This window comes from Prionailurus viverrinus, chromosome B4 (genome assembly GCF_022837055.1).
Source record: "Prionailurus viverrinus isolate Anna chromosome B4, UM_Priviv_1.0, whole genome shotgun sequence".
Classification (NCBI taxonomy): domain Eukaryota; kingdom Metazoa; phylum Chordata; class Mammalia; order Carnivora; family Felidae; genus Prionailurus; species Prionailurus viverrinus.
The window spans coordinates 93,836,374-94,413,089 of NC_062567.1; the positions used below are offsets into that span (position 1 = coordinate 93,836,374).

A 576,716-nucleotide genomic window follows, 5' to 3' on the forward strand; every position below is an offset into this window, starting at 1 on the left:
AGAAATGTTTCATTTTACTTCTCAATGTTGTTGTATCAAGATGTGGCATCTGGGACTACTGCTGCCATTTTCTACCAGTCTTGGGATAAAGGCAACACACAGATGATAGTGTAAAAACTTGGAAAGAATCTGGGCTTTGATGACATGGCTGAGTTTGCCCCACTTCAGAACCTCCTCTAATGGCTGATACATACTTTCCTTTAAGCTTGTTTGAGGTTTGGGGTGTGAGGTTTTTACTTGTTGCCAAAAGTATCTTAAAGTACATCATTATTCTTTCTATAATTCTATATATATATATATATATATATATGTATACGCACATATATATATGTATATATATGTATACACATATATGTATATATATACATATATATATACACACACACATATATATATATATATATGCACTTTTCTATTTCATTGATTTCTATTTAATCATTGATTTTTTTTTAAAACCTGTGCTGTCTAACAAGACAGTCACAAGTCACATGTGGCTATTGAATAGTTAAAATGTGGCTATTTTTATTGAGAATGTGCTATGAAGTGCAAAATACATCCTAGATTTTGAAGACTTAGTTTGTTTTTTTTTTAGAAGGTAAAGTATCTTGTTAATTTTTATAGTAATTACATGTTGAAAGGATAATATTTTGGAGACTTAAAAAATAAATATGCTACTAATATAAACTTCACTTCTTTTAACTATTTAAAATGTGGCTACTAGAAAATTTAAAATTACATAGGTGACTTGCATTATATTTCTTGTGAAGAGCAGTGAATCCCAGATTCATATATCCAACCACTATTCAACAGTTCTACATGGAAATCTAATAGGCATCTCAAACTTGGTATGTTTAAAATCAAATTCGTAAATTTCTCTTCAGATATGCGTATTCTGTAGTCTTTCTCATCTTAGTAAATGACAACTTGTTCCTTCAAGTTGCATGGGTCCAAAGTTTGAATTCATTTTTGATTCCTTCTTTCACATCTCACATCTGTTGTTCCTACATTCAAAAACTATTCATAATCCTAACCCACCCATAACACTGTCTTCTATATTCCTACTTAAATTCATGCTGCCGTCATCTATTGCCTGTATTGTTGCCACTGCCTCTATTTTAAATTTTTTTTTTTTTAACGTTTATTTATTTTTGGGACAGAGAGAGACAGAGCATGAATGGGGGAGGGGCAGAAAGAGAGGGAGACACAGAATCGGAAACAGGCTCCAGGCTCTGAGCCATCAGCCCAGAGCCTGACACGAGGCTCAAACTCACGGACCGTGAGATCGTGACCTGGCTGAAGTCGGATGCTTAACTGACTGCGCCACCCAGGCGCCCCAACTGCCTCTATTTTAAATAGAAACCAGAATGACCTTTTTTATTTTATTAAAAAAAATTTTTTTTTAAATGTTTATTTATTTTTGAGACAGAGAGAGACAGCACATGAACGGGGGAGGGTCAGGGAGAGAGGGAGACACAGAATCAGAAGCAGGCTCCAGGCTCTGAGCTGTCGGCACAGAGCCTGATGCGGGGCTTGAACTCGTGGACCCAGAGATCATGACCTGAGCCAAAGTCGGCCACTTAACGGACCGAGCCACCCAGGCGCCCCTGAATGACCTTTTTAAAAAGCAAGATTATGTCACTCTTCTGTTCACAATCCTCCAATGATGTGCCTTCTCACTCAGAGTGAAAGTTCAAATCAGGGCCCTGCCGCCCCTCTGAACTCATCACCTCCAGCTCTCTCCCTCATTCATTTCACTCCAACCATGTGGCCTTCATGCTGATCTCAGACTTGTTCAGTGAACTCCTAAAGGGACTTTGTACTTAATAATCTATCTACCTAGAGTGCTGTTCTTCCAGATACCCATAGGGCTTGCTCTTACTTCCTTTGGGTCTCTACCCAAACACGTGTGAGATTTTACCATCCACCTCCAGTGTACCCTATGTGCCTTATCTGTCTTAATTTTTCTCCATAGTACTTATTACCATCATTCATTGTTTATCTTATACCTTCTCCTGTCCTATGAGCTCCATTAGGGCAGAGATTTTGTCTATCAGATTCACTCCTGAGTCTTCAGCATCTGGAACAGTGGCTGGCACATGGAAGGTACTCCATAGCTATCATTCCTTCCTCTCTCGTTAAAGATCATCCAGACTTACTTTTCACAGCATACTCTGTTATCTTCTGAATTTTGGTATCCTTTTATTCCATACTCAAATTTTAAATTAAAAAAAGAGGAATAAGTAATAACTTCAGGGTAGTTTCATCTACTATTTCATTTTCTTTCTGAGAGTTGAAAGTATTAGCAAGTGCAATTAAAAACCTCACTGACAGTTTATTTAAGAGGAAAGAAACACTTCTGGCAAAGTGTCCAGGTAGTTAATTTCATAATTAATATCCTCTCCTGTCTATTTGCCAGTTTTATAATCTATATTAATGGGGAATATTTATTTCCTACTCCTGATCTTTCTTATTTGGGAGCTAAAGTAGTTAAACTATGGGCCTCTCTTTACTCACTTTGTCCCTGAGAGGTTTTGAACTGGTAAATTTGTCAGCAGCGAATTGGAATGTTTGTCTCAGTTTTTTCTTTTTTCACTTAAGAGTGAGCATGCCCAAGGAAAGGTTAAGTTTTCCTTAGCTCATCCTTGTTGTAAGCTGATGTAAGCCTCCTTAAAACCATCATTGTGTGTGAATAGCTGGTTTCATCTTCCTATTAGAAGCACTGGTGGGAAAGAGAAATGCTGTTTAATGGGGCTTCTTTAAGATTTACAATCTGCATAAAAAGTCATCATCAAATTCTTCTAACTGGCCTTGTTGTCTGTGGTATATTTTAATAAGAGTACCATTTCAGTCATGACTTCTAGGATATTTTTCTAACTGCATCTCAGTATGCTACCACAGTCAGGTATATAAGGGGCATATGGCATACAGTCCTACTCTGCCTTCCTTCAAATATTTCTGTTTATTTGGAATACATTATAGTTTTCCATCATCTCACATCATTTACTTAGCTGTAGTGTTCAGGATGAGGCTCTATTTACCATCTATGTTATTAGATTTACTTATTACTTATTGTTTTCGCATTAGTATATAAATATGAGACTATGATATTATTGATCTTTTTCTTAGTGACTTTCTCACGTGACCTGTTGGAACTTTGCCATCATTTTATGTCATCCTGATACATTCTGTAACAGTGACTTTCAAACTGGGGCACACAAACCCTGGAGGTAAATGAGCTTTTCCAAAGGGGGATATGGTAATCCAGTTGGGTAATTTAATAGAAACACATTGTGGACGCTATTGTAAATGATGCATTTAACAACACTATTTATAAGTTCACCTGCTAACGGTGGTCTAATATGTCTCTTCTTTTGGCTATTAATTTCCACTGATGTCTCATTTTCGATAAAAGTAGTAATGATCCATGGATACATGAGCTCATTGAAAAAATAAAGAGCACCTTAATTTCACTAAGGAATGAATTCTCAATAAAGTTTTACTTTTATATTTACTACTTCTAATGATTTCAAATATATTTAAATTTTGATTATGTACTAAAAGCTATTTTAATGATAATTTAGTCCAGAAGAAAGGTCGTCATACTTAATGGTCCCATAAATTTTTGAAAATTAAAAATTTAATTTATATACATATTTTATTAAAGAGAATATGACAAATTGATCAATAAAATGCTTTCAAGCATAACAATATATGCATTAAGATCAGTTCTTTGGGGACTGGGAAATGAAAGTATACATTCAGAGAGAAAAAGGAATAAGACTGACAAAGGAGAGCTTGTTCATGTATTCTTTGAATTACTATGGTATTTAGATTCATCTGACTCATGAAACATGAAAGAACAATTCTGTTCAAAAATGTCATTATTTAAAATACACAAGAGGGGCACTTGGGTGGCTCAGTCAGTTAAGCATCCTTCAGCTCAGGTCATCATCGTGCAGTTTGTGAGTTTGAGCCCTGCATCAGGCTCTGCGATGACAGCTCAGAGCCTGGAGCTTGCTTCAGATTCTGTGTCTCCCTCTCTCTCTGCCCCTCCCCTGCTCATGTTCTGTCTGTCTCTCTCTAAAATAAATAAACATTTAAAGAAATAAAATGAACAAGAAATTATATCCTTTGCAACCATTTATACATATGATAACATTTTTAGACCTTGACCCCCAAATATGAAAGGGATAATAACAACTAAAAAAAGTATTTCACAGGGGCTCCTGGGTGGCTCAGTTGGTTAAGCATCTGACTCTTGGTTTCAGCTCAGGTCACGATCTCACAGTTCGTGGATTCAAGCCCCTCATTGGGCTCTGCAATGAAAGCACAGAGCCTGCTTGGGATTCTGTCCTCTCCCTCTCTTTCTGCCCCTCCCCCACTCTCTCTCAAAATTAATAAATAAATATTTAAAAAAATTATTTCATTGAGTGTAGGAAAAACTGATGCTCTAGAGTAAAAATTGTCAAATTGTATTTGGATATTTTTCTCCAACTCATCGTATTCAATACAAATTACTCCAGAAAAAGTCAGATAGTGTGTGGATCAATATCTCACCAATTGTGTGATGTGAATACATTCCTAACTCACTATATTTAGAAATCCTAATCTTATTCCTTGATTTTATATCTATGTCTCTATCCATCTCCAGTTCTTCACTTCCTGCATACTACTTTTTCCTCCCACACTCCAACCTTCAGAGAGAAAACACAACGAAAGCACTTCACTATCCCATAATCGTAAATGCTACAAACCGTTGTTTTCTCTCCAAGATTTTATAGTCTTTCTGGAAGTTTCTCAAGTGTCTTTTGTGAGAATTTTCCCTTACAAAAAGCAGCAGGGTTGCTTTGTCTTCAAAAGGTCCACCTTTCACTGGGGCACCTGGGTGGCTCAGTTGGTTAAGCATCCAACTCTTGATTTCAGCTCAGGTCATGACCTCATGGTTTTGTGAGTTTGAGCCCTGCAGGGGCTCTGTACTAACAGCATGGAGACTGCTTGAGATTCTCTCTCTCTTCTCTCTGCCCCTACCCTCCCCCAAGTAAATAAATCAACTTAAAAAAAATTTCACCTTTACTAATTTGGGTATATTCACGTATTAGGCATACATCCATATATCCTTATATCTATTTATGTATTTATATATTTCATACCTTTTCCTACATTACACGCCCCAATGTAGGAAATTATTTAAAACTTTTTCTATATATTAAGTCCATATACACATGTGCACGCACACACACACACACACACACACATTTAGTTGAGGTATTTTTATACAATTGGGGGCATAGCATATATTTTGTTGATCTACCTCATTGTTCTTAACTACAACAAAATACAAAGTACCATGCTATGTTTAGCCCTGTCCATTTGGATGGCCTTATGTAAGAGGTTTTCAGTGCTTAGTCTCAGTCACAGTGTTGCAAAGAGCATGCTTGTGACTATATCTTTGTGCTCATGTGTGATTATCAAGAATATATTCTTGTAAGTGAAATTACTTGGTCAAAGTAATATTAGCTTTGAATGGATGTTATCCTCCAAAAACGGTGTCATTTTTACATTCAAATGACAATGGAAGAAATATGAGTTTCCTTATACCTTCCCCAAAATGCACATAATCAACTTTTATAATGTTTTTCCAATTAAATAGCAAAGAAAGATTTCTTGTGAATATTTAAATTTCACAAGTCAGAGACATCTGGTGCATTACTTTGTGAGAAGTGGCATGCACTTAATTTGAGTTCCAGTTATACTAACTTGCTGTTCTTTTTCCTTTAGGCCATATTTATCTGCTCAGTATTATTTGGATATGGCTTTTGATTCCCCTATGACTCCTAAAAAACATATTTTCCAGTTTTCTTTTTTGGATCATTTCCTCTTTTCTGTTTTTGTCTTCATCTTTTTTTGAGAAGGTGTATAGAGCAGTCTTCCTCAAGCCTGCTTGCTTTCACCTCAAGCAGCTGACTTGCTTAACATAAATAGCTAGATATTGCTTCTGGCAAGAACACAAACCCAGGACACTCCCTGAAGGGCCAAAGGAATAATCACCTCACCTTCCATTCCATTCCTCTTGCTTTTGGTTAGTTTCTAACACTTTGTATTAAGTGTTAGAAAAGTTATTTTCTTCTTTATATTAAGGTGGTGCTTTTGAAACTTTTCCACCAAATTACTTCTATAAGCATAGAAGAATAAACTTGAAAATAATGATTTGTTTTCTTATTCCAAACCTCTGAGTAAAATGGAAAGTACTGGAACATTTGTTGTTTCATTGTCAGTTCTTGTATTCTCTGACAAAGAATATCCTGTTTTAAAAGCACCGTATTAAGTAGAATGAAGATCAAAATCACGATTGATTGAATTCAATCCAATTTTACCAAAATGTATATATCAAATGGTGAAAGTTCTCTTCAGTAATTATATAGGAATTTGGGGAAAGTTTTGACATTTGACTTTGTAGACCCCCTGAAAGGGTCTCAGGGACTTCAATTTGAAAACTTTAATCTAGAACAGTGGCTCTCCATCTGTGTGAACTTGGGAATCATTTGGATACCCTGAATCTCAGCTCTAGAGATGCTGATTCAATTACTTAGGGTAGGCCTGGCCATTGATATGGAAAGTTTGTCAAAACTTTCTAGGTTATTTTAACATGCAGCCAGAGTTTAAGATCAATGCTGTAGAACATAGCATGGTGTCCTTCTCATTGTAGACACTCAGAATCTATTTTGGGATTATATTTAAAAACCTGTAAGTACAGAGAAGCCTGGGTGGCTCAGTCGGTTGAGCATCCGACTTCGGCTCAGGTCATGATCTCATATTCCGTGGGTTCCAGCCCCGCGTTGGCATCTGCGCTGACAGCTCAGAGCCTGGAGCCTGCTTTGGATTCTGTGTCTCCCTCTCTGTCTGCCCCTTCCCCACGTGTGCTCTATCTCTCTCAAAAATAAAAATAAACACAAAAAATATTTAAGAACCTATAAGTACAAAAGCATTTAAAAGACAAAATTATATAACATGATATTAGGCCATATCGTGCAGACCAGGGTTATTTTGGAGAATGGGCCAGAGCAGTTTCAAGAATCACTCCTTCAGAATTACAGACAGCGGAATGGTGTCTGGAACCTCATTTTCCTTCGGTACAGACCACTGGTTCACTCTGTATGTATATTTGTACATGTATATGTTTGTGTGTGTATATATTCACACATATGTATGTATAAAACTAATGGAATTAGATATTTAAATCAAAGAGTAAAATGCTTATTCATATGTGTTTTCACATTACTTACATACAAAATGAATTAAAATTAGAAAGAGCTTTCCCTAAGTCATTATGAAACCCTCTCGGACGTCTCCTGAGGCCAATCTACTTCAGAGCATAGATCATTAGAAATATATTAGGTCATGAGGGAAGAAGATAGAGAGCAAGAGCTAGTTTAGAATATACAGGTTGTGTAGTCGTTTTCCGAACTCTCGAGTGTGAAAGGAGGTGGAATTTTTACTGAGCTTTCCTTTGGTCACTTGTACTTATAAGATCTATTGAGATCTTTCCAAGAATAAAGGGAGAAGTGGGGACAGAACTTGAGAAGAACACGATTAAGGTGGAAATTTTTATGGTTAGTGCTTTTACCTTGGTACGTGTGAAGTGTGATGTTTTTGCTAAGAAACTAAGCAGTTTATATATTTGGAGTCCTCATTAATAGATATTACTATTCTGATTTATTAGAGTGATAGTAATTCTTGGGGTTTTAAAATAAAACACCGAATCACTAGTAAATTCCATTTAAATAAGTTTAATATTAATGAAGACAAAGGGAGTCTAGTTCTGGCTTTATTGTGATTTTTAAATCAAAAGAGAATCAGAATATATTATTGAGCTAAACATAAACGATAAAACCATAAAACCTCTAGACAAAAACATAGGAAAAAAATCTCCATGGCCTTAGGGCAGGCAAAAATTTCATAGACAAGATACTAAAAGAACGAATCATAAAATTTTGAAAATGATAAATTGTATCTTATTAAAATTGAAACTTCTGATCTTCAAAAGACATTCTTAAGAAAACATGAAATACTAAGCCATGTATTGGGAGGTTATATTCACAATTTGTGTACCCGACAAAGGATTTTATCCAGTATACATAAACTCAATAAGACAAACAATTTAATTTAAAAAATGAGCAAAAGACTTGAGCAGGTAATTCATAAAAGAAGATATGTGAAGGTTAATAAGCACATAGAAATATTTTCAACACTATTCATCATCAGGAAAATGCAACTCAGACCCACATGATATTTCACTACATGCCTACTAAAAGAGCTAAAATTCAAAAGACTAAGCAAGTTTAGGCAAGAATGTTGAACAACTATAATTCTCGTATGTTGTTGGCAGGGATGTGAAATAGTCTGGCAGTTCCTTATAAAGTTAAATATATACCGACCATTTGATCCTAGGAGCCATTCTAATCATAGGTATTTACCCAAGAGAAGAAAAAGCATGTGACCCCATACAAAGACATGTACATGACTATCATGGCAGCTGTATTTGTAATAGTTGGAGCTAAAAACAATCTGAATGGCTATCAACAGGTGAATGGGTAATACATACAATCATATAGATAAGTATCAGAAACATTATGTGGAGTTAAATAAGCCAGATACGAAAGAATATACACTTTTTGCTTCCATTTAAGTAAAATTCTGGAATAGGCAAAACTAATCCACAGTGACAGAACACAAAATAATGGTTGCCTGGGGCTGAGAGGTGGAGAAAAGGCCAAGGGAACTTCTTGGTGTGTTGGAAATGTTCCATAATTTAATTATTATGGTTACACAGAGGTGAATTAATTTTTCAACAAGCATCAACTTACACTTGATTTCATCCAGTAGCCCCTCTCATTAAGCTGCATCTCTGTTCTGAGGAGAATCCTGGGTCTATGTTCTTCGGGCCCAGGATCTGCCCCACACCTTAGTGTACTACAGCTTTCCTTAGATATTATGGGTACCACAAGGAGGGAGCTGGGATGTGTTCCACAACTTATTTGAAAATAAACACATTAGTATAGGTAATAAGTGTTAGAGATGAGAGAGATCATTAGATGCTGGCAGTTTAGAATGTAGAAATGTCAGGCCTGGCTAAACTCTATGAAAAAGGAAGTTGAAGATGGTAGGTAGTAAGGTCATGCTGAGAGTCTGACAATCCAGCTTTGAGGATGCTTCCTCTCATCCAAACTGTGTTTTTATAGATTGTAAGGCGCTGAAAGGTGTTTCTCTGCTACGCTAAAGATCAGAGAGTAATCAGGAACTGAATAAAATGAGAATTCATTGGGTTGTGGTCAGAAAGCAACTTAATTATTTTTCTAATAAGTTACAGACTCAGGATACTCAAAGAATGTCTGACACTAAGCTGTTTTGAAAGGTATCAGAGGCTTCTCATACTAAGAAAGGCTTCAGAGTAGATCTGAAGATTATTATTTTTCTTTTGGACAGAGAAAAGGCCAGAGATAGTCATAAAGATTAATGTTAAAACCAACAATGTATGCTCCTGTTTTTATTTTTCACATATGCCCCAAATGGTGTGTAACTTTTAATATGTTATAGATATAAAATTGCTTGATTTTGATTTCTTCTTTCCTTTTCAAAAGCATAAGGTTGTTTGAATCACCTGTTCTTCACAGGAAAAGCCTTCTCTCTCTTTCTCTCTCCCTGAGTTACTATAATTTATTTATTTACCTTTGTAGTTTGAGATAACTGAGATTCAGATGCAGTCATACAGAAACAATTCAGAAAGATCCTGTATATTCACCACCCAGCTTCCCCCAATGTTAACCGTAGTATAATAACAGAACTGGAAAATTGACATTGAATACAAACCATTGACCTTACTGAGATTTCACCAGTTTTACATGCACTCATTTGGGAGTGTGTCTGTGTGTTATGTGTGATGTATGCGTACTTAATTCTATGCAATTTTGTCACGTGTGTAGATTCATGTGACCACCAGGAATCAGGATATGAAACAGTTGCGTCACCACAAAGATACCTTGTATAGCTATACACACTTCCCTCCCACTCACCCTTATTGTTGTATATAACTCCTGGAAACCTCTAAGTTCTTCATTTGTATACTGTTATCACTTAATGAATGTTATAGAAATGGAATCATATAGTATGCAACCTCTTGGGAATAATTTAATTCACTCAGCATAATTCCCTGGAGATTCATCCTAGCTATTGCATGTATCAATAGTTTATTCTTTTTATTGCTGAGTTCTTGTCCGTAGTAGGGATGACCACTTTGTTTGCCTATTCACTCACTGTAGGACATTTGGATCATTTCCAATTTTTGGCTACTATGAATAACACTGTTGTGAATGCTCATATACAAGTTTTTGTGAAAATGTAAATTTCCATTTCTCTGGGATAAATGCTGGAGAGTAAAATTACTGTGTACAGTAAACCACATGTTTCATTTTTTTGAAACTGCTGCAGTGTTTTCCAGTATAGCACAACATTTTATATTCCTATTAGCTATGTCATGAATGATCCAATTTCTTTACATCTTTGCAAGCATTTGGCGTTGTCACTATTTTTTTTTTATTTTAGCCATTCTGATACGTATATAGTGATAGCTAATTGTGGTTTAATTCACATTTCCTTAATGGAATTTCATTAAGCCTGCAGATAGATTTGGAGAGAACTGACATCTTTACTATGTTGAGTCTTCCAACCTATGAACATGGTATGTCTCTCTATTTAGGTTATTGACTTCTTTTCTCAGCATTTGCATTTTCCAGCATACAGGCAGTGTATATGTATTGTAAAATTTACATGTAAATATTTCATTTTCTTTTGAGTGATTATAAATGTGTTTTAATTTTAGTTTTCATTTGTTCATTGTTACTATATATAAATAACATTGATTTTTTTGTGTAGATCTTTTTTCCTGTGACCTTGCTAAAATTAAAAAAAAATTAGTGTTTATTTATTTGAGAGAGAGAGAGAGAGAGGGAGGAGTGGAGAAGGGGCAGAGAGAGTGAGACACAGAATCTGAAGCAGGCTCCAGGCTCCATACTGTCAGCACAGAGTCTGATGTTGGGCTCGAACCCATGAACCATAAGATCATGACCTGAACCAAAATTGGATGCTTAACCAACTGAGCCACCCAGGTGCCCCTAAAATTTTTTAGGTTCTAGGAGTTTTATTTTTGTGGAATCCCTGAGATTTTTATTTTTTTATTAAAAAAATTTTTATGGTTTATTTATTTTTGAAATAGAAACAGTGTGAGCAGGGGATGGGCAAAGAGAGAGGGAGACACAGAATCTGAAGCAGGCTCCAGCCTCTGAGTTGTCAGCACAGAGCCCCACACAGGGCTCAAACCCACAAATCACAAGATCATGACCTGAGCCAAAGTCGAACGCTTAATTGACTGAGTCACCCAGATGCCCTGAGATTTTTAAAATAGACAATTGTGTCATGTGCAAACAGGGATAGTTTTATTTATTCCTTTCCCATATATATGCCTTTTATCTCCTTTTCTTGACTTATTACAGTGGCTAGAACTTCTAGTACTATGTTGAATAGGAGTGGTGAGAACTGAATCCTTGCTTTATTTCCTATCTTAGGGAAAAGTATTTATCTTTACCATTAAGAATGATTTCAATAGGTTTGTTTTAGATGTTCTTCATCAAGTTGAGGTAGTCATTGTCTATTCCTAACTTTCTTAGAGTTTTTAGATTATGAATGAATACTGGGTTTTGTCAAATGTTTTTTCTGTATTAATTGATACAATCATGGCAAGTCCTGTACCTCATTCTGTAAGTTGAGGGCTTATGGTGATGATGTTTGCTTTGAAAATGGAGTCTTGGTGGGAAGCCTGGGGTCAGTCATGGCTAGGAAAAATTAGAAGGAGGATTGGGAGAAGATAAAGTTCAAAGAATGGATTCATAATAGGATAGGAATTTTGTACTATACATTAAACTTGAAGAGGGTCAGTGGAATTAAATGTAAATTATTTTTTTTTAAATGTTTATTTATTTTGAGAGAGAGAGAGAAAGAGAGAGAGAGACAGAGTGTGAGCAGGGGAGGGGCAGAGAGAGAGGGAGGGAGACACAATCTAAATAAGGCTCCAGACTCTGAGCTGTCAGCGCAGAGCCCAACGTAGGGCTCGAACCCACGAACTGTGCGATGATGACCTGAGCTGAAGTCGGAAGCTTAACTGACTGAGCCACTCAGGCACCCCAAATGTAAATGTAAATTCTTAGTAAGTGACAGTATATATATATATATACATATATATATATATATATACATATATATATATATATGTATATATATATATATATATATATATATATGGGATATATGTGTATTTGAGTTCTGAAGCAAAGAGGAATGTATTACCTACTGAGATATAATAGCCACTATTTTCTGGGATTCACTGTGCCTCAAGAAGGTAATACCTTCATTTCAATAACTCATATTAAACAATTACCCCTTCAACTTAGCAGGCACCTATGATCTGTGAAATCTACCTCATTTTCCCTATCTTTAACCCTCATATCCTTATTTTCCTGCTTATCCAGTCTTTATTCCATGGTATATATTTACAATTGCTTCCTTGTTGATACCCTTAGTCTCCCATTCCCCACTCTCCCTCTGTTGCAGGTGCCTGATCCTTCTCCTATTGAATACAACTCTCCAGCTACTCTGGACCTGCACCCACATGGCATAGAGTGTCCCCAGAAAAACTTTAAATTTGTGTGTACTAATATCATGTGGGTACTTAGGTCCAATTATCTTAAAACCCAATGTTTCTATTTTCTATTTATTTATCCTTTTAGATTAGTATAGATTATATTTTACCTTTTTCTTCAAACCTTCAACACCTTTTTGCCCACTTAATTGATGACTTTCTTCCTATCTTCACTGAGAAAATAAAAACAATTGGGAGAGAACGTTCATAAGCACCCACTACCACATTTTCCCACTAAACCGTCTTCCTCCTGGTTCCTACAAATGAGTTGTTTGTCCTCAAACCAAAGCCCACTCCTTTACTTCTAGAACCTATCCCCTCACATTTATTCTAGGACATAATTCCAGCAACTCTCTCCATTCTTTCATACATCAAGATTTCTTCCCTGACTGGATCATTCCCATCAGCATATAAGCATGTTAAAATTGACTCCCATCCCCTCACCCCCAAACTATCTCTTAATCCTATATCCTCTTCTGGATAATACCCATTTCTCAACCACCCTTTACAGAAAAAACACTATACACATTTGCCTGTATTCTTCAGTCACCACTGCTCTCTTCCCACTCATTCTTGAACTCTCTCCAATTAGGCTTTTGCCTCCAACTATCTACTGAGCCTGTTCATCTGAGGGTAACTAAGGGCATCCACATTGCCACATATAATGATCAATTCTTTGACCACATATTCCTTTTTTCTTTTTAAAGTTTACTTACATTTATTTTTGAGAAAGAGTGAGCATGAGCAGAAGAGGGCCAGAGAGAGAGAGAATATCTTACGCTATCAGCGCAGAGCCTGAAGTGGGGCTCGATCTCACAGATTGCGAGATCATGATCTGAGCAGAAATCAAAAGTTGGACACCTAACCAATGGAGTCACCCAGGTGCCCTACCACATATTCTTAACCATCAGCAGTATAAACACAAAAATCTTAACTTTCTTTCACACCTGACTCTCTCTAAGCCTTTGCCATCTAAATAAATGTCAACCCCCTCCTTCCAGTTGATCAGCTCAAAATCTGGAATCAACCTTGAGGTTTCTCACTCATACCCCAAGTACAATTAACAAAACCAAATCACTTCTCACCACTTCTACTGCTACCAGTCTAGTCCAGGCCAGAGCCATCCCTTGCATGGACTATTTCAATGGCCTCACAACTGTTCTTTTTCCTTTTTTATCTTTATGTGAATTCTCATCAAATCCACCACCAGGATTTCTCTAGAACTCACAACAGATTATGTCATTCCTCAACTCAAAAATTTCCAAGGACTTTTCATCACTCTCAGAATAAAGGCAAAGTCCTCATAAAAAGCGTGCCAAACCTTATACAATATTGGCTCCCCACTATCCTTCTGATTTCACCTCCTTTTTCTGTCTCTCTAACTTACTCTACTCTAGCCACGCAGGTCTCCTTGCCATGTCTCAAACACACCAGCCACATTCCTGTCTCAGGGCCTTTGCTCCTGCTATTCCCATTCCCTCAGTGATACACACACCTCACTTCCTCTAAGTCTTTGTTTAAACGTGAGGATTTCCCTGTCATGTTTAATATCGTAATCCCTCTTCCTGGACCTATCACTCTCTATGTCCCTTCTCTTATTCCCATTTATCTTAATTTTTTTTTCCTTGTCTGTGTCCCATATTAGAATGCAAGCTCCGTGAGATCAGGAATTTTAATCCACTTTGTTCACTATGCCAAGAACAATGTCTGGTGCACACTGGTTTCTTCACAAATATTAGCTGAGTAAATGAATTAATAAATAAGTAAATAAGTTGCAGGGATGGTAATCTTGGGACAAGTTTCAGAAAAGAAACCTTACAATCTAATACTTGATTTAGTGGCCATACTGAAAAGAGATTGATGAAAGTTGTGGAACACATCCCAACTCCCTCCTTGTGGTACCCATAGTATTTAAGGAAAGCTGTAGTATTTTCAGAGGTGTGGGGCAAATCCTGGGCCAGAAGAACATAGACCCGGGATTCTCTTCAGCCCAGAGATGCAGCTTAATGAGAGGGGCTATTGGATGAAATCAAGCAACTGCACTCTCCCACCAGCAGTGTATGAGCATCGCATCACAGGAAATAAGCAATAAAGAGTTTATTTTAAGTTTTTTTTTTTAAGTTTATTTTTAAGTTTATTTTAAGAGTTTAAGTTGCAATACTTCTTGACTAAAAAGATCTCAGAGGGAATGAAGGTATTAGCAATGGTTTTTATGATGCCACAAATAGTGCTGCCTAGTTGCTTAGTTGCTTTGTTTTTATCATCATTCTCATCATCATCATCAGATCAGAGTGACTATAAGGAGGAAAGCACTAGGCTATTTAGCAGTGTATTTCCTAAGTTTCTGTGAGGTAGGTTTTGGCAAGAGTACTAAACTATCTCTCCGAATAGAACTTGAGGCCATTGTTTCTCAGATGCGTCTGTGTTACATGAACGTTGCTTGGTATCTTGGACTATCTCTTTGTCGTAGTCCGTTTTCTACCTCTCCTGTCATAACTACAGAATGGCGGCTATTTTAATTGTAGTCAAGGTAATTTGAATTTTGATCTTCTGAGGTTTCTTCTCTCTTTTTGAAAAAATTTTAAAATGTTTCTTTATTTTTGAGGGACAGAGCATGAGCGGGAGAGGGGCAGAGAGAGAGGGAGACACAGAATCCAAAGCAGGCTCCAGGCTCCAGGCTCAGTACAGAGCCAGTGAGGTTTCGTCTCTTTTAACAATTTCCCATATTTCCGACAAGTGCTGTTTCGAGTGGCAGGGGTGCATTAACCCAGACTTAATGCAGGGGAAGATGGGTTAGATGGTTAAAAAAAGAAAAAGAAAAAAAAGAGTTAAAAAGGAATATGCACACAGTCCTGATTTCCTTTCTTTTTATATCTCAAGTGAGGGCTTTGAGATTGTAGGGCCGGAACAGTTGCCAGAGGCCTACTTTTGTTAATTAATTTGAAGGACAATTTTACATTCCAGGTCCGGAGAAGAAAGGAGGAAAATAGTGGTAAAGAAGAACAGGTGTGAGAGACTGTTGGCTGGATGAAGAGGCCTGAAGAAGGGCAGATGTGTAGTGGCTCTTCTCTCTTTTGTCTTATCAGCTGCAACTTTGTGTCAAGGGGTGAGCAAGGTATTCTATGTTTAGGGTGAGTTCTCCCAGTAGGATGAATGCTGCTTCCAAAATAAATAAATGAAGGAAGGAAGGGACGCAGAAAAGGAAAGGAAAGAAAAAGATAAAAGTAGTTGCGAACGGTATTCTCAAAATATCTTTTGCTGTCTTAAATGGGTGCACGGGATATGTGAAAGGAAACATGTGAATAAGCAAAACTGATGCCTTTTGGGATGCGCAGAGAGTAGATAAAATCCAAAAAGTATGGGGAGACAATTGGTTGGTTGACATCATATGATTAGTTCATCTTCTCTGACACTTTATTGATGCTGTTATTACTGTTTTTCAACCAATGTTCCTTTCCTGGCTTCGGTAACTTTGGAGCTGCACACTGGGAATTTAAAAAAAGTACTAATGAGGGGCACCTAGGTGGCTCAGTCGGTTAAGCGTCTGACTTCAGCTCAGGTCATGATCTCATGGTTTGTGAGTTTGAGTTTTGCATTGAGCTCTGACAGCTCGGAGCCTGGAGCCTGCTTCAGATTCTGTGTCTCCCTCTCTCTCTGAACTTTCCCCACTTGCTCTCTTTTTCTCTCTCTCTCAAAAATAAACATTAAATTAAAAAAAAAATAAAGTACTAATAAGCTTGGACTTCTTCTTTTTTTTTTTTTTTAACTTTTTACTTTCAAGTAATTTCAAACTGAGAAGAGTTGCAGGAATAACATGGCAAACTTAATACCTTCTTCCAGATCTGTGATTCAAATTATGTCAATTGTTCTAATAATGTCCCTAGAGCAAAAGGTCCAGTTCAGGACTACACATTGTGTTCAACTATCATGTGTCTCCAGCCTCCTTCACTCTGGAAGACTTCCTCTCTGTCTACTGGACTTTCATGACTCTGACATTTTTGAAAGTCAGTTATTTTATAGAAGTTTTCTAACGTTCTGTTTGATATTTATTTAAATTTTTTTTAATGTTTACTTATTTTTGAGAGAGAGAGAGACAGATCATGAGTGGGGAAGGGGCAGAGAGAGAGGGAGACACAGAATCTGAAGCAGGCTCCAGGCTCTGAGCTGTTAGCACAGAGCCCAGCATGGGGCTCGAACCCACGAGTCATGAGATCATGACCTGAGCCGAAGTTAGACAGATGCTTAACCAACTGAGCCACCCACGCGCCCCTATCTGATATTTCTTCTTGATTATAACCAGGTTATGAATTTTTTTCTTTGCTGGAATACTGAAGAAGTTATGTGTTCTTCTCATTGTATCCTATTAGGTGGCATGTGATATTGATTTGTCCCATTACTGGTAGTGGTGACATTGAATACTTGATTCGGATGGTATCTGTTAAGTTTCTCCACTGTAAAGTTAATTTTTCTTTTCTTTTGTAGTTAAAAAACTTTTTGTAGAGAGATACATTGAGACTGTGTAAGAGTCTATTCCTCATCTTACTTTCATTCAGTAATTTTAGCATTCATTGATGTGTCTTGCCTGAATTCCTTCTGTATTCATTAGTTGGAACTCCAGTCTAAAAAAGGTTTCTTCCTGCTTATCTAGTATTATAGCAGTGTGGATTCATGGACTCCTATTTTATTCTGTGGGTTATAATCCATTACTGTTATTTTTTATTTTAATGCTCAAATTGTTCCAAATTTAGTCAGTGGGAGTTTCTTCAAGGTGGCTCCTATGTTATTTGGTTAATGTCCCCATCATTCTTTTGAGAACTTCCTTATTATATGGCAGATTAATATGTTCAAAGTGTATCTTATTCTTTCCCTGATCCTCCCTTAGAATCTGTAGTGAGCCCTGGAAAAATGTATTTAGAAACCAAGACTTAGACATTAAGTTTGCTCTTTGCTACTTAGGTGTTATGCTCTCAGGTCCTCTTAATGACTTAATGCATACACACACACACACACACACACACACACACACACACACACACTGAAATATCTTTATCTCTGTATAAATCTATAAAACCATATGTTTCTATCTACTCTTCCAATTCTAATCCAATGATCCAACCCCACAGGGGTCATCTGTACTCTTTGCCCTTTCCACATGTGTAATCTCCTTCCTCCAGCACTAAAAAACCTAACTCTTCGTGTATGTAGCTAATCATCCAATCCTGCTGGGCCTCTGATCTGCTCAGAGGCTCACCCTGTATGAGCCCTGACTCTTTCCTGTTGCAAAGGAAGGAAGGCATTACCATTATTTTTAACTGGACCTTTTTGCATTGGCTGTTTATTTTGGTATCACAGAAACATAAGAGTGACTTGGTAGCAGTGTTATTAAAACAGTGGAGTCACAACATATTGGTATTTATGAAAATATTGTATTGGTGTATATACTTTACACTTATATCTACATGTATATATTGCTATATAGAATGAATATGCAGAGCTATGGTTCACTGCCTTTTGACCCCAGTTTTAGGGGATTTTCAAGGGCAAATTTGGCTATAGGGGCTTCTTACTTTATATGACAATTTCAGAATCTAGCTCCTGTGTAAAGTATGACTCCACTATGTGGCCTATATTGTCTCAAATTCTCCTTGCAGGAGAACACATCACTTTGGATTCCAAAATTGAAGCTGAGCGGACAGATACTGATTCTAGATTGTACTTACTACTGACTTATTCAGAGAAAACGATATTGTTTTTGTTTGCTAGTTCCTATCCTCAAAAATGGAGTTAAAAAATGCTTTCAATAAATACTATGATGCCATATTTCTAGGCCAGAGCTAGGAAAGAGCAGGGTCTTGGCTATGGGACAACCCCAAGAGGGTGGCTCACTGGGACAACTTATAAGAGGCCAAGCTGAAGGGCACCCACACCAGGCATGGAGGTCAAAGAGTGCTCCAAAGAGAGGGAGGAGGAGAGAAGCCTTAAATCAGAGAAAGAAGGGGCCAAGAAGCTGATGACAATGGAGTATTCATTCATTAAACATATACTTACTAAGTTTTCAGTATATACCAAAGATTTTGCTTGCTTTACAAATACATAAGTGAATATATGTGTTCCTGCCCTGAAGAAGCTTTTATTCTAGTAGAAGAGAGTCATACCAACAGTTATAATACAAGATATCTCAGAAATCTTGCTATAGATTTTAGATTTGTGAATTTTGACAGCTGTTGCTAAACTGCTTTCCATAAGGTTAATAAGAGTTGGAAGTCATTTCTAAATACTTCTTTAAAAACCCATTTCACATAATATCTCACATATTTGAAAGGCACAATTTAAGAAGGATTTAGATAAGAATTTTAGACCTACCTAGGATATTTTTCCCCCCTTCTTGAGTTGTCAGATAAGTACCAAGAAAGTAGGTAGTGGCTTTCTGGGAAAAAAACCAACCAACCAGTGCCTCTCCTGGTTGTATTTTTCTAGATCTCAGTGGTACTGGACAGGATCCCCAAGGGTGCAGAAAATTATCTTTCAGTTAAAGCACGGTTAACTTGTTAGTTTACTGTTCTTTATCTTAACATTTGTGAATGCTTATTGGACAAATGAAGGGTACTCAGTTTTGTTTAAAGTTGTCTGGGCTTTATAAAATCAGGTGGTAATTTCATAAGACACTTTTCCTCAAGAGATAACATGACTGGCAGAAACCTACCTATTTTGAGGATTAGGAAGAAATTACAGATTATTCTTAAGTGGTTATCAATAAATAAACAATGACATCTATGGCATTTACCCCCATGAAATTTGGTTTTTAAAAATGGGATTCAGCTCTTTTACTTTTATTTTCAGATACTTCTTGTTTATTAGTGAGTCTTTTCTTATAGACACTTCTCTTTGCTGGCATACTTTCAGTTCTACAGAGTTTTTGGGCGAAAGGTATTAGAAAAGTAAGTAAATCACCACGATGTTCTATATATTACCTTTGCAAATAATTCCTTGGCAAGAGCTCTAGACTAATAAATGAGAGCATGTGGATAATTTAGAATGGTTTTCTTTTTAGAACCAATTGCCTGGGAATTGAAAAATTCAAAGTGCTTTTTCATGGCATTATTGTTTGAATCAATTAAAAAAAATGCACTTCATTTAGACCTGTTTCTGTGTCTCCTCAATTTGCTTTCCTGAGAAAGAACTGGGGAATGTTGTACTTTGGGAAAAATTTAATTAAGTCAGTTCACAGTGGAGCGCCACAAGATAAAATTCCTCAGGCCAATCCTTTCTGGAATTGTAGAAAGAGATAGGAGGTGAAGATCTGCAGCCAGCCCTCTCTCTGCAGAGCAGAAGCTCCCCTCTCAGGTGAGCAGGAGCAGAAAGGCTGGTGACACAGGTAAAGGTCAAGATCATAACTCATCCTCTTGTTTCAACGCAATTTCAACTCGCTAAAACGTATGAGGTGTGTCATGGGCATTAACATTTTGAGCTTTTGGCAGTCAGATCTGAGGGCTCATTCTGTTCAATTCAGGATGTGGATTATATTTCATAATGTTGCTAGGGCTTGATTATTTGCACATCCTAGAAGGTATAGCTCTTGCTCTGAACATTTAAAAGAGAACTGCTATAGAGCTCTGAACATTAAACAGATAATTACTATAGGCAAATCTCATAGAAATAAAGAGATGATCATATAAGCATGGTTTTAAAATTACATATTTGGATGACTATCACACCAGCAGTTCGATTTGGCTCTCGTGGCAAACACTGAAAATGAAGGAGAGGCACAGAGAACTATTTGTGCACTGTATAACATTGCAGGTTAGCACAGTGACAAATAAAACACTTATTCAGATCATATAGGAACATATATAGTTTTGTCATCTATTTATATATATCTCTATATCTTTATAGATAGATACAGATGAATAAAGACACACACATGCACACATACCCAAATAAGACATAATGGTCCCAGAAAGTGTTTGTAAACATTAATGTTAACTTCTGGACATACATTGATTTTAAACACATCCTTTACTTTAAATAGCTTTGATTTTCTGTCTAGAAGACAAAAGAGAACATTAATAGCTATCACTTACTAAGTTTACCTAGTTGAATGTTAGCGCTTCTAAAAACGAGTCGATGTTCATTACTTTTCCACATTGGAAGATTAAAGGAATAAATGATCCTTTGAAACTGAAATTCTCAGAAATGTCAAGGAAATATTGTGTTCCATCTCACTTTAAGAGGAACTGAATAGAGATCATAAAAGCCTTTTGACATTAAAGTGGAAGGCTGTTGGTGTATAACATAACTCAATTAATCAGGATCTGCTTAATTTGGAATCTGTAACAGAGTAGATACGGATGTGTTTTGTTGCTTTTTGTAACTTGTTTAAAAAAACCCATATGCTGAACATGAATATAATAAGAATGAGAAGAGGCTAAAATTCATTCCTAGAGTTAAGCTGTACTCGAATAAAGGTCTCGCTTATTTGAATATCATTTAGCCCCACCACTGCCAACACACGTGTCTGAGGATCTTCTGAATGACACCGCATGACAGTTTACTAAAGTTAAAGCGGCAGCATAAATGGAAAAACGGTCACAACTTTTCATGATCCCCAGGGAAGAAAGCCCTTGCCCTAGTTTTTTGTTTTTGTTTTTTTTTTTAGGATAAATTCTAAGAACAAGGACTTGTTCAATGATAGTCATGTAAAGAATAAATAGAGGATGATAGAGTGAACGTTGCCATTCTATGGCACCTTTTAATTTGCTCTTGTACCAAATCCATGGGAAACTGATTGTGTATCATGACGTCCTGGAAAAATTCAAATATCAAAGGGTGTAAGATTTAACAATTAAAATGCATTTCCTGAATTGGAAAGCACAATATACTACTTTTAGAAACAAAGCATGATACTTGTTCAAACTAAAAACGACTAAGGAGTTAAATCCCAAGGTTCTTGCAGCCTTATTGATACTGGCTACTTTGGTTCTATAATAAGATGTTAGCAAGGCTATAATAATACTTAATTTTTTTGTTGTTGGTGTGCTTCCAGCATAGATAACTGATAGCTTATGATATTCAGGTTATAGGTCAAACCTGAGGCTTTATTGTACATCTAGGGGAAATTACTTTTTGAATAACACCTAGTACAACCTTCAACTCCTAATAGGGCAGGAAGAATTGACATATGGACATTTGTACTTTCAGAGTGGCCCGAATACATGATTTTCACTTGCTCTGAAATGACTCCATAAATGCAATTTTAAAATTTACTTCTTCATCATACCACAGAAAACTTAGCAATAAATTCTAATATGTTTAGGTATTTCAAAGAGGAGAAACTATTTCTTTCTTGTTTGGTTATTCAAAAGATTATTGTAGCATCTCTAGCATATGGAAAATGTTAGAAAACATAGGACACATGTCCTGTGTATTGCCAATAAAAATGACATTTCAACGTATTGTACTTTTTCCTTATTCCCTTATAACTTCAGCATAATTAAAAAATAAACTGAGTAAGGTAACTTAGTGTAAATTAAATCTGATGCTAGAAGTAAGCTGCCTACAAGTCTAAATCAGGTACGGGAGCTTCTTCTAAAACAGGATTAAGCAGTGTTTCGACTCACTTAGAATCAATTCTCATGGGACACTGTTGTAGAAATAACGATATGGAGTTTAGAAAACATTTTTCTTATGGAAAAATCACAAGTCACAGTTTGCCACTTATGTTATCCAAGATAAGTTTGGTGATTATCCTGTAAATGAATATTGATTTTTGTGTAGACCCAATATTTCCAACTCTTCTGGTGTCCGAAATGGCCAATTGCCGAATTGTGGAAAATATCTTCTAGTGAAGTGTTTGCTTCTCTGAGAAAACACAGAAGCCACTTCACATCTGAGTTTTACTGCAATACTTTTTAAGATGAACTTTAACACAGCAGAGAAAAAGCAAAACAAACAAAAAAAACCCAAACCCAAACTCAAAACCCTATATATTTTTTTTGTTATTGGCTAACCCACAAGGTGGCACTAAAGAGAAAAGTGACAAAAGTGAAGATCACAGGCAACTTTTATACTAAATCAATCCCATTATAAACATTCAACCTATTTCATGAAATGATCATCCAAATTTTAATATGATAGTAACTCAAAACATTGATATCCAGGCTCATTGTTTTTTTTCCCTACAGACTTTTTGGAGTAAGGAAGTTTCATCTTATCAAGCAGTGGGTTATTTTCAAAAGAGTTAGTAGTCTGAGTATTTCTTTGTAGTTCTTTTGTAGGGAAGTTTTTTTTTTTTTCTCATATACAGATTCCATGATCAGTTATGGACATGAACAATTATGAACAATTCTTTTTTATGTTTTATACAGTGCCTAGTACTTAATACACTTAATATAAATGTAAAAAAATCACCTATTTAACATTATAATATTAATAATATAATGATTTATTTAGATTTTTAGTATTTGTAGTAATAGCTTAAAAATATTTTTAAACCACCAAGGAAAAGGCATTTTAGCCAAAGTCTAATTGTTTAAATTCCTAGAATAATTCCTGGGTCCAAAAATACAAAATGTCACCTAACTTTCAAGGCACCTGGAGCATATTCCCAGGATGGGAATGGGGAAATGTTCTCAGAGAACCATGTATAGAGAAAGAAAAAAGGATACGACGTTGGCATAGCCTTCATATATAACTCTAAAAACAAAGATGCATGGGGGAGCCTTAGTTATAGTGCATGTGGTGGAAGGAAAACAGCTCTGATTATGTATGAGCAAGGACAAGGTATAGACCAAAAAAAAAAAAAGAGGCTTTTGTTCAGTTCATGATTAAGAGATAGGTTATTCATACACAAGACTAAAACTTGAAGGGGGATATTATGATTCATCCTTTTTCTTAGTTTCAAAGTAGGAATTCAATGAGTTGAAAAATAATGCAATTTTAATTTTTACTATTGTGTGTATATGTAATATATATATGTGTGTACAATATATATATGTATACACACACACACACACATATCTTGTGAAATATTTTCCTAACAGAAGATGTGTTTTTAGCCTGAAATAACTGTGTCTTTTTTTTTTTTAATTTTTTTTCAATGTTTATTTATTTTTGGGACAGAGAGAGACAGAGCATGAACGGGGGAGGGGCAGAGAGAGAGGGAGACACAGAATCGGAAACAGGCTCCAGGCTCTGAGCCATCAGCCCAGAGACCGACGCGGGGCTCGAACTCATGGACCGCGAGATCGTGACCTGGCTGAAGTCGGACGCTTAACCGACTGCGCCACCCAGGCACCCCTGAAATAACTGTGTCTTTGACTAGAATACTGACTCAGCAAAACTATATATTATGTATTTTATATTCTATTATTAAAAATAAAAAAACTACAGTTTAAAACCAGCTTTCAAAAACTCACAACTATATGACTTCAGGATTGGTGATATGTCATTATCTAAAAGAAAAAACCTCACCATATTTCTTCTAATTTCTTAGAAATCAACCCACTTATAACCCACTTTGCTACTCAAATTTAAGAAAATACTGTAATTAACCCCTTTTAAAGAGCTACAGTGATAAACATTCATATATCAGTAAAGTGCAGGTACAAAGAGAGATAGGTACAGTAAAGTGTATAAGCACAGGTTTTACTAGATAAATAATATATTTTACTGTTAAATGGAAGAAGAGTAGATAAATGATTGGAAAAGAGAAAAAACCATGGATCAGGAGATACATATGGAAGAAGAAATAAAACTGGATATTTTATGTCTTCATGTGACTTACATTAATATTGATATGTGTGCCTTTGAAGCAGATACTTTTCGTGGTTTCAAAGAGGTGAGGCACCCTTCAAATCATGTAAATTTGAGTTGTCAAATAAGCCTGGGTCAAAGATACATTTTTAAATGCATTCAGGAAGTAAGATTTCTAAGGCATATAAATTGCTTGTTCTGCAGTATGAAAATAAGCCATAGTCAACTCTTTCAACTACTTAGTTCTCAATCCAGAATGAATAATGCTCTCCTTTTTTCTTTCTGTCATTATTTTATAAAATTATAATTATTATTCTGCTCAGGGTCATACTACCTTTTCTCGGTTTATTCATTTCATTTAACAAACACTCACCTGGCACTCCTCGTGTGCCAGGCACTGCACTGTCCAAAGAGGGTGGAGACCATGGCTATTTGGTTCAAAGCTATACCTCTAGCCCTCTGCCCAGCACTGACTTCACAATTTGTGCAGCAAATACCAATTATGCAGCTGGATAATTTACATCTGGCTTATCTTTCAGCAAGTAGTATGGTATAATGGTTAAGTGTACATGCAGGTGATGAAGTAACATTGCCTAATTTGGAATTCCAGCTCTGCCACCTACAAATTAAATGACTTTGGGCGAGGTATTTCGTCTTGCTAAAGCCTCAGTTTTCATCTGTCAAATGGGGGAAGTAACAGCACTGACCTCATAGGTTTATTTTCATGATTAAAAAAGATAACATAAAGTGCTTAGATAAATACCTGGTGCAAGATGAGCCCTTGAAAAATCTTAGCTATTATTTCCATTAATTCTTTCTGCCATATTTATCTAGAAACATGGGTTTGAACAGCTAAAAGTGATGGTAAAAACCATATTTACTATTTCCACTTCTTGAGCTACTAGACAAATCGACTAGTTTAACAGAAACATCTCCAGAGACTTACCTAATTTCTATTTTGTTTGTAGAATGTGGTACATACTATGTTTTCGGTTTTCATGAATAAACTGTAAACATTTCCATGACACAGTTTTTGCCTTTTTATGGAACTTTCTGACTGAGATCATAAACCAAAAAGCCTACAGTGAACACTGAAGAGTTTTAACTTGGTGTTAGAACCCACAAATAACAACACAACTTTCTTGAGATTGTAATTCTCTCCTCTCTGGATATAACGTTTAATGTTGGAATTGGTAATGACACTGTAGATATTTGATTACGCTTTTATATTGGCCATCTAGAGGGGACCTTTTGTGTTGTAAGACTTGTTCTGTTTTGGTGAAAGTGTAATTATGAGACTTTCCTAAGACTAATAACATATAGTAATATATTAATGCTTAGGGAATGTTTTCTTTAAAAAAAAAAACTTTACAGTTTTACAGATTTTATGTGAGAAAAAGAGACATAGTCAAATTAGATATAATTTCCTTTCAGATTAATATTTTTAAATAAATAGAAGTCAGACAACTAACAGTTAAATCAGGGTGTTAATTACAGTTTGCAAACTATAGACATCATGAAATTACACTGCCTCAATTATGGCTAATTTTAAACAACTCTCCTCATTCCCTCTTTAAGATCTTGAAGACTATTCTATCTAGAAGAGTGTTTCTTAAATGAAACCCCTCAACAATGTCAGGAGGTGCAGTGGTTAAATGGTATGAACTTTTGAAATCATGCAATATAAAAATATTAATAAAGTTGGCAATAAGATGAGTTTTCTCAAATTAAAAATTTCATCAAATTATCACAGTCTCCGGGCACCTGGCTGGCTCAGTCAGAAGAGCATGCAACTCTTGATCTTAGTGTTGTGAGTTCAAGCCCTATGTTGGGCATAGAGCTTACTTAAAAAAAATATATTTGTATATATATATCTCACAATCTCAAATTTCAAACTGCCTTTTTATAATTGCCACATGGCGGCACCACTTTAGCTAGTAAACAGACTTCTGTCGTTCGTTGTCAGCATTAGTCTCTAATTGTGTGGGGCCTTCAGGAACACATCCCACTCAAAACATATCAGTCCTGTTCACTGCCAGAGTGGCCGTGGTTGTTTTCTCCCCAACTCCCCATGTTTGTGTTAGTGCGGTATATTTTTATGAAGTTTCTTTACCCATGAAACTTTGATTTTTTAATTGAAAATTTTTTTTCTTCTCAATAGAGAAACTTAATTAAAAATCATGGGAGAGCATCAAGAGACTAGTATGTTAGCTTTGGAATCTTTTTCACAGAATGAAAAAAACCAGGAGAGACCCCTGAGCACGAACACATCAAGAAACTGAGTCCTAAAGTAACTGTGTTAAGATAATGTACGGGGGTGAGGGCAGACTGGGATTTAGTTCTTTCTTCTGAGACAAGCTACTTCTGGATGTGAAGTGCTCATCACACTTGAAGGACTGAGTCCTTAAGGACACTTAAGCTGTGCCTCTACATACAAACCAGAGTGAAGGGAAAAAAAAGCAGCTCTGGTGTCAACAGAATAAAGACTGAAGCTGGTGCATTCGCTCAGAGATAGTTCACGTTGATTATTCACAGGACCAAGGTGGAGATTTAATTAAAAATAACTTCTGTCGGTCTCATGTATATTAAGTGTTCGCACTGTTTGCACTTTTACAAGTCTCTTAAATCAACTATGGCTACAAAAGGTCTTTAAAGACATTTGTTGGTTAAGAAAATGGTTATAAAATTCTCCCAACAATAAATGTGTTTTGGAGAGAAGCGTCAAGCACTCTGGAAAGTCTTATCCTGCTACAGGGCTCTAGCATTAGCAAAGTGCAAGCTGCCTTCAATTTAGTGATTGACAACACTGAAGGCAACTTCTTAATAGGAATATTAGTGAGTCATCTCTTTAATATTTTGGTTAGGTACACGATCTGAAATTTTGCCTCTTATTTTTTTCGTGGTTTCAGGGTAGAATGCACATTCTCTAGAAAAACAATATTAAAAAATTATTTACAAAGTGCTCCTCAGAGGAAGGGTGCTATACACTTTCAGAAATTAAAAAAAAAAAGGAAAAGCTTACTGGGACCCTTTCATAACACTGATATGAGACGAAGAAATATTTACCCACTTGACCTTGATATTGAGTTTATTGGATGAAGTTACATTTTAAGAGAATCAATATTTTAATAAGTTGTGTCCACTCTGTATTAATAAGGTTGTGTCTGCTCCACTTGGGTTTCAGAAATAATGCATCCACTAATTTAATCACAGTCAGCAGCAACTTTACTAATTGGTAAACATATACTTAAATTCTCAACTATTTGAGAGTTGCCTTGTAGTAATTTCAGAAGTACATAAACACATCAATAAAATGCAAATAAGATTAAAAGAAGTCTTCTTCGAATCTTTTCTAAACTAGTATCATTTTAGAGAAAGGTCTTAAAGATCCCATAGTGGGTGAACTCTTTATTTAGGTAGTGATTCTAAGACTCCTAGATGTTCCAGATCCCTCTGATAGTCCCAGTGAGTTGAATCCACGGATGTTAGATCGATAATCCTGAAATGCCAGATTAGTACCCTGAGGTCAGAGAAGTCTGGTGACCTGCTGAGAGTCACACAGTGCTTTTTGCCGGTCTGTACTCTATTTCCTGATTCTGTGAAAACAAACTAACAAATCCTAACTCCTCAAACTCTTAAAATGCATACAGCCAGATACATATGGACAGCAAGAGCATGGAGATTTAAAAACAGAGCAGAAAAAAGTAACTTGAACAGAATGTGGCATTTCCCTTGGTCTGTTGCTAGCGGCCCACATACAACATGCTTAAAAAAAAAATCCCACCCGGTACTTCTTTTCATCATCATTTAAAAAGGATTCAAATGGACCTTTAGGATGTATGGCTTTGGGCATGTAGCCCATCTGGGGATAAATGGAAAAGAGCTTCACTGAGCAAGGCTGTGTTTTCAGTGGTTGTCAGGCTACAGTTGATGTGTATTCTGTCTCTTCTTGTTGGTCATGCTTTGAAAACCAAACACAACATTTTAGTTGTATATTTTCAGGACTACAAAGCCAGTAGCATTTAACGTTCCCTTTTGCAAGAAAAATAATTATGGACATGATTTTTAGAATGCCTTAAGGATTTGAAGATGCGAAAGAAACATGTAAAAAGGAATTACCTCTTTTTATTCTGTTTTTTTCCCAGATTTTTATTTAAATTCTAGTTGGCTAGCACTCTTTTTATTCTTTATTTTCTATTTATTCTTTTTGTTTGTTTGTTTGTTTACTGATTCTGAACTCCATCACACTTTGTTTTATTAAAAACTAGAGACATCTGTCTCTAACAACCAAGTTGTTACCTTTGGGGTGGCTCTTTTCTGAATATTGTTCCAATTCGAGTTTTTTTGAACAAATTCTAAGGGTTGGATATCCCATGTACTCATATACACTCTGCACCATAATTTAAAACTTCTATAAACTTAGACAGACAGGAGTCCATAAGTAGCCAATTGTCTATGACCCTGTTTTGATGCTCCTGCCTCAGCAAACTATCTTCTTGATAACACTATCAAGAAGTTTAAACTATCTTCTTGATAACACTAAAAACTGCAAAAAAGTAATTGTGGCTGAATGAAGTGAAACACTAATCAGTCGCAGAATATATTTGTTCACTGCTTTGGTAAGTCTCCAGTGATGGGGCTCAGATCCCCAGCTTTTCTCAGTCTGAAGTTTTTGGTCTTGGATGTTACACTGTTGGCATTATATTTTAATCATTTTCCCAGTCTAAAAATAGGAATTATTCATTGGGAAAAATATTTCTTTTGTTTCACCTTGACTTCTGGAGGCTTCTAATGCTTCATTGCTAGCCTTTATTTTAGTACTGCACACCTGGACACATCATACTGTATAATATCTGTAGTCAGGCTTTGGAGAATTTGTTTCAATTTGCATACAATCCTCCAAATCCTCAGGCGAGCTAGATGTGAAATCTGATCCTGCCACAGCTCCCCAGCAGGATCTTCCTTCGCTGTCGGTGTTAATAGCCAGAGGCTTCAAGGATTCCCGCCCCCCCTCCCCGGGAGGCGCGATGGGGCTAAGCAGTCGGGAAAAGGGGAGACTGCGGGGCTGGCTGCGCTGAAGATTTACAATGTACTTCTTGCAGGCGGCTCAGCAACCCCCTCTGTGGCTGTGGGTGTCTGGTGTGACAGAGCGGAGAAAAGCTCTCTAATCTCCCAGTGCCTGCCTCTGCCGCTCAGCCGCTCCCCTCCCTCCCGCCTTCCCTGCCTCCTCGCGCTCTCTCGCTCTCTCCTTTGCCTTTCTCCGGGAGTTTCAGTCCCCTAATGCAGCCAGAGTAGCCTTGGCAATCTGGACCTGGAGACTGTGTATACACACACACACACACACACACACACACACACACACACACACAGGCACACACAAGCACACATGCACACGCACTCGCACACACGCACTCCGGCTCTCCCCACGGGGACACAGAGCAAACGCGGAGCTTCATCTACCTGAAGGGGATGGCCCGATCGGACACTTCTTGCTCACTTGTCATCTCCGGAGGTCAGAGCAACGTCGGAACGAGGGAGGCTCGCTGTCCGGTCTGCAACCTCACGCCGTTTGCCGCCACCGCTGCTTAAAGTGTCCAGGGTGGAGGAGAAGCCTTCTTCAGGGCAGATTCCCGGCGCGGCTCTGCGGCCCTGGGACTTCGCCCGCCTGGTTCACCCCGCTCTCTTCTTCCCCGGCCATCCTCTCGCCCCCGGCTGCGGAGTGCATGGCTCGGGCGCCTCCGCTGCTGCCGCCGCCGCTGCTGCCACGAGCACATCCCACCCAGAGGACTGAACGCCGCCGCTGGAGTGGGGAGAGAAAGCGGAAGCCCTAACTTCCCTCTCCACCGCTCCCAGTCCTTTCTAGCGGAGGACCCGTTGGAACGCTCCCGCAGAAAGGCGGGCGAGAGCTGGGCGCAGGGGAGGGCAAGCCGGGAGCCGCAGGCGCACAGGGGCGGAGGCAGCATGTGCCCCGGCGCCCCGCGCCGGCCGGAGAAGTAGCGCGCGGTGGGGCGAGCGAGACGCTCCTTAAGTTGGGCGCGTCCCAGAGCTCGCAGCCCCGCGCCTCGGCCGCCGGGGTCCGGAGAGAGGCGGGGCTGATGGGGGGCGCCCAGGTTGCTGTCGCCTGCGGCCAGAACCCGTCTTAAAAGAACCCGGGCCGGCGTCTTCAGGGTCCCAGCTGGCGTCGCGCCCTCGGCCCGCGTGCGCTCTCTGATGCCTGCGCTGGCGGTGGCCCGGGTGGCCCGCTCGCGGGGGGTGCCGGAGGGGGCGGGGGAGGAGGAGGAGGAGGCAGTGTGATGGCCCTGGACGGCGAGCGGGGGGAGCAAGAGGAGGAGAAGAAAAAGAAGAAGAAGAAAAAGAAGAGGAAGAAGAAGAAGGAGGAGGAGGAGGAGGAGGAGGGGGCTGAGAAGAGCAGCTCACCCTTCGCTGCCACGATGGGGGAGAACGACGCCGCGCTCCGGGCCGGCGGCAGGGGGCTCTCGGACCCCTGGACGGACTCCGTGGGGGTGCGACCCCGCACCACCGAGCGCCACATCACGGTGCACAAGCGGCTCGTGCTGGCCTTCGCCGTGTCTATCGTGGCGCTGCTCGCGGTCACCATGCTCGCGGTGCTGCTCAGCTTGCGCTTCGACGAGTGCGGAGCTAGCGCAGCGCCGGGCGCCGACGGCGGCCCCGCCGGCTTCCCCGCGCGCGGCGGCAACGCCAGCCTTCCGGGTTCGGCCCGGCGCAACCACCATGCCGGCGGAGACTCCTCGCAGCCCGAGGTAGGCGGGGAGGCCACCCCTGGGACCCCGTCAGCCCGGCCGCCGTCGGAGGAGGAGCGGGAGCAGTGGCAGCCGTGGACGCAGCTGCGCCTGTCGGGCCACCTCAAGCCGCTGCACTACAATCTGATGCTCACCGCCTTCATGGAGAACTTCACCTTCTCCGGGGAGGTCAACGTGGAGATCGCGTGCCGGAACGCCACCCGCTACGTCGTGCTGCACGCCTCCCGGGTGGCGGTCGAGAAGGTGCAGGTGGCCGAGGACCGGGTGGCGGGGGCTGTTCCGGTGGCCGGCTTTTTCCTCTACCCGCAAACCCAGGTCTTGGTGGTGGTGCTGAATAGGACCTTGGACGCGCAGAGGAATTACAACCTGAAGATCATCTACAACGCCCTGATCGAGAACGAGCTCTTGGGCTTCTTCCGCAGCTCCTACGTGCTCCACGGGGAGAGAAGGTAGGGAGGGAGGCGGTGCCCGGCGCCGCCCCACCCAGCCAGGCTGCTCAAACGGCTGGGCGGCCGGCGACCCCAGGGACCGGGCTGGCTTCTGAGACCCGAAAAGCGAGTGGTGGGGGAAGGAAGCATAAGGTGGGGGTAGGACCATTACCCAGACCCCTTGGGATCTCCCACATACCCGGGCTTTCACTGCTGCCAACTCCACAGACTCACTCATCAGTGCCAAACAATGAATGCCACCCCCTTCTCTAGTCTGGAACCCCCACCCGTCAAAGTTCCTTAGCTAGCGTAGTCTAGCACAGGTCTTTTAAAAGTGTAGTGTGAAATCTGAGCGATACCAGGGTGGCATCAAAAGCCTGCCAAGATACGGTCCAGGGAAAATACGTGCGGGCCAAAGGCCGGGGCACATCCAAGTAAGAAGTCAGTGCAGGGCAAATCGTTCCCTCCCCCTCAACGTGCCCACCTCGCCTATTATCTGGCAGGCGCAGAGTAGAGAATGACTTTGGCTGCTTCAAGTTTTCCAAAACTGGAACTTGAGATTCAGAGCAGTAAGAGCAGGTCCAGGTGACAGACTAAGGGGGAGGCTGACAGGGACCCGGGGAGGCTCCCATGGTCAATGCCAGCGAGAAATTTCCTTGCAAGTGCTGCCAGGTGTCTCTTAACGCAGAGTGACTCCAGTTTTTTGTTGTTCTTGAGTTACTGCCTCTGGAAATGACTCCAGTGGTGAAAAGAGGGAAAGCTAGCGTCAGTCTCAAATGCCTTGTTAACGAGTGCCTTTGATGCTTTTTAGATTTGGACCGTCTTTTATTCTTTATTTTTTGGAGAGGCTGTGGGGCTTTCCACCACTTGTTTAGAGCTCAGACTTTGGAGTCAAACAAAAGTGGGTTCGAATCCCAGATACAACTGTGGCTGTGGTGAAGGCTCGAAGAAGCTGACGAATCTAAGTCACCAGTTGCTGACAATGACCGCCTTTAGTGCTTATCCAGGGACGTATGTTAACTCACTCCTACAAGAACCCTGCGTGGAAGGTGCTGTCCAGGACACTTCCTATCTTATAGATAGGGAAATGGAGGCAAGAGGTCAAGTCATTTGTCACATAGTGAGCTGACAAAGCAGGGATTTAGACCCAAGCAGTTTGACTCCAGAGCCCGGACTTTTAGTTTTAATTTGATGATAATAGTAATATTCTCACAGGATTGTTGCAGGTGTCTATGAACAAATGCATTGAAAAGCACTTAACCTATACCTGGCATATAGAGTGTCCACTATAAATATTGGCTATTATGAGTATCCTATGGTAGTAAGCATTCAAGCATATTATTGTATGAATAAACAAGTGATTCTTGCTTTTTGCCCTAATCCATTGCATTTAAAATAACCTTGAGTCATTAATGAAATGAGTAGAGGGCCCGCAAACAACCAAAATGAACTTAAAAAAGAAATCGACAACCTTAGAAGTAGAGGCAGGCTGGAGATTAGCAGTGATGCCCCTAGCAGAGCCTCCCCAGTTCTCAAATGATTTTCACAACAGCAGAAAACTGAGGCTCAGAGCAGCCCTGGGTGCCTGAGATCAACAGGCTTGTCAGTGGAGAGGTAGGACTTGAACTTTGGTTTTCTGATGGGCCAGGGCTTGTGGTCTCTGCGAACTCACAGAAGAAGTTTGTTATTGTATAGGAGACTGGGGAAATTTCACTGTGTTGTGGGAAGACACAAAAGTTTTATTCTTTTATAGTGTGCTATGAAGTAACCTCAGATAAATTTTCCAATGGTTTAGTAGCTGTGTGATAGCTAAAGCCTCCTATAAGTGAATGTATAAATTATTCACTTTCAAGCTCCTACAATCAGAAGTGGATAATTTAAGCCTCTTCTACCACTTCCTTCAACATATTCTGAACAATACAGATTAAATATATTTTTTAAAAACCCATGATCATATCAGATATGGGAGAAAAGGCATATAAGGCAAATTTGCATGTTGTGTTTGGAAACAAGCTTATGTTGAAATGTCAATAGTGGGAGTTGCATATCATTACTGATAAATCTTGCTCTAGTGAAATAAATACTTCCAACAAATCCTGCTTTTTTTTTTTTTTAAGCCATGCCAAAATGTATTTGGTGGAACTGAGCTTGTTTTGGTCAGCGCTTTCAAATTAACAGGACTCTTAAAAAGACCAGATGTTTCTGCTTGACCCATAACTGATTTCTTGTACCCCTAGTGCATGTTTGTGTTCAAACTCCCTCCCGATTTTCTCCCAAAGACGTAAATAACTTGGTTGAAAGTTTAACCTAGTGTACATGTGGCTAAACTCTGCATCCCAATAGAAAATCAGGATTCAGTATTTCTGGGCATCTCAGGATGGTTTTGTTTCTAAATAGCATCTTAGAGAAAGTCCTTATTCTTCTTCATACTTTTTTTTCCTTCAATACCAGAGTGAATATGATAATTTCTTGAATGTTTCTAGCTGGAGTTGATATAGCAAAGACAATCTAATGAGCCATTTCACAATTATGTTAATATTACATATATTAAAAGTTTTTTGATTTTTTGATTGCTGTTGTTACTATGGGTACTTGGAACACTTTATTTATTTATTTATTTATTTATTTATTTATTTATTTATTTATTTACTTCAATATATGAAATTTATTGTCAAATTGGTTTCCAAACAACACCCAGTGCTCATCCCAAAAGGTCCCCTCCTCAATACCCATCACCCACCCTCCCCTCCCTCCCACCCCCCATCAACCCTCAGTTTGTTCTCAGTTTTTAAGAGTCTCTTATGCTTTGGCTCTCTCCCACTCTAACCTCTTTTTTTTTTTTTTTTTTTTGGAACACTTTTTAACATACTAATGTCAGGAACTCAGCCAGGTTTGGACTTCGGTTGGTGATGATTTTGTTCCCCAAATGCTCTGTAATCTGGCATTTAAAAACACACTTTCGAAGAGGACATAGATGCAAATTCTAAATTTTCATTTGATTAATGATTAAATAGCTTGATCTTTAGTTAGTCATAATTTTTGCCAATTTAATTGTTGGATAATTTTTGTAATAAAAATAAATACTTATGCTGCCTAATGAGGAGTCAAAGTGAACAACTGGAAATATTTAAAGAACAGTACTACAATTCGGTCCACCTTACTTAGCTTCTTGGAAACAACACATTAATACCCAGTCAATCTGATTCTTTGGTTTACTCCTCAGAGGTCTGAGAGGAAGAAGTCAGGTGAGGGCAGGAAAATTAGATTTCACTACTGTTATATACTTATGACCCCTGGAAGGTTTTATCCCCCACTAGGTGTTGAATGGGACCTGGTTTTGTCCTACAGGGAACACTCAACATCCCTAGTTCCCATCCTGCACTGGACGATGGTAGAGGGACCCACTCCTTCTTAAAGCCCAAGGCTCCTCTACTTTCTGTTGAGCATTTGGCTAAAGGGAAAATTCACCACTTGTTGAATACTGCAAATAAGTTTCTCTCAGATTTGAAATGTTTGCACATGGCAGTCAGTTATCTCCATTAGGCAGAACACACACTCATTTTTGCCTCAAGTTGGTGCGTGGTAGGCAGATAAAAAGGGTGTGTATTTATGCCACAGGATCCTATAGTAGAATATACCTGCTTAGAATTAGGTATAGGTTCATTTACCTGAAGTAATTGCCGCTATCGGGTAGCCAGATGGCAAGCATATCCATGTTCAAAGTAGGGTACCTTATTTAGAACCAGATGGTTGGACTCAAAGAGGAAATTTACTCAAAGTAAATGAATATTTTATTCACTTTCAAAAGGGAGACTATTTTTCTTCGACAAACTTTGACTGGGTCTATAATATGCCACAGTTACAGAACACAAAATAAAAATAAGTGGTCTTTTTCTATAAAAGGTATTTAAAGAGAAACCATGATCTCCAAGTAAAATTGGAAAATAACACTGTGGTTCTCAAAGAGAATTGCAAAAACTCTTTTGCAGGAATCTTGTGGAGAGGCTAGAGGATTTTATGGATAGGCATTTGATCTTTTGTGGTATTAGTGTAGATGGTTTGATATCTTGTAGTTTTCTGGACTGAATTAATAATCATGATATTTAATAAAAACAAGAAAACCACCACATTGCTTTTATGTTGAAAGCAGCCTCATTTCTCCCATTCACTCTGGTGAGGAGATATTGTTACATGAGCAAGCTGGAATTCATGTCTTTTTGCTCCTCTGTAGAAGGCTCTGAACTGAAAAACTTGTAAAAAACCATTTGTGTCTGTGAAAACTTTTTTTTATATGGTTCCTTTATGGACTTAACTCATTGCCTTTCTGTCAGACACACATAACCATATGGCCAAACTGAGTCCAGTCTAGATTTTGGTCACAATTTAGAATGCCACCAAAAAACCTAATCTACAAAAATCGTTTTACAAATGTTTGTTCAGTTAATAACGCAGTTGGGTGGGAAAATCCATACAGTTGGTGTTTATCTTGCTGTGTTTTTCATGATGCCATCTTATTTGATTACTCTGGATAGTAATAAAATACACACTTTCTCTGAAAGAGTTAAAGTAGTTTTTATTTATTCAAAGTACTCTGAAGCCTAAACAGGGCCTATCTGCTCTGGATCTCTTTTGAACAAGATGGATCTGTGACTGGTTTTCTGGTATTTGGTTTGCAAAGCATGTTTATTTCCTCAAACCAATTCTCACCAATGGGGATGGGAATGGGCTTCAGGCAGTAGTCCAGGGTGATGATTTAGGTTTGCTGAGGATGGGGACATTTGTCCATGTGATGACAAGAAAGACTGGGACTCCTTTAAGCACATCTGCAAAGGATGGTATAAAAGGAGCAAGGAAGAAATGATTAAGGTTTAATACATAAATGTTTTACAGTCTGTAAGGAAGGGTGTTCCTCATCACCCCATGTTCATTATCCCACCGGCCAGCAATGATAATCATCATCACTGTCAAAGTGGTCAACTTCCTTTTAATTGTTTGTCTGTCCCCTGTGTGCTTTCAGATTTGCAACAGTGGCTGGGGTCCTCCACAGCTTTTCAAAGTCCCATGTCATCCTGCTTTTTTGCCACTAGAGAGTAGACAATAGCAAGTCGACTGTCACTATGTTGAATGTGGGTGAATATAAAGATAAAAGATACTCCCCACTCTTCTCAGTTTCCTGGCCAATCTGGAATGATGCATGTGGCCACAATGGATGGTGGTGTTGGGAATAAGATTGGCAAGATAAGGTGGGGCTGAATTGGGGGGAGGGGCCCCATGCTCACCCCTCCTGACTTCCCTGCTCAGTTACTGAATAAATGAGTGGCTGGGTGGTTCAAGGAGCTCTAGCACTGTTTTTTCAGAGATGGGATGAGCTGATCCTTCCTAGTTTAGACCTACGTTCACTTGCAGGGTGAAGTTTTACTTTAATTATTCAGATCTTTCCTTGTGACCACACAGATGAAAAAAAATCAGAGGAATGGGTAGAAACAGAATGAAGTTTTAAAGTTACCGCTCTTGGTTACTTTTTATCTCTTTTAAGAACAGTTTCAAGCCACTTTTGGTTATGTTGGTGGATGGAAAAGATGTGTGTGTGTTTAGTGTGTTCAGGGACTCTGAAACCAGGCTGCCTGGGTTCATGTCCTGACTCTGCTTCTTACTAGCAAAGCTAGCTTTATAACCCTGGCTGCATTTCCTAACTGTTCTGTGTCTGGTGTCTTCATCTGGAAAATGGGGATGATGATAGGGTTATTGTGAGGATCACATGAGTTAAGTAATAAAACATTTAGAGCAGTGTCTGACAAATGGTAAACACTTTTGTGGGTATTAATATTATTATATTATTCTATGGCTGGAGATCTACTCTTTGCACTGGTACAGGGTCATAGAGGGTCAATATTTTTACCTTGGGGTTTCTCCTACTAGCAAGGCCAGGGTGGGAATTGTCCTTGTAGCCATTGCCTCCACTGCTCTTTGTTTTGCCCCACAAGCAAAATTCAAAAGACAGAGGAGAAAGCAGAGCCTTTCCACCATGAGGAAGAGAGTGAAGAGAAGCGCTATGGTATTGCCCAGCTAGAGAAACGCCATGCTTGAGCCAGACATGATGAGATGGAGAGGGCTGAGAGAGCAGGAAGAGAATATGGAAACAAAGGGAACAGACACCTCTCTGATTATGGTGCTGCTCTCTATCAGCAGTGAGAATAGCAGAGGTCAGGGGGGTGCCCTCCTTGTCACTGGAAGTCGGTGCATCAAATTGTAAAACCCCGAGGACCAAGGGAGAGGTACACCAGTCATTAGCTATTGTTCCCAAGACTTTGAGTTCTGACAGTAGCAGTATTTTATAATACTTACACAATGCTTTGCCTCCTTCCAATATTAAAGAAACGAATCTCAGACACTAGTTTATTTATGCCTATGAAACCTAATATTATGGCTTGCAGAAGTAATTTTAGTGCATTCATAATATTCTTCATCAATGGTGATCAAGCACTCAGGACTCATTTTTGATAAGAGTATTTAGTACATAAATAGGAAAACAATTATGAATATTGTGCTCTGTTTTTATAACACGATTATTCACATATGCACCACTTCCTACATACATATTGCTGGCATTATTGCATTATGTTTTTAGTTTACTAGAATGGTTATTTAAAAAAATAGATTACACGCTTGCTTATAGCACTGAATATTCAGCAGGAGTACTTTTCTGAAATGGCAGAGGTTTAATGACTCATTGAAGTACATAAAAACACACAGTCTAAACAACGACCCATTTTGGCTTAAAATGTTTTGTCATTGAGTAATAATTTGCATTTTGATTAACAACCTTAACTTTAAATGGGACACGTGTAACTTCCATGACCTTGTCAACTGAGTCCATTTACTGCAAACAGTTGAATAGTAACTAGATGTTCCATTAGAACTTTTCGTTAGATCTTGGGAGTTTTTATTATCAATCTGAAACTCTTGCAACACCAGGCAGATTGCTATTGCAATGGAAGCAAGTTCAAAGATCATTTTTCACTGCTGTATGTGTGGTATGCATAAATGTGGTCCTAATGGAAACCTCTCCAACGGGGCATGCCCTTTGTGAGGTTCTCCTGGTTTTGGTGGGCTCCACAGAGAAAAGCCATGAATCAATCTGCATGCTAACAGTGTCATGCAAATGTTGGTTTCCTCTGCATATTTTAACTTTATGAAAAGGCAAACTGAAAATAATGGAACAGAAATTGTTTTGTATCACATACAGTAATTTGTTGGCAATATCAGCCAACGTTAATGCATTACTTCTGCTGAATCTTATCATAATGACTTGACACAAGTAGCTTGCCTAGTGAACTTCCGCAGAAATAAGAAGAAATCAATTCTCTGTATCCTTCAGAAGCAACACAGAGCTCTATGCCCTCCTCAGCTCAACCAAAATGTCAAATAGACAAGTTGTTAAGAAATAAAGTGATTTATTTTAGATAGAAGAGAATTAAAATACATGTATATTATTTACGTTTTTCTCATTATGCTAAAGTGGCATTCTTGGAATGACACTTCTAGATGTCACTTTTGGAAGTGGAATTTTTCATGGTAATAGAGAGATTCATTAAAAGATGAAAATGATTTTGTTTAAAGAAGCAGGAGAAAAACCGAAAACGAACTACTTGTCCCTATTACCTTCTGCCTCCTGCTGTTTTATATTACTTCTTGCTGCATTTGCATATGTATTTTGGATCCATACTGTATATTACAATTTTTTCTATTTTTAATTAATTTTTTGTACTTCTTCTATCTGGTGTCCTGCTACCAACTCAAACTTACTTCGAATTTACTCAAAACCCAAATTCATTATTTTCTACTCCAGTCACCTTCTTTAGAGGCCTCTCTGCTGTTTTTAATGTCAGTAAGCAGAAGAGAAGTGCCCCTTCCACCAGTCGAAGGCAACCCTAAAATACATACAATGAACACGGAATTCTATTTTTTTTGAAATCCAGCAGAACCTGTTGCCTGTTGAGGGTACTGAGCCTTGAACTAGGTCTCTTTGTTAGACAGGAGAATATCAAGGGTGAGAGGGGTGTTAGAGATGGACCAGAAATACTGAGTCCTGATAAAATGAGAATCTGTGAGAGAACAGACAGCACACTAACTTAATAAGTGAGTCGATACTTTTTTAAAGGCTTATTTCTGTGCTACTTACAGTCGACTTGCTCACTTCGTCATCTGCTTCTGACCTTTAAAACACTACCCAGGCTTTAAGATCAATTCTTAGGCTTCTTCCTCCATAAAGCCTCTTCAATTCTTAAGGCCAGTAGTTCTCAACTGGGTAAATTTTGTGCCCCCTCCCCCACCCCCGCCCCAACGCCAGGGTACAATACAGTTGCTGTGCCTGGATATGTTTTGGTTGTCACAGCTGGGTGGGAAATGCTACTGGCATCTAGTGGTAGAGGCCCTGGATGCTGTTCAACATCTTAAGGTGCAGAGGACAGCCCCCCACAAAGAATAATTATCCAACCTTAAATGTCAGTAGTTCCAAGATTGAGAAGCCTTGCTTCAGGAGAATGTAAGTTCTTCGTACATTTTCCTTCTTTGTCATGGCTTTTTGTAGAATGCCGGTTTAGGTATTTGTTTAATTTCTTTTATTAGAGTATAAACTCCTTGAGGGAATGATGCATATATATTTATCTTTTTCTCTTCAGTATTGAATAGTCAAGAATGATGATTAAGAGAAGCAAATGCATTATAGAGCTTGCAGTAAAAAGCTATTTAGTGGTAGTGTAATTTACTATTAAAAAATCTCATCAAATAGAGAGAATATTTTATTTCTGGATATTGTACAGTTACAGGATCTTGAGCTTGGAAAAGACCTAAAAGTAATCTCATCCAACTGTTCTTCTTCATCAAGGGACTTCTTTTGATTTCCTAAATACTGAATTGAAATTCCATTGCAATCGTCCTCAGTTGCCAGACTGTGAAATTGGTATTTCCTCATTTAGACATTATCAGAATATATGGTGGCCCTCTGTGCATAGATATATACTGTGTGTGTGAATTCATTAAGAATATTAATTGCAGAAAAAGTCACTAGATGATCTTTATATCCCTTTCAACCCTGAGAATCAGTGATTTAAATTGCTAGCTTTACTAACATATTTACATACTATGTAAGGCAAAAAGAGGCTGCACAACATGATTCTTCTATATAAATATTTGGTTTATTAATTTCTCATTAACCCAGAGTATTTAATCTTCTACATCTAATAAATTCCTACCCATTAATTGCTTAATGCCAAACACACCTTTGATTTTTACTTAATGACTAATACATTCTAATAGCATCCCCTCTGTTGAACTCTTGTAGAACTTTCCCCCCAATGTTGTTACTTGTGTTTTTATGTATATGTATATATTTTTTCTTTTCAGTTAGATTGAAAAGACCTTAAGGACAAAAATGGTTATATTTTTTAAAAAATCCTACCACGTACTTAATATAGTGAAAAGCTCATACACAGCAGACCACATCTATTTGTTCGGTGGTGGAATTGGAGTCCTCAGATACTTGAAAGTTAAAAAGGAACACTTTTTCCTTGTATATGAAATCCTGTAGATAAATTTTAAACAGCTCAAGAGAGAAATATCAAGCTCAGTGGATATTTCAATTAATAAGATGGAAAGATGAGATACAAGAACATTAGGTAAGACAAAAGCATGTGGAGAGAAATTGTAAATGGGTACATGTTAACTAAAAGGTAGCGACATTTCATTAAACAAAACTATTACTGTCAAAAGAAAATCATAAGGAAAAATACTACCATGGTACTGGCAAATTTGGAAAGAAGAACCTTTGTTACCAAAAGTCGAATTAAAACATTGTTTATAAATTACGGCTAATGATTCATTTTACTCTTCTTGAAATATAATTACTTCTTACCGAGATGCAGAAAATGTGACTGCTAGACACAGCTTTGTACTAATTGCCAGTATAAACTGTGGACAAATCACTTAACCCTATTGGAACTACTTTTTCATTTTAGAAATTTATGAGAGCTGGACAATTTGTTTCTAAGATTGCTTCCAACTTTAACCTTATATTCATCTGAAGATTTGTAGTTAAGACTTTCCCATATATTATATCATTTTATCATCTCGACAGCTTTGGAAGGAAGGCCTAGAAAGCATTATTATTTTCCTTCTACTAATGAATAAAATAGGCTCAGGCATTACCCAAGCCTGCTATGTAGTAGCCCAGTACTGCTCCCAAGCTAACTCCCAAGAATCCTCTCTCTGAGAATAAGTATACAATTCATCTTGAAAATGTCTTATTTTTCTCCATTTCAAAACTAAGTTTTAAAAAAGTAGGCTCTCAATGATAAATGTAAGCTTCATAATGTTAAAATGGTATAAACTTTTACATCTGATGGTTGAGCTAGGGATAGCCAATAAGATTCAATGCACATATCAACTCCTATTAATTGGTAGTAGCTGCCTCAAGTGCTATGCTAAGAATAATTCTGAGGCCAAGTTTGGGTTCAGTGGGAAAGTGAGCCATGTTAGATTAACCATGAACACTGTGGATGATGGAGAGAGGAGTGGTGGCAGAATTACTTATAGGGGAAAGGGCCTTTTATATATATTTTTAATGTTTATTTATTTATTTATTTATTTATTTGAGAGAGAGAGAGAGAGAGAGAGAGAGAGAGAGAGCATGAGCAGGAGAGGGGCAGAGAAAGAGAAGGACACACAGAATTCAAAGCAGGCTCCAGGCTCTGAGCTGTCAGCAGAGATCCCAATGTGAGGCTTGAACTCATGAACTGTGAGATCATGACCTGAGCTGAAGCTGGACGCTTAATTGACTGAGCCACCCAGTCACCTCAGGAAAGAGCCTTTTATTTTTATTTATTGTTTATTTTTTTAATATAATTTATTGTCAAATTGGTTTCCATACAACACCAAGTGCTCATCCCAACAAGTGCCCTCCTCAATGTCCATCACCCACTTTCCCCTCTCCCCTCACCTCCATCAACCCTCAGTTCATTCTCAGTATCCAAGAGTCTCTTATGGTTTGCCTCTCTCCCGCTCTGTAAATTTTTTTCCCCTTCCTTTCCCCCATGGTCTTCTGTTAAGTTTCTCAATATCAACATATGAGTGAAAACATAAGGTATCTTTCTTTCTCTTCCTGACTTATGTCACTTCACATAATACCTTCCAGTTCCATCCACATTACTACAAATGGCCAGATTTCATTCTTTCTCACTGCCAAGTAGTATTCCATTGTGTATATAAACCACATCTTCTTCATCCATTCATCAGTTGATGGACATTGAGGTCTTTTCCATAATTTGGCTATTAGTGCTGCTATAAACATTGGGGTTCATGTGCCCCTATGTATCAGCACTGCTGTATCCCTTGGGTAAATTCCTAGCAGTGGTATTGCTGGGTCATAGGGTAGTTATATTTTTAATTTTTTGAGGAACCTCTGCAGCACCAGTTTGCATTCCCACTAACAGTGCAGGAAGGTTCCCATTTCCCCACATTCTCGCCAGCATCTATAATCTTCTGATTTGTTCATTTCAGCCACTCTGATGGTATGAGGTGATAACTCAGTTTGGTTTTGATTTGTATTTCCCTGATGAGGAGTGATGTTGAACATCGTTTCGTGTGTCTGTTGGCCTTCTGGATGTCTTCTTTGGAAGAGTGTCTATTCATGCCTTCTGCCCATTTCTTCACTGGATTATTTGTTTTTGGGGTATGGAGTTTGTTGAGTTCTTTATAGGTTTTGGATACTATCCCTGTATCCAATATGTCATTTGCAAATACCTTTTCCTATTCCATCAGTTACCTTTTAGTTTTGTTGATTGTTTCCTTTGCAGTGCAGAAGCCTTTTATCTTGATGAGGTCCCAATAGTTCATTTTTGATTTTAATTCCCTTGCCTTTGGAGATGTGTCGAGTAAGAAATTGCTGTGGCTGAGGTCAAAGAGGTTTTTTCCTGCTTTCTCCTCTAGGGTTTTGATGGTTTCCTGTCTCACATTCAGGTCCTTCATCCATTTTGAGTTTATTTTTGTAAATAGTGTAAGAAAGTGGTCTAGTTTAATTCTTCTGCGTGTTGCTGTCCAGTTCTCCCAGTACCATTTAAAAAAAAATTTTTTTTTTAAATGCTTATTTATTTGGGGGACAGAGAGAGACAGAGCATGAATGGGGGAGGGGCAGAGAGAGAGAGGGAGACACAGACTTGGAAGCAGGCTCCAGGCTCCGAGCCATCAGCCCAGAGCCTGACGCGGGGCTCAAACTCACGGACCGCGAGATCGTGACCTGAGCTGAAGTCAGACGCTCAACCGACTGAGCCACCCAGGTGCCCCAGTACCATTTTTTTTTAAATGTTTTTGTTTATTTTTGAAGGAGAGAGAGACGGAGCCTGAGCCGGGGAGGAGCAGAGAGAGAGGGAGACACAGAATTTGAAGCAGGCTCCAGGCTCTGAGCTGCCAGCACAGAGCCCGTCCCAGTACCATTTGTTAAAGAGACTCTTTTTTCCATTTTCCACTTAGTAACGTTTTATGAAGTCTGATATTTAATTGCCTTATATCGACTTTTATAACTAGTATTATCAGAAAAGTTTAATTGACTCGTGTCATGAATGTTTTCATAAATAATGGTCTCCTTTTTAAAAAAAAAGGTTTCCTTAAGGTTCTTAGTTTGTAACTATAACTGAAAGAATGTAGAGGGTGCTTCTAGCTAGAGTTTTAATGAGATGCAACTTTGGGAATTGCGGCAAGATGGCGGCTTAGGAGGACGCTGGGCTCACCGCACGTCCTGCTGATCACTTAGATTCCATCTACACCTGCCTAAATAACCCAGAAAACCGCCAGAGGATTAGCAGAACGGAGTCGCCGGAGCCAAACGCAGACGAGAGGCCCACGGAAGAGGGTAGGAAGGGCGGCGAGGCGGTGCGCGCTCCACGGACTGGCGGGAGGGAGCCGGGGCGGAGGGGCGGCTCGCCGGCCAAGCAGAGCCCCCGAGTCTGGCTTGCAAAAGCGGAGGGGCCTGACGGACTGTGTTCCCACAACAAGCGCGACTTAGCGACTGGGAGGTCATAAGTTAACAGCTCTGCTCGGAAAGCGGGAAGGCTGGAGGACAAAGGGAGGGAGAGCTGCTGAGCCCCCTGACAACAGAGCTCAGTTTGGTGGGGAACAAAGGCGCTCGCCAGCGCCATCTCCCCCGCCCATCCCCCAGCCCAAATCCCAAAGGGAACCGGTTCCTGCCAGGGAACTTGCTCGCTCCCGCGCAAACACCCAACTCTGCGCTTCGGCGGAGCCAAACCTCCGGCAGCGGATCTGACTCCCTCCCGCTGCCACAGGGCCCCTCCTGAAGTGGATCACCTAAGGAGAAGCGATCTAAGCCTGCCCCTCCTGCCCCCGAGCACCTTGCCTACCCACCCCAGCTAATACGCCAGATCCCCAGCATCACAAGCCTGGCAGGGTGCAAGTAGCCCAGACGAGCCACACCACCCCACAGTGAATCCCGCCCCTAGGAGAGGGGAAGAGAAGGCACACACCAGTCTGACTGTGGCCCCAGCGGTGGGCTGGGGGCAGACATCAGGTCCGATTGCGGCCCCGCCCACCAACTCCAGTTACACACCACAGCACAGGGGAAGTGCCCTGCAGGTCCTCACCACACCAGGGACTATCCAAAATGACCAAGCGGAAGAATTCCCCTCAGAAGAATCTCCAGGAAATAACAACAGCTAATGAGCTGATCAAAAAGGATTTAAATAATATAACAGAAAGTGAATTTAGAATAATAGTCACAAAATTAATCGCTGGGCTTGAAAACAGTATACAGGACAGCAGAGAATCTCTTGCTACAGAGATCAAGGGACTAAGGAACAGTCACGAGGAGCTGAAAAACGCTTTAAACGAAATGCATAACAAAATGGAAACCACCACAGCTCGGCTTGAAGAGGCAGAGGAGAGAATAGGTGAACTAGAAGATAAAGTTATGGAAAAAGAGGAAGCTGAGAAAAAGAGAGATAAAAAAATCCAGGAGTATGAGGGGAAAATTAGAGAACTAAGTGATACACTAAAAAGAAATAATATACGCATAATTGGTATCCCAGAGGAGGAAGAGAGAGGGAAAGGGGCTGAAGGGGTACTTGAAGAAATAATAGCTGAGAACTTCCCTGAACTGGGGAAGGAAAAAGGCATTGAAATCCAAGAGGCACAGAGAACTCCCTTCAGACGTAACTTGAATCGATCTTCTGCATGACATATCATAGTGAAACTGGCAAAATACAAGGATAAAGAGAAAATTCTGAAAGCAGCGAGGGGTAAACGTGCCCTCACATATAAAGGGAGACCTATAAGACTCGTGACTGATCTCTCTTTTGAAACTTGGCAGGCCAGAAAGAATTGGCACGAGATTTTCAGGGTGATAGACAGAAAAAATATGCAGCCAAGAATCCTTTATCCAGCAAGTCTGTCATTTAGAATAGAAGGAGAGATAAAGGTCTTCCCAAACAAACAAAAACTGAAGGAATTTGTCACCACTAAACCAGCCCTACAAGAGATCCTAAGGGGGACCCTGTGAGACAAAGTCCCAGAGACATCACTACAAGCATAAAACATACAGACATCACAATGACTCTAAACCCGTATCTTTCTATAATAACACTGAATGTAAATGGATTAAATGCGCCAACCAAAAGACATAGGGTATCAGAATGGATAAAAAAACAAGACCCATCTATTTGCTGTCTACAAGAGACTCATTTTAGACCTGAGGACACCTTTAGATTGAGAGTGAGGGGATGGAGAACTATTTATCATGCGACTGGAAGCCAAAAGAAAGCTGGAGTAGCCATACTTATATCAGACAAACTAGACTTTAAATTAAAGGCTGGGGGCGCCTGGGTGGCGCAGTCGGTTAAGCGTCCGACTTCAGCCAGGTCACGATCTCGCGGTCCGTGAGTTCGAGCCCCGCGTCAGGCTCTGGGCTGATGGCTCAGAGCCTGGAGCCTGTTTCCGATTCTGTGTCTCCCTCTCTCTCTGCCCCTCCCCCGTTCATGCTCTGTCTCTCTCTGTCCCAAAAATAAATAAACGTTGAAAAAAAAATTTTTTTTAAATTAAAGGCTGTAACAAGAGATGAAGAAGGACATTATATAATAGTTACAGGGTCTATCCATCAGGAAGAGCTAACAATTATAAATGTCTATGCACCGAATACCGGAGCCCCCAAATATATAAAACAATTACTCATAAACATAAGCAACCTTATTGATAAGAATGTGGTAATTGCAGGGGACTTTAATACACCACTTACAGAAATGGATAGATCATCTAGACACACGGTCAATAAAGAAACAAGGGCCCTGAATGAGACACTGGATCAGATGGACTTGACAGATATATTTAGAACTCTGCATCCCAAAGCAACAGAATATACTTTCTTCTCAAGTGCACATGGAACATTCTCCAAGATAGATCATATACTGGGTCACAAAACAGCCCTTCATAAGTTTACAAGAATTGAAATTATACCATGCTTACTTTCAGACCACAATGCTATGAAGCTTGAAATCAACCACAGAAAAAAGTCTGGAAAACCTCCAAAAGCATGGAGGTTAAAGAACACCCTACTAACGAATGAGTGGGTCAACCAGACAATTAGAGAAGAAATTAAAAAATATATGGAAACAAACGAAAATGAAAATACAACAATCCAAACGCTTTGGAACGCAGGAAAGGCAGTCCTGAGAGGAAAATACATTGCAATCCAGGCCTATCTCAAGAAACAAGAAAAATCCCAAATACAAAATCTAACAGCACACCTAAAGGAACTAGAAGCAGAACAGCAAAGGCAGCCTAAGCCCAGCAGAAGAAGAGAAATAATAAAGATCAGAGCAGAAATAAACAATATAGAAACTAAAAAAACTGTAGAGCAGATCAACGAAACCAAGAGTTGGTTTTTTGAAAAAATAAACAAAATTGACAAACCTCTAGCCAGGCTTCTCAAAAAGAAAAGGGAGATGACCCAAATAGATAAAATCATGAATGAAAATGGAATGATTACAACCAATCCCTCAGAGATACAAACAATTATCAGGGAATACTATGAAAAATTATATGCCAACAAATTGGACAACCTGGAAGAAATGGACAAATTCCTGAACACCCACACTCTTCCAAAACTCAATCAGGAGGAAATAGAAAGCTTGAACAGACCCATAACCAGCGAAGAAATTGAATCGGTTATCAAAAATCTCCCAACAAATAAGAGTCCAGGACCAGATGGCTTCCCAGGGGAGTTCTACCAGACGTTTAAAGCAGAGATAATACCTATCCTTCTCAAGCTATTCCAAGAAATAGAAAGGGAAGGAAAACTGCCAGACTCATTCTATGAAGCCAGTATTACTTTGATTCCTAAACTAGACAGAGACCCAGTAACAAAAGAGAACTACAGGCCAATATCCCTGATGAATATGGATGCAAAAATTCTCAATAAGATACTAGCAAATCGAATTCAATGGCATATAAAAAGAATTATTCACCATGATCAAGTGGGATTCATTCCTGGGATGCAGGGCTGGTTCAACATTCGCAAATCAATCAACGTGATACATCACATTAACAAAAAAAAAGAGAAGAACCATATGATCCTGTCAATCGATGCAGAAAAGGCCTTCGACAAAATCCAGCACCCTTTCTTAATAAAAACCCTTGAGAAAGTTGGGATAGAAGGAACATACTTAAAGATCATAAAAGCCATTTATGAAAAGCCCACAGCTAGCATCATCCTCAACGGGGAAAAACTGAGAGCTTTTTCCCTGAGATCAGGAACACGACAAGGATGCCCACTCTCACCGCTGCTGTTTAACATAGTGCTGGAAGTTCTAGCATCAGCAATCAGACAACAAAAAGAAATCAAAGGCATCAAAGTTGGCAAAGATGAAGTCAAGCTTTCGCTTTTTGCAGATGACATGATATTATACATGGAAAAGCCGATAGACTCCACCAAAAGTCTGCTAGAACTGATACATGAATTCAGCAAAGTTGCAGGATACAAAATCAATGTACAGAAATCAGTTACATTCTTATACACTAACAATGAAGCAACAGAAAGACAAATAAAGAAACTGATCCCATTCACAATTGCACCAAGAAGCATGAAATACCTAGGAATAAATCTAACCAAAGATGTAAAGGATCTGTATGCTGAAAACTATAGAAAGCTTATGAAGGAAATTGAAGAAGATTTAAAGAAATGGAAAGACATTCCCTGCTCATGGATTGGAAAAATAAATATTGTCAAAATGTCAATACTACCCAAAGCTATCTACACATTCAATGCAATCCCAATCAAAATTGCACCAGCATTCTTCTCGAAACTAGAACAAGCAATCCTAAAATTCATATGGAACCACAAAAGGCCCCGAATAGCCAAAGGAATTTTGAAGAAGAAGACCAAAGCAGGAGGCATCACAATCCCAGACTTTAGCCTCTACTACAAAGCTGTCATCATCAAGACAGCATGGTATTGGCACCAAAACAGACACATAGACCAATGGAATAGAATAGAAACCCCAGAACTAGACCCACAAACGTATGGCCAACTCATCTTTGACAAAGCAGGAAAGAACATCCAATGGAAAAAAGACAGCCTCTTTAACAAATGGTGCTGGGAGAACTGGACAGCAACATGCAGAAGGTTGAAACTAGACCACTTTCTCACACCATTCACAAAAATAAACTCAAAATGGATAAAGGACCTAAATGTGAGACAGGAAACCATCAAAACCCTGGAGGAGAAAGCAGGAAAAGACCTCTCTGACCTCAGCCGTAGCAATCTCTTACTCGACACATCCCCAAAGGCAAGGGAATTAAAAGCAAAAGTGAATTACTGGGACCTTATGAAGATAAAAAGCTTCTGCACAGCAAAGGAAACAACCAACAAAACTAAAAGGCAACCAACGGAATGGGAAAAGATATTCGCAAATGACATATCGGACAAAGGGCTAGTATCCAAAATCTATAAAGAGCTCACCAAACTCCACACCCGAAAAACAAATAACCCAGTGAAGAAATGGGCAGAAAACATGAATAGACACTTCTCTAAAGAAGACATCCGGATGGCCAACAGGCACATGAAAAGATGTTCAGCGTCGCTCCTTATCAGGGAAATACAAATCAAAACCACACACAGGTATCACCTCACGCCAGTCAGAGTGGCCAAAATGAACAAATCAGGAGACTATAGATGCTGGAGAGGATGTGGAGAAACGGGAACCCTCTTGCACTGTTGGTGGGAATGCAAATTGGTGCAGCCGCTCTGGAAAGCAGTGTGGAGGTTCCTCAGAAAATTAAAAATAGACCTACCCTATGACCCAGCAATAGCACTGCTAGGAATTTATCCAAGGGATACAGGAGCACTGATGCATTGGGCCACTTGTACCCCAATGTTCATAGCAGCACTCTCAACAATAGCCAAATTATGGAAAGAGCCTAAATGTCCATCAACTAATGAATGGATAAAGAAATTGTGGTTTATATACACAATGGAATATTACATGGCAATGAGAAAAAATGAAATATGGCCTTTTGTAGCAACGTGGATGGAACTGGAGAGTGTGATGCTAAGTGAAATAAGCCATACAGAGAAAGATACCATATGGTTTCACTCTTATGTGGATCCTGAGAAACTTAACAGGAACCCATGGGGGAGGGGAAGAAAAAAAAAAAAAGAGGTTAGAATGGGAGAGAGCCAAAGCATAAGAGACTGTTAAAAACTGAGAACAAACTGAGGGTTGATGGGGGGTGGGAGGGAGGAGAGGGTGGGTGATGGGTATTGAGGAGGGCACCTTTTGGGATGAGCACTGGGTGTTGTATGGAAACCAATTTGTCAATAAATTTCATAAAAAAAAAAACAAGGAAAAAAAAATAAATAAAAATGTATTTAGGAAAAAAAAAAAAAAAAGAGATGCAACTTTGCAGCTTGATCTGAAAACTTAAAGATTTCTATAAATTTATATAGATATATACACATGAGCACACATTGACATGTTTATATTTATTATATTAATTTGTATTATATTAACATAATAATATCAAAGTTATAATTTATGTAATAAATATATAGGTAGTAAAAACTAATATTCTCTGGGTCATTGAATATAAACATGTGTCAAAAGGCTCAAGTAAAGTTAAAGATATTGTGAATCAATATCACTTATTGGCTGGCTGCCATTTATTAGCTGTCTGATGGTTGCTCTTCATCTTTTATAGCGATAGATGCTTTACACGCTTCTCCTGTAAAAAGTATTGCACACTTTACAATATTTTTTAAAAGTTATGTTTGATTATTTCCTTTCAAGCGATGAACACCTATACCTTAGGGAAATTTAGTAATCATCCAGGATGATACAGCTGAGAATGTTGTGAGGCCAGAATTTCAACCAACTTTTGTCAGGTTTCAAAGTTCTTACAAAATCAGATCGTGTCTTGCTGAAGTTTGAGGGCACAGATGTTTCCCACTGGTGGTCTGTTCTACATGTATCTGATGACAACATCAGATTTTGGTTTTACTGTCTTTACTTATACAGCTTTAGAAGAGAAAATGGGGGGCATACTAAAAAGGAGAACCATTATTTCCAAGTATTTTTCAATGTGATGGAAACGAGTTGTTTTTCTGTAAAGTGTCATATTTTCTCTAGTAAGCACTGGTCTGGGTTTGGAGAATGTATCTCAAATGAGACAAAAACTTCCCTGAAGGAATTTTATTGTTGGGGAAATATACATGAATTGTACTTTCATGCTATTCATGAACTTCAGTTCAGTTCAGAACTTGTGATTTGGCAAAAATATATTATTTTATCAGCAGAAGCATGTAAAATGGGCATAACTTAACTCAAGCCATAAATGTAATTGAGAATGTCATTTTCTTTTTTCCAGGTTCCTTGGTGTTACTCAGTTTTCGCCTACACATGCCAGAAAGGCATTTCCTTGTTTTGATGAGCCAATATACAAGGCTACTTTCAAAATTAGCATCAAGCATCAAGCAACCTATTTATCTTTATCCAATATGCCAGTGGAAACTTCCGTGTTTGAGGAAGATGGATGGGTTACGGATCACTTTTCACAGACCCCTCTCATGTCTACATATTATTTAGCCTGGGCAATTTGCAACTTCACATACAAAGAAACTACCACCAAGAGTGGGGTTGCAGTAAGTATTTTAAACTTAAATATGTTTTTAGATACTGTATACACTGTATAGTAATCTGATTTCTGGATTAACAGTTAATCATTGTTATCCTCTTTAAATCTTATGTAGCTGAATTCTTTTGTTAACCGTTAGGGGTAAATTTCAAAGAGTCAGAGAGGACTGTCTCTTCCATACCCAGCCCTTTTTATCCCGTTTACCACCTCTTCCACCTCCACCATCCCTGTCCCTCTTCATCTTCTGAGTATTTCTGAAACATCTGTTGTTTGTTTTGGGGAAGTTGCTTGTCTTTACTTATATGACTGGGAATCCTGCTGCCTTTTATTATGAAATATTTCAGATATCCAGAAAATGGAAAGAATAATATAATAAACTCCACATGCCTACTTGCTGGCTCTAGAGAATCTGAACATTTTACCATCTTTGCTCTAGTCTTATTTAGTTTTTGAGAAAGTAAAACACTTTGGATAGAGTTGAAGTCCTCTGTGTACACCTGCCTGATCTCATTGCCTTGCCTCCTCCCTTAGAGATATCTCCTGTCCTGAGTTTGATGTTTGCCATTTCTGTGCATGTTACCATACGATTATCAAGTATGTATATATACTTCTCTATATATGGATGCAATGCTTTACACTTTCATATAAGTGGTTTATATTATACATAGTTCTGCAACTTATTTTTATTTCATTTTAGTTTTTACCTAAAGTTATGTTTTTGTGGTTTATCTGAATAGATTGTTTGAATGAGGATATCAAAATTTGTCATCCTCCTGTAGCTAAACATTTTAATGTTTCTGGTTTTCAAATATTAACAACAATGCTCAGTGAATATTTTGTACATGAATTCTTCTGCCAATGTGCTAGAATTTCTGTAGGGTATAAAGCTTCTCTTAGCCTGTAACACCCAAGTGTATAGAAATACGTTCTTAGGGGAGCATGATATATAGGAAACCTAGAAAATTCATGCTCTGCATTTAATTTATAAAAGGAATCAATTGGACTCTGCGTGATAACTATCATTTGTGACAGCATGGTGTTTTAAGCATTTTTTGCATACTATTGTGTTGCACTAGTCAGGCCAGGTCAGGCCATGCTGAGTTAACAACTTCCTCCTCATTTCAATGGCTTACACAATAAATATGCATCTGTTTTAATTTTTATGTCACCCCTAAAGCAAGGTATTATGATTCTCTTTTTCTGGATGAATAAAGTAAATTGGGGTTTAAAGAGATTAAGTAGCTTACCCAGAGTCAAAAATTAAACAAGTGGTAGAGCTGTAAGACAAACTTTTGTTGGTCTGATCCCAAATTTTGGGCTTTCCCTCCTTGTGCCTTAGGAACTCTGTTTCATCATTTCAGCTGTATGTCTGTGAAAGAATCCAAGCAATGATTCTCCCCATTCACTGGCCATTGTATTCAGTGTTGCTTAAATGTAACAAAAGAGGTGAATAGAAATCTATACTCTTATTCTGTAAGAAGTTCATAGGTCTATAACAACCTAAACTTTGAAAAATGGGTTTATATAAATAAATTTTTCTCAGGGTTATTTTAAATATACATCACTGTGGAACCTATTTAAAAAATAAAATCAGCCTGCATAAAAAATTAATGCCATTATTGAAGAGCTGCGTATAGTGAATTAATCTACATAATCATTAAAATTAGGTCCTAAATGCTGGCTCTGGAGGGCCAGAAGACATTTTACTCTTGTGGATTTATACTCATTTGTTATGTTGAGTTCCTCTGATGTTTGTTGATGACTCCTTCAAGGCTGTTCATGTTGGACCACACACAGAAAAGGAACACCAAGACATCTCGTTTACTTTGACGTCTTCAAAAGTTGATGATTGGCTTGCTGTGCATCAGCTTGCAGCACAGGGCATACTGGAACTGTTTTTTTCCAGTATGTTTTCTTTAAAGCATCTTAAAAGTATTCTCAGCCCTACACAATTAAGCTTGTTGCTAAGTGACCCATATTTAAAACCAGACACACTCTAATTATTTAGATGTGACTTTTATTAGAGTTAAGAATCCAAGTAATTAGTAAACATTTTAAAATTCCTACTTAATAATTTTTATGTAGAAAAGATAAAATATGCTACCAGAGAGCATGAAAAGGTCAACTGAAATAAAATTTTAGATTGTATAATCTAAAAATACTAAGGATAATAAAAAGGAAAACAAAATTGCCCCTGGGAACCCTTATTTATCAACTGTGGAAATACAGTTTAAAACCTGCTTCTTTTTTTCCCGTCACCCCTTGGATATCCAGTTTATTTTATCTTCACTGCATGAAGGAAAATAAGCACATAGTAATCACATTTCTGAACTCTTAACAGCTGGAAGGAGTGAAGTTTAGCCTTAAGATCTTGAGTGTGGAATAGTCATGTGAAGTCCACGTGGTCATTTTGGATCAGAAGCTGATGCAGTTTTCTTTGAGATATGAAAGAGTAACTTGAGTAGCATCTTAATAATTTACAGCTGAATCGCAACAGTGCCTGAAGTGTGATCTTTGAAGCATCATCATTTGCTTCTCAAGTTGTCTGCATTTTGCAAGGCACTATCCTAAGTAATTAGAAGGGTAAAAGACTCTTAAGATCCTTCTAGTACAATGGTCACATGTGCATCTTTCAGATGAAATCCAAACTGGTGGACGTACTTTGTTTACCCATCTCCAAAATGGCTTAGGATTTCTGTAATTAATTGTTGAAATTTAGAAGTAGAGAGATTGCACATAAAATTGCTTCTGGCTTCTTTTGAACAATGGCAAGATCTTGTGACATTGGGCTCACTTCCCACTTGGCAATAATGGTTCACTCATTTATTCCTTCAGCAAATATTTAGTGATTGTCAGGTAGTCTAGACTCTGTTCTAGGCTTTGGTGATATAGCAGCAAACAAAGCAACAAAGTTCCTACTCTCAGGGAACTTGCATCCTAGTATGGAGAGAGTGACAATAAACAAATAAATGTGTGTCAGGTAGTTATATTTGTTTTGAAGAAAATCAATGTGCTGTACCTGGATGGTGGCTGACTCATTTACATGGCACATTTGCTTTCCACTGTAACCTAATCCAGACCACTTTTGTTCTTTTGCATTGTGTCAATTTCACTATCATAGATTACCTGCTTTCATTCTGCAGGCATCTGGAGTTTCAACCCTTGTCTAGGGGCATAATTCAAGAGACTAGCCAAGGAATATGTGTCAGAAAAGCAATAAATCAACTAATAGTGAACTAGTGATACTGGCATTCACTAACTGTGAAAAGAAAGTTGCAGAAAATAAGTTCAAGACCATTTAGAAGAGGGAGAAATTGCTAAGGTTGGAGTCTAATGATGTGCTTTATAGAAGAGATAGGATTTAATATGACTCTGAATAAAGGTTTGGTATTAGAGAAGCAGATGATGTGTGCATATAATCCTTGGTAGGAAATGTTAACTAAGAAAAGACAAAGAGGTAGGGATATGTACAGGATATCTATGGGAAATAGTGTATGGTTATTATGGTCATAAACATCAGAACTTCTGCTGCATTTTAATGGTTACAGATAAGTCACTAAGGATGGTTCTGATTTGCTAGAAGAGGGCATATATCCCACTTCTTGATAGGGAATGTCAGAGCATTTGTAGACATAGTTTAAAATCAGTAAAGTCTTCTCTCTGACCACAAATTATTTATATTCATCCCACATACAAAATACAATCACTCACTGCATTACATTATTAGTCTGAAGTCTGAGGTCCAGGATCTCAACAGCTAATTTAGGTCTAGGTGTAGATGAGACTATTGGGGTTTGGTTTCTTGTGCATGGTTTCTCTTGCTCTGAAGATCTGTTTACTAAAGAGACATGTTATCTATCTTCTCTCCCCCAACAGACAATGATAAGATGGGACTATTATTATTTCAATAGAACTTTCCATTCAAGAATGGAGAAAATGGGAGGACATAGCAGTTGCTGGTCCATAGCAGTTCTGAAATCCAATTGGGAACATGTTGGCAATTTTAAAATTATGACTCAATGCTGAATTGTCCTTCTTGGAAGTTGGCCCATCATTTGGACTCTCAGTTTTGCTTTTTAAGGCATCTTTTCTTTTTAAATGAAAAATTAGTTTGTGTTTGAAATTGAATAGCTTTCTCAGCTTGCTTCCTATCAGTAAAAAGCTGGGGGTCCAAAGGCCTATTTTTCTTTTGTCAAAAGAAAGTCAAAAAGTCAAAAAAGGTATAATTATTTTTTTTAAACTTGACTTATTGTGTATCAAGTTATATCTATTCCGTTAGACAAAACTATACCACAGGTCTCTTTAATATGAGCCTTTGTTTACTGTGAGGCTTTGCAGAATAATTCTCATAACATTCTTGGATGCTCTATTACTGAACAGAGGTTTATAAGGAACACACTTAAGGTCCTTAGAAAACATTTGTTTTGGAGCAGCTGGGTGTCTCAGTCGGTTGAGTGATCAACTCTTGATTTCGACTCAGGTCATGATCTCATGGTCATGGAATGGAGGCTGCGTCAGGCTCCACACTGAGCTGAGTGTGTGTGTGTGTCTGTGTGCACATGTGTGCGTGTGTGCTCTCTCTCATTCTCAAAATAAATAAATAAACTTAAAAAAAAGTTTAAGACTTTTGTCTTTTTGAAGAGGTCTGAGGAGCATCACTTTAAAAGTATCTGACATCTTAACAGTTCCTGATGTTGCATCCTTGGCTTCATCTTTAGATCACATTTTGCTAAAAGTGACCTGTATTTCCGTCACCACCACCCCCCCGGCCCCACCCCGCCCCAGAGTCCATTTCTTACTTTGAGAATCTTTCACCATCTGGAGAAGCCGAGAAGGAGAAAGAGTTCTAATTTCAAGCTCAGTAAGTCCTAGCTCTTTCCTATTCCACATTTTACTTGGAAACTAGACAATTTGTTCTTAAGCTCATCTCTCCAGGGTTGGATTTTTTATGGCCAGGGAGAAGAAGCTGGTGGCACTTTTTGGTTGAAAGTCTTCTTAGCTAGAAAATATAGTTCAATAGTTATATTTCTTATTTTCTGTAGCATCACAGGTAGCAGTGTTGCCAGAGTTTCTTCTGCTGCATAACAGAGGCCCCCTTTACTTTAGCTTCTAATACCATTTGCCTTAACATCCTTCAAGCTGTCACCAACACCTTCCTTAAAAGTCATAAAGCTTCTGTGGCAGGATACTCTCAAGGATCTTTCACTTTTATTCACAGCCCAGTCCCACAGCCAGTGCCACATGTTTTAAGTCTTTTGCTATGGCAGTGCCCTACTTTCAGGTACTAAAATTGGTCCCAACTGATATAGCTAAATTAGAAATCACTTTGAAACTTAGCAATGAAAAAATAACCAGTTCTTATGGCCATGGATTCTTGGGGTCTTAAGTATGGACAGTACAGAGCAGTAAAGGACTCCTCTCTACTCTGCAGGGTCTCAGCTGGAAGGGCTTGATGGTAGGAGTGACTTGGCAGCCGTGGGCCAGAATCATCAGGGGCATCTTTACTGAGTGTCTATTTACTTGATGTTCACTGTTTCTGGGCCCTCAGTGGGGGCTCTCCTCTGGAGCATCTGTGAGTTGTCTCTCCATGTGATCTGAGCCACCTAGCAGCATGGTGGCCTAATGTTGTCAAACTTGTTACTGGTGATTCAGGCCTCCAAAGGTGAATGTACCAAGAGATTTGCACTGCCTGTTCACCTCATTGTAAGTGGCTACATAGATTGTATTAGTCACCATCTTTTTTTTTTTTTTCTTCTTCCTTTTAACAAGGCGGAAGCTGTCTTACCCAGCCTAAGAAGTTAAACAGCATTACTTTTAGTGCACTGACTTAGTGACAAACTTAAGTTGGCTCAGATTCTAGCAAGGAGAATATAGACTCCATCTTTCAATGGGAGTAGTGCCAGAGAATTTGCAGGCTAATTTGAAACCATCACAGTTGTTATATGTGTTTCAGAAGATTATGTTTATAAAATCATAAGCACAGTGCCTGACACATTTTACTCTGATGATGACAATTAAATTGATGATATATTCAGAAGTCCTAGAAGGGAGTAGGGATATATAAATTTGAGAGGTAGATGGAAACTAGACTGTGACAGAGCTTGATGCCTGGCTAAGTTTTAAGATTTGTTCAGTTAACAAAAAGAGCTGCTGAAAATTTAAGGGGCGCCTAGGTGGCTTAGTCGGTTGAGCATCTGACTGGCTCAGGTCATGATTTGCAGTTCGTGAGTTTGAGCCCCACATCGGTCTCTCTGCCGTCAGTGCAGAGCCTGCTTTGGATCCTTTGTCCCCTTCTTTCTCTGAACCTCCCCCCTCTGCTCATGTCTCTCTCAAAACAAATAATTTTTTTAAAGAGCTACTGAAAATTTAAAAGCTGGAGTCATGACATGTATAATTTTTATAATCTGCCTGAGGAAAACATGCAAAATATGTGGACACAAAGAGACTGGGGTTGGGGGCCCATTTCCCTAAGAAACTCTGGGCTAGAGTAGTTATAAATGGATAGTATAGTGTAGATATGAAAGGCAGTTTTTTAAAAATTTTTTTTTCAACGTTTTTTAATTTTATTTTTGGGACAGAGAGAGACAGAGTATGAACGGGGGAGGGGCAGAGAGAGAGGGAGACACAGAATTGGAAACAGGCTCCAGGCTCCGAGCCATCAGCCCAGAGCCTGACGCGGGGCTCGAACTCACGGACCGTGAGATCGTGACCTGGCTGAAGTCGGAGGCTTAACCAACTGCGCCACCCAGGCGCCCCTGAAAGGCAGTTTGAAGGAAGAATTGATAGGATTTGGTGAGGGACAAAAGATAGGAAAAAGGAAACACTGGGGAACCAGGAGAGCAAAGACTCAAGAATGACTTTAAGGTTTAAGGTAATAAAAACTCCATAGTTTCTGTCCTCCAGATTCTCAATGTATTCTGAATTGGCTATGACAAGTAACGAGAGTTTTCATTTTTGTTGGCCAGTCTCTTAGATGCACAATTTACACTGCCCAAATGATGTGTTCATCGTATTACAACTGGATATATAAATTTTTATTTGTCAGCATCCTTTAATTATCAAGTTATAAAAACTCAATTTGAGCTTAAGAACAAAGTAACATGTATTAGAAGGGTATTGGGATATCTCAAGGCATCCCAGGGAATACACCTGGGACTTGGAGCACTGTGGGAATCTTGGGAATCCTATGGCAGGTCCTCATCAGTGCTTCTTCTGCTTTACTTTACTCTCTGTGGACAGACTTCTTCTGTTCTTTGATTACTGTGGTGTAATATTGCAGCCCAAAGTTCCCAAGTTTTGCATATTGCTATGGAGGACCCAAGAGGGAAAGTGAACTTTACAAATTCCCAAACTCAGAGGGACTGTTATTAATTGCCCCTGTTTGAGTCATGTGATCATATGTGATAACTGTGTCTAGAGAGTGGACATGTGGAGTCATATCATAGGAACATGGCATCTTCTGCTTCACCTCATGAATGGGAGGGCATCTTGCAAAAAAGAGTTTGTAGAGAACAGATGCTGGGAAAAATCTACAAGTGCCACAAACATATTTTTTAGTATTATTGTGTGGACTGACTACAGCAGGAAGGATACACAAAATTTACAGTAGTGATGTATATTGTAAATATCCACACCCAGGAAAGTATACACATACATACATATGGACATTTCTGATTCTAGAATTCTAGGGATTATATTGTATATACACACTTAAAACATGGAATCATTCTGTGTCATTTCCTACTGAAAAATAAAGCTTGGGGCACCTGAGTGACTTAGTTGGTTAAGCATCCAACTCTTGATCCCAGGATCATGAGTTCAAGCCCCACATTGGGTTCCATGCTGGGTGTGAAGACTATGTAAATAAAAAAAAAAAAAGAAGAAGAAAGTAAAACTTAGGTCTCATTTTAACAAGAAAAGTGCACGTGTAGGTTAATATGCTGTAAGCATATATTTCAGTTAAAAAAATTCATATAAATAGTAGGAGTCATTTTGTCATTAAACATTCTGTTTAGATTGCATTATGAATATTATGTAATAAGTGTCCATAGAGAAAGAAAAAGAAATAGTAACAACAAAAGAGTTGGATTACAGTAAATTTAGGGATATATATAGAGGCTTCCTGATGACCCCAACAAGAGATAGTCATCTTCCCTTCTCTACTTCTGGAATATTTTGTAAACTCATGTCTTATAGTCATTATCTCATTGTTCATAGTCATTTTTTTTTGCCAGCCTCTTTGCTCCTCTAGACTGTGAACTTTTTTTAATGTTTATTTATTTATTTTGAGAGAGAGAGAAAGAGAACAAGCAGGCTCCCACGCTGCCAGCACAGAGCCCAAGGTGGGGCTCAAACTCACGAACCATGAGATCATGACCTGAGCTGAAATCAAGAGTCAGGCACTTAAATGACTGAGCCACCCAGGTGCCCCTAGACTGTGAACTTTTTGAAGGCTGGTGCCATATCTTACTCATCTTTGTAAGATTCAGCACTTCCTATTATATGTAGAAAATGATAGGTACTCAGTGAAAGTCCATTGAACATCTAAACGAGTAAACTCCCTTCAGAGAAGTCACAATGTCAGGTTTTTCCAAAATCTTCTGGTTAATATGTAAGACATGAAAATTTGTGAAAAGTAATTTTTACTAAAATTGAAATATAAATAGCAAAGTTTACAATACAGATATCATTAGTTTTTAGGAACTCTGTAGAAATATGTAGGTGAAAAGTGTTGATAAAGAGAGTTGGGTACTGAGGGCAAAGATTTACTGCCAAGCAGGGAACTGAATCCAGTGCAGTCTAGGCTCTGGGGAATCTAGTGCAGGGGAGGAGAAATGAGGTGGCTTTTATACACTGAAAGACCAGGGATTGTCTCTGTCCTCTATCAGGAAAGCAAAGTCTCTGATTGCTGTTGAGTGTCTGATGATAGCTGGGCTTGCCAGCTGGGTGGATGTAGTCTGGCTGCCTTATGGGTGCCTGTCTTGGGATTATAGCACCCAGCTCACCTCTGCTGCATGAGAGATATGTTTGAGCCAAGTTTGGGTCATTCCAGTTAGGTCTGCAGTCTTGTCAGCAAGCTATGTGGCTAGGTCAGGAGTTTATTAGAGCCAAGGAGTTTGAGAACTTAAAAAGAAAAATAATTTAATTGACGAGCCTCTTAAATTTCATTAGTGTGGTAGGAACAGAGCTGGTAAGTTCTGTAGAATAAAGAAATGCATGCAGTGATTGTAGACTGTTTTTAATAGTGCTAGTTAAGGAATGGATAACACAATACATCTATGCAGAGCCTACTGCAGTTAATTTTTGGGTACAGGATTGCTGAATCTAGAGGAAGAAAACAAAAATGTTTCCATACAGTCGCCAATGGCTACTTGATGTTGAATGGCTTGTCTTTGTAGAGGAAATAGCCAATACTGCTTTGTACCTTTCTGCAAGTTTAAAAACCCAGGAACAGGAATAGAGAAAGCAGATGTGAGGAGATTCAGCCTGGGAGACTGATGAGGCACACATAGCCAGCAGTCAGGAGGGTAACAATAAGGTATTGATAATAAAAGCATTATTGAGATCACAGGCCATGGTGTCCAGAGATACAGAAAGGCAAGATAACCCACAATGGGAGTGATATTCATGGAAAATGGACTGGGACAGTTGAAAAATAGAGATCACCATGAGAATGAAAAGTAGAACTGGAATGATAAAATGGGTAAGACAGAAAGATGATCTGTGATAGAAAGAAGTGTTTCAGATTTCAGGATGAGTTGGAGGGGTTTTAAGCCTGCTATTGCAAAGTTGGATGGATGAAGAGAATTTGAAGATACAGTCACTTGAGGGAACAGGGATTAGGTAACAGTGAGGCCATATTGGAACAAATATCAGGAACACTGAGTGGGTAATCCTGGAGAATGTAGGCAAGAAAACTGTATGCCGGGTTTCAGACTCTCGAAGTGTGAGTAACACCTGGATGCCTAGGTGTGGACAAGGATTAGTGAAAGCCATGAACTCCAAAAGAAGAGAATTTTTTTTTTTATGGAAGTGGAGGAATAGTGTGTAAATATGTGTGTGGAGGAGCTAGGAAAGTACTCATGTCTCTCTCTAGCTCTGAGGCTGTGAGGCTCCGATGAGAACAGATCTAAATAAGGATAAGAATGTGGGCAGAAGCGGTGGGTGTCTGGGGTTTGTATAAAGGAAAAGAGCTGTTGATAAGAAGAATTACTTACATAGAGGGTGGAATGGTAGACTGAAGGGACATGTTAACAGAAGAGGGAGTGAACTGAGTAGGCAGAATTTAGTTAATGGAGGAACTTATAGAACTCTCTTGCCCCAAAGTTTCCATTGGGATGTTGGTGTAGTGGAGTGTGCCTCAGCAAATATCCATCCCCTGGTGGCTGGCCTGGGCTGATGGTAAATTCAATGATAGATGATAATGGGTTTTGTTATTCAATCCACAATTTATCAACTGTCCTGAGGTTTAAGAGTCTACATAGTGAAGAGGCTAATAGAAGCTAAAGGAAGAGCTTGAAGTAAAAACCAAACATACAAAGCAGAATAGTCAGTGTAGAGTATCCATGGTTGTAGTATGTTTATTCTTGATAATGTGTGTGATGGACTGCATGGTACATAGCGAGGTCCACTTCTGTCTTTGGTAGAGAGGAGGGCGGTGATTTGGCCGTGATCTTCCTTGCCCCAGTCTTCCTGCTGGGATTTTCACGGCAGAGGCCACCAATTCCGTTATCTCTTAGATATGGTCTCCATGTATTCAAGTAATACCATATAATCTAATAATATAAGAGTTTTTCTTTTCTTTGCTGTCTACTTTCCTTCTAACTTCAGATTAATTACCGTTATTATCATTATTTTTATCTTCCCTCTTCTTTTTCCTTCTAGTTCTTTAGGACTTCTACTTTAAAGGACTGTTTTGGCCCAGCCTTTATCATCTGAGAGAGGTAGGCAGAATATTGTGTAATATTGAGGAGGGAAGTGGTAAGAGATGAGTTTGGAGATTTATGCAGGGTCCAGATCGTGAAGGGATTTGTATGTCATGTTAAGGAGTTTTGATTTTATCCTTTAAGCAGAGGAAGCCATTAAAGGATTTGAGCTTGGGAGGGCTTCAGATCATATCAGGAGCTTTCCATAAAAGCATGGGGATAATATAAAATGTCTTATCATCATTACTAAAAGACTCTCAGTTCCTTTTTTCCATTATTAACCTGACCAAGATCTGTTTTCCTGTTTGATCAAGGTTGCCATGCCAGTTTAGATCAACTTTCCTAAGGATCAGGGAGCAGGCAGTAATTGGACGTAGGGCAAACAGGTACCATCACTTAGATTGTGTCTGACATGAAAAAATAGCCAAACTTCTGCATCTAGTTTCAGACACAAAATATGCTGTAGTCTAGAGAAGAATCTCCGGGTAGCCATGGTCCAAAACAAATGATGAAACAAAATCATATTCTAAAAGTTGATGTTACTCAGATTCAAGTGATCTTTATAGGACTTAAAATCAAATTTCAGGAAGATTAAATGGGATATTTGGTTAAGATGTACTGATATTTCTGGAGGTGGAACTTGCAAGAAATAAAGAGAAATATTCTTTGCTAAAGAATCGAAGGAAGGCCTGTAAGGCCTTTGTATTCAGTTTGATAGATAAAACTGAATATTCAGAGTAGAAGACGACATTAAAAGTGCTAATTGTACTGTCTGTCCTTAGCCACTGCCACCTACTTAATGTTTCTTGACTTCCTTTTCAGACCAGATGGCAGAAAGGAAATTCACTGAGTCTATGAGATGCTGCTTTCTGATTAGGTTTGATTTGGGGAGGAACTGGTAAATACCTAAAACCAATCACTACCCATATGTACTGTTCACATGGTACTGAAAATGATTTATTTCTTGCTATATTTCCTAAAATCATGGAAAAGCATTTTTTCATCCATTCGCGAATCTATATCGAGCAATTGTGTTCAATAATGATTTATTGATATTTGGAAAATTATGGCATATTGAGATCAAAGAGAATGGACTGAGCTGAATTCATAAGTTCACTTTAGATGTAGGGCTTTGAGTGACAAGGAGAGGAAAAATTCTAAATATTTTGGATTAACTTTAATTAGTAAGCTAATAGATACTCAGTGTCTTCTTTGGACTTAGCATCATGTTAAATACTGCATATAAACCGAGGCATAAGATATAGATTTTATTTATAAAAGGTTTAGAAGCCAAATGATGAGGCAAGGTAAGTACACTACCATACAATGGATGGCACAAGGCAGTATTTTATAAAGGAAAGGTAAATTCAGTGGCATGTTAGATGTAGAAGAAGAACAGAGTAGATGTTGAAAAAGAACAGAGTCGGGTATCAATGAGGGCATAGATAATTATTGAAAAGTATTGGGTCTTGAGGGATGGGTGGATATGGGTATATGGAAAGCAAATTAGAGAGCCTTCCTTGTGAGATGAAGGGAGTGTTCAAAGAAGGAATGACCATGCGGTTTTCTTCAGAGTGAGAAGATTAATATATTAGGTAGTTGGTTGCAAATATCTGAAAGTCACTCAGGAAAACTTAGGCAAAAGAGAAAATCAATGGTAAGATTCTGGACAGCTCAGAGAAATGAAGAATTAAATAATTAGGTCTTGGGAAAGATAGCTTTGAGGAACTAGATGGCATACCAATTAAGAATCTTCTTGGGGGAACTTTCATTGGATTGTTTTAGCTATAGTCCTCAAATTCTCAGGAAAGAGATCAATTTCTTTTTCCTGATTAGAGTGCACACCTTCAGGGATGATGTAAATACTGGGGTTCCTTCATCAACACACCTATCAGGGGCAGATGGAATCTGGGGAGTGGTAGTTTTTCTTTTCTTTAAATTTTTTTTTGTTTTTATTTATTTATTTTGAGAGAGAGAGAGAGTGTGTGAGAGAGAGAAAGCAGGAGAGGGGCAGAGAGAGAGAAAGGCAGAGAAAGAATCCCAAGTAGGTCCTACACTGTCACCCCACAGCCTAATGTGTGGCTTGAACCTATGAATTGTGAGATCATGACCTGAGCTGAAACCAAGAGTCAGACACTTAACCATTGAACCACCCTAGAGTGGTAGTTTTTCAAAGGAAAAATGTATGACATTATCAAGAAGGGGGAAAGTATATCCTTAAGCAAAAACATTAGATAAATACAGATATCCCATATGGAGTACTGACCAGCTGCTGGACACTGTTCTAAGTATCATTTAATTTAATTACTATTCTCATTTTCTAGATGAAGAAAGTATGGCACTAAGAGGTGGAATGCTGAACTTGCCCATGGTTATGTGGCTCATGGTAGCAGAGCCAGCATTCAGACCCAGTCAGTTGAGCTCCCAAACTTGTCTTCAAGTAGGATGGATCCCAAGGAAGATGCAAAGTGTCATTGCAGGATGTGAAATTAAATAGGTAGAGTGGGGCCAGAAAGACCAGTTTAGATTGAAAATGGGAAGAAATAAGGACCCCCTAAAAGGTAGGGAAATGGTATGATTACAATGAAGTTTAAGAAATATTCATCTTTGGGGCCCCTGGGTGGCTCCGTCAGTTAAGCATCCAATTCTTGGTTCCTACTCAGGTCATGATCTCACAGTTTCTTGAGTTCAAGCCCTGCATTGGTCTCTGCACTGGTAGCACAGAGCCTGCTTGGGACCCTTTCTCTCTCCCTCTCTCTGACCCTCCCCCACTTATGCTCTGTCTCTCTCAAAATAAATAAATTAATTAAAAAAAAAAGAAATCTTCATCTTTGAAGGTGCCCAAAATTTTGGAGGGTGGGAAAGCCTGTAGTTTTGAAAGCTTACCAGAAGGCCATGACTGAGCATGGGTGATGACGATTTAGACCTGGTAAAGGCAACTACAGTGACTGTCCATATTTCTTTTTTACATGACAATGAAACTTTTCTTAAACATCACTCTATGAAATGCTGTGCTTCAATTCCTGAATTATAATTTTCAAGAATACTGGTATGACAGGGAAGAATTCTTCTAGCAGAAGAGTTTAACTGTTCTTCTGGGCAGTTTTAGGTTTTATTTCCTTCATGAAGTGTTGCCCAGCTAGATTCCTTCCCTTCTTTGAACTGTAATTGCCCTTCAATTGTAATTCTCTTTGGATCATTGTCCTAATGAATTCATTTTGTTGTTTTCTGCACATCTTTTCTCACTAGATTGCAAGATCTGTGAGAACTGTTGTCGGTGAAACCACACTCTTATACTATGTTATACATATAATCACATACACACATAGACACACATTCTGGAGCAACTTGGAGAAATGATATGTATAGCATATATATATATATAGTGTGTGTGTGTGTGTGTGTGTGTGTGTGTGTGTGTGTATTCTCCATGGTATATAGCACAATTCTGTGCTCATAGCAGTCACTCAGTAAATATTTGAAGCATGGATGATATGAGATGTTTCCGGAGGAAAAACCAACAGTCTTAATGAGTGTCTTGGTTTGGGTGACAAAGGAATAAATAAAAGTGAATCAAAGAACCTCAGAGTTTTAGGTGGTTTGACTGAGGGAAGGTGCATCAGTCCCATGCCCTTATTTCTGGTAGTTTTTCTCTATTTTCTTTCCCTTACTCTCTTACCTTCTCTAACTCTTTTCTGTAGAGTTCTGGATGCAGATTGAGGATTGGCCGGAGAGAAGCATTTCATTCTTTCTTCCCCTCCAACTTAACACTGCACATTCCTCTTGTGCCAGTGAAAGAAAATGAAGAAATACGGAGGTTTTTTTTTTTTTTTTAATATGGCAAATTTATTATACATGTCTCTCTGATGAAATGTAAATCTTTTAAATGGCAAGCCAGGCTGAAAGTTAGGTTATCTCCACACATGCCTAGAATTAATGCAGAAGTGTGTCTTAGCATTTCAGATGGGGAAAAATAATCATTTGAAACAGGATCACTTTGTCTGAATGGGAGAGTGCTTTTTTTTTCTCACAGTAATTCATTCCAAAATGAGAGATTCCATCAGAAGGGCCTCTGTGGAAATATTAGAGATGTTCCTGGTCGAGGCAGTCCTTTTACCTTCCCTTCTTGTAGGGAGAGGCCACGTGAAGAACAAGTGAGTAAAATAGTCCCGTGTAAAAGAATCACCTGAGAGTGAAAGGATTCTTCTACATGATGTGTGTTTTCTAGGAGACCATAGAGGAGTCAAGTGAAGGCTGGGCAAAAAGGGTAGTGGAAATAGCATTGGTCTTTAGCTATCAGGGTTGGATTTTGGATTTCCTCCATTTACTAGGGCAGGGTTCTTAACTGGAACTGTAGTTTCTTATGTAGAATGGGAATAACAACACACGCTTTCTACTGCTGTTGAGAAGCTTAAAGAAATAATGGAAGCGAAGTATGCATCAGAGTGCCGGCACAGAAGGGCACTCGGTGCATCGCCATCTATATAGATGAGAGTAAGTTGGTGTCCCACCAGTGAGAAGGCTGGATGGGGTGATGAGAGAAAGAGCACAGAAGGTTAAATTGGGAACCTTTGTGGGCACACCTTAAAAAAAGATAGTTTGCAAAGGAGGATTATTTATAGGGGAAGACAAGAAGCATTGTCATTTTATCTCAATACCCCCTCATAATGCCATTGTGAAAAGTGTTGCAAAATTTGTAACATTTATTTTTCTTGTGCTTACCAGCATCATGCAAGTGACTTAGAACTTCATTATTAGAGGAGGTGAGATGTGTGTGAAGGATGTTTTTCTGTGGTTCTGTCATTTGTGGGAAGACGGACTCTTCTTAGGTTTATGGAAGAATTGCTCTCAGGAAAAACTCAGAGAGAGAAAGTTATTTGAAGACATGGAGAATTAAGCCAGTAATGAAGAAATGTCTATGTCTATCATCTATGTCTACGTATAAAAAGTGAAGTTATATCCTATTAGTTATCAGGCTATGGTTAAAGGAGGGGTGGAGGAAAGGGTATGTAGGTTAAAATATGGAAGAGAGGAGATTTTCTGCACTGTTGGACCATCATAAAAATCATTCATTCACTATTTTATTAACCCTATATTATTTTTCAGATACTGATTTAAGAATTTTGCATGGATTATCTAATTTAATCTTTGTAACAATGCAATTAGGAAGTTTCCATCACAACATTTTTTATAATCTACAGATTAGGAGATAAGTGGATCAGTGAGATGGCATAACTTGTCCATTGTAATACAGTATTAAATGCTTGAGCAGGGGATCCAGGCTCAGGTGATCTGACTACAGAGCCTGTGTTCCTCATTGTTCCACTGTCCTATCTCACAGATGTTAAGATTGAACTCTACAGGGAAGACACGGATGTGTGCAAGAAACATGGTTTCTATATTCATGAAGATTATTTTCTCGTTAGGTGTGAGATGCTTCTTAGAGAATGTATTTTGGGTATTCTAAGCACAGATCTATAGGGGAAGGGGTTCCTTCAACACCCTTTGGAACAATTTCTCAACCTTGACATTGTTGATTTTGGACTGCATAGCTCCTAGTTGTGAGGGTCTGTCCTGTGCATCATGAGACGTTTAGCAGCCTGGACTCTACCTGCTAGATGCCAGTAGCCTCCCTGGTTGTGACAACCCAAAATGTCTCCAGATATTGTCAAATGTACCCTGGCAAATTACCACTGTTTGAGAATCACTGCTTTAGAAGAATGACTTGGTGGTTGATGACACTATATAGAAGTTATGGAGGTGACTCCATCTGGAAGTGTGCAGCCAACCTGGACGTTGTCAAGAGGTGACAGAGGGTTCGTCAAGACTCATTTCACTTACTGATATCCACTTCTGCAGGCAAATGTGCACACAAACGCAATGGGAAGAAATCTAGAATATGCCATTAGAGACTTTGAAGTTCTGGGTGGGAAACAGAAGGATTAAGAAACAAAAGTTTTCATAATTAAAGAAAATAAACTCATCACATAGAAAGGATAAATGAGAAGGAACTTTTTATACTGTGTTCTATAGTCAGGTATCATTTGGCTGTTTTAGAATAGCATGAATGTTGTTCAGTTTGAAGAGTTGCCAATGTATTATTTGACTGATGTTCATTTACTTTTCATATTCTAGATGTATGGTACTTTGTGGAGGTTCTACAGCAGAGGTTCTTAAAGTATAGGTGCATATCTGAATCACCCAGTGACTGTTTTTCAGATTCACATTTCTGGGCACTACTTTAGAGTCACTGAATCTAAACCTTCAGACATAGGGTCTCAGCACTGAGACTATATTGAAATGCTCTGATGTATATTCCTGAATGAGGATCATGGAGTAAAGGTTTTCTTCCTTTGTTCTCTATGTGGATTATCTTTTGTTATTCTGTCACACATAAAACATTAAAAAATATTTTCATTGACCGTAGCTTTCTTACATGCTACACATAGGTGCAAAGGATGTTGGGAAATATAGTCTATTCTATATAGCCATGTGTTGAAATGAAAATGTGGGGTTCTAAAAGTAAAAAAAACAAAGAGATTGGACATTGGTAGACAACTAGCAGTTCTTGCCACAGAATATTTTCATTAAAATACAGTAACAACGTTGGACCCTATTGAACACCAAACGTGTGTCAGGAGCAGTGAAAAGCAACTGTGTGATTTGCTGCTATCATTTCCCCTATTTTTAAGGTGAGGAAATGAGATCTCAAAGGGCTTAAAAACTTGATCATCATTACATAGTTCGTGGATGCTAGAGCTAAAATTTTAAACAGGTCCTGTCTAGTTCTACAAACATTTTCCATTACATAGTCTAATACACTACCTCTATTGCCTCCAATGAACCTACTAATTATAATTTCCAGATTCTTCAGATTTGGATATAAACCATATTTGGCCCTTATTAGTAATGGGAATGTCAATATTCCTTAATCCTTCAGATTTTGTTGGAATTTTACTTCTGTGTATTTTTAAAATTATTTTTTAATGTTTATTTTTGAGAGAGAGAATGAGAGAATGAGAGAATGAGTAGGGGAGGGGCAGGGAGAGAAGGAGACACAGAATCTGAAGCAGGCTCCAGACTGAGCTGTGAGCACAGAGCCTAACGTGAACCATGAACCCATGAACCCATGAACCCATGAACCATGGGTTCATGAACCCATGAACCATGGGTTCATGAACCCATGAACCATGAGATCATGACTTGAGCTGAAGTTGGACGCTTAACTGACTGAGCCACCCAAGTGCCCCTCTACTGTGTATTTTTTTTTTTTTCAACGTTTATTTATTTTTGGGACAGAGAGAGACAGAGCATGAATGGGGGAGGGGCAGAGATAGAGGGAGACACAGAATCAGAAACAGGCTCCAGGCTCCGAGCCATCAGCCCAGAGCCCGACGCGGGGCTTGAACTCACGGACCGCGAGATCGTGACCTGGCTGAAGTCGGACGCTTAACCGACTGCGCCACCCAGGCGCCCCTCTACTGTGTATTTTAAACTTAATGTTTACTTTGTTGTTTTTATTCTAAATGGGGAAGGGAAATATCACTATAGGATGGGCTGGCTGCAGAGAGAACCTGACTTTGCTTAGTACATTTGGCAACATTTACATATATAGTGCTCAATAATCAAGGGGATTATACATAAATATTAGAAAATTTTGGAGTGCAGGATGATTCATAGAAAATTTGGTTTGGATTTATATAAATATATGTACCTCTTTCTGCATGTTAGCTAGTTTATGAATTAAATAGAAAAATACCTAGTTAAGCTTATTTATCATCTCAGGATGACACAAACAACAGCTTATTGGAAGTCTTTGAGCAGTGTTTCTAATCAAGAGGTTGATAATGAGCTCCTCATGGCTAGGTCCATCGCTGAAATGGTTTTTCTTCTCTACAGTCTTTCCTTAAATTTCTTTTGACTCCCACTCCCACTGAGCTAGATTATACACATAACTGAACCAGGGATATTATAGCAAAATTGTTAATATAGGGAATATATTTCTTTGAGTCTATGAGACTGAGCTTTTAAATTTTTTTTTTCAACATTTATTTACTTTTGGGACAGAGAGAGACAGAGCATGAACGGGGGAGGGGCAGAGAGAGAGGGAGACACAGAATCGGAAACAGGCTCCAGGCTCCGAGCCATCAGCCCAGAGCCTGACGCGGGGCTTGAACTCACGGACCGAGAGATCATGACCTGGCTGAAGTCGGACGCTTAACCGACTGTGCCACCCAGGCGCCCCGAGACTGAGCTTTTAAATAGTAAGTAATTCATAGCATGCTGCTCCCTTTAAGGAGGTATTTCCTCTATAAGTAATTGTATAGGGTTGTAGATGAGCAGAAATCAGTCTCACTGTATCATGTGTCTGTCATCCTGTGGTTAGATGAATATTCTGAGAGAGAGAAAAAGAAAGTGAGAGATTGAGATTGATTTTTTTTCCTAGAATATTCCACCAAAAAAGATGCTAATAAAACTTCAAAAACAATAAAAGCCCTTAATTCTGGGAGATAGTTTCATGAATATTATATCATCAAATGTTTTTTCTTTTTTTTTTTAATTCAAAAGTGCCTGAGCTCCCAAAATGACAACAGAACAATTGTGACAAAGTTCTAAAGGTAACATGACATTCTCATTAGAAAAAATAAAGATTTTCCCACAAACTAGGTTAAATCATTTTTAATAATTTATCTGTTCTAAATCTCATTGAAAGATTCCAGGCTCAATCATCACGGACAATTACTGAGAAAGATGCTAGAACATTGTTGGTGCTCATGGTTTGACTTTTGCAAATGAAATCAGAGAGGCATAAATTGTCATGATGACAAGCCAATTCATCACCCAAAGGTGACCAAGCACCCAGAAAGATATTAGCTGCAGAATCATTTGCCTCCTCAGTCATAGGTCCTAATTTTTTTAGTAGGATACCTTCTAACTAGATAAGGATAGTTGTATCAGGATGTGTCTGTGACTAGAGAAAGGGAATTTCTTTCTGGTTTAATATATAGGAGGAATCTCAATCCAGGCAAGACTCCCCAGCAGTGATGAGATTTTATTACTGAAGATACAAGGTTTTCCTAAATGAATAGGTAGTATGTGACAAGTGTAGATCATTTTCTTCAATAATTTTACTGATTCTACTGACTCTGTGCCTAAAATTCCTTTCTCTTGAAACATAGTTATGCTACCCCTCCTCATGCTCCAAATCTTAGAGGACTCTCCTGGATTTCTGTCTTCGTGTGATACTTCTCTTTGCCTTGGCTATTATTACTTTTTAGCCCATGTGGATGTACAACTCAGTCATATGAACAACTCCATCTTCCAAGGTTACTCCTAGTGAGAGATGCTACTCCTGTCCTAAGACAGGTTCTGTGCAGTGTGGGTTCTTCTGGCTTCCTCTTTTCCCATCCACCTGCCTCATGAGAGTTTGTTCTGCTGGTGGGTATCCGATTGAAATGCTTTTGGTTTTCTTTTAAAAAAACTTTTGACATTAGATGACGATCTAATATTTTACAGGACAAACAAGTAGGATTTATTCATGTCTATTTCTTCTGAATGTTTCCCGTGTCTATAGTATTTGCCAAAAACATGCTAGAGGACAGTATTCATTAATTCCCTCATTAGCTTTTGATTCCATGTAAGAAAGTAATGATGGACTAAGCATATTATTTCTGTAAATCACAGCCTAGTAAATGCTAGGCTTTTGGAAAATCTACATAATACTAACACTGTGAAATCAAGGAAGATAGGAAGCATTTTATGATACATACAATTCCAGTACTCAATCACATAAAGCAGACTTTTGCCCTAATTTCTCATTTATTTTAAATGTTTATCTATTTCTGAGAGAGAGAGAGAGAGCACTCACATGTGAGCAGGGGAGGGGCAGAGAGAGAGGGAGAGAGAGAATCACAAGCAGGATCTGTGCTGTCAGCACAGAGCCTGGCACGGGGCTCAGTCTCATGAACCATGAGATCATGACCTGAGCTGAAATCAAGAGTCAGACACTTAAGCAACTCAGCCACCCAGGCGCCCCTCATTTTTTGTAAATTTACATGAAACAACTTGGCAACAGCATTAGAGGAAGTAGATGTACCTATTTCAGCTGTAGCAAACAAGAAGATAACCCTCTTCTCTGTATAGATGTCTTGATTTCATTCATTCAGCCACCCAATAATGTTCACTCAACAAATATTAACTTGAATTTTCACATATTCTGGCACTGTTTTAGGCACTGGGAGGGGAACACCACAGTGAATAAAATGGACAAAGCTTCACAGAGCTTACATTCTATTTCAGTGGGGGAGAGATTGACAAGAAAATAGAACATATAACATGTGAGATGGTGATGTGCCCTAAAAAGAAAGACAAATCAAGGAAAGAAAGTGGTGTAATTTAAAAGGGGACGATTAGGAAAGACCTCTGTGAAAATGGGTGTTTGAGTAAAGACTTAACTGCACTGAAGGAGTAAGCCTGGGGATACCTCGGGAAAGAGAATTCTAGGTAGAGGGAAAAGACAGTGCTGATGCATTGAGGTGGGGGGATGTCTGGAGTGTCCCAGATGCTCCAAGAAGAGCATTGGGGTGAAGAGGAAGATGGTCAGATGTGTGTGTGAGTGTGTGTATGTGCATGTAGGAAATATAGGTGATCTTGGGGACGTTTGTTTTCAGTCTGAGTGTGATGGGAAGCCTTGGCAAAATTTCATGCAGAGGAATGACATGTCAGACTTCTATTTTAAAAGAGTCCCTCTGCTGCAGTGTGGGACTATACTGTGTGTGTGTTTGGGGGGGGGGTAAAGGGTGGAAGCAGAGGGATCATCTAAATGGTGACTGCAGTATGTAAGGTAGTGGAGTGTAGAAAAGTAGTGGAACTTAGGCTGTATTTTAAAGGTGGAGCTTCTAGGATTCATGATATATTGGATATGGGTTGTGAGAAAATGAGAGAATTCAATGAATACTTATAGTTTGTTTTATGCTGAGAAGGTACCTATGGTTTCTATGTTACACAGGGATCAGCTGAGTTCGTTGCTCATTGTCATCAGAGAGAACAGTTCTGGATCTGCTCAACTAAAGCTAAAATTGAAATCTTTCCATTTTCTAAATAGATAATACTCAATAATTCCACCCAACAAGGTAATTCATGGAACTTTTGAGAACGGAATTTTGTAGCTAATGCATGTTATGTGCATCTAGAAAAATGTAGTTTTTATTAAAAATCAAATACTTTCTGGGGAAGACCCCTTTTTGTCTTGCCTGCCTCTTCCCTATTATATGGTGTGGAACTCTTGGGATTCAACGAATAGCTTCCTAAAGGCTTCAATAGAATCAAGGCTGATCATACACTTTTTGCTTTCTTGAAGATTCTTCTCTGGTTTATGTCGTTTGAGAGGACTGAGAGACAATACAAGTCGGCTCCCCAAGCAGGGCAACTCTTGGTGGCTAAACCACATTTATTTCTCCTATCCCATAGACTATTAGTACTCTGTGCACACAGGAGCGAATGTGAGGACAAATTGCCTGTGACCCAGCATTTGCCAATGATTTCTTTAGGCAATTGATAGCAGAGAGATCGTTTAATGGACATGTTGACGATCCACTCCTTTAGATGAGTGGATGTGTACAGCATAGAGGGAGGATTTTAAAGGTTGTGGATTCTGGAGTGGAACTGATTCTGGTTCTACTACATATTAGCTGTGTTATTTAAGCACTTTAAAGAATTAATGTCATTTCATCCAGCGAGCTTTTATTATACATGTTAGATGAAACGAGATCACATATACAAAGTGACCTGGGGAAGATGATTTTTCTTCCATCCTTTTCTATTCCTGCAGTGTATTATATTGTCAGAAAGTAACAGGCCCAGGTTATATCAGTAACTGTAGAAATGCTTTCATTGAGTAATCATTGAATGCTGTGCATTAATTTTTTTTAAAAATTGGAGGTGATATATATATATGTATATATAATGTTCAATTAAATGTTATTTCTATATTTTTTAAAGCTGTTATGTTAACTGAAATATCATCTATAAAGTCTTGGTGATACCTTCCTCATCGAATTCTAGTACCATGAAAAAAATTTCTCTAAGCTAATATTATTCCCTTCCTAACTTGTTTGAGAGGAAACATGTTTTAATTTAGGGTTTGGTTGCATAATTTATCTTATATTACTTTTTGATAATGTTAGTCCACTTTTAGTTCATTTATTTGTTCTCTTTTTAACATTAGAACTCTTATCATACAGAGTTTATTTTTTAATCAACTTTAATCAACATGATTTGTGTGTGATAAAGGGCACCCTTTCAACGAAAGTGTACAACTCATTGGGTTTTGACAGATGCGAAACTGTGAACAATGAAGACACAGATCATTTTTGTCACCACCAAAAGTTTTCTCATGTCTCTCCCTTCATCCCCAGCCCCAGTTAGCTATCTGCCTTTAGTTCTACAAGACTTTGTGAAAGTGTTTCTGAGGAAGAAAACATTTGACACTGGTTTGAGAAGCAAAGAGGCGGAGAAGAAGAGGCAGCAAACATCTACTCTTTCAAAAAATTTGATTGTGAGGACAAAGCTGAAGAGAGTAAGTTAGACACAAATCGAGGGAGGAATTAAAAAAAAATTAGCATGTTTATGTGCTGAGTAGAAAAAGCAGTGGAGAGGGAGATTTTAAAACTACTGAAGAGACAGGAGATAATGATGGAAAAGGTCCCAAAGGAGATGAAGGGGGCTGGGGCAAAAGCGTAATTTGGGGGAATCATTGGAAATAAGAGGAAAAAGATCATTTTCTCAAAAAGTGGATGTGAGAGGGTATGAGAGAAAGCAGAGAACAGGTATATTATTGTACTTCAAGACAGGGATGAAGATCTCCTATCTGATGGTTCAATTTCTTTTATCGAGTGCCAGAAAAGTTTGTGTGTTGAGAGTTAAGGGGGATAGAAGTGAGAGGGTGTCTGAGGAAAATAATGAGGCTTTGGAATAGCAGCTGTGAGAGAATGGGAGGGGGGATTGTCCTGTTCGACAAAGATTATCAAGTGGTGCCAATGCTCTACTTGACCTCGGAAGTCAGGACTTCATGGTGGAACCAATCTCGTGATTTTTTTTTTTTCCAGTTGTGCTTTGTGGCTGGCATATAGCAGCAAGGGAAGTAGAAGATGGGGTTTTTCAAAGCTGGGGAGAAGTTCCAGAGTGTGTCATGGAAGGACAGGAAAATCAGGAAGCCGAATGTTTATAGTAGAGTGGTTGAGGCTACACACTGTGGTGTTTAAACGTTTCGGGAAACCAGTCAGAGTCAGGAGTCAGGATAGGGTGAAAAGCACTTCACTCTCTCTGTTAGATATAAAGCCATGTAAAAAGAAGAAGTGAAACACTGATCATTCTAATTTGTAACTTGTTAATTTAATTCAGTTTCCATGAAAACGTGCACAAGGAAAACGTACGTTGGGTACAATGGGGGTTTTGCTCAGTTGCAGGAACAGTATAAGATGCCATGACACACCATATTCCATGGTGTTGCACCGTGGAATCCGGAGACCTAGTGTCTGTGTTTAAATTCTGGTTCCTCAATTGTCCTGCTGTGTGACATTGACAAGTTACTTAACTTCTCTAGATCTCAATAATGGGAGACTTGTAATGGGAGACCATGATAGTACTCAATTGACAGTGTTTTGTGCAAATTAAGTACTTTCATATGTGCTCACTGGTAAGTCTAGCTATTACTAAGAGGAGTCAGAAAACCTGAGTTCAAATCGAGTGTCTAAATTCAGAGCCTTAAGTCTGAGACTGTGGGCAACCTGTCCCACCATTGCTGGTTGCTTTTCACTTACCTCATTTGTAAAACAGATTTAACAACCTTTACTGCATAGGCTCTAGTGACAATTGAAGGAGATAATATATGGGGCAGTACTCTATAACTCTGAAATACTAATCAAAATAAAGAAGTCTTATTATTCCCATAGAATATATTGCATTAATTGTGTGTCCAGTTACACAGGAATTATACAAAGTAATGAATGTGAAAATTTCAGAAATGAGGTATTTATATAAATGTAAAGCAGCATTGGGAATTGGAAATGTTTTGTGGATTTTTATTATAATTTAATTATGGGTTAATATGATTCTATTTTTAACTTGTAGCTCTGAAGAAAATAAATTGGAGAGAAGGCAACCATTTTAATTCCCAATTAAAATAAAGTTTTTGCTTTCCTCATGGATCTCATTTCCTTCCTTTGCCTTAGCATGTGGAGTTGAAATTTGACAGTACTTAATCAATACCAATTTCAGTTGATTCTGACCTTTAATGGTATTGAGTCCAAGAATTTATTCATGTACAGAATGTTGCAAGTTCTTTTAAAGATTTGTGACAACTCTGCATTTTAGCTTCATGGAGCATTATTGGAGGCTAAATTATAGCATTTGTTGTCACTAAGGGCCCCTCGACTTTTCTTTTCCCTTTTCCAATTAGCTGGCTCTTATTAAAGTCAGGTTTATTGGGCTGTAAGTTATAAGCAGTCATATTCACCCTTTTTAGGTGTATAATTCTATGGATTTTGACAAATGCATGCAGTCATGTAACCACTACCACAATCAAGATATGGAACATTTCTATCACTCCAGAAAGTTCTTTTTATGCTGCTTTGTGGTTAGTTCCCTTTCCCCAACCTCTAGGCCCTGGCAGCCATTGACCTTTTTTCTTTTCCAGTTGTTTTGTCTTTTTCAAAATGTTGTTTAAGTCGATTAGGTATTTTAAAACGGGTTCTGGAAACCTCTTGCTGAACTTCATTACTGATTATGCCCTTATTTATTCATCACTCGTGCATGTGTGAGTGTATGAATGTTATGTGTCTATACGGTTGGCTGTGGTAGTTGAATGAAGATGGGCTAATGAGTGCACAGATGCGGGCTTCATTTATGACGAACAGCACTTAGGTGTGATTGTCACAGGTGGGGTCAGCACGTTAACATTGTTGATAATCCAGGCAAAGGAAGAGATTATCTTTTTCACTTGCCACTCAGTAAATATTGTTGACTGTTCATCAAATGAGTGATACTTTAATGGAACACTAACTAAATTGCTGTACCTCTTTCCAGAGAGAAACTCAGTTAATCTGTATGCTAATAATGATAATAATCCTATTTTGTCCATTACACTGCCCAATTTGGAGTACCATAGTTGAGCCAATGCATTTTGGTAGATGTCTAGTGGCCCAGTTAGAGAAAACGAAGCTGACTGCAAAATGGTCAATTGAGTGGCAATATAAATCCTTCCCATAACATTTTGGGGGAGAGCGAAGCCCATTCCTTAACTATCTGCTGTGATAGGTTCAAATCATTTAGTCCATTCCTGGGAGAAGGTCTTCGTTTCGTATAATTCTTTTTTCTTCTATTTTCTTCATTAGGACTATTATATAGATTTCAGAGTTTGGATTGCAGCATTAGCACAGGTGAGGGTGGATGGGGGCACAAAATGAACCCACATTTGTTGAATTTCTGCTACATGTGCAGGAAGGACTTTAGATCTATCTCACCTAATCCTCACAAAATCCCTGTGAAGTAGGTATTATTATCAGCATCTTACTGATAACTAAGTGGGAAGGGAGCTTGGCTCCTTCACACAGGGGTAAAACCCCTTTACTTCACACAGCAGTAAAACCAAGTCTGGCTTCAAAGGCCATAGTCCATGTACCTCACCTTGCTGTTTCTCATATTGCTGATTTTTATGCTGCATGATGACTTTTCAGTGTTATCCCTTATGCTCCATTTATCTACTGGCTAAATGTATTGATACTGTTCACAGTGCATCAACTTTATGATTATGTACAATTGTTCAACAAATAACAGGAATTGCTTTTTATTTTCTATATTTAGGAGGTTAGAGCAACTTGTAATAAATATGATGACCTTTAGGTCAGACATTTCCTGTAAAGTAATGACCAGACCTTCTCTAGCCTGCTATTAATTATGATCCAAGAGCACTCAGCCATTGTTTTAAAAATAATAAAAAAATAAATAACACAACAAATGATACTTTGGTTATTATGTAACAATGTGGTGGGTGTTAAAAAGGTAATCGTGGTAGCCTATGACTATTTCCCATCACTCCACTTACAGAGTAGATGAACACATTTTCCGGGAGGCCATGAATTTACCAGATTTCTTTGGGCCATGTTATCTTTTCAAACCTTAATAAAATTTCATGAAGGTTCTAATTGTGCAAACTTTTAAAGGTTGCACCACTTAAAATAATATGAAATAAACACCACCTTCTTAGACTAATGAGAAAACATTTGGTCCAGGGATTTTATTAGGTTATAGTGGCCCATACATCCACTATTAATTCCCTATCCTCATTCTTTCTTTATCTCTGTGGACATATGTGAAGAAATCTCTAGATTTTGAAGTTTTTGAAGCAAAACTTTTCTTAATATTTTTTTTTCTCTTGAAGGAGGAGGCTCCTTCCTCCCTTTCTCCTTCCCTGCAAGCAAGATAAAATTTCAGACCCTTCGTGATTCTTGACAAAAACCTGTTCTATCACATGTGAGCTGAATGTGAAAGACCAGAGCATTAGGACTTTTTGTAAAAAAAAAAATATATATATATATATATATACATATATATATATGTATATATATATATATACATATATATATATGTATATATATACATGTATATATATATGTGTGTGTGTATATATATGTATAAAAAAGGGAACAAAAGTATCTTACAAATTGCAAACTTGCAATCTGCTACTCCTGCTTTTTGGTTGATTTTGCAAATTAAATGCACTGGGAATGAATCGTTCATGTATAATATTTGCCTTATAAAACATAATCCGCCATGGCAGAATTTGTGGTAGACACAATACATGAATATGAAATTAATTTTATTTGCATAAAACTGCTACTATTTCAAATGAATGTCACTGAAAGAAAAGTGGCAGTTCTGTGGAGTTCAGCCCTTTGGCCCTACAAAGAGTTGCAGGTGAAGTTTATATCTGAAATGTAGCAACTCCATAAGAACACTTCAGAGTTTTAAAAAGTAAAGATGCCTGGTGACTGTGATCTTGTTTTGCTTCTGATATGGTGCCTTTTTTTCCCCCAGCCCCAGCCCCACTGACTACACGCTGGAATTAGGAATTGAGATTTATTATGTGGTTACGTTAAAAAAAAAAGTTTTTAAACATTACATTTAGAACCAGTGTTACGTAGTTAGATGACAGGTTTGTACTCACTGAACCACAGATATCTGCTAATACAACTCATGTTTTTGTTGCAAATTGACCAGACTAACTTTGTGTTACCTGGTTAAAAATAGTTAAGCAGGTGTATCTGTATAATGTATATTAAGATGGTGTCTTAAAGTATATTTAGAGTATTTTTAACCTTAGCTTTTACAAAGAAGACTTTTTGTTCTATTTAAAGAAAAATTGTGTTTTTATTTTATTTTTATTTATTTTTTAAATGTTTATTTATTTATTGTGAGAGAAAGAGAAAGTGGGGAGGGGCAGAGAGAGAGAGGGATAGAAAGAATCCCAAGCAGGTGCCGCACTGTCAGCGCAGAGCCTGATGTGGGGCTCGAACCTGTGAACTATGAGATCACGACCTGAGCTGAAACCAAGAGTCAGATCAACTGACTGAGCCACCCAGGCACCCCTATTTCATTTTAGTTTTTAAGTTGACTTGTTTTTCTCAGCTACTTGTCCCAAGATCTTTTTGTATGTGAGGAAGATAAACTTTTACCTTAGTCTTTGGTGAGATTAGGAAGTATTTCCAAGTGATACTTATGGGTTGCTTTCTACTAATTTTGTAAGATAAAAAATGAACACACTGATAAGTCTTACACAAGTTCCTCAAGGTGGCAATATTTTATGGAACAAGTAGTTTTGATTTTATAAAGTCCATATATACTTTAGGTTTTTCTTCCAGCAGCCATCCGTGCCATAGCTCATGATTTCTTGTGCGCTTTTCATCAGCATCTAGTTATGTGCAGCTCTAGCCTTATTGCTGTCTAAATGCTTAAAAGAGTACAATGCCGCAGGATATTATGAATTGTAGCTGTAAAATTAAGGTGTGCACTTTCTTTCTGTACCTGAGCCGATGATCTGCAAATCAAGGCCTCTCAGAGACACATCTGCCGAGCTGCTGGAGAGTGTGGCTGGCGACAGGAGCCAGGACTGGCATCTGAGGCTGCCAGGGGGCCTGGCCTTCTTGCGGTTCGGCCTTGGGTCCTCCAGTTTGGGAGGTTGGACTGGTGCCCTCTCACTCCTGGCTTATTCTGACCAGCTTCTCAGCACTGACAGAAGAGGCAAACTGGCCATGCAGCATTATTACCATGTAGCGTGATTTTTTAGTAGCATTTTAATTGCATTGTGTGGCCTTGGAATTATGGTTACTTTAAATGGATACATAACGATTTTTTTCCTCCTTTATGTGTAATCTAGCTGGGAAAAAAAAAAGAACGCAACTAAATTTCATTTCAAACAGAAATGTGTTGCACCAGCTGCAGATTGAGGCCTGGCCTTGATTTGCAAATTTTCACAGATTCAGAGGATGTTCTGCCAGCAGCCAGCGTAATAGCTGGGATATGGCCAAAGAGCAGCTTTTCATCGAATATATTCTATTCCAACTTCCGAATGCACAGATCCAAGGAACTTTTCCTTGAGAAGACACTGATATATTTACTTGGAATAGCATTATACACACATAAATCAAGAGGCCTGGCAAGAAAATCAGTACTTGCAGGTTTTAGTTCTGAGTCATGGATTTGTTATATGACTTTGGGATAGTCACTTACGCTACTGCACCCTTCTCAATTTAAAAATAAGGGCATTGCCTATAGAACAGGTATCATGGGGAGTCTGGCAGCTACCATGGAATATGGCTAATACTGGGGGCTACTTTTTAAAAAAAAAATAATAAGCATTTTTGTTGAAGTATAACAAACATACAGAAAAGGTGTCAGGTCATGTGCTTATGTCTTGATATAATTTTACATGGTAAAAACACCCATCTAACCACTACCCAGATCAAGAGATGGAACATTATTACCAACACCCATAAAGGCCCTCTAAGGCTTCCTCTCAGCAACTAATTCCACCCCCTTTCCCAAAGGAAAAAAACTATCCTGACTTCTAACACCACAAATTAGTTTTTGTGTCTTTTTAAACCTTGTGTAAATGACATCATCCTTTTTTGCTCTTTGTTTCTGACTTTTCATTCATTGATATGTCTGTCAAATTCATTCATGTCGATGCATGTGGCAAAATTCTATCATATGAATATCCCCAAATTTGTTTACCTATTTTAAAAATAAGAGGATTTGGGGTTAAATAACTCTGTAGTTTGTCTTTGGCTTGAAGGAGAGATTATATCTTAATGATCAACCAGAGTGGCGTGTTCTGATGTGTAAGTTACATGGTTGTCTTGTGGTAGCTCACAAGGGAGCATTTGACGCAAACTCAAATCCCTGAGAAAGTAGGATACAGCAACTTTATTCTTATTTATTTTTAAAAAATATATTTATTTATTTTGAGAGAGAGAGAGAGAGACAGAAAGTGGGGGAGAGGTAGAGAGAGAATCCCAAGCAGGCCCCGTGCTGTCAGTACAGAGCCCGATGTGGGGGTTGAACTCACAAACCATGAGATCATGACCTGAGCTGATATCAGGAGTCAGATGCTTAACTGAATGATCCACCCGGGGGGCCTCACGATATAGCAGCTTTAAAAAATATAGATGTTTGGACATAGAGCATATCAAAAAAAAAAGGTTATGTATATTTTGTCATGCTCTGTACTGTTAAATTCATTAAGTGTGTATTGAGTATCAGACACAAACTTTTAATTCTTACAGCAAGTCTATGGAGTATTATCATTCCAATTCTTTTTGTAGATGAGAAGACTGAGTATGAGCAAGTTCAAGTTAGTTGTCTGTTTTTACACAGCTTCTAAGTAGTGGAAGTGGGAATGTAGGCTACATCATCAAGCTTCTTCTGTTATCTTCTTACGAATGACTTAAGCGTGATACTTTCATGCTTGGAGTGTGTATTCTGGTGAAGGCTGAGGCTGCAAGTGGGCAAAGCAGACAGATTACATGAGAATTTCAATATGGTAGAGATAAACTGTAATAGCGACATGGGAGCTGTCGGCATATGCAGGGGGAATGCCAATGACAGCCTACAGAGCAAGTACATGGGTGCCGAAAGGGAGGGAGTGGTAGGGTGGAGGGGTTGGGAACATTCAAGGCAGAACAATGAAATGTGTAAAAGTATGGAATATTTGGGAATGTTGCTGTAGTAAGACATCAAGGTGGATGACAGGGGTGGGGTGGCAGGAGGAAGGATGTGGTAGGGGTGGGGCTGAAAAAGGAGGCATGGATAAAAGCACGGAGGACTGGGTGTTCCTCCTAACGAGCTTGGGTTTTTCCATGTAAGGAAGTGTAGCCATCCAAAGGCTTTTCATAATGGAAAAATCATGATTATATGTAGTAGCACATGCTGGTGTCAATGTCCTTTAGCCAAAGACACATCTGTAATAGGAAAACTGAATTTGTTGCTCATTGCAATGAGGGCACATCTGTGCTATGGGCAATAGGCGGGTATTTCAATAAGAAGGTCTTATAAAGGGCTTGCTGAATCTGGGTTGTGGTTGGGTGATTTTTGGGAGGGTCTGAAAAAGTGGAGGCTCATTCTGGATTGGGGTCCATCAGGAAATAGGGGTAATACTATGATTTGGTCCAATAATAAATCATATCTAAAAGAAGGACAGGGGAAGCTGGGTGGCTCAGTGGGTTAAGCATCTGACTTTGGCTCAGGTTATGATCTCATGGTTTGTGAGTTCAAGCCCCACGCCGGGCTCTTTGCTGACAGCTCAGAGCCTGGAGCCTGCTTTGGATTCTGTGTCTCCCTCTCTCTCTCTGCCCCTCCCCTGCTCATGCTCTCTCTCTCTCTGTCTCTCAACAATATATTCATGTTAAAAAATTTGAAAAAAAAAATAAAAGAGTGACAGAAAAGAGGGGTTTAAAACTGTATTTGGCAAAGGTGCAGAAATCCCTCATATTAATTGGAGGGGGATGTTTGGTATTTTTGTCATTTGTAAAATGAACTTCTTTGTGCTTAGAAAAGATTATGAAGGGTCTTGGTTTTGGTCTCATTTCATCATAGTGACCTTGGCTGATGTTGGTGTTGTTTGAGATTATTTGTACCAACAGAAGAGTTCCATGGCCTAGCTGTGAGATTCAGGCGAATCTCTGGATGTCAGGGGCTGCTTTTCCATTTCTCAGTGGTTAGGAATGCAGTGTGTAAACTCAGCCTGACCCTTCTCATATCCTGTCTCCATTATGTCCCAGCTGAGTAACTGTTGAAAGATATTTACTTTCCTTGGGCCTCAATTTCCCTATCTGAAAATGGGGCTATTTTGAAGAGTTATGAATAATATATGAGATATGTACCCAACATAGGAACTCCTAAATATGTAAAGCAAATGTTAACATACTTAAAGGGAAGAATAGGCTGCAATGCAGTAGAAACAGGGGATTTCACTTCCCCACTTTCCACAACGGATAGATCATCTGGACAGAAAATCAATAAGGAAACACTGGATTTAAAGTACACATTAGACCAGCCGGTCTTAAGAAACATTTACAGAACATCCCTTCCAACAGCAGCAGGTATACATTCTTCTCAAGGGTGCATGGAACATTTTCCAGGAGAGATCACATGTTATAAAACAAGTCTTAATATATTTAAAAAGATTGAAGTCACATCAAGCATCTTTTCTGACCCCAGTGGTATGAAACTAGGTGGTAAAAGATCTATGCATTTAAAAGTGAAAGATGTCAAAAGAAATTGAAGAAGACACAAATCATGGAAAGATAATCCCTGCTCATGGATTAAAAGAATTAATATAGTTAAAATATAGTTAACATTCCCAAAGCAATGTAAAAAGTCAGTGCAATGCCTTTAAAATTCCAATAACGTTTTTTACACATATAGAACATCCTAACATTTGTATGGAAATATAAAAGACCCTGAATAGCCAAAGCACTCTTGAGAAAGAAGAACAGAGCTGGAGGCATCACCCTTCCTTATTTCAAACTATGTGACAAAGCTATGGTATTCAAAACAATATGGTGTTAGCATAAAAACAGACATAGTAGATAAATGGAACAGAACAGAGAGTCAAGAAATAAACCCATATATATATATATATGTGGTCAATTAATTTATGTTGGAGGAGCCAGGAGAAGAAAATGGGGAAAGAGTAGTGTCTTTAATCAGTGGTGTTGGTAAAACTGGACAGTCCCATGAAAAAAATGAAGTTGGATTCCTCTCTCACACCATACCAAAAATAAATTCAAAATAGATTAAAGACTTGAATGTAAGACCTGAAACATAACACTCCTAGAAGAAAACATGGGGGAAAAGCTGTTTAACACCAGTCTTGGCAATGACTTTAGATTTGGCACCAAAAGGGAATGTAACAAAAATAAAAATAAAAATAAACAAATGGGACTACATCAAATAAAAAAGCTTCTGCATGGCAAAGGAAATTGTCAACAAAATGAAAAGGCAATCTACCTAATGGGAGAAAACATTTGCAAACCATGTATTTGGTAAGAGGTTAATATCCAAAATATAAAAAGAAATCATTCAACTCAACAGCAAAACACCAAAAAATCTAATTAAAAAAATGCTCAGAGGAACTGAATAGACATTTTCCCAAAGAAGGCATGCAGATAGCCCATAGGCACCTGAAAAGATGGTCATCATCATTAACCATCAGGGAAATGCAAATCAAAAGCACAATGAGATCTCACCTCACACCTATTAAAATGGCTTTGATGAAAAAGATCAGAGAAAACAAGTGTTGGTGAGTATGTGGAGAAAAGAGAACCCTGTATAATATTGGTGGGAATGTAAATTGGTGTAGCCACTATGGAAAACAATATGGAGGTTCCTCAAAAATTAAAAATAGTACTACCATATGATCCAATCATTCCACTTCTGGGTATATATACAAAGGAAATGAAAACAGTATATCAGAGAGATATATACACTGCCATGTTCATTGCAGCATTATTAACAAAAGCCAAGATATGGAAACAGCCTAAGTGTCCATCAACAGATGAATAGATAAATGAGATGTGGTACATCTATGTAGTGGAATACTGTTCAGCCATGAGAAAGAAGGAAATCCTGCCATTTGAAACAACAGGATGGACCTTGAGGGCTGTATTCTAAGAGAAATAAGCCAGAGAAAGACAAATACTGCACAATATTACTTATATGTGGACTCTTAAAAAAAAGTTAAACTCATAGACACAGAAAGTAAAAGTTTCCAGGGGGCTAGGGGGTGGGGCAAATAGGGAGAGGTTGGTAAAAGGGTACAAACTTTCAGCAATAAGATGAGTGAGGTCTGAGGAGCTAATGTAAAACATGGTGATTGTAGTTGATAACACTGTACGCTGTAGTATCTAATTGAAATTTGCTAACAGAGTAGAACTTAAATGTTCCCACCAAAAAAAAAAAAAAAAAAGATAAATGTGTGAGGAGATGGATGTGTTAATTAACTAGATAGAGGAATCCTTTTACAAAGTGTACAAACGTCAAATCACAATTTTGTGTATCAATTATGTATCAATAAAACTGAAACTATAAAAAGAATATATGCGAAGATATATGTAAAATTCTTAGGAAAGTGCCGGGCATGTGGTAAAGTCTCAATAAATGCTATTAGTAGTTGTAGTAAGAGGAGGAGAGGAGGAGAGGAGGAGGAGGAGGAGGAGGAGGAGGAGGAGGAGGAGGAGTGTTTTGGCAAGATAATTCCATTAGAGGGGACAGTAGGTGTGAAGAAGGAGAGAGAAATTCATTAGAAGCATTGTCCAAAAACACACAAGATAGCTGGTTCTCTCTTGAACCTGTGCAGTGGAAGCAGGTGTGGAGAGGGCACAGACAGTGAGAGCTAACACTGGAAGGACTTGTTCACCAATGGTGGGTTGAAGGCGAGGAGAGGAAACGAGACAGTCTCCATTTGGTTCTGGTTTGGATGAATGGGTAGCAAGTGAGGTCACCACTGGAGATCGGGAATACAAGAATAGAAAAGCACATTGAAAAGCAGACATTACAGCCAGATGGAAGTGTTCAGCAGGCTGCCGGTGATACAGGACCGAGGCTCAGGGGAGGGGTCAAGTACCAGAGGCTTTTGCACTTTCTGATCTCTCATAGAGAGGCCAGCTGTCTAGGTGAGAAAAGAAGTGTCACTGACCCCACCCCCAGTGCCTCCCTTGGCTCCCTTCTGTAGGACTGTGGGAAATGACTTCAGTTATTTTGTATGCAGTATCAAACCTAGACCCACCTCAATAGACTGTCAAAAGTTATGGATTTGTCTTTAATCAACAACATGAAATTTTTCTGTGCCAAGATCTTGTCAGAGATTTTTAACCTTGAACTCTTTTCAGCATAATACTTCATCAAAAGCTTGGATGGGAAAAATAGTATGTATGGGATGCCTGAAAAGGTGTACAGCTTATAGATAGTTTATTAGATGTTTTATGTATCACCTATGCACCCATCTATCCACCTATAAATCCATCATCTATCATCTATTTGTTTTTATTAATCTGGCCATAAGATTTGCTGGGTAACTGGATTGTTTCATATTGGCTCTTAATAGGATTGCATTTACTGGCCTGTGATTTGGCATTATGCCATCAGCCTGCATTGAGAAATATTGTTAACAACCAAGGGAACTCTGGTTTACTCTTTTATTCACTGTTTTAATATACTGGAGAATCAGAGTCTTTGTATTGCACCAAAGGGAATTTATAAGGACTCTTGGGAAAAAAATCCCTCTCAAACATCAATAACATATTTCCTTTCTTGACATGGTGAATTGGGCAGCTGATGATGTTTCCTTCTGTGCACTGATCACTGGGAAGCTCAGAGTAAAATATATGGTCCTCAATGAAGCATCTGATTATTGTGGTGTGTGCTCATGTACTAACCATACCTCTAGTTTTATTTTCTCTCTCCTATTTTTATTTTCCCTGAAAAACAATTTTTTTTCAATCGTTCTAGTCTCGTAATGGCACATTGCTTCAGTTCTTGTTTGGAATGAGGAGTATATATGTGTACTGGAGCATGCACACACATACAGAGAATCATATATTTTTTAGTAGCGTTAATGGAGTGATCTGGACAAGTGTATTCTTATTCAAGTGAAGTTGGCTCTTCTATGTGAAATATAAAGCAATGCCTTAATTTCAATCATCCTGGAGCTTTACCTTGATGGCAAAGAGATGTTAAAAAAAGTACAATATGTGATAAAATATGGGCCAGCCCTTTTGCTCATATGCATAGTGTATTAGAAAAAGCTCTGCATTTAAAATCAGAAAATTGGATTTCACCTTTCTTGGTCTGTTACTAGCTGTGAGGTCTTGGACAAGCTGTTTAATCTCTATGGGTTTTGAATTTCTTGGGGAGAGCATGAAAAATCTTTTTCTACTTACCCTTTTTTTTTTGAGATAAAGAGAGCAAGTATGTGTGAGCAGGTGAGGGGCAGAGGGAGAGAGAGAATCTCAAGCAGGCCCCATGCCCAGCACAGAGCCCAATGTGGGGCTCAGTCTCACAACTGTGAGATCATGACCTGAGCTGAAATCAAGAATTGGATGTTTAATCTACTGAGCAACCCAGGCACCCCAACCTATGTTGCTTTTACAGCAAAGGTTAAATTGGGAAAGGCATGAGCCTCTATAAACTGTATAGAGGTATAGGTATGATTGTTATTTAGGCTTTAATTCTACATAGAGTATATTTTAACCTAGTCGAAAGGGTATCTACCTTAGCTTTAGAACAAGAGTCACCAACTCAAATACCAATATGAATGAACAAGGTGAGAGAAAAAGAAGTTTGTGATTCTCAGTAGTTTTATGTCTCATTTTTGAAAGATCCATTAGTAAGACATATTTAACCTATATCTTAAGTTTACAATAGGAAAATGCAACTGACACCCAGCCCTAGTGTGAGGGGTACGTAACAGGATGTGGCAGAAACAGGCCAGCAGGGGAGGGAATGCGCCCTGAGCAGGAGGCAGCTACTATTTAGTGCTTTCTAGTGGTTTCCAGCAGGAGTGGGAGATGGTGTTCACAGATGACTTTTTTCAAGAGAATATAGAAAATTAGATTTTGTGTAAGTTCTCCTGATTTATAATTTTAACAATAATTCAAATTCTAAAAAAATTATATTGTGTAGCCTTGTTCAGGGAAAACCAAACATGATATTCAGTCTTTGGGCTACTAGTTCATGATCTTTGCTCTGGAAAGAATTTTCAAAATTCACCTTGTGTTTGAGGCCACATAGACTCAAGAAAGGATACATTTGTAAGTTGTTTTTAGAAAGTAAGTGTGCGTCCATTTTACCACATGTTACAAAGATTTTTCTCTAGTGAATATTCATTAAAACCTATACATTGTGTTCTAAATATATTGTCTTGTTTCTAAAAGGCACTTTTTAGTGTGAATGCATTATAGAGGCATACATTAAAATGCAAGGCTAATATAGTTGTGAAGTACCAAGGTAGCAATATTTAAAATGAATATTTGTAAATAATGTACAATTTTGCTTAGTGGTGATGTTCTCTGCCTAGTTGTTGATAACATGTTATATATATGGTAGTCCTGGAGGCTGTATGCTACTAACATCAAAGGAACAGTTTACTGTTCACTTTATTATAGTATTCTCTATAGATAGGAGGTCACAAAATATCAGAAGAAAATAGGATGCAATTTAATTACCTAGATTATATATAAATACAATCAGTCCTCATTACTTGCAGATTTCATGTTTGCAAATTTGCCCCCACTTGCTGAAATTTATTTGTAACCTCAAATGGCACTTTCATGGTCATGCTCAGACATGTGCAGAATGGTGAAAAATTTGGGTCACCTGATATGAATGTTCCCAGCTGAGGTGAAATAAGGCAACATTTTGCCTATTTGTTTCAGCTCTCATAATGTAGACAAATGTCCTTTTCATGGTTATTTTAGTGTCATTTCTTTTCTTTTGCTGCATTTCTAGGCTCTTTTGTTGGTGATTTCACTGTTTAAAATGGCTCCTATGCCTAGTGCTGAAATGCTGTCTAGTGTTCCTAAGTGCAGGAAGGCTGTAATGTGCCTTATGGAGAAAATACATATGCTTGATAAACTTTTGCAGGCGTGAGTTATAACATGACCATGTTGCTCAATGTTAATGAATGAATAATATATATTAAATAAGTTGTCTTTCAACAGAAGCAGATATAAGACAAAGTTATGTATTGATTGGTTGATGAAAATGTGACCAGAGGCTTTCAGGAACCTAACCCTGTCTTTTCTCTAGGAGCAATGATTCAGTATTTATTAAATCAGTGTTGCAGCAACTTCACAGAACATACCTACTGAAAATAACTACTGTGAATAGACTGTGTATGAAAATATTGAGATAATCGACTATTCTTTCAATAGGTACATACACTTGTAAATACTACTTTAGTATTGAAAGAAGTATCTGACAAATTCAGTAGTAGCTACATAATAAATTATAAGTGAGTTTTTAGTAGAGATATCCTTGTTTGGGCATCATATAATGATAGATAGAACGGGTACACAAGCACTGGCTGGGACCCTAGCCCACCTGGGTTCTTGTCCTAGCCCTGTTACTGATTAGCTATAAGATCTTGGACAAGCTATTTTTACTCTCTTTGGACTTGGTTTTCTCATCATTAAAATAATGAGAAGAGTGCTTATAATTAAGAAGGTCATAACCAATTTGGGATAACACGCTAAAATTGAAACAGTAAGCACATATGAAATGATGTATAATTAAGCACATAAATGAGGTCCTATTGGGCAGTGGTTTTCAATCTGGATGTGGACAGTAGAGATGTCGTTAGATTTAGCTTGTTAGAATCACAGCAGAATTTTTCAGATTAACTGCATATCACCCCTTCTCCACTTTATACTGTCCTAAAAAAATAAGAATGTGTTCTCACAAAATAAGATTTGGAAATGAGTGTTATATGAGTTTTGAGAAAAGGACCATGGTCTATTTGCTGTCATTCTCAGGATTTGTCCTTCCCAAAGCTTCACTTACATGGTCACACCTCTAAAAGGGTTACTTTTTTGTATTCCTGCCCTTCCTGCAACCAGGTTGTTCACTGTTTCCTATGCATGTTTCTCTTCCTTGAGACCAAAGTGTATAACAGAATTGAGCATTGAACTTGGAGTAATCAAGGAGTGATTCATATTTAGTGAATACATACTGAATACTTTCTACTTGTTTTATCAGTTTAAAACCAATTAGAACCTTAGAGACACCTGAGGCTCATAGGGGTTAAATGACAGACAAATAAGTAAATTTTCCAAAGCCATGACTAGAACCGAGGTCTCCCTGGTGTATAGTCCTTGTTGTTTTTTTTGTTTTTTTGTTTTTTTGTTTTTTTGTTTTTTTTTTTTTTTTTTTACCGATTGTCCCTATGAATGTAGAAAAGGCTTCATGAAGGAGGTAGGGGTGCTGGTGATGGGGAGGATTTATAGCAAAAGGAGAGATGGGTCTTTCACATTACCTTAAAAATTTTTTTTTAAATTTTATTTCAGTCCAAGTTAGTTAATATATAGTGTAATAATGGAATAGAATTTAGTGATTCATCAGTTACATAAAACATCTAGTGCTCATCCCAAGTGCTCTCCTTAATGCCCATTACCCATTTACCCTCCACCCACCAACACCCCTTCAGCAACTCTCATTTTGTTCTCTATATTTAAAACTCTTTTATGGTTTGCCTCCCTCTCTGTTTTTATCTTATTTTTGCATCCTTTCCCCTATGTTCATCTGTTTTGTTTCTTAAATTCTACAGATGAGTGAAATCATAGGATATTTATCTTTCTCTGACTGACTTATTTTGCTTAGCATAATACACTCTAGTTCCATCCATGTTATTGCAAATGGCAAGATTTTATTCTTTTTGGTTTCTGAGTAATATTCCACTACACACACACACACACACACACACACACACACACACACCAACCTTCTTTATCCATTCATCAGCTGATGGAAATTTGAACTCTTTCCAAACTTTGGCTATTGTCAATAGTGCTGCTATAAACATTGGGGTTCATTTGCCCCTTCAAATCAGCATTTCTGTATCCTTTGGATAAATACCTAGCAGTGCAATTTCTGGGTGATAGGGTAGCTCTATTTTTAATTTTTTGATGAACCTCCATACTGTTTTCTAGAGTGGCTGCACCAGTTTGTGTTCCCACCAACAATGCAAAAGAGATCCTCTTTCTGTGCATCCTCACCAATATTCGTGTTGCCTGAGTTGTTAATTTTACCCATTCTGACAGATGTGAGGTATTATCTCATTGTGGTTTTGATTTGTATTTCCATGATGCTGAGTGATATGGAGCATTTTTTCATGTGTCGGTTGGCCATCTGGATGTCTTCTTTGGAAAAGTGTCTATTCATGTCTTTTGACCATTTCTTCACTGGATTATTTGTTTTTTGGGTGTTGAGTTTGATGAGTTCTTTATAGATTTTGGATACTGGCCCTTTACCTGATATGTCATTTGCAAATATCTTCTCCCATTCTGTCAGTTGCCCTTTAGTTTTGTTGATTGTTTCCTTTGCAGTGCTGAAGATTTTTATCTTGATGAGGTCCCAACTGTTCATTTTTGCTTTTGTTTCCCTTGCCTCCAGAGACATGCCTAATAAGAAGTTGCTGCGGCTGAGGTCAAAGAGGTTTTTGCCTGTTTTCTCCTCTAAGATTCTGGTGGTTTCCTGTCTTACATTGAGGTCTTTCATTCATTTTGAGTTTATTTTTGTGTATGGTGTAAGAAAGTGGTCCAGGTTCATTCTTCTGCAGGTCACTGTCCAGTTTTCCCAACACCACTTCCTGGAGAGACTATCTTTTTTCCATTGGATATTCTTTCCTGCTTTGTCAAAGATGAATTGGCCATGCATTTATGGGTCCATTTCTGGGTTCTGTATTCTGTTAGATTGATCTGAGTGTCTGTTTTTTTGCCAGTACCATACTGTCTTGATGATTACAGCTTTGTAATATAGCTTGAAGTCCGGAATTGTGATGCCTTCAGCTTTGGTTTTCTTTTTCAACATTCCTTTGGCTATTTGGGGTCTTTTCTGGTTCCATGCAAATTTTAGAATTGTTTGTTCTATTCTGTGAAGAATGCTGGTATTAATTTGATAGGAATTGCATTGAATATGTAGGTTGCTATGGGTAGTATCCATATTTTAACAATATTTATTCCTCTAATCCATGAACATGGAATATTTTTCCATTTCCTTGTGTCTTCTTCAATTTTTTTAAACTTAAAAAAATTTTTTTGACATTTATTTATTTTTGAGAGGGAGACAGGGCATAAGTGGGGAGGGGCAGAGAGAGAAGGAGACAGAATCTGAAGCAGGCTCCAGGTTCTGAGCTGTCAGCACAGAGCCCGATGCGGGGCTCGCACTCACGGACTGCGAGATCATGACCTGAGCCAAAGGCGGACACTTAACTGACTGAACCACCCGGGCGCTCCTTCAATTTTTTTAATGTTTACTTATTTTTGAGAGAGAGAGTGAGAGAGACAGAGTGCAAGAAAGGGAAGGGCAGAGAGACAGGGAGACACAGAATCTGAAACAGGCTCCAGGCTCTGAGCTGTCAGCATGGAGCCTGACACAGGGCACAAACTCAGGAACCAGTGCTCAAACTTATGAACTGCAAGATCATGATCTGAGCTAAAGTCAGAAGTTTAACCAACTGAGGCACCAGGTGCCCCCTTCAATTTCTTTCATAAGCTTTCTATAGTTTTCAGTGTATAGATCTTTTGCATCTTTGGTTAATTTATTCCCAGGTATTTTATGATTTTTGGGGCAGTTGTAAATGAGATTGATTTCTTGATTTCTACTTCTTTCTACTTCTTCATAGAAATGCCACAGATTTCTGTATGTTGATTTTATATCCTGAGACTTTGCTGAATTCATGCATCAGTTTGTGCTATTTTGGTGGAGACTTTTGGGTTTTCCATCAAGAATATCATGTCATCTGTGAAGAGTGAAAGTTTGACTTCTTCCTTGCCTATTTGAATGCCTTTTATTTCTTTTTGTTGTCTGATTACTGAGGACTTCCAGCCCCATGTTGAACAACAGTGGTGAGCATGGCCATCATTGTTGTGTGCCTTACCTTAGGGGGAAAGCTCTCAGTTTTTCCCCATTGAGGGGTGATATTAGCTGTGGGTCTTTTGTATATGGCCTCTATAATGTTGAGATATGTTCCTTCTATCCCTACTTTCTTGAGGGTTTTTATCAAGAAAGGATGCTTTATTTTGTCAAATGCTTTTTCTGCATCTTTTGAGAGGATCATGGGTTCTTATCCTTTCTTTATTAATGCGATATATCACATTGATTGATTTGAGGATATTGAACCAGCCCTGCAGCCCAGGAATAAATCCCATTTGGATGTGGTGAATGATTCTTGTAATGTATTGTTGGATTTCGTTGGCTAGTATCTTCTTGAGAACTTTTGCATCCAGGTTCATCAGGGAAATCGGTCTGTAGTTCTCCTTCTCAGTGAGGTCTTTGGTTCTGGAATCAAGGTCATGCTGGCCACATTGTTGATCAAATGGCATCTGTTATCTGTTGCCTGTTACCAGGACTACAAGTCTGACTTCCTGGTAGTTGGCACTTCAGTCAACTGCATCTTAGTATGGGAGTTGCCAAGGAAAGCACAACACAGTCAGGCGCTGATTAGAACAATGCTTTACTCACATAGAGGAGACAGAGCAAGACCAACTCCAGTAGTGGGCATCAGCCCCCACTAGCCAGTGGGTGCTTCCCAGCAGCAACCAACACAGGGTAATTGACCCCTTTTGTGCTGCCATAGAAAGACTCTGTCTCCTGCCCATAGAGGACACATGTAGCAGTGGTGTTGGACAGGTGCCATATGAAGCACATCCTTAAGCAGAATGGAGGAGTGAGCATGCATTGAGACTGAAACAGGGAAAGATATTCCCAGGCAAGGTGATAAGCCCAGTACAAGCCATGAGGGTTCTTTCTATTTTGGTAAGGCCCAGGCTCAAGGCCCATTCTTACGCAGCTGAGTGGGGTCAAAAGACTGCATGCATGAGACTGCCTTTCCTAACACACATAGAAGTAAATACATCATAAGAACTATACAGTGGAAGTAAGTGTGAGAAAAAAAATTGGGTGAAAAGTCAGACATGAGCTAAATATTTCTATTGTTAAATTGTGTGCAGATTGGTCATCACAGAAAGGCTCCAGAATTAGGCAGGGAAGTTCAGGGTCTGTGAGGGAGCCATGCCCCACTTTTGACATGGTTAAATGTGAAGTAGATCTGCCAAAAAATCAGAGTCAGGGTAGGGGGTAGTATGTAACAGCAGAAATAACAATTTTGTATTGAGAATGACTTCCTCCTGAAAGAGTAGAATATTTTTCCCCCTTTGGATCTTTGCAGACCTTCATTTACATCTCTAGGTGTATCAGAAGAAGGCCTCTTACACCACCTTTAGAATTATTATTATTTTTTAAATGTTTATTTCTTTATCTTGAGAGAGAGAAAGCATGTATGCAAGCAGGGGAGGGGCAGAGAGAGAGGGAAAGAGGAGATCCCAAGCAGGTTCTGCACGGTGAGCACAGAGCTTGATGCGGAGCTGTCTCAGGAACAGTGAGATCATGACCTGAGCTGAAATCAAGAGTCAGACGCTCAACTGACTGAGCTGTCCAGGGGCCCCCACCTTTAGTATTATTTTATGAAACTCCTTAGTGAGTAACTATATGTAAGTGATATTCTTTCATCTTTCTCTCATCAACATCTTTGAAGACCTTGGGTATGACTTGACATTTCAGAAAACACTAGTGATGATAATGGTAAATGTTTGGTGAATTGTGCTTCTGAGGTATCGATCATCATTTGGGAGCTTTTGAGCTAAAATATGCCTCTCAGGGGTAGCACAAAGAAGCAGCAAATTGTTCGAAACAAAATGAAAAAAGAATTAGAAGAGAAAAACAAAACAAAACTCGGTGGAACTCTTTTGGCATAAAACATTGCCCACAGTCATTTGCTCCATATTTTTAACCTGAAAAAAGAAAAAAAACCCTCTTATTATTTGTTCTGTAGATATAACATAGTTATGGGTAGAAAATATTTAATTCTAAATTAAATCCTACCTTTTTAAGTGTAAGCCTGCACCCTCCAGTTTTATTCTCACATACCACCTTTCCTCTCTTAACAATTCTTTGTGTATTTTATTTTATTATAATTTATTTTTTTATATTTATTTATTTTTGAGAGACAGAGAGAGACAGAGCACAAGTGGGGGAGGGGCAAAGAGAGTAGGAGACACAGAATCCGAAGCAGGCTCCAGGATCTGAGCTGTCAGCACAGAGCCTGACACGGGACTTGAACCCACAAACCATGAGATCATGACCTGAGCTGAAGTCGGACCCTCAACTGACTGAGCCACCCAGGCGCCCCAGTTCTTCATGTGTTTTAAAGCATTGTATGCCAAAGAGATTTTGATCTCTCATCTTCAGAGATTTATGTATTTTTTGCATGTTTATTCAAATCCCAGAAAGGAAAAATCTAGAGAAGAAAGCCAGTAAAATAAACGAATACTTCTGTGTACTAAACAGCATTTTGTAAAGAAAAACCACAATGGTGATTTTGCTGTTGTATTCAGAACTTGATGCTTTGGGAGTGAAGGAACCATATAAATATAACAAATAGCAACAACAACAACAAAATCAGGGATTTTTTAACTAGGGGGAAAAGTCTAGGAAAAAAGTGAGTACTATTCTTTTATCAGAAGTGTTTTACATACACACACACACACACACACACACACACACACACATATATATATATATATATATATATATATACATATATATATATATGTATATATATATATATATGGTATATATAGTTACCATTTCTGGTACCTGTAGATCTCCATTGTTCTCAGCCTTTTGAGGATTTTAATCAATGATTATGAAGCCAAGTCTCTGTCTATGTTTAAGCACCACAGTGAAACCTTTCTATTGTAAGGAAGATTTTAATTACTTTAAAATGAGGAAGTATTTAGTGAAATTGACAATACAGCCAGCCAGTTCTTTTTTTAATAGCAGGTTTGGGGCTTTTTGCCTGAATTAACTAGATAACTACGTGTTGTGCAGTTTACTTCTACACAAAATTTGATTCTTGGTTTATGAGACTACAAACCAAGCACTTGATGTAGTGTATTCAATCAAGGAAGTTGTCAGGTAGTTGGGGTGGGGGAAAGTCTTATTCTTGTAGACCACTCAAAACAATCATCAATCTAGTCCTCCAAGTAGTTGGCATTCTTAACAATTAGAATATAGAGACAATCGAACAACAAGAACATTTGAAAGGGTCTCAGCTTTCTTTATAACCACCAACTATTTCATGTTCACAAGGAAAATAGTCTTTTTTATTGTTCTTATTTTTAAAGGACACCTATAAGGTCAAAAACAAAAGGTACTGATTTTTTGTCAAAAGAGACTAATTCTATGTCCCATCATGGTATTTACTAGGCCATATGACTTTGTTCTAGTTTATCTTACTGTGCTCTCTCTATAAAATAATACTGTTTGGCTTAAATAAAATATAAGCTTAGGGAATTCACAGAACAGAAAAATTAAGGAACAAATATTATAGATCAACACTGGTTTGCCCACTTTTAGTCTGCCAGGTAAGCACAGGTAACTCTTCCCCCAGCACACCTCCATCATTCTTGCTATCATCCCATCAAAGAGAGTTTGTTTTGGCGTCCATACAAATGGAACTACACTCTGAGAATAACAGATAATCCTTCATATTTGACAAGTTAAGCTTTGTGAAAACTTGTTGCATTACTCTACATTACATTACTCTTTCTCATTTTGACTTGGATGGTGAATATATTGGGAAGGAGTGGCAGCGACCTTGTGACCATTATTTGGAAACTTCTGGGTTAGGTTATTCTCTCTTCTCTCTCTCTCTCTCTCTCTCTCTCTCTCTCTCTCTCTCTCTCTCACCATGTTTGCCTCTATCCCTATAAGCTCTATAGTTGTTTGATTTTACGATTCTGTTTTGTTTAAGCATACATTTATAAGCTGGAGAAAAAGGTAGTCTATTACCAGATTTTGATTTTTTGGATATTCTTTTTAAGGACTTTTATCTTATTCATACCTTCTACCAACAGAAAATGGTTTGAGCTGATGTTTCCGGTGAGAAGGAGGGGTACAGAGGTTAAAGACACTGAGCAGGACCTCTAATTAGTGAGAATGGAATCTGAGTGGGAGAGCCTTTTTTTTTAATCCTTTAATTAATATTAGGGGATACAGAGAAAATGGGGCATAGTGGTGAGATTTGTGGGTTGGGCAGTTGTAGAAGTCTGGTGGAGGTTTCCCAAGTTGATAAGTATTTGTTGGGAGAACAAATGAATGAATAAATGTTTTTTCTCACATCATTAAGTCCTCCTGATTAAAGTACTTAGGTTAGATTCATGATGTTCTAAAACTATTTTTATTTGGGAAATCATTACAACTTAATGGATTATCTAGTAGAACACATTGAATCACCAAACTGACCATAGAGATTTCTTTTCAGATTTCCACAAAATATTCATAGTGACATTGCCAATAGAGAAAACTACTCTGATCCCAGAATTAAGAGATGATGTATATCATTTTAGGGATGATTTTTTTCTGCTTGCAGACTTAAACACTTTTTTTTCTTTTGAAGCTTCTTAAATCCCAGATGAAACTAGCTCTTAGCAGTTGTTCCCTTTTATAGGATTAGTTTTAAAAGAAAATAAAAAGATGTAACATAAAATTAACACCTAAGCTATTTGATTACATATCAGACCATAAATATAAAAGAACTAGCTCTGACTTTCAGAAGATTGTTTTGGGAGTTTTTTCTACTCAGACTTCTTTTTGCCACTTGTCTCTCACTTACACATTTCCCCCTCAATTTTCTCACTGGGAGTGTGTACAGGGCAAGCAGCCCAGTTTCAGTAATTGTCCTTGCCTGGCTCTTGCCTAATCAACACCAGTCACTCTGGTTTTTGCATACTGACGTGCATTGTAAATGGCCCAGGAGTATCAGAGGGAAAAACCTGGCTTACCAGGTTTAAGCAATGTCAGGTTATAAATTACATCAACCAAAGCCAAAATATTGAAATCTGAGACTCCAAAACCCCATTTTGAGTTTAAAGCTAGTTAGTATGGGTGTATTTTCATTTTTCTGTGTACTGACACACACTAACATTACATTTCTACAAAGGCTGGCATTATAGGATGGATTAGGTGTTCAGGGATAGTAAAGGCAGAAGCTGGGTATTACCCACACATGATAAGTAATTGCCTAATTTGGAATTTCTTTTTTATGGTAGGTCACCTTCTACAATTTAATGGTTCAAATTTAAATTTGATGTATATTCTTTTCATAAATAGCACTCACATTTTCTATTGGTGTTCTTTTTAAATGCTTGCGCATATGTCTAAAGATAAAAGAGATAATCTTACACGTACCTCTGAATTATTGATGACTTAGTTCATCATGATCTTAGGAAGATAAAATAGGGAAGCAATTTGTGTTTTTATGATTCGGGGGCCTTGGGTGGGAGCATACAGATCATCTTTATTCTAGATATTTCTGAGGTTTTAGTACATTTCCACCATGTTATATTTTAGAGAGAAACTATGCTGCATATGCATCATAAGCGGACTGAGCCAGGAAGAAATTTGCTGAAATGGTTTAACATGACAAGATTTAACTTTACATGGAGTGAAGGAATTTTACAGTGAGGAAAAGTTTGTTTGCTGCTAGCTTTGTTTGCCTCATCATACTGTTAATTTCAAGGGATTCTCTTAATTGACATAATTCTATATGAGTAAATAGTTTATTATTTGTTTCAGCTAATACTGTAATATCTAGTTTATTTAACAGTTAAATCATATAAGCTTCTGAGTAATAACTTATCCTTCTGGCATCCCCATTTTAGTTGGTCCCATTTCTCTGATGTTATCAAAACTGTCTGTATTAAGATAGGAAAAATAGTTTCTTGTAAATTTTGTAAAGTTCGTATTCATCTCATCTTGAACACATTTATGGAGAGTTCACCATATTCTCGTCTTTTGCTAGACTTGGGTTATAGTGCATGCTTCCCAGCCCACAGTCAACTGATTAGAAGAAGATGAGAAAATCAGTAATTATCATACATTGTCTATTATGATAAACCAAGCAGAGGGCATTATGGGACTGCTCAAGGTATATACTTACTTTCTGATAATAAATAGAGCATAGTATTGGTAGAGTTCATCCACCTCAGATAAATAAGCCTTTAAATTTTATAGTTGACAGTAAACTCAGCAGTTTGAAAGCAAGATTTAGGCAGGGAAAATCCAATTTGATTTGGAAATGTGAATTGGACATACCTAGTGCAAATCAAAGAAATCAGAGAATTACTAAAAAAGATACTGAGATGCATTGAACCCATTTTTCTTCTCCATGTTGATAATGCAGACCTCTTTGAAGTGGGTGTCATGTAATGTTTTAAAAGGAAGAAAATGGAACTTATCAAAGAACATTGATTCCTTTGGTTTTTAAGGATATTTCTAGCTTGTTCCAATTTTGTTTTACTACTGTATTACAGGTTGCATTGGTAGATGGTAGAATCATGTATCTTCATTTTAAAGAAGAGTAAGTGGTGAAAGTAGAACATTTTCTTTGATTATTGTTCATCCCATTTAGATGGAAAAAAAAAAGGTGGTTTTTTTTTTTCTGGTTTGCACTGTAAAATGACTTATTTTATCCTATGCCAGCTCCTTCAGAGAGGATAAGGATGTCTTGGGGATTGGTCCCCAAAGGACTCGCTTGTCCCGGATTCTGCCAGTTTGTTCTCATCACTATTCAAGAACACTGGTATGACAGGAGGGGGGCGGGGGCAGAACCATGGGAAACATAAGGGAAGCAGAGAGATGAAAGTAGGACTCCAGAAAAGATAAATGGTTTTGCTGTCAGTGCAGTGTAATGAAAACGAAATCAGTGTAGGCAGCGCCCATTTCCCACATCATGCCTAGCCCCAAACACTGCTTTAAATAAAACATATTTCTTTTATTTCCCATTTCTTGCTTGCTAACTTAAAGATAAATGACTTGCTTGCAAGTGCAGTGAAAAGGAAATAAAATCAGTAACAGGCAGTGCCCAAAATGCCCCAGCTGCTTAACGGTCTGGCCTTGAGCAATACACAGTTTTTATGGAAAAGTTTTACTGTTCGCTGTTAAGGAAACAAAAGCAACTCGCCCCAACCCCCGCCCCCAGCTCTAAAAATAAATAAATAAATAAATAAATGAATGAAATAAAAGCAAAGAAAACTAGAACTCCAAAATCAACGCTCAAAAAAGCCAAAGCAACTGGGAGTCATGCACGTAGTTGGTTCCTGTGGCTACCGCGACAGGAACTGTGCAAGGCCGAACGTCCCCCACCGGAGCTTCGCGCAAAGTGCTTGGCCTCCATGGCTGCTCTCCTGCTTTCCTGCGATGGGAGAGCTCGCAGTCATGCCCCTGCAGCGGGGGGTCAGCGCTGGTAATTAGGACCAGGGGTGTTTCTGGGTAGGCAATTGGAAAAGCAATTAAATAGTTTGTGAGCAGCAGTTTGGGGCACTCTCAAAGGCTGGCAATTAGGCAGCTCCCTAACTGACGCAACTAGGCAGTGGGACACACGGGGCAGGACAGTTAGCGTTTGGAAGTAGAGTAAAGGCACTTTTGTAGCAAAAATAATAGGGGCCATCTAGTGAAAATCTCTTCCTGTCCCTGACACTAAGCTTAGGTCGTTTACATCTCCAGTTTTTTTAACCTTTAGAATAGCGCTTCTCAAACTTAGCATCTGATTCCCCAGGGCTTGTTAAAAACTGATTGCTGGGCCCCACTCCAGGAGTTCAAATTCAGAAGTCTAGGGCGGGACCTGAATTTGTTTGCATTTGTAACAAGTTCCCAGGTGATATTGCTGTTGGTCCTGAGAACCACTGCCTATGTAAAACCCTCTGTGGTAATGGTCACAATGGCAAACTTTGAGCACCTACTATGTGCCAGGTGCTTTGCTCAGTAGTTTACATCTGTTATCTCATTTCACTTTTACAAAAAGTTTATAAGATATCATTTATCCCCCCTTATTTTTTAAATTTTTTTTTAAAGTTTATTTACTTTTGATTGAGGTATTTTTTAAAAAAAATTTTAATCTTTATTTTTGAGAGAGAGACAGAGTGTGAGTGGGAGAGGAGCAGAGAGAGAGGGAGACACAGAATCGAAAGCAGGCTCCAGGCTCCGAGCTGTCAGCACAGAGTCCGACGCGGGGCTCGAACTCACGAACCGTGAGACCATGACCTGAGCTGAAGTCGGATGCTTACGACTGAGCCACCTAGGCGCCCCTAAAGTTTATTTATTTTAATAGAGAGAGAGAAAGAGAGAGAGAGAGAGAGAGAGAGAGAGCGAGTGAGCATGGGACGGCTGAGAGAGTTATGACATCACTAGTTATATCTATGGCTTTGGCCAGTTGTCTGGCTTGTGAGCGCCCAATGCTGACCATTTACAGGGGGTTAGGGGGCACCTGGGTGGCTCAGTCAGTTAAACGTCCGACTCTTGATTTTGACTCAGGTCATGATTGCAGGGTTGTGGGTTCGAGCTCCACTTTAGGTTCTCTCCCTTTGCCCCTCTCCCTCAACTCATGCTCTCTCTCTCTCTCTTTCAAAAATAATAATAAAAAAAACAACTTAAAAAATGATTTGACTATATGAGAGAAAAACTGAGTTGAGATGAATGCACTCCTCTATATTCTTTTCTTCTTCTTAATTGTGCCTCTTCCATGGCTAATTATTTATTCCAAAGATATTTTTTTTGAGCATTTACTATGTGCTGGAGAGCAGGCCAACCACTGGGCCAGAGTGAGGCATAAAAGACTGACAGAGACACTGCACTGGGAGACCTTCCAGTATAGCCCCTTGCTACTCAATGCTCTGGCAGCATCAGCATTAGGCTTCATCTGGGAGCTTGTTAGAAATACAGGGACTCAGCCCCAGCCTGGATCTATTGAGTTAGAATCTGTATTTAAGAATCTGTATCGAGTCAGAATCTTTATAATTTCCCGGAAATTTATACATACATTAATGTTTGAGAGGCACTGAACAACTCAGCTTTTCACACTTTCTTTTCTATTCTCATTCACTGAAATTATTGTCCATGAAAGACAGTCTGAACTAGGAGAAGATGAATACATTTCCTAGAATGAACAAAGTAAATAGGAACATATAAAAATACGAAGTCCCTGACTAGTGGTCATCAGGTGCTTGATTAAATGTCTCTGGTAATAGGGAGGATGTTCATTACCTTTTTATTGCTTCTTCAACTTCTGCCTCAGGGCCAAGCACTTTGGTGGTACCCAGTGAGGACTGATGGACTGTTCAAATGATGAGAAATGAATCAAAATTAAATAAGAAAATATAGGTTATTTCTGAGTATTTACCAATATGTATTAGTGTCTTACTACGAGATCTAAAGCTAGGATAAAAATTGTAAGGAAAGCTACTTTTAACAGTTTGAAAGTTGTCTGAATTGAGAAATGCTAAAAATTTGGCATTTGGAAAAGAAGAGCGAGGTAATCCAGGTGAAAATAATTGAGGTCTAGTTTTAGAAAAGAAGGTGGTTTAGGGAGATATTGTGACGAATTTGTGACAGTAATGGGATTAAAATAATAGTTCTGCACTACTGAAGATTTCTTGTTTCATGCATTAAAAATGGATGGACATGGGCTGAAGGGACCCAGTAGGTGGAAATTCACAAACCTCAATGATTAGGTATATATTAGATCAGGAATGCATGCCTCTGTCATTAGTAAATCTTATCTGATCCTCTTGGCTATGTAGCTTGGATCAACTTCTGAAGATAGAACTGGGGACAAAAATATCAACACCACCAGACTAGTCAGTGATTTGGATTTGAGGCTGAGGTGAAGTGTTACTTTGAACCTTGGTCATCGGTATATTTTTTCCTGGGAGTGGATAGACTTTTTATTGGAAATCTTGTTCCTCAAGAAACATAGGTTATTTAAAAAAAAAACATTATTACACTGGATAATTCAAATTTAAGTGATGGTGCATGGAGAGAAGTGATGTTTTATGGTCTAGATATTTGGGGATTAAAGTCAACCTTTGATTTTCTATAGCTAGTGACATGGTATAATTTTAAGTTTATTGAGAGTCCTCTGAGTGACTTTTCTAATTACCCTCTCTTCTTTTAATTCTTTTAAAGTGGAAAGAGAAGAGCACCAGTGGCTTCTACTGTTAGAATTGTATTTCAAGGGGCACGGTGTAAAATAATAACATTATAGTGCTCACAGAGAGCAAAAATCTCTGTGTAATATATTGTTCAGCAAATCATTCATCATCATAATTGCCATACTCGACACTTTGCTCATTTGTAGATTTTTCCTTTCTCGCCAGAAATTTTCTTCAGTAAAAATGATTTAAAGAGTAGCTATAGAGTTCAATCCTATCCTTCATGATAGATCAGGGACAAGAACAGTGTATTTTCCAAATCTGCTTCCACTCGAATTCAGTTTATTGTGATTGCACATTCCTCAGGAGCTTGCCAATCATAGAGCATTTTCTTTGTGTTCTCTTGGGGGCGAATTCCATGTTCTGTCAAGAGATTTAAGGAAGTAGACCCTGTTACTGCTGCTTGGCCCTTAAATGCCATTTTGTATCCACTTTAGGGAGACTCATTCTTTGAGCCATGGAAGTGAAGTTCAAATGAACCAGTGGGCACACATACGTAATCTTAGAAATTACTTTGGCACATAAGCATCTTTTATTTCAGTCTTTTCTTTGGTGGGCCAGAGAAATAAAGAAGACAGGAATTAAAACAAGTGACTTGGCACCAAAGACTAGACTACACTGGGTGGGGTATGCTTCCCCTGTCTTCTGCCAACTACCTCCCTGTACACAGACCACACCTACTGGAGTAAGAACAACCAGAAGGCAGGGACGGTGCCAGAATCATGTAGGCTTGTCCCATAGTGCTTCATGTATAGGAATTGTAAGATAAACATCTTTCAAATTGGGCTTATTGAATAAAAAATGCAGTAAAACATTTCCTGGAGACTGTGCCAGCAATTCAGAATATTCTGTTTTATATTTCCTGTGGTAATATTTTTAAGCCAAAAATTGGAGACAGTTCTTTGATGAGTGGGCAGAATATTTGAAATCAGATCTGTCTTGAAAAACCTAGGGTGTATGATTGCTATATCTGTATTTCTGTTAAAGAATAGGTTCATGAGCAATTATTTCAAAAATGCTTAGTGAGCAAGTGGGATAATACTTTTAAAATATTAAAAAAATTAAAATGTGTAAATTCAATGTGATATTCCTTAGACATAAGCACATCTAGAGTAGTCAGGAATGGAGCATTTATGTGGGGTGGGAGGAAAAGCATTTATGGTGAAGCTGGAGATGGAGTTTATTTTAGGTGCTAGTAACAGGGAAAAAGAATTCTGGCATTTATTAAGAATTTACATTTGTTATCTCTTCTAAAACCCTGTAGGCAGGTTTTTTTCCCCTGAACTTTATTTGGAAATTATCAACAAATATTAATGTGTATATTTAAAGTGTCTAATGCGATGATTTGATATACATATATATTGTGGAATGATTACCAAGGGTATTTGGGTTTTTTTTTGTTATTTTCTAATTTTTACTATTATTATGTTTAATTGTGCTAAAACACACATAACATAAGCTTTATCATCTTAATCAGTTTTAAGTGTACAACTCAGTGGCATTAAGCACATTTGCATTGTTTTGTAACCATTCCCACCATCTGTCTCCAGAACTTTTATCATCTTGCAAAACTGAACCTTTGTACCCATTAGACAGTAACTCCCATTTCTCCCTCCCCTCAGTCCCTGGCAACTACCATTATACATCTTTCTCTGAATTTGACGACTCTAAGTACCTCATACAAGTGGAATCATGCTGTATTTGTTATTTTGTGACTGGATTATTTCACTTAACATAACGTTTCCATCCATAATGTAGCATGTGTGAGAATTTCCTAAGGCTAAAGAATATTCCATTGTGTAGATATGCCATACCTTATTTCTCCATTTCTCCATGAATGGACATTTGGATTGCCTTCCTCTTTTGGCTATTGAGCATAACGATGCTATGAAGATGGGTGTTCAAATACCTGTTCAAGTCCCTGCTTTCAGTTCTTTTGGGTATATACCCAGGGATGAATTGCTCGATCATATCGTAATTGTATTTTTAATTTCTTGAGGAACCTCCATACTGTTTCCCACAGTGGCTCCGTTTTACAGTCCCACCACCAGTGCACAAGGGTTCCAATTTTTCCACATCCTCGCTAATACTTTCTCCCCCCCTGTTTTGTTGTTATTGCTGTTTTTTTTTTTTAAATTTTTTTCAACGTTTTAATTTATTTTTGGGACAGAGAGAGACAGAGCATGAACGGGGGAGGGGCAGAGAGAGAGGGAGACACAGAATCGGAAACAGGCTCCAGGCTCTGAGCCATCAGCCCAGAGCCTGACGTGGGGCTCGAACTCACGGACCGCGAGATCGTGACCTGGCTGAAGTCGGACGCTTAACTGACTGCGCCACCCAGGCGCCCCTGTTATTGCTGTTTTTAATAGCCATCCTGACAAGTGTGAGAAGGTATCTCATTGTGGCTTTGTTTTGCATTTCCCTAAAGACCAGTGATCTTGAGTATCTTTTCAAGTTCTTATTGGCCATTGATGTATCTTCTTTGGAGAAATTCAAAAGACTATTTAAGTCCTTTGCCTATTTTTGAATAGGGCTGTGTGTTCTTTATTGTTGTATAGTTGTAGAAGCTCTTTATATATTCTGGATACTAATCTCTTATCAGATATATGATTTCCAAAGAGTGGGTTGTTTTTTCATTCTTTCATTCAAAGGACATTTGATAGTATCCTTTGATGTACGGAAGGGTTTTTTGTTTGTTTCTGTTTTGGATATAGTCCCATTTATCTATTTTTTTCTTTTATTGTCTTTTGGCACTCCTATTCAAGAAATCATTGCCAAATCCAACATCATGAAGCTTTGCCCCTATGTCTTCTTCGAAGAGGTTTATAGTTTAACTCTTAACATTCTGGTCTTTTATTTATGTGGAGTTAATTGTGGTCTATTGTCTTATTATGCTTGTTTTACTACTGGGAAACTGAAGCTCAGAAGAGGCTATTTGACCCCAAAGTCCGTGCTGTTTCTACTCCACGCTCTCTTGTGTTGAAGCACTGTAAAATCTCATAGACCAACCCAAGAAAGTCAGCAGCTCATAGGATCTCTCTTAATCCTCAGAATATCCATATTAATTATCTATAAATGACTGTCATGGGAATTTCCTGGGTACTCTTTTCAGATGTTTTGTTGCACTAATGTCCTTTCAGACTCAGATCAAAGGATTGGCCTTTTTAGGAAGCTTGCCTGTGCTGGAACCCCCGGGCTAGGTTAGGTGCCTATGGCATGTTGCCATATTGTGTTTTAGTTATCTCTGTGTGTGTCTGCTACACCAAGAGTCTCTGAGCTCCTAGCCCCTTGCTACTCAGAGTGTAGCCTGTAGACCAGCAGCACCAACATTGCCTGTAAGCATGATAATAATGCAGACTCTCAGGCTCCACTCCAGACCTATTAAATCAGAATCTGCTTTTAAGGAAACCCCCAAATGATTTGTTTGCCCTTGGATTGAGAAGCACTCTCCTAGAACATGGTGAGCATTCATTATTTGAGCAAATAGATGCAACAATAAGTGATGTTTAAAATGCATGTAGCTCAGTTCTGTGCTTGAGTTTTAAACGAGTGTGGATGCTCAGACTTACTGGAGTGTAGAAGTGTGTGCTGAGAGAGGTCCTATCCTTTTGCTGCTGCACCTGCTCTTTATTGGCAGGCTGCATGGCTGGAGGGAAAGAGAAAGAATCAGGCTCCTCATGCAGGATAGACTAGCTACAGGCACCTACCTGTCTAGATGCTCTGCCCAATATATCCCAGGCAAAAGCAAATGACTCTCAGTACCATGTTTTGATGCCAAAAGAAAGGAAGGGAAAAGTAAATCTAAAACTTCATTTTTAGACTTCCTTAAGAGACAACGCATAGTTCCCCTTAATTATTTATGGTGTTACCTTGGTGGTATTTATAGATTATGATCAGGTTCCCTCCTTGAAGCTCATTCTCTAGACTGTATAAATTTAGTCTCCCCGAGTGTGTCTCATATGTCTTTTCCTCTGAGCCAAGCCTGAAATGCATTCTATTCCCCTTTGCTTACTCTGTGATTTATCTGCATTATTCCTAAACTGCTGGAGTTAGAAGACTTCCTGCTTATGGTCTTTGGCTGGTTTAGATTCACCGCTGCCTCCCTGGTTTCACATGCTGTTCCTAATATGCATAGCTGAGAGTTGCACTGGGATTATTATTATTTTTTTTTATTGTCAGCCCGGTGCAAACATTTCAATGTAGTAGAGTGGATAAATACTATTGCATGGACTTGGCTGTACTTAAGCATGGTGCTAACAGCTCTTTTAGGTAGGAACTTGAGATCTGTGAAAACATATCAACAATATCAAATAAATCCTCAAACAGATCCTGGAAAAAAAACTTGTAGAAATTTCAGATTGGTAGGAATTTTCTGCTAATTGGAACTTGTAAATATGTTTCAGATGACTTTTTAAACAAATGTCACTGTGCTGCTTATGTTTTCACACAGAGTATTGGAAAGGAATGTGTTTTCTCTTTCTTGGCTAAACTTATTTATTAGATTGATGCCAAGCTTTTCCTCTGAAGCTTTTTATTGCCAGTTTGGGGCTTTATTCCACCATCCCACCTCAGGCAAAAATCCTATTGTTTTTCTAACTAAGGATGGTGGTGATTGCTTTTCTGCGTGGCAGTTGTTACACCAAAGATCACAGTTTATTGTGTAGATAGAATGTGACTTCTCCAATTGGGTATTTCCTACTTGTAGTAACACTTACCTGGTAAATTTTGAATGATTCAAGGATGCTGAAGAAATAGATGCTTAATAGCTAAATTGGCCTTCTGAGTTTGGAACTATTGAAAGTAGCGGAAAGTATATTTGAGCATCAGTGTATGAAGGTAACAGAAGTACTGGGGTCAGGAGTTAGGTATAGGTTCTAGCTTTGGATCTACCATGTGCTAGTCATAGGACCTTGCCCAAGTCACTTGTTTATACGGAGGGTAAATTTCTGCTTCATAATACTCTAAGGAGGATTGAGTGGTTGATGTATGTAAAGCCTTTGGCAAACGATGATGTGCCATAAACTTATCAAGTAGCAGATGATGAAGATGCTGGTTTTGTTTACGGTAATGAAACTTATGTCCCATGAGGAAGACATATTCTAAATGAATTTGGTGAGCATACAACATATCTTGAGAAAGAGATACTAACAAAAGGAGACTATGAATATACGACTTTTTTCTCTCCAAGAATTACAGGATTTAATAATCAACATAATTTGAGTTCTTTAAAGAGGAAACAAAGTTTAAACATTTTTTTCTTTTAAAATTGGCCTTACACTTATTCATAATACCTAAAACCTGAAATCAGTCAAGATGTCCTTCAGTAGATGAATAGATGAATACCTCCAGACAATGCAATATTATTTGGTGTTAAAAAGAAATGAGTTATCTAGCCATGAAAAGACATGGAGGAATTTTCAATGCATATTGCTAAGTGAAAGAAGCCAATCTGAGAAGACTGTAGACTGTATGATACCAATTATATGGCATTCTGGAAAAGAAAAACTATGGAGACAATAAAAAGATCAGTGGCTGCCAGGGATTAGGGGGTGGGGGTGGTAAAGAGAGCTAAATAGGCAAAGCAGAGAGGACTTTTAGGGCACTGGAAATAATCTATGCTATTAGAGTGATGCATGTATATCATTATACATTTGTCCAAATCCATAGAATGCACACCAGGAATGAACTCTAGGATAAACTATGGCATTAGGTGAAAAAAATTTAGCTTTATATAGAGAGAAAGGATGATATTAAATTGAATGAATTCAGTCTATCTCTGTTTTCAGTAGAATATTTTGGAAAAGAAAATTCTACAAGTAACTCTTCTCTTTTGAGCATTGAGTATTGTGATCTGGTGTATGGCAAATACCTACCATCACACTTTAATTGAACTTCTGATGCGGTTGAACAATCTCCGGTCTAGATGTCCACCTTCTGCATATCTCCTCATTTCCTAAGACACTCCTGTAACATTTTTTACAAACCTTCACCCTTCTGACATTTGTACATACTTTTATTCAATTTTCACTAATTATTTTTACCTCCCATTTTGCTGAAATTATTGAAGCTTTTAGCTTTAAATTACCTCCTCAAATTGTCTCAGTATTTTTTTCTTCTTTGAATCAATACTAGCTTCTTTTATTATCATAACAAATGAAATATCATTCCTTATCTTTAAGACCATTTTGCTCTACATATGCTTTGTCACTTGTACTATGTAAGTTATCTCACACTAGGGGTGCTCCTTGGTAAGGTCATTTAACCTTTTGGGATCTCATTTACCTCATATCTGAAGAATGTCAGCCTAGAGCTGATGTGTTATTCCAACTTTGTCTTTCTCTCTCTGGCAGGACTTTGCTTCCATAGTTACCATTTTCATGACACTCTTCTATTTCCCCTTTATTGATTTTATCCCCTTTGCATGGAAACAGACATCATTATTCATTGGTTTGGTTGTCCATCCATCCATCCATCCCTCCACCTATCCATCCAGCGCTTCAAAACTAATTTTTTTCAGTATTTTAAGCATTGAATATTTCCTAATGAACAAGACATTGTCTGTTACTATAATGGATACTGTGCTGCTTGCCCATCCCTAGTTGCTGAGGATTCCAGCTGCTAAAGGATCATAATTGATCCCCTCACTGGGAATTTCCCTTGGCCACAGGTATCTTTCTCACTTGAGGTTTATCTCCCTGGAAGTTGAAGACAGAATGGCAGTAGGAGAAGGGGAAAAATAAATAACTTGTTCATGTAAAGAAAGCAAGGTCTTTCCCCTTGCCTCAATTTGTGACAACTCTGAAGAGCCACCTCAGCCCCCTGAGAGCATCCTGCCTCTTTGGATGGATTGAAGGTTCAGGTCCAGTTGGTCCAACTGTATTGCAGGTCAGCCTCTCCCTCTGCCCAGTCCTGCCTTTCCTGCTTCCTTACAGATATGTCTTCTGAGAATGCATACCAAGAGACTTTCTGTATGCAGTTATCCCTCTGAGAGTTGGGTTTTAGAGAAACCAATCTAAGATGCTGCCTTTCAAGGGTCCATACGTTAGTTAGTATAAGAGATTGATAAGAAAATTAATCATTAAAAGTAAATATGGTAAGCACAGTGGTGAAACTGCAGAGTTGTATAAGAATTTGCAGGAAGGATAAAAGACATCTTGCAATATTGGTACCCAGAAAACAATAAGGAATTAACGATTGATGACCTGTAGAAGTTAGCCATTTAGGTGAAGAGGATAAAAGCAATCCAGGCAGCTGAATGTTTTTTCTAGGAGAGCGTGATATATTTGGGAAACCTTAAATAGAAATGAGCTCTGCGTCAAATGAGGGAAAAGGTATATGGAGGGAGTGAAAATCACGAATGGCTGTGTGCAGTGGGCATCTATTGTTTTGTTCTTGTCCAGCATCCATTATTATTTCTTCCAGTATTAACACTTTGAGTTGCTGTGAGGAATTATTTTAGTTCAGTTTAGATTTACCTGCAAGTAATGGAAACCCCACAGATAATAGTGGGGTTAAACTAGAAATGTGTCTGTTTCTCTCGCACATATAAATAATAGAAGGGTAGTCAATCTAGTAATGCTAAGGTGCTTCACAGCAGCAAGAACTCCAGTTTCTGCTATTATTCCACCAAAGATGGCTTCCATTCCCAAAGCCACTTGATGCCCAAGATGGCTGCTGAACCTATCTTATCCCTTTAGCATTCCAGCCAGCAAAAGGAAGGAAAGGGAGAAAAAAGCATGCCTCCATTTTTAAGGATACTTCCCAGTAGTTGCATACAACTTCCACTTATGCTCCATTGGCCAGAACTTAGTCACATGGTCCCACTATGTTTGGGAGGATAAAAATGTGATATTTATTATAAAAGACTATGTACGAAGTAAAAAAAAATATATATATATATATATATATATATATATTTGAAGTAATTCATATATATATATGAAGTAAATATATATGAAGTTTATATATATGAAGTTTATATATATGAAGTTTATATATATATATATATATATATATATATGATGAATAGAATATTGTGAATAATTAGCACTCTCTGCCATGAAAACTATTACCTCCCATTGGATACAGTCTTGTTAGATACCAAGAGGTGGACAGATGACTTAAATCTGCTGGTAATATGCTCTGTCCATGATATTTGAATATCATCTGAGTGACCCAAAGGCTGATGTGTTTGGTATTCTGAAGAGACAATCTATGAGTTCCTGCAACTAGAACCTTCTTTCTTTCTTTCTTTCTTTCTTTCTTTCTTTCTTTCTTTCTCTTTCTTTCAATATTTATTATTTTTGAGAGAGAGAGAGAGAGGCAGAGTGTGAGTGGGGGAGGGGCAGAGAGACAGGAAGACAGAGAATCTGAAGCAGGCTCCAGGCTCTGAGCTGTCAGCACAGAGCCTGATGTGGGGCTCGAACCCACGAACTGTGGATCATGACCTGAGCTGAAGTCGGACACTCAACTGACTGAACCACCAAGGTGCCCCAGTATCTCCTTTTCTCAGCCTATTTAATCAGTCTTTCCTTTGATTTTGTGAGCCCCCCTGTGTCTTCCTTACTTCAAAGTTGTTTCTGTTACTTGCAAAAATTTTCCAACTAGTATACCATATTAACTACATTAAAGGATTTAGACATAATTCTATAGATGAAAGAGTACATTGATGAATTTTAAACAGGATAGGGTGTTATCAGATTTTTGCCTTGGAAACGTTTTTTAAAACCTTCAGAATTGGATGAATTGGAAGAAGTTAAGATTGGAAACAGAGAGAGTTCTAAAAATAGTGCAATAATCTAGATGAGAAGTGGTGAGGAGTTGAGCTTAGAGATACCAATAAAGATGGGGCCAAGCTGCAGTATTTAAAAGATATTTGGGGGTGCCTGGGTGGCTCAGTCTGTGAAACATCTGACTTAGGCTCAGGTCATGACCTGAGCCCCTCATGAGCCCCACATCAGGCTCTCTGCTGTCAGCACAGGGCCCACTTTAAATCTTCTGTCCCCCTCTCCCTCTGCCCCTCCCTTGCTTGCGCGCGCTCTCTCTCTCTCAAAAATAAGTAAAAATAAAAAAAAGAGATATATGGGAGGTAGAGGGCACAGGCTTTAAAAACTGCATATCTATGGGCCAATAATATTCATTAATGTTGAACTTGGTGTTTACAAAGACAGTTCTAAAAGAATCTTCTGAAAACAAATGAAATACAATATTTATTTAAAATCTTGGGCTTGTAACTTATGGGTATATATTCAGCAGGAGAAAATATTTGAAAAAGGTTTCAGAGGTACTAGTCTATAGAAATGGCAAAAGCTACAAAACAGCAGGGAATAGATCAGTGGTAGAAAGGATTGAAATAAAACTCAGAATCAGTACTCAAATTATATATCTGATAGAAAGAGGAAGACTTTAAAAACTTCCAAAGTTTTGTGAATGTAGAGCTATCTGCAATAAAATGAAAGCTCATTTAGAGAAAGAGTTGCCAATATTTGGTATTTGTATTTCTGAATTGTTAGTAAGTTTAATTGTTATATTTTGAGTCTATTCATTTATTTGCATCATTGTACAATAACTTAAAGTAAGCTGTGGATGTAACCTTTTTCTTAAATTGGCAAGTACTCTAGAAGTGTGGTGTAAATAAATTTAAATCTACCAGTACTCCAGACTTGTCTTAGTTTTCAACTAATCATTTCTTTTTAGATGTGTACTCTAAACTAATTTTTGTGTTTTGTACTCTTGGAGAACAGTATAGGTTTTCAAGAAGAGAGAAGTTTCCTGTATCTACCAAAAATCTAGGAATGCACCTTTTAGTATATTCTATTTCCTAAAGAAAGAAATAGTGAAGACAATATGCTTGGTATAGGTGATTGAGATGTGGAATTAGAAGAATCAATCTTTTTTATTTTCATTAACTGGTGAGGTAAGCAATTGCCTCAAATGAATAAAAAGAGCACCATTTGAGCACAATTTATGTATTATATGAGTAGATTTAGCTAAAACCTCTGAAAAAGAGTTAGTTCTATTGTCTTTCTTAATATTAGAGGAAGATGAAGCTGAACATATAGGAATTAGAACATATTGCTTTTCTTTCTTCATTATAGTGGCATTTAATATAGTGGTATGAACATGATTCTCAGATAAAGATTTTTCTTTTATTTTTTGGAACTCAGCCATTATAGCAACTAGGCTTTGGGATATGTCTTAGTCAGTTTGGGCTGCTATAAAAGAATACTGTAGACTGGGTGGCTTAAAAAACAAGCATTTATTTCTTATAGTTCTGGAGGCGGGGAAATCCAAGATCAAGGTATTGGCAGATTGGTGAGGGCCCTCTTCCTGGGTTAGAGATGGCAGCCTTCTTGCTATATTCTCATATTGTGGAGAGATAGAGCTAGCTCTCTAGTCTCTTTCTAAAGGCACTAATCCTATCAGGACTATACCTCATCTAAACCTAGTTACCTTCCTAAGCTCTACCTCCAGTATCGTCATGTTGGGGGTTAATATTTCAACATATGAATTTGGAGACGGATACAAGCATGCAGTCCATAACAAGATATTATTTAATTTCTACAATAATGCTAATAATCACAGCCAATGTATTTATTTATTATGTGCCAGACACTATTCCAAGTGCTTTACATAGAATATTCCCAATATCCCACAAGGTAGGTCCTATTACTATCTCCATTTTGTTGATCAGGAAAGTGAGGAACAGAGAGGTTATATAACACAGCTAAAAACTGCCAGAATCAGGATTCTAATCCAAGAAGTCAGGCTCCACAATCTATGGTCTTAGTCCACGATGCTCTTTAAATAACGTACCCTGAGGATGTCAAGTAGCCCAGAGAAGAAATCAGAGAAAGTGACTTCTCTGTATAAATGTTGCTTTGCAAGGTTAAATGTTAATATTTATATTATTCTTACTATAGTTCATAACAGTCCATATTTTCTTATCTTCGGCCAGGTGTAAATTAGCAAAGTTATTATTTGTTAGTTTATTTTTAATTTTATGTGCCGTTTTGCTAACTGTGCCAAGAGTTTATGTTGTCAGTGTCAGTTGTTTGAGAGTTTGTAACTGATGATTGATGGGTACTCTTTTCAAGGGATATACTTTTTTATAGTTTTGGAAGCAAAAAAAAGTAGCATGATTAGTATGACTAGGGATATGGTATAGAGAGACTTAAGGAATCTAAAGAAAGGGTTAAGCTTCCTAAAATAATCTTTTAGCTTATTGATTCTAAAAGGAGAGAGCCCTTCTCAGGGCTGGGGAGCTGATTACTAATTTATATCTTGGAATAGATCATTCATATTGTATTGCTTTCATTGAAAACTTACCTGGTGGTTGTTATTCTTGTTTGTCGAAACCGGCTTTACGATAGAATCATATTTAATTTCCTTGGACTATATTGATTAGTTTTCTTATAATTTGTTGTCATTGGGCTCACTAATATTTGCTTTTCAGTACAAGATTTACTGAGCATATGGCTGGATTAGATGGGCTGCTTTATTAATATTTCAATAATCATTTTATTGGAATTTATTACAAGTTAAACACCGATTGAAGTACATTATTGTTTTTGTAGGAGTAGATAAAGAGATATTACTTGAGTTCCATTCTGTGAGCATAAACTTTTAGAGCCTCAGTTTTTTCCTTTCTAAAATGGGTATAATAATAGTATCTATCTCCTAGAGTTAAAGTGTGAGGGGATTAAAATGAGATAGACTCTGCAAAGCACCAAGCACAGTGCCTAGCATGTAAGTGCTTAGTAGGCATTGCTACAATAATTATCACATATAGTATCTTATTTAGTCCTTACAACAAGGTGAGATTTATTTATTCTCCCTACTAGGAAATGGAAGTCTGAGGAGCTTAAGTGTCTTATCTAACGCCACATAGCTGATAGGTAATGGACCAAGCACTGGTGCCCATATGATTAATTTATTCATTAATTCAAATCATATTTTCGAGTCCTACTGTGTGCCAGGCCCTGGGTTGGCTTCTGGTGGTAAGATGATGGAAATAAAAGAGCATCCCATGCAAGTGAATAATATGAGCAAGGGCTTGTTGGTGAAAACCACATGTTGTGAGAGGTGTGAGAATTGCAGGCAGTCTGGTTACAGCCAGCATGTAAAAGGCCAAGACCATTACAGAAAGTGGTATGGGGTCTGGACTGCTCCTAATACCTGCAAAACTGTGTCAAGGTACAAGCTGAAGCCATGCCCAAAATCCTACCCCTGAGCTCTGACAATCTGCAGTTCTTTTGTCTTCCCACTCCTGGCTTGGTCAAACATCATAGAGGCACTTTGCTTATGGGTGAACACCCCTGCCTGCATGTCTGTCCCCTAAGGGTGCACACCCCAGGTAGCATGATCCACCCTTGGAGGAAGGACCAAAGAAGAGGCCAGTGCTGGCCCTAGTAATGAAGCATTTAACAAGTAGCTTTCTGAGTGTAGTTCCTGCATCCATGGTAGTTGGCAATTTACTTTATGTAAATGAGTAAGATGAAGGTTAAATAATGAAGTAGAACTTCACTTGCTCCTCAGTGACATGAGTGATTTCTTTGCTAAATTATATAATAGCTTGCCTTTTAAAAAATGTTATTTATTTATTTTGGAAGACAGAGAGAGAGAAGAGGGACAGAGAGAGAGAGGGAAAGAGAATCCCAAGCTGGCTCCATGCTCAGCATGGAGGCTTGATCTCACAACCACGAAATCGCGACTGCAGGATCACAACCTGAGTCTGTATCAAGGGTCAGTCACTCAACCAACTGAGCCACCCAGATGATCCTAAATTATATAATAGTTTTTGAGCAGTAGATATGTGATTGTTTTGTGTCTATGTGTGATGGCTAGAGACAGAATACATGTTTAAGTTTACTCTGCATTATTAGCATTTTCTCCATTACTTTCTTAAAGAATCAAGAAAACAATATACCCACTCCTGATTTATAGCATTTTCTGATTTCTGTGAGATAAACACTCTCACTATGATTTGGGAAGAGACTCAGAGTAACCCACCATAGTAGAGTAGAATCTACCATACAGATAGAATAGACGTAAATAATTTCAAATTCATAAATAATAGCAAAATGATTAGGAAATGAATATTTAATGTTCATGATGTTTGTTTTCAATGTAACTTATTTAAGTTTATGTAATTTATTTTTAATTATGAGCATGTTTAGTATCCAGCTTACAAAATTTTGGAAATTTAACAATAGTCTTTTATGAATGAGTAGAAGCCAGATCCAGAACACTACTGTGCTGTTTGGGTATCGAATTCTGGGTTCTTGGGTATCTAATGCATTGCCTAATGGAGTGGGGAAATGGGTGAGCTTTTGGCGGGTATCTTTTTTTGGCCCTTGGGTGGAGAAGAAAAAGAGAGAGGTCCTTCAAAGCTTGGGACCAGTGTGAGGGCCGTGGTCCCTCATCAAAGGACAATTCTGAGGCCAGATCATAGAGTGCCTTTCAGCCTGCCTTTGCTACTTCTCAGTGACAAGTGTTCCTTAGTTGAGTGAATCTATAGCATAAGCATAACACATCTTGATACAGCATCAATTTCACTCAGATGTTTGAGAGAAAAAAACATTATTTTCTATTAAAGTAAGAATGAATATATCAGGAAGATGTATGTAAATTTGCATTTATTTTTCAAAGCAGATGCCACACAGAACAAATATTATGCTTGAGGTGGGCTTTTTCTATATACCTCTAGAAGATTCTATCATTCCCTTCTGCTATTATGGGCCATTCAGTGGACATTGAGATCTGTTGTAGGGGCCAGCTCCAGAAAACCACTGTCTGGGCTGTTTGAGCATGGGATACTCGGTTCTTGGATATCCCCAACAAAGAATTGATGGGGAACTATGAAATGTTAAGTTTTGAAAAATCTGTGAGGGTAGAGAGGTAGAGACCTTTACTCAGGTCTGCCATTAATGGCTGTGGAAATTGTCTCCTCACAAAAACATTCAGCCAAGAGGGTGGAAATGCAGGCTAAAGTCCAATTGGTGTGCCCTTACCAAGTGTAATTCCTCTGCCCCGATAGAACCAATGGAGTTGTCTGCCCACGTGTTGTAGTTCTAATTATTCCTTTTAGGGGAACATCTGTATGTTAATTCATCCTCCACAAGGGAACACCATTTTGCAATTTGTCTGCCTGGAGGTGGCCTCTCTTTTCTCAAGCACAAGATATTCCTTGTGCTGGTGTGCTAATGTATATTGCAGCTGTATCCCTTGTTTACCATTGAATGTCCAGTACCTAACTTAGAGCCTGGCATATAGGAAGCACTGAGTAAATACTTGTTGAGTAAATGAATGATGAGGTGCAATGTAAGATTCATATTTCAGATAGATCACTTGCCTTTCAGCAAGTGTGTAGAAGATGATGTATTAGTTTTCTAGAACTGCTGTAACAAAATAGCACAAACTGAGTAGGAAGAAATTTAAACAACAGAAATTTATTGTCTTGTGGTTCTGGAGGCTAGAAGTCTGAGATCAAGGAGTAGGGCAGTGCATCCTTTGTGGTACTAGGGAAGGATCTGTTCCAAGCTTCTCCCTTAGCCTCTGGCAGTTCCTTGGCTTGTGGCAGCATAGCTCCAGTCTAATGTGTAATTCTCCCTGTGTGTGCATCTGTGTCCAAATTCCCCCTTTCTATAAGGACACCAGTAACATTGGATTAGGAGCCCACCTGTTCCAGCATGACTTCATGTTAATTAATTACATCTGCAACAACCTTATTTCCAAGTAAGATCACACTTTGAGGGTTACGATTGTAACATATGAGTTTTTGAGGGAAATAAATCCAAAATAGATAGATTCAGAGGGGACAAAACTAGAAGCAAACAGAAAAGTCTAAGTGAGATACTGAAGTCCAAGAATTGAGTGATATGAGTTGAGGTGGAGACACAGATCTTCCATTCTCAAATCAGTAGTATACTTATTCAAAGATGAGGCCATTAAGATTTTTATTGAATATTGTATTCACTATATAACTAATTATCTCAAAATTTTAGTGTCCTGAAAACAACAGCATTTATTATCTCACAGTTTAGCTAGGGCCTTTGGCTCAGAGTACCCCATGAGGCTGCCATCAAGGTGTTGGTAGGGGCTACGGTCGTCTCAAGGCTCGACTGGGGTAAGAGCCACCTCCAAGTTACTCGCATTGTTATTGGCAGGATTCAGTTCCCTAGGGGTTGCTGGCACTGGCAGGAGGCTTCCCTCACCCTCAGTTCTTTGTCAGGTGGGTCTGATCATAGGGCATCTCACAACATAAAAGCTGGCTTCGTGACAGTGAGTAAATTAGAAGAGCTGGGTAGATACAAGACAGAAATCATAGTCTTCTGTAACCCACTCTCAGAATTGATAGCCCATTATTTTTGCCATATCCTGTGCATTAGCAGCATGTTACCAGGTCACTCAAGGGGAAGCAATTACACAAGGGCATAAATACCAGCAGGCAAAGATCTCTGGGGACTGTCTTAGAGAGTCTATCTACACATAGGCTTTGTTTGTGTGAGTAAAGATTTACACTTGAAGTAGTTGCTCAACTTTTTAAAAGTTTATATGTGCCAGTCATCTTGGAATTTATTACTTTAATCCCATGGAAGTAGGAGAAAGCCTTTGTTTTCTGGTTTAATTCTCAGTGTGTGTCTGCTATGTCCCCCTCTTCTGCATCACTCTGGGCCATTGGTAAAGCAGTCAATCACTGTGGTCCCTGACAGTGGCCCTGATCTTTTCCATGTAGGAGAGCTGCTATGTGACTCAGGTTATGTTTCTCTTTTGGTGTGTGATACTTTCTTTCTTTGTTTCTTAATTTTTTAAGTAGGCTCCACAACCAATGTGGGGCTTGAACTCAAGACCCTCAGATCAAGTTGCATGCTCTACCAACTGAGCCAGCCAGGCACCCCTGGTGTGTAATACTTTAAAGAGATTGTTCAAGGAGCCATTTTAAGTCTTAACATATTTAAGTATGTTGGGGTCAAATTTCTCTTATTTCTTCCACTCTTCCTAGTGGAGAGACTAGGATTCTTTTCCAGATTAGATGTTGTTTGGAGTAATTTCACAATGGAAACAAAAACTTGGAACACTTCACATCAAATTTGTGGTAGCTGATATGATACTTTCTTAAACTAAGAAAAAAGAATGCATTTTAGTACACTTCAATTGACATGCATTCTTTTGAGATCTGTATACTCAGAGAAGCATGTTGGTACTTTGATGGATCTGTATGGCCAGCATAATATCAACTGTATAAAGTTTCTGGAATTTTTCGTGACTTTAAATCATTTATTTCTATATTTGTTTTTAGTGGAAAACATTTTGTTTAGTAGAGGTCTTTTTTGCTAATAGATTTTTTCCAGTAGGATATGGTATATGGAGAGTTTGATTTTTTGTTTCCCTATTTCATGGTTAATGGATTTTGCTTTTTCAAGCTGAATTGTATGTCTTTCCCCTCTGACATGTTTCTAGCTTCAGGGAACGTAGTCCCCTCTGGTCCATTAATATTAGCAACCGTCAGTGATGTAATCCTGTTTCATTTCTACTATGGATTTTATACCATAGTTATGACTTCTCATACATAAAGTTGAGTTTAGCTAAGCATGCATTGTTACCATTTTTTCCTATGAATATCTTTGCATTCCTAAAAATGCTAACCATATATATCAGAAATTCATTTGCTCATACAAATATTCTGCAATCATCATGGAAATACATAGTTTTATTTCTAATCTGCCTGACTTTATTTTGTTTTATTGCCGTTATTAGACAAATAGGTGTTCTTTATGCCTCTGAAATTTCTAAGCATTTTATGGCAATCTTGAAAGGAATATACCAGCGATGCTGTTATTAGAGTGACTTTATTTGATGCCTGGGAACAATGAATACAAACATGGTTCATTTTTTCTTTCCTCGGTTTTAGTAAGAGGATTATTATTTTTTTTTATTATTTTGGCTTGTACACAGATAAATCCCCTTACAGTGTCCTGAGCAATAAGACCCTGTTTACTTGACACTGAGGCCTAATTGTTGAGGATGATAATTTGTGATTATAGCTATTTGCCTGTGCAGCTCTGGTCAAAAAAGGCCTTCCTGTGTGGCTTTGGAGTTGACTTTGGTGTAGAAAAAGAAAAGTCCATGGACTTTGAAGTGAGAAAACCTCGTTTAGATTTTGGCCTATGATTTTCTAAATGTATGACTATAAGTGATCATTTCTTTGAGGCTTACTTTCCCCCTCTGTAAAATGGGAATAGCTCATTACCTCATTTCTCATGCATGGTTGTTGGTTATAAACCAGAGCATGCTTGTTTTTATACAAATCTAAAAGGCAATACAAAAAAATAGAGATACTGGATTCAAGTCTGTCCTGTCATCCTTTTTCTTCAGTTGGTGGAATATACTATTTTCCATACACCATGTACAACTTACTCTATCATTTAACCTATCCAACAAACATGTATGTAAACATCATTGCATGCTTTCTCCCTCCATGTTCTTGCTGAACGTACCCAGTTCTTTAAGTGTGCAGTTAACTGCTTCATGAGTAGTCTTTCATCTTTCAGTATGCTAGGAGATAGAAGATCATTGGCACAACTTTTACCTCTTGAGTGCCCCTCCTTTTGGATGGATGGCCATGCCTGGAGGAAAGTGGGAAACATAACAATGGCGACAGCACTGATGGTGATGATAGCTCTCACACACATCTCTTTGTCTCATGCACTTTATATATCCCAACGTATTATGTACTGTGTAATATAACATAGAACATAACCTATTTGATTTTAATTTTTTATAGGAAACTAAGGCTTGTGTAGGTGGAATAACTTGCCGAAACCATATCTGGTAGTTGGTAGAATATCAGATTGATACCAAAATCTGTGTTTTTAACCAATGCCTGCCTGCGCTGATGTATGGGCCCAGAATTCCAGCAGATGGTTATATGCTAGTTCTACTGGCTAGGTTTAGATCTTCTAGGTATCGAACTACCTTATTGAAATTGCTCATGAGAAATGAGGTTGGATAGAAAAATGGGAGTATAGATGTATCCTAAAAGTTGAAACTGGGCATGTTTTCAGAGTATATGAATGAATGTTAACAAATAAATCTAGTAGTCTGTTTTGGAGAGAAAGTGGCAAAAACACACAACATCCATAAGTGGTTATGGCTTAGCAAGAGAGACAAATGTTAATTTGAAAATCACACAAAAGTGAAAGTGCTCTGAGGATAGGATCATGGTCAGTGTTTACTATGAGAATTTATAATGAAAGAATCCAAACTTAGCCAAATAAAACTATCCATTTGCAGACAATTAACTGCAAATTTCAATGAAAAATTGAAATTTTGAACATGTTTTTGTCATATACACCTTATTCAACTAATAGAAGATCCAGAGGAAAACATTAGAAATTTTTCTAAATTTCTACAGATTTTGCAGATAAAATGTTTTATAAACTGGAACAAATCCTTAGAAAAGAATGAAGCCCTGGGAAGTAAGCATCCTATGTGTGATAATCAGACATACTGAAGAAGCAAGCAAAATTAACAATGAAAAGAACTTATGTCCCACAGAGTTTAATAGGATCATACATTCATCTGGAAAATCAGTTCTGCCATGTTATAGAAGTGTAGGTTATAGAATATCTACAACTAAAACTCTTTTTTATTGTAAATGGCACCGAAACTATTTCTCTAATGGATGCGTGAAAAATTCTGCCTGAGTATCCAAACAGTTGTAAGAGTGTAGTTTCTTTTTCATCTGCAGGATGAGACTGACTGGCAGGCATAATAGAGAAAGCAGTACAATGCCTAAAGATTCTTGGAGAAATTATAAAAGAGGCTTTGTTGCCTATTCTATTCTTACCTATCTCATCCTATTGATTTTGCCTCTTCAGTATCTCTAGAGTCGCTGTATTTCTCTTCATTTCCATCACTACCACCTCAGTTGAAGTTACTACTATCTCACTGGGACTATGGAAGCCTTTTCACAACGGGTTTTTACTCTTGCTGCTCCCCCAATTCATTCCCCAAATTAGAGCCTTCTTTTTTAAAGCCCATCACTGGCTTTCCATTGCACTTACAGAGAAAACACTTAAGATAACCGAGTAGCCAGGCACATCCTGGACTCCACTTTTCTCCTGGCTTTACCTTGCATCTCCTTTAGACCCTCCAGTTTTGCCAGTTGTGGACTCACCACATTCTCTTACACAATAGAATTTTGAACATGCTGTTCCCTTGATCAGCTTAAGTCATCTTCTCCCTACATATATTGGCTCAGGGAAGCTTTCTCTAATCTTCCATATTAGGTAAGATTCTTGTTTTATAGATTCTCATAGTAACATTGACCATGATCCTGTCCTTCAGAATAATTTCACCTTGGTGTGATTTTAAAATTAACATTCTTCCCTGCTAAGTCAAAACCACTAGGGATATTCAGTTCTCACTCATAGTTCTAACTCCAGAATGTTCATTAAACATAAACTGAATGAATCTGCATATCAGCTTTGGAATTTGTTGGAAAAGAAGAGATTTGGCCAACCTTTTTGTAATTGTGTACATTTTCCCTACTAAGAATATTACTAATGCAGAAAGAAATATTTTATTGCTCACCACAATGTCTTCTCTGTGAATGTGTGAATTCTTATCTACATCACCTAATGTTTCCATTAAAAATAAAAAGCATACAGCAGCATCAGGTATTAGAAAGCCATCTGGGTGGCAGGTAGAAGTGATGGTGATTGGTCATCCTTTCTACTTCTTATTTAGCTGTGATATCCCACCCCCATTTTTATATAAGCTACACTCTTTTGAGATGTAGACAATTATTTTTTCTTCACTGATACTTTTAAATCTCTGCTTAAAAATATGATCAGATCATAAACTTCCTATATAGATCTGAATTGAGCAGTTTACTTGTCACTGTGTTATCAGTTTGTGTTATGTCTTGAGTTGCTAGGAAAATGGTCACAAATTTTGGGGTTCTTCACAAAGATTTCCCTTAAGTACTAATTATATCAAGTGTTTGTTAGTGTCCTATTTTGAAATTTTCTGATTTTTCTGTGTGTTTTTATAAATGATTGCTAAGAATTTTATTAAAAGTGGTCTTTTAATTGTGATAAATAGTTTCCTGGGTAATCTTGCAGATAATTATATTGTTTTGGTACCCCATTGTAGGGATTGTTCTAGTTGAATAATGAGTTTGAAATCAAGACAAAGTACTTGTCTTTGATAGGATTTGACAAAATCCATAACTCTTTCTACTGTCTTTCTACGCTTCTAAAAAATTGACCAATAAAAACCACAAATAGGACTGTTTAAATTTTTCACTGTGAAGCAAGGTATTTTCCCCTCTATGATTGTGGGTTGTGTGTTGTTGACTTAGAAAAATGAATATAAATTAAATTTTATTTAAAATTTATTGACCAGATTAAAAATACATTGAGATTCAACATTTTGTTCACAAAAATGACCCAGCAATGCAGTGAGCAGAAAAGCAAACAGTTAGAGTTCTGTAAGACAGAACTGGCATATTTAATCTCTGATCACTCACTCACTTATTCATTTAAACACATTTGCAGGGGATTGATATCCAGAATATACAAGAAGCCCATGTAAACCATAAAGGAATATATAGAAAATATAGGGGGAAAATGTTAAAGGGTGTAAATAACAATTTATAGAAGAGGAAACTTGAATGAAAAATAAGAGTAAATAATTATAGTAAGTGATTATAATGGCCAAAATTTATTGAGCACTTCTTGATGCCAGATTTTTTCTTAGTGCTTAATTTTTTTAATCATTTAATTCCTCATAAGAGAAAGTATTATCCTTAGTTTACAGAAGAAGCAACTGAGTCAGCAATTAATGATATAGTTAGGACTACTTAGATACTAAATGGAAATCTGGCTTCAGATCTCTCATATGTTTATGGATACTCAATATCACTGGTTAGCAGAGAAATATGTATTAAAATAATAATCAAACAATAACTTATAACAATCAGATTTTCAGAAATGTGAAAATCAGATAATATCAAATTCTGGTGAGGATGGGAACATGAAGGAGCCCTTTTATATTGGTGGGGGCATAGGCTGGTGTGACTATTTTAGAGGGGAGCTTCCAGCTCTTAGGGAAATTGGGTATGCTAATCTTGATGTTCTGGCAGTTGCACTCTTGGGCATGTGCCAGAGAGAAAGTATCAAGTCAATGCATGTGGAGAAATGCACTGGGATGCTTCTTGCCTTGATGTTGGGGATGTGGGGAGTTGAAAGAACCATGGTAGCTTTTTTTTTTTTTTTTTTTTTAGTTTCAAGTTTTTATTAATTAGTTAACATATGGTGTAATATTAGTTTCAGGTGTAGAATTTAGCGACTCATGACTTACATATAACAGGGTTTTTTGGGGGGCGGGAATTGATACCCTGAAATATTTATAGGATGGTATAATATGGAATGTTCAGAAGAAATTAACTAGACTTTATAGTTAGAAACATGGATAGATATCAAATTAGTTGAATGAACAAACAGTAAAAAGTAAAAAAAGAATGAGGTGATAACATAATACCATATATAAAAAATTAAACATAGACACACACTACTTTATGTATTCCTGGATATTCTCATATGTAAAAACAGGTACGGTTGGGTGGATGAAAAGCACATAAGAGTAGTTATCAATAAGAAGAAAAGAATGGCCTTGAGAATAGGGAATACAAATATAAATAGGGGAAATTGGGGAAACAAAAATAAAAACCAAACATAAAACAGAAGAGGAAATATTCACAGACCACTGATGAAAGTGTGATATGACATAAACTGACATAAACTCAATGCAGGCAGAAATTTAGTTAGTTTTTATTGCTGTATCCCTTTTGCCTGAATCAGTACTTGGGATATAGCAGGTGCTAAGATAAGTGAAATAAGAATGAAGACGATGTATAAATTAAGAAGAATGACCAATTCAGTTACATATACCTGGGAATCCATCAAAACTATTGCTCTTCCCCCAATTTCATATTTTATAAGTAAATACATATTACATACAGGCAGTAGGCTGGTTGTTAGAGAAACAAAAATGAATGTATTGTGTTTACTTTTGCCTTCTAGAGGCACATAATCTATTTAGGGAGACTGAGTGTAAAACTATTGGTAATGTCTAGTATGATAAGTACTATGAGATAGGAATTTGCAGATTAAGGTGGAAGCATGGAGGAGAAATGCCTGGATATTCATTCATTCATTCATTCATTCATTTGAGACATACTGATTTAGTTCCTGCTTTATGCCAATTTCTTTTCTAGGCGTGGGGGATACAATGAGGAGCTTTCATGGAACTCAGTCTCCAGGGGAGGCTGACATTAATCAAATAATCCCAAACAAAAGTGGAAGGTACAAAATTGCTATTGTGCCAAGTGTTCTCTCTGAAAAATTATAAAAAAGAATGAAACAAAACTTTGATCTGAATTTGGATTCCAAGGATGATTTCCGTGAAGAAGGTATGGGAAATTTGAAGGATCAGTAAAGTTTACTTAGGGAGTCATTGGAGGTATGGTGTAGAGTAGAGGTTGGGGAAGGTGTTCCAGATTAAGTGAATAGCTTATGCATAGCTGTTGAGAGACTGACCACAGAAACCTTATAGCCCTTTGTTTTCAGAGAAAATGAAGATTTTTAAGATGGAGATCACATTACTGATTTTGCATTCTGAAAAGAGGCTTCTGGCTACATTATGAAGATTGAATTGTAGAGAGGAAGGAAGGGATGTGAGAAGTTGTGAAATTATAGTAGTGCAGGCTAGAGATGGGTTCACTTAAGTGGCAGTGGACAGGGAAAGAAGTGATGGATTGAACATCTATTAAAGAAGTAAGGTTAGGGGCGCCTGGGTGGCGCAGTCGGTTGGGCGTCCGACTTCAGCCAGGTCACGGTCTCGCGGTCCATGAGTTCGAGCCCCGCGTCGGGCTCTGGGCTGATGGCTCAGAGCCTGGAGCCTGTTTCCGATTCTGTGTCTCCCTCTCTCTCTGCCCCTCCCCCGTTCATGCTCTGTCTCTCTCTGTCCCAAAAATAAATAAACGTTGAAAAAAAAAAAAAAAAAAAAAAGAAGTAAGGTTAAAAGGGCTCAAGAGCACCTAGGTGGTCAATTGGTTAAGCATTTGACTCTTGATATATATCAGCTCAGGTCATGATCTCACAGTTCCGTGAGTTTGAGCCCCCGTGTCAGGCTCTGTGTTGGTATTCTCTCTCTCTCTTTCTCTCTCTCTCTCTCTCTCTCTCTCTGTCTCTCTCTCTCTCTCCCTCTGTCTCTCTCTCTCTCTGCCTCTCCCCATCCCCCAAATAAATAAATAAACTTTAAAAGAAAGTTAAAAGGGCTCAGTGATGGATTGGATTTGGGATAATGTGGTGAGGTAAAGGAGAGGTGAAAATGGCTTGAGCAGGATAAATATAAACAAAGCCATATTGGAAACATCATGGTAAAACTATGAAACACTAAACCCAAGGAAAATATTTAAAAGAAGTTGCACTTGATTTTGTCAGATATATAATAACATTGTTACATACAAGAAAGCCATAATTTTAGAGGTGCATATGGTATGGGTGAAGTGGCATAATATCTGTGATTTCCTTTAAAACATTTCAGTGAAGGAAAAAAAAGAAAGATGAAGCAAATTCTTGATAATTATTGAACCTAGGAGATGGTTATACAGGAGTGCATTATAGTCTTCTCTCCACTTTCTGAAAATTTAAAACTTTTCATGGTTAATAGAACAACCAGAGAGAAAAGAAATATCACCTATTAAGAATGGAATGACACATGGACTTCTCATCAGTGAAAATAGAGTTCCCTACATAGTGTAACATATACTTTAAAAGTATTGAAAATTAAAGTCATGGTCTACTTCTAGTCTCACAAATTATTAATTATGAGTAAAGGCAAAATATAGACATTTTCAGACAAAAAGGACTGGTCATTTTCTATTTATAGACCAGTGTGAAAAGACTGACCACAGGATATACCCTAGAAAGAAGGAAATTTAACTTAGAAAAAAAAAAAAAGCAATGGTGAAGCAAGGAATTGGTAAACCTGTTGGTAAATTTAAATAAGCATCACCTGTAAAATAATAATAATGACTAACTTTGTTGGTTTTATTTTAGTATGTTTTTAATTTTATTTTTTATTTTTTAAAATTTATATCCAAATTAGCATATAGTGAAACAATGATTTCAGGAGTAGATTCCTTAGTGCCCCTTACCCATTTAGCCCATCCCCCCTCCCACAACCCCTCCAGCAACCCTCAGATTGTTCTCCATATTTATGAGTCTCTACTGTTTTGTCCCCCTCCCTGTTTTTATATTATTTTCGCTTCCCTTCCCTTATGCTCATCTGTTTTTTCTCTTAAAGTCCTCATATGAGTGAAGTCATATGATTTTTGTCTTTCTCTGACTAATTTCACTTAGCATAAAACCCTCCAGTTCCATCCACATAGTTGCAAATGGCAAGATTTCATTCTTTTTGATCGCCAAGTAATACTCCATTGTGTGTGTATGTATATATATATATATATATATATATATATATATATATATATACACACCACATTTTATTTATCCATTCATCCATCAATGGACATTTGGGCTCTTTCCATACTTCGGCTATTGTTGATAGTGCTGCTATAAACACGGGGATGCATATGTCCCTTTGAAACAGCACACCTGTATCCCGTGGGTAAATTCCTAGTGTGCAATTGCTGGGTTGTAGGGTAGTTCTATTTTTAATTTTTTGAGGAACCTCCATACTGTTTTCCAGAGTGGCTTAACCAGTTTGTATTCTTACCAGCAGTGCAAAAGGGATCCTCTTTCTCTGCATCCTTGCCAACATCTGTTGTTGCCTGAGTTGTTAATGTTAGCCATTCTGACAGGTGTAAGGTGATATCTCATTGTGGTTTTCATTTGTACTTCCCTGATGATGAGTGATGTAGAGAATTTTTTCATGTGTCGGTTGGCCATCTGGATGTCTTCCTTGGAGAATTGTCTACTCACGTCTTTTGCCCATTTCTTCACTGGATTATTTGCTTTTGGGTGTTTGATAAGTTCTTTACAGATTTTGGATACTAACTCCTTATCTGATATGTCATTTGCAAATATCTTCTCCCATTCCGTCGGTTGCCTTTTAGTTTTGCTGATTGTTTCCTTTTGATGAGGTCCTAGTAGTTCACTTTTGCTTTTGTTTACCTTGCCTCCAGAGATGTGTTGAGTAAGAAGTTGCTGCGGCCAAGATCAAAGAGGTTTTTGCCTACTTTCTCCTTGAGGATTTTGATGGCTTCCTGTCTTACATTGAGGCCTTTTACCCATTTTGAGTTTATTTTTGTGTATGGTGTAAGAAAGTGGTCCAGGTTCATTCGTCTGCATGTGGCTGTCCAGTTTTCCCAGCACCACTTGCTGAAGAGACTGTCTTCATTCCGCTAGATATTCTTTCCTGATTTGTCAAAGATTATTGGCCATACGTTTGTGGGTCCATTTCTGGGTTCTCTATTCTGTTCCATTGATCTGAGTGTCTGTTCTTGTGCCAGTACCATACTGTATTGATGATTACAGCTTTGTAATACAGCTTGAAGTCCGGGATTGTGATGCCTCCTGCTTTGGTTTTCTTTCTCAAGATTGCTTTGGCTATTCAGCGTCTTTTCTGGTTCCATACAAATTTTAGGATTATTTATTCTAGCTCTGTGAAGAATGCTGGTGTTACTTTGATAGGGTTTGCATTGAATGTATAGATTGCTTTGGTTAGAATCAACATTTTAACAATATTTGTTTTTCCTATCCAGGAGCCTGGAATCTTTTTCCATTTTTTTGTGTCTTCTTCAATTTCTTTCATAAGCTTTCTATAGTTTTCAGTGTACAGGTTTTTCTCCTCTTTGGTTAGATTTATTCCTATGTATTTTATGGTTTTTGGTGCAATTGTAAATGGGATCGATTCCTTGATTTCTCTTCCTGTTGCTTCATTGTTGGTGTATAGGAATGCAACCGATTTCTGTGCATTGATTTTATATCCTGCAACTTTGCTGAATTCATGAATCAATTCTAGCAGTTTTTTGGTGGAATCTTTAGGGTTTTCCATATAGAGTATCATGCCATCTGCAAAGAGTGAAAGTTTGACCTCCTCCTGGCCGATTTGGATGCATTTTATTTCTTTGTGTTGTCTTATTGCAGAGGCTAAGACTTCCAATACTATGTTGAATAACAGCGGTGAGAGTGGCCATCCCTGTCTTGTTCCTGACCTTAGGGGGAAAGCTCTCAGTTTTTCCCCATTGAGGATGATACTAGCGTTGCATTGTTCATACGTGGTTTTTATGAGCTCGAGGTATGCTCCTTCTATCCCTACTTTCTTGAGGGCTTTTATCAAGAAAGGATGCTATATTTTGTCAAATGCTTTCTCTGAACTATTGAGAGGATCATGTGGTTCTTGTCCTTTCTTTTATTGATGTGATGAATCACGTTAATTGTTTTGCAGATTTTGAACCAGCCCTGCATCCCAGGTATGAATCCTGCTTGGTTGTGGTTAATAATTTTTTTAATGTTTGTTGGATCCGGTTGGCTAATATCTTGTTAAGGATTTTTGCATCCATGTTCATCAAGGAAATTGGTCTGTAGTTCTCCTTTTTGTTGGGGTCTCTGTCTGGTTTGGAATCAAGGTAATGTGGCTTTATAGAAAGAGTTTGGAAGTTTTCCTTCCATTTCTATTTTTTGGAATAGCTTCAAGAGAATAGGTGTTAACTCTTCCTTAAATGTTTGGTAGAGTTCCCCTGGAAAGCCATCTGGCCCTGGACTCCTGTTTTTTGGCAGATTTTTGATTACTGGTCTGATTTCCTTACTGGTTATGGGTCTGTTCAAATTTTGTATTTCTTCCTGTTTCAGTTTTGGTAGTGTATCTGTTTCTAGGAATTTGCCCATTTGTTCCAGATTGCCCATTTTGTTGGCATATAATTGCTCATAATATTCTCTTATGATTGTTTTTATTTCTGCTGTGTTGGTTGTGATCTCTCCTCTTCCATTTTTGATTATATTTATTTGGGTCCTTTCCTTTTTCTTTTTGATCAAACTGGCTACAGATTTATCAATTTTGTTAATTCTTTCAAAGAACCAGCTTCTAATTTCATTGATCTGTTCTACTGTTTTTTGTTTTATTTTATTTTGGTTTTTTTTTTGGTTTCGGTAGCACTAATTTCTGCTCTAATCTTTATTATGTCCTGTCTTCTGCTGGTTTTGGGTTTTATTTGCTGTTCTTTTTCCAGCTCCTTAAGGTGTAAGGTTAGGTTGTATATCTGAGGTCTTTCTTCCTTCTTAGGAAGGCCTGGATTGCTATATACTTTCTTCTTATGACTACCTATGCTGTGTCCCAGAGGTTTTGGGTTGTGGTGTTATCATTTTCTTTGACTTCCATATACTTTTTAATTTCCTCTTTAACTGCTTGGTTAGCCCATTCATTCTTTAGTAGGATGTTCTTCAGTCTCCAAGTATTTGTTACCTTTCCAAATTTGTTCTTGTGGTTGATTTCGAGTTTCATAGTGTTGTGGTCTGAAAATATGCACGGTATGATCTCATTCTTTTTGTACTTACTTAGGACTGATTTGTGTCCCAGTATATGGTCTGTTCTGGAGAACATTCCATGTGCACTGGAGAAGAATGTATATTCTGCTGCTTTAGGATGAAATGTTCTGAATATATCTGTTAAGTCCATCTGGTCCAGTGTGTCATTCAAAGCCATTGTTTCCTTGTTGATTTTTTGATGAGATGATCTGTCCATTGCTGTGAGTGGGTTGTTGAAATCTCCTACTATTATGGTATTACTATTGATGAGTTTCTTTATGTTTGTGATTAATTGATTTATATATTTGGGTTCTCTCACATTTGGTGCATAAATGTTTACAATTGTTAGGACTTCTTGGTCTATAGACCCCTTGATTATGATGTAATGCCCTTCTGCATCTCTTGATACAGTCTTAATTTTAAAGTTTAGATTGTCTGATATAAGTATGGCTACTCCGGCTTTCTTTTGTTGACTATTAGCATGATAGATGGTTCTCATCCCCTTATTTTCAATCTGAAGGTGTCTTTAGGTCTAAAGTGGGTCTCTTGTAAACAACATATAGATGGATCTTGTTAACTTTGCTGGTTTTAAAAATGAGTTGTAACTATAGTGTAATAGGAGAATGAACATTTGTAACAGCTAATATATGTACTAGGTACTTCTCTAAGCCCTTTCCTTATATGACTACTTTAATTCTCATAATTCCCAAGCAATTATTTAAAAAAATTTTATTAACTTTATTTCTCAGATGAGGGAACTGCCGCGGACACATAATCAGTAACTTGCCCATTAAATATTACTAAGAGGTGGAGCAAGGACCCAGATCCAGGTCGTCTAGCTTTAGACCTACCTATTCACGTGACAACACACTATACTGAATGTATAGTGTATCAGGTCCTTGTTTTGAAGGCATGTAGAGATATGAATTAACATTAGACTCTGTAAAGTCATTATACATTAGCATTTAAGTGCAACCACTGAATGATAGATATAAATAGAATATACAATTTCTAAATGAATTAAAGGATAAACATGGAATAAAGAAAACCTGATCAATCTAATAGAAAGCAGGAATGAAGAAAAAGAAGCACAGAATCCAAATATATATATTTGTATATATATATATATATACACACACATATATACATATATATATATATATATATATACACTCACACACACACACATATATTTACACTGAATTTGCTTATTAAAATATTGGTGAGTAAAATTCAGAAAAGAAATAAAATCTGATGCTATGCTTAAGAAAATTCATCTTAAATATAAAGCCCCAAATTCTCCACATAGAAGGAAGAAAGTAATGTTATTTAGTAAAATAGATTTTAAGGCATTAGCATTATTGAGGCTAAAATTATAGAAGGATTTAACCTGGAAGACACAAACCTATATGCAACAAATAATTTTGGCTTAAAATATATGAGGCAAATAAATGGGCAGAACTACAGATGGACCAAGTCCAAGTTAATGGACTTGTGGAAGATTTTAACAGCTTTCTCAGAAACATGAAGCAAAAACCTAACAGATTTAGAAGATTTAGACAATACAAAATTAATCTAACTCGTATATTTAGAATCATATACCTACAGTTTAGAGGTTAAACATTGTTTTCAAGCATCCATATCAGTTATGTACAAAATTCACCAATTACTAGTCTACACAATACCTGAAATGATACCAAGAATCAGTATCAAACAGGCCGTGCTTTTGGCAATAAAGTTAGGTTGTGAAAATAAAAAGATAACCTAAAAATCATGTACATTAGGAAGTTAAATACATATTTCTAAATAACTTATGGGTCAAGTAGGAAGTTATTAAATTTAGAAATTAATGAAAAATGAAAATACCACTTATTAAACTTCATGGGATGCAATAGAACTATACTTAGAACAGCCTTGAAGGATGTTGTATATAAGGTCATATTTAAAACATGAATTGAAGAGTTCAGAGAAATAAGAGTATAATGAAAGAAATTATCTGACAGTCTTAATTAAGAGAAAGGGAATATATAAACATTATTAGAATGGAAATGACTATAGATAAGGGAGGGATTTTAAAAACAGTGTTATGAAGAATTTCATGCTTATGCTTTTTAAATCTTAGATGATATGCATAGTTTTAAGAAAAATATAAATTATCAATATCCATAGTGATATTGAATCACTAATCAAAAATCTGTTCTCTACACAGAAAACTACCAGGTTTATACAGTTTTATAGGTATGTTCCACCAACTATTTGGGAAAAGTTAGATCTTTCTCTCTGTCTGTCTATCTATCTAAGTATAGTTGATACACAATTTTACATTAGTTTCAGATGTACAACATGGTGATTCAGCAACTCTATACATTATGCTATGCTCACAAGTGTAGCTACCATCTGTAACCATACAACACTATTACAATACCATAGCCTATATTCCCTATGCTATGCCTTTTATTCCCATGACTTATTCATTCCAAAACTGAAGACTGTATCTGTAATTTCCCTCACCCATTCTGCCTATTCTCCCAAGTGCCTCTCCTCTGGCAACCACCAGTTTGTTCTCTGGATTTATAGGTCTGATTCTGCTTTTTAAGTTACATCTTATCTTAAACAAAGAGGAAAAGTTCCCAGCTTTTCTAAGTAGATTGTCTTCTCCCTCTCCCTCTGCCCAGGAAAGCAAACAGTTTAACACTAGAAAATTTATTACTGTAATTTACTGCCTTAACAGAACACAGGAAAGAAGAAGAAACATGTTATCTGAATAGATGTGATGAAAGCATTAGAAAAATCCAACACTATTCATGTTACAATTCTTGGCAAACAATGAATAGAAGGGAATTTCCTTATCTTGCAGCAAGAATTATAGTTGGTAGTGAAACAATAGAAGCATTCCAAATACAGTAAAAAATAAGATAAGGATGCCTTCTTTCACTCTCCTCTTTGGCATTGTTCTAGGAATCCTGACTGAAACAAGCCAATGCAAAACAATACAGTAAAACTATTAAAATTAATTCAGAAACTTGGCTTGTTTCCAAGCCATTTTACAAAAATCAGTAAGTGGCTGATATCAAAATAATAGATCAGAAATATGATTTTTCAAATACTATTCACAGTGACAACAAACCATAAGGTATCTAGAAATAAAATCTAATAGGAGATGTGCAAGGCTTTTACCATGAAACTTAAAAGTGGGGTAAAGACTGAAATAATCAAGAGATATTCCATGGGCATGGATGTTAAGATGTAATGTTTGAAGATGTCAAATTAACATGCAAATCTAGTGCAATTTTAGCAAAATCCCCAACAGGATTTTGTGTATAAGTGTGGAAAATCATCCTAAAATTCATATAGAATAATAAGGAAGTTTTGGAAAAGAATAAGATCAGTGTCTTATTAGGCCTCACATTTAGTTGTAGTGATTACACAATGTGCTATTGGCATGATAATTGGCATACTGACCAATAATAGAAATGGTAGAGCTCCAAGTATATGTGACTTGGTGTATGCAGAGGGGCATTATAAATCAGTGGGAAAGACAAGGCTCTTCAACTAATATTACTGAGACAATTGATTATCCACATAGGAAAAAAATGAGATCAGTATTTCACATCATTCACACAAATATATTCCACCTGAATTAAAGCTCTGGCTTTGAATAGCAGAAGTTTAAAAACTTTAGAAGAAAATATAAGAAAAATATCTTTTTGACCTTTAGAGCAGTGAAAGACTTCTTTAAAGAGACCCAGAAAAGAAAAACCCTAAAGGGAACATTTTATATTTGACCACATTAAAAGTAAAGCATTCTATTTGATCAGAGACATAGTGTACAAGGCTAGCACAGACTCGGAGAAGATTTGTGCAAATCCTATACTGGCAAATGATTACTGTCCAGAATATGCAAAGGATGACTTCAGATCATGAGAAAAAATAAACAATCCATTAGAACAATGGGCAAAGGAACAGGGCAGTTCGCATAAGAAAATATAATAGCCAGGAAACATATAAAGTGATGTTCGACATTACCATTATCAGGAAGATGCAAATTACAACTAATAATGAGACACCATTTCACACCCGTTGATTAACAAACATTTCAAAATGCAAAATTTGGTGAAGATGTGGGGAAGCAAACTGTCATACATTGCTGGTGGGATGTAAATTGGCACTCTTGAATAGAAGTAAAACAGAACTAAAGGACAAATATAACATGAATTGGAAATATACTGAAGTATGTCATGATGTGGTTAATTCCAGAATGGGAAAAGGGGGTGTGTTACTTCAAGGGAATTGTAATGTTTTACTTGTTGAAAAATGTCCAAAGAAAATGTGAAAAAAACACACCAGCATTATTTAAATCTGTTTGGGGTACTAGGATAATGTATTTTCGTACCGTACTTTTCTATAAGATTGGAATATTTTGCAGTTTCTTTAGAGAAAGAGTTGAGATGTTTGAGGACTGAATCAGTGGTTTTCAGGACACTGATAAGTGGCTCTTCTCTTTCCCCCCAGAAATCTGTATGTATCCACATTGCTCACATCCTCACCTACTTCATATTTTAACTCAAATATCACCTTCTCAGTGAGGTTCTCTCTGGCCTTTGACATTTCCTTACTCCCTTCTCTGGTGTGTGTGTGTGTGTGTGTGTGTGTGTGTGTGTGTGTGTGTGTGTTGAGCTCTTACTATTATTTAACATACATGCTATATATTTGTATTTATCTCACTTACTTAGCTCTCCAGGGTGGGGATTTCTATCTGTTTGGTTCACTTCTATATCCACAGTGCCTAGATGAGGGTCTGGCACCAAATAAATATCTGTTAAATGAGTGAATAAACAAATGAATTCTGGGTTCTGGTCCTAGATGGGAGAAAGCTACTTGAATCATTGAAAGATACAGGTGAGCAGAGGGGGCAGGCAGGAGTGTGTTTGAACTGGATAGTTGATTTGGAGAGGAAGGTGACATATGTAAAAGTGAGGTCAGCAGGCACTTGGAAATCAGGGAATGAAAGGACAGATGGGCCAAACCAAATTGGAACTGAATCCAACTGAGCACTGAGCTCCTGTATGTACAAATAGATGTACTTGGCTATCAGTCTTGCTGAAGAAATTTGACCAGTCATAAAATAGATAGCTTAATAAGGAAATTCTCTATATTTATTCTATGTCATTTAAGAAAGATAACTGCAATTCAATTAACTACAAAAGAAGTACTCTATCTCAGAGAGGGATTAAAAACTACTGTTTTATCTATAGTCTGTGACGGTATTAAATAACTTTTACCGGTTTCCAAACATTGGACTTGACTCATCTATTGTTTATCATTTATTGTGCAGGGAAGAAAGAAAGATTAGTTGTTAGAGTTAAAAATAATACCAGCCATGTTGAATGTATATTCATTGAAGATTCTGATGTTGAAAGAGATTTAAGGAATAAAGATATATATGTCTTCCTATGTGTGAGGCTTTTGCTAAATATTTCTCTCAAGGCTTGAGGTTTGCTTGCTGTGGAGCTAAATGAACAAAAGGTTGTTCAGGTGACTCTAGGCCAATTGTTCCTCAACTTTAGTATACACGTGATTCAATTGGCAAGTTTATCAAAATGGAGATTTTAGGACTCCTACCGGAGAGAGGTGATTCAGAATTTCTGGGAGTGTGTGGGCCCAGGAATATGAATTTTAAACAGTTACCCCCAGGTCATTCTGATGCAAAGCAGAATGCAACAACAGTTGGAAGAAAATTGCTGTAGATGATTCTAACTTTTACTCAAGTATCTCGCTTTTGTGTGGTGTGTACCAGGTATATGCAGTAATGTGTCGGGTGCTTGGTAATAACGTGTGAGCAAAATAAGTGTGCCAACATCAGCAGTTTGAAAGCTGTAAATAATATGCCTGCAACAGAAAGAGCAGCACACAAATAAATACAAGGTGTGTTCCTACAAGAAGCTGAAAATCTACACAAAAAGGCATATTTACTGGTGGGAAAATTTAAAAAGGTATGAAGTATTAATTTCCTATTACTATTGTAAGGAATTACTGTAAACTTAGTGACTTAACACAAATTTATTTTCTTATTGTCCCAGAGGTTAGAAATTCAAAATGAGTCTTATGGGACTGAAACTGAAATGTTAGCAGAGCTGGTTCCTTCTGGAGGCTCTAGACGATGACATAGCCCTTGCCTTTCCAGCTTCTAAAACTGTCTTCCTTATGTTCTGGGGTTCATGGCATCCTGAGCTTTCTCTCCATTTCTGCCCTCCTATTGCATTCTCCTTTTCTGTAGTCAAAACTCCCTCTGCCTCCCTCTTACAAGGACATTTGTGATTACATTTAGGACCCACCCAAATAATCCAGGATAATCTTCTCATCTCAGAGTTTTTGATTTAATCACAACTGTGAAGTCCCTTTAGGTAACATTCACAGGTTCTAAGGATTAAGACGTGGTGTCCTGGGGGCCATTATTCAGCCTACCACAGGTGTATTAGAAACATGGGACAACAGCCGCCTGAATATAGCAAAGCTGTGTCCTTTCTCTGAAGTCTCTGTAAGTAAATGGAACTTGTAAGCTCCATAGTGAACTAGTAAATACTGTGCTTAGTATATAAATGTGAAGTGATTTACAAGAAGAGACTATACAGGTTTCCACAGTGCTAATTTCCTTGCCTGAAGGAAAATGTAGTTGGAAGGTGTAATCAATCTATTATAACAGCGTTTTAGTGCTGGAACGGACAAGGACCTTCAAAGTTTATTGCCATTTTATGGGAGTCAGCAACATGTTGTTAGTCCCTACTGGGTGAATGGCACTGTATCAGACATGGTAAGGTGAAAGGAGAGATTGGAATGATGGACACAATACTTAAAGACTTGTCCTGCTGAGAGATGAGACAAGCTCTTCAAACATAGAGAGTCTATGACCCTATAGAATAAAGGCCACTAGTCCAAAAGGAACCCTGTATATGTAGCAGACCTGTCTCAGAATCCTTAGGCAAACTCTGTGAAGGTGGAGGGAGCAAAATACAAGCAAGGAAAGGCCATCAGAGCAACTTTATCAGTGATGGTATTCTGGAGTCTCCTTACGACAGTGTCTGATACCAAGTGGAATGGAGTATAAGGCTGGTCTTCGGCCTCTTTAAAGATGTTTTAGTCATTGTTCTCGGAATATCTGTCTTATGGATCTGTGGCATGGATTCCATGGTAAGACTCCCAGAGAGGCTCTAATATTTGTTTCCGTGGTGTGTTCTGTTCAAATGGTACGTTTTGAAGTAGTTGTGGTTTTGCTATTACCATGTACCTCATGCTTCACAGAGTACTGGGATTTTACTACCTATCCATCCCCAATTCTAAATTCTGCTCCTTCCCAGAATGAGTTCTTTGACTATGGTGATAGAGACTGCCTATTAGGCTGTTCTTGCTATAGAAGCTACAGGTCAAACTTTTCACCTGTAATATGCTTTTCTACTCATTAGTCTTCCTTTCTCAACAAGTCTTAAGTTCCATTGCCTAAATAATCTCCCTTTGTCTTTTCCAGTCATATTACTCTGCCACAGACCCTGAAGTGGCTCTCAGTTTCTCAGAGCCACAACCAAGACTCCTCACTCAAGATGTCCAGGCTTCACCAGTGCCCGTCCCCTGGGCCTGGACCACCTGCCTTAGCCAGGCCAGCTCCTGCCCCCGGCCCCTCCTGGCCTCCTCTTTATGTTTATTGGCATGTATGTCTGAGCACTGGTTCCTTGCTTCTGTCAGAATTTTGTGTGTATTTATTTCCCTTTTGCTTTGCCAAAAAAAAAAGTTACTGTCTGAATTGTAAATAAGGCTAATACTCTTGGGCTTTTAGTTTCTTGTTTACAACATCCTTTCCTCTTTGTATCAATATATTTGTCTTCTACATAGTGCTGAAAGCGCCTGCTCCCTTCTCTCTGGCTTGTTCTGTTTTACAGATTTGTATGGTGAACACCCAAAGAAAATTATATTCACATAGGTGAATTAATTCAGCTTTATTGGCGGAGAATTTAGTGACAACCACATTGTCGTTTTGCAGTTGGTAAAGAAAGGGACTGAGTTTTCAGATAGGCGAGAGGAAAAGTGAATTTATTAGTGTTATGATAGTGATATTTTAAAGCCATGCAATAATCACTGGGTCTTCCAAAGTTCCTGATATACTCCTGCAGTGCAAAATTTTCTCAGGGAAGGACTCTGGCAAACCAGAAGGTTTGTTTGACTTTAATACACTAAATTACAAATGTCAAATCAGAGAAAATGTTACTCGGTTCGTTATTGAACAGGTGCACCACTATTGTAAATGTTTTCTTTTTTTCTTCTTTGCTGTTTGGTATAACTACACACTGTTTCACATAATTATATAGCAGCTACTACAATTCACTTTTAACACAGCAAATAATTAAAACAACCTAGAATAAAGGCTTATACACAGAGAAATTTAGTCTCATTGTCCTTTAAAGTGACTCAATGACTAAAAAACCTCTTCAAATTTTTCATCTATAAAATCAGAAGGTACGGCTAACTTCATAGTTATTCTACAGATATTTTGTGAAGATAAATGAAAAAATCTATGAATCATTTCAAATTATTAGAAGAATGTCTCCAGGATTTTTTAGTGTATGATTTTAAAACATTTCTGACAATTGCATATGTTTGCTTACAGGGTTTGCATTATATTACAACTATAAGTGTATTTTTACCTTCCCTTTGAAAGTTTAATACAATGAAATATAAATGTTACATGTAAGAATTTGAATAACTGCTTGCTTTCCTATACTTCCATGCTGCTCTGTCCCTGTTCTGATCAGTCACCATCTCTGTGAAGAGGATTTCTCTGAAGAGCCAGTGTAAATTAGATCCACTTTATTATTTTCAACCATAAGACTTTGTTGCTGCATTTCCCCACTGGACTGAAAGCTCTTTGAAAAGAGATTATGTCCCTTTTGCTTACCTGTGGACACTCAGCATGTGAACAGTGGCTTGACTGCTAATAGATGCTCATTAAATATTAACTGAATAAATAAATGCCCTGTTGATGAAATCCTTAATCAGTCTTTGATGTTCTTATTATAAATTGCACAGCTATCACAGACAAAGTCAGTTTAAATTTACCCCAAATACCCTTCCATTGTGAGTCCCTTTCAAAGGATATTCTATCCCAATGATGGCAAATATCTGACACCAGTGCACTTTTCCTATCCTTAAGAGCACAGATAGCATTTCACAGATCATGGCACTTTCTCCTTCCAGGTGCAGATGTGGTCTCAGAGTTCATCCCTACGTGTCCTCTAAGCAGACACTCTCAGTTGTTAGGAGAATTGAAAAGTCATTGACGTCCCTACTTTTGTGACAAAGGAATTTGAGATAACTGCCTTTATCCCCTTCATTTTTCCCCTTCAATGATTAAAATACCTAAAATCCTATAAAAAGAGGAAACAAATATACTTTAAATATACTGAGTCCATGAAACTCTAAGGTAAAGGCCAGTGAGTACAAAAGACACCACCCTTGGAACACCTATTTTGGGCATTCAAGTGTTCTAAGAGATCAAAAATATGTAACTCCTATATCTTAGTTCATTGCTGTGATGTATTATTACACAGGTGGTAACAAAATTTTGAATATTTTTCAAACGCCAACCTCTTATATTCCATTTTGGCTACTAAAGTTATTTCTGTCTAATCACTACCAAGCTCATAGACAGTTATATAGGAAGAAACAAGGAACTCTCAAGAGTAGCAGATGTTAGCTGAGCAGGTGGTACGTATGTATTTCCATCGGAAGTGAAAAATACAAAGGATTAAAGCCCTGAGAATATTAAAGAAAACCTTTCATTATTTTATTCTCAAAATAAGGGGACTAGATGAGAAGAATTGAGGTATACCAATCTCTCAGGTGTATATATACATATATATATATATATATAACATCTATATATTACATCTATATCTATATCTATATCTATATCTATATCTATATCTATATCTATATCTATATAGATATATGTAATGATAAACTATTACCTTCGTAAGGAACTTTGAGCTAAGACCTGGAAAAGTTAACTGACTTTTACAAGTTGACAGAAGTAGTTAGGGAGAAAGCTGTGTTTCACATCCCTGTGTATTCCTAGCATAGTGTCCCTTCCATTGGACTAAATGGGCAGTTTGGTTTATACTGGTTGTTGGACGAAGCTCTGCAGAGGGAAAGAGAAACCCTAGGAAGCAATTTACATTTTTAGAGCTGGGCTCTTATCCTGGAATGTCAGAAAATGCGAATAAGCAGGTGTAATAAAATTACATTTCATTGCTTTTGAGTGGTAACTATATTTATGAAGACTTAGTTTCTATGTTACAATTAAGTAGAACTTTGTTACTCTAACATAAGAAAACAACTGTGTTTTTTTTTTGCGCCATAAAATGAATTATTGTACAGCAAACTTCTGACTAACCACACAAGAATTATCCAGTTGGTGAAATATTTTTTTAATGTTTATTTATTTTTGAGAGTGAGAGAGTGACAGAACACAAGTGGGGGAGAAGGAGAGAAAGAGGGAGCCACAGAATCCAAAGCACAGATCCTGACGTGGGGCTCAAACTCACAAACTGTGAGATCATGACCTGAGCCAAAGTCAGATGCTTAACTGACTGAGGCACCCAGGCACCCCAGTTGGTGAAATATTTTGAACTAGTCCCCCCTATCCTCCAACTGGGTCTCGTTTGTTCCAACAGAGCACTGGTGTGAGATGGGTGCAGACAAGGTGAATGATTGTCCTTATGTGAGAATGTGACTATAACTGGATTAACTTGGTAACTAAAGGACTTGTTAGATAGAATGTTAGGACTAGTTGAATAAATCCATCCATTTCTCTGCATCCCTACCACCATCTCTCCATCCAAACCATAATTATCTTTTATTAGGACTTCTATAATAGTCTAACTCATTTCCTTGTATTTGTTCCTAGTCCCTTATAACCCATCATCTATACTGCAGTGATGGAATCTGTTTTTTTTTTTTTTTTTTTGCTTTATGTTTCAGTGACACTTTTCCTTGCCGTAATATTTTTTTGTCTTTTTCTGCCTTTGAAATGAACTCTCAATTATAAAAAATATCAAAGTAGATTAAAAAATTCCAGTTCTTGGCACACTATGAAGTTCACAAGTGAAGACAGATAGCAGCCACATGTGGCAAGAGGTGGGAAGTAATTAAAGTAGTGGTTACAAATGTTCACAGGAAGCTAAAACTGTCCAACAGGTTGTGCCCATATGTTAGCACAGGTTAGAGTAGTCAGTACCTGAGTGTGTGGCCTCAGTGTGTTTGGATTCAGATTGTACAACACAATACAATTTCTTCCAGTTAAGAGTTCTTGGCTTACATCAATCCCAGGTTGGCTGGAGGGCACTGGGATGATATCATCTATTTAACACATCCCACCACCCACCTCCCCTCTGGTAACCATCAGTCTGTTCTCTGTAGTTAAGTCTGTTTCTTGGTTTGCCTCTCTCTCTCTCTCTCTCTCTCTTTCCCTTTGCTTATTCATTTTGATTCTTAAAAGCATGTATGAGTGAAATTATATGGTATTTGTCTTTCTCTGACTGACTTATTTTGCTTAGCATTATACTCTCTAGTGCCATCCATGTCATTGCAAATGGCAAGATTTGATTCTTTTTGATGGCTGAGTAATTTTCCATTATACACATATGATATATATGATATATACTATCTATATATCTATATCATCTATATCTATGTCATCTATCTATATGTGTATCTATATTGTAGATAATGCTATAAATATCAGGGTACATGTATCCCTTGAATTAGTATTTTGTATTCTTTGGATAAATACCTAGTGGTGCAATTGCTGGATAGTAGGATAGTTCTATTTTTCACTTTTTGAGGAAAACATACTGTTTTCCAGAGTGGCTGCATTAGTTTGCATTCCCATCAACATTGTAAAAGGGTTACCCTTTCTCCACAACCTCGCCAACACCTATTATTTCTTCTGTTGTTGATTTTGTCCATTCTGACAGGTGTGAGGTGACGTCTCATAGTTTTGGTTAGTATTTCCTTGATGATGAGTGATGTTGAACATCTTTTATGTGTCTGTTAGCCATCTGTATGTCTTCTTTGGAAAAATGTCTGTGTCTTCTGCCTACGTTTAAATTAGATTATTCATTTTTTCGGATATTGTGTTTTATAGGTTCTTTACATATTTTGGATATTAACCCTTTATCAGATCTGTCAGATATGTCATTTGCACATATTTTCTCCCATTCCATTGGTTGCCTTTTAGTTTTGTTGATTGTTTCCTTCTTTGGGCAGAAGCTTTCTATTTTGATGAAATCCCAATAGTTTATTTTTGCTTTTCTTTCCCTTGTATCCAGAGACATATCTAGAAGGAAGTTGCCATGGATGATGTTAAAGAGGTTACTACCTGTGTTATCCTCTAGGATTTTTATGGTTTCCAATCTCACATTCATTCTTTAATCCATGTTGAATTTATTTTTGTGTATAGTATAAGAAAGTGGTCCACTTTCATTCTTTTGCATGTTGCTGTCTAGAGTAGTCTTTTATACTTGTAGGTTCAGTTTGGGGTTTTCTATACTGTTCTGTTGATCCACATGTTTATTTTTGTGCCAATACCATACTGTTTTGATCACTACAGGTTTGTAATATAATTTGAGGTCCAGAATTGTGATGCCTCCAGCTTCGGTTTTCTTTGTCAGTATTACTTTGGCTATCCAGGGTCTTTTCTGGTTCCATATAAATTTTAGAATTGTTTGTTCTAGCTCTGAAAAAAAATTCTGGTCTTATTTTGATAGGGATTGCATTAAAAAGTCCAAAATTGTGATGCCTCCAGCTTTGCCTTTCTTTTTCAAAGTTGCTTTGGTTATTCGGGATCTTTTGTGGTTTAGTACAAATTTTAGGATTGTTATAGCTTTGTGACAAATGATGTTGGTGTTTTGATAGGGATTGCATTAAATTTGTAGATTGTTTTGGGTAGTATAGACATTTTAACAATATTTGTTCTTCCAATCTATGAACACAGAATGTTTGTTCACTTTTTGTATGTGTCATCTTCAATTTCTTTCACCAGTGTTTTATAGTTTTCAGAGTGTAGGTCTTTCATCTTTGATTTGGTTTATTCCTAGGTATCTTATTATTTTTGGTGCAATTATAAATGGGATTGATTCCTTAATTTCTCTTTGCAGTGATGTAATTTGTTAAAACCTAGTTCTGAACATGTCATTTTGTGGCTTAAAATCTTGCCTGTGCCCATAGTATTAAATTAATATCCTACAATTTGGTTTATAGGCCTTTCTTTAATGTGGTTTAAAGTTTCTTTTTACTTCTTTAGTGTCATCTGTTACTATATGTCTCCTCACATTTCTCATTTTGTCTGGGCAGGCTTAACAAGCAGCTCCCGATTATTCCACCTGGCGGAGGCCACTGATGTGGTCTTTCTGAAATGCAAAAGTAATTTTACCATTTTCTGGCTTAATATTCACCAATTAAATACCATAATTATTATAATAAAGTGCCAATATTTATTATTAATTTTAAAATCATTTATTATTTGGTCAACATTGTTGCCTTAGCACATAATGTTACTTTGGTCTGGGATGTCACTCTCCACTTGGTAGCTTACTACATCCAGCTTATCTTTCAAGATGTAGGTGAAACATCCCTTCCCCTGAGAATCTCACAGTGTTATTAAAGGATTCCTATTGTATACTCCCTTAGGACATGCATATACCTGTGAAATTCATTCATTCATCAAAGTTTTATTGAATGTCTACGATGTACAAGGCCTTTGACAAGTAAATTTAACAAAATATTTTTACCTAAAATAATGGCACTTTTATGCAGTTAGATAATAGATAATAGATAATAGATGCAGTTAGATAATAACTAATAGATAAAAATCTTTGTTCTCAAGCAACTTGCATTCTTGGAAAAAAGGCAGCAAGAAACAAAATGAATAAGTAAAACATATATTTTGTTAAATGGTGGTAAGTTTTATAGGAAACAATAAAGTAAGGAAGGAGGATAGAGAGTCCTGGAGCAGGAGACTCAAATAATAGAAAATCAGAAAGAAGAGATATTTGGACAAGTATCTAAAGGAGAAGAGGGAATAAGCCCTGGAGATATCTAAGGGAAAATTCAAAAGCCTTTATGGAAGAATCTCTGGAATATGTGAAGAATGCCAAGGAAGCTAGTGTATGAGTTGAGTAAAGTTAATGTGGAGCAAAGTAGTAGAAAATCAGCCGGAGAGGTTCAGAGGGCTAGATTTTTATAGGAATTTTGAAGCTCTTATAAAAACTTGGGCTGTTACTCTGAATGAGATGGCAAGTCACTGGAGGAGGAAAGGCAGAAGACTGATATTCATTTGAAAGGAATATTTGGTTGCTGTGTAGAGAACAGACTAAAGGGAGTGGGGATGAGACATCTGTAGGAAACTAGAGCACTCATCTACCTAAGAAATGAAGGAAGCTTGAAGCAGGTTGGTAGTGGTAGAGTTGTGAGAAGTGGTTGGAGTCTGGATATGTTTTTAAGGTAGAGCCAAAGGATATGATAACAGATTGAACATGGAATGTAAGAGAAAGAGGGAAACAAGGATAATACTGAGGTATTGGACCTAAGTAGCTGGATGGAAAATCTTTAAGGGGAACCGTGTGTTGTTGGGGGGGTAGGGTGACAGAAAGGAGGGAGAAGAAGGAGGAGGCTGAGGAGGAGAGAAGAGAGGAGAAAACTCTGGTATCCGTTTTCAAACATGTTAAGTTTGAGATGCCTATTAGATATCCAAGTGCAGATAGCCAATGGACAGCTGGATTAATGAGTCTGGAATTCTGGAATTATGGGGTAGGTCTTTATCATCTAGTTGATATTTATAACCATGAGATTAGTGTTACCACTGAGATACTGAACATAGACAGAAAAGTGAAGATGTCTGTGGGTTGACACCCTGGACTTATCAAAATTAAGTAATGAGAGGTATTAGGCTGCAGTGGAATCAGTGAGGAGACTGAGAAGGAGTGGTTAACAAGATAGAAGGAAAAATAAGATGGAAGCCAAGGAAAGAAAATGGTTCAAGGAGGGGAAATGATTGTGTCAAATGCCGGTGATAAGTTAAGCATGTTGAAGACTAGAATCGGTCTGTTGAGTTTGGCATTCTGAAACTGTTACTAATTTTGATGAGAACGCTTGTTGTATACAGTGGGGATGAATACTGTTGCTGTATAGCGGAAATGAAAGCTTTATGGCAGTAAGTTCAAGAAAGACTAGAAGCGGATAGCATAGCTAGGCAACCACCCTACTTACACTTATTATCTCAGGGCTGTTTTCATTCTCAAAAGTGTTCCAGTTTGGATGTTAACTTATGTGTTGATACTAACTATATGGAAAATTTTCTTTTTTTTTTTTTTTTTTTTTTTTTTTAATTTTCTTTTTTCAACGTTTATTTATTTTTGGGACAGAGAGAGACAGAGCATGAACGGGGGAGGGACAGAGAGAGAGGGAGACACAGAATCGGAAACAGGCTCCAGGCTCTGAGCCATCAGCCCAGAGCCCGACGCGGGGCTTGAACCCACGGACCGCGAGATCGTGACCTGGCTGAAGTCGGACGCTTAACCGACTGCGCCACCCAGGCGCCCCTATGGAAAATTTTCAATGGGCATTGCTGGAAACCATATTTGTAGGAACTGTGCTCAATAAAGACTTTTTGTTTGAAAACACAGTAAGTGATACAGAGTATTTGCTAATGAAAATGATCCAGTATGCAGGCATAAATTGGTGATGTGGGAATAAAGAGAAGTTTGGGCATGATGCTTTTGAAAAGGCAAGAAGAGACAGAATGTGGGGGGTTTAGCCTTATGTAGGAGCTTAGTTAATCCTCTATAACACTGTTCCATTGCTTACATTATATTTTTGTTGTGGATTTGTTTGTTTTCCACATATTATAAACCTCCTAAGGGTAGTAAGTGTAAATGTCTTGTTAATTTTGTGGTAAGAGTTTTTATTATTCTATTTCTATTCCTTAGTATAATACCTGGAACACAGCAGGTGTGCAATAAATATTTGAATGAGCAAATGTAGTCACCATGCGCAGCCTGCGTATGTTTTATCTTCTCACTCAGATTGGATTATTTCCATCAACTCTTGACAACCAGATTGATTTAATTGTGTTTCTCCTGTCTGGGCCTACAGATAGCTTGACTAACTGGTAGAGTTGATTGACAGGAATGCCTGTGTTTCTACCAAAATCAATGATGCTTCCTGGGAGTAAAATCAGTGACCTTTTGCTGCATCATTTTGCAGTGGTCCTGGTTATGGTTTCAACATGGATTACTATTTATTTCACCTTGAACCTTCTTAAAGCTATCTACTCTTCCCCAGAATACTTTGTTATTTTAGTTTCCCATTCATATGGCATGTATCATTATCTGTTATTATCTAACCTACCCAATACATGGGAAGCTCTTTGAAGATGGGCATTCCATCTTCATTGGTTTTTTTCTCAAAATGCTTTGTACCATCTCTGGTTAGAAAACATGTCTTCTTCATCACTAAGTTAAAAATCCTTTGTCCAGGCCCTGGTGCGAATTAGATGCCAAATAAATATTTGTGGAGTGAATGACTGCGTGAATGAATGATTACTGTCTGTGATGTATGCTCATGATGCACAGACCAGATCTCCTTTCCTGTTTGATATGTCTATCCCCCAGCTCTTCATTGCTCTGCTCCTAGTAGTTGACACCTAAAATCTTTTCTGAAGGACGATCTTTGGGCCACTGGAGCTGCATCACATAGATGCTCTGAGAATAAGTTCTTGGGATTTTATGCCTTCTCCTTGCTAACCAGTATCTGATGACTGAATATAAGAGTATGGAGGTCTAACTATCATGCCTCAATGCAGTGCAAACTTGCAATCGCAATTTGTACTCTAGAGCTCCCTGTGGGATCAGGCCGAGGCCAAGATTTTACCTCAAATTGCACACACATTTTCTTGGCTTATTAGCCTCCCTTATCTCACTTCCTTGTTCTCTCATAGGTTTCTCCTAAGAACACTTCCTTAGCAGGTGACTTGTATGCTCCCTCTTTCCTTAGAGTCTGCTTTTTGGGAACTTAAGGCAGTGCATGTTTATAGTGAGTTGAGTCAGGGTCAGGGAATCATATTCACTATCTCTCTAAGAGTCTTAAGTTGTGCTGTTGTAGTCAGTTCCTCCTGAGAGTTTTTGGTTTTATATTACTGCCAACCAAAACTGTAGGTGACTGTGAACCAAGTTTGATATTTGATTTCGTTGTTGGGTTGAGAAGTAGCTTCACTATTTCAGTAAATAATTGTCATTGAATTTAGTAAATACCTTATTGAATTACAGGTCTTTCTAATATCAAGTCAGGATGCATTTTTCTTAACTTTCTACTCTCTTTGTTTATGTACATCTCTGTTCTCTCCTTAAGTGAGGATGACAGTTAATTGTATAATCAATTTTTATATGATTGAGTGTCACTTTCTTTTGTCTTCCTGTTGAATATAAATATCCATTTCCACATACTCAGCAAACCATTTATTTATCTTTTTTTTTTTTTTTAGTAATTTGAGAAGAACACAAACTCCTCTATCTATAAAATAGGATTGGAAGTAATGTGTTTTAGAACTTAAAAGCACTTTAGTCAACACCTTCATTTTATAAGTGAGAACACTTGAGGCCCAAAGAGGTTAAGTAATTTGTTCAATATCCCCCAGCTTGCTTAGTGGCAGAGCAGGACTAACACCCAACTCCCAGCCTGCTGTCTTCTCTACTGCTCCACAAATACACGTATATCTTATTCACAGAATTGATATGAGGATTAGGGGCCACATCTGTGAAAAACAGATTTAGCCTTTGGAAAGAAAGATGCTGGATAGCTTTATGAAATCTTTATGAAAACTAATCTCATTTTAACCTTTTCTGTACAATTGTTAGTTTTGTTCAGTTTTATGTTATTTGCCTCAGGCTTCTTTTTGGCCGAGGACTAGATAATATACAATGCTTGATTTAAAAATCAATATTAAGTATCCGAATTGTGTTAGAGATAGGAAACACTTCAGCTGGTTTTGAAGCTGGGAACCGTTGCAGACGGCCTTCCAGCATGGCGATTATTTATGTACATGAAAAGTTTGCGATTCCTACTTTGCCTACTGGGGATAAGGACAGTTGGTTCCAAAGAAAAGAAGGAAGCACAAATTATATTTTGTTCAGCCTGGTGATACTTCCAAAGCTTGATGCAATGTGTCTTTAACAAACCATGAATTTTCTTTCCTGTGGAGCTACCATATCCTGCCTACTTACAGCATTGTCAGGGAACCATTATACTAATCCACCGTACCTTCATATCTCCAGCAAGCACATGTAAGTGATAACTCGAATATTTATTTTGATGCAAGGTGTATAAATCTTCTCTATGTCATCTTATAAAGCAAGGAAATTGTGACTTGCTCAACTTGGTTACTTTAATTGTTCAAGTTTGGTTCTTTCAGCTACAGCGTGCTTTGATATATGAATAAGAATACTGTTTAATTTTTGTAGTATTCAAAGTGATTTGTGCAGATTCATATATGCAGGGAAGATAAAACTTGAATACCAAAAGGCTAATGTAGCTTTTATATATATTTTTAATTAGGTACGATTATATGCAAGACCTGATGCTATCAGAAGAGGATCTGGGGACTATGCTCTCCATATAACAAAGAGATTAATAGAATTTTATGAAGACTACTTTAAAGTGCCCTACTCCTTGCCAAAACTAGGTAAGTATTTTCATGGTTATTTTATTGGAAGGGATCCTTGAAGGTGCAAATTTTTTTCGTGCATTTATTTCAGATGTGAAAATTCCAAGAGTAATACGTTAGAGAAGATGAGCATGAGGAAACTAATTTCTTCTGAAGAGGTAAAATAAAACCTAATGTTTCTTAGGTCTTGCCAAGAAGTCTTCATAGGGATTAAGAAAGGCATTGTGTAAGTTTAGGTTTCCAAAAGATAACCACGTAGCTATAATTTGTTGAATATGTACTGTGGAGAGGTGCTTGCCAGCATCTCATTTAATCCTCATGGCTACTGGATGGGTAGGTACTGTTAGAACATTTTCCACCCAAGGGACTTGACATCCAGGGAATATATCATTCATCCAGGCAGCCAATAAGTGGAGGAGCTGGGATTTCAAGTTAAATCTTGATGACTCCCAGAACTCTTCAATATTTTACACTGAGAAGACACTCTGATTATTTTCTTTTTCCTAATTCTCAGATGTTGGATCTCAACGTATTAATTGTCCCTCACATTATTTTTGTCTAGTCATATGTCAGTACAGGTATAGTAGGTAGAATAAAAACTGTATAATGGAAGAGAAGAGATTGTGTTCACCACCAATATTCTTACTTCCTTTTACAAAGATAATATGTTCAGTAATCATTTGTTGAGTGAATAAATGAGTGAATTTTGTTATCCAAATTCGAATGAAGCTACCGCTTTTTCAGGGGAGTGAACTGTGACTTTCCAGGAAGTTAGAAAGGGTACGTATACCCATTAGAAATGCTGTAGTTATTTTTCCTTCTCAGAAAACCTGTTTTGAAATGTTACATCATAGCAGTATTTTGTCCCCCCGCCCCAGCCCCTGCCCATTTTATTTTCCTTCTCAAGAACATTTCGATCAGCATCCACATAAAAGTGATTGCTTATTGGTAAGAATAAAGTGCTTACCTGATCAAAAGTGTTAGCATTTGAACCACAGGTTCCTCTCTCTGGAGAACTGGGTCTATTTTATTAAAGTACCTGCCTGCTGCGTAGCTTTATTGGCCTTACAATGAGTTGTTTAGGAAGTAGATGAAATAGTTGATATTGTTACTAAATTGGTGTGGCATACAATTTTAAGGAATGATATTACAAAATTCGGAGTTCTTTCTGAAAGATGTGCTCTTAGAATCTATAAGATTTTATTTCAAATTTCTAAACAAAATTTTATTTCAAATAGGATCTATATTTAGTTTAGTTTAGTTTTTTTTTTTTTCCCTTCTTTCCCTCTCCCCTCCTCTACTCAACTTCCTATTAGCATCTGTTACACTGAAATCTCCCTGGTAGGCACCCAATGCAGGAAGGACTATCTGACCTCATTTGCATGGGAGGTGACACTGTTCTCTACTCCAGGTAAAACCGGCTGGGAACCTCCCAGCTTGACCCTAATGTAAAATTCACAAGTGCTTATGTTGCAAGTTCAGCAAGAGAAATAAAATGTGGATCTTTGTCCCCTTCAGACCAGTAATTAGTAGAGGAACTCAATTTATAACTTCAGGGGGTTCCATGTAACTGTCAGCTTGCAGCAGGAAGCATTTCTGTTCCTCTCTTTCACTCACAATTGAACCATGCAGGCTTTCATCTGGTAGAAAAGAGCTTTGTTCACTGTTACTATTACTTGTTAAGCTCCTTATGGTGTATATAATTGAATTATTTGACTTAACCCAGCACACTCCTTTTTATGTATGTAGGGGAGTTACCATGGTCTATGGCACTTTATAAAATTCCTTTTAAAATTCTACTTATTTATATATCTATAGATATTTAGAGCTGTGTATTAATGGATTTATATGTATGCTTTCTAAATACTCCCTATATAAAATTTCTAAGCACAGAAGCATTTTGACAGATCCTTAGTTCCCATTGTATATAATGATTAAATAAATTCTATGGAAACCAACTCAGTCTTTGTTAATGGTACATGTGGATGTGTCCTAGAGATGAACTGTGTCTGCCTTGACCCTTCAGATCTATCGAAGATGGTTTTCTCTCTCCCTCCCCACTTCTATCTTTCCTTCCATCTTCTGTCCTTCATTCTTTCCCTCCCTCTTTTCTTCCTTTCCTTATTTATTTAATAAGCACTTATTGAGTGCTTCCCACCCACACTCTTCTATGTTATGGGGATACAGCAGTGAATGAAAAAGGCAAAAATCCCTTTCCTCCTGGGGCTTACATCCTGTTGGGTAAAGACAGACATTAAAGCAATTATTAACACATATAGCATATCAGATGGAGATAAATGCTATTAAAAGTAATGCTAGAATGGAGTGAAAAGAAGAGTGGGAGGAAGATGAGGCACGGGAAGGTGGCTGAAATTTTAAAATGAGTAAATACAGAAGGTTTCATTGGGAAATTGACTTTGGAGCAAATCACTTAAGGGAGTAAAGGAACAAGCCAAATGATATTGTGGGACAAGGATATATAGGCATAGAGGCAGAGGAAACAAATTGCCCAGATCTTGAGAGGGGAGCTTGGTGGTATATTTCAGGAATAGGCAAAAGGCAAGTATGACTGAAACAGAGTGAGTAAATGGGTGTGAAATAGGAGATGAGGTCAAGGAAGGAGTAATGGATGTGGAAAAGATGATGTATTAAGGATTCTGGCTTTTTCTTTTCTTTTCTTTTCTTTTCTTTTCTTTTCTTTTCTTCTTCTTCTTTTTTTCCTGGGTGAGATGGAAATCTATTGGTCAGTTTTGAGCAGACGTATTACATAATCTGGCTTCTGTCAAAAAAGGGTGAGCTATGCACCTAGTTTGAAAATACACTGTAGGGTGGGATGCCTGGGTGATTAAGCATCAGACTCTTGATTTCAGCTCAGGCCATGATTTCATAATTCGTGAGATCAAGCCCTGAGTCAGGCTCTGTGCTGACAGTGCAGAGCCTACTTAAGATTCTCTCTCTCTCTCTCTCTCTCTCTCTCTCTCTCTCAAAATAAATAAATAAATAAACATTAAAAAAAAAAAGAAAATACACTATAGGGCAATTGTTCTTAATCAGGGGTTAATTGAGGCACTTAGCAATATCTGGAGACATTTTGTTTGTCACAACTCAAGGTGGGTGGTGGGGGAGTGTGTGCTACTTGTGTTTAGTGGTTAGTACTGCTAAAAATCCTATCATGCACTCAGCAGCCTCCACAATAATACTAGCTCCAAATGTCAATAGTGCTGAAACTGAGACCCTGATTAGTGGCAAAGTGTGGAGCATGAAGAACAGTTAAGAGGCTCCAGCAAAATTCAGGAAAAAAATGATTATGGCTTGGACTAAGATGCTAACAGTGAGGTAGTTGGAAGTGGTACAATTCTGGATATATATTGAAAACATAGACAGAAATATTTGCAGATGAAGAAAATGTGGGATGTGAGAGAGAGGTACCAAGGACAGCTCCAAGGTTTTTTGTTTGTTTTTTTTTTTTTGGCCTGAGAATAAGGATGGAATTGCCTTTTGCTGAGACAGAACAATTGTGGAAGGGGATAATTTTTGAGACTGATATGTCTATTAACCATTCAGGTGGCACCTTGATGTCTTGAAAGGAACTCACATAGGCAGTTGAACTTATCAATATGATGTTTGGGTGAGTAATCTGGCTACAGATATCCATTTGCCAGCATATGATGATATAGAAAGTGGTGAGGCTATATGGACTTACCAGGGCTGTGAGAGCAGATAGAAAAGAGAATAGGAACAAGGAGGGGCTGATGCAGTGTTCAGAGGGTAGGGACATTAGGATCCAGTAAAGACTTCAGAGAAGGAGCAACTGGTTGAGAAACTAAGAAAACATGTATCTGTAGTATTTCTGACCATCTAATGAAGAATTTCAAAAGTGAGCAGATGTTAAATTGTGGTAACTCAAGTTGGATGGGCACTGAGAATTGACCATTTATTGGTGCTCGCCATGTGAAGGTCATAGTGATCTTGACAAGAGCAGTTTCAGGGCAAAGGCCAGAGAAGTGTGTTCAAGAACAAATGGGGGTGGAACTGGGAGGGGATACAGTGACTAGAGACAGTGAGTTTAGACCACAGATTGGTACTTCTGAAAATTCCCAGTGGGGAGTGTTCTGGGAATAGAGGAGAAGGGAGAAATGTTTGTGTTCTATCTAGTACTGCTCACCTCTGGATAAGAGCTGTTTCTGTGAACTGGTAGCCCCTTACGTTGCAGATCTGACCCTGTCCCAAACCGTATCAAGGGAGACATGGAACTTGCCTCTCTTTGATTTGCATTAGAAAACTGAAAATCAAAACAAGTAAGAAAACTCTCCTCCAGGTAACCTGACACTACTGAAGCTTTGGAGGTGATGTGTGCATGTGTGCACGCTAGGCCATTATACCGCAAGAAGCAAAATGAAATGCAACAAACCCGTAAAGTATAATATTGGATCTTTTCTTAAAAGTCACTTTGCTGTTCTGTCATAAACCTGCGATATCTTCTCTCTACCCAAGTTCTTTTTCATTCTTAGTGCTGAATAGTTTCACTTTCTCCACTGTGGCATCATCTCATGCTAGATCCTCTCCAAGGATTTGAGTTTCCACTCCAAGTAGTTTATCAGGATGGCTCCCTAAGAGGAATTCTGATGCTTGTTGTTAGGACAGTAATTTATTCTCCTTGTTGCACAAAGATATTCCTTTAACATTTTGAGCCAAAATAGGCAGCCAGTGTATACTGTATGATGATTTGTTTTTAAAATCTCTAAGTTAGATAATGAAACCTTAATTGTATGAAGTTTGTAGAGATTTCCTCTTGCTTGGAATTGGGTTGTAAGCAGAAGATACATACCAGAAGCCTTTCTATATAACTGTGTGTCCTATTTTCCCTAAAACTCTCAAAGGCATAGAGGTTTACTTTACAACAAGATTTTTGTAGACATATAAAGAATTAAGCTATCTGTCCTCTAATCTCAAGAACATTGACCACAGCTACAAAACCAAATGGATTTATATTTATAAACGATGGGCCATTCTTAAGGACTTTGTACATTCTAACCCATTTAATCTTTTCCACAGCCTTTGAGGTAGTACCTGTTATTTTCTCATTTTCCAGGTGAGGAAATTTAGGCACTAAGTGACTAAGTAATGTACTCAGTTCACACAGCAGGAATTAGAGGATTTATAATTCAAGTCCAGGCTGTCTGTCTCCAGAATCTTGAAATTCTGCTCAAACAGATTCTAGAAATGTTGAAGATCCAGAGAATTAAATATGGGTCACATTAATAAACTAGATAATCTGATTACTAGAGGGATAATGTAATACATATTTTTATTAATTTCATATTGATATTAAAAGTAATATATGGTCCTTGTAGAAAATTTGGAGACTTAAAAAAATTAAAGAAGTACATGTTTTATAACTCATAATTTCATCAACTAGAAGATCTATTTGAATACTGTATCATTTTCTTTTATTTTAATTCCAGTGTAGTTAACATAGAGTGGTTATATTAGTTTCTGGTATACAATATAGCGATTCAGCACTTTCATACATCACCCAGTGCTCATCACTTCAAGTGCATTAATCCTCGTCTTATATTTCACCCATCCCCCCACTCTGTATTTGAATATTTTAAATAGTTTTTCATCATAGTTGCTTTATAAGTTAATTAGGTAGCAGATAAAGTGACTCAGATTTGTATTACAGTATTTTGTTATTCATCCTATTTGTATTTCAATTAATTATGGCAGATAGTTTTTAGTTTCCTTTTGCTGCTACTTTGTAATTTGTAAATCAATAAGTTTTGTAAGGGAGTTTGCTTGATTGCTTCTTTTCAGTACACTGTGCTTTTATGAAGAATTCATTACCTGCTGTGATTGTAGAAGGAGCCACAGGTATTTTGTAACAAGAATGTCTGGCCTCAAGGAGATTGTGGTTTTGTTGAGGAGATAATACAATATTTACTGAAATTAATGGATTAGAGACTCACACAATACAGAATATAATCAAACACCGAAATTTTGTAGGACAAAAATATAGTACCATGTTAAGTTAAGAATGTGGGATCACTGCACAATGCTGTAGGCATGAAATGCACATAAAAAGAAGCTTTATATTTACTTGAGTGCTGAAAAAAGAAACACATTTAATCGGAGGTGGAGAAGAAAGGGGAGATATCATTTTGAGAAATGTGTAGTAGGGAAAGCCCTTGGATCCCATGGGCTTTATGTATCGTGTTGATAGAGTCTATTTTTTTTCTATAATGAGAGAAGTTATGGGATAACTTATGGGATAAATTGCCCTATTGAAGTTCATGAATAGAAGCAGCTAGCTTGAATGATTGAGTTTTGTTTAAGCTATCACAGATATATTCCCTTTTTTATTATAGTGGTGTTGGTGGTGGTAGTGGTGATGATGATGATGGGCTATTTGCAAGTAGTGAAGCTTGGGAGATTTTTCATTCATAAAATGTTTGCACTGACCGCTAAGTATTTCACTCTCTGTGGTTATGCATCTTTTTTCTTTAAGTTGTGATATGTTTGTTGTTTCTAACTTGAAGTGATAATTATATAATACTGTTTCCATCTTAGTTTTGCATCTCACACTTCAGTTATTATTTGAGACTTCATTTGTTTTAAAGTATGACTTTTCTAATCTTGCTTTTGCTTAGGTAGACGTTGAATACTCTACATATGTCTTGTTGGTTCAAGTAATACTGCTTTTAATACTGGGGTCTCTATGTATAGTCTGGTCTAATTATGCATAATGTCAATTTACTCCCAAGATGCTTTTTTCAACCAGAATTCCTAAAAATATTCGAAGTTATACTGGATCTATTTAATATTATGGTTTCTTGATGGAAACTAATGTAAGGCCATCCCTGTGGATTAACATTCTAGTACATTGTTAAGGGATCAGATGAGACAGTACTTTGCCTTCTGATTTACCAGGTAGTATAGAGAAATGAATTTCCTCAAATGGCTATCCTCCCCCCCCCCATTTAGAATCAAATAGTCTCTCCCTATTTTATAAAACTAATTTATTTCTGAAAAACTCTTCATATGATGATTTGTTCATAAACCGAAAGAGCAGTTATCATTTCTTTCAAAGGAAAATATTTTTCATATATTCCTAATCCTCACTCTGACAGCCATGTGTAGTAAAACAACACCAAATCCTATTAAAATGGACACAGTTACTTCAATATATTACAGTTATTTTAACACAGTTTAACAAGCATTTTCCCCTTCATTAATTATTCCATAATATGGCCACTTAATTGTTCTTGTTAAGCTATTTTGCTGCTATTAGATGCTATATACTTCCAAGACTGTACTAACAAACAAAACATATATAGATACTCAATGTTTGTGATATTTAATAACTAGTGCAAAAAAAGAGAGAAATAAACAGAACAGTAAAGAAGAAAGAAATCAATGAAAACAGTGCATTTTAGTGGGAATGATGCATGAGATTATTACTGCTGTAAACTAGCAAACCACGGTATGCTGAGTGGAGAATTTAATGCGACACAAACCGACTATAGAACTGAATTAACTAATTAATTCAACAAGCATTTATTGAGTAGTTACTATGTACACTGTATTCAGCAATGACAAATGCCTTCTTCCACTAGAAGCTTAAAATCTAGTTGAAGAGATGTTTTTTTAATTATTTTGGTAGCTTGTTCTTTGCTCTATTTGCTTACTACCCTCCTTCTTACTTTTCCAGTTTTAAGAATTTCAAACCTTCACAACTTTGGATTTAGTCCTAAGTATATTCTCACTGATTTTCAGGGATTGTGAAAGATTGCTTATCCTGAAAATAGGTGCAATTTTAGAAAGTGCTTAATTTGATCAGGGCGTGTTTACAAAGAGACCTCCAAGACATTGTTGTACATTTTCTGACAGAGGTAGTTGACTCTTAAAGCTTGGTCATTAAGTTAGGAAATAGCTCCTTCCAGTGTTTTCATATGTAGTCATTGCCTGGGCCTTGTGCCATACACTCTGCATTCTTTTGTATTAGTATGGGTCAAGTGGTGTTCCGGCATTGGACACCTCCTCCTTTGTGCATCCTCCCTCACCTGCTCAAGGACATCACTTCAGCAGTCTTCCCTTCCCACTCCTGAATCTTCAGTTTTCTCTATTGGATCTCCCTCCATCAACATTAAAAATATGGTGCGGTTTCCCTCAACTTAATCACACACCACACACCCTCACTCCAGCTACTACACCATTCTCTCTTCCCTTTTACAGCTGAACTGCTTGAAAGTGTTGTCCATCTACACTGACTCTGATTTCTTTCTTTCCCTTGTCTCTTGGATACCCTCTCCATCAGGTTTTTGCCCTAACACTGTACTAAAACTGCTCCTGTCAGATTCAAAATGGCTCCACATTGCTAAACCCAGCGGCCAATTCTAAGTCCTCCTCTTGAGCTGTCGGCAGTATCTGACAGTTGTTCTCTCCAATGTCTTGAAACAGTTTTCTCTTGTCTTTTAGGATAACACATTTTCCTGTTTTCTTTTTTTTTTGTTTTTTTACCAAATCACTGGCCATTCTTTCCAAGTCCGTTTTTTCCCTCTATCCCCCTCTCCAGCTGATTCAGATTGGAGTGTCTCAGCACTCAGATTTTGGACCTTTTATCTTTGCTATCTATGTTGCTGGTGACCTCATCCAGCCTCATAGGTTTAAATACTACAGTTTGATGGCGATGATTTCCAGATTTACAGATCCAGACTTGTTCTCTTCTCCGCTCCAAATTTCATCATTCTACTGGCTGTCTGACATCTACATTTGGATGCCTAATGAGGATCTGAACTTAATATGTTCAAATTGGAGCTGCAGATCTTATACCGCTATCTTGTTCCTTTCATTGTCTTTCCTATCTTAGGAGAGGGCAATTTTATTCCTTCAAAAGTTGGTTATGTAAAAAAATGACTGGAATTATAATCTTTTTTTCTCATGTTACATGTCCAAACCATCAATAAATGGTTTTCTGGTTCCATATTCTACATGTATTCAGAATCTGATCACTTGTCACCATGTCCACAGCTACTCTCATTCCAGCCACGATGCTTTCTTATCTGGGTCAAGGGGTGTGAGAACATGACATATTTGAATCTACCAGGTTCTTATGAAGGATTGGGCTTGTCTGATGATGTTGCGCTCCTACTCAAATATTCCAATGGCTTCTCATTAATTATAGAGTAGAATCCAGAACTTTTGCTTTGTCCTGCAAGACCCATGAGGATCAGGCCCATTGCTACTACTCTGACTCATCTCCTACTTCTCTCTTACTCATTCTGTTTCAGCTGCAGCACCTTCCTTGCTGTTTCTCCAATGTACCAAGCATGCATCAGCCTTAGGCCTCTGCACTCATTCCGTCCTAAGCCTGGAACACTTTTCCTTCAGATACATACACAGCCCAAATACCACCTTTCCCAGTGAGGTCTTCTTTGACCCTTCTATTTAAAATGCAGCCTTGCTAATTATTTCCTATCTCTCTTCCCTAATTTACTTTTCTCCATAGCACTTTTTATTATTTCCCTTGGCATATATTTATGTCTTATTTCTTATCTGTCTCCAAGTGTCCCCTGCCACTGCCCCAAATGTAAGCTCTATGAGAGCAGACATTTTTGTCTGTTCACAGCTCTATTCTCTCTGCCTAGAGCAGTGTGTGGCCCAAGGTAGGCACTTAATAAATTCTTGTTGAGTGAATAAGTAATCTCTAGTTTCTTCCTGTTTTAACCTTCTTCACCACGTTGGAGAAGGAGAGAAGGGAAAGCTTTGGCTGCTTTGTGAATCAAATAAAATATAATTTATTTTTTAGTAGAGTAAACAAAGAAACAATGGTAATATACCTTATAAACTTCTAAGGAAGTTCTTTTTTTGTAAATATAAGTGGAAGGGGTGAAAGATGAGTTAACTGAAGCTGCAGCCATTTTCTCATTAAGGATTCATGTAAAGGAAGTTGTTGGTGAAAAATGGGTGAGTTGATATCTAGAAGTATTGAACTTTTGGTTTATTATCATAGCAATCCTAAAGCAAGGAGGCTATTAAGAAGCTATACTTTGCACCTGGAAGGATTCTGCAACCTAAAAGTGAAATAACTATTTAGTTGTCTACCAGCTCTTTTCCCTCTTGTTTGTTGGCTGAGATGAAAACATTTATTCAGGAATTTGACAACATTGTTGCCTATCTACTATATATTAGACATTGTTTTATTAGGTACTAGAGAATCAGCAGTTAAGAAGAAACATCAATCCCTGTCCTCATTGAGCTTATATTTTAGTAAAGAAGAGAGGTAGACAGTAAATATATAGTGTTAAAAAGTGATAACTGCTAGGAGCACCTTTGTGGCTCAGTTGGTTAAGTGTCTGACCTCAGCTCAGGTCATGATCTCACAGTTTGTGAGTTTCAGCCCTGCACAGGGCTGTCTGCTCTCAGCACAGAGCCCCCTGCAGGTCTCTTCTTCCCCTCTCTCTGCCCCTCCTCTGCTCACTTTCTGTCTCTCTCTCTCTCTCTCTCTCTCTCTCAAAAGTAAATAAAAAAAATTTATGTGATAACTGCTATAGGGAAAATAAGGCAGAGAAGAGTATCAGAAATGGTGGGTTGTAGTTTTAAATAAGGTAGATGGTCAGGGGATGCCTTGCTGAAATGGGGATAACTGATTCAAAATTTGAAAGAGTGAGGGTATCCTGAGGAGAAGGATGTCTGACTTGTTGAAGAAATAGTAAAGAGGGGTGCCTAGGTGGCTCAGTTGGTTAAGCATCCAACTCCTGATTTTGGTTCAGGTCATGATTTCATAGTTCATGAGTTCAAGACCTGTGTCAGTCTCCATGCTGACAGTGTGGGGCCTGCTTGGGATTTTCTCTTCTTCTCTCTGTGCCCCTCCCCCACTTGCACATGTGTATTCTTTCTCTCTCTCAAATAAATAAATAAACTTAAAAAGAATAGCAAGGAGATCGGTATGCCTGGAGCAAAGTGAGTGAGACTGAGGGTGGGGGAAGATGAAGTCTACAAGGAAATGGGGCCAGGTTGTGAAGGAACTTGTTGGTTGGCCACTGAAAGGGACGTACTTTTATTCTGAGCAGAGGCATTACTTTAGTCTGCTTAGGCTGCCATAACAAAACCCATAGACTAGTTGGGTTGAAACAACCCAAATTTATTTTCTCACAGTTCTGCAGGCTAGAAATCTGAGATCAGGCACCTGTCCAGTCAATGCTGGTGAGAACTCTCCTCCTCGCTTGCAGATGGGCACCTTCTTGCTGTGTTTTCACACAGCAGAGGGAAACAACAAGCTCTCTGGTGTTTCTTCTATTAAAAGGCACTGCCCTATCATGAAAGCCCCACTCTCATGACCTCATCTAAATGGAATTATCTTCCTTCCTGAGGCCTCATCTCCAAATACCATCACATGGGGAGTTAAGGCTTCAACATATGAATTTGGAGGGGATACAATTCAGTCCATAGCAGGCATGGTCCAGCATGACTTACATTTTTAAGGGATTGCATTGTCTGCATCATGTAGAACGTTGGGGGAAGGGCTGGGTCCAAGCCCAAAGCAGAGAGAGGCTACTGCATTAATCTGAGAAATAATGTTGTATCAGACCAGAGTGGTGACAGTGGAGATGGAGAGAAGTGGGCAAATTTTGATGTATTTTGAAAGGAGGTTCAACAGGATTTGCTGAATTACAACAGGACTTCAAATGAAGGTTTGATGTCAGTTCCTCTCAACTAGAGTTTAGACAGGCTTGAAAAACTATGAGTTTTCCTTTATTCCCCCTGTGGCTTACACTTCTATGTAGCTACAGTGAAAGGGAACAATCTTTCTATGCCTCTTTCTCTTTCTTGGTTATTTGATATTAACATAGCAAGATAAATAATTTGTATTTTCTGTATTTTCTAGATAGAGCAGCTGTATTTAGAACAAAATAATGGCTGTAATAATCCTTTTCTGGGAGTGAGTTGCTTTCTTCACTGGCCATTGGTCAGTCTGGAGTTAATTATAGCCAAATAGCAATCCAAAGCCCTAGAGAAAGGGAGGAACATTTCATTAAAGTCTGGGCTGGGGATTACTGCTGACAGAAGCACTGACAATCAGGCAATTTTAAAAGAAAGGTGACCATTTCCATAAACTTTAGAGCTAAGATAGCTTATATTCAGATCAGAAGGTTTTTCGGAATAGCTTCAAGAAACTGAGACTGAGGGATAGTTATGTAAATTAAGGTTAAGTGTGTAAAAGTCAATTAAGGCAAGATGCTCTATAAGAGAGAAAGAGTCAAAATACATTTTTTTTCTTTTCTTTGTTTCAGTGTATTTGTGACAGTGTTCTTTATCCAATTTAGAATTTTTCAAATGTTTCCATTGTAAAGATAGGCAGTGATTACTTCCTAATTGATTATCCTTTCATTTTGAAGGTTTACAAACCAAGTGGTAATCCTGATCAGGGCATCCTTTTACCTTTGGCATTAAGGTCTTTTGATCTTATCAGATAATGAAGGCTAATAAAAATCCTTGCTGTAAGTCAAGGAATATCTACTTATAATTTCGTAGGGTGGAAAGCAGATGTTCTGTTGTAACCTGAGGAAGGTGTGCTTTATTTACTCTCTTGTCTAATGTAGGAGATGGGTCCTCATCAAATTTTAATCATGAATTATTACAAAATCAGCTATTTTTTAAAGCTTTAAAATTATGACTGTATTCATTATGACATTGGGGGATCCAGGATTGAGACTGAAAGTTTTTGAGATTTCAGATGGAAAATTGCTACTGGTCCACCTTTCAGTGTTAAAATCTTTTCATTACTGCCTGTGAGAATTTTGCTGCTGCTGCTGCTTATGGACTTTGAAATGTAAAACAGACTGAAGTGTAAAACAAAGCTTAGCCTGTAAGGGAGGTTGCAATACACAAACAGAGTGAATCCAGTATGGTAGTTGTAAATGAAGGCTTTAGGGCATTTCTGAAGCCTTTTAAAGGGTAATTTTGAAAGAAAGGGTGAGTCCCATATGCCATTTTTTCAGTTGGAGGAATTTTTAATGGTTTGTAACTTAGATTTATTCTTTATTGGCTTTATTTTTTTTCCCTTATGGATTCTGTCTTTGTATGGGAAATAATTTATGAATGATCTAGAGTGTGTCTTCAGTAGTATAGAATAAAATGTTTTTAAGCTTTTAAATTGTTTAGCAGTTATTTTTATTGTACAGACTGAAAAATATTCACTAAGCTGTAAAATAATTGGTAGATTGATAATGTGTAGGATAATTTAGCTTCTTAAGTACATTGAGATATATCCTGCCAATTTTTATTAATATTAATAAAGCCAGCTGGTAAATGGTATAAAACTTGATGAGCCAAATTTCTCTAGTGGACAAAAGCAAGGCTTCATGTCTGTAGCAGAAATTTGGGTATACCCCAAATCATAATTTCTTACATCTATTGCTATGAACCAAATTGTATCTCCTTCAAATTCATATGCTGAAGCTCTAACCCTCAAGTGCCATATTTGGACATAGGAGATAATTAAGAGGTAATTTGGAGGTCATAAGAGTAGAGTCCAAATCTGATAGGACTGATAGCTTTAAAAGAAAAGGAAAAAGAGATCTCTCTCTGTCTCTTTCCATCATTCATGGGAGGTCACAACAGCTGTCTACAATCCAGAAAGAGAGCTCCCACCAGAACCTAACCAGGCTGCAACATGACTTTGAATTTCTAGCTTCCCAGACTATGATAAAATTAATTCTGTTGCTTAAGCCACCCAGTCTATGGTATTTTGTGGGGCAGCCCAAACTGCCTAATAATCCAATAGGTAATTTTCAATACTGTTTGTTTAGGTTTGTGGTAGGGTGCCAGTGAAGACATGGCTAAAATAAAGATCATAGAAACCACTTGAGTTATTCAGGCCTTTGAATAACAATTCTATTTTGTTTGAATTTAATTATTTAGGAAGAACTTATTGATTTACCTCCTTAAATACCTGTTACTTTGCTTCACCCTTCTCTCTCATCTGTACTGAAAAAAATTCATGATTAAAATGAATAGTAATCATTTAAAGAAGTCTCCATAATCAATATGATAGTTTTCAGCAAACTTTCTTTGTAAAAGGTTAGAAATAAAGCATTTTTAGCTTTGTGAATCATACCATCTCAGTAGCAACTTTTCAACTCAGCCATTATAGCATGGAAGCAGTCATAGACAACATATAAATGAATGAATGTGGCTATGTTCCAATGAAATTTCATTTACAGAAACAGACGGTTGGCCAGATTTGGCCCATAGGCTATAGTCTGCTGAATCCTGCATGACTAGATAACCTCTTTAGTTCAACAATATAAAAATTACAAATCCTTTAAACCAAGAGACCCTTATTAGGGTTTTTATAACCCTAAAACATTTTTATAAATGTTTAAGAATCAAACTGAATCAGTACATTCAAAATAATTAGTATACTTTGTACTTCTTAAAGGCATCCATTTGATCATAAGTACATACAGAATATATATATTCATAGAATACATTTTTATTAATGAGTAATTATTAATGTATTATATACTATGCATAAATTTATTAATATATAAATTTTAAAATATGTTTGTATACAATTAATTTATATACACTGATTATATGTTCACATTTTATATATTACATATTCATACCCCATATGCACATAAAGACTGTTATACTAAACACCCTTATATAATTTATTTTCCATTCACACTTAAAATGAATAACATTTGGAAACTTTGATCTTTTTTGTCAGGATTAACATGCCCATTTTTCTCTACAACCTCTAATAATGCTTCAAATTAAGAAGGGAGATGGTAGAGAGTAATGACTGAGACTGAGGAAGGGAGGGAGGGTATGTTGCAGATTTGAGGAGAGGGAAGATGTGAGATAATTGTCCTGGAGGGGGGGGGCAGCCAAATGATAACAGAAATATAGTATGATTTCTGCACAGAATAAGGGCCCACCTAACTGTGTGGTCATGAATTTAAAGTGAAAGCCATGATCCAACAATGCAGGCACAGGAGAGACATACAGTAGGGCTAAGCCAGGGTGGAGGTTGTGCCCAGGAGAGAATGATGGGGAGAGAGGCAAAGGAGCTAAAGACAGCAGCAAGGGAAGGACTGAATAGTTACAGAGATGCCTCATGTCACCTAACCTGGGTGAAATGGGATCTAGGATGTGAGAGGGGGCATGGCTGTGAAAATGTGTACAATTAATGGGTTGGGGATCCCAGGATGGAGGAGGGTGAAATATTGTTGGCACAGAAGTTGAAGAACAAGGCTGGGGAGTTAGGATGCTGCAAACAAGAACTGTATTGCTTGAAATGAAGACCTTGCCAGGCGGTATAGTCACTGGAAAAGACAATGTCCAGGGTATGACCACAGACTCTGTGGGGACAATGAAAAAGACTTTTGAATTAGGTGCTGGGGCTTACATTTCAGATCTGTTATATCTAATAATAAGAGACATTATTTTGAGTAATATGATGCTTCTCATAGTCCTAAGTTCACTAAGCCTCATGCCTAGACCTCTGTGGCCCTGTTTCAGAACTTGGGCCACAGGAAGGTGGCCCTCGCATTGCAATAGTCATTCCTGAGATGTGCAGGGTGTAACATGTGCATAAGAAATAGTCTCATAGAACACATAACATGTTTCAGAATCTGTCACATTTTTAAACCTAGAAAATGTAAAATTGAGGATATGTTCCTACAGTGTCAGATTTTGTGTATCTGTTGTCAAACATTTCAGTCACTGAAGATAAGAGATGAAAAAAAAACTACAAATAAATGATCACAAAGAAGAAAATACGCTGATCCTCATTCTTAGTTGGCGGTTGATTTATTTTGATAGATACATTGCTGTGTTATAGTTGCTGTTTTTTTTTTTTTTTTTTTTTTGGTACTGAGCCTAGAAGTGAATCTTAGAATCTTAGAATGCTAAGATCCGATGTGAAATATGACACAAGTATCACAAAGATGTTGCCACAAAGCTCGTTAAAGTATTAAGCTTACATTAATAAGTCCTTTTTTGTCTTCAAAAATACAGCAGGATCAAAAAAATATAGCAGAATGTAGATAAATGTATCAGTACAGTTCCCATCATTTTGCTTTTTGCAGTGCTTCACTGGGAGAGAATGAGTGGGTACAAATTGCAATTAGTAATTCACCAGACTCACGTGAACATGCTCAGGTATATATTACCCTTTTGTGCAGTAAGGGTGGTAAAAGTTTAAGAAATAGTAGTTTGGGCAATTAATTGCATAGACTTGGAAATGTTAAGATGAGCTATTTTTAAGCCTACCTTAATGTACTTAATTTAAATTTTTTAAAGTCACCAGTGTCTAATAAATGGGGGCAAGACAATACTTTCTGAGTTCTCAAATTCTAAACACCCAGGCAACCTACCCAGGCAGCAGGTAGATTCTGAAGATGCCACTTTCAACAAGATTTAGAGGAGATTCATGAAGCAGTGTGTATTTGTGACAGGAATTGTATGCCTCTCATCTCCCAAAACAACTCTTGCTTTTCTTAGGTACAACAAACTGCCTAAGAAAAAAATGTACAAAGAAAGTCATAATAAGATTTCGTTATTGGCCTTCCTTAATAGATGACCAACTCTATTTAATTTCACGACATCATAAGCATCATAGATGCTTCATGCCAGCATCCTGGGCATCTCTCATCATCTTGAGTCTTTGCTACATTTATATGCATGCATTCCCTGATCTCATTCAAATTCACATCTGCTCCCAACTCTTCCATTCCACCTTTTGGAACTCCCTCTGTGTTATTAGCAAGTTCCATGTTCTTAACTTCTTTTTTGAATGTTTTCTTTACTTTTCAGCTCTAACTAATCTTGACTGTATTTTCAAGGACACCTATTTGCCCATGGCTCTCTTAAGTGGGGGTGAGTTTTCTTTCACTTCCCACAACATGCAAGCCTGGAGGTGTCATTCTGGTTGAAAGCTATTTACGTGTTACGTAGCTTCTCTACCACCTTCCAAAAATCCCATCTACCTGAGTTGATGCAAGTGAATTATACTGTCCCCTTCCTCATTTTGGCTGAATTTATTTGGTATTGCCTCTTAGGTATGCACTTCGTGAAATGATGTCTCACTGATGATTCTGAAACACTGCTTTTCTTTCCACCACTCTTCTGCCATTTTTGTTGGTTGTTTCAATGTCCATATTGGTAATCCTCAAAACACTTGAGAAACCTTGGTCTCCTTAGTTGTAGTGATCTTTTCCCTTGATCCATCTAGTCCGTGGTCATACCCTGGACATTGTCTTTTCCAATGACTATACCGCCTGGCAAAGTCTTCATTTCAAGCATTCCAGTTCTTGTTTGCAGCATCCTAACTCCCCAGCCTTGTTCTTCAACTTCTGTGCCAACAATATTTCACCCTCCTCCATCCTGGGATCCCCAACCCATTAATTGTACACATTTTCACAGCCATGCCTCCTCTCACATCCTAGATCCCATTTCACCCAGGTTAGATGACATGAGGCATCTCTGTAACTATTCAGTCCTTCCCTTGCTGCTGTCTTTAGCTCCTTTGCCTCTCTCTCCATCATTCTCTCCTGGGCACAACCTCCACCCTGGCTTAGCCCTACTGTATGTCTCTCCTGTGCCTGCATTGTTGGATCATGGCTTTCACTTTAAATTTATGACCACACAGTTAAGTGGGCCCTTATTCTGTGCAGAAATCATACTATATTTCTGATATCTTTTTGCTCTCTCCCTCTCCAGGAGAGTTATCTCATATATCCCCTCTCCTCAAATCTGCAGCACACCCTCAGTCTCAGCCCATGATCTATATGCTTATTTCATTAAAAAAACAATCAGAAGTGAATTTACCCAAACAGTCAGTTAAGGGTACAACTCTTGATGTCAGTTTAGGTCATGATCTCACAGTTTGATGTCAGTTTAGGTCATGATCTCACAGTTCAGGAGATCTAGCCCCATGTCAGGCTCTGAGCTGACAGTTCAGGGCCTACTTGGGATTCTCTCTCCCTTTCTTTCTCTCTGCTTCTCCCCCACTCATGCACAAGTGTGTTCTCTCTCTCTCTCTCTCTCTCTCTCTCTCGCTCGCTCTCAAAATAAATAAACTTGAAAAAAAAAAAGAAGTGAATTTCCTTCTTAAGTCATCTGCATCCATACCCATATACCTAGCCTTCCTTCCTGGTGTGATAAACTTTTCTGTGAATCTATATGAGGCCAGCTCTTCCACAAATGGTCTTAATCCCATACCCTATATTTGCTTTTAACACTTTGCTCTTAAAATTACCCTCTTAATTTTCCATCATCAGATTCCCTCCCCTCTTAACTAGGTTATCTTTAGACAAACAGGTTTCAATATACCCTGTCCTAAGCTAGCAAGCAAGCAAGCAAGCAAGCAAACAAACAATATTTCCTGACACTGATTTCCTCTAGCTGTGGTCTCTCTGTTCCTTTATAGTAAAACTTTCAGAGTATTTTCCATACACTTTCTATTCCTTACCTCTGCTTGTCCTTTGAGCCTATTTTAATTAGACTTTGAGTGTCACCAATAACTCTATGGTTCTATTGAACCATTAGGTCACTTGAGGGACTTCATTTTACTTGACCTCTCAGTAGCATTTAACAGGGCTGATCTCTCACTCCTTTAAAAATTTCTTTTCTTGGTTTCTGGAATGGTACTGTAGCTCTCCCTACTTCACTGGCTAGTATTCTCATAACCTTTCATAGATTCTAATTTTTTCAATGTCTAGATATTTACAATTCCAAGAATGGAATCCTTGCTCTCTCTTTTTTCTCTCTTTGGTGTCTCCCTATTGATTGTATTCAGTCCATGGCTTTGGGGACTTATGTTTGCTGATGACTCACACATTTATATCTTTATCTCTGACATTCTGTGAGTTCCATCTTATTGACATTTCAGATGCCAAATAGGCAAATATAAACACCCAAACACAGAGGTCTCAGTTTCCTCACTGAACTTGCTCCTTCTTCCATCTTTATTTTGTTAAAAGCAGTGCCAGGATGTTTAGGTAAAACATCAGTCAGCCTTGATTCTTCTCTCTTGTACATCCTTTATGTGATCCATTAGCAAGTACTGTAGACTTCTGCCTTCAAGGTATATCCTCTACTTTCCCAGTTCTCACTAATTCCACTGCTACAATCTATTCCATATCACCATCTTCTTCCTCCTGGGTTATTGAAACAACATTCAAAATATTCTCTTGCAACTTTCTTGCAACTTTGCCTGTTACCCAATTCTACTGTCCGAACAACAACCAACAGTGAGTTTTTAAAAATAAACTGCATTATTTCAGTCTCCCTTGTGTTGCTTCCCACCAAATTTAGAACAAGTTCTTATATAGGAGACCCTCCATGATCTGTCCTCTGGTTACCTTTCTGACAGAATCCACCCTTGCCTTTGTGCTCACCCCTCTCTAATAATATGATTTAATTTTTTTAATGTTTATTTATTTTTGACAGGGAAAGAGACAGAGTATGAGCAGGGGAGGGGCAGAGAGAGAGGGAGACACAGAATCTGAAGCAGACTCCAGGCTCTGAGCTAGCTGTCAGCACAGAACCCGATGAGGGGCTCAAACTCATGAACTGTGAGATCATGACCTGAGCTAAAGTTGGATGCTTAACCAATTGAGACACCCAGGCATCCCTAATAATATGATTTTATATGCCTACTTGAATATGCTACTCTCATTTCTCCTTCAGAAACTTCAAATTATTGTTCCCTCAGTCTGAAATGCTTTTCACTAGAGACATATTTTGGGAATATGTTCAAATGCTGTCTCCTATAGAGATAGAGAGAGACATTCTCTGACGATGTTACCAAAAGTAACTACTCATTAGACTTCATGTCCTTGTCCTTTTTCATTTTTCTTTTTAATACTTGTATGCCATGTTATATATTGTCATTTATATAGCAATGTCTAGTCACTCAGTTGGAAGTTTCATGAAGGCAGGAATTTATCTTATTAATTATATATGGTTTCTCAGTGACTGACAAATAGTAGATGCTTAATAAATATTTAGTGGATAAGCAAATTGTCGAAATATCAATGTTTTATTCTGAATTATCCCAGGTTCACTATTTTTCTTCTTTGTGTAAATAGGGACAACTTTTCAATTATTTTAAGTCAGTACAACCCAATTTAAAAGTTTTAAATCTTGGGGCGCCTGGGTGGCGCAGTTGGTTAAGCGTCCGACTTCAGCCAGGTCACGATCTCGCAGTCCGTGAGTTCGAGCCCCGCGTCAGGCTCTGGGCTGATGGCTCAGAGCCTGGAGCCTGTTTCCGATTCTGTGTCTCCCTCTCTCTCTGCCCCTCCCCCATTCATACTCTGTCTCTCTGTGTCCCAAAAATAAATAAACATTGAAAAAAAAATTTAAAAAAAAAGTTTTAAATCTTACGTGGAGCCCTAACATAGGCAAAAATATAAGCAAGAGCTTGTCTTGTTAATGGAAGTAGGGGATTGATGGGGTATTCCTTGTTCTACCATTTCTTTAGCATGTGCCAATTGAAATATTATATACTTAATGTATGTGATAGAAACATTTTTATTAGTCCCAGCTTGAGGTGTTTCCAAATTAATAGAAAAATTAAACTCCAAGTATTATTGGAAGGCCAGTGTTTGAAATATCTTCTCAGGGTAGTTTAGAAGAATCTCCTAAACCTATAGATCATGAGATTGAATTTTCAAGAGAAGAATACCTAATTCTTAATAGGGAAACCATCGCAATGGAGTCTGTTCCCAATTTCTGGAATAATCTGATGTGAAACTTGATAATTTTTTGTGTACTTAATAAACTACTTATTTGCTGCTTAATAAAGTGTAGGAACTAAGAATGATTTGTTTATTATATTATTCACATGAGAATAACATTTCAATGTTTTAACATATTTTCCACCAAGAAACAGTTTTTTATCATGAAAAATACGTAGTTCTTTGCAAAAATGAAAATGTACACGCAGAAAGTTCACATTAAACCTAGTTTGTACTTGAGACATATAAGCTGCAAAAAATAATTCCCTTTCACTTGGTTTTAGATAACTCTTGTACGAGTTTAATTAAAATTATTCCTTTTTTGTTCTTTTTTAAAGTGTAGTCATTCTTCTATCTTTAGAAACAGACTACTTTTTTTTTTAAAGAGTAAACTTTCAATGATAAATGAGTGACAGATTTCTAAGTTCTTTATTGCCTCTGTATCTCAATTGTCTGTGGTCTATTTTAAAATGCAGATGAATAGGCTATCAAGGGAGAAAATGGAGTACAATGATTTCAGTTTTAATTTCCCACTCTGCCACTAACTCACTGTTTAATCTTGGGCAAAAGTCTCTCTGGACCTCAGTTTCTTAATCTAATAAATGGGGATCTTACTACTTGTCATTTTCATTTTGTCTAGGATATTGACAGATAAGTATCAAGCCTTTTGAGTCCATCTTAATTGGTAAATATAGATTAGATACCTATGGAAGTGTGTTAAATTCTTCTGTTCAATTAAGCAATGTATTACTAAAATGAATCATTTTACACAGTGAAAATTCACTTACAGGACACTGCAGCCGGAAGTATTTTGTAAAGCATTCAAGTTTATTAGTAGAAACATCATTTCCTGGTTTTTGAGAATTTTCCATGGCACTGTAAATGTAGAAAACTAGGCATTAGTATTAACTGCTATTGGTATGAGTAATTCTTTTACTCAAAAGAGAGATATATCTTAGACTACACATACATTTATTTAACATGGAGCTGTAAGCAAAATCAGATTTCACATACTGACAAATAAAAACTCTCAGGGTGAACTTGTTTGTTATGCACATTAGCAGCTAAGCACCTAGAGAGCTTTCATTTAACGTGTATTGCATATTCTAAAACCTTGGGAGAGTGAGGACTTTGCACAGATACTGTCAGAAATGTCTTTCAAGACCTTACCATTTATTTATGAATAACTTAAGTAAATCACATGCCTAGTTTATAGAAACAATTTTAAATAAGCCATATTAGGATTGAATTATAGATTATATATGTTTTGTTAATACACGTATTCGATTTCACTCTATATAGTATCCTATTCAGATATGAGAAAAACATTGTCTTAATTAGGGAGGATATGATTACTGAAATACTTTGCATGTTGAATAATGCTCTCTTACATATTCTTTGCTTGAAGAAAGTAATTTTCAACTAAAAAGGGACTATATTAATGGACTAAAATAGTTTATCTCTTGAATTATTATATTTCAAATACAATTAAGGTATTCGGCTGAGAATATTTAGGGAATTTTTTAAGATAAAATATTTTGGGGGTCCTACTCAGCCATTATCTTCCCTTTTAAAAAATATGCGTAGCACTATCTTTAAAATTTTAATTTCAGTATAGTTAACAAATAGTGTTATATTAGTTTCAAGTGCACAATATCGTGATTTAGCAATTCCATACATTACTCAGTGCCATTTGTGATAAATGTACTCTTTCTCCTTCAAATGTTTACTTTATTTTGAGAGACAAAAAGTGTGAGTAGGGGAGGGGCGGAGAGGGAGGGAGAGAGAGAGAATCCCAAGCAGGATCTGTGCTATCAGCACAGAGCCCGATATGGAGCTCAATCTCATGAACCGTGAGACCATGACCTCAGCTGAAATCAAGTCAGAGACTTAACCAACTGAGCCACCAAGTGCCTCTGTGGTAAGTGTACTCTTAATCCTCTTTACCTATTTCACCCATCCCTCCACCATCTCCCTTCTGGTAACCATCAGTTTGTTCTCTGTAGTTAAGAGACTGTTTCTTGGTTTGTCTATTTTTTTCATTTGTTTCTTAAATTCCACATATGAATGAAATCATATGGCATTTGTCTTTCTCTGACTTATTTCACCTATCATGATACTATGTAGATCCATCTATGTTGTTGCAAGTGGCAAGATCTCATTCTTTTTTATGGCTAATATTCCATTGTGTGTGTGTGTGTATGTGTGTGTGTGTGCGTGTGTGTGTGTGTGAGTGAATCTCACATCTCTTTTTTAAAATATTTATTTATTTATTTTGAGAGAGAGAGAGAGAGAGAGAGAGAGAGAGAGAGAGAGAGAGAGAGAGATTGAAAGACAGAGAGAAAGCACAAGCAGGGTAGGGGCAGAGAGAGAGGAAGAGATAATCCCAAGAAGGTTTTGCACTCTAAGGGCAGAGGCTGATGCAGGGCTTGATCTCACGAACCTATGAGATCATGACCTGAACTGAAATTGAGTCAGATGCTTAAGCAACTGAGCTACCCAAGCACCCCTTTTACATCTTTTTATCCATTCATCTGTCGATGGAAACTTGGGCTGCTTCCAAAATTTATGTATTATAACTAATGCTGCAATAAACATAAGAGTGCATATATCTTGGGGCACCTGGTGGCTTAGTCAGTTGAGTGTATGACTCATGATTTAGGTTCATGTCATGATCTCATGGTTATGAGATTGAGCCCCATGTAGGCTCTGCACTGACAACATGGAGCCTGCTTGGAATTTTTTTTTCTCTCTCTCTCTCTCTCTGCCCCTCCCCAGCTCATACTCTCTCATATCTCTCTCAAAAATAAACAAACATTAAAAAAAACAGCGCATATATCTTTTCAAGTTAGTGTTTTCGTATTCTTTGGGTAAATATCCAGAATTACTGGATCATATGGTAGTTCTAGTTTTAATGTTTTGTGAACCTCCATAACTGTTTTCCACAGTGACTGTACAAGTTTGCATTCCTACCAACAGTATAAGAGGGTTCCTTTTTTCTCCACATCTTTGCCAACACCTGTTTCTTGTGTTTTTGATTTTACCGATTTTGACAGGTGTGCAGTGATATCTCATTATGGTTTTCATTTGCATTTCCCCAATGATCAGTGATGTTGACCATCTTTTCAAGTGTTTGTTGGCCATCTGTATGGCTGCTTTGGAGAAATGACTATTCATGTCTTTTCCCTATTTTTAAATTGTATTACTTGTTTTTATTGGCAGTTGAGTTGTAGAAGTTCTTTATATACTATATTTTTTGATGTTAACCTTTACCGATTATGTCATTTGCAAATATTTTCTCCCACTTAGTACATTGTTTCAGTTTTGTTGATTGTTTCCTTTGCAGTGCAGAAGCTTTTTATTTTTTATTGGGAATTTTTTTAATGTTTACTTATTTTTGACAGAAAGAGAGACAGAGCATGAGTGGGGGAGGGGCAGAGAGAGAGAGAGACACAGAATCGGAAGCAAGCTCCAGGCCCTGAGCTGTCAGCACAGAGCATGATGTGGGGCTTGATCTCACAGACACTGACTGAGATCATGACCTAAGCTGAAGTCGGATGCTGAACTGACTGAGCCACCCAGGTGCCCAGAAGCTTTTTATTTTGCTGTAGTTACCCATAGTTTTTTTTTCCCCCTTGCCTCAGGAGGCATATCTAGACAAATGTTGCTATACTGGAGAAATTACTGCCTGTTCTCTCTCTTAGGATTTTTATGGTTTCTGCTCTCACATTTAGGCCCTTGATCCATTTTTAGTTTATTTTTGTATATGGTTTAAGATAGTGGTCCAGTTTCATTCTTGGGTGTATAGCTCTCCAGTTTTCCCAGTACCATTTGTCTAAGAGACTTTTTTTTTTCCATTGCTTATTCTTGCCCCCTTTGTCAAAGGGTTTATTGTTGGGCTCTTTGTTCTGTTCCATTGACCTACATGTCTGTTTTTGTACCAATACCATACTGTTTTCATTACCACAGCTTTGCAGTGTATCTTTAAATATGGAATTGTAATGCCCCTAGTTTTTCTCTTTTTCCAGATTGCTTTGGCTATTCAGGGTCTTTTGTGGTCCCATACAAATTTTAGGATCATTTGTTTTAGTTCTGTGAAAAATGCTGTTGGTAGTTTGATAAGGATTGCATTAAATCTGTAGATTGCTTTGGGTAGTATGGACATTTTACCAGTATTTGTTCTTCCAGTGTATGAGCATGTAATGTATTTCCACTTCTTTGTGTCATCTTCAATTTCTTCCATCAATGTTTTACAGTTTTCAAAGTATAGGTCTTTCACCTCCTTGGCTAAGTTTATTCCTAGGTATTTTATTATTTTTGATGTAATTGTAAATGGGATTGTTTTCTTAAATTCTTTCGCTATAGCATTATTAGTATATAGAAATCCAATGGATTTCTGTACATTAATTTTGTATTTTGTGATCTTATTGAATTCATTTACCAGTTTTAGTAGTTTTTTGTTGGAACCTTTAGGGTTTCTATATATAGTATCATGTCATCCACAAATAGTGAAAGTTTTATTTCTTCCTTACAAATTTTGATGCCTTTTATTTCTTTTTCTTGTCTGAGTGCTGGGGCCAGGACTTTGAATACTCTGTTGAATAAAAGTGATGAGTGTGGACATCACTGTCTTGTTCCTGGTCTTGGGGAAAAAAATCTCAGTTTTCCCCATTGAGTATGATGTTAGCTATGGATTTTTCATATATGGTCGTTATTGAGATATGTTCCCTCTTAACCTACTTTCTTGAGGACTTGTATCATGAATGGATGTTGTACTTTGTTAAATGCTTTCTCTGCGTCTTTTGAAATGATGTATATGGTTTTTATTCTTTCTCTTGGTGATGTGATGTATCATGATTGATTCACAAATATTGAACCACCCTTGCATCCCAGGAATAGATCCTATTTGATCATGGTGAATGATATTTTTAATGTATTGTTGGTTTGGTTTGCTCATATTATGTTCAGGATTTTTGCATCTGTGTTCATCAGAGATATTGGCCTGTAGTTCTCTCTTTTTTTGTAGTGTCTTTATCTGGTTTTGGTATCAGGGTAATGCTGGCTTCCTAGAATGAATTTGGAGGCTTTTCTTCCTTTTCTATTTTTTGGAATAGTTTGAGAAGAATAGCTATTAAATCTTCTTTCAATGTTCAGTAGAATTCTACTATGAAGCCATCTAGTCCTGGACTTTTGTTTGTTGAGAGTGTTTTGATTACTGATTCAATTTCATTGCTGGTAATAGGTCTGTTCAAATTATCTATTTCTTCTTGATTCAGTTTTAGGAGATTATATGTTTCTAGGAACTTATCCATTTTTTTCTAGGTTGTCCAATTTGTTAACATATAAATTTTCATAATATTCTCTTATAGTCCTTTGTATTTCTGTGGTGTTTGTTGTTATTTCTCCTCTTTCATTTCTGATTTTGTTTGAGTTCTTTCTTTCTCTTTCTGTTTTTGATGGGTCTAGCTAAAAGTTTGTCAATTTTGTTGATCTTTTCTAAGAACTGACTCCTGGTTTCATTGATCTGTTCTATTATTTTTTAAGTTTATATTTTGTTTATTTCCACTCTAATCTTCATTATTTCCTTCCTTATACTGTTTCAGGGTTTTGTTTGTTCTTCTTTTTCTAGCTCTTTTAAGTGTAAGGGTAAGTTGTTTCTTGCTTCTTGAGATAAACTTGTATAAACTTTCTTAGAACAACTTGTGCTGCATCCCAAAGAGTTTGGGCCATTGTGTTTTCATTTTCATTTGTTTCCATGTAATTTTTGATTTCCTCTTTGATTTCTTGATTGACCCATTGTATAGTAGCATGTTTTTTAACTTCCATGTATTTGTATTCTTTCCAGATATTTTTTTTGGTGGTTGATTTCTAGTTTCATAGCATTGTAGTTTAAAAAGATGCAGGGTATGACTTCAATCTTTTTGAATTTGAGACTTGATTTGTGGCCTAATATATGATGTATATGAGACCCAAATATAATATATGAAACTTGATTTGCAGTTGAGACTTGATTTGTGACCTAATATATGATCTGTTCTGTAGAATGTTCCATGTGCACTTAAAAATAATGTGTACTCTGCTGTTTTAGGATGGAACATTTTGAATAGATTTGTTGTATTCATTTGGTCAATGTATCATTCAAAGCCACTGTTTTCTTGTTGATTTTCTGTTTGGATGATGTATCCATTGATGTAAGTGTGGTGTTAAAGTCCCCAGGTATTTTTGTATTACTATTGACTACTTCCTTTATCTTTGCTATTACCTGCTTTATGTATTTGGATGCTTCCATGTTGGTTGCATACATATTTACAATTGTTTTATCTTCCTGTTACAATTGTTTATCTTCCCTTATGACTGTATAGTGCCTTTCTTTGTCTTTTATTATAGTCTTTATTTTTTCATTTTCAAATTTTTATTTAAATTCTACTTAGTTAATATACAGTGTAATATTAGTTTCAGGTATAGAATTTAGTGATTCATCACTTACGTATCACACCAAGTGCTCATCACAACCAGTGCCCTCCTTAATACACTTTACCCATTTAACATATCCCTCCACCGGCCTCCCCTCCAGCAAACTTCAGTTTGTTCTTTATAATTAAGAGTCTGTTTTATGGTTTGCCTGTCTCTTTTCCCCTATTAGATTCATTTGTTTTGTTTCTTAAGTTGCACACATGAGTGAATTCATATGGTATTTGTCTTTCTCTGACTGATTTCATTTAGCATAATAGTCTTTAGTTCTATCCATGTCATTGCAAATGGCAAAATTTCATTCTTTTTATAGCTGAATAATATTCCATTACATATATATATATTACATATTATATATACATATATATGTAATATATATAATATGTAATATATATATCATATATATATATATATATATATATATATATATGCCACATCCTCTTTATCTATTCATCAGTCAAAGGGATACATGCACCCAGTGTTTACAGTAGCATTATCAACAATAGCCAAATTATGGAAAGTCTCTATTTTAAAGTCTATTTTGTCTAATATAAGTATTGCCATCCCAGCTTTCTTTTTACTTCCATTTGCATGAAATGATTTTTTATCCCTTTGCTTTCAATCTGCATGTGTCTTTAGGGCTGAAATGAGTTTTCTCAGGTAGCAGAGAGATGGGTGTTACATTTTTTTCCATTAGTCCACTTCCAGTCAAAGTAATTATTGGTAGGTATGTATTTGTTGCCTTTTGTCACTTGTTTTATGGTTGTTTTTGTAGTTTTTATGATTCTCTGTCCTTTCTTCTTTTGCTCTCTTCTCTCACACTTTACTGGCTTTCTTTAGTGATATACTTGGATTCCTTTCTCTTTACTTTTTGCATATCTATTACTGATTTTTTTACTTGTGGTTACCATTAGGTTTGTGTATGACATCTTATGCATATAGCAATCTATATTAAGTTGATGGTTGCTTAAATTTGAACCTGTTCTTTACTTCTCTCCCTCTCATGTTTTAAGTGTATGGTGTCATACTTTACATCCTTTATTTGCAAATCCCTTGACTGATTTTTGTGGTCATTTTTACTCATTTTATTGCTTTTGTGCTTCTTACTTTTCTTACTGCTACTATGGTCTTTCCTTTCCACTCAGAGTCCCCTTTAATGTTTTTTGTAGGGTGGGTTTAGTGGCCATGAATTCCCTTAACTGTTATTTGTCTGGGAAACTCTTTTATCTCTCCTTCTATTCTGAATGACAGTCTTGCTGGATGGAATATTTTTGGCTGGAGGTTTTTTCTTTCAGCACTTTGAATATATATCATGCCATACCCTTCTGGCCTGCAAAGTTTCTGCTGAAAAATCTGCTCAAAATCATATGTGGTTTCCCTTGTATAGAGCTCTACTTTTTCTCTCACTGCTTTTAAAATCCTCTCTGTATCAATACTTTTTTTTTTTTTTTTTGCCATTTTAATTTCTATGTGTCTTGGTGTGGACCTCCTTGGGTCAATTTTGTTGGTGACTGTGTATCCTGGACCTAGATTTCTGTTTTCTTTAATAGATTTGTAAAGATACATTTTCTCCCCCCTTTTCTCTCTCTTCTCTTTCTGGGATCCCTATAATGCAAATGTTATTATGCTCAATGGTGTTAACTGAGCTCCCTAAGTCTCTTTTCATTTTTTATTATTTTTTTTTCCCTTTTCTATTCTGCTTGATTGCTTTCCATGACTCTGTGCTCTAGGTTGCTGATCCATTTTTCTGCTTCCTCTGGTCTACTATTTACTCCATCTAGTGTATCTTTAACTTCAATTATTGAGTTCTTCATCTCTGATTGGTTCTTTTTTATGTTTTCTATCTCTTTGTTTAGGGTTTCACTGAGGTACTCCACTCTTAAATCCCATGAGGATTTTTACAGCCATCACTGTAAATTCTCTATCAGGTATATTATTTATCTCTTTTTCATTTAGGTCTTTTGCTGTGATTTTGTCCTGACATATTCCTCTGTCCCCTGATTTTGACTAGCTCTCTTTGTCTATTTCTATGTGTGTTTTCTTCACTCTACTGTTGTGGCTGAGCTACTTTTGCCTTTACTCCAGTCTGAAATGGCTTTCTTTGTCTGCTGTGGACAGGGTTTGGCCCCTGTGTTGTTAGTGGGTCAGTCTGGGGCTGGTTTGGGCTTAAGTTGAGTCAGACCAGGCATTTCCCAGAGATGCAGTAATGCTGAAATGCAGGAAAGCCCGAGGACAAGATGCATGGTGTTAGCAAGGTTTGAGCTGGCAGGAGAGGGACCCACAGCTGCTAGGAACAGAGATAGGACAGGTTGGAGGGGGTGGGGTCTGGTGTTAGCAAGGTTTATCTGTCTTGGAAGGGGTCTTGGAGCTGAAACCTTGCTTGAGGGGGTGTGTTCTGAGATTAGTAAACAAATCTTAACTCCTGTATACTCCAGACTTTTTTTCAAACTTCTATACTGTGTCTCCACAGGGCTTTTTGTTGTGTTGTCTCTATAAGGGTGGGGACTCAGTTTCTTCTCACTCTTCCAGTTCTCCTAGGATTCTGCTGAGTTTTGAAGTTTTTTTTTTTTAATTTTTTTTTCAATGTTTATTTATTTTTGGGACAGAGAGAGACAGAGCATGAACAGGGGAGGGGCAGAGAGAGAGGGAGACACAGAATCGGAAACAGGCTCCAGGCTCTGAGCCATCAGCCCAGAGCCTGACGTGGGGCTCGAACTCACAGACTGCGAGATCGTGACCTGGCTGAAGTCGGACACTTAACCGACTGCGCCACCCAGGCGCCCCGAGTTTTGAAGTTTTAAAGTTACAGGTTTTAAACTAATTTTAAAATCTCTCATAAAATTTGTCCTCTCTGGTTTTCAAAGCCAAATGTTAAAGGGATTTGTGTTTCCCATGCAGGTTCCCCATGCTTGGGGTACCTGATATGAGGGTCTGTTTTTCCCCTCTTGGCATCTGCCGTGCTCTTCCCTCCTGCAGACAGTTGCAGGTCTGTTTAGCTCAGTTGCATCTTCACCCTCCCTATCTTCTTCAATGTGGCCTCTTCTCTACATTTAGCTGTGGAGAGTCTGTATCTGTGAAAGGAGGTGAGCTTAGGGTCCTCCTACTCTACCATCTTCCCCAGAAGTCTTCATGCATAATACTGTTATTCAACTCCACTTTGTAAATTACTTATACGTACTAGGGGAATATGTAACAATCAGAGAATAAATTTTAGCCTTTTAAATTTTAAATTATATTATTTTGAAGTGATTTTTAGCTGTTGTGGGGCATTTATCTTTTCTTAGGACAGACAACCATGACAGTTATCATTTGTCCAGTGTCTTGTTAGGAAATTAATACATCACTAATACTAATGACAGCAACAAGGCATTTGCTAAACATTTTACACCCATTGTTTTATTGAATTCTTGTAATCCTGATGTGATAAGTATATCTACTACCCTCATTTTACAGAAGAGAAAACAGCCTTGAAGAAGTTTAGTGGCTGGGGTCACTGTGATATTGAACTTAATAAGAAAGATATTTAAATTGAATAATAATAAGACAGATATATTTGGTCTTAACCCCAGTTTCTAGCATAGTGCTCCTAAAACCTTTGGAATTTCCTAAGTGATGAGAATGATAAAAGGGTCTTTTGTTATTTTAATGATGTGACTTTTGAATTTCACCTAAGGATGGGGGCTGGTTGTCAGGAGATTCAACTACATGGTTAGAGAGTTGGAACATTCAGTCCCTACCTTGACCCCTGGGAGAAGGGAGGGACTGGAAGTTGAATCAACTGCCAATGGCCAGTCACTAAATCAACCACGCCTATGTAAAAACGCCTCTATAAAAATCTTAAAAGACAGGGTTTGGAGAGCTGCTGGGTTGCTGAACATATGGAGATTTGGAGAATGTGGTTAGATGGAAGAAAACATAGAATCTCTATGCCCTTTCTCCATACTTTGCCTTATGCATCTCTTCCTCTGGATGTTCCTGAGTTGTATCATTTTATAATAAACCAGCAATCTAGTAAGTAAAATGTTTCTCTGAGTTGTTTTTTCTTTTTGTAAGTAATATCCATACCCAATGTGAGGTTTGAACTCCCAACCCTGAGGTCAAGAGTTTCATGCTCTACCACTCAGCCAACTAGGGAGCCCTAGTTTCTCTGAGTTCTGTGAGCCACTCTAGCCAACTAATTGAACCTGAGGGAGGGGGACATTGGAACCTAGCTAGTTGGTCAGAAGTACAGTTAACAACCTGGACTGATGATTGGCATCCTGAGTTGGAGGCAGTCTTTGAACCTCCGGTTTGTAGTATAGCCAGTCAGTCAGGAGCACATGTGAAAACTTGGACTTGCAACTGGAATCTGAAGAGGAGGCGGCAGTCTTATAGAACTGAGTCCTTAACCTGTGGAATCTTAGGCTATCTCCAGATAGATAGTGTCAGAATTAAGTTGAATTGTAGGATAGCTGGCTGGTGTCCCAGAGAATAGCTTTTTGGTGTGGGGAACCCCAGCCTCCATTGCAATTGATATCAGAACCTATTTACTCACATTCAAAGCCAATGTAAAGGTATGTTTGTACCCAGGCAGTGTATTCCAGGGCTTGCTGTTGACCATTGCACAAAGAAGTTAAGGTTTTCCTTTATACTAGAAAGTGGCAATGTAAATATGAGAAGTATGATCATGTTCACATTAACAACAGATATTATAAAATACATAGGAATATCATCAATAAGAGATTTTTGAATATTATATTCAGTGTCACTTAAAAATTGACTTGAACTATTTTATATATCACCTTAAAATAAGCTTAACAAAGGCTACAATTTAGTTGGAGGAACAGAAACAGACAAGCAAGAATGGACCGTGAACTTTTGGAAAGAGAATAGTAATGACTGGGGCTTTCCAGATTTGAGTGATAACCTCCTAAGTGGAATTATTGGCCTGGGATGGGTAACACTTTTTTTGTTTCAGTATTTTGGTTAAAATGGTTATATTTACTTATTTTCTTCATTGAATTCTGTTATATTTATCTTTTACTGAGATATTCCTATTGTTTCCTGAATAAATCTTTATTAGTTTACTAAGTCTACTGTAACAAAATACCACCAATTGGGTAGCTTAAGCCACAGAAATTTTCTTGTTTGCAGTCTGAAAGCTAGATGTTCAAGATCAAGGTGTAATAGGCAAGTCTGGTTCCTTTTGAGGGTTATGAGGGACAATCTATTTATGCCTCTCTCATATCTTCTAGTGGTTTGATGGCAGTCTTTGGTATTCCTTGGCTTGGAGAAGAATCACCCTGATATCTGCCTTCATCTTCACATGACATTCTCCACGTGTGTGTGTCTTCCTCTGTCTCTGTGCACAAATTTCCTCTTTTTTTTTTTTTCTAAGAACACCAGTCATATTGGGTTAGGACTGCCCTAATAGTTTCATCTTAAATTGATCATATGTAAAGAATTTATTTCCAAATAAGATCACATTCATAGGTACTGAGGATTAGGACTTCAGCATCTCTTTGGGGGACATAATTCAACCCATAACAATATCTCATTCTAGTTTTGTAGTGCTATGTTTCTTATGAAATGCCCCACAGGCTTATTTTTAGCAGGATACACCTTTTCATTCTTTATTTCCTAAAGCAAAAGGTGATTAATCCACACTGGGGAGACTGCCTGATTCAGTGGCAGGGTGGTGGTTCCAAGTATCTCACTTTGTCTTGGAGCTGAGAAGGAGTTGTAGGCTGATGAATGCTTCCTTATTAATCTCCCTCTGCTCTACCCAGGCTTATTATTTAGCCAGGTATCACCTTCCCATTGCATTGTTGAGGCATAAGGTCATATACTTAGTTCATTTAAGTCCAGAAAAAGTCAGTGCTTATGATGGGGGTAAAAAGGTGAGTAGTATATAATCACCCCAAACACACACGCAGGTACACACACACACATACACACACACATCAGCCTTTTTCAGGAAGCTAAAAACCTAGTGGTATAGACTAAGAAACACATGATATAAAATACGACAAACACTAAGATAAAAGTTAGTTTAGATTGTTGTGGTAGCACAGAGGGGAACTTCCTTGAAGAGATGATGATTGAGCTGAGTCTTAAAGAATGAAGGGAAGGTAAGAAGAATAGGAAGCACATTCAGGTAGACAAAAATAATGAAAGCAGATTGAATTATCCTGTTCCAACCTCTTTTTTCATTCAGAGTACGTTTGCATTTCCTCCTATGTAGCAAGCACCATTCAAAGTGCTTTACATAGTATTATTCTATTTCATTCACACAGCAACCTGGTAAGACAGGCCCTAATAATTTCCATGTTTTCAGTGAGGAAACTCAGGTTCAGGGAGATCAAAAACTTGCTCAGGATCACTGGGACTCAAACCTAAGTTAGATTAACTCCAAATAGTCATATTTGCCTTTGAGGAAAGATGGATTCCAAAACAAGGGCCTAGAGTGGATTCCCAGGGACCTGGATTGGACATAGGAGTAGGATGGCCATATCCAAAGACAACAGTTTCAAACCAAAGGTTAATCTAGATTCTGGAATGAAGCCAACATTGAAGTACAGGTTGAAAGTTCAAATCAGACTTCTATTTGAAGAGGATCGTCAGAAAAGCAGAACCCAGAACAGAAACAGACAGAAACCAGAGTTATCAGAAGATAATGGGGGTTTGGAGTAGAGTGAAGGAGGTGGGTCTTAATTAATGATAGTTTTAGCAGACATTTCTGATTTTGAATAGGGGTAGAAAGGAAAATGTTATTAAGGAGATAAAATTGATTGAGACTTGATATCTGTTCTCTTTATAGCTAAGTAGAATGCATGCAAGTGTGTGTGTGTGTCTGTGTGTGTGTGTGTGTGTGTGTTTCTATAGTATCAATATTCAGTGTGTTTTACTGCTTATGAGTCATATTACCTAAGTCTTAGCTCTGCCATTTCCCAGATATGTGGCCATGGGGAAGTTAGTTATCCTGTCAGTCCCTGTTTTGTTTTCTGTAAAATAAGGATAGTAGTGGTATCTACCTGTAAAACATGTAGACAAGTGCCTAGTATACAGTAATTGCTCAATTAATAGTAGGTATTCATTTTGATTAGCTATGATAAATTTTTCAAGGAGATTGTAATGAGGGAGACAGATTCAAGTACAAATATCTGAAGTACAGTCTTAAGGATTATTTATAGAATGCCCAGTATGTTTAAGGCGTGTGCCTGGGGGCTTTTGGGAGTTATTTTATTTAGGCCATAAGGTATCACTAGTTCTTTTTACAAAAGAAAAATGAGACTAAGAGAACAATTTATGGATATGTATAGTAGAATATCATCCCAGGACACTGTAATAACTCTATTTGTTGGTGGATATAGAGGAAGGTCATGGAAAGCCTCATGGAGAAGATAATAGTTTAATGTTTTATCTATTGACTTATAAAATATTGTATATAACTTGCTTATTTTTGTTCCTTTAAATTGACCTCTGCATAGATCACTACTCTAGCCACTATGTTTGAGATGACTACACTTTCTTCAATGATTCTCTTCCATGATTTGATTTAGTTCTGTAGTTGTACATTGGTAACTCTGATCTCTAATACTTGGTTAATTCCTAATCATACTTTTCCCCAAAGTCATCATTTATATTAACCATGTCTCATTGAAACCTTCTGTTATTTTTCTTTTTGTCTATCCACATCTGTTTTTCAAGTGCATGTACCACAGAAAGGAAAATTAAAACCAAACCAAACAACCAAAAAACCAAAAAACACCCTGCTTAACTTTTTATGTAGATTGATTTAAAGCCTCACACGAAGTCCTTTGTGATGTTTCTAAAAGGATGAATTCTTGGTCAGTACAAAGGAAAACGTAACATTTCATGAAGATTATATTTTGAAGCAAGTTGGCAGGCTTGTGTACATGGAACCGTTACTGAGGACAAGATTCTGGGGTATAAATATCAAAGCTAGTCGGTGTCCCCATCTTTAATTCATACCACTATTACCTTTACACTAACCTTTGCTTTGTAGGACTTGCCAACTGAAACAACTCCTTCTCTGTCTCATTAACTCCTCTCAATATTCAAGCATTTCTTTGCTCACTGGCCCATAGGATTTTACTTCTCTCCTGCTTAAAAAAAAAAAGAAGAAGAAGAAGAAGATTAAGTAAGTAACTTGGCTGCTTTACTAGAAAGCATTCAGGGATGCAGGAATCTGAAGTCTTCTCTATAAAATAATGTGTTATATTATTTCAAATACTGTGTTTACAGAGCTCATACTGCTAAGGATTAAAGAATGTGCCGTGACAAATCTGATCCTGAGTAGGATTGCCTTCCCCAAAATAGAACAGTTGCATTCAAGTAGAACTTTTGATTTATAAGAATTAGAGCTTCCCAGAGCATTGTATAGTGCTCTATATAATGTCAACAGATTATTGCTCCACTAAGACTGCCAGTAGAAGTCCAGCAAAGATCTTAGCTTATAATATCACTGCTTCCGAGCAGGGAGCAGGAAATTCAGACTTCTCTTTACGTAAAAGGCACACAACCTTTAGAGGAAATCAGGTTTTTACTGTGTAAATATCAAAGAGATGTCTTTAATTCATATTACTATTACCTTTGCAAGAACATTTGATTTTTAATGTAAGTGTTGTCTTAATAAGAGATGAGTAGAAGCATACATGAATGTTTTTGGCGAGGGTAAATTTTTTGCTTCCTTAAAAGACTTAAAAATATCTGCTTCTATTAAGTACTATTGAAATATATTTTGCTCTTTTAGAAAATGTTAAAACTCTCCCTCCCCATTCTTTTTTGTAAGATACATATTTATTGCCTTTGTTTTCACTACTGACTTTGGATTTTTTTGTCAGTTAGCAATTGTAAAATTCTAACAATCCACTACAGTTGACAGTATCATGTAGTTTTACTTGAATCTTTAAAAAAATTATTAGAGAAATGGTATAAATATATATCAGCCTTCTTACCATAATCAACACACAGATTATGGCTAATATGGGGTTACAAATTTTTTAAAGTTTCACAATTTGCTTTAGGTTATGAAAAATTATATCAAAGTGTACAGAATGTTCCATTTTGACTGAAGTGTCAAAACCATAGATAGAAGGATGCTGAGTAAGAGTAGGATGGTTCATTTCCAATGCAGAATTTATAGAGAATGAATACAAGCTATTCCATGACTCTTGGATACCTCATCAAGATCATGGTCCTAAAAGGTCAGAGTATTTGGGGAAAAGATTGCCAAAGAGGTTTATTTTCAGAGAGCTATGGCCCCAGGGTGAGTTATCATTCCATTGCCTTTGGAAGAAGGATGGTCTGTTCCTTCTCCTCAAGCCAGTTGGGGAAGACTTCAGTGAGACCAGTTAGAACTCTATACATGTTTCTTGCAGTTGGAAGTCATAGAAGACTCATGTCTGATCTACATGTGAAAAAAACCAAGCAGACATAAGACTGAGGTCTGACTCTTCCCTGAAAAGTATGAAGGTGATAAAAATTTACAGAATGCTTTATGACAAAGCTAAGAGAGTCCTGAAGTGTACTGGTTGGCCTGTACTTCCAGAGTTTGTCAGGACAGAGGCCATGGAGCAATTTCCCATGGCCTGAATATCAGCACCATGGGGGAAGCTGTCATAGAATCGCCAGAGGATTTATTCAAAGGTCATCCTCAGAGAAAAAACTCTAGAAGTGTACTCTCAATAACCAGGGCTTAAGGAAAGAATTTCAAATGACTATCAGGAGTAGAATCTCATGTGCCTTGTTAGGGATCATCTACTGAACCCACAAAATGCTCCCTAAGGAGTCAGCTTTCATCATTTTCTAGATTCATAGAGGCCAAGGCCACCTGTGTAAGTACTTTCTTGTTCCCTTAACGTTTGTCTCTTCCATCCTTATGACTGCCACACACAAATCTGATCCTGGAGAGAGATTAATTAACAGCTAGTGAAAAGGGGAAGAAATTACATACAGAGGAGTATAGTAGAGTAGCAAAGGGATCAAATGGAAAAGAAATTGAGTAAAGTAGAAACAGAAGAGAGTGGTAGAAATCGAGAGTAGAGTAGGATAGCAAAGTTATCCCATTCAGTACCTCAGACTCCAGAACAAAACAAGCTAAAGTTAGTGAAGATGGGTGGAATGAAGTGAGACAGTTCAATGCTAATTGAGATATCTTCATGATATTCTCAAAGAGTATTTATAAATATTTTTCTTAGAAAAATGGCTCAGTGGTACTCACTAGAATAATAACCAATCAGACAAGGAAACAAGACACCAAGAGCAGGAGCAGGAATCAACTGACAAAACATAAAACAAAACAAATGTGCAAATACTTTAATATTGCAATTATAGTTTTGTTATAAAATAATTATACTAACAATATTTAAAGAAATAGAAATATATTTGAATTTACATCACTCTAAAAATACCATGTAGCAGATTTGAAAGAGAATTAAATAAAAATTTTAGAAATGAGAAATTCAATAACTAGAATTAAAAACTCAATGAATCAGACTAATTATGCAGAAGGTTTGTGAGAATACAAAGTATAGAATGAAAGTGCAAAGAGATCATATATATGAAATGATATAATATAATTATACTATATATGTATGAATGAAAGAGGCATTAAACATAATGTAGGACAGAGAGAGAAAGTCTAATATAGGAGGTATAACATATGTGTAACTGTATTTCTAGAAGTAAAGGAGAAAAAGAATGAGAAAGAAGAAATATTCAAGGGGATGCTGGCCACAAATTTTCCAGAATAGACAGACAATGTAATCTGTGGATTCAAGATGACCAACAAATCTCAAGCATGATAGGTAGAAAGGAATATACACCTGTATATATCATAGTGAAACTGCAGTGCACCAAATACAAGTTAAGATCTTAAAAATAGCCAGAGATAAAAAGAGATTATGTTTAAAATAGTGCCAGTTAGATTGACAGCTAACTTCTTAATAATAACAATGAAGTCAGAGGAAAGTGGAATGATATTATTGTGCAGAAAGGAAAAATACCCAGGGAATTGCATCCCAGGGAGCATCAGTAAAGACATTTTTTTAGGGAAACAAATACTGATTTTGTCATTAGTAGACTCTAACAAATGGAAACTCCAAAAACTGGTAGGTAAATCTTATTAATCTCAGAAGGTTTTCTGGCTCTTTCTAATACAGACCACATGCCCCAGTGACATCAGATTTGATCATATCACTTCATAAGCCAATGAACTGTGAGTGGAAGTATCATGTAACACATCTGAGTGGAAGTTTTAAAATTGTTGTCCTACATAGAGGTTATTCCTTCAGCTTTGATCCTGAAATGAAGAGTACATTGAGCAGAACTGTAGTTGGACATAATGTGAAAAAGGATTAAACCTTTGCTGTTCCAAGCCAATAAGATTTTGAGTTGTCTGTTATTGCAGCATAATTTTGGTTAAATTTCTTTTTATTTTTATATTTCCCTATTTTCCAATTTTTTTTCTTTTTTCACTTTTCAATTTACATCCAAGTTAGTTAGCATATAGTGGAACAATGATTTCAGGAGTAGATTCCTTAATGCCCCTTACCCATTTAGCCCACCCCCCCCAGAACCCCTGCAGTAACCTTCTGTTTGTTCTCCATATTTAAGAGTCTCTTACATTTTGTCCCCCTCCCTGTTTTTATATTATTTTTGCTTCCCTTCCCTCGTGTTAGTCTGTTCTGTGTTCTTGAAGTCCTCATATGAGTAAAGTCATAGGATATCTGTCTTTCTCTGACTAATTTTGCTTAGCATAATACCCTCTAGTTCCATCCACATAGTTGCAAATGGCAAGATTTCATTCTTTTTGATTGCTGAGTAATACTCCATTATATATATATATACCACATCTTCTTTATCCATTCATCCATCAATGGACATTTGGGCTCTTTCCATACTTTGACTATCATTGATAGTGCTGCTATAAACATTGGGGTGCATGTGTCCCTTCAAAACAGCATACCTGTATTGCTTGGATAAATACCTAGTAGTGCAATTGCTGGGTCATAGGGTAGTTCTATTTTCAATTTTTTGAGGAACCTCCATACTGTTTTCCAGAGTGGCTGCACCAGTTTGCATTCTCACCAGCAGTGCAAAAGGGATCCTCTTTCTCTACATCCTTGCCAACATCTGTTGTTGCCTGAGTTGTTAATGTTAGCCATTCTGACAGGTGTAAGGTGGTATCTCATTGTAGTTTTGATTTGTATTTTCCTGATGATGAGTAATGTTGAGCATTTTTTCATGTGTCAGTTGGCCATCTGGATATCTTCTTTGGAGAAATATCTATTCACATCTTTTGCCCATTTCTTCACTTATTTGTTTTTTGGGTGTTGAGTTTGATAAGTTCTTTATAGATTTTGGAAAGTTACCCATTCTCTGATGTGTCATTTGCAAATATCCTCCCCCATTCTGTCAGTTGCACAGTTTCCTGTGCAGAAGCTTTTTATCTTGATGAAGTCCCAGTAGTTCATTTTTGCTTTTGTTTCCCTTGCCTCCAGAGACGTGTTGAGTAAGAAGTTGCTGTGGCCAAGATCAAAGAGGTTTTTGCCTGATTTCTCCTCAAGGATTTTGATGGCTTCCTGTCTTACATCCATTTTAAGTTTATTTTTGTGTATGGTGTAAGAAAGTGGTCCAGGTTCATTTTTCTTCATGTTGCTGTCCAGTTTTCCCAGCATCACTTGCTGAAGAGACTGTCTTTATTCCATTGGATATTCTTTCCTGCTTTGTCAAAGATTAGTTGGCCATACATTTGTGGGTCCATTTCTGGGTTTTCTGTTCTGTTCCATTGATATGGATGTCTGTTTTTGTGATGGCTTAAATTTCTGATACAGATGTCAGTCAGGCTGAAGGAAAATGATCCCAGATGGAAGGTCAAGCAAGAGGAATGACAAAAAATTTGATAAATATCTAGGCAAAAGTAAAGCAAGAGGAATGACAAAAAATTTGATAAATATCTAGGCAAAAGTAAAATAATATTAATTATTTAAAATAACAAAAGAGGTATAACAACAGTTTATCATTAGATTTAAAATAGAAATAAAGTATCTGGTAATGATAACAAAAAATGGAAGGGGAATAAATGTAGTTAAGGTGTTTAAGGACCTTGCATTATCCAGGAAGAGGGCAGAAATTAAAGAACTATAAAACAATAAAAAATGGAGTGATCAACAAAGCCACAGGTTGGTTTTTCTGAAAAAAAATAATAAAATTTACAAATATCTGAGCAGTTTAACCAGTAAATAAAAAAATCAGATTGTATGAATAATCAATGTGTGGAATAAAATAGGGCATTGCCACAGATATTATATATGTTAAAAATAATGAGGCTTTTATTAATATTTTATGCCAATAGTGTTGACAGCTAAGTAAAATGGACAAACTTCTAGAAAAATAAAACTTACTAGTGTTGATAAAAAATAAATAGAAAATAAACTTACTAGTGTAAATAAACTTACTAGTGTTGATAAAAGAATAAATAGAAATATATGAATAGTCCTATTCTATTAAATAAATTGAATATTTTAAATTTGCCTGCAAATAAAATTCTGGGTCTAGCTGGCTTTATTATTGATTTCTATCATATTCTATCAATTAGTCAAAAGAGGGAATAACATCATTTACAAAATTCTTAAATTGAGTAGAAAGAAGGAATACTCCCAATTCATTCTATTTATTCTATGGGCATTATCTCTTTAATATCAGAACCTGACATGGACATCATAAAAGGTAAAATTACTTGTGTTTCTCATTCATGAACAATAAATACAAAAATTCGAAGTAAAAACATAGCAAATATAAAATAAATCATTGCAAAGTTGAGTTTATTCTGGAAATGTGAGATGGGTTGAACATTTGCAAATCAATCAATGCAAACCAGTAAAATAAAAGAACACAAAAGAGAAAATATATGACCATTTCAATAGATGCACAAAAATATTTAATCAAAGCCTATATCTAATTCATGATAAAAATTATTAGCAAATTAAAATCAGCATTCCTAGTATAATAAAAGGCCATTTGTACCCATTATATAGTAAAATACAACTTAATGATGAAACATTGAATATTTTCTCTTTTGGATTCAGAACCAGAAAATGATACTGGCTGGTTGTCCACCCCTTCTGTTTAGTATTACACTGGAAGCCTTAGCCAGTGAAATAAGGCAGGCCAGGAAACAAAAGATGTGAGGATTAATAATGAAATACAAAATTGCCACTCTTTACAGGTGATAGAATTCTATTTGGAACAACCAAGATTCAAATATTATGATTTACAGGTTTAATAGAATTGCAATATATATGTATTAATATACAATAATGAGGGGTACCTGGGCGGCTCAGTTAGTTAAGTGTTCAACTTCGGCTCAGGTCATGATTTCACAGTTCAAGAGTTGAAGCCCCATGTCAGTCTCTGCACTAATAGCTCAGGGCCCAGAGCCTGCCTCAGATTCTGTCTCCATCTCTCTGCACCCTTCCCCTGCTTGTGTTCTCTCTCTCTCTCTCTCTCTCTCTCTCTCTCTCTCTCTCTCTCAAAGCTAAATAAATAAACATTAAAAAAATATATATATACATACAATAATTGTGTTTTTATATAACAACAACATATCAGTTAAAATAAAATAGCACACTTTAGCTTAAAAAATAGGAAGTACTTGAGCATAAATTCAGCAAAGATATATGATTTCTGTGGAAAAATATTAAAAATTTATATCAAGAATGTCCTAAATAAATTTAGAACAAAAGTAAGCAGAGTGAAAGACTCAACATTGTAAAATATCTCAATTCTGTCTCAATTGATCTGTAGATTCAATGAATTCTAAACCAAATCCTAGCAGGCTCTTTCATTCAGCTCAATAAGCTGGTTCCAAAATTACATGGAACTTTAAAGAGCCAAATGATGGAATACCATTATATTGCCTTCTTATAAAGTCTGAGTATTCCAGTCATTGGCAAAGATGTGGCAGAACTCACCCCTCATGGAAATGTAAACTAATTTAACAAATCGGAAAGATTAGACATTAGCCAATAAAGCTGAATATGGGCCTATCATACTACCTAGGAAATACACTCCTAAGTGTCCTTTTGAGATACTCTTGGACATTTGCCTCTTTAAGATACATGGACAAGAATGTTCAAAGCAGAATTGTTTATAAAGTCAAACTCTTGAAAGACCTTGAATGTAAACCAACAGTAGAATGATAATAGTCACACAATGCACTAATATAGTCATGAAAATGAATAAACTATATCTAAAAGATATATGAATCTCACAAAGAGAGTTTGAGTAACTATGTTGCATGTTTTGCAAACTATAGAATGATAGGTTTCTAGACTTTTAGGGTAAGAGAGTAACTTGAAATTTTTCTGCAGCTTTACTGTTCAATATGGTAGCCACTAGATAAGTGTGACTATTGGGCACTTGAAATGTAGCCAGCTCAAATGTGTTATAAGTCTTAAAGTACACATTGGATTTCTAAGATTTAGGAAAACAGTAATGTAAATATCTCATCAATAATTTTCATATAGGTTACATGTGGGAATGGCATTTGGATATATTGGGTTGAAAATTATAAAAATCAATTTCTCCTGTATTATTTTACTTTTTTAAACTTGGCTACCAGATAATTTAAAATTACATATGGCTCACACTTTATTTCTCATGAACATTGCTGATACAAACCATTTTACAGATTAGAAAATGCATCTCAAATATAGTAAATTACTTGCCCTCAAATTTACCTATCATTATAACATAAAATACATCACAACTTAAAAATTTCCTGAGGTTTTTTCAGTCAGGAAAAGACTGTGAACATCATGGTCCTTCACAACTTTTTATATTATCACACGGTTGTGGTAAAATACAAAGAATGTTGCCATGTTGTCATACAGACTTGGGTTCATGTAGCAGAACAACTTAGTGGCTATTCACAAAGTTTTTTAATTTAATTAGGTCTTGATTTTTTTTCCTCTATAAAATCATGTAACATTCACTGGGAAATTTCGACAATAAAATGAGATAAGCTACATGCCAGTTCTTAGCAAGGTGGCTATCACAGAATAAATCTTTAAAAAATTCTGTCCCTTTAGTGTTTATATGGACTGCTGCTGCCATAGTTTCTATTTGCTTATATATTATCTAAGGATTGAGGCCTATTATTTTTAATTTTTTTATTTTACTGCTTTCTACAAATGGATTCTAAATTGCTGTGGACATAGCTGGGGAGATATGCTAAAAGAAAGTGTCAAAATATGAAAAAAATATTTAAGTGTCCAGGGTCAAATTTTAAAGTTAATATTTTATAAAACATGTGCTTTTATAACCACAGAAGACACTAATTTTGGCAATTACCTGGCTACCTCCAGTGGCCTTTTGGGGGAACACATTCTCTTGTGCTTATTCATTCTGTGTAGTTTGGAATTGTCATTGTCTTCCATGATTCTGTTGCTTGTTGTGATATTTCATACATCGGGGAGTGAATAATTTCATGATTTTGACTAAGATTATAACAAATTGATGATAATGCAAAACTCTAATTTAGATTTAGGCTTTTTAAAGGAATTAATAAAATTGGTTGCTTTATAAATTAGTAGTGGGGGAAATCAGAGACCATGGACACTTTGGATAAATTTGTAAGACTGATGGAGATAAAGAGACAATAAAATTTATGTGCTGTAGCAATAACCCAATATTAGTTACTAGCTACTTGATGCAAGTTTTCGTGTACACAGAATTAGCAGAACAAAGAAAGGTTGAAAATACATTAATAGATTTTAGTTTTAAACAATGAATAAAAAAAAAAAAGCAGAGTTTCTTAGTAACAACCCTTGGTCTAGGAGCCTAGAATTAAGAATGGAGTATGGTAATTGAATAAGGTCAAGAAAAAAATGACTTAATTTGTAGCTAGGTACGCTGAAAGGACCAGCATCTTGAAGTAAGGTTGTAAATCAATGTGATAACCTACAAGAGATAGCTAGCCGTAAAATTGCTTTCCCTCAAAGCCTTTAATATGTAAAACATTTAGTTTTGGTAGAGACATGGGGATGTATTAATTGATCCCTGCTTAGTATCTTCTGGAGTGAAGAAGGGGAGGACATAATTTATTCATTTACTACTCTCTGCTGATCCCTTTACATACATTAAAACATTTAATCATTACAACAGTCTGGTGAAGGTGGTGTTAACATGCTTTTATTTTTAATGAAGAAACTGAGACTCAGAAAATTTAAGTAAATTATCTAAAATTGCACAATTAGTGGGATCTGAACAAGGATTTGAATTTAGTTACAGTTGTCTGAGTCTGAGGCTTGTCAGTTGCCTCTATGGCAGGATCTCCTATTTGTTACGTCATGAATTTGTATTTCAGGATCTTAGTGGTGGAGTCCTTTATACAAACCAGATCTCTGTATGTGATGTAATGCTGCCTCACATTGCCAGCCCCTCAACACCTCCCTTGAAAAACCGTTGCTATACTTTATTCCTTTAACATTTAGTTCTTAACTCTTTTGGTTCTACCACTAACCTGCATAAGACAGGTGTAATAACCACAAGGAGGCTGAAACATGACTTCAGTAGTCTTAAATTTCAATTGTGTTTTCTCAATAGATATATAATTAGAATCAGTGGGAGGTTAGCCTTGGTGAAGATTATAGAATTCTCTTATTCTTGCAATTTCACACCAGCTTTGGCTTATTTGATTGCTCTGGTTTTCTTTTCTGCCCTGTGTAGTCTGGGGCAAACCAAGACATTAGTGAGTCTTTGGCAAAACAACTGTGTTTTGCATGTTGGCGTTACTATGAGCAACTGATACTGTCTGTACCAAGTATAATGTTGATGACTTTGGGTTTGAAGTTGTTTCCAAAAAAAAAAAATAATAATAATGCTGGAGAGTGGAGCTTAGTAATGTTCTTTACTGGATTTTATTTGCATTTGTGCTCTATGATGTATTTTTATATTTTGTTTTCCAAGATCTGGCTGTGAGATTATATTTGGTGCATACAATTTGTACTGTTATTGAAGGTTTTTCTCCAGTTTGATTCTTGAATTTCCTAGAAACAGAGCTCCTAAGCCTTAGATATTTCTAGATAATCATAAAATTATTTATTTATTTTTAAAGATTTTTTTTAACCTTTATTGATTTTTGAGACAGAGAGAGAGAGCATGAATGGGGGAGGTTCAGAGAGAGAGAGAGACACAGAATCTGAAACAGGCTCCAGGCTCTGAGCTGTCAGCACAGGGCCCGACGTGGGGCTCGAACTCACTGACCGCAAGATCGTGACCTGAGCCGAAGTCGGACGCTCAACCGACTGAGCCACCCAGGCGCCCCTCATAAAATAATTTATTCCCCTCATATGTTCATTTTTTATTTCTTTTAAGTCTACTGATACATTTTCATAACCTTTCTCATATTGTCATTGTCTTTCTAAATTACGTGGAAACATTCATTGTACATACTAATTGTTTACCAAATGTAGCAGAAAAATGGAAATTTCATATACAGCAACAGTCTGAAAGTAGACGCTGTGAACTCAGCTAGGGTATTTTGTGTTTTTAGATGTCCTAAGCATTATTTTTAAAGGTATTTCAGAACTTATGGTGAAGTTTAAACCTCTCTATAATTCCTCTTTTATTAACTCTTATTATAAAAAATAACTGGCAGAGAGAGTGTGTTGCTCAAATTTCTTTGAGGCATGAAGATGTGAAGCAACAGTGATTCTCCAGAGTAACTTTTAATTCTCACATTTATTCAGTCATGACTCAAAGTTTTTATTACCTCAATGTTTCTCTTTTGGTATTCCATTATAGTAGCAGAACATAAGACAAATACTTTTGTGGATAATTGAAAAATATTTACTGGAATAATTCCCATTTACTTTTTGGGGGCAAATGAATATATAATATACTTAGAAGCTGTCAACTGCAAGCAAAATTTCTTATGTCTAATATACTTCCTGGTTCTAATGACAACATGCAGCACAAAATCATTGAATCTCTAGCTTTTCCTATGTGAATTTCTTCATTTTCTTCCAGCTGTTAATGGTAAGAAAATGGGAAGAAAAATGAATTTCTAGAAAACTTTCCATAGAGACTGGCGAATTGATTTCTCCATTTTTAAGGGGGAAATCAGAGTGATCGTAGAGCAACTTCCATTGGAGGCACTCGAGAGCTTTACAAACATTGTCTCATTAATCCTTATCTCAATAATGGGAAAACATTATTGGCCCAGTATTTTTGGTGAGAAATAGAAAGTATCAAGAGGTCTTATTGTTTCAAGTAATGTGCTGACTCAGAGATCAAGTCTATAATAGAATTTCATTTTTTTTTTTGTCTGCTTCCAGGCAGCATTGCTGTCTCCTGTGCATTTTGATGCTGGAGAAAAAGAAAGAATTTCATAACAGTCTCTAGTTTTTATTATTTTATTATTGTTTTTTAATGTTTCTCCATTTATTTTGAGAGAGAGAGAGCACCAGCAGGGAAGGGGCAGAGAGAGAGGGAGAGAACCCCAACAGGCTCCCTGCTGTCAGTGCAGCCTGATGCAGGGCATGAATTCACAAACTGTGAGATCATGACCAGAGCTGAAATCAAAAGTCAGACGGTCACCAACTGAGCCACCGAGGTGCCCCTCTAGTTTTCAAAAGTTATCAGAGAATCATGAGGATTATCATGATGAGCAGAAGTTAATGATTTTATTGGGAGACAGAGGAAGTGAGTAGAAGTACTGCTATTTTGACTTAAACCTGGCCAGGGAGACACTGAACACTGAAAGGGAAGGGATAGGTAGTAACTCTAGGAAAAAGCAGCTCCTCCATTCAAGAGTTAATTACACTATTTGAACACATCACAATTCAAAATTAATAGATGGTAAACTATGCAGAATTCTTTAGATGGAAACTTAAGAATGAGTAGATAGATTAAGAGGAGTGAAAAATAACTCCAAATAAACTTCTGACAGTATAATCATTGTTTAAAGAAACTGATATGTCTAGCTGGGAAGCTCCTGGATCAATATGTCAAAGAAAATATACAAAGGATGCATCCAAAAAGATGGAAGGAGAGGTGGATGACCAAGGATGATAATGGATATAATAGATGACATTTGCTGATCACTCACTACAACCACACTGTGTTTTAAAATCTCACAACAGGGCACCTACCTGGCTGGCTCAGTCGGTGGAGCATGGGACTCTTGATCTCAGGGTTGTGAGTTTGAGCCTAACATTGGGTGTAGAGCTTACTTTTAAAAAATAAACTTAAAAATGGGGCCCCTGGGTGGCTCAGTTGGTTTAGTGTCTGACTCTTGATTTTGGCTCAGGTCATGATCTCACAGTTTGTGGGTTTGAGCCCTGCACTGGGCTCTGCACTGATGGTGTGAAACCTGCCTACATTCTCTGTCTCCCCCTCTCTCTGCCCCTCTCCTGTGCTCTCTCTCTCTCAAAATAAATAAACATTTAAAAAAAACACTAAAAAAACTCTTAAAAAATAAAAAATAAAATCTCACAATGTACTATAAGTTGGATACCATTATTTCATTTTAGAGATGAGACAACCAAGTACTGAGAGGTTAAGCAATTTGCTACAGGTCATAAATGAGTATGAGTGGCATGGATTTGTAGGAACCTCCTGAATGGTAAAATACAGATTTAGGTTAGGCCTTTTAAAAGGAAAAAATAAAGTACTAATAATAGTCAAAAGAGCAAATTATATTTGGTGCAAAAAAAGAAAGGGAGCGGCTTATTCCTTGAGACAGATGGCAAGAGGAAGATAAATTTCTCAGCTTTGATTCTTTCTTTCTCTTCTTTGTGAAGGAAAATAATTCTCAGACCAATGAGAGAAATATTTATAAAGGCAATGGAGAAATCCAGGATTGAGGAGATTTTGCGGGGTAAATAACTGCCCCAAGTGAATTTAAACTTCATGGCAGTAAGGATGGTGAGAAGAGCGTGGGCTTTGGAGGCAGCCAGGTGTAGGTTCAAATCATGGTTTGTGCCATTTTCTTGCTTTAGAAATTGGGCAAGGTATTTAACTTCTGTGAGCCTTAGTTTCCTTACGTGGTGATTATGGAAAAGATCCCTAGATCCTAGAAGTTAGGAGACTAGAAGAGATAACTGATGTTAATAAGGGGTCTGGTGAATGGTAGCTACTTAAATAAATATTAGTTGCCTTACACTTCTTCCCAGACCCTGATGAGTTGTGGCCCAGTGAATTACAGAGGAATCTGCCAAACTACCTTGGGCAAATATTTGAAAAATCATGGAAAATAAGAATGGAAATCAAGAAATACACCATTTTTCAAAGGAGCAAAAGGGCAAATTAGTGAAACCACAGTCAACAAATCAATCAATTAACGATAGATATAATTCCAGAATGCATTATGTCAAAGATGGCCACCATGCACCATACAAAGGAGTAATCATCTCTATTAACCAGTACCTTTTTCCTGGACTTTATATTTTGCTACATTTTACCACTAGAGCAACTTGACCCTCACTGTAGATTCAGGCCCATCTCACATCTCTAAGGTCAGATTTGAAATTAGGCTGAATGTAATTATGGAATTCTAGTTTAGAATCCTGAGTGTCAGAAGTCTACCCTAATTTTGGACACTGTAGTCCTGTCTTATTAATGTTCTTGATCCCTTATCTTGGCAGCCACTTCTAATCTCTTAATTTTCATAGGATGAAGGTGAGGGGTAAGGGAACAATCTTGGACAGAAAGACTGACTTAGTGCTTGGAAGGTACAAACTGTTAACGTAAATGAATCCAAGGGACTTGAGACCTTTTTGATCCAAGACAGCATCATGTTCAGTTGGGCTGCATGATAGAATACATATTATCCATGGTTCTTATTAATAACTGGCTTTCATCCATGGAAAGGGGAATCTGAATAACTTCCTAGAAATAGAGTTCAGCCCTAAAGAAAAGACCTTGAAAAAAGCTAAGAGAATTAAGGTACCATCTAAATAGACTGAGTTCAAAATCTACCAAAGATTAGCACATATAGCCAATCACATAGACTGGCCACACAGAAGATATATAAGGAGACTCTCGATCAATTTCACATGTATTGAGATTATCTCCAACTTTGGGACATCAGGTGTGGGGAAGTAGTTGCCACTTTTTAGTAGGGAGACAACCCCTAATATATGTTTAAGCTAAATTCTCAGTTTGGTTGAGTGCTGGGCTTGGGTCTGAGCATGTAGGTGGTAGATTTTTAGTACATGTAGCATCATTCATAAATGCCAGAATACATTCTATGTATTGGATTATTTTCTTAATAGAATAACTTTGAGATTAATATAATCTATATATAAAATATCAACTAGGCTGAATATTCCAGTTATCTAATACTGCATAACAATCCAACTCAAATTTAGTGGTATCACACAACAGTCATTTTGCTATGCTCATGGATTGTGTGGCTTATGTCTGCTTCATGATGTCTGGGCTTCAGCTAGGAAATTCTGAGGCCGAGGGTGACACTTGCATGGCTGGGTTATTATTTGAAAACTTGTTAACCTACATATCTGATATCTGGGCCAAGAGGAATTGAAGGCTGGGCTCAATTGTGACTGACGTACGAGTACATACATGTGACTTCTGTGTGTAGTTTGGTGACTGGTTCTGGAGGTAATGGCCTCCAGAGCACAAGGGGATGAGCATTCCCAGAGAGCAAGGCAGCTCTGGGAATCTGAAATCATAAAGCATTATTCTGGTACATTTTATTGGTTGTGAGAGCCTCTGAAGCCAGCTCAGATGCAAAGGGGAGGGGATTTTGCAAGATAACATTATGGAAGATTATATGAGGTGGGAGATACTGCTCTAGACATTTTTGAAAAAAAATACGATCTGCCACATTGTGCTGTTTTGGGTAGTTTGGTTGATTAACTTGTTTTTCTTGAACAAGGAGTAAAATGAGAAAATACAGAGAAATCTCTAAGTTATTTCTTGCTAGGTACTTAAGCTTTTTAAGACTTGTCTATGGTGATAATGGCAGTTCAGTTATGAGTTTTAAAAGCTCCATTGCTTCAAGACATTTTTGTAAAAGTTGTGATAGGTATGTACTCTAATACCCTATTAAATAGAAATGTGTAAACCAGGATGACAAATATTTTATGGTACAGAGACAACAGATATATATGTCCACCTTTATTCCTTAATATTGACATAGATTTATTGTTTTAAAGAGTCTTGTATCTTTCTCAGAGCTGCAGTGATTCATTATCTCTCATTCTGAAACCATTGTTTTAATATGTTCTTGGGTTGCTGCTGTTCATCTCTAATATTAAATTTTTATCTCTAGAAATAGTTTCTTTTTCAGTTGGGATTTTATGGTTCCTCAGAATAGTGACAAGAGTATGAAAATCTTGCCAATTTTATAGTGCACCTTAAAACAATGGAAAGAGTTTGAAATTGGTTAACTAGCTATTAACATCTTGTTGAATTGGAAAGGGCTAACATTTATTACAACTTGTACCATTAGGTATTTGCATTCCCTATACAGTTCTCTGAGCCTATGTTCATTAGCAGTGAAAGACAAGATATTGTTTTCTGATTATAGAGTGCCAAGTGTCTGAAACATTTTGATTAGCAATCTATCTTTTCAATTCTAGCTAATGATTTATGCTTGGAGAGAAATAGATTAAGATAGGAGTAGTAATTTTTTAAGTCCTCATAACTGAATAATACAAAATGGTATTATTTCAACTACATCTTCAAGTTCTACAGGATGTTTTCATTTTCCTTTTCCTGACATAAATTTAGCAGGGAAAGCAAACACATACAAGAAATAAATGATTCTATCTCTATAATGTTTTTGGTTTCTTGACTTTCTTAAACATATTTAGGTTGTTGGCCTTTGAAATTCTTTCAACTCTGGCCCCATCCTCATTTTCAAATTTATTTTTCATGATCGCCTTTAGGCTATCCTTCACTGTGGTACAACTACACTGGTTACACTTCTATGATCACAGTTTTCATTTTCCTCTTTTTATAGATAGATTCAAAGTATTCTTCCATTTAAGATACCTTTTCTCGCAAGACTACCAGTCAAAAATCCTTCTCTACTTTTAATGTTGTGTGAGTTTTCTGGTCCCCACTCACCATGTAGTAAACAAGGCTTAGGAATCTGCCTTTTCAACCAACACCAAGGTGATTCTCATATAGGTACTCCGTCCACCACACTTTGAAGAATTCTGCTTTATGGATTGTGGTAGGCAGAACAATGATCCCCTAAGGATGTAGCCATTCTTATCTCAGGAACCTATGAATACATTATGAACCTATGAATAGATGGGAAATTAAGATAGAAAATAGAACTAAGCTTACAAGTCAACATACCTTTAAAATAGGAAAATTATCCTGGATTATCTGGGAGGGTCAAATGTAATTACAGGGGTCTTTAAAAGTGGGAGAAGAAAGCTGAAGAGGAATTTTCCATTCAGAGGAGAAGACATTACAATTGAAAGCAGAGCCCAGAGTGGTATATGAGAAGGACTAGATCTGCCCTTGTTGGCCTCGAAGATAGAGCAAAAGGTCTATGAGGCAAGGAAACTAACACAAATGCTGTCTCAACTCTGAAATTCCTTACCTCCCCTTGCTAAATTCCATCTTTCCTCCTAATATTAACTTGTTTATTCTGTTCTAATTAAATATTAACCACGAATCATCTCCTTGTTATTATAGTATGCTAGTATCCCTCTAATGCTAAAGTTTTGGAGGGAAGAGACAATTAATTCTTCATCTTTGTACGTCCTTGAGTAACTAGCATCCAATAGGCATTAATTAATTATCTAGTGGATTCTTATCCAGAACATAATTCCTAGTCATAGTGTTGAGGGATTCTCTCAGAATAACTATTTTAAAACTAAAATAAGCATGAAGAAATCCAAGAAAAGAAAAAAAATCCTTTAAGAATTTTCTATAAAACCATTTTATAAGTAACTTTTAAAATCACTATAAAAACTTTACTCCTGTAAGAGAAACAAAAGCAACATGGCCTTGTATTTTACATTGAATTTTACTGTGGGTTTAGAATATCATGATAAAAAAGAGCAACTTCACATGCATGTTGTTGTTGTTGTTGTTGTTGTTGTTTGTATGGCTTAGACTTTGAAAGTGTTTTTCAAGTGTCACAAAGAAAGTATTGGCCTTCTGTTGGCCAGCAAAACCCTTGATGTTTTCCCTTGAAAAGTGTGAGTGGATCAGTTTGGTTTTACTTGGTTCAATTTCTGCAGCTAATGCAACTTGTATATTCCTGATGAAATATGCCCACAATATATAGTGAATATCATTATTTTACAGTTCCTAATGGTTCCATAGTACCTTTAATGTTTTAAAATTCTTACTTATAGGAGAATTTGGAGGAATCCCTTAGCCAGATTGTCAATTTTATGTATGTTGGCTCTATTTAGTTAGCAACTGTATTTTAAGTTATCAAATCAATTCAGTTTCTATAATTTGTCTTCAGTTAAGATCCTCACTTTGTGACAGCAGATGCAACTCTCTTGAAAGAAATTTTCATTATAAGACAACATTGAAAATAAGTGGAAAAAATATTTTTCTCTCATCTCATTTCTAAGCAACTATGTCTTAGACATTTTGAAGGTCCTGTGCTATCATCCTGTTTCCAACCCTACTTGAAAGACACCATTTTAGGAGGAAAACCTTGACATTGCCTCATATTCTTACTTACTTACTTATTTATTTAACTATTTGCTTTTTACTATGGGTCTATGACAAGCCATATTCAGGGTTGTGGATAATAACAACAGCAACAGCAAAAAATCTTTGCTAAAGAAATTAAGAAGCCAAGGAACCATTTGAATTGCTAAAACTCATAGATATAAAGTCACAGATCATCAAAAAGTTAAGAATAGAACTATTCTACAATCCAGCAATCACACTACTAGGTATTTACTCAAAGAATACAAACATACTAATTCAAAGGGATACATACATCTCGATGTTTATAGGAGCATTATCTAAAATAGCCAAATTATGGAAACAGCCCAAGTGTTGATCAACTGACGAACGGATAAAGAAGATGTGGCATATATACAATGGAATATATATATATATATATATATATATATATATGTGTGTGTGTGTGTGTGTGTGTGTGTGTGTGTGTGTGTATTATGTAATGTTACTCAGCCATAAAAAGGAATGAAATCTTGCCATTTTCCACAATGTGGATAGAGCTAGAGAGTATTCTGCTAAGTGAAATAAGTCAGTCAGAGAAAGACAAATACCATATGACCTCACTCATATGTGGAATTTAAGAAACAAATGAGCAAAGGGAAAGTAAAAGAGAGAGGCAAACCAAGAGACAGGCTCTTTTTATTTTTTTAAAATAATTTTTGAATGTTTATTTACTTATTTTGAGAGAAAAAGAGAGTGTTTGCATGTGTGTGCATGTGAGTGGGACATGGGCAGAGAGAAAGAATCCCAAGCAAGCTTCATGCTGTCAGTATAGGGCCCAATGCAGGGCTCAACCCCATGAATCTCACAAACCATGAGATCATGACCTGAGCTGAAATCAAGAGTTAGACGCCTGACTGAGCTACCCAGGTGCCCCCAGACACTTAGTTATAAAGAACAAAGTGATGGCTACAGAGGGGAGGTAGGTGGGGAGATGGGCTAAATAGGTGATGGAGATTAAGAAGGGCACTTGTTGTGATGAGCACCAGATGTTGTATGAAAGTGTTGAATTACTATATTGTACACCTGCAACTAATATTACACTGTATGTTAGCTGACTGGAATGTAAATAAAAACTTTTAAAAAATCACAGAGGATCTAGAAAGGAAAAGTAAGACACCAGGTGTTTATGCCAATAGCAATGGTGATAGACTCAATCAAAGTAGTGATGGGGATGAAGCTAACATCATTAAGGACTCACTTGCTACACTGTGTAGTAAATGCAGTTACACAGCAAGTGAATTTAGTATTATAACCTCTCAATAATTTAAGCTATATCTGGTTTTAAAGTATATAGGGACGTGTTATTGGAGAGATCTTGAATAAATATGTTTGATTGAAGACATACAGTGGCACGCACTACTTTCTCATTGTTGAATATAATAATAATACTGTTAATGTATCCAAATGGGTAAAATGTTGCCATAGAAATATGTAATATATATGTTGATCTCTCCTACTCTACAGGTTTATAAATTGCAAACTTTAATCTCTGTGAAAGAGACTGAGAAGTTCCAAATTTCTAAGAATAACACTCTGGTTATAATCAATTGTCTATTGTAATGGAAGACTTTCAGAAAATAGCAACAATATTAAATACTTTTCGAAATAATCTACATATGTCGACTCAATTAATCATAGCCATAACCTAGGAGATAGGACTATTATTTCCCTCATTTTTCAGATGAGGGACCTGATGGCCAGAAACTGAGGTTATTTGCCAGTGGTTGCCCAGCTGACAAGTGGTAGAGGTGGGATCAGCAGCTATTTACCAAGGGCCTCTATGTGCTAGGTACTATTGAAGGTGTTGGAGACATAGCAGCAATAAAATTTATTTTTTAAAAAAATCCACTTTTGTAATGTGTGTTCTTGTGGACTCTTTTTCCTGGGGAAAGGAAAGTCAAAAATAACCTTTAGTAAGCCACAGAGAAAATTACTCCTACTACTCTATTTGTTGTTTTGCTCTTGTTTCCCTTATGTGTTCATCAGTGTCAAAGCTTTTTCCCCATGAAAAGGAAATTTGCCTTCCTTTTATTCATTTTCATTTAGTGGCTACATATCGTCTATATATGGTCCTGATCCTCTGATAGTCCAGAAAACTAGAGTGAATCTGTAGTTAATCAGGGTCTAAAACAAAATCTGCAAATTGTATTGTCTAGGCTCCGAGGCAGTGCTGTGTTTATGGCTTTGTGGGCTGTATACAGATGGTAGCAGCTACTCAACTCTGCCGGCTATGGCAGCCTGAAAAGTAGCCATAGGCCATATGTAAATGAATGGACTTGGCCACATTTGGCCCTGTGCCTGTAGTTTGCCAACCTCTCATCTAGAGGGTGGGACCACCTAGATGATGAGGCCCATTCTTTCTATTTTGCATATGGGTACCATGGTACCTGAGATAGAAGGAGTCCAGTTTATATGCTCTACCTTTGCTTCTTGGAATGTCTCCACAGCCTTTTAACCTCACTGTGTCCTTTCCCCAGGAGCCAGACTCTCCTCTTCAGCTTCTGGGTAGAGCTGTAAGTCATTTCACTCTGCCATATTTCACACTGTGTAGGAACAGGATGATTTCCTGTTAGCATAGCTCATGAAGCATATCATCCTAGAAAACTCATTGCTTTCACTCTTCTTTCTATCTCAATACCAGCTTCCCTCATCTGGCTTCTGGTTTTCATTGTGTATGTGTGTGGATGGGGGCGTGGGGAGAAGGATTAGGGAAAATACCTCTCTATAGGATATTTTACTGTCCCACATGACTTTGTGTACCATTATTGCAACACATTTAAGTCTTTGAGGATGCAGCCCTAGCATCAATGGATGGATTTTAACATAGTTGGATAACGTAAATGGAACATTCCGTTTAAGTGTTCATGTGTAGTTTGGATGAGCCTATGTTTGAGATGTGGTGGAGGTCATTCTTTATTAGGTCAGAAATTGATGGACTATTGATTTCTAAACTCCATAGCTATGCCAGATTGGCAATGTCAGAATGACCTGGAGTACTTGGGGAAAACTCACATTGCTAGGTCACAACCCCAGAAATACTGTAGGTTTAGGGTGGGATCAAGTGATCCACCTTTTTAAAACTCCATATCATTGTTAAACATTCAGCCAACTAAGGAAGTTTAAAAAGTATGTGTTAATAGTAATCCCAACAGCCAGGTATTACTGCTATTAACATTTTGGGTTCTATTATTCCACATATATGTAACTTGCAAAGATTGAATCAATTTTGTGTTGCAACCTTTGTAAAATTTGTCTTAATATATTAGAAAGACATTTACAAGTCAATACATAGGAACCAATGTATCTACACAATAGTTTTTGAGAACAATCACAGGATATTGTAGGGTTTGGGTGCATTAAACGAATTCTATGATTTGACATTATAAAAAATGTGATGAATGTGATGGTCAACATTCATATGTATGTGTATAATTTGGATGTATTTGTGTATCCACTTGCTGGAATGTCATTTTCAACTACTAATACAGTATTAAAAAGGATCCTGCCTTAATTGACAAAGCTCAGATTAGATTTTTAAAATACAATAGCTTTACTGAGCTTTATTTTTCAAATATAACATGTTTATGTTTTACTTATTTTGTTATTAAGGAGGGAGGTAGATGCTGCAGAGACATTTGAGAAATATCCAGACAATTCACATGCCTTACTATTCATCCTTTGAAAGCATATGATTAAGTGGTTTTTAGTATATTCACAACATCATGCAGCCATTGTCAATACAATCAATCTCAGGACATTTTCACTAACCCAAAGAGAAACAAATGTTTCCCGTACTATCACTCTGCTCCCAACACTTAGAAATTTCTAATCTACTTTCTGTCTCCATAGACTTACATATTATGGACTCTTCATATAAACAGAATCATATAATATGTAGTTTTTGTGGATGGGTTCTTTTAGCATGTTTTCAAAGTTCATCCACGTGCAGCATGAATTAGTATGTCATTCATTTTTTATCCTGAATGATATTCCATTGTAAGGATATATCACATTTTATTTATCAGTTAATCGGGTAATGGACATTTGGTTGTTTTCATCTTTTAGCTATTATGAATAATAATGCTGCTATGAATATTTATGTACACAATTTTCTGTGTACATACAGTTTTATTTATCTTGGTTGGGTATTATCTAGGACTAGGATGACTGGGTCATATGGTAACTATATATTTACTGTTTTGAGGAATTGTCATGGTTTTCCAAAGAAGCTGAATCATTTTACATTTCAACAAGCAGTGTATGAGAGTTCTAAATTTTCTATATCCTCATAAGCACTTATTACTATCATCTGTCCTTTTAATCATAGGCATTCTTGTGGATATGAAGTGGAATCTCATTGTGGTTCTGATTTCCCTGATAACTAAGGATGTTGAGCCTCTTTTTATATATTTATTGGCCATTTGTATGTCTTCTTCAGAGAAATGCCTATTCAGATCTTTGCCCATTTGTAAGTTGAGTTATTTCTTTTTTTATTACTGAGTTGTAAGAATATTTTATATCTTCTAGAACAAAGTCCCTTCTAAGATGTAAGATTTCAAATATTTTCTTCCTTTCTGTGGGTTATCTTTTCACTTTCTTCATGGTATGTCTTGAAGCATAAATGTTTTTAACTGATGAAGTTCAAAATTAGACTATTTGTTAACTTTTGTTGCTTTTGGTGTCATATCTGAGAAGTCTTTGCCTAACGCAAGGTCTCTGTATTTTCTTCTAAGAGTTTTACAAGGTAGCTCTTACATTCAAGTCTATGATCCAATTTGAGTTAATTTCGGTGCATGGTGTGAGAAAGGGATTCAACATCATTCTTGTGGATGTGGATACCCAGTCGTTCCAGCATTAGTTGTTGAAAAAACTAATTTCCTGTTGACTTGTCTTGGCACCTTTGTCAAAAACTAATTGATTATAAATGTTTTAAGGTTTTATTTCTGGACTCTCCATTCTGTCCCATTGATCTCTATGTCTATCCTTATGCCAGTACCACAAGTGTCTTGATATCAATAAATTTGAAGTGTTAGTGTTTTAGCTTTGGTCTTTTATTTTTCAAGATTGTTTTGGCTATTTTGGCTATTTCAGATTTTTAGAACAGATTGTCAAATTCTGCTCAGGAACCAATTGTGATTTTGATAGAGAATGCTTTCAATATTTATTTATTTTTAAAAAAATTTTATTTGTTTATTTTTGAGAGAGAGAGAGGCAGACAGGGAGAATCACAAGCAGGTGCTGCACTGTCAGTGCAGAGCACTATGAAGGGCTCAAACCCACGAACCTTGAGATCATGACCTGAGCAGACATCAAGAGTCAGATGCTTAGTGGACTGAGCCACCCAGGAACCCCAAGAATGCTTTCAATCCTTAAATAAATATGGGGGTATTATAATATTAAGTCTTTGACCCATGAACATATGTTGTCTTTCTACTTATTTAGGTCTTTAATTCCTCTCAACAATGTTTTGTAATTTTTAGTGTATACAACTTGTACTTTTGTTAAATTTATTCATTTTATTCATTTTTATGCCACTGTAAATGGGATTATTTTCTCAATTTCATTTTTGGATTTTTCATTACTAGTATATAAAATACAACAAATTTTTGCATATTAAACTTAGTCTGGTAGACTTGTGAACTCATTTATTAGCCTAATTGGTTTTTAGTGGGTTCCTTAGAATTTTCTTTATAAAATATCATGACATCTACAAATAGAGGCAGTTTTACTCATGCTTTCTAATATGGATGCCTTTTTTTTTTTCCCACCATTGCCTGATTGCTCTGGCTAGGACATCCACTTCAGTGATGAATAGAAGTGGGGAGAGTAAAGATCCTTGTCTTGTTCTTGATGTGAGGAGGAACTATTTAGTCTTTTACCATTAAGTATGTTATGTGTGGCTTTTTCATAGATACCTTTTATTAGATTAAGGAAGTTCCTATTTATTTATTTATTTATTTATTATGAAGTGGTGTTAGTTTTTTTTTTTTTTAATACTTTTAATGCTTCTATTGAGATGTATGGGTTTTGGTCTTTATTTTGTTGGTACATTGTATTACATTACTCATTTTTGGATATTACACCAACCTTGCATTCCTGGGATAAATCTCACTTATCATGGTTTTAATCATTTTTACATATTTCTGGATTTGGTTAGCTAGAATCTTGGTGATGATTTTTGTGTCTATAGTCATAAGAGAAATTGACCTGTATATTTCTTTAATTTGATGTCTTATCTCATTTTGGTATCAGGGTAATACTGATGTCATAAAATGAATCGGGGGCATGTTTCCTCCTCTTGTATTTTTTGGAAAAAGTTTGTGATGAATCAGTATGAATTCTTTAAACTCTGGTCTAGTTAAATTTAGGCTTCTTTGCAGAAGCAATGTATGAGGCCAATCTTTGAGGTTTGTTTTGACCTAGGAGGGCTTCTCCTAGCTGTTTCTTTCTCTGATTCTTTCTGGTTAACCAGCTGGCCTATGGTTGAGCTTCCTGCTCTCCTTTTAATTGCTTATTCCAAAAATATTCATGGTTTCTGAGAGTACTTTCAGGTTTGAATTTGTCCTTGTTCTGCTTCAAATAAAGATACCTATGAGGATAACTACTGAATTCTCTGTTCTTATACTCTGCCTTTCCAGTGGGAAAAATGTCTGAGCCACTGCTTTAGAACTGGTTCTGGGGAGAGTGACCTGCTTCTTTTGGAGTAAAACCCTTGCTTTACAAGAGAGGTTCTAGGTAGGAGCAGTAACTCCAGTGTACTTGGCATGCCTCTTCTAGCATGGAAATTTTGAGAAAGCTGAAACAAAGGCAGTTGAGGCTGCATTGCTTTCAACCTGCCACACCTGGAGTGGAGTCTCTACTGTACAAGTGGGGACTGGGTATAGACAGGAAACTCTTGACCTCTTTTGCTGCAAGTGCTTGGACATTAGCCTCTGAAACATGGAGCTGGGAGTAAAGAGAAATGTGGCAGCCTTTCTTTCCAGGAGAGATACTGTAGATGGTGGCTGGTTGCTGGTGACACAGAGTTGCCTGGGCCCCATCTTCTTGGCCACAACTGTCTGTAACATGTCTTCCACCATGCTGATTTGGAGAGAGGGGTGAGCAAGGGAGTGGTTTGTGGCTTACATGCCACAGACTCTCATGTTTCCTACTAAGACTTAGTAAGTTTTCTTAGATAAATATTTCTTCATTTACTATGTTTCTATACTTCTCAGCAGTTTCTATAATTCTCAGCAGTTATGGCCATTTTGTTGAGGAGTGCATCTGTAGAGTTCCCCACACCATTATTTTGGAAATAATCTGAATTTCTAGATTAAATTTTTAGTCACTACTGAAATTCCTGTCAAAAATAAAGGTTTTTGAACAATTCTCATGATGGGCCAGTTTGGGGGACCCATGGACAAAATGACCTCATAGGTTCTTTCTAATATTAGGTTCTCAAACACATACTTCTTAACGTCCAGGCTACATTGATCATGGACAAAATCAAGGGTTCTGGTGGGTGGTCAGAGCACTAATTGTCTACAAATCACTCTCCACCCCCAATATGCTAACACTTTTATGGCAATGAATCCTACCACTTGTTCTCCTTCTGTACTCACACTTCTTTCTCTCTAAGGTAAGACCTACTCCGGAATAGAAGAAGAGCAGTAAGATGTGGTCTTTGGACTCTAGAACAAAGAAGGCAAGTTTAGATAGTTTAAAAATTGCTATAGGGTTCAAGTGCATAACAGGAATTAGAGAATTGGAATTTGAGGTAAACCAGAGAAGATGTACCACCCTTTAAAAGGAAAATCTATTTGTCATCAGCATATGATTATTTCCAGATGGATGCCATTCTTGTCATTCTTCAGGAGATCTTGACATTATTAAAGAAGAACCAGAAACCCAGATTTATTCGATATGTGAAAGCTCCCAAATTTTTAACTGCTGATAACTAATTAAAAACAAAACTAAAACAACCCTGTAGGTCAAGCAAAACATGACTGTCATCTATATCTGGCAATCACATACAATTAGTATCTACTTTATTTAATTAATTAATTTATTTATTTTTACATATAATTTATTGTCAAGTTGGCTAATATACAGTGTGTACAGTGTGCTCTTGGTTTTGGGGGTAGATTCCCGTGATTCATTGCTTACATACAACATCCAGTGCTCATTCCAACAAGTGCCCTCCTCAATGCCCATCAACCACCCTCCCCCCATCAACCCTCAGTTTATTCTCTGTATTTAAGAGTCTCGTATGGCTTGCCTCCATCTCTGTAACTACTTTTTTCCCCTTCCCTTACCCCATGGTCTTCTGTTAAGTTTCTCAAGTTCCACATATGAGTGAAAACATATGATATCTGTCTTTCTCTGACTGACTTATTTCACTTAGTATAATACCCTCCAGTTCCATCCATGTTGCTACAAATGGGAAGATTTCATTCTTTCTGATTGCCAAGTAGTATTCCATTGTGTATATAAACCACACCTTCTTTATCCATTCATCAGTTTATGGACATTTAGGGTCTTTCCACAATTTGGGTATTGTTGAAAGTTCTGTTGCAAATATTGTGGTACCTGTGCCCCTATGAATCAGCACTCCTGTGTCCCTTGGGAAAATTCCTAGTAGTGCTATTGCTGGGCCATAGGCTATCCACTTTAATAATCTGTCTTCCCAAATGAATGGAAACCTTCCCTTAAAACACAACAGCTCATTTAATCTTGCAGGAATTGATTTTTATGATATCAGTTCATTAGTATTGGTGGTCTTTCAGATTGAGAGCCCCCCTGATTTGGAGAATTAGGCCAAATTCCTCCAAACAGGGGTGAGGGGGGATTATTCAGGACTGAATTCTGCCCAGCTCAATCTCTTCTAAACCAGGTTGTTACATGTTTCATTATAGTATTTTAAAAACCCCCTAATCTTATGAGATTAATAACATTGTCTTGTGGGTTTTTTTTTTACACTCTCGTTCATAATGTACTTCATTTAATTTTGTGGATACAATACTTGAATGAAAATAGAACCAAAGTTGGGCATACTTTTTTTGGTCAAAATTTCCCCAGTCCACTGGTGCAGTGTTTGCTCTGAATGAAGTAGTTAATAGGAATTTTTTCATAGTTCTTTTGGGATACAGTGTAAGAATTTGTTATCAGCTGTTACAAGAGAAACATATAATTCTGAACTAATGACCTGATAGGTAAAGGAATAAATAGCTGCAATATAAAAACCAGTTCCCAAGGACATAATTATGCTATTACTAGCAAACAGAGAGTTTCTGGTTCATTAAGTAGGAAAGGCAAAAAATAAGTATAAATGATAAAGGTGAAAATTTAATTTTTTTACTTGTTCACATATTTTCCCCTCTGACCAATAAAAACAAGAGGGAGGTTTTTTTTACACTAAATGAATATATAAACGATGAAGCCTCTCTTAAAGCCAGGGCCATGTGTCTGTCCTCAAGTGTTTTATAATGTGAAGTTTGACCTTTATTTAAAGAGCATCTCTGTTCGATGATAATTGATGGTGCTTTGAGTGAGTTTATGACAGTACTTCTACTTATTAAAAATATTTTCCTTAAGGTGAGGATGCTTCTTTTTAACTTTTGTCCTAGCTTAACCTTTGGAAATACCATGTCAATTTAGTTGCATTTATAGATTTAATTAACATATTGTGGGCTTTTTTCAAGTTATTAATAAAGATATGGGGTATGGGCAGGCTTATTTCCAATCCTGATAATTCACAATTCACCAGCTTTTTTGACTTAATCATTTACCCTTCCTTTTTGTCATGTTGGTTTTTAGTCTGGTTTGATGTTCACAACTCAAACCCATTAAAACTTGAAAATGTTCTCTATATAAAGACATTATCCTAATTACTTCACTGGGATTATTTTTGAGGTGTTACTACAAAATAATGATGTTCTGTTTTGTCTTGTTTACTTAGGCATACACCATCTGCTGGGCTTCACAGGGTTCCTATGAGGTCAGGCCCAGTGATATAAGACATGGCCTGGCACAAGTATTAATGCTTCCTTTAATAGTATTCCAAGGCAATTGGCCCAACATGTTCTCCAGAATTAGGATGCTTGAAAGCTCAGTAAAGTTGAGATATTGAAGAACAGAGTGCTATTTCTCTGAACCCCCTTCTTGCTCTCTTGATTCTAGAATCTTCTTTTATTTGGCACTATCACGAAGGGACCTAGATAGGTGAAATGTGGGGTGCCTGGGTGGCTCAGTCGGTTAAGAGTCTGACTTCGGCTCAGGTTATGATCTCACAGTTGGTGAGTTTGAGCCCCACGTCAGGCTCTGTGCTGACAACTCAGAGCCTGGAGCCTGCTTTGGATTCTGTGTCTCCCTCTCTCTCTCTGTCCCTTTCCCACTTGTGTTCTGTCTCTCTCTCAAAAATAAATAATAAAACATTAAAAAAATTTTTTTGAAGCAGGCAATATAGTTTCATGAATAAAAGCTAGATTGGTTTGGGCACAATCCCTGTCTATACTACTTACTGGCTATGGTATGAATTGCGCAAGTTAATGAATCTGTTTCCTTACATATAAAATAAGAATGGTACTAGTATCTTTCTAGATATTTAGGTCGTCATGAGAGTTAAAGAAGTTAATATGAGTAAAGCACTTAGAACATTGCCTGCCAAAAAAGATCACTAGGTGAAAGTAATTATTATTGTGCTGTCTTTGAACCCTAGTCAACCCTAAGTCATCCCTCCTCTGGCCTCCTGACTCCATTTCTCAGCTGCATCTCACGTGATAATCCAACATTTGTCCAGGTATTATGGCAGGCTGTTAAAAGAAGCCTGTTACCCCACTGTCTTGCCCTCAGGACCTTTTTTGTTTTTTAGAGAGATCAAAATATATTTACCTCTTTACATTCATGTAAATAATGCTAGTTAAGACATATTAAGCACATATTACATGCCAGCACATATATCCTGACTTATTTGATCCTCATAACAATTCTATGACATACATATTATGACACTTTGACCAAAACAAGAACTGAGGCTCAAAGAGGTAAGGCAGTGGCAGTAGGGGGTAGATTCAGGATTCAGTTCTAAGGCAGCCTGGGTTTGGCATCTAACCTTCAGACCTCTCCACTGTTTTCTCAGTGAGAGTTGCAGTGGGCCCGGAACATGGACAGTAGGTCTCACCCAGCTCGGCCACAGATATGCTGGAAAAGTCTTTGTTTGACCCCCAGGACTTCCATTACTGGGAGCTCAGATGACATCACACACTCACCACGACTGCAATGGATGGAAGTGTGCATGTGCAAAATAGATTTTAATCAAAGTTCTAGTAACAAATGACTCAATTAATAAACAAGACACACTTGGTGATATTTTTCAGGTGAAGGATATTTATGTCTGTTATAACATCCTGAAATGAGGAAAGTAAGGATGAAATAGGGAGGATCAAAATACTATTTTACTCAGCCCCATGTTATTGCTTTAGATTTTAGTACTATGTAGGTGAGAAAGGCTTAAAGAAAAAAAAAGTAACAGATAAATTTTAACTACTTGCAGTTCACAGTGGCTATATTGTGACAGGTTCTTCCTATTTCATTTTTGTTGTTGTTGTTGTTGTTGTTTTTAATTGACACTTTTTCCCTCCTCCTCTCAGATAAAGTTTTCCCTTTTTATCATCGAAGTTATGCAGTTATTTGCAAGAAAAAAAGGTAATTTGTTGTTTGGCTGAAGCAGAAGGGAAAAAAAAAAACCTTGATAATTTTTCAATTTTTCCTTTGCTCCTTTGGCTTCCCTCCTCCCACAATGACTGACTTGCTGCCTCTGCAGAAGCCTCCTGAGATGAGTATCTCTGGCTAAGGCAGTCCATCATTGCTACACACAGAGTGGTTGACATGGAGCTGGACAGGCAGGAAAGGGAAAGTGACAGGAGGCGTGGGAAAAGTCTGATGAGAAGTACAGCTTCCTATTAATCCTCCTGGAGAAGAATCTCTTAAAAATCTCTTTAAGTGTTACAAGAAGTGTTACAATCTCTTCTGTTACAAGAAGAATCGTAAAATTTAAGTAATACCAGATTTGAGTTTAATGAAGAGAGCTGTTATAGGTGCATTCTTATTTCCAAAAAACTAGAAGCTATTCCATTCCTGTTGATGTTCTTAGGCCAAATTCATCATATACGTGTTGAATCTAATCACCAAATGGCAGTGATAAACAAGACAATAAAGCCAATGCTTGCAAGAAATAGAAAAGAACAACCATAATTCAGAGGCAGTGCTTGAGATATATATATATATATATATATATATATATATATATATATATGAAATAAACTAATTTGAATGAACATTCTCTCTTTCTCTCCCTTTCTGTTATCCATTTTCCTTGAGTAAGCTTGGGTGGAAGAGGCAGTATTCTCTAGAACATTCCCTATAGACACTAAGCAAAAGATGAGGGGGCCAAACTGAAGCCACAAGTCTCTTGATATTCTTCATAATGTTTGGGGTGTATTTAGGACAACATTCTACCTTGCAAAGAAGGCATAGTCCCTAAATAATGCTGGGATTATTTGAGATTTGTGGTTGGCATCCTGCCTCATCCCGCTTCTCCACAGGAGACTTATTGAAGTGGTTGATAACTACTATTCACAATGACTTTTACATGTGATTAAGGTTTCTTACTCAGTCTGAGGAAAATGATTCTATTTTCAAGCCTTCTTGATAGAGCTCTTCATTGATATGTGATAAAGCACAAATGAGATTTCAGCTCCAGAAAGAGAGGGCAGGAATACTTGGGCAAGTCTCACCCATCTGCATGGGTGTGGCATCTCTGTGTCTTTCTTACCACGGAGTCAGTCCGCAGCCCACGCAGTCTGGCTCCCATTCCCAGTAGTGCCTTGAAACTGCCTGGCAAAGGCAAAATCACCAAATCCAATAAACATGTTTTTAGCACTTATCTAACTGCATCTGCTTTCTGCATTTGGCATTATCGGTTCTTCTTTCAGTCCTAGCACGTTATTTCCTCTGATAGCACTATCTCCTGTCCCTCCTTCTACCACTTTGATGAATGCTTGCTGAATCTCCCATCGTGGATTATGACTCATATTTTTGCAATAGATCTAAACAGAATTCCACCTCCCTATCCCCATTATGCACCTAACCAGTCCTGTGTTTCCCATTTATTTCATATCTCAATTGTTTGCACTCCTATAAGGAATTGCCCCAGAGCCATAAACATAAGGAGACGGTTCTTAAATTCTTCCACCTTGCTGCCCTCATATCATTCCTTCAATTTTAAATCTTAAATATTTCTTAATTCTAATCACTCTTTCCTAGTCCTGTTACTAGTGCACAACATAAGGACTCACTTGTCACTGATTTCGTTGCCTTCTCTCATTTGTATCTCAGATCCATCTTTCCAACACAATAAAGGCAAATCTGGCCATGCTATTCTCCTGCACCCTCCATTGGCTTCCCATTGTCTCTAAAATCAAATCTGAACCTCAGCCTGACACATAAGGTCTACCATGATTTACCACTGACGGCCACTATCGCTTCATCTTCCCATATTCTTTGACTCACTTGGTACTTCAATAATATTTTATAGCTTGTTTCCACGTGTGCTGTGCTACTTGGCCCTTGTGTCTTCCTTTTCACTATTCCCCCTGTTTGGGATGCCCTATGTACCCTTTTGCTCTTTGCCTCACCCCTGTTTTATGTTTAGGGGACCTATTCAGGCACCATTGATTCTAGGAAGCCTTTCTTTTGACTCCTTGATCGAATTACATGCTCTCCTTTTGTGTTTTCTTAGCTTACCAGGCATATTGCACTTACTATGTACTTAAACAATTTGTTTTATGATTTTTTGAGTCCGAAGAAACAAGGACTTGGACTAAGTACCATTCCTTTTTGTTTCTCTAGGATTTACGTAGTAGGGCAGTATCAATGTAGATATATCAGTGAAGTGAACTGGGGGAAACAAAGGAAAACTTGAGTACCACTAGGAAAAATGGAGAACATAGTGTATGGAACATTTTTCAATAAGTTATATACATGTATATTTTTTTCTTTTTTTCCCTCTAACATAATGTGCTACAGCAACATGGCCAGAAAGCAAGGCATTTTATTTGGTTCCTATTGTAGCTCATCTCTATAGTTCTAGATTTCCTACTGATAAGTAGATAAAGGAGTAATGCATTGCTGGTGAGTGAGGGAGTGAGGATGTGATAGAAAGAGAATGGATTACAAGAGAACAGTGGTCCTTGTGTAACTTACTGTGATCAGGATTTACATGTGATTTACATATCAATTTACTGAAATATTCCATAGAAATGAGGGATGCCTGGGTGGCTTAGTTGGTTAAGCGTCTGACTCTAGATTTTGGCTCAGGTCATGATCTCACGGCTCACAAGATCAAGCCCTGTGTTGGGCTCTGGGCTGTCAGTATGGAACTTGCTGGGGATTCTCCCCTTCCCTTTCTACCCCTCCCTTGGTATCTGTCTCTCTCTCAAAATAAAGAAATAAACATTTAAAAAAATGAGATAAATTTTCAAGTAAAGGGGCCTTAAAGATTGTCTAGTTCATCCTCTCATCTGACTAGTGGTTTTGGTCAAACACGGAGCCTAGCTGATATTCGGCTGTGATTAAATGCTAATTTATTTCTTTCCTCCTTTTGTAGTCAATGAAAATGAAATGGTGATGTCACTTTAAAATAAAGAAACTGAAATGCTTTGGCCTTAGGTCACATGGTTTCTTGCAGGCATAGGTAAAAACAAAGTGCTTCTGATTTTCAGTAAACTTTTATATAAAGTTCTAATTTCCATATTTAAAAAAATTCCCAAAGATGAAAAGTTATCAATAGAAATCTTAGGATATACTCACCTTTGCAAACTCTAATCTTGGCAGTTTCAACTACGAAGTCCGTTATTTTGATAGGGCTGTAAACGTCTGTCCTTCGTCTGCTAATATTTGTCACTTAAGGTGCCGTATGCAGTTTGAGATGCTACTTACTGTTTTTTTGAAGAAATAATTTCACCTAATATACCTTTGTTAGTTAAATGTCATTGGCATACCCAAGACTTTCTTAAATAGGCCGATGAGAGAGTAAAGAGAGGATGGTGGCTCTCTCAAATATTGAGACAAGAAGGACATCCTGCTAACCTTTGTTTTATTATTCTGATGGCAAAAACCTGAAAAGTTTTCATATAGAGAGAATAGAAAAGTATCTATTGTCTGCATTGCTGGCCTAATTGAAGGGATTTAGAGAGAAGCGTGAGAGAATATTTAATAATTTATTGAGATTAAAGCTGACCTGTATTATGAATGCCTTTTATCACAGGCTAGCAAATGTGTTACTGATCCTTGAGAAAAAGTCTTTTGAGGTTATAGGGTGCAAGGGTCACCTAGCCAAAGAGGTGTGCTAGGAAGGCCAGCCTGGTTAGGAGAGATTGGATATTTCTCTTAACCTTTTTTTCTATACCTTTCCCATGGCCTTTTTAAAACTTCTCTTGTTTCCTGCTACTCTAGCGGAGTAATAAGCAGTTTTCATAACTTTCCTGTTCTCTTTTCTCCCACTTCAGATATATAATTTGACTTTCATGATGCTTTTCAACCTGCTTAAGTACTCCTTTTGTGTTTTCCTAGTCCTATGTGACCTTTCTGAAAGGTACCTTCTTGTTTTTCTCTAGATAGCTTCTAAGATGGCCTGAAAAAGTGATTGTATAAGGTTTAAAGAAAAAAATACTCAGTGACCATTAAAATGGCATACACGAAGACTATCGTGTGCCTCATTGGAAAACTTTTTCAAACTGCTTCGTAGTTAAAGGAAGTGACACAATTCAATGTTATTAAATAAAGATGGAGAGGAAGTGTGGAGCTAAGGTATTTTTTACCATCTTCCTTTACAAGTGAAAATAAATTCTACATATATAATACCACTATTTTTCTTCTGCTCTCAAAGGCTTATTGTTAGAAATTTTGCTGTGTCCATCTGTGTATTTATCAGTAAACACAATCAAATGCCTCAGCTTCCTTACTTTGAGATTGATTGCCCGTGCATCTCATGTTCTTTAGAGGTATTCCTGAGGCATTTCCGCATCTTCTCTCACATCCTACCTTATAGCTACATATTTTGTCTTCCATAACACATATATCAAAGCTGCCCAGTCTAACATTTATTTCTGTTGCTTTGCTGAGTTCATGTCAGGCAGAAGTATGCCCTATGGAAAATAATTAACTGTTGTCAAATATATCATTTATCTTCAGTTGTTAAAGGAAGAGTTCTAAGGGGATTTCCAGTGATTTATTTCAAACTCTAAGTCAATTAGTGATTGACTCTTTCTAGGCCGGGGGTCACATACGGGTAAGTTATGGGCCAAAAATGTCCCTCAGACATATTTTATTTGGTCTTAAAGGTGTTATAAAATCTTTATATTAATTGCTGATATTTCATAGTTGGGGGATTTCACATAAAAACCCAGATTCCTAACTTTCTTGAAAAAAATAAATTATCTGATAACCGAGTCTGGATTGCCACATGGACACTGGTTGGTTAGCACTGAAGTTTTTAGAATAGGAGCTCTCTAGTTATTTACAAGTCCCAACTCTATTTCATCCCCATTTGTATTCTTTCTTATCCTAGTACACTTTTTTTTTTTTAATTTTTCAATGTTTATTTATTTTTGGGACAGAGAGAGACAGAGCATGAACGGGGGAGGGGCAGAGAGAGAGGGAGACACAGAATCCGAAACAGGCTCCAGGCTCTGAGCCATCAGCCCAGAGCCTGACGCGGGGCTCGAACTCCCAGACCGCGAGATCGTGACCTGGCTGAAGTCGGACGCTTAACCGACTGCGCCACCCAGGCGCCCCCCTAGTACACTTTTTAATTGGTTTATGCTCCAGATCGGTGCTTCTTAAATTTCTATCTCCGTATGAATCATTTGGGAATCTTGTTAAAATTCAGATATTAATTCAGTAATGTGTATGGCCTGAAATTCTGCATTTCTAATAGGCTCTAAGTGATGCCAAAATTGCCATCCCAGGACAACATTTTGAGTAGTGAGATTCCAAACTGGTCATCCTCAAGGTGTGGCTTTCGATCAGAAGTATGAGCATCTATTGAATCATGAGTAGATGTGCCCAGCAATTTGTTTTATGAAACCCTCCTGGCGATCCTAATGCACACGGAAGTTTGAGAACCACCGTTCTAGTCTAATCTCAAGCAGGAAACATTGTTCATAAAATCACCTAAGTCAGAGGTTTTAAATCCTGGCTGGACGTTAGAAATGATTTGCAAAACTTGCAAAAATATTGATGCCTGCCCCCCATGCCCGCCTAGAGATTCAGATAGATTTGAATCGAATGGCCTATGCATCAGTATTGCTAAAAGCTCTTCAATTGATTCTAATGTACAGCAGAACTGAGAGCTATGCTAAGTACAGAGACTTTCCTGGCACTTTACCTGAATGTTCAGTAGCTCTCTTGTCAGAAAAAATTCTAAAACTCTTACCACTTTTAACTTAAGTCCTTTTGTGTTTTTGCTATATCCCCTGTAAAGCAGCTGATTTTCTATCATGTTCATAATGATTACTGGGTCCTTTGATCAAGAATGGTATTTCACAAATCATCTTCACAGTGTATTTGCTATCTTGAAAGCCCATCTCACTGACTCCTTGCAAAGTGCATTAGACTTCTGAACTCTATGGATCAGGAATCATTTCTTGTTAATTCTGTTGACACAATCTGATAGGTTAGGTTGTGCACAACTCTAGAGGGGCACTGTTTATGTTTGTAACCATCACAGATTTGTATATTTATTGAGATCATTTCCTGACAGATGGCAATACAATGCCTTGAAAAGGGGTTGCTTTCTCTAAATTGTATGACGATGTCATTTGGGTAAGCAGTAAGGCTGTATTCACTCTAACAAATAAGACCGCTGGAAATTCATGATAAAACTGATTTTCCTCAACTGAAAAACATTCCGAGTAATCAATCATTTGGCAAAAGACTAGTGGCTCAGTTTAGAATTCGTGTAAGGCATTTAATAAATTAATTAGCTTCTATAAACTTAGGGTGGGAGTGTTCCAATAAAAATGTATTTGAAAGCCAGATATTAAAGCCTAATTCATTTGACTGTTTTAGAAGTATTTTTAAAAGTTGCACATATTATGTACTGTGTTCTGAATTATAGGATTATTAAGAAATGACACTTAATGTCAGTAAAGCATCTTAGAGTAAACAAAGTGTTATTGTAGGTTAGCCCAATGATTTGAATGACAGCAGTATAGAGAACAATCTAGGAAAGAAAAAAAAGAAAAAGAAAAAGAGACATGCTATCAACTAGTAATTTTGTTTGCCTTTGGAAATAATGAAAGTTTTTATTTTTAGGTGTGTGTGGATGTGTGTGTGTGTAGAAGAGGCAATAGAATGACTTAAGCTAACTCTGCAAATAGAATGGATCCTTTGCCTTTGGGCTTAAAGTGACTGTCTTGTAATGCCACTTTACCACCTGCTGTTATATTCAGCCAGAGTGGAAATGAAACATTTTTATATCGTAGCAGTCAGTACCTTGCCGTATATATTTTCTTAATTTGAGAATGTCAACAGAGCATGGTTTGCATCAGATTCCAAGTCTCCCCTTTTCCCTAAGGATTAAAATGCACTAGTTCCTGTTACACTGTGTATGTGGATGGGGGAGCAGCTTTTGATGGTTTTCATTAACATCAGATAAAATGTTATACTGAAGAATTTTTCAGGCTCTCAGTTGACGACAAAATTATGTTTAAAATAGAGACCTAACTATATCTTTACATGAACTATTTGGCACTTAAACAAAGGAATTTAGAGCCAGTTTACTCAGAGTCTTGCCTTTTATAATTCTGTAAGAGGAGATTGGACATTTGTACAAATTAACATTGGTAGTCCATAATAAACTTGAAAATGTTGTTTATTTTATGTCTTTCTAGACACCAGCAGAAGTCCGTGTGGTCTGAAATTTCAACACTTTTTTCCAGCATTGCAGACACACTGCCTCTATTATTATTATTATTACTATTATTATTATTATTTCTTTGAAAAACTTAGAACAATAGACTTTAGTTCAGACTGCATCATCAGGAATAAAAGATAGACTAGGGTAGGCATGATCATTTTAATATCTTATAGGTCTGGGTGCTAATCCCTACTATTTTTGACTTATTGTTTGGCCTTTAATTGAGTTTCCTTCTCATTAACATAAAAATAGAACAGGATGCAGTATAGAGTAGAGATTAAGAACATGAACTCTGAAGCCAGACAGCCTGGATTTTAACTATTGGAAGGATTTAAAGACATGTATGCTGTTAATGGAAAGAACTTTTTGTATCACTTTTCCATTACTAGTAAAAATGGACTTTTGAGGTTAGCATTATGGAAATAATTTGTTCTATTGGTAATATAAAAATATTTTTTTCCCTTTCTCTTCTCCTTATCTTCCACCCCTTCTGGTTCCCTGAATTCACAATCTTGGTTAATGAAGCACCATGATCCTATTCATTACCCATTCATTCAACTAGGTAGCATGGTCTATGCCTCCTGGGTGGGTTGCTTATCTTCAGTACTTAATTAATTACAAAGTCCTGTCTGTTTCCATCTCTGAAACACCTCTATATTTTAGGATTTTATTATTTCTTTCCTGGACTACTTTGAACTAGTCTTTCTCCTTTTATTTTGCCTCTTCCTAAAGCAGTAATTTTCAACCCTTGTTGCACATTAGGACTATTTAAAGAGTGAGGAGGCCTCGGTCCCTCCTTAGAACAATCAATTTGGAATCTCTGGGAGAAGAATCAGACATTAATGTTTTTTAAATGTTTCTCAGGTGACTCAAATGTACGAGAACATTTGAGGTCCTCTGTTCTAATTACTCCTTTGTAACAATGATTCTCAAAGTGTAATTGCCTGACCAGTTGTATCAACATCTCCTGGGACCATGTTAGAAATACAAATTCACACTCTAACCCTGGATCTACAGATGAGAGACTCTGGGCTTGGGGCCCAGAAATATGTGTTTTAGTCAGCTCTTCAGATGATTCCAATGAATGCTCCAATTTGAGAACCACTGCATTATAACAGAAGGTTTTCGTTTTGTTTTATTTTGATTAATGCTCCAATTTGAGAACCACTGCATTATAACAAGGTTTTTGTTTTGTTTTATTTTGATTGTGCATTACTACCATGAAATTTTTTTAGCATGTTCATACCTATTTAGCTATATTTATTTTGAAAGAATACACAATACTTACATTAGCTAAATTTCAAGGCACAATATGTGTTTAAAGTGAAGCTCATTGTTAGAAGATATAAATCAATAGTGCAAGTACTCTTACTGATAAATTGGTTTTCTTTACTTTTTTGTAATAAATAATAGATCTTTGTTTTTAACCTTATAATGCAAATGCAGTAGAGTGAATAGAGTATAGTCGTTGTGAGATCTAAACTAGACTGTCAAAGTTTGGATCCATCTCTGCTAATAACCACACTGGTTTGGACAATTTACTTAATGTCTCTGTGCTTTAATTCGTCATCTGCAAAATGGAGCTGTGCATAGTGTCCGTCTCAAAGAATTGTTAACAGTAACTGAGTTAATGCACGCACATCACTTAGAAAGTGCCTGGCTTTCAGTATGTGCTCAAAAAACATAGATTATCCTTACTTGGAATTAAAAAAAAAAACAGCTTTTGGTATTCTCTGGTGTGCTTGCATTATTTTATTAAGTTCGATCTTTTATTTTGTTGCAGGAGTCTTTTTAAACCACCTATTTTGTTAGGGTTGGTTTAGCTAAACTAGATAATGCACAAATCCATTTAATAGGGCACTCTTGTAATGCCACATGCCCTGATCCCTTGAAAGTGAACTAGTGTAAAAAGTAGTGCAGTCATGATGTCTATGGAACACCTGCTGTCTCTTCAAGGTCCTGGATAATTTGGTCAGGGGAGGGGAGGTTATTTGTATTAGACAGAAGTAAATACAGACAAAAGTTCTAACTGACTTTCACACCTCCATGGTCAGTCTTACACAACTCGTGGGGGAAAACGTCCCACTGTGGATGATTCGCCATAGGTCAGTGCTTCTCAAACTTTAATGTATATGTGAATCACTTGAGGATCTTGTTAAAAGGCATATTCTGAGCTGGTCCTGAGATTCTGATGGCAATTTCATTAAATGTGAGAACTTACCTACTAGTCAACAGTTGATGAAACTTGAAGAATAGTAGAGATCAGGAGGTGAGAAGTAAAACCAGCTGGGAAGTTAGAGGTCTTATGTTTGAATAGCTAATTTGGAGACACTGAGGATGATTTTTGGAAAGTGTTGTTAGCTATTATTTGGATTAAGTTAGACCCCTTGAGACAAATCCCACAATTATGGCTTGGTTTTAATACCTTCATCTGCCTGAAGTTACATAGGACAGGATAGAGAGCAGTCTACTTCCAACATGAATTTAGAATGGTAGACTGATAAAATTCAGTGAAGTCACCAAACTTCAGCTAGTTTTAATCATATATGTGGTTATATACTATGTATACATACTAAGTATAAATGTAATATTATGTAATGTATACAATTTTATATACTTAGTATAGTATATATATTTATGTGATATGTATGTATAAATATTATATAATATATATATGCATATGCACACGCACACACACACACACACACACACAGTGCACTGAGATCCAGAGATCTCAATGGACATAAGCTCCCTGTGGTAATCAGCTTGTAGAACATCCCAAGCACTTTGCAAGATTTTCTGAGTGGGCTGTAAGGCCAGGTGGTAAGTGTGCCAGCCCGCATCCAGGACTGGGATGTCCCAAATGCTACTATAAACCATGAGCAGCAGCTTTAGCGTTTTTGAGTCTGTGCGTTTTAGTGCAGAACTCCACAGAATACCGGTTTCGATTTTAATAACTCTTCAGACAGGTTCCAAGACACATGGCAAAAATTTGCATAGTGTATCAAAAGGACACGAAGAAACAGAAATAATGAGAGAGGTGTTGCCATTTGCTTCACGGTAGCCTCTCTGCCCTGCCGCAAAGTGTACAGTGATCAGTCACATGTCATTTTGAGCTATAGAACCCTCATGCTCTATTAACTATGGTGTTAGGAAAATGGCTTCTGGCAATTTTCCATCATGTCAATTCCCTGCATATTTACATTAGGAGCAACATTTTTATGATGGGTACAAAAAAAAAATTCCCTCTTCTCAGCATTTCCCCATTAGGCATACAAAATGTTTTTCTACCTATAAAATACACTTTAGGAGTATAACTTAGTGATGCACATTAGATACTGGAGCTTGGAGAAGTAAAGGGTTCAGTTCAATCTCTGGCTCATTATTAGTTCTTTCCGTACTCATTTCTTGATCTAATGTAAATTGAACTAGGGAATATTTGGAACACTAGTAATGGGTTTTGAAAAAAAATCATTGAATAGAAACTCTCAGAAACTCTTCTGTAGAAAAATTTGGAAAAGGTAGTTTTTTTTGTTTGTTTTTATACTCACAAGAAGATATTTATAGCAAATCATTAGGTACTTTCACTAATGAAAGACATGGTTCATATTTTGATCAACACCTCCTATCTGAGACATTATTCATCCTGAATGGGACATGACATTCATTTTTCTTCATGGCATTCAGTGACTTGATGCTATTTCAAATGGTAAATCTGTGGGTTTGGATTATCTAAAAAAAAGTCTTTTAGTAATATGCAAAGGACTAAATTGATAAGGTTCTATTTTAGTTCCTTAAAGGCAAATTAGCTTCTAGTTAGTGTTAAAATTTAGTAAAGTAACATAGTGTCACCACATTTTCCGGTTCTATAATTGTACTATTTTTTAACTGTATTTTCCTTCCTTTTTCTTCTGCCTTCGTTACCCCAAGCAGCATAGGAGATTTCCCTTGGAACCTTTAAGATTCACAATGAATTTTGGTATTTCCTGTTTGTACTACCAGCTCTCTGAAAATGCATCCATTGTTTAGATGCTAGTTAATATCAAGTAACACTTTATACTGCAATAAGTGACAAAAAATCAGCAACTATGGGGCTTCAATGGCTTTTTTCTCAGGGGCTTCAACAAGTATTTCATTTTGCTTGAAATTAATGCTTGACAGTTTTAAGCTAGGAATCCAACATTGGTTCCTTTGAATTATATGTTTGTATTTTTTTTTCATTGAATATTGTATGTACTACTAGTACAGTTTATGCTGGGGAGCTGGCTTTAAGGCACAATGAATCTTTGTTTCTACTTTACCAGACCTACATAAATAATTTCTTTTAGAGGTAACCACTTTGTATTCATGCTGTCTAAAGTGCATATGAATTTGGAAATACATTTTACTGACAACTCCAAGTTTCAAGAGTTAAGAATGCTCATTTATAAATAGTACTATTTTTATACTGTCTTCTGCTGGAAATGGGAATCTGTCAATTAAAGAGTGTCAAAGAGCTATCCAAACCTCTGAAATGACTCCCAGCTACCTTACTTTTGAAACAGGAAAGACTCCTGAGTTGCATGCTGTGGGATAGGCCCACTCCAGCAACTAACACTCGATAAATAACTGTTAATGAGAGCCTTTCACCTGGTATTGTATTTTTTTCCCCTTCACGTGATGACTCTAACACCTGTGATTAGACTTTGTGTTATATTTGTGTAAAAGTTTGTATAATTCATTTTGACAGTCTGCTGAGAATGATTTTGAATGGTAAGCTAGTATTATTTAAAGCATTCATATTTAATTAATATTTAATTATATGAATATGTAATAGCTGTGCTTTATAAATTTACCTAAATTTATCTAAAATACTCATGGAGAGTGTCTATTCTTGCCTCCTTTTTGGGTGGTTCACTATGCTGGAATGAAACAATATCACACTCTTCTGGTTTTCCCTCCTACTCTTATGACAGTGCCTGTCAATACCCTTTATGTGTCCTGTTCCATTTTCCCCTTCCTCTGTTTTAAGTTTTAAAATTTATTTTTTAATTTTTTAAATTTATTTTATTTTTAGAGGGAGAGTGCATGCGTGCCAGCAAGTGGGGGAGGGGCAGAAGGAAAGGGAGAGACAATCTCAAGCAGCTCTGTGCTCAGCCCAGAGCCTGACTCAGGGCTCAAGCTCATGAACATGAAATCATGAGCTGAGCTGAAATCAAGAATACCACGCTTAACCAACTGAGCCACCCAGGCGCCCCACTGACTGTTTTTTGTTTATTTGTTTATTTGTTTGTTTTTTAAATTTTATTTATTTATTTTTTTTGAGAGAGGAGAGAGAGAGAGAGAGAGAGAGAGAGAGACACTGAGAAGGGGGGAGGGGCAGAGAGAGAGGGGGAGAGAGAGAGAATCCCAAGGAGGCTCTGCACTATCAGCACAGAGCTGGACTTGGAGGGGGGCTGACTCACTAACCTGGAGATCGTGACCTGAGCCCAAATCAGAGTCTGATACACCCAATTGACTGAGCCAGCCAGGCACCCCCACTCTGCCTGTTTTTAAAATCATGCTCCTCAGACATCTTCTTGGTCCTCTTATTTATGTTCTGTATCAGTCACAGCCTACTGTATATATGATGATGACTTTTAAAATCTCCCCCAGTCTAGATCTCTTTCCAACACATCAAACCTCTATATTCAGCCTCTCTCACTAGTTATCTCTATTTGGATGTTCTAGAGGCATCTCAAACTCAGCATGTCCAAAACAGGATTTGCCACTGTCTTCTTCAGCCAAATTGATCCAGTTTTTGTTTACTGAAAGTATCATGTTCTCTCTTACTTGTTTGTACATTCCCTTAGCTTGAAATGTAGTTTCCTTCCAGATAACTCCTATTCAATCAATATATCTCATAATTGACTTTTTCCAGATAGCCTTTCCCCATTCTTATGTTAAGATTTGGGACCTCTTTCATGTAGTAGTAATTATAGTAATATTATAATAATAATGATAATAACATAGTAATATTATAGTAATATGGCATATAATATAGTAATTAAATTAGAATATATAATATTAATACATTATATATAGTATAAATAGTAATATAGTATATTTATCAATATCATAAAATGATAAAGGCAATGATGATAGTGATACTATATTAGTTTCTTATTGATGGTGTAATAAATTGCCACATCTTTAGTAGATGACAACAACACAAATTTATTATCTAATAGTTCTGTAGGTTGGCAATTTGATTAAATTGATTAAAGTGTTTTCACTAAAGGCTTTAGAAGTGGGGGATCTCTAAACTTTCTCACCTTCTCTAATTACTAGAGACTGCCTGCATTCATTGGCTCATAATCCCCTTCCATCTTCAAAGCCAGCAATGGCCTCCAGAGTCTTTCTCACATTGCATCACTGACATGAATTCTTATGTCTCCTGCTTTCACTTTTTGGGATCCTTGCAATTACATTGGGTGTGTCTGGATCATCTATGTCACTCTTCTATTTTCACTGACACGAATTCTTATGTCTCCTGCTTTCACTTTTTGGGATCCTTGCAATTACATTGGGTGTGTCTGGATCATCTATGTCACTCTTCTATTTTAAGGTCAGCTAACCAGCAACCTTAATTTTATTTGCATCTTAGTTTATTTTTGCCAAGTAATATAATATATTCACAGGTTCTGGGAATGAGGCCACGGACATCTTTGGAGAGGCATTTTTCTATCAGAATATCTAACTGCCATTGAGAACTTACAATTTTCTAGGTACTATTCTAAGCACCTCACATGTATTGTCAAGAACTGTGTCAAGAACTGTGAAGAGTCTGAGATTTTACCTTACCCTGTCTGCAAGCTTGACCGGTCACATGACATTATTTCATGAATGCTTGCAGAAGACACGAAATTCCTGGGTTGGAGATAAAACCCTGCTACTGCTCTAGCTATAGAATAGTCAGAGATTCAGCATTTTTTGTGTTCATTCCCTGAGCCCCCATTCCCAAGAACAATGCAAAGAGGGCCAGATGATACCCCCATATGCAGTGGATTATGTTACAGGTGAGGAACCTTGAGCCTATGGAACCTGATTCTTTTATAAATGATGGAGTATATGTCTGTTCTTTGCTATGGAGAGGAGACTCTTTTTTTTTTTTTTGCTATACAGATATTCTTAAAACGATAGTCTGGAACAAAAAAGAGTCAGTATCTCTGCTCATGAGACATACAGAAATGTGAGAGACCCTTGAGAATTGTGTTCCAACAATAGCCCTCACAGTAACCCTGTGAAATAGTTGCAGTTATAATCATCTCCACTTTACAGGTAAAGAAAATGAGGGACAGAAATGATAAGTAACATGCCTCATTAAGTAGCAGAATTGAGTTTGAACCTAGGCTGGCTAGCTTCAGAGCCCATGTTCTTAATCTCTGTTCTGTGCTGCATCCATTATACCAGGTATTCATTCTAGCAAATTCACTGTTCTGCTCTTTCCTTCCTGTATGTCTATAATGTATATACTTTTTAACTTGATTGTATCCCCCATTGGTTTTTAAGCCTCATGAAGGTTTAATGGGACTGTATCTTTATTGTTCAAGGTTTATATATCCAGTGTTCAGATCAGTCTGGCCTGTAATAGGTAATGAATAAGTATTATAGGAATAAATGAAAATGCATCATAAATGAAGCCTTAATAGAGAGGAACCTTTACTTTCAACCTACATTCTCTTAGGTAACAGCAAGTCTTTGTTACATAACAAGCATTAGTCCATTTGGCCTATTACCAAATGGTGAAGATAGCAGTCATTCCGTGTGTGTTCAATGTTTATGCCTAATCATGTTCATTAAAGCAAAGACCGTGAGTTTCGAAAGTGCTTGAAAGAAGATGCAAAATATGACAATGGAAATTAAAGTAGAGCTAATTTTAAAAATTAAATAGGTGAGAAAATGACAAATGTTCCTTGTGCATATAGGATAAGTCCTTTGACATAGAAATTCTTTTTCAAGGGAAAAGGAAATTAGACAACACATGAAAAGTGTTCCTCCTTTGCAATTGACAGTAATCAGTAAGTGTCGAGAAAAAGTGATTGCAGAAATGAAAAAAAAATCTTCTGAATATGTGGCAAGAGGATCAACAAAACTGCATGTTATGGCCTAATGCTACTTCAGGAGAACTAGGAATTTGAGGACTTAAATGCTAGGCTTGTGAATACAACTGGTAATGATGAAAATTCTGTTATAGGCCAAAATGTATAGTGGAAACTAGCCTTTTTTTGATAGAAAGATAACTCAATAGAAAGTCCATTGGGAGAAGGGTACCTGGGTGGCTCAGATGGCTGAGCGTTCCACTCTTGATTTCAGTCCAGGTCATGATCTCATGGTTGTGAGATCGAGCCCCATGTGGAGCTCAGCTCAGAGCCTCCTTAGGATTCTCTCTCTCTCCCTCTCTCTGTCCCCCCCCGCCCAATCACGTGCACTCTCTCTCTCTCTCTCAAAATAGATAAATAAATAAACATTAAAAAAAATAAAGTCCATCGGGAGAAAGTGTGTTTTGTTTTAAGCTTTGAAGGGCTGATTCACTCTTAAATTTGGTGGAAATGTATCCAGGGATATATTTTGTGCTCTTCTTTGTCAGGTGAACTTAAAAACAGCCATTTGGAACCTTACCGGTTTTTGAGTAAAAAACAAACAAACTTCAGAATTTGCACTTGGAAAGAAGAAAAAAAGTTGGTCTCATTTTATATACCAGGAATAGAATGCCTTCTATGAATTTTATCTTGTTTATATTACTATTTCGAATGCAACATATATTTCTACTAGCCACATATGGTAATTGTCAGAACAAGGAGTTATATTTTTTACTTAAGCATAAATGCATATATAAATAGTATCTTGAGCAAGTGCTATAGTCAGGCCAAAATTAAAATATAACATTTGTTTTTACCTGCTATATCTTTAAAACTTATTTAGCATCCCTGAATGATAATATGGAAATGTCCTATGATCCAGTTTGTTTTCTTTTGTTTTTTCATTCTTAGATAGGTCCTGTATTGCTTTACATCATAATATAAAATCTCAAATCAGAAACTAAAATGCCTCATGTAACCTATTAGCCAACAATTCATCTTTTTCAAAGAAAAGGTTCCTCCTCTTCTAAGCTAAATCCTGTGATACATTCAATTCCCCAAGGTTGGGATGAACTGGAAAGATCCCAACCAGTGATAGCATTGATTTATTATGTTTTGTACTTAAGACTAAGTGATTTACATGGACCATTTCATTGAATCTTCACAACAACCTAAAAGGAAGTTACCATTAATATCCCCATTGTATCAATAAGAAAACAGAAACTGGAAGAGATTAAACAATTTGATCCAAGTCCCACAGCTTGTAAGCGTTAAACCCGGATTTGGATTCCAGACCGTCTGGACTCCACAGGTCCGATGTTTAACTATTATGTTCACTGCTTTCTGCCAAGAAGGCCTGGGCAGCAGAGCTGAACAGATAACTTGCATTGGGATTGAGATGCTGCTAGGGGAGACTTGGAAGACAGTATTGGGGGTGCAATTTAAAAGGTGATGTGAAGCAATTTAAAAGGTGATGTGTTTTTTGTTTTGTTTTGTTTTTGTTTTTGCTTTTGTTTTTGTTTTTGAGAGAGAGCGGGTGAGAGAGTGACCATGTGCATATAAGTGTGATGGGGAGCGGCAAGGGGAGAGAATGAGAGAATCCAAAGCAGGCTCCACGCTCAGCATGGAGCCCCACTTGGGGCTGGATCTCATGACCATGAGATCATGACCTGAACTTAATCAAGAGTCAGGCACTTAACTGACTGAGCCACCCCAGAAGTTGGGGATTTTAGAGCAAGAGGGACTTGGGTTGGAAGGACCTGGGCAGAGTTCAGAATGCTTCTGTGAACCTGGAAAGAGGGTATCTGAGTACTCCTTGGTAGAGGAGTTTAAAGGAGCAGTAGAGCACTTGACGTGGCAGAGAACCACAGGACTGTTCACCAGAACTGCAGAATTTAATTCTCTTTTTGGATGGGTATTGGTAATGGTTATGTATCTGGTTTGTGATACCAACAAAACAAGTTGTAAGCTATATATTCAGCATTGTCAAAACGAGGAAAACTATTCATTTATCTTGCAATATATTCTAGAACACCAGCCATGTTCTTGGCACTGTACTAGGCTCTAGAAATGCAGCAATTGAAATAAAAAATGACCTGCTTTTATGGATGTAAAGTTCAGTTGGGTTGGTGTTCCAGCTTAGATGCTATCTTTCCAGAGAGGCTTTTCCTGATCAGTCACTCTGACCAGGAAGTATCCTCCCCTGAACCCCATTATTCTTTAACATCCTCTGTGTCACTTTCATCATAGTGCCAATCCTAATCTCATATGCATGTTTATTTACTAATCTGAGCATTTTTTGTCTCCCTACCCCACCTTTAGCCCTGAGGCTAGAATATGAGCTCCATGGGAGCCACATCACTGTTAGACTCCTCTCCTGAGGCACAGTAAGGACTCAACAAACTTTGTGAATGAATGGATGAATGGAGGAAATATACTGCAGGTACAGGGAAAATAAGAAAGATTAGTTACTCCCATGAGAAATCCTTATGGATTTTCTCCCTATTGTGAGACCAAAACTTCTAGGATTAATGTCTGGCACTTTAGATTTTCTGAGCAGAAAATCTCACAACCAACCAGGGACCAGTGTTGCTCTGTAAGGAAGGAGCCACATCCTCTGCTCATACCCATGGCTTGGCAGCAGCTGTGTCCTCTGCTTAGGTATGGAGGGATTGGCTACCCAGGTGATGCTCACTGAGTTTCTTTGGTATTTAATCTCTTATCTTCCAGAATTTTCTATCCTTTTTCGGGCTCAAGTTTGAAGTCTGGGTCATTCTGAGTTCTGATCTTTAGCAGGGACTCTCTTACTACTCTCAAAATATTTAGATAAATAAATGGATGGCAAATGCAAAATGAATTGACAAGTTTGGGTAAGGACAATAGAAGGCAGAAATTGGCTGGTGAAGAAATATTGCTGAGGAGAGCCAGGACTTTAGGGAGTCTGGCTTAGGCAAAAGAGAAAGTGTCAAGAGAGAGCAAGGCAATGGACAAGTATATAGAGGTTATGTTTCACATGGTATCTCCTCTACTCCTCTTACTTTTAGAACATGGAGTTTGAACTTGATCTTGTAGCAGAAAGTATCTGAGCTGAAGGACACTAGACTAGAGCCAGGGCTTTGATATGCCCAGAGCTAAGACCAATACATCTTATTCTAGATGACAGCTGATGATGATCTGTGAGCCCATAATCTGACTGTGGCATAGAGGAGAGGCCTGATATTGAACACTTTTTTTGCTAGTGGTTATTTAATAATTTAGAGTACATTAATGTAGATATTTACAAAGTTATACATCAGAACACTGCCACTAATGCTGGAGACTGTATTTTGATTTGTATGTGTTATTAGACCCTGTTTGGTGATTCTTTGGACCTTTCCACATAGTTTCAGTGTTCCTCTTAACATAGTTTTGTCAGGGGCATAGGACATTTTCGTGGTTATTGGCTTCCCTTTAGAAAGCAGAAGAGGAAGTTGCAAGGTTATCTTTAGGTTTAAGCCAGATTAATGAAAGGGGTCTGTTCCAGAAGAAATAGTACACTGGGGGCTATCAAATAACAGTCTACCACAAAGGTGCTTCCATATTTTCCTCTGGAGCTCAAAGAAAGCTTCTGGGCATGTGGGAGGTGACAGAGGACATTGGAGTAGGTGAGAACACTCAAAGAAAACTGGTAGAATGGGTTAAACAACAATAACAAAAAACCTACAGATGGAAATCCTAGGAACTTTGATTTTCAAAATCAGAGGATGACCAGAAAATAAAAAGACAAAACAAACCAAGAATATAGGCTAATCTCAGAAGTGGAGGAGAAACATGGATATACAGTTATAACAGATTCTAATCCACACTATGATAATTCTCAACAATATCAAATAAGAACTGAGAAGTCTCCATGAGATTTTGTGATTTTAGTTAGCAGGAGCTGTTGCAATGCAGTGTTAAAGGTAGAAGGCAAATTATAGAACACTCAAGGGAGCAAGCAGATAAAGTCAGATTTTTATGTTAATTTATGTAATTGCATTCACTAGTATTATATGAATATTTGCTATCTGCCTATAGTTTTTAAAACTGTAGTAATTAATTGGAAACAGAGTACTATGCATAATTTTATCCTGGATTTTCTTTGAATTTCCAAGTAAATTAGATTCTGAAACATTTGAATTTTCTTCTGTTTTCAAGGCATATTAAAGAGGATGTTGCACATTTTAATGGCTATAGCCTCATGACAAATTTATTTTTGCAAAAATTGAAATAATGTAATTCATTGTGAATACATCTTAACAACTTCAAAGTTAAGCAGAAGAATATTTCACTTCATGAAGGTACTTTCTTTTAAACAGTTTGAGTTTTATTGACATGCAGTAAACTGCACATATTTAAAGAGTATAGCTTGATGTTTTAAGATATGTATATACCCATGAAATCATCACCCTAATGAACATATCCTTTACTTCTAAAAGTTTCCTGTTGCAGTCTTAACATCTCCCGTTTTCTTCCCCAGGAGACCACTGGTCTGCTTTTTGACACTATACGTTTGTCATTTTCCAGGATTTCAAATAAATGTATGATTCATGCTGCATATATATATATATATATATATATATATATATATATATATATATTCTTTCTTTTTACTCAATATAACTATTTTGGGATTCAACTTTGCTACATGTAATGATCGTTCTTTTTATTGCTGAATGGAATTTTGTTATATGGATATACTACACTTTACCCATTTACCTGTTGATAGACATTTGATTTATTTCTAGTTTTTGGCTATTGGAATTAAAACTGTTAAGAGCATTTGTGTATCACTGTGTATATGGATATATGCTTCATGAAGGTATTCCTAAAATATAAATCTTTCACAATATAAAACTATATACAAATATAGAAATATTAAGATTCCTTAACATAAAGGTATAGAGCAGAGCAGGTATAAAGGTATAGAACAAAATCCAAGTTTCTTTGGTATTTTGTTATAAGGTTATTATGTGTGTAGTAGCATCATCTAAATTTTTTAGATTTGCTTTTTTCCCCTTCTGCTATCCACAGACACAATTCCCTATGTCTATTATAAAACCTTTCTGTGTCTGAGGAGCTGCCTCCTGTTCCGGATCCTTCTGTGCCTTACTCTGTCCTCATTCACTTTTTCTGAGTCTAGCTTCATTTGCTTAAGAGTTCTTGTGTGGCTGTTGTATAGCCTCATTACCCATTATGACTTCTGTGCCCTCAGACCTCTGGAAACCAGTGGGAACCAGTTGCCTGTTTGGGTCACCAGTGCTGGCATCTTTGACACCAACCTTTCACTGGCCCCTCACTGCACCCTCTTAACGCTGCTAGTTAGGCATTTGCTGTCTGATGACTGCCCCCTAAGCGTACCTTCCTCTTTATCACAAATCCTACACTCTGCATCTGGCTCATGTCTGGAGTCCTCTTTCTGTGCCATTTGAGGCAATCCAAATTCCAGGCTGTGGCCTGATATGCTCACTTACTTTTGGACACCTGACTACTCTCAACTCTTGGAGGACTCCAGCATATAGAAATGCCTCTGTTTTCAACAGGCGTTGTTCCAAAGGATCATTCATAAATCCACATGCTCCTTCAAGTAAATGACACCAGATGTGCTACTGCTATTGCCATTGCTGGTGGCAGAGCTGACACAGTGTTGTTTTTTTGCTTAGTTTGGTCATATTTAGGGAAGGTCTCATGTTAAAATCTTAAGTAGAAGATCTATTTGTTATGTGTTTGCGGTTTGTTCCTCTCCTTTACGTCCTTAAGCCTCACTGACCTTTCTGTTTATCCAATATATTCATCTCATTCCCTCCTTAGAACCCTTACATTTGTTGTGTCTTAGAACACACTTCTACAAGTCTTTGGATAGCTGGCTTCTACCTTCATTCACACCTCAGGTGAACTGTGATTACTTTAGGAGGTTGGCCTTGACCATGCTACACTCAGCCCATCAGTCAATCACTGTCTTACTCTATTGCATTTTCTTTGTAGAGCTTAGCATTCACTGAATTTGTTTTGTTCATTTACTCTTTGTTAATTGACCTCCTCTTCCTGCACACACCCACATAAGTTCCATTAGAGCAGGGAGTAAGGAGCTTGAAGGACAGAACAGTTCTTGTATTGAGCAAAAGAGTTGTTGAATAAATACTTGTGTCAATGAATGCATAGAGTACCTCTGACTGCCTGTTGAAATCCTATTTGTCTTTGGATGTCCCACTCAAATGCTCTTTCAAGAACCTCTCCAACCAGACGTTTTTCTTTCTCTCACAGCACTTTTTATTCTCTGTTTCTCGGATTACGCTTTCATGTCTCCATTCTTAGATTAAAATGTAGTGGATACAGGGATCATATTGATTTATTTTAATATACATCTCAGACTTAAGGACACAGCAAATGATGAGATGTTCATTGAAATGATGAATAAATACAATCAACTATATTATAAGACTGCTGACCATTTTATTCTTTTTCTTATTATGAAATATTTAAAGCATACTGAAAAGAAACAATAATATTATAAATAATATCTATGTACCTATCACTTGTTTTTAAAAAATAATATTAAAAACAGATTTGAAATCCCTTTCAAATCTGATTTATAAGAAATATGTATTTGGTTATCTGAATGATCAAAAATGTATTTCTCATATATATTTGACATATATTTCTCAAATGTATTTAGTCTTCCTATAAGATTTTTGATTTAGTTTCCAAAACCCTTGGAATTTCCTAAGGGTTGAGAGTCTTTGTTATGTTAATACAAGTTAATGTTAGTGTCTTTGTTATGTTAGTGAGGTGAATTTTGAACCCTAAGGATGGGGGCTGGTCTCCAGTGGAGCTGACCCCAGGATGCTGGAGTGGAACTTTTAGCCCTACCCTTTAACCTCCTCCTGGGAGGGGAGAAGGGCTGGAGGGTGAGGTCCATTGCCAATGGCCAATGATTTGGTCAATTGTGTCTATGTAACAAAGTCTCTGTAAAAACCCCAAGCGTTAGAGTTCAGATAGCTCCCTGGTAGTAATCAGGTAAAGATTTAGGGAGAATGGTGCACTCTAAGAGGGCATGGAAGCTTCACACCCTTTTCTCATATCTTGCCCTATGCGTCACTTCCATCTGGTTGTTCCTGAGTTATATCCTTTTATAATAAACCAGTAATCTAGTAAGTAAAAATGTTTCTCGGAGTTCTGTGTACCTCTCTAGCAAATTAATCAGACCTAAAGAAGAAGTCATGGGAACCTCAGTCAGAAGTACAGGTGACAACCTGGGCTTGTGACTGGCATCTTAAGTGGGGAGGAAAGGACAGTCTTGTAGGACCACACCCTTCATTTGTGGAATCTGATGCTATCTCTGGGTAGATAGTGGCAGAACCGAGTTGAATTCTCATATATCCTGGGGTCCAAAATTGCTTGGTGGTGTGGGAATCCTCCTCAACCCTGGGTTGAAATGGGGTCCAGGAACCTAAAGACCATTCTGCAGACCCTTTTCCCCCTTTCTTTCCTGAAGCAATCATGATTCTGAATTCGGTGTTTATCATTCCTATATGTTTGTGATTGTATGTGCACTTTACCACTACTATCTGTCTGGGTATGTGTGTGCATGTGGGAGTGTCTGTTTACAACATATGGTATTCATTCTGCTTATTTTTAAGTAGTTTATGGTAAGGGTCATTCTACACCTTGTCTACTTGTCAACAAGTCTACTTGTTCCCTCAACATTATGTTTTTCAGATTATCCGTGTTGATCTATATAGTATAAGATCTAGTGGTAAGCTCGTTCATGTCAATTGCTATGTAGTATTCCTTTATATTAACTATTTTACAGTTTCTTTGTCCACTATCTTGGTGAAAGGCATTTAGTTTTCCCTTTTCACTCTTAAAAACAATACTGCAGCAAACATTCTTGAACCAATTTTTTTTTCTTGACACCCTAGGGAGTTACTCTAGATTATTGGGAAGTAGAACTTTTGGGTCAGAGACTGAAAATATTGCATCATTGTGGTTAAAAGCAAGGCCCTGGAGTCAGGCTGCCTGGGTTTGAATCCTGACTCTGCCACTTGCTAGCTTTCCCAAGAAGCAGTGAGCACCAGCTATTTACAGCCCTTATGAGCATGCATACCCTACCTCTACCCCTGGCATCATGCAGTCAGCTTGGCTTAGGTCCCTTTGGCTCTGGTGGGTCCTGCTAGAGCCAATTCCCAGCTGCCACTGCCTGCCCCTGGAGCCAGAACCCAGCAGGACTGTGGCTTCACATGCGATCACTGCTTTGCATTTCTGTACCATTTCTGATCCATGAAGAGATTTATTTTCAAGCCTGGAGATATTTTTTAGTTTTCTCTTTTAATATTTTATTTATCATTGCTGTGTGTTTGGAGCCGAGGGAGTACATCAAAACATGAACTTATTGTGTCACCTTAACCAGAAGTTGATAATACCTCTACAGCCTTTTAAAACAAGCACACATCTTAGAATCATCTGATCATAGATCTTTGGAGCTGGAAGGGATTTTAGAGATAATGAAGGCCAATAACCTTATTTTATAGGTGAGGGAATTGGGGTCTCGAGAAATTAAGTGATTTACCGATGTCATAGATCTAGTTAATGGTGCACGACAGGGCCAGAACCAAAGCCTGCGGGTTCCCTCACTAGTCCTTTTGCCACTACGTCCACTATTACAGTTTTCTCTATAAGCTCTATTTGCATGTGAGATTTTATTTTTAACAGACTCAAAAAATAAAGGAGGATCTCAACAATTAGAACAATGACAGGCCACATTTTTAAACTGATCTAAGATGTTTTCTCTCAAAAAAAAATTGGGGTAAGAGTAAGAGTCTAGTATTCACTGCATTGAGCTGAATGTATTTTCGTTGGAAGGCACGATGCCTTTTGACTCTGTAGATTTCTGCTGCATTTGGTTTCCTTGACTCCCTGAAACTTATTAGGATGGGCCCATCAATAATGGTGCCGATACTTCCAGCCTCCTCCAGCACTGGGTCTGAAAATGAACTGTGATGAATGTATATGGCCAGCATTTACGGTGATAGCCTATATTTCTGCTGTCATGTAGAAATGGCAGGTAGTTTAATTTAGAAAAAAAAAATTACCGAGAAAGAGCAAATATTCCTTTTCATTAGGATTTCTGGACTTTTTTAGGATATGAATTTAGAATCCGGTGTGTTTGTTAAAGCCTTTGGAATTGTTTTATTCTATTTCTAGATCTTTTAGCTGTGCCTAAGCACCCGTACGCTGCTATGGAGAACTGGGGACTAAGTATTTTTGTGGAACAAAGAATACTGCTGGATCCCAGTGTTTCATCTATTTCTTATTTACTGGATGTCACCATGGTCATTGTTCATGAGATATGTCACCAGGTATGAGAAAAAGGATCAGGTGTAAGTATAATTGGAAACTATTGAGAATGCAGAACGATTTTCAGATACTTAGATGAGGAGCTAAATTATTTTCCTCCCAATTAAGTTTTAATTATATAGAGAGCACTGTGTAGTTGTTTTTGGATGATATGCCATTTTCCTCAGATGACAGCACAAACCAAAGAAAACACACTGATCGTATTGAATAAACAACTGTCCTTCAGTTTAGTTGAGGAGTGAGATAGCACTGCCACCCAGAAGCCTCTTTGGAGACCCCACCCAGTCACGATTCCTTGTCAACCTTGCTTTATTTTCTTGTGATTATTGGTGTGTATACATGGTAAGTGTAGTAGTGGCAGTGATTTATTGCATTGCTGCAAGATGCAGCTGAGTTTTGTGTACGCGTCAAAATTTGCTTTTGCTGAAATCAATTTGTTATTCCCTTTTTCCCATCACACAGACACTTAGGAAGTCTTTCACTAACTCAGCCATACACTCTTTGTTCTCAAATGATTGATATTTTTTTGTCTTGGCATGTTTAGAAATTCATATGTAAATTAGCCAACTTTGTAGTGGAGCTGAGATAAAATTAATTTCATTTTGATTTTATGCACTTTCTTACAATGAGGGGAAGGTATTACAGGGATTTTGCAACGCTTATTTGAATCTTGATTCTAGTAAAAAAAAAACAAATTGGAAATAAATGTTCATGCTAATAGAAAGCAATACCTGTCCTGGTAACTATAGATAGTTTTAAGTTAAAACACTAGAAATCTCATTGTGATACTGTATGGCTTCAATTTGTTATAACCTAAAATACTTTTAAAAAGCTTGGAAAACTTAAGAAGGAACTATGTGGAAAATGCTGTCAGCAGAAGAAAGTGAACTTCTAAATGCTAATATGTGAACAATGACTTCATGATAAATTGGTCCAGACCATAGGACCATTTACCTCAATGCCAGCCTTTTGCAAATGAACCTGTAAGATGTTTGTACCTGTCATGTTGCCCAGGTTGGGCATGTGTTCCTTGCCTCAGAGATTTAAGGGGATCCATTGTACCGATAATTGGGGTTCCTCAACTGTGCTAAAGAGAATGGTTTCCAGTGAAATATAATTCTTGGAGGCATAAGGGGTTTCCTTTTTGCACATTCCTAGAAAAAATTACTTATATAGTTCTGTTGAAATAAGAGCACATTGATGATGTTATCTTTGTTCCTAGAATTGGATTTCATTTATTCCACATTCTGAGTTACTTTCTTGTTATAGCTTAGTAGCGCCAGGCTATTTACATGAGGAAATGGACCAGAAGCCGGGAGAAACAGAATTTCCACTATCATTACCAAATTATTTTCTACACTACCCTCTCTCCCCACCTATGTATTGTCACAATTCTTAAAACAGGCTTTCAATTTAGAGGAGAAATCTGCATTTTGATCAAGAATAAAAATTACTTTATGGTCATCAATTTATTCAATGTTATCTCTTATTTGTATTTCAATTAGAGATCCTCTTGAGTGACTGACACTTTATTATAATATTGAAACATTCAGTCACGAAGCTCTTTACTGGAGCTCCTCAAGCTGTACCCGATCTGATATCGTCTGCCTCCTCCTTCCGTTTCTTAAATATCTCATTCCCACTTAGGGTCTTCATACTAAGTGTTGCTTACACTTCTTCCCGAGGTTTTCTCGAGACTGGCTCATTCTTATCATTAAAATCTGAGCTCAAATGTCACCGGCTTGGAGAGAATATTTCTGCTTTTACAATCTAAAGTGGCTTCTCCCTGATTGCTATCACTTTATTAGGATCTGAAACTGTGTTGTTCATTTGCTTGTATATTTTTTATTTTGTGTCTTACCTCATCCCCCCTGTCTCTACAGTAAAGCACCAGCTGCATGAGAAGAGACTTTTCTGTTTCTTCATCATTCAATCCAGAGTCTTTAGGATAGTTCTGGGCATGTAACGTTTTTGGTTCTGTTCCTAAGGAAAAAAAAAAAAAAAAGAATTTCTTTAACTTTTTGCTGACCTAAGCAAGGATTTCAGACTGACATATCACGATCTAACCAAAACAACAATTAAAAATGACAACACTATTTTTCATGATGGGATCTTAGAGATTTTTCTGGTCTGACCCCTTTATATCATAAGATCATGGAGAGTGAAGTGTGAAGCATCATGAAAGACCTTAGCTCCTTCAATCAACCAGTGTCTTCTCTGAGTTGCCTATGCTACGGGAAGGCAATGCTTCAATACCTTCTGTGCTGAGTCACTCACTGCTTAAGGCAATACGTTCTGTCTTTGGCCATCTCATTCAGTTAGAGGGTCTCCTGTATTTTCAGCAGACATCTACCAACCTGGATTTCCATCCATTAGTCCTAATGTCCTCGTAGGGCCACAGGATACAAGTCATTTCCTCTTCTACATGCTAGACCTTCAAATATTTGAAAATAACAGTCATCAGTTTTTTCTCCTGAGTTCTTTCTTCTCCAGTGTAAATATTCTTTTTGTATTCTTTAATCCTTATATTTTTTGTTCTTCCATTAATGAATTTATAAAAAAACTAATGTCACCCAAGCAGTTGAATAAATCAATAACTATTCTTGCCAAAATACATTTTAAGATCGTAAGATCAATCGAGGAATGAATTCCAGTTATGGTAATCATAGTTTAATACACTTAATTTTAGGTAAAATAATTCTGGGATAAATTTGATTTTATATGATGCTCATTCATTTTTCAATTCCAGTGGTTTGGTGACCTCGTGACTCCTGTGTGGTGGGAAGATGTGTGGCTGAAGGAAGGTTTTGCTCACTACTTTGAATTTGTTGGTACGGACTACCTCTACCCTGGCTGGAACATGGTATGTGCATTTTTCTTTAGTTGTTTGGAATTCCTAGTGAAAGGTTGATCTGTTGTTACATTGGGCCTATATTATCATTAGGGGTAATTGAAAATACCATCTGAAAATCGAACGTCCACTAAAGAAAAAGTGACCAAAATTTAAATTTAAATTTAAATTAAATTTGAAGTATTCCAAAAGAGTTCTGTTTTACTTATTAGAACTGAATAGAGTCTGACTGGTTATGTCTCACTGAACTGTGAGATCATGACCGGAGCCGAAGTCGGATGCTCAACTGACTGAGCCACTTGGGCGCCCCTACAGCTTTTCTTATTAGACATCTTTTAGATTGTTGCATTTGATAACAAAGGAAAATTATCCTTTAATATCAAGAAGGTAACAATAATTGGGGCGCCTGGGTGGCGCAGTCGGTTAAGCGTCCGACTTCAGCCAGGTCACGATCTTGCAGTCTGTGAGTTCTAGCCCCGCGTCGGGCTCTGGGCTGATGGCTCGGAGCCTGGAGCCTGCTTCCGATTCTGTGTCTCCTTCTCTCTCTGCCCCTCCCCTGTTCATGCTCTGTCTCTCTCTGTCCCAAAAATAAATAAAAAACGTTGAAAAAAAAATTTTAAAAAAAGAAGGTAACAATAATTAACATGTAGTATTTTAAGTATATAGAATATTTCAATACATAGAAAAATGAGACCTTACTATTTCTTCATTGTGACGAAAGCTTAGCTAAAATAATTGCTTATTTATTTGCTTATTTACAAAATACATTATGGTTATTTAAGATATAATACTTAAGATTAAATGACTTGCTAAGTCACTTGCTTCATTAACTTCATGAAGAGTTATGCACATTACACCTGTACTCTAAGAATATACCCATATGTCTGAACCTGAAGTAGGATTTGTTGTCCCTTAAATAGTAATGTTTCCAGAACATCCTAAAAGAAAAAGTGGAGGGAAGGTGTGGTTTTTATATATCTTTTAATATAAGGTTTTCATTCTGTATATGTTTTTATTAATCAGTAAGTGGCTATCTTATTTTTAAATGAAACCCAGGGTTTATGTTGTTTTGGAACTTGAATTTTAAATTTAGTTTAAGTGATACTGTGTAAAAGTTGCAAAGGACTAACATTCATTAACTTCCAGAAGCTCATATTTCACCCGTGATGCAGCATTGGTGATAACACATATTTATTTGACACTGCTCTTTTTTGATGTTTAAATTATTAATAATAAGTGATTGTCTAATTATCTGCCATAAGTATGATTTGAGGAATATTTAAACCATGATGAAATATTCTTTATATAACTTCTCTACCATAAATTTAATCAACTTCTGCCGAGTTAAAAAAATCACATATCTCCCAGAGGAAATGTGATAATAGTAATACCATATCGATATGTTTTAATTATGTTCATGCAGTTTTGACCTTATTTTATAAAAGCAACATGGTTCATTTGATTAAGTAATGAGATAATTTTACTTAGCCTTCTGTATCTAGGTATGTATGCATATATGATACAATTTTAAGAATCTTACTTGAATGGTTTTATCATGACATTGAAAAAATTGAAAATGCTTTTAAAGGACTTTGTAGAAAAAGAATTATTTATTCTTTTAACAAGTGATACTTTGAAATTGAAATGTTTAAGGATTTTGAAAATACTCCCAAAATAGCCCTAAAATATCTTGATTTTTAGCTGAGTTTCAATCAACTTTGTTTAAAATTTTCATTTAATTTTTATTATGCTGTGGATTGTTACTGATTTATAATTTCATTATGTTTCAATATTTAAAAAATGACCTCATTACAAGTGACATGCTACTCATATACGTAAGCTTTCTTTTTTTAAAATTCATTCAGCTATCTATCATAAAATCCCTTCTATTCATCACTATGAAAAATGCGTCTTGGATTAAAAAGTAATCAACAGAATTATACATGGGCTGAAACCTGACAGCTTTTGATGGCTTTAGCATGGCAATATATCCCAAGTTTCAATGTCTTTATACTGGATTTTGTCTTTGAGTAATTTTTTTTTGTATTCTTTCATCATTTTTATCAGTTAAGTTATAAATGCAGGCCTTCTAGAGAACATATTTATAAGAGGTATTGAAAATGAGTATCAGGTATAAATAACCCACCTGGGACTTTGTCCTTAATAGAATATAGACCATGAACTAGAAGTATAAAAACTTGGGATGGTAAGATACAAGATTTTATTTCTTATAAATCCATATTTTATAATTAAGAGACGGGAATTAGGGGTGCATGGGTGGCTTAGTGGGTTAAACATCTGTCTTTGGCTCAGGTCATGATCTCACAGCTCCTGAATTCGAGCTCCGCATCAGGGTGTGTGTTGATAGCTCAGAGCCCAGAGCCTGCTTTAGACTCTGTGTCTCCCTCTTTCTCTCTGCTCCTCCCCTGCTCACACTCTGTCTCTCTCTCTTAAAAAATAAATAAACATTAAAAAAATTAAAAAACATTAAAAAAAGAGACAGGTATTAATGATGACATAAATACAGTGATATAGAAGGCTCACCTTATTAAACTAAGAAATGAAAGAATAAACTCCATTACAATTAATTGGGCAAAAGGGAGGAGGAACGGGTCTTATTATCATGTCTCTTTATTATTCAGATTGTAAAGATTATAAATACTTTCTGATCTTTAATTGCTTTTGCTATTTAGTAGCTTTATTTAGTTTGTAGAGTATCTCAAAATCCCAATTCAAAAAGCCTATGAGAAGAAACTACAAATAAATTCCTCCTCCATATATCATTAATATCTTCTTTGAAAACAAAATTTTAAGAATAAATTAGCCCCATAGATAAGAGGATATTAAGTGACTTAAAGGCTGTGCCAGCACTATTTTTCATAATGGCATCAGCAAGATTAGAAGAAATACTAGAAAGAAAAAGAGTGACGGCTGTGTCAGCAGTAACTCATACTATTGTGATATGCACAAAAGCTTACCTAGGAGTGCAAAGCTTGGGCTTTACTACAGCTTAGCCTAAAATAGAAAAATCAGAAGTCAGGCTAGTGTTAGGAGTAAAGAAATTCAGGAAGCTGACCTCTTTTGTCTCTAATCTCAAAAACGGTGCTTTTTATCATTTTTAGACACCAGGTCTCATCAAGCACTGAAATACAATTTCAGTTTGCTAGGGTGATTGCTATGACAATATACCTTCAATGGAATATCAATAAAGAAACTGAGAATTACATAATCTTATTAAGGAAGTTCTTGTTCTGATTTAGGCCAGTATACCTAAATTAGCGTGCTTAATTGTTAGCAAAATCTTAGTGAGAGAAAGAGAGAAAGAGAGAGACAGAGAAAGGAGAGTGTTCAGAGCCAGTTCCTGATACAAAAGTAATCAGTTTTTATATTAGAAACACTACATGGAATAAAAACTATTATTATAGTTTTGTTCCCAACAAACTAATCAAGTTTACCATTTTATAGATGTGGGCCTTTGATGTGAGATCAGGGGAATGGATTGGAAAGGGGAAATTCAGATTCCAGGAAAAGTGTTTCACTTCTCTGACTCTTATCATTTGAAAAATGGGGCAATTGTTCTGACTTATCAGGCTCACAGAATTTTGGGGAAGATAAAATATCTTGCAAGGTCTTTGAAATGTATGAGCCACTATACAAATGTGAGTAGGCATCATGTACCTAGAAAATAAATGCTCCATTAGAAAAGTGCATTGATTTTATGTATAGATGCCCTAACATTTCCAATCCCAGTTATCTATTTTGACACCCTAGATTCATAAAAATTATGTATAGATTACAAAATAATTTTTATAATCTTTGTATCTGGACTCAGTCTCACCAAATCAATTCTTATCTATACTGGCAGCGTGGATTATTCTATAGGAACGTAAGCCTTATATAATGTTTCATTCATCAAACAGAAGTGTCAAGATCATCAGAAGCAACTTCTTCAGCTCAGGGCTAAGGATACATTTCAGGGGCAGCAGGTAGTCTTTTTGCTTGATGCTATTTCATCAAACTTGGCTGTTAGTGACAACATTATTGGAGGGATCAAGTTACAGTATGATATTGATGGTAGTCACATTAAATTTTACTATGTTTCCTGGAAATGAAGAAACGGGAAGACTCTTTCAATGTAACACAGTTACTGTTCTTCAATAATTCTCGATCACTTTAATTTGAAAAAGTCTTTGATAACGAGTTTTAGTACAAGAAAAGGATGCATAGTAAAATGCTACCATGAAGACTCCTTATTCTACAGACCTGGTGCTGATGCAGGCAAAATCGTATCTCCTGTGCATATTGCTTAATTTTTCATTATAGCCTGTATCTATATTGTAGGCATGCCCTTTAGTTTCCTGCATATAACATTGTAAGGATGTGCTGTTATAATGAGAATTATTAAACATGAGTTTATGTTCTTTTATTAAATGAATCGGGATTCTCTGGAGCTTCACACAGCAATAACTGTACGCTGATAAAGTCTGCACTCTGGGAATTCTCCCTAAATTTTTATGAGGACACATACCTGGGCATAAAGATAACTATTAATGGAGAATCATGCAACTAAACTTCATTATACTCAATACTAAAGATATCTCAAAGTGTATTGCCCAAAACCTTCCAAAGTGTTCTCAATTGTCTCTATCATGGGCAGGACTAAAATAGTAAAAATGAATTCTGCCATTAGACTCAGTATCATTTTACTGTGCTCCAACAAAAATTGCTTGCTAAAGTTAAAAGGCATTGCAATAAAATTATCTTCACTTTTTAAATTATTTTATTTTTACTCAAAAAGATGTTGAGACAATCACTGATGAACTGAAAATGCTTTTTTTTCTGTTTAAATGTAAAGATATACTGCTTCATCATTCTAAATAATAACATACACTCTACTATTCAGAGAGGGGAAATAGAAAGGCAGAGAGAAAACATTTTGATTTTGCTTAACATTTTATTTGTTTAGCTCTTCATTTCTCAAGTCTGTAGGGAAAAATGCTTTTGCATGCTTTTCAAATTAGTTAATATATGTTTCAACAGTAGTTTGTATATTAGTACTATACTTCATCAATATCAAAATATATTTTCCCAGGAGAGCTATGGGTTCAGAGATAGATCACTTGGGAATTAAATATTTATTTTAGAATCTTATTTTATAAATACTGAATGCCAAATAAATGTACACACACACACACACACATATATATATATATATATTCATGATTTTCCATATAGTTGTGTTTATCTCTTATGATCAAAATCCACATATAATATTCTACTCCTGAGAAGTCAGGAAGTTAGATGATCCAATTGTTTTCAACTAGTCTATGATGTATCTTTTTTCAAATGACTAACACATATTGCATGTGAAAAATTTAATGGCTTCTTATGGCTAGTTCCATGAGATTGTGGTCTTTTTGATCCTGTTCAGTAGCTTAGCAGTGACATTTACATTGAAAGACTAGAAGGAAAGTGAAAGTAGTGTCTACCTGGGTCTCTTGGGGGACCACAGCCTTCAAAATGAACCACTTCTCCTGCTTTCCTTTTACTCTTCCATTCTTCCCCTTTCTGCAAGCAATTTATCTCTCTGCTGAAAACATAGACTTTTGGTTTTAAAGAATAAAAACTATTCTTTTTTCTAATTTGAGTATAAGTGGGGAGCTATAGCCCTCTCTTCTGGGAGAAAGGGTTGCTTTTTCCTTAGCATTCGTGATCAGAACAGTTCGGGGCATTGGTGGAAAATAGGCCTATAATGAAGAAACAAAGTATGCAGAGAAGGTAAGAGCTGCAATGAGAATAGTAGTGGATGCCATTGAAGGGAAGGGTCTCATATGCCATATCTGAACTCTGAGTAAATGTAGGAGTTCTAATGGGTATATGCCCAGGGCATTGAGGATTAGACTAACACTCAACTAGTGTACAAATTGGGTTTATCCTAAGAGGATGTCAGTGTTAAGAAGCAGGCCAGAGATTTGGATTCTAACTGGGTGGTGACTGAAGAGATCCTAAGAATTTCTAGCAGGAACAACAGTGAAAACAGGAACTGCACCTGTTATACTAACATGGTAAAATAGCTCCCACTAAGGCTACTACAATAGCAAATTGTGTTTACATTTTCTCTCATTTTAGGACTAATTCTGTGCTTTTTATGAAATATCTTAATGATGGGCTAGTAGCCCCGTTAAGGTTATCTCTTCACAAAAAGAATGAAAGACCGAACAGCCATTTGTTGATTGTTAAAATACATTAACTGATTTAGAAGTTTTATGGCACAAATGCATTTGTGAAGATAAAACTACAACTACATTCGTGCTTTTGTTTTATTTACACCTGTGGTTCTTGTATAAGAATCTAGACTTTGGCTACACAATTGTTAGGGAAATGGAAGCTTTTGAAGAGCTTGCTATCAAGGTGTGTTACGTTTCAGAAAATGTAAATCTGCTTCATTTACTGCTTCTAATAGAAGACCAACTTCTATTTAGAACTGTATCTTTAGGAAGGGAAAACAAACAACCATAATTCCTTAGTTTTCATATATACTCACATATACTTCTATATATTCAGGTAGGTATCTGGGAGGTTTTCCTTTTTTTTAAGTTTTTTTTTTTAATGTTTATTTTTGAGAGAGAGGGAGAGAGAGAGACAGAGAGATAGGGAGAGAGAGAGAAACTGAGCACAAGTAGGGGAGGGGCAGAGAGAGAGGGAGACACAGAATCTGAAGCAGGCTCCAGACTCTGAGCTGTCAGCACAGAGCCTGACACAGGGCTCAAACCCATGAACTGTGAGATCATGACCTGAGCCAAAGTCAGATGCTTAACTGACTGAGCCACCCAGGTGCCCCAGTCTGGGAGGTTTTCCTAGTCACATTACCTCACATTTTTTTCCCATATGAGTTTAAAAAATTTTAAACAAAGCTGCAAATGGAAAGCTCATGTATGTTCTTAAAGAATGGATTTTCTTTAAAGCAAAGTCATTTTGTTCAGAAAGACACTGAGGGCTTCAGGTTTTGTATATTTTAAACTTAGAAATAAAAGATAAATGAGCATTCCCTTTGGAATGAAGTATTTCTTCTGAAGACTATGTTCAGGTTGGCATGGTGTCAGATCTTTCTACATATCCATAGGAATTTCAAAAGCAACCAATAAATTGATAGGATTAGAACTTTCTAAGAGGAAAATTCTTCTGCACCTGGATCCTAACAATAATACAAGGCCATCCTTTTTCATATCTAGAAATATTGCAGGGAAAATCATTCTCTTCTCAAGTAAGAGTAGTTTGTAAGCAAAATACTCCCACTTACTAAAACTTGTCAGGTGTCACTTGATAAACCAAAAAATTGATAATGCCGAAAATTTATACCAAAATGATTAAATGTTCTTCTGTCATTGTTCACAAATATACATTATTTATGATAGCAGATTATACCACTTTTAATCTGTACTTTTTACCACCAATAGTAAAAGTGTTTATCTCCCTACGATATATGAATTGTTCAACATTTGATATCATGCAGCCTTTTCCCAGATTTGTTAAAAAGAATTTGCTTTGCAAAATTCTCTAACACAAATGTGACCAAAAGTGAAGGCTGGGGACTAAGAGAGCAACCAAAAAGTAATTTATTAATTTTCTAATTGTTAATCATCTTTAACCAGGCAGCTATATGTTTTCAAAGACATTAGAACACAACTTATTTCTAAGCAAGGAGTGACTGTCTCAGTCCATAACACTTTATGAGACCCTTTTTTTTTTCCTTTTCATCAAGGTTACTTTAACACTGTTCAGATGTTACTAGACAAGAACATGAGAAATGAAAGTAATGAGTTCAAGTGATCTGAATTAAAAAATGTAAAAGGGCTTCCGGTAAAGAAAAAACCAAAAAATAAAAAAAGGTAATAAGATAGTTTGAGGTTGTTGAAGAGTTTGCCTCAATTATACCATTAACACTTATAATAATAAAGACTTATGTAGCATTTACTGTGTAGGATTAAATACACATAAGAATTCACTGTGAAATAGAGTAAGACATTCTGCTAGGTGTCTTGAGAGTATACATCTTTGTAGCATTTTTCCTAAGAGTCTAAAGAGTGTGGTAACGGATAGACCATCATGCAGTGCACCACTCAGACAGTTCCTCTCAACCGTGACTCCAAAAACATGATTTGGGATAGAATATGTTTTGGCATTGAGCTGAATAGTCTCTACGGATCTACCATTACAAATTGAAGAAAGCCCCTTCTGAAACTGTTTATATCTTTGGCTTTTTATCTTTCCCTCAGATTGATGAAATAGAATTCTTTTCAGTGGTTGGAGTGTCATCTTTTATCATATTTGTGTTTTATTTATCTTTTTTTTAATGTTTATTTTTGATAGAGAGAGAGGCAGACTGCAAGTGGGGAAGCGGCAGAGAGAAAGGGAGGGACAGAATTGGAAGCAGGCTCCAGACTCTGAGCTGTCAGCACAGAGCCCAACACAGGGCTCAAACCCATGAACAGTGAGAGCATGACCTGAGCCGAAGTCGGACGCTTAACCGACTGAGCCACCAAGGTGCCCCGAGTGTTCTATTTATCTTAAAAATTAAGATATGTGGAATGCTTTCTTTACCTACTTTAGATACACCTGTGTCCAATTAATTCCTTTAATCATTTTATTTTCTACTCTCCAGATTTTATTTATAGTCCAGTGATGCCTTTCTTGAGTGCTGTTAATGATGTACCAGCTCAATAATTTTATATAAACTACTTTGATGGATTGCTGCCACTTGTTTGCCATTATTCAGTCATACATTTCATACATATTGTTTATTAACTAATTAAAAGAATTATCAAGCACTTAAAATGAGGCCTTTGTTTTGCTAATTTCTATGGAACAAGCCTCATGGTATTATTAGCACGGTGCTGCTGTCTATCAGATTCTTGTGTACACAGTATGCCATCTTTCGTGTAATGATTTCAGTTAGTAGGTGTGGATAAATTTAGGATTTTTTTTGGCACTTAGTTGACCAATCATGCTTCTGTCAGAAGTGCTATGTTTATGGAATAGCTCAAAAACACAGCTCCATAACCTCAATGGGACTGTTCATGGTCATAGATACATTTGGAAAATAAAATTTAACACAGTCTTAGAGGATTAGCTAAATGATGGAACCATAGAACATTTAGCTACCTATTATTATTTGTATATACATGGCCCAAACATGTTCTCTAATAGTTAATTAGACTTATCTGATTATGATAGCCATTTATTTTCATTTAGATTTTGAGTATCTTTCTGTTCAGTCAAGTTCTTCTTTGAGTCCTGTTCCTTGTGTAAGCTTTATAAGTTTGCTTGGAAGACAGGTACTTTATAGAGAAGAATTCTCTTCTTTTGGTTGTAGTGTGGTGGTATGGTGGTATGGTATTTTCATTTAAATATTATTTATTTCCTGGGGTGCCTGGGTGGCTCATTTGGTTAAGTGTCTGACTTCGGTCAGGTCATGATCTCATGGTTCGTGAGTTCAAGCCCCGCATCGGGCTTTCTGCTGTCAGCACAGAGCCTGCATCAGATCCTCTCTCTCTTTCTTCTTTATCACAAAAATAAACAAATATTTCAAAATAAATAAGTAAACATTATTTATTTCCCAAGTTGTCTGATTAAAGATAAGTTAGGTCAAGTGCTCCATCAGGGAAAATTTGGTATTAGTTATATTCTCTTCCTAACTACCCACACGAATGGTCCAATTTGAAGAATCTTAAACATAATACACTATTGCAGATTACTTATTAAAAATAAAAACTCTTTAAATAAAGCTTTGGCTTAGTTTTAAGATAATAAGGAGGTTTCTTGGAATTGTTGGCTTCTTTTGAGAGCTGATAAGCCATATCATTTCCCAGGCTTGAAAATAATTTGGCTTCTCACAACAAAACAACATTTTTCTATTTGTTGCTAAACATTTTGCTGACATTTTTGGGCCCTTCATTGATAAAATATTTCAAGGGATTAATCTATCTTGACTTATTCATGTTTCACTATTTAACAAACATTTATTGGATACTCACTTTTTTTTGCTAGTTTCTCTACTAGAGACAGGGAATGCACTGATGAGTGTGAAATATCAAATCCTTGTAGATCTCTTTTACCAATTTAGTTAAGTTATTTTCGTCAGAGTAATGTTACTTTACAGTTTCCTAGCATGAGGTTCACTTCCTTTTTTCTGCCTATTCCATGGATTAAATTTTTGACTCTTGATGCTTTACTAGTTGTGTGATCTTGTTTCTTTCTTCATCTTCAAAATGTGTATGAAATACCTGTGCTGTTGTTGTCACAGGAAAGTTTCAAGAATAAAAAAAATGTCGTTTTTACTATCATTTTCACCAATATTATTGTTACTCTTAGCTACTTAAGTGTAATGATAATACCTTTATGGTCCAAAAATTATCTTCTTGGGGAAATATTGTGAATCCAATATTAAAAAATAGTAATTACCAGAGGGGAGGTGGGTAGGGGGATGGATGAAATAGGTGATGGGGATGAGAGAGGGCACTTGTCGTCATGAGCACAGGATGATGTATGGAAGTGTTGAATCACTGTAATGTACACCTGAAATTAATATTACACTGTATGTTAACTAGCTGGAATTAAAATTAAAACTTTAAAAAAGAAAAAAAAAATAAACTTCTGTGTAGAATCAGAAACCAAACCAAAGCTATAGGGAAGCCTGCGAGTAGACATGTGCACCCTTGTGTGCTAGTGCATTTGTAGATGTGTGATTTGGTGCATGTCTACACCATGGCTATTGTGGAAATTAGCCACACAATCTCAGCATTGGCCTTAGTGGCTGATGGAAGTGGGTGAATAACATTCTAGGTCAGATCAACATTTGCTACCGTTAAGCAAAGATGATAAGTCTGATTTTCTTGGCTGTAACTAGACTCAAGAACAGAATTTCCATCTGCGTCTACCTCAGTCCTTATTGAATATACTTAAATAGTCTCCATTAATTTTGTAAGAATCTCATCACTAGGTTAGCGCTGATGGTTGGTCCAGCAATGAGGTCTGAGTAATGCCCATAATTTATCTCTCTGGTTATACCAGAAGCATTATTTTATGCCCATTGGGTCTTAGTTCAGTTTGAGAATGGTTTCCAGTGGAGTGCGTACAAACAGTTGCTCTATTATTTCCCCTAATTCTGGCGAACGTGGTGTATTGGCTAAGAGCATGGACTCTACAGCCAAATTGGCCAGGTTCAGTACCTAGTGCTTTTTTTTAATTAAAAAATGTTTTAAAATGTTTATTTTTGAGATGGAGACAGAGACAGAGCATGAGTAGGGGAGAGGCAGAGAGAGAGGGAGACACAGAATCCGAAGCAGGCTCCAGGCTCTGAGCTGTCAGCACAGAGTCCGACTTGGGGCTGGAACCCACTAACCACAAGATTGTAACCTGAGCCGAAGTCAGATGATCAATCTACTGAGCCACCCAGGCACCCCTCAATACCCAGTTCTTAGGCAAACTTGGGCAAGCCAGTGGACTTTCTATAAAATGAGGATCACAATAGAGTCATTAGTTATTTTGAATAATAATACCATAAAAATTAGTAGGAGAAAAGAAATTGCCTTCACAAAATACTTTTGAATACATCTATTCCATTTCTGAATGATGCTAGAATGCTAATATTTTAATATTTTTGCACTTTATAAATGAATTGCTAGTTCAGATTTTTCATTCTGAATGGTGAAAATGTTTTTACAAATATCACAATCAAAGTATAAATATTATAGTAGCTTACTTTGAGATCTGGGAATAAATATGGAATTTTCTGAATTGGTTAACTTTCTGAGCCATAAATACCATATGTCTTGAGTTGTTATGGGTTATTAAATCTTTCAAATTTGAAAAAAAGTAATACTTTTCATTTTCATCTAAAATACAGACTTCTTTGATCTGGCATCAAATATAAAGTTTTATCAAGCTAGGTTATTTGATGAAATGACCATTTACACCACTAAATGCTGAAATTAAAGTACAAAAATGTGTAATAAATTTCACTCATCAAGTTAATAAGAATTTTATTACAGAATTAAGGTCATTTGAATTATTATTTAGTTCACAAATTAAAATAACATAAAATGAATTAGCCACTTGGTAACCATGTTAATAACTTTAGGCAGTGATTGGTTTATCCTTGGAATTCTTCCAGACTGAATGGTATAAGAAAATTTTCATTAGAATTTAAACAGAAAGTGATTCTGTTTAAGATGATTAGTCAGTGTGCATTTATTTTTTTTAAATTTTTTTTCAATGTTTTTTATTTATTTTCGGGACAGAGAGAGACAGAGCATGAACGGGGGAGGGGCAGAGAGAGAGGGAGACACAGAATCTGAAACAGGCTCCAGGCTCTGAGCCATTAGCCCAGAGCCCGACGCGGGGCTCAAACTCACGGACTGCGAGATCGTGACCTGGCTGAAGTCGGACGCCTAACCGACTGCGCCACCCAGGCGCCCCAAGTCAGTGTGCATTTAAAAGATATTCTGAATTACATTTTATCAATCAAATATTATAGTGCCTTGATTAGCGTATTATTAATGTGTCTGCAAAATATTACAGAGTCCTTGTGATAGATGCGAGAAACAAATGTGTGGGTATCAGAGAAGATTGGCAAATTTGATTTTACTGAAATGTCTTATCAGCATGTCAAAAAAAGTAGGAATAGAGATAGAGAAAAATATTCTTACTGCCAAAATAGAGATAAGGTTATGGAAAAAGTTAAAGAAGCTATTGTCTGTCAGAAGTTTAAAGTCTAGGGAAAGGATCCTAAAATGACATGTGAAAGAGCAGGGAATTAGTTCATGTTAACTAACAAAGGACAGGAAGTAAATCTCCCTTAGTAAATAATATGCTTCATCAGGTTAGAGACTGTTTATTTTGCCATCATTTCTCAGGATTTAACCCCAAGTATAGCATCTATGAGGTGTTCAATAATAAAAGTCTGGTCAAATTTAACAAAAAAATTATGAAGTGAAGGTCAACAGACCAATTGTGAAAGATTATAACAGTTTCTATATCTATATTAGGAACTCATTCATTGAATTAAAAATGATATTGAGATTTAAAATATATGAGGGACTCCTGGGTGGCTTAGTGGGTTGAGCTTCCAACTCGATTTTGGTTCAGGTCACCACATTATGGTTCATGGGATCAAACCTACTGTCCAGCTCTGTGCTGTCAGCATGGAGCCTGCTTGGGATTCTCTCTCTTCCTCTCTCTCTGCCCTTCCCTCTCTCTCTCTCTCTCTCTCTCTCTCTCTCTCTCTCTCAATAAATAAATAATAAAACATTAAAAAAGTAAAATATATTAAACTGCATTGGATCAGTATTTGAAGGAAAATAGAGGGAAAGGTGTCAAGAAATCCTAAAAAAGTGAACGGGAGCTAAACGGTATGAACATTTTAAGAGGGTTATATGAAGCATATGGCATATGGTTATTATTCACAGTGATTTTTTGGGCTGCTAGAATTGGAATGAGCTATGTAATTAGACAACCTGTTCATAATTATTATTGTGATTGACATTATTTGAAGTACATCTTGATTGTTCCATAAGACCCAGGATTATCATAATTAATGAAAACATGAGTGCCTAATTGATGATACCTTCTGCCATATCAATACTGCTCTCCTTTTAAGGTTCTTGAGTAAGTCTGCAGAAGGTTCATAATTTAGTTGTATGTAATGCGATAGCACATTTTGTGTTTCATCTTAGCATTTTCCCTTAGCTGTGCCACATTTTGGATGATATGAGACATGACACACTCAACTTGGACATTACAAACAAAACATAAGGCAGCTGAAGGATATAGTCATGGAAGAGACAATTTAACCCACTTTCTCTGTGTTAGTCACGTTTGAGAGTATAGCAGTTCATGGAAACCTGTGCAGGGGGTTATTTGGGGTTATGAGAGGCTTATAAAGTCATTGGAGACAGGCTTATAGAAATATGATTGCTTTTTTAGTTTATGCACTGAATTAGGCATCTTAGAGCATTTGTGGCTTGGTAGGGGATGAAATGTGGTTGATAGGTAAAAGAAATAAGAACATACAGAACGCATTTTAGTTACTTATTATAAAGCTTGTGTGAAATCCCAGAATAATGTTATATCAATAGAAAGCTGCCTGGATTATTAGGTTTATGTACCATTTTCTGTTTAAGGTTATGTAAACAAATACAGAAGTAAAAATTTCAGTATAGTGCTTATTTCATTGTAGGCATTAAAGTGATTATTTTAAAATTTATTCTTCAATGCCTACTATATAGCGTGTTTACACAAGTTTGATTTTTAATAGAAATAATCACTTTAACAAGCTGCACATGAAAATGATTATTAACATCTTTGGCATGTGTATTTTAAACATGAAATTGTAAAATGTTAATTTTTAAGGTACATCCCTAAAGGGAAGCACCATTTATTTTCAATACCTTTTTAGTTTTATTTTCTCTATATGATTTAGGTGTCTACGAAATGTTAGCCTATTGGCTAAATAATGGCATAATATTGCACAAGTACATTGCACAAGTAACTTTCAACTGAGTAAAGCTTGAAATACTTTTGGACATTTTATAACTTTAAAAAAGTAGGATGACAATATAAAATTACAGAGTAAAATTATTTTAATATTTTAGGAAACTTGGAACCCAAATAATTTCTAATTTTTACAAAAATGGCATCGTGTTGTTTACAAAGATGATAATTGCAAAGTTACAGAGATAGTATATTACATAACACCTGATTAATGTTGTCTCTCAATATGTTTACTTCTCTTGGTTGAATTCCTGATCATATTCTTTGGTTTTAACCTTCGCCATGGTTTGAATGAATCACCAAGAACAAGACTGAAAATACCAAACCGTGCAATGCTGTGCATAGCTATATAGTTTGTTCTAGTCTTGTGTAGCAAGAAACTCAGATTAATAATGCTTTACTTGGCATTTTGTTTAACCTACGAGTTCTTAAAAGTCTTCATCTCATGGTAGAATATATATCCAGAGGGATAGAACATGACACAGTATCCTTATTTCTTCTTATTGATAGATCAAGTGAGGTGGAATCGATGTGGTCATAGACGCTGAAAGCATTTCTACCCATAACTTTATTTCTATTCTCTACTCCCATAGTACTTTATTTATGCAAACAATACTCAACCCATCGGATGATATTAATGATTTGTACACTTGTCTGTCTTCCTTATTGTAATGGGAATTGCTTGGAGGCAGGAGTTGGGTCGCAACTGTGTTTCTCTCCCCAACCTCTAAAGGGACGTCACATGTACAAAGCAAACTAATATTGTGAACATTAGATATTGGAATAAGACACTAATTTAAACAAATGAAAATACTGAAAAAGGAAATATTTGTGTCTATTTGGTTATCTATACATGCATCCTCATACATGTCTATGTAGGTATTTGTCTGTATTGATGTCTAAATCTACATTTAATTCATACATCTTGGAATTCCCAAATAAATGCCTTGTTGATCATCATTGATCGTCACAAAATTGAACTAGATTTTAGAGAAATAATTGGTACAGTATCTTGTGATCACAAAGATAATGCCCCATATATGTGTCCTTTGTGCATAATTATTCAATATCATCCTATTTTTGTTTCTGGTTGCTCCTCACCCCTAGTCCTCTTTCCACCATTTATTCATAATCTCTCTCAATGTGCCTATGATGATGTCACTTTCCAATTTTAGCTTCCTAACCTGACATAGAGGATCCTTGATGAATATGTTCTTGTCAATCTCTCTGTGATAATTGCTAGCCATTTACCCCATTTTCCTTCCTGCCTTCTCTCACAGAAAACTCTGTACTCTCCCAAACAAGCCATTAAATCTCCATGACTTTTCCAAGATACTCCTTTCTGTCCAAAATGCCCTTTTCTGTTGTCTCCGTCTAGAAAACTCAAATCATCCTTAAGGACTCAACATGGACTTCAGTTCAGAGGCTTTTCCTGCTTTCTCCCCAGGCAGAACAAATCACAGCCTTCTTTGTATAGGCACACCTTATCCTGAACCTACTTCCACTTTTACATACAGCAAATGGTTTTTTAATATTTGTTTTCATCTTTGTCTCTCTTTTTACTACTAGAAAATTGTTGAAGGTCGAATCCATGCCTTTGTATCTTTTTTATCTTCAGAACCAGGCATACCATCTGGGATATAGCAGGTGCTCAATAAATATTTGTAGAACAAATTCTCTTATTTAATCTTCACAACCACATATGTTTACAAATGAAGGTGCTGAAGTCTAAAAATACTGAGTAACTTGCTCAAGGTCACCCAGCTAGCGAATGACAAATGTATTACTTCTGGTGTGGGACACTTTCATTAACTTTGTAGCAGTGTGCCTGTCTTTTCTCCTAGGAACGCCAAAGAGCCATTTGGGTTTACATCCATCCTCCTGGAAAATTGAGTCCTTGTGGCTGCTCTTATACAACCTACTTCTGCCCTGAGAACTGTTTTTCCTGCTCTTTTCATGCCTATGAGCACCTCACCACTGCTTGAACTGGTTCAGGCTTCACTCTCATCTTAGTCTGGTTTGATGTGTTTGACTTTCTTTGATCTTGATTCAGATTGTTCTCTGATTTTTTTTTTTTCTTTCCTGGTGCCAGAGTCAAAGTGTCCGCCTTATATTGCTTTTTACTGAAATTACTAAGACTTCCTGTAGAAACTTGCTGTCATCCTTACCTTTCAATAGTACTTCCTGTTTTCCCACTCATCACCATGCCGGTGGCTGGACCATGGTTAGATCAGGCATATTCACTGTTACCCCTTTAGAATTTGGCATGTCTGGGCAGAAGCCTTTTTGAGATGTTAAGGAATATAATTTGTCAAGTATATCTAACACTGTGATAAAAATTCTTAATAACTCCCTTTACATATATTACTAGATACTGGTCTATGAAGTGCTAATATTGTAAGAAATAATAAAAAAGAGAAGATTCCTTCTGAGATTTTATTTATATTTTCATGCAAACTATAATTTATTGCCAAAAGATGTTTAGCACTTTCTCCTCAGACCCAGGCCTTTCCTTCAAGTTGCCTGTAGCATATTGCTGTTTGGATGTTCGCTCTCATATTACTTGCAACGTGTCACAAAGTGATCTTTTTAGCTTGCCCTACAAAAACAAACTTTATTCCACTACTCCATTTCTTTCAGTAGCTTCCCCCCACCCTTTAAAAATTCCATCAAGTCTAAAAGCTATTTAGTTATCTCTTAATACTTCGTCTCCATCATCCACTAAGGGGACCAGGGCATCAAGGCATCAATGTTGGTTGATTTTTCATTCAAAATATCTCTCAGATACCACAGCCCTTCAGCAGCACCTTGTTCTAATACATCATCACCACATCAGCTCTGAGTACAATAGCCACTTTCTGCCTCCCGTCTCTGCAGACCTCAAGCCACCCTGTATACCACAGATAAGTTAATTTTCCGAAAACACTACTTTTATTATGTTATTATGCCTGCTACTGCCTATTTATTAAGACCAAACTCTTCCACCTGGTAACAGGATTCAAACAGAGTAGCTGTTTTTCATGTTTTCTCTGCCTGGATTTGCCCTTTTTTTAAAAGCTGCTTCCCCCATTCATCTAAGTAACCCTTCATCCTTCAACTACCCACTTTAATGTCACTTCCTCTGTGAAGCCTTTTCTGAACTAATTAATCATTTCATCCTTTGTGTTTTATAACATCCATCATATTATAATCCAGTTAGCTGTTTATCTGTCTTTCTGTTACGCTTTTGAGTTCTTTAAGGTTAGAAACTAAGTTTGAGTCATATATTTCTTCCCCAGACACAGCATAATATCTGGCATAGAGTAGGAATTTAATACATATTTGTTAAATGAATGAATGAGCAAAATAATGGAAGTTTTCTTCTTTTCCCATGTTATTCTCTGTTTATTCACATTTTCTTTACCTATCTGAAAAACCTTTGCACTGTTCTCCAAAAATTCAAAGGTAATATGTTTTTGAAAACAGTTCAATAGAAAATGATACATTCAATATTATTTGAACTGTTTAAATGTAGACATGTAAAAACTCCAAGAAGGGTCTATATTAGACTGATAGGATTTATTCTTACTATTAACATTAAACTCATTTACACAGATTTTATAGTTTCATGTTTTACCTTATTGTGCTGCTTTTTGAAAGTGGTAAATTAGTTTGCCATGGTGACCTTAATATATGAACTAGAATAAAAGCTATCTGTTAAATATGCACCATAAATATACTGTTCTCTACACACACACACACACACACACACACACACACACACACACACAATTTTAAAACTCCTTCAAGGATCAGACAAATTCTACTTCTTCCATTAAACTTTGCATAAATAATTCCATTTTACAGTATTTTTTTTCCTTCAAATTTCCTTTGGCATTTCTAGTCTGTAAGAGAAAACCACTATTTTGTTCACAGAATCCAACTATTTTGTTTGATCTCTTATCTCATATTAGAGCCAGGATTTCTTTAACTTTATTTTGAAATTTTAATGGTCTCAGGTTGGCAGTAGGCAATTAATCAATACTTTGTAATCATTACTGTTATCATTATTGTTGTTGAACATGGGGGAGAGCACCCCAGCAGGGGACTGACAAGCTAAGATCATTTTTTAATTTTAAAGTGACACAAGTTTTTATAAAGAAATTAGCACCGTCTCTCCTGAACTCTTTGTAGTTTTGTTAAATTGGATTTGCCTCTGGCTAGAATTTTCTTTTCTCTTCCTCAGTTTAAGGTGTTCTCTCTTCCAAGTTTGGTGAGTGTTCGTCCGCCAAGCTTTTCTTTTTTCTTTTTGTCTCCTCCCTTTTAATCTCCTTTAATGTCTTTTTTTTCCCTCAGTTATACAATATCATTCTCTCCAACAATGTAGAAAATGAACCTTTTGCTAATGATTCAACATTGTTAAATTTAAACATTGTTTCTTGAAATTCTACTGAGGAGGCAAAGGTTTGTTTTTGTTTTCCTCCAGAAACGTGAAGCAATATATTACGTATAACTTGTATTTCCTTAAATAAGAGAGTTTCGTTTTAGAAATTTACCTTAGGTTTCACTTTACTAATTACTTGTTTTCTATCATTATTTGTAATTAATTTGTAACTATTTGTAATTAATTGCTTTATATCATTTAAAATCATATTGCTAGCCAAAGAAGATATGTGTACTGAATTTTCATATTGATCAATATATGTTTATTGGTGCTAAATAGTATAAATTAGGATTCAGATAAAACACTATTTTAAGTTCATTTTACACTATGGTTTCGATCAGATGTTTGAGTTCCATAATGGAGTGGGCAACCACTATTTAAAGAGTTGAATATTTTTTCTTCAGAATGGAAATCATATCTTAAACTGGTATTTCTTATAAATAAAAGTGTTCATCAGTGAAGTTGAGGTATAGTGATATATTCCATGATCCCGCCTGTTAATTCCAATATCAAATAGTTTTAATGTGTGTTTTTAAATTGAGTAAGAGTAACAAGATTGCATACCTGCTTAAAAGTAACATTAACATTTTTATTTTGGAAATACATGATTTTCTCTTACTCTCTCAATCTAGGACTTCTGTCTGAGATCTTATCTTTATTTTATAGTGGTCCTAAAATAAACCACCAATCATTTTATTTTAAAATTTTATATTAAAATTTTTAAAAATTTATTTGAGAGAGAGAGAGAGAGAGAGTGTCAACAGGGGAGGGGCAGAGAGAGAAGGGGACACAGAATCCGAAGCAGGCTCCAGGCTCTGAGCTGTCAGCACAGAGCCCATCGCGGGGCTCAAACTCACCACGAGATCATGACCTGAGTGAAGTGGGACGCCTAACTGACTGAGCTACCCAGGAACCCCATTAAAATTGTAAATCATAAAGCCCAACTTCACTCTCCTTAATTTTGTCTTGAATTAGGAACTTCATTTGAGAAGAAATACAGTATGAGTTTATGTCATATTGTCAATTCACTGTAAGTTTGAACTTCTCACCATTGGCTCTTGGGGGCTGAAGCAGACTTCTGGGAGCAGTTCAGTCCCAATTCAGTTTGATGGAGTATAGACCGTTGACGAGAAAATCTCAGACCAAAAAAGGGCTGAAGAAATTAGATCTATGGTCCACAGACTATAAAAATAAGCTATTAGAAATAAACCTTATAGTATGTAGTTGGCTGGAGAATTAGTTAAATTATTGATTAAATATACTAAATCATTGAACAAATGATGATGAACTAAGATGCTTCTTTAGAAGCAGATTTAAAGAGCACACACATATATGCCTAGTTAACTATTCCTTTTTTTAATCATATTTATTCTCCATTTCTATTTTTTTTTAAATCCAAGATTGGTGTAATCCTAGCTTGACATTACGACTCACTCAGAAATAACATGCGGTTCATCTGCCGGCTCAAAGTAGGAGGCTCCAGGAGTGAGTTCAGAATTAGCTATAGCAATTTAAGTGTTGCAGTCTTTAATATCTGTAATGATACTCCTCAGGTCCCAACTATCTGGGGGCTATTTAGCCTTGTTACCGCTTCCAATTTCTTTTTTTTTCCCTCCTCCCTCAGTGAAGGCAGGAGGCCAGGAGAACTAATAGCTGCCAGCATTTTTGTTAACAAAACCCAAGCTGTTTCTCTAAAGCAAGCTTCTTAAAACAAAAGCAACAGAGAAGTACTTTTCCTTTACAGTTTATTTCTAATATAACAAATCAGCTTTTATCAGAGCAAATACAAAGGCCTCAACATCACACCGAATAGAAATCTTATGATTTTCTTTGTTTTCACCACTTTATAGTAATGGGTTGTTAATACCTATTGATCTCCACTTTATGTTCATTATCCTGAATTCACATTCATGTCTACGAATATAGTTTATGTCAATATGCCTTTTGTTATTTGTTGTGGTTTCCTGAAATTCTTTCACAGAATAAATGTGGTGGTGGTGGTGGTGGTGGTGGTGGTGGTGGTGGTGTGTGTGTGTAGGTGAGTGTGTTAGAGTGAAAATTACATGGGAGGGGAGGTTTGGGGAAGGAAAAGTGGGAGGATGAGAGAGAGAGAGTGTGTGTTGCTCAGATGGTTCTACAAATAAACGGTGTAAATAGCAAAATAGCACTGGAGCCCTGAGATTTAGTTATTATTCTTATATTGAACTTCACTAAAAAGGTTATTTGGGACTGAAACTGCAGTCTTCATCCTGTAGAACACATAAACAAGCTTAGTCTATTTCATTTATGTGCCCACTGTCTGAATTTGCTTTAACCCCTGTTAAGGAACAGTCCATTGTTTTTTAATCTATTTAGGGCCCATTGTAGCCCATTGATTTTGTTTCATGTTGTGGTCAAATCAACCACTCTCATTTTAGAGTAATTGAAGAGGCATTTTATTCACTGGGTTCTCTTTGAAGTTCAGTCTTACCATGTAGGCTGATGAGCATCGTCTGTTAAGTAACACACGTTCTGTTCATGTTGTCACACACATTCTGTCATAACCATGAATCACCTATGATATTGCCACATCTACTGTATTGCAGGAAAAACAGAGGTTTCTGACGGATGTTCTGCATGAAGTGATGCTGCTTGACGGCTTGGCCAGTTCCCATCCAGTATCACAGGAAGTGCTACAGGCAACAGATATTGACAGGGTGTTTGACTGGATCGCCTATAAAAAGGTGGGAATAGATAAGACCCAAATGCCACGAATTGGATATCTCCCGAGGTAGCCAAACTATTTCATGCTAGATTTATTCTTCTCTTCTTCCTGGCAGATAGAAATGGACTGAGGTAGAAAATGGAGTAACTAGGTTCGTGTCATTTTATGAGTTAGGGTTTTGCTTTATAAATCAGTGAAATGGAGATGAATGTTTGCCAAATAGTGCATAGAAATGTTGGAAGTATTAATGAATAAATACTTGGAGACTCAATATGAAATTTCTGTACAAATGGTGTTGTGTAAATGTCAGTTTTTATTATTAGAGCTGACCTATATAGTGACAAATTATTTGTCATCAGTGCTCCTTAAATAGTTGCTTATTTTGGGTTGGCTGATGCAAATCGGTGTAGGCAGTGACATAGGCATTTTATAAACATTATTTAAGGAAATTTAGGGAATTAAACATCTTTCTTGGATAATAATCATGATAAATGAAATTTTAAAGGCTAGACTATGACTGACAAAGATTTTGGACCAATGACTCGACACAGAAATAAGATAGACTTTGAACTTTTTCCCATTGTTAATTTCTACCTGCTACCGATTCTCTAAAACTATGTGTAAATGCCAATTTTACTTCCACATTAATAACGATCAAGAAAATATTATCTTGGTTAAATACATTTAGATGTATTTATACATAGATAATATCTATTCCAGATTCCATATATTTGAAAATTTGAAATGTTTTTAAGAAGTTTAAGAATCATGGGGTGCCTGGGTGGCGCAGTCGGTTAAGCGTCCGACTTCAGCCAGGTCACGATCTCGCGGTCCGTGAGTTTGAGCCCCGCGTCGGGCTCTGGGCTGATGGCTCAGAGCCTGGAGCCTGTTTCCGATTCTGTGTCTCCCTCTCTCTCGGCCCCTCCCCCGTTCATGCTCTGTCTCTCTCTGTCCCAAAAATAAATAAACGTTAAAAAAAAAAATTAAAAAAAAAAAAAAAAGAATCAAACCAGTAGGAAAATATATATATATAATGATTATTATTTTACCCTTTCCACAGTTTGGTACAGAGTCTTGCCAACCTATAAAGGTGAGAAATGAGCAGACTGTGCCACAGTGTTTAAGAACACCATCATAAAGGGTACTGGCTGACTTGCCTCTAGCCACGTATCTTTTTTTTTTTTAACTTTGTTGAGGAATAATTGACAAAAGTAATTGTACATATTTAAAACGCAGGGTGTGAGGTTTCGATATAAATATACATTATGGAATGATTACCATGATTAAGATTATGAACATATCTACCACCTCACATGGTTAACTCTTTTTCCTGTTTGTGTATGTGGTGAGAATGCCAAAGATATACTCTCAGCAACTTTCAAGTATATGGTATTATGTTATTAACTATAGCAACCATGCCATACATTAGATCATGAGAATTTATTATAACTGAAAATTTGTACCCTTTGACCCACATCACCCCATTTCCTCCTTCCCTGAGCCCTTGTCTACCACCATTCTATTCTCTGTTTCTATGAAATCGGCCTTTTTTTTCCCTAAGATTTCACAAATAAGTAATACCTTATAGCATTTACCATTCTGTCTGGCTTTTTTTACTTAGCATAATGCCCTCCATGTTTATCAGTGTGGTTGCAAATGGCAGGATTTCTCTCTTTTTTTAATAGCTGAATCATGTATATATATATACATATATACATATATATATGTAATATATATCACATTTAAAATATGTAACATTTTCTTTATTTATCCATTGGAAGACATTTATATTATTTCTGTATCTTGGCTATTGTGAATTAAAGCTGAAAGGAACATGGGCATGCAGATATCTCTTTGAGATACTGATTTCATTTCCTTTGGATGTATACCCAAGAGATATATTGCTAGATCTTATGGTAATTCTATTTTTAATTTCCTGAGAAACTTCCATATTGTTTTCCATCATGTTTATACCAGTTTACATTCCCACCACCACTGTGTAAGGGTTATCTTTTCTCCTTGTCCTTGCTAGCATTTGTTATTTCTTATCTTTTTTTTTTTTTTTTTTTTTTTAAGTAACCTCCATGCCCAACATAGGGCTTGAACTCACAACTCTGAAATCAAGAGTTGCTCACAGGCTCACCAAATGAGCCAGCCAGGTGCCCCCTATGTCTTATCTTTTTTTTTTTTAATTTTTAAAATATTTATTCATTTTTTGAGACACACACACACACACACACACACACACACACACAGAGTACGAGTGTGGGAGGGGCAGAGAGAGAGGGAGACACAGAATCTGAAACAGGCTCTAGGCTCTGAGCTGTCAGCACAGAGCCCAACATGGAGCTCAAACCCATAAGCCATAAGATCATGACCTGAGCCAAAGTCAGACACCCAACGCCCAACAAAATGAACTACCCAGGCGCCCCTTATCTTTTTGAAAGTAGCAATTTTAACAGTTATTTAGTGTCTCATTGTGGTTTTGATATGTATTTCCCTGATAAATGGTGATGTTGAACACCTTTTGATATGGACCATTTGGCCAAATTGAATATCTTTGGAGAAAATATTTATTCAGGTCCTTCGCCCATTTTTAATTAGACTACTTGTTGGGATTTTTTTTTGTATGAGTTCTTTATAAGTTTTGTGTATGTTTTTATATTTTATAATTATATATTTTGCAAATATTTTCTTCCATTTTGTAGGTTGCCTTTTCAATTTATTGTTTCCTTTTTTGTGCCAAAGCTTTTAGTTTGATATAGTCTCATTTGTTTATTTTGTTTCTGTTGCCTGTGCTTTGGTGTCTTATCTAAGAATTCATTGCTAAAATTAATGCTAAGGACTTTTCTCTCATGATTTCTTCTAGGAGTTTTATGGTTTCAGGTCTTACATTGGAATCCTTGATCCATTTTTAGTTGATTTTTGTGAGTGGTATAAGATAGGGGTCCAATTTGATTATTTTGCATAGGGATATCCAGTTTTCCCAAGACCATTTGTTAAAGAGACTGTCATTTCCTCATTGTGTGTTCTTAGTGATCTTGTCACAAATTAGTTGACCACATGTGATTGGATTTATATCTTGACTCTCTGTTCTTTCTGCTCTACTAGTTCTATGTAGCTGTTTTTGTTCTTGTTTTGCCATTATTGTATGGTTTTGATCACTATAGCTTTGTGTAATATAGCTTGAATCAGAAAGTGAGAGTCCTCCAGCTTTGTTCTCTCTCAGGATTGTTTTGGCTATCTGGGGTCTATAAGATTGTTTTGTTTTGTTTTGTTTTGTTTTCTGTGAAAAATGCCATTGGAACTTTGATAGCGATTACACTGCATCTGTACAATACTGACTAGTATGGAGATTCTCACAGTATTAATTCTTCCAATCCAAGATCACAGGATATCTTTTCATTTATTTCTGTCTTCAATCTCTTTCATCAATGTCTTATGGTTCTCAGTGTACAAGTCTTTCACCTAATTGGTTAACTGTATTCCTAAGTATTTTATGGCCTTTGATGCTACTGTAAATTGCATAGGATTGCTTTTTAAATTTCTCTTTTAGATAGTTCAGTGTTAGTGTGTAGAAATACAAGTGATTTGTGTATGTAAAATTTGGATCTTGCAAATTTACTGAATTAATGTATTAGTTGCAACAGCTTTGGGGGGAATCTTTAGGGGTTTCTATATATGAGATATCATCTACACAGAGAAATAATTTTACTTCTTCCTTTTCTGATTTGGATATCTTGTATTTCTTGTTCTTGCTTAGTTGCTATGGCAATGGCTAGTATTTCCAGTTCTATTTTGGATAGAAATGGTGAGAGTGGGCATCCTTGTCTTTTCCTGATCTTGGAGGAAAGGCTTTTAACCTTTCACTACTTAGTATGATGTTAGCTAGGGGCTTGTCTTCCTATCTATGTATCTTTATGCTATGTATCTTTATGCTATGTATCTTTCAGTGTTATTACAACTGAAAATTCTGTTTTCCTGTGTGTTTTTAAGTGATGATAGATATGCTGTTTTTCAAAGATGATTTCACAAGAGAAAAATTTAACAACTATACTAAGGTATAATTAAAATACAATAAGCTGTACATGTTAAAAAGTACAATTTGATATGTTCTGACATATGTATACAGTGAAAGCATCACACGACCCAGTTACTGAACATATCCATCAAATATTTTCTTGTGCCTCTTTGTAATCACTTTTCCATCTCTCCTCTCTACTCCATTGATCAACTTTTTCACTACAGATTAAATTGCATTTCTAGAGTTTTATATAGATGAAATAATATGTATGTACTCTTTTTTGGTCTGCTTTCTTTCATTCAACATAATGATTTTGAGATATATTCATGTTGTAGAATACATGGATATAGTACAATTTCTTCATTCTCTTGAATATTTGGGTTGTTTATAGTTTGGGGCTGTTACAAATAAAGCTGCTATGAACATTTGTGTGCCAGTCTTGTATGTATATTCACTTTTGTTTCTCTTGGGTAAATACCTAAAGGTGGAATGTCCATGTGATATGGTAGGTATGTTCAATGTTTTAAGACTGCTGAATTGTTTTCCAATATAGTTGTACCATTGAAACATAGTATATTCCCTCCAAACATGTATCAAACTTCTGCTTTCTCCACATTTTCACCAATACAAACATGGTATAATCAATTCTTTTAATTTTAGATATTGTAATGTTATCTCACTGTAGTTGTAAATTATGTTTCCCTAACAGCTATTGATGTTGACAAGTTTTTCATTTGATATTTTTCCTCCTATACCTTCATTAGTGAAAGGTTAGTTCAAATCCTTTGCCCATTTTTTAAAAATTTGATTGTTTGTTTTCTTATTATTAAGTTTTGGGGATTCTTCATATACTTTGAACACAGATATAAGACATATGATACGCAAATACTATTTTTCCCAGTTTGTCATCTGACCCTTATGTTTATAATAGCATCTTTCTGAAAACTAAAGATTTTAGTTTTGATTAAGTATACTTTATCATGTTTTTCTTCAATTGATGGTATTATCAGTGTAATATTTAAATTTTTTTAAATTTTACGTTTATTTATTTTTGAGAGAGAGAGAGAGGCAGACTGCAAGTGGGGGAGGGACAGAGAGACAAGGAGACACAGAATCCTAAGCAGGCTCCAGGCTCTGAGCTGTCAGCACAGAGCCCGACTCAGGTCTCTCCCACAAACCGTGAGATCATGACCTGAGTTGAAGTTGGATGCTTAACCAACTAAGCCACCCAGGCGCCCCATCAGTGTAATATTTTAAAGATCTTTGACCAACTCAAGGTCAGGAAAGTTTTTCCTTTTTTTTCCTCTATAAGTTGTACAGTTTTAGGTTTATATTTAGATCTATAACCTATTTTCAGCTTATTTTTGTATTGGTGTGAAGTTTGAATCAAATATTTTTCTTTTTCTTTTTTTGCGTAGAGATACTTAATTTTTGAAGAAATATTTCTTTTTTTTTTTTTTTTTTCCAACGTTTATTTATTTTTGGGACAGAGAGAGACAGAGCATGAACGGGGGAGGGGCAGAGAGAGAGGGAGACACAGAATCGGAAATAGGCTACAGGCTCCGAGCCATCAGCCCAGAGCCCGACGCGGGGCTCGAACTCACAGACCGCGAGATCGTGACCTGGCTGAAGTCGGACGCTCAACCGACTGCGCCACCCAGGCGCCCCTGAAGAAATATTTCTTAAAAGCCCTAGTGTTTTCACATTGAATTGCCATTTCACATTGGTTAAAAGTCAGTGAACTATAGATGCATGGGTCTATTTCTGGACTATTTATTTTGTTCTCTCAAGAATATGTTTGTCTATGTTGGTGCCAATACCATATAACCTTGATTACTGCAGTTTTATGATAAACTTTGAATTAAGGTTGTTAATCCTCTTTCTTCTACATTTTTGAAGGTCTTTTGACTATTCTTGACACTTTGAATTTCCATGTGAATTTTAGAATGATTTTTTCAATTTCTATAAAAACTCTCTGGGAATTGCAGGGATTGCATTGCATTTATAAGGCAATTTGGGAGAACTGACACCTTAGCAATACCAAGTGACCCACGAACACAGTATACCTTTCCATTCATTTAGGTTCTCTTTGTTTGTTCTCAGTAGTGTAGTTTTCAGTGAATAGATCTCTTATATCTATTTTTGGATTTGTTTCTAAGTATTTCACATCTATAGGCTATTGTAATTGATATTCGTTTTAATTCCCATTTCTGCTTTTTTTGCTCTATATAGAAATATAATTGATTTTTGTATGTTTACCTTGTGCAATGTTAAATAGAAGCAATGAGAGCAGACATCCTTGTATTGTTCCTGATATTAGGAGCAATGCATTCAGTCTTTCACCATTAGATATGATGTTTCCTCTAAAGTTTTATAAATACTCTTTATCAGGTTGAAGAAATTGCATTGTATTCCTGAATTACTGAGAGTTTTAATCCAAAATTGATGCTGATTGCATCAAATGCCTTTTCCCCATCAATTAAGATGGTCATTTTTATTTTATTTTTTAATTATTTTTAATGTTTATTTATTTCTGAGACAGAGAGAGAGAGAGAGAGCCTGAGTGGGGGAGGGGCAAAGAGAGAGGGGGACACAGAATCCGAAGCAGGCTCCAGGCTCTGAGCTGTCAGCACAGAGCCCAACGCTGGGCTCGAACTCACAGACCGTGAGATCATGACCTGAGCCAAAGTCGGACGCTGAACCGACTGAGCCACCCAGGCACCCCTTATTTTATTTTTTAATTTGTTAATATGATGAATTACGTTGAGTGAGTTTTAATGTTAGACTATCATTGCATTCCTGGGACAAATATCATTTAGTCATAATGTATCTTTAAAAATATATTGTTGAATTCAATTTACTAAGAAAATGTTTACAAATTTTGCATCTATGTTCATGACAGGTATCAGTGTGTAATTTTATTTCCCTGTAACATCTTTTTCTAGTTTTGTTATCACTATAACGCTAGCCTCATAAAGGGAAACTATTGCCTTCTTTTCAATTTTCTGGGAGAATTTATGTAGAATTATATTCTTTTTGTTTTGTTTTGTTATGTTTTGTTTTGTTTTGTTTGTTAAATATGTGGTAGAATTTACCAGTACAGCAATCTGGGCCTGGAATTCCTTCATGGGAATATTTTTAGCTAGTAACTTAAATTTGATAATATTAGCAGATTCGAGTTATTTACGCTTCTTTAAAAAAAATTTTTTTTAACGTTTATTTATTTTTGAGAAAGAGAGAGACAGAGCGTGAGTGAGGGAGGGGCAGAGAGAGAGGAAGACACAGAATTCGAAGCAGGATCCAGGCTCTGAGCTGTGAGCACAGAGCCTGACATGGGACTGGAACTCACCAGCTGTGAGATCACAACTGAGCCGAAGTAGGCTGCCCAACTGACTGAGCCACCCAGGTGCCCCTATTTATGCTTCTTGACTAAGCTTTGTAGTTTGTATCTTTTCAAGGATTTGGCTCATTTTATCTAAGAAGTTTCATTTATTGGCATCAAGTTGTATATGATATTTTCTCTCATTATCCTTTTAATAACCAGAGAATCTTTAATAATATCACCTCTCTAACTCCAGATATTGTTAATTTTTGTCTTATTCTTACTGTTCTGATTAGTATAGCTAGAAGTTTATACATTTTATTTTCAAAAGTTCAGCTTTTGGCTTAATTGATTCTTACTCTTACTTTCTATGGTATAGATTTCCTAATTATTACTATTTTCTTCTTTCTTCCTTTTTTTAAAATGTTCATTTATTTTTGAGAGAGAGAGGGAGACAGCACGAGCATGGGAAGGGCCGAGAGAGAGGGAGACACAAAATCTGAAAGAGGCTCCTGGCTCTGAGCTTTCAGTGCAGAGCCCAACATGGGCTTGAACCCACAAACCGTGAGATCATGACCTGAGCTGAAGTCAGATGCTTGACTGACTGAGCCACCCAGGCACCCCTCTTTTTTCTGGTTTCTTTAGGTGCAAGTTTAGGTCATTAATTGAAGGCCTTTTTTTTCTATTCTAATTCAGATGTTTATCCCATGAATTTTCTCTAGCTAATGATACATGGAGGTTTCATTTTCATTCACTTTAAGATACTTTCTAATTTCCTATTTGATTTGTTAGTTGCCCCATGGGTTATTTAAAGAGTGTTATTTAGTTTACATGTATTTGAAGATTTTCCAGAAATAGTTTCTGTTCTTTATTTCTTATTTAATTCTACTGTGATCAGTAAAACATATTCTGTATGACTTGAATTTTCTTAGTTATCAAGGCTTGTTTTATGGCCCAGGATTCGGTGTCTGTTGGTAAATGTACAATATGCACTTCAAAAGAATGCGTATTCCACCATTGTTGACTGGAATATTTTATAAATGTTAGGTAAAGTTGGTTGATAGAGTTGTTCAAATCTGTTCTACCCATATTGATTTTCTGTCTACTTGTTCATCTTGCTTTCTTGATGGGCCCTTATTGTTTGGATTCACCCACATTATGCTAACATCAAACTCTAAAAATGTAGTGAAAAATAGTGGCATATCTGAAAAATAATCTTCAAGTGTAAATGTGGAAAAATAAAGATTAGAATTTGGTAGAAATTGGGGCGCCTGGGTGGCTCAGTCGGTTAAGCGTCCGACTTCAGCTCAGGTCATGATCTCGCGGTCCGTGAGTTCGAGCCCCGCATCAGGCTCTGTGCTGACAGCTCAGAGCCTGGAGCCTATTTCAGATTCTGTGTCTCCCTCTCTCTGACCCTCCCCCATTCATGCTCTGTCTCTGTCTCAAAAATAAATAAACGTTAAAAAAAATAAAAAAAAAAGAATTTGGTAGAAATCTCAAGGACTTCATTTTGAGAATCTCTGTATCAGGCCTTGATGTACACTTCATGTCTTAGACTAGTTCTCTGATTTGGCTTTTCTCAGGTTCTTCCTATCAGGTAAGTTTGTAGATGGATAACATGAAATAACCAATTTAACTTTATAGATGGAATAGGTAAATCATGTCATTCGGGGATGTATGACAGGTAACAGAGATAATTTTACAAGCTATAAATAAGATTAGCTGCTAGTATTTGTTGCATGCTTACTTGGGGCCAGGCACTGTGCCAAAGTCTTTATATCTATTAACTCATCGAATTCTCATAATCTCCTTATGGGGGGGTGTTATTTTCATCATTCTCATTTTAAAGATGAGGACATGACTTGTGGGCAATCTAAGGATATGTTTCCCAGGAACTCAAGTTCCAGAGCCATTGTTCTTAACCACTACCATATTTTTATCAACAAGTTTGGCTAGAACATTCATTCCAAAGTAATTTGATAAGCTTCTGCTTATGTTCCAGGCACTGTGTGCTGAGTACTAGGGAAATGATCAATAAGACATAAAGGAGAGACAGGATATAAATAAGCCAGTGCAATAACATATGAGTATTAATAGCAATATATCCATTTTAAATGTGGACAACTAACTCAAACCATATTTAGGGGTAAAAAGGAATTCATTGACTAAAAATCTGTCAAGTATGAGATGTAGTCATAGCTTTAAGAATGGTTGGCTCCACGTATTTTAACAATGTCATCAGCTTCTTGGCTCTTCACCTGTATCTGACTTAATTTCTGAATTATTCTAGAGGGGTGACCCCAAAGAAATCTAGGCTGATAGGGTCCTCAACTTTGTGATCCTAAGAAGCCCAGAGAAAGAGCAAACTTATTTCATCACAACGGAATCTCTATTTCCACAAAGGGTTATAATTTTTTTCTGATTAGGTAATAGATCACCACTGACCAATCCCTATGTCCAAGGGAAGAACAATTCCTATGAATATTCTAACTAGCTAGCATGGGTCATGAGCTCATCCTTTGGCAGGAGAGATAGACCACATTAAAAAAAAAGGATATGTAGGAAAAAGTAATGGATGCCAACCTCAGAGTCTTAGGTGTTATGATAGACATGTACAATATATAGTTGCAGGGGGAAAGGGGAGGGGAGTGTCAAAAAAGCAAACAAGGACCATTCTGTAGAGGAGGTTTAGGAAAGGAACACCCTGATGTTCCTTGATTGAGTGGAACATCAGGTTCAACATGGTTATAGAATAGTGAGGGTTTAGGGTAATAGGGTTTAGTGAGGAGATGAGCAGGTAAGAACTTGGAGGACCTCTTATGTGATACTAAAAAGTTTGAACTTTATCCAGCAGGTCAAGAGAAACCAATGAAGAATATCAAGCAGAGGAATAACATAATTAAAGTTGTACTTTATAAAGAATATTCCTGTAGGTGTGGAAGAGATTAAAATAATATTAAAAGCAATATGATAGATTGAGACATTTTATAAAAGATTGTAGTGACTAGAGTTGTAATATATAGAATTTATTTTTTGTGTGGTAGTATGTAATACTTAATAGAAACGTTTTGCTGCTACTTTTCTGTGTTCCTCCCTGAAGATCCCTGTTACCAAACAGCATTAACCTCTGCCAACAATCAACCTCTCATTGCATCAGTGCTTCATTGGCTTATCATGTCTTGTAATTATTTCCTTAATAATTATTGAAATTATTCCCACTTCTTTTTTTTGTTATTCTTCCTTCATAGCAATTTCATTATACTTTAAATAACTTTTTGATGTAGTGGTGTATTATAGGGGTAGAGAAGATTATACAGAAATAAATGTTAGGAACCAACAGACCCAATACTAATTTGTGTAGATTTGAATTTAAGAACTGAGTGATTTTGAATAAATACTGAGTGATGTTCAATATGGATAGTCTCAAGGCCAGGATTAAAAGAAAAACTCTTAAAATTACATGCATATTTTTAGGATGGGAAGAAAAAAAGTGATAGCTAGTCTGTTAAAAAATTACATTCCAGTGAAATAACAATTTTCCATTTTAAGTGTAATTGAAAAAGAAGATGCTTTTATCCTAACATACAATGGAAACAGGAAAATACTGTCCATAGATAGACAGACTGGGAAAGATGGATTGAGATAGTCTCTTTGCTCTAAAAGCACAAAGGGAAATAAGAATCAATGACCCAATAACCTGGATGATGAAAGTGTGCGAATGCTCATTAAATTTACATATGATGCCGCATTGAAATGAATTGCTACAAGCTTGGGAGAGAGGAAGAGATTTCCAAATGACTTAAGCAAATTTAAAGACAATCCTTTACAAACAAGAACACTTTTGAACAATTATTATACCAAGGCTGATGTATTTTATGCAAATTTCCTGTATGGCTAAAGAGGAAAATGTATACAATTTCTGTAATTTTTAGAAGTGAATACAAAAAGCCAACCAGCCATTTGCATCTATTGTCTTTTCTGATAACAGGTTTCCCACTCATAGCAGTATGTCAACCAGGTCACGATTAGGAACCAAGAGAGCACAGTCCAGCTCTACAAACAGAACGGGTCATTTCTGTAGAAGAAAAAAAAAAAGATAGCCTCTTCCTTCAAGAATATAACCCAGTAGTAGACATAAGACCTATGAAATTAAGACGGCAGTTATACTAAGAGTAACAGTAAAGCATATCTATCATTTAATGAGCACTGACTATCTATGAGGCATTGTGTGAAATGCTTTGCATGTGTTATCATCTTTATTCCTAACAGAACACTTGGATGTAGGCATTTTCAACCCATTTTACTGATGAAACTGAAACTTAAGAAAGGAAGTGATTTCCGTAGGGCCAGACATCTAGCAAGTGAACAAGCCAAGGGTTTAAAGTCAGACCTATAAAACTTTTTACAAATAAACATATTTGAAGGCAGGTTATGATATGATCCGTCTCAGTGGATGGCAACTTCCAGTTCTCAGGCCATCTTCAATCCTCTTTTTTTCTCATCCAAATAGGATGAGAAATCTTGTCTCTGCTGTCAGAGTATTTCCAGTATTTATTCTTTCTTGTATCCCCCAACTTCATCTATTACTACTGTCCCTTCACTCACGCTATTCCTGCTCCACCAACTCTTGTTTTCCCTAAATCCAACTAACCCCCCCTCCCACACTAGGGTGTTTGCGCTGGCTGTTCCCTGGGTATAGGATGATGTTCCTTCAGCTGTCATCATGGTTCTAACTTGTTCTCCTTCAGGCCTTTACTTAAATGTCACTTTCTTGGAGAGGCCACTTGTTTCAAGTGGTAAGTGACACCCTCATTGTTTTTCCTTCATTCCTTTCTCTTATTCTGATCCACTTACTGTTTTGGGCTGTTTGGGTAGTGATCACCTTCTAACATATTATAGAATTTTCTCAATATTATGTTTGCTATATCATCTGGCTTCCTGCTTCCCACCGTTGAATGTGAGCTTCATAAAAGGACGGGTCTATGTCTGTGCTTTTCATTGTTTTCCAGTATCTGTTATACTGCCTGCATAGAGTAGGCACTCACTAAGTATTTGTTGAATTGAATTAAAGTAAATGTCAGGAAAGCAATATAAGCAAAATGTTATGGTGTTTCAGAGGGAAAGATCCCATCTGTTTATAGGAATTAGGAAAAAGAGTTGGCACTTGAAGTAGGATTAACGAGTTTCAGATGTATTCCATGTGAATTTCAGTGGGGGAAGGAAGATTGTGTTACCCAGTCATTCTGTTTCCTAATGGGTTATGTCACATGTGGCCTGACCCCTGAGCCCTAGACCTCAGGGGACCCCTTTCCTGTCAGCTCAGCTCTTCTTTTGCTGTTTCTGTGTTCTCCTGCCTCAGGCACAGTCAGCCTCCTGCTCTGCAAGTTTTTCCAGCTCTTACTCTTCTAAACAGGTCCTTCTTCATAGCCTTTGCTTTCTCCATTCACAGACTGCTTAACTGATAAAAATGTTTTAATGTTTTATTTATTTTTGAGACATAGAGCATGAGCAGGGAAGGGGCAGAGAGAGAGGGAGACACAGAATCAGAAGCAGGCTCCAGTCTCCGAGCTGTCAGCACAGAGCCTGATGCGGGGCTCGAACCCACGTACCGTGAGATCATGACCTGAGCCGAAGTCGGACGCTTAACTGATTGAGCCAGCCAGGCACCCCTCCACTCACAGACTGCAACATATACACCATCAAATGAGTGCAACTGATTACTATTTTGTCCTCTTTGACACATTTGTGCATATTTTACTGCATAGTATGTATGTACAGTTACACAAGAGATACACATCTGGTGTATTATAGATATTGATTAACTATAGCACTTGTGGTCATTCCTGTTCAAACAATTGGACCTCAGGCTTTTGGTCAGGTACATAATGGCAATATTCTATTAGTAGGAATAATAGTATTAGCTGTCCTTTGAGGGTCTAGTTTGCTACTGGACATCCATTTAATCATCTATTTACTTTCCCATTCCTGTAAGGTGGGCATAATAATCTTCAATTTTCATAAGAAGAAACAGAGGCCCAGGGAGTTTAATGGTCTTCTCAGTCTCTTCGGTGTCAGACATGGGCTTTCCGTCTTATTTTTAACTCATGTTCCCTTCACTCTACCAGAATACTTTCTTTAACTAATCACCTATTATGTCACTGTTTCAGTAGGAAGTATGATTTGGGTTACACATACTAAAGGAAGGAATTTTACCTGAATGAGAAGGTGCTATATTTTTAAGTAAGTAATGTACTGGCGTGCAAATAAAAATAAGGGTATGCAATCCAGGAGTAATATTCACTGATCATAATCATCTCACAGAGAAAATATGAAAGTTTAGGAGACTGAGAAAAATTAAGCAGAGAAGAGGGAGACAGAGAGAGGGATTGAGGGAGAGAGAGAGAGAGGGAGATTGCTTTAGAAACAATTGGAGATAAATCCTATCAGAAAAAGCTAAAGAACTTACATATGTTCACCCTGGAGGACAGAGAGCTAAGAGGTGACTTAATTATTGGCTCTAATGTATGAATGGTCATTATAGGAAGGCTACTCACTACTTTTCTGTCAACATCAAGGTCAGAGTAAGATAAATAGCCTTAAATTACAGGAATAAATTTCAGTTCCATTTACGAAAGAACTTCCTGACATAAAAAAGAATGAAACATTTCAGTGTGAACTACCAAGGATTATAAGATCTTCATTCTTTGATATTATTTAAAAATAAAATTAAAAATCTGCTCCCAAATTAGCAAACTAAATTGAAGAAGAGCACCCAAAAAAATTCCCCCTGGATCTTGATTTCATAGTATATCCTAGTCAAATAATATAATATAAAATTTATAATTTACTAGAAGTGTATTTTGTATACCCATATTTATGTATCACTCAAGTTCTTGATTATAACTATAGAAGTGTGAATGGTAAGAGAAACAAACTACTTGCTTCTGAGGTAAATGGGAAAATTTAGAGATAATTCCCATCCATCTCTGAATCATCTGTTGATATCTGTAAAAAAATCTTGGAGAGAATGTCCGTGATGGACATCCTTTAGCAACTCCTTTCTTTTATTACCATGAGTCTTGTCTTTGCCTTTGGCCTTGTGTTACCATTTTTTTAGGCCAGGGGTAATTTCAAGACACCATGTAGAGGAAACACCTTTTTGCCCTTGTAAAGAAAATGTACATGGTAGGAGGAGACGATTTTATTGATATTTTTCTGATAAATGCCTTTACCACTTACTGGTAAATTACTAATTTGTGCATTTTGCTGATGGAGGCAAGTTTTCTTCTGCACGTGTTTGAGTCATCACCAACTGAATGGTTTCTTTCTCTCTCTCTCTTTTTTCTTTCTCAACTCTTAATACTTAAAGCAGCTTGCTCTTTTACTTTTGAGTCACTTGTCCTTCTTCCCCATTAGGTGTTCCACTTATGACTCAGATTTGCTTGATGAAACTGAAAAAAAAAACAATATGTATTTGTGGAAATAAGTAGCAGATTACTCCATACTGTAAGGAATGGATTAATTTTATTGGATGGGCATTCTCTTTCTCCCCTGCATCTCTGTGGCTCATTGTTTTGATATTAACTAATGGTGTAGTATGCTACTTTTGAATGCTTCTGTTGCACACAGTTTCTGTCTTTTGCTGAAATGCTGGTACAGTGTTGTTTTTGGCTTTATTTTTCTTGCTGTTTTTGTGAAAGCCAGAGTGGTCATCACACAGTATGAGAGTCAGAGCTGTGAAGTCTTGGCTTACAGATCTTGTCTATAGCAAGATCGTGTTTCTGTAGCTTTCTGAAGTACTTTCACAGCTCTACTTGTTCTTAATGTTTTGCTTATGCAAAAGACTAATTATAATGACTTTTGCAATGGTTTGCTCATGCCAGACTTCATCAATATCCCAAAATAAGAATGAAAAGTACCATTCTAATTAGTACAAATGATAATATAGAAAGAGTAAGTAGTCCATTCCTGTAAGTTGCTCACCCTGTGACTGTATGTGACTTTAATTCCGTTAGGCTAAGAGGCGGCTATAATGCATCTCAAAAAGAAATGGGGCTTCTGTTAACAGAACAAGATCAATTCAGCCTGTGAATCTCAAATTGTTTTATACAAGATATTGAGGGAGAAAAGCAATTGAAGACAAAAACTAAAAAGAATTGGGAATCAGCCAATGCATATTCCCCTAGCACATTGGGGGTTGCAATGTTTTGAATAGATTTTCTGGAATAACAGGATTCTATGGTGGTTAGAAAAAGGACAAGTAAAGTTAGGAATAAATTAAGATTTAAAGGCTAAACAAGCAAGGCAACTGGAATTAAAGGTTGACATTTTGACAAATGAGAAGTACAGAAGAGGGAAAAGGAGAACAGGATGAAAATTTCCTTTCTACAAAAAGATGTGGAAAACAGAGAACAAAAACATTCACAATGCAATTTTTGTTTGTGTACTTATGACAATGGAATATGTTGGAATAGGTTGAACTGAGTTGAATTTTCCTGAAGAATAACCATGAATGGATTTTGTTTTAGCATCTCATGGATTCACACCTTTTTGCTCAATATAACCACCACCCATTTTTAATCAACCACACATGGTATATTTATGTAATATAAAATCTTTAATAGCCCTATATAGTTACCAATGTTGCATGCAAAATTCAAAAGAGTAATTCCCCAATTACCCTAATTACCTTTAGGTACCCTTTTCATTATGATTCCTTTTACATGTGAATTCAGAGATTAACTTTATTATTAAAAAAATGTACCTTCCAAGTATTAAACAATTTACCTCTGTATTCATCAAAGTCTTATATGACTCTCAATCAGACTTTTTGTTTCAAATAGACCAAATTTTGTTACTATGCAGGGTTGATACAATACCACTCAAACAACAGACAAACAAACAAACAAATAAAAAACCCTTTCTATTTGGCTCATGTAGATTTTCTGAAGGTAAATATGCTATTTCCTTTGAAATAATGAATATACTTCTTTGGGCACACTTTCACAGATATTTTTATGGATTCTTTTAGTGGAGGCTAAGGGCCATTTGATGGCCTACTGAGAAAATTATCTAGAGACACATGTTTTCTACATCCTTTATCATTCATGCTATTGCATATTTGCTGGTAGCACTGAATCAAGTTTTTGGTCTTTCTGCTTTTTAAAAATAGAATGTCTTACAGCTTTTTTGAGTTGTCTTTATATCAGTATTAGAAGGCTTGACTGTGATTTCATACAACATATTCTTACCTTTAAAAAGCAGAGATTAAAAAAAAATACTGAAGCTGGCTTTTGTCTTGAGGGCATTTTTCCAACCAGGAGAATTTGAGCATACTTTTCAAGGTTTCAGAAAGATAGGAAAAGAAGACAAAGCCTAAGGTGAGAGGTTTAATGGGAGGCCTCCCACAAAGCCAGGACCTTAAAGATCTGTACCCTTAGCACACAGATGAACTAGAAATAAACTCATTTTCCTTGGGGGACTGAAGAGAAATTTTCTGTTCCAAACTTTCCCCGGAAAATTTGCGACCACAAGTAACACTTGCATGGCATTGCAGCTCAAATAAAAATGACCTTGGTACACTTAAACCTCAAGACAGGATTTTAATTTAAAATGCTTGTTCCTGCACTAGAGGTGTCCCCAGATGCTGGGCAGAAGCTAAAACCAATCCTTTCTAGAAATACATGCTTTCATATCACATCTCAAAAGATTTCCAGAGATGAATCCCAAGGAAAAAGAGCATCTCTCAATAAAAAAAAATCACTAATCATGCGAGGAAAGAAGTTTCTGTGAATATGAGACAGCGCAAACAATTGACAGCAGAATCATTCATGCATTTGATTAAAACATTGAGTAAGTTAGACATACAATATAAAATGGCATATGAATAAATTGAATAAAATACAAAGATGCTTGAATTTCTAAGCAAAATGCAAGCCGATTTTAAATACAACCAATGAGGATTCCTAGAAAGGAAATTTGTAATAACTACATTTAAAAGTATCATATAGTAGTAGATGGTTTATTACAGATTAGAAAGAGCTGAAGAGAGAATTGTAAACAGGAACATAGAACTAAAGAAACTATCCAGACTGTGGCACAGAGAGACAAAGAGATGGGAAATACACAAGAAAGGTTAAGAGATAGGAGAGATTGAAAAGGTATAATGATTGGTCAGTACATAGACTCAAGACTTAAGCTTCATTTACTTTTTCCATCTTTTGTTTCTTCATCAAGTTATTGCTTCTTACCTTTAGAGATTAACATTTTTGCTGTAAACAGTGGCATCATTCTTAGATTCTTAGGCTCTGTTTGAAAAAAAAAATTGTAACAAATATTAACATTTCTTCAAAAAATCTTAAATTTATAACAAATTTAAGCCATCAATGACTGTTTTGTCACCTTTATTCTCCTTTATTATCATCTTAAAAGCTTGAATAAAACAATGATACTAATTTAAAGATTAAACACAGTATGCTTTATTATACTGATAGTTATAATTTACTGAATGCTCACTGTGTTCCAAGAGTTTTACCATACACCATTCCATTTAAACATTACATCAAGCTGAAACCTAGAACAGATATTTTTTTTTGGCTTACATAAAATAGAAGAACTATTTAGTTTTCATAAATAGAAGAATTAAAATTTCAGTCCAGCCTACCTGACTTTAAATTCTGTCCTCTCTTTGCCTGATCACATAGTCGAATGGGTGTCGACTCTCCTAGTAGAGAAGGTTACACATTTATTCAAATAATTCTGCCTTTCATCTAGCCATTTATTTAATATCTCTTTTAAAAATGACCTTTAGATGCAGTTTCTTGCCTCAGAAAACCATTATCATTATTTAAGAGTTCTTGAAGAGTCTACCTTGATTATGTATTTTTATTTTCATTGTCCTTCCCTTCTAATCAATCCTTATTTTACCCTATTTAGCTCTTCTTGACTTACCCTCTTGTAGATTTGAGTCAATAACCTATGTGTCCCCAGAAACATTCTATGCCAAGATTGTCTTGGAGCTAAGAGTCAGTAAGTAGAGATGCACATTGGCTGGAGTGGAGCTGTGTGGACCTCGGTGACCCTGAGAGGCATGGTTAGGCTTCTGTAGAGTGGAACACATCCAGAAGCAAATCAGCTGGTGCCGTTCAGTTGTGCATCGCCTTTCTGCTGTAAGTTTACAGCATTATGCAATTAACTCGGTGCCATAAAAATATCTGGCCTACAGCAGAGAATTTTTGGTATGTATCCCCCTGGTAAGTACTATAAGCCAAAGCAAAGCGATGATCAAGCAGTTGAATGCCTGTGTTTTGCTTACATATTCCCTAAACTGTTTTCCAGCCCTACAGTTTTAAGATGAAATGTGCAACCATTTAATGCCACATCATTTTCCTTCTGGAAGGGCATCAGTCACAGCAGGAACTTCATGACTAAATTGGAGCAGTTGAAACTATTCAGTGGCCACATTTGTTAAGAGTGAAAACAAGAGTTTTAAGTGCTATCTAATGTCCAAAATGGTTTCTCCACTTTGAAATGAGTGTACTGGTAGTGTTGGGGAAAATTAGCATGTTTAAAGGTATTTATGTCTGAAACAATAACCTCAACTAATACTCTATGGTGCTATGTACCAGTCACTTTTCTATGTGTTCTTTATGTATATTAAGTCATTTAATCCTTACAACAACCACATAACAGACACTCTTCCCATCCCCAGTTTGTGGATGGGGAAACTTAAGTAGTAACTTATCCAACATCTCAATCCTGACGTTGGAGTCAGGATTCATACAGTGATGTTTCTGTCTGTGCCTTTCATCAACTACACTAGACTAGTAATTCTCCAAGTTCTTTTTATGTTTAGAGAACACATTGGACATAAAACATGAAAAGGCACTCATTTCGTTTCTAATAGAGCTCCTATATTTTATCATTATTTATATATATCTGCTTCACTAGTCCTTTCTAGAATCAAGGTTTAGCAATATCCTAGTTACTATATAGTTCAGTGCCTTACAGATAGTAAGCACACAATAAATGCTTGTAGTTTACAGGAATTTTAGCAGTGATTTATTCTACTCTCAAAACCCTCAGAGATAAGGTGGTGATGCAAATTTCATTTCTATTTGTTTCAGATTCCTTACAGCAGTATCTTTTGAGACATTTTTGTTTTTCACTTTAAATATTTGGGATGCAAAAGGGGAAGCAAAAATGGCTGCCTCTGTACTATTGCACAAATTTATGTTTTATTAAACACCAGTATTACCTTCTTAAGAGTTCTTTAGTTTGAATTATTCACACTTTTCCTGAAAAACAGTGCAGAGTGAAATTTCTTTTGCTTGTTCTGAATTACCTTCCTCAAACATTAAGTGATATGCCCTTATTCTGAGACCCATGATTCCTTTGACACACCTGAGAAGTTAGGAATGTTCAGAGCATATCCCTTACCTCTGAGCTGTGGGACGTGGAAAACAATGAGCACACCTGCCTCTCAGCATCCCCTGATGCCTTTGTCAGAGACAGCCCACAGTCAGACAGACCATTGATCTGCCCCTTTATGGCATTTTTGTTCCTAATTCCACTCTTGTTTACTTTAAAAGCCAAATCTTTCACTGTTTTCCACTTCTGCTTGAGAAAACATTTTTATAGCTTTGGGACCAAATGTTTTTCATTAGCTCATTTTAATGTCTCTTTTCAGTGACCTTGTTGCCAACTGAGGCCATGCTGTTGCTGGTGGACTATAGGAGAAATTTCTACAAGCAAAAAAAAACCATTCTCTATTTTATCCTAGAAATAAGGAAATAAGAGTCACTCATTTTTTCCCTTCCACATTTGCTCTGTGCTAAATTATTAGAAAGTCAAGTGGACCTTTACTTGCTTCTAAACTGAAAGGATACTAGATCACAGCTGTCAGGGTGGTTTACTTCTAGACTTCTGGCAGAGGCAGTACTCAATGTTTCTTCTTCTGGTTGATGGTAAAAAGAATGAAGGAAAGCTAGATGTAGAAATTGGCTGCCATATACAGAAAGCTAAAGTTTGGGAATGTAACAGCAGAACCTGTGATAGAGATGTTTGCCTAGAGAGTGTTAAATGCTTCCTCATAGATTCCCAGGCAAGAGGGTGGTGTATATTTTTACACATTTGTCGTGGGAAGTTTTATCCTGCAGAGGTGGTGTTTCCCAAAGTGTGATCTGTGGAACACCACAATATATTCTCTTACAGTTATTTTTACCCTTTACCCAGATATTAAAACTTCATCTTTCATTGATTTGGCTTATGGTGCAAAACTGTACCTTAAATGGAAAGTTTTAAGCAATGAATTTCCTATGTGGACTTGCTGAATGAACACTGGCCAGGTTGCATTTGTTTGTCTATATATAGAAATGGGTTGATTCTTTGTGCTTATGATCTACCACTGTCAGAAGGGTTTGTTTCTGATAAATGGCTTGCTGCTTTGGCTCCCTGGATGATACCTTTCTGAATTTTGAAACTCTTTAGGGACAGAATACACGCATGCCTTGCCACACCAAAAACAAAAATCAAAAGCTGGAGGCAAAACCTCTCCTTATATTTTACAAGAGGGACAGGTGATGAACACACACCTGACTTCTGGATGTTATAGACTGGCTTATAGATGTCATCAAGTCCCCTGTACTAACGTGCTCCCTGTAATACTCTGCTACCCACAAACATCCAAGCTGAAGTTATGACTTCTGCCTTCCTGGGGGAGAAGCAAGGAAAGAAATAATCCATTTCTCAATGAAGTACGTGAAGATGCTAACTTATTTTTTCTTGAGAACAGCCAAAGGTGGTTTGATGAAACTTTAATCTGGAGATTTCATTCTTTCTGTAAACTCACCCTGAAGTCAGAATAGCAGAAACAGAGAGAGAGAAAGCCTTACTCTAGCAATTATTTCCCTTATCTTGCAAATATCAGTACAGTAAAATAATTTCCTTAGCTTCCAGGAATCGGTCATATCACGTATGAATGAATTCGACAACAAAGATTAAACAGTGTCAGCCAGTTACCAAGCCCATGCCCTAGACAAGATGTTTTTCTTCTTTGCTTTTCTATGTATATCTGAGTGATAAAATGATGTGCAGATTTCAATTGATCCATTTCCATTATGGATTAATTGCGATGATCAAAAACATTAGTTATGCTGGTATTCACTGATGGTAATACGTATTTATTATGGACCTAGTAGGATGGTAAATTCAGTTTTATAGCCCAGTGGAGTTTGAGAAGTGTAGCTTTATTCAATATTGTTCTTGAACTCTGTGATGGCCCATCTCTGTAAATAATCTCATCACCTCTTATGTGAGCCCATCCTTGAAGAGTTCCTCATATGGATGCTTAATGAAAAAATATACTATGCTTTTGTCCTTGTCAGTGTGTCAGAACATATGAGATGTTCGGCACAACTGCTAAATAAAGCTTCTGCTGTAAGAGGAGGCCCAGTAACATTTTATCTGGATGAGTAAGCAGCTAGTGCATCCTGGGTTTCACAGAAAAAAGACAATCCTGAACCCACCTGAAGGACATAGTTATTTATGGTCATGTCTAGAGAATTTTGTTCTTGTGAAAAGTATGCCTAAAAGTCCAGAGAACTGACCTCCAACTCTCAAGTCTTCCTGCCTTGAATTTCCTTAACTTTCCATGGGGGCTTCCTTTAATGCCTGTTTTCAAAATGCATTTATACCACCCAAGACAAAATTTATACCAAGACATATTTGAATCTAGATTTCTGAATTAGACCAACAAGCTATGAATGTTTACATAAAATACCCTGGGAATATAGTTGCTCCCCAATTTACCTCATTTTAAAATCGCTTAGAAAGAAGTCACTTGAGGGTATATATGTTTTAGAAAAAAAGTTTTGAAAATCTGGAATCTTCTTTTAAAATAAAAATAAAATAACTTTACCCTTTAGATATGTAGGTTACTTTATTTATTTATTTATTTATTTATTTATTTATTCATATAAGTTGTGGAATTTATTTTTCTAGTTAGTTAACATACAGTGTAATATTAGTTTCAGGTGTACAATATAGCTATTCAACACTTCCATACAACAGTTGGGGCTCATCACAAGTACACTGCTTAATCCACCTCCCTTATTTCACCCATCCCCCCACTCACCTCCCCCTGGTAATCATTGGTTTGTTCTCTGTAGTAAGGGTAGGTTTCTTGGTCTGCCTCCCTCTTCTTTTTTCCCCTTTGCTCATTTGTTTTGTTTCTTAAATTCTATGATTAAATGAAATCAATAGTATTTGTCTTTCTCTGACTGAATTATTTCGCTTAGCATGTCACTCTGTAGCTCCGTCTATGTCATTGCAAGTGGCAAGATTTCATTCTTTTTGATAGCTGAATAGCATTGTGTTTTATATATATATATATATATATATATATATACACCGGTATATATATACCTCCATTCATCAGTTGATGGACATTTGGGCTGTTTCCATAATTTGGAGATTGTAGATAATGCTGCTGTAAATGTCAGGGTACATGTATCCCTTTGAATTAGTACTTTTGTGTTCTTTGGGTAAATATCTAGTAGTGCAATTGCTGAATTGTAGGGTGGTTTTATTTTAACTTTTTGAGGAAGCTCCATACTGGTTTCCAGAGTAGCTGCACCAGTTTGCATTCCCACCAGTAGTGCAGGCAGGTTCCTTTTTCTACATATCCTCACCAACACCTGTTGTTTCCTGTGTTGTTGATTTTAGACATTTTGGCAGGTGTGAGATGATATCTCATTGTAGTTTTGATTTGTGTTTTCCTGATGATTAGTGATGTTGAGCATCTTTTCATGTGTCTGTTAGTTATCTGTATGCCTTCTTTGGAAAAATGTCTATGTGTCTTCTTCCTATTTTTTAATTGAATTATTCATTTTTTGCGTATTAAGTTCTAGAAGTTCTTTACATATTTTGGATACTAACCCTTTATCAGGTATGTCTTTTGCACATGTCTTCTCCCATCCTCTAGGCTGCCTTTTAGTTTTGTTGATTGTTTCCTTCTCTGTGCAGAAGCTTTTTATTTTGATGAAATCCCAGTAGTTTATTTTTGCTTTTGTTTCTCTTGCATCCAGAGACATATATAGAAGGAAGTTGCTATGGCTGATGTCATAGAGGTTGCTGCCTGTGTTCTACTCTAGGATTAAAAAAATTAATGTTTATTTATTTTTTTATTTTTTTTAATTTTTTTTTCAACGTTTATTTATTTTTTTATTTTTGGGACAGAGAGAGACAGAGCATGAACAGGGGGAGGGGCAGAGAGAGAGGGAGACACAGAATCAGAAACAGGCTCCAGGCTCTGAGCCATCAGCCCAGAGCCTGACGCGGGGCTCGAACTCACGGACCGCGAGATCGTGACCTGGCTGAAGTCGGATGCTTAACCGACTGCGCCACTCAGGTGCCCCAATGTTTATTTATTTTTTGAGAGAGAGCGAGAGCAGGGGAGGGGCAGAGAGAGAGGGAGACATGAATCTGAAGCAGGGTCCAGGCTCTGAGCTGTCAGCACAGAGCCTGAGGCCACACTCGTACTCATGAACCTGACCTGAGCCAAAAGTTGGATGCTTAAACAGCTGAGCCACCCATGTGCCCCTCCTCTAGGATTTTTATGGTTTCATGTCTCACATTTAATTCTTTAATCCATGTTGAATTTATTTTTGTGTATGGTATAAGAAAGTGGTCCAGTTTCATTCTTTTGCCTGTTGCTATCCAGTTTTCCCAACACCATTTGTTGTAGAGGCTTTTTCCCATTTGATATTCTTTCCTGCTTAGTTGAAGATTAATTGACCATACAGTCGTGTGCTCATTTTTGGATTTTCTATTCTGTTCTATTGATTTTTGTTTATTTTTGTGCCAGTAACCATACTGTTTTGATCACAACAGCTTTGGAAAATAACTTGAAGTTCAGAATTGTGATGCCTCCAGGTTTGCTTTCCCCACCACTGCCCCTCCCCCCCCAAGATTACTTTGACTCTTCAGGGTCTCTTGTGGCTCCATACATATTTTAGGGTTGTTTGCTCCAGCTCTGTGAAAAATGCTATTGGTATTTTGATAAGGATTGAATTAAATGTATAGCTTACTTTGGGTGTTATAGACATTTTAACAATATTTGTTCTTCCAACCCATGAGCATGGAATGTTTTCCTATTTCTTTGTGTCATCTTTAATTTATTTCAGTGATGTTTTATAATTTTCAGAGTACATGTCTTTCACCTCTTTGGTTAGGTTTATTCCTAGGTATTGTTTTTGGTGCAGTTGTAAATGGGATTGGTTCCTTAATTTTTCTTTCTGTTGCTTCACTATTGGTGTATAGAAAGGCAACAGATTTCTGTATAACAATTTTGTATCCTGTGACTTTACTGAATTCATGTATTACTTCTAGCAGTTTTTTGGTGGAGCCTTTTGGGATTTCTATGTGTATAGTAACCTGCCTTCTGCAAATAGTGAAAGTTTTGCTTCTTTCTTGATGATTTGGATGCCTTTTACTTCTTTTTGTCGTATGATTATTGTGGCTAGGACTTCTAGTACTATGTTACATAATGGTGGTGACACTGGACATCCCTGTCTTGTTCCTGACTCTAGTAGAAAAGCTCTCATTTTTCCCCTTTGAGGATGATATTACCTGTGGGTTTTTCATATATGGCCTTTATTATGTTTAGGTATGCTCCCTTATACCTATATTGTTAAGGGTTTTTATCAGGAATGGATGTGGTACTTTGTCAAATGCTTTTCCTGCATCTATTGAAATGATCATATGGTTCAAATGGGAGATTTATTCCTGGGTTGCAGGGGTGGTTCAGTATTCGCAAATCAATCAACGTGTTACACTACACTAATAAAAGAAAAGAACCATATGATAATTTCAAAAGCCGTATATTATTTTTAAATTGAAAAGTTTTCTATCCTTATGTCCAAACCCAGTTACTTCTATTATTTCCTAAGGTTACTCATTTCTAAAAATATCAACTCTTTTAAATCTAAATAATAGTATAGTATAATGAAATATTTAAATATTAACTAGCCTGATGAATTACAAAATAAAAAAGGTCCTGTCAAGTATATTTTGTGGGTACATTATTGAATTTAGGCTTATATTTGTTTTCCTTTATTATATATAACCATATGGAACCATAAGATACTATGCTAGGCTTCTTCTGTTAATTATTAGTGTGAGTGTGTGTGTGTATGAGAGAGAGAGAGAGGCGGGGGGGTGGGGGAGAGAGAAGTTGGCAATCTTTAAGCCATTGTCTTTTACTGAAAAGGAATGCCAGTGAACTATGGTAGAGAACGATTTGGGGGTAGCAACTTTATTGGTAGGGAACTGGGTTAGATGGATGGATAAATGAATAGATCAAAGAATGTGGCAGTTTGGAGATGGGCTAAACAGGAGTCCACAGGCAGCTGTTTGATTGTGGCAGGTCTTACTAGAGAATATTCTACTTCTGGCACATCAATACATAATTACTTAATTTAAAAAATATATAACTTATTGGAACCACATTTTGAAGGCTAGTCCACGTGTTCCATTGGTGATTAATACCAAATAGTAAGTCTTTCATGGTTAAGAAATACTTTCCTTCCTTTAGGTATCTCTCTTAGTCTTTTTTTTTCCCCATATGGTTGTTCTTTAATTCCCAGTGGAGCTGAAATCAACCGACCATATCTATTTTATATGAAACTTTCCTATATTTGAAAATTATTATTAAGTATGTGGATGGCCTTTTTCTGAGGAAAAAAGAAATCTTTATATCTATGTTAAAAACTTTATCCTGTCTCTGGGTTTTCCCTGATATCCCTCTGACATTTTTACCTATAAATTTTTTTCAGCACATGGTTATTTCAAATCATGTTCAATATAATGCCTTTTTTTTCCTGCATTGTATTTTACATCCTAATATTGTGCTCATTCTGAGCAGCACTCAGAGATGTACTCAGGAGCAAAGGATCATACATTCTGTTGTTGTGCTTTCATTGGATTGATTTCTTTACACTTTTTTCAGATAACTTATTGCTAAAATTCTTTTTTTTTAAGCAACTGTAGACACCAGCAATTGTTTACTTTCTGTCAGCTATTGGCAGAAGACTTAGAAATAGTACCTCAAGATTCCAGCTTCTTTTGATTTGATTATTAAGCTTGTAATTGATATTTTATGTTGCTAGAATGTTTACTTTATAAATGTTCTACTGATGATAGGTAATAGTTCAAAATTATTCTTTAAAAATAAATATGCGGAGACATTTTCCCATTACTGTTAAAATTAGTTCTTTATAACCTACAACAAATTTTCTCTGGTGACATGAGGATTACACGGAAGTGCCTCGATGCCCCTGAAGTTCACCCTTCTCCAAGTATCACTTGCAATAGGGCTAGAGCTGACATAGAGTCAGTGAGGTGTCTGCACATGAATAGCTAAGCTATAGAGGAATGTCTCTTTATGACTTTAAATTAAATACCGAAACACCTGTTATAACTAAGGCTTATAACTTAATGGTGAACGGATGAAGTTATTTAAGAAAAAGTATTCAGAAATACTGATAATAGTAGGGAAAATCTATAAAATGGGAATCGTGAATTTGGGAATCCCTAAAGAGAAGAGTCTCTGTAGATGAATAATAAAATCTGTATCTAGTTTTATATAATTGTTTTCTTCCTGACATCCCCCCCTGGATTGGTCTCTAAAACACAGGAGAAATATTTACCAAGGGTTATTCTTTGTCTCAAATAATGTTGTGACCATACTTATTTACTGCTTTCTTTTCTTCTGTTGTTTCCTGTTAACATTACAGAATTAGTACATTTACTTAGTTATCTCACTTACCAGACATGTACTGAATGTCTAGTCATGCAGTAAAGTTCAGGGCCCCTCCCCTCCTGGCTACTAGTGGTATGGCAAACATTTGTTATAAGTGAATTCTCAAAATAAGACAGACTGTGCTTTATGTCAAAATAAATACAAAAATAGACATTAAAAAACAAGGGCTTTAGGAGAATTATGAGAACAATTTTAATTCTGGTTTGAATTAGGAAGGGTTTCATAGGAAAAAAGGTGATATTAAAGACGTAAATCATGAGTGAAGATTCAATTTAGGGCAATGGGAAATTTCAGGCATGAAGATCCCATTTAAAGACAAGGATAGTGGGAATTGCAGGGGGACCAAGACAGACAGCTCTTTACTTAGTTTCTCAAAAGACAATATAGGCCAGAATCTAGGAGAGGGATAATAAAGAAGAGATATATTTACGAAAATACTGTTCTCTTTTTTTTTTTTTAATTTTTTTTTCAACGTTTATTTATTTTTGGGACAGAGAGAGACAGAGCATGAACGGGGGAGGGGCAGCATGAGTGAAGATTCAATTTAGGGCAATGGGAAATTTCAGGCATGAAGATCCCATTTAAAGACAAGGATAGTGGGAATTGCAGGGGGACCAAGACAGACAGCTCTTTACTTAGTTTCTCAAAAGACAATATAGGCCAGAATCTAGGAGAGGGATAATAAAGAAGAGATATATTTACGAAAATACTGTTCTCTTTTTTTTTTAATTTTTTTTTCAACGTTTATTTATTTTTGGGACAGAGAGAGACAGAGCATGAATGGGGGAGGGGCAGAGAGAGAGGGAGACACAGAATCGGAAACAGGCTCCAAGCTCTGAGCCATCAGCCCAGAGCCTGACGCGGGGCTCGAACTCACGGACCGCGAGATCGTGACCTGGCTGAAGTCGGACGCTTAACCGACTGCACCACCCAGGCGCCCCAGAAAATACTGTTCTTTTAAGAGTCACATGCCCATTCATTTTCTTCTTTCAATAAGTCAAATAAAAGTATGAAGAAACTGGCATATGCTGTATATATTTTATATACCTCGTTATTATATATTATCAATATGTATAATAAAAATATAATTTGGGGAAGAAAAGAAAGATGGAAAAGAATAGATATTTTCATCATGTAACTAAATGTGTTTATGAATTCATTTATAGATAACTTTGAAGTATCTGAATATTTGGCATTTTGATTATTAGGTGAACAAGTGAATATTTAGACTATTCATAAAATATACAACATTATTATCAATGGTTAGTGCTACACTCTGATTTTCAGAAAAAATATCTCACTGACACTAAAATTTCATTATACCAAAATATGTTGTTGTCTGCATAATAAACCGTATTTACTTTAGTTATTAGCATTCAATCTAATCCAGCAGTGCCTCTTTAAAAATAACACGTCCTTTTTATATTGGACGGAAATTGGGCAAGTATTTTGTATTCGAAGTTGTATCTAAAACCTAATTCATAATGATTCTGTTAAGTATTTAATTTACGACATTTGCCAGCACAATATTATGTGAGTGTCTTTTAAAAGTCTTATTTATGTAGCATGTTTGATATGCCTTGTTCACTAACATTAATTTATGTTGTATTTTTCTTAATAAGCTAAATTTCATATGGGTTTCCAGCTGTGATAGTTTAACTCCAACAAGGAACAATTGTTCTACAATAAGTGACAAGGATACCATTTGTTGGCTGATATTCAAAACCCACAAATGATATTGACATCTTTGTGCAATTACTTCACAGCCTGTTGTTTTCAAGCTCCCAAATGAATTTGGGATTAAAAAATATTTAGAGTTTTATAAACAAATGGTGTTTCTTGTAATTCTTAAATTAGTTTTCTCATTCAACACCAGTATTGGCTTGGGACATTTCAGCCTTCCATTTGGTTCAGACACAGAAAATAATATTTTTATAATTTATTTTAAACCGTTGCTTTGCTAATACCTTTGTACTATAATGGGAATTACAATATGTTCACTAATAATTTTATTTTTAAGATTCATAGATCCGAATTGTATAAAGAGTTACTCCAAATGCCATTTCATTTCATTTCTTTCTGTGTCAGATAAATTCATTTTATATAAATAAAATAATAAATGGTAGCACCAAAATATTCCTAGAAGACTCCAGAGATAAGTCATGGAATAAGGGGATTTCCACCGCTATGATCCAGACAAAAGGAACTCAAGACTTACATAAAATAGGGAAAATTGAATTAAATGGAGATTAATTAGAAGGTGTTTCAGGTTAGTAATTTTCCTAGATACCTCTATATTTAAGTAAAAATCTCAAAAAAATATTCAGAGAATAATATCATATAAATATGCCTGTACTCAAGATCCAAATTTAACAAATATTATCATTTCATAATTATCTCTACCATGTCCCTTCGTCTCTTCCTAGAGATGACCATTAAATAGATATAACTTTATCTCATTGATATTTTTATGCTCAGATACCTATACGATTTATCTGCACTGCTGTACAATATGATTAAAGCAGAGTTTCTAAATCTGCACCCTCATCAGTCAATGGACAAGTGGACTCCTTCCATAATTTGGCTATTGTTGATAGTGCTGCTATAAACACTGAGGTACATGTGTCCCTTTGGATAAGTATTTTTGGTATCCTTTGGGTAAATACTTATTAGTGCAATTGCTGGATCGTAGTTCTATTTTTTAATTTTTTGACTGATGAATGGATAAAGAAGAGGTAGAATATATATACACAATGGAATATTACTCAGCCATAAAAAAGCATGAAATCTTGCCATTTGCAACGACATGGATGGAACTAGAGAGTATTATGCTAAGCGAAACAAGTCAGTTGGAGAAAGACAAATACCATATGATTTCACTCATATGTGGAATTTAAGAAACAAAACAAATGAACATAGGGGGAAAAATAGTGAGGCAAACCATGAAGCTGACTCTTAATTTTAGAAAACAAACTGAGACTTGCTGAGGGGTAGGTGGGTGGGGAGATGGGTTAGATAGGTGATGGGTATTAAGAAGGATAGCTTATTGTGATGAGCACTGGGTGTCCTAAGTGATGAATCACAAAATTCTACTCCTGAAATGGATATTGCACTATATGTTAACTAACTGTAATTTATTTTTATTTATTTATTTTTTAATGTTTGTTTATTTTTGAGAGAGGGAGAGACAGAGAGACAGAGCATGGGAGGGGGGATGCAGAGAGAGAGGGAGACAGAATCCAAAATAGGCTCCAGGCTCTGAGATGTCAGCACAGAGTCCGACGTGGAGCTTGAACTCACAAACTGCGAGATCATGACCTGAGCTGAAGCTGGAACCAACTGAGCCACCCAGGCGCCCCCCAACTCACTGGAATTTAAATAAAAACCTGAAGCAAAAATCAATCAATCACTCCATCTATCCCCCCTTCACGGAGCCAAGTTTGTTTGTAGGTTTTGTTCATTAGAAACTATTGACTTTGCATTGGAAGTGAGAAACAGTGTTGCAAATGACACCTTTCTGCATGTGTCTGGAGGCATTTTGTACTAGTGTTTCACACTGTGTACATACTGCTAGATAAGTTACTGGGTAATTGCTGGGTGTGTGCATCTACATTTCTCCAGTCAATTTACTCTTCTCCCAGACAGCTAATACTTTCTTCTTTTTCTTTAGTGTTCACATTCTATTATCCCTCCTCACTCTCATCTGATGACTGCATTTATTACACTGAGATATTAGGGAAAAAAAATCAATGTTGTCTGACCTCCACACCGAGACATCTCACCTGTGGATTCCTAAATTCTCTGCTTCCGTGCTCTTGGTACAGTGGATGGCTGTGTACTGGGTCTCATCCTCTCTTGCCTACCTGAGGAGATTGCTTATGCAGTGCTGTCTCCTCTTTCCTGATGCATTAAATTTCCCTTCTCTAGTCAATTACTCTTATCTGCATAAAATGTTATATTTTATTCTTAATAAAAATCCCTTGACTTACATCCCCCCAGACTATTTCTTTATGTCTTTGCACTATTTTAATGCAAAATCTCAATTCCTTGTCCTCTGTCTCCTTTAAAACTACTCTAATTATACTTTCATTTTTACTTCTTGGCTGAATTTTTCTTGTCAGGTCAAAAATTAACTCCACATTGAAAAATCCAATTAGCCTTCAACTTAGTTGACTTGCTTTCTCAAAAACATTTTATAGTGATGATCATTGTTCCCTTGAAACACTTCTTCATTTTGTTTCTTAGACGCCACATTCTTTTTAAATTTTTTTGTTTGTTTGTTTGTTACTAACTCACTGGCCATTTCTCCCTTACCTTTTGATGAACTCAATTACTTTTCTCAGACTCTCAATGTTGAAACACACTAGGAACCATTCTTTGGCAACGTATAGATTTATATAGAGAGATTTATAATTTATGTAATATAATTGCATAGTTATATATTTATATTAAAGTAATTTATTTTTAATATTTTATAGTATAAAATGTAAAAATGGTGATTATATATTATAAATATGCAATATAAACATACTATATAATAAATATAAAATTATATACACATGTAATATAAACTATGTAATATAAAGTAATGCATATATAATATAAAAATATATTTTTTAATATCTACTTGCTCCTTGTGGGAGCCTGGGCTTCTAGGCCCAATCTCTCTTCTGAATGTTAGATTTCAGAAGTCAACTCTGTACTCTCTGCCTGGGATGATCTTCCCCAATTATCAACATGGCTTACTTCTTCATTCGCTTCGTGTCTCTGTTCAAATGTCAATTTATTACAGAAATATTCCCTAATTTTCTTACATAAAATTTGAGAATCCATATCCTCCATCACTCTCCAACACCCTTACTCCGCTTTAGTTTTCTTCAGAGCAATAATCAGTAGTTGGCATGATAACATTAAGCTGCTTATTAACTGTTTCTTCTCTCTAGAATGTAAACCCCATGAAAGTTTTATTTGGTTTGTTCTCTGCATTATCTTAGTCTTTATAGCAGGGCCTGGCAGAGCAAGCACTCAATAATTGTGTGTTAATTTCCAAATAAATGAATCTTTAAATTTGCTATTGTGTGTCATTTTCCCCACCAATGTGCTTGTATACATATTCCCACTCGACTGTTTGAAAGATCCTGTTTCCTCAAGTCCTTATCTGTACTTGACATTACTAAACTCCCCAGTTTCTTGCTTGACTTATTAAGGCTATGAAATGCTATCTTACTGTTTTAATTTGCATTTCTTTGTTTTTTAGTGAGATTAAATCTCTTTTGTGTATTTACTGCCCTTTGTGTTTCTTACATTTTGAATTTTCTGTATATATCCTTTGCCCATTTCCTTTCTCTCTTCCTTCCCTTTCCTTCCTCCTTCCCTTCCTCCTTTCTTCCTTTCTCCCTCCTTCCTCTCTTCCTAACTTTGATTAATGATTTCTTTTTCTTTCTTTCTTTCTTTCTTTCTTTCTTTCTTTCTTTCTTTCTTTCTTTCTTCTTTTTATTTATTTTTAAATGTTTATTTCTGAGACAGAGAGAGACAGAGCATGAGTGGGGGAGGGGCAGAGAGAGAGGGAGACACAGGATCCGAAGCAGGCTCCAGGCTCTGAGCTCTCAGCACAGAGCCCGGCGCGGGGCTTGAACTCACAAACCATGAGATCATGACCTGAGCCGAAGTCTGTCGCTCAACCCACTAAGCCACCCAGGCAACCCCTTTCTTTCTTCTTTTAAGTTTTTATTTAAATTCCAGTTATTTAGCATAGAGTGTAATGATAGTTTCAGGTATACAATAGAGTGATTCCACACTTCCATATATTACCTGGTGCTCATCACAAGTGCACTCCTTAATCCCTATCACCTATTTCCCCTATCCCCCCAACCACCTCCCCTCTGGTAACCATTAGTTTCTTCTCTATAGTTAAGAGTCTGTTTCTTGGTTTGCCTCCCCTCTCTCTTTTCCCCTTTGTTCACTTGTTTTGTTTCTTAAATTCTACATATGAGTGAAATCATATGGTATTTGTCTTTCTCTGAGTCTCTTATTTTGCTAAGTATAATACTCTCTAGCTCAATACACATCATTGCAAATGGCAAGATTTCATTCTTTTTATGGCTGAGTGATATTCCAGTGTGTGTGTGTGTGTGTGTGTGTGTGTGTGTGTGTGTATGTTTATACACACCACATGTTCTTCATTTATCAATTGATAGACATTTTGGCTATTTCCATACTTTGGTTACTATAAATAATGCTGCTAAAAACATCAGGGTGCATGTATACCTTTGAATTATTATTTTTGTATGGGTAAATACTTTGTAGTGCAATTGCTGGATCATAGCAAATGGTTTTGGGACAAGTGGATAATAATATACAAAAGAATAAAACTGGACCACTTTCTTATACCGTACACAAAAATAAATTCAAAATGGACCTAAATATGAGACCTGAAACCATAAAAATCCTAGAGGAGAACACAGGCAGTAACCTCCTTGACATTGGTCATAACAACTAATTTCTAGATATGTCTCCTGAGGCAAGGGAAACAAAAGCAAAAATAAACTGTTGGGAGTTCATCCTTTGCCCATTTTCCAATGAGGTCTTTGTTTTTAAGTTTGTTTAAATATTTTTTAAATGTTTATTTATTTTTAAGAGAGAGAGAGAGAGCACGAGTGGGAGTGAGGCAGAAAGAAAGGAAGACACAGAATCCAAAGCAGGCCCTAGGCTCTGAGCTGTCAGCACAGAGCCCAACGTGGGGTTCAAACTCACCAGCTGTGAGATCATGACCTGAACCGAAGTCAGACGCTTAACCAACTGGACACCCAGGCGCCCCTAAGTTTGTTTGCTTATTTATTTAATCATTGATTAAGGAGAGTCTTTTTTTTTTTTTTTTTTTTTTTTAAATTTTTTTTTTTTTTTTTTCAACGTTTATTTATTTTTGGGACAGAGAGAGACAGAGCATGAACGGGGGAGGGGCAGAGAGAGAGGGAGACACAGAATCGGAAACAGGCTCCAGGCTCTGAGCCATCAGCCCAGAGCCCGACGCGGGGCTCGAACTCACGGACCGCGAGATCGTGACCTGGCTGAAGCCGGACGCTTAACCGACTGTGCCACCCAGGCGCCCCAAGGAGAGTCTTTTTTTAATATTCTGGATGCTAATTTTTTGTTGCTAGTAAGACTGTAATTTATCTTTTAATGTATGATGTCTTTTGTCATGCTGATGTTTTTAACTCCGTTGTAGTCTCTTTGTCCATTTTCTCTATTATGCTCCATGCTTTTTGATTTATTGAAGTATCCTTCTTCAATGTAAATCCCTGAAGACACGCTTTGATATTTTTTCCTAATTTTTAATTTTTTTTTTCATTTTACATGAAGTTCTTTAATCGATAGGGATATTTTCTATTGTTTCCTTTGTGTGTCATGATGTAAATGTAATTGCATTTTTGTTTAGATAATCAGTCTTTTCAGTGCTATTTATGAATTCCTTGTGCTAGTTCCACTCTTCTGTAATACCAGTTCTGTCTGCTATCGCCAGTATACACACTGGTGCCTCTGCAGCCCTTTGTTTTGGTCCCTGATCTATACGTGTATCCCTGCTTCAACACCTCTGCCTTCAGTCTAACTATTCGAGCTTTTTAGATTTGCTATCAGGTGTGATGATTCACCCTGTCTTAAGCTCTTTTAAGATTGCTACTGTTAACTATGACAATCCATATGAATTTTCAGAGGAAGGTAGTTTCTGGGGAAAAAATCTTTTGAAAATTTATAGATTAATTTTGACATTTCTCTAATAATGACTCTTTCTAACTTTATAAGGGATCTATAATTCTTCATTGTTAGTTTTTTGTGCCAGTTGTATAATTGTTCCCATGAAAACACTGAGTAAGTTTTAATTTCTTCACATAATATTTGGTTTTGCTGTATTTGTTTATTTTGCTTTTGAGAATATCTATATAATTAATTATTTAAATTAGTTTTTACTAATATGTATCAACTCGCTTGATTTTTTTTAATATAAAATTTATTGTCTAATTGGTTTCCATACAACACCCAGTGCTCATCCCAACAGGTGCCCTCCTCAATGCCCAGCACCCACTTTCCCCTTATGTACTGATCTGTGTCAGGCAATCTTGCTGCACTCTTTATTGATTTTATGGAATAATTCTAATGCATTTATTTGGATTTTCACATCAACTCTGAATAATAGTAATTTGTTGCTTTACTGCTATCTTTGGTTCATATTTCTGTTGTTTATTTACTTGTTCTATTGTACTGTTGCATACAGTTATTAATAGAGGCTATTTTTGTCTCACTGCCATCTTATGGGAAATGCATATAATGTTTCAACATTCAGTATATATTTATTAAATGTGTATTTATTTATTTTGAGAGAAAGTGTGACCAAGGGAGGGGCAGAAAGAGAAGGAGAAAGAGAATCCCAAGCAGGCTCCTCACTGTTAGTACAGAGCCGGACCTGGGGTTCAATCCCAGGAACCGTGAGATCATGACCTGAGCCAAAATCAAGAGTCAGACGTTTAACCAAGTAAGCCACCCAGGTGCCTACGGTACATTTTTTTAAAAAATGCTCTTTAACATGTTAATGTATTCCCTTTTCTTCCTAGTTTACTAAAGTATATTATTTTGAATGAATGCTAAGTTATAGCAAATGTTTTTCTCACATATATTGAGATCATTGTATAGTTTATCTCTTTTAGTCCATAAATGTGATGAATTACGTTCACAGAATTTTTGTTATTAAACTATTATTGAATTTCTGGGGTAAACTCAACTTTTTATGCATTTAATTTACATTATATGTATATATAATTTTTGTATTATAGAATAATATAATATATATTAATAAGTTACATTTATATATTATTATATGTAATATGTAAGTGGGATTTATCCCAGAATTTACATATATATATATATATATATATATATATACATCCATACATGATCAAAAATGAGATTAGACTATCATTTACTTTGTCCAGTTTACATATCAGCTACACAAGCATCATAAAAAAATACAAAGGTTTTACCCTTTTTTATTTTCTTATAGTAATTTGTATAAGACAAGAGTAACATATTGGAAAATTTCCCTTAAATTTACGTTGCTTATAAAACTACCTGGCATGTATTTGTGTGTATGTGTGTGTGGGGGGGGTGTAGTTTCCTTATTTTTATTTTTTTTCCAGTGATTAGTATTTTTTACTTCTTGAGTCATTTTTGACAACTTTGTAGTTTCATAGAAAATTCTTTTTATCTAAGTTCTCATATTTATTAGCATAAATTACTACAGTATTCTCTCACTATTTGTAATTTTTAATTTTTTCAGTAGTTATGTGTCCATTTTTCTTCCTAATATTGTTCATTTGATATTTTTTCTTCTTTTTCCCCCTGATCAGTTTTTTCAGAACTTAACTGGTAGTATTTTTATAGATCTGATACATTTTATTTTTCATCTTTTCAACCATTTATTTATTTTCTATTTTGTTAATTGCTGCTCTTATGTTGTATCCTTCCATGAACATTCATTTGAATTTACAGTATTGCTATGTTTCAAATTTATTTAATTGAAAGCTTTCCATGAATTGCTATTTCTGACACCATTGAAATCTCCCTGTTTTCTTGGTCTCTGGATCTGTGGTCCTCATTTTTGGTTTCCTACTGACTTAAATATAGATTGCACTGTTTGAATGTCATTGCCTTAGAATACAAACATTAAAAGTTCTTAGTGTAGGGGAGATCCCGAATTTCATAACAGGGAAGACTGAGACCCGTGTATTGGCTACGAGCTCATGGTTTGGATTACTGATTTGAAAATAGCAAGTAGTTGGTGGATACTACTCTTAGCTAGGAATATCTTTCCTGGCAATGGAAAAGATATGACATTGACAGCTAACAGGTGTGCTAGTAGTAAGTTTCACTGATATGACCTGCCTCCAGTTGTAGAAAGAAGAAATAGTCATATGAAACAGTGAGTGATGTAAAATAATTTGATAAATTGTGTAGTTAGGCTTAAAGGGCTTATGACTGCCATGGAGAGAAAAGAGTTGAGGGCTTACATTTGTGGAAAGTATGCTAGGACAGTATGGACTTTCCCTGTGTTTTTGAATAATGGATAGTGCTTACAATATAAGATTGAAAAGGAATATTATTGCTATGGAGGTAAATAGTATGATTAAAACATAAAGGTATAAGGTATGGTCATAGGATAATGAAAAGATCAGCTTAACCAGAGTAGAAGTTGGATATTTGGTCATGTGGGGAAAAAGTGTTGGTAGGTAATGGTGAGTTTCATTGTATATGGTCTTGATTCACCGCTATCAGAAATTTGTTAAAAAGAAAAGAGTTTGAGGGCAAGGAGCTAACAAAAATGATGGTAATGGTGAGGACAATGACTATGTACTTTTGTTGAAACATATTATATGGCAAACACTTTCACGTACTTCTCATAAATGATTCAAATGAATACTTAGAAAAATCTTGAGGTGACTGTAATCTTCATCATCATCATCATCATCATCATCATCAACATCAGTAGTGGTAGTCATTGTTATTGTTATATTTTAATGTAGGTACTGATAGAACTTATCTAACATGCCTAACCTCTTCCATCTAGTAGATGACAGAACTAGGACGTTTAGCAAACATGATTCCTAAGGAGTAATTATTAAAATCAGTCTGGGGGCACCTGGCTGGCTTAGTCAATTAAGTGTCCAGTTTCAGCTCAGGTCATGATCTTGCGGTCCATGGGTTTGAGCCCCTCATCGGGCTCTGTGCTGATAGCTGAGAGCCTGGAGCCTGCTTCGGATTCTGTGTCTCCCTCTCTCTCTGCCAGTCCCCTGCTTGCACTCTGTCTCCCAATCTCTAAAAAATAAATAATTAAATAAAAATAAAATAATTAGTCTGATGTGGTCCATAGGATAGACTTGAGAGAGTAAGAAGTTTTCTGAGGATGTCCTGGGAGGCTGTGGAATAATTCATCTGTACAGTGATAGAGGCTTGGCCTCAGGAAGTAGTAAATCAGAGAGGATTTAAAGCTTCCAAGCATGGGTCTGGAGCAACAGGGTATTAATTCTGCTTTCTTATGTTGAATTAACTTTCTTTCCCTTTTATGTCCTTCTTTTATGGCCTGTCCATCCAGGCCAATGGGGACTTCTTAGCCAGAATTTCCTGTTAGAGGAGTACCCTATCTCAATGGAATGAACCCACCTTAATTCCACTGTTGTGCATAGTCGTTGGCTGGGAGTAAACTAAGGAAAGTGCTACTTTCATGATGGCAAATGCACAGGAGCAATAGGAGGAAATCTGAGCAGTACATTTTCACTGCTGCCACCTCCATGTATAGCATTTGATAAAAAATATCACTATTTTTAACTCTGCTAGTGTTTTCTTCTTACTCAACCTAACCTAGCCTTGTGACTTTTAGTCTATGCACATGTTCTGTTATGCTAGTCAGTTTATGTCTTCTAATTTATCCCCAGTCCTGGGCATACTGGTCAACTATTTCACTATGTCTCATTGAATTAGATGTCCCTTCATCCTCTTTTGGGAATATCTACTGATTCCAATGTATGAATAACTCTAAGAATTATCTTTCTTTTTCTAAGTTCCTGCTGTATCTAGTGCTTCTGAAGAGTATCATGTAACTATTTTGATTTGGGGTCAAAATAATGTAAACCAAATTGGTTAAGGTTACTGATTTTGGAGTTGAATATAAGTGGATTTCTAATCCTAGCTCCATTACTTACTACCTGTGTTAATTTGCACAAGTCACACAACCTTTCAAGCCTCAATTTTCTGATCTGACAAATAATATAGTGATATTTTCCTTACAGTATTGTAATATGGCATGTAGAAGATGTTTAATGAATGAAAAGTACATTATTAATAATTTCAGCTGGAACTATGCATTTTCTTCACATTTCCACATTTTGATTCTCTATTACCTTTTCACTAGAGTTACTTCAAACCTAGTTTCACTCTTTCCAATTCACATAATCTTTGGGCCACATCACCTACATTCCTGAGAAGTGATAAGCCATCAATTTTTCAGTATTTATTGACAACCTGTCTCCAGACCTATCCAGTCTCTGTCTCTACCAGAGACAGAAGGGAGATAAAATCTTTTTCTTTGCATAAGATATTCAATAATTAAAAAAAAACATAAGCAAACCTTATGTCAACATGCTTACTGCTTTTTCCTTCTTCCTTCTGTTTCCATTGTTTTTCAATCTGGCTTTCACACCAAGTCTACTTAAATAGCTCTCTCTTAAATACGACATACTATGGCCTTCTCTTAGCTATTTTTTTTCCTTGAAATCTGAACCACTTATTCTTAAAACATGTCTTAAAACATGACACTACTTATACTTAATACTACTTCTGTTTTTTATCACAATGTATCATCCTTTGCTCTTAATTCCATTTCTTTACTGATTTTCTCAACAGTTATTTATGGGATGCCTGTTACAGGCACTGAAGTGCAGATCGTTCGGACTCTGTAGAGAGAATCTAAGATTATGTTTTCACTTTCCTTCACTACCACCTCAGACTTTTCTCTGAGCAATCTCACCCACTACAAATGCTAATTTAGGTCCTCAATCATAATCTGCCACTGAATTTCATTGCTACGGTCACATTTGCCTTCTGTTCTTCTGGTTCCCTACCTGTTCCTCAAACACCCCATGTTCTAAACAGATGTTACAATATTCACCTAACGCTTTCTTTTAAATTCTACATATCTGCTAATATCATCTTATAGTCACTAGGCTTTAAGGTTTAAAGTGATCTTTGTGGGGCACCTGGGTGGTTCAGTTGGTTAACTCTCTGACTTTGGCTCAGGTCATGATCTTGTGGTTCTTGAGTTCGAGCCCCACATTGGGCTCTGTGCTGACAACTCGGAGCCTGCTTCAAATTCTGTGTTCTCCCTCTCTGCCTCTCGCCCACTCATGGTCTCTCTCTCTCTCTTTCTCTCTCTCATCTCTCAAAATTAAATAAAAAAATATTTAAGAAAATAAAAAGAAATAAGATGATCTTTGTTCTAGTCCTTACACCTATCTCTGGTTTATCTTCATTGCTACCATTATTTGCTTCTGCCTCTAGATATTTGACTTCTTTTTTGGAATATCATAGCTAAGTCAGTTGACACTTGAACAATGTAGGAATTAGGGGCACTGACACCCCATGCAAAAACCCGCCTGTAACTTTGACTACCCCACAACTTAACTACTAATAGCCTACTGTTGACTGGAAACCTTACCAGTAAAATAAACAGTTGATTAGTACATATTTTGTATGTTGTATGTATTATATTCTGTATTTTTACAATAAAGTTAGACAGAATAATATGTTATTAAAATCATAATGGAGATAAAATACGTTTATAGTACTGTACTGTATTTACTGAAAACAATCTTCATGTAAGTAGATCTGTACAGTTTAAGACCATGTTGTTCAAGGGTCAACTTTTTTTTTTTTTTTAATTTTTTTTTTCAACGTTTATTTATTTTTGGGACAGAGAGAGACAGAGCTTGACCGGGGGAGGGGCAGAGAGAGAGGGAGACACAGAATCGGAAACAGGCTCCAGGCTCTGAGCCATCAGCCCAGAGCCCGACGCGGGGCTCGAACTCCCGGACCGCGAGATCATGACCTGGCTGAAGTCGGACGCTTAACCGACTGCGCCACTCAGGCGCCCCAAGGGTCAACTTTTAAAACCACCTTTCCAAAATCCTTCCTTATCTTTTAACAGAAATCCAATTCCTTAGTCTTGGTATTTGATATTCTCTAATGACTGCTTAAATGTTATAACCCATCAAAACTTCTGTTGCCTGGGTTTATGCCTTTGTTCCTCAGTAGCATCTTCCCTACTTGTGCTTCTCACTTTTACACCTACATGACCATGCAAAGCCATTCTTACCATACTATACTCTCTGTTTAACCTTGCTCCTGGAATCCCATCCAGCCTTCAAGGTCCAACCCAGGCATCACTTTTTAAATTTTTTTAAATGTTTCTTTATTTTTGACAGAGAGAGAGGCAGAACATGAGTGGAGGAGGGGCAGAGAGAGAGGAAGACACAGAATCCGAAGCAGGCCCCAGGCTCTGAGCCGTCAGCATAGAGCCCGATGCAGGGCTCGAACTCACAGACCATGAGGTCATGACTTGAGCCGAAGTCGGACATTCAACCGACTGAGCCACCCGGGCGCCCCCCAAGCATCACTTTTTAGATCCCCTTTGTCCTTCATCTCTCTAGATATTAGAATTTTTCCCTCCTCTGAAACAGAGTAAAATATTTTCTTTTGTCATTCATTGTATAATATGTTGTATCTTCTCATCTCACTGAGGAGGCTTTAAGGTCCTTGAACATAGAGACTTGTGGCATTTCTATTTATATTCTGCAGGATACTGAGTACACTACCTTACTTAATAAAGCATATGTTAAAGGAATCCATTAGTTGAGAAGATCTCCCTCTCTTCCAAGGTGATTACTTATCACTAAAGTACACTGATAAAGTAATAAACTGTGTATCCTGGCTGAATGCAAAGTAATTGCTATGCTTTTGCTAATTTCTCTTTCTCTCTCATCCAGTTAAAATGTTAAGAGAACACCTTGTCTGAGCCAAGCACAGGGAACAGGGATACCAAATCATGAGGACACAGTCCTTTCTTTGGAGATGTTTAGTGTCTATTAGACTGATGTGCATACAGATGACTACAATGTGAAATGAAACAAATTTTAGCTGAGAACTCATATGAAAAAAGTACTCCATATAGAAAAATTACTACCTAAGGAATGGGTTTATAAGCATGCTTTTTTTTTTAAATATTCTTTATAAAACGTTAAAAAAATTAGTTGCTTTTGTCCTTTTCTCTCTCTGGAACTTAGTATAGCAAATACAAGAATGGGTTTTCATAGGCAAGTCTCAAAATTATAAAAATCTTGCAGAAATAGTGTATTTACTCCCCATAAAGCTACTTAGGCTGTCTAACATCCATTTTGTTTGATTGGGTCTAGAATTTTGAATCACAGGTGAATGTAAGTTACAATATTTCAAATGGTGTTTACTTGGTGAAACAATGTTTACAGACACCCCAAAAGGGGTTTGGTGTTTTCTTTTTTTTAGAAAAGGTTTGTGGTGAGTTATGCCTGCATTAAGAGGTGTGATCTTTGTTATAATCCATACCTAGTAGGTGCCCGGTATATGTTGGCTGAATGATAACAGTTGGAGATCCCATCTGTCTATGCAGTTTTCTATGATTTAGGGATTTTCAAAATTCAGCTTTGGAAAGAAAAGGCTAGTTAAATATAGAAGAGTGCATGCTACTCTGGAGAATTTTAAATGTTCAAGTGGGCAACACAGAGCATTTTCTAAAAGTTAACTAAATTACACAGTATAATAATAAAAGAAGTTCGGTGGTATTATATAACTTTTAAATATTGATTATATTTCTAGGTTTTATCTCCTGTTAGCACTCAACCCAGACAGGAAAACGGGTACATTCTTTATGATTAGAAAGAACTCTTTTGCCATTAGACCATGCTAAATTGATAGTTTTTATAGCCTGACAAGAGACCAAGTCATCATTACCTGGAGGGAAACACTTAAATCATCTGAGGATGGCTATTCTGTTCTGAAGGAGAGTTTGAGTTGACTGCTTGAGATTCTAACTCTCACTTCCCAGGTGGCAAGGGTTAGTTTTGCTGCGGAACTGACAGTTTCTACCCTCTGGGTGGGAAGATTAGATTGGGAAATGTATAGGAGGGGAGCTTGTCAAGGAAATTCAAGGAGCAGAGCTGATAAGTTCTAGAGGGAATTCTAACCTGGTCCTCTGATTGAATCATAAATGCTTATATTTTATGGACTTACACAAGTGTGGAGAAGATAAAGAGGAAAAAGCAGAAGAAAGAGCAAAGAGAAGAAGGTGTGGGAGGAAAATATATCAGAAGAGGCATAAAACTCTATGGCTTGTCCAGCTTATCATTTGTTGAGTTGTGAATAAAATACCAATTTTGAGAGCAATTTTGGTGATGACTGAAATTTTTTTTGAGACATTTCTTTAATGGTGATTCATGGAGCCTGAGTATCGGATTGCATTAAAATTTCAGACTCTAGGAAATAACTTTTAACAAACAATAGAAATTCATTTTTATGTCTCTGGACTGGCTGCAACAGTTAAGTTCCAGGCAAGATAAAAATCCATGTGTGATTCTTATGATTCTCTTATAAAAAAGAAACAACTAGTAAAGAAATGAATTGTCGGAGCGTGTGAATTTCTAATGGGTATGAAGTGGGATATATAGTCATAAAGGGATTTTTCCCCCTAAAACCAGCCTATTATTTATATTTATACTTTTGCTGCTTATAATCCATTGCTCCATAGTTAAAAAATTTGGTGCAGTTTGAAATATCTTCTTGAAGGCTTATTTATATTTCATATACAAATTTGTGTTTCTCCAGGCTTGATCATCATTTGGAATGTTTCATATTGGTTATATGTCTACCCTTTTGCACTGATAACATTATAGGTGACATAGACTCTTAAACCAGTATTTTCTTCTATTATTCTAAATATTTATATTGATCACATGTTTTATGTGGACATATGGCTACATCCAGCCTCTAAACAAAGCATTCAGGAAATAAAAACAATTACCCCGGTGTAATACAGGTAGCTGACACTCATATCACAGTTACTGTTCCTCAGACTCAGTTTGCCTTACATATATCAATTCACGTATGCTTCAGAACAATTACATTAAATAAGGGCTATTATTGCCTACACGTTACAAGTGAGAAAAGTGAGAAACAGAGAGGTTAAAAAATTTTCCTAAGTAAATGTGGCGAGAGTCAGAGACAGGATTTGAATCCAAGCAGTCTGAATACTTGGTACTCCCTACTCTCCACTTCTACAGCTCAACTTTCAGTTGAGCCAGGGGTAGATGCGTAGCTATGTTACTGCAAAGCTATATTTTAATACGATTATTTATTGATGTGGGTATCCCTCCCTTACTAGATTATGAGCTTGTAAGAACAAGAACTATGTTTTATTAACTTTGTCATATACAGTGCTCAATAAAATTTTTATTACTCCTGAATTACAGCTTATTATTGCCTTGAGATACTCTGTCCAGAAGACTGTACAAGAGAAGTCACTGGTTTTATAACCACAGAACTTTTAGATCTGCAAAACAAAATATTTAATTGTTATCTGTAAGTGGGGCACTGTATTCATGATTCTTTCATTTGTTTTCTATTTCTAAGAGTATAATAGCATGAATGAAATAGACTTTCTGATTAATATAGGATAATTTTAGAGTCATTTTACTTGATTGACATTTTTTCTCTTCTTTTCTCTTTCTCTCTCTCTCCTTTTAATACTCTTTCCTACAGGGTGCTGCTCTAATTAGAATGCTGGCTAATTTTATGGGCCATTCTGTATTTCAGAGGGGTTTGCAAGTGAGTAAAATGCTTTCTGTTTTGTCTTACATTTTCCTTGTCAATATATTTATTTTAGAGATATTTCACAGTTTGGGAAATTGCCAATACAAAATCGCCGAATTTGATGGAAAACTTGAAGATGAGTAAGGTGAACAATGTCCTTCCATATGACAAATGAAAGTGGTAGATAGGATTCTCACTGTATCAACTGGGAAAACTTTGAACTACTGTGCAATTTAGATCTGTTTAATATGCATTTTTAAGTTGAAATATTTTTCAAATATATGAGATTCTAAATAATCGGTGTAAGATTTTCTAAAAGCCTACTTCACTTTCCTTAAATTTAAAAGTTTATTTAAAGTGAAAATAAATTATGTTAGCTTTACATGTATTTGAGAAAATCTTAATGCAATTTTTCAGATATTTTCCTTTTATGTTGTTGTTTTACTGTTGATATGCATAAAATGTTATTTGTTCCAAAGCTGTTTAAATGTTTTTAAAATTGGAAGTACAATGTTTTAAATAAAGGGAAAAAAAAGAAGCAGTGTTATCATACTGCATTTAAAGTATGAAGTATGGAATCTAAGAGTGGATTCTTAAAAAAGAGGATTCTTAAACTCTTTAATGCAAACACAAATATAGAAAAATATAACTTTTATTCCATTGAATCTGTCGGAGTAAATCATGTTCCTAGCAGCTGTGATTGATGAATTATTTATGATGCATTCTGCTACTTAGAAGTGTCCTTTAAAGTAAATTGATGTTCACCTGAAATACAATTATGCTAAGACAGAGAGAGCAATCAATCTTATCTCTTCTTTGTAAAGCTTTTCATTTTGAAATTTAAATAAACTACATATGGGATTAGGTCATATTTTAGTATAATTCTATCTTTGCCCAAAATGAACGAAAAGGTAAAATGCAAAGCAAGAGTTAAATCTGTTACGACAAAGCTACATATACTTAACACAACAAAGAAAAAAATATTTAAATTTGTTGAAGAATGATTTCCTTTAGAAAATATTCTTACAGATTCGTTTCAGCAGGGGTTGAAATTTACTTTAATCAGCTCTTTCCATTAGGGACACCTTCAGAATAGCTGAATTCTATTGAACCTATTTGCCGGGTGCTAGAGTCTCCATTCTGATCACATAGTTGGGAAAATCTTTTTTCTCAAGGAGTGCCCTCCATGAATATCAACTGTCTGGAGGAATGTCCTTCCTATCCCCAATCCTATGTTTTTTTTCCCACTGAAGTTGTAGACTGTGACAGTTCCAGAAAATATCTAAGCTTTCATTAGGGCAACACAAATTGAATTTGATTTCCTGGTAGCAAGTTGATGTGAAATCATTTTCTGTATAAAATTTTTATTGTTTTTCCTCGTCTGTGTGTATGGATTTGCTCCGCAGATTGAATAACTCTAGTATATTATTTGGAAAGGATTGTTTTTTTGTAAAATTTTTCTTTACCCTGTCGTATTTTTGATAGTATACAAAAGACATCAATTTTTAATAAACCCTTTTCTACTGACCCAGACTATTTAGTTTTTTCAGAAACAGAGGGTACCCTCTGACTCCTATTATATTAAACTTTTATTTGAAGCTTGTATTAATGTGTGCCTTTATGCTCTGATACTTGATTTGGTTAATTTTCAACTGAGGGGACTCTATGTTTGTCAACATTGCATTTCATTTACCTTGTGACATCTCATTGATCAGATGGATCTGTATCCTTCAGGACTTTGCTTGCAGCTTTATTTATACTCATCACTCAAACTGATTTAGTGTATCATCAGCAGTTTGGATTAGTTTACAGTAGATCCCTATGTCTAGGTGATAAATTATCATCCCTTGTGCGTGAAGATTTATGGGATACATTTTGGAAATGACCTCCTGAACAGACACTTCATGTCGTGGTGCTGAGTGGTCATAGAGTTGATATTAATATATTTCCCATCCACAAGGCTCTGGGGAGTCTTGGTTGACATGTTATAGGAGCTAATCTGGACTTTCAATGCTTCCCTCTGCTTGGGAAATCTATTAATTGTTTTTACATTAACCATGGCTTTTCTATGATGACAAGTGAAGGTTTATATTGCAGACAGACCCAGAGTTAGATTTACAGGTGTGGTCAATCCCAAATTACAAATAGGATGCTTTTCATATATATTTTGCCCTCATTTCTTTTTTTCCTTCCTCCTCTTTTTCTTTCCTTTCCCCTCCTCCTTTTTTCCTTCAATTTATTTGTTTGTGCCTTTCATGTTCCACATAGGAGCAATGTTATAATGGTGATTTCTTTTAAAATTTGTGTTCTCTTACAATTTTTGTATCCTTATGACCCATCCTAAATGCTTTTGGGAACAAGGAAAATGTTTTTTACTAATACAACAGCAAATATATAAAATATAATACAGCTGACCCTTGAACAATACAGGGGTTAGGAGCACTCACCACCCCCCCTTGACACACACAGAATCCAAAATCCACATACAACTTTTGACTCTCAAAAACTTAACTACTAGTGGCTTACTGTTGACTGAAGACTTACTGATAATATAAATGGTAAATTGACACACTGTTGTATGTTATATATATTATTTATTGTATTCTTACAATAAAGTAAGCTAGATAAAAAATGTTATTAAGAAGATCTAAGGATGAGAAAATATATTCATAATACTGTACTATAAAGAATCCAAATATAAGTGGACTTGCGCACTTCAAACCCATGTTGGGTTTGAAAACCCTTGAGGGTCAACTGTATATATTATATAATATACACAATATAAAATGTTAAATCTAATATAAATACAGATATAATAAATACAGCTATAATATAATTTATAAATATAATATTTATATATTAAATATAATAAAAGTAATATAGAAAGGTAGTAGGTTTCTGGAAAGTTTCTAGATCAGTTCAGATGTTCATATTTAATTTGCAAAGTATCTGAATATCAATTCAACTATATTCATCTACCTTTCATATTGTGTTCTTATATTTTATTTTTTTTTTAGTTTAAAAAGTTTGAGATTTTGAGTTTATTTATTTTGAGAGAAAGAGAGAGAGAGACAGAGGCAGAGATACAGGGAGACAGAATCTCAAGCAGGCTCCGTGCTGTCAGCATGGAGCCCAATGTGGGGCTCAATCTCACCAACTCCAAGATCACGCCCTGAGCCAAAATCCAAGAATTGGATGCTCAACCAACTGAGCCACCCAGGAACCCCTGGGAAATATATTCTCAATTTCAGTACACATATATATTCCTCAGTAGAAAGGGACTCTAGAGACTTTTTGAGAAAATTTTTGTTCCTAACAATCATATAATTCATTTGATCAGCTATTAGGAAGTCTAATAAATAGTTTCATACAGAATAATCACGACTTTCTTTGGTTTGGTCATCTTATTTTTTTTGTCTAATTCCCTTATTTCTTGAATTTTATTTGATGCTTAAATGGTTCAGTTTAGTACAATTTTAAAATAAATTGCCTCAAAACTTCTTTTTGTAAATAGACAGTATAAAAAATTAGTTCTGGCTACCATTAATATGTCAGCTTCTGTTTTGATGTTTAAATTGAAAGTGAAATGTGGAGAAAACCAAGCATTAACCCTTGTTGGATTATGTATGCTCTCATAAATAATATATTTTTAAAACATAGAAATGTTTATGTTTTTTCAGACTCCACATATCTACTGTTTTACATAATCCATTTCCCAAAATAATAGCTGGTGTATTTTGGAAGCATGAGGCAATGGAAATGATTATCATTTCTGTTTTTAATCAATGATGGGGCTTTCTACAAGTCACTAAATCTTTCCTGGATTTGTAAAATGCAAGAGTTGTACTAAATACTCTCTGAGATTTTTTCGTCTTTCAGAATGTCCAAATGTAATATTTATTTAATGCATTTTACTAGTTAGACAATTTGGGTTTGATACTTTAATTTGGGACATCTATTTTAATTTGATGGGAAAATTTGTAAACTAGATATACAAAAGTGAGTGATTCCCTGTTCTTGAATCTTTAGTTATTATCTGGATATTAAGACTATATGGCCTTCAACGTACATAGTACTGTAGCTATAGTCAAATCAGACCAGCGTTTGCTATGACAGAGAATTTTTGCTAGTGATGTTTCTTTTTGCCCACTACTAGGAAACTGCTTATATTTCTCTTGCTTTTTGTTATTTTTCATATTATGTTACATTTTCATATTTTGCTCTGGATACATTACATGTGCATACAGTTGTCTCAGATGACATTTTCTTTTTTTTTTTTTTCAACGTTTATTTATTTTTGGGACAGAAGGAGACAAAGCATGAACGGGGGAGGGGCAGAGAGAGAGGGAGACACAGAATCGGAAACAGGCTCCAGGCTCCGAGCCATCAGCCCAGAGCCCGACGCGGGGCTCGAACTCACGGACCGTGAGATCGTGACCTGGCTGAAGTCGGACGCTTAACCGACTGCGCCACCCAGGCGCCCCTCAGATGACATTTTCTAAGGACTTTTTGAAATTTCTTGGCGATTTTTAGTGTATATGCTATCTTTTCTAAAGTCAAAATTAAAAAAAATATATTTATTTATTTTGAGAGAGAGAGAGCGAGAGTACACCCAAGTGTGAGTGGGGGTGGGGGAGAGAGAGAGGGGGGGAGAGAGAGAGAGAGAGTGAGAATCCCAAGCAGTCCCTGCACTGTCAGCACAGAGCCTGATGTGGGGCTTGAACTCAGAAACCATGAGATCATGATCTGAGCCAAAATCAAGAGTTGGACGCTTAACTGACTGAGCCACCCAGGTGCACCTAAAGTCAGAATTTCTGCTTGTATTCCTGAAATTGGCTGGAATCAACTGTACCTGTGGGTCTGATGGCATTGAAGTGAATTGGAGGTTTGTCTTAAGGAGAATCAGCATACCCCTTGATGAGTGTTATTATAAGGGAATCAAACTAGTGGTAACTAACTACCTTTTTCAGAGGCTAGAAGAGCTGCTTTTGATGTCAAGGAAGGTTCAGTGGAATTTAGACTTTCAAGGTCCCCATTCCAATTCTCTCCTGTCTAGTCAGAAATAGACTTTGATCCCAAAGACTTTGTAATGCTGTATTCTCTGATAATGTTCTATTGAAGCAATATTTTTTCCCAAAGTATGTTCTTCAATTTAGACAATTGTATATAATTATTTAAGAAAATTTGACCATGAAAACCAGAGATTAGCATCCAATACAGATGGAAATTTCCCATCTATGAGGGTCTTTTCCTGGAATATACCACTCTTGATGCCTAATATAGTAGCAACACCGTACTGTTCTAGGTATTTCAAGCAGAAAAGGATTTAGCACAGGGTATACGAATTTTCCAAAACTGTTGGAAGGATTAGAGGACTAAAGGTCAGGAAAGCCCACTGCTATACTTCAGAAAATCAAGATATTTGGGTATCACAAAGAATTTATACCCATACACTAAGAGTAGTTCTAATTAGGTTTTTGGAAGGAGCAAAATTAGATGGGTTTGTTCAACCCACCATCTTTATCCAAAAGTGCTTTAAAGGACTTTCTTCATCTGGTTTTGGTGACACTGTATTCTCCTGAGTGCAGTCATAGTTCATTCCATGTTCAACCCCTAATACTTTTTAAGCATTGCTGAATCATTCGTCAGTTTTTACATCTTTCATTTCCTGGGGATATTATTGTTTGAGTGCATATTTGTTAATTTTCACCCACATGTAGCAATGCTTATGCATATGATCAGTAAATTAGGAATTACTTCTTTTATTTTTTTTTTATAACTTAAGTTCCTATAGGTCACATCCTCATTCTACATGAGTATTATAGACTTATTTCTGAAGTAATTCAGGTAATGATTCTTTTAGATAGAATTTTTTTTACATGATGCTGACATTTCTTATATAATTTTTACTTGTTTTAATATCGTAGTTACAATTTTCTCTTTTTCTATGATTTTTCTGGAAATAAAATAATAAGGCTATAATTATCGAATCCTCAGATAACATTGATTGTCTCAGTAGCTATTAAAAAATAATTAGTACATAGTACTATTGCTTTTTATTTTTAAACAAAAACAGTATTGTTTTAATGATTTAAACCTCACAATCCCATCCTTCATGTTACTATGAGTCAACACCAGGGAACTCAAATTATGAAGAAACATCATTAAGCTTGATATAAACTCAAACCCTGAAATCCATGTCAGAAAATACGTTACCTTCTTGCTCAACCAATGAAGGTAATTCAATATCATCTAAAATATGGTTGAATAAGAAAGATTTCTCTTGATTAGTATTTAACTGCTCTTTTCCATAAGGTAACCCAGAACAAGATGTTTGGCTCCAATTATCAGGGTAGAAATTGCTTATGCAAATCAATGTAAGGCAATGAGGTGTGGATAAAAAGCAAAAGGGAAATATCATTATTATTGGTTTGTGCTCATAAAACTCTGACAGCCTGAAGGTAATGACAGGCACAAAGCCAGAGGGATTGTTAGTAGCAACAACATACTCAATAACTTGTGTTCCAGTGAGAAGTTATATGTTAACATGTGTACACAGGATTTTTATTCGATAACTTCCGGCTTGCATTTGTGAGAGAGCGTCTGCTCCCTTGCATGTAGATTTTTCAGAAAAATGAAAAGTCATAAAATAATAGAGGAAGAGAGACAGTGTGTCGAAGATAATTTCCTTTCTGAAGAGACAGTATTGTGTTTTCATCCAGATGGTAGCTGAATCATGCTTAATGTAAAATGAATAACCACAGACAGTTTTTGCTCAGATTTCTCTATGTTTCACTTAAATCACTGTGCAGTTTTAGAATTACTATAGATAGAAAGGTTAACACTTCATGATAATTTGTTGTGATCACTCAATACCATACGATAATGATGTTATCATTGCTGGTGGTTTTAATCATTGGATTTGACCTAATTATCATTTAATTTATTAAAGACCTAACTACAAAGCTAAAATTAATGAGAATGTTAGATAGAAAAAAATTAATTATAAGGAAATATTCCATGGATTTGAGAATCAAGAATACTATCTCCAATAAAAAACAAATAGTTTTTTTTTTTCTGAAATTTATTGACAAATTGGTTTCCATACAACACCCAGTGCTCATCCCAAAAGGTGCCCTCCTCAATACCCATCACCCACCCTCTCCTCCCTCCCACCCCCCATCAACCCTCAGTTTGTTCTCAGTTTTTAACAGTCTCTTATGCTTTGGCTCTCTCCCATTCTAACCTCTTTTTTTTTTTTTTTCCTTCCCCTCCCCCATGGGTTCCTGTTAAGTTTCTCAGGATCCACATAAGAGTGAAACCATATGGTATCTGTCTTTCTCTGTATGGCTTATTTCACTTAGCATCACACTCTCCAGTTCCATCCACGTTGCTACAAAAGGCCATATTTCATTTTTTCTCATTGCCACGTAATATTCCATTGTGTATATAAACCACAATTTCTTTATCCATTCATCAGTTGATGGGCATTTAGGCTCTTTCCATAATTTGGCTATTGTTGAGAGTGCTGCTATGAACATTGGGGTACAAGTGGCCCTATGCATCAGTGCTCCTGTATCCTTTGGATAAATTCCTAGCAGTGCTATTGCTGGGTCATAGGGTAGGTCTATTTTTAATTTTCTGAGGAACCTCCACACTGCTTTCCAGAGCGGCTGCACCAATTTGCATTCCCACCAACAGTGCAAGAGGGTTCCCGTTTCTCCACATCCTCTCCAGCATCTAGAGTCTCCTGATTTGTTCATTTTGGCCACGCTGACTGGCGTGAGGTGATACCTGAGTGTGGTTTTGATTTGTATTTCCCTGATAAGGAGCGACGCTGAACATCTTTTCATGTGCCTGTTGGCCATCCGGATGTCTTCTTTAGAGAAGTGTCTATTCATGTTTTCTGCCCATTTCTTCACTGGGTTATTTGTTTTTTGGGTGTGGAGTTTGGTGAGCTCTTTATAGATTTTGGATACTAGCCCTTTGTCCGATATGTCATTTGCGAATATCTTTTCCCATTCCGTTGGTTGCCTTTTAGTTTTGTTGGTTGTTTCCTTTGCTGTGCAGAAGCTTTTTATCTTCATAAGGTCCCAGTAATTCACTTTTGCTTTTAATTCCCTTGCCTTTGGGGATGTGTCGAGTAAGAGATTGCTACGGCTGAGGTCAGAGAGGTCTTTTCCTGCTTTCTCCTCCAGGGTTTTGATGGTTTCCTGTCTCACATTTAGGTCCTTTATCCATTTTGAGTTTATTTTTGTGAATGGTGTGAGAAAGTGGTCTAGTTTCAACCTTCTGCATGTTGCTGTCCAATTCTCCCAGCACCATTTGTTAAAGAGGCTGTCTTTTTTCCATTGGATGTTCTTTCCTGCTTTGTCAAAGATGAGTTGGCCATACGTTTGTGGGTCTAGTTCTGGGGTTTCTATTCTATTCCATTGGTCTATGTGTCTGTTTTGGTGCCAATACCATGCTGTCTTGATGATGACAGCTTTGTAGTAGAGGCTAAAGTCTGGGATTGTGATGCCTCCTGCTTTGGTCTTCTTCTTCAAAATTCCTTTGGCTATTCGGGGCCTTTTGTGGTTCCATATGAATTTTAGGATTGCTTGTTCTAGTTTCGAGAAGAATGCTGGTGCAATTTTGATTGGGATTGCATTGAATGTGTAGATAGCTTTGGGTAGTATTGACATTTTGACAATATTTATTTTTCCAATCCATGAGCAGGGAATGTCTTTCCATTTCTTTAAATCTTCTTCAATTTCCTTCATAAGCTTTCTATAGTTTTCAGCATACAGATCCTTTACATCTTTGGTTAGATTTATTCCTAGGTATTTTATGCTTCTTGGTGCAATTGTGAATGGGATCAGTTTCTTTATTTGTCTTTCTGTTGCTTCATTGTTAGTGTATAAGAATGCAACTGATTTCTGTACATTGATTTTGTATCCTGCAACTTTGCTGAATTCCTGTATCAGTTCTAGCAGACTTTTGGTGGAGTCTATTGGATTTTCCATGTATAATATCATGTCATCTGCAAAAAGCGAAAGCTTGACTTCATCTTGGCCAATTTTGATGCCTTTGATTTCCTTTTGTTGTCTGATTGCTGATGCTAGAACTTCCAGCACTATGTTAAACAGCAGCGGTGAGAGTGGGCATCCTTGTCGTGTTCCTGATCTCAGGGAATAAGCTTTCAGTTTTTCCCCGTTGAGGATGATGTTAGCTGTGGGCTTTTCATAAATGGCTTTTATGATCTTTAAGTATGTTCCTTCTATCCCAACTTTCTCAAGGGTTTTTATTAAGAAAGGGTGCTGGATCTTGTCAAAGGCCTTTTCTGCATCGATTGACAGGATCATATGGTTCTTCTCTCTTTTTTTGTTATTGTGATGTATCACGTTGATTGATTTGAGAATGTTGAACCAGCCCTGCATCCCAGGAATGAATCCCACTTGATCATGGTGAATAATTCTTTTTATATGCCGTTGAATTCGATTTGCTAGTATCTTATTGAGAATTTTTGCATCCATATTCATCAGGGATATTGGCCTGTAGTTCTCTTTTTTTACTGGGTCTCCGTCTGGTTTAGGAATCAAAGTAATACTGGCTTCATAGAATGAGTCTGGCAGTTTTCCTTCCCTTTCTATTTCTTGGAATAGCTTGAGAAGGATAGGTATTATCTCTGCTTTAAACGTCTGGTAGAACTCCCCTGGGAAGCCATCTGGTCTTGGACTCTTATTTGTTGGGAGATTTTTGATAACCGATTCAATTTCTTCGCTGGTTATGGGTCTGTTCAAGCTTTCTATTTCCTCCTGATTGAGTTTTGGAAGAGTGTGGGTGTTCAGAAATTTGTCCATTTCTTCCAGGTTGTCCAATTTGTTGGCATATAAGTTTTCATAGTATTCCCTGATAATTGTTTGTATCTCTGAGGGATTGGTTGTAATAATTCCATTTTCATTCATGATTTTATCTATTTGGGTCATCTCCCTTTTCTTTTTGAGAAGCCTGGCTAGAGGTTTGTCAATTTTGTTTATTTTTTCAAAAAACCAACTCTTGGTTTCGTTGATCTGCTCTACAGTTTTTTTAGTTTCTATATTGTTTATTTCTGCTCTGATCTTTATTATTTCTCTTCTTCTGCTGGGCTTAGGCTGCCTTTGCTGTTCTGCTTCTAGTTCCTTTAGGTGTGCTGTTAGATTTTGTATTTGGGATTTTTCTTGTTTCTTGAGATAGGCCTGGATTGCAATGTATTTTCCTCTCAGGACGGCCTTTGCTGCGTCCCAAAGCGTTTGTATTGTTGTATTTTCATTTTTGTTTGTTTCCATATATTTTTTAATTTCTTCTCTAATTGCCTGGTTGACCCACTCATTCGTTAGTAGGGTGTTCTTTAACCTCCATGCTTTTGGAGGTTTTCCAGACTTTTTTCTGTGGTTGATTTCAAGCTTCATAGCATTGTGGTCTGAAAGTAAGCATGGTATAATTTCAATTCTTGTAAACTTATGAAGGGCTGTTTTGTGACCCAGTATATGATCTATCTTGGAGAATGTTCCATGTGCACTCGAGAAGAAAGTATATTCTGTTGCTTTGGGATGCAGAGTTCTAAATATATCTGTCAAGTCCATCTGATCCAATGTCTCATTCAGGGCCCTTGTTTCTTTATTGACCGTGTGTCTAGATGATCTATCCATTTCTGTAAGTGGTGTATTAAAGTCCCCTGCAATTACCACATTCTTATCAATAAGGTTGCTTATGTTTATGAGTAATTGTTTTATATATTTGGGGGCTCCGGTATTCGGTGCATAGACATTTATAATTGTTAGCTCTTCCTGATGGATAGACCCTGTAACTATTATATAATGTCCTTCTTCATCTCTTGTTACAGCCTTTAATTTAAAGTCTAGTTTGTCTGATATAAGTATGGCTACTCCAGCTTTCTTTTGGCTTCCAGTCACATGATAAATAGTTCTCCATCCCCTCACTCTCAATCTAAAGGTGTCCTCAGGTCTAAAATGAGTCTCTTGTAGACAGCAAATAGATGGGTCTTGTTTTTTTATCCATTCTGATACCCTATGTCTTTTGGTTGGCGCATTTAATCCATTTACATTCAGTGTTCTTATAGAAAGATACGGGTTTAGAGTCATTGTGATGTCTGTATGTTTTATGCTTGTAGTGATGCCTCTGGTACTTTGTCTCACAGGGTCCCCCTTAGGATCTCTTGTAGGGCTGGTTTAGTGGTGACAAATTCCTTCAGTTTTTGTTTGTTTGGGAAGACCTTTATCTCTCCTTCTATTCTAAATGACAGACTTGCTGGATAAAGGATTCTTGGCTGCATATTTTTTCTGTCTAGCACCCTGAAAATCTCGTGCCAATTCTTTCTGGCCTGCCAAGTTTCAAAAGAGAGATCAGTCACGAGTCTTATAGGTCTCCCTTTATATGTGAGGGCACGTTTACCCCTTGCTGCTTTCAGAATTTTCTCTTTATCCTTGTATTTTGCCAGTTTCACTATGATATGTCGTGCAGAAGATCGATTCAAGTTACGTCTGAAGGGAGTTCTTTGTGCCTCTTGGATTTCAATGCCTTTTTCCTTCCCCAGTTCAGGGAAGTTCTCAGCTATTATTTCTTCAAGTACCCCTTCAGCCCCTTTCCCTCTCTCTTCCTCCTCTGGGATACCAATTATGCGTATATTATTTCTTTTTAGTGTATCACTTAATTCTCTAATTTTCCCCTCATACTCCTGGATTTTTTTCTCTCTTTTTCTCAGCTTCCTCTTTTTCCATAACTTTATCTTCTAGTTCACCTATTCTCTCCTCTGCCTCTTCAAGCCGAGCTGTGGTGGTTTCCATTTTGTTATGCATTTCGTTTAAAGCGTTTTTCAGCTCCTCGTGACTGTTCCTTAGTCCCTTGATCTCTGTAGCAAGAGATTCTCTGCTGTCCTGTATACTGTTTTCAAGCCCAGCGATTAATTTTGTGACTATTATTCTAAATTCACTTTCTGTTATATTATTTAAATCCTTTTTGATCAGCTCATTAGCTGTTGTTATTTCCTGGAGATTCTTCTGAGGGGAGTTCTTCCGCTTGGTCATTTTGGATAGTCCCTGGCGTGGTGAGGACCTGCAGGGCACTTCCCCTGTGCTGTGGTGTATAACTGGAGTTGGTGGGCGGGGCCGCAGTCAGACCTGATGTCTGCCCCCAGCCCACCGCTGGGGCCACAGTCAGACTGGTGTGTGCCTTCTCTTCCCCTCTCCTAGGGGTGGGATTCACTGTGGGGTGGTGTGGCTCGTCTGGGCTACTTGCACTCTGCCAGGCTTGTGATGCTGGGGATCTGGCGTATTAGCTGGGGTGGGTAGGCAAGGTGCTCGGGGGCAGGAGGGGCAGGCTTAGATCGCTTCTCCTTAGGTGATCCACTTCAGGAGGGGCCCTGTGGCAGCGGGAGGGAGTCAGATCCGCTGCCGGAGGTTTGGCTCCACCGAAGCGCAGAGTTGGGTGTTTGCGCGGAGTGAGCAAGTTCCCTGGCAGGAACCGGTTCCCTTTGGGATTTCGGCTGGGGGATGGGCGGGGGAAATGGCGCTGGCGAGCGCCTTTGTTCCCCACCAAACTGAGCTCTGTTGTCAGGGGGCTCAGCAGCTCTCCCTCCCTTTGTCCTCCAGCCTTCCCGCTTTCCGAGCAGAGCTGTTAATTTATGACCTCCCAGACGCTAAGTCGCGCTTGCTGTCGGAACACAGTCCGCCCGGCCCCTCCGCTTTTGCAAGCCAGACTCGGGGGCTCTGCTTGGCCGGCGAGCCGCCCCTCCGCCCCGGCTCCCTCCCGCCAGTCCGTGGAGCGCGCACCGCCTCGCCGCCCTTCCTACCCTCTTCCGTGGGCCTCTCGTCTGCGTTTGGCTCCGGCGACTCTGTTCTGCTAATCCTCTGGCGGTTTTCTGGGTTATTTAGGCATGTGTAGATGGAATCTAAGTGATCAGCAGGACGTGCGGTGAGCCCAGCGTCCTCCTAAGCCGCCATCTTGCCGCAACTCCAAAAACAAATAGTTTAAACATTAAGTAGCAATAGTTATTCATATTTCTCAGTCAGTACGAAATAATCTCTATTCATCTGTTTCAATTAATTTATGTATAGCTACTGATTGAATCCTTGTCATTTTGCCTCTGAGTTAAATGTTGTTAACTGACCACTGTAACCATCTAGCATGAATTAAAAAGCCTTTATTATTAACGACATACACCTCTGTTTGGTCATCCTGCAGGCATTTACGAAGCCAACAGGAAGTTTTAGAAAGTTATATTCATTGGTTTTCTCTTACCTGTTATTTAAGGGCTTAAGATATTTTATATATTTTAGCTAAGAAGAGTTGGTTTTATAAAGTGATATTTAAGATAACTTTCTTTATGGGACACCTGGGTGGCCCAGTTGGCTAAACATCAACATCAGCTCAGGTCACGATCTTACAGTTTGGGAGTTAGAGCCCACAGAGTGTCAGGCTCTGTGATGACAGCTGAGATCCCGGAGCCTGCCCTGTATTCTGTGCCTCCTTCTCTCTCTGTCCCTTCCCTGCTTGTGCTCTCTCTCACTCTCTCTCTCAGAAATAAACATAAAAAATTAAGATAACTTTATTTAAAATGTATCTGTGAAACTATTAGACACATTTTGTTGATGAGTATGTATATTCATATGCTGTTATGTGTGTAAATGCACACCAGTCTTTAATATACACACCCGTGGGTACATCTATCTGCAAAATGCCTCTCAGTCCTTGAAGACTCTACATTTGATCAGATTGCTAGTTCAGGATACAATAAACTTACCTTAGAGGCATTTTTTTTTCCTCTAACCTATTTAACTCTTGCATGAGCAGTTTCCTTTCTTTTCCTTCAATCATTTCTTTTTCTTTTATGGGCCCTTTTCAGAACCTTCACCTAATAGCCTAGAACTACATATTTGGCAATGTAGTCAATGTTGTTGTGAAAAGAACCCTCCTAAATTTGGAAGATGGTTTTTCTTATTACTCATATTTTTATAATTGCTTGGTGATGCTACTATAGTTTAATACTAGGCGTACCATAATATATTTTAATATATTTAGCTTTTTCCTTGTTTGGGACCATCTAGATCACTTTCCAGTTTTTGTTAAACAGCACCATAATGGTCTTTAAATTATAGATCTTCCTATTATATTTTAGTTGTCTCTTCATATCAATTTCTGGAATCATGTTATCAATTTTTCTTCTAACATGTTAAGCCAATATGTAGGAGTAGGCATAAAGTTTGAAATTTCTCTTTTTATAATACACTAAGCAAACAGCATTGGATCCTATTTTCAAAATAATTTTCTTACTAATTTACTAAGTAAAAGATTACCCAATTGCTATTTCAGTGTATATATTTTTATCACAAATGATGTTGAAAACTTTTCATATATTCTCTTGCATTTCATTCTTTGGTGACATAATCATCCATGTGTTTTACCCGTTTGAAGATTGAAGTTTTACTCTCATTTTCATAATTTTGTATAAATGGTTATAAAGTAAAAATAATGAACCATAACATATTTACTACACATTCATTTTCCCCATGATATCTAAATATTTTAAAGTTATTGTGAAAAAGCACATGTTATAAATTAGTGGCTTAGGAGGAGTGCCAAAGGTCTCCCCTAAGTTACATATTTGGAAAATGAGTTATAAAAGGTTCAAGTGCATTAAAAACATTTGATCTACCTCTTGTTTCTGTCTGTGGAAGAGAGGGCTGTGTGCTAATATAGCACACAAAGAAATGGTGAATTCATTTGTCATAACGAATCTCATTTCCTTTTGCAATCAGTCTCTTATATTCACCTATTCTCTTCTGCTCAAGGTCTCTCCCAGCGATTATTTTACAGATCATTTTTTACCCTTAAGGGAAATAGCTCATTATAGTGTTAAAATCTTTTCTTAATGCTTTGTGCTAATAAACCAAAATTGTGATTTCACTTCCTGCACCAGCTGTGCTTAGTTTTTATATCCACTGTACATGTTGCTCCCCCATCAGGCATGTCCAGTTATCCTTTTATTCCACACCAACTTATTATATACCCACTCTATGTCAGATGCCACAATAAATACCAAGAATTCAGAGCATGCTGTATACAGCAGATACGGCCCTGATCTCATGAATCATATATAACAGGGTAAGATTGACCCTACGCGGGAAAAAAAAAGCAAATACATAGATATTTACTAAATGTGAGAAATGCTGGGAAGGAAAAAATAGAACACTGAGAGAACATATGGGCAGATGGGTCAGGCAATTTTAGATTTGGTGTTCAGGAACTCTTTCTCCAGAAGAAGGAATGTATACTAAGGTCTGAGGGTGAGAAAAGGCTGGGGAGGAAGGAGATCATTTTGGAAATATGGAAGGGCCTGCAAGGGGCTGGAGCAGAGAACTAAGTTCAAGGAAAAGAAAGAAACTGGTGTGTCCGAGCAGAGTTAGTAAGGACGAGAGAGAAGGTAGGAGAGGAGGGCAGGAACTAATCATAGAGTGCCAAAGGAGACTGTGCTGAGGAGGTTGGATTTTATTCTGAGTGGAGCGGGATGCTACGGATCGGATCAGTTTTAAGCTGGAATGTGATGTGGTTCCATTTGTATTTAAAAGGCGAAAGATTTATGTGATTTGAAGAGAAACCAGAACATTCCATTTGTATTTAAAGCAGTTATCTGGAAACTTGTAATAACACACTGGGCTTGGGGCAATCTGCATACCAAGAGAGGAATCAGGTAATAAAATTAGGAAGATATTTGAATATTCGGGTGAGAGATAATGGCAACTTAAATAGCCAGTAGAGGGGCGCCTGGGTGGCGCAGTCGGTTAAGCGTCCGACTTCAGCCAGGTCACGATCTCGCGGTCCGTGAGTTCGAGCCCCGCGTCGGGCTCTGGGCTGATGGCTCGGAGCCTGGAGCCTGTTTCCGATTCTGTCTCCCACTCTCTCTGCCCCACCCCCGTTCATGCTCTGTCTCTCTCTGTCCCCAAAATAAATAAACGTTGAAAAAAAAAATTAAAAAAAAAAATAAATAGCCAGTAGATACACAGAGACATGGATGGATTCAAAATGTTTTTTTAAATGTTTATTTAATTATTTTGAGAGAGAGAGAGAGAGAGAGAGAAAGAGAGAAAGAGAGAAAGAGAGAGAGAGAGCGCCAGCAGGGAGGGGGAAAGAGAATACCAAGCAGGCTCCATGCTGTCAGTGCAGAGCCTGATGTGGGGCTTAATCTCACAAACCAGGAGATCATGACCTGAGCTGAAATCAAAAGTCAAACACTTAACTGACTGAGCAACCCAAGCACCTCCCAAAGTGTTTTTTTGAAGGTAGAATAAGTGGACCAAGGGATAGATTGGATGAAAGATGTGTATGAGAGGTGAGGAAGAAGAGGTACCTAAGTATTATCCTAATGTTTGTGGGTTAAAGGCCTGGGAACAAGCCCTGTGGAGCTGTAACCCTTGGAGGTTGAGAGTCTCTACCAGGGTAGAGACTGATATGGAGCAGCCGGAGAGGCAGGCAGAATACCAAGGGTGTGGTGTCCCCCAAGTAAAGCTTATTTCAAGATTCAGAAAATGATCAATGAGGTTAAATGCAGCTGAGAGGTGGAGTAAAGACTGGAAAGTATTTCTTTTGGCAGCTTGCAGATTTATTGATATCCGTGGCATGGATTAAAGAGTGAAGGAGAAATGTCCGAGTAGAAACATGTGTATGTAGCATAAAATTTAAAGAAATTTGCCAAGGAAGGAGATCAGAAAATTAGGGTAGGTAGTTAAAGGGGGATAAGGCTAAGGAAAGTTTTTGTTTTGTTTTAAAGATGGGGGACTGTTGTACTAGTTGGGCTGGTAGAGAAGGAGTCAGGATGAGAAGAGCATGATAAATGTTAGAGAAGTAAGAGATAACTGGGACATGAGTCCCTAAGACGGTAAAAGAACTCATGTCTGATAGGAGATATACTTCCAGTAAATTTGGGAATTTGGAAATTCTGATGAATTTGATTTTTTCCGTGTTTTTTCAGCAAGGTCAGTAGCTGAAAGTGAGGTAATAGTGGGCCAAAGAGAGGTTTGAAGATTAAGGATTGGGAAGGGAAGGACGGCATGGCTGTTGTATTGAGTGCCTATTTGAGTTAGGGAATTATGAATTTATAATAACACTAAACTGATTGCCTTATTTTCTCCCATGATGCTTAGCAGCATGATGCAGACCTGGAGAAGGCAAATACTTGGATTCATCCAGGATTGGGGTTTCACCACCTAGTGTCCTTGAAGGACAAAGCTGCAAAGGAGACGAGGCTATTTGCTATGAAATGATTAAGATGAGCTATGAAATATAAGCTGGATAATTGGGGAAACAAAAACAGAATCTGATAGACAAATACCTGCCATTGATAAAGAGTCTTAACAAGTATATGTGATTTGAACACTGAATAAAAGAAATCCCCGTGCTTCGGAGCATATGGGAAATGTAATTTGTCCTTGTTGAATTCTCCTAATGTCATGCCCATTAATATGGGGATATCCCAGGGAACTTTTTCAGTCCAGAGCATATGATGAAGAGCCCTTTGTTCTCCTCTACACTGATATACTGTCATACTGGTTTCATGGAGTGGGTTGATCAGTAAATGGGAAATAAGTGAGATAGCATTTGTTGCTTGAATGTTTGGTATATATCTTGTCGAAACTTTGTCTTTGTGGTCACCTAAATGTTAGTGTTTTTGCTGTTTTAGTGCCAACGTAGGTATGGCTATTTTGTGCCGGGGGGCACTAATGAGTGCTTCTATTTCATGAGCCACCCCAAGTCACAAGCAACGAGTGGCTTGTCACCTGAGCAGAGCTCGGTGAAAAATAGGGCACTAGACTGCACAACTCAGGAGCCCTCCAGGTCTCTTTCTTTTTCCAGACCTGGGAGGAGAAAGGTTTCTAAGCTTTCCTCAAACCCAAAAAACTGTGGCCTTAATTTTTTTCTTGCACTTTTACTTTTTAGTATATGTGCTACCGAAGCGAGCATGCACTTTTACTTTAAAAAAAAAAAATCCCTTAGGGCAGCTGGATGGCTCAGTTGGTTAAACATCTGACATTTGATTTTGGCTCAGGTCATGACCTCACAGTTTTGTGGGTTTGAGCCCCGCATCAGACTCTGCGCTGGTGGTGTGGAGCCTGCTTGGGATTCTCTCTCTCTCTCTCTCTCTCTCTCTCTCTCTGCCCCTCCCCTGCTAACCCTTTCTCTGTCTTTCTCAAAATAAATAAATAAACTTAAAAAAAAATCCCTTTAAGCACTACCTTCCTTCCAGGTTGTCCATATAATTTCCCTCCCTTGAGTCATTAGGACATTTTGACTTCTGGAGGTGAGGCTGAAGATGTTGACTCTAGGTACCCCCCACCCCCACCCCTTGAGCTTGGTCTTAAAATAGCTAACATTTCTTGGGTTCTTATGTGGCAGGCATTTTTTCTAAGAGCTTTACTTGTTTTATGTCATTTTCTGTGCACAGTCTTCTCAAGTATTATATTATCTACCCTTTCCAGTCGAAGAAATTAAAGTTTAGAGAAAATAGATACCTTACTCAAGATCACATGACTGATAAGGATCAGCCTGAATTCCTATTTAGTTTTCTAAATACACACACACTTCTTTATCAATTGAGTTGCATTTTTTTTTCTCAACTAGTCACCAGCACTAGGTCTGAATGAGTAAAGGAGTGGAAGTGAGGAACTCCATGTACGAACCCTATAGTCTGTGAGCATCTTGATTTATAAAAGGCAGTGTATTTTTACCAGTAAGAATATAGTTTATCTATTTTGTGAGCTTGTTGTGGTCAAAGTCCTTTACCAGGGCATTCAGGAAAAGCAATTCACAAACTTCAGTTCTACCAATAGATTCATTTTGTGTCTCAATAATATTTCAAGCTAGCAGCAGAAGTGAGAGGTGGGGATACTTTTCAGTACCCCAGCACACCCCTATAGACTCACATTCACATTATTTCACTAACAGGTGTAGGACCCTGTCAGCTTGTTCCGGAATGTACAAATCCAGCAATGGCAATATTACACCTCTGGTGATGCTCTTGCATGTTGAGGCATTGATGGCATGATATGTAATTACTAAATAAGAGATCTGTGAAAAGAAAACTGAGGTGAGAATATGCCATTGTCTATAATTGAAGACAAACAAACAAACAAGTCTTTTATGTGCTAGCAAATTGTTTTGATTTAAAATTTTCTGATTTTCTGGTACATTCTGCAATTCTTTAAAAAAGTATACTGCTTTTACATAGTTATACAGATTATTATTATATTATTACATTATATTATATTATATATTACATATTATATTATATTATATTATATTATATTATATTATATCATATCATATGGATTTTTAAAATAATGTAAATTGCCTTTTTCTTCCTAGAAAAATATATGAATACTCCTATATCTAAGTAAGTAACTTCTAAAAAGTAAATCTAGGTGAAACACACATTAAACAAATCAAAATCAAAATGGCATGTAAACAGTGATATAAGTTATTTTCAGGCATTTTGTTCTACCTGTTCAAATAACTTTCTTTCCTAAATACCTCTTGTTTTTTACTGTGTCTGATGGCCAGATACTCCTGTACCTTGAAAAGTTTGTGGTCGTTCCTTTTTTCCTGGGTTTCCTTCTTAGAAACTTGTTACAATTTAATAATAAAGGTTTAATAATTATTCATATCTTTTCATCCTTGGTTCTTATCTACTAGAATAAAATGTAAACATTCTTTTATTTTGCATATAATGCTTTTCCAGTGCTTTGCTACTCCTTTTTACTTAATATCACAATCTCCAGCCAGTTTTCAGTTATGAACCAAAATAATATTTTGATCTGTAGTCTAGCTTTCTTGTGTGTTAGTTGGTCATCTGTCCCTGGTTTGGTGTCTTTGCTACTGTTTCTCAAGGTCAGGGAATGTAGAAACATCCTCTGAAGTGCATGGCCCAGGCTTCAAATGGGTTTTATCCAATCCTTGTATGACATTGCTATGATCTGGAAGCTTTTAATCTCCTTTCTTTCTTTCTTTCTTTCTTTCTTTCTTTCTTTCTTTCTTTCTTTCTTTCTCTTCTAATGTTTGTTTTTGCGAGAGAGAGACAGAGATGGAGACGGAGACAGAGAGACAGAGCACAGTTGGAGGAGGGGCAGAGAGAGAGGGAGATACAGAATCTGAAGCAGGCTCCAGGCTCTGCGCTGTCAGCACAGAAAATGACACGGGGCTTGAACTCAAGAGCTGTGAGATCATGACCAGAGCTGAAGTCAGACGCTTAACCGACTAAGCCACCCAGGCGCCCCTAATCTGCTTTCTTATTGCCCATGGCTCCCTTTGAAATCACCCTACTCTAATAATGCACAGACTTACAAATATTTAATTTTTGAGGTTTAGGTTTTCAGGTTAAAAGCTCCTACTCTAGAAGCTTTAAGACAATGGTTTAGCTTAGTTTTATTTTTTGTTGTTGTTACTCCCTTGTGAACTTTTGTCTGTGGAACTTGTATACTTTTTCTCCAATCTTTTCATCTGCCTCTTTTTTTTCTTTTTTAACCTAAGTATCTACCTCCTTCCCTTCATACCTACTGTTTATAACACAGTGAAAGCCTAGAAGATTTGTTCAATAAAACCAGGTGTTCTTTGCCTTCCATTTTGCCTAAGTTGTATGAGAGAGTTTCTACTTTTCTTTCTGAGGTTGCCAGGAAAATTTAAGATATTTGGATTTGTTTTGATTATATCCCCCATTAGTGTTGTATCAGTCAGGGTTTGGGGTTTCAAGCCACAGAGACAAACTCTGGCTAAGTTAGGCAAAAAGGAATTTATTGGAAGGGTGTGGGGTAGCCCTTGGAATCATTGGGAAGACTGGAGCCTCAGGCTTACAAAATGTGTGGTAGGAACTAAAGGGGACTCAAATTAAGAAACCTCGCCAAGGTCCTGCCAGGGGAATGGCTGGTTCAGCTGCTACCATTAGCATGGATGCCTCTGGACCCTCAGTGTCACCATCCCAGGGGATCAAATTTCAATTGTTCCTGCTTCTTTGCATTGGTCCTGCAGGATTCACAGTCCTGGGATGAAGTATCTACTCGCCTGAGGCCAGGGCACACGTGCATCCTTTAGCTGCCAGGGAGCATGGGGAAGGGAGTATTTACTATTTTGTCCCTTCCACTGCCAGTAGGAGGTGGAGCCCTCACCTTCCTGCAGGATTCCATGGTGAGTTATTGCCCCTATATAAACGTGGTGTTTAAATGCTGGAAAGCCCAAAGAATGACAAATGCCCACTACAAATTTTTGAGGTACAATTATTCTTAATAGAAAGGAACAGTATTTCAAACTCTTGCTTCAACCCTCTTGTCACATAGTCAGAAAACTCAATGCCTGAATTTACCTGGCATTTCCCAGACTAGTCTTACAAGTACAAGGGCTCCTACTTCCCAGTGTCACTGAGGCCCAGACTTGCCTCTCTTATCTCATTGGAGAAAACACAGGACTGGGTCCTGCCTTGTGCAGTCCCAGAGCAATACCCCCTAAAGCTGCATTAACACATTTCCACTAGAGCACAGGATGTGATTCTGACAAATGGGAATCACAGAGAGTTTGATGCAGGAATGGAGAGGAAGCTTTCATTATTATTTTTATTTATTTTACTTTTTAAGGTTTTGTTTATTTTGAGAGAGAGAGAGAGAGAGAGAGAGAGAGAGCAAGCTGGGGAGGGAGGGAGAGAGAGAGAGAGAGAGAGAGAGAGAGAGAGAGAGAGAGAGAATATCCCAAGCAGGGATTCGACGCGGGGCTCAAACTCACAAATCGTGAGATCGTGACCTGAGCTGAAATGAAGTCAGATGCTTAAGCGACTGAGCCAGTCAGGCATCCCAAGAAGTTTTCCTGATTCTTAAAAAGAGATTCTCAGGAAGAAATTCTGTTTCCTCTGTGCAATGTCATGTCTGAATGTGATGGTTGGGATTACTTGTACAATCTAACCGCAAAATTGAGGATGAAGGCAAAACACAGGTAAAGGTGGGGCCAAACAATTTCTGGAGGAAAAGAGCTGCGGCTGTGGTACCTTCTCTTATAATAGGAAAGAATAAATCTTGTCATTAAAAAGGTCATTCTAGGGTGGGTTTTTTTTTGTAAGTTGCAGCTAAACATATATAAACTGGTCCATATATCTTTGGTTTTTAATAAACTGTCTTTCTGTGTCCTGAGGAATAAATCCTTTGTGCAGTTTGTCCTCTGTTTCCATGTGCTAAAGGGCTCATTACTAGGAGTGCACAATTATTCCATGTAAACATATTAAAAGGTAATAGTGATTTCCTTCCTCAGCTCACCTTTTCCTTTTCTCCCTATTTACTTATTAGTCCCGTTGGCTTTTGTGCATGGCAGATTGTGGATCATGTCACTTGTTAGCAAAAAAAGTAAAATAAAGATGGTCTCATACCCAATAGTTCAGTCTTTTGATGACATCATATGCAATTGCATCTATCAATGCGAGTTATATATCTGACAAATATGCACTGAAATAATAACTTATGTTCTATGTTAGTGTTTAAATATGACATTTTGGAGGAACCTGATGGATATAAGAAATGTCTCTTTACAGTACTGTCAGTTGTTCACAGGGAGGCATATTGAATAAGGAAAGTCAGGAACCACACAAATATAGTCAGCATTTGCTGGGTCCCCAACTGGGCACATAGATGCTGGCTAAGCAGTGGTAGACAGGAATAACAGGGGCCTTACTCTCATGGAGTTTACAGAGTACACGAGCAGTCAAACTAATGAACAAGCAATTAGAACACAGTGTGACAGATGTTCTTATATGGTACAACGGGTGAGAATGTAAGAGGGGTACTTAACTCAGAATTAGGAAGGGGTGGGAATGGGCAAGAAAGGGTTCCTGAGAAAAATGGATCAAGCCTGAGTCCCAGAGATTGAGCTGACTTGACATAGGCGAAAGAGAAAGCATACATAGCAAAGGGCTTGTGCAATGACCTAGAAAAGGGAGAGAGTAGGAATAGGCATCTGCAGAAAGCAGGAAGTAGCTAAGTAAGTTGAGGCAGAGAGCAACAAAGTAACAGGTGGGATTTCAGAAGTACAGAGAGACCAGACCACGAGGGACATTTTTAAGTCCCGTTAGGGTGTTTGGACTATATTCTGAATGTAGCAGGGTTCCATGTATGCATTTGGTGAAAGCTATTCTGGCTTCATGGCAGAGATGTGATATGAAGGGAACAGAGCAGGAACGGTGGCAGTGCTCGTCATCCAGAGAGGCTGTCAAATAGGAGGAAGGAAGGGGGAACCTTGAAGGAATAGTGGGGACGTGGATCATCACTTGAATGTGGTGGAAAGGGAGAGAGAGGCATCCAAGAAGATTACTTGGTTGAGGTGGATAGAAGGGTCGTCACTGGAGAAGGGCTGCCAAAAGGAGCTGATATGGGGGAGGACAGTGAGTTCAGCTTTGAGAAGCTCTTAGTCATCTGTGGAGCATCTAGCAGATATTGGGTTGGGTCAGCAGTTGTGTGCACAGGTATGGGGTTTGGACATGGGCTGGAGTCTCTGAGTTCCACTGTTCTGATTTATTAGATGATGAAGATGATATTTACCCCATAAATGTCATGGGATTGAATGAGATAAAATATAAAGCAATTCACACAGCACTATAAAAAGGAGGCAAATATTATTGTTTTCATTGCTCTGTTCTTTGGTTATTACCGTCAGTGATGCTTTTCCTTCAGTTACTCTGTTTCCAGCCAGTAGGCTGAAATGATTACAAAGATTATGGCAGCTTATTTCTACTGAATACTTAACTGTATTCTAGACACTCTTTTCTAATTCTGTACAGATATTAAAACATTTATTCCTAGAATAACCCTATGAAACAAGGACTTTTATTATCCCCATTTTATAGGTGTGAAGATAGGCATGGAGAAGTTAAGCAACTTGCCAAATCATGTAGCTAGGGAGTGTTGGGGTGTGGACTTGAACAAAGATAGTCAGACTTCCATTCTTGCACTTTATGTGTCAGAATATACTTTTGCTAAATGGGCTTTTAACTTTTAATCAGTTTTGTCCCCTAAGCATATTCTAGCAGTTATCTTTGTTCTTTTCAACAACTCTACTATTTCTGAGAACCCTCAATTCCTTTCACAGTTAATATTAAAACCCTTTCCTACTTTGTATCATAATGTCAAGCCTGTTGCAGATTGACTTTCATACACATACCTATAAACATCAATTTCCATTTCATATTTGTAACTCCAGCCATCTTCATATTCATCAACTTGTAGATTTGAAAGGAACTCAAAATCTTCTTATTTAATTGCATACCAAATGTTTGAATTCATCTTGTCAGGTAGTTTTTGTACCAAGACTCCTACAGTTTCAGTCACAGAAACTGTCTTCCCCAAATCACATCTGAGTATCTGCCATTGTATTCAGTAACCTTTTCTCCACCACTGTTTCCCCAGCACATGAAAGCTACCAGCACTTGAGAGGTACACCTTATGTTTTGTGGAATGAATTGATAAAGAAATGATTGATCATCAAAAAAAAACCCAAGAACAAAACAAAAACAACAACCACATTTACGATTCTGTAATTTTCTTTGTAATTTGACAAGGACAAAACAAAATTTCCTTAATTTAAAATATGACTATTTTCATGCAAGAGGAAGGTTAAAACAACTAAGGAAAACACTTGGGGTTTTCTATTTTTTTGGAAAAAAGAGTTGACATATGTAGAATTCCAGTAACACCTGAAGATTGGAACTGCCGAGGATCCAAGAAGACGCTTTCTGCCCTGAATTCTGAGGCAAGCAAGTCAGAGCTGCTTCCTAAGCCTGAATAATTGCCATTTTAGCCTGCTTGAAATGTAAATTTGAGCTTTATTCTGAATTGGGGAGGGAACCAAGAACTTGAGTTGAGGATCACTATTGGGCCAAGGTCAACTCATAATGTGAACAGTTTGTCTGTGAAGAGATTCTTGTAGTTATGTATTAGACCTTTCGAGATCAATGGAGTATTCCTTTGTTTCCTCTTTGGGATTATCCTAACAACACTATCCATAAGCCAAATCCAAGAAATAAATAGGTCTATTTTGATACATTTTATTATTGCATCACTAAAATAAAACTCAAATTTATGTTTTATAATTCCCATTGTTCCAAAACTTATTCATTTAAGTACTAAAAAAGCATAAAAGATAATTGTGACAGTTAAACCTCAAATAACTTATTTAAATCCTGGTCCCTGAGTTCTAATGGAAAATGACTCATATGGCATATTCAAAGCCAAAGTGGAATTCAGATTGGTTATTCAGGGTTGCATTTTTTTCAATAAAGTTATTCATAACACCTGATGACGGTGATGGATTTGTGGTTGCTAAGTTCGTGTTGGGCACTGCATCTTTAGAGTCTGATTAAGTGGGAGTTGCCATTTGCTGTGCTGTGAGTTGCCAACAAAGCTGAATCTGTCACAGGTGCTACAATTTGTATTTCAGAAATATTTCTTCCCCAAGTTTAATTATCCCCAAAGTATTCCACTCTATGTAAAATACTGAAAAGAGTCAGCAAGTTCTTTTTTCTCATTTTCCGTACTGTGATGTAAATTAGGATTTTGTCTACTACCTACATGTTGTAGAGATGATGGAATTTCTAATGGCAGGGCCCCTCTGTTTTATAATATAAAATACTATTTTCTATTCATTTTTGCTGCTTTGGATTCAGGAAAAGAATAACGCCAGTTAGTCATAACTAAATAACGTATTCAGAGTGACATAAACCATGCTTCGTAGAAGGGAACAGGCATGAAGTAGATAGAAAATGTGTAGATTTAACTACTAATGATGGAAACTGGGAAATGAGAAGTCCTACGCTCAAAAATATTAAGTGTAGGATTGACTATTTCTTATTAAATATTAATATATGTTTTAAACTCATGGAAATAAGTGTGTATCATTTTTTGTATGAGACAGCCTGCCCTTTGCAGAGAGACTAGGGAGCTGGACGTGTTTTGGAGACGGTCATCACTCACTCTTTCAGCAAAGCAACTTGTCTTCACATCAGCGTATATCAGTCAGGCTTCTGCTGTTATTTTTTCTTTTCCATAAGAGAGTTCCTTTTTTTATCCCCCCAACATTTCAACAGGAAGTCCTGATGGGGAAGTGTCTTCTAAATATTTCAATGCAGAGATAGTTTCTTTAAAATTGCCCGAGGTTTATTTGGTAGATTAGAGAAAGGCCTTTGACCCTGGGAATCCATAAGAAGTGATTATGGCTATGAAGATAATTTTTAAGATGGCAGTATTGTTTGGTGACTTGATCAAGAGATATGTTATAGTTAAATCTCTTTGGGATATTTTAAAATGGGATTCTTCATCATTTCCCATGCCTTTCTCTTTGACTTTGTACTAATGCAATTCTAACAAATAGAAATGGTTAATTGAATTGAGAAATAAGTGTGTTTACGGGAAATTGCTCAGCCTTCGAATTGTAATTACAATTTTATATTCTTTGTAGGATTATTTAACCATTCATAAGTATGGCAATGCAGCCAGAAATGATCTCTGGAATACACTATCAGAGGTAAAGTATAGGAAGCTCAAATACCAAAACCTCTTCTTGAATATTTGAATTGAGTTTATAAACCATTCATAATTTTTATTGGCACTGACAGTTGTTTTTACTTTTTATATTTCCATTTTCCCCATATTGCTTTATCATTTTAATTTTGATACATTATATTATAAAAATAATGGGATTTAAAATTACTTAAACCATAAATGGTAGTAAAAAGTACCTTGCCTACTTTCCAGCAAGACAGTACTTCTGAAATACAACATTAATATGGTGTCAGGCCCTTATGTTTGATAGAAATATTGATGTTAAAGTAGTTTTTTTCTATAGGTGAATAACAAATATTTCAGTTTGATACTAGACATATTTGGGATACTTAATGATGCTGCAAGTACTTGTTTTAACAATAAACTATGTTTTGTTTTCCATTAAGTAAAAACTATAATGTTAATAAAGCTTTCATTTATCTGTATGTATAAAGCTGAACTCAAGGCAAGAAGGTTAACTTTACTAACACATTGTATTAGCTTCACTGATTTTACATGTTTTCAAACTTAAGTAAATCATAAAGGTAAAAATAAAAATGGCTCACTGATAATTATGTTTACAATTCATGTTTATAAAACTAATGTATGCAATTTTGGTTATAAAGGCTTTAAAAAGGAATGGAAAATATGTAAATATACAAGAAGTAATGGATCAGTGGACACTCCAGATGGGTTATCCTGTTATCACCATCTTGGGAAATACAACAGCAGAAAATAGAATAATAATTACCCAACAACATTTTATTTATGACATCCGTGCTAAAACTAAAGCGCTTGAACTTCAGAATACCAGGTACAACACTCCTTTGCATGAAAAACACAATTGCTTTTATTAGTATGTTTCACTGTGGGTTTTTTAACATTTTGAAAAGAAATGCTGACCACAATTATAAAATGTAATTCTATATTTACATGCGGGGTTTTATTTTCATTTCTTTATTTACATGCGGGATTTTCATTTTGATTCCTCTTTTACTCTCATTTCCAGATATTTTAACCATCAAAATGACAGCATACCAAAATTATTTTGTTTAAGAAGACAGAGTTTAAATTATCATGGTGATTTAGAAAGATATGTGATTTCTTACTTTTCCCTGTAAATGTTTGTTGAATTAAATTCAAGAAAGTTAAGATGCATCGAAGTCAATTAAATGGAATTGAGCAAACTGAGATTTATAAAATAGATGAGAATAGAAACTATCCAGAAAGACTAATTAAAACAAACTAAAAACCACAACCAGACTAACTAGTGTCTGAGCCAAAGGAACGCAAACTAGATCCATTTTTAAGTGGTCTAAGTATCAATGCTACTTAGCATCAAAATATGTTCTCTTCCCTCGTTTTCAGTGTTTAAAACCATTGAACACACAACATACATAGAATTTTTATTTGTTGTAAACTTTCTTTTCAAACGCTTATTTAATTACTGAAAACAGCACACAATGCTTCTTTCTCTTCTACTTTGTATTTTCGTATTGTTTTGTGTCTTATTAAAAGCTAAGCCAAGGAAAGATAATAGAACTTAAATCAGTTCATTTCATTTTTTAAAAGGTGCCCTGAGACAAGATTGAAGAGGGGGAGACAGAAGGGATGGGGTTTAAAATTAATAAATAAAGTGAAGTGCTTGGATGAGGTTGGTCATTCTGACTCCCATTACCCTGGGATATTAGAACCCTGATTTTATCATCCACCAATATCTAGGACGTGTGAGGCATGAATTATTTTTTGTTTTTGTTTTTGTTTTAATCTCCAAAAGGAATGGAAATCATTCCCAGGCAAGTTAGTTCCAAGATGGGCTATACGTAGGAGTGATTGAGAAATTCGTGAATGTTTTCTGGTGACTAAATGTGGAATGTCACTCAGGAAAGCATGGTCTTAAATGTCCTGGTCGGCATATATTTTGGCCTTCACCAAACTGCCCTTGCAGCCCAACTGCTTCAGTACAGTATTACCCTGCCACACTGTCAGGGCCTGACTCTGTCAACGCCTCTTTACTCAGCCGGATCGGGCACAGCTGCCAAATGCTGCTTTGGTCGGTCCTCCACCCTCTCTGGCCCTGGGCTAAACGTGCTTAGGCATCAACCCTGGCCTTGCCAGGAAGTACATAAAAACTACTTGACTGTGGCAAAGTTAGAGAGATTTAGGCCATGCCTTTGAGAATGATCAGTCTGACACAAACATCACTGATGCAGAAAAACATAAAGGACCCGCAAATGACAGAACAAATTTTGAACAAAAATACTCTGTCAGCCTATAACATGCATCAGATGTATCAGCTATGGGTCTGACTCTTTAAAGGAAGAATTTCTCCCAGGCTGTATAAGTACATCAGCTCTATAGAGCCTTGCTTTTGCTAGAGTTATAAATCATATGGATAATTATTGAACCCTGACGTGGCATATAAAATATTAAGAGTAAGATAATGCATGGAGTCCCTTTAATCTTGAAAATTATTTTCTATTTTGAAATAACAGAGCTTCCAGTTAAAAATTTAGTATTCAATTGTATATTATTGATCATTTTATTCGCTCTAACCTGTGGTCAGAGCTTCAAAACCAATTCTGTCTTTTGTATATAGCCTATCTACATCTTTATTAAACAATGCAAGCTGTTGATCCAGTAAAATACAGTGCCCACGATACAAGAAACCCCATAAATTATGGACATTTTCTGAGCCAGTATACTCAATTGTTTGTCTTGAATTTTTTAAAGCATACTAGAACATCACTACAACATTCCCAAAACATTTTTAGTGTAATAATAATTATATTTGTAGCACAGAAAGATCTTTACATCACTAATAATTGCATAAAGTTTGATGACATATAAAAGTGAATTAAATATTTGCTAGAATTTATGCACTTTGGGAGTTCTGAATTTGTGTAGTTTATTTTTTTCTTTATGAAGTTAATATATTGCAACCTTAAGTAATATCTCCTCATATACTTATGGAGCTTCTCAGAGTCCTGTGCTACAGAGAATTATATTTACCTCCACACTCGTATTTTCTTTTGCTATTGACCCAATGACAGCACTCTCTCAAGGGTGTATGGTGTCTACATTAATGCTTTCCTAATATTGGTACCATTTTGAAGAAAGATTTCTCACACTAAAGTAAGTACCTATTATTGTCTACCTTAATGTGGTTATTAGGATAAATATTGTTTCATTAAAAAAATGTGAACTATGAAGAGAGGTAGTCCCAGGGAATATTAAAGAAAAAATATCTTTGAGGTCTATTGAAATGCATTTTGTGTATGTTTTTGTTTTTGTTATTTTTCTGCTTAAAACGAGATGGCTAAAATGAAAACTTAGGTGGCTGGGACACAATCTAATTTCGCAAATTCTTTTTTCTAGTCTTTTTTCAAACATAACCTACTGTAGGGTGAGATTTCCTTTATACCACACCACACTTACTCAACAGTGTTTCTGTCTTCCACCCTTTTAAGTTATAACCGTAAAGCAACCTAATTGCCACGCTTTCTTTGATTTTTGAAATGAAATTTGTGAAAAGATCAAATATGTGTTGTTTGGAAAGTTATGAAAAATAACACATAGGATTCATTGGATAGCAGTTCAGAAATGAATACAAATTTTAGATATGCTTGGTATTTTGTAATTTTTATTTTGTTTCCGTGACAATATACAGATTTTCACTGTGTGCATGCACAATCGTACATACATGCAGAGACACACAGAAGGCAAAAGCATTCTTAGAAAGAATATAGAAGACTGTTTCAAAAGTTTTACAAAATGCCCTAATGTTTGTATCCCAGTACCTTATAGTTAACTCTTTTGCATCTGAACAGCTATGTGCCATTTAGGAAGTTTCCTATATGTATGTGCCATTGACTGTAAACAACATGTGGGTATTGACATGAATCTCTTTTTCTGTACTTTAGAGACTTTTGCTGAAATTCAAATATTGAAGCATGTCATAGAAATTTTATTATAATTTCTAGCTTCACTATTTAGAAGAATAGAGTCTAACTAGATGCAGAATTATATTTTTTTATATAAGGGAAAATAGTGTTTCATTCACATTCCATGATCATGCTTAAAAAAGATATATTTATCCTTGAGGATTTTTAAACATCTTCAGTTTTACATATTTCTTGCCCTTTAACTGATACTTATTTGGCTTCACAATTTAGTTGACCCAACTCCATGTGGAAGATGCATACCAAAAAGTCAAGTTCATAAAGTTAATCTCTGTCTTGCCCATAGAATGATTTGGCCCCTTTTATTTTACTTTGGTCTAATCCCATGTGATCCAATTCAATAGCAATTTATGGAATGCCTTCCATTTCTAGGCTTTTTAAAAATCTTTGGTACACAAATATGAGCTCATAGTTTACTTTGAGAATCAGATGCACAATCAAGCATTATTCTCTCTTAACTAATGCTTTGGATTAATCAAAAAAGAGTTATTATTTTTAAAGATCTGCTGTTAAATGAATAAATATCAATTCTCTTTGTCTTTCTCACAGTAATACCATTATTAAATATTTGTCATATTCTTAGTATTATATTACGACCTTGGAGGTATTTGATAAAGAGCTTACATGGGTTGTGTTCATTTACTTGTACTTTGAAAACAATACTTTTGGCTACTATAGGTGTGTTTATTTCCTGAGCAACTGTGTAGATTCCATTGTAGTACAACATAGTGTTTCCATATAGTTGGCACTCAAAAATGTTTCTCTGGCTACATACAGCATATACTTTTAAAATTTAGAATTTTAAACATATTATTTTAACTTTTCATATTATAGATGGCAATTCGTATAAAATTGTGAATTTCTGCCAATCTTCCATTTATATTTTTTTAGTATTACTGAATTCTGTTTATTGTAAGTGGGAAACACAAAATTATAACATAATCAAATTCCATACGACATAATGAGAGGAGATGCCCTCTTTTCCCATCCCCCCCAAAACATATTCATTATATTTTTAAATTATATAACCCTGGATATGGTTCCTGAAAATTCTCAATTCTCTGTCCACTCTCTAAATTACAGAGCTCATATAGTATCTTTTCCATAAAATCACAAATATTTTTCACATACTAGATATTATTGGCTACCCCTGTTCTTAATGGTGCAATGGTAGGTCAACACTGAACTTATTTTAAGACCATCCAGCTTATCTCTGGCTAGTCACTTGAGACTAAATTGATACTACTTCATGTACAAGAATAGGCTTCAATTTTTATTCCATAAAACGTCAAATCCTAGAAAATTCTTCCCTTAATCGCTGAGACTCATGACTGATCCCTGCACATTGGTTGATGATTTTATACATCAATTTGGAAATTTCATTTCATAAAACAGAACATTAAGTGTGTCCTATGTGTTCTTTGTATTGATCTAGATTTTAGGGACATCTGATTAGTTTCTTTTTTCATTCCTACTTTGCTGAGCAACTTTAAGTGTGCTGTATTAATTAACCTTTCTGTAAAATGTAATAACAGTACTTTTTAGGATAGTTATCTGAATAAATAAGGATAATGTTGAAATGTAAATGCATGAAGCCACTGAAATATGTACTAATTTAATATAGAAATGAAAGGAAAAGAGTTGTTTTGAGATTTAAATCAATATGTGTTATGGCTCTGATTTATTGATTTAGCTACTTTTTATTCCTAATGCAAAATGCAAATCATTTTGTTTTGTTTGGTTTGCAAGATAAATTGTTTTGTTGAAAGTCCCCCTTCTGTATTGAAATTCAAACACTTACAGGCTAAGTCTGTGTAATGGCTTTGAAGAAGTGAATTCATCTTCCTTAGTTTTGTGACTGGGGAATTTTTTTTAGTGCCCCTAAAGAGTAATAAAAATCATGCAGAAGGTGCATAGCAAATGTTGTTTGTTTATTTGTTATAACCTTTTTTTATTCTTAAAGTTTCTATTTTATTTTGCAGTTACTTGTGGCAGATTCCATTAACTATTGTGGTAGGAAATAGAAGCCATGTGTCTTCAGAAGCAATTATTTGGGTGTCTAACAAAACAGGTAAAATATATTTTTTCTCCTCAGGAACTATTTGGCTTCAGATAATTGTTTAGCAACTTAACCTCTGGTTTCAGCTGTTGTAACAATGTGAATAAAGACAAATTAAAAAGAAAATATAGAAGAATGATAATTACCTCTATAAAATTAAGTATAATATAGTATAGTTTGTACATAGTCTAATTTTAATCTGCCTATATAATTATTAAATTTATTTGTGTCATTCAAAGTAAAGAGAAAATTTTAAACCAAGCATTTGTAGTACTAATTTTGGCTGTCTTAAACTGTATTATTTTATAATCCCAAATGTAATTACATTAGAATCATAACTCCCAATAGAACAGTATACCAAATAATGGAACACAGGACACATTTTAAATTCCATTTTTCTGCTATCTTGTCTTTACTGGCTCTTTAAAGAATGGGCAAGGTGATATACTCCGTAAAATCAGATAATTATAGGGACAGAGAGGAGGGGCCTTGATAGGTCATCAAAGCGTCCCCTAAACTAGGGTTAACTCTCAAGGAGCAGAGAAAGATGAGATTCTATTCTTTTCTAAATATCTTCAAATAAGATAGTAACCTATTTCAATTCACTGCCAAAAAGCTATTTCTTGAATCCAATCTAAATCTTTCATGCTAGATGTGAAACAGGTCTCTTTAATTTCTGTTTTCTATTGAATTGAATAAAAAGGCAATTATTATCTTTTATGTAACATTTCATTTAGATTTAAATGGTCAAGTATGTCCACACTTTGTTTTTCTTATTTCTTTGTGTTCTGCTAATTGATTTCATAACCACTGTATAAGGAGCCACAAATCTTTTTTTGTTTGCAATAAGTGAGGTATAAATAAATACATAAATAAATAAAAAGTAAACATTGTTTCTGCCCCCTAAGTCTTGTTATTATAAGGGAGATGTGAGTGCTCAAAATCCATATATACAAGAAAAAGTTCTTACAGCAAAATCTAATCTACTTACCAGAAATGTAAATCCTTGTATTTCCAGTTGAATTTTTATTCAAATTTTCATGCTATTATATTTTAACACATAATCACATATTATAATAATGTGTTTTTATTTCTATATATCATGTATAAAAGATTCATAAGTAATATAGTGATGAATTGAAATGCTTACTTTAAAATTTGGTGTTTCTACTTTTAAATTGCTTATTCTATTCTATTCTTCTCATTTCTTAGACTTAGCATTCACACCATGATTTTGAATTCACACTTACTATATTATTTATCATTTTACTTCTTTTTTACTTTCATGTGATTGTTTTATCTATCTACATAATTTGTGATGAAATGATGAGTGAAAACAGTGAGTCATTAACCTAACAATGTAACTGTTAGAATAAAGTCATCCCTACATAGGATTGCTAGGGACATGAAATAGAACAGTTTTCAGAAACCAAGTAGAACATTTCTCATTGGAAGGTCCAATGGAAATGGGACAATTGGAAGAGTGCAGAGATACTGATCAAATGTCAGGATCAGACCAAAACTTTTAGGCAGTGTTGGGATTCAGGGCAAGTCTGATTCTTCTTGGATACTTCATCAAAGCTCCATTTCCCCTAACTCCCCAGTTATTTGCATGCCGTCATTCATGATAACCTCTGGTTTCATACAGAGTACCCAGAATAGGGTCACAGCTTTTCTTGACTAATAACCACAGGTGTATTTGAGAAGTTGTTTCCACTTATAGTCTTTCATTATTAATCAGGAATAATAATAACATGATGTTTCAAAGTGTACATTTGCCTAAAATGTCACCTATATTAATCCACATGGCTGTTACACACACTATATAGTATGCACAGTGCATAACTCTGGGAGATGATATTTACATTGACTCTCATATTGATGGCACACTTCCTCTCCCCAAAGTTGTACAGTATGCAACCTACAGAGTATAATGTGTCAGTTTTCATTAAATCACAGCAGAATCTTCAGGTTGATGAAACATTGTCCCAACTGAAATGCTCACACCTTTGTGGGGAATGCCCATCCCAAGTAAATGTTCCTTGAAAACTTTATAAATACATAAATCTGGAAGAAGCTTCCAAGCAGGACCTAAAAGAAAAACAACCATTCTGTTTTCCCTGTTGAGTCTCATTCTGACTATATTTGGTTTTGTCTTAAAGTCCTTTATTCTGATGACAAATAAAAACTGACACAATGTACAAATTGGGGGGGGGGCAGATTGTTAACTCTTGTGTCCTTTTATATGTTATGACTTCTCTCTCTCTCTTGTTTTTCAAAATATAGTCAACTAGTATAAATAATAATGTTTTTCCATAAAAACATTAAAAAACTATTTTGGTCAATTCGTATCAAAATGCATCTTAAAAGTCCACCTTTTAATTATAACAATAAGATCAATGTTTTAATGTTTTTCATTGTCAATAACATAGATTTGATCTCTGTGACTAAGGCACAGTCATTGGTAAATAATTAACGTATAAATTTGATTTGAAACATCATATATTCTTGACACCTCAACTTTTTAAACCCTTTACATGATTACCTAATTGATTCCAAGTTAAGGCATAGTTCATTTTAGCCTAAGAATAGTTTTAAAACCAATTTTTTAAATAATTGAAAGCAGGTAAAAGATTTATCTCTTTTGATTTTAATGTTGAAATATTGAGAATATAGACATTTATAAATGTAGCACCTTGGATATTGATTGACAATTAATATGTAATGGAAGGAAATAAATTTAATGCCAAATGTTAGAAAAGATTCAAAATAAAAGGGAAATTGATTCTGAAATTACAAGTAAATATTAAAAATAGTATAATGATGTAGTGTTTGCCTTAATCATTGGTTTATATAAGATTTGCAAGCCTTTAGAATGAGTTATTTTTATCCCCGTTTTATAAATGAGGAAGTTAAGGCTTGAGAAATAATTTGCCCAAATTGTCTTAGGACCTTCGTTTTCTTTTCTAAATTATTGCCTCTAAACTACACACACACACACACACACACACACACACACACACACATAGGATTTTAAAACACGTAGGTTGCTTAGCTGATGTGCCAAATTCTCAACACGTTGCCTTTGTGTTCACACACATGGTTCTTTATAGGTTCTACAGAGTATTTTCTAATTCGATTCTCACACAAGTCCAGTGAAAAAGACAGTATGTTTTGCTATACCTGAGTTTGTTTTACACTAATACCCTTGTTACTTTGGCTGACTGTTTCTTAGATTTAAATTCTGATTTTTCTGTAACCAGCCAAAACTGAGTAGAAAAGCTTAATCTTCCTCTTTTCATTCTGAAAGTATAGAATATAAAAACAGAATACTATAAAATTTCAACTACTCTGTACCTTGATATAATCTAAATTTTGTGCCATTTTGGATACATTCTAAATATAATTCTAGATTGTTATTACTAACATTCAAATATAATTTCCATACTTTTTATTTAGGTCCTCATCACATACCATACACACCTCATTAGGCCATTGGGAAAGATCTCTTTAAAATTCATTGCTTTCCATTAGTTAATTTGAAGAACATTTTAAAGATATAATTAACTAGAATGAAAAAGACATTTAAAAATCTATTACAAAATCTTTCAGGGAATCATTTCTCCAAAGATTTCATTTATAAGAAAGGCATAAAAATATTCACGAACAGTAATAACCTTCAGGTTTTAGTTATCAATTTAATAATAACATACATAAAAACAATAGATGCCGCCTTTTTTATTCTTATCAGATGACATGGAAGGTGTAGGGATTGTTTTCCTATTTTAATTTGTCTCTCTTCTCCCTATAAGTTGTTTATTCAATAAGTTTATTTACTTATAACTTATTCAATAAGTTTATTTTTAAAAATTTTTAATTTTTTGTAGTTTCAAGTTTTTATTTAAATTCCAATTAGTTAACATATAGTGTAATATTAGTTTCAGGAGTAGAATTTAGTGATTCATGAGTTATATACAATACCCAGTGCTTATCAAAACATGTGCCCTCCTAATACCCATTACCCATTTAGAGCCAAGCGTATCACATGAGATTAAATTCCAATCCAAAATGTGAACAAGAGATAACTTTATAAAACAGATTTCATATCATAGGAATCCATAACTGTTTCAGAATTGTAAAAACCTGAATTATGTATTCATGTATTAAATTTGATTATTTTTTAAACTTGTTTCTTTAATATTGTAATTTCTTCAAAAAGTAATGACTTTTTAGATGTTAATGATCAAATTTGCTCTTAACCCATGAATTTAATCACAATTTAAATATGTGTTGTTATACAATCCTAGTATTCTTGAAGACAGAGTTATGATTACTTAAGAGAAACAATATCCTCAGTATTTCAATCTTAATTTTTTTCACTGAATTCTGACATGATTAATTGAAATCTCTCTTCATAAGGTTAGGCCATATCTTTTGTTAATTATTTGTTTTTATTTTTATATCTGTAAAGTGGGGTGACATTCTGAAGCTTCATAGGAATTGTGTGGATAAGCATATTAAAGTTTTGAAAAAATGCAAAAACAAAGTATCAGATGGTTGGGGAACTATTAATATTTTAGAGAAATAGCTGATAGATTAATTTTTTTAAAAAATAGCATAGATTAAGCTGGGTAAAATTTCAAATTAAGGAAAATAGTTCCTTTTTGCTTTGAGCCACAGAATTGGAAGAGACCTTAAATTCTATTACTTAGCGCTTAGGTTATTTTCATGGCCTGAGCTCAAACATTTATGTTAGGAAAACTGGAACAAAAATCTAACTGCCCTGCTCCTGTTCTAATTCTTGTTTCCAATGCTATGTCCCTACTTTTCAAATCAATATAAGAATGTGAAAAGTATATATCATATTACAGTAAGAGTGTTATACCATCTTGTATCAATAGAATATGATGTAGTAAAAAGGACACCAAAGTCAGAAGACCTGAGATGGACCATTTCCAGTTTTCTTGGACAATTCGATTAACCTGTCTGAGACTCATTTCTTTATCTGTTCCAACAGATACTATTTATAAAAGTGGCAGGAAAGCTGAAGTGCTATTTGAAACATTAAAGATTAGATTTTTCTATTCAATATACATATTTGGTTTTACTTTGCATTTATAAAAATTGGCAGAACGTAGCATGCTTTAGATTAATGAGCCCACCCCATTCTAGACCTGAGCAATTAATAATCATTAACGTTCAGCCAATAATTTTGGGGTCACAACCTCTTCCTTTGTGGCTTCTACTTGAGAGAGAATATAAATTCAGTGTTTAAAAAAAAAGAAAGAAAAAGGGAACCTGTTTTGTAGGCTGACGTGTAAAAACCTTGATAACAAAGTGAAAATCAGAAATTATGCATCTTACTCAGAACTGACACAAATGGTTTCTGGGATGCATTTTCTGGTTTGGAGTCATTGTGGAAATTAGATAGACCATTATGTGTGTGTGGTGTGTGTGTGTGTGTGTGTGTGTGTGTGTGTGTGTGTATACGTACAAATTACAAATTTTAAGTAAACTTAATACATTGTCTAACTTCTATGAAACATGAGTCCTGAGGACATTGACAAAATGATTGAATTGTAAACTATGCTTCTGTGAAGTCAATAGAAGCTGACATCAAAGTGAACAGAGTTCACTATCTGTACCATATTTGAAGGAATTAAATATTTAAGTTATAAGATTGTTTTCATGGGCTTCCCTTAATTGAATTAGCTGGGGAATATAAACAAGTTACCATTTTCCAAAGTGATTCCAATAAACAGAATATATTATCTTTGTTCTAATTATGTATAGAAATATTAGATTCTTAATCAAATGAGGTTCCTTTTCCCAACATTATTGATGATACTGGAAAGTCTGTTATTTATTTATTGGTACCTCCAAGAAAGCCCAAGAAAAAAGGCAAGGAACAATAGTGACTTTAAAATAAATGAGCCCTGTTGTTTTAATCACTTTCTTACTGAATAAAACAAGTGGAATATGCACCTAAAGTCTTTTCTTTTATTCTAGTCACATATTTATATACGATCTACCTAGAAGCCACATGAGTACAGTGGCAGATTTCTTGGTTACATTTATCTTGAGAAGAACACTGTGTATAGGTAATGGGGTTTTATCAAGAACAAAAATGTTAATTATAAGAAAACAATTAATTGAGGTAATAATGAGTAACCAACTAAAGGTTTTCTAGTAAATTCTAGATATAGTGATTAATTGATTAAAGAGTAGATTTCAATTAAGTATTTATGATGGTGTTCTCTTTTAATTATTGGTAATGTAGTATCTGCTATTTAGAAAATATGCTTCATATGATTTTAACCCATAATTTTAAAATCTCTTTTACCCCCCAAAATGCTGTTTTCAGAGCACCACAGAATAACTTTGGACAAAGGAAGCTGGTTGCTGGGGAACATCAATCAAACTGGCTATTTTAGAGTCAACTATGATTTAAGGAATTGGAGATTATTAATTGATCAATTAATCAGGAACCATGAGGTAAACTGGATTTATTCATCAAAGATCTGTTTTGATATGTGAACACCTGCTGTTTTAATTCTAAGTGATTCCCCTTTTTTTTTTTTTTTTTTTTTTTTTTACCTTTTCTGGTTGACCTCCTAGGTTCTCTCTGTCAGTAACAGAGCAGGTTTGATCGACGATGCCTTCAGCCTAGCCAGGTATGTTTTCCAGTGGATCTTCACAATAAAATTAACGCTCATAAGACTTCCTCTAGTAAGCTAAATGCGATAGGTTTTGATAAGAAACCTTTTAAGAACAATTTGTATGTCCCGTTTTTGTATTTGGATATGAATTATATTCAGGGTCCCAAACTTTTGATCAATAGTAGCCATAGGGTATTTCTGAGTCAGGAGAAGCTTGATCAATTTTCACTGTAAGTTCAATTTAACACTAGAGATTAATAATCCCTTCCCAATTTCATTAATGAACTCTACAAAATGACCATTGTGCCATATTTAATTTTTGATGGAAAATACCTTCAAGCATCAGCAATTTTTTTCCTAACATATACTCATATATCTTTTTTTAATGTTTTTTGAATGTGATTCATTATGAAAGCTTGTGCTATAAGACAGAAATAAATATTCCACAGAGTAAAGCTGTTCTGGACAAAATGTATATCAATCTTATAGCAGAAGCCTTTAGTTGTACTAGTTATAGTAATATTTACATTAGTGTCATAATTAGATTTATAATGTTAAAATGAGTTATTCCTTCAAATAGTCATTAAATACTTATTTACTTAAAATAATGTTGATTATAAACCCAAGCTATACTCAATGTTGAAATTAAATAGGGAAATAAACTCAGTCCTTTTAATATTTGAATTGTTTCACATCCAAGTACAGTTTTAATTTTAATAATCTGATATTATTGGGCAAAAAATGAGAAATAATAGTGCTAGAAGAAGGCCCACCAAGATAGCAATGGGTGGAGATAGGGATTGAGATGTAGCTTTTACTCTACAGTAAGATATGAAGACTTCAAATAAAGTATTGAGTATGACATAAAGATTATTTTGACATAGAAGTTTAAATCTTTTCTTTCTTGACATTTATTTACTCATTTTGAGAGAGAGAGAGAGTTTGAGCACACACACCTGAATTGGATATGGGGAGAGAGAGAGAGAGAGAGGGAGAGAGAGAATCCCAAGCAAGCTCCATGCTGTCAGCTCAGAGCCTGACATGGGGCTTGATGTCATGAGCCAAAATCAAGAGTTGGATGCTTAACCAACTGAGCCACCCAGGTGGCCCAACATAAAGTTTAAAAAGGGCAGAAAACCAATAAGAGAGAGTACTTAATGTAACCTTGCATTGAGAGAGAAGCAGGAAACAGAATTATGTTACGAACACCACAAGGAAGCGTTTGGGAACAAGAAGAGAACTAATCCCACCAGCTAATTAAACACTTAAAAGGTTCCAGACACTGTTCTACATACAGCAGTTTGTTTAATTGTCACAACAACCTTGTGAGATATGTAGATATGTATTATTATTATTAATTATTAATTATTATTAGTCTCATTTTATAATTAAGGAAACTGAGGCTCAGCGAGGTTAAGTAACTTGCCTAGTCACACAGCTAGTAATTGACAGGACCAGGGTTTTGTCTGTGTAGTCTGGCTGCGGAGCCCAATGCATGCATGCATGCATATATATATATATATAATATCAGCAGTAATAGTATTTATTATAATGAAAAATCCAAGCAATATAGAAAGACTGATGGGGTGTGAAATGGTAGTTCATGTGAATTCTTACAGGTTTGAAATGATGGTGAGGAAGCAAATATGTAATGATGTTCTTAAGATGGAGGGCAGATGAAAATGTAAAGGAAGGGATCTTTGACTTAGCTGCATTAAATTATTTTTTATTGAAATTATTTATTTGATTTGGGTGGATTAATTATTTTTTTTTCAAAAATTAAATTCCTTGTTGACTAAGATAGAACATTGCTTTCAATTCCAATTTTGGAAGTCTTAAATGTTTGAAGTAAATAATTTCATTATCATTTATACACATTCACCAGGAAAATATTCAATTCCCATTGAATATATATTAAAATTTGTTTTATTGATAATGAGATAATTTCCCTGTTGATATGCAAGTGAATAAATATAAAATCAGATTTCTACAGGCAAATGCCCAGCACTTACTTGGAGTTAAAGGTTATCTTATTTCACTGTTTTCTAGTAAACTTTCATAGTTTTGCTACCAGTCTGTATCAACCTTCTTTCAGTTTTCTAAGCATAGCATGCTGTCTTTGGCTTCTTTGAAGATAACAAACAGAAGAGTGACAAATATTTACTAAACATATGTTCCAGGTACTATATGGAGGCTTTTATGAATGGCATTGTTCAATCTTCTCAGTAAACCCTTGGAATGGATGTAGGTTATTATAACCATGTTATAGCTGAGATGTAGAGGTGAAGAGGAGTTAAGTCACTTAGCTAAAGGTTGCACAGCTTTTAAGTGGGGGGTGGAGGTGAGAATCAATAGCAAACACTGGCACAGCAGAGCCCATGATCTCATGTCAGAGTGACTGCCCATTATGTGAAGTTCCTTCCCACTCTCGTGCCCTATTATCCGTTGGGAGTATTACTATTAACTAAAAAAAAAAAAAAAAAAAAAAAAAAAAAAGGGAAAGTGACATCCTGCGGACCTGTATTGTAGAAGTTGTCACATTGTGGTTCAAGCCCTTTCTGGGCCCCTGATGATTATGGCATAACTTTGAAGATAGGGCTTTGTCTTATCCTTATATTCCTACTGCTCAACTTAGTCTTTAGTACAAGACTATGCTGGTATATATTTGTTGCATGAGTTGATAATTAATTATTAATTATTCAAACTGTAAGCTTTTATGCCTACTATTATTTTGTGCAATTAGGTAAACATATTCTTAGGCACTCTTTTTATAGTTGTTTTTTAAATCTATAAAAACCACATGAATGCATTGTAACTGTACAAGATTAAAACAAAAGAGTGATGCAATGTGAAAATTTTCTTTTACTGTGTTTCATACCTTCCCATCATGTTTACCCTCCTCACAGACAAAATTATTAATATTTGGTGTGTATCAACCCAGCCATTTTTTCTTTGCATTTTCATACAGTTTGATTTTTTTTTTATGTGAACAGAAAGAAATGCATTCCATTCTCTGACTCATTTATAGGAATAAGTCTGGGAGCTTTATTGCATTGTTTCCATTTTTTCCAGTATTAAAATCAAGACTGCCATGAGTATCCTTGAACAGTCTTCTGTTGTGTGCATATGTGCATTTTTATAGGATAGATACCTACAAGTGAAATTTTTGGTTCAAAAAATTTAAAAGCTTTGATAAATACTACAAAATGTATTCCAAAACCTTTACCATTTTAACCCTCCATCCACCATGTATGAGAGGATCCCGTCCCCTCATATTTTCCATAATGAATAATAAACATCTGTAAAATTTTTGACAAGCTGGTAGCAAATTGAGTTGCTACAGTACTAGTTAAATTAACTTGTCCACCTTTTCATACACATTTGGTACTTGTATTTTTTTTTCTTCTGTGAATTCCTTCTATGTTTTCCTATTTATTTTAGATGTATTAGGATATTAATCCTTTTTGTAGTGTACATTTTTTTTTAAATTTTTTTTTTCAACGTTTATTTATTTTTGGGACAGAGAGAGACAGAGCATGAATGGGGGAGGGGCAGAGAGAGAGGGAGACACAGAATCGGAAACAGGCTCCAGGCTCTGAGCCATCAGCCCAGAGCCTGACGCGGGGCTCGAACTCCCGGACCGCGAGATCGTGACCTGGCTGAAGTCGGACGCTTAACTGACTGCGCCACCCAGGCGCCCCTGTAGTGTACATTTTTATAGTATTTTCTCTTAATACTATGTCAATTTTCTTTTTTACTTTGTGATGTATCTCATCATTCAAAGACTTTTAATTTGTATGTCTTGTCATTCCTTTTATAACTTCCTAGTTCTCTGGTCCTGTCTCACTTAGAAGGACTTCTCTGAATATTATGAAAATATTGTACTTTTTAAACACTATTTTTTCTTTTTACATCTAACTACTCAACCCTTCCTCATCTAGTTAATTTTTGGGTATAGAATGGAGTAGAGTTCTAATTTTCTTTACTTTAAAACATTTTTAACCAATTATTTCCATATTATTTTAAAAGGCTCCCTTATTCATACATTTGAGTTGATATGTTTTATCTTAATGCAAATGGTCATATTTTAGGGAATTAATTCGGTTCTGTTTAATTGGTTTTTTGTTCCTTTATGAGCTCATACCATATTGTTCTAAAGAGTTTACTTACCTTTATAGTATGTTGTGCTTGAAAAAGTTTTCTCTCATTCTTGTTCAAAATTTTACATATTTTCTCTTCAGTATAAATTTTGGAATCGGTCTGACAAAGCCCATTTAAAAATCCTACTGTAGTTATGACTTGATATGCATGGGATTTACAAATTAATTTCTAAAGAATTAACTCATTCCAAATGTAAGTTTTCAATATTAAGACATGTTACTTCTCCCCATTTATTCAGGTCCCTAAGTCAAGCTTTATGATTTCATGTACATAAATTCTGGTAATGTCATATTATTTCCTCATTTTTGTTGTTGTTTTAAAATTTTTTAAAGTTTTTATTTATTTATTTTTGAGAGAGAGACAGAAAGAGAGCAGGGGAAGGGCAGAAAGAGAGGGACAGAGAGAATCCCAAGCAGGCTCTGCACTGTCAGCCCAGAGCCCGAGGCAGGGCTTGAACTAAAAAATCATGAGATCATGAACTCAATCAAAACCAAGAGCTGGTTGCTTAACTGACTCAGCCACCCGGGTGCTCCAATTTCCTTGTTTTTTGTTTGTTTGTTTGTTTGTTGTTTTTTAATTTTTTTTATGGCATGCGCTTCTATAGAAAATGGTGCTGCTTCTGCACATACGTATTCTGATTTTTATTGCTTGTGTATAAAGAATCAATGAATTGCCTCGCAAATGTCATTGTGTTATAGCTTGAACTTTGAAATTAGTGACTAAAATGTCTAGATTTTTGTTTGTTTTTGGTTTTGGTTTTGATAAAGCATTGTTAGATTGGGTGACACGAAATCAACAACATGCATTTCTCATTTTCAGTGAATTCACAGTCTAGCAGTGATGATACACAGTAGATAATTAATCATATTCAGTACATAAGTGCTATGAATAAAATATTATGAAAGCGTTGGGAGGTAAAGAATTAATGAGGCCGAGGAAGATTATGGAGGACATCATATGGGAAATAACATTAGAAGACTGAGTTTACTATGAAAATCCATGAAAGGTTTAAAAGTAGGCAATGAGAGTAGGAAGGATGTGGACTGGAGGGCGAATTTCTGCAGAAGAACTGTTACAACAGTCATGACTTGTGCTGCAGCCTGAGTAAAGCAGAGATAGAGGCAGAATGGAACTGGCAGCCAGATAAGGTAGAACTCTTACTGAAGACATTTATTAGTGTAATATGTGATAGAAACTGAAAATTTAGAAGATTTGCAACGCGAAGTATAATGACCACTGGATTTGAATATTTAAAGCTGTTAATATGCTCTCAGTACAATTTTAAATTAAAAGGGTGTACCACTGGATTATGGACTCACGTGGTATTTTGTTTGAAACTATTCAAAATACATGGAAATTGGAAAATTTGTTCATATTCAGAAGAGTTCCAGAAATAAATTGCCATCATCATCATCATCATCATCATCATCATCAACTTTGCCCTGGACAGTTACTGCACTGATTTATTTATTTAGTGACCAGTTTCCTGGGGAAATTCAATCATGCAGAACCCATGCCAGTTTATTGCGTTATTAATATTACAACTTTTTTTGGGGGCTGCATAGCATATTTTAAAATTTTCTACTATAGGCTATTTGATTAAGGATCCAATCACTTAAAGAGCCTTAACAAGGGCACATTATTACAACTTAGTTTGCAAACCTTGTTAAGGAATAAGATAGCAGTCATTTCTTTTAAAGTATTAGTGTTACATTAATAGCAAATATAAGGGCCTGTATCTGGAGATGATGAATGTCACACTTAGAAGTGCTCTAAGTATTGGTGAGCAGTCATGTGTAGTGCTTAATACGTGTTTGATGCATATATAAGTTTAAAAAATTAATGCATACATTTCTATCCACTTGTTTCAGAATTTATAAATCTGAGACATGTTAGGAAAACTGGAAATTCAGTACATGAGCCAGTGAAAATATAATGGCTCACGAAGAAGCAAATTATGAGAACATCCCAAACCTACTCTTACATGTTGTTTTTATTTCTGAGCCCTAGTTCCAGGACTTGTAACAACATTGTTATAATCACCTAAGCAATGTTTGCAAACTGAATGGTTGTAATCTGCTCCTCATGGAACTTCTTTCATCATGGCTCTTATTAGAAATTCTTCTATGTCTTCTGGATGGCCCTCCTCTACCTTGTTTACAGTTACTCTTGCAAAACACCATTGATCATTTCTTCACTCAACACAGAAAATAGTAGCATGATATGCCTGAAAAGCAACTCCATCCTGATTGGACTAGATGAAGAGCAGCTTTTCACACTTTGATGGCTAGTTATTTAAAGATAACATGCTGGTCTTTCGTAGATGAAATTGAGAAGGAAAGACTTAGACGTCCTTTGTGAGAAATAGGTGGCAGGCTGGACTTTTCGTCCTGATTCCCCACTGTGTTAGAGAGATAACAGGACGGCCTCGCTTCTGCTGAACATTGCTGTGCAAAACCTGGTTAAGGATCCTGGGTCCTTCCAATACTGTCTTCTGCTTTATAAATTCTGATTTTATGAAGAATGTTTAGTTTTGGAATTCTTTATTCTATCCCTACCCTTTCCCTTTTTTAAAGTACTGTAAAATCTCTGCATAAACATTTTTCTTTCTTGTGTTCTATCATGGAATCATGAAAGTTATTAATAATAATAGAATACTGATTAAAGTGTATTTTATATTATACTCACTGAGCAAGGAGAGAAGGATGATTCTTTAGTTGTTTGTATTAGGCTCATTTGGGAGAAGTATCCATGTATGATTATATTCTTATTTATCTTCTGTTAAGCCACCAGAATGTGTGTGCAAGAGGATTCCAATTAAATATTTATGAAATTCTGAAAGTGATAAAATTGTTTATTGAAAAATAAGATTTATTGTTGGCTTTATGCTTCCAATCTTCTGCCATTGACCAAAAGCGTTTAAAATTAGCTTATAGTTATCTTCTCAGCCTTCCTAACCAGTGCAGATCTTTCCACACTATGAGTAGTGACTCACAATGAGTCTGTTTAAGAGCTTCGTGGCCATGCCTGCAAAATCACAAAATCCTTCACATCTCCGAGGCTGAGGATTCTAATTATCTATTTGTCATCATCAGCTAATGCTCCTCTTGAGATACACACACACACACACAAAATCACCTTGGACCCTTCTCATTTTACACCTTTCTGCATGCAATTATTTTAAAATTCATATCCGGAAGACCTCTAAATTAGTCATCATTTATGCAATGCTTTGCCACAGATAAATGTTAAAAATACTTTGAGAGCATTTTCAGAACATTTTACTATAATGAGCTCAGAATCTTCAGCTTTGTTCTGATGATAACCCAGTAAATGCCTGAAGTATATTCCTGAATTTTCAAGGTAGATTGTTCCTACAGGCACACCCTGGTTTGCTCAAGGTTAAAAGTAAGGTAACACATTCTGTTGAGCTATATTTAGAAATCAGTAGAAGGTGGAGTCACAGATGTTGTCCTTAGGATAAGGACTTAGGGGGAGCTATCATATGAGGTACTTCTGAGAAGTATAAACCTTCTGAAGATTAAAGGGCAAGCTTGTGACTCTTGAGGAGGCAAACTTTCTTGGAAACTTTTCAATTGTACTGTGTTAAATCAAAGGCAGACTTGCAACCTTTCACCACCAAATTTTTGTTTCACCTCCATAAGCAAAAATGTTTTAATATTAGTGCCTAATGTCTGAGATTGTCGAGTAGAGCATAAGAGAAATTTTGACATCATTCTTCAAGTTTGCTCCATTTTCATGGCAAGCAGGCTGTACTCGTGAGTCACAAAACTATGGGTGATATTTGTAGGTTATATGGATTTGCCACTGTTTTAAAGAATAAAGAGTCTAAATTGCCAAATGCAAGTACGAATTTGTTTGAATAAGTGTATATACTTATGATCATTAGCATCTCACACATTAAAAATAATTTTTATAATTCTCACCATAGTTAGTAGCGTTGTCATATTTAACACCAATTGTGATTCTTCTATTTCCCTAAGAATTTTGAAACCGAAGCCTGAGATTTCATAAGAATTTGCTGTAGGCTTTCTGACCTTCCTAAGAATTATAAATACTTGCCTTGTCACAAATAATTTACTTAGGCAGAGGTCCCTCCAAAATGTCCATTTGAGTCACCAACTTCCCTTGAATAGTTATTTGTAAGGCATACTTTTGACATAAAGGCCTAAATATTCCTCTGATCTGGGATTCTTGAACTGAGATAGTTTTATCTTAGTGTTTCTCCTTTCTTGAGTTTGAGTTATCCCTTTTGCTGCTTGCTGCAAATCTTTTGCATATTCAAGTACAGCACTCCTTTGAGCATGCTCTGAAAAGCCACCTGCATCAGAATCACCTGAAATGTTTTATTAAAAATTGCATGTTCCCCAGACTGCCTAGAAAACTACATTTCTATGAAGCACTGCCTGTAATTCCAACACATACAACAATGTGAAAACCACTGCTTTTGAGTCCCAGAGGGTATTTATGGCATCAGGTTAGACAGGCAGTTGCTTCTTTGAGGCCAAGAAGTCTCAGAGTAGGCATCCTTAACAGCAGGCAGCATGGTTTTGTTCGGATTCTAGAGTCCTGAGCTGACCATTCAACAACCAGGGCATCGGAGAATTAGTTATAAGTATTCAAAAATACTTTTTTATTCTTACTATTAAATATGTTACTATTTCAGATATTCCGTCTGACAGCTGTAAACACAACTCATAATTTGGATGTCACTCATAATCTGGGTGTCTCAGAAATTTTTCCAAGCGTGGAAAAGTACTGGAGGGTTCTCATATAATTAGGAGATACCTTTATGTTCACATGAGCATACTGGCACATATCAGTCATGCATATGCATATTGAGCTCTAATGTATTCAGTAGTTTTCCCTGGTGAAAGGCATGGCAGAATTTTCTTGCATACTAATCTGGCATCTAGACCGGGAATAATCTGCAAATCTGTTGATAGTGCGGGTAAACAAGAACAATAGAGCTACCTACAACAACTGAGAGAAAAGGGTATCTTTAGGTTTTGTGGTTATTCTGTGATGTTCTTTGAGGGAATCAGGTACCTAGAAAGACGAAGGAAAGAAAAGAAAAGAAAAGTAAATAGGTTCCTTCAGCAAGGAGTATGTGATAAGAAAGAAGAAAATGAGAATTTTGAGGTAGACTCAGTTTGCCAAAAGATTAATCCTTCTGGCATTTGTTTTGTTAATATAAAGGCCTAATTTTAACAAAGATGCATACTCTGGCTCTCAAAAACCTCCTTTCGTTTTTATTATGATAAATTATAAAGAAGTCTTTAAAATGAGGACTGTATGAATATAGGTATTAATAGTGGTTTTATTTTAGAGTAATTACTTACTGCTTAAAGTTATCTTGTCATGATACTATCTCACCTGAGAACAGAGATTCAAAGGGGCCTGATAATCATCTTTCTTAACAAACATGCTAATCAGTGATTGCTAAAGTAAGAGCTGCTTCTGTGTTTCTCCCAGAACTCAAACAGTCTATTTTTGAGATCAACAGTTATTTACCTAAATAGCAGTGCGCCCTTGGTAAGGAAACCAGGATGAAGGTAATAGAAAATATGTATTTCACAGTAGTTCCTACTTACCATGAAAATATAGAAGATTCCATCTTTATATTTGAGGAGGCAATAATTTGGGGAAGAGGGGAAAGGAAAAGAAATTTAGTTCTAACATATTGTGCAATGTAGGTGAGTGATTCAGATGAACACATACTCTTGCTTATGAGGCAAATCTTTAAAGCCTTTGGGAGATGATTTGAAATACATGATGTTCTCCTTTAATTGCATGCAATTTGAACTATTCTGTGTGGGATGCTTCAAATGCCCTTACGTGGAATGAAGTACCAGTGAAGAGGCCTTCACTATTTTGGATGTAAGAAAACATCAGATTAGGAAAACCTGGCTTGTTACAGCTGTGCCAAAGCCTTCTTTAATGTTTGTTATTTAAACATGTGAACTCAGGCCAACTTGGAAGCTAAAAAGCAGTTCTGGGACCTGTGGAGTCAGACCACATTTGAGTCTCCAATTGGGTTCTCCCTTCCTAAACTAGGAATGGCCTGGAGTGTGGTTGATTCAAGCCTCTAACGGGAGGTAGGCAGAGGTTTCCGGTTGCTTAGCTGCTTTACCTAATTAGGATAAGGATTAAACAGAAGTTCAGTATCAACCCTCCAGGTCACCAGGTGGTTATGCTAACTGATAGGAGTGAAAAGAGAGTTTGTAATAAGAAAATGTTAGTCTAGCAGTCTATATATGACAAATTCAAGTAAAACTAATAGGCCCTGAAGAGAATAATGATTATCAGAGAGCTTTATGTGGATGCTAGCTTAAACACACTCTAAATTAGTTAAGAGTCCTTGGGAATGCTATCAGAAATGCCAAAATAGAAAGAACTTCAGGTGGAAATTAGTTGGTTTTGCATTCCCAGTGTGCAAATGTATTGGAAGTTAATTTCATAAGCTGGGGGCAGATCATGAATTTTATCCATGGCCAGATTGAGGGAAAGGTTACTTCTCCTTTTCTACCAATAGAGAGACTAAAATTACTACATAAATATAGTTGCTGTGCAGAGTAATTAGGCCCCTTGCCTCCAAGATTACCATATTTTTAAATTTCCATCTTTGTGGAGATTCTTATGTTTCCTTTCCATTTCTTAAATGTTAGTGCATTATCTTAAATTTGACATTGATAGACTATCAGTTATTTCTCTGAGTATATGAAGAGCTTATGAAAAGTTGTGTTTCAATAAAAGCCAAAGTAATGTGTAGGGTACTTCATAAATTATATATGCAGTATGAACATTAATGAGATTGTTGACTAATCAATAATTGGTAGATACATGGATTGAAAGGTGTGGAGAACAAAGAGCATTGATACTTATTTCATGCTATGATGGAATCACTGTATTTGGCTTCAGAAAGATGATTTCATCATGCTTATTTTCATTTGAGAAAAGTAATATAGAATTTTAAAATTTGAGAATCATAGCTGATGTTTAGTTCAAATAAATTCAAGTGATTTTCTTAGTGAAAGGAAGATATTACTGAGATAAATACTTTATATACATGATTACATGAAATAATTATCACTTGTAACAATAGAAGGTTACAAATGTTTCATGAAGAAATGTCTAAATACTTCAAAGATGCACCAAATTTAGAAATATATGTTTCTAAAGTTAGAAACATATGTTCTTTGTTAGTCTGTATTTCATCATAAAAATGCATAAGAAATTAGTAGGAACATCTTACAATAATTACTTACCTATTTGTATGTGCTGTTAGCATTGATTATCTGTTTTTCATTGCAGGTAAGTTAATCAGTTTCTAAAGTGCATGTCCATGATATTAAAACGAACTGTGAGTTCTCCTTATCCTTAATAGATAAGTGATATGAGAGCATGTTTTGCAAACAGGCAAAATGAAACTAATGAAAAGAATGAGGAACACTTCAAAATGCTTTTACTGGGGTGACTTTCTTTATCTTAGTTTTTGAGGCTCATTAGTAAGAATAATTCACAAATGGAAAACTCTGAACACAAAGTTGGTCAGCAGTATCTTCCAGTTATATAGTAACAGCTTTTTACATTTGAAAGTGCATGGAGGTTACAAATATATGTAGAGAGAATCCCTGTTTTCATAGATCTTGTATTACAGTGTAGAGGGATTATGGTCAGATTATCATGCAAACAAATATATGTTAGATGGTGGTATTTTTACAGTAAATAATTAGTAAAACAAAGAATGGGAGTGTTTGGAGAAGGAGCACATACAGGGAGTTTAAGCATGGTGGTGAGGGAAGCTCTCACTTTTCAGTTGGCATTTGAGCAGTGACCTAAAAGAAGTAAATAAGAGAGCTATCCAGGAGTAGAATATTCCGGACAGAGGAACAGCAAGTACAAAGGCCCTGAGGTACAATGTGCTTGGTGTGTTCAAGAGAGAGTCAGATGGATGTGGCTGTAATGGAGTGAGTAAGGGGTAAAGCAGGATGGCATGAATTTAGGGAGGTAACAGAGTACTGATCAGGTGAGGCCTTTCATTGCAATTGATTTAATTTGTACTTTTCTGATGGTCGATGATGTTGAGAAGCTTTTCATGAACTTATTTGTCATCTGTATATCTTCTTTGGTGAAATATCTATTCAGAACTTTTGTCCATTTTTAAAAATTTGGGTTGTCTTATTATGGAGGTATAAAAATTCTTTAGTCTGAGACAAGCCTATTATTCAGATATATATTTTGCAAAATTTTCCCCAAGTTTGTGGTTTGCCTTTTTATTTTTGTGACTTGTCTCTCAAAATTGAAAGTTATTAATCTTGAAGAGGTCAATTTTATTAATTTTTTCTTTCATAATATGTGCTTTTCATGTCCTGTTTTAGATATCTTTGCTAAATCCAATAGTACAAAACTTTTTTTCTATGTTTTTGGCCAGAAGACTAATAATTTTAGCTCTTTTATGTAAGTGTTTGACCCATGTTTAGTTAATTTTTGTGATTGGTGTAGGTTAAGGGTTAAGTTTGACTGTTTTCATGCAGATATCCAGTTGTTTCAGCACCATTTGGTAAAAAGACTTCTTTTTCCTTTGTCTATGGCAGTTTTGTCAAAAATCGATTGACTATGTAAGTTAGATATCTATTTCTTGGATTCCGTAGCCTGTTCCATTGATTTATATGTCCATCGCTATGCCAACACCACACTGTCTTGATTACTTTAGCTTTATGGTAAGTCTTAGGATTTTGGTTGAGATTACTTTAAAAATATAAATCAATTTGGAGAGAATTACTATCTTAATAGCCATGTCTGTGGCATAGCTCTTCATTTGCTCAGGTCTTTTAAAGTTTTCTTTTGTTGTGCTTTACAGTTTTCAGTGTGCAAATCTTACACATCTCTTAATAAATTTATTCCTGTATATTTTATCTTTTCGTTATTGTAAATAAAATTGTTTGTAAAATTTTGCACTTGTTAGTTGCATATATATATATATACACACACACATATACACACACACACATATCATATGTAAGGCCTTTCATTGTAATTGAATATATATTTTAATTTTCATTGAAATATATATAATTCATTGTAATTGTATATATACATACACACATCATGCGTGAACTGTAGCCCACAGGCCGGCCACTAGCTTTGGTGAATGAAGTTTCATTGGAACATAGCCAGGCCCATTTACTTTTATATTGTCTATGGTTCCTTTCTTGCTACAAATGTGGAATTAAATTTTGCAACAGAGACTGTGTGGACCACAAGCCTGAAATATTTATTATCTGGCCCTTTAAGAAAAGGAATGCCAACCCCTCATTCCTAGAAATATACTTGAGTTTTCTATATTGACCTTATGCCTGCAACTTTGCTAAACTTGCTTATTATTTCTTACAGTTTTTAAATAGTTTCCTTAGGGTTTTCTGCAAACACTGTAATGTCTTTTGGAAATAACAATAGTATTACTTCTTCCTTTCCAACATTTATGCATTTTATTTACCTATCTTAATAAAATAATTTTGAAATGTTCTCTACTATATGATTGTATGGCTGTATATGTCATAATTAATTTAAACATATTATTGGAAATTTAGGATGTTTTCAAACTTTTACTTATGAATAATTCTAAGGAAAATTTTTGTGCATGCAGTCTTTATTATTTATTGGTTGTTTACTAGGATATATTTTTGGAAGTTTGATTATCGAGTCCATGATGTAAACACGGTTAATATCATTGAAACACATGGTCAAGTTGCCACTAAAGATGGGCACATTTCTTTCAGGAAGAATGGAGTGTTTTCTAGCATGGGTAATCTTAAAACTTATGTTATAAATTTCACTTTTCATATTATCCTATTCTTCAGGCCAAAATAAGCTTTAGGGATAACTATTGTATAAAAATAATTGGCTGCTCTAATTTTTAGTTTCTGAAATTATAGTGGTTCAGATCACTGACTCTAGATTTAATATGAATATTAGTCCTAACTCTAACAAAAATGTAACCTTGAACAGGTTACTGACTCCTGTCCTTAGTTTCCCTAACTACACAGTGTGGATAAAAGGGTTTCTATATCAGACTTTTATTTTGAATATTAAATGAGATCATATAATAAACATGGTAAGTGCTTAATGAATATTTTCTGTTACTGTATGACAGTCCATTATAGAGCAGCATCCACCACGACATTCAGGAGACATAAAATATTGAACGGAGACCTTAGGGCTAGAAAAGTAGTTACTCTAACATATTCCTGTTTTTCCCTAGTCTTACCTCAAATTATTCAGGATTGATTTTATTGGAAGTGTATATCCATATACTCAAGTAAAAAATGTATACCCAAGCTTAATCCAAGTCTATTCTGATGAAGGTTTTGACTCTCAGTTTTCATCCTACTTTATTATTCTCTATAACATATCTTCCTTAGCTTTATTTTGTTAATTAAATTTTTTAAACGTTTATTCATTTTGAAGAGACAGAGACAGAACATGAGTGGGGGAGGGCAGAGAGAGAGGGAGACACAGAATCCGAAGCAGGCTCCAGGCTCTGAGCTATCATTGCAGAGCCCGACACGGGGCTCTAATCCATGTACCGTGAGATCATGACCTGGGCCGAAATTGGACGCTTAAACAACTGAGCCACTCAGGTGCCCCATTCGCTTTCTTTTGATAGCAAATATCATTGTAATCCAGAATACTCATTCCAATATATACCATGAAGTTTTAAGTATGAAGATTTCATGTTAACATTAAATTTAGTGACTTTGATAATTAAATGCATAAAGGAGATGCAAATACATCTGAATAAAGGCAGATACATGATGTTGAAAGCAAGGAGCTCTTAAAAACAACATTCACATACAAAACACGTTTTTTTTTTTCAGTTAGAAATGTGTATATTTCGTTTCTTCATTAAGTAAATGTTTGTGAGGAATCTACTATACCAGTGTATTGTATTAAACATACGAACTGAAGAATTTAATAGAATATCCTCAAATGCCTTAGAATTTAAAGAGATTGATCTCACAATTATCTAATGTAAGATTTTATCTAATGTAATACATTGATCTAAAGTAGTTAATGTTTTTCTAATATAAATGTTCGGTGTCATAAGAGCACATATAAGCAGTTTTAAAGGAGGGAGTGATCACTTCTGTGTGAAATGCTCACAGTCTCCTACTCCTTCATGAAGAGGTAGCAACTGAGAAGTTAGGGTGATCTTTGAAAAACATGTGGAAGAAGGAAACAAGTAACATTACACAAATAATGACATGACACGTACATCTAGGGTTATCTGGTAATAGATCTCAAGCATTTTTTTAAATTTTTTTTAACGTTTATTTATTTTTGAGACAGAGTGAGACAAAGCATGAACAGGGGAGTGGCAGAGAGAGAGAGGGAGACACGGAATCTGAAACGGGCTCCAGGCTCTGAGCTGTCAGCACAGAGCCCAAAGCAGGGCTCGAACTCACGGATCGTGAGATCATGACCTGAGCCGAAGTTGGACACTTAACCGACTGAGCCACCCAGGCGCCCCTCAAGCATTTTTTTTTTAACAAAGTATAATATATGCCTTTTTAAAAAAGACTTTTTTATTAAAAAGATTTTAATTCCAGTGTAGTTAACATACAGTACTATATGAGTCAGATGTACAGTATAGTGATTCAACAATTCCATATACTACTCAGTGCTCATCAAGATAAGTGATCTCATCCCCATCACCTATTTCACCCTACTTACTTTCTTCTGGTAACCATCTGTTCACTCTCTATATTTAAGAGTCTGTGTTTTTGGTTTGTCTTGCTCTTTTTTCCCTTTGTTTTGTTTCTTAAATTCCACATGAGTAAAATCAGATAATATTTGTCTCTCTCTGACTGGTTTATTTTGCTTAGCATTATACTCTCTAAATCCATCCATGTTGTTGCAAATTACAAGATTTCATTATCTTTTTATGGCTGAATAATATTCCATTATATACATGTGTCTCTATTCACACACACACACACAAACATATATATATATATATATATACACACACCAATTCTTTGTCCATCCACCTATTGATAGACACTTGGGCTGCTTCCATAATTAGGCTTTTGTAAATAATGCTGCAATAAACATAGGGGTGCATATATTCCTTCAAATTACTGTTTTCATATTCTTAGGGTATATATCCAGTAGTGCAGTTACTGGATCAAATGGTAGTTATATTTTTAAGTTTTTGAAGAACTTCCATACTGTCTGCCACAATAGCTGCACCAGATTGCCTTCCCACCAATAGTACACAAGAGTTCCTTTTTCTCCACATCCTCACCAATACTAATTATTTCTTGAGTTTTTTTCTTTTAGCCATTCTGACAAGTGGAGGTGATATCTAATTGTGGTTTTGATTTGTATTTGCCTGATGATGAGTGATGTTGAGCATCTCTCATGTGTCTCTTGACCATCTACATGTATTCTTTAAAGAAATGTCTGTTCATGTCTTCTGCCCATTTTAATGGGATTATTTGTGGGTTTTTGGTGTTGAGTTGTATCAGTTCTTTATATGTTTTGGATACTAACCTTTTATCAAATATATCATTTGCAAATATCCTCTCCCATTGTACACATTTCAGTTTTGTTGATTGTTTCCTTTGCTGTGCAGAAGCTTTTTATTTTGATGGGGTCTCAATAGTTTATTTTTGCTTTTGTTTCCTTTGCCTCAGGAGACATGTCTAGAAAGATGTTACAGCCAGTGTCAGAGAAATTACTGCCTGTACTCTCTTCTAGGATTTTTATGGTTTCAGTTTTCACATTTTAGGTCTTTATCCATTTTGAGTTTATTTTTGTGTATGGTGTAGGAAAGTTGTCCAGTTTCATTCTTTTGCATGTTGCCATCCAGTTTTCCCAACACCATTTGTTCAATAGGCTGTCATTTTCCCATTGCATATCCTTTCCTTCTTTGTCAAAGATTAATGGACCATATACTTGTAGGTTTGTTTCTGGGCTTTCTATTCTGTTCCAGTGATCTATGTAACTATTTTTGTGCCAGTACCATAGTGTTTTGGTTGCTAAAGCTTTTTAATATAACTTGAAACCTGTAACTGTGGTACCTCTAGCTTTGTTCTTTTATTTTCAAGACTGCTTTGGCTGTTTGGAGTCTTTTGTGGTTCCATACAAATTTTAGGATTGTTGTTCTAGTACTGTGAAAAATGCTGTTGGTAGTTTGATAGGGATTGCATTAAATGAGTAGATTGCTTTGGTAGTGTAACAATATTTATTCTTCCAATCCATAAACATGGAATGTCTTTTCATTTATTTGTGTTGTTTTTAATTTATTTCATAAATTTTTATAGTACAAGTCTTTCACCTCTTTGGTTAAGTTTATTCCTAGGTATTTTATTTTTTGTGTAATTGTAAATGAGATTGTTCTTAATTTATCTTCCTGCTACCTCATTATTAGTGTATAGAACTTCAGCAGATTTCTGTGCATTGATTTTGTATCCTGCAACCTGCTGAATTCATTTATCAGTTCTAGTAGTTTTTTGGTGGAATCTTAAGGGTTTTCTATATATAGTATCATGTCATCTGCAAGTAGTAAAAGTTTTACTTCTTCCTTACTGATTTCGATGTCATTTATTTCTTTTTGTTGTCTGATTGCTGTGGCTAAGGCTTCTAGTACTATGTTAAATGACCGTAGTGGGAGTGGACATCCCTGTCTTCTTACTGACCATAGAAGAAAAGCTGTCAATTTTTCCCTTATGAAGATGATATTAGCTGTGGGTTTTTCATATATGGCGTTTATTATGTTGAGGTATGTTGCCTGTAAACTACTCTGTTGAGGGTATTTATCATGAATGGAGCTGTACTTTGTCAAATGCATTTTTTGTATCTATTGAAATGATCATATGGTTTTTATCCTTTCTCTTATTTTTTAAAAAAAATTTTTTTTTCAACGTTTATTTATTTTTGGGATAGAGAGAGACAGAGCATGAACGGGGGAGGGGCAGAGACAGAGGGAGACACAGAATCGGAAACAGGCTCCAGGCTCTGAGCCATCAGCCCAGAGCCTGACGCGGGTCTCGAACTCACAGAGCGCGAGATCGTGACCTGGCTGAAGTCGGTCGCTTAACCGACTGCGCCACCCAGGCGCCCCTATCCTTTCTCTTATTGATGCAGTGTATCACATTGGTCGATTTGTGAATATTGAACCACCTTTGCATGCCAGGAATAAATCCCACTTGATCATAGTTAATGATATTTTTACTGTATTGTTGGATTTAGTTTGCTAATATTTTGTTGAGTATTTTTGTATCTCCATTCATCAGAGATAATGGCCTGTAGTTCTCTCTCTCTCTCTCTCTCTTTTTTTCTTTTTTTTTTGGTGGTATCTTTATCTGGTTTTGGTACCAACATAATACTGGCCTCAGAGAATGAATTTGGAAGTTTTCTTTCCTCTTCTTTTTTTTTGGTAAAGTTTGAGAAGAATAGATATTAACTCTTCTTTAAATGTTTAGCAGAATTCTCCTGTGAAAATGTCTGGTCCTGGACTTCTGTTTGTTGGGAGTTTTTTGCTTACTGATTCAATTTCATTGCGGGTAATAGGTTTGTTCAGATTTTTCTATTTCTTCCTGCTTCAGTTTTGGGATGTTATATTATTCCTAGGAATTTATCCATTTTTTCTAGGTTGTCCAATTTGTTGGCATGTAATTTTTCTTAATACTCTCTTACCATCCTTTATATTTCTGTGATTTTGGTAGTTATTTTGCCTCTTTCATTTCTGTTTTTGTTTAATTGAGTTCTCTTTTTTCTTTTCTTTTCTTTCAACTTTCTTTCATCTTTCTTTCTTTCTTTTTATGATTCTGGCTAAAGGTTTATCAATTTTGTTGATCTTTTCAAAAAACAGCTCCTGGTATCATAGATCTATTCTATTGATTTTTTTTCAGTTCTATATCATTTAATTTTGCTCTAATATTTATTATTTATTTCCTTCTGAAGTTGGGTTTTGTTTGTTGTTTTTTTTTCTAGTTCCTTTATATGTAAAATTAGGTTGCTTAGATAGGCCATTATTGCTCTTAACTTCTTTCTTACAATTGGTTTTGCTGAATCTCAAAGGTTTTAGACTTGTGTTTTCATTTTCACTTGTTTCCATGTGCTTTTTTATTTTTTTATTTCCTGGTTGACCCATTCATTGTTTAGTAGCATGTTATACAGTAATCTCCATGTATTTGTTGTATTTGTGCTGTTTCTAGATTTTTCTTGTGGTTGATTTCAAGTTTCATAGCACTGTGGTCAGAAAAGATGCATGGTATGACTTTGATCTTTTTGAAATTGTTGAGGCCTGTTTTGTGGCCTAATATGTGATCTATTCTGAAGAATGTTCTGTGAGTACTTGAAAGGAGTGTGTATTCTATTGTTTTAGGATGGAATGTTTTCGCATTAACCAATATGTCATTCAAAGCCACTGTTTCTTCACTGATTTTCTATTTGGATGATATGCCCATTGATATGAGTGGGGTGTTAAAGTTCCCTACTGTTATTGTATTACTGTTAATTAGTTTCTTAATGTTTGTCATTAACCATTTTATATATTTGGGTGCTGCTATGCTGGGTGCATAAATATTTACAACTATTACATCTTGTTGGATTGTGTATAGGGTCTTTCTTTGTCTCTTGTTACAGTCTTTGTTTTAAAGTGTATTTTATCTGATAAGTATTGCTTACTCTGCTTTCTTTTCACATCCATTTTCAGGATAAATGTTTCTCTATCCCCTCACTTTCAATCTGCATGTGTCTTTAGGTCTGAAATGATTATCCTATAGGCAGCATATAAGTAGGTCTTGTGTGTTTTTTTATCCATTCTGTCACCCTATGTCTTTTGATTGGAGCATTTAGTCCATTTACTACAAAGTAATTATTGATAGATATGTATCTATCACCATTTTGTTACTTGTTTTGTAGTTGTTTTTGTAGTTCTCTGATCCTTTTTTCTTTTGCTCTCTTTTACAGTTTGCTGGCTTTCTTTAGTGATATACTTGGATTCATTTCTCTTTATTTTTTTGGCATATCTATTACTGATTTTTGATTTGTTGTTACCATTAGGTTCATAAATAACATATTCTACATATAGCAATATATATGAAGTCTTATGTTTGAACCCACTTTTTACTCCTCTCCTTCCTACATTTTAGGCACGTACCATCATACCTTACAAGCTTTTATTTTGAGTCCCTTGATTGATTTTTACAGATATACTCATTTTTACTGCTTATGTGCTTCCTTACTTTTCTTATTCTTACTTGTGGTCTTTCTTTCTACTCAGAGTTCCCCTTTAACATTTCTTATAGAGCTGGTTTAGTGGGCATGAGATCTTTTAGTTTTTGTCTGGGAAACTCTTTATCACTCCTTCTTTTCTGAATTATAGCCTTGCTGGATAGAGTATTCTTGGCTGCAGATTTTTCCTTTCCTTTGATTATATCATGCCCCTCTCTTTTGTCATGCAAAGTTTCTGCCAAAATAATAAAAAAAAAAATCTGCTAATAGCCTTATGGGGTTTCCATTGTATTTAGCTGTCTTCTCTACTCTTGCTGCATTGAAATTTTGTCTTCAGCACTGTTTTTTGCTCTTTTCACTACTGTGTGTCTTGATGTGGACCTTCTTGGGTTGATTTTGTTGGGGGTGGGGTTCTGTTTACCTCCTGGATGTGGATATCTATTTCCTTCCCCAGATTGGGGAAGTTTTCAACTATTATTTCTTTAAATAAATTTTCTGCCCCCTTTCTCTCTCTTCCTCTTCTGGGATTCCTATAATGCAAATGTTACTATGTTTGATGGAGTTGCTGAGTTCCCCAAGTCTATTCTCACTTTGCAGAATTCATTTCTCTCTCAACTTTTCAATTTGATTATTTTCCATTACTCTGTCCTCCAAGTCACTAAATCTTTTTTTTTTTCTGCTTCCTCTAGTCTTTTGATTTCATCTACTGTATTTTAATTTTAATTTATTGTGTTCTTCATCTCAGATTGGTTCTTTTTTTTTTATCTCTTTGTTTAGGGTCTCACTGATATCCTCCACTCTTTTCTCAAGCCCAGTGAGTATCTTTATGATCATTACTTTAAATTCTCTACCAACCATATTATATCCATTTCACTTAGGTTTCTTGCTGTGGTTTTGTCCTATCCTTTCATTTCGGACATATTCCTCAGTATTCTCATTTTGTCTCACTCTCTCTGTCAGTTTTTGTATGTTAGGAAGGTGAGCTGTGTCTCTTGCTCTGGAAAGTAATGGCCTTATGAAGAAGAGGTCCTATAGTGCCCCACAGTCCAGTGTCTCCTATTGACCAGAACCTAGCACCTCAGGGGTATCTCCTATGTGTGTTATGTGAGCCCTGCTCTCTGGTCTTGGGCACTTTTTCCTTCAGTCCAGTCATCTACAGTGACTCTCTGCTTCTTGTGGGCAGTGTTTAGTCCCTGTAGTGTTAGTAGACCAGTTTTAACAAGGTGCATGTTGGTCTTTTGTGGCACGGGGCCTACCGCTGCCACCATCACCAAGACCAAAGTTCCACAAAGTGTGTGAGTCAAGAGGCAAGGTTCTGGCAAAGTTTGTGCTGGTCTACTGAGGGAGGGGACCTGTGGCTCTAGGGCTAAGGCAAATATGACTGCAAAGGGCAGACCCACCAAAGAGCAGTGGTGGGGGCAGGGCTTGGTGTAAGCAAGTTTAATAGTGAATTTCCGTGCCCTGCTGATTCCTGCAGGTGGCCCTGTGTTTATGTTGGGAAGTAGGGGAGGGAAATGGCACCTGCGAGCTCCTTTGTTCCTGGAGAAATTCCTCAGGGAAACCTGCCCCTCTGGGACAGATCTGTGATTAGTAAATAGCTCTTGCTCTAGTATGCCCCAGACATTTTTTAAACTGCTGCTTTTATGCTGTATCTCCTCAGGCTGTTTGTTCTGTAGTCTCTTTAAGGGTGGAGACTTAGATTCCTATTGCCCTCTAGGGTCTCCTAGAATTGAGCCTGCTGATTTTTGAAATTCCAGGCTTTAGATCCTGCTGGTTTTAAGAACCAATGAAATTTGGCCCCTTTGGTTTTCAAAGCCAAATGTTATTGGGATTCTTCTTCCCCATGTAGTCTTCCCTGTGTGATAGTCTGCTTCTCTTCTCCATGTGTGCAGCTCCCTCCCTTCTGTGGACAGCCCATGACCTATTTAACTCCTCCACCATGTCTCTGCCCTTCCTACACACTTTGATGTGGCCTCTTCTCTAACTCTAGTTGTGGAGTTTGTTCTACCACCTTTCAGGTCATTTTCTGGGCTATTTACACTGATGTGAGTGATATCTAGATATATCCACAGGACTAGGTGAGCTTAGGGTCCTCCTTGGCTCTTGACCTCAAGCTTTTTAGCAGTCAATGGTATTTCAGGATAATCTTCAAGGATATCTCAAAATAAAGTGACTGAAGCAAACACATTTTTGAAGAGGAAAGTGGACATGAAGAGACCAGAATGAGAAAGTTAAAATGATAACATCTTTTTGGAATTTAAGTTTTAAAAAAGGAATTCCTTGCTATTATGAAAATCTGCTCCCAGTTTTGGATTAAGAAGAATGCTCAGATTTCAAATCTCTGGATACATAGAGGGTGTCCAAATTTTGGCTTTACCTATTTAGAGTGACCTGCCAAAGTAGAAATATTGTTTAAAAACGTTCCCTTGGCTAACTAGTTTCATTTTTTATGTGATTCAGTTTAAAACCATATTTTTCTGAATTAAATCACTAATGAGAGAGCTCTATAAGAAAGTACAAATCTGTTACTCTGGAGAGTATAATGTGTCCCTAGTTTTACATTGCTATATGGCAATTTACTGATGATCTGGAAATACAGATTCCTCTCTCTATTAAGCCTCACTGAACTGGAGATCTTTTGGAGTTTCTTATGTTGGATTCATGCTTAGATTATTATAGTGCATGGATTTCCTTTTTAACTATAATAATTTTTGTGGTATTTTTAATATTGTATTTATGAGTCAATAGCAACTTCTACTTTGATTAGGAAAAGTCAGAGGGTTTTGTATATTATATATATTATATACATAATATATATAAAATAGAAATTATATATTTGGCTTCTTTAAAACTGCTAGTGTGCTATTTTTCCTAATCTACATGACATAATTGAGGAGATAAAAGGAGAAAAAAAATCCTGTTACAATCTCTTCTTTTTGTTGCAATACAGTATTCTTATAAACACCATTTACTGCAGAAAATTAAGTAATACTTTTTTAATTGCCCAAACAAAATGAAATATACTTAACTAACTCTGTCCTCCACAAATGGATTGTGTTATGTACAGAGCAGGTGGAAAAAAAAATCCACTGGTTTATACTTGGTAATTACCAGAGCTTAATATCAGTGATCATATTTTTGTATTTAGTTGGAATCAACATTGTCTTTATGCACTTTTGATTTCCAAATGGCCCAGATAAAGTCCTACACTGTTTTTCTGTATTAGAAAATCCTAAAGAAAATGTTGCCTTCACCTGATAAAATACAAGGAGTAAATGGGGTTGCCAACTATTTTTTTTCTTTTTAACAAATGAAATGCTAGTTTCCTTAAGTTTGTTTTATATTCTTCGTCAGCAAACTAGGGAATCAAATGATACCTTCTGAAATTTTGTCTTTTGAATACAAACCAAAGTCCAAAGTTCAGCATCTCCAACTGAAGCACAGATCTCTATATCAACTCTGGAAACCTATGAATTAATAAGGTGGTGTCTTTCACACAACCAATTCTCAGTGATAGTACAAGGATACAATAAAACCTGCCATTCAAGATGGGGTAACATGGAAGTCATTGAAATTGTTGTGAAAGACTCCTTGGATGAGCAAAGTTTCTTCAATAAATTTGATTTTGCCTTTTGAGCACAGCTTCCTGGTCAAGTTTTCTTAGTATTCTCTGCATCTACCCTTTGGGAAACTTTTCCTTTTCCATTCTGGACATATATGAGGTGAGTGTTGGTCATATACCTTCCTTGGGTGCCATGCAGCTTTATATCCCACTTCCTGCCTATAGAAGTTTGAGTACATAAGGATTGTTTCAGATCTTAAACAGTTACACAGTCTTTTAGTCCAAGATTGTAGCATCTTTGGTAGAACTCTTAAAAACTTAGTGGGCTTTCTATTTTATTCCAGGCAATTTCATCTTGGGGATTATCTTGAGTTCATCGCTTTTCAACAGGAGAACCACACCCCTTTGGCTTTTCTCTTGAGTTATATCTTTACTTGATTTGCTATCAAGTAAACCTCCTTCATGACCCAACCCAGGGTTGTTGTCTTTAACAAATAGCCCCAGGTCAATTTGGGATTGTCTCCATTCTAACAATACAGAAGGGACAGGGAATGGAGAAACACACAATGGGCTTTAAGTTGCCTGTCTGGAAGACTCACATGGCTTCTGCCTACTTTCCCCTTGTAGAAATCAATTGCATGGTAATACCTAATTTTTAAGGAATCAGATGAATGAAGTCTAGTCATGTTCTCAGGATGAAAAAAGAAAGGATTTGGTCAAGAGCAAGGTGAGTACTCCACAGGTATCAATTGAATATGGTACCAGAAATAGATGATAGTACTGGTTTCAACACAGCATTCCTAGGACCTGGTCATTCCCATGACCATTTTTTATTTGTTTATTCTGAATTGTTTTTTTAAGAATGTACAATTGAAGGAAATGAAATACATATCAATTTCTGCTTCAACACCAACTGCCAGCAACAAGGAAGAAAAGAAAAGAAAACAAAAGAAAAGAAAAGAAAGAGAAAGAAAGAAAGAAAGAGAAAGAAAGAAAGAAAGAAAGAAAGAAAGAAAGAAAGAAAGAAAGAAAGAAAGAAAAAGAAAGAAAGAATAAAGAAATAAAGGGAAAGGAAGGAAAGCAAAGAGAAGAAAAATGACTGACAAATACAATGAATTATGGGCCCAAATACAGAATAATTCTGAAAATAGATGACAGTATTTACAGATATTTGCAGACCCTCTGTGGGACACAGAAATCTATAAAAATGGAAGGCAACTCCTTAGAGGGACTGTATTATTTAGAATAACAAAATCTGTTATTTTATTTAACCATGACAGTTTACATTGCTGGATCTTTCTCCACATGAAGAAACAAGCAACACATTCAGGCCTGAAAGAGCAGACATGCAAACCCCCAGTTTTTCAGAAAGCAGGGGACAGAAATAGGGTGGGGAAGAAATATATATGGCAGTTGGCTTGGCAACCATTAATTGAGACAGCTGGAGAGAAACAATTAAAAGCTAAATCACCACAATGAGAACCTGCAATATACAAGGTCGAACTATGAATCACACAGCTGTATGGCATATTCCGAAATGGGACTACAGAGCAGAAATATGCCCCTAAGCAGATGGAACTACTGATTTGATTAGAACCCGGTCTGAAAAAACAACCCTAAATGTAAGCTGCTACTGCTGCAACCTATTCACCATGATTGCTCTTCAGCCACAACTTAACAGCAACTACTTTTTACTGGATGGGAATTTCCTTTTCAAATATGAGTGCTGTTTGAACATTAACCAGACTTAACTCCATGGAAGTATGGAAAGATACCATAAGAATGATAGTTAAGAATCATAGTAACAACAGAAGAAGAACATCAAGTAAATAATTCAAATATACACACCTATGTGATTTCAAAGAATTAAAACAAAGAAATGTGGGGGTTTTGCGGGATTTGTTTTTTGAAATAAGACTTTAAAGAAAACATGAAGAAGAATCATAAAGAGATGAGGCAACAAAGAGGATGAAAGTGATCTGGCATTGCAGGAAAGAAAGCCATGTGAGAAGCAGTAAAAATTACATAGATACAGGGGGAAACAGTTGGGGGACATGGAGAACAAGCCTGTGATAGTTGAGATAAATGAAATGGGAAAAACAGTAACCATCATCATGTAAATAAGACACATCTAATGTGTGTGTGTGTTAGTGTGTGTGGATATGGATGCATTTAATATTCATGAAAAAGAACACAATTAAAAGGAATTTGAAGGCATACAAACAGTAGCTTTCTTCCAATAAAGACTTGACCATGCAGATTGAAAGAGGACCCTGTGTTTTAAGAAAAAACACAGAGGGATTAACATTGAGGCATATCTTGATAAATACACTGAACTTTAAAAATTAAACAGAACAAGTTCCCTAGCAAGTGGAAAATTCAGACTGACTCAGATTTCTATAAGCCAAGAATATTCCAGTGGATAGAATACAAATCTTTTCTATAGTCAAGTTATCCTTTGCCTACAAATGAATGGTGATGAGGCTTGAGTGCCCTTGCACATGGAACAAGGATAAAGAAACAAGAGAATTAAGGTTACAAAGTAGAAGGCAAATCTTTAAACTGAGAAAATTTAGAAATGGTTCAGCAAGAGAAAATCCAGAGGAGACACAGAGTTTAGTAGAAAGTATAAGTCTGATTATTTCCTCATCTTTCTTATCAGGAAATAGTTGATGCAGATTTAACTGTGAATAAATCAATAAGAAAAATTATTTTAAGAGAGCTTAATTGAGATGAAGTTCCTTTTGAAAAAACAGGGTAGCAGATGTAGGGTTTTAAAGAGTGTTTCAGTCACATGGAGTGACAGTTTTCTGTCATTTTCCTAAAACTACAAATTCTTTGAAAGACCCCATCACTTTGTCATTTTTCTTTTAAATTCCTACACTTTAATGTTAAATATGTGATTCTTATGAAAATTATTGTTGTACTAGAATTATACATTAAATAATAATGACAATGACTTTTATTAATTTAAGATTCAGAATTTTTGCTCATGAAATTAGTATTCTTACTTGAGACAAATTTCTAATTTTGAAAATTTTATACCAATTTTAATAACATTTTTGAACTGTGATCATTTTAGCAAAATATAAAATATTTTAAACACGTGATTATTAAAAAGACATAGTATTTTATTTTTATAGTAATATTTTTTAATAATGTAAATTAACTGACACTTTTTTATCGTTTTGTATTTTCATTGATGCTTCAACTTTAAAAAATTACTTCCTCCAAGTGGTAATGATGGGTAAATTTTCAGACAGTAAGCAAGGACTTCACTATAGGACTGTTATTAAAATTAATGAGTGTCATCGTTAGAACACAGTAAATCTATACCGTTAATGTTCTCTAATTGTTAATCATCATTAAGGAGTTAGAACATCATTATCATTACTTTTTTTCCTAAGTTTTATTTGAACATCATCAGCATTAAAGAAAATCAAGGAAAGGTTAAGGTCCTGTATTTCTGAGCTGAGGATCCACGATTAATTAAATATTTTTGTATAAATATTATCTTCAGAATTTTGTGACCCTGGAAGTTGAAGGTAAAATGGAGAGATTGAGAACTATGTGCTATTTGAGGAAGCTATGTATCTCCCTGACCTCTGTTCCCAGAGGTTCTATAATTTGTCTACATGTCAGTGTCCCAAAGGAGAAGAATTATCTATTATAATAATGTACAGTTCTTAGCTGATTTCTAAACGAATTTAATATACTTTAATTCTAAAAATTGAAAACTTCCTCAAATAAATCCAGAACTCCTTGTGGGTACAAATTGTCAAATAAGTTGATCATATTGTTTCAGTGCCACTGTTTACTTTATCCCCTGTGGCTCAGCAAATTTGTTTATCCTTGATAAACACCTTCCTTTAGATGATCATTTAGCTCCCTTATGAACAGGAACAAAGTATCAAACGTTTAACATGCCTGCCTCGCCAAAGGTGATATCAAGTGGGTACAGCTCTCTTCTTTTTCAAGATATGAATCCTTTATATATATATATATATATATATATATATATATATATATATGTATATATATATATATATATATATATATATGTGTGTATATATATATACACACAATGAATTATATAGTTGAAGTCCTTTCTCTATCTCACCGGTAATAAAAAGTATTTTTACCTTCCACATTTCATCTACAATGCCACTGAGTGGCTTTTAACTCTAATTTGGAATGTAGTATAATATTCTGAGAGGCAGGAAAATATCACTTTAAATCATAAAGAATTAGATTAGATATTTCATTTCAGCATAAGTAAAGATGACTATTTTACTAAGGAGAGAAGGGGACAATGTCTGGCACACAGAGAAGTTGTGTCCTTTTCTCTCCCTTTCTATCATGCACTACTGTTGCTGGAACTCATTTCTTTGACATGCTAAGAGCAGTTGTGATTGAATTTAGGGAAATGTGGTTGATTGTTATCATTATTAAATGAAAAAGACTTTTTCTTCTTTGGTTGAGTACAAAATGTGGAAAGAAAAACAAACAAAAATGCTTGTCACATTTTGTACAATCTACATAAGACAGATGATGGGATATTTCTCTAACTGATGGCTGAGTAAATCACCTCATTTTCATTGTTTCCCCGGTGTTGACCAACGTGCTGCCAGCCTGGCTTCTCACTTCTGATTTAAACACATGAGTCAGAATGACTTTGGAGGGTTGTGATACTCACGGATTTATGGGGCACTTGTATGTGGGATTCTCATCACTGTACAGCAACCCTGTCGTTTTTGTGACAGAGCCTGTTTGACTGGTTTTGGATTTATGATGGAAATAATTCAGAACAGAGTAATAATTTTCCCTTGGCAATTACACTACCATTTGGTACTTTGTCCCTAAGGGGAAAATGAATGCGCTGGGATCTATCCATGAGTTTAGTAGCTCTGTGTGAGGAACAAATCAAGGTCAGAATACAAATGCAGAATACGTGGTTGCTGAATTCTCATTCTGGTTCTTCAGCCTGAAGGCTCTCCACGTTTCTGTGGCACTTTACAGTTTATAAAATACTCTTTGATTTCTTGTCTTTTAGGTTTCATAGTGACTCTGGGAGGTAAATACCATTTCTCTCATTTTGTAAGGGAGAAAAGCAAGACTAGAAATGTTGCCGTCCTTGAGTTTGTTATTTGGCAAATACTTAATTTATTTTTTTTTTAAGTAGGCTTCATATCCAATGTGGTACTTGAACTCACAACCATGAGATTGACAGTTGCATGCTCTACCAACTGAGCCAACCAGACACCCCTTCGGCAAATATTTTTAAACATAGACAATGTGATTGGTTTATGATGCACACTGCACACAGAAAAAGAAGGATTAGTCCCTCATCTGTTTTTTTCTTAACTATTTATTATGAATAATTTCACACATATACAAAAACCAGTAGAAGAGTGTATCCATTGCTCTGCATCAGCAATTATTCATGGTCACTCTTATTTCAGCCACATCTCCATCCAACTTTTCATACCATTTTGAAATGACTTCCAGACATTATATCATTTCATAAAAATAATTTTTACTATGTATCTCTTAAAAAAATGACATTATTAAACATGGTGACCTAAAGTTAACATTTCCTCAACAATATCAAAATCCATTTAATTATTTAAATGGTCAATTGTTTCATAAGTGCCATAGGCATATATATTTACAGTTTGTTTGAATTAGAAGCCAAATGATATTACTGCTCTACGATCGGTTGATGTATCTTTTCAATCTCTTTTAAATAATTGATTTTCCCCTTGACCTTTAAAAGTGAAAATCTTTCCAAGTTATTTGGGGAGGAATGAGCTTGTTTGTCCTACACGATTCCCACTGTGTAGATTTTGTCTACATGTCAGTGACTGCATCCCCACTGTATACCTTTATGTGTGCTTCTGTCCTCTCTATTGCCTATAAATTGGTAATCAAATCCAGGGCCTTGATCCATTACATGTTTACATTTTTATCAATTTTACATTTTATCAGTTTACTTCACAATTGACTCTTTATGAACACATAAAAGAAATAGTTGTCTTTTCATGACATTTGCAGACCTTACTGTTCAACACCAAAATCTATTGATTTACTCGAGGTTGCAAAATGAGGATTCATTTATTCTTTTTTCATTCATAAACAAAATAGTTCTCTCAAGGGAAACTTGCTCTCATTTACTACTTGGTGACCCAGTGATATCGTTTTTAAGGAAAGGCAGGATAAATACTTGATGTTTCCCTGCATTTTTCAGTTTCAAAAATAATGAGCCAGTTCTCTAGTATGCTCCATAGTGACCAATTATTTTGTTTTGTTTTTAGTTAAGAACCATTCTGTCCTATGGATTTAAGTATATTTGATATGTTTAATTCCATTGCAGTTTTTATTCTTACTGATACTCAAAATGTTCTAACTCTGCCCAGGAGCTTCTTCAAGTTGGCTGGGGAGCCCAGACTTAATGAGTTTCTGTCACTTTGCACTTGTTAGGTTCCTTTTATCACTTTTGCTGGCTCTTCTAAACCCTTTCCACCTGAGTCATTTCTCTCTTCTTCATGGCTAGATTACACTCTCTAAAGTGTTTTGTTTTTGTTTTTGTTTTAATGCATCCATTTTGGACTGAATCTTCCTGCTTAATTATTCACCTTGGTGTCAATCTAAAATTCAGACCTTAGCTGTATGTTTAGAAAATTATGTGCAGAATTATAATGGCCGCATCTATGTAACCATACCTCTATGAAAAAATTGGGAGAGGGGTTGACTTGGTTTTGAGAGTTCTTGTTGAGGTTTTTAATTGAGGCACACCATCTAGGCCCCAGGAGTCTTCCCTACAGTTATGTCCAGAGAGCAATTTCCCCCATGCTCCATATGCCATTATTCAAGTCGTCATTCTTTCGTTCTCAGTCTGTGTCTAGGACCCACACACCACTTCCCATAGCCGTAATTATTCCTTTCCTATAAGACTTGCAGATGGAAAATATCTTCTGTAGTTTGAAATATTTCCTCTTATTTAAATTACAAATCATAATTTTATATGATTACCCTCCCTTTCTTTTGTAGACCACATCCTAGCACTCTATTAGTTTTGCCTGCATCACCAATATTTCTGAAAGGAAAATGTTGTTGCAATGCATACTCTTTATGGTAGATATATTGATGCTGAGTCAGTCTTTCCAGGCCAGAGTCCAGGCTGAGCGTGTTCCTTGTTTAACTGAGATTAGACAAGGTCCTGAAGGATCCCAGGGAATTGGGGGCAGTGGTGAAAAAGTGGTTTTGGTGGAAGTGGTCCCAAATGACCAAAGTCTAAAATCTTATATCAACAATAAACCCACTAAACCCCCCATTTCAAAGTCACAGCCATAGACCAAACTACTCTCTCCTTCCCCATATGTTCTATTATATTATGTTTCCTTCACAAGGCCTCCAAGGATTACTCCCACTAGACGCCCCCTATATTCCCCTTCTCACTCTTTCCTTTTACTAGAAGATGGGAGAGGGAATACAAAATTACTTGCCAGGACTTTTTGGAATGGTGATAAGAACACTGGTGCTGGAAGACTAGGTTCAAACAGCAATAGAACTAGGTTCAAATTTGCAATATGATCCTGGAGAGGTTAGGTAACACTTTGAGCCTCAATTTTGATCTGTAAAGTGGGGATAGTGATATTGCTGAGCTCGGAAGATTGACATGAGGATTTCATAACATAATACACATGTAGCACTTGGCACAGGAACTGACACACCAGGGAGTGCTAAATCAGTGCTGGTCACTACAGCGACTGTCTACCTCTTTCCCTTTTTCATAGACCAGTTGCTGATTGGTGAAGCCTGAAAACGTGAACTTAGATTTGCCAAGATCCACAATATTTCATAACTTTAGCATGATAATTCCAATTTGGCTGTTCCATCCGAAGAAAATTATCCAGAACATATAAAAGCATTGTGCACAAAGATGTTCATAGCTCTGTTACTTATGTATGCCCCAAATGATCAACAGTAGTGAACTACATTTATCTTTCCAATGGAGTGTTGCTAGAACTAATCCAAAAGTAATTATGAAGAATTCCTAATAATATGGAAAATTATTACAAGTAAAATTACAAGTAATTTTGCAATTACAAGAAAATTACAAGAAAAGTATTACAAGTAAAATTACAAGTAAACTTTTATGCACAGTATAATAAAATCTATACAAAAAGCAAAACTTTTGACATAATATTAGACAAGAGGAAATATACCTGGTTATTTTTTAAAGATTTTTTTAAAGCTTTTATTTATTTATTTATTTAAGTAATCTCTATACCCAGCATGGGACTTGAACTCATTACCCTGAGATCAAGAGTCATATACTCTTCCAACAGAGACGGCCAGGCGTCCCCCAGTTATTTTTAACTCGTTTGGTTTCAGTCATGTTTTTCTTTTTTCTTCTTTCCTATAATTCACATACATCTCGCTAAAAAGCAGCCAAATAGGAAGTTAGAAGCTCCATTGATTTATGAACTTTATGTTAATGATTTGATATCTTGATGTCAGTAAATTCAAACTCTGCAAAATCCTGCTGGATTTTTAAAATTCTTTTTGCTCCCAAGTGGCTGTGTAGAACATTGGACAATTTCACTGCCCAGTAAAGCAGAATTCTGTATCAAATTTAAGCATTGTATTTTCCATGGAAATCATAAGCTATGTGGATTATTTTCTTGGTGGTCTTTCATGCTATTTTTCTGAATTTAAATTCTGGAATAATTCTGCTAATTAACCCAAAGTGGAATGTGCAGCTTCATATATATAGCTATATATTCTTTTAACACGTGTTCATTGCCTAAATGATTTCTCAGTGACCTTTCCCATATCATCTGATTTTTGTTGTTGTTTTTTTTTTTGTTTGTTTTTTGTTTTTTGTTTTTGGTGTGTGTGTGTGTGTGTGTGTGTGTGTGTGTGTGTGTGTGTGTGTTAGCAATTAGCAGTAAAAAATGCCTGGATAAGCCAGCCTTTGGAATATTTTTTTTACCTGATACCTGCATAACAAACTCTTTCTAAAACAAATCTCATGCGTAGTCTATCTTAAAAAAATCATTATGTCTGTTCTCATGTCATTGACTTCTTTCACTAGGTATATGTTTTTCTCATAAGATTAGTCTGTATAGTGAGAGAGGGAGAGGGTCAACTAGGAAATCATATTTCACTCTGTTCTCATCTTGGAGGACCACATGACATATTCGAGTTTCCTCTCTACAGCAGCCAGAGTCACCCTTTTAGAGCATAAATTCAGATCATGTCATTTCCCAGGTCAAAAACTTGCAGTGGCTTTCCATCACCCATAGAAAAACAGTCTGAAGCCCTTCTTATTTAAGAGCCTTCATGATCTAGCATACCAGCCTCTGCAACCTCGTCATAGCCTGCTCTTCCCCAGCTCACTCCACTCCAGCCTCGAAAGCCTCCTTGTTATTCTTCCAACATCCTGAATTTGTCCCTGTTTTAAGACTCTTGGCCTCGCTGTTTCCCAGCAGGCCAAAATTCCTCTCCCACCAGATTTGCTCAGTGTGTTCTCTGCTGTCACACAGGCAGGTGTCCTCACTGATGTCTTAAAGTTGTTCCCCCATAATCCTCCTGTTCCTAATATCACTTACTTCACCTTCTGAGCACCTAGGCTAGGGTTATTTATTTACTTTTGTACAAGACTTAAAATGGTGAGTGCTATGATAGTGACGTATAAACAGGTATGAAAGGAAGGGAGAAAGACAGCATTTAACTATAGTTCAGAGTGGCATTTGGGGGGGCGGTCTCATGTGGTAGAATCAGTGAGAGCTTTCTTGTCAGTGTTGGTTTTCAGTTCCAGCTCTGTCACTTATTTGCCAAATAAGCTTGGCAAATTGCTTATCTTCTGTAAGCTGTAGCTTCTTTATATAAAAAAAGGCAGGGGTGTTCATAGTAGTACTGATCCTGAAGCTTTTAAGGATAGTAAACTAAAATAAACTTAGACCATCTTTCTTTAAAAATTTTTTTTAAATTTATTTATTTAAAGTCAAGTTAGCTAACAAATGGTGTGGTATTGGTTTCAGGATTAGAATTTAGTGACTCATCACTTGCATATAATACCCAGAGCTCATCACAACGAGCCCTCCTTAATGCCTATCACCCATTTAACCCACCTACCCTCCAACAACTCTCAGTCTGTTCTCTGTATTTAACAGTCTCTTATGGTTTGCCTCCTTCTCTGTTTTTATCTTATTTTTCCTTCCCTCTTTCTATGTGCATGTAGTTTGTTTCATAAATTCCACAGATGAGTGAAATCATATGATTTCAGGATTGGAAGTCTTTCTCTGACTGACTTATTTTGCTTAAGACAATACATTCTAGTTCCAACCATGTTGTTGCAAATGGCAAGATTTCACTATTTTTGATCACCAAGTAATATTCCATTGTATATAAATACATCTTCTTTACCCATTCATCAGTCAATGGACATTTTGGCTCTTTCCATAATTTGGCTATTATTGATAGCACTGCTCTAAACATTGGGTGTATACTCCCCTTCAAATCAGCATTTTTGTATCCTTTGGATAAATACCTCACAGTGTAATTGCTGGTATTAATTTTTTGAGGCACCTCCATACTGTTTTCCAGAGTGGCTGCGTTAGTTTGCATTCCCACCAACATTGCAAGAGGGTTCCCCTTTCTCTGCATCCTCACCAATATCTGTTGTTTCCTGAGTTGTTAATTTTAGCCATTCTGACAGGTGTGAGGTGGTATCTCAATGTGGTTTTGATTTGCATTTCCCTGATGATGAGTCATGTTGAACATCTATTCATGTGTCTGTTACCCGTTTGGATGTCTTCTTTGGAAAAGTATCTATTTCTGTCTTCTGCCCATTTCTTCACTGGATTACTTGTTTTTGGGGTGATGAGTTTGATAAGTTCTTTTTAGATTTTAGATACTAAGCCATTATCTGATATGTCTTTTGCAAATATCTTCTCCCATTCCATCAACTGATTTTAGTTTTTTTTTTTAAGTTTATTTCTTTTTGAGAGACAGAGAGAGACAGAGCATGAGCAGGGGACAGGCAGAGAGAGAGGGAGACACAGAATCTGAAGCAGGATCCAGCCTCTGATCTGTAAGCACAGTGTCCGACATGGGGTTTGAACTCAGAGCTGTGAGATCATGACCTGAGCCAAAGTCAGACACTCAACCAACTGAGCCACGAGGTGTCCCAGTTGCTTTTAGTTTTATTAATTTTTTTACTTCACTGTGCAGAAGCTTTTTATTGTGATGAGGTCTCAATAGTTCATTTTTGCTATTGTTTTCCTTGCCTCCAGAGACAGGTCTAGTGAGAAGTTGCTGTGGCTGAGGTCAAAGAGGTTGATGCCTGTTTTCTCCTGTAGGATTTTGAATCCTGTAGGATTCTTTTGTTTTCTCACATTTAGGTCTTTCAACCATTTTGAATTTATTTTTGTGTATGGTGTAATAAAGTGGTCCAGTTTCATTCTTTTGCACATCACTGTCCAGTTTTACCAGCACCATTTGGTGAAGAGACTGTCTTTTTTCCATTGGATTCTCTTTCCTGCTTTGCCGAAATTTAGTTGGTCATATGTTTGTAGGTCCATTTCTGAGTTCTCTATTCTGTTCCATTGATCTATGTGTCTGTTTTCTGCCAGTACCATACTGGTTTGACATTGCAGCTTTGTAATATAGCTTGAAGACTGAAACTGTGATGCCTCCAGCTTTGGTTTTCTTTATCAATATCACTTTAGCTATTCAGGGTCTTTTCTGGTTCCATGCAAATTTTAGGATTGTTTGTTCTAGCTCTGTGAAGAATGCTGGTGTTGTTTTGGAAGGGATTGAATTGAATGTGTAGATTGCATTGGGTAGTATTGACATTTTAACAATATTGTTCTTCCATTCCATGAGCATGGAATGATTTACCACTTCTTTGTGTCTTTTTCAGTTTCTTTCATAAGGTTTCTATACTTTTCAGGTAACAGATCTTTTACCTCTTTGGTTAGGCTTATTTATCTTATGGGTTTTGGTGTAATTGTAAGTGGGATTGGTTCCTTTATTTCTCTTTCTGCTGCCTCATTATTGGTGTATAGAAATGCAACTGATTTCTGTACATTGATTTTATATCCTGTGACTTTGCTGAATTCCTGTATCAGCTCTAGCAATTTCTGGTGGAGTCTGTCAGGTTTTCCGTGTAGAGTATCATGTCATTGGTGAAGAGTGAGAGTTTGACTTCTTTGCCAATTTTCATGCCTTTTATTTCTTTGTGTTGTCTGATTGCTGAGACTAGGACTTCCAACACTATGTTGAATAACAGTGGTGAAAGTGGACATCCCTGTCATGTTCCTGTTCTCAGGGGTAAAGCTCTCAATTTTTCCCCATTGAGGATGATATTAGGTGTAGGCATTTCATATATGGCTTTTATGATGTTAAATATGTTCCTTCTATCCCAACTTTCTTGAGGGTTGTTATTAAGAAAGGATGCTGTATTTTGTCATATGGTTTTTCTCCATCTATTGACAGGTTCTTATCCTTTCTTCTATTAATGTGATGTATCACGTTGATTGATTTGCAAATTTTGAACCAGCCCTGCAGCCCAGGAATGAATCCTACTTGATCACGGTGAATAATTCTTTTAATGTACTGTTGAATTTGATTTGCTAGTATCTTGTTGAGAATTTTGCATCCAAGTTCATCAGGAATATTGGCCTATAATTCTCCTTGTTAGTGGGGTCTTTGTCTGGTTTTTGGAATCAAGGTAATCTTGGCTTTATAAAATGAGTCTGGAAGTTTTCCTTCCATTTCTATTTTTTGGAACAGTTTGAGAAGAATAGATACTGACTCTTCTCTAAACATCTGTTAGAATTCCCTTGGGAAACCATCTGGCCCAGGACTCTTGTTTGTTGGGAGATTTTTGATAACTGATTCAATTTCTGTGCTGTTTAAGGGACTGTTCAAATTTTCTATTTCTTCCTGTTTCAGTTTGGGTAGTTTGTGAGTTTCTAGGAATTTGGCTTTGAATGACACAGTGGACCAAATGGACTTAACAAATATATTCAGAACATTTCATCTTAAAGCAGCAGAATATATGTTCTTTTCACATGCACATGGAACATTTTTCAGAATAGCTCACATACTGGGTCACAAATCAGCCCTCAAAAGGTACAAAAAGATTGAGATCATACCATGCATATTTTCAGATCACAACTCTATGAAACTTGAAATCAACCACAAGAAAAAATTTGGAAAGCCCTCAAACACACGGAGGTTAAAGAACATCTTACTGAAGACTAAATGGGTTAACCAGGAAATTAAAGAAGAAATAAAAAAATACATGGAAGCAAATGAAAGTGAAAACATGACAGTTCAAACCCTTTGGAATGCAGCAACAGCAGACATAAGAGTAGAGTACATTGCGATTCAGGCCTATCTCAGGAAACAAGAAAGGTCCCAAATATATGACCTAACCTTACACATAAAGGAGCTAGAAAAGAAGCAGCATATAAAGCCTACAGCCAGCAGAAAAAGGCAAATAATAAAGATTAGACCAGAAACAAATGACATAGAAACAAACAAAAACAGTAGAACAAATCAATGAAACTAAATGCTGTTTCTTTGAAAGAATAAACAAAATTGGTAAACCGCTAGCCAGACTTACCAAAAAGAAAGAGAAAGGATCCAAAGAGATAAAATCATGAATGAAAGAGGAGAGATCATAACCAACACCACAGAAATTCAAACAATTATAAGCGAATACTATGAAAAATTACATGCCAACAAACTGGGCAATCTGAAGAAATGAACATTCCTAGACCATCTTTCCATAATACCATCCCATAGAGTAAATCCTCAATATACAATGACTTAAAATTAGTTGATAGTTTTCTTTAAAAAAAAATAGTTAACTGTGGCCATAAACCTAGGTTTTTTTTTTCTTTTCAGGTGAATAGCTAACATCATTAACTTCCATTTAATAACTAAACATTGGCTCTGTTTTTTAACATTATTAAGTGTCCAGAGGATTCCTGTATTTAGATGATGGCTCATTTCTTGAAAAATTATACTTGGAAATAAAGAAACAAGTGTGTGTAGATAGGAAAGCTTGGTTTGGTGGTAGTAGTGGGACTATGCAGGTGGCAAAAAATTATTTCTGGATTTAATCATTATATCTTTACTGAAGAAGGAACCCTAGAGGTCACGTAGTTCATCCTTGTCAAATTATTACCTAGGAGAAAGAGATTTCCAAACCCACCAGCAATTTACTTTTATTTTAGTTTTTTTAAAAGCTTATTTATTTATTTTGAGAGAGAGTGAACAAGCATGAGTGGGGGAGGGGCAGAGAGAGAGGGAGAGAGAGCATCCTAAGCAGACTCCATGCCATCAGTGCAGAACCCAATGCAGAGCTCGAACTCAGAAACCGTGAGATCATAACCTGAGCGAAAATTGAGTTGGATGCTTAACCAACCGAGTAACCCAAGCTCCCACCATCAATTTATTTGAAAACATAGTATAAAATAATACTGTTGCTTCTAGGAGAGTAGGAAAGTAATTTGCTAATCAGAAAAAAAAAAGGCAGAGATGTTTAGATATAGACTAGCTTATTCAAAGCTACTTAGCTAGATAGCATTGGCTTTCTTATCTTCTATCATATGTACCATTAATAAACAAGATGACCAAAAAATACTATAAATTTCACTCCAATAGAATTTTCCCATGATATTGGTATCTTTTAACTTTAGAAAATGCTTAATTTAATAAATATCTATGGTCATGTTTAAGTTTTAATATACTTGTAAAATATTCCTATTTTTAAGAACAATGACATTATTGCCATAACTTAATTTAGTATAAAAACATTTATTGAGTACTTATTTTGTACTAAATTCTGCATTAGGCTATCTTTGGTGATGCAAAGATAGGCAAAGCATGCTTCATTTCCTTAAAGAGCTAAGTCCAGTGAGTGAGAAAGATAGTATTATGATAAAATTATGATAAATATCATGATAATTATTATGAATAGAGGTGTTACTGAGATGTTATGTGAGCCCAGGAAATAAGTGCCTAAGTCAGTTGTGGAAGAAGTCTTCATGGAAGAGAAGAAACAGGAGGAAGGGCTAAGAGAACTCTATTGTGCAACTTTTTGAGGCTCTAATTTTATGGGGCTGCATAAGGTAACTTCCTTTCCATCTCTGCAGATAACATTTCACCAGTATCTGAATCATATCTGTATTTTCTCCATGAAATGACCAAATAGATTGTTGGTTGACGGAGATACCTCCCCTGTGTATTTCTCTTTTCATTCTATGGTACTCTGAGAACTGCTGGAGTTTCCAGTCTCCATCATGGAATCTTCCCACAAAGAACACATTAAAGTCTTTAATAATGAATAATTAAAAATAATAGATACAATGGTAAATGTTTTAGTTAAGCATTTTAGCAACTGCTTTAAAAATCAGTGCCCTAAGGATGCATGGATGGCTCAGTCTGTTAGGCATCAGGTTCTTGATTTCAGCTTGGGTCATAATCCCAGGATCCTGGGATCCCAGGGTCCCAAGATCCCATGATCTCTATGCTGTCAGCATGGAGCCTGCTTGGGATTCTGTCTCTCCCTCTGCCCCTCCCTGCCCCCACCACCCCGTGTTCTCTCTCTCTCTCTCTCTTAAAAAAAAAATCTGTGCCCTAAAAGAGAGATAGAGTGTCTTCTGTACAAAATGTGAAATATAGAGTAGGCAATTAATTGGTTTTAAAGGAGTATTCAATTAGTGAAATCTGGACTATGATGCTCTAGAGTCTGCTTGTGCTTTTAATTTTTTCCCAAGTTTCAAGCACCCAGAAGCCAAGTGCTTTTCAAGAAAACTCACAAAATAGGTTATTTGTGTACAGGCCACCCATCTCAGTAGGTTTAAGAGTTAGCATTCACAGAATTCAGAGCTGTTTTTAAAAAATAGTTTTGGAGGGCGCCTGGGTGGCTCACTTGGTTGGACATCTGACTTTGCCTCAGGTCATGATCTCATGGTTTGTGGGTTCAAGCCCTGCCTTGGGCTCTGTGCTGACAACCAGAGCGTGGAGCTTGCTTCAGATTCTGTGTCTCCCCCTCACTTGCCCTCCCCTGCTTGTGCCCTGTCTTTCTCTCAAAAATAAATAAACATTAAAAAAAATATTAAAAAAAAAGTAGCTTTGGATCTTAGGTGAAAACAAAGCCAGCTAAGATCAGTGCATTTCAACATCTAGTAATATAGTCTGGTTTTAATCTTCTTCTTATAAAAAGTATTCTCTTATATGCCTGAAGATATATTTCATTACAAGCTCCAGTAAAGTGAAGAAGAGGGTATGTGTGTGTTTAGGGAGGGGGAATGGGTGGAGGAACTATATAGGTGCATATGGACAATTTTTATCTATTTCTCTAACTTTCCTCATTTGTTTCATTTCCCCATTATCTTTTCTTTGATTTCTAAATTATTTCTTATGCCAACCTTTACCCCACTAGCACAGAAGATAGATTTCATCTACAACCTCTTCCTAAAATATTAGTAAAACAAAATTAATTGTACATGAAATATTCTTTAGGTTTGCTATTTTCCCCTTATTTTGTTAACAGCCTTTCTCTGTGATGATGCAAATCTAGGGCAACTGCATTTCAGCATGAGGACCCTAAATGTGCTCCCTACTAGGCTGATTACTTGGAGCTAATGTAGTGTTCCATTCATTGGATTCCACACACTTCCCCCATATTGATTGCATTATCAGTAGTAGTAATCACAGATATCATTACCAGCCAATTACACAAACACGTATCTAAACTAGGTAACTTATTCACCAACATTATCTCTTACAAGTCTTAATTTTGTAATGAAGCTGATCATCTTATCCAATTGAGTGTAGCTACATATTTTGATCTAGTAGGCTAAATATAAGTGTATTGAATTATGTAGCAGGTAATTACTTACATATGTTTGTAACAACACAAATGAGAGCAATTTGAATGTAATCTGTTTCTTATTCTATTTGAGGGCTGCATTAGAGAAGGTTAACTGCTTTAAAAAATAGACCCAAGCATGTATTTGGATCAAACACAATAGAAGTGTTTTTCCTGCTTACATAACAGAACTGGTGTGAAAACTGGTAGCTGGGCAGGCAGTCATCCAGAGACCCAGGTGGGTTTCTGACGCATTCAATAAAAGAGTTCCAAGGTCACCCTGAAAGATTTAGTTTAGGGGAAAAGAGTATTGAGGAGCTAATGGGAGATGTCTATGGGCTAACCCTGGCAGTGATGAATAGTCATATTCTATTGGCTAGTTACCATATGACCATACCTAATTATCAAGAAAGTGGGATTATAATCTACCCTAGGAAGTAAAGGAAAGCATGGTGAGAAGTTGGCAATTTTGCCATAAGGACTCAAATCAGAATTTGCTCTATTTCTCTGTATAATGAATACTTTATTTGGCTTGTCATTATTCGGAACTTCTATCAGGCTTTCTTTGCTTTAATTTCCTTTATACTATGTCAGATATATTCTAAAACTTAGATCCAAGTCCTGCCTCTTAGACTTATACATATTAGACAAGTGAAGAAGGGGGAATATAAAATCACAAAGTATTTTTTCAAAATTTTAAACAAATAAAGTATGACCATATTATTATAATGTTTTTTTGGCAGTTTAAATTGCAGACAAGTAGGTTAGGATAAAAAGTTTTGGGTGATAAAAAAGATGTCTTAGTTCAACCCTTATTGCACAGGTAAGGAACATGAGACTTGGCAAGATGAATTTGTTTGTCTAATTCTACAGGAAGCATTTGTGGTTCCTGGCTCTTTCTCAAACCCATCTCTTCCATAACATTATTTGTCATCTTTTTACTTTGTAGTCATATTTTCTACAAAGCATAAGTCATTGAATAATGTCCATCCATTTACAGGGATGAAGTAAAACACAATAAATTATAACTGACATAAGGCTAATATGTTTAAATCGGCAATAAAATAAATCCAACACCTTTCCAGATTTTCCAAATTCACTTGAAGATCCATAATAAGTTCACTGCTTAGTAAAGGGTGTTTTTTATTACTACATTATTTTTCTTATTTCTTCAACAAAAAATAAAGGCTTCTAGATAAATCTGCTGCAAATCTAAAATTATACAATTCGTGACATTTGGATTATAAATTTATTATCGCCATGCCAATAAATATTTAAATTAAAAGTTCAGGGGAAATGAATGACAAAATCTGAAATATTGAAAGGTATGTTTCCTTTAAGGAGGAAAACCAAATCATTATTTAAAAAAAAATATATTGCCTTTTTGGTGGGTAACAAACTCTTAAAAGCAAAATTTAATGGTGTTATTGAGACACCACCCTAGCAAAAAAGATAGTTCCTTATTTAATTGTCATTGCCAGAGCCTAATCTCATGCTCTTTCTTCAAGGATAAAATGGAAACTGTAAAAGAAAGTGGCACAAGTCTAGCTGTGCTCTAAATCATGCAAACATCAGGAAATGTTGAAATTATGTGGAAATTTGAGGTTATTGTTGCATTTGTTATTATCGCCATTCATGTTTATATCAGACATTAACTGTGGTTGATGATCTTATACCATGAGTGAACCCAAATCATTAGAGTGACATACATCCTTTTTTTTTTTTTAAATTCAAAGAAAAGTGAAGCACGGTCTTCAGAATTAGTTTTTCTTTCTTATCTTTTTTTTTTTTTAATGTTTGTTTATTTTTGAGAGAGAGAGAGAAAGAGAGAGAGCAGGGAAGGGGCAGAGCGAGAGGGAGACACAGAATCTGAGGCAGCTTCAGGCTCTGAGCTGTCAGCACCGACTGAGATGACACAGGTGATGAGATCATGACCTGAACCAAAGTTGGACACTCAACCAACTGAGCCACCCAATCACAATTGGTTTTTCTTATGAACATCATAAACATGGCTGCAAGTTTACCATAGAGTAACTTTTGCTTGTTACAGTGAGTAAGAATTAGAAAATCTGGCAAATTTATTTGAAGTGAAGATGAGAAAAGCCTTTGCTCCCTGTCTGTCCACCTCCTACCAAGCACAAATAATAAGGTCCATCTAATTTTGTGATTCTACAAAAGAACAATGGTGTGAAATGTAGATAAAGGAGATAACCAGGCTTTGGTTGCTTTCATATTTACTTGGTCCATGTGGTAAAAGTCTGCATTCAGTTGATTATTTTTTTTGTTTATTTATTATTTTGAGAGAAACAGAGATGGCGCAAGTGGGGGAGGGACAGAGAGAGGGCGAGAGAGAGAATCCCAAGCAGCCTCTGCATTGTCAGCACAGAGCCTGATGTGGGGCTCAAACTCAGGAAACCGTGAGATCATGACCTGAGGCAGCATCAAAAGTCAGAGGCTTAACTGACTGAGCTACCCAGGCACCCTTGCATTCAATTGATTATTAATGTAAAAAAATATCCAGCAACTATGTGTATGCATCAGGGACATCAATGGTAAGAGAGCCCATCTTTTAATGAACTGTGGATTGTCATTTATATTGCTTTGATTTGCAAGGATTTTATATGCAACCTCCTGGAGAGTAGAGATATACACTTCTTTTGGGATCCTTTTTTTGGATATACCCTCTTTAAATATAGGCAACATGTGTTCAGATCATCTTAAAAAGCTCCAGTTTCATATTCTCTGAAGAATCTGACATGGGTCCCCAAGGTGACAAAGAATATATTTTGAAGGAAAAATAATAAATGGTAGAGTTGAGTCTTTTAACTTTTTTGGAATTTGAACTCTATTAAAATCTAACTGAAGTTTTCATAGGTGTTATGGAAACCATTTCTTTTGAAAAATGCTCATATCATAATATGATAGAGATAGTCAAAACTGTAAGTTGCCACTTTAGTTTGATTATTCTTTTGAAAACAATCTGTGTTAAATATTATTACACAGAACTACATGAAGAGCAAAGAGAATGCATTGAGAAACTGAAATTGCATTTCAGTAATCAATTATTTTCAATTACATAAGGCCTCTGAAGAGTTTCTGTGAAGGAAAGTACCTAGAGTTGATTTTATTTAAATTCCGGAATTCTTTCCTTTTAAAAAATATGCATTCTGATATTTTGGTGTGTGTAAATTTTTAACTCTCTAACTCTGTATATATTAAGGTACATGGCATCCTAAGTAGGACTATATTTAAAAAGTGAGTAATTTTATTTTTATGGCCCTGGGTATGGCTTCTTTATACTGTGATGAATCTTGCTTTCTGCCTTTTATTTGCATAAGTGAAATCTTCAGTTTTGCATCATCATGTATATTTCCTGCAAATAATTAACTTTAACTTTTTCACTGTACAGAGCTGGCTCTTTGCCTCAGCATATTCCCCTGGAGATTATCAGATACCTGTCTGAGGAGAAGGATTTTCTTCCTTGGCATGCTGCCAGCCGAGCTCTCTATCCTCTAGATAAATTACTGGACCGCATGGAGAAATACAATGTCTTCAATGTAAAAAGACATATTTTCTTCTTTCTTATTTTCGGATGATGAACTGTTGTCTCATTATCTACTTTATGTAACTGATCCTGAGTCATTTGCGTTCCTTCTTCGAATTTGTGTTATCATTTTTGTCCTGATTTTCTGTGCAACACTGATGATAATTACTTGAGGAAGAAATTTAATACAAGCTACTTTTTATTCTGGCCTAAAAGTGTCAATTAAGCTTACATGACTCAGAATTTAAGAACAAATATTAAAAAAAAAAAAAAGAACAAATATACATGGCAAATCCTTAAAGTTCTAACTTACTTTCCAAGAGTTAAAGGGCTCTGTGTTCACAAAGGACTTACCCTGGGTAGAGGGATCCCAAAGATCTTAACAGAATATAGACAGTTTCAGTAAAGATTCTTAGTCATTATTTTTATCCAAAAGGGCATAGTGAATTCAATTCACTTCCTTAATTAACAAGGATAAGATCAACATTGAGGCGAAAGCCCATTCATAATTGGGTCCAAGGGGATACAGGAGAGCAAACAATAGATAATCCAAATAGACATGAAGACATGACAAACATTCCAAAATGTTACCTGACCAGATTTCCTAAGCTGCAGCCTGATAAACGCAAACTGCACTGTAGACACCACCTAATCTGATTTAATAACCATTTTGAATAAGATTAGGATTAACTATGGCTAATGAGTTTTTGGTTCCTAAATTTCTTATCACAGCGAGCCTTTGCATATGAGACTGTGTCTCTGTGCCTCCTATCATCTTTGAGCACCCTTTGGTTTCCTTCAGTTATCTTAGCAGCCTGCCCTGTGTTTTGTAAAATCATCCCATTTTTTATGACACGCTGGCTCTGCTGATTAGCCTACATGTTTGGAATGACTCGAGACTAGATTGCCATTGCATGAAATCTGTTTATTAGCACTCTGTAAATTGTCTGATGGCTATCAGAGTTGCTTCTTGTTTTCTTCTTCGAAGTCTGCATGAAAATGCCTCTGTTCTAATATTTTTTTTAATTGAAATAATCCTGGCTTGCCTGTTCATTGTCATTAGTTTTGTCTAATCCCTTACAACACACATGCAAAACAAAATGTGTCTTTACAGCTACGGTATAACTTTTATCTGCTAGAGAAAGACTTATTACACTTCTCTTTGCTCTCAACACAGAGACACTGCAATGTTAAACTTCCATAAAAGTAAAATACATTTTTGTGTATATTTGTACTTTGGAATAATATTTCATGTCAGACACCTCAATTTCAGTAAAAGTTGAGAATTGCTTTTACTGTAATTTCAGTGCTTTCATTCCTTTGACAAAATTCAAGGACCACATTAAAGTGAGGAGAGCATATTTTACATTGCTCTCTAATATTTAAATATATCATTAGCTCAATGGATTGTTGACTTTGAAATGCCATATTTTTTACTGCAGAGCGTTCTGAGTATGTCAGGTTCAACAATGCCAGGCTATTGGCTGTGCTTACCTAATTGTTTTGCATTCGATGTGCTCTGTTGACATGAAATGCATAAAAGTTTGGTGCTTATTTTCATAAGCTGTATCTACCCACATTTGTGCATGTGCGTGCATGGATGACATTATCAATATTCCTCAGTTTCCTTGTTGTGCTATAAAAATTGTCATCTAAAATATTTAATAGTGCAAATTACTTAATCATTCAATAGGAAATAAGGAGTAGTCTTCCTCCATTGTGATTGTATTTTATCCTTATTTTCTATATTTGAAATACTAAGCTGAATAAAAGTAGAGCATTTATCATGCCCATTATTTTACTGATATTTTAAAGAAGGCTTCTTTAGAAAATATTTTAATCTTATTTGTAATTTTAATTATCAGCATGGAGACGTTTGAGACTGACATTATCTTTATGTCCTCTAACTCCCATTTAGGAATATATTTTAAAGCAAGTTGCAGCAACATACATCAAGCTTGGATGGCCAAAAAACAATTTTAATGGATCTCTTGTTCAAGCATCCTACCAACATGAGTACTGTTTTATTTTCTTATTCGCTTCTTTTCCCCCAGAGCTGTACAATAGCATACTTGTAGTACCATGGTGACTTCAGCAGCATGAGATGATCTGTCTCTCGTTCTGCATCTTTCATTTCCCTTTACTGGGAGGCCTGCTGATGTACTCATCAGTGCACAGTTTCCACTACCTGGCACTGAGAACAAAAGCATGTCTTTGTCGTGTTTTAATATAAGATCATCCTTTATTAGTAAAGGGGAGATTCAAACCCGTGCCCCTCACTGTATTATTGTTTCCAGAGAAGACTTTTTAGTATGCATAACTTCTACTCTGCCTAGCCATCTCTTCCTTAGCAAAATAGGATTTCTGTATCTGAAAATTATTTTTGTGCTGATTATTTACTTCTCTATGGTTTATGTAATAAGTTATCCTTTCTCTCCGGATAATAACACTGCATTTTAATTGTTTTTCCTTTTGACGGTACCTAGAGAGCTACGTCGAGAAGTTATAATGCTGGCATGCAGTTTTGGCAACAAGCACTGTCATCAGCAGGCATCAACACTTATTTCAGATTGGATTTCCAGCAACAGGAACAGGTAAATTGAACCAAATCCTATATTTCTGATATGATTTAATACTGCTCTCAGATTCTCGGTTGATACATTGCTTTTATCAACTGGAGAAAAACAAGACAAGGAAAAACCCTGCAAAGCCGTGTTTCAGGTTCACAGCTTACAAGGTAACAGCACAAAAGCCACAATACACTTACTTTTGGAACATTTTGTAGAGTTTTAAACTAACTTTCTTAATGTAGGCCCTTATTCTCATAGATAAGGTGTCAGCTTATTTTGAATTTGGATAGCTTTGCTATTCCGTGAGAACAAAATAATTTTATTTAGGCCAAATTCTAAGGTTCTTTACAAAGGTTGTGGTATTTATTCATAAAACACTGTGAGCATATGATGTAAGTGAAGTAGCATAACAAACGTTAATATTAAAAACTAAAATCAAAAAGGTTATAAAAAAGATCTTTACTCTTTTAGTGACCCTTGACAGAGACCTCAAACCTGTATCTTATCTTGGAATTTCACAATATAGGATTTTAGTACATAATGTGATGTTAAAATTGTTTGATAGAACTGCCTTTGATAAAAAAAAATATTATTCCAAATGTCACTTGTTAATGTTAATGAAAAGAATATTAAGCATAAAAAAATTGAGGATCATGATCTTTTCACTACAGTTTTTAACCCTTCTTATGTGTCTTTATATTTCCAAGGACGTTGATGTTCCATTTCTTATTACACTTTGGGCAATTTATAATCGCTCTTTCCCAGTCTTTGGCCCCTGAGTTAAGGAGAGTGAGCTCAGAGGGGTGGAAGCTAGGGGAGAGTTTTATTCAGGTGGTTATATTTTGCAAGCCACGATGGGCTAGTCCCTGATCTGAGTGTCTGAGATGACTCCATGGGAACAGAGAAAGGGACTTGGTCTAGGTGAGCATAGAGAACCACAGAGAGTATAACCTGCTTAGGAAACAAATTGGTTTTTGTCTTGTCGAAAGTGACCTAGGTTTAAATGTAGTATCTAACTGACTCCAGATCAGAGCATAGCTATCCTACTTTAAAAATCTGTGCAAGAAATCTTTCACTGCACTACTGAGTAATTTATCCTACTATCTCACCTTCTTTATCATGGTCTTTTTTGCTCTTTAAGTGAACTGTTTCTGGTCTTACCCTGAGCCAAGAAGGAAAATATTTTATCACTATCATCTTTCAATTGATCCATCATGTACTGGACAGTGATTAAATCTGTCACCAGTCTTCTCTAGAACAAAAACATTTTCATTTATTAACTTTTACTAATGATTATCCTTTTTGTGAAGTCTTCTGAAAACTATTAAACTTGAAAATAGTAAAATGGAAACTTTTTTTTCCTTTTTTTCTACTACCTTCTTTAATTCTACCGCATATGGTTGAATGACAAACACATAAAAATTTATCCAAGATCAATACATCCATAATAAGATACATAATCGTAAATACATATGAGAAGAAAAGTTGAAAGATATTATTTAAATATTGTGGTCTCTATTTTCTTCCATTTTTTGATTATTCATTTGTTTATTTGTTTCATTTTGCTACACATGCCTTTTCTCAGACCCAGTATTTGTTTGTTAACCCTTTAATGAATTTACCCAAGTTAAAATGTATTCTTAACATTTTATTAAAATAACACATTCACCATTGCATTAATGCCGTTTCTATAGAGAGTATTTAAGCCTACTATAACTTAGTACCTTTCTATTTTTTTTAACATTTATTCATTTCTGAGAGACAGAGAGCAAGCATAAGTTGGGGGGGCGCAGAGAGTGAGGGAGACACAGAATCCGAAGCGGGTTCCAGGCTCCAGGCTGACAGCACAGAGCCCAATGCAGGGCTCAAACTCTCGGACGATGAGATCATGACCCAAGCTGAAGTTGGATGTCCAACTGACTGAGCCACCCAGGCACCCCACTTAGTACATTTAAAACTACAGCTATTGAGAAAATGCTATTTTTTTAATAGTTCATCTATTTAGCAAAATTTTACTGAGCAACTCTCAATACCAGCTTGTGGCAGAAAGCAAAAAGAAGAGGGAGAGCTTAAAATGAGGAGAAAGTACAGCTCTATAAACAGATAATTAATTGTTCTTTGAAGCAAGAGCGAGGACAGGGTGTGAACACCAAGAAAGGAGGATTGCTGCCTTGGAAGAATCACATTCACCCTCCTGAGGAGTGAGCAGGATCCTGATGGATGGACAAGGGCAGGCTGGAGGCAGGGGCAAGTGCCCGAGTCCCTACGGTGGGTAGACGGGGATCCCAAGCGGAAGGAAGGCACATGGACTGATGCCTAGTTTAATGAGTGCAGCACGTTTTGACTTGTGAATTTGAACAATCCATCACTCCCAAAATTCCCTTATAAATGAAAGTTTACATGGAAGTTGTCAGCTCATTTCAGTTTTGATAACTGTGCCATTTATTTATGGTAAAATAATTAAATTGGGGTCTAATACTTTATGGTTCTTTTGTTATTTCCTTCATCATTTTTATATTCTCTGCTTTGCTTTCTTCTACAGCTGGGTAAGTAAACATACTAAGTGGAACTAACTCTGCGTTTACTAAGATTTGCTCAGCCAACCATATGACATGTCACTACATACATAAGTGACCTCCTGCAGTAAGGCTGGCTGGTACTCACCTGTGTGTGAAGATCAGAGATTTAATCTGCATTTTTTTTTTTTTTGATGACAGCTGAATATTAAAACAATAGTGTAATCCTGTAGTTGATGCTGAATTTAACTTTCTTAAATTGAATCACTGAAGAAGACAAGGTTTCTTTTTAAATGTTCCTGAAGTAATACACCAGGCAGTTTTGTTTGTTTCCTTGTTTGTGTTTAATGGGAACATTAAAAACCATCTTTAAAAAAAGCCCTGGGAGATGCTGTGTATTTATGCTAATAAGCCGAAAGGACACTGAGTCATGGAATTAGCAGAGATTGCAAATCTGGGGTGCTGTGATACTTTACGACCTCATCTTGATATGCTGGGGAGGTAGGTCAAGTCAGTGACATTGGATTTAAGAAAATAGAATGGATTTGAAAGTTGGTGCAGGGAAAGGTAATGGAACCAAAATGTGCATTGAAAAGCTAGAGGATGGTAGCAGCAGAGAGAGAGAGAAAAATTCAAGAATTACAGTGAATGATAAATTGAATGAGTCGACATTCTGGTCCCTGTTAATATATTCAAATGCTCCAGTGTGTTGAATTGTAATGGTGATGTCATGCATAAAAATGGATGAGCTACATTCAGGTCTTGTTAGGCTGTGATTTGGGCACTGAGTTCAGCAGAACACCACATTTCAGAAAAGAGACAAATTGCCAACCATTCAGTAGAGAACAATACAAATGATAAAAAGATCTTGAAAACACGAGCTGCAAGAGGAGGTTGTGAGACCTGAAAATTGCACTCTGAAAAAAAAAAGACAAGATGATAGCCTTTTTATGTATAAAAAACATAATGAAAAGGGCAGAAATTGGTTTCTTTCACTGATTGGTACAAATAAACAAGAAATAGTTGGCATAAGCTTCACTGAGTAAAATATAGGGATTATATTATTACTGCAGGTGAATTATTATTTAAAATTTCTGTAGTAAAACACTATTGGGATTGTACAGTTTAACCATACAGAGATGACAATATGGTAATATGGGGTTTTATTTAATAAAAAAATTAACCTTAAATTAAATGTGTGTCCACAATAACACAGCCTCTTAATTTTGTGATAAAGTGTTATTTTTCAAATAATGTCAAAAAGTAATATTTAAAGCTTTAAGCCAATACAGAGTAAAGATTTAAAGTATTTCATTTCATTTCAGGGGTAGGGTGAGGGCCAGGGGCAGAGGGAGGGATGGAGAAAGAGAGAGAGAGAGAGAGAGAGAGAGAGAGAGAGAGAGAGAGAGAGAGAATCTTAAGCAGGCTCCACGCTCAACACGGCATCTTACACAGGGCTCGATCTCACAATCCTGGGATCAGGACCTGAGACAAAATCAAGAGTCAGACGCTCAACTGACTAAGTCACCCAGGTGCCCCAAGTATTGAATTTTAAAAAGTATTCAATAAATAGTGATATTCATTCCCTAACATCTCAATTGATAACTGGTATCATCACTTTACTTAAAAAATATCTTGGGAGTACATAGGTGACTCAGTGGGTTAAAAGTCTGACTCAGCTTGATTTCAGCTTGATTTCTCACGGTTCATGAGATGGATCCCTGCTTCAGGCTCTGTGCTAATGGTGCGGAGCCTGCCTGGGATCCTCTCTCTTCCTCTCTCTCTGCCCCTGCTCCACTTGTATTCTCTCTCTCTGTCTCTCTCTCTCAAAATAAATAAATAAAAATTTAAAAATATCCTGAAACTGTGGAATACCTTATATATTATGGGCTATTAAAAATGTATATTGAATTGAAATGAATTGGACATTTATTTTGAAATGGAAAAGTTAAGGCCATTCCATAATAAAAATTATAAAGTAGAGGAACTTCTCTGGTGCTTTGCAACATACATAATACATAAACTTCACTACTCATGCAATTAATTATGTTACTGATACTATTGTCTTTAATGATGATGATTATAATGAAAAGTATAGTTGTTTATTGAGTGGTTAGTACATTTCAGGTGTTGGACTAACTGTTTTTTGTGCATGATGTCCTTTTTATTTCATATTTATAGAAAACAAATCTAAAACTCACACAGGCTGTACGACTTGCCAAGATTATATAACAATAGGTAGTGGATCTGGGTCTCCACTCCCAGACTGCATGTGATTCTGTCGTGGTATATCAAATTACTGTATATCAGTAATATATGTTCAAAAAAGGATTAAAAAACAAAGAAAGGGTAAAAAAAAGACAACCCAACAGAACTCGAGGACTCTCTACAATGAGTATAAGCAACAGTTTTATGTAGGTAGTGCTCAGGAATCAGCCTGTGGTTCTCAAATCTGGTCATTTATAAGGATCATTGGGAAGAGCTGTGAAACAGTTTGCTGGGCCCCACCCCCAGAGTTCTGATTCAGTAGGTTGAATGGGGCCCAACCATTTGTATCCATAACAAGTTTCAGTATGATGCTGATGCTGAATCAGCTGGCCTGGGGACTATGCTTTGGGAACTACAGGTATAGGGAAAGGCTACTGTCTTCAAAGTCAAAGACACCAGTGATCAAATTTCAGCTGTGCCATGGAATGACCTGAGGAAAGTCACTTGGTTTCATCATCTGAAAAATGGCAATAATATTAGTAACCAAACAAGTCATGAGAATTATATGAAAGAATGTCTGTTTATTAATTAGCTTTTATAGGAAATCATAAAACATGAATCATCTTTGGAGTTGCCCTCTATTTGTTTTGACCATACCCCGTGTAATAGATGGTATGAGTTTTATTTATTTTTTTAAGTTTATTTATTTTGAGAGAGAAAGAGAGGGAGAGAGAGACAACATGCACATGTGCACAAGTCGGGGAGAGGCAGGGAGAAAGAATCCCAAGCGGTCTCTGAACTGTCAGCATGGAACCTGACATGGGGCTTGATCCCACCAACCATGAGATCATGACCTGAGCTGAAATCAAGAGTTGGCTGCTTAACCACGGACTGAGCCACACAGTGGCTAACCTGGTGGTGTTAGTTTTCAATGAGGAAGGTAGGAATAGGTATAGAATAGAGTGGTATAGAATGCTTCAATATCAGATCTTCTCTGTAAGTTTTGGGGTTATAAGCATGTGACCTGTAACATAAAATACGGAACAAAATATTACCATAGAGATCTTCAATTAAGAGAATGGGTACGTTTGCCGTTTTTCTCTTGCTTTAAGAAATACTGCCTGGCTTGGCCTCTAGGTAAATATTTCTTTGTACACCCTCCCTTTAATTGGCTGCTCATGTCCCTCCATCAGGCATAGCTCATTGTATCTCACAGGAAAAGAGCTCCAGTTAAGGTCCTTTCCTTTGTGTCTCCCTCTGTCCATCAATGTTCACTTTTCTTACGTGAGAACACAAAGGGGGACAGACAAAAGGCTCTTTTTGCTACGGTCTGTGTGTCTGGTTCAGAAACTTCATGTTTTCTTCCCCTAAAAACATAGATCCTAATTTATTGTCCATGTTCCCAAGTTATTATGGTCCTATTCCCTTTGTTCTTTATGATGCTTTTTGTATTCTTACTATAAACTGTCCTGTGATAAGTTTTCATAAGCCAAAGTTATACCAGCCAGACCTGCCATTTTAGTGCTCAGTTACCAGCACAAGCATTTTGCAGACAGGTGAACCCAGCAGGGAGTCTGTATGGAGTAATGCAAAGGACAGGGCTGCCCAAACCTCAGGCAGGGGGGTGGGGGGCAGGGGTGAGGAATCCGGTTTGCTCCTGGTTTGTCATTAGACAGCTGTGGCTTTAGAGGAGTCAGTGTTTACTCCAAGTCTCAACCTTGTTTCTAAAGCAAGGGCAGTGCCCCCAAATCATCAGTGCTTACATCAGATATAACAGTCCAAAATTTAATACTTACTGTGCATGAACATAAAATCATACATCTTCCTTATGATTTGTCAAATTCTGGTTCTCCTTTGATTATTAGTATATAGTTATTTGATTATTATAAAGCTTAAAGGGTATGTCTTCAGTTATTCATGTGTTCGGTAAGTATCTATCGAGCAGCTACTCTGTGTTGGAACTGTGCTAGATGCTAGACAGTGGAAAGGCAAAGTTCCTTCATTCAGCTAATGCCGGCCCCATTACTTACCTGGCACTGGGAATATGTGGTTCATGCCCTGACATACCCCAAAGGTTTGTGGTGGGGGCAGGGAGAGAGTGTAGGAGGGAGACAGCGATTGTTCAGAGTAATCATACAAAACTAAAAATTAAACTCAGAGAAGCGCAACCAAGAAACATGTGCTGTTCTGAGAGACTCTCATAGGGGATTTGACTAGATCAGAGAGACAGAGAAACCTTGCAGCCCTTAGAGCTAGTGGTGGAAATGAAGCCACATGGATATATTTGACTGAGGAAGGAAGACTGAGAGGAGTTAATGATTGCTTGGATATAAAGGGGGAAAAAGGAAGGCATTCATGACAATTCACCAGAATAATCCAATAGAGCTCAAACGTTTACACATATGAATTGCCAAAGATAACATTTTTAAGTCTACATCAAAAACTCTCCACCATATGTGAAAGTAATTGCAAGGATTTACCTTTCAGTATAGTGTAAATAGACATTTTTCAACAAAATTCTTTCAAAACTCTAAATGTATCCAATGGAGTTGAAACACCCTAGCTATTTTATACCTACCATTAGCCATTTAAAAATATGATTTATGTTCTTACTTAATAGCCACACATTTTATATTATTCTTTTCTCACCAAATTGTATTCTAATATAGGATATTTTTGCTAGAAAATCCTTTTGGATCACCCTATCATACTTTTCTGCAACAAGAAACACATATCACACATACAGACACACACATACACATAGTTTTTTCATGTCATAAAATCCTGTGTTAATTTTTTTTTCTAAATTGAGTTTTCATTATAATGGTTACTTGTATATAATTGATCAACATAAACACATGGCAAACTTTGATAAATAATGTCCTAACATAAAAATAAAAATTGTTAGAGATGTAAAATTTGAGATTGGCCTTTTTATTTCCCAGTTTATATATTCACAGACAAATATTACTCACTGCTAGAATAAGAAAAGTTTCACCATGTTTTATGTTAAAGTAGAAACTTAAAAACTTTTTTTTATATGTTTTATTTATTTTGAGACAGAGAGACAGAGAGAGAGCGCACACACAAGTGGGGGAGGGGCAGAGAGAGAGGGAGACAGAATCCGAAACAGGCTCCAGGCTCTGAGATGTCAGCACAGAGCCCAACATGGGGCTCAAACCCATGAACTGTGAGATCATGATCTGAGCCGAAGTCAGACCCTTAACCAACTGAGCCACCTAGGCACCCCATTACCGAGAAACTTTATACAGAAAACTAAATAGATAGGAATGGAAGGTGTTATATTATAGCAATGTAACACTTCTTTTGTCTTTCCGAGTGTTGTGCCAAAAATTACATAGGAATTGATCACCAAAATTTTTAAATTATCACCTGACAATTTGCTAGGGCATTTCTTCAGATTTTGTGGAAACAAATTAAAACAAAAACTGAAAAGTCATTTTCTAGATATCAACATCAGTATTTTGACTTTTTACTTGATATTGCAGTACAATGCATCCTCAGAAGATACAAGATGAGTGAATGAGAAATATGCCTTTCTCCTGGAAAATGAGGGAAAGTGGAAGAAGGGTTTTTATGAAAAGAGAAGTATCTATATGAAAGTTTAGAATGTGGAACTTAATTGCTGTAACACTACCTATAGCCTTAAAGGAATAATGAATAAAGATATTCTTTAAGAAGTCTTACCTGCAGAGACAGGAACACTTCATTTTAAAGGCCATGGGACTAGGATGTGGGTAGAAATGGAAGAATGAGAGATATATTAATTTGTCTAGGGAGAGAATATAACGTAGGGAAAGAGTTCAAGGTGAAGAATTGAGAAATCACAATATTGAACAGCAGCTGGGTAAAATCCAGACATGAGTTATAGCCCTTGAAGCTTAACATTTCCAGTGTATTCTAAAATTGTTTTATTTCCTCTACCAATTTTCATATTTTTAAATTTATTATTAATCTTTTTCACTATAAATACAATCTATTTAAAGATGGAGATCTATCTGTAGATACAAATATGTAAAAATGGTAGTCTCAAATATGTGTAGAATTTATTCTTATAAATGTCCCCAGAAACCTGTATAATTCTTAATTTTACTTTCACTCATTTCTCCTTGAAAAATACAACTATTTGCACTCTATTTTGCCTTATAAAATAAGTTTAGTTCAAAATAGATTTTATGGTTTTCTCATGTGTATTTAAAATTTAACTCAAAGCAGGGGCACCTGGGTGGCTCGGTCAGTTAAGCGTCCAACTTCGGCTCAGGTCATAGTCTCTGGAATAATTCACAATTACCATAAAAATCATCACCATCCTTCACAACATATTTAACATGCTACGTCACTCATCATGATGGATGCAGTGGTACAGGACCAGGTTCCTGGGTCCACATTTGGATAACGGTGTATCTGGTTGATAGCAGACTTGGTTTTTAACTTTCAGCTTTATTTCTAAAATAAAGTAGTATAGCATAGTTCTTCCATAGTGATACGTATTCTTAATCAGTATTAATTCAGACTCTTACAGTACTTGACTCAAGTACCACATATATCTTGAGCATCTCAGGCATCATTCTGAAAGACCCCAGAGATCCAATGATGAACCAAAGGAAACGGTTTCTGCCTTCCTGGAGCTTATAGCCCAGTGGAGTAGAGTGTGACTAATCGGATGTCATAAGAAACACTATAAGATTTTAACTGTATTGAGAAGCCAGAAGGGAGATTTATAAGAAAAGGACAATTTGACCTGTCAGTGAGACTGACATTCTGGCAGAGTGACAGCTGACCTGAGGCCTACAGGAAAAACACACATTCCTCTGGCAAAGGGAGAAAAGAGATGTTAAACAAAAACACAGTGTACGAGAATGGCCTTCTTCTTCAACATTGTTTCTAAAGATTAAAATCTTGGTACTTTCCAAAAATTTAGCTGTTTAGGCAGAGTATGTACTGACCCAAGGACACCCTTAGAAATCTTGCAATTTTTTTTTTCAGTTAATCATGTTTGTTGTGTTTATATTTGCTGAGGAGAGCAAAAATCCCAGTTAATTGATTATGCACCTTCATCAAAACTTTAGGAATTCTCTCTTCTAAAATTAGAGTGTGTTACCAACAAAAGTGTTCTGGAAAAGCTACATAGAAGAAAAATCATATATGAAATGTAGGAAGTGTGCCTGCTATCTGAATTAATACAAGTGTGAATTCCTTTGTCAAACTAGAAATCTTCTTCATAACCAGCAATCCTATCTGATTTGTCATTTGTATAAGTAGAGGTCATATATTAAGTAGTGGCTACACCTATATAGAAACAAGGGCCTTAGTATCTATCTTTTCCTAAGTTTCTCTGGAATCACACTGAAAGTACCACCTCTCCTGGCCATTTGGAGAATTCAGTACGTGCTAGTTGAGTTCAGTCCATCACGGGAAAAATATTCGACTAAATGACCTACCTACTTGAGGGACTAACTACTCTAGATGTATTTTTTTAATTTACTTTTTGGTGTAGCAGGGACTTTAATTGCCTCAAGAGCTAATATAACTTCATTAAGTGCGTATTTCTATTCATTTTCTTATCATCATATTTAGTTTCTAATCTAAATACTTTAACGATTTTATATTCTAATATAAAATTCAGAAACAATCTTATGCTTCTTTTCTTTTTCCTGACACTTTTGGCTTTTTCCTGACATTTAAATTTAACACACACATATATATATATATATATATATATATATATACATATATATATATTAAAATATATATATTGTAGCCATGCATAGAGGCAATTAGTCAATAGTATTTTTTAAGGTATTTTAATTTTTACAAAAGCATGCTTTTGAAGGTGATTTGATTTAATTTAACTGTTTTTCTTTCCAGTATGATTGGTATTCCCCCCCATTTCTGCCAATAGTAATCTTCCTATCATGCTCATATTGTTTGCCTGCTATTATACCAATTTCGGGCATAACGCTATTGAACTTTTGTGCCATCTATCAAAAGATATGCTTATTGATCACTTATAGAATGGCTCTATTTTAACCACCTGCCCGTTTGTCACAGTACAAGTGCTAAGTGAGTATGGATTTACATGGACAACACAGGGAGCAAAGTTGATTAACTCACAGTAGTGATCATTATTATTTACTAAGCCAGAGCTGGAGCACCAACAGAAATATTTGCAGCTTCCAAAACATTTTTACTTACTCACAGAGAGTAGATTATGCTAATGGATTCCGGTTCGGGTTTATTACAACTGCTACCAACCATGATAAAGAAGAAATTTCCTCTACATTTTCCAAAAATAATATAAACACTGAGAAACACTTCAGCAATAATAACAATATTCCCTTTTTATTTTTTCCCCTTGTGATTAAGACTTAGGATAGATTCTCTATATATGATTCATTCTATCTCAAAATTAAAATGAAAATAATTCATGTTAGTCTTTCTAATGATAGTGTGATAATGCTTAGTATTGTGATAATGCTGATGAAAAATGCTTTATAAGCATTAAATATTGTTCTTTGATATATATTTGAAAATATCTAAAAGTGAGAAAGAACTTTGATGACTTGTAATTTCTTGGCCATAACAGGAAAAATAAAAGCACATGCACACACTGTCATGGGTTGAAGGGTGACCTCTAAAAGATGTGTCTAGGGGCACCTGAATGGCTCAGTTAGTTAAGTGTCTGACTCTTGATTTTGGCTAAGGTCACTATCTCACAGTTCATGAGTTTGAGCCCCACATCAGGCTCTGTGCTGGCAGTGTGGAGCCTGCTTGGGATTCTCTCTCTCCCTCTCTCTTCCCTGCCCCCCTCTCTCTCTCTCTCTCTCAAGAATAAATTTTTAAAAGTTTAATAAAAGTTAGGTTTAAATCCTAAACACTATCTATCAATATGACCTTATTTGGAAATAGGGTCTTTGCAGATGTAATTAAGGATTTTGCAATGAGATCACATGGACTTAGGGTAAGCCCTAAGGTAGAAATTGAAGTAATTCATTTACAAGCTTGGGGATGGCTAGGATTGCTGGAGGCACAGGAAGCTAGAAGAAGGTATTGAACAGATTCTGTGGAGCCTCCAGAAGAAAGCGATCCCGCTGACACGTTGGTGTTAGACTTCTGGCTATAGGAAATGTGAGAGAATACATTTCTGTTGTTTTAAGCCACTAAATTGGTGGTAATTTGTTAGGGATTATGAAAGCTCTAGTAAATGCATACACACATCTTCAGCCTCTCATATTTGAAACTTGGTTTGTAATCAACATTTTGCATTGTTATTCTTTCTTTGATGGAAAATCAAGGAGTGGCACAGAGACACAGTTGAACTTTTAACTTTCCTTAACTTCTTCCTTCAGGTTTTTATCAAGAACGGGATACTGAGAAGGCACTTCTTACTCCTCACAAAATTCAGACAAAAGTACTATCGTCAGTCTTCATCCAATTCTTTTTGTAAATGTGTAAAATACATGGGAATGGTCAGTGGTATGAAAATAGAATAATTATGTGGCGATATCCTAAAATTCACTGCAAAAAACCCATCTTCATTTCTTAGGATCCCTTCTAAATATTTTGAGAGTCTCTTCTTTTTTCTTTTTCATGACTTGAGATTCTTCTTATAATTGAAATTTCAAATATAAAAAAAATTGTGTGACTTCTATTTTATCTTCATATATAAATAAATGTTACTTATTTTTTTCTGCAATATAGAGGGCAGGCATCCAAAATACACGCTGCTTCCTTGTGTATGCAGAGTACGTGCCGGTTACATGTACATGTAAATACATACATTTCAGTTATTTCAGAAAATCAAAAGATTTGTGTCTTTTAAAATTGTTTTTAATGTTATTCATTTCTTGAGAGAGAGAGAGAGCGCGCGAGAGAGAGCGCACGCGCAAGTGGGGGAGGGGCAGAGAGTGAGGGAGACACAGAATCTGAAACAGGCTCCAGGCTCTGAGCTGTCAGCACAGAGCCGGACGCGGGGCTCGAACCCACAGACCGCAAGATCATGACCTGAGCCGAAGTCCAACGCACAACCACCTGAGCCACCCAAGCGCCCCAGTTTGTGTGTTTTCAAAAGTATGTTTTTCTTATATTTATCATCTGCCAGTGCAAAATATGCCTTTTGGCCTTATTTTGTAATTTTGTCATTCACTTTTGCCATTCCCCTTTCTTCCAGGACCCAGCTTATTGGTTTTTTTTTCCCAATAATTTTCTATTACCTTATATAACAGGAATAGATTCTTTTTATTTTTAATTATCAAATTTAATTAAATTTATCCTTATTCCTTAACGCATGTGCACGCACACTTACACACACACACACACACACACACACACACACACACACACATGAGGTTTACCAGGGATTTCACTGCTTTTCACAGAAAGGTCAAAGTGAAGTTAAAGAACATCTAGAGTACCTAGGATTTGATACAAATAAGAATACTTCTGTATTTTTAAAAATTACAGCATTTTTTGTTGTTGTTGTTAGTGAGTCTACCAGTTAAGCCTCTGAAAACCTACAGAATTACATGTTGGTTAGTGTGCACACACACACACACACACACACACACACACACACACAAATAGTAAATTTTACTTCTGACCAAAGTAAAAATCTACTTTTAGTTGGGGATGTTGCTAGTGAGAAAAATACATTACTTACTGCCTACCCATGACAGCTTAGTGCTTATGACTAAAAAAATTAACTAAATTGTCATAGTTGATTCTTCCCCGGGCTGGAGAATCAGCCTTGTTAACTTCAGCGACCTTGATAGTGCATTAGAAATGAAAGTAAACCACATTTGCACAAGCCCTCACATTTATAGATGTAGTATTTTGATGGATACAATAAATCTATGTAATTTCCAACCTTTCTATGAAGAATACAAAAGACAATGAATGTTGCTATAAATTATTCCTAGGCAATAGGAGTTATTTGTCAAGGTGGAGCCCAATGTCATCCAGTGGGGTTTTTATAAACACTCAGACATGGGTCATGATTTGAATGAGAACAGTGCTTATGGATTGCTGATGTTACTAATGTGTCATTCCCATCATTATCTCCTGTCTTCCTAGTTAATGTACTGATTCCTAATCATCACGATTCAGACAACACGATTATACACATGTAAATTCAGACTTCTTATCACAGCAGGTTTACAGTGCTATGACCATAGTTGAATGAAAGAAACTTAAAGATCACAGCTCAAGACAGAGCAGATTCTTTGAGAAGCCATGGATAATGGGCACCTGATAATCAGGAAACCATTAATCTTCTCTCTTTTTTTTTTTTTTTTTGAGAGAGAGAGAGACACAGAGAGAGAGCTGGAGAGAGAGAAAGAGAGCGAGAGAAAGAGAATCTTAAGCAGGCTCCACACCCAGCGGGGAGCCCTACTCAGGCACAATCTCACAACCCTGGGATCATGACCTGAGCTGAAATCAAGAATCACATTTAGCTGACTGAGCCACCCACACGTCCCCAATTATTTCATCTTTAACACAAGCGTCTATAAATAGGGCAATTAATCAGCCATTTCACTTCTACTACAATTGTGTACCTCTAAAGTTTTAAATGATGTTATGGTCTTAGAGCTATTTATATTAGCAGGCTCACTGTTTCAGAGTGAGTCATCAGAGGTATCTTATTTTTTTTTTTTTTACTTTTGTTAGGAAGCAGTTTGATTTTTTTTGAGCTCTCATGGGTATAATTGACTCTGGATGTCATGAGGTTCTGAGTTATGAAATGTTAAATAGCAGTGTTCTAGGCTTTTCAGTAGAGTGTTTAAAATCCAGGCCAAAGAAACAGTTTAATCAAATCAGGTCACAAATTCTCTAATTATTTGCTTTTTTCCCATTGACTTTTCTGTAGGTCTTTGTCACTGCCTGTCTTTGTCATCATCGTGCTGAATTTTCTGGCCTTTCTGTACATTTCTCACTTGTGTCTTTTCTTTCTACCTTTTCTTTGATGTCTCCTTCTTTTTATCCTCATTGTAATATTGTCTGAGCCACCTAGTTTCTTACGTTTTGTGCTTTAACAATTATATTTTAAAAAGTGGTTTTATAGCCTAAATATTTACCCTCACCAAACCTCTTCCTTCCTACCCTGTAGAAATAAGAGCTACTTTATATATGGGACTTAAAAATTTTAGGTGTAATTTTATATATTTTTTTTCAGCTTAAGTAAAGTGAGTGTCACTTTTAAAGTACATTTATTTTAGTTATAAAAGTCATTTTAAAGGAGTGCTGTTATCTTAAAATATAATCTTTTGATAAATTCAGGAAATTAACAGTTAAAATGAGCCCCCTTCAGCAATCATTTTTCCTTTCTTCAGGGAAGAACAGCATATACCTCTTTGCAAATACGCAAAATTAAAATATAAATAGCTACTGAACATTTCAGAACCCAGGAATTTTAAATATCTTTGGTTGGCCTATTATCCACCAGGTTTATCCACTCTATCTTTTGAGGACTAAAAGGTCATGAATACTGGTTTAGCATTTCTTTTGTTATGCCTAAGTTTCAATAGGAATGAACTTGCACCATGCAGACACAAGTGGGCGGAGCCCCTAAAACAGCAACCCTCGCTGCTGTGGGAAGGGTGCCGGACAACCGCGTTGCTGCCTAGTGTTCTTCCCACCCGTCATGGTCTCATACTTCACCTGGGTTCTGCTCTCCCTTTGCTAGGATTCTTGTAGAGAAGAGATGCTATGAAACAATCCTGCTTCTGGTTGCCAGGGTGTTTATATGGAATCAGTGGCACGTTTGATTGACAAGTATACCGGTCAAGTTAGGTGGGATTATAAAAGTGTATTTTATTGTAATGCCTGAAACTTCATGTATTGTCAGTCGTGTTTTTATAATTACTCATTCATTTGTAGAGAGGTTGTCTAAAAACTTTATATCTGCTTTCATTTTAGTCCTGTACTCTTTCGGGAAAGATGGAGAAAGATATTTGTTGCCACTTCGTACTACTACTTACAGTAATAAAACTGACGAGGGGGATGTCATTACCACATATTGAGACAATTTTCTATGTACCTTGCACTTGGCTATGCACAGCATTTAGATAACACTCATACTGAGCCCCTGATAGGTACCAGGCACTGTGCTGCACTGGATAAACATTATCACATTTAATTATTGTAATAACCTTGTAAAGAATTATTTTTCCCATTTTCCAAATGAGGAAACTGACGCTTAGGTGCAAAAAAGTCACATATTCTTTCTGTTATGCCCAGAATTCATGATCCCCAAAGACCACTAGGGAGCCGAGTCCGATGCAAAAGCAAAGAGCCTTTATTCGAGCTAGCTGGAGCTCAATCCCCTACCAGTACTGACGCAGCGGTGAGATACCAGGGAGAGAGAGCGAGTTTCAAAAGGACAAAGGTTTTATTGGGGCCTAGGGGCAGCTGGTGAGGTAATGGCTATGGCCTCAGCCGATTGGCTGGGGAAGGGTCCGAGTCCTGTTAGGCAGGTGGGGGGGGGGGGGTGTTACTCAAGGGGAGGAGGTGTGGTCAAGGTGAAGGACACAGAATAAGATGGAGTCCGCCGGCGTAGGCCCGCCCTTTCACTTTCTAAACAGCTTTAAGTTTTATTCAAGATAGTTTTCTCAGGAGCAGCTAAGGGACAAAGGAATGGAGATGGAATGAGAGAAGCAATAGGGACTATTGTGAACAGGATAGACCTTTGTAAACGCAGGTTATTTTTCAGTCTGATATTTTAAAGTCAGGGATTACTCAGGAAGAAGTAAAAGTGCTAGTACTTAAAAGGTCAAACAAGATTCAGAATGTTGGTGAGGAAGCCTCAACCAAAGCTATCTTTTAACTTTTAGATTAGGCAAGTGATTTTTCAAATGAATTAATTAAATACAAATTAATTAAAATAAATTAAATGGTAGGCCACACTCTATATTCATATTTGGTGCCACTGAAATAAACAGGGGCTCTTAGAGTGATTTCAGAAATTTTTTTCATTGTCATTGAAAATAATTAAATCCACATCACTAATGAAAAGAATCTTGTACTAACAGAGCAGGAAGGGACTTTAGAACTCTTGTACTTTAGCCTTATCAAATTAGGGTGAAAAATGAAGCCCAAAGCAATGACCTTGACTTGCCCAGTCCTAGAGGCAGTTATTGGTCCAATTAGGTCTACTGAGAACCTACTTAGAAATAGACCCATATCATGATTAAGCATCAAAATTATATTTTAAAATAATATTTTTTTTTCCCTTTGGCAAATATAATTTCCTCTGGGAGATATTTAACTGTACTATCAGAATTGTTTTTGCATATTATTCAACAACATTTTTCAGTATTGGAATATGTTTTACTCTAATAGTAACAGACTTGTGTCTTTACAAGTGTAATTACACATTTATTTATCATATTTTCAAAGTAATTGTAATATTTCTTAAATGGTTAAATTTGAAATATATGAATTAAGAAAAGAAAGACTAGTTATCTATAATTCCCCAACCCAAAAGCAAATATTAATTGTCTCTTGATTTTTCTTTTAGTTTTTTTTTTTTAATATTTTATTTATTCTTGAGAGAAAGAGAGACAGAGCATGAATGAGGGAGGGGCACAGCAAGAGAGGGAGACACAGAATCTGAAGCAGACTCCAGGCTCTGAGCTGTCAGCACAGAGCCCGACGTGGGGCTCGAACTCACAAGCCGTGAGATCATGACCTGAGCCGAAATTGGACGCTCAACCGACTGAGCCACCCAGGCGCCCCATTTTCTTTTAGTTTTTTTAATCTAATGTACACATTATGTTTTTTTTTTAATTAAAGTTGTGGTATTGTATATGTATTATACTCATCCTTAATAATATATTTCATTATATTAAATAATGTATTTTACCATATTATTAGATATTACTCTATAATATATTATTCTTAGTAACTATTTATATCTTAATTTAAACCAATCCCTTATTGTTATTGTAGATATGTCCTGATGTTTAATTTTTTTTAAGTTTATTTATTTGAGAGAGAGAGAGAGAGCACATGGGAGTGCAAACTGGGGAGTGGCAGAGAGAGAGGGAGAGAGAGAATCTCAAGCAGGCTTTGCACTGTCAGCGCAGAGCCCCATGTGGATCTCAATCCCAGGAACCTTGAGATCATGACCTGAGCCAAATCAAGCATAGATGCTTAACCTACTGAGCCACCCAGGTGCCCCTGATTTCTTACCTTAAAAAAACAATGTAGCAGAGAAAACTTTTAGAGCAAAATCTTTGGAAAGTTTTCTAATTATTTATCTTAATTTATCAACCTACTTCACAATTTTCCATTTAATAATTAAAATTCCAATTTACTAAGATTTAAAATACTAGTCTCATTCCACCATCATTATTTAACTCAGTAAAAAAAAAAAAAATCTTATAAAAGTTGCATGCCTCTATTTTTCCACCTACTTAATTGTTTTACCTCCTACCCCAAAGCATTTTGTTTTTGTGCGTTTGCTTTTGGCAAAGTAAAAAAGGTTAAACATATCACCAAAATACAAAATAGATTATTTCAAGGTGATACTTTTTAGGCTTTTAGAATTTTTATGCTTTCAAAACTTGTACTGTACAAATGAACTCCGTCATGATCCTGTTTAAAATGAGAATAGAAAAAAAATATGGTGTAAGTTATACTAATTAGGTAATAATTTCTGCAATGTTATATCCTAGAAAAGATAAAGACACTTTTGGCTAAGGCTTACTCCGTTCATCTCTTACAAAGGCAGCTAGAGAGACTAGGCCTGCTCCTCTCTATGTATACCACACATACAGAAAAACAAGCACAGCTTTCCTACTCAGATAATAAAATTCCATTAAAATATTTGCTTCTGACGAAGCAGTTAAAAAGAAATGACTGTGGGATATTCACATGCTCATAGACAATTTCCATGATCATGAAAAGGATCCCTGTCTCCCTGCAAGCCTGGTATGAAGGATCTCACAAAACTCATTTGTACTGCTCATAACTATGGGTTCTGTGGGGTTTTCAGCCTATGCTTTCCAAACAAATGAGCCTCTCCATTTGTTCCTAATGACTTTGGTTTATACAAAGAGATCTTAAACTGTCCCCAGAGCAATCATTTTGCTAAAATGCTATTAGAACATCTTTACAAATTTAGCAACAAAGGGGGCTTCATTAACAATGGAAATCATTGGGAACCTTAGTAAATTCAAGGCCCTAAGTAAATTCAAGTCTCACCAGTTTTGTTTTATCTTCAGTGATGAGTACAATAATCTTGTGAACTATACCTTGACTCCTTATCTGGTGGGTGGGTAAGGAAGATAGGGAGCCGATGCCGTGGGGAGAGATGCTGGAAAAACCAGAGCGGTATTCTGTGGTTAATCAGCTCTGTCCTTCCTCTTGGAAGGAACCTTGTGAACCTTAAGCAATGCATATGCCTAGCAACTGCTAATAGAGCCATTTTTTTTTCCTGAGAGGTTGGGGATTTGCAGCTGAAACTGAGCACTGTTTTTCAATGGACCATCAACAGGGTTTAGATTATATATGTAAACATATGTGTGTCTCATTTTCATAGTAATCAAATTTGATACATCTGCTGTGCATGGAAGGACAGCTGCTGGCAAGCCTGAAAGTTGACCTGCAGCTTCTGGCAGAACAAACCCAAATTATGGGGTCTTTCTCTTGGTTTGCGTCTGCAGCTTCAGATACAGAACGTGCCCCTATTCTGGGCAGCTTTGCTTTTAAAGACCTCCTTTGTGACAGACAACTTTCATTAGACTCCTTCAGGGTGATCTGTCTGTCGTTATATTCAACGCTTTATTGCTGAGTGCCCTTTTAAGATTTTTTTTCCTCCTTGCTCTGTGTATGACCAGATTGCCATACAGCAGCTCCTTAAGTACCCCGCTAGCCTATGCCTTTATAGTCACCCAGAGGCTGCATTTTAACAAGTATCACTTCAATGCTGGCTAACAGAATGGATACTTACGGTTGGAAATCCACTCTTGCCAACGTATTTCTCAAAGATGACTGATCAAACTGTGTTTTAAAAATTAATTAAAAAAGAGGTTAGAGGTGACAGTGTGGCCAGTTCAGCGCCGAGAGAATTATTGGTTGATTTAGAGAAAGACTAGGTTTCTTAACGTTCTTATCATAGTTAGTAAAGATGGGTATAATGTATCTACCATGATTACACGCGGTGGCAGTGATTTCTGAAGCTCTTTGCTGGTTTCTTCTGATGTTTGTGTTCCTTTTGGTTCTTTAAAAACAAAACAACCAAAGTGCTTGCCTTCTAATGCCACAAAGAAAAAAATCTCCAGACAGCTAGGTTAAAATACCTTTTCTCCAAACACTCCAAATTACGTGTTGAAAGAGACAGAATGATATAGTTTTAGCTATCTGGGAACAATTAATTTTGTATGATACTTCTAGCAAATCTAAACATATGGTGTCCTGATACACAATCTTCAATATTCTGATTGGAGCCCTACTTAGCTGCTTAACAGAATAAGATTAAGCTTATTTTACTGGTAGTCATTCAGGCACTTCCTCCTGTTTTCCAAGTACTCCTTCAACCATAGCAGTGTTTTAACCATCAAGGTCCTAAATATTTATTTATTTTTAAAAAAATTTTTAATGTTTATTTATTTATTAAATAAATTTAATAAATTTATTTATTTTTGAAGAGGACAGAAGCAGAGCATGAGGAGGGAAAGAACAGAGAGGGAGGGAGACACAGATACCAAAGCAGGCTCTAGGCTCTGAGCTGTCAGCACAGAGCCTGACATCGGGCTCGAACTCACAAACTGTGAGGTCATGACCTGAGCCAAAGTTGGATGCTTAACCGACTGAGCCACCCAGGCAACCAAAGGTCCTAAATCTTTAGAAGAGATTGTTTTATCTTGCTATCCAGAGAAAACACTTCTTATTAGCCACATTCAAATTATAAGTGAGAAATGTAAATAATAGATCACTGAATGTGACACAAAGCAGAAATGCATTTTTAACTTTTTGTAAATATTGGAGTGATCTATCAGAAAATTCAGTTTTTAAAATGTGAGGTATACTCTGAGACTTGAAAGAACAATATTTAGTAAAAACTAGCTATGGTAAAGTAAACATGAGCATTTACAGTTTATAAATGGCCAAGACTAATTAAATCCACTCACAGTTTCCCACTGCAATATTTATTTTGAAGTCAAAGTCAAAATTTAGTCTATTTTTATAGTTACTTTTATAAATGTAAGGAAAAAGAAATTTCTACTTTCTTAAAATTTACTACTTATATCTGTTTACTACCTGTATTGATAGTCTTCTGGATTCCAAAACTTGAAGAGCTCTTTGAGAAAAATAATTTTAGAGAGACTTGTCTAAGAATTTAGGACAAAGTGTTTGTTTTAATCAAATTAGTCCCTTCAACCTGGGCTTTCTTGTCATTCTTGGGTCTACCAATTATGACAGCACGATCATTGGTTGATAAGTATATTACTGTTTGTGGGAATATAAAGCATCCTCTTTGCACTGTTTTTTTTAAGCATTTGTGTTCTGGTTTTTGTTTAAATATAGTATCAAGAGTGGAAACAAAAATTGCATTCAAAACTACCATTACATAAAGTACGTTGTTTTATTCACTCACTTGCCAATATTTTTGAATACTGTTACTATATAATATCATTCTCTTTCAGGTAGAAACTAATTAGCAAAATCATCTTTTTAAAAATTGACTGTAGTAAAGCAACATCTGTCTTTAGTTTAAATGCTATGAAGCTTTTCATTAACAGAAAACCACCATGGGTTGCTTCTTTAGAATACCACTAAATGTTAGAGACATCGTCTACTGTACGGGAGTCTCACTATTAGATGAGGATGTCTGGGAATTCATCTGGATGAAATTCCACTCTACCACAGCAGTTTCTGAGAAGAAAATATTATTGGAAGCCTTAACTTGCAGTGATGATAGGAACTTATTAAATAGGTGGGTCAATTGATTTTCTAAATCTATTTGTGTAATAAAAGTACTCTCTATTAACCAATCTATTGTGAACTCGATTGTGTTTCCTTGAATATATTGTAGTTACTCTAAAATATACTTTCTACAGGTAAGGAAAACTGCCATGTTGACTTGACTAAAGCTAGTTGAATTGAAAGATATACCTCTGTTTCTACCTAAACAGTAAGACAGTGTTTCATTATAAAAGGAAATGTTTACTATGAAGATTTTTTAAACTAAGTTTAGGTCATTAAAAGAGAATTGTGATTTTTCCACCTGCAAGATTTTTTTCAGAATTTAATTAACAAGTTAATTAAAATATTACGAACTTGTTTTTCCCCCTTCTATAAACAGAAAGTTGTTCTATTGATAAATTGTGTTGGTAAAGTCTACACTGGTCTATTCTTTTGAAATATATGACAAATTAATGCATATAATTTTTTGAAGGTTTATAAAAGTGCTTAAGTTATTGGGCTAAGAGTTTTTCTACAATTATATCTTTAAAGGCTTCTGAATCTATCACTAAATTCTGAGGTGGTGTTGGATCAAGATGCAATTGATGTGATAATTCATGTCGCTCGAAATCCACATGGCCGAGACCTTGCCTGGAAGTTTTTTAGAGACAAATGGAAGATATTAAATACCAGGTAGAAATAAGAGTTCATTTGTACTTGAGTAAATTAAAGGTGATATATGAGACATAAAGACCCAACTTTTTGTGTTAAAACCAAGGCTTAGATAATAGAATTAGATTTTAAAATAGTCAACTAATATGGGTGTTGCCACTTCTGGGAAACTCAGAATTATTTTAACAATTCTATAGCATTATTCATGTTTTGAAGATTAAAAACTGTGATTATATATAGAAATGTGGGACTAAAAAGGTTTAGCAGTACAGTTTTTGTGGAAACTCTGTTAAACTGTCTAAGGTTGGAGAAATATCATAAAACTTCTATATTCTGAATGTGTTGTGGAAAAAATGATTTATAAATCAGATACAATTATTATTTATATAACAAGAAAACTTTACTGCTGTAGAATTGTTTTAAGTTTCCTTTATTTTTTTAAAGTTTTTTTTTATTGTTTATTTGTTTTGAGAGAGAGCAAGCGAGGGTGTGCACAAGTGGAGAAGGGGGAGAGAGAGAGGGAGAGAGAGAGAGGGAGAGAGAGAGAAAATCCTAAGGAGGCTCCACACCGTCAGCACAGAGTCTGATGTGGGCCTCAATCTCACCAAGCAAGAGATCATGACCTGAGCCTAATTCAAGAGTCAGAAGCTTAATTGACAGGTGCCCCCGTTTGAGTTTCCTTTAAATATAAATACCATAAACACCTGAAATGAAACCATGATTTGAATCATTGTATAGTTCTAGGTGCAGTAGAATTCATTCCTGAGACATCTTGTTTCATGGTGAGAATTCTTCAGCCTCAATTTAAGAAAATATTTCATTATGTATTTAAATATATTGTAATGAATGTTGATTTATTACTCTGACAATCTGTATGGCATTTTAAAATTAAATTTATTAAAGGGCATGTAGATGCCACATGTTTTCAAACTTAAATGTCCTCATACAGTAAGCAGACCTATTGTTTTCTATCTCTTAAAAATTGGTGTGTAAACTTTGTTTTTAACAAACAACTTTATCAATTGCCCTTGTATAAATAGTTCAATTTGAATGAATGTATCCTATTAAAATACATTTTTATCTATGGATATTTCATTGTCAGGAAGCACTAATATTCCTAGAAGACACACTGACTTTTTTGTATTTGCAGCTCAGAAATTGGAATGATTGGAAGATTAGAACTTGATTTGCTGTCATGCATATAATGTAGTGAATAATCAGACAGAAAGCAAAATTAGTATATACAAGCAGTTCACTTTAAGGAGTATCAAATATCTGCCAATACACAATTTCTTTAGGGAGTGGTTTTGTATATCAGAGTTCAGCATAGTAGATGTATAGTTTAGTCCCTACCAAAAAACATTTGGTTCTTGATATGTTATTTTGTCTCACTCAGAGTCCCTGATCTCTAACTTAAAGATAGAAAGTTTGAGATTTCAACATACCTACAGATATGGAAGTGTTGAAAAATAGGATTTTCTTCATCCCTACTCTTCTATCGATCCTAGAACACTGGAATTCATGGAGGCACTGTCCAAGATTCTCTTTATTCCCTTATTTCCTAAAGATTCTCCCTGGCTTTTGTTGCCATCTACTCTAATGGTTTCAGTCACTCCCAAATCTATATCTCTTACGGAGACATTTCACCTAAGCTTCACCCTATGATAAGACAGTTGTCTGTTTGGACCTGCTGCTGAGGTGTACCTGCAAAGCTAAAGCCATCATTTTCCTCCTGTCTTCATTTCCTCAGTAAATAATCCACCAATTAATCAAGCCAGACACTTGGAAAACTACATATACTCCCCACTTTTCCTTGCCATCTGTAACAATTAGGCTTAAGATATTGTCATTTTAACAAGTCCTAAAAGATAACCTGTGATAGGTATCCTTAGCAAAATAGAGATCAGTAAAATGAGAAACCCTTCCAACACACTGACACAAAGTGTTCCTTTCTATAGGTCAAGAGTCAGGAATTTATATTTGTGGTACAAGGATTATGCAATCCAAATAAACAACTCAATATTTTAATTTAATTTAATGCCTACATGAAAAAAATGCTAATATTTTGGGAGCATTTCAAAGAAATTTGGCTCAGTTTCTAAGCATGAAAAAGGAGAATGTCAAGGTCAGTTGTAACTGACCAGACCAAAGGATCTGTGTGACATACTAATAATGCCCAAGTTTATCTTACAGTCCCATTTCCTTTTTTGGGGATTTTTGTTTCCTTATAGTAAACTAGGTTACTTTAAGTTGAAAGTTTTAAAAAATTTCTTCCTTAGTCCTTAGATTGAAAATATAATAATAATTACTAAATCTAATTTTAAGTTCTTTTTTTGTTTTTGTTTTTGTTTTTGTTTACTACAATCTGGACCTCTCTAAAACACTTTGAGCCAAATCAGATGAGCATCTGATTGAGCATCTGATGGTGCCCCACAGCCATATCTCTATCCACCTCCCTGGCTAGCCAGAGAAATGACTTTGAAATGTTTAGAGATCTTCATGGCAATAAGATAACATTAGTCAAATGGAGCCCTTGAAAAGTATTCTAAAAAAATCTTTAGAGTAATATTTCTTAAACTACTGCCTATATTAACATAAAGCCTTTTTTTTTCATCTTTCCAGGTATGGGGAGGCATTATTTATGAATTCTAAACTCATTAGTGGAGTTACAGAATTTCTTAATACTGAAAGTGAACTCAAAGAGGTAAATATTTTAATATGAGTTCTAATGCTTTTCTTTTATAAACATATGAAGGCAATCATTTACTTTATTTTTTCAACAGATTCATATCCATTTCTTTAAAACACACACACACACACACACACACACACATTCATGCTAAAGACTTTACTCAATTCATTATTTGCAAATGTATTTCTATTATATTAAACATTAAATGCCTTTGAGAAATGTTTAAATGTAATGTTTCCCAAACTGGGGGACTCTACTCCAGAAATCTTTGATCCAATCGGTTGAGGAACAACCCGGTTTAGAAATAACAAAACTATCCTGTCACCATGACTCAGTATTTAGATACAAAGGATCAAGGCTGGTGTTAAGGTACAGAACTTGGGTCTCACTGCTTTGTGGACAGGCCTATACAGGAAGTAGATGACTGGATGTGATAATAATGCTTCATGCTATCTAGTCTGTTCAATAAAATGAATTCATATGTGTGACAGAGAATGTGTCTGACAATATATCTTGAGATTAATAGCTTAAAATTCTGCTTGATATGATTACACATGAATTTCACTGATGAAAATAAACAATTTTTTAAAGGATTAGTGTCCAGTTTGGAGTGTATCTAATGTTTCCTTCCTTTTTTATCTGGTTTATTTCTATGGAAATTTAAATCAGCTATTTTTTTTTTTTGACCATTAACTCACATTTGTAACACAGAGGGGTGGAAAATGGGGAGGAATAAATATGTAGGAGGGAGGAAAAAATATAGATACTTTGAAATGATTCAGATGAGCTGGGCTTCGACCATTTATCACTTTTTCGTCCATTGCGCAACTCTGTTGTAAAATATAGCTGAGATTTGGCATTGAGAATCATAGCTTCCTCAGCTCTCACTGACAGAACGCCTGAGGCTATGACCCAGAGATAATCATATCGAGCAGCATTTCCCCAGAAGCATCAACCCTGGCACCATCAGTAACATCTTCTAATATTGCCCAATGTTGTACGATTGTCCCCTATTCACTCACTTGGATCCCTGCAACACTAGGAGCTAAGCTAAGTCTCTGATTGTAATGATTTGAAATTCAATTTTTATCCCTGCTATGTGTTCCCAACCCTAAAGGATTTGGTTTTGAAAGCCGTAGCACATGTTTTACTATATTTTTTTTTAATAAAGGAAGCTAAATGGGAAGGACTTCTTTCATACCCATGTGAAACAGAAAGAAAGAACGATTGAATGAATGATTGCTTACAATTTTCTCTGTATTCAAAGGAAGTACTTTTAATTCCTTGATTTTATATTCAATAATTGGTGAGTGAAAGATTCATTTACTCACAACCTGAGAAGTCGAACACAGAAGTGAAAAGTCTCTTCCACCCTTTCCTTCCCCTAGTCCTTCTCTGTTTTTGCTCCCTTCCTTCTCCTGTCTTCTCTCCTGTCTTTGCCTTTGCCCCTTTCTTGCAGCCTTTCACCTGTTCCCTCTCCCACTTCTTCCTCAAACTGTCTTTCATACTTCCCTTGCTTCAGTAATACCCAGGCCATGAAAAAATATCTTTTTTTTAAGCTTATTTATTTTGAGAGAGAGAGAGAGAGCAGGATAAGGCAGAGAGAGAGAGAGAGAGAGAGAGAGAGAGAGAAAGAATCCCAAGCAGGCTCCATGCTGTTAGCACAGAGCCTGACACAAAGCTTGAACCCACAAACCATAAGATCATGACCTGAGCCAAAAATCAAGGGTCAGTCACTTAACCCACTGAGCCACCCACGTACTCTGAGAAAACATCTTTTAAATGGATATTAATTTGGGGCTCCTGGGTGGCTCAGTTGGTTGGGCATCTGACTTCGGTTCAGGTCATGATCTCATGGTTTGGGATTATGAGCCCCGCATCAGGCTCTGTGCTGACAGCTTAGAGCCTGGAACCTGCTTCAGATTCTGTGTCTCCCTCTCTCTCTGCCCCTCCCCCACTCATGTGCGCGCTCTCTCTCTCTCTCTCTCTCTCTCTCAAACATAGAAAACATTAAAAAATTTAATAAAAAATAAATAGATATTAATTTGATGTTATCATATGCCGACCACTTTGTTTTATTTATTTCACACATGGATTTCATATTTTTCCACTTGATTTAATTGCTATTTGAAGTGTCCCAAGAAACCCCTATAATGAAAGGTGCAGTTTCAAAACTGAAACTAAATTGTGGCTTTTATTCCATTATCCAGCAAGCAGTTAACTTCACAATACTGTCCGTGGCATAAGCAACGAATCCCTTCACCATCTAGCTACTTGTGCTGACTTTCTAGTTGGACAACTGCTGCCTGAGGCTTTTCCAGAGTTTCATTATCTAATCATTGTGTTTAAGATTGGGGACCACTGTTGTTGAGTGGTATGGGGGTTTACTTTGTATTGTTAATAAACCCCTTTCATTAAAATAAAAGGGGTTAGGAAATTCCAGACTCATCCTCTCCTAACCAATGAGCCTCAGAAACAGAAAACCCAATATGCTCCCTTTGGATAGGGTATATTCTTATTTTCAAGAGTATCTAGATCAAAAGGGAATCAGCATCTTTATGAATTCTGAAAACTCAGTTGAGATTTTAATGATCCCCATCAGCCTTAGGGGCATTCAGTAAAGAAATGTGTATTGTTCCGAACTCCCTTCCCCAAAACTGCATTCTCGTACCTGACACTGGCAATTTCCTTCTCATTACATGGCTCCAGCAATTTGAACAATATTTCTCCATGAAACAGTGTGTTATTTCCTTAATTTTAAACTAATGGAAGTACAACCTGAGGGAGCCACAGAGGCCCTTGACAGTTTTTCATACTAATGTCTGTTAAGCAATTCTCTCCAGCACTTGTTTTTCTGCCTTTTTGAACCTAATCTACAACACGGCTGGGGAAGAACATAGATCCTGTGCATCACAGACACCCCACTTACAGTTTTAATGTTGAAAATATGAACCTCATAATAGGGCAATAGCTACTTCAATTCATTTATATAGTCACTGAGAGTATATTATGTTGTGTAATTTACTCTCCAAATAATTTATTTAGTGATGCTTAAGGTCTAGGTTACCCTAAAATAAGAGGTTTTTTTTAATATTAAAATGTTTTCTAATAGAGAAATTAACAAACATGTCTAGAAATTTTAGGCTAAGAACGGGAAGCACAAACAACGCTGACATCTTACTAAATGCTATTTTATAAAAATGTCTAAACTTGCAACATTTTCAAATAAAAGCACAAGATGGCATAAATATATAGGAAACACAACAATAAAAGCTAATAACAACAGAAAATCTACCAAAGAGCTGCAGAAAGAAGCAAACTGGAATGCCAAGTGCCTTCCATCTACCTCAGGCCCTATAAAGTCAGGCAGGAGTCTGGAAGGTGCTATCATCACACTCCAGGTCCGGTTAGATGGCTGTTCTCACCATGCGTTTGTCAGAAAGGCTGTGGAAGAACATGAGTATAAGATCAATTTATGCCAGCTATGGAGAGTTGGGCCTTATGTGTTCTGATGAATAAGCTACTCCCAAGATTCAGATGAGTTACCTCAGGCTCTCTGAGCTCGTGAAGGAAGTTATTTAGTGCACTTAAATAGTGATTTAGGAAATGAATCCCTGGGGACCCACCACTTAACATTTTTTTATAGATAGTTCTTTTGCAGGGTAATCTGACCTACTCTTTGTGTCAATAACTCATTCATATTCAAACCCATAGTTTGTCTTTGAGGAGGACTTAAGAGTTTTACTTCATGTGTTCAGGCTGTCTTGCCGTCTATTTCATCAAGGGGCCAAGAGCATGTTCCACAGAATCAAAGTTGCCAAAGGGTCATTTACCATTATCTGGCATATTTAGTACTGCCTAGGAAAGTATGTAATAGCACAGAATGTATTTCAAGAGGAGTAGATATAATTTTTTTCCTGATTGACATATACTACGTAAATAATACCACTGTAATATACATATGTAATATGCATGGCAATATACATATTTTTATAATAAAATATAATTCAAAACAGACCATGATGTATTATTTGTTGCTTTAGAAATATGGACTGAATGAGTCCAAACATATCAATACAAATGAATTATTGGATTAATCAGTTAAAGTTTAAAAATATGATTCAAGGGGCGCCTGGGTGGCGCAGTCGGTTAAGCGTCCGACTTCAGCCAGGTCACGATCTCGCGGTCCGGGAGTTCGAGCCCCGCGTCAGGCTCTGGGCTGATGGCTCAGAGCCTGGAGCCTGTTTCCGATTCTGTGTCTCCCTCTGTCTCTGCCCCTCCCCCGTTCATGCTCTGTCTCTCTCTGTCCCAAAAATAAATAAACGTTGAAAAAAAAATTAAAAAAAATATGATTCAAATGTTTCTATTCAACTTCCTTTGAAGATATGTGTGAGCATGTTACAGGCATATATATATATATATATATATATATATATATATATATTGAAGATATTCAATGAATTCCAATGTCTTCCCTTCTTCTGCTTAGTATGTGTAAATTTGGTAAAATGTCAAATCAGTTTTAAGGGTAGCATCAACAAATCTTTGTTATATGTTGGATATTTTACATGTTGGTTACAAAAGCATAGTGATTGTGAAGTCTTATAAAGGACATAGCTCTGAGATATGGCTACCTACTGCTAATGCTGCAGGGGCACAAGGCTTTGTAGGAAAGTAGAGGATAAACTTTGAGAAAACCCATCGTATCATGTAATCAAAGTAATGCTGTCATAAACAAACCAAACTACTAGCGAACCAATTTCTAGATTAACTCAGAAAGATATTAAAAAGTCCATTTTAATTGCATCCTCCCCACCCCATATCTCCCTGTCCCTGAGTCAATCTTGATGCACTACATTTCCCTCCTGGCATATCTTCCATGTGGCACCCACCATGTGATGAATCACACCCCACACTAATTACACCACATAATGTTTCTGTGCTGCAAGTTGATTTTTCACATTCGCCTATTAGCATTGCGATTGTTGGTTGGTTGCCAGTTTTTTAAGATATATCAAACAGAAAGAAAAACTGCTAGTATTTAATCTTGAAATAAAATCCCTAAACATCCCCAGAATATGTGAACTCTCTAGAGAAAATCTTTCCATAAAAAGAATAACAATGCATTTCAAAATTATAACATTTTAATTAAATGCTTGACGTCTCTAGCTAAATGAGTCCGCATTCTTGCTTCATTCCTTCTAAGTTGAGTTACTCAGGTGATTGCAATGTCATTAACCATCCAGTTTTCATATAGCATCATTAGTTTTTTCCACTAGCTGATAACTGGTAATCCCTTGCCACCAAAGATAATGTCAAGCCCTTATACTGTTTATTTGGGGAAGATAAGGACTAGTTTTATCTCTACCAACAAAGAGTGAACTTTAACCCTCATATTCAGTTTTTAAGGCTATTTTGTACCTTGGATATGATTCATAATTAAAACTAGCCTTTGCCACAATCCCCTCAACATATATGAAAATATAAACACATCTCTTTTATTTATTTTTTATTTTTTTAAATTTTTTTTCAACGTTTATTTATTTTGGGGACAGAGAGAGACAGAGCATGAACGGGGGAGGGGCAGAGAGAGAGGGAGACACAGAATCGGAAGCAGGCTCCAGGCTCTGAGCCATCAGCCCAGAGCCTGACGCGGGGCTCGAACTCCCGGACCGCGAGATCGTGACCTGGCTGAAGTCGGACGCTTAACCGACTGCGCCACCCAGGCGCCCCTAAACACATCTCTTTTAATATTTGTCTATGAAACAAGAAGCTGAATTCGGAGCTCTTTGAACTGTAATGTCCACTCTTTTTTCCTTCCAGTTCCAAAAGAAACTACCTCACACCTAATGGATGCAATTTCTTATATTTCATTTTGTTAGTAAGATTGCTTCACATATTAGATAGGCCTTCTGTAGGGGTGGTGGCACTTTGTTCCACATACAATCTTGTTTATATATGTTGGCCATGAGTTTCTCTGAGACATGTATTTTTACTACTCTAAAATGTGTCTTTTCAGCTGAAGAACTTCATGAAGAATTATGATGGAGTAGCTGCTGCCTCTTTCTTGAGAGCTGTGGAGACCGTTGAAGCCAATGTGCGCTGGAAAATGCTCTATCAGGATGAGCTCTTCCAGTGGTTGGGAAAAGCTCTGAGACACTAATAGCTCTATTATAAACAATTCAACTCAGAATTTTGGGAGAAAACTGCTTTATATGGAATGAGGAAAATGTGCTATGTGGAAAATGGCCAGATTTTCGGTGTTAACGTGTGGGAGGACTTTTTTTTTTAATTTTTGGTTTTGGGGGATTTTTTGTTTGTTTCATTCATTCTGTTTTGTTTCTCTACTGGGTGTTCTTCTCTAAAGAAACTCTTGCAAGTGAAACTAGCCATGATTGCTTCAGCTGTACATTCCTTGCTGTACAGGACCAAATATGATAGTGGTGCATGTTGATGTTACAGTCAGTTTGGAAAAACATATTCAGAATATTTTGTGCATGGTTGTGTGGTCCTGCCTGTGTTCAGCATGCTTATTTAAAATGTCCAATGTTGTACGTGAATATCTGTTACATCCAGGATGGGCATTATACAAAAGCACAAAGATTACCTATGACAATCAGTGTTGCGATGAAAGAAAAACTAAAAAGGAATTATATTCTTAGTCCTGGGCGATGTGAGAGGTAAAACAGCCCTTGAAGTGACCAGTGTCACTTATTTCAGCACTTGGATTGTCTTGCAATGATTCCTGTGTTACTAACTCATTTTCTTCGAGTTAAAGCTGTGTATACGTTTAAAAAGGCATATAGATAGTGTATGCATATGTATATGTACATAGGGAAACCCTGTATGTATATAGTATGTTGCACACTGCACTTGTGCAAAGGATCTCTTCAAAGAAACTTTATCTCTTTTTATAAACTTATGCAAACTTTGAAAAAGCTTAAAGGAATTTATCTCAACGCTATTCTTCATGACAATTTCCTGACTAAATTTCTCAACTGTTATAGATTTTTTCATCTACTTCCTGAACAGTGGTCTATTCTACTACGTGAAAATGAATTCAAACAAAATTTATGTATAAACACTCTTCTAATTCTCTAAAGTGGCAGCCTCGTATCCTAAATATGGATTCTGTCATCATTTTGGTCAAACTTCCCATTGCATCAAACAATTGTGCACACTTAAGAATTCTCACCGCTGAGAAGGTGTTTCTTTTCCATCTTGTTTGTTTTTCCATCTCATGTTGGGTGGTCCAGAGGGTTGAAAATTCTCTCTTGTGTGTTGGTCTTTGTGTCTGTGTCGATCTAATCCTCCATTAAGTAACCGTACCTCAAGTACGTCTGATACCATTTAATGACCTTTGATGCCAGTTGTGCGTCCGTTCTGATGAAAGTTACTTTTCTTGAGGAAAGCTCTTCCTTTGGCATTGACAGCTGTCTTCCGCCAGGGAATTTTAAGTAGCCCTTCCCATGGCTGTGTGTTATGTAACACAAGTGCTTATTTTGCATGGCATTCTCACCCAGTAGGCCAGCTCTCCAAACGTTGCTTAGATGCTCCAAAATGAACATATTTTAAGTTTGCCGTTATAAAATACCAGCACAACTACTGGACCAAAGCTAAAAGTATGTGGACCGCTTTCTATTTTCCTGAGGTTCTCCACTCTTCCACATCTCCTTGCAAATTATTGAGAAAGATCTATTCTAACCGTCACTGAACACTGGGAAAAAAAAATAGGTGTTTTAAAACCAGAGTCATAGATTTATTTTGAGTTTAATAAAAAGTAGCAATTTCCAAATCCATTGAACAAGTATCACCTAAAATTGAATTTTATCTTTTTTGCAATTAATATCTATTACTCATACCTAAATTTTTCAGCACTTCATTCAATTAAAACATGTGAATTTTAAATACACTATGTGGATTTAGTGAGACATAGTAATACTTAGCATTAAATCTAAAAGTCGTCCCACCTATCAGAAGTCATGTAATTTAACTAGTACTTACACATATGTAAACTCCATAAGAGACAAGTTCTGGACATAACAACAATAAATATCACACTGCCGTAAGGGTCCAAAACATGTACTGTATGAGCATTGGATTCATGTAATAGAGATAAATAGATAAAAAATTAGAGGTGGATGTCTTATTTTGTGTCATGAATTACTGAAAATTCTTAGTTGTGACATTCTTTTGAGCAAAATCATATTTCCAGATTTGAGTTAGAAAGGCTTTTATAGTTCTTTTTCCTCCCCACTGTTAATAATCTCAATCCTCTTTCAGTATTTTAGTGGCCTTGAACAACTGGTTTAGCTACAATGTCAAATCCTAAATGTGTAAATTATGTGCAATGTTCAATACCTCATAGAATGTTTGTTAAACGGTATAATAGTATCAATGGCATTGAGATGGGATTTCTGTTCTACATATTTTTCAATAATTTGTCCTTTCCAATGTTGAAGATTATATCAGGCTTTAACGTTTTTTAGTTGTTTAAATAAGTAATATTTTCAAAATAATAAAATGACCAATGATATCTCTTGGAATATTCTGTAAAATGTAGTTATAAAATTCTATTTTCTACATAGAGTTTTTATCTTTTTTCTCTTCTTTGTATGCTTTACAAATCCTATATATGCACGAAATAACAAATTGTTGAAAGTGTTCAGTACTTAGGCTTACCACATTACTGTGCCAATATATGTACCACAGCAAAATTTGGTTCCAATTAGACAGGACTAAATTATTTACCATACTGAATATTAAATATCACTAAGTAACTTGTAAATAAAAACTTTTCCCCGTTTTTACACATTTTTCCTTAAGATTTTCTTAAAATCTTTAAGATGAAAAAAAAAAGTAGAGAAGCACAACCTCTAAGGTTACTATCTACAATTGTAGGCTTATTCCTGAGTTTCAATAACCAGATTTTAACTGCAGTTTAAACTGACTTTGGTTTATATTACCTCTAAGATAATTTATATTATAGGACTGGGCTTTTTGTGGCAGTACTGTTTACAAATATAACTTTAATATCTTACCAGCTTATTCAGATTAGAATGTATTTATAAATTGAATTTCATTTTCAAAGAGCTTTACACATGCTGTTTAATTTGGCTCCTTTCAAAAACATAATAACTTATGTTAGCCCTGATGGTCTGATGAGAAAACTGAGGTTCAGAGTAGAAATGTGAACCATTTAAAATGATACAGTTGTTATTTGGGGAACAGGCACAGTAACCTTGGGCTTTCAGTGAAACCTTCCTACCACTAAACTAGAAAGGCATTTTTGAAATACTTCTATCTGTTGCATTAGCTGGAGATTTTCCTAATACCAGAAGCAGCATTAAAATATGTGACGAAATATGTCTACAGTAATTATATTATTTTTCAAAGTCTGTGTTTCTAATTTGCATGATTCAAACAACTGGGTGAAATGTTCATCAGCAATTCACTTTAGTCCATACAAGCAGCCCAATATTGTTACAAAAATATAGTTCATTGATTATAGTTTCCTTTTATTATCTTTCAGTGACTACTGTTTAAATATGACTTTAAAATGGTGATAATATGCTTTATTTTTACACATATTTCTCGGAAAAGCTCTATCTGTAGTAACAGATGGTCAGACCACAGATAAAATGGTTTCCATCTAAATCAGTGAAAATAATATTCGGTAAAATGTTTATAAATCTATGCAGACTAAATTGCGAAAAAACAGTGTTTGTGCACTGCAGTCCTGGATTAGCTGCAGAAAAGGAATTCCTAAAGAAGTTTACAATAATATATTTAATTAAAATCTACTGGCTATTAGAATTTTAAGGATTTTTTTTCTAAGAAATTGAAGACCTAAAATACCTTCATTATTCTCAGGATGACCATGAGGTAACCACATATACATGTTAAAGGAATAGTAAAAGTTTGTAGAATGAGAAATTAAGATTCCTACACCTGTTTTGTTTTCTTCTTTTACTTGAGGTCATGGCCGGGTTGTTATCATTTGACACTGCTAATTATATAGGACAAAATTCAATTTAATTAAATATTTATTGAACACATTTTATTTCACAAAGCACTTTGTGAAGGAAAAGGAGGGAAGAGCAGAATTCACATTACAATAAATGAAACAAACATAAATCATGAACCAATCAGAATAAGAGCAAACATGGAACATACTTACAGTCTATCGAAGAAAAACTAAATTATTTTTAGATATAGATAATGCAAGTATTTTTGTACACTAGTTTTCAAAACTTTTAGGGTACTTCTCAATGTTTGGTTTCACAGCACTTAGTTGTGTTTTACAGAAAATGTGTAATGTTTAGAAAATATAATAAAACTACATGGTTTAAACTTTACAATTAGGATATAAATTGGGATAGAATTTATCTTTAAGAAAAGTTATTTGAGCAATTTAATAATATCAGTAGGTTACAGGAAGAATGTTTAACCTAGAAAAGTAGTTCAAGTTTTTAAAAATGCTTTTAGGATACTATTGGTATATTCACAATGTGTTAATTTTAAGTTAATCATATATTCTTGAAAGCAGGTTCAACAATTCTTATCAGAGGCAATAATATATTTGTTCAAATTCGTATGTGGGAACTTTTGAGTACAGAAATGTTCTTATAAAAGATTCTAGAATTTTAAATTTTAGTTTAATAAGAGTAACCTTGAGTTCTATTGCTTTGAAGTAATAAGGAATTTTTATTAAAATATTTCATTTATTGTAGTTTCTATTCAGGAAAATACTAACAAAAGGGAACTCCAGAGGCTTTTATTTTCAATTTTATTTTATAAAATTTTATTTCAAAGTTTAAAAAATTTTTAAAGAGTCTTAAGTATTAAGAATAAGCGTTGTTTGGGGCGCCTGGGTGGCGCAGTCGGTTAAGCGTCCGACTTCAGCCAGGTCACGATCTCGCGGTCCGTGAGTTCGAGCCCCGCGTCGGGCTCTGGGCTGATGGCTCGGAGCCTGGAGCCTGTTTCCGATTCTGTGTCTCCCACTCTCCCTGCCCCTCCCCTGTTCATGCTCTGTCTCTCTCTGTCCCAAAAATAAACATTGAAAAAAAAAAAGAATAAGCATTGGTGAAAATATGTTCTAATTTTAAGTATACTGCATATGTGTAAATATATGCATTTTGATTTATTTATTTATTTATTTTTAGAAGGGGAGGGGAGAGGAGCATAGAGAGAGAGAGAATCTCAAGCAGGCTTCACACTCAGGACAGAGCCCAACACAGGGCTTGATTCCACAACCATGGGACCACAACCTGAGCCGAGACAAGATTCAGATGCTCAACTGGCTAAGCCACTCAAGCGCCCCTGCATTTTATTTTTAAAATAAGTTTTTCACAAATGGCCCTATTAGCAGGCAGTATGACTTTATTCAGATTTTGGAAACATAGTACATTAAGGGATTTTATTTTGAATATTTAGTAATTTAAGGATAGGACATTGAAGATGCCTACCTTTTGCACATTCCCAGTTCATGTACTAATGCACTAAGAAAAAAGGAAAATCCAATCTTTTATTTTTTTCTGAAATTTTTGTGTGCTATATTAATGTTATTAACGTTAAATAAGGTAAAATATAGGAAAAGAACAAAAATTTGAGTGTCTATGAAATGCCAGGCACTTTATAGACATCATCTCATCTAAACTGAAATACCATTAGTTCCAACTTATCAATGGGGAGACGGTTAAAGGTTGGGATCAGTTCGTATAACTGGTGATAGGTATTAGCTGGGATTCAAAACCCTGCAAACCAAGCCTTACATGGCTCAAATCAGTCATTAATCTGCCTCCTACATGCATGGAAACATAATGATTGTCCATATAGACCAGTCTCTATAGACGATTTGAATACTACTTACTTTTTCATTGTCATTGACTAAATTGAGAAAAAAATGTTAATTAATGCATTCTGGGTTGACACTAGTTTCTTAACAAAGTTACTTCATTTGGCCTATAAGAGTTTTCATCAAAACACTTTACATTACTGTGTTGCATAGTGGGTTTTTTTTTAAATTTATTTTGAGAGGGGTGGGGGCATGAGTTGGTTAGGGGCAGACACAGAGAGAGAGAAAATCCCAAGCAGGCTTTATGCTGTCAGTACAGAACGAGACCCTGGATTCAGTCTCAGGAACCATGAGATCATGACCCAAGCTGGAACCAAGAGTCAGACGCTTAACCGACTGACCCACCTAGGCGCCCAGGGTTTTAAGCTATAACAGATAATTAGATAATGCAAACAACGAGCCTTGAAAAATAAGTACAAAGGGAGGATGGATTGAAAAGCTCTTTACCAGTGGACCGAAAGATAAGGTTAAACCTCTGTCCTGCTTGTAGAGGTGACCTATTAGTCTAGCCAGAAGTCTTTGCTTAGTGATCAGGGAACTATTTCTCTCTTTCTGCCTGGTACTGTGTAGATGGACTGCAGCAGCTGAATTTACTTCAAGTTACCTTTTCCATTGGCCTGCTGTGCGTGGATACACTTTAAGATAACTGCTTTGACCTAGCTCTGCACAGGTCAACTTACTTCTAATCGCACACATTTTTATTGTGTCATGTAAGTAAATGAGAGAGTGAAATGTTTTATAGCAGATATTACGGTAAAGAACATCTGCCTTGAATGTGCAGTGCATTTGTCTTCCAACTTAATCATTCGGTTGCTGTCCTTTTAACCCCTACTAGGTTCACAATATTACGTTTGTTCTTGGACACTGTTCTGTTCCCACCTTCACATAACCTAAGACCTACTGGGTGAGAACATTCATTATTAATTTTTCTTTATTCATTTTTATTTAAAATAAGTTTATTATCTGACACTTCTCAAGTACGAAATATTTTTCAAATGAATTCCTCCTCAAACGTATTCTACCTTCTAAACTATGGTTTAATAGTAATCTCAAATTACCTTTTTAAATGCTACCTGCACATTGTCACATATGAATATACTTGCCATTTTCATTTGCTATATTTTAGTCCCTTTACATTTTGATAGTCATTGAAAACAAATTCAGACTATAAAATGAAACACAGTAGTTCTATGAAGCTTATGAAACACACTGTCCAGTTACTTGGAGCAAGACGAGACATTCTGCCTTTGAGCTTTCATAAGTGGCTACTGGATACAACTGAATTCACCAGATAATCTGTTAAAAATAGTATGTGAGCTATTTCTAATAAACTTGAATTAATTCAGCAACAAAGTTTGTTTTCATAAAGCCATTTCCCAAATGGACAAACTTATATAAAATACGCCAAAAGGAAACTCTTTCTTTCTTTCTAATATTTTATGATTTAGAAATGAAACAGTAACTGTTCCTTTAGTAAATACAAGTTACTAGAGCATTTACCAAATAAGTAAATTTGTGTTAGTTTAGCAGATAAATGTTTTCTATGGTATGACTTTAAAAGTATTCATTAAAAATTGAATCAGTATGTATTCAACATGAAGTTTTTATTCCGATACAACCAAGCACTAACAAAATGGATTTTTCTAAATGAGAAAATTTGTCTTCTGTATTTTAAACAGAACAAATTTGAATTTTGCCTCTGACAATAAAATTTTGTACAGTAATGTGTAATTCATCACTGTCTTAATTTTCTGACATGTGTAGGCAAGGCCAAGATAAATAATACCTTCTGCTTTTTTATTCTTCTGTTTTCACTTAAGAACCCATTTTTAAAATTCAGACTATACGTATTGTAGAGGTCCATGAAAAAAGAAAACAGTCACTTTCTTTTCTGACATGGACTTTTCCAAAACTATACACGTACTCAAGCTAGAATAAAGAAGTATGTATTTACACAATATTGTAAAAAGAAAAAAAATACCTATTTGGTCTTTTTTTCCAATTATATGCCTTTAGAATAAATTAAATGATCTGCACTTTGGTAAAAGTGATTTCACCTGCAATGCATTTCAAATTGCTTTTTAATAGGTTTTCCACATTGGAAAGCCTGTCAGGATCCTTGAATTTCAAGAATTGTTTTTAATAACAACAGGACTATAAAATATATATAATCAAGGCTCATATGAAGTACTCAAAAAATATTTTTCCAATGTCTCTGGGTTTTTCTGTTTCTATGGGTTGTGCAGAGAGTGTGAAATTTGACTCTGCGTAGCCACCCATTTGAGCCTTATCCATAATACTTTATACAGCCATAGGAAATCCTCCTCTGCCATGGGAATGAGAATAAGAAATAGAAGGCTCTTAAAGGCATAATCAAGACTATTCCTATTTGTATTATAGCCAGTGTCTACATGTATATATATACACTTGTACTGGAGGTCTATAGATGCATATACCTGTATCACACAGATAGAGATATATGATATCTCTCCATGTCTGTATCATACATACATACATACATATCACATATAGTGCATTTCTCTACCCCAATGAAAACTGTACTGCAGAATAATCATATAAATCAGAAAATGGTTATTGTAAAATATCAACTGGGGAAGTAGTAAATGGGTGCCATCTTTACCTGAAGAGCCTGTCAAATGGATCAAGTTCTACAGACTCTTCAGGAATTTTCTCTAAGAATCATGAGGAAACTGAAGAAGGAATTCTGATGAGATCAAGAGCATTCAGGGTGGTATGACTGTAGACCAAAACAAACACACACCCCCCAAAACCAGAAAACAGCTATTCTTCCTGGACTTCCAACCTTAGAGATTCTATCTTAGTAAGTGATGGGTGCAATGTAGTCATCCACATTTTGAGTAAAGATTGGAGGTGATTCCAGTGGATGCAATTAATCTAGATCATGGCTTAAGAAACCCTGGCTTGGCACAGTGGTTCTCTGACTTTATAATAAAGTCACCCGGATAGCTTTTAAAACATACTGATGCCTGGGCCATACTTCAACCCAATTAAAAAGAATCTCTAGCATGGGGTATATGCGTCAGCATTTTTAAAAGTCTCCAGATGATTCTAATACATAGTCATGGTTAAGAACCTCTGGGCGGCAGATAGATACCAAATGCAACATTAAGTTGCCTAAGCACTAATTATAGGATGTTACCCAAAGTACCTATTTTTAGAAATCTAAGCGGTTCTTATTATTGTTTGACATTCTTCACCAAATACTAAGTCAAAAGATGTGTTCTCAATTAGCTTAACAGAAGCAAATAAGTCTGAACAACTGATTTTACTGCCATAAGGTGTCACTGCCATGGTGCAGTAAGCTGAGTGGTTGCATGCCATCCACGCAGATGTCTCTTTTTCCCTGTGTTCTGACATTGACATTCTCCTGTCACCCACTTTGTCTTACATTCTTTTCTCTATAGTCCTAATGAGTATGACTATACCCACATCTACTATTACAATAACAATTTCTCAACTTTTATTTTGCTTTAAAGTGAAGAAAGGGCCCATTGGCAGGACTTTCCATAAAATGACTGTATCTTTGCCCTTCTGAATAGAACAATTGTTTCCTGCTGCTCATTTTGCAAGTGCCTGAAATTGGAGTGAAGGCTTGACACCTGGGTTAAAATTGTTACATCAGGGAAATAAACTTACCATAAACTATTATTATAAATGGTTATCATCTGAAATATTCTTTTTACTAGTTCTTCTCCAGTTTCTTTTACTCCCCCCTTCTTTCTCTCTCTTTTTGCAACCTGCCACCTGAGCACCGAGCCTTCTTCAGAAATAGACGCTATATTTTCACTTGACATTGCAAAAAGAATAGTAAAAGTTTTGAGCTGTTACCATATCTGTGTGCATAATAGAAGGTGACATGTGTTCTTGGGATTGTCAAACAAGGCCCAAAGGGCATCTGGGCACATTGAAACTGGTTGTGCTCCTGACTCTGTGCTCATTCGTCAGTTCTTTAGTTCTTGGCCTCCCTTGGGTTGTTAAATTTTGCTTTCCTTTCTTAAAATCTCTGGCTAATTAGAGAGTTCAGAATACAAACGAATTCATTTTTTCACTGAAAAGGGAACTGGAAACATTGCCACCTCTGGAACATTTTAGCAAGCTAGTAGAGGCCGAATTAATTGGAGAACTCTTGAGTCATATCTGACAAAAAAGCACCCTAATCCCCTGTATCTCCACTTTTGTTATTTTTTTCTTCTCCATCGTTTACCCTGTATGTAATTGTCCTGATATGATTTAATATTGAGCCAATTTACATGCAGAAAGAAAATTTTGGTGTTGAATAAGTCCTTCTAAATTAGTAGCTTTTTATTAAGTCATCAAAACTTGTATGATGACTAACTTCACTGAGACAGTTTTTGACAAATTCAGGTCTACCCAAGAATTCCAACTGTCTGCCAAGTAAAGTAATAGAGGGAACTGTTAATGAGCATAGATCTGTGTAGAAATCCTAAAGCTAAAATTTTAATAGGAATGGCTTCTATTCAACATTACTAGGTAGACCCACACCAAAATTCAGCACAAAAAGGGACTGGAAAGCAGTCTTGCTACCTTTAAGGTGGTGGTGGATTTCAGGAGACAGAGGTATTACAATGATGTAGTAAGCATCCAGGGACCCACAGGCAGTTTAAGTGCAGCACCAACATATTATACAAGTATGGTGTTCCAGTGCTTAGATGACCTCAGCATTTTCCACTGATATTTGAGTGAAAATAATTGAGATAAATGGAATGTTTCATGTAAGAAACACAAGTATAGATGTTTTGATGTTTCTTTTTGAGAAAGAGAGAGAGATGGGAAGGGACAGAAAGAGAATGAGACACGGGATTCAAAGCAGGCTCCATGCTGACAGCAGGGAGGCTGATGGGGATCTTGAACTCACAAACCAGGAGATCATGACCTGAGCTGAAGTCAGGCACGTAACCACTGAGCCACTCAGGCATCCCACAGATTCAGATGTTTTAAGTGTGTGTGTATGTGTGCGTGTGTGTGCGCGCGCGTGTGTGTGTGTGTGTGTGTGTGTGTGTTGTAGATGGAGAGGGAAGGTGAGGAGAGTTAAGAGCAGAGGAAGAAACCTTTAACCAAGCATATTTCCACATAGAAAAAAAAATTGAAATTACAGTCCCACATTACATATTAAAATCATTTTCCAATATTTTAGACTCAATTTATTCAATTTGCTAGTTTAAAAATTCTCATCTTGTTGCATATGAAAAAGTACCTAGTGATTTAGAAGACAGATTTAGACTGAAATGGGATATTATTACTTTTGGTTCAATAGAAAGTGACATGAGTTTCTAGAACTGTCAGATAAGATTCTGGATACATAGAAACTGGTATTCTCTTGAGGGCAAAAAGAAATACCGAAACCTAACTTTGGATAAATGGAACCAGAAAAAAAAATCACATTGCCTTTTCTGGTTAGTAACAAAATATAAGAACTCTCATGTTAAAGGTATAGATGAGCATCTGTGTGTTTGTTACAAATTCGTTTTAAGATAAGGGTCCCTGAAGGGGCATCTGGGTGGCTCAGTTTGTTCAGTGTCTGACTCTTGGTTTTGGTTCAGGTCATGTTCTCACGGTTTCACAAGTTGAGCCCCATGTCGAGCTCTGAGCTGACAGTATGGAGCCTACTTGGGATTATCTCTCTTCCTCTCTCTCTCTCTGTTTCTATCTCTGTATTTCTCAAAAACAAATAAATAAACTTTAAAATATATAAAAAAAATAAAATAAGGGTCCCTGTGTGTCAAGTTTCTAGTCATTCTTGTTACTTGAATAATTTGAGTGATGGCAAATGCTTTTGTCTGTATTTTGTGTGTAAACATTTCATTTGCTTTGACTATAGATGTTTATCTTACTGTAATATTGATCATCACCTGAGAGTTTGATTTGGTAATATAGACCTTGTACAGATTGGCCAAATTGCAAGTATCAAGCAGAATATCATGTGCCATTCTCTAGGTATGATACTTCTAGTCATGCCTAAATTTGCAGTTTCCTTAAAAAGATAACTGGATCTACATTGCTCTTGGTTAATTAATCTGGCAAGCCAGATCTCAGGTAAATATAATATTTTTATTCTTAAACTTTGTTGTGTGAGAATTGGGGATTCTGACCTTGTCAATACAATGGATAACTTCTCTTTATATATGAGGAGCATGTCATCATTATCCCTTTTTAAATCATGAGATGGGAATTTTTTTTCACCAGAAATCATTGTGCCAGCAGATCTGATACTTAACAGTATCTCACTTGAGTAGATGTGTAGATCGAGTGGTTAGTCTATATTTTTGTAAGACTTATTTGGGCAGAACTTCTCTGCTAATAGACTATGCACTACCTCCTCTAGGGGTTCATGAAAGATGACAAAGTATCATATTACCATGTTACTGATAACTTCATTTTTCCTACTTTATTTTTTAATGTTTATTTTTGAGAGAGAGAGACAGAGACAGAGACAGAGCGTGAGCCAGGGAGGGGCAGAGAGAGAGAGGGAGACACAGAATCCCAAGCAGGCTAAAGGCTCTGAGCTGTCAGCACAGAGCCTGTCGTGAGCTCGAACCCATGCACCGCAAGATCATGACCTGAGCCAAAGTTGGACACTTAACCAACTGAGCCACCCAGGCTCACTTTTCTTACTTTAGGTACATCGAAATGGCAGCTATCAACATACTGCATAGCCAAGAAGTGTTTTTACTCTCATATCTTACAAAAGTTTTTTGAAGAGAAGTTGGGTGGATTTTATTCTTTCTCGATGTCTTCTAACTAACTTAAGTAAAGCTAATTAGAAATCTTATAATTTACATTAGACATTGATTTATTCACAGTTAAATTTGGGGGGGTCAATTTGAAATCTCTCTACTCTGAATAGATTCTCTTTTTTTAGTGCATATAGTCCTTACTGATTATACCATCCATTTCACACTTCTTCGATAGTTTATATCAATATGTTTTATTTCCCAACTAGATTATACATTATGCAAAGGTAGAGATAATATCTTTTTCCATTTCTTGACAGCAACCTCAAATATAATAAATTCTCAATCACATTTTCTTGATTGAGAACAACCTAAGTGTCAGTATAGAAACCAATGGCTTTCCAGTATGAGCAAAAACAGCACAGAGCAAGAAATGCTTTGGGGGATTTAGAAGCAGAACTAGAATAAAAAGTGTTGATCATTTTAAAATATTGCAAAGCTAAAGCTTTAAAGCTCACTCCATTCCTTTAATTTGCTCAAAAATATCACTTTAGAGTAACACTTGTTATCGACTTTGACCTGCTTGGTGGAGAAAGTAGAAGAAGAGGGGGATAATAAGATGCTATTTCATGACACATCTATTACAGTAATTCATTTACAGTAGGGAACCTTTGCCAATGATAAATGCCTGTTACTGTGGTGCAATTATGAATGTACCTTGGATTTTCAACAATAAAGCTGCCAAAAGGTTGCAAAATGCACAAGGGAAAAAGAAATTTTAGTTGAGGAACTGAACTAACCAAGAAGTACAATTTTTTTTGAAGTGTCCATATTGTTTCCGTAAAGAGAAGTTCCCACCGTTAATGAAAATTCCGTGGTACCAAAGAGCATTTTCCATTTACTATTCCTTCAACTTGACATAAACTTGACTTTGCATGCATGCTGCCTTCTAAAATTATCTTCATATAGAAAACACTCACAGTATTACCTTATTACCACAAAACATAAATCTACCCAAGAAGATGATGCCATTTATAACTTTGGAATTCCTTGCAAGATCATGATTGCACTGAAAAAAAAAGGAACCCTAGTGGAGGGTGGGGCTGGAGCTTGAGGAAAAAAAGTCATACAATGTTTTTCCTCCAGTCCTAGCCCCCACCTCTACTGCTTTAGCCATATGCCAATACAGATAAGGAATACTAGATTGCTTTTCTTTTGGAGGAGGTCATGGAGAGGACGTGACTGCTGGTTGACCTGCAAGTTGAACCCAGGCAATCAGAAGCTTCCCACCTTCTCTTCTGTCCTTGGAATGCATGCCCCCGTCGCATTCTCCCACTAGGAGCTGTTTCAAGGATGCAGCCTTTTGAGACCATCTGGACTGAATACGGTACTGAACCTGGTGAAGGTCTCTATAAACTTTGAGGATTTTGGCTGGCTGGTGTGGAAATCTCCTTGTCTTCCAGTTGCCCAAGACAAGCCATGGAAGTAAGTTCCCCAGCTAATTCCAGAGTGACCTGACTTTCCGGAGTGACCTTGCCCTCTATGGGGTGGGGGGAGCAGTTACAGATTTCACCTGGGGAACTCCCCACTTTGTGAACATTTTCTCCAGCAGAATGTTGTGTGAGGGCAGACAATATGTAAATTAGGAATGTGAGAGTAAAATGTGAATAAAGGAATCTGAGCTTATGTCCAAAGACACAGGACATAGGGGTGTCTGGGCGGCTTGGTAGGTTAAGCGTCCGACTTTGGCTCAGGTCACGATCTCCTGGTTTGTGAGTTCGAGCCCCACGTCAGGCTCCCTGCTGACAGCTCAGAGCCTGGAGCCTGCTTTGGATTCTATGTCTCCATTTCTCTGCCCCTCCCCTGCTCACACTCTTCTCTCTTTCTCTCTCAAAAATAAATAAACATTAAAACAAAAAGACTTCAAAGTCACGGGACATAGGAAACTCCCGATCACTGGCCGTTGGCCATGGGAATAGCACAGTTGATGTGCTACTATGACAATCGGCACATGTTTATGAATACTGGCCATTGATTGTAGGGACAAGTTGAGCCAGCCTGGCACCAGCAAAATAGAGCAATTACTCAGAGCACACCCAAAGGAAAACCAGTATCTGCATGCTGTTCCAAAAAGAGTTCATAACTTTGCTGACCTCCTTCATGAATGCTTTGTTAATGCCTTTCCTTTAAGAGTTCTGTAGCTGTTTAAATGAGCTCACCTAACCATGTGGAGACCTCTTACTGATACTTTGCATACTCTTCATCAACTTTTGGGCAATTTAGGGTTGCTTTTGGGATGGTGATAGTAAATCCATTTTAGTGCTGAACTCCAAGTCTCTTTATTTTCTAGAACTGCTCATCAAAAACCATTGTTATTTTAATAGGTTAATTGGAGTGGGAGAAAGCATTCTGATCCCCCACAGAGATCAGATAGTACATCAGACCTTTCTATCTCCTTATTTATTCTATCATTCCTTTAATGTGAATACTTTCTCCTTTCATCATGGCCTTCTCAATGCTATTTATCTTTTAAGGCTCTAACCATGTGTTACTACAACCACTACTTGGGCCATTTCTATCACAGTCACCCGGGTTGCTGGTTAGAAATGCAGACCAACTGCATAAATCGGAAACTCGAGGGATAGTCCAGAAATCTAGATTTTTAACAAGCTCCACAGGCATCTTTCATGCATGCAAGTATTTGAGAAACATCATTCTATTCAAATACCATGAAGTCTTTTTCATTCCCCTAGAAAACCAGTGTACTTTATCTGTCTTTGTAATTTCTAAAAAAGTTTACATTTGTATCCTTCCTACAATATTTATAATATTCTGTCTTATAATTTGTCATAACATAATGATCTGTGCATTTGTTTTATTCTCTCTATAATAGGGATAAGCTTCTTGCAGACTAGACCTGTGTATCTCTGGAGCATCTGGCATGGAGCTTTGCTTCAAGCAGGTGCTCAATTCTTATCTCTAAGAATGCATGAAATGTTACCTCCAGGCCTTTCCCCTCCTCTTCTGTCAGTGCACTGTGAACATAAGCTACAGTATAAGTCCAAAGTGCTTGTACCATATTAAAATAAATGAACTGCTTAGAAAACCTCTTGCTTGAACTAAGCTTAGTTCACAGAATTTGGTCCCAGATAAATAGTTGACTCAGGCTTTTTTGTTCTCTGTAAATCTCCTTATCAGCAGAAGGTTTATTTTTGAAGCTCATGGCTCAATATAGTGAAAAGTAGTCACTTGAATCAAGAACTAAAGAACGATTCATGGCTCAGGTCATAAAAATTACCTATATGTCTGTCACTGGTGAATCATTTATGATGTCCTCAGTACAGTTTGAATTTTCAAAAGGTTAACTTTGGATGTGCATTTTTAGAGAGTGTATGTTTGTTTAGAATATGTCAAGCTACAAAAAGGGCATTTTCTTAAAATACCACTGTTTAATTTCTACGAAATCCAAGTGGACAAAGAAGCATTCTCAAATTGAAGATTAGAGGCATGGCTTGAACTTCAGTTGTTCACCTGCAGTTATGATGGGTGTTCCCTGATATCTGGTTTTCCTTAAGTCAGGATGTAACCTAACTACTTTAAACATGTGTTGCTGTAGATTAAATGACCCAAATGATTTGTTTTGTTTTCTAATATTGAAAAAACATGATGCTTTTCCTTCTTTTTTGCAAACCAGGTAAAATCCAGTAAAGCACATAAACACAAAATATAATTGAAGTACTGATTAAAAAACTCACATAAATAATAGACTTATTGTAATCATTTTGCAATATATACACATATCAAATCATCATTTTGTATACCTTAAACTTACACAATGTTGTATATCAATTACATTTCAGTAAAGCGGTGGGAAAAATCTTGCAGAAAGAGGATAGAGTTCTCTAAGCTTGTTGTAAATATTGTAGGAGTTTTAATTATCATTCAATACTGTATTTAAATAAGGTATTAAATAAGTATTAGTGAAATTATATTAATAAATTGCACTAGAGTTGACATCTAAATTGCATCCATCATGGAAAGGATATCACAAATACTTTTACAGAAGTGGAGTAGATACACTTGAATATTTTATAGATGTATGCCTTTCTCACATGATAGGGAAGGAAAACATTTTAGGGAGAAAATGTGTTAGGTAAGAAAACCACAAAGTCCAAGGCTCAAATAAAAGGTGAATGCAATATTTTGAGTACAAAAGAAAAGTCAACTTATTAGCATGTTGTCAGAGAGTAATAGACATGCAGAAAAATAAACTGTCAAATGTTAACATGTGCACATTTTTTAAATATCAGTGTGCCTTGGGTGGCTCAGTTGGTTAAGTGTCCAACTTCAGCTCAGGTCAGTAAATCACGATCTGAGAATTCAAGCCCTGCATAGGGCTCTGTGCTGATAGCTCAGAGTTTGGAGCCTGCTTTGGATTCTGTCTCCCTCTTTCTCTGTCCCTTGTCCGCTCACACTATGTCTCTCTCTCAAAAATAAACATTAAAAATAGTAATAAAATAAAAATATAAAGACTTCCACAATCAGATATCTTCCGACGAATTCCAAGGAAACTTTCTCTCCCCTAAACAATTCAACTGGTTATTTTCTCCATCCCCAAACCCAGAGATCTTTCAATATTACCTGGGTCCTTTTGCATGGCCCAGGCCTAAGTGGGGGGTGAATTCCCACAGAACATTTCTAAGTGTATCTCCTTGCTTCCTTTCTTCTCCCTGCCTCCCCTCCACCTCCTACACACCTCTGCTAAAATGATTCTTTTCGAAGTGTTTTCAAGTCACTCCTCTGCTCAAACAGAGTAATTTTTCATAAGTTGTTACATAAAATCCCAACTTGTCTTGTAATAGCATCTTTCACCAGCCGGACTACCCCTTCATTTCACTAAACAAATATTCATCTCTTTCAGAAACATGTGAGCCTCTGTACTTAACATAACCTGCTTGCTAATTTTAGAAAAATCCTGATTTTTGGAAAGGATCACTAGATGCCCTTTCAAAAGAATGCTGGATGTTATCTAGGGTACTCTTCAGGAATTTTTTTTTTATGTATTGTATACCTTTGATTGTTTTTGGCTGGTGTATTTTGCACTTTTATGGAGATACAGATGGACATTTAGAGGGCAGATGACAATGCAACTCAAATTATGCATCAATGGTATTTCCTGTCCATAGCAATGCAAACAGTCTTGGTGGCAGCAGAGAGCTGGGTTTATGAAAATTAAGACTCTATTGCATTTTGTTTTTGTTTTTGTTTTTCATTTTGCTAGTTTCCACATTCATTAATGAGCTAAATAAAATTATTGATTTGTTCATTTTAGATTTTTATGAGAGTCATGATTTTACCTTTTTGAAAATTATAAGTTAACAGGAATTACTACACATAAATCTCTGTTGCTTCCTTCACTTGTAAGTCCCCACATGTCTTGTGCCCCCTTCTCTTCCAGTACATATCTACACTGTCAAACTCAGTTCACATCCCCATTCCTTTCCAGAAAACTTATCAATGTGGATATTGTTAAAAGATAATTAATGAGGGAACTAGTAAGATGTTATAAGATATTCAAAGGAATTCAAAGAACTAAAAATATATAAGGCCATCAGCAATGCTGATATGAATTTCTTAGATGAAAAATGTCAAACTGGTCAAAATCAACCATATTTCCAAAAAAAGCAACTTGCCTTTCTATGGGAAAGTTCCTTGCCTTACTTTTGGATATTCTATAATTTGTTGGACACCGTTCTAGGCACAAGAGGTACAGGAATAAATAAAACAAAGTCCCTGCTTTCTTGGAGACTACGTTCTAGTTTGTGTGTATGTGTGGTTAGAACTGGATATTAGACACATAAATATATAATATGGCCTTTAGAGACAAGTGCTATCAATGAAGAAATACAAACCAGTATACTAATGTTAATCAATGTATAGTACTAATTTCTATGGGGTTATCAGGAAAGGTCTCTGTTAAGGTGATATTTCAGCAGAAATTTGAAGGAAGAGAGGGTGTATATCATGAAGCTATGGGAATTGAAGGGAGCTCCCTTGACATACGTGGAATCATGATATATGATATAAATGGAATACTATGTGTAAAGACCCTGAGGCAGGAGTTGGAATGGAATGAGTCCCAGGGAGAGGAGTATTGAGGAATGGCTCCAGAGTGGGTGTAGATGGGCAGGTATGGGGAGACCAAGATGAATCTTTTTGTCTTTTTTCAGTTCTTTTCTTTCTTTCTTTCTTTCTTTCTTTCTTTCTTTCTTTATTCTTTTTCTTCTTTCTTTCTTTTCAAAAGAAACAGAGCATCACTGGAGAGTTTGAACAAAGGTGGGACATGATCTGACATGAGAAACATCCTGGCTGTGATGAGGTAAATAGTTTAAAGGTGTCAAAGGTAAAGCAAAGAGACAATGCAGGAAGTCTTATGGGTTGAATTGTGTCCCCACAAAAGATATGTTGAAGTCCTTACCCCCTACCCCTGATACCTATGAATATGATATAATTTGGAAAGAGTCTTTGCAGATTTAATCAAGTTAGAATGAAGTCATACTGGATTAGAATGATTTAATATAATGCCTGGTGTCTTTATAAGAAGAAGCTAATTTGGACATACATAGGGAGGAGGCCATAAGATGACAGAGATAGATATCGGACTTATGTTGCATGATTCAAGGAATACCAGCAACCACCAGAAGGTAGGAAGAGGCAAGAATCTAGATCCTCTCCTAAAGGTGGAGTATGGCCCTGATGGCACCTTAATTTAGAATTTAAACCTCTATAACATGAGAGAATAAGTTTCTGCTGTTTTCAACCACTCAGCTTGTGGCACTATCTTTTACGGAAGCCCTAAGAAATGAATACAGGAGGTCATGGCAATTCATGTGAGAGATGATGGCGACAGCCAGATTGGTATTAGTGGTGGTCATGATGATGCTGGCAGGCTGGGTCCAAGGACCCAGAGGGGGTCTTGTAGGACCAGCCAAGAGGGTCCATTGATTCACACAGTATGGAAATCAAATGTGAGTCTGCAGGAGATGAAAGAATTTATTGAAGACAGAGCAGATACAGGTAGACTGAGTCTCCAGGAGACTCAGAAAGGAAAGGAGTACGTTTCATTTTTGTTCGGGGTCTGGAGTTTTTATTGACAATGTGGTCTGGTGCACATGTCCTCTCAGGCATCCAGGAACTGGTCAGAACAAGGACAAGGTCCAGGTGTTCATCACAAGTCCCTTATTTCCTAAAGCTAGGGGTCTTGGCATTGATATTTCTAGTGTTGGTGGTCTGGAATATGTGTATGATAGCTTCATTCGGTCATTGTCATCTGGTCTTTCTTTAGATACTATCTATTCTAGAGAAATCATTAACTGTGACCCTTACACGGAGGACATACACTATTTTCATTTTGAGGCATGTGTAGAGTGGGGCTGGGTGCAGGTCCTACTGAGAATAGAAGCCAAATAAGAAGGAAAGGAAAAAAACAACTGCAATAACTTTCCCCCTCATTGAGTCCCTTTGGTTTCCCTGTCTCAATAAGGAGGTATTGGATCTAGGATACTTCAAAAAGGTTAAAGGAGCAGGATTTGCTGATGCATGTGTGGTTTGATAAAGAAGAATGAGGAGTAATTCAAGAACAAATGCATCTTATTACTCTTAAGAATTGAACTCAAGAAAGGTTGGTAGTCATATTTCTGAACTATGATGACAAATACCTAGGATATTATTTTACTCTAAATTTGCAATGGACACCAAGCCTAGAGGGGCCCATTGTAATGGACATTATCCATAATTGAATTAATTCTATGTACTAAGCTTTTACTGTACATTGTATCATTTAATCCTCCTAAGACTCCTGAATAGTAAGTACTATTATCCTCTTTTTCCTAGTAGGAAACTTTCATTCATAGATGTTTTGTGTACACTCAAGAAATATTAAAAGAAAGGTTGACACTCAGATTTTCCTGACATCAGCACCAATTTTCACATTAGTTCAATATACATAGAAGATCATACACTGAACTGAAAAACAGAAGTAAGGAAAGTGCATTAACTTCTGAAGGATTATCCTTTATGTATTTGTGGTCTTACTATTTTCTGGAAATTTCAGGGAAGGGACAAGGGAGGAAAAGTACAGATTGGAATAATTAACTAAACCAATTACTTCAATAGTCATTCATTCATTCACTCATTCACCAAAGAGATTAATTTCTTCTTTATCTCCTCTCTAACATATTAATTTTTGGTTACTTTTATTTTAGAGATAATTTATCATGAATTATTCAGCCTAGCCACTCTGGTTCAGGTAGAACTCAGAAGGATGCTTATACAAAAAAAAAAAATCTTACCTTCTGAATTCATTACCAGGTCTGGTAAATGTTAGAAGCTGCAGTCATGTCTTAATACCTTGAGAGAACCAAAGAACTGTCCTGCTGTATGCATTTAGTGATTTAAATGTATTTTAAAATTTATATTTTATTTTAATTTATAATGCCATTTATCTTTCCGCTGATGTTGGTAATACCTTGAGAAATAGCAGAATGATTCAGAATTCTAATCCCTGGAGTCACTATGAGAAAAAAAAAGTTACAATAAGGTTCTAAAATCCCCCAGATTGGTAATTGAATAAATGGGATTTTGATGCAAAGGTAAGTCTGTTGGCACATTTCTGTGCTGCCCTTTTTGAAATGTATGGGAGAATCCTGCCTTGTTGCATATTACATAAGGTGGCCATTAAACACAGATTATTTTTCAAAGGAGAGGCAGAGATTAATGAGTAAAACCATAGTGAGGCATTAAATGAGTCTGATGAGAGAGCTCACAGAAAGAACCAGCAAAAATATTCATGAAATAAGAATAATTGCAAAGTGATTATTGGATGATAAATTTGAGGAGAGGAGCTTCATCTAAAACCAGATAATATTATAGTGAATATTTTTTATAATACTTTAAGCAATTTTTGACAATTTGGTTTGGGATGTAAACACTAAAAATGTTTGCGTGGGTATTTTCTTAATATTTTTTGATTTTCCATCAACTTTTCTGTCTGTAGTCAGCAAGTTCTAGATCATAGTTAAGAGGGAAAAAGTGAAGAAAATATCTTTGATTTTTTACATTGTCTACTTTTTTTTTTCAACCCCCACATGCTGAAAATATAGGAGAAACTTGATGCTAAGGAACATTCTTCTTGGATTGGTTAAATGTAGGTATTTTTCCTTCAGTGAGTAAATACTTGGTTCTCTAGGGCTGAAAAATCTCTCATAAGAAAAATTACTCAATTACTCAGTGAATCAGTTAATGTTATTAGAAGGGCACTGACCAGCTGTTCTCCTCAGGGGGCAGAATTGGAAGAAATAGACTTACAGAGGAAATGGAAAGTTATGAGGAAAGAAATCTTCCTGACGACAGAGTTGATAGAAGCCTAGGGGATTCGAGATTTCTCCCCAGAGTAAATATGACCCAGTGGATGGAAACCAGGCTGGAACTTCAGATTGATTCCTGACTCTGAACCTTCCTAGCCAACCCTGTATCTCTGAACAACGTAAACTTTCTTAGCCTCTGTTAAATCAACTGGAGAAAGGGAAATAATAATGCCTGGGTGTTAGAGCTGTAGTGTGGATTTTAAAATAATGTATACAAAGTTATTGGCATAGAATTAACAGTAGGTAAATGGTAGCTGCGATTATTATTACTACCGCAGACGGAGGGCATGTAATCTCTCATCAGTTCAAGGTGATTTTCACTGCAGTGATTTGCCCAGTCTTCATTTGGAGGAAAGGAAGTTTGGCAAATAATATACTTGTGGTTCCAAAAAATATATATTGATAATGATTACTTCTCATTTCAATGTAAGAGAGAGAATGCTCAATATTTCCTGGAGGTGGAAACCCATTTTTCTCTAATGGCATCTCATAATGTGATGCTGCCCATATCTTTGCTATCCTAATTTACAATAATGCTATGCTAATTTTATGCTTGTAATCTTAGATTTCATTAAGTGCCAGGCTTTAGAGAAGTAAATGACAAAATGCATTTCTTTCAGAATATGTTTACATAGAAACATACTTAAATACTTCCAATGATTATATTTGGCATGTACCTCTATAAACCCTGATCGTATTTTTCTTGGCTTGATCTTTTTCTTCCATGCTCTTTCAGTGGTAATATATGGGTGTTTAAGAGAAAGCATTTTAGCTTTTGAAAAAAATATCGATTATGAGTGTATTAGAAGAGCTATAAAGAACACCAACTCTCACTTTTTAAAACTTACATTGGGCTTAGAAATATTCTACATTAATATTCTAAAAATTATTCTTAAAGTTTTACTTATAATTTTCTGCAATTAGAATATATAAATTATGCCAACATATATTGTGTGCAGAACCCAGAACTATATACTTTGAAATCAATATAAATGCAAACAATTATGTATTTCCAAGGCACGGGAAGATAAAATCCTGAATTAGATTAATCTATGAAAGGATCTAATGACTCCAACTGGCTTTTGCTACAAGATAAAAACAGCTGTGGGCTTCTTATCACAGACATACTCTTCCCTAAACTGGGCAATCAGTGTTTTTTTTTAAAGATATTAAGGAAGGAGGCCAATCCTCTACCTTCTGGGTAGAAGCTGGTTTTTATTTGTCCCTATTTTCTTCTCTGTGGCACTCTCTAGCTTTTCTATCAGAGAAGTTAAATGGAGTGTGTTTTAGATTGCCCTTGTTGACAATATTTAATCAATTAAGAGGTATTTACAATGTGCTCTGTACTGTGATAAGTACTCAAGAGACTAATACAGCAAGAAAAGACATGACACTTGTCAGTGACACACTTACTGAAATATTTCTTGGGAGGGCAAGGCTTACGCATAAGGAGTAACCTCTATGCAACGGTGTTTTAATCTCTCTTCATTTATTTCATTCCATGAATCATTTCTACACTAAAAATTTATTGAAACATACAATATGCTAGAAATGTGGTATGTTTAGAAGTTACAATAAAGAAAATAAATGGTCCCTGCCCTTGAAGATAATGCGGCAATGATTATGAAGGAGTTACTGTACAACGAATTTTACTGAGAGAATAGAACTTACGTGTTCTCTCACACACACAGAAAGGGTAAATACTCGATGGGGGGAGTCCTTCCATAATGTATACATATAACAAACCATCAGGTTGCACACTTCAAATACCTCACATTTTTGTCAGTTATACCTCAGTAAAGCTGGGAGGAAAAAAGAAAGAAAATAATCACAAAATTGCCAGCACAAAATGGATTCACACATTGCTGAGTTCCCTCCCAACATTTGGGAAAGAACTGTATTGTGAACTTTCCCAGAGTTTAAGCTTCATTAGCTTCATGAAAATCTACCTCTGGCTAAGGTACAAATGCCACAAAGTTGTATTATCTCTGTCAAATATATCCCCACCTCTCCACACACATTCAGATCTATTGTCCTACCCCTGTTCCCTCCTCCCCACTGAGACTACTTCCTGAAAGATCAGTTTACTTGTATATCCGCCAGGAATACTGAGCCCCTAGTGAGAAGCCAGTACATTTTTACAATCTAAAACACAGAATTCTAGAACATTTTTATGTTTCACAAATACATTACCCAGGATTTAAAAAAAATCACAGATATAAAAAAACTATTAAGATGCTTTAACAGTAATAATATTCAGTATATATTGAATAACTACCATATATCTGATAATCTCCTTATTTGATCCTCATAAAAACCTTATGTTTTCCCATTACACTGGTGGGTTCCATTACAGTAGTGGGTGAGGAAAGCGAAACACAGAGAAGTTACATAATTCCCCAAGTTGGATGCAGTTGATAAATGGTAGGGCTAAGGTGTGGATCTCGGCAGCTTGGTTCCAGAACCTGTGCCCCTAACTGTTGGGTCACTGTACTGCTTCTTGTGAAATTATTCATGTTATGAATTTGTCAGTGTGACAGGTGCCAAGCACACAGATCTTCCTCTGTAGACATTTTACTGTAACTAAGGAAGGAATTTATGGAAAGAGAGACAGGTTAGTGGAGCTAACCACCATTTCCTGAGCCTCTGCTATATACTAGGTATATATATTAGGTATTCTCCTAATTCCTTTCTAGAAGATAACAGTATCAGGGGAATTGATGATAGAATCACTGAAGATAGGGGCCATCTTTTGGTTGGCTGTTTTGGAGAATACTCTACACAGGATAGTCTGCTAGCACCCTTCAGATCCTCATGGGATGGGATGGCTGGAATTATGATGCTCTATCTTCCCCTAACCAAATACATGCTTGACCCCCATATGCCCTGCTTCTATGTTCTTCATTTGTCTCCCGTGGACCTCACTTTGCAGGTGAGTAGACTTTACAGGCACAGATGCTTTCAGAGGCAAGGGATGTAAGATAATCGTGTGAAGCAGAGCAGAGTCAGACCATGAAGAATGCTGGAAAATACAGAACTCATATGTATATGTGTGATGTCCTTAAAGACATTCAAATTCAAGCTAAAAACAAAACAAACTGCAAACACCCTGCTAAACAGAAAAAAAAAACCCAACAGATTTGCTTCTTTATATCCAGTCAATCACTGTCAGTCATTTCTTTCTTTCTTTCTTTCTTTCTTTCTTTCTTTTTCTTTTAGAGAAAGAGAAAGAGAGAGTGCACAAGCAGGGAGAGGGGCAGTTGGAGAGAAAGAGAGAGAGAGAGAGAGAGAGAGAGAGAGAGAGAATCTTAAGCAGACAGGCTCCATGCTCAGGGTGGAGCCTGATGTGGGGCTTGATCCCACAACCCTGGGATCACCTGAGCCGAAATAAAGAGACGCTCAACCAACCGAGCCACCCAGATGACCTGAGTCAGTCATTTTTAATCATGTGTCTCCTCTTCCCCTTCTTTCATAGCTAAACCATTTCCTTTGGCTCCCATAGTGAAACCAAACTGACTTGGACAGAATAATGGCCTCCCGAAGATGCCCATACCCTAATCCTTCAGAAACTGTGACTATATTATTTACTTTCCTGATGAATTAAGTTTAGGGTCCTTAAACAGGTTACCTAGGTGGACTCAGTCTGATCACATCAGCTTTAGGAGCACAGAACTACCTCCAGCTGGAAGCAGAAGGGGAAGTCAGAGCGCGTCAAAGGTAAAAAGAAATCAATACCCCATTGCTGGTGTGGAGATGGAAAGGATGATGTGAGGAGGAATGCACATGGTCTCAGGTAACTGAGAGAGGCTCTGGGGTGGTAGTCAGCAAGGAAACAGATACCTCATGCTTACAACCACAAGGAAATAACCAAATAATTATATTTTCCACAAGAAAATAGTCTAATAACCTGGATGAGCTTATGGAAACTCCTCCCCAGCACCTTGATTTCCTCCTTGTGAAGCTAAGCAGAGAACCCCCAGAACCACACTGTGCTTGGATTTCTGTCCCACAGACAATATAGATAACAAATGGGTGTTGTTTGAAAGAGCCAAACTTTTGGTAATTTGTTGTGGCAGCAATATAATGTTAACCTGCAGGTCATATTTTCACTCTCCCTTTTGTCTTACAAATTGACAGCTCAGACTTGAACTATACATTAACAGAATTAATTAATTTCTCCTGGCCCCACAGGGCAAAGGGAGAAGCGGGGAGCACTGGTCCTGTGGCTAGGTAGAAGTCTCAGACAATAAGGAACCTCAAGTTTTCTTGTCTCTGCACTGGTGTTGGCTATGGCCAGTTTTTCCTCTAAATTATATCAAAAGAAATACTCCTGAATAAGGATATAATTCATTTTATTTTTAAGAGCACATAGTTCATTTTGAGCTACACATTTTTTTTTTATTTTCTCATCTAATTCTTCACTGTTGATGAGTATTATTTGTTCCCATCTTTCACAGATGATGACTCTTGCAGGAAGAGTCCAGTAACCAGTAAAGTGATGGGATTCAAATCCACATCTTCTGGAATCTAGAGATGGTGGGAAGAAGATGGGCTTCTTTATTACAAAATATTGGAAAGTTGGAATGAAGCAGAATTGCCTCTCAGCTCAGGTGTGGTATCTCCTTGTCCTTCTATGAAACCCTTTTTCTATTTTCATAAGAAAGTGATCCCTCCCTAGTGGCTGTAATTAGATTTCTTACCGTCAATTGAAATTTGGAGTATCCAAACACTTTTCAAATTTCCATGGGGCATTGGTTATCTTATTAAATTGTCTAAAATTTAAGAGCTATGCACTAATCTTATATATAATGAGATGTCTTTATGTCCCTCCATGAAATGTCACCTACTCCTGCAAAGAAGCTGGGCGGCCTATACCAGCACACCCTTTCTTCCCAGCCAGCTTCCACTGTTAAATGTTTCCAAGACATTCTTTTTAATTTTTTTTTGACTGGAAAGCCTATCTCAGTGGGATTACTGAATTTTTGCCTACTGGATAATAAACTCCATGAGAGCAAAAGCCATAGCATCTTCTGGAATACCCCCTGGAACATATACAGTAGGAACTCAATACATATTTGTAGAGGTTAAATGATGCAATCCCATCATTAAAAAAACAGAGGAATAAATGTTGTATTGTTTCATTGGTATGGGTTCTGACTCAAATATTACGCACCTGGTCATGTTTTTTTATTGTGTGGGAAAGTAGCCACCAAAAATCCTGAGTCATATTCAAGGTGGTATCCACTCTTTGTTCTGCAACCTTAGATTTGTCTTCCACCTTTTGCCTCATTTCTTTCAATGTTGCTCTTGTTTGTCTAAGGTGTTGTGTATTTTTATGCACTTGCTGTTTGACTGAGGACAGGTTGTTAGAGGTTAGAGAAGGGGATGTGTCTAAAAGCCATAATGCACCTAAGTGAATGCTTGGCTGCTTAACTTGAGCCCAACCCCACTAGCCTATACAGAGCCTTTGCACAAATGAGACCTGAAGGGGTAGTCCCCACTTGCATCCTCTGCTATTTTCATGCACTGTACAAGCTGAAGAGCTGCACATAGTGATTCTACCTGGGTAGATATTGTCACAGATAGCAGACTGACACCTATTTTAGGCAATTGCTTAAGACCGCTTTTGGTCTTTTTGTCCAAGTTTCTTTTTCTTGTACTTAGCTAGCTCTAGACTCTTCTTTCTCCATACTTCTACTCTGATGTCTGCCTCCGATAGCCTCAGATTGGATGGCCCTCTGAATCACCTCCTGCCATTTTAATTTTAGGCACGTTTGCTGTTTTTTTGTGTTTTGTTTTGTTTTGTTTTGTTTTCCCCTGTGTTCTCCTTTGTCCTCCATCACCCTGATAGTTAAGAGTGGAACTCTGCAACTGTGGTCTCGTTTTAACAGAATGCACAACCCCACTCAGCAGCAAGCCTATCCTATCACTCTAGGGATAGAGTGGGAATTCAGCCAACGCCAGGCTTTTAAAAGACTTAAATAAATATCTCAAAGAGCAACCTGAAATGCATCCGCGTGATCAGAAGCATCAGGCAAAGGTAGAATCCGAGTGATGTTTTAAATGGCCACAGGGACCTAAGTGCATCAACTATATGGCACATTTGATCACTTTTGAAGAAAAAAAGTGAATCGAGCCAGCTGAGAAGTAAAAATAATTACATCATAAAAAGTTTCATTATGTGGGAATGGAAATTTTACCTTATGTTCAAAACATAACTCATGAATGCATATTACACTAAAAGTGGTCATTATTGCTCTTTGTATGTGCAAAGTGGGTACATGTGAGCAGATGCATCAGGACATCTGCCATACTTAAATAATCACATTCATTAAAGTGCTTTAGAGAAGGAATTATTATTAATAAAAACTCTTCTCTGTAATATTTATCCCCAGGGCACTATTATTTCTAAAGGTATTGTGATAAAAAAGAGTAAACCTTTTGGACAAAGACTAAGACCCTCTTCCAACTCTGGCCAGAGCTGGCAGAGTCTCCCTAAATAATGCAAATACCTGTGCAGAAACATCACTGTCTACAGAAATTCTCTTTCCACCATCCATCACCATCGTGATGTTTTCATCAGCTGCTTCTAATGATGTTGTTGCTGCTTCTGACTTGAAATTTTAAGGAGATGGATGAATTGATAAATGGATGAATGAATGCATGCTAACTTAGAACTGTCTTGTTCTCAGTGGATGGAAGTCACTCAGATAGCACTGATGGGAAATGTGAGGTAGGCGAGTACTTTTCTTCGCCCATATTAATGCAACTCTGTAGTATTATAACTCAGTGATTCCAACCGATGGGAGACAGACGGCTGCAGTGAACACTGAAGAATTTGAATAGTTCACAGCTTAAGTTACATGGCTAGAAAATGTGGTTAAGTGTGCTTGACTCTTTGGCCTCATGGGCTTCTTTTTCCTGTAAGAGTCTTTTTAAAATTTATATAAACAAAAGTAATGAATTGAAGTGGTTTTTAAAAAATCATAAAAGTTGAAATATTTCCTTTTTGAATCCAAACTTCTGGCCAGCAATTTCACTTTTTGATGATAACCATTATGAAAATCTTTTATGTAGCTTTCTAAAATTATTTGTAAGCCTAAGCAAGCCTATTCTGTTTATTTTGGATGTGTGTGTGTTTGTATAAATTCTCTCTTATTTACACTAATGGGATTGCATTAAATAAATTATTATGTACTTTGCTTTTACCAGTTAATAACATATTTTATAAATTATTTTAGATCAATCAATCAAGACCTACTACATTGTTTATATTTTCAAAATGCATTTTAATTGTATTTAAAGCAGTGGTAAAAATTAAATTTTACCCTCCCTTTCCTATACTCCTATCTAAAAGCATCTATTTTAAAAACGTTTTTGTTTGTTTAAAATTCCCTTGGTGGTTCCTTCAAGCCACTAAATTATATGAGTGAACTTCTATTATTATCTTTGGGCAATCACTATCAACTCCTTTTCACGAAACATGAGTATTTGGCTTATTTATATTGATTCTCTTTCTTCTCCTCTTTTTTTTAACTGTCAACAGGAAAAGTACTTTATATCTTTTTAACTTTATGGAGATATAATTGACATATAACACTGTGTAAGCTTAAAGTGTACAAAATATTGATTTGAAACATATATAGTGCAATATGATTGCTATCGTGATGTTAGCTAACTCCATCACATGACATAATTGCCTTTCTTTTTTGTGATGATATCATTTAAGATGTACTTTCAGCAATTTTCAAGTATACAATACAATATTGTTAACTATAATCACAATTTTGTGTGTTAGATCCCCAGAACTTATACATCTTGTTCATCTTGTATTTTTCTTTCTGAATTATCACACTCAGCATGATGCCTTCAAGGTCCATCCATGTTGCCTCAGTCAGTAAGATTTCCTTCTTTGTCATGGCTGAGTTATATTCCATAGTATGTAGACACCACACCTTCTTTATCTATTCATCAGTTGACAGATGTTGCCATATCTTGGCTATTATGAATAACACCGCTATGAACATGGGAGTGCATATATCTTTTTGATATCCTATTTTCATTTTTTTTTGGATATACACCCAGAAGTGGGACTGTGAAGAAGAAGAAGAAGAAGAAGAAGAAGAAGAAGAAGAAGAAGAAAAAGAAGAAGAAGAAGGAGAAGGAGAAAAAAAGGAGGAGGAGGAAGTGGAGGAAGAGGAGGAGAAGGAGAAAATAAAAACAATCAACAAAATGAAAAAACAACTTCTGGATGGGAGAAAATATTTGCAAATCATGTATCTGAGAAGTGGTTAATATCCAAAATATATTTTAAAAACCTCATATGACTCAATAACAAAATATAATCTGATTTAAAAATAGGCAAAGGAACTGAAAATGAATTTTTTCAGAGAAGACATACAAATAGCCAACTGGGACAAGAAAAGGTGCTCAACATTACTAATCATCAGGGAAATGCAAATCAAAATCATAATGAGGTATTACCTGACGTGTCAGAATGGCTCTTGTCAAAAAGACAAGAGAAAACAAGGGTTGGTGAGGCCATGGAGAAAAGGAATCCTTCCTGCACTGTTGGTGGGAATGTAAGTTGGTGCAGCCACTATGGAAAACAGTATGGAGTTTACTCAAAAAATTAAAAATAGAACTAACATACAATCTTCCTTTTCCCCTCATTTTTGATAGTCATATTGATTATTTTGTAATTTTGAATTATATATTTATAACGCTTTCTAATTTTCATGAACTTCAATCAGTATTTAGAATCTCCTCAAGTACTCTTACCTTCTGAGAGAGAAACGACCGTAAAATCTATTCTCCTTTTCTTTCATGGTAAAAAAGGCTTTGTGGTTTCCCAGCTATGAACAATTGCCGGACAGATTTGCTGCTAAGTGCTACCATGTGACAAAGATTTTGCTCATATCACATAAGTGGAAATGATGTCTGTTAGCTTCAGTTTGCTTATGTTAGCTACAGTTGCTTATGAGAAAATCTCTGCTTTCTCTTCTCTTCCCCTTTCCCTGGCTGAGAAGGTGATTTTCAGTATGGCCTTGGATGCTATATATTTAATATTGCAGAACTGTCATATCCTTGGCTTCTGAATGACTGCATGGAGAAGAACCATTTATTGACTAGGAACTTTGTGACATGAGAGGAAAACAAGCTATCTCTTTTAAGCCATGGCATTTAGGAGTGTCTAGGTAATAATATCTTAGCTTTTTATTCTAAGAGATAAAATTTCTCCTGTGCCCATAACTTCCTCACTTCCCATCAGCTATACTGTATGCAGCATATAGAATTAACGCCATGCCCATATCCCCTTATCACTCACTGTGCTGGTACATGCCACAGTGTCCAACTTCAGGTTCCTGCCACTTTAAGTCTCAGGGATTCTCCATTTACATTCAGGGCTTCTGGAAGTAACAGGGGAGGTACCACTCCAGGAGCAATCCTTGGCCAAGGATGGAATGAAGTTTGAAGATAAATACTTCAGTTTTCCTCCCCTTTGGGAAGAGTAATTTAGAGACATGTTTTACATTGTCTCCAAGAGTTCTCTAGCAAAATTGCATTTTAATTCCCATATCAATAACATACTCATTATTTTAGAGAGACAGAGAGAGCAGGGGAGGGGGGTCAGAGGTAGAGCGAGAGGCAGAAAGAGAGAGAGAATCTTAAGCAAGCTCCATGCTCAGCATGGAGCCCAATGCGGAACTTGATCTCACAACCCTGAGATCATGACCTGAGCTGAAATCAAGAGTCAGATGTTCAACCAACTGAGCCACCCAAGTGACTCGATAACACACTCTTTATTTGGCTTCCTTTCCTCATTTGTCTTACCTCCTTTTTCCACTGCCAGTGTTTTTTGGGAATAACTCTTAAATAAGCTGCTTGCCCTCAGATTCTTTCCTTAGGGTACGTAGGGTACATTCGTTGAGAAGTAGTACCAGAAGTTTACCTCTTAATGTGAGATTCTGGAATTGAAGAGCTAATCAGTTAGTCAGAAGAACGCCATCACCAACTCTCCATAAACTCACAGTGATGGCTTCTTAGGGCTAGTTAATGGAGGAGCAAACACCTGGGCCTGGGTCAGGGATGGTGTGCTTAATATGTTGGCATAAGTGGGAGAAGAACTGTTGCTACACTACTACCACTGAGAGGTAGCTCTGCAAGACAGCCGTGAGAGAAAACCCTCCTAATGGGAAGAACTTCATTCAGTCCACCTTGTCATAAACCTTATGGAGGGAAGAAAGTGACCTGGGGTAAGCAAACTCCTGAGAATTGCTTTATAGCTTGGTAGTGGATGGATGCATACCTCAATGTGCCTAACATCACAATTACTAAAGCTCTTACCTGTGACAAATTGTGATGAGACACAAGTGGAAGGGGATGCATTGGCTTATGTCATAGCTCTAGCCCTTGTGAGACATGAGCAAAATAATCATTATATGAATCCTGGTGTTGATTTGCTATGGCTAGCTTCCATAGAAATCCTGAAGGAAGAATATGAAAGGCTCGGGTCAGCTACCATATAAGAAAGGGATTGTACAAACGCCAGAGGGTCTCTGGGGTTATAATAAAGATAATCTCAAATCTTAAAGCTAAAGGGATAGAATCTTCTAAAAATCAGGCCCAAAACCTGATTTTCAGAGTGGCACTCTTATTTCACCTTCTTACATCAAAGTCAAGACCTGAGAGGGAAGGAGTGGGACCCTTAGAGCTGGATGAATATATTTGGGTAGACAAAGTTGAGACGCTTGATTTCCCATATTTCCATGGTTGCTCTAGGTCAGCAGTAGTTCCACACCTTCTTAGCAAAAGGAGAAAGCCTCTCTTTGCTGGCATGCATACATTCCTCAGGATCTTTCCCTGCTTCCCTTTAGACCAATCAATAGACCTGTCTCAGCTTGGCTGAAGTAGTGAAGAATATATCTTCCTCAATGTGTTTATGTCCCAATAAACCCATTATAAGTTGAAGATACTGTAAGTTGAAAATGCATTCAACACACCTAACGTACTGATGAACATCATAGCTTAGCCTAACCTACCTTAAATGCGCTCAGAACACTTACATTAGCCTACAGTTGGGCAAAACATTTAACACAGAGCATATTTTATAATAAAATGTTGAACATATCATGTGATTTAATATTGTACTGAAAAACAGAATGGTTGTATGGTACAGAAGTGTTGTAACGGTATCAGTTGTTTACCAGCATGATTGCATAGCTGACTGGGAGCTGAGGCTCACTGCCTCTGGGAGAGAATCCTATGGCATATCCTTACCTGGGAAAAGATTGAAATTCAAAATGTGAAATACAGTTTCTACTGAATGTGTATTACTTTTGCACCATTGTAGAGTCAAAAAATTGTGAGCTGAACCATCAGAAGTCTGGGACCATCTGTACTGTAACTGATGAGGAGGAAAGGGGTGACTTACCAAAAGAGCAGTAGGATTATACTACCAGATAATGGGATAACATGGCTCAGGATGAGTCTTAAAATGCTGTACCAGGAGTATAGGTCGGAAGGTGGAACATAAGACAGGGTAGTATACACAATGATAATGGAGGTAGTCTCTCATAACTCAGGATTTAACAGTATGGAAAGAGGGTTATGAGCTGGTCCTATCATTTTGTTGGCATGACTCTTTGAAGCTTGGAATGATAGATTAGAGTAAACAAAGCAAACTTTTTAGAACTGCCTTAGCAAAGTATTGCACAAGTGGTAAAAGATTCAGAAAACCGAACATGTTAGAATGAATTTATTTTGTAAGTCTTGAAAAAATTACCATCTGACTATGTTTTCTGGAAGGGCTCAGAGAACACATTTTTTTTACCAAAGTGGTAAGGAATTCACTATTAAGAAGGGCACCAGCATGGATGAGGAATATAATGGTGATTGTCTATGTAGGTTTCTGTTGATAGAAAATGCTTGTATAGAACTCATCTCTCTGGGGTCAATATAGATAATAAAATTATGGCATATTTGATATATGGTGGCAGCACTTAACCATCAGCAGAAGAGTAGATATAATTATGATGGGTATCAAGGTCAGAATGGCATGTAGAGGAGTACTTTGGGAGATCTACATTAGCTTATAGACCATAGATCTGTTATGAATAAGATAGATGGTTGGCTACTAATGACCCTGTCTCATGGTCAGCAAACTACAACCTGTAGGTCAAAGACAGTCATTCGCCTATGGAACATAACCGCATCCATTTGTTTACTTATTGTTTATGGCTACTTTGTGCCATAGTGGCAAAGTCAAGTAGGTGCAATAGAGACTGCATGGCCTGCAAAGCCATAAAATATTTACTACACAGCACTTTACAGAAAAAGTTTGCTGACCCTGACCTACATAATCAAAGAAGGTCAAGAACAAGCAAGTGAGAAGGAGATTGATGGCAGCCTTAGTGATGGGAAACCACAATTCTTGTTTCTGGACCCTAGACAGTTTCCAGGCTCTGGGTTATTGACTGAAGAGATGGAAGAAGGAATATACATAGAAGGCACATTCAATAGCCTTTCTCTGATTCCTTTCCTTTTAATAGAATGCCATACATGGGGGAAAGGAGAAATACTCAGATCTTTAGAGAGCACTTAGATACAGGTTCTGAGCTGACACTCAAACCAGAAGACCTAAACCTCAACTGGCCACCTTATAGAAGGGGATATATAGAGGCCACGTTATAAGTGAAGTCAGTCCATATCCACTTTACAGACGTGCAGTGTAGTCATTTCTCTGGTCCCTGGACCTCACATTTGTTTCTTGACCAGAGATTCTGTCACCTACCATTGTAGCAGTTACTCTTCCTTCCTTCTTTCTTTCTTTCTTTTTCTTTCTTTCTTTCTTTCTTTCTTTCTTTCTTTCTTTCCTTCCTTCAGAGAGATCATGAATTAGCAGGGTGGGGGCAGAAGAAGAGGGAGAGAGAGAAACTTAAGTAGACTCCACACCCAGTTCAGAGCCCAACTCAGGGCTTGATCTCACAACTGTGACATCATGACCTGAGCCAAAATCAAGAGTCAGATGCTCAACCGACTGAGTCACCAGGGTACCCCACAGGAACTCTTTCTAAACTTATGAGTACATCCTCTTTGAGAACTGCTTAAGGCCAGCAAATGGAGCTATAAAACCATTTGGAGCTGCAAAACCATTGGGCCTGAATCATGGATGGATTGCTTGATATGTTGGTGCAAATGAAGAAAGGAAATCTGCCACACTACTATCACTTGGGGTGGTCCTGAAAGATATTAGTGATGGAAAATCTGTCCTAGTGAACAGAACTTCATTCAATATCCCTTGTCATCAGCTTTACGTGAAGAAGGAAGTGTCTCAAGACACAAAAACTCTTGGAAGTGAATATCTTTGCAGGTTGTTCTATCCCTGAACAGAAAGTGTAAGAGCAGAATGCTGGAGACCAGAGGCTATGGGGAAGAGGCATGCTGATGGACACATGTGGGAGTGGTACAAATGTTGGTACAAATGTTTGTGGGTCTTTTTTTGTTTTATGACAATTCTTACTACAGAGTATCAATTTCAGAGAAGCACTCAAACCACATGGGTCTAGTATATGTTAGCCAGCCTCTGTTTTTCCACGTTAGTACTTCATGACTAGCTCATGAACAGAGAAGGTATGTTGGCTGGGATAATGGCTCTCTATGAGCCTAATAGCATGAATTCTCTTTCAGCAAGGACGATCTACCACTGAATATCTGGCCAGTCAGCCACAGAACTTAACATTAAACCCTCCATGTGGCATCATGTTTTTAGGAATGCAACCAGTCACTTGTTGACTAGTTGGTTATATTGACAGCAGTTCATCTTTACTGAGATTGATATGTATCACTACCAATAGTGTCTCAGCTAGCAGAATTGTCCAAGGGCTCACAGACTGTCTGATTTATTGTCAAGGGATACCCACATACCATCACCTAGGACTAAGGATTCACTCTGAAATTAAGGAGGTCTCACAAGGGGCATTTGACCATGGTATTGACAGGTCATGATTTGCTGATCTTTTATTTTTTAATGTTTATCTATTTTTGAGAGAGAGAGAGAGAGAGAGAGAGCATGCAGAAGTGGAAGAGGGGAAGAGAGAGAAAGAGAGAGAGAAAGAGAGAGAGAGGATCGAAGCAGGCTCTACGTAGGTCTTTCGTAGACCACTGTTTGGTCTACGAAACAAACAGTGGAAGTAGAAAGTCTTCAACTCCTCATGACTCCTATTTATCCAGAGAATTTGTGCTTTCTGTACCTGCACTTAGGTTCTTAAGGGACTAAATATCTTGGTGCCTGAGTAGGGTGTGAAGTAGGGTGAAAGCTACAGCCAAGGACACAGTAAATGTTCAACTAAATTTTAAACTAAAGCTGCAACGCAGTCATTTTGGGCTCCTCATGCCAGGAGTTCAGCAGCCAAATAAAGGAGTTACTACATTGGCAGGAGTAAGTGGCCTTATTATTATGTAGACACTGAGGCAGTGAAGAGTAGTATTTCAGGACTCAGGGCATTCAGCAAGTTGCCTTTCACTGTTTCTATGGGCACTAATAATTATGAATGAGAAATTTCAGGACCTGACAAGGGCAAGGTGACCAGGGACTCAGACAGCTCCTAATGAAGGTGTGGGAGATCCACCAAGCAACAAACCTAGAGCAGAAGGCTGTCCAAAGGGGAGGGGAATCTAGGATGAATGCTAGAGGAGGGAAAAGATGAACACCTAGGATAGCAGCTTGTCCCAGAAACCCTTTTAACTTAGAAGTCTTCTTTCCTAAAGAAATTTTGACTGGCCATTAACTTGAAGAAGAGGCGGCACATAGGGTCTTATCTTGGGGTGTGGGTGGATCTGAGTGATGGAAGGTGGGGACGTTAGCAGAAGCTGTTGATACCGCTCTCATAGCCTGTGAGCACTCCTGTCCTCATACTTGATGGTGTCTCCTGCAAACACCTGGGCTTCCCACAGGGCAGGTCATTAGTATTAGGCCTTAGCAAATAGAGGCGGAATTTGGAGCAAAAATGCCCCAGGTTTCTGTCCCTCAGTAGAAAATAACTCTGAGGCTGGTTTTACACTGTCTCTTAGAGTTTTCTGGGGTTGAGGCTCAGATGTCCATGAAAGTAATGTGATCAATAATGTTCCTTCTATTGGTTTCCTTTCCTTCCGTCTCATTTCCTCATTCTCTTGTTGGTATTTCCTGGGATTCTCTCCCCAGTAAAGGAATTGCACTCAAATCCATATCCTCGGGTTCTCATTCCAGGGAAATCCAACTTAAACACAACCCTTTGTTCCTGCTGTATAGTTTACATTCTGTTTTGTCATTATAATCAGTCTTAAAGGCTTTGTCTTTAGATTGACTTTTAAGCTGAAGAGCAGTAAAAAGAGTTCACATTATTATGACTAGTTATATATTGTTTGCTACACAACTACATGGATCATATTTTCTTCTCCAAATGTCCAGTGATAAGCTGCTGAAAGAAAAAGCTGGAAGTTGAATTAGTTTCTTTTCTCACTTTGCATCAATTTACTTAAAATGGTATGCATATTTATTTACTTCACATTAACATTCAGATGCCAGAACCCCACAAGTTGCTAATTCTATGCTTTTAACATTTGTATGTATACAAATGCTATCATCTATCTATCTCTATTATCTTTTTGTTATCTATCTATCTATCTATCTACCTATCTATTATCTAGCTATCCAACATATGTATGTATGTATGTGTGTATATATTTTCATAAGCATATGATCATGTCATCTGAGAACAAGGTCAATTTTATTTATTTTCGTTCCTTATTCCTTTTATTTCCTTTTTCTGTCTTATTGTATTATCTAGGATCTCTAGAATGATGAATAGAAGTAAGGATAGCTTGTAAAGGCAACCTTACTTCAGTCTGAATTTCTAGCAAAAAGTTTTAATACTTTACCATGCTTGAGACATGGTTTTTTGTAGGTGCCCTTTTTCATTTAAAGAAGTTCCCTTCTATTCTTAGATTGCTAAATATTTTTATTATTAATGAGTATTCAATTTTATCAAGTTTTTTTGCATCTATTAAGATTATTTTTTCTTTATTATGTTAATGTAGTAAATTACATTCATTTGCTTTTTTAACTTTAAGCAAACCTAATATTTTTGGAAAAAATAAAAAAATGGTTTTGATATAGTATTCCATTAGTATATAATGACATTTGATTTGCTAATACTGTGTTTAGAAAAATTTCTTGCTTTTGAAAAAGACATTGTCCTGTAACATTCCTCTATTGTAATATCTTTATCAGATTCTGTTAACAAAGTTATTCTGTTCTTATCAAACCAATTGTAAAGTATAAACTCTTCCTTCCTCCTCCCCCACTCCTTCTTCTTACACTTGGTAAGTTTTGGGTAAGATTTGTTTTATTTATTCTTTAAATATCTACAGAAAATCTCTGGCCTAGATTTTGTGTCTGTGTGTGTGTGTGTGTGATTTTTAATTACTAATTCTATTTCTTTATATGCAATTAATTATATCTTATAAGATTATGTCAATCTTCTCTAACCTTTCAAATTTTGGGTAATATGATTTTATAATATCTTTTTAATATTTGTGTTGTCTGTCATGATACAGTTATAAATTCATGATTTTGTTATTTTTTATTTTTAATTGATATTACAAGTTTTTATAAAAGTTTTGAATGTCCATTTTTTTAATTGACTTTTTATTTATTTTTTTAAAAATTTACATCCAAATTAGTTGGCATATAATGCACAAAGATTTCAGGAGTAGATTCCTTAGTGGCTGTTACCCATTTAGCCCATCTACCCTCCCACAAACCCTCCAGTAATCCTGTTTGTTCTCCATATTTATGAGTCTCTTCTGTTTTGTCCCCCTCCCTGTTTTTATATTTGTTTCCCTTCCCTTATGTTCATCTGTTTTGTCTCTTAAAGTCCTCATATGAGTTAAGTCATGTGATTTCTGTCTTTCTCTGATTAATTTCACTTAGCATAATACCCTCCAGTTCCATTCACATAGTAAATGTTCATTTTTTAAAGGCAACTCCTTTAGTTGCATTAATTTTTGCTATTACCCTTTTTCTAACTTTTTGAGAAAAATACCTCAATCACTCCTTTTAGCCCTTCTTTTTCATATATAAATTTGAGACAAATTTTTTTTTATTATTTTGAGAGAGAGAGAGAGAGAGAGAGAGAGAGAAAGAGAATCTTAAGCAGTCTCCATGCTCAGAGTGGATCTCTACATGGGGCTTGACAGGGCTAGAAATCATGACCCTGGTATCGTGACCTGAGCTGAGATCAAGAATTGGACTCAATCAAGAGTGAGACACTCAACTGACTGAGCCATCTAGGAGCCCCATAAGGCAAACATTTTTTGAGCATGATTTTATCTATTTTCTGTAAGTTTCGATGTTATATTTTCATTATCATTCATTTCAAAATGATTAAAATTTCTCTAGTGATGTCCTCCTTGACCAATGGATTCTTATTTAGAAGTATAGTATATTGCTTTATGTTTACATATTTGGTTTCTAGTTATCTTTTTAAAATTGAATTTTAACAATTTTGTTAGGGACTGGCCACAAAATCTGCATAATTTCAATTCTTTGAATTCTTGCATTATATAGTCTAACTTATAGTTAGTTTTGGTAAATGTGCAATTGAAAATAAAGTGTTTTCATGGCGCCTGGGTGGCTCAGTCTATTAAGCATCCAACTTCCACTCAGGTCGTGATCTCGTGGTCTGTGAGTTAGAGTCCCATGGGCTCTGTGCTGACAGCTCAGAGTCTGGAGCCTGCTTCCAATTCTGTCTCTCCCTCTCTCTCTGCCCTTCCCCACTCATGCACTTTCTCTTTCTCTCTCTGTCTGAAAAATAAACAAACATTAAAAAAAGAACAAGAAAGAAATAAAATAAAGTGTTTTCTTCAGTTGTGGAGTTGCAGGTATAGTGACCCAAATACGACACTTAGGTAATTTATGAATTGCATTTTTCAAATGATCTATATCTCAACTTTTTTTAATTGTATTTTTATTTTTGTGTTTGTTTTGCTTTGTTTTGTTGATTAGCTTATTTTCTTCTGAGAAAGGTGTTTTTTTTTTTTAACATTTTATTTTTTGAGTGACAGAGACAGAACACAAGAAGGGGAGGGACAGAAGGAGGGGGAGACACAGAATCAGAAGCAGGCTGCAAGCTCTGAGCTGTCAGCACAGAGCCTGATTCAGGCCTCAAACTCCAAAACTGTGAGATCATGACCTGATCCAAAGTTGGCCGCTCAATTGACTGAACCACACAGGTGCCCCTGAGAGGTTTATTAAAATTTTCCAGTCTGATTATTAATTTTTCTCTTTTTCTTCCCATTTTTGTTCTATACTTTCCAGACTAGATTATTAGTTGCAAATTGTTATATCTTCCTGATGAATTGCCTTTTAATGTTATGAAAAATCCCCCTTTCATCTATCAATACTTCTTGTCTTTATGTCTACTTTGTATGATACTGATATTGTTACCCTCATTTCCTTCTGGTAATGTTTTCATTCTCTTAATTTTCCCATCATTTTACTTTGAACCTTTACATATTTTTATATTTGAATTTTAACTCTTACAGGCATATTGTTTGCATGTTTTTAAAAATCAAGTCTAAGAATCTTTGTCTTTTAATTATTTAGTCAAATTCACTGAAACTATTGGCTGATGTATTTGTAACCAAATCTATCAACATACAATTTGTTCGTTTTTTGTCCTATCTAGTCTCTTGCTTTTCTGTGTTAAATATTTTTTAAATGTTCTACATTCTAGCTGTATTTGATTGTTATATACTCTTTTACTATTCTTATAGTGAGTAACCTGAAGATAACGTCATGAATTCTTTATCTAAGATATAAATTATTACTGTGAGGACTTCCCAGATAAGGTGATGATCATAGAACTCACTAACTACATTATTTCTCTCTCACGTTTTATGCTACTATTTTCATGCATTTTAATTCTGCCTATATTTTAGTTCCCATAAAACATTATCATTATAATTTTATATGGTCAATATTTAATAGGTATCTTCATATTCACCTTCTCTACTGCTCTTCCCTTCCTACGTCTCCATGCTTCTGTCCGAGATTGTTTCCTTTCCTAAAGATCTCCCTTTGGTATTTCTTTGGTGTACATCTATGGAAAAGAATTCTTGTAGTATTTGTTCTTAAAAGTACTTTTATTTTGCCTTCATTTTCCAGTCATGAGTGTCTGTGTATATTTAGAATACAATGTCAGCAGTCATTGTCTTTTAGCAATTTGAATATTTTCCAATATTCTCTGCCTTCCATTGTTTTTGTTATCACTCTCATTGTTGTTCTTATGATCATTATTCATATATTTTTGCTCTATATTCTTGTTTTCTTTATTTTACTGAATATTAAAATTTTAAATACAATTTGTCTAGGCATTGTATTGTGTATTTTTAAAAGACATCATATTTAGTATTTGTAAAACTTTTGAATACCTGGCTTGATACCTGTAGCCATTATTTTACCAAATGTTGATTTTTCCTCATTTTCTCTTTCATCTCCTTCTGTTAATCTTTTTCACCATTTCCATGAGTCTATCATATAATTTTCCATATTTTCTATCCTTTTTTATTTGCTTATGCATATGTATTTTTTCCCAGATCTTGTTTCCATTTCATGAATTCTCTCTTCTACCATGTCTGATAAGCAACTAAAATAAACATCCATAGAGTTCTTATTCAACGTTATAATTTTTGCTTTACTTTCAGAATAATTTAACAGTTGTTCTTGGCTGGGAGTGGGGAAAATGTTAGTTTGAAACAAGGTACTGTGCTAGTAGAGAAATGAAAAAAATTGAATAAATTTTCAGTATCTACTGGAATAATCATATTTTCTCCTTTGACCAGCAAATACAGTGAATTTTTAATTTGATCTCTTGATATTTGTTGAAGGATTTTTGTAATTATAAAGTTAATTTGATTTAATAATGGTATATTTTTAATTCATTGCTAAATTCAATTTGTTATTAAACATTTTGCATCCATGTACAAAAGTACATTTTTACTTCTGTATATTATCATTTTTAGGTTAGTCTGATTTTGCATGAGAAATTTGTTTTCTTTATGCTTTTAGAAAACATACAAAATAGGAGAGACCAAATACTCATTGTTGACGGTAAGAACAGGGAGCTGTGAAAATCTAGATTAGTGGTTCTCTACAAGACGCAATTGCCACCCCCTTCCCAAGGAATGTTTGCCAATGCCTCTAGAAATTTTTGGTTGTCACAACTGGAGTCCAAGAGCGCTATTGGAATCAAGTGTGTAGGGTTGAGGATGTCGCTAAACATCTTACACTGTACAAAACAGCCTCCTAACAAAGAATTATCCTTGTCAAAATATCAACAGTTCTGAAGTCAAAAAATTCTGGTCTAGGGATAGAGCACTCGGCCCAAATTGTGTGTTTGTGCCTGTGTGTGTACATGCACGCATGTGTGTGCTTGTTGGGCAGGGTGAATCATGGAAACTTCCCACTTGAGTATAAAAGAAGTAAGGGTAGGGTAAGTGAACCAAATAAGAAGACATACTGGAAATAATATTCTTTGTAAGCAGCATATGTCAAGCAAATAAGAAAGAATACAATGCTGCACCCAAAAAACTATGTACTTTGATGGGTTTTTTACTATTAAAATACTAGGATCGCGTATTGTGATGGAAGTTGATACTGACAGAGGTTAGCTGGAGTCAGATTATGAAAGACCTTGTATCGAATGCCAGAGAGTTTGGCAGAAGACCCAAGGTCCTGGTAGAATATTTAAAGAGCTAGACAGTGACATGATGAGAAGATTTCCACCCCCCTTTCTTTTCATTTTTTGATGTATAATTAACATACAACATCCTATTAAAGGTGTATGTCATAGTGATTCACAATAGTTATGCATCACAAGATGATCCCCATGATAAGCCTAGTTATCATCCATCACCTTACAAAGTTATTACAAGCAACAAAAGCTAAAATAAACAAATGGAATTACAACAAACTAAAAAGTCTTGCACAATGAAGGAAACTAAACAAAAAGGCAACCTAGTGGATGAGAATTATCATTAATAAAGGGCAGAGACTATATTGGAGGTAAGCAAGACCAGAATCAGGGGAAAAAAGAAAAGAGGCTGTTAAAGTAATTCTAGCGAAAGTAGGTAAGAGAGGTGGTAAAGAGAGGGAATTGAAACTTTTTCACATATTAAAATGACAGGATTTATATAAATTCTTTTTTGAGCATGGTGGGTGTTGGAAGTGAGGGTAGAGTTAAGGACAACTGCCAAATTTTGGACTAAGAAAACTACATGAATAGTCATGACATTGGATAAGATACAGAACACAGGGGGAGAGCAGATTGTTCGGCAATATGATAGGTCTGCTTCTTGTTTTGTTTATATGGAGGTTAAACTGGAATTATCGAATGTGCAGTATGATTAAAAGGTCCAGAGTTTACCAGAGAAATCAAGATTGGAAATATGATTTTTGAAATGTAATTTAGAGTGGATAAGATCACAAAAAAGAATTATAAAGGAGAATTGAGAAGTAGATCTCATTGAACACCAATACTTAGAGCATTGACAAAGAAAGAAGGGGAGGCTTGAAGAGATTTTGTGAAGGAGCAATCAGAGGGAAAGGAAGAAAACCAGAGATGAATGTTAAAACAGAACTGAAAGGAGGGAACTTTCAAAGGCAAGTTAATGGTCAATAGTATCAAGTGCTTTTCAGAGGTTGAATTAGGTAAGAACTGTCAAGCATTCCTTAAATATGTAGCACCTAGAAATTCTGATAGATTCAAATTGTAGTGGGTTGAATGGAGGTGAGGAAGTGCCCTTAAAATGTTAAAACACTCCAGGAAGAGTAAAGGATAGTAGGCCCATTAAACAATGTGGGAGTCAACAGAGGAGATGAAAATTGAGCAGAAGCAATTGCACATCTTTGCTACATACATTAGCTTTTTATAACAAAACAATTTTCATGTAAAATGTTACCTGCTGTCAAGATCTAAGAGAAAAATACCTTATTTCCTTAAGTCACCTTTTTTTTTTATTTACATCTTTAAATTGTGTGTAAAATTCGGCCTTTTGATTGTATTTCCTCTAGGGCTTTGCCAGAAAAATGTGCTTGGAAATAGATGTTGCTGATTTAAATGCTACATTTACAGTTTCTTTCAGAGATAGCCCATTGTTTTTAATCCATTACACATTGTGAAAAGGAGTGAAAAGGTGGAATGTAAACTGATGTGTTTTTCTACAGCTTTTTAAAAAAATTTTTCCAAAGACTGGTTTGATAGCACCTGATTGTAGTATCTTCACAATAGAACTCAAAAGTTCAAATTTATGTTTTATGTTTTTTTTTAAAGCTCATAAGAGTGATTAAGAGCATGAAGAAAATTACAAAGGGCACCTTATCATCAATATACCTTTAATGCAAATTGAATACTGCTTTGATAAAACAGATGTAGAAAAATGGAATCTTTTCTTAATTAGCCTTGTGTACATTGTGAGTTACTATCACAAATGTGCGTTCCCACTAGCCAACATCATTTTGTTCCTGCCTTCCTTCATTGCTTGGAATGTGCTGCTGGGCAAACAAGTACATTATAATATTAATATAAGAGACTTAATTAGCAAGATAAATCAGTTCACTATATATGTTCCAAAGGCAGTTGTAAGTATATTTTGCATTATTGATAAAATGTTTTTTTCTTCTGTGTGTGTGTATGTGTGTGTCCTATATGTGTAATATATTTGATGTTAGTAGCTTTTAGCAGGAGATATAGCTACTGGGAAAGATTATGGGCTGTAAAGTTAAATCATTATTTGTTTTTGTCTGTGTCCCTTACTAAATTGTGTGTCTTGGGAAAAGTGACTTAACCTCTCTGGGTATCATTATTCCCAGTTGTAAAATTGAGACCGTGAATAACTTTGGGGGATTTTGTGAACTGAAAGTTAGATAATGCATTCATATAAACTGCTTATCATAGTGTCTAGAACTTAATAGAATCACAATAAATTAATTAAATTTCATCTGCCATGTGTTTTCCCAATTTTATAGCATGTATGCTCCTCCCCATATAGAATATAGAAACACAGCTTCCCTTCAGAACACAATTGTGAGTTACTCTCCAGATCCACAGGAATTTTTTGAAACTCTGCCTCCTGTCCTTTATAGGTCTATATAGACTTTTCTCTATAACCTTGGTGACTAGTTTTTGTCCTGATCCCTGGCTCTTGTTTTCTGTCTCACTACCTAATTTCATGACATTGATGCTTGAATTTTATTACCAGTTTGGTTTAACTCCTGCTCAGTCCTTGGTTGCCACATTTAGAGCTGCCACAGTTTATGCCCTGTGACTCTCATGTCAGCCCCATCATCACTTCCAGATTTAGATCTTAGGACTCCAGCTTTAGGCCAGTGCCATAGCTCACTTTTTCAGGAAGGGAGTTTGAATATGAGTATTAGTAAGATTGTGTAATGCAACTTTTCACTGGCAAGAATAGAGTTTTATTGTGTTGGCTTGCTTCTTATGAGTTTTCAGGAATATTGTACCTATTTAGTATACAATTCTCAGATCACCACCTCCATCACCATTATTTGTGCCTCTTTGTATTATTCAGAACCTTCTGAGCAGGTGCTGATTAATAGGAGAAACTTGGAGGAGGACATACTCATTTTGCCTTCTCAATAAATATTTATTGTGCAATTTATGTTATGCCAAGGGCACTAGAGAGTTGTTTATTGGTTCTTAGCTTCACATTTGTTCATTTATTCTCTTCCCTGTACTACCAAAACTAGGAGTCTGCAAACGACATTTTCCAGACTTCCTCAACAGCTGAGATTTCATTAAGTTTTGCCAATGGGTGCAACAGACCAGAGAGTAGATGGCAGAAATAAGAGAGATGACATTTTGTTTTGGGCCCACGCAGGAACATACTAGTCATATTTGAAGAATTAAAGAAGGCCAGAATAGATGGAGTAAAGAATGAATGAGCAGAAGAAGTACAAAAAGACTTAAGATAAGCAGGCACCAAATCATGTACTCAGGGCCAAGAGGGTGTTGGTAATGGCTTTGGATTTTATTCAAAGTATGATGAGAAGCCATTAGAAGGTTTGGAATAGAAGACTGATATGGTATTTTATGTGTTAAGAGAGCAATTGGCAGCTTTGTTAAAAAATAGTCTATAGGGATATGAAAGCAAGAACTTATCAAGGAGACCAATTTGGCAGTTGCATTAGTCAGGCCAGATGATGACATATGCAAGGTATGCTGTGGTTTGAAGACACTCTCCATGTAGTATCAAAGGTTCCTTCAATTTTATGACACCTCCACTTCAACAAGTATTTCTACAATTGAAAAAGAAAGGAAACAAGATGTAGAGAGTCAACAGTTACAATTAAGTGACTTCACCTGAAAATGAAACAAATCATAATCTGCCTATAGTTCTCTTTCCAAGGCAAATCACAGCAGGTAGAGGAAAGCACAACTTCTTTGTACCCGCAGTAGGACAGAATAAGATATTGGTTAACACATGTTCTCCACAGAGGGTATTTCAGTAATCTAGAAGAAAGATAATGATAGTGGCAGTGGAAGTGGCAGGAAATGTTTAGATTTGAGATGTTTTTGGATGCATTCTGATAGTATAATGGAAAGATATGCTGATTAATTGGAGGTGGATGTTAGAGAAATAGAATAGTCGAGGATGACCACAATGTTCAAGACTGGTGTAATGAATGGAAAGAGGCGCTTTTACTGTGACAGGGACACTTGAAGAATGGCAAGTTGGGGGATGTTAAATTTGAGGTGATGATTAGGCATTCAATTGGAGATGTCATGAATCTAGCAGTCTAGAGAGAGGATCAGGCTTGAAACATATTTGGGAATCAACAGCAGTCGAGGGCGCTTAAACAAATAGACAAGAGGATGACAACCATAGGGCCAGACAAGTAACTGGATTTGAAAGGTGAGTGAAAGGGAAAGATATTAAAAATGATTAAAAATCTTTTGTAGCCACCAGATAAGATGATAATGTTTTCAACTGTAACAGTGCAAAAAGAAGGAAGAACCAATGTAGGGTTAAGAAAATGCATTCATGTTGAACATAGTCAGAATGAAGCCTCTCTGGATGTTGAGATCATTGAAGGAGAGAGAGAAATGACCAGGAGTGAAAACAGAATGTTGAAGAAAAATCTACACTTAGAGAGGGAGAAGACAATTTAGAGAAATGTTCAGTAAGGCAGAAAAACCAGTCACAAGTTGTCATAGAATCAAGAGAGCTGAGAGCTTCATGAAGGAGGAGGCGGTTAACAGTGTCAAATGCAGCAAAGTTTGAAATCTATAGCAAAAATATAGAGTTTGGATTATCTGATAACTCATGGTTTTGAATTATCTCTATTTCCTTGTCCCTGATTCAGCTGACTTTGGTCATGACAAGTCAAGGCAATTTCTCTGTCTTCTGAAGATTTCCATGACTCTGGAACTGCTTAGTTATTCAGAGATTGAAAAGGAAAAGGACAGAGAGAGTTAACTTTATACTGTTATTATGAAAAGAATTTTAGTGAATACTTAATAACAATAATAATAATAGCTAATATTTACTGAGCTTGCACATGCCAGGCTCTATTCTATTATATTTCCTTACATGTATTATTTCATTTAATATTCACAACTATCTCTGAATTAAAAATTATTTCTTGGGGTGCCTGGGTGTCTCAGTCAATTAAGTGTCAGACTTCTGCTCAGGTCATGATCTCGCAGTTCATGAGTTTGAGCCCCATGTCCGGCTCTGTGCTGACAGCTCAGAGCCTGGAGCCTGCTTGGGATTCTGTGTCTCCCTCTCTCTCTGCCTCTCCCCTGCTCATACTCTGTCTCTCAAAAATAAACAAACGTTAACAAAATTTTTTTAATATTTTTTGATCACACATCCTCCTCTACCTACTTTTTTCTTGTTTCCTTTGTAGCAAAATTTCTTGAAAAAGTTAGCTAAGAGCTACCATCTCTTGTTCCTCCTTTTCTGCTTCCTCTGGAACTCACTCTAATAGGGCTTTTGTCCCCACCACTTTACCATAATTTCTCTTGCACAGGTCAAGAGTCATTTCCTTGTTACCAAATTCAGTGGTCACTTCCCATTGCTCATCTACTGACAGCATTTGAAACATCTTATTCCCTAATCCTCTAGAGTTCTCTAAGTTCTCCTCCAACAGTCCATGGTACCTAATATCACCCTCATTGACTAATTAGGCTCAAAGAAGTTAAGGGCATTGCTCAGTTGCTGGTTTCTATGATCTTCTGTAACTTCAGATGTTGGAATGCCTTAGAGCTCAGTTCTTAGAACCATTATCTATCAACACAACTACCCAGACAATGTTATTTGGTGTCATGACCTCAGATAATATAGCTATACACTGATCGATTCCAGATTTACATTCCTGTCTGACAAACTTCAGTCTTCTGTAAGAAAATACCTACCCGTGGGCACCTTTAAAATATCATGTCCTTAACCTCTGTAATATATCATGTCCCTTAACTTCTCCACCAACAGTGCTCTTGTTCTAATTGTCACCATTTCAGTAGATGGCAATTTCTCCTCTCCAGATGCTAAGACAAAATCCCTCCTCTTTCTCTCCCACCCCATAGCCAATATGTTAGTAAATTCATTTAGATCTACTTTCCAATTATATCAAGAATCCGATCATTTCTCAGCATGTGCACTGGGCTACTGAACTAGTTGGAGCTACAATTATTTCACTTCTTAGTCTCCCTTATGTTTCTACTCTTTCTCTCATACAGTCTTTTGCAACACGTAAGCCATGGCTGTTCGATAAAACAAACACGTTTGTACTGCTCTTTAGGACATCTGCCAGTGCCTTCTCATCTCACTTAAGGTAATACTCAAAATCTTAACCTTGACTCAAAGCCCTGTGTAATTTGTTACCATCCCACTCACTGTCTTCTACCTCTTAAAATTCACTTTCTGTTAATTTCCCTCTGTTTCACTTTGCTAAATGCTCATTGGCTCCCCTGCTACTATGTGTACACACCACACATGTTCTTGGCTTAGGTCTTTCCTTTTCCTAATCTTGCCCTAGAATGACTTTTTTTCCCCCCAGAGTATCTACATGGCTTGTTCTCGGACTTCCTTTAGATCCCATCTTCTTAATGAAATCTTCCTCGACCATCTTTTCTAAAACATTGACAGCATCCCCACACTCCTGCACTTTTACTTTCTTCTTTTATCCTATATTATTTCTGTTTTTAATCACACCTTGCCTAATCTTATCTTTGTTTATTTATTATCCTCTCCCCCATGTGAGTTCTACAAACTCATAAATTATGCTTTGTTACTGATATATTCTCCGGCACCAGCAACAGTCCATGGTACCTAATATCACCCTCATTTACTAATTAGGCTCAAAGAAGTTGAGAGCATTGCTCAGTTTGTAAGTGGTGGAGCTGGAACGCAGGTCCAGAAAGTTTGAGTCTGGAGCCCATGATTTCATTAAGTATGTTGAATATTCACAGATACTTCCAACTTCTACCCAGCTATCTGAATCCACCCACTACATTTCTAATAATTTGAGTTACCCTTCACAGGTCTCCGTGGAATTTATTTTAGTCTGATTTTATTTAAAAACATGAATTCATGGCAGCAAGAGCCACAAAGAAATGGTTTCCTGTCCCCCGAAGCCACTCCAATCATCCTTAAACCATATTCTACTGTCCACAGGGAAGGCTTTGCTACCAACACTAATAACTAAGATCTGACAAATTTCCAATAGAACATAAGGTAGATAACCTTATCAATTTGGCTTGTAAAAATGAGGAGTAATTAGATAATTGGAAACAACTTGATGAATAGTAGCATTTGAGACCTCAATAGAAATAAATAGAATAAAGTGAGTAAAAACTAAGAAAACTGATACAAAACATCTTGGCACTCTAACTATGAAGATTATAGAAGAAAGAGATTGTAAAATAATTGGAAATACACACAATTATCTCTTTTAATTTTAGCTGTAAATTTGCTTAACCGGATTTTTTAAACATCTTCTTAAAAGGGGATCATGGGATACTTTCCTACTTATTTTTTTATGTATATCAGCTTTATTGGAGAATTGAAAGGTTATATGAGAAAATGCCAATACAATGTGCTTTAATAAAAAAAGTAAAACCTACCTTTTCACATATGTACAGAAACAAATAGCAAAGTAAGCTTATCCAAGTCACTATATATCCAAAAGTCTATATCACTCTGGAGAAAAGTCATGTAAATTTTATGTTTCTGTCTATGCAATTAAAACTAAGCTGTAGTAGAATTGCACACTTAGAATAAAATAAAGACCATTTTTTGGGCTTTATATAAATTCCATGAATAGATAACATGATTAGTACAATATAAATGCATATGAATAAGAAAATTTTTATACCTCTCACTGCCACCTACGCTTCCTGTCCTGTACTTTAACAAGTATTTTCAAGATGCCCTTTTTTTTTTATATAGTTGGATTTATTTTTTTTTATTTTTTTTTTTTATGAAATTTATTGACAAATTGGTTTCCATACAACACCCAGTGCTCATCCCAAAAGGTGCCCTCCTCAATACCCATCACCCACCCTCCCCTCCTTCCCACCCTCCATCAACCCTCAGTTCTCGGTTTTTAACAGTCTCTTATGCTTTGGCTGTCTCCCACTCTAACCTCTTTTTTTTTTTTTTCCTTCCCCTCCCCCATGGGTTCCTGGTAAGTTTCTCAGGATCCACATAAGAGTGAAACCATATGGTATCTGTCTTTCTCTGTATGGCTTATTTCACTTAGCATCACACTCTCCAGTTCCATCCACGTTGCTACAAAAGGCCATATTTCATTTTTTCTCATTGCCACGTAATATTCCATTGTGTATATAAACCACAATTTCTTTATCCATTCATCAGTTGATGGACATTTAGGCTCTTTCCATAATTTGGCTATTGTTGAGAGTGCTGCTATGAACATTGGGGTACAAGTGCCCCTATGCATCAGCACTCCTGGAACCCTTGGGTAAATTCCTAGCAGTGCTATTGCTGGGTCATAGGGTAGGTCTATTTTTAATTTTCTGAGGAACCTCCACACTGCTTTCCAGAGTGGCTGCACCAATTTGCATTCCCACCAACAGTGCAAGAGGGTTCCCGTTTCTCCACATCCTCTCCAGCATCTATAGTCTCCTGATTTGTTCATTTTGGCCACTCTGACTGGCGTGAGGTGATACCTGAGTGTGGTTTTGATTTGTATTTCCCTGATAAGGAGCGACGCTGAACATCTTTTCATGTGCCTGTTGGCCATCCGGATGTCTTCTTTAGAGAAGTGTCTATTCATGTTTTCTGCCCATTTCTTCACTGGGTTATTTGTTTTTCGGGTGTGGAGTTTGGTGAGCTCTTTATAGATTTTGGATACTAGCCCTTTGTCCGATATGTCATTTGCGAATATCTTTTCCCATTCCGTTGGTTGCCTTTTAGTTTTGTTGGTTGTTTCCTTTGCTGTGCAGAAGCTTTTTATCTTCATAAGGTCCCAGTAATTCACTTTTGCTTTTAATTCCCTTGCCTTTGGGGATGTGTCGAGTAAGAGATTGCTACGGCTGAGGTCAGAGAGGTCTTTTCCTGCTTTCTCCTCCAGGGTTTTGATGGTTTCCTGTCTCACATTTAGGTCCTTTATCCATTTTGAGTTTATTTTTGTGAATGGTGTGAGAAAGTGGTCTAGTTTCAACCTTCTGCATGTTGCTGTCCAATTCTCCCAGCACCATTTGTTAAAGAGGCTGTCTTTTTTCCATTGGATGTTCTTTCCTGCTTTGTCAAAGATGAGTTGGCCATACGTTTGTGGGTCTAGTTCTGGGGTTTCTATTCTATTCCATTGGTCTATGTGTCTGTTTTGGTGCCAATACCATGCTGTCTTGATGATGACAGCTTTGTAGTAGAGGCTAAAGTCTGGGATTGTGATGCCTCCTGCTTTGGTCTTCTTCTTCAAAATTCCTTTGGCTATTCGGGGCCTTTTGTGGTTCCATATGAATTTTAGGATTGCTTGTTCTAGTTTCGAGAAGAATGCTGGTGCAATTTTGATTGGGATTGCATTGAATGTGTAGATAGCTTTGGGTAGTATTGACATTTTGACAATATTTATTTTTCCAATCCATGAGCAGGGAATGTCTTTCCATTTCTTTAAATCTTCTTCAATTTCCTTCATAAGCTTTCTATAGTTTTCAGCATACAGATCCTTTACATCTTTGGTTAGATTTATTCCTAGGTATTTTATGCTTCTTGGTGCAATTGTGAATGGGATCAGTTTCTTTATTTGTCTTTCTGTTGCTTCATTGTTAGTGTATAAGAATGCAATTGATTTCTGTACATTGATTTTGTATCTTGCAACTTTGCTGAATTCATGTATCAGTTCTAGCAGACTTTTGGTGGAGTCTATCGGATTTTCCATGTATAATATCATGTCATCTGCAAAAAGCGAAAGCTTGACTTCATCTTTGCCAATTTTGATGCCTTTGATTTCCTTTTGTTGTCTGATTGCTGATGCTAGAACTTCCAGCACTATGTTAAACAGCAGCGGTGAGAGTGGGCATCCCTGTCGTGTTCCTGATCTCAGGGAAAAAGCTCTCAGTTTTTCCCCGTTGAGGATGATGTTAGCTGTGGGCTTTTCATAAATGGCTTTTATGATCTTTAAGTATGTTCCTTCTATCCCGACTTTCTCAAGGGTTTTTATTAAGAAAGGGTGCTGGATTTTGTCGAAGGCCTTTTCTGCATCGATTGACAGGATCATATGGTTCTTCTCTTTTTTTTTGTTAATGTGATGTATCACGTTGATTGATTTGCGAATGTTGAACCAGCCCTGCATCCCAGGAATGAATCCCACTTGATGATGGTGAATAATTCTTTTTATATGCCGTTGAATTCGATTTGCTAGTATCTTATTGAGAATTTTTGCATCTATATTCATCAGGGATATTGGCCTGTAGTTCTCTTTTCTTACTGGGCCTCTGGTTTAGGAATCAAAGTAATACTGGCTTCATAGAATGAGTCTGGAAGTTTTCCTTCCCTTTCTATTTCTTGGAATAGCTTGAGAAGGATAGGTATTATCTCTGCTTTAAACGTCTGGTAGAACTCCCCTGGGAAGCCATCTGGTCCTGGACTCTTATTTGTTGGGAGATTTTTGATAACCAATTCAATTTCTTCGCTGGTTATGGGTCTGTTCAAGCTTTCTATTTCCTCCTGATTGAGTTTTGGAAGCGTGTGGGTGTTCAGGAATTTGTCCATTTCTTCCAGGTTGTCCAGTTTGTTGGCATATAATTTTTCATAGTATTCCCTGATAATTGCTTGTATCTCTGAGGGATTGGTTGTAATAATTCCATTTTCATTCATGATTTTATCTATTTGGGTCATCTCCCTTTTCTTTTTGAGAAGCCTGGCTAGAGGTTTGTCAATTTTGTTTATTTTTTCAAAAAAACAAACTCTTGGTTTCGTTGATCTGCTCTACAGTTTTTTTAGATTCTATATTGTTTATTTCTGCTCTGATCTTTATTATTTCTCTTCTTCTGCTAGGTTTAGGCTGCCTTTGCTGTTCTGCTTCCAGTTCCTTTAGGTGTGCTGTTAGAGTTTGTATTTGGGATTTTTCTTGTTTCTTGAGATAGGACTGGATGGCAATGTATTTTCCTCTCAGGACTGCCTTCGCTGCGTCCCAAAGCGTTTGGATTGTTGTATTTTCATTTTCGTTTGTTTCCATATATTTTTTAATTTCTTCTCTAATTGCCTGGTTGACCCACTCATTCGTTAGTAGGGTGTTCTTTAACCTCCATGCTTTTGGAGGTTTTCCAGACTTTTTTCTGTGGTTGATTTCAAGCTTCATAGCATTGTGGTCTGAAAGTAAGCATGGTATAATTTCAATTCTTGTAAACTTATGAAGGGCTGTTTTGTGACCCAGTATATGATCTATCTTGGAGAATGTTCCATGTGCACTCGAGAAGAAAGTATATTCTGTTGCTTTGGGATGCAGAGTTCTAAATATATCTGTCAAGTCCATCTGATCCAATGTGTCATTCAGGGCCCTTGTTTCTTTATTGACCGTGTGTCTAGATGATCTATCCATTTCTGTAAGTGGGGTGTTAAAGTCCCCTGCAATGACCACATTCTTATCAATAAGGTTGCTTATGTTTATGAGTAATTGTTTTATATATTTGGGGGCTCCGGTGTTCGGCGCATAGACATTTATAATTGTTACCTCTTCCTGATGGATAGACCCTGTAACTATTATATAATGTCCTTCTTCATCTCTTGTTACAGCCTTTAATTTAAAGTCTAGTTTGTCTGATATAAGTATGGCTACTCCAGCTTTCTTTTGGCTTCCAGTCGCATGATAAATAGTTCTCCATCCCCTCACTCTCAATCTAAAGGTGTCCTCAGGTCTAAAATGAGTCTCTTGTAGACAGCAAATAGATGGGTCTTGTTTTTTTATCCATTCTGATACCCTATGTCTTTTGGTTGGCGCATTTAATCCATTTACATTCAGTGTTATTATAGAAAGATATGGGTTTAGAGTCATTGTGATGTCTGTATGTTTTATGCTTGTAGCGATGTCTCTGGGACTTTGTCTCACAGGGTCCCCCTTAGGATCTCTTGTAGGGCTGGTTTAGTGGTGACAAATTCCTTCAGTTTTTGTTTGTTCGGGAAGACCTTTATCTCTCCTTCTATTCTAAATGACAGACTTGTTGGATAAAGGATTCTCGGCTGCATATTTTTTCGGTCTAGCACCCTGAAAATCTCGTGTCAATTCTTTCTGGCCTGCCAAGTTTCAAAAGAGAGATCGGTCACGAGTCTTATAGGTCTCCCTTTATATGTGAGGGCACGTTTACCCCTTGCTGCTTTCAGAATTTTCTCTTTATCCTTGTATTTTGCCAGTTTCACTATGATATGTCGTGAAGAAGATCGATTCAAGTTACGTCTGAAGGGAGTTCTCTGTGCCTCTTGGATTTCAATGCCTTTTTCCTTCCCCAGTTCAGGGAAGTTCTCAGCTATTATTTCTTCAAGTACCCCTTCAGCACCTTTCCCTCTCTCTTCCTCCTCTGGGATACCAATTATGCGTATATTATTTCTCTTTAGTGCATCACTTAGTTCTCTAATTTTCCCCTCATACTCCTGGATTTTTTTATCTCTCTTTTTCTCAGCTTCCTCTTTTTCCATAACTTTATCTTCTAGTTCACCTATTCTCTCCTCTGCCTCTTCAAGCCGAGCTGTGGTGGTTTCCATTTTGTTATGCATTTCGTTTAAAGCGTTTTTCAGCTCCTCGTGACTGTTCCTTAGTCCCTTGATCTCTGTAGCAAGAGATTCTCTGCTGTCCTGTATACTGTTTTCAAGCCCAGCGATTAATTTTGTGACTATTATTCTAAATTCACTTTCTGTTATATTATTTAAATCCTTTTTGATCAGCTCATTAGCTGTTGTTATTTCCTGGAGATTCTTCTGAGGGGAATTCTTCCGCTTGGTCATTTTGGATAGTCCCTGGCGTGGTGAGGACCTGCAGGGCACTTCCCCTGTGCTGTGGTGTATAACTGGAGTTGGTGGGCAGGGCCGCAGTCAGACCTGATGTCTGCCCCCAGCCCACCGCTGGGGCCACAGTCAGACTGGTGTGTGCCTTCTCTTCCCCTCTCCTAGGGGTGGGATTCACTGTGGGGTGGTGTGGCTCGTCTGGGCTACTTGCACCCTGGCAGGCTTGTGATGCTGGGGATCTGGCGTATTAGCTGGGGTGGGTAGGCAAGGTGCTCGGGGGCAGGAGGGGCAGGCTTAGATCGCTTCTCCTTAGGTGATCCACTTCAGGAGAGGCCCTGTGGCAGCGGGAGGGAGTCAGATCCGCTGCCGGAGGTTTGGCTCCGCCGAAGCGCAGAGTTGGGTGTTTGCGCGGAGCGAGCAAGTTCCCTGGCAGGAACCGGTTCCCTTTGGGATTTTGGCTGGGGGATGGGCGGGGGAGATGGCGCTGGCGAGCGCCTTTGTTCCCCACCAAACTGAGCTCTGTTGTCAGGGGGCTCAGCAGCTCTCCCTCCCTTTGTCCTCCAGCCTTCCCGCTTCCCGAGCAGAGCTGTTAACTTATGACCTCCCAGACGCTAAGTCGCGCTTGTTGTGGGAACACAGTCCGTCAGGCCCCTCCGCTTTTGCCAGCCAGACTCGGGGGCTCTGCTTGGCCGGCGAGCCGCCCCTCCGCCCCGGCTCCCTCCCGCCAGTCCGTGGAGCGCGCACCGCCTCGCCGCCCTTCCTACCCTCTTCCGTGGGCCTCTCGTCTGCGTTTGGCTCCGGCAACTCCGTTCTGCTAATCCTCTGTTGTTTTCTGGGTTATTTAGGCAGGTGTAGATGGAATCTAAGTGATCAGCAGGACGTGCGGTGAGCCCAGCGTCCTCCTAAGCCACCATCTTGCCGAAAGTCCAAGATGCCCTTAATTAAAAAATAAATAAATACTGTCACCATTATTCTAATGTGTTTTCAGCCATAACAAGTCTTTAAAAAATTGCTTGGATATGCATACCCAAAAGAAAATAGAAGGGAACAGATATTTGTAATATATATTCTTTGCGTATAACAATTCTTTTTTTTAAATGTGTATTTACTTATTTTGAGAGAGGCAGAGAGAGTGTGAGCAGGGAAGAAGAAGAAGAAGAAGAGGAAGAAGAAGAGAGAATTCCAGGCAGGCTCCACACTGTCAGCACGGAGAGAGTCTGATGCAGAGCTCAATCTCATGAATGGTGAGATGATCACCCGAGCTTGCTGGAAGCCAAGCTATCCCAGCCTGAGTGGCAGGGCCCGGGCTGTGGATGGATTGATGACTGCAAGGTGGCCCACTGACAGTGAAGCTTCTTGTACTCCCGCTTTTAGGTAATTTGGCCTTAAAACTACCTGGGGTGTTGTCTGTTGGGGAATTGCCCTCGACAGGCCCTCTCGGAAAAGAACCATTAGGAAAGAAAATAAGGTTCTGCAAGAAATTGTGCGGCCCTACATTTAGCCCTTGCCATCCCCTATGGAGACTCCTCTACTTACAGGAAGGATAGCCTCATACCTTTGCCAGCAAAGAGGGCCTGTAAAGAAGAGACATATGGATTTGAAAGCCTCACTCCGGCAACTAAGGAGCGTATCTTTGGGCACAGGTGACTTTAACCCCTAGGCCCACCTGGCCCCTCGAAGGCATTCCAGATGATGACTGAACCTAGTCGGTTAAGGTACAGAATGGTTCATTGGTTCCTAGCTGCATTGTATCTCTGAGAATGTGTGAGGCATGGGTTTCTAAGGCTTTTCGGCCCCTTCCTGGCACCTCAGATGGAGGCAAACACATTGTTCTTCTGGCCTCATGTGGTTAGGAGGTCATGTCCCTGTAACTGTTCCACTTGAGGTGTTGAGAAATGGAGGGCCTTTCATGCGAACAGCAAAGTAAATGCTTTATAGACTATAGATAATTATAGATAAACACAGATGCATAATGGAATGATGTAAGAAATTAATCAATAATCAAAGGGTATGTGGGAACATTATGAGAAAATTGCCATGTTATTTCTTAAAGGTTGATTGCACATAGGAACATTTTTAAAATTAGGTAATGTTAGAAAAACATAGACGATGTATGCTATAAGGAAATCACTAGCAAATATAATGCCACGTTTGCTACAATAAATTGGCCAGTTCAACACACTGCTGTTGTCTGTGTCCATTTTTATTTCAGTTTTTTATTTTAGTTGTTTTATTTTACAGTTGTTTTATTTTCACTTTTTCGCCGATGCCATCCATCCTTCAGGAACCCCTGGATCTGCTGGAGCTGGACTCCAGCATGAGCTGAAATCAAGAGTCGGATGCTTAACCAACTGAGCCACCCAGGCACCTCTATAGCAGTTCTTATGCCTTAGAATATAAAATGATGGGTCAAATAAGTCAGAAAATAAATTCATCTTAGAGAATATAAGGAAAACACTTCAAATAGATTTATCAAAAATGCATTCAAAATATACTATTGCTATTAAAATGGAAAAAAAAAATCTTTAAAATTACTTTCATTTTTTGCTTGTTAATTTATTTTAAATTTATTTGTAAATCTAGGGCTTACCACTGAAAAAAGTTCCATCTATTAATTCACAAAGGAATTTCTGAGGACAAGAATGTCAGGTCTATCTTTATCTAGGTATATGCATATATAAAGATGAAGAGATAATGTGCTTAAGAACGAGAAATGTTAGTCTTGAATATCATTGGGCCATTTACTGTGTGATGCTGCAATATCATTTAAAGAATTATCTCCATTTGGAATAATATAATTGCTCAGTTGGGGTGCTGTGGTCAGCCAGGAGATAGAAGATATCTGAATATTTGTACTTTTTAAAATATTTCTATCTTGTTCATTGAAGTCTGCATCCATTAGAAGGTTAGCCACAAAGTACATACTACCTGCTGTTAAGAAGCATAAATTGCCTTGAATGCTATTCTGTGACAGATAAGAAAAAAAAAAAAGGCAAAATAAACCAATTATGAAAAGCAGATTAAATGAGTACATAACATAAAGGAAATTCAAAACATCTGTGGAAAGTGAATGTGAGTATTCTTTTTACCATAGCTTAGAAGAGGAGAAGACTTTTTCATATTCAAATACAAATACTAGGGGAATCCAGAAGATAGTACAAGAAGAAAACTTTTTTTTTTTTTTTACCATTCCCAACATTATGGTTAGAGAAAAAACAGATTTTTACAAAACTATTAAGTGTTTTTTGGCTATGCAATCTAAATATAATTCACTTTTGACCAAGTGAAAATCCAAACAGTATTACTTAATAACATAAATTTCTTTTCAATTAATTTTCTCTATTTTTAAGGCGGGGTTAAAGAACAGCAGGTTGAGTTGAAATTACATTTCTAATGGCCTTGAGTCCTTTTCTGGGAACAATGTGGGTACTAAGCAATACACTTCTCGCCTTTTATAAAAACTCTTTTGGCCTTTACAAAGTAATTTAATAATAACTCAGTTTGTATACATTATAAAGTTTTCATTATCATTGTTTCCATTTGATCTATGAGCCGCTGTAGGTAGCTCCCAGTAAGAAAGAATGGTAAGATGCATTATGGGTAAGTCACAAGAACAAAACCCGAGATCTGCCTTTGTTACTCAGAGGCAGTATACTGAAAGTATTTTCCCAAGACTAGGTAGAAGCTGAAAGCATTATTACCAAAGAGAGCCTAAAAGCACATCAAGTTAAGTCAAAGCACTGGTAGCTTGGAGGGCCAAGAATACTCAGCAGTCCAGAGTGGGCAAAGCTATGGGCATTAATGCCAGAACATTCTGGGTGCAAGTCTTGGGTTCACTTCTTACAAACTATGAGATATTCTAGGCTGTAAGCCTTAGTTTTCTTCTCAGTAAAATGGGCTTAAAATTGTATTCAAGTCACAGAGTTGTTGAATGGATTACATGAGATAATATGTGTGAAGCAACTATTACCATGCCTGGCACAGTGGATGCATACTTGTGGTGGTTATTATATCATCATTGTAAACTTCATCATCATCATCATCATCATGATTATAGAATGAGAAGCCAAGAAGCAAAGAATTTGTGAGGAATGGTAATTTGTGTAGCAGCGATAAATTAGTGCAGTTTGGGAAACTAAGTTCGTAAGCTCTGGGCATGAAGTGGGTGTTTCCGTGTGCCATGCAGACCTCAGCATGAGCTGCCAGAGCAGGACATTTCTGTAAAGGTACTGCTCCAGGCTAAAAGCGTACTGGGGGAACACACATAGTCCAAAATTGTCATCCACACTAGCCGGCTAAAACCTATCATTACATATGAACCCCTTTGGGTCATGTGCTGACCATCTCTGTCTGAAAATCTTGTGTGATTTAGATACTAGCCCAAAATATGACATCAAAGTACTGCGTTAAATTGGAAAGCTGAGGAAAGAATGATGGGGAGAGAGCAGTGGTTCATTTTGTTTCTATGTAGCCAACCTACATTCTTGTATTGCTGTTTTACTAACAGCTTGTCCAGCTTCCGCAAGAAGTAGGGGTGTGAGGAATTAAGAAGATCCCTCATCAATATGCTCAGAAATGTAGCAAGTACTGAAGCTGTATGGGTTGATCTAAAACTTTCCTAAAAAGCAAGGTGTCAAGAGTAAGATAAGTAGCAACAGGTTAACGAAATTTTGTTCACTTGAGAGGCCATAAGGGCACACCATTGGTAGGGAAGACAGAGAAAAGAATGGTAAAGGAGTTTCCTAGGTACAGCTCCTGGAAATATGTCATGGCTGGCTATTAGATGCTATGGACCAAAGCCACAGGGAACAGAGTGAATTAAATTTTGTCACTTTTCTGCTCCAAAGCCTTCAAAGACTTCCTCTTTCACTTAAAAATAAAATTCTATCCTTACAATGGTTTGAATGGTCTTAAATTCACAAGGTTTACCTTTCTGACCTCATTTTTTTAAATTTTTAATTTATTTTAATTTATTTTTTTAAAATTTTTATTTTTTATTTTTGAGAGACAGAGACAGAGCATGAGTGGAGGAGGGGCAGAGAGAGAGAGGGAGACATAGGATCCGAAGCAGGCTCCAGGCTCTGAGCTGTCAGCACAGAAACCCACACGGGGCTGGAACTCGGGGACTTCGAGATCATGACCTGAGCTGAGGTCGGACGCTTGACCGACTGAGCCACTCAGCTGCTCCAATGACCTCATCTTATATAGATTGTTTCATGGCTGGCTCATTTTCAATCTTTGGGTCTTAGCTCAGATTCTACCTTTTTGAGAAGTTCTCTGCCTGCCAATCACTCTTCATCACTTTGGCCAGTAACTATGTCATAATGGTTGTTAATTATTCTGAATATCACACTTGCTATATTATATATATTAGAAAAGCACTTTACAGGGTACTTAAGTCACAGAGGTGTTGGATGGATTCAATAAGACAATGTATGTTAAGCAACTATCACCATGCCTGGCACAGAGAAAATGCTAGGTGCATACTTGTGATGGTTATTATTATTATATTATAACGCTATGTTATATTTTAATTATATAATTATATTATATTTAATTATATAAGTACATCATCATTATCATCATCAAATCAGAAAAGAGGCTCAAAAGGCAGTGGTTACAAAATACGGCAGTTCAGAAAACTAAGTTGGCAAAGTGGGCATGAGACACGTATTTGTGTCTTATAGACCCTACTAATTTCCTCTAGTATTTATCATTGTCAAAAATCTTATTTGCTAACTTGATTTTCTTTTTTTCTATATCTTCCCTAGCTCACAGGCAATCTCCATGAAGTAGGTACTTCTTTTGTTCTAAACCCTACAATTTCTACAACTCTTTGAAGTACCTTTTAGATATATAAAGTAGTAATATATATCCAAGATATAGTGTTTAATTAAATACCATATAATGTATTAAGTGATATTTTAAAAATATTTAACCGTCAGTAAGCCTGATCACTGCCCAATCAGAAGGGAAACTGCCATATTGAGGAAGCAAGGTCCTGGAGTTGCTGAATTGTGGGAATGTCTCCATAGGTCTAAGAACAGTGATAGCCTGGATGACTGAGTGGTGGTGATGGAGTTCTTAAGAGTTTGAGGACTTCTACCAGTTCAAACTGGTAGAAGTATTTCATATATTACTATCCAATAGAGGTATATTAGTTATCAATTGCTGTATAACAAAATACCAAAACTTATTGCATATGCCAGATATCTAGGCCTGGCATAACTGGATCCTCTGCTAAGAGTCTCACAAAGCAAATTTAAATCTAATCAAAGGTTTTGGTGAGACTGCATTCTGCTCTGGAGCTAATGTATCATTGGAAAAGTTCAATTCCTTTTGGGTGTAGACTGAGGTTCCTATTTTCTTTCTTCAACCACCACCTTCAGCAACTTGAAGACTCTCATAGTTCCTTATAATGTGAGTCCTTTATAAGCCTTCCCACAACATAGCAGTTTACTTCTAGGACAATAAGACAATTTTTCTTATCTCAGGAAAAGCCTAAACCTGCCTCTGAAGAGCTCACCTGATTAGGTCAGGCCCATCTGGGATAACTTCTCTTTAGACTAACTCAAAATCAAACTGATTAGTGACTTAATTACATTTGCAAAACTCCTTCACCATTGCATATAATGTAAATTAATCATCCATATTCACAAATCGCATCCATACTCAAGGGGACAGTACTGGCCGTGTACACCAAGGTTATGAGTCTTGGAGGCCATCTTGGAATTCTGCCTACCACAATAGCTTTACCAGTAAGAACTAGCCTATTATGAGCCCCATCATTTAATAAAATTATTTTGGCTTTCATATGTAACTTAGAGACATGTTGAAATTTCTTAGTTGCTCTCTTTGAGCTAAGGAATCTAGCAGCGAAAGAGACAACAATCTTGGCCCTGAGGTCAAGAAAAATAAATGTAATAAAATGGAAAATGCTTTTTGATAATGCATTTACAGTCTTAATAGCTTCTCTGTGAAACTTTATAGCCATTTAGTTAGCTTTCTTCCTCCCTCCCTTCCTTTTCTTTCTTTCTTTCTTTCTTTCTTTCCTTTTTTCTTTCTTTCTTTTTTTCTTCTTTCTTTCTCCCTTTCTTTCTTTCTTTTTTCTTCTTTCTTTCTTTCTTTCTTTCTTTCTCTTTCTTTCTTTTTTCCTTCCTTCCTTCCTTCCAGAAGTGAAGAACAACTAAAAATGCAAATGAACATTCATAAAGGATTTTTATATACTACAAGCCTAAACATAATCCTAAAATATATGGCATGTCTTTGTTAGAATTGTATGAAAATATTTGTAAAAAGTTGCGTTTGACATTAAGTTACTTCAAACTATTGACCAGTTATGTATTTATGCACGAATGTAGAAAACTTACATTTTTTCAAATGGAAACAAAAGCACACTTTACATAAACACAAAAGGTTAGCAAAATTCTAATGAATTGTTTTTGGGCACAAAACCTATGATGTCCATGATAAAATAGACATTTCAAATTATGTAACATTTTAAGACTCCCACTTTTTTCTATCAAAGAAAGAAGATGGTATTTAGCCTCCTACTGTTAACAACCAAAAAGTAGGGGGTGGGGGAAGACACTTGAAGCAGCTATTTTAATTTACTAGACAATAAGCAGAGGAAGCTGGTGATCTTTAAGAGAAAAGAAACAAGTAATGTGAATCCTACTATGTCTCTGGCTATCTCCAAGAGATGGTTTCCAGACAACAATCGAGGAAGGTGAGATCCATACAGAGCCCTGTCTCATTAAGCTGAGGAATCAGAGATAGGAGCTCAAGGAGGCAAAGACAGTTAAATTTTGTAGGGCAGGAGACTGGAGAGAAGGGAGCCACATATATAAAGATCTTTAGAAATCCACATTGGGGTTCCCTTGTGTCTTTGGCTAAGGATTGATTTGTGCACATATTTAGGAGAACTTGATATGATGAGGGAAAAAATACCAGATGCTGTGAGTGGAACAATTTCTTGAGCTCATAGAAGATTGGGAGAAGTTCATGTTTCAGCCATTCCAAGTGGTTAATAAAAAAAGCCACCTGGGTGGCTTTCCTCCACATTGTGATTCAGGAAGCTTGGATGCTGCCAGCCCATGGCTATATCACCTGATTCAGAGTTTTCTGTGTCTAGCTAATGGAAAGGAAATAAGAAAGACATATGTAGAGGAGGTTTAATTATCATCCAACTAGATAATGTCATTTCTTAGTTCATGCACATTCATTTAGCTAGAATTTACTGACATGACCTGCAAAGTAGCCTTATAAACATAGTTCAGCTGCTTGCCTAGGGAAAAGAGAAAAGAGAGTTGGGTAAACATTTAACAGCCTCTCCCATACCAGAGTACTGATTCTATATTTAAGAAAAAGGGTCAGTGCATGGACTCATTCACTTATACTACAACAAGAACATTCAAGACCAACAAAAGAAAAGTAGCTACTGTTTTGAGTGAATGATTGAACTTCTTTCTGAACACCCACCCTCTGGAGAGTAGAAAGTAAGTAAATATTTAATTTGGTTTGGAGCTTGGCCATATCAAATTATTTAAATAGACCCTTATAGTAGAGTTTAGTCTTTCTTGGACATTTTTCAGTGTCTCAGATTTGGAGACTTCCTCTTCCCCTGCTTCTCCCCTTCAGGCAAGGTCTAATGTATGAGTGGAGGCAAGCGGGGCTTAAGTGGACTTGAGTTAGAAGAAGAGGCTCAAGTTCCTTTTTACACAGTCTGGTGTTGTCTGACTGCTGAAGCAAACTCATGTGTAGTCAGGTAATCAGAGACCTGATACCCTGTGATGCTTAAATCTGTAACTGGTGGTCTCATTATTATAATTATTTTGAGCCTGAAAATGCCGTGTGGCACTCTGTCACCTTGATTTCTGCTAATTGTAGAACCTTGGGCATCTGCCAGATTCTCTATCCGTCATACCAGCCTGGAGATCCTCCCAGACTCTTGCCAGGGAAGGAGGCACTTTTCTTGTATATAATACATATCTTTGCAGATCCATTGACTCTCAACACATCCATGAGACATGGGAATCAAGGGTGGTTTGGGAATGTTGCAACCTAGGACCCTCTGTGCCACCAATTACCTTGATCTGTCAACACTTGGGATCGCTACAGGCATTTGGTGAGATAGTCTCCTTCTTGAACTCTAATCAGAGATTGGGGACACTCTGCCCTCTTCCTTGGTGGTGTAACTGGACTAACATGAAGAGTCTCTTTGATGAGTTACCAACAGAGACTGTACTAGGTGGAGTCGTCACACAAAGTAATCTTTCTTTGCAGCAAATAAGGAAATCACAAAGAATAATATCCAAAGCAGTGACTCCTGGAACAGGGGTAAGCAAGCAGGTTCTTTATATGTAGGGTTTAGGATAAATATTTGGAAAGAGAAGACTTGTCATTGCATGTAAAGGTGGGCTTATGGTCATACAGGTGTACTTAGAAAACATGTCTGTTCTTGTGCTCCTCTGAAGGTGCAGACTTTAACATTATAATGAAGTACAGGTAACTGTCAGACATTTCTTGGCTCATCTGCATAGACATTGATGTAGTGGCTGAGCTCAGGCTGGTATAGGCTGGCTTCTAAGACCATTCAGGCTGAGGAATGCAGGACCTTGCTGGTTTATAGGCTGGAACAGGCTTCTATACAGAGGGCTAGTGTATTTGTTGGTGAAGTCTGAAAAGAAACAATAGCTGATTAGGGAGAAACAGTTCTCTGAAAAACAAGCTTCAAATTTTCTGCTAATTACACCTCATTAACCCTGTGGGACACAATTTCAGAGGTACCTAGAGACAGGACATATTCACGTTTGTCTCTCTTCCATATCCCACTTTTCTTGCCAATATCCCAGGGCAAGAGGAGAAATTTTTTCACTTCCTCAGTATCATACAATCTTTATATCACAAAAGTAACATGGCTCTTTAAGGTTGGTGGAAGATCATTTCTATGCTAGAGGCGAACCCCGTATTCCACATCTTTCAGTCTCTATTTCAATGAAGTGTAACAGGAACAAAGCAATCTTGCAGTTCCTCTCTCAAGAATACAGGCTGATTGGAAAACCAATCAATTCAAGGCATAATATTGATGGTGGCAAAACTATAGTCCCAATAGTCCTGAGTTACATATTTGAAGTCAAACATTATACTGCTTCTTCACCCAGAATCACATCTGCAAATCTCAAACTTTTTCCTTCTCCCTTAGAGAACTGTTCATCTGCTCCATCCCAGGTAGAGGAATGCTTCGGGTAAACCACTGAAAATCTTCCATTCAGAAAGGCAAGAAAGACAACTTATGAATACTATTCAAAATACCATTCCTATTACAAATGTCTTCATGTTATTCTGAGGAGAATATTTTACAATACAAACTATCTTTTCTCCCACAAATAGGGTGACCAACTATTCTGGTTTGCCTGAGACTCAGTTTTCTTGAGATGTGAGACTTGCAGTGCTAAAACTGACAGTCCTGGGTAAACGGAGGCAGTTTTTCCACACACGCACCCACTCAACATGCACGCACGCACATGCACACACACACACACATACTGCCCAGTCTGCAAATATCGAGCAACTGTGAGAATAATATTATTGTATTAAAATGCTGAAAAAGTCTCTGTGGCTTTCCTCAGCTTAAAAAATCCCTTCTCTTCCTACAAGAGGTGGGAGATTAGAGAAGACATGATAAGGGGGACAGAGTGGCTGGGTCTTGCCACAGTTAATTTGTTTCGTATTTATAAACGCTTGAATTACCCATCTTCTGGTCAATGCCACAATGGCTAATTTCTATGGACTTTTTAGAGGCAGCAGTCCGTGCTTTATTCAGTCAGTAAAATGCCTTATTTTGTCGACCAAAGTGCTAGTTTACGTTTTTATATTTGTTTTAAAACAGCTGTTCTGCATTCATTTAGTCAACTCATACTTCCTATTGTGTTTTACTTGTAAAATAATTACTATTACAATGGATTTATATATTGAAGTAATGCCTGCCTTCTACAATTGTCCTAATAAATTTTCTATTACTTTCGTGATTTATGGTTGTAGTTGCCTAGACAGCAATAGAGATATTTAGAGGGCAATCCAATTGTTTAAACTTAGCTATTTATATTCTCTAAATATTGCAATGAGTATATCTTTCCTTAAAGAATAACTGTAATACTACTACCTAATAACTATTTTGTATATATGTAATCCTTTCAATGCATGGTCATATACTTTAGTCTGTCTGTCGGTCTCTCTTTCCTTTTTACTTGGAACCAGCTTTGCTAAGATGACTTAACCAGTATCAAAATAACCTAGACATGTAACAGCTTCAAATTCGTGCACTTGACCAAAGATCCACAGGATCAGAATTTCAGAGGTACAGGGCAGTTTTATAAACCCCTTTTGTACCTTCATGTTTGAGAACCACATCACTACTGTAGAAATAACTAGGACCCACCATGACCCTTGTAACAGTTACCGTAATATGGTCACAGTGTCTGGGTGTGTCTTAGACTAATAACACACACTTTCTCTAGCACATGGTTTATTATTTTGCTGTATGGTAGTCAAACCTAACCTGCACAGTCTGTGAGAGCTCCATATGTAGACCACACAATATTTGCACAGGCTAAAAGAGACAAGTGTGTAAAAAAGTAACTTTATTTTCTCATAACTGAACTTAATTTCTATCTTGATTCCCAGTTTTATCCAGGATCAACATCTGCAAGCAATACATTCTAGCAAAACTTAGACATTTTGCAATCATTTTGAGCTAGAAATCAAATATAGAATCGTTTCTCCTTACTCTCTTCATCCCTGGAGTTGCTTCTAAGATTCAGGGCTTATAAAAAGAAAAATCTGTGTTATTGGTAAAGAAAAGACTCCACTTCTTGGTCTTGATCTGTCCTGTGCTGGTATCCAAGGAAACACACAATTGTTTGGCTTCTATTTCCACTGGCCTTTGTTTCAATGGCCTCTTGCCACACGGTACAAGCTACTATTTGTGAAAGTGTATCACCATTGAGTTAAAGATTGGTTAATTTTATGTCATTCTACTAGCTTCAGCTAAGATTTGATTATTTTCTGAACCTTGCAGAGACTAAGGGAAGCAAAGTTTTCATCTTCTCTGCCTTTGAAATCCCAAGCAGTCATTGTCATTCAACTACACCCATGTGACCTGGGGGCACATCTGTAGGCCTATTAGAGTTCAGCTGGAAAGTGGGCCTCAAGTATCCTCTGGTTTTGTTTTGCCAAATTTAGAGGTGCGTCAAGATCCAGGCAGCCAAGCTCTATATTTCTTTATAGTTTTTTATTCTCTTCCCCCCAGTTTAATTGAGAAATAATTGATATACATCACTGTGCAAACGTGATGGTTTGATGTATATATATGGTGAAATGTTTGCCACAGTAAGTTCAGCTAATATCCATCTTCTCATATAGGTACTATTAATAGAAAAGAAAGAAGAGAAGAAAAAAGAGGAAACCTATCCTTGTAATGAGGACTTTTAGGGCTTTACTCCCTTAACAACTTGCCTACCATACAGCGGTGTTGGCTAGCATCACTATGCTGTATATCATCTTATAACTGGAAATTTGTACTTCTGGCCACCTTCCTCCCACTTCCCCTCCACAATTCTTTTTTTTTTCTTCCCAACTAGAGACAGAACTGGAGTTTTGAGTGTGGGGTAAGTGCTAGAAAAACATAAAAAGGTGGCTTTTTTGTTTGTTTTGTTTTTACCAACATTTACCTAGATTGGGAGTTTACAAAGCCTAGAAGGCAATAACTGACCATTAGTTCTCTATATCTTCTATTGATAACCTCCATTTGGAGCAAGAGTAATCTCATTTCTTACCCCCAAATTGAGGCAAGTCTTGGGTTAATATTAAGTACAGGTTGAAGGGAGATTTAATTAAAATTAAAATATTTTACAGCATCTTCTTGTATGTGTAAAGTAGTTAGCACAGAGCTAACTACTAAGAACTACCTGATAATTTATAATAGCCACAATCATATTTTTGGCTAAAATTATTAAGTGGCTTTATGCATGAGGCTGTATGCATAACTCCTCATATTTGTGATCCCATTTAAAACTCACCACATCTCCCTGAGATGGAAATTATTATCTCCATTTTACTGATGAGGGAAAAGTTTAGGGAAATTAAACCAGTTACTCAACGACACACTGCCAGCAGAAGATAAAGCTGATTCTCAACTCCAAGTCTATTTTACAGCCTAGCCTCTGTCTTGACAATGTCACCATCCCATGACTGCCTCTCCTGCCTCTCCTGTTGCCTCTCTTATTCTGGGGCTGGCTTAGCAAACCCAAGGTTTTCACATGACATGGAGTAAGAGAGGTTATGGGAATGGCATGAACATGATATGTTTGTATGACAGTGATGCTATCCATATGCAAAAATGGAGTTTTTATGAAAACATACTTAAAATGAGAATTGGAAATAAAATACAAGATATATGCAAATGCAAGGTATGTTCTTGTATTATTAAAAGTATAAATGTTCTGGAACTTTAAGTGTGTTTCTTTAGTATTCATACTGCTTCTGTATTTTCCACATGAGATGTTTTCTCAGCAGATGTGTTTTCATATTTTCCTTAGGTCGAGCTTGCCAATGAATTTGTTGCTTTCAGCTTCCTTTTTATATTAAATGTCAACCCTTAAACAGAAAGCCCATATCTTGACCAATGTACTCAGACATTGTACTGAGGCATTAGTTCATCTATCCTGTGTCTTGGAATTAAACAATTTGAATCTTAAGAATATTAGGCCTTTTCCTGGCTACCTGTAAGTGTGGGAAAGCTAATTTTATCTCTACAGTGCTGTTATTTTCTCTTATTTTAACTTTGTTTCTGCTTCAGTATTATTTGGCAAATATCAGTGAGAGTCTGAGTTGAATAATAAAAGAGCTGGGGTATTTTGGTGCAACTGTGTGGGGAATCTTCCTAAACTACAGTTACATCTGACTCTAGAGACCATTTTATTTATGTCTGGATTCAAAAACATTAAAAATAACTCTCTGAAGATTTTTTTTTCTTGGTGGGGGAGGGATCTAATGACATATAGAAGGAAACTAAACAAAATTAAATACTGTATTTATTAAAATTTCCAATTCTTATGGGATGATATGTGAAATTATGTTTAAATGTACATTTTTATTCACACTATGTTGACATCATGTTTAAATTTGTTGATCACTAAAATATAAGTGAGCAAAGTGTAGTACATTAAATTCATCGAAGCCAATTATATCATGTGGAAGTTCAACGGTTATTAGGATTGGAGTCAATTTTCCATGATTAGTCAAGCTGATATTGTACAAGAAGACTCATGTTCAGCTATATGCAAGTGTAGCTTTAAACATTTGAGTACTTTCCTCTGCTGATAAAGAAGGCCACGATACTTATCAGGTCTCAAAGTCTCCAGGTAATTGGTAGCTGGCATTTCTAGACAATTTCTACAAATTGGTGATAGTTCAAAACTACTCTACTTGGTGCTACTGAACCAGAATCCATGTTATGTCCTCGAGATGCCCCAGCCCTTTCAGTGGCATGATGAGGAAACTAGGAGTTTGTACATATTTGTGTCTCTGACTCTGGTCAGGTGGCTTTTCTCTTTCTAAAATCAAGTTATTTCATAAACAATACAATGTGGAATTGAAGATCTGTCTTGCACCCTTGCAGGACTGGTGGCAGTCTTGAAATCTCATTTTGGCTTGGCAGCTAGGTTACTGGTTTGCAGTCCTATATATAGAAATACTCAGTGAAGCATGACTTTTAGAAAAGATCTTCTTGGAGCATGGTGGAGGGATGAAACAGTAAAAAGCTTCACGTTTTGAGTCAGGTCCATTCATTCCACAATCATTTAATGTATGCTCTTTATGTGCTAGTTACAGAATCTGCTCATGGTTCCCTCCTCTAAAGAGTTTACATTGTAATTGATGTGGTTTTGATTCTTATTTCTATGAACTTTGGCAACTTTAGAAATATTACTTAGTACATTTGATCTGTAGGGTCCTCATCTGTAAAGTAGAAATGATGCTACCTTTGTCACAAGTATTTGTTTTTTAATTAAGATAGTGCGTGTAAATCCCTAGCTTTGCATACAGTTAAGCAGTCAATACACGTGGGGATTATAAGTATTTGGAGGCAGACCGCCTTGGGTTTAAATTCTAGATCTTCCTCTTATGGTCTATGTAACCTGGGCCATGTTACACAGGAAGCGACTTTTTTCTTCATTTGTTACTAGTTTTTTAATTCATAGGTTGTGTGTACCTAACAGAGAGAGAGAGAGAGAGCGAGAGCGCTTTCTATGTAAGGACTATGCCAAGCAATTTAGAGACATAATTTCCTTAATCTTAGGAGTCATGTACAATTGTTCTCTGTTGTGTATAAATAAGGAAACTGAATCTTAATCAGAGAAGCAACCTTCCAGAAACAGAGCTGCTTATCATTACACTAAACTGTTGTAATGATTGAGTGAGCTAGAGTAGCACCAATACCTAGCACGACACTTGGACTATAGCAGGAGCTGGCAACATATTCCCATATCCCTAACTCTGTCTTTTAATAGATTCTCAGAATGTTTTTTATTCACAAGCATTTCGTGTGTGCCCAGAGAAGCAATAAATACACATGAGGTTTGCATGACATTTGGCTTCAAATAATGAAATCTATGACCAAAAAAACCACTTTTACTTTAGTGTGATATTTAAATATGGGCATTCTTTTCATGGATCAGTCTTCTGAACGCTTAGCTAATGCTATATTCCTAGGAGCTTAAAGACGTGCATCCTTTGCGTCAGATAAAAAGTAAAATGGCAAAATTTATTACAAAATGTATTTCAACTACATTTTCCACTAGTACAAAGTTGTAGGTAATTACACCATTCTACTTTCTCTAGGCAGTAAGTCTGTAAGCAAGAGTTTTTTAGAGCAACTAGAAACAAAAACCATATTTTAGTGGCATTTCAAGTTAAAGTCTCCCCTTTCCTAACACTGTAACAAAGGACTATACCTTAAAGGAGAAATTTTAAGTGCCACTGGAGACTTTTGAAATAGTGGAAACCATATGAAGAGTGCTTTACCATAGAGTCTTTAAACACAGGTCTTCAATGGTGACCGCAGTATATAAATGGAGAGATAGAGAATTAATTCACCGTACAGTGGAGCAGAAAACTCACATCTGTTCTTTCTACAATCCAGTACACCCCATTTATTAATGCTGTTCTCTGCACTGTCAGGTCCAAGCAATTAACTTGCACAGACTGGCTTCTGTGGGGATAGATAGTGTGTTTATCAGGGGAATATACTAGTTTTGGCTCTTTTAACATCAGAGAAAATGAAATATAATATCTTCTATGCTCTATGTAGACTAAGGCACTATAAATTTACTGTCACAGAGTAGTTTTATCTTGAAGATAGTGTTCAAAATCATAAGTAATGATAAAAGTTCAAAGTTTTTTTCCCCTTTAATCAGCTAAGAATAGAGCATTTGGAAAGGAGTCCAACCAGTTATTTCAGTTTCTTAGTGAGAATGATTCATTTCTAAATATATTACCCACATAACTGATAATCTGGAAATGGAAAAATAAAGGAAAATGATTCTGTTGTTGTCATTGAACACAGCAACTAAAATGCAGATATATATACATGTGTGCTGCTCGTCTGAGGTACTATTATTTTATAGGCTCTGATGATTTTATAGTTAAGAATCTGGGTGGGGTTTTGTTTGTTTTTTTGTGGATTCCAGGTGTTATGATAAGGAAATAAGATGTATAACCCTATATTTTTTATGAATTTTCTGCTTTTACTTTACCTTAATTTTCTAGCTTTTCCACCGATCAAATGTAATCATTAGTTTCTACTCATATTGATTTGTATTGAGATAAAATGAGAAAAAGCATTAGGCAGGAAATGCACAGAGCTAATCACTTCCTCTCTCTTCTGAAACACATTTGTTCTTAGGCTTCCAGGAGATCACATGTTCTTGTTTTCACTCTGCCTCAGTAGACACTCTTTCATCTCTCTGACAGAGTACTCCAGGGTACCAAAAATGGACTAATCTAAGACTCCAACCCAGCTCTCTTTTCTACCCATCCTCATGGTTTTAAATGCTGTTTATATGCTGGTGACTCCCAATTTTGTTTTAATATCTTTGGAGTCTACTCTGGAATTCCAGAATTCTACAAATTGTCTGATCAACATCTCTTTTAGGTAAGCATAGCATTTTTGATATATTGATTTCAGTAATTAGCCTAACCATTCATCCAGCCAGCAGTGACCTGGTAACCCTGGAGACATGGACCCTTCCTTCTCTCACACATCTGACCTAGTAGCAAAAGCTCTTCAAAAAAGATCCCAAATCCTACTACTTCTCAATTATTTTACTTACAGCCTATTCTAAGCCACCACCCTCCCTCACTTGGCTCTATGCCATGTCTTCCTAGCTGGTCTTTCTGCTTCCACTTTTGCGCCTATATCCATATAGTCTGTTTTCTTTTCCACTCAGCAGCCCAAGGGATCCTTTCAAAACATCAAACAATTGCCTGATCAAATAACTCCCCTGCTCAAGCTCTCCGATGATCCTCCATCACACTTGGAATAGAACAAGAAAGGCGCCGAGTGATCTCACCCTCCCATTCACCCCCAGGTACTTTGGAGTTCATCTCCTAGTGCTCTCCTCTTATTTACTTTCTTTTCATGAGGCACACCAGCCTCCTTGCCTGGCTCTTGCCTCAAGGATTCGGTACCAGCTATTCTATTTGCCTAGGATGATTTTCCCCCCTCAGATAACTGCCTGTTCACTCCCTTACTTTATTCATATCTCTATTAAAGTGTCACCTCCTCAGAGGAACTTTTCCTTATCATCTTTCAAAAGTATATCTTTGTCGCCTTTAACCCTTTAGTACTTATTACTGACACATTTTCATGTGCTTATTGACTGTATTTACATTAGAATGTAAAATAAGCCACATTTAATTTAGTTTAATTATTTAATTTAATTTAATTTAATTTTCTATCCCAGTTTCCAGAATTGTGCCTGATACATAATGAGTGTTCAGTACATATTTGTTAGATGAATAAATATAAATATACAATGGGATTATTCTATCTGCATAAACTTTATTCAGGGCAAGGTCTCTTATAAATCTACTTTTGTCACATAACATCATTAAAAGTCAAAATTTGGTTAATGTCTAATCACTAGGATTATTATCAATTAACAAATGTGAATTAGACCATATTCCAAGTCAAATTCTCTTATCTGGTAACCAAAAATAATTAGAGCATTATGAAATCTTTGCTTCTTTTTGCTGCTCTGTAGACATAGCCTGCGACTGATATTTACCAAGTGTTATGAAGTTTTACTGCTGGAGCAGATGGTGAACCAACCTCCTGGGAATAAAATTGGCCAGGTTGCCTTTGAAGCTTTTCAAACAATAAATAAAATACTGTTTGGCAGAGAGGGATCTCTATATATGCTGTAAAATAAGAGAGATTATCTGTAAAGGTTGGAAATATTAACTCAGAATTTACTCAATTCCCTTCTTCAATGCCTTCTAGTGTCTCAGATTAGAGAAGATAATTACAATTTTTCCCTATGTAAGTGTTGTTTCTAGCCATCTCCTCCAAGCCAGGTATATGGTTGTGAACATTAAAGCCAGTTTATGCATGGAGACTTCCTGGATGAAGAATGTCTAACAAGGAAATCGTCTAGAGATGTCTTTAAAAACTTCACTGCTGCTTCCTCTGCACCCTGTTCTGTACCATTCATAACTCAGTGGGAGTTTATTTGTAAAATGACGTGCATCCTGACAATTAAAATACATTTCTGTCTGTATGGTTTGATGGAATATTGAACTACAAATTGTTTTAAGGAAATCTTAAAAAAAAATTCTGCTAAAAAAGTCCCATTTCTGTCTCATCATTTTCTGCTTCTTTTATCTGAACCTTGATTGAATTAAAAAAACAAAAACAAATTTCAACATAAATGCACCCAATAACAGCTTTGAAATACATGAAGCAATAACTGACCAGATTATAAGGAAAAACCCATAATGACAATAGTATGTACATATAATAATTGACAGAACAAGTAGATGTAAAATATCAGTGAGGTTATAGAAGACAAACAACATTATCAAGTAAACTGACATACTTAGCATTAATAGAATGTTCTATCTAACAATAGTAGAAAGTATTTCTTTCAAATGTACAAGGGACATTCACCAAAATATAACATATTCTGGGCCATAAAACAAGTATCAACAGATTTAAAATAATTGAAATCATATGAAGCATGTTTTTTGACCACATTAGAATTGAACTAGAATTGGTAACAGGAAGATACCTGGGTAAAAAAAAAACACACAAAAAACAAAAACAAAAACAAAAAACAACAAATATTTGGAAATTCACAAACAGACTTCTTAGTAACCCATGGATAAAAAAAAAGAAAAAGAAAAAGAAATTATAGGTAAAAAAAAATCCCTCTGTGACCAAATAAAAATTTTAAAAAATCTGAAGTGTAAGCAGTGCTTAGAGAAAAATTTATAGCCTTTTATGTTTATATAAGAAAAGAAGAAAGGTTGCAAATCAATGATATAAATTTTCAGCTTAACAAACTAGAAAATAAAGTGGAAATTAAAGCCAAAGTAAGCAGAAGAATAGAAATGGAAAAACATAAAGAAAACTAATAAAGTCAAAAGCCAGGTTTTTAAAAAGAATAAAATTGATAAAACTCTAGCTAAACTGATCAAGAAAAGGAGATTATAAAAATTATCAATATCAGGCATGAAATAAGTGATACCATTACAGATACTATGACATTAAAAGTATAATAAGACTTTATTAACAATTTTATGCCTATAAATTTAAAAATTATATGAAATGAACAATTTTCCTAGGGGGGAAAATAATGCTAAAGTTCAGGAAGAAATAGCTCCACTTCTACCAAAGGACTTGAAGTTGCAGATAAGACGCCTCTCATAAGGAAAATGCCAGGCCCATATGGCTTTACTGGTGAATTTTATTAAACGTTTAATAAATAGTACCAATTCTACAGAAAATGTTCTAGAAAATAGATTATAAGTAATCACTTTCCTATTCATCCTATTAAGCCAAACCAGACAAAGAAAACCTTCATATCTATATATTTTATGAGCATAGACACAAAAACTCTTGACAAAATATAACAAAATATTAGCAATATGATCCTGCCAATATATAAAATAGTAAGGTATCATGACCGCATGTAGTTTATCAAGGAATGCAAAGTTGGTTTATCACTGAAAAGCAATCATGCAATTCATCATATTAACAGACTAAAAGAAAAAAAAATAAATCATAGGATGAATTCAGTAAACGAACAAAAAGCATACAACCAAATTCAACATCTGTTTAGAAGGGAGATCACTCACCTTAATAAAAGGCATTCAATGAAAAGGTAATTTAATATTTAATGGCAAAAGATGAAATGAATTTTTTTCTAAGATTGAGAATGAAGCATGGCTGTCTGAGTTCAGTATTTCTTTTCCATTTTTTTCTAGAGGTCTTAGGCAGTAATATAATGCAATTTACATTAAATTAAATTATTAAATTAAATTAAGATAAATGCATGTAATGCAAAGGACAAAATAAAACTGTCCTTATTCACAGAGGATATCATTAAGGAATCTATGAAGAAACTACTAGAACTTAAAAGTGATTTTTATCAGATTTCTAGGATGCAAAGTAAGTACTTTTTAAAAACAAATGATTTCTACAGATTATTATATATTAATGGGAGTGTATCTCTCAAAGTACTTAACAAGTAGAATAAGTACTTATACACCCAGTATTTTCTCATCATGTCTACCGTGTTCTAATGCTGTGGCATGTAATTACAAGAGATATAATGACTGCAGGGAAGATACTTAACTTGGTATGGTAGATCTCTATTGCTTATGTGGGATGGACATTCATTTTTATCTTTGATTTAATTTCAGTCTTCAGGGAAAAAAATGTTTATATTGCTAAACAACAAATAAAACTGATAATTCGCTAACCATGTTTTAGTTTCCTATTGCTACTGTAATTTAGTGGCTTAAAACAAAGTAAATTTATCATCCCATAGTTCTAGAGGTCAGAAGTCCAAAGTCAGTTTCTCTTAAGTTAAAATGAAGACATTGGCAAGTCTGTATTTTTTCTAGGATCTTTAGGGGAGTATTTGTTTCCTTGCCTTTTCCAGCTTCTTTCTAGGGGCTGCCTGCATTCTTCAGCTCATGTCCCCTTCCTTCAACTTCAAAGTCAGCAGTATAGCATCTTTTCTTCTCTCTGACATTTGCTTCTGTCCTTACACCTCCTATTAAGGACTCTGATCCTCTTTCCTCTCTCTAGCAGACTCTTATGATTATGTTGGGTCCACCCAGATAATCCAGGTAATCCTTCTATATCAAGATCCTAACTTAAATCTCCAAAGATACTTCTATCATGTAAGGTATCATTTTCACAGTACCCAGGGATTAATATGGGGACATCCTGAAAAAACTATTTTCAACCTACTACAGTTCACACTTTTGGGGCCTTTGGGCCCCAAAGGTTCATATCCATCCCACATGAAAGTATGTTCACCTCATCCCAAGGTCTCAGAAGTCTCAACCCATTCAGCATCAACTCAAGTCCAAAAATCTCATCTAAGCCTCATCAGCTCAAAAGTTCCAAATCTCACCATCTAAATTAGGTATGTGTGAGATTCTGGGAGTAATCCATCCTGGGGCACAATTCATCTCCATCTTTAGACCTGTGAAACTAGAAAACAAGTTGTCTGTTTCCAAGATACAATGGTGGAATAGGATAGGATTACAGTTATAGACCCAATCAAGAAAGAAGGAAAGAAAGAAGGAAAAAAGAAGGAAGGAAGGAGGGAGAAAGAGAAAAGAAAAGAAAAGAAAAAAAAGAAAAGAAAAGAAAAATAAGAAAAGATCTGTACTTTCATTTAGAGCAGGTAAAACTAAACCTGATTTAATCATCATCATCATCATCATCTTAATTTTTTTTTAAGTTTATTTATTTTGAGAGAGAGATAAAGTGGCAGAGAGAAGGGGGTAGAGAAATAATCCCAGGCAGCCTCCACACTGTTAGTGCAGAACCCAATATGGGACTCGGATTCATGAACCAGTAGATCTTGACCTGAGCTGAAGTCAGATGCTTACCCTACTGAGCCACTCAGGTGCCCCAATAATCATCTTAAAAAAAAAAAGAGTTATTAGTTCCAAGCCGTTTTGAAATCCCAGCAGATGGACTCCATTAGGTTCCAAGAATTGGGAATGATCTTCTGGGGCTTGTGACTCCACCCTCTGGGGTCACAGTTCATCTCCTGAGTGATCCTTCTTTTTGCATGAAGAGTAACACATGTTTATAGGTGAGTAGTTTTATGATCCTCTTTTCTGCCTATAGGTTTTTTTGAGTTCAGTAGGCTTTCATCTTGTCCTCCCTCCATCCTTTTCAGTCCAAATGGTCAGTGTTTCTGCTGTATAACATTCCCAGAAACTCACGAGTCTCAACTTTATGTCACAGGAATTCACTCTTAGACAAGAGGCGCCTCCTGGAAAATCACATCTCTTATTTTGGCTTCTGCTGAGGTGAAGGGGATCTATGAGTCACAAGACTAATTACTTCAAAGAACCTTCTGTTTGACTTAATATTCTGAGTTCTTGATATTTCCAAGGTGCTAGCAAAAGTTTGTCCAGCTACACTTGGTTTTTACTCCAGAGCACGTTTTCCTGACAGTGAATTTCCTAATGTTAGCTTCTTTTGCAATCTGGATAAGCTGAGAATTTCCTACATCATCAAGTCTTCATTCTTTCTTTCTGTCTCTCTTTCTCTGTCTCTCTCTCTCTCTCCTTTTTTTTTTTCCTTGTAGCATTTTGGAGTAAGCAGCAAAGAGAAAACATATCTCACCTTCAACATTCTGGAAATCTCAGCTAAATATCCAAGTTCCTTGTTTTCCAGTTCTGCCTTCCAAACAACTGAAAGCCACAATTCAGCTAAGTTTTCAGCTATTATATAACATGGATTTCTTTTCCTTCAACTTCCAATAATCTGTTCTTCATTTCCTTCTGAGCACCCACCAGCAGTGTCTTTAACATTTATGTTTATACCAACTTTGTTTTTACAATTATGGATTTATTCTCTAAGAAAATAGAGGCTTTCTCTACTATCTCTCTTTCTTCTAAGGTCTCACCTGCAGCATCTACCAAAAGTCTATTCAAAGGAACAGAAGCAGATGCCAGACAGCAGAGAAGATGTTGCACTGCTGGCTTTAAAGGTAGAGGAAGGGGCCCGAGCCAAGGAATATGGGTGGCCTCTAGAAGCTGGAAAATGCAAGGAGATGGATTCTCCCCCTTGAGCCTTCAGAAGGAATACAGCCATGTTGACACCTTGATTTCAGCCCAATAAAACAGATTTCAGATGGTTTACCTCCATAAATTCATGTTGTTTTAAGTCTCTAAGTCTGGGTAATTCTTTTTGGTAATAATAAGCAATTAAAACAGTCCATGTATGTGTTCTATGATGTATTAAACTCTAACATAGATTTTGCCTCTGCCAGCCTACCTAATTCTATAAATTGTTCTCTTTAAGTGTCCCCTTATAGGATTTGAAGTGAGGGTGGGAAAGAGAAAGAAAATATAATAGTGATTAATACAATAGTATCAAAGACTCAAGGAACAGACTGCCTGTGTATGAATTTCACATTTACCTCATCACACCATTGTGGTAACATTATGTTGCTTAATTTTTCTATGCTTTAGTGGTCTTATATGTAAAACAGCAATAATAATTTTTCTGACCTCATGGGCTTTGTTTAATGAGATAATCTATGTAAAGTACTTAGCACAGATTGGACACACAGTAAACACTCATAAGTTTAGGTAATTTATTCCTCCACCTAGTACTTTTTTTTATTTAAACATTTATTTAACAGGAAGTTGCTATATAATATGTACTCCTGCACCAAAATAGAGATAATGAAAAAAAAAAAAAAGCTTATAATCTAAATGGATAGGAGAGGGGCGCCTGGGTGGCGCAGTCGGTTAAGCGTCCGACTTCAGCCAGGTCACGATCTCGCGGTCCGGGAGTTCGAGCCCCGCGTCGGACTCTGGGCTGATGGCTCAGAGCCTGGAGCCTGTTTCCGATTCTGTGTCTCCCTCTCTCTCTGCCCCTCCCCCGTTCATGCTCTGTCTCTCTCTGTCCCAAAAATAAATAAACGTTGAAAAAAAAATAATAAATGGATAGGAGAGATAATTGATTGGTATAGCTGTTTTCATAGGTGTATAAAATATTAGTATAGACATGTCGAAGGTGGAGGAGATTGGAAAATAGGATCTATCTCAACATCCAAAAGCAGGGGAAGGCATGAAACTCAGATGGAGAAAAGCATCCCAAGGAGATTTAAATGATGAAAATAAATTTAAGAGATTTCCCAGACTTCTCCCATCCTTGTTCTGGTCAAAAACACAGAGTAAAGTTATTTCACTTGTAAAATTGCACTCCACATTTATAAATATGTTCCTAACATATCACAATAGTATAGGAATAAATGTAACAACTCCTCATATATGAATGTTTAGAAAAAAGTGAACATTTATTAAGTTCCTTCATTTATTTATTTTTAAAGATTTTAAGTAATCTCTACATCCAACATACAACTTGAACTCACAACCCTGAGATCAGGAGTCACACACTCTACCAACCAAGCCAACCAGGTGCCCCGATTAAGTTCTAGGTTTTACGTTAAATTTGATACCTTATTGGTCACTTTATTTTTCTGGAAGTAAGAATTATTGTCTCAGTGTTAAAATTGAGGAAATGAAGGTGCCGGGGCATAGATTTGAACCCAGATCTATCTATTGGTTTCCATGGTACTACAGTATTTACCATCTTTTTTATAGCCCCAGGATTTTCTATGAGGAATTCTTTATCATTCTAAAGCCAGATATCTAGCTATAGATCTCACTGCACACAATAAAGGACCTGACACTCAATCTGTGTTAAGAACTATGCTCCTTATAATCTTCAGACTTTCAGTTAGGATTTATTTATTTAATTATAAAAAGACCGAATTATGAAGCACTTATATTTAAAAATTAATCTAGATGGGAAGAAATTAGAATCACATAAGAGGCAGAGTGGCTCTAAGCCTGTTTCTGGGTGTTCCTGAGTCCACTGGAGGACTCTTTCAGCGCATTTAAATCTCTCAACCTCGACTGACTACTTAGGACCAGAAAAGAAATATCAGAATAGGAAGTTTTTTTGTTTTTGTTTTTGTTTTTCAAATGGAGCATAAATAATTAGCTATATTTTCTTGATGAAAGAAACCCAGAAGATTTCAATAAAATGGAGAAGATTTACTTTTAAATGAAGTAGAAATTGGAGTTGTACCCGGCATGGAGATGAACGACCAAGAATATGAGAAGTAAACGAGATGCAGGAACTGTTTCTTTGAGTGGACATAATAGTGAGGGTAAAAACACATCTTTAACTTATGCAATAAGCAACAAATAAAAATATCATTTATGAATGTTATCATGATTTCTGTCCTTTGCATGCCATATACCATCTCTAGGCATATGAGTCCTCAGTCTTGACTTTCACGCTGAAGCTATTTCAAAATTATGTCAACTGTTAAATCTTGGAGGTCCTATTTATTCAAGTTTTTGTGGATTCCATCTTGTTTGTCAAAGAACCTATTTTTAGTTGGGGTATAAATAAGAAGTGGTTTGGGTTGTTTCTCCAATCACTTTGTTTAATCGTAATTTTCTGTCCCTCCTGCTCCTGCCATTAATCATTTTCTATGGATCTTCCAGCTCTTTTGCTCTGTTGGGTTCTGAAAAGCACAGTCCAATTTAGTCCAGGCTACAATTTTGATTTCAAACTTATTTTAAAGTTTCTTTTTTCTTTTTGTACTAACTCTAGATGGTGTTGTCATCTTTTTTTTTTTTTTTGGTTGTTACCTGTTGTGGGATGCCCCATGCTTATTGTCTCATGGAGTACATGAGTGGATGGATCCCTAGGAACCCCCTGAATGAAGTGTTTCTGCTGCACAGACACCAGATTTAGGAGTACTCGGGGATAACCTGTTCTGACACTCTCCATCATCTGCTCATTTTTTTTTCCTAGGATCATCTTGCATGAAAGATTTCTTGGGCATTTACTAGAATGGGGGAATAAGCCCTGCTACCTTCCATAGATACTCCTTTACCCAAAGGAAATACCCTATATCTGGGGTGCATGGCACCCCACCACTGTCCCATATTGCATTCTTATAATTCTTATTTCTCTTAATAAATTGTCAGAGAGAGCAGATCAACAAGTCTGCTGCCTGAGTGGGCACCCACCATGGGTGGATGATGATTGGGACAGCAGTGTCTATCCTGGCAGCAACCTCCTCTCATTATAAATGGTTCCTCATGGGGGACCAACCCTTGACTTCTACTTGCGATAAAGGAAGAAGGCCTTTCTCTTCAATGATGGGAGCTGGGTAGTCATAAATTGTGGGCAAGTACCAGGAGAAAACCACAGAAAATTGAAACTTAGGGGAAGTGTGATGTAAGAAGATCTGCTTTGGGGGCGCCTGGGTGGCTCAGTCGGTTGAGCGTCCAACTTCGGCTCAGGTCATGATCTTGCAGTCTGTGAGTTTGAGCCCTGCATCAGGCTCTGTGCTGACAGCTCAGAGCCTGGAGCCTGCTTCAGATTCTGTATTTCCCTCTCTCTCTCTGACCCCCCCCCCCGCCCCCCCGCCTCATGCTCTGTCTCTCTGTCAAAAATAAACATTAAAAATTTTAAAAGAAGAAGATCTGCTTTGGATCCAAACAGACCTGGACTGAAATCCTCATTCCTTCAGCCCTTCTGTGTTAAGGTGATCAGTTAATCCATCTTCCAGAAACCTTCACTTCTCCATGTATAGAATGGGATTTCCTGCCCCAGGAAGAGATTTCAGTGTAGTGATGTCTATGGAGAGGCCAAAGGTAGTTGTTGGCAACACAAATAAGCTTCCTCTTTTTAGGAGTACCCTCAGCCTTCTTTCATAGTCCTTCTATGTGTCTCCAGTCTGTTTTATCTCCAAATGTCCCAAGGGAGCTATTCTATATCTTGTTCGTTTTCCTAAATCTTCTATTCTGCTAACCAAACCATTTGAGTAGAGAAAAGAGCTTATGAGGCATTTAACTCCCAACTTCTGATCTTGTCACATAAAAAAGTATTTAATGTACATTTTTAAAAATTGTTTCTTCTTCTTCTTCAAAAGCCAATCCTATCCCGACCTTTTGGCCACCTGTGTATTTAGTTTCTCCTTTTCCCCCAAACCTATAAAAACTCTGAAGCCTTTCTCATCCTAAAAACAAAAGCAAGAAAACACTAAAACAGCAAACATTTTTTCAGTCCTTCATTCTCCTCTGGTTCCATCCTGCAACTTTCATCTGTTTTCAGAGAAGCATGATAAAAGAGTTATTGCACAAGATGTCTCTGCTTAATTTCCCATTCTTGCCTCAATTTATAGTTTGACTTCTATTTCTCCTATGTCATTGAAATGCAGCATTATCAGAGGCATGAAAACTTAACATTCCCAAAACTTTACTGATTATCAACAGCTCCTCTGATTCCTCAAACACACAAAAAAGGGGCAACCAATTATCCTGCAGTGTTCTTCAGTGAGTAGTGCTACATCAGTCCAGTTGTCTATGCTTACACCCTCCATATTCTTTAGTTCTTCCTCCCTCACTGGCCTTCATCCATATATGCCAAAATCCAGTGTATCAAACATTTACTTCTGAATACCTCTTCAATCTAATTGCTACTCTCTATTTTCTCTCACTTAACTATTTTAATAGCTTCCTATAAATATGTTTGCATTTCCATTTTCAGCCTTGCCCCTGCTGCTGTTTTCTTGAGATTCTAGGTTTCTTATAGGATATAATGAAGCCACTTTAGTCTCCTCTCTCTCCCCCACTCAGCCCACTCTTTAAGCCATTCCAGTAGAGACTAAGTTACAGTTATTGAATGTCTCTTTCAGGTCAGCGTGACTTAACACATATCTCCCTGCCCTTTCCCCTTCCAATGTGATTTTTGCAGCCCATCACATATACGGGTGGAGTTTATTTTTTCTCCCCTTAAATCTAGAATAGACTGTGTCTTGCTTTATCAATGGAATGTGACAGAAGTAATGGTTTGTCTTCTATACTTAGGCCATGAAACATCTTGCATGCTTCAGCTTTCTTTTGGACCACTGCTAACACTTGTGAATAAACTCAGCCTAGCCTGCTGGAAGGATGAGAAGCCACATAGAACAGACATAATCTCAATTGAGGCCCTCCTGGGCCGGTCAGCTGAGTTATCAACTGCATGTGGACCTTAATCAGCTGATTTTGGCCAAGATCAATAGAAATGATCAGATAGTTTTGAACTACACAAATACTTTTTTTTTTTTTTTTGAGAGAGAGAGAGAGAGAGAGAGAGAAGAGAGAGAAATAGAGACAGAGCATGAGCAGGGGAGAGACAGTCTTAAGCAGGCTCAACACCCAGCACAGAGCCCAACATGAGGCTCAATCTCACGGCCCTGAGATCACGACCTGAGGCAAAATCAAGAATCAGTAGCTTAACGAATTGAGCCACCTATGCACCTGAATACTTTTTGTTTTTTTGTTTTTTTTTTAATTTTTTTTTTCAACGTTTATTTATTTTTGGGACAGAGAGAGACAGAGCATGAACGGGGGAGGGGCAGAGAGAGAGGAAGACACAGAATCGGAAATAGGCTCCAGGCTCTGAGCCATCAGCCCAGAGCCTGACGCGGGGCTCGAACTCCCGGACCGCGAGATTTTGACCTGGCTGAAGTCGGACGCTTAACCCACTGCGCCACCCAGGCGCCCCCTTTTTGTTTTTAACTACTAAATTTTGCAGTGGTTTGCTATGCCAGAATAGCTAACTGATATACCTTGTCAAATTCATACTGGTGCTGAAAATTATCTAATTGAAGGGTATATGTTCCATTTAAAAATATCTTTTATTTAACTTTTGTATACTAATGATATTGTCTTTTTTTTTTTAATTTTTTTTTAACGTTTGTTTATTTTTGAGACAGAGAGAGACAGAGCACGAACGGGGGAGGGGCAGAGAGAGAGGGAGACACAGAATCGGAAGCAGGCTCCAGGCCCTGAGCCATCAGCCCAGAGCCCGACGCGGGGCTCGAACCCATGGACCGCGAGATCGTGACCTGAGCTGAAGTCGGACGCTTAACCCACTGAGCCACCCAGGCGCCCCGGTACTGTCCTTTTTTTTTAACCACTTTATTTAGGTATGATTGACATGCAACAAGCTGTACATATTTAATGTATTCAGCTTGTTGAGTTTGGAGATAAATGAGTTTGGAGTTTCACATTGGTGAAACTATCATCACAATCTATGCCATAAAAATACCGTGATGTCCAAAATTTTCTCCTGCTCTCTTTATTATTAGTAGTATTAATGATAAGAGCACTTAACACAAGATCTACTCTGATAGTCAGTTTTTACATGTTTAATGCAGTGTTGTTACCTATAGGCCTTATGATATTATCTTGACAAATGTTTTCTACTCCTGAAATCTTATTTTTTTTTTTTATCACTTCAGAATACAACTTTTGGGTTGATATCACCTTCTGTTTTCATAAAGATCATTGTAGAATCCTGTTAACTATTTCTACTTTTTATCCTACAGTTAAAACCATTTGTTCAACAGTAGAATAAAATTTCTCATCCTGGCAAATAGAATGTTTTGCCTCTTTGATTTTAATCCCTCTTTTTTCTGTTGTAAAGACGATCACCTTCCTTTCTTGTCCACTTATGCTTTGCTAAGCCTTTAAAATGTGTTCAAGTTCTTGCCTTATGTCTTGTCTTGTCTACTTCACATCTTATTTCTATTTATTTTCCATTGCTGATGTCATGGTAAGTAATATCATAAGTCTATTCTGTCTTTCCCTTTCCCAGATCCCTTCCCCTATGTTTTCAACACACATTATTCCTTTCTCTCTAGATCTGCCTGCTAAGAGACCAGATCTTTTTCTAATGCTTTTTGAAAAATGTGTCTTCAATGAAAATATTTATCCTATACAGAATGCCTGAGATCTGATTTGTATCTTTTAGCTATATTAGTTCTCTTGTGAATTTTGTATGAATTGCATTAGCTGAGTACTTACTTGCAGCTACATAACTTGGATTCTACTTCCCCATACATTTCATGACTCTGTTTTAAGGCTCATGATCAATCACTGAAAAGAAAAGCTATGTTACACAGCTACAACTTGTACATGCAGAGTCAGGTTCATAAATGTTAAAGAGCTCTGGGGAATTGATAATATACAATATAAAGTAGAAAAATGTATGTGGGGCATAACGGTCCATGTTGTCATTCCCTATTAAACTTTGTTCATATTTTCCCCCCGTTGAAGGTAACATTAGATGCAGTAAGAGCCATATTATTAGCCAGCACACACCAAAAAATGCCAAGGACTCATAAGCTATGATCTTAATAGTATCCAGAAAAATGAGAGAGGATAATTAGATAATTCTTCATGTAATGCTATGCTAAGAGATTAGACACCCAAGAGGACAGTTTGGATGCTAAAAAATGTATAGGGACTTAGAGAAGAATATTGAAAAGAAAAAAGATTCTAGGGACAATTAGAGTGGCTCCAGTTTCCAAGGAGATCCTAGGAATAATTGTTATTATAACATCTCTTCAATAGGAGGAATTATATCCATGAGTTTTGGGTCTCAAAGGCTGAGGAGGAGATAACTCTTGCTTCTGATTACCAGGGCATTATGATGGAAGGTACTGTAGGGATCTTGGATGAAAGATCCCTACAGAGATCATGACTAACAGAGGTTCTGATTCTTTTAAGCTGATGAGAATCTCAACAAATATCTTGCAAGTCTGGAGTTCACTGCACTCTAGGGAGTGGGTGAGGGGTGAGAGTGAAAGGAAGTAGATGATTGCTGACTGGGCTTCATGATTCTCAGATAAGAATTGCTCTTGCAATTTACATTTTTTTGTGTATTAAATTATTATACATAAAGTTAATTTATTTTGAGAGAGCAGTATAGTTGAACAATATCTGTGACTTATACTCACCTGATGCTTACTGATACATAGGAATGGTAAGTTAAAATTCCATGAAAAAAATTAATTAAAATAAAATTTATGCAAATAAACTTAATCATTATTTTATTTCATAAAAGGAACTTAGGTCAAATTCTAGGTAGAGAGTAAATGATAGGAAATAATAAAGATATTATTTTTGTTGATATCGGAGTTGAGAGTATTATTAAAATCAGTATTGGCTTGTAAGCAAAAAGAAGGCTTTCATTATGTTTTAAATCATTGTGTGTTTGCTCAAACCCTCACACTAAAATAACTCTGAAGTGGAGGAGCTGAGATTTAACATTATCACTAGCAGTGAAAAGATGAAGCCAATGTCATCACAGTAATCTAAAACTGAGTAAATAAAATTAGGAATAAAGATTTTGTACTCTAAGTGATAATTAGGGCTTCTGCATCTTGATTGCTTCATGAAAAATTGAAAATAAGGAGTGGCACAACTTTGAGGGGACCAAAATTACAAATAATGAAAATGCTTCTGGTAGGACATCAATTTTTATTTTCTAGTTCTTGTTCCTTTTGACCTCAAAGCTGTTTATATCTTCATTCTCCTTCTTACTCACTTCTTCATACCTGGATCCTTGGAGCCCCTGAATATTTCCAGTCTCCTCTACTTCTTTCTCGTCTATAGCAGAATATTCTTTTGAAAAAAGTTTATTTATTTATTTTGAGAGGGGGAGAGTCAGAGAGAGAAAGAGAGAGACGCAGAGAGAATCCCAACCAGGTTCCATGCTGTCAGCACGAGTCCTATGTGGGGCTCAATCTCAAACCATAAGCTCATGACCTGAGCCGAAATCAACAGTTGGATGCTTAACCAGCCTGAGCCACGCAGGCTCCCCTGCAGCAGGATATTCTTGACCTGTGCATATTCCCTTTTCCCTTCTTAGCCTAATGGGTGGGAGATAGTTCATCTATTTCTCTGCCCAGGGAATACATTGCAATTTTAGCCAGGGTCTTCAAATGAGAGAATTTAGTAGCTCAAAAAAATGACAAGATTGGTGATGGGAAAGGAGGGTTTCAAGCAATGTCGCGCAACTCAGTGATTTTTTGCTGTTGTTGAAAAGTGAGGTCTTGAGATGTCTCTCATATTAGACCTCATTGGAGCAGTTGCTGCCCTGCTATCAGATCAGCACTGCCTCCACAATGTCCCTGTGTGAATTTATCTCAGATGTACAACAGAGGTCTGTGGACTCCTGATAATGTCAGGACTAAATGATAATCTTGAATTTAGTATATAATTATGATGTCTTTAAAAACCCAATAAAAAATAACTCCAAAGAGCATATTCAAGACTAACCAGGGAATATACAGCATATTTTAGAAACATATAAAATGACTCAACAGGATGAATTAGACCAGTTAAGACTTCTTTTCTAAACCTAAATATTAAATAATGTGAAATATGACTTGTGCCACCTTAACTTTATGAAGTGACCTTCCATCTAACAGAGCAGTGTGATTTAGGGGTTGGACTTTGACAGAATGACTTTTAAAAGTACTAGGATAAGCTGTTGTGTTAACAGTAGTTCACATGCAATATTCAGAAAATGTTGCTGCTTCTTGAATGGTAGTTTATTGTTTCCTCTAGCCTCTGTTTTCAGTATTTTAAAAACAGTTTAATGTATCATTTATTTTCACTTTTGTAGAGGCAAGCAAGATAGTGAAAATTGACAATTCCAAAATTCTAGTGAAGAACAACATTTCAGTATACTTATTTATATAGGCATAGGATTCACATTAATATGGATTCTTAATTTTACTTCAATCTAAAATTATCCTTACTTTGAAAAAATAATTAAGTACTGTCTCATCTCTCTCTTCCTTCTAAAAGAGTTACGTGTTCGAAGGCCATGTTACATCCCCAGGAAAGGTAACTGCTTAAGAGTTGTAGGTGTTACTACCGGTGTTAAAACAGGACCCCAAGAAATTAACTACATTATTAAAATGCCTCAGTGATTAAAGCAAACATCTAAGTGAAAGTATTTATAGGTCCTGCTGATGAGTTTAACAGTGTTTCAAATACTCATGTTTAACACCTGTGATGTTAACTAAAGTCTACTAAATAAAAGTCTTACAAAATCACGCTCAATCACTGTGATCTAAACTAAGTCTTCATTTTGTGGCAGTTTAAAACATCCTCATTCTTCATATCACAATTATTTTGATATATTCTGCTTTAAGAAAGTTATATATATATATATATATATATATATATATATATATGTATATTTCAGGATAATTGTCCACATTTTAAAAAGCTATTTCATAAAAAGATTCATGATCACATTCCTTGAAGTAACATGCTCTCTCAGCACACTTAAGTGCTGGTTTACACATCATTAACTACTTGACAGAGAGGAAAAGGTTGGGAACAGAAGAAAGAAATTAGAACTAATATAATGGAGTCACTAATAATTGAATATAAAAACAAACCTCACCTGAAATTTATAAAGTAAGCCAATGAGAAAATATGTTTTTAGTATCTGGACAATTTGAGAATGACATCAATGATATGATGTGAAATAGGCTTTCAATTTATATTACTAAACTAATTTGAAGTAGGCAGGTTTTGAAATTTTTTGTAGATATTTAAGTCAGCACAAAAGCTGACTATAATTTTTTCATTGCATAATTGTCAGCAGCATTAAATTCAGAGGTATGAGTTGTTATAGATGCCTATGGCAACTTAATACTCCTACAATCAGAGGGCTGGGAAACACAGATCGATAGCACACACTGGCTATAATCAACATGCAGACTAATGAACAGGGCCATATCCACCAGGGAACACTAGAACAAAGACCAGTTGAGCATTTTAATTGCTAAGTTGCTGCTAAGTCTCAATTCCCCATCAATCTCCATCCATTATGACCATTGATGCATAGCAGACATTAAGAGAAAAACAATACCATAATGATTCATGAGTGTTAGGGTGCAAACGAATGGTTAGCTTTGGGAAAATCATGGCTGTGATTATTTCGTGGCTCAAAAGATCTGACACATTATTTCTAATTTTCATTGTTCCCTGGACCTGACCTGCCTATATTTAATAAGTTGGTTTTAATGGAACTAATAGCACAGCAAAAGGTTAGTTGAAGTCTTTTCCCTAGCTACCTCAACATTGGTTTGAATTGTTCCTTTAACTAACTTAGAAAAATCACAGCCAGAGAAATTAGAAATGAAAAAGGACTTATGAAATCACTCAACATATTGTCATTTTGTGAGGGCAAGATTTTCTCACAGTAAGATCATGTATCATTTGGAATTGGAATTATGTATAATTTGGAATTATAACTAGGTACATTCAGTGCCCATTGTCTTTATTTTCATTAATGTTGACAGCTCAGTTCAGTCTTGGGGTTTTAAATAAATTTAAAAGTTGACCTGCATGTAATCCTTAAGAGTGTTTCCATATCTGAAAGGAAATTTCCCATAGCTGCTTTGTAAGGTATAGAAATAATTATGACATAGGTACAGCTCAATATTGAAGAATGTGCATACGTTCTTCTCATCTCTAGAACAACTTTTTGACATTAATAATATTGTCATTCCTTTTATAAGTGAAACAACTAGAACTTGATGACTTTCCCAAGTCACATTGCCCTTGAACAGTGAAGTGAGGGTGCAAACACAGATTGTTCTGATTCTAAAATTTTGCCATTCCCTCTACATCTTGCTAGATCCTTGACATTGAGTCTGGGCTGATTTTTCTCTGGAGCATTTTATTAATCAATATACTTAGAAATCTTTAGTATTCTTACAGAATATGCATACAGAATATCAACCAACTATCTCCTGAGTGATGTTAGATGCAGGAACTTTTCACTCCAGGGAAGCCGTCCCTTACCTTTTTAGTTTACTTCCCTTGACTAACTGTTCCTTCACTGGATGGGCTTTCTAAACAAGCTACTGAAGTTTCATGACCTTAATTGAACGGACCCTGCTTGGAAGGTTAGAACATGTCATTAAGTTAGGATTCAGGCAAATTATATCTTAACTTACATGAGTTTTCTCTCTTACAGAATCCTTCTTACAATATTTTAATTTGATCCTAACCATGACCTTGTTAAGTGGTTAATGCCAGGTATCAACCTTAACTGCAAAATTTGAAACTGAAAATCACAGTATTAAAATAAATGTTCAAATTTCCAAACAAAATCTTCTGATTCCTAGTATAATGCTCTTGCCACTTTTCCCAAGTCAGTTTGGAACCTATCACTGAATGGTCTGCAGAGAAGAAATGATACCACAGCCAACCAATCTTGAATTCATCCTACGTTGATCCTCCCTCTGCTTCCTTTATTTCTCCAAGAAATAGGGAATTGTAACTTTCTACCAAAGCTTTCTTACCAGGAATCCCCTATATTAGGATCAGGTTATTTCCACACTCCTGATGCTGATGTTCAAATTGGACCTGGTAATGGTGGGTGCAGGGATCCAGTACAGAAATTAGTAATCAGGAGACTTAAATGTTAGCTTAGGTTCTGTCAAATTTTTGCTTTAGGACCCTGAGCTCATACCAAAAGTTTTCTTGGTGTAGTATTGTTCACCTATAAATTGAGAGCATTTTTAAAGTTCATGTGATCTCACTCTTCCAAATTTGACTTAATTACGAGGCTACACATATGTTCTTATTTTTACAAGTCACTGTTTTTTTCAGCCATCTCTTCTTGTTACTTTTAAAATGTGACCCTCTATATTTAGAGTAACTTGAGATTTGTATATCTTTTAAAGCACTACTTGCATCTCTGTGTGCTGTGTGGTGTCCTCCTATGTGCCTCTCTCTCCTATGCTGGAGTGCTTGTCATTTACGATGGATTGTAGTATTATCATATCCTGTACTCCCAATCTTCAACCTGAGAATCACTGAACTATGAACATCATCTCAAGTAGCTTCAAACTATTGGATTTGGCTTTTAGATTATTTTCCAGACTGGGTACATATATTTCCTATATTCCTGTTTCTAACCTCAGAGTCTCTGTCCTCAGCTGGCATGTGCTACAACTTTCAATTAAGAAACAGCTGTGAATTTAATTAATGGGCTATTGGCTCCCATCATTTTCCAGGTCATTAATGAGGAGGTTAAATTATATCAGATTAGGCTTCATCTCAAGTTTCAGGAAGACCTTTTGGAAAAAGTTCCCCCATAGCGTTTCCATTCATTTGCATTGCCTTAGAGAAATCCACGATATACAGTATGGAATGTAATTTGGAATATGGCACTTGAGATGTTAAAGAAATATTTTGATAAGATCACATGTTTTTAGTCATGTTGTATTTTTTAGGTATCTCTCCTCTGATAGGAATTGTAATCTATGGTTCAGTGGAATATATACTCTGCAAGAAAACAATGAGTTGTCATGTAGAGTAGATAGAATATGCAGCCAGTGATATCACCCCCAACATTCTACAAAACATCAATTCCATGCAACATAGAATAGTCTGAGATATTCACCATGAACCTGTGGGAGGCAGGAAGGAGCTCTGGTTATAAGCATGTCTAATAAGCAGTGAACTATCAGTGCTAAAGTGTATGCTGTTAGAATTGCTATGTTAGCTGCACAGATATTTTATAAGATGAAGAATTTATGTTTATGGTACTTATGTTTATGTCTAATAACACATACACACATATAAATGCTGAACAACATTGACAATGGAAAGAGCAATTAACCAACATATCAACTATCTTCTTAGACTTCAAAAGCAAAATAAAGTACTGCAAAAAAAGACATAACTGTAAATGCAGGTTTATACCTCTTTTCCTTCCTAAAACATAACTGAAGATTTTAAAATGGGGTAAAAAAATCCTCAACCTCAAAATTAAAGAAAGCTGTTTTTTTTTTTCTTCCACTTACATTGCTTGGACAACTTGCTAAATATGCTATAATTTGCAACAAAATGAAGGCAGAATCGAGGACATATTAGGGACCTTTCCGCAAACACCACTGCCTACACAGACAACACATAGAATGCATAGAAGAGCCCTGTGCTGTTTCAGCAAATGAAGGATTAATTGGGTGTGGGGCATGGCAGACAAGGGAAAGCAGGGAATACTCAGTTTGGAAGCTTCTTTCCTGAGGGCATATTCATGTCATGCTGACATTTCAGTGCAAGGACTTCAAAAGAATACATGTGACCAGAGTTTTCCATTGGATTTCTTTCTGCCTTCACTCACTAATAATGACATCATTCTTTCAAATCAAAGAGAGAATTGCCCCCTTACATGGAAGGGCGATATTTAGCATCAAGGGCTGCCACAACAAATATCCACAAATCTGATGGCTAAAGACAAACAGAAACTTAATTCTGTCACAGTTTGGGAGGCCAGCAATCTGAAAACAAGGTACTGGCAGGTAGCGTTATGCTCCCTCTGAAGGTTCTAGGGTAGAATCCTTCCTTGCCTCTACTAGCTACTGGTGGTTCCAAGTGTTCTGTTGTAGTTGCCTAAAAGCCAATCTTTGCCTCCTTCTTCACATGGCATTTTTCCTCCCTCTCTCTGTGTCTCTTATAAAGACAGTTGTCATTGGATTTAGGCTTCACCCAGATAATTTCATCTCAAGGATGATTTTGTCTCAAGATTCTTAGTTATATATGCAAAGACCCTCTCTCTCCAAATAAAATAACATTTATAGGTTCATAAACTCTTCATTTTGGGGCCACCATTTGGTCCTCTACAAGGGCACAAAGCAGGAGAATGAAAAAGAACTTTCTAAAGCTATTTTAAAAGCTAAAGACCAAGACCAACAAACTGCCAGGACAAAAGGCATATCCATACCAAATTAAAAGAATCCACATCTTTCAAAATGAACTTATCACTGAAGTGATCAGTTTGTCCCAAGACGGAAATCACTTTTATAAGGTACTTTAAATGGATAACATATGTTCGCAACTCAATAGGCAAAGCAAGACTCAGGCAGAATTATAAGAAATATAGAGGGCAAAAAAAAAAATGCAGATATATAATACCATAGCTGTGGCTGCTAGTGGTCTTAGCTTCCGCCACTCCTCCTTCAGTTTACTGAATAGGCGAAAACGTAAGAGCCAGGCCTCCGACTAAAAGTTGAAGGGGAAGGGACAAGTGACATTGAGGTAGAACAGGCTATGGAAGTGGAATATATCGACTCTATTTTGAGTAAATAGCACATTTACTTAAGACTTTGCCCACATTCAGAGATATTTAAATGAAGATAAATTCACCTGAAGATAGAATCTTTTAAACAAACTATTATAACAGAGAAGGAAAGCAACATAGCCTGCAAAAGAAAAACATGGTGCTCACATTAGTAGAGCATGTACCTCTGGAAATTTTTTAAAAGTTAGATTCATTCAATTCAGTAAAAATGTACTGAGCACCTTATTTGTAACAGGCACACCGCAGTGATTGGTATGAGAGCAGTGAACAAAAACAGACAAAGAATCCTACTAAATTTGAATAAGAGAGTTAGATGATAAATAAGAATAGAGTAGGTTTGGCAGAGATAAGTGCTGCAGAGAAAAATAAAACGGAATAAAAAGAAAGAGAGTGACAGGGTATAATTTTAGATGGCACAGTCAAGGTAGAGAAGAAGTGGCTCACACTCTCAATGGATGGAGTGAAAGAAGAAATGGAAGTTAGGGTAAAGGAAAAACAACAAAAAAGACTTAAGAGTATTAAGGGAAAACCTAAAAGGTCAAATAAAATATGACATTATATTATTTAAAATACAGTTAGACATAGGAAGCTACTAAGTATTACAAACAACTGAATAAGGAAGGTAGGGGAGAGGTTTAAGAAATAGGCCCAAATGGGGCTCCTGCGTGGCTCAGTGGTTAAACGTCCAACTCTTGATTTCGGCTCAGGTCATAATCTCATGGTTCATGGGTTTGAGCCCCGCATTGTGCTCCATGCTGATGGCACGGAGCCTGTTTGGGATTCTCTCTCTTCCTTCAGCATTCTCTCTTTCCTTCAAAATAAATGAATAAACTTAAAAAAAAAAAGAAAATATAAAAGGGGATGGCATAAACAGTGAGCACATGCAGTGCGGTTCCAGCAAGTAGATACTGACTGCCCCGAAATTGTTGACTCCTAAGGTTCCCTCCAGCTTTAATGTTGCTCATGGCATTGAGGACTTGCACTATTGCCATGGCCAGGGAAATGTTAAGACCAAGTGCAAACTTCAGCATAAAAATCACTATCCTTAAAACTTACTTACATGCCTATTTATATATGCAACCTTCGTGCTCTCCTCCATCCCTATCCAAATAAGTCTCTCGCAAAACACTGTAAAGATTCATTTAAAGTTTAACACTAGTTGAGGGCAAGATTGGGATCTTCCGTATCTTCATCCCCAGGACAGACATGAATCAGAATGTTAGAATAAGAACTGAAGGAAGTACGAGATATCAAGAATGTCAAGTAATGGATGAGGAAGACAATACTTTGATTTTTATTTCAAAGCATACTCTCGTACACAACTTCATTTTGAAGGATAGCATATGTATTAAATGCCTCACCTCTGCAGTGAGAAAATTGCCTTCAAATCCCCAATCCGCCTCTTACTAGATGCCTAATTTAAGGCAAATTCATTTGCCAACCTGTTTCTCAGTTTCTTTATCTGTAAATTGATTGTGAGAAACATGGTGCATCATAAATAATAATCCTGACAACAACCATCTATTTGTTTTTGTCTTAAGCTGAGAAAACAGACTTAGAAAGGTTGAGTGACCTGCTAAATGCCATTCAGCAAGTAGGTTACAGAGTAAGGACAAGAATTCAGGTACTCAGATGTCTATTTTAGCTTTCTTTACACAGTGTCAGGGAGGTGAAGAAGAAGAAGGAATCAACAGTGGTCATGATATTTCATATATGCATGAAGGACAGAATCGTGATTTTTAAATGACACAGAAAGATTAGGAGGTATAAAAGCTTTGGAGGGGAGGGATGGGAAAAATAATGAGCTCAGTTTCAGGAAAGCTGAATTTGAAATGTTGCCACAAGATAATAATGAAGATGACCATGTCATGCTCAATGGCTTTTCATCGCATTGACAGTAAAATCTAAAACTGTCTCAGTGGCCTACAAAATCTTGTATTAATTGGGTTATATCTGTGTATATTGTGTTATAAGTTCATTCTCTGACCTCCTTTCTCCCTGTCCTATACACCTTCATTTTTCCTGCAATTCTAGGACTATGCAAAGCCTATTTTTTTGTTACAGTTTGTGCAACTAGAATTTTCTTTCCCCCAATTTTTGTATGATTTTCCATTCATTTTATGCAGATGATCTTCGAAGACTATCTCCTCAAAGAAGTCTTCCATTATAACCTCTCTAAAATAGCTACGGCCGCACCCCACCACTATTTATCTCCTCACCTTGTTTTGTTTGTTTTCAGAGTGGTTAGCACTAACTGAACCATACATTAGTTTGTGCATGTGTGCGTGTGCACACACAGGCATGCATGCATCTGTCTGTTCCATTAGATTATACACTCTATGAGTGCAAGGGCTTAGTCTTGGCATGACCATATTCCCTTACCTTTAATGTCTGATGTATACTAAGTGACCAATAACTATTCATGGAACATATAAATGAATAAATGAGTGGCACAAGTACTTGAGACGAATAACCTACATTTAGATTTAGTGTTGATGACTGGAATGTCTCACTTATGGCTTACACGTTTGCCTTCCAGTTGCTTGCTTAACTCACACCAGAAAATGTACACTTCCGCTCTCGCTGACCTTTGAAAGTATTAAAATGTGAACCTTGTGTAGGAAGGAAACAGAGTGGCATAATATCACACACAAAAAGCTAACAACATTCTATTTCATTTTTCTTTCCTGTGTGTGTGCGTGCAAGCACATGCTATGTTTAAAAAGTCAGGGCACTTCTGGGGCGCCTGGGTGGCGCAGTCGGTTAAGCGTCCGACTTCAGCCAGGTCACGATCTCACGGTCCGTGAGTTCGAGCCCCGCGTCAGGCTCTGGGCTGATGGCTCAGAGCCTGGAGCCTGTTTCCGATTCTGTGTCTCCCTCTCTCTCTGCCCCTCCCCCGTTCATGCTCTGTCTCTCTCTGTCCCAAAAATAAATAAAAACGTAAAAAAAAAAAAAAAAAAAAAGTCAGGGCACTTCTATGTTAAAAACAAATAGGAAATCTTTTAAGTAGAGATTGGGTTAAAATTTGTTTGTGAATGTGAAGTTGCATATTACGCTTTGTCTGCTCTCTTTAAACAGAACTCAGATCAATTAGGTTACCAAACACAAGAGCATCCCTAAGGTGTCTAAATATAAGCTGCAGCATTTCCTGCATACTTAATTCCTAAAAATAACTCAATAATAGTCACGGCGTTCACACTCCTTAATCTACTGTGTGCTGGAAATCTTGCCATCAATGATATAGCAATAGGAAAAAAAGCACTCCTGACTTCCAGACATGTTTCAACATTTACAAAATATATCGCCCAGAATTTCATTTTCCTTCTTTCACTCGGGGCTTGCATATTTTCAGAATATAGATATTTATTTTAAGAAAAAAAATTTTCAAAATACTCTGAGAGGGCAAGTACAGCATCTGTCTTGTTCAGAATTTATCAAAAAGGCTTGGCATAAAATAGGTCTTAATGAATGTGTACCTGATGAATAAATGAGTGAATGTACAACACATGAATGAATAAAAGATTTCAAAGTTTAAAAATCATTTGTTAACATTTTGATGTTTGTTATTGTTCCCTTGGTCTTTTAAATCTTTCTTTTATTTTCTTTCTTTTAACCACACATTTTAAATGTTATTATACCTGTGTTTTTATTGTAACACATCACAAATGATTTAGAAGAAAGAAATTTATACCTCAATCAAATCTTTCTCTTTTCTTGCCTCCACCCATATTTTTATGTTATAATTATTTTTGTTATATTTAGTATCCTGTACTTTATAATACTTTACCAGGATCAAGTTTAAAATTAGGCTATCATACAATTTTATCTTTTTAAACTTATGAGCATTTCGATTTAGTTATCTAGCAACTTTTCACTGTTCTTACATGTTATTACAAATAATTATAAATGAATATTTTAATAAGTATGATAGCTTCTCAATTATTACCTTGAGGTATTCAAAGTAATAAGTTCAAATCTGTTACCTGTGGCGTGGAGAAGGCCATATTCCCTCCTTAATTTTACTATTACTTCCACCTAAGCTTCCTAAGGAGTATTTGACTCTGAAATACAGATCAGGAATGATTGGTATTTCTTTGTATTAAATATTTTCAAAAGTGACAATAATTTCTGACTTCAAAAAAGAGTTTCCTCAGGCATGTGAAAAGCAATTAAAAACCCACATAGTTGAATGATCCAACATGACTTAAAATTCATGATAGAAGTTGTTAGGTTGGGGAAATATTGAAATTTCAACATAATGTATATTTGGACATGTTTGTCATGTTGATTGTAAAAACATGCCTTCAAGAAACTCGAAATGAAATCTCTTTTAGTATCTATGCTCAGGCTGTGTGTGCTTAGGCTTTCAGGACCTTACTTACCTGCCTCCCCATCCATAAGCAATGGTAGCTGAGTATGGAGGTGCACAGTGGCATCCTGCCCCTTTGAGCATATTTCATATTATTGGAGGAGACAACTGACTGAAAAGTGGCTGGTTAGCTCCCCAAGAATTTGGGCCCAAAGGGCATCTGTATTTTTTACCATGATGTACACGGAGAGCGGGGTATAGAGAAGCAGATAATAGAGATGAGGAGGATGTTCAGATAGAGTTATACTCCCAGGTTGTTGTTTCTTTATATTAATTATCTATAATAAGGTAATGAATTACTCCCAAACACAGCAATTTTATGGAATGGACATATGCCATCTTATGGTTTTTGTGTATTTGGAATCCAAATAGGACTTACCTGGTTGCCTTTGAGGCTCTCTCACAAAATGGTTATTGAGGTGCAGGCTGTGGATATAGTCATCTCAAGATTTGACTGGCAGAAGATCCACTCCCAGGTTGCTCATGGGTCCAGCCACAGGCCCAAGGTCCTTTCTGGCTGTGGCCTGAGGTCCAACCTCACCACATGGACCTCTCTATGGGGCTACTTGCTTTCTTTAAAGCTGATTTCCCAGTGCTAGGGCTTGGAAGGAGAGTAAGAAATGCGGGGAAACAGGCATAAGTCACAATTTTTTTGTTACTTAATCTTGAAATTTATATGCTATCACTTTTGCTATATTTCAGTCATTAAAAAAAGGGGACAAGCCCACATTTATGAAGAGGTGATTACCGAAGGCTATGAACACCAGGAGGTAAAGATCAATGAAGCTTATTTTAATGGTATCCACTACAAGTTACCCTCCAGACCCCAATGATCCATATCTCTAACATATTCAGAAGATACTCTATCTCTCTTAAGGTCTCCAAAAGTCTCATCTTATTACATCAGCTCAAAGCCTGGAAGCAGTTTATATAAATCAGGTTCAGGAGCAAATGAGGATCCTCAGATAGTTCCGTAAGTATAACTCCTTGGATACAGTCCCTTTTATCCATAGATCTGTGAAACGAAAGAAACAAGTCATCTACCTCCACATACCAAACTTAGAGCTACTTATATCCCCCTGAGCAATAGCTGGGAGAGAGGGAAAGAGAAGGTGAGAGAGAGTGATCAAGACAGAAGTCATAGCATTTTTATAACCTAATATTAGGAATGACATTCTGTCACTTTTGTCATATTTTATTCATTAGAAGTGAGTCACTAGGTCTAGCCTACACTCAAGGGGTTAGGATTAAAAAGAACATGAATACTGGGAGGCAGGGATCATGGGGACCCACTTGCCTACTCCATCCTTTAGAGGTATTGCAACACTTCTGTCCTGGATAACACTGAGACACTTCAGTCTTTTAAGAATTTCCATTTTGTTTTTCATTTAGCTAATGTTGATTGCCTGTACTTGAAACAGAAAAGTTATTTAAGTTCAACTTCTCTGTTTTTACACTGGACTTTTCTTATTATTTCTTTGCATTTTTTTTTAAGTCAGAATTTCTTGGAGCATCCAGTATAGGTTGAATTTTCTCATTGTCAGGAACATTCTATCCAAAAAGTTTCTTTTCACAGTCCTAAGTTACCTTGCTGTTAAAGTCTACTGGATAGATTCAGACTATTTTAATTGATATTTCTGCAGGATTTGACACTGTTCGCTGCTCTGGCATTCTTTTATTTGTTTGTCCATTTAAAGATGGAAACTGATTTTATTCTGATACTATTGCCAATGATACAGGAAATGATACTGATTTTATTCTGATACTATTGCCAATGATACAGACCAACTATGGACACTCAACTCAACTCTGACAAAAAGTAAGAGAACACCTAAAGAGCTAGGGTGTGTGTGGATGCCTGGGTGGCTCAGTCGGTTAAGTGTCTGACTTCAGCTCAGGTTGTGATCTCATGGTTTGTGGGTTCAAGCCCCACATTAGGCTCTGTGCTGACAGCTTTGGATTCTGTGTCTCCCCCTCTCTCTGCCCCTCCCCTGCTCATGCTCTGTCTCTCTAAAATAAATAATAAAACATTAAAACATTTTTTTAAAAGAGTGGTGTGAGTGGATCTTAAGCAATCTGATTTCCAATTGGCTTATCCAAATGAAAAGTAAACTTTGTCCTCTCTCCATGACAGGAGGTGCTTGTACAAGTTGGAGCACCAAAGTTAGGCTCCTGACTTCCCACAGAAACTGGGAGATAAGGGCATTATTTTCTGTGATGATTACATTAAAAAAATTTTTTAACTTTTATTTATTTTTGAGAGACAGAGCCAGACAGAGCAGAGTCGGGGAGGGGGGGTACACAGAATCCAAAGCAGGCTCCAGGCTCAGAGCTGTCAACACAAAGCCCGACACGGGGCTCAAACTCACAGACCATGAGATCATGACCTGAGCCAAAGTCGGATGCTTAACAGACTGAGCCATCCCAGCACCCCTATGATGATTACATTTTAAAAGGATGGCTCCCAGATCCTTGAGCAAGTCTGGCAAGAGCCTTCTTTGTTATGGAGAAAAACTGAGATGTTTCATATCGTTACTCTTCCCTTCCCCTTGCCAGAGTCTCAAGGGGATATTTTTTGGACTCCCACTATGAGAACATGGTGGGGTTCCTTGAGAGAAAGCTCTCAAAAGTTTGAGGCTCTCCAAAGTCTTTTGCTCCAAACTTTTCAGTCTCATTTTAGTCCATTTGTGTTTCTGGCAATTCATCAAAATTGCCATTTAGTATTCCTATCATTTTGTGACTTCCTACAACTTCTGTTTGGGGCAATCAGGTCTTTGTTTCTGAATCTCTGCTTCCTCATTCTTAAAACACTTGATTCCTCTGGTTTCTATGACATCACATTCTCCTGGATTAACCCTTTATTTTTTTTAATTTTTAAAAATGTTTTATTATTTCTTTTTGAGACAGAAAGACACAGAGTGGGAGCAGGGGAGGGGTAGAGAGAGAGGGAGACACAGAATCTGAAACAGGCTCCAGGCTCAGAGCTGTCAGCACAGAGCCCGACGCGGGGCTCAAACTCATGAACCTGAGCCGAAGTCAGATGCCCAACTGAGCCACCCAGGCATCCCAACTCTTATTATTATTATTATTTTTTAATGAGACATTCTCCATTTTGATGTCCTTTAATTTTCACATACATTAGGTTTCCATCTTTTCTTCTCTTTTCTCACTACATAGTCTTTGAATGAGTGTGCCCAACCCGGCTTTAATGATCATCCTAAATTGAAGACTTAAATCTAAATCTCCACTCTACACTGCCATCCACACCAATAGTTACAACTACTTATTCAAACTCTCCACTTGAGATCTCATAAGCGTTTACAGTGTAACATGTCTTATACCAATTTATCCCCATTTTCAAACTCCTTATGTACTTCCTCACTTAGAAGTCGACACTTGGAAGTCAACTTTGATTCTATATTCCTTATCCACACAGCACACATCTAATCCTGTCCCCAATCTTGTCAATTTCTCCTCCTTAACCTCTCTCTTTCTATAACACTTTTCTCCAATACAATACTCTTCCCTCCCTTTTTTAAATAAATCACTATCATTTTTCATGTGATATAGAATATAAGAAAGAGATTGAGAGTATAGGTTCAGAAAGGGACTAAGTGGTTTTGAATCTTGGTTTTGTTTGTTACCTCCTTACTAGTCATGTGACCTTCAGCAGGTTGCTTAACCTTTCTGTGATTCATGATCCCCCTCCATAAAAGATGTGAAATAATGTTACCTATATCACTAGGTTTTTCACAAGATTAAGTGAGATAATGCAAGTAAAACATTTAGATTAGGGTTAGGCTCATAATAGACATAAGATCAATATTAGTTATTCCCAGAATTAGCTGATGACTGCAATGACCTCCTAAGTAGAACCTCTTTCCTGACCCTTAGTCATTTGTCTAAACCGTTCTAACACTGCAATGAGGTGCAGAGTGAATCATGTCCTTCTTTACTATAGTTAAAATCTTTCAATAGTTAGATTGCTTTCTGAGCCACAATACTTAAGCTGCCTTACATACACCTCATGATCTTGTTCCCACTTACCTTTCTAGAGTATATGTCATCAGTCTTTCTGATCCTCACAATCTGAGATCATTCATTCTTACTGAGTAATTACTGTATATCAGGCAACTACCAGGCATGGGGGGATGTAGCAACACTCTCCTGCCCTCACAGTACTTATGCTCTTTATGGAGACATCTAGGTTGTCTGACTTCCAGTTCTCCAAACTGATCATACTCTTTCAGTTCTAAGCCTTTGCAAATACTGCTGTCTCTGCCTCCTTGCTTTTCTTCCTGCTACTTGATGGTGTAATTCCTCTTATGCCTTGGGTTTGATTTTAGACATGTTTTGCTCCAGGAAATTCTTCCCTAACCACAAATATGAGTCTATTTCCCCTCATTAGTTTCCTGTAGCACTCTAGAGTCACTCTTATAACAATTTTCTGTTTACTTTTCAGTTTATTGCACAGATTTAATCTTCTGAAGGGCCAAGACTGTGTTTTCATTCATCATTCCATCTCCAGTACCTAACATCATGCCTGATATGGAGTGGGCCTTCAACACACATCAGTTGAATGAATTTCCAGGCATGTTCCACTGGAGGGCTGTTGGGGCAGGGATCCAGGAATATGAGGTTTTGGGGACCTATGTGGGAGAGAACTTACCCTAGTATGAATTAAAGATAATGGGCTTAAAGTCAATAGGCTAGCAGGGGAGAGAAGGGACCACTTTGAACACAGAGTAAAGTTAGTGAAAATGTCATCTGGCCCAGTGTCACAAACCAAAGCAAAAGAGGGAAATAGAAGGAAAGAAAGATTGGGGGGGGCAATAAAGAAAATGAGCTATTTACTAAAATTTCTGGGGCACCTGATAGCATAAGGGCTCAACAAAATTGGTGATAGACTTTTTAACAATTGACACTTTTAGCAGAGACATAGGCCATGCTGTTTTGCAGACGTCAGCTCCCTGGCTCTCTGACATCAGAGGCCTCAGCACAAACTACAGGAGATATCGACAGCAATGCCAGGGCCTCTGGTGTGCACTAGCTATGGAAATAATCTTCCTTATGTTGGCAGACACAGAAGACATCTGTGCAGCAAGCTGAGCCAGAAAGGAGGGGACTGGTAGTTGCTGCAGGATAACCAACAAGACTAACCTTGCATCCCCCTTGATATATCCCAAAGGTATCTCTGGAAATGTCTGGAAAGAATCTGTGCATGAAGATCAAGAGTATAAAGAGCAGCTGGGGGCAGAAGAAAATACATTTTTATTTTTGATGATTAATATGAATTTAATTTTCTCTCCAATGTGCTGTAATCTATGATAATATACACAATACCAGCTCTTTTATATGTGTGTCTCTTCTTTTGACCCTCACTTGGATTTTCCTTCAATTAGTTAAAATCTCTTGTCTAAATCCATATGTATACATGTTGTTTGAATGCTGTGTATTAGTGTGTACAAGGTCATGCTGTAGTAACAAACAACCACAAAGCTCTTTGGCTTACAGCAAAAAAAGGCTTATTTCTCATTGACGTGTCTGTTGTGGGTTATCTCTGACTTTATTCCACATGTCATATTCATTCTAAGATCTAGACTGAAGAATAAGCCCCTTTGGAGGATTTACTGCCCTTGTGACAGAGCAAAAGGGAAAAGATGCCAAAGCTAACAATGATTCCTAAAACTTCTGCAATAAACTTCATTGACATATCTGACATCTGTATGGACATATGGCAAATGATGATTAGTCTTGCTGCACTTTCAAGGAATAACTGATATGAGTAATCTAATAATCAATGTGTTCCTTAACTCCACACAAAAAAATCTGTTTTATTTCCAAGACTTATTTTCCTCTTTCCATACATCTTAGTTGAGTATGTGTACTCTAATATTAAAGCTATCATGTTTGGCTTCATCCTCAGTATGGCTGTTTTTCTACCTTATTTTAATGGCCACTTAGGTATAATGGCAAATTCATGACCATAATAGTATTATGTTAGAATGCTGTATCTTCAGTTTTTTCTTGAAACTTTGAGAACTTCACGGCTAAAACTCTATTTTTAACTGATTTCTTATTTTTAAGGGAACAAGTTGTAGTCATTAAAATATCATAGGGATAGTTTTTATTATTATTGGAACTTTGTTCTTTTGTATGAGATTATTGTATATGCTTGAAACTGTTTCATTTTGTGACAAGTTTTTGATCTCCAGCTTCCATGCTTCCCATTAATTTCCCATGCTTCCAATCAATTCATTACCATTACAGTCCAGGATGTTGTTGTTGTTGTTGTTGTTTCATATGTTAGGCAATAAAATGTGCTTAATTTAATTTATAACAATAAAAGACTCTACTTCCCTAAAATAAAGTACATATAACACCTGTCGGTATTCTGAAGAATTCTAATCACCAGTAACTTAGTATATCCATGAAAAATCTGACTTACTCCATAACGATGAGATTCCTCAATGTTTCCATTTATATTTCCATGCATTTGAAACACAAAAAATAATATTTTGAAATTCCCTGCATAAATTGAGTTTCCTCTTTTTACCAAGTGAGAGAAAACTTCATCCAAGGGTTTATCCTTAAACAATAAGAAAATTTATATAGACTAATATAAATGTAAATCCTGAGGTAGGACTTGTTCAGGGTATATACATGTATAACCTGTGGTTATTTGACTTCCTTTTTCTTGTATTGCTTTACACAATACAGGTTGATAGCAAGGGGGTCACAAGCTTCATATCCATACATGATAACAACTGCAAGTTGACAAGTATTGTCATTTCTGAAAGTCCTTTGGTGGGGTCGGGGGAAGGAGAGAAATTCCAAGAGGAACTTAGAAGCACTGGGAAAATCTTTCTGGTATTTTATTGGCACAAGTCAGGTCACATATTATTCCTTAACAATCATTGGCAAGAGTTATACTATTATCCTTAATAAAATCAAGCACCATCTGAAGATGGGAGATAATATCACCAGTCCTTTGGCATATGATTTCAGTATGAATGTGTGGATACCACAATAAAATCAGGGTTTACATAGGAAGGAGGAAGGGATAAATGAATGCTGATTGGGCAGCCAATAATAACAATATTCAACTCATCCTGCTCTGAATGAGTTTATTTATTGCCTTTTTTTGTGATATAAACTGATATGGAGGGAAAAAATCATCCATGTTTTTAGCAAATGTCAGAGAGAAAGAATAGCTTTCCTGTAAATGTTTAAGTCATTTCCTCTGATGCCCAGAAGCACTTTGCTCCTAGCACATATTTTCTTGCCTACATGATTCATAATTCTTGAAAATTTCAAGACCTATGCAGACCTACAATTATATGGCTTCTTTGTTCCTTGATCTTCCTTCCATCAATGACCTTGTTGTATACTCTCTTGCCCATCTTTAAGTTATCATTTAGAACTTTTCATTATTGAAAACCATATCCTGTTCTTAATCTCAATTTCAAGCATCTTTCTCTCTCTCTCTCTCTCTATCATCACAATTGACACTTTTTTGGGTCTGACTTATTTTTTTGCAATCCCAAATCCAGAAACCATAATACTTACAGAGCCTCCAATTCACTGATTCTACCTCGTTACATTTTCTCTTATCTGCCTCGTGTATTCACTTCTCACTTTAGTCTGCTTGCATTTCCTCGTCGATCATTATTGTTTACTGCAAACAGGTTTAAATTTTTTGGTTCCTTTCTCACTTTGTTACAACTTTTTTTTTGGAGGGGGAGTCAAAATATCCTAATTAAATCAAATTCTCTCCTTAATACATGCCTGAATTTATACAACTAAACAAAGCTGGATGACTCCATACTTTTATCCCATAGCTCCATCTCACTTTAAATTCTTGATTACTAATCTCAAGTGAGCTTTTAATGCTGCCTGGCTTCAGTCCATATTCCCAGTTCATTGATCTTTCTACTTTCTTAGATAATTATTTCACACCTATTTATTTTTCTTCCTAAAAGTCCAACTTCCTACTCCCTAGTCACTCTCAGCTCATGATTTTTCTTCCCATTTTAGTGACAATAAAGAAGCTATCAGAAGAGAATTACCACTGCAGCCCGTCACCAAATCTACTCATATGGTCCTCAGAGTCCATACACTGGGCCCTTTTTCTTATTACTGTGAATGCTACCTCTGCTCTTAGCAAAGGTCAACTTTTTCACTGGTGCACTCACCCATGGTCTCTTACCTTCTGAAATTCATCCTTCTAGAAAACCTCCCCCCTATTTCCTAAATCTGTTTATTTTCTCCCCATAAGCCTACAAAGTATGTTATTTTTTCTCAATTAAAAAATTATATTGATCCTACTTATTCTGTTGACTTCTATCTCTGCTTCTCTTTGTGTCTCCAGCTTCTCTTCTCTCATTTGTCTTGAACTTACCTCAACCAGGCCTTGCTCCTCTCCACTGGAGTTGTTCTTGTCAGGATAACCAGGGACATACCACCCTATTGTCAAATACAAAGGTTAATTCTCATTCTTCACTCCGTTTTGCCTATCAGCATTATTTGGCATGGCATCGTTTAATCATTTTCTTTCCTTGGCTTTTTCATGCTTCCAGTTTCTTCTCAGTGACTGCTCGTTCCTTTTTGCTTTTGTTAGTTCCTCTTTAACTCCCTAAATTTTAAAATCTTGAATGCCCCAGAGCTCAGGTTTCAAAATCTTCTCTACTCTGTAAACTCTCAAAGCTACAAATGTTTATCTCCAGTTTAAACGACTTCTCTGAATTCCAGCTGTATGTAGCACACTGTCTGTGCAGCCTCCACGTGTGGGTAAGATTTCGTTTACGGAAGAGGTTTAGTGAATGGGGCTGAGGGATAAAATTAAGATAAATGACATGTCCCCAAAAAACTTGAGTAGAGATAAAAAAAAAATCTCAATATGTGTGATGTGATCAGATATTCTCTAGAAACTAAAAACTAGCTGTATTTTAAAGCAGAGCTGGTTTGGGGAAGAACCTGTATTGTTAAGGGGTATCTGACACCTGGGCCTTAGAGAATTTTCTGAGATACTTTATCTACAGAGGGCATCTAGATGCCCATCAGATTAAAATGTCACTCTTAATAGAGCCCCTACTGCCTGCTCCTCATGGCTAATGGTGCAGGAAGTGGAGATTGATGTACTAGGAGCCATGCTGCTCTTTGGTGAAGAAACTGAAAGTCAGAGGGATGCTACAGAAAAGCCTTTGGAACAATATATGATTGGATATTGAGTGTTTCACTTGGAGTCTCACAGGCCCAGTGTTTTGTGAGCTTATTAGAATAGATCAAAGAAACTCCTTGATGAAGTATCCAGCTGTACATTTGTGTTTAAACCAACCTTGACATCATTTTTTAGAAAACTGGAATGTGTCAAGGAAGAAAAAAGGGGATATATCACACACATGCTTGGGTTAATTAAGGGATTCAACTGACTTTATTAGCTGTAACTGGACCGCTATTGAAAACTGAATTAGGGCCACTGTTTGAGCTCCTGGTTGAGAGCTTTTGCTAGCCAGGCTCTAGAGATTTGGGGTGGGGTAGGGTGGGGTGGGGAGGGCAAGAGTCCAATGCCAGGAACTTGAGAAGAAGATTTTGAATTGTGGTTGGAACACACCATTGAAATGTTGGTGGGGTGAAAAGCCTCTGAAGTATCGTTGCAACAGAAATGAATAGAGAATGTGTAGAGTCTGGCACTAAGAATTATATATGCTTTCAAAAGCCACAAACAGCTCCATTTCTACAGTAGAATGTCTGACATCAGTCAAAAAGTTACTCAAAAATGCAGGCAGATGTGGAGACTTACATGTCAAGTTTGTGAACACATATCACTGAAAGTACCTTAACATATATGTCAAGACTTGAGGGACTTCTGCATAGAGGCGCTGACGGATACAGTCTGAAAAATTATGTCCAGTTAGTGCAAGTTGCTGAAGCAGCTGTTTACAATGAAGAGCATTGCAGGCTCCGGGACAGACCATACGGTCCCTCAATTTCTCACTGCTAGTAAAATTAAATTCTAGAAGGGAAATAGGAAAGGCAGTGTTCCTAAAGTAGCAATGATGGAATGGTAAGAATGGATGGGACAGATGGAACTGCCATTGAAGGCACGGTTCAGATTGAGGGAGCTAACACTGATGTGGCCGTGATAATGCTCTCTGAGTCTAATTGCAGAAGAGCAGAATCCCAGGGGGTGGGAGCCACAGATCATCTGCCTTTGGCCAGGAAGTTCCTCCAAAGATACCAGGGGATCTAGTCAGAGACTATGCCAGCAAGTCTGACTCCCAGTCAGCACAACTGGCTAACTGCTAGCAAACTGGCTAACAAACAGAGCAGCTGTAAATCTTTAGCATGTAGTGGTCCCACATTGAATGTGAGCATCGCTTCAGAGAGAACAAAAAGGAGTTCCCAGAAATAAATTGCCTGGTTTGGGAGATGTGAGATATGTCCCAGGTAGAGAGAGGAAAACGTTCCATGCAGTGAGGAGAGACTGGAAAGCCGGGGGGTGGGGTGGTGGTGGGGGGGGGGGTCAGTGGGGCCATCCTTTAAATACAATTGCAGGTTTGCAGAAAGCAGAAGAATGAGGTAGGTCTAGGAACCCAGGGTAATTGTTATGCATTCATATCTCCTAAAGGGGAGAGGCCTTCTCTATAAGGAATATGCTGGAATATTGTGAAACTTTAATCCTTTTAACAGCTGACGTGAAAATCCTTAAGAAAAGTGATCTGCTTGTTCAAAAGATAATTCATCTCTTTATCAGCTATGCAGTAGAAGACAACTCATGCTGGCAGTGAGCTCCCCTTTGGAAGAAGATAGGAGAGAGAAGAGAGGAGCTGAACTTCCTACTCTAGCAGAAAAAGTCAAAGGAGAAATGTGATGTGGTGCCTGGGGCTCAGAGGAAAGGCTGGGCCTAATGATTGTGACATGTCATACACTGTGCACAGTCACCTGTCATACAATCTTTCCAGTGTTCAATAAGCTACATGCTTTGTGTTTAGCTTTCTTCAGAAAGCTGGCATTAGGGTTGGTTTGGGGGTCAAGTTTCAGTTCCAGTAGACACAGATGGGTTACACAGAAGTGGTGAATATCTAACAAGTTATATATAATTTTCATTGATGCATAAAATTTATTTTTATCTCTAGAGCATCCTTAAAAATTCCATATAGTTCTTATATATAGTGTATCTTGGGAAACACATGTGTGGAACCTTGGTGATGAAACATCCCATATAAATATTCAAAATGTTTTTGTATAGATAAGTGATAACTAAAAGATAAGTAAAAATGAAAGTTAAATGAAATAAAAATTATCAGGCATTCAGTGGCTTATTAATTAGCAACTGATTTCATAGCTTCATTAGAAGCAAAATCTAGCAGTTAATGCTCACATTTTTATATGGAATAATCAATAAGCTAAATCTCATGTTTTCTTTGCTAGAAAATGTATCCGTACATACATAATTTAGAGTACATTCTCATTTCTTAGGCCAAATATTCCTTTATCAGAGAAGAAAAAAAGGATTAAGGTACTGAACCTGTTTTTATTTAGAATAACAATATTTTGCTCATCAATTTGATATTTTGCTCATTATAATTTTTGTATTAATTTAGATTTTATTTGATATTATTCATCTTCATTACTAAATTATTTAGCACCCTCTTAAATTTTGTGCCTAAGGCAAGAGTCTGTGTCCCTATCTAGACTCCATCCTGGGTGACAGCAACATCATCTATTTGAGCAGTGATTTCAAGAAGTCTGCAGCTTTGGTACCAATAGTTGGAGGAATTGCTTAAGATATTCTGGATATTTCCTTAATTATTTCAGATAAGCTCCACTTTTTGATGTGACCAGTTCTAATGAAAGTTAGAACTCCCCAAGGCAAGGCCTGACGTACATCTGAAAAAGAGAAGCTCTTAAATTATTGCGAGGTTGCACATTTCTTTGAAAGAGTATCAGGAGATTCATTTAGCAAGTTTAGAAAGTTAACTCCTAGTGTGTGCACTGGAAAAGAAAAGTACAAACAATGGAGAAGAGATACTACGAATAGGTGCACAATAAAAAAGAAAATCTCCTATTGCAAGTAGACAGAGGGTGAGGACTTCAGTTTTGCCTAGGAGGAAAAAAGAGGGTGGTTTTGGGAATTCATGCTTTTTCCCTTTGAATGCTTAGTCCTTTGATCTTTTAGAATTAAGCTTCCTCTCTCTCTACCACTTTAACGCAACCAACATTTTTCTATTTTAACCCTTTGTTATGTTTTTATACCCTCCCACTTTCCTACACAGTTCCAAGTAGGCCCAGGTCCACACAATTTTTGAAGTAACCACAGAATCAGCAAGATAGGCTATCTCTGTTTTTCTTTAAATCGCTCCACCCAGTGTGATTGGCTTCAGGTGAAGTCACTGTCCTGGACCTGAAATCCTAGAGCCATCCACCTTCTGTGTAGCCCATTTCCCCATGTTCCTTTAGTTGTCAACAAAACAGTGGGTCAAGTGTGTCAGATATAAACCCCAGATGTTCAGCTGGTCACCAAGTTTAGCACCACCATGGTCCCAGTTATAAGTCGCTAGGACTGAGGCTTTCCTTACTTTGAATGGATTAATTCAATTTCACCAATCCCTGCCTCTAGGATCAAAGCATCAATGTAAACTACATCTCTCACTTAATCCTTACGCCTATCTTTGATCTTGTTCTTACTGGTTTTTCCAGGAGTTGGATCCCACCTCATCTCTCAAGTATTGACAATTTCTCTGACATATGCCCAGATCTCCAGGAACAGCTGTCATAGCTTTGTTCTTTTGGGTCCCAACAACTGGGCTAAAACCTGCTTCTCCAGTTGATTGGGTGCCTTGGAACTTATTGCTAAGGGACTAACACAGCTAGTTTGGTCTTCCAGACAAAAGTGATTTTCTTATAGGTCCAGTGAACCAAATATAAAACTACAAATATCTCTTAAATGAATGGGGAGAGTGAGTGATCCGGCCTCAATTGGTTTTCATCTGATAGGAAGGGTATAAATAAAAAATAAAGTTAAGTGAGCAATGTATTTTGCTAGCTTATTTTCCAGGAAAAAAAAATAGGAGATTTTGTAAATTCATAGTATGCTTTACTTGCACGATTTGTAAACAGGCTCTGAAGGCAATGCTGAGGAAAGAGATTCAAACCTGTCTTAATATGACACTGAATGCTATTAGGGTTTAGGCTTGCAAGCTGACAATCTGGAAAGACAATGCTTGTTTTTAAGTACTACTGACATTAATTTAAAAAATATTTTCAGTACTTCACAATCATACTTCACAGAACTCTTTATTAAATGATCAAATTTAATAAAATTTTGTGTTCATATTCTGAAAATGAAAAATGAATTAAAGGTCACTGGTAGGTACCAACATTTGAATCAGAAGACTTCATTTGTGTACTTAGATATTCAAAAGATGTAAAAAAGCATATTTAGCTATGTAAATAATAAATCAGCACTGTACAAGCCAAAAGAGTTATAAAAGTCAAATAACATTCTTTATACCCCATACTAATCTGTGTTAACTTTTTTTTTTATTGCTGTTGTAACTTGTCACCACAAACTTGCTTAAACAATACAAAGTTGTTATCTTACAGTTTGGAGATTTCAAGCCTGGGGTGGGTCTCACTGGGTATAGATCCATGAAGGTGTCGAACCTGGGTTCCTTTCTGCAGGTTCTAGAAGAAAATCTTGTTTCTTTGCCCTTTTCTGCTTCTAGAGACTGCATATGGCTCACTTTCTCTACCTTTCTCTGCAGCCAAGTTGCAGCTCTCTGTGCCTTTCTTCAGTAGCCACATCTTTCTATGACTTACTCTTCTGCTTTCCCTCTTCCTTTCCTCCTCCTCTTCCTTCTTCTTTGTCCCCCTCCCCCTCTCCCTCTTCCTCTCTCTTTCTTCTTCCTCAAGTTTTGAAGGTTCTAAAGGTACTAGCAGGGGAACCAGAGCTACTCATGTACCCTTAACTGAAGAACAGTGTTCCTCTATCAAGGGACTGTCAACCTCTTTGGCTAAGAACTCAGCTTTGGGAGGGATGTGCATGGAGTGGTGAGGGAGGAAGGGGACACCTGCCTAGACAGTCAGATCAACAGAATCAACTTTGGTGATCAATGGGGTGACAGATGTCACAGCCATATCATCTTCACATCCTCCTATTTCACTTCTAAAGACCTTTATGATTACAATGTGCCCACCCAGATAGTCCAAGATAATATCCCTATTTTAAGATCAGCTCATTAGCAACCTTAATTCATCTGGAACTATAATCCCTTTTGCCATGTAACTTAATATATTCACAGGTTATGGTGATTAGACCTGGACACCTTGGGAGGCCATTATTGTGCCTTCCATATAGCAAATTGATACCAATAGTGAAACTTGTTTACTGTCCTCTCAAATACATCAAACTCTTACCACCTTTCTTACCACCACTGCTGTCCTTGTGGTCCAGCAACATCACCTCTTGGGTGGATTACCGCAGCATCTAACAGGTCACTGCTGTGCTCATGCCCTCTACAGACTATTCTCCACACAGCAGTCAGGTTCATCTCTTAAAATACAAGTCATATTTACATCACTTTTGGACCTAACCACCCCTCCCCCCATGCCTTCCAGCTAACTCAGAGTAAAACCTAGTGATTTTAGAGCAGCTTCAGGCCCTCCGTAATTTGCCTGAGTTATCTTCCCAACCTCATCTATGCCATTTTCTCCTGTTCCAACCATACTGTCCTGTTGATATTGTGCCAGTTGGGTCAAGCTTCTTCCCTTTCAGGGTCTATGCACTTGCTGTCTCTTTACTTAAGTGTTTTTGTCCAGGTGTTTATAATAGTTCATTCCTTCAAAATGCCACCCAATGGGAGAACCTTTCTCTAGACATCTGTATGTAAATCAGCACTCTTTCCCAGTCCCAAACTCTTTTCCTTACTTTGCTTTTTTTCCTCCTCAGCACTTATCACCATCTCACATAGATGTTATATACATTTTATGTCTCCTTCCAACAGAATATAAGTTCCATGAAAACAGGGAATTTTGTTCATTGTTGTATCGTCAGCACTGGGAAGAGTGCTTGGCACGAAGTATGTGTTCATTAAATACTTGTCAAATGAATGGGGTTACTGTGCTTAATAAATGAATCATAAGAAAACCTCTCTGTGACTCATCTTGAAGATTTTTGAACAAGTTCTGACTAGGCACTTACAGGTATATATTTGCTCTTATATTTTTAGAAAATTTTTTATCCTTTGAATAATATTAGAAGCCACTAAGGAAGTGGTCTAACATCTTCATCTTTTTATCTATGTCATGGATGCCATAGTTCACATTCTTTCATTAATGAAAAAAATGCCCAGTAGATAAATCTGAGTTCACATACAGAAATGTGTTATTGTATTTGTATTACACTAATTCTGACATATTTAACGTCATTGACCTGAATCACTCAACTCAGCTAAGATTGTTCTTTTGATTACAAAGGCATTTATTTTTTTTCCCTTTGGTATGAGATCATTTTGGTTGATCTATTTTTGAGATTACTAACAGAAGTCAGCATGGGTATATTTGCAAATCAACATTTAGAAATGAATGATTTAAGAAAATTCTCCCGTAACTCAAATAATACATTTAAAACAAACTTGGGATCAAAATTCCAATTTGTTTTTTTTTTTTTAACACAACTAGTGTGCTAGACATTCTGGGAGCCTATTAATAATCTATAAGGCAGTTATACATATTTTATATTAAAGGATGTCTTAAAAGGCTATACCTTTATAGGTAATAAGCTACTTACAAAAACACTTTCATGAATTTTTTATATTTATTTGGAACAACAAAAATCTTCTGTCATTTTAGAAGGTCAGATATGACAAGCAACTATTAATAAAATAGTGTTCGGTCTTGATTTGGATAGCTGATTATTTAACTTTCAGTCAAGTTGGAAGGAGAGTTATCTGCCATAATTTAACTAAGACTTTATTCTTCATAAGATAAATTAAATTACTAAAGAGAAAAATGTTTTTAAAAAAGATCTCTCCCTAAAGAAGGACAATGTGAAATGGCTGACAGACCATTGAACTCAGTGTGCAATTTGCTAACCATCTTGGACAAGTGAGGTAAGCCAGCTATTTACATTCTTGGAACTTCAGTTTCCCTTTTTGTCAAATGAGGCAATTGTACCAAACATTCTCTCAAGTTCTTTCTACATCTAGAATTTCTCAATTTGGTACATTATTATTATTATTATTATCATCATCATCATTATTATTTTGCAAAAGATATATTTTCTTTCTTTGTACCTCGTGTTTCCCAGGCTTCCCTACTAGCATATAACGATGAAAAGTAATGAAGGGTAATAAACACATTGTTAATAAAATCTCAAAACACTTTTAGAAATAATTATTTTCCTAAAACACAATCAAATTATTCTAAAATTGAGAGAATAACCTACAAAACAACGCTTTTTACTGTTCATCTTTTGATATGAAATAATCTGAATACTGCTTAGTGTCACAGAGAAAAATATGGTTGTCTTAGTTTCATATTCTGGAAACAGTGTTGAAATTAACAACATCATGCATTCTGTTTGTAATGGAAGATGGGGAGGTGCCCTATTAAAGAAGAAATGACAGGGGTGCTTGGGTGGCTCAGTTGGTTGAGTGTCCAACTTCAGCTCAGGTCATGATCTCATGGTTCATGAGTTTAAGCCCCACGTTGGACTCTGTGTTGACAGCAAGGAGCCTGGAGCCTGCTTCAGATTCTGAGTCTCCCTGGCTGTCTGACCCTCCCCTGCTTGCACTCTATCTCTTTGTCTGTCTCTCAAAAATAAATAAATGTTAAAAAATTTTTTTCAGAAAGAAATGACAAGTGAAGGATGATATCTCTACAGCACAACAAAACTCATGAAAGATTTTCCTTCTCTTATCTTCCCACAGGCCTAAAACCACAGCTTCTTTGTTGGGATTTTATCAGATTAATTAATGTTTTAAGTTTTGAGGATGACTATTACATGCCAACATTAACTCAGCCTGTATTTCCACAAAGGTTAAAGTTCTGGTCTTGCTACTGAGTTAAACTTAGCCGCCGATAAAGTTATAACAGATTATGAAATGACAGTTTTGAAGGCATCGTCCTAACTTCTCTTACATCTTTTTCTTTTATCAAAAAGGTATAGGAGCCCTTTCAGGCATCAGAATGGGTCTAATGAGTTTTAACACGGGATAGCAGTTTTTATGTTATTCATACATATTCTTTCTCTATTAGCATTCACAGAATATCCCAGAGACATTTGAAGAGATTACCTCCTGTTTCTCATTTCAACATGCTTACTGTGGTGGTATAGATTACATATATGGAAGTGCTTTGAGTTTTTTTCTGAAAGAAGGTGAAGTCGATTACAAAATGTACTCTCTGTGTTGTTAAGAGCTCTATTTCTTAGGTACAGTGACATGAACAATTAAAAGAAAGTTACCTGAGAGTGAAGTACTCTTAAGATAAAACCTTAGAGCTCCAGGCCACTAATAACTTAAGTAGATCTGAATGGTGCAATACTGTGACATTCTTATTAAGAACAGTTTGCCTGTTACTATAGTTTATACTATCAAACTCACTGATAATTTCCATGCCAGAGAATATTACAAAAAAAAAAAAAAACCTATCCAGAATTCTTCAGGGTATTAAATGAATTTGTGTAATACAATTTTAAGTAGCCAAGTTTATAAGCTTCATAATCATATAATGTAGGCTTTTATTCTTTCCAGAATTAGAATACTTATTTCAATTTATGGATTGTCAGTGCTCTGCATTCATGTCTGTTTCTATCACTCTGTGCTTTTTAACATGAGATAGTGAACAATTTTTCTATTGTGTTCCCTTGTTATTGTCAAGGGTGGAGGGGATTACTAAAACACATATCTCACTATTTATTCCCATCCAGAGCACAGCTCTTTCTCAGTCAATCCTCTGTCTATTCCGTGTTCTTTTTTTCTATTTAATAATCTGAAAATACTGCCTTATTCTCTGACACATAAATTTCAGATACAACTGTGAAGATACCAGGTAGCACCTCTAAACTGAAGTAAATGAGTACCATGAGCTTATGAGTTAGTCTGAATTCAAATCCCAGCTCTACCTCATTTTGGCTGATGAAGCCTCTTCATGCAAGCAAAAGCAACATCAGAAGACTCAAGTCCATTATAGTTTCTTGAGCTCCATGAGGGAAAACACATAACCTCCAGCAATACTCATAATTATTTTGTTCCCTCTAGTTCCTTGCCTTCACATGCAGGGGCTCCTCCTTAAACTGTTTCTTCAGTGACCCTTCCTTGCTCACCTGCATACAAAAAGGGCTCTTTGAGCCCTTAATCCTAGGCATTTGTGTTGTCCTTTTTCTTTTCCTCCTGAGTTCTTACCACAAATACCTCTACTAGTTGACACGGAGTACTGTCCTTGAAGGGTCAGAAGAGCAGAAGACTGAAGCACTCAAGCTGAAAACATCAAACTTGTCTCTATAACTACCTTATGACTAACTGTTTTAAAGATTATATGTGGGGGCGCCTGGGTGGCGCAGTCGGTTAAGCGTCCGACTTCAGCCAGGTCACGATCTCGCGGTCCGTGAGTTCGAGCCCCGCGTCAGGCTCTGGGCTGATGGCTCAGAGCCTGGAGCCTGTTTCCGATTCTGTGTCTCCCTCTCTCTCTGCCCCTCCCCCGTTCATGCTCTGTCTCTCTCTGTCCCAAAAATAAATAAAACATTGAAAAAGATTATATGTGATAAAGACTATGAGAACACTTGACAAATATTTATGGTCTTGAAAAAGGGTGTCTTCATCAGCTGGGGGCTGCTATAAGAGAATACCATAGACTGGGTGGCTTAAACAACAGACGTTTATTTCTTCCAGGTCTAGAACCTGGGAAGTCCAGGATCAAAGTGCCAGCAAAATCAGTGTCTAGTGATAATCTGTTTCTTAATTGGCAAAGAGCCACCTCAAAGCTCCTTTCCTTGGTGTACATGCACGCACACACATGCACACATCAAGCCTGTTCCTCTTCTTATAAAGCTATTAATCACATCACAAGAGCCCCACCCTCATGATCTAATCTAACCCTAATTATTTCCCAAGGGCTCCTGCTTGCACACACAATCACATTGGGGGTTAGGACCTTCATATAGGAATTTGGGAGGGGGGACACAAACATTCTGTCCATAAGAAAAGGTAGCTATTATTATGAAACTAAGTTTACAGCTATATGTGCTGAGCTCAATGGGGTATAAAGAGGGAACAACTGGGGCGCCTGGGTGGCGCAGTCGGTTAAGCGTCCGACTTCAGCCAGGTCACGATCTCGTGGTCCGGGAGTTCGAGCCCCGCGTCGGGCTCTGGGCTGACGGCTCAGAGCCTGGAGCCTGTTTCCGATTCTGAGTCTCCCTCTCTCTCTGCCCCTCCCCCATTCATGCTCTGTCTCTCTCTGTCCCAAAAATAAATAAACGTTGAAAAGAGGGAACAACTTATTTTATTTTTCCAAACACTGCCTTCCAACAGGTGAGGTCAGTCTCCCTTGCTCATCCTTGTCAGGCAGATGTCATAGTTTTCCAAGCATGTTAGGATGTTAGAATAGACAGTGAAAAATTTCAGTCAAATATAAAGCCATAACTTCTGGGGTACCTGGGTGGCTCAATCGGTTAAGCCCCGACTTGGGCTCAGGTCATGATCTCGCAATCTGTGGGTTCGAGCCCCACATTGGGCTCTGTGCTGACAGCTTAGAGCCTAGACACTGCTTCAGATTCTGTGTCTCCCTCTCTCTCTGCCCCTCCCCCACTCATTCTCTCTCTCTCTCTCTCTCTCTCTCTCTCTCTCTGTCAAAAATAAATAAACATTAAAACCATAACTTCAATCTGTGGTCCAATTCAAGCCTGAACTCGGCTCTGCAGGTTAACAGCAGGTAAAGGTTTGCTTTACCACTCTTCTTCTTCCACCTTTTTTCCACCAGTTTTGTTCCATCTGGCTCCTAGGAGACTGTAGGATCAAGATTCATTTATAGATTGTATATTGAATTTAATTGATTGTGGACACATTATGGTTCTCTCCTCTCTCTGAAGATAGGTGTGTGTCTGTGTGTGTGTACCAAATTGCCATGTGAAGTCTATTTCAACCATAGGTTGATCAAAAAGTTTCAAATCACTGGATTACTGGTGTTAGCAATTAATATCTTCTGTTCTTGGAACAAGCTTGTTCTCTCCTGGGACATTTTCTACTTCTTCAGAAACCTCTTATGAACAGTCTTCATTTTGTTCTCTGGATAATGCATAATACTGTCAACTTCTTACCACAGCCTCACTCCTGCCTTCCAAGGGTGTACCTCTGGCCTCTTCACCACAGCACACAGTCCTCTCCAATAGGGTTCTATTTACACTGTTCCAATGGGACACACTCACATTTGCCCAGCCAGCAGTGGAAATGCTGGCTGCCTCAATGGTACCTTCTTCACCTCAGACTTCTCTGGATGAAAATCACAATTGTCTCTTTAGTGCCCAAACTCTAGGAGAGTCAAGTTAGACTCTTTTCTCATACTCTGTCACAGCACTGAGAGAGCCTATGAGGTTCAAAAGCTCTATAATCATCCAGCTAGAAAGTGAGATCACAGTTTTTCCTGCTGATTGTCAAATCCTATCTCTGTGATAGTACTCATGGGTTTGCAACTTGGCTCCCGAGCTGGGGAAGGGAGGGAAAGCCCGTAGCTCTCTTTAAAATTAATAATTCTTTTTGAAGGATTTACTGTGTTTATTTCAGTTCAGCAAATGTTTTAGGAACTCTTGTATAGATTGAAGGTAGAATTAGTTGGAATCACAGGACTGGATTTCACCACCTCTTTGCAAGTTTTGTGGAGATGCATCTGGAAAGATGATGGGTGAATTATTGATTATCAATGGTTCTCATTTATGGGGCCTCAGCAAAACTCTGAGACAATAAGAAGGTACCATTCCCTATTTGTTGAATTTAATACTGTATTCTGAATTGCCTGCTTTTCCTTGAATCTTGTCTCTAGGACTCCTCTTCTGTGCTGATCACTAGGATCCTCTCAGTGGGCATGGGATTTTGGATATTTAATTTTTTTTTAACTTTTATTTATTTTTGAGAGAAAGAGACAGAGACAGAGAGAGTATGAGGAGAGGAAGGGCAGAGAAAGAGGAAGACACAAAATCCGAAGCAGGCATCAGGCTCTGAGCTGTCAGCACAAAGCCCAAAGCAGGGCTGGAACTCATGAACCCTGAGATCATGACCTGAGCCGAAGTTGGATGCTCACCGGACTGAGCCACCCAGGTGCCCCTGGATATGTTTTACACACACACACACATACACACACACACACACACACACTTTTTATTCCCTAGCTCCTTTTATTTTTTTAACTTTATTTTTAAAATTTTTTATGTTTATTTATTTTTGAGAGAGAGAAAGAGAGAGAGAGAGAGTGTGTGTGCGTGCGCACGCGCATGGGGGAGGGGCAGAGAGCACCGGAAACACAGAATCCGAAGCAGGCCACAGGCTCTGAGGGGTCAGCACAGAGCCCGATGCAGGGCTCGAACTCACAAGTCATGAGATCATTACCTGAGCCGAAGTCAGATGCTTAACCGACTGAGTTACCCAGGTGCCCCTCCTAGCTCCTTTTAGATCATGGTAGAATATCTCCAATAGTGCAAGGCTCTTGATGAATCCAAATGTGGGCACTTAAGTTACATTGGATCAATGAGTCCCTTTTCTGGGATTTCTTTAAAACATAGATTAAGAAAATGTGTCTCTAAATTATGTACCTATGGTTATGTACCTCCAATGAGAGAGTGTGCAAGATGTTTATAAAAACAGTAGTTATTAGTGGTTATTGCTGGCAGTGGCTCCACCATAGTGCCCTGATGACCTTCACATACTCATGAAGACGACACAGGAAAATAAATGCTTGCCCTACAGCCAATCTAAGCTTGGCAGAATGCCTTGTGAGCCTCCCAGGGTAGGGAAGGATGGGAGGCCTGTAAGGAACTATTATGAGGTGATCTCTCTCCTCCTTCTCTTTTTCCTGGAGAGCTGTCATGAGACAGTTTCTCATCCCCTTCCGGTTTTGATAAGGCAAGGGACTTCCTGCCTCACCCTTGGGAACAGAACAGCAAAATGTAAAGACACTTAATTGCAACTGCAAATTGGCACCTCAGCAATAGGGTATCCCACAACTCATGCTGTTTCAGGCTCCCACTTTTTGGTGTGTGGTACAACATTCCTGGGGAGTCAGCACCTTTGACTTAGTCTTCTTTTCATTGTCCATGTAAGTAACAAACTGTCTCAATGAAACAGTGGCACATTATATCTTTACCTGTCGAATCAGTCAGAACCTAGCCTTGGCCTTGATTTTCCCTATGTAGGTTTGAGAGTTCTGTCTCTTCTCTTGGCAGGGAAATTTCCCTCTGCAATAAAAAAGAATGAAACAGAAATAAGAAGAGAGAATGAATCCTGGCAGCTGTTGTGCCTTACTTGTTTCAACCTTTTCTGGATTGTACTAATAATTAGTGCTGGATTTCTGTTTCTCAAAGTCAAATAAATCTTGACTTATATACATAAGATTCTCTCTCCCCAACTCTGGTGTCCTGTGCCACTGATTCTCAGAACGATTTCAATTTAATGGTATGAAATCATGAGTTTATATTCTGTTCACTCAAACTACTTAGTGACTCAGGTCCCCCAATTCCTACTACAGAACATGTTCTGTTTTAGTCAATGAGCGATTGTTGTGTGCCTGTTCACATCTATTTCTGGGGAACTGTGGACAGTGATGGACCTATTCTTCTAGGTCTGATCACTCAGTAGGATGTAGAGTCCTAGGTTCCACCTCAGAACAAATTAGCCGATTCACGGGGAATGGTGGATGGACAAATGCAAATTAAAAATAAGAGGCTTAATTCTCCCTGTGGCAAGTAAGGTAAGAGATTTCCTTCAATTACTTTTTCTTAGAAAGTATTTACTTTGGAAAACTTCTCATTAATTCTTGCTTTATTTTTTAAATATATGTAAATCTTTTTAATACCTACATAAGACTTTTGCCAGTTTTACAACCCAGGATGTCTTTCTCAAGGACCTGTAAGCCATCCTTTTGAAATGTAAGCATCCAGGAGGATAATGTCCCTATCTCCCACTCTCTATAGGAGGGTAGAAATGTAACTTTTGTGGGCTCCTTGCCCCAGGTTACAAAATCACCTCCTGTCAAAAAGGTAGGAGAGATGTGGAGGTTTTTTTCCTTTGTATAAAGCCAATTAACTAACAAAGATTTAGGATGAACTATGTGTGACAAATAGTGCTTTGTCCTCTTACTTGAGGACTAGTTACTGTTTATTTTGAGAACATGTATGTAATGAGTTGTATCTGCTCAGCTATGTAAAAGGGTGATATTTCTTTTTGTCTCGCCATTCCCTTAGAGGATTGCCTGAGATGCCCATTATATTTTGGTTTAAAGTTTATTCAATAAAAAACTTGTTTTCTTTCTCTGCTATGTTTGTGGAGAGTCGTTCTGGGTTAGAATAAGATTTTGTTTTTAATTATATTTTTCCAACAATGGTGTCTAAGCCATTATTTTTTTAACTTCACAGGTATGTTTTTATGTACCTCTGGTTAAAAGCAATGGTTGGATGTCTTATCTGGGAGTGTTTGAGACTCCCTATCTTCACAGACTTGGTCTAAATACAACTTGTCAGGCACAAGTACAGTCCATATCACAAAGTGGAACTGAGGGTTTTATACCTGATATGATTGGAGGGACAGTATTAAGAAAGGATAAGGAGAATTGATATTTATCAAATGCTCAATGTGTAACCATCCCCAGATCTCAGAAAGCAGCATGGTAAAAGATGTTGGGGCATAGACTTCAGCCAGTCAATCTGAGCAGGGCTCTCTGTCTACCTTCTCCACTTACTGTGTGACCTTGGGCATGTCACTTTACCATAATCAACTTCCCTCTCTTCATTTAGAAAATTGGCTTGAATAGTGCTTATCTCATAGGCATACTATGACAATGAAATGTGACAATAAATATAAAGGGTTTAGTGCAGAGCCTGGCACATATTTAGTACTTAACACATAATTATCATAATTACTCTTGCACCCAAGGGTTACTAACTTCTTTCTAATTACACAGTTAGAACTTCAATCTTTTCCGTCTTAAAGGCCACTCATTCATTAAGCACTATTCATTAAGATGCACATACCCTGTGGGTAAGATTACCTTTTAAACTAATTTTAACACCTCCTAAGTAGTTTTACAAGAACCATCTATCTACAAATGAAATGTCTTGAGCAAAAGACCAAGGGATGGGTTGGATACCTTTGTTGGTGTGACAATTGTGAAGGCTGGGGGAGACCTGAGGAGTCTGTGAACCATGAGCTGAGGCTAATCTCTATGATTTCACCATGCCCGACAGTATAGTAACCCCCAAAGAACAGGCTATGTGACAACATTAATGAAGATAATATATCATTCTGGATCATTTTAAATGCCTTATCTCATTGATTTCTCACAACTCTGCAATGTATATAATATTGCCCCTCCTACGGAGGCACCCGGGTGCCTCCGTCAGTTAAGCATCCGACTCTTGATTTCAGCTCAGGTCATGATCTCATGGTTGCAAGATTGAGCCCTGGGTCATGCTCTGCGCTGACAGCAAGGCACCTGCTTGGGATTTTCTCTGTCCCTCTCTCTCTGCCCTTCTCCTGCTTGTGCTCTCTTTTTGTCAAAATAAATAAACTATAAAAAAATGCTGCCCCTACTATGGATGAGAAAACTCAGACTCAGTGTATTAAGACAGTTAATGAAGCTTGCTGTATCCAAACTAACCCCAAATCTTAAGAGCCTACACATTAATCATAAAATCCTTATTTCTTACTTTCTTTAGGTCTAAAATACATCAAGAGTCTCTCGTAGGCAGATTTCTTCCAAGCAGACACCAAGATGTAGGCACCTGTCATACAGTGAGTCTGGACCATTTCTGTCTTCACCTCCTAAGAAGAAAGAAGGAGCCAGACTGTCCTTGGAGATTTTATGGGTCCAATTAGGAAAAGACATACCTAATACTGACTCACATTTCATTGGTATCTTGACCCTAACCTAAATGCAAAGGTGGTTGGAAAATTTAATCTCTCTGTGTACCCAGAATGAGGAAATGTATCTGTCAGGATCTATTTTTTTCCACTCTCAAGAAAGTAAGGATGTTGGTCTAGAGCCTGTATAAAGGCAACAAGAATGTTGTAATATTCATGAAAATAGGACTGAGTACAGAATCATGTAGGAAACCTCAAGAGGACAAAACAAACCATTTGTTAATAATGAAAAGAACAGTAATATTTTTGTAGAGATTCTGCAGATTGTTAGATTTACTATTTCCTAGACTTGTTCATGTTCTAAGCATAGGCTAAGCCCACGAAACAGCAATGAACTATGGTTCTGAGTACCAAATAACCTCCTTTATCTAGAAAAATAATGTTCTCTATGTTGCTGTTAGATGTCACTCTGCAATTTTGTTAGCCCTCTGTAAACATAATTTCTGAGTGCATTGCAGAATGTGAGAGAGGCAGGATTGGGTACCGGACTGGGTCTATGTGTCTCTTGGACTAGAGAGAAAGAAGGGATGTACACCAGCTGTAGTCCCCCTGAGGGAAACAGAGAAAGACTGGATTTCTTTATCTCGTGCTGCTCTAGCATAAGCCAGCCTGAGTCCATGCTCCCCCAGTAATTGTAGATTTGCTTTGATTCTGAAAATAAAAGCTATCTATTAGGACATCTGAAGCAAATCCCTAATGACTGTCATTTGCGAGCTTTGAGGAAAGGTATATCACATGACCTTAAGACAGCTGTTGGTGAAACTCCCCCCTCATCTTGCTCTGAGTCACTCGTGCTAATTTTGCAGTGAGATAAATTTCTGGAAAGCTCAGTATGGGAGTCAGGAACAGATAGTTGATAACTGACATAACAGCTGAGATTAGAGCATATCCATTTCCCTCATTCCTGTGATTTTAATTTAGTCCACTTTACCTCAAATCAAAAAGATTGCCAAAGAGACGTTTGTCATTTTGAAAGAAAGGCAACGGCATTTTGGTTGGGGGAATGGATAAATGTAATGGAGCAAACGGATCACTTTGGTCTTTCAATAATGATAATAATGGTGTGAATTATTTACTATTAGTTTTTTTTATTTCAAAATAATACGTTGTCAAAATTTAATAAATGCAAAAAACCCCCAAATAATATGAGCATTACACATAATTCCATTCCAGATATAATCACTTTTTAAAAGCTAGATATAATTGACACATAACACTGTGTAAGTTTAAGGTGTACAAAATGCTGATTTGATACCTTTATATACTACAACATTACCACCTTAGCATTAATAAACACTGCTATCATGCCACATAATTTTCATTTCTTTTTTGTGGTAAGAACAATTAAGCACCTTTGAAGTTTATAATACAGTAAGTTAGACTGCAATCTCTATGCTGTGCATTAGATCTCCAGAACTTATCTACTGGTTGCAAGTTTCTACCCTAAAAAAAAAACATATGCCTAATTCTCTTCCCCTCTGCCTGCCCTGGAGCCTGGTAACCACCATCAATTCTCTGTCTCTATGAGTTCCAGATGCCACATATAAATGATAGCAATGTAGTATTTGTCTTTCTCTGAATTATTTCACATAGCATAATGCTCTCAAGGTCTACCCATGCTGTTGTAAATAGCAGGATTTCCTTCTTTCTTGTGTCTGACTAATAGTCCATTGTATGTAATCACACATCTTTATGCATTCATCTGCTGATGGACACTTATGTTATTTCCTTATCTTGACAATGTGAATAATTCTGCAATAAACACAAAGTACAGATATCTCTTCCAGATCCTATTCACACTTCCTTTGGATATATACCCGGAAGTGAGATTGGTGGATCATACGGTATTTCTATTTTTAATTTTTTTTTTAATTTTTTTTTAACGTTTATTTATTTTTGAGACAGGGAGAGACAGAGCATGAACGGGGGAGGGTCAGAGAGAGGGAGACACAGAATCTGAAACAGGCTCCAGGCTCCGAGCCATCAGCCCAGAGCCTGACGCGGGGCTCGAACTCACGGACCGCGAGATCGTGACCTGGCTGAAGTCGGACGCTTAACCGACTGCGCCACCCAGGCGCCCCTCTATTTTTAATTTTTTGAAGAACCTCCACACTGTTTTCCACAGTGGCTGCACCAATTTACATTCCCACCAACAGTGTACAAGGTTCCCATTTCTCCACAGCATTGCCAATATTTGTTATCTCTAGTCTTCTTTTTCTTTTCTTTTTTTTTTTTTTTTGAAAGAGAGAGAGAGAGATTGAGAGAGAGAGAGAGGCAGAGAGAGAGAGAGAATGTGTGCATGTGCATGAGCCAGGAAGGGGCAGAGGGAGGGGAGAGGGAATCTTAAACAGGTCCCATGCTTAACACAGAACCGAATTTCACAACCCTGGGATCATAACCTGAGCCAAAATCAAGAGTCCGGTGCTTGACTGAGCCACCCAGGCACCCCTCTAGTTTTCTTTAAGAAGGCCATTCTAACAGGTGTGAGGATATATCTCATTGTCGTTTTAATTTGCATTTCCCTGATGATTAGTGATGTTGAGCACCTTTTCATGTACCTGTTGGCCATTTGGATATCTTCTTTAGAAACATGTTTATTCTAAGTTTCTAAATGTTTATACCAAGTTTTTATGCCCATTTTTGAATTAGTTTGTTTTTTGTTATTGAGTTGTATGAGTTCTTTATATATCTTGGATATTAACCTCTTCTATGACATACAATTTGCAAATATTTTGTCCTATTCAGTAGGGTCCTTTTCATTTTGTTGATTGTGTTTATTTTATTTTCTTCTCTACAGAGCTTTTTAGTTTGATATAGGCTCACTTAAAGCAGTGTTTGTCTATTTTCTCAATTATTTTTTTAATTTCTGAATGCTTCTCTTTTGTTTCTATAAATACAGAAACACATCATACTAAATATATTTTGACGTTTGAAACATGACTTTTTTTAAATTTTTGTTTATTTTTGAGACAGAGACAGAGTATGAGTGGGGAAGGGGCAGAGAGGGAGACACAGAAGGCTCCAGCCTCTGAGCTGTCAGCACAGAGCCTGATGCAGGGCTCGAACCGACGAACTGTGAGATCAGGACCTGAGCCGATGTCAGATGCTTAATCAACTGAAACCACCCAGGAGCCCCTGAAACACGATTTTAAGCTGAAAATTTTATCTCGAACATTTTTCTTTAATCTTCCATTATCTCTTTAATGACTGAATGAATATCACAGATAATGATATTTTTACTATTTCTCTTGCTGAAATGCTCTTCTGCCTGGTTTTTTGTGTAGTTGTTTCCTTTTATGTGATCAATGTTTCAGCAAATGTCAACATGCGGAGACTTTGACCACCCAATATAAAGTAGCGTTCTTGCCATCCTCTACCCCATCACCCTTTAAATTATCTGCATACCCTGCCATCATTGCCTGATACTTTCCTTCCTTTCTTCCCTCTCCCTCTCTTCCTCCCTCCCTACCTTCCTTCATTCCTTTCATTCTTCCCTTCTTTCTTTTCTGTGTCCCCTTTCCCTCAACTCAAATCTAAAGTCTTTTCTATTTTCCAGAACAGCTATTGTAATTTGCTTTCATTTGCATTTGTCATCTTGGTTTTCTGTTGCTTCTTTGGTGTTTGGTCCCTGGAGATTTCCTACCCCTTCTCACAAATTTAGTTGTGTATTTTAAAAGATATTAGCTATAACCAGAATTTTTATATATTTTATATCAGTAAGGATTTTTTTAGTGGGGGGGGGGGTGTCTTTGCGATCTGTCATATTATCACAAGTGGAAAATGACCACAGCTTATTTTCTAAATGCTATAGAATACCTCTAGACAAATACCTGTTATAAGCCAGAAGAAAATACTATGTTCTACTAAATGTTATGGACTTATGTTCTTTTATAATATAGAGAGTATTCTTTATAAAACCCTATTTTACTTTTACATCATTGCCCGAGATAGAGTTAGTTCCTATGTTTCTCTACAGATTGTGTTCTAAAAATAAAATAGAAGTTAGGCAAATGTACAGACACTTCAGAAATTGATGGTAGGTTGTACAATGCTTGTAATAGGCTAAATTTCTCTGTGAGTCATTAAATGAAATGTATTTAATATGGGTAAAACATGGACTTTTTAAAACTTGAATATTTAATGTTTCTTTGTAACATTACTATAGAATAACAAATTTTAATTGAGAAAACAGTTGTGGAATTAGGCAATGAGAAGTGTATTAAGAAACTTTTATTTTAGTGATGAATAATTTAATATCTGGCTAGTTTATCTTGGACAAGGAATGAGGCCTCTTTGGACTTCAGTTCTTTCATTTGGAAAATGATGAAGAGAAACAATTATTTGCCAACATAATTTACAAATCAAAGTGACAATATTGTCTGCCATCAAATATATTCAAGACATCTTATGGTTTTGTCATGACTTGGGTCTGATGTACCTTTTCTATTATATAACATTTTTGTATCTTTATTACTATTAGTTTCTGTAAGGTCCACAGATTTCTTTATCTCTCAATTTTCTTGATTAAACAATGCATTGAAAAGATTTCTGGAGAAACCTTGTTTTCATGAGAACAGAAAAAAAAATAAGACTAAAATGGAAGTTTTTAACCTTTCAATTTTGGCTAACCTTCTAAAAGACATCCTTGCAGAGAAGAGGTGTTTATCCCTCCCAAGAAACTTTGCAAAATGACTGGGAAATATATTGATATAATAGAAAAAAAATAAGCAAGAAAGCTTTTTATCTAAAATTCAGTACTCCAGAATTTTTATGTATATCCATAGTTAAAAATATATTTTTGGATATCTTCAAGTACAAGTAAAATCTAGAAGAAACTTTGATAAGTTAGGTTAAATGGAAAGGTAACATTTCTATGTTTATTTTTTAAAATGATTTCAGAAAGATGGAAACATATGAATGTTGTCTGTTAATTATTCAGTGATATAGTTCCTGGTTTGCCACGATAAAAATTAGGCGGAAGTAGTAGGAACTGGAGGAGGGGAATTAGTCCTTCCCATTTATATTCTGCATCTGTTCTTCATAAGATGATCCAAGAAATAATTTCATCTAAACAAATCAGTGAACTTGTCAGGTAAGTGTAGTTTCAAAACTGGCCTGTCCTAGCTCTTTTCTCTTCCTCTTTCCAATCAATTTCTACTCCTAAACCACAATTGTAAGGAAATCTGGAAAGTCTGATATCGATTATAAGATTTTAAGTCGATCTCTGTAGCTCCCGGGTGACTCAGTCGGTTAAGTGTCCGACTTCGTCTCAGGTCATGATCTCACAGTTCGTGAGTTCGAGCCCTATGTTGGGCTCTGTGCTGACAGCTCAGAGCCTGGAGCTTGCATCAGATTCTGTGTCTCCTGCTCTCTCTGCCCCTCCTCCACTTGAGCTCTGTCTGTCTGTCTCTCTCTCAAAAATAAATAAATAAATAAATAAATAAATAAATAAATAAATAAATAAAATAAAAGATTTTAAGTCAATCTCAAAAGTAGGCAAATGACCTTATCAATTTATAGGATAAATATGCACATATAAACATTGTGAAGCTGTTAATTTTTTGACAGTGAAAAAGGTCAATGGGGACAAGTAGGAACAAAAAGAATGAAATATTTGTTGGTCAAAAGGTACAGTGAATGAGCTTATTGATAGTAGTATGTGTGTGCGTGTGTGTGTGTGTGTGCACGTTGTACTTATTTTCTAATGTCAATTAGAAAAACCTAATGCTTATCTATTAAAGTGTCAAGTATCCCAGAATTTTTCTTCAGTATACAATACAGGTATGTATTACTTCTATGATATTTTTATTTTTCTAACTCACTGTTTTATGCTACCCTTTTGATTATGTTAAGGCAAGCTATAATTACAATTGGAATAGTTATCAATCATGCCAATAGCCCTTGGAAAATTAGTCATTAAATCTTTATTAAGAGCCATGCTATTAAATTTTATAAATTTAAAAATACAGAAATATTTCTGTAAGCTATGATAGTGTCTCTGTGGAAATCAGTAGGCTTAGTGAGAAATTAGCCTATCTGGTGAGAAGCCTTTGAAGAAACTATTGCTCTGAGTGAACTTTCTCTGAACTTACAACATCCCTCTCATGATTTACTCACATCTGAACATTGACATTTGGTCTCTGAAGAGGATATAAAGAATGCTTTTCAATTATGATGTTTTCTGTCTCTTTTCAATCAATCAGTTAACAAATATTTGTTCCCTCACTAATGGTGTGCAAAGCACTTGGTTGGGTGCTTAGGGAAAACAAAATAGTAAAAGCAAAGTTACTGCTGGAGTTAAGCAAAATTATAATGCAGTTGGAGGGCTGTAGTGTCTCTAAACTTAAAAGATGAATAATACTAAAGAGAAATTATGCCGTACAGCCTGTGATTAATGACCCTATCACCGGTGGAAGTTCAAATTGCACCAAGGTCAGAGGAGGGTGAGTTTCTCTCTTTTCGAAGTATTGGGCAGGTTGTAGACATGAAGGAATTTGGAGGGACCTTGAAGACTGGGAAGAAAGCTTTACCTTCTTAGAAGCAAGCCACAAGCTCTGTAACAGATGGGATTGACAGGGTACTTATTAGGATGATATAAATGTATCCTCTAGGGAAATGAGAATCTATCATTTTCACTTCCTAGGCCTTATAATCTGTGCTAATAATCAAAACAGTAGTAGTAGTAGCAATAATAACAGTGAGAAAACTAATTAAGTACCACTGCTGGAGAATTTACCATGTGCTAGACACTATAGTAGGCAGTGTGCTTACAATCTGTGGAGCCACACGTTGGATTAGTAGAAGGAGAACAACTAAGGCAATAAGGCTTAAAACATGGACTTTGGTGTCAAATAGGCCTAAATTTTACTCATAACTTTCATTTACTGCCTGTGTGACCTTGGTAAAGTTGCTTAACCTCCGAAGTTTCTGTTTCCTCCCCTCTAAAACAAAAATGATGTTAACACCTACCTCATGGTATTAATTTGAAGTGAGATAATACATGTAAAAGCAATTAGCTCAGTGCCAAGGCCAATGTACTTACTTTATGTTAGTGATTGATTTTTTAAATAATCATATGAGGTAACAATTACTATCTCCATAGTACAGATAAGAAACTAGGAGAGAAATAAGTTGCCCAGGATCGTACAACTAGTAAGGGAAAAATTAGCTTCAAATTTCAGGGCTTTCTGATTCTAGAGATTGTTCTCTCAAACACTACATTATCCTGTGTCCATTTTTCTCATTTATTTAATAAACAAGTTTTGTACTGATTGTGTGCCATGTTCAGGGCTTTCAGCTTAGAAATGCAATAGTGAGAAAATAAAAATTCTCTTTGTTCTCATAGAGGCTACAAATGGCAGATTAAGTCGTGACTAGATAGTTAATTAAAAAGTGAGAAAAACATTGGGAAGGAAATCTAATACCATAAGAGATTTAAAAAAAATAACCTCATTTAGATTGTGAGATTTAAAAATATTTCCCTGGGAAAGGAAGATCTAAAGGGCAAGACTAAATACAATGACAAGAGCCAGATTGTACAGAGCTTGTATTCTTTTTTTAAGTTTATTTATTTATTTATATTTATTTATTTATTTATTTATTTAGAGAAAGAATGAGCAGGGAGGGGCAGAGTGAGAGGGAGAGAGACAATCCCAAGCAAGCTCTGTGCTCACAGTGGGCTCCATCTTACAAACAGTGAGATCATGACCTGAGCCTAATTTAAGAGTTGGATGTTTAACCGGTTGAGCCACCCAGGTGCCCTAATATATATATTGTAATTTATTGTAAATATTATCCATGAGAGAGAAATGAGTAGCTTGGATAATGGCTGATTGAAAGGGATATGGTATTAAGAGCAGAAGTTTCAAATACATTTGCACGATCCATTTAAAGGATTAATGATCAATTAAGTATGGAAGGATGAGAGAAGGGAGGTAATAGGAATGATTCCTAGGCTTCTGGCATATGTCTCTGGAGGATAATGATGCTATACTCTAAGAGCAGGAGAGTGCTAGGGTTTTGAAGGAAGACAATATGTTCAGTCACAGAAGAGTTTGAAATGCTTTCGACATCCAAGTTATGTTGAGTAGGCAGTTATGCCTATGGTATGACCCAGAGGAAAGGTCTAGCTGGAACTACAGAGATGAAAAAAAGGAAGTCATCAGCATATAGATGAGAATTAAGGGCATGGATCTAATTTTCTGAAGGAAAAGAAGATATCTTGGCCTTGAGAAATTGCAACATTAAAATAGTGAGGATTGGAAACATGGATATAAATCTGATTAAAAAGAAAACAGAAATATAGTTAGAAAACCAAGAGATGGTGACAACATATAAACCAAGAAAAGAAAAAGAAAATGTCACAGGCAGTAGAAATACTGTGGAAACATCAGACAAGGTGAGGACAGAAAAATATCCGTTGAGTTCTGTGACATGAAGGTCAATAGTAGTATCAGTGAGTTTTCACTATAGAAAAGAGAGAGAAAGCTGGTTTGGAGTGGATTGAAGAGTGATGGGCTGAAGTAGAGATGAAACCAGGAACAATTGTTTTTTTGATGTTTGTTTATTCATTTTTGACACAGACGAGTGCAAGTGGGGGAAGGGCAGAGAGAGAGGGAGAGAGAATCCCAAGCAGGCCCCGTACCATCAGCACAGAGTTTGATGCAGGTCCCTGTCCCACAAGCTGTGTGATCATGACCTGAGCTGAAATCAAGAGCCGGACGCTGAGCCTGAGTCACCCAGGTGCCCCTGAACAATTTTTCTGTAAGCAGAGTATGTGATAAGGTGGAGGCAAATATGGAGTTGAAGGAAAATTTTGTGTAATTTTATATTAGAGAAAGGGATCCATTTGAGAGGAACTGGTTTTATTAATAGGAGTTCGAAGGGATAATTAATAATACAAGCATCCTCAGAATAGAAACGCGAATAGATCTCAAAGCACAGATTAAAGGCTATGCTTTAAAGAGAAGTGGCATCTCTTCTAATATAATAGGAGGGAAAAGATGCTGTTTGTAGGTTTTGTGTTTTGTAAGAGCAAACTGAGGGAGTTCCTGTTGGATGGTTTCGATTTTCTCTGCAAACTACTGTTTTTCTGAAAATAAGCTTGTTTGCCTTTTCGGATTTACAGTAAAGTTACTTTTTTTGGTTACTATATGTGCTCATAAAGAACTGAAGCTACTGTCTGTGGTATTTAAACTATTTTTAATGATTGAACAGTTTACTTATACAAAGTTAGCCTGAAGCCTTAGGGGTAAAGGTTGTATGCTACAATCAATAATAAAGGCCAGATCTAGGTCTGGTTTAATGGAAAGGATCAATACTTTGTAAAAGAGCTTTTGAAAGTAAAAGTTTTACACTGGAAAATAGCTTATTTTTAGCAAAAAAATGATAGCTATTATTTTATCTTAGTTTCTTTAAACGCTATATGCACACATATATTTTATATATGTGTGTGCTAATAGATACATAGATATATAAAATACACACTTTCTTTAATTTTTTTTTTGTTCAGCCTGTTTTTTTAATATCTTGTCTTTCACTAGATTCCCTAACACTTTACATTTATACCCCATGGCCTGTGTCATAAACAATCATATATATTCTTCTATATTTTTATTCATTATTCATAAGGAAGATTATAGACATTTCTATTTTAGTGAATCATTGTATTATCAGAAAGATGTACTTTTTCATGAATTTAGACTTTTCCCCACTTAACTATACTTTATGGAAATCTCTCCAAATCAATTGGAATAGTTCTAATTTATTCTCTTTAGTATTTCAGAGTGAGTTTTGTATAATAAATTATTCAGTTATTCTTCTATTGATGGTGATTTAAATTTTTACTGATTTTTTTTCTTTTTAGCTTCTTTGAAAGAATACTGCTAGGATATCCTTGTTATAAAACATTTTATACTAGTGTCATTTTATATGGATATGATGATTCTCAGGAAAGGGGTACCTAAAGTGTAATTTGTATTCATTTTTAAAATTAAAAAAAAATTTTAAATATGTAATGTTTGTTTTAATAAATTTTGTCTGGTTGTAAACAAACACAGTGGCAACAATTAACATTTTTATCCATGAGATACAATGGATATGTATGAGAGTCCTTTTATCCTTACATCCCCACCAAACCAAGATGAAACTTTTCAAAGGAAATATTAAGAAAAGTTATCATCTTTAAAGTTGATTATTTAAAATATTTCAAAGAAAAGAGATTGGTAGAGGATTTCTTTTATAAAGTGTAACTGAAATTCGTGTGACTCATCTTCCAAGTAGAGAGCTGGGGGAGTCCCTTCCTCACCTCAGATCAAGAGTTACATCAACAGAACTACTAGGAGTAGAGTTTCCAGACAGGATACCCAAGTTAAAATTGAATTGCTATTGCAGATGAACAATAAATAATGTTTTAGTAAAAACTATGTTTAAAATATTGCATGGGATATACTTACACTAAAATTATCTGTTGAATATCTAAAATTCAAATTTAATAGAACATCTGTGCTTTAATTTTCTAAATCTGACAGCTCTGACCAGAAGAGCTTGATATCCTGAATGAAGGCAAATTGGCCAGCATCTCTCACACATGCCTCGAAATCTAGAGGATAAGAGATGGGCCAGAAATTTGCTTAGGCTAAGATTAGCAAAAAATGGTTTCCGCCACTTGCCCATATATAGAACATGGGCAAGAAAAACCAGTGTATGTCCTATGCAGGCACACTCCTAGATGGGTGAACTGAACTCAGCAGACAAGAAGCCATAGGTAGGGAATTAATTTCCAGAAGCTGAAGAGACAATAAATAAGCACAAAATGTGTATTTTTGTGGGTCAAGGAAACTTCATGTGTAAGAATGGAATAAGTGAGATTTCTAAAGAATCCATAAGAGTAGCAAGGAGTGAGAAAATCAGCACTGAATCCACCACACCAAAAGAGTGTGAGCCCTCTGAGAGTAAGTAAGAAGTTTCCTGTCCCACTACCTCTGCCTCGTTTTGACTTGGGCAGGTTCAGAAACCTCAGCTGTCAAAATCAGAGAATGAAGGAAAGATAGAAGGAGAGAAGAAAAATTATGTCCCACCCCATTTCAGTAATCTCCACATGGTATGTGAGGGAGAGGATCCAACTTGAATTCAGGTTCAGAATGTGAATTACTACTTGGCATTGGATATTTTTATCAATGAATTGAGACATTTTTTATGACCTAAAATGATTGTGTGATTTTTTAAATTACCTAAAGGTGAAGGGGAAAACATGGAATCATCCCACTTTTCACACCAGGCACAAAAAATTCTCTTCCCAAAAGGTACAATTTGAATTGACAGTGGAGAGAGATGTTTGTTCAACATAAAGGTTATATATATTAATAGTCTTTTAAGTTTTATTATTTCAAAGAGCTTTAAATGTTAATTCTTGGAATGGTTTTAAAACCAATTGAGTTTCAGGAGATGACAAATGAAATGCTAAAATCCCAGCGGCTGGAGTGAAAGCTATAACCTTAAATGTGTTCACAACTTTACTTCTGGATTCTAAGGGCTGTATATAATCTTGATTTGTGATTTGTCTCTTTTAATTTTGATGATAGGTCTTTCCAAATTGTCTGTAAGCGTCTTACAGGCAGGAGGTCTCCTATCTCTTATTTCCTTAATGTCCACCATCAGGCATACTGCCTCCTGTCCAGTAGGTTGGGTATATACTGTAACTGACTGCTGTCTGTTGCTGTCCCTTGAAGTATGAGAAAGTATAGAAGGTCCAGGTGAATGAAACAGGTAATAAGAACCCATGAACTCAGAAGAGAGGTTGAGCCCTTGGGACAGTTGATGATCTTAGAGAGGAGGTAGGCTGGAGTTTTGGAATAGGCCTTGGGGAGGTTTTGCATCCAGAAGGCTTCTCAGACAGAGTGCAGACTGTGCAAATGGAGGTGTGAGTACATGTTTTGTATTCAGGAAATAAAGAGCAGCTGTCTTTGGATGAAGCTGAGAGGGAGGGCTCCGTGGACTGCTACTGAGGAAAAAAAGGGAGCACATCACAACAGATTTTAGAAATAGAACATGTAAGAAGTTTGAAATGTATGCTGTTAACTTTTAAGCCTTTTGAGAAAGGGAATGATTTGCACAATGAAGATTTACAAAACATGCCCCAGTACATTCTGAACTAGAAGAGAAAAGACAAGGGGTTAGGAGCAGCTAGAGTTATAGACTTAAAACTCTGGAAGGAGTGGGTAAGGATTTAGATAGAGCAGTGAAGTGAAAGAAAAGAAATTCGTATGGGAAGCTCTCCAAACAAAGGAAGAAGAGACTAATAAAGAGACAGGAAGAGAGAGGAAGGAAGGCTGGAACAATGGTTTGGAGATGGGGAAAATGAGGACCTCAGTTATAGAAAAAGAAAAAATCCAGAAAGAGGAGATTTAAAGGTACACGTGGTACATTTGGTTAAATAAAAGCATAAATAAAACATACAGACTTAGAAAATCCTCCTTTGCTTCACGCAAAAGGATTTTGTGAATAAATGTGACTTTATGCTTATGAAAAATTTAAACTCTTCCAAATTCACTTTAAAAAATAAAGATTATTTACTTTTCTAAAGTTAAATACAGATGTCTTTTCCTTCTGTTTTTTTTTTTTTTGTTTTTTTGTTTTTGTTTTTTTGGTACTAATTCTGCTGTTTTTAGTTCTCATTCAAGCAGTCAAAGCAAGACCTTCAGATACACGGATATTCTCTAAGAGGCTGGAATTTGTTGCAAAAATTTTTTAAAAAATAAAAACCAATATTTTTATATTAACTCTTATTAGAATACTACTAGCCCAAATACTTTGAGAGGCCAATTAGCAGTGACTTTAACAAGACAGAAGATTTATGTTTCTTCTGCATAAAATTCTAAGATGGTACATAATCAGATTGGGAAGAGTTACTTCTCCATCAACAGCACAGATTCCACCCCCAGTTCCAAGGTGACCGCACCAGGTTGCAACTTGTCTTCCAGAACAGAAGGAAGGGAAGACAAGTAGCTTCTTTTTAAGTATGTGACCTGAAAGTTGCTCATGTCCCAAGAGCACCTTGGTGCTATGGTTTGAGAAAGGTTATAGCTAGGTGAGCATTCTTTAAAAAAAAAAAAAATTAAATGTTTATTTATTTTGAGAGAGAGAGAGAGAAAGAGCACAATTGGGGGAGGGGCAGAGAAAGAGGGGGACAGAATCTGAAGCAGGCTCCAGGCTCTGAGCTGTCAGCATAGAGCCCGACACCACGCTCAGACTCACAGCTGCAAGATCATGCCCTGAGCCAAAGTCAGATGTTTAACCGACTGAGACACCCAGACACCCCTTGTAGGTGAGCATCCTAACCACAATTTGGGGCAGGAGGGATTTTTTTTTTTTTTTTAATAAATGAAGAAGGGCAGTTCTATGTAGGAAAATTCAAGTCTGCTTATACTTCAGGTAGTACGCTCTGTCCTATTGATATATATTTGATATATTGATATATATTTATTGATATATATATGATATATATTGATATATATTTACTATTTTGATATGTATATTGATAGTGATATATATTTACTATTTTGGCTTTTCTCTTTCATTCTTTCTCGTTATTTCTTTGTGAGTTATAGATTTTCTTATAAAATTTTAATTTATAATTATATTTATAATTGTATTATAATTATAAGTATATATATAATTATAATTATAAGTATATATATAAATATATTCTATATAAACATATAATTATAATTATATATAATAATAATTATAATTTAATTTATAATTATAATTTAATGTATAATAGTGTTAAAAGATAAGCTGAGGCATATTAAAATTTGTAAGAGTTTGGGCAAAAATCATTTCAAATCAAGTAGCGTCCAATCTACCAGATAGAGAGGAAGTCCCAGGGGGCCGTACAAAATGAAAGTATTTTTTTCTAAGCAGAGGGAGCAAGCACAAGGAAGTTATACTAGGCAAAAAGCAGACTGGTAATGGTTACTTTCTTTAAGAAGATGGCAGGGATATTTTAGGCAGTTTACCGAACTAAAGCTGATCAGAAGATTCCTGACTGGCAGGTTTGAGATTCCATTTCTCAGAGAGCTGAAACTACAGTTAGTTAAGCCTCAGTTTGGTCACATGGGTGCTTATACAAACAATTCCATTTCGGGCCGGTTGTTTTTAACAGCAGAAAGATGCCAAGACACTTTAGGATAATAGTCTCTAGGGTAATTATTTGACCAGAAAGTAATATGAAGCCATGGCGCTTGTCAAAATAAGAGTGTCTTTAGATTTATTCCAAATGATCACTTTCTATTTGATACCCTAAATGTAATATGTTAATTATAAAAGATAATTTCTGCTGTGCTGAAGTGTCCTTTACCCCAAGTGTTATTTACATGAATTAGTAACATCCATTAAAGTTTCATTTTTTCTGGCTGAAGGGGGTGTGTGGCATGTAGTTCTCTGGGGGTTGATGTTTTTAGGAAAAAAAAAAAAGGAGGGCTGTGAGTACAATAGATATGAGAGAAAGTTATCTGTCATTCTAATCACCATTGACCACACCTGGTCAATAGACTGATCTGAAGCCACTTGAAAAGGGTTGCTCTGATGGAAAGCTAAAGGAGCTGGGTATGTGAATGAACGTGTTGGATTCTGGGTGCAGGAAGTGCTGCTTAGAGGCCCAGGTGGTCAATTGTGACGTGATTTCCAGAGAGGTCCATTCTTCCTAACTCTGGCACACATAATGGGATATATCTGTTATCCTGAGGGCTACCAGAGGCAGGAAAGAGAAGTCACAGTGTCTGGAGAGCACAGCAGGGAATGTAGAGAGAGGTGTGTTCAAGCTGAGGGAGGACAAGTGTATTTATTATAGCCTTACACAGGAGTCTCAGAAATGACTGGGTGATGGTGGTGGGACATTTAGGGGAAGGTGCTATAATTCCTAAATGAATAAATAGGTGTAGGCTTAAAGCAGGGAACAGCCATAGGTGATTTCCACTGCACCGTAATGTGTGTGCAAAGACAAATGAAGTTTAGGACAGTGCTTCTCAAACTTTAATGTACGTATGAATCGTCAAGAGTCCCAGTTAAAAGGTAAACTCTGATTCACTACCTTGGATGGAGCTGAGATTGTGCATTTCTAATAAATTCCCGGGTGATGCTGACACTGCTGTTCCAAAGATGAGACAACTTCCAGCAGCGGCAAGGGTTTAGTAGCAGAGAATTCATCAAAAATTCGTCCTTCTCGTTTCCCAATTCCCATCTCTTTCTCTCCTGGAATCAGAAATGCCTGGATTTCAAAACTGGCTTTGCAACTAACAAATGTCATTGAGGAGTTATTTAACCTGACTGAAACTTAGTTTCAGTACTCAGATAAGTTTTTGTGAGCAATGTAGTATTTGCTATTTCTGTCGAGCAAATATTTCTGGTTTTCTTCTTAGGTACATGGTTGGATTGCATATTTCTGCTCTTTTGAAGTTAGGTGTGGCCGTAATCTGCTTTGACTAATAAAATACAGGCAAAAATGTTATATGTTACCTGTGTGATTTGCTACCTTCTCTTTTCTCTCTGCCTTGATTACAGGCAACATTCTAGATGTTTCATCATGAGGACCACATAGAGTTCCAGAAACCCTAGCAAATCCTGAGTGGGTATGGACATAAGAATAGATTTTCATTGTTTTAAATCCACTGAGACTGTGGCAGTGTTTGTTATATTGGCAAAGCTGGCTTACACTGACTGATGCAAGCATTAAATGGAAAAAGCCATATATTTGGTTAATTCACAGATATTCAAATATGCTTCCCCTTCCTTTCTCTTCCTAACTCCTACAATCTAGCTTTCACATTTCTCTGTATTTATAAGAGTAATAAGGTAATTTAAGAAATGGTGGAAACTATATTTATCCTCTTTTAAAAAACCTTTTAGTTATAAAGTTTTGATTCAAAAATTCAGAACCTGTAGATAAATGAAGCTTGGGATTTGTCTAGAGGCTTCCTTCTCCCCATAATCATGACTAATTTCAATTCAACTGGAACTGTTCTGCAAAAGTCTAATCTGGTGATATTTGGGTGATATTTAACACTATAACTGATTGAGAAACATAACAACCGATGAAGCAGGCCCACAGAATACTTAGTCACACTGATGAAGATTTCTATTTGTATTATTAAGTTTCATTCCTGAATTTTTTGCTTGCTAGAAGGACAGCATTTTTATTGTTCCTTTGGGCACCGATTTGAATTGAATTGGGCACCAACATGGCAAAGACTTCTTTCTGTTTTTCAGCTTTAGTTCTTTTAATATTTCATCAACCTTAAAAAGCAGAGTGTTAACCAGCATTTCTTTGACCTTTTTGCTGGGTTATAATTTAAGTGTCTGGTATTTCTTTTTTCTCCTCACCTTTCTTCCGGCTCTGTAATCCATGTGACAGAACAAGAATTACCAGCTAATCAAAATAGAGACAATTTACAAGTAATGTTTAAACCAGTCTTCCTTTGAACTTTCATTGTAATTATTCTCCATCATTTCTCCAGTTCTTTTTTTTTTTTTTTCCATTTATATCCTACTTCTATTTTCTAAGGGCAGGATTTTTTTTCCTTATCTCTCATCATACTTATGTTGTTTTACAAAATGTATTACCTCTTTAAAATGTTAATTTATAAGAATTTCTCTTTTCATGAGTCCTTTTATAAAATATGAAATCTGTGATATACAGGTATAATACCTGATAACCATACACTCATTCATTCATTCATTCATTCATTCAACAAAAATTCCTTGTAGCACTCTATTTGGTTCTGAGTACGTAACATTAAAAAAATACAAAACTTCACCCTTCCTAGAGCATATATTCTAGGTAATTTAAGAAATTGATAGGCAGAGATGGATAATAAAAAAATAAAGAAGTGTGCAAGAAAGTAATGCTATAGGAGAAAATAAATCGGGAAGGGAAGCACAAAGTATCCTCAAAAATGGCTTCCACTTAAAATAGGATGGCTTGGGAAGGCCTGATAAAATGGTATTTAAGCAGAAAACTGACTGAGGTAGTGGCAAAAGGTATAGAATATCTTGAGAAGAGTTTTCAGGCAGAGGGAACAACAAGTGTAAATGGCCACACTGTCAATAGGGACTCAGACTGATGAAGGGTTTGTCAACTTTTCATCTGACTTCCAAGGTTACTCTGGAAATCAGTAATGAGTGGCAGCTGGAAAAGAAAATAGGGTGGAGGGATGCATGGAAGTTTTTATCAGTTAGTCCTAGGGATGGAGAACCTTACTTTTCCTCATTTCATTGACGAAAATTTAAGCATACAACCACATCTGAATATAGTGAAGGCTGAGAAAGACAATTTAGCTTGGTAGTCAGGAAGGAAGGGATAGAGATTTGGTGAGTAGAGAAACAGGCTCTGGATTAGCATAAACTATACTGTACCTAGATCTTTACATTATTATTGCTTTCCATTAGCACCAGAATACTGGATACATCTAATTGGTGGAATTCTCATGAAATAGTATTTTTATGGCCATTCACTTAAAATCACATTATTTAAATAAGTGAAGAGTACTTTGTGATAGCAGTGTATTGATAGGCTATGGTTCCCTGCATTGCAAATTATCCATCAGTGGTGTCCTGGCACCCAAATCTTGTTATACCTGGGGTGTCATTCACATGGCTCTGCTTTGCCTATGCCTTAGTGGTAAAGAAAACCTCTTCCAGTTACCCCTTTGTCCCCCATGATTGGAAAGCAGGACATCCAACTTTACTGTCCCACCAAGACCACTCTTGGCTTGAAAGGGGTAATTTTGCAAAATAAATAAAACTACCAGGAGAAGGACTAAATGGATAATGAAGAATGCAAAATGACAAACCTTCACTGAGTGTGGGAATGTATGTGTGTGTGTGTGGATTACATTTTTGGATCTATGTACATATAATATGTAATATACATTACAGAAACAAGTAATACATGATGTGTAATATATGATATGTGTGTGAATATATACATCACATAATCGATTCACAAAATGGAAAAAAAAGAACAATGACTCTTATTTAAATTAGCCAGAGTTAATATAGCCAGAGTGGCAAAAGGTATAGAATTTCTCTGGCAAATCATTATTGACTAAAAACCAAAGGAAAAAAATTCTTTGGTATGACCACATTTTTTTTTTCAATTACTGTGCTCTTTTGACAGCTATGGTATAGAGACCTCTGAGATTTTATTAAACAGGTCAGGCCCAAGTCCAAATAAACACAGTTCCATTATATGTTAATCTGGTGGGTGTACTGACTTCCATAATTGCTTTCACTACCTTCAGCAGAGTTAAAAGGTAGAGGGAAGATTAAGAACACAGCTTCTGGGCGCACCTGGGTGGCTCAGTCAGTTAAGCATCTGATTCCAGCTCACGTCATGATCTCAAGGTTCCCGAGTTCGAGCCCTGCATCGGGCTGTGTGCTGACAGCTCACAGTCTGGAGCCTGAGTTGGATCCTGTGTCTTCCTCTCTCTCTGCCCCTCCCCTACTCATGCTCTGTCTCTTTCTCTGTATCTCAAAAATAAGTAAAAATATAAACAAACAAACAAAAAACATAGCCTCTGGGACCAGACTGCCTGGGTTTGAACCCTGGTTTCACCATGTTGTAGCTGGTATCAAATGCTTAACCTTCACTTCAGTTTCCTTATTGTGAAAGGGGGATGAAAATAGTATCCGTCTCAAAGTGTTATTGTGAGCATTAAGTGAGTTATATATATGAGTAAATATAAGTGAGGTAATATATATATGGAATGACATCTGGGATACAAAAAACTCTATGTAGTTGTTAGTTGTTGCTATTAATTCTGGTTTCTTTAAATCTTTGTAACTCCTCTGCATTACCAGTGAGCGTGTAATTGGAATAGCCTTAATAGGAAAAAATGGTATTAACTTATACAATGGGCCACATACTTCCCCACCAATTCCACTCCTAGTTATATATCTAAGAAAACTTGCACCTATGAACAGGAGACTAGACGAAAGCATTCATGATAACACTGTTGCTAAAAACAAAACCCAGAAGCCATCTAAATGTCTGTCAACAGGATAATGGATAAGTAAATTGTGGTATATTTGAAATACCACAGAAGATAGCAGTAATGATCCCTAATTTGGGTTTTTCTTCCCTAAATTCATGTCCTTAATTAGTACCTTTGCATGCTGACTCTGGGCTTAGCCATGTGCTTTGGACAATGACACGAAGGCAAATGCGATGCAAGTGAAAGCTTTCCAAGTGCTTCTTCACTGCAGTTTGCTGCTCATGGAAACACTGAAACCGCTGCTATGTGCGTAAGCCCAGACCAACCTGTCAGAGATAAGTGTTCCAGTTAACTCCATCCTCCCGAGCTTACGCCAGCACCTACATCAGACATGTAAGAAATGCTGTCCTAGAACCACCCATCTCCAGATGAAACCATGAGCTGAAGGTATGTGCACAGTGAAATCAGCATAAGTCCTGCCTACCTGAGCTCAGCCTAAGTTGTTGACCCACAGAATTGCCAGCCAAATGTGATTGCTGTTTAAGCCACTAGATTTGGGGATGGTTTGTTACACAGCAAAAACCAACTGGTAAGAGCAGTAAAAAGCGATAAACTACAATTACAGCCAACAACATGATTGAATCACAGTAACATTGTTAATTTTTCACAAAGCAGCTCACAGAGATCTACATGAAGTTTAAAACCCTATTTGTAAAGATTACCAAGCAAAGGTAAATAATGATTGCCTAATAGTTTATATATATGTTAATGATAAGCACAAATGAACCACCATTTCAGAACATGAGAATAACCTTTAACATTTTGGCCTTTCTGACTAGTTTTTTTCCTATGCGTATAGAAAAATGCAACAAAAGCATTTATACATTGTTTTTCTTACTTAATATGTCGTTAAGTTCTCTAAAAACATAATTAAAGACTACTAATAATCCATCATACCAGGAAATATATTTAATCAGTGTCCTGTCTTTTATATGTAGGTTATTTATAAGTTTTTATTGTTAATAATTGCAATGAACAACTTTGTATATGATTTTATGTATGTCTGAGATACTCCTTATAGAATAACTTCTTAAAAGTGTATTTCATCAAAATACGGTAAATATATTTAAAAGTTATTAAATATACTTTCACTAACTGCATTCTAGAACAGGTAAAATTTTATATTTCACCAGAAATGTACGAGACAACATTCCTTGTTAAACAGTTGCAAACATTTGGTATTATTCTATTCATAATCTTTGACAATTTGATAGGTAAAAATGGCATCTTCCTATTATTTTCATTGTCAAGTTGCTAGCTAGCTGAACTTACAACTTTGTTCATTAGGCATTTGTATTTTCACATCTCTAAATTATCTTTTCATGTATTTTTCTTTGGACACTTTCTTATGACACCTTACAATACAGTTGATTGGGTTCCACCTTTCTTAATTACAATCATATTTTAGTACTGGCTGTAGAAGCCTGTAAGCTTCATCACCTCGATCATACTTCAGTGTTTCTACAGTGCTCAGTCACACATTTAAACGTGATATTTTACTGAGTATTTTGTGGGTGTTTGATAATTCATGTGTTTGCATAGTGAGTTTTATCCCTTAGAAATCCAAGACCACCTTGAAATGGCTCATTTTCACTTTATTCTTAATAGTTACACAGGGCAGAATTATTTCCACACTTAAAGGTGTCCTACAGTACTTGTTCTTGTGTATTATGTTTATGTCCTGCACAAATATACAAAGTTGATTAGGCAAAAGCATTTAGAAGAAATGCTTTTGGAAAGAAATTTATTTTTTTCCTACATCAATTCTATCACTTGACCTAAGGGTTTGTCAATTGTGGAATCAAATCAGGGTAATCACAGAAGGTATGCCATTTAAAATTTTAAGTGGAGGCACCTGGGTGGCTCAGTCAGTCAAGCATCCAACTCTTTTTTTTATTATTATTTTTTTTTTAACGTGTATTTATTTTTAAGACAGAGAGAGACAGAGGATGAACATGGGAGGGGCAGAGAGAGAGGGAGACACAGAATCTGAAACAGGCTCCAGGCTCTGAGCGGTCAGCACAGAGCCCGACGCGGGGCTGGAACTCAGGGACTGTGAGATCATGACCTGAGCCGAAGTGGGACGCTTAACCGACCAAGCCACCCAGGCGCCCCAAGCATCCAACTCTTGATTCTGGTTCCCATCATGATCTCACTGTTCATGAGTTCAAGCCCTGTGATGGATTCCAAGCTGATTGTGTGGAGCCTGCTTGGGATTCTCTCTCTCTCTTTCTCTCTCTCTCTGCCCCTCCCCCCCCCCCCCCGCTTTCAAAATAAATAAATAAACTTAAAACAATAAATAAAAGAAAATTTTAAATGAATGACCTGTCGTTTCAAGATGGTAATCACAAAATTAAGGTAAAATGGTATCAATAAACTATATTGATAGCCAAACTCTAACATAATCTGTTTTTATCTCACAAGTTAAAGAAACTAATAAATGTGAAAGAGCAAGTAGACCAATTCAAAGATCTTTTGTTAGGTTACTTGTCCTGTTTTGTTTCCCACTAACCCTTGTTAAATTTTGTCATTGTTTGGGAAAAGGTAGTTTTCCATGCCAGGCTAAGAGGGAATCAAAGATACATTAGTTAGATACGAATGATGCATTAAAGAAAGAACTAAAGAAAGTGGAAATAACAGCAAAAGGTAAAAATGCAAGGACATTATATTTTGAGGCTACTGAACTGCAAAGACAACACAATAAGATCAAAATTTTCCAGCGTACTATTAGCTGTGTGCCACATGGCCCTAATTTCTCAACTGAGTTTATTTTGAAATCTAACTTTTTAAAAATCACTTTTGTTTTTTCTTCTGGATAGAACTTTTTTTTTTTCCTTTGTTAGCTTCGTAAAGGTAGAGTGGGCACACACAATGACATATATGTATGAGTGTTCAGGTAAGAGGCCTCAAGCTCTTGGCTACAGCAAGTCATCCATTAGGTTGGGGAGGCCATAAGAAACACCAACAAAGCACATTTTTCATAATATGGATACATCTCCTTTGCAAAACGGAGTTTAAACCTGTAGGCAATTGAGAGTGTGTGAAAACAAAAACTTTTCATTTTTAGAAAGGCCGTCAAATTACTGTTAGAAGACCCAGCCCCCTTCCCTATAAGGCATACATGTTTCAAAACATTATCCCTAAAGGTTTTATTAAAGACAATATTTTGACTTCCTAGACTACCATTACGTCATTATTCCCATAGTACTGATATGTAGAAATAGTATTAAAATGGATGTAGCTAATCAGGAAATAGACTCTACACATTAAAGTAGTTCTTAAAGATATTAAAGATATTAACTTGACATGTGAAAACTTATAGCAACATTGCACAGAAGCATAATTAAATACAATTTAGATTTGTCCTCAATCTGCCTATCAAAACTATTTGTTTGAAAATCAGGTCCTTTATATCTCTCTGAATATGCAGCAAGTTCTTTTCAATCAGTAATACAATGGATGATTATCATACTACTCACAAAAACCTTTACTATTCATTAGGATTTTGTTGTAGAGTTAAGGAGCAAATGGAGAAAAGGAATTGCCTTTTGTCAAAAGAATTTACCGGTAGTTTGCTTCAGGAGACTGATTGCTACAGAGAGAAGGGGAAGATAATGTGATTTGTTAATGATAACCAAACAATATTGTGGATAACCTTGTCATTGGTATCTTTCATTAGATTGTCATTATTCAATGCTAAGAATACTTTACACTTCCGTTGTAAGGTCTGAGTCTGACACTCTTCTTTCCTACAGCCCCTCCACCTTTAAATTGAAACAGTCTCTTGTTGGGAATAAGCCGCTGCAATTAAATCGCCAGGAATAAATATTTGCTCGAACACATACAAATACATACAGAAGTTTTCCCTCTGAAAACCTGTAGTGCTCTGACACAGCTGGTTGGTAATTGCCAGTTTGATCTGTGTGGTGAGTGCGGAAGTCGGCATCAGTCATCATTTTCCATTCTGAAAGATTTATAATTTGTATGTTATTGTTTTTGTTGGCAAAGGCTTACTCATGAATCTATGGATATCATTTAGCTAGCAAATTAAGTTGGCTCAAAAGAAATGCTTTCTAAAATATAATCTGTGATTTTTTTTAGTTTGTTTGGAGTTTGAGCCTAGAACAGTCAAATCCAAAGTCACATGACCTTAAGAAATATCTGTTGAGATTTTAAAAAATGTAGATGTTAATATGAGTCACAGGGGCTTGGTCAGTTAAATGTCCAACTTCAGCTCAGGTCATGATCTTGCAGTTTGTGAGTTTGAGCCCCGGGTAGAGCTCTGTGTTGACAGCTCAGAGCCTGGAGCCTGCTTCGGATTCTGTCTCCCTCTCTCTGCCCCTCCCCGACGTACACTCTGTCTCTCTCTGTCTCTCAAAAATGAATAAACATTAAAAAAAATTAAAAATATGAGTCCCAGATGTCATGGAACAAGAGAGAAGCTGTCTCCACAGTGCCTTACCTGAATTTGTGACCAACAGGTGCTGTTTTACATCACTAATTTTGGGAGTAGTTTACTATTTAGCAATAGATGCAGAATGTTAATTCACTTATATGTATCACTGAGCATATTTTTTGAATTGGAAATATACTTGTTTCTTCTAAAAATTATATTTAGGGGCGCCTAGGTGGCTCAGTTAGTTAAGCATCTGACTCTTGACTTGGGCTCAGGTCATGATCTCACGGTTCCTGAGTTCGAGCCCTGTCAGGCTCTGTGCTAACAACGTGAAGCCTGCTTAGAATTCTCTCTTTCTCCCTCTCTCTCTGTCTCTCCCATGTTGGTGCATACTTGCTCTCTGTCTCTCTCTCTCAAAATAAATAAATAAATAAATAAATAAACAAACTTAAAAATTATAAATAAATAACTAAAAATTATATTTGAAAATACTCAACTAGCCATAAACACAGCAAAAATATACCAATATATTCTCCAGGTACTCAGCTCAGACTATAATATAAGGTTCAAGATACTGATTATTGTTAATAGCCAAAAAAAATTGTAAAAATAAATGAAAAGTAAAAAGTAAGCACACAAAACCAAAAGAAAAGAAGCAATATCTATATGAATCATAAGATATTGGTGATTACTACTTACTATGCACCAAATAATGATATTCATTATCTTTATCCTGGCATTATATTTCTTCAACAATCCTTTTTTGCAACAATATGTGTTTAATATGCTGTTTCCAGCATATTAGATATGATTTATATAAAATCCTCTGGGTTGAAAAAGTGTTCAACAAAGTCAAAGTCTCAAACTACTCAAGTCAACTAAAGTAGTTTCAGAACACAAAAGTAGTTTCAGGAAACACAGTTCTCAGGAAGACAATTTAAAATTTAACTTCAATTTTGGGGCAAAAAAAGCAAAAATAAACTTGTAGTACTACACCAAAATAAAAGGCATCTGTACAGCAAAGGAAACAATCAACAAAACTAAAAGACGGCACACTGGGAGAAGATATTTGCAAATGAGAAACCTGATAAAGAGTTAGTATCCCAAATGTATAAAGAACGGATACAACTTAACACCGAAAACCCCACAAATAATCCAAGAAAAAAGGAGCAGAAGACATGAACAGACGTTTCTCCAAAGAAGACATACATATGGCCAACAGACACATGAAAAGATGCTCAACATCACTCATCATCAAGGAAATACAAATCAAAACCACACTGCGATATCACCTCACACCTGTCAGAATGACTAAAATCAAAACCACAAGAAATAACAAATGTTGGCAAGGATATGGAGGAAAAGGAACCATCATGCACTCATTATCATGATGGGAATGCAAACTGGTGCAGCCACTTTGGAAGACCATATGGAAGTTCCTCAAAAAATTAAAAATAGAACTACCGTATTATCTAGAAATCACACTACTGGGTTTCTACCCTAAGAATATGAAAACACTAATTTGAAGGGATATATGCACCCCTATGTTTATTGCAGCATTATTTACAAAAGCCAAAGTATTGAAGCAGCCCAAGTGTCTATTGGTAGACTATCGATAGATGAATAAAGAACTGGTATGTGTGTTTATATATATATATATATATATATGTTTTTATACATATATATGTATATAATGGTACTATATATATATATGTGTATATATATATATAATGGAATATTATTCAGCCATAAAAAGAATGAAATATTGCCATTTGCAACAACATGGATGGATCTACAGAGTATAACGCTAAGTGAAATAAGCCAGTCAGAGGAAGACAAATACCATATGACTTTAATCATATGTGGAACTTAAGACACAAAACAAATGAACAAATGTAAAAACAAAAACAGAGAATGACAAACCAAACAGCAGACTCTTAAATATAGAAAATAAACATAGGGTTACCAGAAAGGAGGTGGGTGGTAGAATAGGTGAAATAGGTAAAGGGATTAAGAGTACACTTATCCTGGTGAACATTGAGTAATGTATGGAATTGTGGAATGGAAATATGGTACATTTGAAACTAGTATAACACTATATGTCAACTACACTGGAATTAAGAAAATAATTAATAATAACATTTAATTTTAATTTTAAAATATGTTTTTTAAATTAATACAGTGAAATTCTTCTGGCTTTGCTTATGTGTGGAGTATATGCTGTGTATGGGTGGGGGAGTGGGGAGGTGGGTGTGTGTGGGGGTGTGCAAGATAGGGAAAAGAACCATAAGTAATGACTCGTAGGTTATTTTATACATTACCAAATGTCAATAAGCAGCATGGGATCATATTCTGTTTGTATCATTTATCATTTTATATCTATAGTAATATTCTGAACTTTAGGCTAGGATTTGCATTCCAATTTGGCTCCATGACATCTCTACAAAGTGGTATATTTGTATTGGTTGGGCATTTATGGAGTGGCATAGGAGTATATTACAATGTTAGTTTCCTTGTAGATATTTAACTTTAAAAAAATATCTGCTCTTTGTATTTGCTCTAAGTATTTGGAAAAATGTTACCACAAGGTAAATAATTCTGCTTTCTTTACAGTGAATGAATACACATTCAGATAACATCCCTAAAATATAAAAATAACTTTAAAATTGCTCTAATTAATAGTGCATTACTGGGGCACCTGGGTGGCTCAAAGCGTCGACTCTTGATTTTGGTTCAGGTCATGATCTCACAGTTCTTGAGTTTGAGTCCTGCATTGGGCTCTGTGCTGCAGCTCAGAGCCTGGAGCCTGGTTCAGATTCTGTGCCTCTGTCTCTCTCTGCTCTTCCCCTGCTCTTGCTTGTGGTCTGTCTCTCAAGAATAAACATTAAAAAAAACTGCATTACTCAAACTATATTATACAATTTATATTGAATTTATTTGAAACAAAGGAAATTATATTGTGTCATTTTATATTATGAAACTTTAAAATGCTACAAATGGTAGTTGAGGTAAAGAGGTCATTCCCAATGCCACAAATTTATTTTGAATTTTGTCTAATAAAAGATATTCTCTTTATACAACTTATTCCAAATTATTAGCTACAGGTTTGGCTCTTTTATGAAAACATAACGGAAATTTGAGGGTTTTTTTATGCACTATAATGTCTACAGCTAAAATTCTTCAAGTTTAAGTATGTTTTGGAAGGCAATAGATATAGCTATTACTGAAATAAAATCTTACTAACCTATGCTATCAATAACAACTTTAGTGACATTTTAGAATATTGAGAATTTATTCAAATTGTGTGAAAATAAAGTATTCTAAATGAAATTTTTAACCAATGTGACTAGACATGCCTGTAACTTATGATCTTTTGAAAAAAAATAATAGAGCAAAAATGCTTATGAAAATAAATTCAGGTATGTTGTGTATTTGAAAATATTGAAAAGCTGAATGCCATTATCATTGTATTCTGGTATGAAAATTTTATAAAGGTAATATAGTCACTAGAAAAGAATTTGAAAAGCAATCAAAGTTCCAAATAATATCCATAATTCCACTGCTATGGTATGTTGTTAAATTTCAACTTAGATATTTTTTCTGCAGATAGATAGATAGATAGATAGATTGATA

The 576,716-nt window shown here is 36.6% G+C and overlaps 1 protein-coding gene across 1 annotated transcript; it reads left to right on the forward strand.

The window, feature by feature from the left end:
• The first annotated feature begins 30,792 nt into the window (after positions 1–30,792).
• On the forward strand, positions 30,793–428,752 carry TRHDE (thyrotropin releasing hormone degrading enzyme). The gene is made up of 19 exons (XM_047868299.1): positions 30,793–31,709; positions 51,609–51,882; positions 150,399–150,525; positions 239,721–239,875; positions 242,623–242,736; positions 264,283–264,420; positions 308,955–309,020; positions 335,511–335,576; positions 336,220–336,407; positions 341,538–341,626; positions 347,979–348,109; positions 348,233–348,288; positions 392,575–392,722; positions 394,628–394,725; positions 395,196–395,303; positions 416,793–416,960; positions 417,482–417,622; positions 420,224–420,305; positions 426,313–428,752. The coding sequence occupies exons 1-19, from the start codon at positions 30,793–30,795 to the stop codon at positions 426,454–426,456; spliced, it is 3,210 nt and encodes a 1,069-aa protein (XP_047724255.1). The 3' UTR covers positions 426,457–428,752.
• The last annotated feature ends 147,964 nt before the right edge of the window (positions 428,753–576,716 follow it).

Excerpts from the sequence above, each read along its gene's own strand:
- TRHDE (XM_047868299.1), top strand. The coding sequence starts at position 30,793 with ATGGCCCTGGACGGCGAGCGGGGGGAGCAAGAGGAGGAGAAGAAAAAG. Across the intron at positions 336,408-341,537 it reads CTTGAACTTCAGAATACCAG|TTACTTGTGGCAGATTCCAT; the intron begins GTACAACACTCC and ends TTTATTTTGCAG. Across the intron at positions 394,726-395,195 it reads CAAGCATCCTACCAACATGA|AGAGCTACGTCGAGAAGTTA; the intron begins GTACTGTTTTAT and ends GACGGTACCTAG.